General features: G+C 44.8%; 9 protein-coding genes, 2 long non-coding RNA genes and 1 other non-coding gene across 33 annotated transcripts; 5 read left to right on the top strand and 7 right to left on the bottom strand.

Moving 5' to 3' along the window:
• Nucleotides 1-4,762: 4,762 nt before the first annotated feature.
• On the bottom strand, nucleotides 4,763-54,635 carry DCAF10 (DDB1 and CUL4 associated factor 10). Of its 2 annotated transcripts, XM_023629693.2 has the most exons (8): nucleotides 54,047-54,635; nucleotides 44,101-44,214; nucleotides 32,111-32,308; nucleotides 16,554-16,756; nucleotides 14,109-14,222; nucleotides 10,691-10,836; nucleotides 9,769-9,864; nucleotides 4,763-9,413 (listed from the first exon to the last, which is right to left on the bottom strand). In XM_023629693.2, the coding sequence occupies exons 1-8, from the start codon at nucleotides 54,568-54,570 to the stop codon at nucleotides 9,366-9,368; spliced, it is 1,443 nt and encodes a 480-aa protein (XP_023485461.1). In that variant the 5' UTR covers nucleotides 54,571-54,635; the 3' UTR covers nucleotides 4,763-9,365. The 2 variants fall into 2 exon arrangements, with proteins under 2 accessions (XP_023485461.1, XP_023485459.1); XM_023629691.2 differs by having other exon boundaries at nucleotides 4,763-9,864.
• Nucleotides 54,636-75,030: 20,395 nt separating this feature from the next.
• EXOSC3 (exosome component 3) lies at nucleotides 75,031-80,326 on the top strand. Its single transcript, XM_001915125.6, has 4 exons — nucleotides 75,031-75,705; nucleotides 76,460-76,609; nucleotides 78,660-78,811; nucleotides 79,898-80,326. The coding sequence occupies exons 1-4, from the start codon at nucleotides 75,382-75,384 to the stop codon at nucleotides 80,097-80,099; spliced, it is 828 nt and encodes a 275-aa protein (XP_001915160.3). The 5' UTR covers nucleotides 75,031-75,381; the 3' UTR covers nucleotides 80,100-80,326.
• A 1,539-nt stretch (nucleotides 80,327-81,865) lies between these two features.
• Nucleotides 81,866-97,259, bottom strand: TRMT10B (tRNA methyltransferase 10B). 5 transcript variants are annotated; one of them, XM_005605633.3, is made up of 9 exons: nucleotides 97,164-97,259; nucleotides 91,274-91,521; nucleotides 90,738-90,846; nucleotides 89,993-90,117; nucleotides 88,243-88,395; nucleotides 87,007-87,085; nucleotides 86,294-86,361; nucleotides 82,907-83,030; nucleotides 81,866-82,346 (listed from the first exon to the last, which is right to left on the bottom strand). In XM_005605633.3, exons 2-9 carry the CDS (start codon nucleotides 91,493-91,495, stop codon nucleotides 82,240-82,242), a joined length of 987 nt encoding a protein of 328 aa, XP_005605690.1. In that variant the 5' UTR covers nucleotides 91,496-91,521; nucleotides 97,164-97,259; the 3' UTR covers nucleotides 81,866-82,239. The 5 variants fall into 5 exon arrangements, with proteins under 5 accessions (XP_005605690.1, XP_001504323.2, XP_070106848.1 ...); XM_001504273.6 differs by having other exon boundaries at nucleotides 91,310-91,521; XM_070250747.1 differs by having other exon boundaries at nucleotides 91,310-91,521; nucleotides 96,825-97,165.
• A 3,588-nt stretch (nucleotides 97,260-100,847) lies between these two features.
• On the bottom strand, nucleotides 100,848-245,844 carry FRMPD1 (FERM and PDZ domain containing 1). Of its 10 annotated transcripts, none has more exons than XM_070250739.1 (16): nucleotides 245,505-245,844; nucleotides 155,658-155,762; nucleotides 140,626-140,783; nucleotides 139,728-139,830; nucleotides 137,200-137,245; nucleotides 130,660-130,767; nucleotides 127,334-127,429; nucleotides 122,929-123,054; nucleotides 121,711-121,830; nucleotides 120,723-120,859; nucleotides 119,575-119,701; nucleotides 119,343-119,438; nucleotides 117,443-117,625; nucleotides 116,467-116,614; nucleotides 113,641-114,447; nucleotides 100,848-103,356 (listed from the first exon to the last, which is right to left on the bottom strand). In XM_070250739.1, exons 2-16 carry the CDS (start codon nucleotides 155,756-155,758, stop codon nucleotides 100,988-100,990), a joined length of 4,725 nt encoding a protein of 1,574 aa, XP_070106840.1. In that variant the 5' UTR covers nucleotides 155,759-155,762; nucleotides 245,505-245,844; the 3' UTR covers nucleotides 100,848-100,987. The 10 variants fall into 10 exon arrangements, with proteins under 10 accessions (XP_070106840.1, XP_070106845.1, XP_023485458.1 ...); XM_070250744.1 differs by having other exon boundaries at nucleotides 139,728-139,861; nucleotides 245,505-245,748; XM_023629690.2 differs by lacking the exon at nucleotides 245,505-245,844 and adding an exon at nucleotides 197,108-197,325.
• A 6,356-nt stretch (nucleotides 245,845-252,200) lies between these two features.
• Nucleotides 252,201-255,119, bottom strand: LOC138920711 (uncharacterized). The gene is made up of 2 exons (XR_011432391.1): nucleotides 254,767-255,119; nucleotides 252,201-254,627 (listed from the first exon to the last, which is right to left on the bottom strand). It is a non-coding gene; the product is annotated as an uncharacterized lncRNA (long non-coding RNA).
• On the top strand, nucleotides 253,862-257,874 carry TOMM5 (translocase of outer mitochondrial membrane 5). Its single transcript, XM_023629689.2, has 2 exons — nucleotides 253,862-254,292; nucleotides 257,519-257,874. Exons 1-2 carry the CDS (start codon nucleotides 254,172-254,174, stop codon nucleotides 257,551-257,553), a joined length of 156 nt encoding a protein of 51 aa, XP_023485457.1. The 5' UTR covers nucleotides 253,862-254,171; the 3' UTR covers nucleotides 257,554-257,874.
• A 150-nt stretch (nucleotides 257,875-258,024) lies between these two features.
• LOC111770682 (uncharacterized) lies at nucleotides 258,025-272,815 on the bottom strand. The gene is made up of 4 exons (XR_011432390.1): nucleotides 272,553-272,815; nucleotides 265,725-265,852; nucleotides 262,927-262,991; nucleotides 258,025-261,959 (listed from the first exon to the last, which is right to left on the bottom strand). It is a non-coding gene; the product is annotated as an uncharacterized lncRNA (long non-coding RNA).
• Nucleotides 272,816-272,862: 47 nt separating this feature from the next.
• Nucleotides 272,863-323,172, top strand: FBXO10 (F-box protein 10). Of its 6 annotated transcripts, none has more exons than XM_070250731.1 (12): nucleotides 272,879-272,985; nucleotides 275,575-275,693; nucleotides 298,138-298,728; nucleotides 299,878-300,711; nucleotides 303,932-304,081; nucleotides 306,158-306,294; nucleotides 311,703-311,773; nucleotides 313,422-313,574; nucleotides 314,595-314,864; nucleotides 316,664-316,977; nucleotides 318,384-318,565; nucleotides 320,671-323,172. In XM_070250731.1, exons 2-12 carry the CDS (start codon nucleotides 275,619-275,621, stop codon nucleotides 320,843-320,845), a joined length of 2,952 nt encoding a protein of 983 aa, XP_070106832.1. In that variant the 5' UTR covers nucleotides 272,879-272,985; nucleotides 275,575-275,618; the 3' UTR covers nucleotides 320,846-323,172. The 6 variants fall into 6 exon arrangements, with proteins under 6 accessions (XP_070106833.1, XP_070106837.1, XP_070106832.1 ...); XM_070250735.1 differs by having other exon boundaries at nucleotides 318,477-318,565; nucleotides 320,671-322,605; XM_070250732.1 differs by lacking the exon at nucleotides 275,575-275,693 and having other exon boundaries at nucleotides 272,863-272,985.
• A 5,899-nt stretch (nucleotides 323,173-329,071) lies between these two features.
• Nucleotides 329,072-345,954, bottom strand: POLR1E (RNA polymerase I subunit E). The gene is made up of 12 exons (XM_001504281.7): nucleotides 345,744-345,954; nucleotides 345,047-345,150; nucleotides 343,784-343,860; nucleotides 342,398-342,483; nucleotides 340,563-340,621; nucleotides 339,607-339,751; nucleotides 337,840-337,947; nucleotides 337,104-337,200; nucleotides 333,325-333,458; nucleotides 332,291-332,372; nucleotides 331,425-331,556; nucleotides 329,072-329,413 (listed from the first exon to the last, which is right to left on the bottom strand). Exons 1-12 carry the CDS (start codon nucleotides 345,817-345,819, stop codon nucleotides 329,254-329,256), a joined length of 1,260 nt encoding a protein of 419 aa, XP_001504331.1. The 5' UTR covers nucleotides 345,820-345,954; the 3' UTR covers nucleotides 329,072-329,253.
• A 13,317-nt stretch (nucleotides 345,955-359,271) lies between these two features.
• On the top strand, nucleotides 359,272-397,726 carry ZBTB5 (zinc finger and BTB domain containing 5). Of its 3 annotated transcripts, none has more exons than XM_070250729.1 (2): nucleotides 359,272-360,179; nucleotides 393,269-397,726. In XM_070250729.1, the coding sequence occupies exon 2, from the start codon at nucleotides 393,273-393,275 to the stop codon at nucleotides 395,304-395,306; it is 2,034 nt and encodes a 677-aa protein (XP_070106830.1). In that variant the 5' UTR covers nucleotides 359,272-360,179; nucleotides 393,269-393,272; the 3' UTR covers nucleotides 395,307-397,726. The 3 variants fall into 3 exon arrangements, with proteins under 3 accessions (XP_070106830.1, XP_070106829.1, XP_070106831.1); XM_070250728.1 differs by having other exon boundaries at nucleotides 359,967-360,705; XM_070250730.1 differs by having other exon boundaries at nucleotides 360,176-360,555.
• MIR9032 (microRNA mir-9032) lies at nucleotides 395,356-395,450 on the top strand. Its single transcript, NR_128046.1, has one exon. It is a non-coding gene; the product is annotated as a microRNA mir-9032 (primary transcript).
• An 839-nt stretch (nucleotides 397,727-398,565) lies between the features above and the next one.
• On the bottom strand, nucleotides 398,566-409,003 carry GRHPR (glyoxylate and hydroxypyruvate reductase). The gene is made up of 9 exons (XM_001504288.7): nucleotides 408,720-409,003; nucleotides 406,912-407,042; nucleotides 406,435-406,507; nucleotides 405,788-405,904; nucleotides 404,449-404,537; nucleotides 403,194-403,298; nucleotides 402,373-402,508; nucleotides 400,841-400,971; nucleotides 398,566-398,884 (listed from the first exon to the last, which is right to left on the bottom strand). Exons 1-9 carry the CDS (start codon nucleotides 408,800-408,802, stop codon nucleotides 398,763-398,765), a joined length of 987 nt encoding a protein of 328 aa, XP_001504338.2. The 5' UTR covers nucleotides 408,803-409,003; the 3' UTR covers nucleotides 398,566-398,762.
• Nucleotides 409,004-422,933: the final 13,930 nt, after the last annotated feature.

Genomic DNA, 422,933 nt, shown 5'->3' with positions numbered 1-422,933 from the left:
TCATTTTGAGTGATAAGATTCCAGGTTCGTGGAAAATACAGAGCATCAGGCCCCTGAGAGCAGATCTGAAGTAAAACTGGAACGTTCTCTTGCCTCGCTGCCGGCTCGCAGGCCAGGCAGGTGTCCTCCTGCAGCATGTGGTGGCGTCCCCGCCTGGCGCTCCCTCTGCGTCTGTGCGGCATCCTTCAAGGTGCTGTGAGCTCCCTGAGGGCAGGGGCTGTCTTTCTGACCTTTGTGTCCACAGACTAGAGGTTCTCATAATAAATACCTATTCAATGAATGAATCAATCTGATCCCAGATGGTGTCTTTATCACTATTATTCTCCCTGTTTCAGAGACACTTAGAATTTCTTAGGAATTTGTCTTTATCAGTCACCATGGGGGATACAGAACGTACGCTTCCATTTACGTGAGGTTCCAGAAGACACGGATCTATGGTGGGAAAAACACAGTGGCTGCATCTGGGAGGGAGAGGAAGAGACTGGGAAGGGGCATGAGGGAACTTTCTGGGGTGATGACAGTAACCTGTATCTTGATAGGGGTGTGGGTTACACAATTGTATACATTTGTCTAACCTTAGCAAACACACTGTTAATATTTGTGCACTTCATTGTATGGAAATTTTACAACAAAAAAATACTGAATTCCACTAGTGATATGTATTGCTGAGGCATTTTAGAAGGATGGGTACAGATATCTCAATTCATTCAAAATACGTCAAAAATTAAGACGGATTGGGGGCTGGCCTGATGGCGTGGTGGTGAAGTCCAGTGCACTCTGCTTCAGTGGCCTGGGTTTGCAGGTTCAGATCCTGGGCACAGACCTGCACCACTCGTCAAGGCGTGTTGTGGTGGTGACCCACGTACAAGATAGAGGAAAACTAGCACAGATGTTAGCTCAGGGCTCATCTTCCTCAAGCAAAAAAGAGGAAGATTGGCAGCAGATGTTAGCTCAGAGGAAATCTTCCTCACCAAAAAAAGGGAAGATGGATTGATGGACAGAGTATCAGATAAATGATAAGCATAGCAAAATGTTAATGGTAGAATCTTGGTCAACAGATGTTCACTGTGAAATTATTTCAACTTTGCTGTATATTTGAACATTTTCATAATAAAATATTGAGAAAAATCATTAGGGGAGTTATCACAATATTTGCTGTCAGCAATATATAGGGAAACTCAGTGTCGTTCTTTTATCCTGCCTATGATCGTTATCCTTCTCCTGCCACGAAGTCGGAGGATACTGCCGAAATACTCGTTAGAGGGGACCCCCAGCCGATGGCCTGGTAGTTCACTCATCTTCCCACTAAACATCATGATATGGCAGCCACCTCCTCCCTTGCTCAGGCCCAGAATACCCCCCACAGACTGTGACAGGGCTGGTGGGTAAAATAGGGGCTAATCAACTTATTTTTTCTTAAGACTGCCCCAGAGGTGAGGGGGCTACCCATCCCACGAAGGGACCAGGGTAGGGAGCATTGATTTTCCTACCAATACACTGCAATTTTCAATAAATGCCAGGAAATCCTTCTTTTAATTAAATACATTTATTAAGTACACACACACAAACTATGTAGGTAATAACTGCTTAAGAATAAATAGAATGTATTCAGAACAGATCTGATACTTTGTATTTAACTTTTAAAAAGTAATCCTTTCACAATGAAATTTGGATCCTTCATTTCACCCAGACAAAAACTCATCTTTTATAGTGAAGGGCTTTTGCAAGTTAACATCCACGCAGAAGTCGAATGTACCCATAATTTAAATGGCTCTCGATGGAAACAGCTATTTCCCAGAAAAAGGTTAAAAAGATGTTCTGAGTTGTGTCTGCCCTGGTTAAAGTTTCAGTTGCTCCCTTTCTGGATTGATTGTGAGCGACAGGTGCAGTGTTGACGCTCACTCCCCAGAGTGTGCACTGCTGGAGCAGCCGCCTCTTCTTGAGTTGGAAGCCACACGGCACCAGGTCTGCTCCTGAGAAGGTAAGATGACCTGACTTCATTAACTGCTCAGTAACTTAAATGTCCTGTTAAATTAGGGAAGTCAGCTCTTGCTGGAGGAGTGCCAACTGGACAAGGTAGTGAGAATGGCAGTGCTGAGGACGCACTGTCGTCCATCTAGACCAGTCTCCGAAGTGAAGATGTTCTCTGAACTGGCTTCCTTTATCTACGGAGAGATTCATGGGATCTGTCATCCAAAAAATCTAAACCCTAACTGCATTTTCTGCATCTCTTGTTCTCAAACTGTGGTCCCCAGACCTACAGCATCAGCTGGAAACGTTAGAAATGCAAAATGGGGTCTCCCACCCCAGACCTAGAAATCAGAAACTCTGGAGGTGGACCCAGCAATCTGTTCACAACCCCTCCAGGTGATTCTAATGGCAGAATTTGAGCAGCACTTTTCACGTCCCTTGCCGGAAGGGAAGGGCCTGGAGGAAAACAGTGGACGGAAATTTGTGTTGTTTTAGCCACTAAGTTTGTGGTAATTTGTTACATCACTAATAGGAAACTAATATAAATCGTTAATTCATTAGTAGTATTGCAAGCCAAATAATTGTTTCCTTTAAAATAAAAAACTTTTTAAATAGCCCAAAATATATCGGTCATAGAAGTAACTGAAATGGTGATAATTAGTATTATGTTTAACTAAATGATTAATTTCACAAAATAATCAGAATTGAAAGGGATTCCCTCTATTTTTCTCTTCAGTGACTTACCCCAAAAAAAGAGTGTCCCAAATATGACTGTTATTTTCCTGGTGAATTAACATAGTGCAGTAAAATGAATGACCAATCACACTGTTAAATAATACAACAGGAAAATGTCATTCTAAGGAACCCTGAAAAACGGCGTGTCCCGAGTTTATCTATTCAAGAACCAATCACTGTGTACAGCTCAACAACAAAAGTAAAAATTTATCAACTATGCTTCCTATTGATATGAGTGCAATTTTCACTGAATAAAGAACTAATTTATACAACTCTACAAAACATGATTCACATCCAACAAACTTGTAAACGGCCAGAACGTTAGTGGATGGATGTGGACTGGATCTTAGTAAATGTGTTTTCAGTGTAAAATGCCAATTCTGTGCTTTAGAATAGTGGCCTTGACACAATGAAGCGTGCACATCCCGGTGGGAGCACAAGGGGACCCCTGGGAGTGCCGGAGGTCATGTAGGACTGTGATTGTTTTCAAATCTTATCCTTTTAAAATTTCCTTTTCTCTGTACCTGTTTTATAATGTACATAATAAATTAGTATAGTATATATATATAATTTAAAATAATCAAAACTTGGGGTGTATTCTCTAACTTTTTCTGATAGGGGTTACATGATCAGAAAAGTTTAGACTATCACTGACACGAACCACCGAGCCCCTGCCTCTGCCCCAGCCTTAGGCTGGATTCTGGTCTAGAAATGAACACCGAAGCAATTTGAACACAAATTTTCGAACTGCTCCTAAATGCAAGTTTGCCATCAACCTTTTAAACAGGTTAACCACACACAAAAAGTGTGTCACATGTTTCAAAGTAGCAGTTATTTTTCTAAAAGCACATTATGAGGTAGACTTATACCAAAATAGTGCACGTGTTAATAAAATGTGTATTAAAACCTTAAAATTGTATGTAGGTATGTACGTAGATAAAATAAATTCACCTACAGCTCTACATTCACCCATCTGAAAAACTCAAAACAATTCAGCTGAAAAGGTAAAAGCCCATTTCATTTTTAGAAAGCTTTTCTAATTCTGAAATGAAGAACATCTATTTGTTAAAAAGTTGTGGGAGGGAGGTAGTTTTAGTTTCAGATTTTAGAAGTTCTTTTGCTAAATCTTTCACTTTATAGCTAGTTTTCAGTGAATGTGAACATCTTTACTACAAGGTAGATAGAAGATATTATAGTGCTGATTTCCGCCATGTCAAAAGAGTGCTATTCAAGCAGGACCAGTTACATAATTTGTGAGCCAAGTGCAAAATACAATTGTGAGCCTCTTGTTCCAAAAATGAAGACTTTCAAGACTGCTCCAGCAGAGCATTAAACCCAGCCTGCGGCCCTTCTCGGTGCAGGCCGCTCTCTCACTGCACAGGTCGCGCCCCATGGAGCCAGCCCTGCCTGAGGCTATTTCAGCCGCAGCTCCGGAAGACCAACACCGCAGTCGTCTTTGTCCCTGGAGCCCCTAGCACTGAACCAGGCAGACGGCAGGGAGTCAGGTGTCTGCTGAAGGAAAACCTGAGTCTTGCAGTTTTCCAAATCAATGAGAAATGCTTAGTTTTTCTGACATTATGGTCAGGAAAAAATCTTACTCTGATGAATACAGTCTGTTCATTGTAATAATAAATGATGGATTCCGCTAGTACTGAATAATTTGCACAGCACATTCTAGCTTCCTGGGAACGTGGAGCCACATGGTGATGTTCATTTGATTCATTTAACAAATATTCACTGAATGACGACTCTGTCCCCTCCTGCACTGGCCCTGGGAGTAAGACGTCCCCTGCCCTCACGGAGCTGCGAGTCTACCCTGAGAACTTAGCACCTGGAACCTAGTGAGAAAACGTTCTAGTGTCTAGTATATTATCTGGAACACTCCATATTTCCTGAAAATGTGAATCTAAAATTACCAGAGAGCACAATTTGGAAATGGTCGATGCAGTGAAATTTAAAAGAAAATTCATAGATTCAACCTTTAATGTAAAAAACATGAAAGCTAAATGAGGAAGAAGGAAAGCTGAAAATTCTATTTTAAATACTTTGGACCAGATTTAAATTTTAAAAATTATTTTATTATCTCTGGGTGACATTTTCATTTATAGTGACATTTATATACACATACATACAGGAGGTGTGTGTATGTAAGAGGGTTCCTTGGAGCTTTTGGTAAAACACATTTCTATCACTGGTTCATTTACAGCTAAAGTGAGCAGCATACAGGTCAATTTGAGACTTTGCTTTTGAGAATTTTCATTTGCAACAACGTGTGATAATTTAAGGATATATTTAATGGTTATTGACAAAGTTTAATGGTATCAAAAATACTAAGTCCATCTGGAGTTTATTGTCACTGGTTTTTTTCCCCCTGCACTCTTCTTTTTTCTTGAAAGCATGAAAGAGCCCGTGCAAATACAGAGCCTGTGCTGTTGCTTTGCACACTTTGGTAGATTGCTGTTTATTACTTAACCCAGCAGCATCATTAGTTTGTCGTATTTTACTTAGTGGCAACGGAGAAAATCACTAGCCTAGGCTTTAACTGGGAACTTCTATTATCCAGACGGTTATTGTGAACCTGTCAGAAAGGTGGTAGGCAACCAGGAGAGCTGGCTCAAAGCCTGTGCGTGGGAGCTCGTCCAGCTCTGTGCACACTGAGCAGCTCGGCTGTCTCGTGCCCCAGCTCCTAACAGAGGAACACAGCACAGCAGAAGGAAGCGGAGCCTGTTAGAGGCAGGCATATTGACAGGGTGGTAGGAGACAGAACAAACTACTTAGCAGATATAAAAATTTTTAAATTAAACGAAATGCCAGTAATCTGAGGCAAATGATTCTACCTACCTCAGGGCTGAGGGAATCACTTTATAATAAGTGAGACTAACTCATATTTGTTATAGCCCTTTACATTTTATGAAGTATTTTACAGACATCAGAGCTCAATGGGCATTTGTAACAATACATGAATACTTTCTGTAATAACACATGAATCCTTTTCATCATGAAAAAGTGAATTATACTGAGCATGCTGTTTAAGAAGGCAGGGAGGTATACTAACACATCTGAAAGACGCGCATCAAAAATAATCACAAGTTTCAAATTTTGGCACTTAAGAGATATGCACTAGCTACCCCAAAATTCATTTCTCTGCTTTCCTTCATGAGCAACGCAGGGTGTCACTGAGTGAATTTTCATGGTTCTCAGTGACTGCTGGTCAGTAACTGGGGATGATTGTCATCAGTCGGTTATCAGCCTATCAGACTATTTCTCCCGCTAAACACAAACTGAACAGAGACCTACGGATGCCAGTGCCATACATGCTGACTAACAGCAGAAACACTAGGCTGCTAAAAGACTCTCAGATTGTTTTTCCTATATTGCACTTTCTGGAAAACAAAACTTTAACAATGATATAATGTGATCCTGGTTCTAGACAGAGGAGCGGGGAACATGTAATTTACCTTTTTCTTGCTTGTTTTCCTAAAATTTTTGGTATAACCTCAGGGATGTAACAAGGAGAAATAACAAAATATACATGTTCTTTGGGCTTCGAGAAGACAGACCACACATGTTTTCAAAAGATTAAAATAGAGATCTCTTCTGCTTTAGCCACTTCATTTTCACAGTTGAAAATAAGGAACTGCTGTGTATTTCATATTCCTGAACTCATTCAACAGCATTGCCATAAATATACTGTTCTGCAGAAAGCTTTTTAAAACAGAGGTATAATTTATACATTTACCAACAATTATACCACATTACCAATTATGATATATTTACCAATTATCAGGAAAAAAATGACTAAATAAAATTTAGGGTAAAAAACACCAGTTTAGAATTTATATTCTAAGTGAAATGGGACTATGAAATGGTAAGATGTAATTTCCTCCAATAGTATAGCATTCCTGATGCCCTTTGATTCTTTGATTAATGTCCCTGATGACTTTTTATCATGACCATACCTCAAAGAAGACAAAGGTTGTTTTGTTGAGTTTGCTGGCTGTTAATTTTTAATTCTTATCTGCGTGGCTCTATTTTTATACAAGGCTGTTTATTCTCCATTTTTCTTTATTTTATAGCTGCTTATCCTGCTTGGGGTTTTTTTGTTAGGAATGGACTGTATGTATGCCCTGCAGTTTATGGTATTAATTCTAACGGAAATTGTCCATCTTGTAAATGTTCTTTTACATGATGCAGAAGATAAGCCAATTCTGTAATAAAGAACTTCCAGAGGATTCTAAACAAGTAAATTAACATGCCAGTTTACCATCCTTTACAAACTAAAGAACAAAGTGGTAGAGTAGTGAGCACAGACTTTGGACTACAACAGACGTGGGTTTGAATCCCCATGCTGCCACCCATGCCAGCTCTGTGTCTTAAGGCAAATCACTTAAACTTTCTAACCCCCCATTTCCTCCAAAGTAAACTGGTACTCATGCCCCCTACCTTGCAAGGTTTTTATGAGGGTTAGTAGCAAGGTGTGTACTTTATCTGGCACATGACAGGCACATGATAGTGGTTAAAGAACAATGGACTGAAATTCAGCGCTGGGCAACACGTGGGCCCACAGCTGACATGGAACTCTCTCTCCAAAGGGGATGCAATTCATGGAACCTTCTTTTGATTATCAATATAATCATTGTACTTAGTAGCTTATTTTTAATGTCAACATTGGGTGGTTTTGCCTCCAAAATTTTATTTTCTTTTAAATAAGTGTTTTTTAAAAAAGTTTATGGCAAACCTGTGATTTCACCATGCTTTGTGGTAATATTTTTGATGACAGAAAAATTTCCAATTTTTTTAATATCGATGGTAAAATGACATAATTTAAAAAATTTCTCCTAGAGCCAACACTGTTCCAAGTGAGATGTAACCTCTATACATGTGTGTCAACGGCTGGGTGGTAGGTCCTACAAAGAAATGTCATTTTTATTCACATATTTGGGTTGCTTAAACATTTCTGTAAGATGTAAAATACTCTTCTTCTTATGGCTGCAATTCTCAGCATCTACTCCCAGGCCTTCCTTTTTCAATCCATTGGCTAGTTTAAGGGTATTCACAATAAAACAATTTAAGGACAAAGTCATTGTTTTAACAGCCAGCATACTACAGTAGAAATTGCCCTGAGCAAGGAATTAGGAGACTTGAATTCAAGTCCTAATTTTGCCACTAATTTTTGCAGGATGACCTTAGGCAAGTCACTTAATTTCTCTCATTCATCAAATAATGAGATTGATTCCATTTTAAGTTATTTTCTACCTCTTAAATTGCTTTCATTTACTTATTATTATTTTTTTAATAATCAAAACACCTTCTGGGAGTTATGTTAAGCACCTGATGGGTACAGAAGTATTTACTGATATTTAAGGTAGTGTTTCTCAAACTGTGATCCAGGGACCACCTGAATAAAGATTTCTTGGGGTTCCTGTTAAAATTATAGCTTCTTGTCCTTTCCTTGGCTCAGTGAGAACCTCCTAAGGTGAGGGCCAGGTTTCTGTATTTTTCACCCTAATGTTTGAGAAACTGGCCTAAGAGAATGTGATCTAAGAGGGAAAAACTAGCTAGTGCTTTAAATTAATCTAGCCTCTGGCAAATCCTTTCTAAACACAATACACCATGCAGTGCAGAGGAGACCAGAAAAAAGCTGCTTCAGCAGAGCAGCCAGCCCGTGCTGGACCTTTGCCCGATGTTTTTTACTTGCTGTGTTCCATAACAAAACACGGAGAAAGGTCTCCATATCAGCTCGTAGCCTTGACATGCAAGTCACTGACATCATCGTTATGACAACAGCTTGAAGAGGCCTGCAGCTCTCCTCTCACTAGCGGTGAGAGAGTGAGCTTGTGCCACTTGGCTAAGAAAGAAAGATGAGTAAAACGACCTCTTTATTCTTGATTCCCCTCCACCCTAATACTCTAACTCGTCATCATGTCTGATTCAAATAATCTGGCAGAGAAAACAGAAAATCTGAGCCACACTGTTCTCATCACTCTGTAGCCAGATAGTGTACACATCTACTAAATAAATCCTCTTCTATACAATGGAAATGACCAAAGCCCATTCCTTCTCTTTTCCTTTCTAATGCCGTTGACAGGAACAAAACACCAAGTAAGGACACATGCTAGAGATTTTTAAATTCATACAAGTAAATTACAAAGAGAAGTGAATACTTTTTCTAGAATTTCACAACAAGATCCCTCTCATGGTGAAAAAATATGTATAATTTTAACAGGAAACTTAAAAGACATTTTGTTGCAAGACTATCTAACAGTTATGATAATAATGCCATTATCTGTGCTCATTATAGAGAAACATAACAGCAACTTTAAAAGGCCAAGTATACCGATAAGTGAAGATGAAATTTCTTTTTCAACATCCAGTATGCCAACATCAGATTTCTGGGTTTTATTCAATACTAGTGTCACGGGTTTCTCCTACCCCAATCAAACTGCCAAATGTCCACAAAATTCACACCAACATCAGAAAAATTTTTTAAAAAAAGAAACTTGACAAGAGCGACCATGCAAAATACCCAGAAGAACTGGAGTTGAGTGGCGCAGATCAGCAGGAGGAGAGGAATGCTGCAAAAGATGCTGCTGCATAGAGTCTAACTTGGCGCTGCCCCTATGACGCTGGAGGATCAAGGACTCAGGTCACAGATGTCTTCATGGACCCATAAGAACCAGGATCTTCATCCAAACTTTTAAGATCTTCTAAAAAGAAAATACTTCACGTAAATTGAAGTAATTTGTAAGTTAAACACCAGAAGAGTTCCTTATTTGATGTAAATTGTGCCTAAAACTTTGGCTGATACAAAGAAACCCGCCCACTAAGGCACCCTGAGGCAATCTGGCAATGTGTTGGAGAGAACTTGGTGGTCAGTACCACATCGTTGTGCGAGTACAAAGAGCGGACCACCCGCAGGGGACTGGCTTCTTTGGGCAGACAGTCAATAAGTTCACTGCACTGTTTGTCAAATCCCAACAAGCGAATCCCGTAGCCATGTGGGGAAGAAATCATTCGCCCATCAGGGCTGAAGCAAAGTTCTTTGATATAACCCCTGCCTACATTGGCTTCTTCAATGTAATGAGTCAGTCGTAGAGAACAGCGAGGGGAGACAGGTCGCACAGGAGCTCCTTCTTGGAATTCATAGACACAAGTCCACTAAGGGGAGAGAAGAGACACAAACCAAAGTTAGAGAGCCCCAAATAGTGCTACACATATTTTTTAAAATATTGAGATTTTTAAAAAAGCTCAACAGAATGCCAAAGCCACAGAATTGTTGCAAGAAATCACGCAGATGAATGCGACCTCCCTCCCAACTAACAAAATTCGTCGGACCCATCCCTTCTTATCTTCATAAGCTAAGGTTGTTCTGTGCTGTGACACTTTGAGCTTTTTACTCCCTGAGGCTGCTGTGATTTCTGTAGTAATAATTCCCTTTTCTGAGAGTAGCAACAATCTTGATATTTAAAAAATTCCAGGGCTCAGACACCCAAGCCCTAGAATACCTCTCCTCCTACACACTTCAAAGGCTCTTCTCTCTTTCTTTCAGTTGTGGCTTCTAGAGATAATGAGATCCTTGGAGGACTCCTGCTTTCCAGAGCGATGAGAATCACAAGGTCATAGAAGGCCTTTTCCCCTAGTCATCAGTTTAGTCCTTTCCCAAAATTTGCCCTAGTTTTTAAAAAGAGAAAATTATAATACTCAATTGCCTTAGCAAAACCTCACATTTAGCCAGCTTAGCTGAAACATCTCAGTCCTATGTTTACCAGATAAGGGTGTTTTTTACAATGAGATGAAGGAGGCAAGAATTAAGAAGATGGGCACAATCTGAGCTGCTGATTGCCTTACAGTACTGCCCAGCTTGCCATAGCCAGGCCGGAGAGGAGGAAGAAGGGTTTTCAAGGGATGAAGATCCCCTGAGCACACAGGGCGAGGGCAATTTGTTCCACCGGCGCTGCTGAAGGTAGAGTGCTGCTGCCCATACCTCCTGATCGTCAGTGTTGCTTGAGCACCGAAGAAGAGTGGCCCAGCCTTTGGGGTGCAGCTGTAAGGATGTGATGCAGTTTCCACGGTCTCTCTCACCAGGAACTTCGGGGGTTAAGACTTCAAGACTATTTCGTGGTGCAACTCCTGAGATACAAAAAAACTGGACATGGGATTTGTATTACCAAAGGACTAAGGCAGCTCACCAAAGCGCTCATTTCTGGCAGCCATCCCCCATGCTTTCATTCCTTCGTCTGCCCCTTATGCTACCACATGTAGACTAACATGGTGTCCCTAAGTGTTTGGGATGTGAGTGTGTCTTTGGGGTGGGGTATGGGGGAGGGTATGGCTAGAACTAAAGAATCCAACTTCCTGCAGCAGGAATCACTGAAGACCTAAGGCTAAGGCATTCAAGCTGATTAGGGGTCCTTTTCATTTGGATCTACAGCTCAGAAAGCTCTTTAAGTAAGAATCAAAGTTATGTGACATGAAAAGGATCTGGAAAAGTAAAGATAATGATTCTCATCCCAGAGGACCTGGTGCTCTCTAGTCCAGAGAAGGAAATACTTGGAAGCCCTGAAGCTTGCCTGTATATAAATAAAAGGCTATTATGTGTAAAAGGAGCAGAACTTATGGCCCCTAAGGACAGCACTATAAACAAAAATAGACCTATAATTTTGGAAGTAAGGGAGGAGACCTCACATAGAGACATGTCAAAATAAGTGGTGGGAGAAACTGCCAAAGATACATATTCCTGGTACTCAGCTATGGCCCATCATTTCCTCCTACCTAGCCCCCAATGAAAGTGACTGCTTTAGTAAGCCACTGTCACTCACAGGAGTATGTCATACCCCTCAGGTATGTGAAGAACCGCTTTCATAGAAGTTACAAGGAAGCAGCTTAGAAATTTAATATCAAGAGAAATATTTCAACACTTTTCTGCCTGTGGAAGGAGCTGCTGTGAAGATAATGAACTGTCTGTCAGACCCTCTGTGAATGATTTCTCAAGTACTCGTGTTATCTTCTTTTAAAAGATTCCCTTTACATTACTACAGCATTGATGGAAACCTGTGAAGCTAAATTATATTATTACAACCACACTATACCTAAATAATGATTTCACATGTGATTGAACTTTAATGACAATTTTAGAGAAAAACAAACCCCTATTTCAAGAATTAATTTTGAAAGTGTATAACAAAAGCAGAAAACAAACCCATTCTAAATAGGTAAGTAGTGGTTTTTGAGCTGTGCTCCTTGGAAGTTCCTTAAGAGCTGGCAAAACGGGGGAACCACATGAGGTCCAGGGTAGAGATGGAGTGGGGAAGAGTGGAGGGTCAAGGGCCTTCCTAATTTCACTTGAAACAGAGTTACTCCACTTTTTGTGTGTGTGTGCTGAGGAAGATTTGCCCTGAGCCAACATCTATGGCCAATCTTCCTCTTTCTGTATGTGAGCTGCCACGACAGCATGGCCACTGACAGACAAGTGGTGTAGGACCGCGCCTGGGAATGGAACCTGGGCCGCTGAAGCGGAGCGCCAAATTTAACCACTAGGCCACCAGGGTGGGTGCTACTCCACTTTTCTTGTGCTACATCCCTAAGAATCCACAGCAGATTTCATGTCAAAAACAGAGTTCTAATCCTGAAAAGAGTTTGAAAGCCTCCGCTCTATATAGTTATTATATCTGCCAAAGTACGGTGCTAACATATTCTGACACCTGAAGACCCAGGATTCCCAACATTCAGAGCAATCTTACCTGTAAGTCCCGCCTCGTTCTCTCTTTCCACTCCCTAATTCTCTACCTCTCTCTGCCCAGGTTCCCCATACATCGTCTCTTCTCCCCTTCCCAACTCTCTAGAGCATGAAACTGGTTTTGGGTTTACCACTGCAGCAGGCAAGCATGTTAACTATTCTTCTTAAATTAAGTTTCTTTTTCTCATGGATGGTTTAGTTAATCAATAAAGATCTTTCTTAATGATTGTTAAGAGCCTTGGCTCGTTTCCCATGGCCAAAGTAGAAGGAGAAGAACAGGTAGAATCTGTAAAAGAAGTTTCTGCTACAAATCAAAGGAGAACTGTCACACATCTCGACATGCGTCTCTCAATTTAAGAGGAGGAGTTTTTGTTGGTTTTTTTTTTTTATTAAGGTTATAAAAGTTAACATCCTTGTGAAATTACAGTTGTACATTATTATTAGTCATGTTGTAGTTACACCACTTCACCCCTAGTGCCAGTGCCCTCCCCCCACCCCCCTTTCCCCTGGCAACCACCGATCAGTTCTAAGAGGAGGAGTTTTTAACCTTAAGTGAAACATCACAGTCTTCAACATCCAGAGGAGAGCGAATAGGCTATAGGTTAGGTTAGGTTAGGAAGGGCTCTCAAACCATCCTACTCACATAAGTAGTCATGCAAAATAATCAAGTATGCATTTACTGAGCACCGATCAGGTGAGGTCACCCAGGGAAAACATATTAGAAGTTTGATGTATAGACCCTCCCCTAAATATGTAGGTAGGAGACATGCTTATCTCCAAAAGCTGACCCAAAATACAAAAAAAACTATGTGGCCATCAGTCCACAAAGAGGATGACAAACAAAAAGTGCAGTTTAAGAGCTTAGATGTGGATTAGTACGGAGAGGGATGGTAGGTGAAATGTGCACAGGCAGAAAGCATTGAATTTGAGGGTGGAAGGAATGGGCTAAGCAGCTAGTTCTGCCAGACTGGCTGGGGGAAAACTGGCAAAAGCAGAGTGAGGCTAGATTGTAGCTCACTTTATCCCACAACCTGTCTGAGGCTGTCAGGTATTGCTCAGATAAGGAAATGGCAGAGCAAAAAGCCTCCTGGGCTGGAACCAGGCGATTTTCACAAGCCCCTGATAAACTCATCCCCTTGTGTGTATACAGCACTGTCACATGCATAATCTCATTTAATTTCCACAGCAGCTTTGATTGGAATCTACATTTCCCAACTACAGTCATACGTCGCTTAACGATGGGGATACGTTCTGAGAAATACGTCATTAGGCAATTTTGTCATTATGCGAACATCATAGAGTGCACTCACACAAACCTAGGTGGTATAGCCTACTATGCACCTAGGCCACAGGGTAGTAATCTAATGGGACCACCGTCCTACACGCAGTCCATAGTTGACTGAAACAACATATACAGCACATGACTGCCTCTCCAAACTAGACTAAACTAAGCCCAGGAAATAAAACCGAAGCTCAAATTCCAACAAAGATTTAAATCCAAGATATTCAACCCTACAGACTCTGGTTAGCACTTTGAAAATGATGACTGAGCAGCAAGGAATAGCCTCATCTTTACTGGCTTTTATTTTTATGGATTAAAACCAAACTAAAGAAAGCTATTTGGTAGAATCTATTGTAAGATTATAAAATCCAAATTTTAACCTACCTTCTCTTTGGGAGGCTCGTGACATATGTTTCTCAGAAGATGAATTAGAATCACCATGATGACAAGGTGAACCAGAAACTCTAGGACCAGATGAACTTGATGAAGTGCTCAGATCTTGAAAATACAAAAAGTTCTGACAATAAATGTAGCAAAACTCTGGTAGTGTCTCAACTTTTTAATCATCTACTTGAACCATAATGTTAAAATCCATGTAAAACATGGCAAGTACATGTCTACTTAAAACTGGCCTATAGGGGCCGGCCTGGTGGCGCAGCGGTTAAGTGCACACATTCTGCTTTGGTGGCCCGGGTTTCACCGGTTTGGATCCCGGGTGTGGACACGGCACCACTTGGCAAGCCATGCTGTGGTAGGCGTCCCACAAATAAAGTAGAGGAAGATGGGCACAGATGTTAGCTCAGGGCCAGTCTTCCTCAGCACAAAAAAGAGGAGGATTGGCAGCAGATGTTAGCTCAGGGCTAATCTTCCTCAAAAAAAAAAAAAAAAAAAAACTGGCCTATAACTAAGACTGAGGTAGGCAGGACAGCTCTTTGAAGTGTTTTATCTAAGGCCTAGTCCCTTTCTAAAACCTTTTATACCTTTATACTTTTTAAGCAATGAATTGCTTAAGTGAAATAAAAATGAAAAACTAAACAAACAAAGGAGCATCTTTGTTTCTCCATTTCTGTAATGAAATCAAACAAGAAAATTTAGTAAGAATGAAAACTGAGCTGTTCAGCCCGTTGTTAAATGTTAGAATAGGGTCCAAACAACATGCCCATTATTGAGAACATGAACAGATCCTTCTTAAAGCACAGCAAAAACTTCTACTAGTATTCTTGAAATTATGTGAATACTATCTTTGAAATGCAATACATACTTTACATTAAATCTGTGGCAAAATAAAACAAAGTGAATATCAGATAGTTGAGTTTGATGTATTACCCCAAATACTAAACTCTGTATCATCACACTTTTCTAGTGGCCCCACACTTCTGTGGAGACTTATTAATCTGATTCTCTTTGATGTCACTAAGCATCAGAATTACCCCTAGAAGACAGAAAATCATCTTGGTTTTTGAGTCAAAAAATTCTGACTAGACCTTCTCTTCTAAATCACTACTTCTCACTAAGCTTAAGTTGATTATTAATGTTAAACCTAAAAAAAACCTCTGAATCTAAAAGGATTGTACTTGCATATTTATGAAATCCCTTCACTGCAAGTAAGTTGACAAAACCTAAATTTCTACTTTAGCAGTGAAATTGGGCAACCATGTATAGTGAGGCCTGACTGTTCCCAAAGGAGTCTTCAGAAGTAGCCCTGTGCACACACAGGAGAAAGCGTCCAACCATGTGAAGCTGGCTTTTAACAGCAATTTATGAACATTATGTGTTCCAAATGCTTAAGTCTTTTTTTCTGGATTCTGCTTCATAAACACAGTATTATAAATAATGGGTATGTTCCCAGGTCAGCCCTCTTTTTCTGAAAGGTGGATGAAATATCACAAAATGTAGATGAATTATAGTGCATAAGTTTTTCTGAGCCCCAATTTCACTTAAGTCTAAGGGAATCAGCAGCAGGAGAAGGAACAGGGCTTTAGCAAGAGGATATTTCAGGGTCATGAGACAAGATGGCACCAGCTACCTGTGTCTGGACACCTGGAAGTCAGGATACAAGATAGACTTAAAATTAAAACTCTCTATTGACCATAACTTAAAAGCTCCGCTAGGTTCCAGAAGGACTTAAAACGATTGATATTACCTTGTGCCATCACTAATGTTTTTTTTTCTTTGAGGAAGATTAGCCCTGAGCTAACATCTGCTGCCAACCCTCCTCTTTTTTTTTTTTTTTTTTTTTATTGAGTTATTGATAGGTTACAATCCCAACCCTCCTCTTTTTGCTGAGGAAGACTGGCCCTGAGCTAACATCCATGCCCATCTTCCTCCACTTTATATGTGGGACGCATACCACAGCATGGCTTGCCAAGTGGTGCCATGTCCGCACCCAGGATCCAAACCAGCGAAACCGGGGCCTCCGAAGCGGAATGTACGCACTTAACCGCTGCGCCACCGGGCCGGCCCAGCCCCCTTTATTTAAAAATTTAATTTAATTTTTTGGGGGGCCATCACTAATTTTTGAGATAGTGGTGATTTAGAAATACTGTTGAAAGATTTTTATGGCTAGCAGAGAGCTAAAAGAAAATATTTTTAGAGCTGGCACTTATTCTTTCTAGATCATTTGTGATACAGAGGCACAAATTAATGCTATGTCAGAGATACATATAGGTCTTTACACTTCCTTCGGAAAAAAGCTCTCACTGAGCCTTCCAAAGAATGTCTTTTGATTTTCTTTCCATCTTCCTGCTATCATTATCAGAATGGAAACACGTAACATCCCTATGTCTGAGACTCTTTGGAAAACTCTTTAACCAAAAAAGACAAGCTTACCTGAACTTGATGTGGTTCTTCTTGCTCTCAGAATGGGATAGCTGCCTACTTCTAAAGACTTGGTTAAGTCAAGATCATGCAGAATCAAGAGATATCCAGAGGACGTTGAGATCAACATTTTGGAACAATCTGGTGTTAATCTCATCCGCATGAGAAAACGTGTGTGAAAGAACTTCTTATGCGGACACCCATCTTCTGTACACCTGCAGAAGAATCAAACCGACACAACCTAGAGTTATCATAAAGATAAGGAGTCAGTGACAGTCGGATTTTTGCCCTTCAAACTAGAATTTACAGTCAATGTATACTTAGCTTACACATGATTAACAATCTTTTTTTGCTCACCATTCCTTCTTTCATCTCCAACTTTCCCTTTTAGATTATTGTCTTTCTGAAGTATATTTTTAAAAGGAGGACTTTGTTGAGGTAAACTCTCTTACTTTTTATAGTTCTGAAAATCTTTGCTTCACTCTTCTTTTTTTTTTAAAGATTTCTCCTTTTTCTCCCCAAAGCGCCCCAATACATAGTTGTGCATTTTTAGTTGTGGGTCCTTCTAGTTGTGGCATGTGGGACGCCACCTCAGCATGGCTTGACGAGCGGTGCCATGTCCAGGCCCAGGATCCGAACTGACAAAACCCTGGGCCGCCGCAGCGGAGCGCACGATCTTAACCACTCAGCCACGGGGTGGCCCCTACTTCACTCTTCTGATTAAAGGTTTAGCTGAGCATATAACTTTAGGTTGCTAGTTACTTCCTTCTGAATACTAAGGATAATATTCCACTGAGCTCTGGCTTCCACTGTTGCTATTTCTAAGTCTTCTATTAGTCTAATTGTTACCTGGATAATTTATCTTTTTTTACCCCTTCTGTCTGGTCTTCTCTTTGTCTTTGCAGTACTGCAGTTTCACTTTGATATGCGTAAATTTGGATTTCTTTCTATTTATCTTTATTGGGATTCATTTTACTTTCTAAATTTTAAGATTCATGTTATTCACATTTTCCAGAAAATTTTCTGTCATTAGTCCAATAATGCTTCTCAACTATTTTCTCTATTCTTTTGGAGCTCCAAATAGATGTCTGAAACATTCACATTTGACTATCCTTGTCTGATAATTGCTCTTTCATGTTTTCTAGCTCCTCATTTCCATATGTTGCACTCTGGGTAATTTTTCAATTTCTATCTTCCAATCTGTTTTTTTAAGCCGTGTCTAATCTGCTACTTGACCTTCTCCTATTTTTTTTTCAATTTCCGTAATTGCATTTTTTTACTTCTTTAAGTTCTATGTGGCTCTTTTTCAAATCTGTCTGGTCTTTTGAATAGATTTTTATTCCTTGCTTATGTTTTTTTATTCCTCTTTTTATTTCCTTTCTTTGTTAATTATTTTTAAAATTGTGAACTGTATCATACCTACAGAAAAGTACATAAATAAAAAATGTAGAATTGAAAGAAAACCGAACACCTGTGACTCCTCACCCGTGTTAAGAAGTAGAGCAATGCCACTACGTTAAAAGTCCCCTCCATTTCTCTCCTCTGAAGGATCGCTGCATCCTTCAGTCAGCATTCAATGCTTCAAGCACACAATGTCTTTTCTCATCTCTCTGAGGATACTGATAGACTTTTTAAAATTTTAAGTTTTCCTCTCCCTATACAGTGTCTACTTCTTCCAAAATATCTCCCCAGTTGCGTAGGTCTTTATATTAGAAGCTCTTCTCACAGGTCTGATTATCTTTGGCTGTCTGCTGGTAATTAAGAGTAGGGAACGAAAAAGCCGCCTGGGACTCTGAGAAGAGGGGTAGGCCTGAGCTTCACGATACAGGGTGAAGGGACTCCTAATGTCAGCATCTTTGGCTCCTCAACTGGAAGAAGGCTGAGGATCTCTGAGTGCAATATTCAGCGTGCATACAGTCATGCAATCTCCCTGATTTTGGTAAGGTACTCAGGCTTTCAACTGTATCTGGCATCCTCAATAGAGAGATTCCCTATTTTACCTTCTTTAGAGAATAAATTTTGAAACTTATGCTGAAATGGGAGGAAGTCAATCACTCACAGTATGGATTAAGGGAGGAAATACAAGTTCTTAAATATCTTTCGCTTGAATCCTTTCTTTAGCTACCCCTTTGACCTCAGAGTACCCAGAGTCGCAGTTCCTATGTCTTTCGAGGATATTGTACAAATTGTCTTAAGTTCTTAACTTTTCCCCACTGCCAGCTTAGATTCAGCTTTCTTGCACTTACTAAATCCAATGGTTTAAGTAAGTTGCTAAGTCAGTTACTACTCATCTACCTGCTTTCTAGATTCTAAATTTTATTGTTATTGCTTCCTCTCCTATTTCCCCATCTTTATGAGTTTATATTCTTTATTTTTAAAATTTCCTTATTGTAGTTTTAAAGGAGTCTTCTCATCCATAGACGTTATTTAGGTCTTACAATGACTTAACTCATTTTACAATTTTCTCCATAAAGTTTATACAAATCTTCTGTTGGAATTTATTCCTGTGTACCAATTAAATTTTAAACTACACTACTAAAAACTATATACTTCAAAAAATTTAAGTTGTTTATTGTGATGAATAGGAACAAGACTGATTTTTACATTTTGATCTTATATCTAACAATCTTGGTTTAACTCTTCTTAATTCTGATAATTTATCAGCAGAATTTCTAGGGTTCTCTTTATAGACCAGGGGTCAAAAAACTGTGGCCTATGGGCCAAATCTGGATCACTGCCTGTTTTTGTGTAGAAAGTTTGCTGGAACACAGCCACACTCATTCTTGTATTGTCCATGACTGCTTAGAGACCACATAGCACACGAGACCTAAAATATTTATTACACGGTCCTTTATAGAAACAATTTGCCAACTCCTGATCTAGACAATCATACCATCTATGAATGATATAGTTTAATTTTTTCCTTTCCAATCCTTATATATTTATTTCTTTTACTGCACCAACTAGGACGCTGCCACCCCCCCACCCCAAAACAATGGTGAACAGAAGTAGTAACAGCAGGCATGTTTTCCTTCCTGATTTTATAGAGAAAACTTCTAAAGTTTTACCCTTTTTAAATGTGCTGTAGGTTTTAGGGTATACTTTTGACGAGTTTCTTTATATTTCTAGTTAATTAACGGTTTGGTTTTTCAACAGCTTTATTGAGGTATAGTTTACATATCATAAAATTCACTCATTTTAAGTGTACAATTAAGTGATTTTTAGTAAATTTAGAGTTGTGGAATCATCAACACAATCCAATTTTAGAACATTTTCATCCCCCTAAAAAAATCCCTCGTGCCCATTAGCAGTCACTCTCTGTTTCTACTCCCAGCCACAGACAACCATTAATTTACTTTTGTCTCTATAGATCGGCCTATTGTGGACATTTCATATAAACAGAATCATATAGTAACTGGTCTTTTGATTTGGCTTTTTAAAATTAGCATAATTTTTGGAGGTTCATCTGTGTTGTAGTACATATTAGTACAATGTTCCTCTTTGTTACCAAATTGTATTCCATCGTATAGGTATGTCACATTTTGTTCCATTATTGACCAGTTGACAGATATTTGGATGGGTTCCCTTGTTGAGCTATTATGAATACTACTACTATAAGCATTCATGTACAAGTCTCAGTGTGGACATATGTGTTCATTCCTCTTGGGCAGTTATCTTGGAGTAGAATTAGTGGGTCATATGGTAACTCTATGTTTAACATTTTAAGAAACTGCCAAACTGTTTTCTAAAGTGGCTGTACCACTTTACATTCCTACAAGCAATCTATGAGGTTCTGGTTCCTCCACATTCTTACCAATACTCATTATTGGCTTTTTATTAAAGCCATCTTAGTGGGGGTGAAGTGGTATCTCATTTTGGTTTTGACTTGTATTTCCCTTATGACTAATGATGTTCTTTTCATGTGCTTGCTTATTAGTCATCTGTATATCTTCCTTGGTGAAATGTCTATAGAAATATTTTGCCCATTTATAAAATTAGTTATTTGTGTACATATAAGTGAGTTGCAAGAGTTCTTTATATATTCTGGATACAAATCCTTTATCAAATGTGATTTACAAATATTCTCTCCAACTCTGTAGTTTTTCTTTTCACTTTTTTTTTTAAGATTTTATTTTTTTCCTTTTTTCTCCCCAAAGCCGCCCAGTACGTAACTGTATATTCCTCATTATGGGTCCTTCTAGTTGTAGCATGTGGGACGCTGCCTCAGCGTGGTTTGATGAGCAGTGCCATGTCTGCGCCCAGGATATGAACCAAAGAAACACTGGGCCGCCTGCAGCGGAGCGCACAAACTTAACCACTCAGCCACGGGGCCAGCCCCTCTTTTCACTTTCTTAATAGTGTCATTTGATGTGCAAAGTTTTTTAATTTTAATGAAGTCCATTTTATCAACTGTGTTTTGATGTCACGTGAAGATTTACTCCCATGTTTTCTTCTAAGAGTTATATAGTTTTAGTTCTTACATTCAGGTTGAAATCCATTTTGAGTTCATTTTTGCGATGTGGGATAAGGGTCTAAATTCATCTTTTTGCATGTGGATATCCAGTTGTTCAAGTATCATTTGTTGAAAAGACTATCCTTTCCTCAACCATTGAATTATCTTTGCTCCTTTGTTGAAAATTAGCTGATCATAATGCAAGAGTTTACTTCTGGACTCTCAATTCTGTTCCCTTGATTTATATGCCTATCCTATGCCAGTACCACACTGTCTTTTTTTTTTCTTTTTTGAGGAAGATCAGCCCTGAGCTAACATCTGCTGCCAACCCTCCTCTTTTTGCTGAGGAAGACTGGCCCTGAGCTAACATCCATGACCATCTTCCTCTACTTTATATGTGGGACGCCTACCACAGCATGGCTTGCCATGCGGTGCCATGTCCACACCCGGGATCCGAACCGGTGAACCCCGGGCCACCGAAGCGGAACGTGCGCACTTAACTGCTGTGCCACTGGGCTGGCCCAACACACTGTCTTGATTACTATGGCTTTGCAGTATGTTCGGAAATCAGGAACTATGAGTCTTCCAACTTTGTTCTTCTTTTTCAAGATTGTTTTGGCTACTCTGGGTCACTTGCATTTCCATATAAATTTTAGCATAAGCTTGACAATTTGTCCAAAAAAGGCAGCTGGAATTTTGATAGGGATTGCATTGAATCCATAGATTCATTTGGAGAGAATTGCCATCTTAATGATTTTGTGTCTTCCAATCTTTGAACATGGAATGTCTCTCCATTCACTTACATCTTCTTACATTTCTTTCAGCAATGTTGTATAGTTTTCAGTGTACAAATCTTGACTACTTTTGTTAAATCTATTCCTAAGTACTTTATTCTTTTTGATGCTATTATGAATGAAATTGGTTTCTTCACTCATTTTTGGACTGTTAATTGATTTTTGTATACTAATCTTGTATATCTGGTGACCTTGCTGAACTTGTTTACTAGTTCTAGTATTTCTTTTGTTAATTCCTTAAGATTTTCTATATACAAGATTATATTTTCTGCATTTGAAGACACTTTTACTTGTTCCTTTCCAATCTGGATGCCTGTTATTTCTTTTTCTTGTCTGATTGCACTTCTGGTGCAGCTGTACCTCCAGTACAATGTTGAATAAAAGTGATTGGAGCAGATACCTTTGCCTTGTTCCCAATATTAGGGGGAATGTATTCAGTATTTCAACATTATAATTTTAGCCATAGGCTTTTCATAGATGTCCTTTAGCAAGTTGAGGAGGTTCCCTATTATTCCTAGTTTTATCACAAACGGGTGCTGGATTTTGTCAAGTACTTTTCTGCCTTTATTAAGATGATCTTATATATGGGTTTTGACCTTTATTAATATGATATATTACAATAATTGATTTTTAGATATTAAACTCACCCTGCATTCCTGGAATAAATTCCACTTGGTTGTGACATATATGCATTGCTAGGTTTCATTTGCTAATATTTTGTTCAGGATTTCTCTATTTTTTTTTTTTAAGGGATATTGGTCTGTAGTTTTCTGTTTTTTTTTTAAGTTTTTTTTTTTTTGAAGATTTTATTTTTCCTTTTTCTCCCCAAAGCCCCCCGGTTCATAGTTGTACATTTTTAGTTGTGAGTCCTTCTAGTTGTGGCATGTGGGAAGCCGCCTCAGCAGGGCTTGATGAGCAGTGCTATGTCTGCACCCAGGATCCGAACTGGCAAAACCCTGGGCCGCCAAAGCAGAGCACATGAACTTAACCACTCAGCCATGGGGCCAGGCCTGATCTCTAGTTTTCTATTCTTATGATGTTTGTCTGGTTTGGTATCAGAGTAACACTAGCCTCATAAAATAAGTTGGAAGTGTTCTCTTCTCCTCTATTTTCTGGATGAGTTTGTGAAAGATTGGTATTATTTATTCTGTAAAAGTTCACCAGTGAAGCCTTTTGGGCCTGGGCTTTTCATTGTGGGAAGATTTTAAAATTACAAATTCAACTTGTTTACTTGCTATAGATTGTAAGTCTATAGATTTTCTATTTGTTCTTGAGTCAGTTTAAGCAATTTGTGATTCTCTAGGTATTTGTTTATCTAAGTTTTCTAATTTGTTGCCATAAAGTTTTGCATTGTATTCCTTTTAATCTCTATCATGTTGGTAATGATGTCCCCTCTTTTGTTTTTAATTATGACTGAATGTTGAATTTTATTCCTTGATTAAAACAATCATATGGATTTATCTATTTAATCTGTTAATTGATAAATTAGGTTCACAGAATTTCTATTGATAAATTATCTTTTCATTCCTTGAATAAACTCAACTTGGTCATGATATTTTGATTAATATCTTACAGGATTCAATCCCCTTTTAGTTAGAATATTTGCATCTACATTCATATTATAGATTGACCTTTCATTTTTTTTCTTCTAATATTATTTTTGTTGAGTTTAGGTATCAAGGTTATACTAGCTCCATACATAAAGTAAGGAGAATTCCTTTTTTTTCTGTTATCTGAACAGTTTATAAAACGGTAATGTTTTATTTCTTATAATATTTGGTAGAAGTCACCTGTAAAACTGATAGGCCTGCCATTTTATTAGTAGATAGTTTTTAATTGATTTTTTCCATTTCTTTAATGGCTATGGCAGAGGTGATGTTCAGAATATTTAAATAAGCAGCAGTGCATGAAAACTGGCCAGTCAGAATTGATGCGGGTGGCAGTGCTGGAACTGGGTCCTGGAATTACTCTACTGTGTGGGGGGACTTTAGACCATGGGGCGATCTTGAAGGAGGTATCCCTAGAGGAAGGGCTGGGTAGGCAGAGGGCCCCAGGACGTGACACCTGGGGATGATTCTGAACAGTGCTATTCATCAATTAATGTGAAAGAAGTTCAACCTTTTAACAATTTCAGCTAAACCAATGCATATTGGTTAAATATCAGTCCTGACAATAGGTCTATTTCAGGTTGTCTATTTCTTCCTTGGTCAGTTTGGCTAAGTTTTTTTTGAGTAAACTGTTTCATCAAAGTTTTCAAGTATAATGGCATAAAACTGATCTTATTGGATGCTGGGAGCAAAATGGCGGGGTGAGCTGACCCGGGATTCTCTCCCCTCCAAAATACAACAAAAGATTGGAAGAACTGACTTTCAGAGAATAAACATAATGCCAGCTCGTTAGAGACCTACAATACCAAGAAGGTGGAGATCATAACTTTGCTTACACCCTCGGAGGCACTGGAGCGGTAGAGAGAACATCACTCCCTCCCCTAGAGTCTGCGATCGCTACGGCGCGGGTCGGGAAGGAGCGGGTGAGGGGCCGCGTGACCGGGGGATCACCCAGGACTCCTGCCGCGGATTCAGTGGAGACCCACTGACGGGGGTGGGGGAAGCTTCCGTCTGCGGGGACCCTATAAATCAAGGGCCTTGGGAGACCAGAGAACAGAACTGATCTGAACCCAGACCAGCGCGTGTGAGTAACAGCCCCTCCCCCCTGGCAAAGCCAGTGGGCGCAGCCATCTTGCCCCAAAGGCGGAGAGCTAACACGCTGCTCTCGACCCCCATCTAGTGGCGACAGGCTGTAACTGCAACTGAATTCTACCACCATGAGAAAAAACTGCTCCTCTACCATCCAGCAATTTATAAAAGCCCAAGACCAGAAGGAAAACAATAAAAACACAGAATTAAGTCCTGAGGACTTGGAATTAGGTAAACTAAGTGATAATGAGTTCAGAGCAGCTATAATCAAAAAACTCACTGAGGCAGAGAGAAAGATAAACAAGCTGAGTTCTGGAGTTACTTCACAAAAGAGATTGAAATCATAAAGAAGAATCAAACAGAATTACTTGAGATGAAAAACACAATGGACCAGATAAAACAGAATACGGATTCCCTGAATGCCCGTGTAGACAACATAGAGGAGAAAATTAGCATAATCAAGGATAGACAGGCTGAATGGCGCCAGACAGAGGAAGAAAGAGAACTAAGAATTAAACAAAATGAGGAAAACCTCTTAGAGGTAATGGATTCAATGAGGAGTAAGAACATAAGGATCATAGGAATTCCCGAGAATATGGAAAAGGAAAATGGAGCAGAAAGTGTGCTTAACGAAATTATTGAAGAGAACTTCCCAAATCTAGGGATCGACGGAGAAATGTGTGTAGAGGAGGGTTTTAGATCTCCTAGATTTGTCAACGTAAAAAGAGCTACCCCACGGCACATAGTAGTAAAGTTGGCAAAAAGGAAAGATTAGGAAAGAATACTCAGGGAAGTTAGAAAAAAAAAGAGAATAACCTATAAAGGAGCCCCTATCAGACTGTCAGCGGATTTCTCTACAGAAACCCTACAAGCTAGGAGAGAATGGAGTGACATATTCAAAGGTTTAAAGGATAAAAATCTTCAGCCAAAAATACTCTATCCAGCAAGAATTTCCTTCAGATATGAGGGAGAAATTAAATCTTTTCCAGACAAACAAAAGTTAAGGGAATTTGTAACTAAAGGCCCTCCATTACAAGAAATCCTCAAGAAGGCGCTCATACTTGAAAAAAGAAAAAAGGGAGAAAGGGGACACAATCCACAGACTAGGGAGACCGATGGATAGAACCAGAACAGGATAGCAAATATTCAATTATAGCATTAGGGTAAAGGTAAGGAAACTACCAAAACAAGGACGATCTTAGCACTCTAACTACCAATTAATAAGATGAGTTGGAATAAAAAATGAAAATAATTATTTAGGAGGGGAAGAGCAAAGGGTCTAAATCAGTATTGGTCAAGTAAGTAAGAGACCACCAGAGAATAGACTATATTATACACGAGATTCTAAATACAAACTTCAAGGTAGACACTAAAATAAAGTACAGAACAGAGTCACAAATCATAAATAAGCAAAAATCTAAGAAACCCAGCATAAGAAATTGCAGTATTAAATGGGTAGTCTAAAGCAAACAGGAAAAGAAATGCAGGAAAACAAGATAACGAGCGACAGATTAACAGCACTAAGTCCACATGCATCAATAATCACTCTCAATGTGAACAGATTGAACTCTCCAATAAAAAGACACAGAGTGGCAAAGTGGATTAAAGAACACGATCCAACAATTTGTTGCCTCCAGGAAACACACCTCAGCCCCAAGGACAAACACAGACTCAGGGTGAAGGGGTGGAGGACAATACTTCAAGCAAATAGCAAGGAAAAAAAGGCAGGTGTTGCAATTCTCATATCAGACCAAGTGGATTTCAAAATAAGACAGGTAAAGAGAGACACAGAGGGACAATATATAATGATCAAAGGGACACTTCATCAAGAAGAAATAATGCTTATAAATATCTATGCACCCAACACAGGAGCACCAAGATTCATAAAGCAACTATTAACAGACCTAAAGGAAGATGTTAAAAACAACACAATAATAGTAGGGGACCTCAACACCCCACTCACATCAATGGACAGATCATCCAGACAGAAAATCAACAAGGAAATAGTGGAGCTGAATGAAAAACTAAAACAATTGGACTTAATAGACACATATAGATCACTTCACCCTGAAAGAGCTGAATACACATTCTTCTCAAGTGCACATGGAACATTCTCTAGGATAGACCATATGTTGGGAAACAAGACAAGCCTCTACAAATTTAAAAAAATTGAAATAACAAGCATCTTCTCAGATCACAGTGCTATAAGGCTAGAAATTAATTACAGGAAAAAGCAGAGAAAGGCACAAAGATGTGGAGACTAAACAACCCACTACTGAACAAGCAATGGATCATTGAAGAAATTAAAGAAGAAATTAAAAAATACCTGGAAACAAATGAAAATGATAGCATGCCATACCAACTCATATGGGACACAGCAAAAGCTGTATTAAGAGGAAAATTCATCGCAATACAGGCACATCTTAACAAACAAGAAAAATCCCAAATAAGCAACCTTAAAGCACACCTAACTGAACTAGAGAAAAAAGAACAAATGAAACCCAAAGTCAGCAGAAGGAGAGAAATAATAAAAATCAGAGCAGAAATAAATACTATTGAAACGAAAAAGGCAGTAGAAAGGATCAATGAGACAAAGAGCTGGTTTTTTGAGAAGATAAATAAAATTGACAAACCACTAGCCAGACTTACAAAGAAAAAAAGGGAGAAAGCTCAAATAAACAAAATCAGAAATGAGCGAGGAGAAATAACAACAAACTCTGCAGAAATACAACAGATTATAAGAGAATACTACAAAAAACTACATGCCAACAGAATGGATAACCTAGAGGAAATGGATAAATTCTTGGACTCCTACAATCTCCCAAAGCTCACTCAAGAAGAGGCAGACAATTTGAACAGACCAATCACAAGGAAAGAGATTGAAACAGCAATCAAAAACATCCCAAAGAATAAAACCCCAGGACCAGGTGGATTTCCTGGGGAATTCTACCAAACTTTCAGAGAGGATTTAATACCTATCCTTTTCAAGCTATTCCAAAAAATTAGGGAAGATGGAACACTTCCTAACACATTCTATGAGGCTAATATCACGCTGATACCAAAACCTGACAAGGACACCACGAAAAAAGAGAACTACAGGCCAATATCACTGATGAACATACATGCAAAAATTCTAAACAAAATTTTGGCAACCAGAATTCAGCAATTCATCAAAAGAATCATACATCAGGATCAGGTGGGATTCATACCAGGGACACAGGCATGGTTCAACATCCGCAAATCAATCAACGTGATACACCACATCAACAAACTGAGGAATAAAAACCACATGATCATCTCAATAGATGCAGAGAAGGCATTTGACAAGATCCAACAGCCATTTATGATAAAAACTCTTAACAAAATGGGCATAGAAGGAAACTACCTCAACATAATAAAGGCCATATACGAGAAACCCATAGCCAACAGCATACTCAATGGGCAAAAACTGAACCCCATCCCCCTGAAAACAGGAATGAGACAAGGATGCCCTCTATCACCACTCTTATTTAACATAGTACTGGAGGTCCTGGCCAGAGCAATCAGGCAAGAAAAAGGAATAAAAGGAATCCAAATAGGGAGGGAAGAAGTGAAACTCTCGCTGTTTGCAGACGACATGATCTTATATATATAAAACCCCAAAGAATCCATTGGAAAACTGTTAGAAGTAATCAACAACTACAGCAAAGTTGCAGGGTATAAAATTAATTTGCATAAATCAGTAGCAGTTCTATACTCCAGTAATGAACCAAAAGAAAAAGAACTCAAGAATACAATACCATTCACAATCGCAACAAAAAGAATAAAATACCTTGGGGTAAATTTAACTAAGGAAGTGAAGGACCTATATAATGAAAATTACAAGGCCTTTCTGAGAGAATTGGATGATGACATAAGGAGATGGAAAGACATTCCATGTACATGGATTGGAAGAATAAACATAGTTAAAATATCCATTCTACCTAAAGCAATCTACAGATTCAACGCCATCCCAATCAGAATCCCAATGACATTCTTTACAGAATTAGAGCAAAGAATCCTAAAATTCATATGGGGCAACAAAAGACCCCGAATTTCTAAAGCAATCCTGAGAAAAAAGAACAAAACGGGAGGCATCACAATCCCTGACTTCAAAACATACTACAAAGCTACAGTAATCAAAACAGCATGGTACTGGTACAAAAACAGGTGCACAGATCAATGGAACAGAATTGAAAGCCCAGAAATAAAACCACACATCTATGGACAGCTTATCTTTGACAAAGGAGCTGAGGGCATACAATGGAAAAAAGAAAGTCTTTTCAACAAATGGTGCTGGGAAAACTGGAAAGCCACATGTAAAAGAATGAAAATTGACCATTCTTTTTCACCATTCACCAAAATAAACTCAAAATGGATCAAAGACCTAAAGGTGAGACCTGAAACCATAAGGCTTCTGGAAGAAAACGTAGGCAGTACACTCTTTGACATCAGTATTAAAAGGATCTTTTCGGACACCATGTCTTCTCAGAGAAGGAAAACAATAGAAAGAATAAACAAATGGGACTTCATCAGATTAAAGAGCTTCTTCAAGGCAAATGAAAACAGGATTGAAACAAAAAAACAACCCACTAACTGGGCAAAAATATTTGCAAGTCATATATCTGACAAAGGCTTAATATCCATAATATATAAAGAACTCTCGCAACTCAACAACAAAACATCAAACAACCCAATCAAAAAATGGGCTGGAGACATGAACAGACATTTCTCCAAAGAAGATATACTGATGGCCAATAGGCACATGAAAAGATGCTCATCATCGCTGATCATCAGGGAAATGCAAATCAAAACTACACTAAGATATCACCTTACACCCGTTAGAATGACAAAAATATCTAAAACTAATAGCAACAAATGTTGGAGAGGTTTCGGAGAAAAAGGAACCCTCATACACTGCTGGTGGGAATGCAAACTGGTGCAGCCACTATGGAAAACAGTATGGAGATTCCTCAAAAAATTAAAAATAGAACTACCATACGATCCAGCCATCCCACTACTGGGTATTTACCCAAAGAGCTTGAAGTCAGCAATCCCAAAAGTCCTATGTACCCCAATGTTTACTGCAGCACTGTTTACAATAGCCAAGATGTGGAAGCAACCTAAGTGTCCAGCAACAGACGAATGGATAAAGAAGATGTGGTACATATATACAATGGAATACTACTCAGCTGCAAAAGAGAACAAAATCATTCCATTTGCAATAACATGGATGGACCTTGAGAGAATTATGTTAAGTGAAATAAGCCAGCGAGAGAAGGATAATCTGTGTATGACTCCACTCATATGAGGAATTTAAAATTATGGACTAAGAACAGTTTAGTGGATACCAGGGGAAAGGTGGGGTGGGGGCTGGGCACAAAGGGTGAAGTGGTGCACCTACAACATGACTGACAAACATTAATGTACAACTGAAATTTCACAAGATTGTAACCTATCAATAACTCAATTAAAAAAATAAAAAAAACCTGATCTTATTATTTTACTCTATGTTATATTTTTTTGTTGTTTCCTTTTTCGTTGCTAAGATTATTTATTTGTGTCTTCTCTCTTTTTTCTCTTGATGAATCTTATCATGGAACTGTATATTCAATTAGCTTTTTCAAAGAACAGGCTTTAAAAAAGTCATTCTTATATTTTCACTTTCAAGTTCATTAATTTATGCTTTTATCTTTACCATTTCCATACATCTACTTTCACCGGGTTTACCCTTTTTTAAAAATCATTTTCCAGTTTTTTGAATAAGATGCTTAGTTCATTAATTTTCCATCTATCTTCTGATTTCACTATGATTTCTTCTCGAATTATTTAGGAAGTGAGTTTATAAGTCTCCAAACATGGGAACTTTTAGTTACCTGTGTAAACTGTACTGAGTTCAGAGAAAATAGTTCGTGTGGTAAGAATTCTTTGATACTGGTTGAGACTGATGTCATGGTCTAGTACATGCTCAGTTTTTGTGCATGTTCTAAGTTTGCTTCAGAGGACGTATTCATTGTTGGTTGGGAGCAGAATTCTAAATATGACTAATATATCAAGTTTATTAAGACTATTAGAATCTTCTATAGCCTTACTAATTTCTTGGTTTATTTTATCTATTAGTAAATGAGAGAATAGTCTTAATATTTTCCACTTAAATGAGGATTCTCACTTTTTTCTTGTAATTCGGTTCATTTTTGCTTTTTATGGTTTGAGGGTATGTTATTAGATGCATACAAGCTAAGAATTCTTTTATGTTCTAGTGATACAAACTTTTAAGATACTATCTTTTTTATCACTAATAATTGTTTATGTCTTAAACTCTATTTTGCCTACTATTAATGTAGATATAACTGCTTTTCTTTGATTTGAATTTGCCTGTTATTTTTTCCCATCACTTTACTTTCAAACTTCCTGCATTTATACATTTTAGATATGTCCCTTACAAAGAGCATATAGTTTGGTTTTGCTTTTTAATCCAATGTAACACTTTTAACTGGCTACTTTAGACAATATACATTTATTGTGATTATTGATATTTGGATTATCTGCCTACCATATTTTTGTGCTTCTGAATTCACCTGTTTGGGTTTTTTTAATGATTTTTCCCCCTTCTTCTCTGCCTCTGTTGGATTGATCCTGTTTTATTAGCTTTTATCCTTCTATTAATTTGGAAACTATCATTTATATTCCAATTCAAATTTTATTTCTAAATTTTAAAAAATAAATTTATTTCCAAATTGTAACAGGTAGGCTTGTCTTAGTGTGAAGATAATCAGTAGCTCTATCCTCTGCTCAACAATATGTGTAGCTAGAAATCTTTAAGAATATCTCCCTCTCTTTTTACATATGATCTCTGAAAAGACTATTTCAGAAATGATTCTGGTGTCTTAGTGGATTGTCATTTCACCATAGCTAGCAATAAGATAGAAATATTTTCATTATTCCTCAAACTTCAGCTCTTTAAAATAATCAACTTCTCTGTAAGAAGACACTTTATAAAGTGTTTCACAACAGAGGCATTACTGACATTTTAGGTGGGACAACTGGTCCACTGTGCCAACTGTGCTGTGCACTGTAGGATGTCTAGAAACCCTGATCCCTGCTGACTATGCCAGAGGAAGTCTCCTCTCTTCTCCCATAGCAACAACTAAAACTGCGCCACACATCATTTCCAAACATTTCCCTAAGGATCAGTACCACTCCAACTAAGAAACTACTCTTTTAATGCATGAAAACAAAGTGCAAAGATTATAAAATAAATAGATTAGAACTGAAGGTCCAAAGAGTGAAAAAGAGCTCTACAAAGGGAATAACAAAAATATTTTTCCTTAAATTCCTTAAATTCAGGAAACTCATCTTATAAACCAGTTTTCATCATTAACTATACTATTTGGTCTCCTTTCCACATAATTTTCTCCAAATTTTTTAGTCACAATATATGACTAAGTGCAAGTAACAAAAGATGAAATCACTTTTTGCTTGCTTTTCCCAAAGCCAGTTTCTTTCTCCTAAAGAGACACGAAGGCTAAGACACAACACTGAATTTGTTTGCCATCTTTAAAAAAATTTTTTTGTTCATAATCCTAACGTGGTTTCCTATTCACAAACCTGTTGGTGTCCCAAATAATGACATTTCCATCAAATCCTGACGTTACTAAGAGTCTTGTATTAGTATCATATTCGATGTTCTTCACCCAGCTAGTGTGACCATGTAAAGTGCATACTTTGGTGTTCAATTTTCTCAGATCCCATAGTGCTATTGTAGTGTCATCAGAGCAGGTAGCAAACAGCCGGTTATCAAGAAATCTACAAAGCAGAAAAAAAAAACCTGGTTTATTTAATATCTCATTAAAGAAAACTTGAGAAGCAGTCTCTATATTACCTAGTCAAGAAAACAAATGAACAAAAAAGGACTACAAATTCACTGTATAAACCCAGTGATTCTGATATACAATAAATAGTAAGTATAATTCACATAATCTCAGGAAAGGATACTATGGTTAAACGAGGGCCACACTGCAATGTTATCCATTTGCTTTACATTATGGATTTTTATTTGGAACTGGAAATAGGGTAGGTGTTTTGGACAACAGTGCTACAGAGAAAGAACTTTAGAATCTGTATAGGAAACACAAATGGTAAGAAACAATTTAATAGGAGACAGAGGAGATGTTGAAGACTGAATGCTGAGGGAGATGTGTTAAGTGTAAAGGGCTCACAACTATGAGAAACATTTACTCTGCTACAAGTAACTTCTCTTTCTATTTAGAAGACATTTACATACAAAAATTGCTATTAAAATGCCATCCATTTTTATCTGTTAGTTCAAAGGCATTCCCCAAACAATCTCCCTCAGCAATATTTTATTAGGACCAGTCAAGATTACAAGATAGACAATCAAAATCCGTTCTCTATAATTCAGACTTTTAATTATTTTACACTCATTTCTCAATCCTCAGTAAGAATATGTTTTATACAAATACTTAAAAAATAACAAACCTACCAATTACACTTGAATTTCTGCCTAATTCAACATTAGGATGCTTTCTCTAACATATGCTGTTATGTATGACTTCCTAACCTCTTGTAGAAAAAATTAATTCTGGAGCTTCTTCCAAGATAGAATTATATATAATTATTTTCTGTCAGAAATAAACCTCAGTATCCACAAACATCATAATGACCTTCCTGAAACTTAACACGATTTTAAAATTCCAGGCCTTTGTACAGGCTGTTTCTGCCACCTAAAACCACCTTCCCACTCCCCCTTGACCTGGCTAACACTTGCTTTCTCTTTAATGTTCAGCTTTCATCCGCTCCAGGAAGCCTTCCCTCTCTATCCAGCGTGGGGTAGATTTACCAATCTTCTAATCTCCCAAAGCACTCTACACTTCTATCATAACACTTAATATCACAGTGTAAGGAATAATTTTACAAGGCTATTAACTCCTTGAAGGCAAGGAGAACCTGCCTGCGTAGAGCATGGTTAGATCTGCAGTACCCAACACACATAGAGTCCCAGGAACATAATAAGCACTCACAAATATTTATCAAATGGCTGAATGAGATAGGAGTTCACTGCCTAGTGGAGAAGATACTATAAATACATAATTATACAAAATAATTGTGTGGAATAAGCAAAGAAAAGAGGGTAGTTGGGAAAGACTTCATGGTGGTGTCATTTGAACTGACTTTAAAAGATGAGCAAGAACTTGAGTGCCCAAGGAGTAGGCAGAGGCACAGAGGCAGGTAAGAGGATGGTGTACTCTTAGAGGCAAGAGTCGTTAGGAGTGCTGCATGTGGGAAAGTAGAGACAAGCAGAGACTATATCATGGATTTATTCTATAATGATTCCCAATAACTATCTTTTAATTATAAATACATGCCCATTGAAAATATTTTTTAAAAGGAAAAAAATCTGCCACCAAAAATAACCAGTTATTGATATTTAGCCTAATTCCTATATTTCAAACCTAATTCTATCTAATAACTATTTTGCCATGTCATTAAAGATTTATTGACAAAAATCATTTGTAATGGCTGAACAGCATTCACTGTATGAACTCTAATCTTTTTTTTAAACAAATATGCAATTGTTGGATGTTTACATTTCTTCCAATTTGTTACTATTAAAAAACACTATGATGGACATCCTAACAGTCAAATATTGATCACATCCATAGTTATTTTTAAAGCACATTCCCAGAAAAATGTATTGCTAATTAAAAAGAGATTTTTTTAAATGTAAGACTTTTGATACATATAGCCAAATTGTCCTCAAAAGAACATACCAATATATAGTTCTACCAGCAGTTAGGAGAGTATCTATTTCTCTAAATCCTTGCCACACAGATATTTTTTAATTCTGCTAAGTGCTAGGAAAAAATATCTTATTTTAAGATGAAACTTTTATTTATAGTAAAGTTGAACTTTTTTCATATTAATTAGAAGATTTCTTTTGTGAATTGCTATTTGTGTTCCTTGCTGATTTTCCTACCACAGTATTACTTTTATTATTGAGTTATAAAATCTCTTTATAGTGAGGATAATATACCTCCATTTTTCAAATACAATGTTGAATACATTTTCCACATATATTTCTATCTTTCAATGTGGTTTATATGTTTTCTTACTGTATCAAAATTTTAATTATTATATTGCCGAATCCATTTCTTCCCTTATAGTTTTATATTTACTGATGAGGCTTTTTAAAGTAAAAATATTTCAATGACTTCACACCTGACAGGAATTATATAAATGAAAAAAATACACAATGAAAAAAGCTACTGGAAAGTGAGTCAAACTTTTAAAATAAATTGATCATGATCATAATGGTATCTTCACACATTTGAAAATTTTAGGAAAAAATATAATTAAGATATTTTATTTAGTCTACAGAAAATACTTAATGCACATATGGATTCAAAACCTCAGTGGGATTATATTACTGAAGGTCACAGAGGTCCCTCCTCCCTGAAGAGTTTTAAGCAAGAGAGTGACATGATTAGATAAGAGTTTCAGAAAGATCTCTGAGGTGGCTAGGTTCTAAAACTCTTGGATTTTCATAAAAAATAAAATAAAGTAGAGAATCAGTTTTTAAGTTTTTGTCAATAAGGCCACTGAAAAAATTAGCATTGTTGCATGAAAGGATATTTTAATACCAATAATGTAGAAAGAATATAATCTTGGAACAAAAGCTAATACTTTTTAATTGAATAAGTTTACCTCAAGGAAAAATATAATACTTTAACTTTAGTTTTCTCATTTTTGCCTCAAAATATTACCTGTTAAAATTTTTGGTATTGGAGAATCATTGGTAAAAATAGTACATAAATTATAGAAAATTAAGAATGTAGACTAGGAGACCAGTTAAAGAATCTAAAACAATTCTTATCGCAAAGTAAGAGATTTAGAGAATGCAAAGTGTTAGAAAAGTCCTTGGAGATCTGGCTCAATCTTCTCAAATTAAAACTCAGTCTAGCCTAATAAGTTAATAATTGTAAAGTATTTTTAACTCTATAGTCTCTAATAAACAAGAAACATTCCTTCACACACTGAAATCTATGAGTTTCTGAATTATAGAATTTCTCCACAAGTCCCCATCAAACCCAACATACGACTATAACAGCTCTGGATAAACTGAGGTCTTCATTATGAGAGGATAATTGGTAAAGGATAACAGCAATTGAAACATGATTTTCTTAAAACGGGTACCCACATTTCATTGTACAAGGGAAAGAAAGTGTTGTTGACTATCTTAAAAAAACAAGCTAAAAAATCATGAAAATAACCCTTGGAGCTGGCCAGGTGGCGCAGCGGTTAAGTGCACACGTTTTGCTTCGGCAGCCCGGGGTTCGCCAGTTCGGCTCCCAGGTGCAGACATGGCACCACTTGGCAAGCCATGCTGTGGTAGGCGTCCCACATATAAAGTGGAGGAAGATGGGCACGGATGTTAGCTCAGGGCCTATCTTCCTCAGCAAAAAGAGGAGGATTGGCAGCAAGATATTAGCTCAGGGCTAATCTTCCGCGCAAAAAAAACAACCAACCTTTTTACATTTATTTAATTATATACAAATTCCTAGAACAAGTAAATTAAATGTTTGGGTTTTTTTCATAATCTTTCCAGTGAAATCATGACAGCAGAATATAACATCCTTACTTCATATTTGAGGTTTTGTACTATAATAAAAAAGAGGGTGATTTCCATATAACATGCAAAGGCTTTATCAACTTTCCCAGGGGCCTTTCCGTAGTCCTATGAGACATTCACATACTTCTTAGAAGTGTCTATCATGCCATCATTTCTGTCATTTTCTTGTCTCTAATTGATAACTAGTCTAACTCTATCAGATCCTCATTTGCTGATGATTTGATATATAAATGATCAGTTCTCCAACATTATTCTCAGGGTTTTGTGAAATTCTACATTCTTTGCAAGATAAGAAATTTCATGTTCCCAGTGGTAAGCATTGCACTTACATTATTGTTTAAAATATAACAATGAGGAAAAGACCAACAAAGACAATCAGAGGGAAAAGTAGATTCTGGGATATTTAAATGGGTATTATTTTTTAATTGCCATATCACTAAGTAAATAGTCTTATGATAACCTCAGTTCTCCCTGTAACCTCATAATTGGTGGGACCTTGATTATTTAATGTATTCTTAAATCGGCTTACAGAGTCATAGTGAGTGAGAAGTAAGCCGGTATAATTGGTTTAAGAATTTAAATTACATACCTTTCCCCTTACTTTCCCTAAATATGAAGCAACAGAAAATACTCTCCACGACTATCAATATTTTTATTTTACAAGATAAGCAAACCTCAAAACTAAGAAATAAACTAGAAGACATTACTAATTAACTGCAAAATGACTATCTAGAACCAAATCAGGAAATGCATGCCCACATCTCTGAACAGTGAGTGAGTTGGTCTAATGGAACTGAATATGAATTCCAGCCCTATCACTTACTATATCTAAGATCTTGGGCAAGTCTCTTTATCTGAGTTGCAGTTTCTTCATTCCTTAAAATGGGTACAATATCTGTCTCATATTAGGATACTGTGAGGATTAAACAACATAATGTGTGAACAGTGCTTCACAGAAGGTTTGGCACATGGTAAGTACTCAAAAAATGGAAGTTAGTATTATTAATAAGTAATGTACACTTAAGCTCATGCCAGAGGACCCCTCAGATCCTCACTCAAAACTCTCAAGTTATATGTACTTCTAAAAAAGCTTCAGGGGCCAGCACGGTGGCACAGCAGTTAAGTTCCCACGCTCCGCTTCAGCAGCCCGGGGTTCGCCGGTTCGGATCCCGGGTGCAGACATGGCACTGCTTGGCAAGCCATGCTGTGGTAGGCGTCCCACGTATAAAGTAGAGGAAGATGGGCACGGATGTTAGCTCAGGGCCTATCTTCCTCAGCAAAGAGAGGAGGATTGGCAGCAGATGTTAGCTTAGGGCTAATCTTCCTCAATAAAGAAAGAAAGAAAATTACTTATGAACATAATCTTTAAAAAAATTAAAAAACAATTAAAAAAGCTTCAAAATCTGTTTTTTCTAACCAACAGATAAGAAGCAAATTCAAATTTGTAGGTGTGGGCTACTAGGGCAGGCACACCGATAGCAGCAAATGAGAGCTGGCATTGGTAACACAAATTCTAACAGCAGATTAGTCATTGGTCATTTTCAGTAGGGGCAAACTCTTGACACAAGTCTTTTCTTTCTTTTTTTTCTTTTTTTTTTTTTAAGATTTTATTTTTTCCTTTTTCTCCCCAAAGCCCCCCCGGTACATAGTTGTATGTTCTTCGTTGTGGGTTCTTCTAGTTGTGGCATGTGGGACGCTGCCTCAGCGTGGTCTGATGAGCAGTGCCATGTCCGCGCCCAGGATTCGAACCAATGAAACACTGGGCCGCCTGCAGCGGAGCGCGCGAACTTAACGACTCCGCCACGGGGCCAGCCCCACAAGTCTTTTCTTTTTGAGATAAGAAATCTTTAAATTGTAAAATATTAGAAACAGAGAAAATTGTGAAGAATATAACAAACACCTGTGATACCCACCACCCAGCTTTATCAAATTTTAACATTTTGTTCTTTCAGATTTTTTTGGTACATTACAAACACAAAATACCCTCTATATCCCTCCCCAAACCCATTCCCCTCCCTCCCTCTCCAGAGGGAACCACTATCCAAAATTTGTTGTTTGTCACTCCTCATGCAAATTTTTAATACCATGAATTCCTAAGTATGTATCCATAAACAATTTACAGTATTGTTCTGCATTCAATTTATTCTGTAAATATTTAATGAGCACCCACTTCATGCCAGGCACAGTTCCAGGTGCTAGGGATAGAACAGAGAACAGACGAATACATGCCCTCATCAAGCTCATGTTTGTATATTTTCAAACTTTATATAAATGGTATCACACTGTACAACTCATTCTACAATTTGCTTTTCTGGCTTAACCTTGAGTTTCTGAGATGTGTCTCAGATGCTGATGCTTCCAGTTCATTTATTTTAACTGATGTATAGTATTCCATTGTCTGAGTATACCAGAATTTGTCTACCTTCCTTTTGATGGAGATTTGTTTCCAACTTCTATTACTGGTCATGCTATAATGAACCTTCTTTACACAACTCCTTGTTCACACATGCTTTAATTTCTTAAAAAAAAAATTGATCTTCAATTTTACCAGATATTGCTAAATTGCTCCTCAAAATAATTTTACCAATCTGTACTCCATCAATAATATCTAAGTGTTTCTATTTCCCAACATCTTTATCAATATTTGGTATTTCTTCATTGTTATTTTTATTTGCATTTCCATGATAACTGGTAAACTTGAAAATCTTTCCATATTTATTGCTCATTTTAGTTTCCCTTATGTGATTCTCTTCCTTTTTTGGTTCCAAGGTAATTGTCTTATATATTATGACACTAATCCTGTTTTGGTTACGTGAATTGAAAATATCTTCTCCCACCAGCGTGTAGCTTATCTTCTCACACTGTTATATCTTCAGTTACAGTGAAGTTTTAAATTTTAACGCAGTTGAATTTATCAGTCCTTAATGGTTTATGCTTTTTGTATCCTAAAAAAATCCCTTTCATACTTAGAACATAAATATATTCTTTATTTCTTCTAAAGCTTTAAAGGTGTGCTTTCATAATTAGGTCTTTAACTGGCAGTTATTTTTAGTTATGGTATGAGATAGAAATATGATTTTATTTTATTTTTTCATATCTATAACTAATTCTCTCCTTTCCATTCCCCTCTCCCACTGATTTGTAATGCCTCTCCTGTCATATATCAAATTTTCATATACACATGGGTGTTTCTGGAAGCTCTATTCCTTTCCATTGCTGACTTAATCTATCTCTGTTCTAAGAGTGCATCTGGAGGGTGAATACTCTTACCATCTTAGTCTTCTTCAGAACTGTCTCAGATATTCCTGGCATTTTGCTGTTCAATATGAATTTTAAAATCAAGTTGTTGTTGTGTTTTTTTTTAACCCTCTTGGTATTCTGATTAAAACTGCACTAAATTTATACATTAATTTGGGAAGAGCTGATTTCTTTTCAATACCGAGTTTTCTCCTCCAGAGAAGATTTGCATTTGTTTATGCAGGTACCTGGCAGCACTACCAACCTGGATCCAATTTAAAATTGCTGGCTGGAGGGGTTTGGACCATATGGTGGTGTGAATTTGGGCCCCACACATGCTTGAAGGCTGGCTAGTAGTTAGAAATTCACAGGGAGATTTTCTGACACTCCTCTATCCAATGCCACAGTCTAGATGAACAGGTGGTTTATTTCTAGATCGCCTTTATGCTGAAAGCGTAGCCTTTGAAGTCCCAGCCTTATGCAGAGTTTTCTCCTAGACTCTTCACCTTGAACTGTCTGTGGAATTTACTCTCCTATCCTCTGTGCTCCTCATACCTGTCAAAGCTTAAGGTTGCCAGCATTTGGCAGATGCCTCCATGGTAAAAGTCAGCTGAATACCTATTTACTTCTTTGCATTCCTGCTTCTACTTCATTTCTGGCCCTAGGATTCCTTTCTTTCTTATCAGCTCAACTATACACTAAAAATATATATATTTAAAATTTTATCTAGCATTTTGATTTTCAGTAGAAAAGTTGTTCAGGATATTTTAAAATCTTCTATAGCCTAATTTTTATCTGCTTGATTTACTAGTTTTCGATGGAACTATATTAAAATCTCTTACTATGATTTTAGACTTGTAATTTCTTATCGTTCTGTTTTTGCTTTGTATATTTCAAGTCGCATACAAGTTCATGATGATTACTATCTTCTTGCTGGATTTTCCCTTTTATTAACATGTACCATTGCACTTTATCCTTATTAAAGCCTTTGGTCTTCCGTCTGTCCAATAATGATAACCTACATCAGTTTTCTTTTCCCATTTCTGGGCAGTTTTATTTTTTGTATCTCTATAAAGAGTATATAGATGATTTTGTTTTTTATTTAAATTGCTGTATCTGTGTCTTTTAATAAAGATGATCAATCCATTTGTGAACTACTCATATATTTGGAACTATTTCTATTTCTTGTTTTCTATTTATCATCTCCTTCCTTTGCTTTTTTATTTTTTACTTTTTTAAGCTTTCTTATCTTTTACTGAACTAATCAAGTTTTCAATATTCTCGCCCCCCACCTTCTGCTAGTTTGGAAGGCATAACATATATTTCTATTATTTTAGTTACTTTTAGTTTTTTTTTTTCATTGTATATATTTAATTATACATTTTTCTGAAGGAGTCTGAAATTACTTAATATTTCTATCCTCCTTCTGAACATGATGTGGACCTTAACACGTGATACTGAACAACACTCCCCCATACATCCTACCTATTTGTTGTCACTATCTAGAGCTACACTGTCCAGTTTGGTAGCCATTAACCACATGTGGCTTTTGAGTCCTTCATATGTGGCCAGTCAGAATTGAGATGTGCTCTAAGTGTAAAATATACACTGGATTTTGAAGATATAGCAAGAAAAAATGAAAGTAAAATATCTCAATAATTTTTATACTGATTATATATTGAAATGATATTTCAGACATACTTGGTTAAATAAAATATATTATTAAAAATTAATTTCATGTGTTTATTTTTTAATGTGACGACTAGAAAATTCAAAATTCATATGTGGCTAGAATTATAATTCTATTGGATAGTGCTAATCTAGAGTTTTAGTTTTAACTTTTGTTTTAAATGTGCCCCCCCAAAAAACCCTAAATTATTCTTTCTGTTATTAATAATTAATAATATTTATCATTTCACCTAATTAAAATTCCTCATTCGGGAATAAGAGGGTACCTGGACCTGATATGGTACTAAATATATTTTGCCTTAGTAAGTAAGATATTACTCCATTTTCTGCTAGCATCAACTGTTGCTGGTGAGAAACCTTCTGTTAGTTTAATTATGGTAGCTCTGAGGGAATCTGCCTTCCAACTTTGGTGGCTTTTAAGATTTTCTCTTTATCTCTGATAGTCTAGAGTTTCACCCCAACCTATCTAAATGTGGATTTATCTTTATTTAACCTACTTGACATTCTAGAGTTTACTTTTGATTCAAGGATTCGGGTTCTTCTTCAATGCTAAAAATTCTCAGGCTTTATATCTTCAAACATTAGTTCTCCACTAACCTCCGCATCTTCTTTTTCTCTAATTCTTTTTTTTTTTTAAGATTTTATCTTTTCTTTTTCTCCCCAAAGCCCCCCTGTATATAGTTGTGTTTTTTTAGTTGTGGGTCCTTCTAGTTGTGGCTTGTGGGATGCCACCTCAGCATGGTCTGACGAGCAGTGCCATGTCCACACCCAGGATTCAAACCAGCGAAACACTGGGCCGCTGAAGCAGAGCACTCGAATTTAACCACTTGGCCATGGGGCCGGCCCCTGTAATTCTTATTATATATACATTGGAGTCTCTCAATTAATCCTGTATGTCTTTTAATTACCAATCCATATTTTTATCTTTGTTCTGTGTTCTGGGTGAAGTTTTTAGTACTATTTTCCAAACCATTAATTCATCAATGGTGTAAAGGGTAAAATTTATCCCATCTATTGAGTTTTTTATATACCAACTACATTTTTAATTTCCAAGAGTTCTACTGATTCTTTTCCACATTAACCTGTTTTGTTTCATAATTTTGAGCTCTCTTTAAACAGAAAGTATCCCTTAACTTATTTCTTTGAACATCCTAAAAATGCTTTAAAGTTTCTTCCAATCAATGGAATACTATGCAGCCGTTAAAAGGAATAAGATCATCCCATGGGCACTAAACTGGAATGATCTCTAAGTATGTTTTTAAGTGAAAAAGCCAAGGTATATAATAGTATGTGTAGAAGGCTACCATTTATATAAAAGTGTATGTATGTGTATATGCTTGTACATGCATAAACTATCTCAGAAAGGACAGCAAGAAATTGGTAATAGTGGTTGCCTCTGGGGAGGGGAACTGGGTGGTTAGGGGACAGAGGTGGGAGACAGACTTACTTTTCACTCTTTACCCTTTTGTACCTTTGAATTTTGTACCACGTGCATGTATTACCTAGTCAAAAAAAAATAAATAAAATAATTTATTTTTTAAAATAAAGTCTTTGTTGGACTACTCCATAAAATTAATTTCATCCAGAGAAAATGCCTGTTCTAGTTGCTGGTTCTGTTATGCTATTAATATTAGATGTCTTCACAAGTTTTGGAATTTTGGTTATAGGCTCATTTTGAGTAGGAAAGGCTTTTTCTCTCTCTCTCTTCCTATTTAATGGCTTTATAGTAGCCCCCAATTGGATTTCTGGACCCCTAATCCACAACTAGGCCTTATAATGACATTAAGGGCTCCAGTTTCATGATGATACTGGAGCAATCATGTATACACATTCAATTACTGAGTCAGCAATGGCTTCATTCAATTCCCAGTCATGAGGCTGTGTCTTTATCAGCTAAAACCTATAGCCCCAGGTAATGAATAGTTTTTTCCTTTTTTCAGCCTTTCAGAAACGGGACAGACATGCCAACCAAACCACTGGCTTCATGTGATAATTCTGCCTCTGGTTCCTGCCTCACATGAAGTACTTGAGTATTTTTGATTCCTGACAGGAGCTAACTACTACATGTCAATGCCAGACTGAAAACCCAGTGGGCTTGTGCTTTCTGTCAACCGTGCTAACAGCTTTGTGTCTTTGTTCCATTTCTGGCCCACAAAAATGTTTATGTTGTTTCAGAGCCTGGCTATGTCTTTTGTGCTATTTAATCTACTGTTGTGTTTGGAGATAGGCGTTACATCAAAAGTCAGTATGCCACCTTGACTAGAAGTAACTTCTACATTTTTTTCTTTCTGAACATTAAAAGTAATCATTATAAAAGTAATATAATCTCATTACATAAAATTTAGAAAAGAGAAAATTACTCAGAATCCATGCATTCTAACTCATCCACTGCTAGCATTTTAAAATATTTCCTTCTAATCTTGTTCTTCCACATCGTCATATTTGTGCAATTTTTATCATGATTTTAAGCAATATTATCCCAAGCATTTGTCCATGTTGATATGTAGTCTCTGTGACCATCATTTTAATGACTGCATATTAATCCACCAAGCTGTTCAAGTGTTACTTACTTCCCACATTATTGAGAATTTAAGGAGCTTCCAACTGTGCTATAAAGAAGTTCTCTGTGCATATGTGTTTTTTCCACTCAATAGTTTGGATCTGGGGGCGGAGGGGGGTGGCGAGAGGCTAAGCAATGAGACTGCCATAATTCTACACAGGTTATTAGCCCAAAGGCTAATCATAACACATAGCTGAGGTTCATAATGATAACCCTGATACATGAAAAGAAAAGGTAAAATCACATGGAAATGAAAAACGCATTTCAGAGAGATTCCAATCCAAAATGATTAACAGTAAGTTTTGTAATTAAAGGGTAAGTTTCACAACAGCTAAGATTCACAATTCACAAATGTGTATCATCTGGCACTGCTGGACAAGGCATTACAAATTTTCACTAACTTCCAAAACAGAATATTTTGGGTCACACTAATAAAGTTCACTTTTTCACTGTAATACTAACCTGATATTATTTACACAGTCTTCATGAGCTTCAGAAAGAGTTTTTATGTGCTTTGAAGATATAGGGTCAAAAAGCAGAACTTCAGTCTGTTCACAAGCAACTGTCAGCACTGACCTGAAAGCAAATGACATATTTCTCTTTAGTTTTCTAGCATTCTCTGGTTATTGGTTTATAATTACACAAGCTGTAAATGAATAACTTCCTTTTGCCCATGTTGGTAGCAAATATTTAAAAGATTGACACTATCTGCTGTTGGCAACAGTAGGAAATGGTCCTCTCATACATTATGGTGGAGTGTAAACTAATGCAGCTTATGTTTGGAGAGTACCAGTATCGATCAAAATGTTAAATGTGCATACCTTTTGACTCAGCAATTTTTTTCTGGGAATTTAATCTAGAGAAATAATCATTTATAAATACAGAGAAGCATATATAAAGATATGCTTCATTATAAGGAGAAGTTGAAAGTAACCTAAATGTACGAGATAGAAGGAATTAAGATTTATTATTTTAACTCATGGTATGGAATACTTTGCAATATTGTGCAACATTTATAAAGAAAGGGATAGCTTTATATGGATATGAAAGAACTCCGAAACATACTTTTAAATGAGAAAAGCTGGTTGTAGAAAAACATGCACAGATGAGGCAACTCAGGGAAAAAAATTATATATAACAAAATTATGTATTTCTCTATCATTATCCATTAAAACGCACTGAAAAAGGTGTGGCATATATCGTATCAAACCAGTTAAATATAGTCAAACAATCTTTTCCTTTATGGTTTTTTAGTAATATCTCTTGCTTCAGCCCTTCCCTATTACAAAGTTACATTTTTATAAACCTTTTACAAGCCCCATTTTGATTTCTGAAAATTTATTATCTTTTACTTACTTTGATTAAGTCTTACGAATTTTCTTATGGACCCTGCTCTTTCAGATTCAGATCTAGCAAATGAAATCCTGAGTCTTTGAAACTGCAGGTCTTCCCAATTTATAGTTCCAATAACAAATGGAATTTTGTACCCTTAAGATGAAAGGGTTTAAGCAGAATTTTAAATAGCCAAACTTTTCTATTCAGAACAATAAAGTGGGAGGGGGGGGAATCTACTAAATCAAAATCTTTTCCATATTTAGTAATCACGAAACAGTCCTTTAAAGGCTGCCTGCATAAACCCTTTTTTGAGATATCTGGACTTCAAAATATAACATATGAAGGGTTTTTATGCTAGTTGATCATGAGTAAAAATATTCAAATGAATATCTGTAATTCTAGAAGATGTATAAACAGACTTTTTTTTGTTAGTCAAATGAGTTATGGAATGAACTTTTCTCTTTTCTGTGCATAAAAGTAAATGAATCAGTGATTCTGGGGCAGCCTTGATCTTAAACACTGTAAATAAGAGATCTACAAAACTGATAGTCATTGTTTTGTGTTAATCCAATTACAATCTATTTTTGTACATGGCATGATTTGTACTTTTGAAAAATGGATATCATTCATTTGTCCTAATATCAAAGCCTACCCTTTTCTCATTAGTTTGAAAGCCATCTTTATGATATCTAAGTTTTGTTTTGGGACTATATTCTATTCTGTGCAACACCACTATGCTATTTTAATTTCTAAAAGGTTTCTAGTATATTTGATGTGTGGCAAAGCAAGATGTCCTCATTGTTTTATAAACATTTTGGGGGTGGCTAATATCATGCTTTCTTCTCCAAAGGAATTTTAGATATGATATGTCGGGTCCTACTAAAAAATCTTGTTGGGGGGCCAGCCCCGTGGCCAAGTGGTTAAGTTTGCCTGCTCTGCTTCAGCGACCCAGGTTGGGATCCTGGGTGCGGACATGGCACCGCTCATCAGGCCATGCTGAGGCGGCATCCCACATGCCACAACTAGAAGGACCCACAACTAAAAATACACCACTATGTACCGGGGGGCTTTGGGGAGAAAAAGGAAAAATAGAATCTGAAAAAAGAAAAAGCTTGTTGGTATTTTTATTGGGATGCACTGACGTTACAAATTAATTGGTAGAATTTATACAATATTGAATCATCCCATTAGTAATATGCATACTTTCCCACATTTTCAAGATTTTCTTTTTTATTTCTTTTGCTGATGAAGATTAGCCCTGAGCTAATATCTGTGCCAATCTTCCTCTATTTTATATGAGGGTCACCACCACAGCATGGCTGATGAGTGGTGTAGGTCCATGCCCAGGATCCGAACCCATGAACCCAGGCCACCAAAGTGGAGCACATCAAACTTAACCATTAGGCCACAGGGCTGGCATCCCCTCAAGATTTTCTTAGCAAGAGTACTTTAGCAATTCTTGGAACTTCAAACGTCCTTATATATTTAGAATCAACTTATCAAGTTATGTATACACACACACACACAAATCCAGCTGTGAATTTTAATTGACATTGTAATTTATCTATAGAAAAGTTTGCATAGAAGTGACATCCTTACAATATGGAGTCTTCCAATCCATGAACGTGGTATATCTTTGTTTACCATGGAGATTTTCTCCATATGAGTCATGCCTATCTTTTGTTAGATTTATTCCTGAGTAACTTGATATTTTTTGATGCTTTTTAAAATTTTGCTTTGTTTGTTGCTGCTGTACAGAAATGCAACTGATTTTTAAAATATTTATCCATCAATCTTGCTATTTTAATGCTTTATCTGTAGGTTATTTTAGGCTTTCTTTGTGAATATGTCATCTACAAACAACTGCTTTGTTCTTTTTTTGACACTTTTTCTCCTTGCTGCACTGGCTGGGACATTCAGTACACTGTTGAACAGAAATGTTAATATAGCAGAATTCCTGTCTTGTTCCTGATCTTCAAGAATACATTCACCATTTCATCATTAAGTGCAATGCTGCTATAGGGTTTGTTTCGTTGGTTGGTTGGTTTGGTTTGGTAGATTCCTATTATTGGATTAAAGAAGTTCTCTTCTACTTCAAATTTGCTAGGTTGTTTTCATTAATATATGTTAAATGGCATAAAACATTTTCCAACATTTATTGAAATTATCCTGTTTTTCCTTTAATATGTTAATGTAGTAATTTACATTAATTTACTTTCTAATGTAAAATCAACCTTTCATTGCTACCATATTGCTAGATTCAGTTGGCTACAATGGTGGGCTCACACCTCTGACTTCCCTCCTTTTGCAATTCTCGGCCCTGCAATTTCCTCATTGCCTTACTTCTCCAATCTCTTCAAACATAAGCTTTTTATATCTTACATTAAATATTTTATATTTTCTCTAGCTTTCCTAATTATTCTCATTTGGTGGGTTGGTCCAAACCACCTACTCTGCTACTTCTAGAAAGCTATAATCTCTACCCATTGCATCTGAAGTTACATCCCCCTTCTCATTCTGAATATTGTTTATTTGGGTATTCTCTTCATCAATACAATAAGTGTTTTTCATTTTTATTTGTCTTTTCGAAGATAAATTTTTCCATTGAGTATTCCTATTGAATTTTTTAAATATCACAAACTCTACTCTTACTGTATTTCCTTCCTTCTGCTTTCTTCAAATTTACTTTGCTATTATTGCAGATAACTTCATTATTCTTTTTCTCTTTCTTGAGATGGGTATGTAGCTCATTAATTTTCTTTGTCATCCTTTCCAGTTTATTAAAGACTATAAGTTTCCTACTAAGGACTGTTTTACTTATATGCCACAATTTTGAGACATGTGGTACTTTCGTTATCATTTAGTTCTAAATATTTCTAATTTCTAGTATCATTTCTTCTTCAGCCCATGAGTTATTTACAAATGTTTCTTAACTTGGAAACACATGAGGTTTTCCTAGTTATATTTTTATTCATTTCTTTCCCTTTTTTGTTGGGGGGAGGAAGACCGGCCCTGAGCTAACATCCACTGCCCATCTTCCTGTACTTTATATGTGGGACGCCTGCCACAGCATGGCTTGATAAGCGGTGCATAGGTTCATGCCCGGGATCTGAACCGGCAAACCCTGGGCCGCAAAGCAGAGCACGAACTTAACCACTATGCCACTGGGCCTTCCCATTTATATTCTTTTTTTTTTTTTTTTTTTTTAAAGACTGGCACCTGAGCTAACAACTGTTGCCAATCTTTTTTTTTTTTTTTCTGCTTTTTTCTCCCCAAATCCCCCCAGCACATAGTTGTATATTTTTAGTTGTAGGTCCTTCTAGTTGTGGCACATGGGACGCCGCCTCAACGTGGCCTGACGAGTGGTGCCATGTCCGCGCCCAGGATCCAAACCAGGGAAACCCTGGGCCAGGAGAAGTGGAGCCCGAGAACTTAACCAGTCAGCCACGGGGGCGGCCCCTATATTCATTTCTAATGATGACATTGTACTGGGAAATTGTACAAAAATCTTTTGAAATATGTGGCCTTGTTAAGTGAAGATTTTGTAAATCTTCCTTGTGTGTTTGAAAAAAGCAAGCATGAGGCACCTGGTACATACAGTCAAGTGTGATATTCATAAATGTTAAACTTTTAATAGTGATATAAACTAACATGAATAAAATTTTAAAAACTTTCTAAATAAACTGATATGTAGATTATAAAAATGCTTGCCAAGTGATATTAGCTGTAACTCAAATTGTTCATCAAATTATTCTAGGAATTTCCAATCATTTACTAACTTTTGGAAATTGTAGCCATAATCTTTTGTTTGACCCAGATGTTCTTGGCTGAACCATGAATTGACACAGGAAATTGTATAAAGCCCCTCCAAGAATTTCCACATTAAATAGGTAGTCATTAAGTAACTTGTAGTCTTGATAGTAAAAAAAATCACTGAACATCAACAGAATTGTTCATGGGGCTGAATCCTTTGTAGCTTTTGCTGAAGTAACGCTAAGTATATTAAAAATTTTTTAGCCCTTATGATGCTTGCTGTTAATTTTGCATATTCAATATGTATTGTTATATTAATAACTGTCACAAAATAATTTATTGATATATCATATTTAATTATATCAAACTTAATCCCTCAGCCTAGATGAGAAGTAATGTAATGTGGCTGTTAAGAGCATAAGCCAGGGTACAAATTCTTTGTGTTTAATGACCTTTCTGCTTCTCAGTTTCCTCAACTAACTGTGTCTGGTACAGAAAAGATTTCTGTTGGTGGTCATTTTCATTAATAAAATGAGTGTTAATGCCCATGGTGGGCAGATGTTCAGTGGGTTTTGGCAAAGTTATCCCACTAAGAGTGAAATTCAATAGGAATGATAAAATTAGGAATCTGCATCCCAGGAGTCATTCATCCATAAACCATCCCCATAGGCCTCATTCATCTGCAGTGGATTCTACCCTGCCATGGGAGTGCATGTTAAGCCCAGAATTAATATGTGTGAATGGCGCCTGTAGTAGTGTTATTACTCTCTGTTTTATTACTATCACTCTCTGTGCTATTACTCGACTGTTTTCTTAATTTCTCTGATCTCCCCGGAGGGTGCAGTTCCCACAAATGACCACGTGAAAATGATTGGGAGAGTGCCTGAGAAAGGCAGGCAGCCCCACATGAAGGGAAGCCAAATGATCACTGGGCGTTTGCCCATGGATTTGTGTGTGTGTAGGAGGGTACCTGGCATGGGTGAGAAGCAATTAGAATGGATGCTATAGCTCTCCAGTGAGGTTTGTTAGCAGACTGCTCTGCCAGTTCTTAACTCCTTAGTTGCTATAGAATGGGTTATTCTGAGAGATCCCATGGAAGGTGCTGAAGCATTAGAAGGGCACTCAGTGGGTTTGGGGCAGTAATTAACTATTGAACCATTATGCACATATATCAATATTTTAACAGCTGGTACAGCTAAACCAACGTGCACTAGCTGAATATCTGGCCTGAATGCAACATTCTATACATGCCCTTTAGAGCAAGATTTTAAGTGTTGTTGTTTATCTTTTGTGTATCCTTCTCATGTTTGTATCTGACTGATTAACTGAAGTACACTATGATGTGTATTAAAATCTTCCCCATGATGATAAATTTGTCTGTTTTCTCCTTAAAGTTATCAATTTTTGATGTATATATTTTAAATCAAAAAGACTCATTCAAGTTTAGAACTGTTTTACCTTCCAGGCGAACTGAGCTTTTATCATTATGAAGTGACTTTCTATCTCTACTAATTTTTTTGCTTTAACATACTTTGTATGATACTAATATAGCTCACAAGCTTTTTTTAAGAATGTGTTTGATATAGCTTTCTCTATCCTTTTGAACATTTAGTACTTCTATATTCATTATAATTAGTAATATTTGGATTTATTTTCAGGCATTCTTTTTGCTGTTTATTTATTATACCTTTTCTATTTTGTTTTCACTCTCTTGCTTATCTTCTTTTGGAATTTTTTTACCATTCCATATTTTTTCCTCTATCAGCCTGGAAATAATATAGTCTTTCTTGTCTTTTGTTAGTTACCTTGCAAATTTTAATAGGCATACTAAACTTATTAAAGCCTAACGTTAATATATCACAATTCTCCCTCAAAAAAACACAAGGAATTTAGACATCCCTTCACGATTTATATGCTATTGTTGTCTTCTTAGTTCCATCTTTGTAAATCCCAAAAGACAACATCAGATTTAATTTTACACATGTATTTTCCACTTTCTTTGTTATTCATCCCTTCTGGTATCTCAGACCTTCCATTTAGAAACTTTCTTTTCTCTGATATTAGAATTCCATTATTGAAGGTCTGGTGGCAAACTCACTTAGCTTTCCTTGTGTGAATATGTATTTATTTCATCTTTGTTCTTGACAAGAATGAAGAACCCATCTTTGTTGGGTATAGACATCTCAAGTGGCAGTTTTTTTCCAGCATACTGAAAATAATCACTGTCCTCTGATTTACACTATTACATATTGATAACTAAATGGCCATCACTCTCATAGTTACACCTTTGAAGGTCTTTTTTCTCTAGTTTTTAAGATTTTATATTCAGGGGCTGGCCCCATGGCGGAGTGGTTAAGTTCACATGTTCCGCTTTGGCGGCCCAGGGTTTCACCAGTTCTGATCCTGGGCACAGACATGGTACTGCTCACTGGGCCATGTTGAGGTGATGTCCCACATACCACAGCTAGGGGGACCCACAAGTAAAATATACAACTATGTACTTGGGGGATTTGGGGGGGAAAAGCAGAAAAAAAAAAAGAAGATTGACAACAGTTGTTAGCTCAGGTGCCAATTTAAAAAAAAAAAGATTTTATATTTATTGTCCTGCAGTTTCCCTATGTTAGGGTGTGTGGGCTTCTTAAATCATGGCTTGGTGGCTTTCTTCAGTTCTGGAAAGTTGTCAGCTATTATCTCTTCAAATTATTTTTTTGCCCCATTATCTATCTCATTTTCTTCAGGAAATAACCAAATATATGGTATGCTTTTTCTATGTTCCATGTCACTATACCTCCTTCATATTTTCAATCTCTGTGCCTCTCTCGTCTGCATTCTGGATAATTTCTTCATTTCTATTTTCCAATACACCAATTCTCTCTACAGTAGTACCTAATGTGTTCTCATAAAGGAAAGCTTGAGAAAGTCTCACATATTATTACTTAATCTACTAACATTATCAAATTTCCTTTTTCAAAATGTCATCTTAGGAGGTGAAACACATATTTTGACAATGTTGCTATCGCTTAAAACAGTTTTGGAATTCTTTAGAAATTACCTTCTAGCCCATGTATCCTTTCATCTCTTTTTTAGTGCCAAATCCTCCCTAATCTGGCCTCTATTAAATTCATAATTTTAATTCTTACCTTCTGTGTCACCTCTTCTTCCCTGTACTGAGAAGTCTTTGTAAGCAACAGTGGTTATTGGTACCCAGTAAGCTGATTTAGCTCATATATGAAGGATATGAGAAATTATCTCATTTAACACAGATATGTCATTTTTCTATAAAGTTACTTTAAGTCCTATAAAAATTTGGGGCATATTAGTAGATCTAGTAAGAATACTAAAAATGAACACAGAACTTTTTTCACATATCTTAACAGATGAAAAAGAACGGCAATGTGCAATGTTGGCAAGGATATGGGGAGTCAGTAACTTTCACTACGTCTGATAGGAAGGAGAATTGGTACAATCTTCACAGAGTAATTTAATAATAGGTATCCAAAATCTTCATAATCTTTGACTCATTCTAGGGATTTATCATAAGGACATAAACCTAAAATATTTGTTTATAGAGGTTTTATTTAAACTAATGAAAAATTTTAAATAATGTTTCAGAAATATATTTATTAACACAGGTAATCCACAATATACTGCATTTAAAAAGCAGGCTACAAAACAGTATGATTCCATGTTTATATTAAAATAAACATACACAAAGAAAAAATTTCCTTGGATATCCACTCAATATCTGGGACCATAAGTGACGTTTAGCTTCTTTTTGCTCATTTATTGCCTAGGTTTTCTACAATGAGTATGTATTAATTGCATAATTAAACGTTATTAAGTTATTTTAAGTACCAGAGTACTTAACCACCTTCTACAAAAATGTTCCTATGGGAAAATGTAGTCCAGATTCAAGCAAGGACTATCAGTAATATGTTCCTCATTCTAACAGCACTGGCACTGGGGGTTCCTTCTTCATAACTCCTTCTTCCCCTCTCGCCCTCTACCTAAAATCCCACCGGCCAAGAGTGGAAACAGCTACTAGAGCTGCAGGCCTGACCGGATAGGCAGATGTTGGGAGGAGAGGAGCTGGGATATGGAGAACAGAAGAACCCACTGTTTATAAGGAACAGACTTGGTGTTTTGGGAGAAGCTTTAGGAATGGGGCTTGGTTGGAGGAAGGAGTGGGGAGAGGAGGCTTCATGAATAAACCTCAGTAAAACGGTTTCTCCTCTCAACAGTTTTCCTTGTATTCGGGTGCACAATCACTGCTACAAGTCCTACCCAAGTCCTACAAGAAGCTGCAGAGGCGGCAGCAGCGTGTGCGCTCCGGCGGCGGCACGTGCTCTGTGAAATAGAGCAGGGTGGGCCCGCTCCCAGCGATTCCACAGTTGCTTTGCTCCTTCCTTAGCGTATCTCAGTCTTTCTTTAGCAAAGCTTTTTGCTTTGTGACCCTGTAGCCTTTCAGCTTCTCTGACACGACCTGCTGCCCCTCCAACCACAGGCCCTGTGACACAGTTCCTCCGGCCGAAGAACTTCCATCCCCTCCCCAACTCCATCTTGACCAACTCTTCTGCGGCCTCTTCTCTTGGTGAAGTGTCACTTCCTCAGGGAAACCTCCGCCACTCTCGTCCACAACTGGCTCCTTCAAGCCTTTATGGCAGTTTGTAAGCAGACGTTATGAATTATTCAGCGTGGTTATTAACACCTAGCTGACCTAAGAGGCGCCAAGCTCGAGGCAAGCGGCGCCATTCGCTGGCTTTGCTCACCACTGCGACCTCGGCATGTGGCGCGGGCAGGTGCGCGACAGACCCCTGCCGACCGAGGGGGCGAGTGCGCGGCCACCGCAGCAGCGACGGGCTCGGGGCCTCGGCGGAAGGGCTGCGCGGACTACGCTGCCTCCGGAGGGAACCGAGCGGAATGTTCTCCTTTGACGCGTACTCACAGAACAAAGCTTTAAAAATATGTATTATTTTGAAAATTCCCCATACCCCAAAGTAAACTGAGACCAAACACGGGCCACTTCCCCAGCCAGACGAAGGCCGCCGCCCTCCCGAGAAACACGTCGCCCACCTGGGAGCCGCACCCCCTCCCCGTCGTGAGCGCGTCCCGGCGGCGCCTCGGTGGCTCCAGGGCAGAGGGACGCACGGCGTGCCCCGGGCCGCGACACCAGCTCAGACGAGGAAACGAGGCCTCGGGCGCCGCGCGGGCTGCGGGCGGCTGTCCTCGCGGAGCCTCGCGTCGCGGCGGCGACACGGCCCGGGCCTGCCTGCCCCGCGCGGGGCCCCGACCCCCGGGGCGCGCCGCGGGCAGCGCTTACCCGTCGGGCGAGTACTCGAGGTTGAAGACGGCGCCGTGGGTGCGCGTGCTGAGGTACACCGAGTCGGCGGGCTGGATGGAGCCGTAGAGGTGCGTCATGGTACGGAAGTTGTCCCGCGCCGGGTCCACGAACAGCCCGCGGCCCAGGCTGCGCTCCCTCAGCCAGCCGAAGAGCCGCGCGCCCGGGCCGCCGCTGAGGCCCTGGCGGCCCCGGCTCCCGGCCCTGCAGTCGGGCGCGGGCCGCCGGCGCGGCGGGGAGGGCGACGCCGCTTTTCCCCGGGCGACGGCCGGAGACTGCAGCGCTCCGGGCGGCCGCAGCTCCCTCGCGCGCGCGCCCGGGGCCGGCGAGCGGGCGCCGGGGCGGCCAGGGCTCCGGGAGGGCGACGGGGGACAGGCCGCGTCAACCCCGGGTTGGGGCGGCGCGGGCGGGGAAGGGAGCGGCCCGGCGGCGGCCGCCTGCCCCCAGGGAGGCGCCTGCTCCTCCGCCCCTTCCCCTCCGGGGCTGCCGGACCCGAAGGGAAACATGACTAACACCCCCGCCCCCACTCCGGGCCGCTGCCCCGCCGGCCGACACCTCGGCCCTCCCGCTCCAGCCGCCACTTCCGGCGTGCGGCGCCCTAACCCCGCCGGCTGGGAAACGCGCACCGCCCCTCAGCCACCATCCGCCGGGGACTGCGAATGCGGAGACACCGCCCGCCCGCGGGTGCCGCAGCCCGGTGGGATGGAGGTCCGGAGCTCCTGGCTGTCTGAAGATGCCCAGGGCCCGGGCTGTATGGAGCAGTGTTAGCATCAGGGGCCGCCTGCGACAGTCTGTAGTTGTCAGTGACCGTGACTGTGAGCCTGGGGATGAGTGGCCCAGACTAGTCAGTCTAAGAGGCAGGGTATGATTATGTTATCCCCACTTACACTGAGATTTGCGAGGGGTAGAAATTACCATGTTATGTGCAGGTCACACATATCAGGTGGCATGGTCTACTGCCTACTCAGCCTGGGAGCTAAGGACTCAGGTTAACTTCTGTACTAAAAAGCCCTGGTCTGTACGGGGCCTGGAAAATCGGGCCTATTGGTATCTGCCTAACTCGCAGCTGCTGCCCAGTAGGTCAAGACTTTATCAAGGCCAAAGCCTTCCTCTCTGCAGGAAGGAGCATATATCCTGCCAGGAGTCACTGACGGAAGCTGGAGACCTGAATCAAATCAACCTTACAAGCAATAGAGTCCAGGGTCAATCCTGCTTACACCTGCCAGGCAGGGCATGGAGGGCATGCCCTTCACCACTGCTGCTGAAGGTAAACACATAGAACTACTTTGCAGAGCAGGGATTGGGGTGTTTCTTGCGGAGGGAAGGACAGTCATCAATAAATGAAAGCTTGAGGTACAAGGAGAGGGAGATATAAGAACTGACAACTTTCCTGGGCCTTGATCAAGAGCTGTGTTATAGAAAGTTCACACTTGATGACTGTGAGGATAAATCTAGAGGATCTCTGTAGGAAGATCTACCCTGTGAGGACAGAAGGATAGGGTCTTCAGGACAGAGGTCTGAAGGATCTCCGGAGGAAGGGAATGGGATTCAGAGAGCTGAACATTCAGCACGTCCTCCCACCAGGAAAGTTAGTAGTTTATTCAGCTCTCCTGTCCATGAGCTGATTGAAAAAAGGGCAAGAAGCAAGGGGGCGTGGGGGGAGGGCACAAAGGGGGAAGTGGTGTACCTACAACATGACTAACAAAAATGTACAACTGAAATCTCACAAGGTTGTAATCTATCATAACATTAATAAAAAAAAATAAGCCTTATTAAAAGAAAAAAAAAAAAGGGCAAGAAGCAAGGGTCCTGAGTTCACAGAAGATCAAGGCAGCCATTCCTCTGGAGATATTCCCCATGATGCCACCGTAGAGCAGAAGGGGTAGAGGTCTGTTTTATGATTAACAAATAATGTCCTTTAATGACCCACAACTTCTGGCTACAACAGATACTTAGTAGAGGCCCTCTGCTTGGTCCCAAGTTATGGCCAACGGCTCAAACTTTACCGTCTACACAACCTTACCATGATACATTCACCAATGGTATTAACTTTTTAAATAAGTAAAGTAAAACTCAATTTTAAAAGGTTACATATTCCAAGGTATTTAAGATACAATTTCAACAAAAAAACACAAGCTCTACAATGAGAGTCTGTGCTGGCTCAAAATAATCAGATTTCACAGTTCAGGCAATTCAAAATTAACACCTTATAGCCCTCAAACTGATTAAGAACTGTTCACTGACAATTTGGAGAATCTGAAGAAGCCAAATGGGAACAAAAACATTTTGTAGGTTTGCCTGTACCTCTCTTAGATAATGAGAATGATTCTTGAAAAGTTAAGATAGCCACAAACTTAAAACAGTAGTGGCTGTAACACACAGAGCAAGTCATTCAGCAATACCAGGGGGTTTTTTTCCTTATACTTCTCCTTAAAATATGAGTGCTCACTTGTTCCAAATAATTTTTACTAGAACCTAAAATAGGAATAAATTACATAAGGACTAAAATTCTATTGAGATGACCATGATTTTACAACCCATCAGTAAAAAAAAAAATCACTGGAGATTAATTAACTGAGAAGGCACTAAAGATAGAACAACTTTAACTGTGCCTGCTCCTATTTACCACTGCCTTCTAGAGCCTTTAAATACAACCGTGTTAACAGGAATTGATTTCAAATCACAGTCTATACAGACCAATTTCTAAGTAACACTAGTTTAGAAAGCTAAAAAATTTTCAGTTGCTGAAATTCACAGATGTCAGTTCATCACAAATGCCTAAAGCATCCTCTGAACTGCTTTGCCCCTGACGCTCCTTTTAGATCACAACAGAAGTCTGACACTGGCAAAGGTTTCCCCTGGGTCCAGGTATCCCATGTCCCTGGAGACCCCCAGCACTTAGGATCTAGCTCATCAAGGAGGCAGGGAACAAATTTATTTACTTTCTTCTTAATCACTGACTAGATGTTTTTAAAAAATTACTTCCCGGGGCTGGCCCTGTGGCCGAGTGGTTAAGTTCGCGCACTCTGCTTCAGCGGCCCAGGGTTTCACCGGTTCAGATCCTGGGCGTGGACATGGCACCACTCATCAAGCCAAGCTGAGGTGGCGTCCCACATGCCACAACTAGAAGGACCCACAACTAAAATGTACAGCTATGTACTGGGGGGCTTTGGGGAGAAAAAGAAAAAAAAATCTGAAAAAAAAATTACTTCCCAACTGATGTCTTATAATGCAGCGTGCGTGAAATGTAAACACTGGCTTTTCCGTTCAGGCTTTCATACTTAGGGAGCAGCAAGTTCACTCCTCATGTCTTTGACATCATTGGTTCTGCCCATTCAATAGAATTCTTTGTTGGGAACAAGACTCACAAAATGAGCAAGGCAGTTGGACATGGCATAAAAAGCCGAAACGGCAGCTGTGTCCCAGGCGTCTTCTTGGTTGAAGCCATGCACCTTGGGTTTTTTGAAATGGCTGTCTGTTATGTCATCAGCGCAGGAAATAGCAAGTGCAAACACCAGCACTGCCTTGTCTCGAGCAGGGAGGTCAGAATTCCTCCAGCTCACACAGACCTGCAAGAAAACACACAGTCAGAAGCAGAATCTCTGTTCATCACCATACAGCCAGCCAATAAAGCACAGGGCCTAACGAGATGGGCATTAATGAGAAAAGCTAAGGTTAGAAGAAAGGGGCAAAGTCAGGCCAAAATAAACTTTCCAGATGGATAAGTATCTTGGTCAAGTCCAGTGGAATGCAAATCTGGAGCTCTGGCTTGGCACCACCTCTGCCCAGAGGTCTTCTCTGCTTACTTCAGCTCCAAGCACCTCTTTCTCCTCTAAACACCTATGGCATCAAAAATCTCAGAACCAAGACTCAGAGACTCTCAGTACATAAGGACCCAAAATCCCAACCTTTTCATGTGAGAAAAGTGGAGCTCAGATAATTATCCCTTTGTCCCCAATTAATCCCAAACAAGACACAATATTTGCAAAATTAATATCTGACACTTAGCAATTACTATGTGCTAAGAATGTACTCAATGTGTCATATTCATTATCTGACTTAATTCTTATAAATATCCTAGGAAGTAGTATTTTTATTATCACTCCCATTTTATTAGCAAAGAAACAGAAGCTCGGAGAGGTGAAATGACTTCCCCAAGGTCACACAACTAGAGACTGGCCAAGCTGGGATCTGAATCCAACTGTACTGGATTCCAAAGACTATGCTAATAATCATTACCCTGCTGAAGCAAAATCCTGGAAACCACTAAACACCTAAAAACAGAAGAATGGTTCATGAAGCCGTGGTACGTCAGCATACCCTGTGGTCACTAGGGAGGCAGGGCCTGAGAGACTGATCCTGGGTAGCAAAGGCCTTGCCGCTAAGCAAGAGGCTCTCAGCAGGGCAAAGGGGATGATGTCCGTGTCCTGGAGCTTTCTTCCAGCTGGCAACAGAGGCCTTCAGGGAACAGTTTGCAAGATCTCCACTCAGGTGGGGTCAGGAGGGAAGGTTGGGAGGTGGGAAGACTAATGACCCTCAATTTCAGGAATAAATCCAGAGAACAGATGATTCTGTTCCCCAGCCCAGAGGATCAGGAATTTCACGGTAGGGACCAGTGGGACTTTGTAAGCTTGGTGACAAACCCCTGTGCGCTGTGTCTTTACTCTTAGTCTATTTCTCTGGGAAGAATTAGCATGACCTCTGATGCCCAAAGGGCCTGACATTGGATGAAGCAAGGAAAGGGTAAGCTGTTGGCTGGGGGATTGAGACCCATTTTACAACCAGTCTTGGTGGGAAAGTGTAAATGGAGGCAGTTCCAGAATGGGAGGTGATAGGTCAGGCTTGGGGCCAGCAGCAGGAAATAAAAGAAAAACTAAGAAACTGGTTTGGGCCCATTAGGAATAATTAGTGGATAGACTAAATTCACACTAGAAAATGCAAACAGTATAACGTAGCAGAAAGAGTGCAAGCTTTGAAAATGGGCTCCACCACATTCTAGTTGTGTGCCCCATGTTAAGTTACAGCTCTGAACCACAAGGGTAAAATGGCTGTAATAAGGCTCAACTGACAGGGGGAGTTGTGTGCATTCAAGAGAGTGCATGCCAAGTATGCAGTACCAGGTCTGGCACAAAGCTGGGGCTCAGCTAACATCCCAAATGTCATGCACACACAGAAGCAGGTGGGTGCAGCGATTGGGACTAGACGGGAGTTCTAGCAATGGGAAGAGCTGGAGGTGTGTGTGTTTCCTGCACCATACCGTGGCATGGGCTTTCCCCTTTCCTCAGATATGAAGAGGCCCTGGAATGGGTGTGTGTGGGGGCACTAACTTGGGCAGTGAGCACTGGCTTCCTCGGATAGACCCTGTACTGGGCACTGTGGACAACCACGCTATATGGGTACCTGTCGGCCAGGCTGGTCACCACAATGATGAGTTCCTTGTCAGCTCTGCTGAGCTGGCCTGGGGAGGAAGAGGAGACCTGTCCACAGCCCTGGACAGCAGCTCAGAAAAACCTATACAGGCTCAGCCATATTTTAGCCACAGAGTTGCCCACCCCCTACTCCTCTACCCATTCTCTTATGCATTCACTCCCAGTCCCTCACAACCAATGACTCTATTTTATTTTCATCACGATACTTAACATTTTCTGAAGTTAGCTTGTTCTTTTATTTTGTTTAGTTGTCCACTGTTTTCTCCTCTCTAGAATATGTTTGAAAGTTTAGGCATTTTCTGACTTGTTCACCATTATGTGCCCAGAGGAGTGCCTGACGTATAGAGATTGCTTAGAAAATATGTATTGAATGAATTACTAAATTCAAGAAACATTTCCTGAGGCCCATCAGGTACTAGACTAACACTTTTAAACAAGGAGGGAAAAGAAGAGAAGAGACTTCCTAACCTCAGGGGACCTGCTGCTTAGGGTAGGGAGAGGCAGAGAAGGCAGGAATGCACTTGGTTTTCAGTTTTCAGAATTACCTTTTCACAGAGGGGCTGGTGGTACTCCTTTAAAGTTCTTTCGTATGTCCAGTCTCATTATTCCTTCTCCACAGCTCTGTAAGGTAGGTAGGGCAGCTTCCATTATTCCCAGCTTACAGATTAGGAAACCACAGCCCGGAGAGCTTGAAAGACCTGCCCAAGGCCATACCAAAAGTAAGAGGCAGCCTTGGGATTGTGACACTGGGTTTTCAGCATGTTTTCTAATGGGATGTTCTGGCAGACAACTGTTGGCTGCTGCCCAGCAGCCATTTCTTCCCTCCGCCCTCGACAAAAGACCCTGGATGGTCTTCAAACATCAGATTGCCATGGGTTTCAGGGAAGGTTAAGTCCTCCCCCAACTCTAACAGGTGAATCCTGATTGGTCTAAACCAATCCCGGTAATTCTATTCCACTTGTCAGTGCCTGGCCTAGGCATGGGCAGGTGACACCATTCTGCCCAATAAGAAAGCAGGGGAAATCAGCTGGGAGCCTTCTTCTCTCTCCAAAAGGAATATGAGGAAGGGGTGTGCCCTCCTAGCCCCTTCCAGGAGTTGTGCAAGGATGTATGTTTGCTCCTGCTATAGGCATCTAATGACTGCTATAGGCATCTAATGAGTCATCACACTGAGGAGGACAGAGATCAAAAATGCAAAGAACTTGATCCTTGATATCACTGAGCCAATAGATTAACAATCCAGGAGTCACCCTGTCTGTTCTGTGAGACACTGAACTGTCCTTACTATTCCACCAGCTGAACTGGATCTTCTGTCACCTGTAGCTGAGAGCACCCTAACCGATAAGAGGTGCTGAAGGTTCATCACTGGTCTAGAGGACACAGCATGAAGAACATTTATATCAGCCAGGGCAGGGGTTGGGGATGAGGTGGGGAGGTGGGGTGGTACGGACAGGTGAAAGTGGTACTGAGGGAGAGGCTGAGGGCTCCAAACCTTTCCCACCAGCGCAGTTGGGGTTTTACCTTTTCTACCTAATAAATTTCCATACCAGATTTTGTTTGGGAAAAAATCCACAAAATTCTACCACCAAGTTTGAAAAACAAAAATTTGGAGCAAATGTCTAGGCTCAAAGAAGGGTCTTATAATTTGGCAACACAGAGCACTGACTTTAAACAGTACCCTCAGGAAATAATTCAGGGATGTTCAAAAAGATATGTACAAACATCTGTTACAAGTCCTAAATGTCCTATATTTGGAGATGGCTGAAATAAATTAAAATGCTTCTATTATACAGTGCTATATCATGCAGCCATTAAATATAACGATGTTTTGACCTAGAAAAATGTTCATGATAATATGATCTCATTTTTTAAAAAGTTACATGTATATTTAAACAAAGAAAATAGGGAAGAAGAAAACGCATCAAAATACTAATAGTGGCTGACTTTGGCGGAATCAGATAATTCTTTTTATTTATTTATTATTTTTCTGTGTATTTAATTTTTCTGATTTTTCACCATGTGATTACAGGAAGGAGCAAGGTACCCCGCACTTGTTTAAGCAGCTGGCATGTATCTCAGTGGGTGTATTTCCACACCATACGGTAGTGCTGAAGGGGACTACAGAACATGCCTCAGTCACAAGTGGGCAGCCAGCTAAATGACAAAGAGTCCCAGAACCTAAGAGGCTGTGCCTAAGGGAAGAAGGGAAATGTATGTCCTTCTGAGTGGGATACACGTGGACCCCAAAGGAAGGGTTTGTCCACAGCGGAAACGTGGGCAGACTGGGGCAACCAGTTCCACCCCGGCCAACAAAGGTCTGCACTGGCTGTGACTGCCTGCACAAGGTCTCACCTTGTGTCTTAACTTTTTTTCTGTGTCCTCCATGAGCTCCACAATGTCAAAAGGCAGGTCTTTCTTGTAGAGAATCAGGTAATAGCGGATGGGTTTGGACTTCTCTTCCTGTTGAGTCTCATAAAGGTGCAGGGTCACCACAGACAACTTTTTCCAAAACCTATTTGTCACAAGGCAAAGAAAAGACTGAAAGGAAACAAGGACAACTTTGGATGGGCTTGGATAGCTGGTCTGTATATCTCGGCTAGAAGGAAAGATGGCAAACAGGTTCTGCCTTCTGGGCCCACTCTCACTGAGTCCAAGTCCTCTGCCTCAAGCAATCGTCAAAAGGATTCTTGCGTCAACAGGATACAATGCTGTAATCAATTAGTAATATCTGACCAGGAAGGGGATATGAGGGCGTGGTGGCCCAAGTAACATATTTGCAATACTTGGCTAAAAATATTTGGCCCAGCTCAGATACCACCCAATAGTAGTATAACTTCCTGGAGTTCTTCATGGCCGTGAAGTCTTTCTGCACTCTTCTAAGTCTACCAAGTGACTGCCAGGACTTTATCATCCACTGCCAACCACAGGGATAGTAATGTCCCATGATGAGGGCCTAATATGTGCCAGGTCTTTTACACACTCTCAACGCCCCCAGCAATCCTGCATTTTACAGATATGAAAACCAGGGTTCAGATAGCTTAGGTCACACAGAGATAAACGTTTCAAATGAGATAAATGATTCAAATCCAGATCTGTCTGATTCCAAAGTGTGTGTTCTTCCCACTTGGCAGTCCTGTTTCTTTTAAAAGTCTAACTAAAAATGTAAAAAACTAACAGCATTCTAAATGAAGAGTGGGAAACAAGGAAACAAATATGAATCTGAACAGGCAGCCCCTCATGCCTTTTACCATACAAGGTTCTAAGAGGGGGACAAGAAAATCAAGACTATGCTTTTCTAGAAAGCTCAGTCTGGTCAGGTAATCTGCTTGTGAAAGATAGTGTAATGCAGGGCTGTCTGAAGCCAGACTGCCTGGGTTCAAATCCTGCTTCCGCTCTCACCCACTGTGTGACTGGAGGCCGGTTACTCCTCTGTCCCCCAGTTTAATCATCTGCAAAGTATGGATAATAATGATACCAAACTCATAGAGCTGTTATGAGAATTTAATGAGTTGATATATTTAAAGCTCTTAAAACAGAGCCTTGCACTTGGTAAATACTATATATTAAATACATAAAATGTTATCGGTTTAAACTAAGGGTGTGATCAAAGTATAATGGGGTACACTGTGGATCTATCAATTGTCATTTGCTTACATATTCAATATGAGAGCCAAAGAAAAGATTTGGGCAGCTCCCCTCACACCTGCTGGGAACCCTGTGTGCTCTAGCCGTCTACCCGCCTGACATTCACATCTGGCACTCACCTCCATGCATCAAGAGGAAGGTCTAGACTGTGAGACTTTGTAGCTTTGTCACCTCAGTTTTCCCTGCCCACTGGCTAGGGTGAGCAAGAATCTGAGTAACCGGGCCACAGCAACCTGCCACGGGTCCATGAGGCTGCCAGGCCAAAAGCTCTGCCCACTCAGATTTCAAATTGGGAAATCATAGCTGACAATGAGAGTGGGGGCTGAAAAGTCACAAGGCCATGATGGTCATGAGCACACCAAAGGAGCGAGCGAGAAATTCTGAGTAAGCAGGAGCTGCGAGGGAGAGAAAAGACTCGCGGTAGAGGGTAAGGGAGAAAGTTGGTGCTAGGAGGAGATGCAGATGGACAAAAAGGGAAAGGACTAAGAGTAGCTGAGCCTTCTTCACAGCAGAGTCCCCAGGTCCTGCTGCAGAGGGCCCAGAGTGACCTTTCAGTGTCGGTTTCCAAGCGGCCTGATTGCTTTGTGTCACAATACTTGAGATAGAGTTCCTGTGTTGACAAGAAGAATCAGAATGACAACTGAGAAAGCAAATGTGCCTTTTCAATCAGGGAGCCTTCTGTGACCCAAAGAAAACAGTATAGTCAGGAATGAAGCGCTCCTATCGTATAAGCTTATTCAAAAAAATAAAAAGCAAACACTCATATAATGCTTAGCACCTGTCTAATATTACTCTGGCTGCTTTATCTATATTAACTCAAAATTCAAGTTATGTTGGTACTGTTATTATCCCCATTTTAGAGATGAGACAATGCAGGCACAGAAAATGTGAATCATTGAGCCTGCAGTGGTAGAGCCAGGGTTCGAATCCAGGCAGTCTAGTTCCCGTCCATTCTCATGACCAGTGTGCTGTACTGTATATACGAGCTCATTGCCAAAGATGGCAACTACTTTCTTAAAATGCTTAAATCTAAGCCAATGTACAAATCTCAAGTCTAGTTCTCCTTTTCCCCTAAACACTTTTTAACGTTTTCATTCTAAACCTTTGAACAACCAGAACACTATTAAAAAGAACAACTTCTATTTCAGTGAAGTACTCCACCAGGCTTGTTGGCAGGAACTTTGCAGGTATTGTCTCCGAATGTTAAATTAAAGATCACCACAGTATCTCCCCTCACTGGGGCTGCCAGGATTCAGCTGCCATGAAGGAATGCAAGCTTAGCATTGCCACAGCTTTCTCAAGAGAAGCTGAATGTGGAAGTTCAAAATGAGACCTGCTGTCAGCCTAATGATGCAGCAAAAAATAGGACAAAGGACTGTGTACGTGGCACAGCAAGGAGGTGCCTCATGTGATTGTGTGTAGACTTTGAGAAAAGACATAGCCGCTCCCCCACCTTCCAGTTACTCAGGGCACTAAGCCCAAAATACCAGACTCCTCCACCCGGCCGTCATCCCGGAACTTCAGACACATCTCTGAGGTGTGGGGAGGCTGGCGCAGCTTTGCTTCTGGGCACTCCTTGCCCTGCTTGTCTGCTGATTTGCTGGTAAACCACACTAAAGGCAACCTAAAGCTGATCTTGTTCTTGCCAATCTTTGAACCCATACTGGGGGTTATGGATTAGCTCACCCAAAACTGAAATTTTCAGGTGAAATCTCCTGATTATTAAATGTTGACTCAATTGTTTCTCTCCTGGGTGTAGATGTTGCAGGATTGGTGTCTGTTGGGACTGTATTTTGGCTACACGGAGGTTCATTATACTAATCTGTCAAGTTTTATATGTTTGGAATCCTCCATAATAAAAAAATTAAAAACCATTCTTAAAAAATTATCTTTAAAAAAACCAATGGGACAAATATACACAAAAAGTCTGCAAGCTGTTAGCTTATAATCACTAGCTTAAAAAGCCAACTGATGAAAAAGTGTTTTCAGGTATGAGCATGAGCACAGTACTGGACATTGTTAGGTGAGTGAATAACTAACAGTTCTTACTATTGGTGAACTGTAATCTAAAATTCTGTTTTGTGAAAAATCAGACATGTCATGATTCTAAAGTATAGAGACTGGGTTCCACTACCACTCTTTGTAGTACAGCACAATCCCAAAAGAAAAAATTGGTAAACTGGACGTCATCAAAATTAAAAACAGGCGTCAGAGGATATCATTACAAAAATGAAAAGACAAGCCACAAGCTGGGAGAAAATATTTGCAAATCATGTATCTGATAAAGGATTTATATCCAGAATATATTTTTAAATGTCTTATAACTCAATAGGAAGACAAGCAACACTATTTAAAAATGGGCAAAAGATGTGAATAGACATTTCACCAGAGAAGACATACAAATGGCCATTAAGCACATACAAAGATGTTCAAGATCGTAAGTCATTAGGGAAAAGCAAAGCCAAGCCACAATGAGATAATACTCACACTTGCTAAAATGGCTTTAATCAAAAAGACAAAAACAAGTGTTGGTAAGAATGTGGAGAACTGGAACCTCTATACATTGGTGGTGGAAATGTAAAATGGTGCAGCAACTTTAGAAAATTTTGCAGTTTCCTAAGAAGTTAAATACAAATTTATCATATAGCCCAGATATTCCACTTCTAGGTACCCAATCCAAGAGAAATGAACACGTATGTCCACAGAGAGACTTGTACACAAATATTAATAGCATTATTCATAATGGCCAAAAAGTGAAAACAACCCAAATGGCCATCAACTTGTAAATGGATAAACAAAATGTGATATGCCCATACAGTAGAATACCATTCAGAAATACGAGGAATGAAGGACTAACACGTGCTACAAACATAGATGAACCTCAAAAACATCATGCTGAGGGAAAGAAGCAAGATGCCAATAACTACATATTGTAAGATTCTATCTATACGAAACGTCCAGAGAAGCCATGCTATTGAGACAGAAAGTAGCTTAGTGGTTGTGTGGGGCTGGGGTAGGAATGGGAATTGAGTGTAAATGGGAATGAGGGATCTTTTTAGGGTGACTGAAATGTTCTAAAACTGGATTTTAGTGATGGTTGCACAACTCATAAATTTACTAGAAATCATTGAATTCTATATTTAAAGTGGGCGAAATTTATAGTATATAAATTACGCCTCAATAAAGCAGTTTTTTAAAATGCTGTATGTATGGGGGGAGCGTTAAAATATCCTATTTGGTTTTATTTTATTTTTATTTATTTTTTTTTTTGAGGAAGATCAGCCCTGAGCTAGCATCTGCCAATCCTCCTCTTTTTGCTGAGGAAGACTGGCCCTGAGCTAACATCGGTGCCCATCTTCCTCTACTTTATTTATATGTGGGACTCCTGCCACAGCATGGCTTGATGAGCTGTGCCATGTCCCCACCCAGGATCTAAACCAGCGAACCCCGGGCCAATGAAGCGGAATGAGCGCACTTAGCCACTTTGGCTTCAGGCTGGCCTCCCTATTTGATTTAGAGTGAGATTTGAGAAAGGTTTCACAAGAGTGGAAGAAGAGCTAACCTCTCTGCCCTACCATACTTTTTTGTTTTGTTTTGTTTTTTTAAGATTTTATTTTTTCTTTTTCTCCCAAAGCCCCCCGGTACACAGTTGTATTATTTTAGCTGTGGGTCCTTCTAGTTGTGGCATGTGGGACGCCACCTCAGCGTGGCCTGATGAGTGGCACCATGTCTGAGCCCAGGATCTGAACCAGCGAAACCCTGGGCCCGGAGCGCGGAACTTACACTCGGCCTCGGGGCAGCCCCTACCATACTTGTTTTAAGACGGACAACTACATCATGCCCCGAGTCTGACCCAGGTGTACAGGAGAGGACTTTAATTTGAGTTTCTCAGCTTGACCAACAACAAATGCAGTTGCCAGCAGACTTCTGTTAATAAAAAGATGAATGGCCTGTGCAACGGTGGACTGGTCATACACTTAAACGACAGCAAAGGAGTTTTTAAAAAGGCGTAAATCCACAGGACAACAACAGAAGAGCAGACAATAGCAGATAAAAGTTTTCAACAAATGTTTGAAAGACAGAATGTGGAAGAAGTGGTAACTAGTAGAATGGAGATAGTTCCACCTGAAAAGCTGCAGGTGGACTTCTGAAGACGGTGGGGTTGGGGGGTGCCTATCTGTTCCCCAGGACCCCAAGGAGGCTCAGCCCTTGGAAGGACAAGCTAGGTGGAGCAGCTAAGTCCAGACAAAATGGCTGCACCAGTTGATCCCCTAGCCAATGACCAGGCTGCGATCCCCACCTCCACTCCCAGAACGATGGCTGGTGCTCTGAAGGAACGAACTGTGGATGAGGGCGGCTGCCTCTTGGGACAGGGACTAGAGGAACTTCTTCCATCCTCTCAAACGGACACCCTGTACCCGTTAAGCAGTGACTCCCATTCCCCTCTCCTCCAGCCGCTGGCAACCGCGGCTGTTTTACAAAAGCCTTGTAGACTTTTAAAATTATTTACCTACATTAATTAGGTGAAAATTAGAAGTGAGTATTTTCAAGAGTGGGAGTGATGTCCCTGTTTTTCCTCAGACATACTGTTTTTAGCCTAGCGCAAAGGTAAACTAAGTAGTCCCTGTAGGGATAGGTGACATAAAATATTTATAAAGCTGGAGAAATATCCAGCAAGTTTAAGTTAGTGGGGCTCTTCCTGGTACAGAAGCTCCTTCACAGACTTGATACAGTGCCTTTGGTCTACTACTTCTACGGTCCAGGCACGTGTGTGTGTGTGCACGTGTGCGTGCGTGTGTGTATGTATAAATTTTGTAGTTGCAGTCTGATGGTTCGTGCTATGATAAATTATGACAGTGAGCTCTGAAAACTCAGATGAGGGATAGTTAGCTCCAGCCCAGTTTTGAAGGAGAGGTTAAGAAGGGAGCAGGAGATTGGTTTGTTACATTAAAAAGAGTTCTAGGGGCCACCCCTGGCATAGTGGTTAAGTTTGCATGCTTCGCTTGGGCAGCCCAGGGTTCATAGCTTCCGATCCTGGGCTCAGATCTATGCACCACTCAAGCCATGCTGAGATGGCGTCCTACATGCGAAATAGTGGAAGATTGGCATAGATGTTAGCTCAGAGCCAATCTTCCTCACCAAAAAAAGAAGAAGGAGAAGGAGAAGGAGAAGGAGAAGGAGAAGGAGAAGAAGAAGAAGAAGAATTTTAAGCAGAGGGCATACATGGCATGAAGAATGGCACAGATCAAGGCACGGAGGCAGGAAATTTACAAGTGATGATTGCTCAGAAGAAGTGAAAGTCAGAGAGGAGCAAGATGAGGGTGGCAAGGTGAGCAGAGGCCAGGATCACAGAGACTCTTGGTTTTTTCCTGGAGGTGATAAGATGCCCCTGGCCGGTTCTGAGGCAGGAGAAAGGCATGGTCAAAGCTGTGTTTATTTTTTATTTGTTTTGCAGTAACTTTTTCCATTATTTGCTACATCAGGCTGAACTGCCATGGAGAAGATATCTGTTTTGCCTATCTCAACACACATGAAACACATGAAAATTTTCAAACAAACAAAATTAGAAACAATTGAATTAAAACCAACCCTGTGCCCATCATCCGGATTCGACAACTATTAGAATTTTGCCACACTTGATTCATCTATCCCTCTCCTTTTTCTGTAGAAATATTTCTTTTATTATCATAAAATAAACATAACAAATTTACCATTTTAACCATTTTTAGGTGTACAGTTCGGTGGCATTAAGTTCATTCACATTGTTTTGCAACCATCACCACCATCCATCTCCAGAACATTTTTTATCTTCCCAGACTGAAGCTCTGTGCCCATTAACCAGTACCTTCCACTCTCCCCTCTCCCAACCTCTGGCAACCACTAATTGACTGTCTCTATAGATTGGTCTATTCTGGATATTTCATATAAACAGATTCATAAAATATGTGACCTTTTGTATCTGGTTTCTTTCACTTAGCATACTGTTTTCTAGGTTCATCCATGTTGTAGCATGTGTCAATACTTTTTGTTCCTTTTTAGGCTTGAATAATATTCCAGTGTGTGGATATGCATTTTGTGTACCCATTCATCAGTTGATGGACATTTAGGCTGTTGGCACTTTTGGGGCTATTATGAATAATTCTGCTATGAACATTCAAGTGCAGTTTTTGTGTAGACATAGGCTTTCAAATCTCTTGGGTATATCCTAGGAGGGTAGTTGCCATGTTATATGGTAATTCTATGTTCAACTTTTTGAGAAACTGTCAAACTGTTTTCCACAGTGGCTGCACATTTTCCACTCCCACCAGCAATACACGAAGGTTCCCGTTTCTCCGCATCCTCGCCAACACTTGTCATCTTTTTGACTATAGCCATCCTACTGGGGGTGATGTAGTACATCTCACTGTGGTTTTACTTTGCATTTCTTGGGCTAATGACGTTGAACATCTTTTCACGCGCTCATTGGCCATTCATATATTTTCCTTGAAGAAATGTCTACTTGAATCCTTTGCCCATTTTTAAATTGGGTCATTTGTCTTTCTATTATTGAGTTGTAAATGTTCTTTGTAGACTTTAGACACATGTCCCTTATCAGATACATGATTTTCAAATATTTTCTCCCATTCAGTGGGTTGTCTGTTCACTTTCTTGATGGTGCCTTAGAAGCACAAAAGTTTCTAATTTTGATGAAGTCCGATTTTCCTATTTTTTCTTTGTGCGTTTGTGCTTTTGGTGGTGTCATAGCTAAGAAACCACTGCCAAATCCAAGGTCACAAAGACTTATCTGTACGTTTTCTTCAAAGAGTTTTATAATTTTAGTTCTGACACTTAGGTCTTTGATCCACTTTTGAGTTCACGTTTATATGTAATTTGAGAGAGGGGTCTAATTTCATTCTTTTGCATGTGGATATTCAGTTGTCCCGACACCATTTGTTGAAAGTTTTTCTTTCCCCGTTGAGTTGTCTTGGTACCCTTGTCAAAAATCAGTTGACCATATATGTGAGGGTTTACCTCTACAGAAATAGTCTCACTTGTCTTCCATTGATCTACATCTATCCTATGCCAGTACTACACTGTCTTGATTACTGTAAGTAGTAAGTAAGATTTGGAATCAGAAGTGTAAGTCCTCCAACTTTGTTCTTTTTCAGGATGTTTTTGACTCTTCTGGGTCCTTTGAATTTCCATATGAATTTTAGGATACATTCGTCAATTTTTACAATGAAGACAGGAGGGATTTTGACTGAATCTGTATATCAATTTGGGGAGTAGTATTATCTTAGCAGTATTAAATCTTCTGATCCATGAACATGAGGTATCTTTCCAATTATTTAGATCTTTAATTTTTTTCAACGATGTTTTGTAGTTTCCAGAGTTTGTTTGGCATCTCTTTTCTTAAAGTTATTCCCAAATGTTTTATTCTCTTTGATGCTATTGCAAATGGAACTGTTGTCTTAATTTCATTTTTTGGTTGTTCATTTCACGTGTATAGAAATGCAATTGATTTCTGCATATTGTTCCTGAATCTGGCATCCTTGCTGAACTCGCTTGTTAGTTCTAACAGGGTTTTTTATGGATTCCTTAGGGTTTTCTATGTACCAGACCATTTCACCTGCATATAGAGGTAGTTTTACTTCTTCCTTTCCAATCTGGGTACCTTTCATTTCTTTTTCTTGCTGAACTGCCTGGGATGGAACCTCTAGAACAATGTTGAATAAAGTGGAGAGGGCAGACTGCCTTGTCTTGTTCCTCATCTTAGGGAAAAAGCTTTCAGTCTTTCACCATTAAGTATGACATTAGCCATGGGTTTTTCATAGATGCCCTTTATTAGGTTGAGGAGATTCCTTTCTAATCCTAGTTTATTGAGTGTTTTTATCATGACAGGGTGTTGCACTTTTCAAATACATTTTCTGCATCTATTCAGATAATAATGTGGTTTTTGTCCTTTATTCTGTTGATATGGTTTATTATTTTAAGTGATTTCAGATGTTAAAAGACCTTGCATTCCTGGGATAAACCCCATTTGGTCATGGTGTATAATCCTTTTTATATGTTGTGATTCAGTTTGCCAGGATTTTGTTGAGGATTTTTGTGTCTATATGCATAAGGGATATTGATCTGTACTTTCCTCTTCCTGTGATATCTTTGGTTTTGATATCAACGTATACGGACCTCACAGAATGAGTTGGGATGTGTTCCCTCCCATTTTTTTGGAAGAGTCTGTGAAGATAGGTATTAATTCTTTAAATGTTTGGTAGAATTCATTATTGAAGCCATCTGTGCCTGGGTAGACTCTACCTTATTGCTGTTACTGATGGGTTTGTTGATTTTACAACCTCATGAGACCTTGGGCCAGTTACCAATGTATTGCTGCTCAGCTCTCAACTCACCCCTCATCGCCTGTTCTGAGAAAATGGATCTGGACCTTTAAGATATCTTTCCTCTGCTGTCTTTCACGAAGACAGTCTTTGCCAGCAGAAGGCCCTGCAGAGGCACTACAGGAGGAAGAGGTTGGGCTTCCTGGTTCCAGTGTGCTCTCTGCTATACTCCTGCAGCACGGCAGCTTCTCCTGCTTTGCTTGGTGCCCAGAAGCACCCAGCAGCCAGCAGTTTTCCCTAGCACCCTGTCAGGCAGTTTTGTAACAGAGGCTTCCAGGAGATACCTCCCCAGGAATGGCTTTCCCCAGCACCCTGGAAGAGCCAGCAAGTTCCACAGGCACAGATTTCTAATGACTTCTTGCCATTTAATGAGCCATGGCCCTGTCCTCTCCAACAAGGTCTCAATCAGTCCTGGCCAGCAGGTGCTCTTCCTTGGGTGTGCTGTCTCAGCACCAGGGCTGTGCCTTATATCTTCTATGTTTAGACTCTTTAAAGCTCTAATTCTTCCTAGCCATGATTATTTGTGATTTAAAACATCTATAGCAGGTAGACCCTCACTCGTGCAGTGATAGTGGTGAGCATTTGCATTTAAATTCTCTACTTGAATAAAGACATTAACACTTCCATGGACTCTTTTACTATTAATTTCTGTATATAAATCAGCATGTAGTTCATCTGTAATTTTTAGAAACCAGTGAACTAAAAAATTTTAAAGGTTCACTCAAATATTACCTCCTTTGGGACACCAATCCTAAGTCCGACCTTCCTCCCATATGCAGGGCACGATTTCATCCTCTGTCCTCCCGGGGTGGACACCCTCACCAGGCTGTTACACTCACCGCAGCTCCTGGGATTTTCACGTGGAGATGATACCGAACCTGAAGTGAGTTTGCTCACCCATTGTGCAGCAAGCCGATCTCTGACACAAGGTGTGGTGGAAGAAAGTAGGAATTTTATTATTGCACAGTGCTGAGCAAGGGGAGAGGGCAGCTAACGCTGAAATCCCAAACTCCCCGAAAAACTAAAAGGAAGGGTTTTTATTTGGGGTTTTAGGTAGGGGAGGAGGAGCATATGGCCTTGCTGGTCGGAGCTTTCCCACCAGCCTGTCTTTGGCTTTGAGACACTTGCAGAGAGGAGGGAGCCCATGACCTTGCTGGTCAGCAGCTTTCCCACCAGCCTGTATCTCCTTGCAGGGAGGAGATAACGAATCCAGGTGCTTGTCCTTGGCGGTGTCTGCCTCCATGGAGGATAGTGGATTCTGGAGTCAGGAAGCCAGGGAGTAAGCAGGGAAAGAGTGTTTTGTTTTCAACCCCATATATGCTGGGTTTAACGTAGGGATACGGATATCAGGGTCAGTATCAGAGACGGTAGAACAGGGACCATGAGTCAGCGGATTCCCCAGCTGAATTCCTGGCTCCAAGCAAAGACTCAACTAGTGTCCTTGATTGAAAGAAAAAAAACCAGCCCGACTTCACTAGTCAACAAAGAAAAGCAACCGTGAGATGCCACTTTTCCAACTTCTCAAGTAGTCAAGATTTCTAAAGGGAAGTTTTGGGAGAGTCCAGAAGGCCAGGGTCGGGTCCCACCTTTCCGAGGGGTAATTTGGTCCTTTCCCCGAGGGAAATACTGAGAAGTGGGAGGTGTGCGCCAGAGCGGTGGAGGGCAGCGCCGCCCCTGCACGGCCCCCAGCCCCGGCCGCTGTCCCCGCGCCCTCCGCCCGCCCGCGCTCGGACGCGCGCTGCGGACCCGCGGCCCACCCGGACCCGCGGCCGGGCCCCCAGGCGGCTCGGAGCCGGGCTGCCCCCGCCGCTGCCCGCCTGCCCGCCGGCCCCCGCCCGGGCCGCCCCTCGAGGGTGTCGGGAAGGCGTCGCCCCGAGGTGTGACAGCGCCCTCCGCCTGAGCGGCCGGTCCCGCGGTGACTGCCCGGCTCGGGCCTCCGCTCCCTCTGGCGACCAGGGAGTGAGCCCCACGACGCCCACGTGCCGCCCCCACGGGGAGGTGGACTCCTTGGGTGGCCTCTGCCAGGTGTGGACTGAGTTTTTCCCAGAGACTCGTCCACCGGCGTGGGGTGCGTGAGGGACGATCCAGGGATCGCTTCTCTACCTCCCTCTGTCTGGTCCAGACCCCAGGTCATTGAGCACCCTGGGCATGCCTTGGGCCGGCCCATCGCTGAGTATCTGCTGGTTCGAGACCCTCTAGAGCTGGGCTGGAGTGGGGAGGAGAGAAAAAGAATCTACACAGTTTTGAGCCTGAGGATGAAGGAGTTAAAATTTCCCTGGATTAGGGTGAAACTGTGCCTTGTACCCACAAGGTTAACGTGGGAAACAAAATAACCAGTTTCTGAGCTTGCCTTGCAGAACAGCAGCAGGACCCCTGATAAGAGAGGAGCTTGCTGACAGCCCTCCACCCAACTAAGCATCTTACAGGAGCATTGAGAAGCTAAAATGACTGATTGTAAACGTTAGATGTCAAAGACTAAAAATCCACTGTGTTCGAAACACAGAACAGTCACGCCTGTGCCAGGACTCTTAGAACTTCAGCCCCCACGGCCACATGCTCCCCCTCCCTTACCTAAAGCCCCAAATAAACACTCTTGCTTGTAGCTTTTTGGGGAGTTCAGGATTACAGTATTAGCTGCCCCTTCTTGCTCAGTGCTTTGCAATAAAATTCCTACTTTCTTCCATGACACCGGTGTCAGAGATTGGCATGCTGTGTGACGGGTGAGCAAACTCACTGCAGTTCCATATCAGTTTCTCGTGCTAGCGTAACCGACCAAGAACAGTTCCTGCAACAATCTGACTGCAAAACAATGAAAGCTACACTTCACTTGGCCTCTTCATATTCAGTTGGCTCACCAGCATCTTGCCAAATTTGGAAGGCATGTTAGAGACGGTCTGTCTTATCCTAGAAATCTAAAAATTACCGTTGGAAGCAGATGCTTCAAAGAGATGGGCAGAGCCAAGCCCTCCCAGTCCCCAGCTCTCACCCCTGCTGGGGACTCTGACCAAATGCCAACAGGAGGCGCCAGTTGACAGAGGAAACAGTGATTTCAAGTAAGGGCCCTAAAAGGCAATGACTGATGTGCTGTGCATCTGGAATTCAGCAGTTTCTCACACGGGCAACTAAAGTGTGCTCCCGGGGAAGCAGCAGCAAGGATTTAACGGCACTTACCCATTTCCTGGGCCATGTAGGGGTAGCTCAATTATGTGGAAATGTGCCTGATGTGTCTATGTGCAGGAAAAAACTGTCTAGGGAGAAATACACACCAAAATGTAAACATTCATTCCTCCATCAGGCATTCCCTGTTTGGTGCCAGAGCCTGGGCCAAAAAGAATGAGAACTCGTCGACAGCCTAACAAGGGAGACAAACCCAGCAAGACTACTACGTTCTGTTTCTTTTCTTTTATTCGTCTCTGTTTTCCACAATGTGAATAAATATCTTCTCTAGTAACAACCAAAAGGTTTTATTTTGAAAAAGGAAAATACTTTTCCTTCTGAAGGCGGAGTCAGAAGGGAGGGCCAACTCCCCAAGCCCCTCTATTCAATTCCCAGGGTTCCCACGGAACCATAAGTGGGAGCGTCTGGTATTCCACAGTGCGACCCGAGACACCGGAAGTGCAGGCTCTGCGATCGACTCAAGCTGCGCGTTTCCCGTACAGACCCGCGGACAGACTGCAGGACAGGCGGCCGGCTAGAGACACAATCATAGGCCCCTTGGGGGCACCCGCCGGCCCACCGCGATCAGGCTTCACAGACGTAGTTGGTTCAAGTTCAACGGACCGCTACTGCCGGAAACGGAAGGCCTTGGGCAGGCTGGCGATTGGACGCGGAGCCGGAAGCGGAAACCGGAAACTGGTGGCGTCGGGGTATGGCTGAGGCGGCGGCCGTGGTGGCCGAGTCCCTGGCGGGTGGCCGGGCGCGGGCGGCGCGCACGGTTCTGGATCAGGTGGTGCTCCCGGGTGAGGAGCTGCTGCTGCCGGAGCAGGAGGACGCCGACGGCCCGGGAGGTGCGGGGGAGCGACCGCTGCGCCTGAATGCCGGGGCGCGCGCCCGCGTGCGCGTTGTGTGCGGCCCGGGCTTGCGGCGCTGTGGCGACCGCCTGCTGGTCACCAAATGCGGCCGCCTCCGTCACAAGGAGCCTGGCGGTGGCAGCGGCGGTGGCGTTTACTGGGTGGACTCGCAGCAAAAACGGGTGAGTTGGGCTCCGGAGGGTGGTGTCCCCGCGCTGGGAAGCCTTGTTGGAAGAGGCAGCGCGGGCCCTGGCGCCCTCCTCGCCGAAGGCTAGCCTAGAGCCGCCGTCGTCGCGTGCCCACCGCCGCGTCTCCCGCGGGGCACCGTGAGCGACCGGAGAAACCGTGAGCAACGGGGGCGTGGCCCGAGAAGGGCGACCAGGAGAGAAAGGAGGCGAAATCTTGGCGTATAACGGGATAAGGACTGTGAGACGTGGTCGTTGTCTTCAAAATCCCACAGGTTGGGGCTCCTGGCTTATCTTTTGCGGTCCCAAAGGGCAGAACCAGGCTCACTGAGTGGATGTCACAGGGAGTTAAGTTTCTCTTACAAAAAGTAAGAATTTTCATGTAGGAAAAATTATGTAACGATGGAATGGCCTTCCTTGGTTGTGAGGACCCCCTGTGCCACTGGGCTTGATGTGCAGGCAGAAGCTGGGGCCTTCCTGACAAGGGTCCTGAAGAGGTGTGGGGTAAGAGTGTCAGAGGCTGTAAAGCTGAGAGTGTATGATGTGATTGTTTTTCTTTTATTGAAAATGGTATATGATCAAGTTTGTTGTAAGATTTGTATTAATTTGTAAACTTGGATTTCAAAATATTTTCTAAATATCTCTAATGACAAACATAGTAAAGTATCCAGTGAGGACTTGCTGAAGACATCTCCCAGGATCTCTTGGAAATGATCGTCATTTAAGGTTGTTATTCTGTTTTCTTTTGTAGTATGTCCCAGTGAAAGGAGACCATGTGATCGGCATAGTGACAGCTAAATCTGGAGATATATTCAAAGTTGATGTTGGAGGGAGCGAGCCGGCTTCTTTGTCTTACTTGGCATTTGAAGGTGCAACTAAAAGAAACAGACCAAATGTACAGGTAATGATGGGAGCCTTTGGTTTCAAAAGTAAGAAAAGCATCTAAATACCCAGAAACACTCAGATTTCCAGAAGTCTACCTGAATTGTCTCCTCAGCATGACCTCTTTCCCCGGTTCTATAGGATGATCTCTGAGCATCTGTGCGGTCACTCCAGGCTCCAGGAGTTCCTTCCGATGCTCCAGCTCTGGGACCAGAGCCACATACTTAGTTTACATTTGCTGTATTGGGGGATGTTTCATCCCTGTGGAGTTGAAAGGTTGTGTCTGTTCTCTGCATTGTTGTCTGTCATGTCTGTATCCACCGGACAAAGAAGTCAGCTATAGGCTTAGGGAGGGGGGAGGAGTGAGTGGTGCGAATTGCCACGTCAGCCGACCATCCATCCTGATTGTAGGTCCCGAGACTGGCATCTCAGAACTTCGGTCACATCACTGTTTCCTAACACTTCCTTCTTGGAGGTGACAGAGAGCAGTCTTGTGACCTCAGCTTCTCAGATGGGGCTTTTCAGGTAGCAGAGCCACACACACACTTCCTTTCCACCCGAGCCAGAAACTTGGTGGTTTCTTTGTCCCTTCTCACTCACCTCTCATGTGTCATCTTACTGATCTTTTTTGACTGTCTTTCTGATTTTCTGCATGTCCATCCCTGTGTCTCCATTTTGCAAGTTCAGGCCTTAGCTACCTCTTGACTGGACTTTGTCACTGACCTCCTCATTGACATCCCTGCCTGTATACTTTTGCCCCACCAGCCAGGCTTTCGAGGGCTGACAGCCACACATACTCCTCTTTCTCCAAAAAAAAGGTTCTTCAAAGCCTACCTATTTCCTTGGCATTGAACTCCAGAAGTCCTCCCTCATCCATAGTTATATCCTCCTTGCAGCCATGCTCGAACCACAGCAAACTATTTAACAGCAGGACTGAACTGGAACACATGCTCGTCTTTTTTTTTTTTTTTTTTTTTTTTTTAAAGATTTTATTTTTTCCTTTCTCTCCCCAAAGCCCCCCGGTACATAGTTGTGTATTCTTCGTTGTGGGTTCTTCTAGTTGTGGCATGTGGGACGCTGCCTCAGCGTGGTCTGATGAGCAGTGCCATGTCCGCGCCCAGGATTCGAACTAACGGAACACTGGGCCGCCTGCAGCGGAGCGTGCGAACTTAACCACTCGGCCACGGGGCCAGCCCCACATGCTCGTCTTTTGAGAACCAGGCCAAACACCACCACCTCTGTAAAACCAGCCCTAATCTTCAGTCGCTTTTCTGATAACTGTGCTCCAGCACTTACTGGATTCAGCCTTGAATGAAGTTTGTTGTTTATATGTACATGCCCACTGCCCTCTGAGATCAAATGCTTTCTGAAAGGCAGAGAATATTTTGTTCCTCTCTAGTTCCTATAGTCACCCAACAAATGGTCGATACTTAACAAATTCACTCTCCATTTCCTTAGTTTCATCAGTTTGAAGCTCAACTCTATGAGGTTTTTAAGTAAATCTTGCAGGGAGAAGCATCAGTGAATTACCGTTGTTCCATTTTGCTTTGAGTAATTTGCGTGCCGGGGGTTTCTTTTATCCATCAAACTTCTGTAATTCCCCAGGCAGTGCTGTCTGATAGAACTTTCTGTGGTGATGCTGTTTGACATCTGCACTGTGTGGTGTGGTAGCCACTAGCCACACATGGCTTTTGAGAACCTGAAATGTGGCTAATGCAACTGAGGAACTAAGTATCTAATTTTAATTAATTTAAATGTAAGATTAAATAACTACATATGGGTAATGGCTCCCGTATTGGACAGCGTAACCCTAGAGGGTGTTCTCTGGCTTTGAGATGTCTCCTAGTCTGGGGATTTCCTGGTGGGTGAAGGGGAAGAGTACGTGTGTTCATATTGCCTTTTTTTAAGACTCAACTCCAGAGTGGCTGCAGGAAGCCTGCAGTGTCGTCAGTGTCTTGGCCACAGAACTGTGGGTGGCTGGTGTTGCTGCCTATGGGAAAGAGCCAACAGCAGCGCCTATAGCATGGTTTGCTGGGAGGAAATGAACTGCTCTTTACTTATCATTGCAGGTTGGAGATCTCATCTATGGCCAGTTCGTGGTTGCTAACAAAGATATGGAACCAGAGATGGTTTGTATTGACAGCTGTGGACGAGCCAACGGAATGGGTGTGATTGGACAGGATGGTCTGCTTTTTAAAGTCACTTTAGGCTTGATTAGAAAGTAAGTCTTGATGCCTTCTGGCCTGCCTGTCTTCTTTTATAATTTTGCCTTCTTGGAAAGCTGACTAATCTTTGGGATTTGGATTCTTTGTAATGACATCTGAATCTCCTCAGTTAAAAATCAGTATCTGTTTTAGCACAGCTGTAAACTCAGGCATTTCGTCCCTTCCTCTCTTAATGAATACATCAAATTCAGATGTGTTTGACGGTGTAGTTTGTGTGATCATATGAAGTCTGGGCTTCTCTCCCGGAAGGTCTGCTGTTCCTTATACCTGATATACTCAGCCCAATTGTGAAAACTGGCCTTTCCTCCTAAGTCACTTGAATACAGGTACAATTGTACAAAATCACCAAATCTCTCCAATAATGGGGGCTAAATGCAGGTAGGCTGATGTGATCCTCAGACTTACGCAGACATTCACAGAAGGCTCCTACTATTCTGTCCTGGCAGATTTACTAGTTCCCACAGGCTGATTCTCTGTTAGGCGTTTAGACCTTTACCTCCCCAGAGCTGTGCCCTGTTACAGGGCTTTACTCCTGGAGTCACTGAGGTTCAGAGCTATCTTGCATGCCTCTCTTTGCTGCTGCTTCTGCAGCTTCAGAATTAGTTCAAGACATTAGAGAAGCATGTTACTAACCAAGCAGCACCCTTAGGGTTTGAGAGTCAGTGCTTCTCTCCAAGTACTGAATTCGGTACTAAGGAATAACTTACATGGTCAGGAAAGTAAGTTTAAAGTGTTCTTTTAGCACCACAGATAATAAGCTATGATTCTAAAGTCTAGAAATAAGGTGCTCTGACAATGTAGCAGAAGGACTTAATACATTTTTTGGTAAAGTTGGCGACACAGGGAGTTTGATTTCTTTGTAGAGGATAGCCCACCATTGTGACCTCTGGTATACTGGTAAGTGTAAAGCTTCTTGGGAGAAAGGGGGCCACAAATGTCACGTGCCATGTTCTTGGAATGATGTTGGTGGGGCTTTGAAGAACTATAGAGAACTGCCCAGAAAAGGAGTCGTCTTCTAAAGGAAAGTCAGGTCACACACTACCATTTTATGACATTTCACTCTCTCTCTCCTTCCTCACCAGGTTGCTAGCTCCAGACTGTGAAATCCTGCAGGAACTGGGAAAACTCTACCCACTGGAGATAGTATTTGGAATGAATGGAAGAATATGGGTTAAGGCAAAAACCATTCAGCAGACCTTAATTTTGGCAAACATTTTAGAAGCTTGTGAACACATGACAGCAGATCAAAGAAAACAGATCTTCTCCAGATTGGCAGAAAGTTGATCCATGGACTTCCTTATGGGTCAGTTGAGCCAAGAGACTATGTGGGTTTCCTGGGGAAACTTTTTCAGGTGAACTTTTCCCCATTAAATCTTCAGAAGACAAGAAATGAATGTACATATTGTCTTATTAGAGTCTTAAAATATTTTTATAAAAAAGTTACTGGTTGCCACACATGTTCTTGTGGGTGAGACAAATCATTATAAAATAAATGATGTATTTTTTTGTTCTTTACAGTAAAGTTTACTAAAGCTAGCATTATGGATTGGTGTTAACTCCCTTTGTTTTGCTAGAGCATAGCTTCTATAATAAACTGCAAGGGAGCATTAAAGTAACATTTTCTGATAATGGTAAAACATGTTCACCAAAGAAAATGTAGAATGTATAAAAAGCATAAAGCAGCAAACAAAAACCACCTGGAATCCCATTATTTAGTGGTGCATATGTAACAGCTAACAATTATAGTGTGTTTACCATGTATCAATTATTGTTCCAAGTGTTTTGCATGGATTAACTTATTTGTTAGTAACTCTGTAGAAGACATTTATCCTGCCAGTTGAAGAAACTGAGGCGCAGACTTTAACTTGGCCTACAGTCGCAACCACTATGTGTGACTCTGTTTTCAAATTGGAATTATAGGATTATACTTTATATACTACTTTGTAACTTCAAACATTTAATATATTTCTTTCACGACTGCTATTTAAAAACTCAGTAGTTATATTTCATTTTCATGTTATAGGATATTCAGGATATATCGAGGGTTTTTTTTGTTCTACAGATAACCCTATGATGAGGATCTCTGAATGCAAATCTCACCAAATCTTATTTTGCTGAGATCATTCCCTAGAAGCCAAACAAAAAACCACCTGCCTAGGCTTTGAAAAAATGGTAGAGGTTTGTGATAGAGTTGGAGAGGAAAGACTTCCATGCTCTTTGGAATTTTAGGCAAAGCCCTTAGAAGTGAATGTGAAACCTGGCAGATGATCCAGGTCAGAGGTTCTGTGGTCAGAGACCTCCCTGAAAATATGATGAGAGTTACAGACCCCTGTAGGCTTATCCAGAGGAGGTCCCTTTTGGATGATAGTGATCATAGAACTTATTCAATATATTGACCAAGGAGCATTATGTATTCCTAAAGATGTTTCCTGAAGACTGGCCTTTTTTAAGTAACACAAAGACTCTGATATAACTTGTCAAGTGATCACAGCTTCCGAGGGATTAAATTGTGAGGAGGGGACAGAGCAGACAAGTAACCTTTTGGTTCTTTTGAGGTAGACGTTTTCTGAATTTGCTAGCGGCTTAGCTATCAAATTTACCAACCCAAACTGGCCAGAGTGTCTGAAGCAACTGCATCTATGTAGCGCAGGAGAAGAGGGATCTGTGAGATGTGTAAGAGGTTGTCTACCATGCCTGTGTCAGATGCAGTGTATTTTCTGGCTATTTTCAAGTTAGACTTGTCAATACTGTGGCTTTGCTTTTCAATTTAACCTGTTAATTACAAATATATATGAAGAATCTAGTTTGTGTACAAGGCTCAGAAGGACAGAAAGATAGTCCCACAAACTGTCCTCTTAGGAGGTTACGGTTAGGAAGAGAGAACCTCTTCACGTCCATACTCGGAACAGGAGAGATGACAGGACCCAGAGGCGGGAACGAAGTGCTATGGGGGCTACTGCAGGGCTAGGTTAGGACAGGCTGATCCTGCAAAGCTTATGTACAGCATATTACTGAGCTGGGGAAAATCAGAATGATCAGAGGAGGCTGGAGAAAGTCATACAACTTTATGATCCCAGTTTAGTGAAAATTACACTTGATATAACAATAATTATCTCTAAAGAGTAGGTTTGCACAAATAGACCTACATAGCTTTACATCCAAAGCCATGTAGTTTTAGGGCTAATTACTTGTTATGTAAACTTTTTACTTAGTTAACATGTATCTGGGTACTTCCTGTGAGCCGGGCACTATGGAGATACAAAAGAGCATAAAATGTGGTCCCTGTTATTAGTAACTTATATCCTAGTGAAGATCCAAGATGTCGAGTAAAGGCAAGTGTGCGCCATTGCCATCTGCTGCTTTGCTCTTTGGTCAAGGCCCCCCAGCAACTTCGCCTCTTGCAGCTGCAGTCTGAGGCTGCCCGTCATTCCACTGCGTTCTGAAGAACATAGCCTTTTCTAGAAGAAACGCCTTTCTTCAATGCTTCAGGCCAACTTTGAGTCTCAGAGTAAGTGGATAGGATATCAAATACTGTTACAAGGGTAAAAAGAAAACACAGTGACCACACAGAGGAAAAAGGTGTTCTGGAGTATTTCATTCAACAAACCGCCTCCGCACCACACATGCTGCTAGATCCTAGGGAGATGGAGGCAAAGACGGGCCCTGCTTGCCCACAAGGACCTCAGCCTACACTGAAAGATACAGGCCTGTGAATGGCCAGTGCTGCAGCAGAAAGGAACACAGCACAGTGGGAACAGAGGGGCCCAGACGTGGCCTGGGACAGGGAGGGGACCAGCCAAGATGCCTGTGAGCTGAATCCTGAACGACAAACAGGAATTTGCTGGTTAATGATGGGTTGAAGGTAGGGCACTCTAGGCCAAGGGAACAATTTCAACCATCTTTAACATAGTTGGGAACCAGAAAGAAAATGAAAAATGCCTCTGAGAGGTCAGAATACATGTCACAAAGTATATGCAATAAAGTCCAAGCACATCAGGCACAGGGGAGACTGCTTCAAGGGCCATTTATGCTTAAGATGCAAAGCAGCAGCACCAGCATTAACACGTTAGTGTGTGCCCTGTGAACAGTACCTTGATTGATGGCCAATATCTCTGAATGATAGTTTTTCCCATTCTGGCATCTGACCATGTATTCCTGGATTGGCAAGCGGGCTGTCTTGACAGAGTGTTCTCGGGCCTTTTGAAATGTCACCTTCTGTAAATCACAGATAAATATCTTTCTTATAAAAACAATACACAAAGATACCCTCATTGTAAGATGCATAGCCGACTGTGACAATCCCCATTTACTACCATTCTAATCTCCCTCTGTAACCATAATTAATGAGTATTAAAAACAAGTAGCCCACAGTAGAATGGAAGAGACTGCAGATAAGTAAGGAACTGCAGATAATGAGGAATATTTACTTGTCTCAAGTAAGAAATGCCTTGTGCAGCAACACCTCACTTATTTGGGAGTCATTTATCCACTAGTTTCCACTCACTGCTACTTAAAACCAGGAAGGAAATAAGTAAAAAGAGGCAAGTCTGGAGCCACGATCTGCATCCAAAAGTCCAAGCAGTCTAATCAGAGGAGAACACTCCTGGTCCTAACTCAGTAAGACGCAATTCTGGATATCTGGAGTTTTCAGCTCATAGCCAACCGGTAGCGGCAAATTAGATATGGGAGATGGGATTCAAGCCAGGTACACCAGCAGCTGCAAGACAGCATTAAGGTGTGAGAGCACACAGCCCAATGCAAAGGAAGGGCTCTCAACTGCAAAAGAGAGGACTCAAAAGTCCAACAATCTGAGACCACTTAGGGTCAGAGTACAGTAACTAGTGTTCCTTTAAAGATGTTCCTGAGTCATGAACTCGTTTAAATTATATTCATTACCTTGTAAGAAGCTCTGGAAAGATCATCTGCCGATGTGCAATTTCAGGATTAAAGTTTCTAGATTACTGAGATAATTAACATACTCGGGTTTGGAAGGGGCCTCAATAGTTAACTGTTCACTCCACCATCCATCCAGTGTCTGTCCTCTATGACCTCTCTCCCAAGTGGCCTCTGGCTTTAAATGAACAAGCCTTGTGGCTGGGAGTTCGTGCATGCTGAGGAAACCTGTTCCAGTATTGCTGTACAGTAACGGTTACTAGGCAATTCTGATATTGAGCCAAATTCTGTTTCCCTTGAAACTTCCCCTCATTTGTCCTCGTTCCATTCCCCTAGAGCCACACCAAGCAATTAAATGGCCCTTCCACAAGACAGCCATTCAGATACCTGAAGGCACTCATCATGTCCCTGTGAATCTGCTCGTTTCCAGACTGACAGTCTCAGTTCTGTCAACTCTCCTTGACTATGACTTAGTTTTGAGTCCCTTCATCATTCAGGTCAAACTCTTCTGCACTTGTTCTAGCTTGTCAACGTCCTTTCATTTACAGTCCTTTAACGGACTGTCCACCACGGTGTGGTCTAACCGACAGGAACAGCATGAAGCAGGCTTAGTACCTTCTTGGTTCTGACACTGGACTACCTGCCTCTCAGACTCACATGAAACACAGTTCCCAGAGAGAACTTCCAAAAATGTTTTAAGTGATATGATTCAGATGTGATAAGGGTACAGCCACTCAGAAGACTCCTTTGCACAGATGAGCTATGATTGTGTTTTTAAGAAGTCTATTCCTTCACAATCACTTTGAACTAGACTACAGAACTCAAAGTTAGGAGGAGATTTGGATGCTGTCCTGAAGGAGCTTACAGTCTAGTTTCTGTTCTCTAAACATTTAAAGATAAAATGACTCCCCCTGAAGAAACGCTGTTCTTAGCATAGTTCTGTGACGAAGCCAAACTCTCCAGTAGCAATCAAAAAGTCTTACACATCTGACAAATCTTTGTGCCAGTTATTTTTCAGTTTAAATGTTGGTGGAGAGATAAAGAGGATGATGTGTTAAAATTGCACATCTATAGATCACACACTGCTCACTGACCATCTAGACTTTTCTGCCTCAAAAAAGGGCTGTCACTCTCCTGTGGGAGACTGCATTTGGCTGTTATATCTTTTTAATCTCTTTTAATCTAAAACAGCCCCCCTGACTATTTTATTTTGTATTATATTGACTTTCTTGAAATCCCAGTCCAGCTGTCTTGCAGAATGTCTCACATTCCTGGATCTGTTTCCTCATAATGAAATTCAGTTTAAACGTTTTCTAGTAAGAATACTTCACAGGTCTGATTCCATCACATCAGGAGGCACATAATGTCACTGCTGCTAATTCAAAGTTTGATCATTTTTGCTAAAATAATGACCTCCAGATCACTTCAGTATAATGGTACATTTTTGCCTTTGTAATCCGTGGAGCGATACTTTGAGACCATGTGAATAGTCAGTTTCCCCACAGCCTTCTACTCAATCAATTCCCTGAATCAATGATTACACTGGGAGTGACAAAATGGTGATTCTTCAATTCTATTATGCATTTCTCATTTATTAGTGGGCATTCTTAAAAGCCCTCCCCCCTCCACTGCCCATTTTTTAAATTATCACTATGGAGTAATGGAACACTGACCTTTTTAGAATAAATACAATTCAGTTAAGTTAAATATGTGTTAAATACATGAAATGCAATTCATTTAAGTTAAATATGTGTTAAATATATGAAATGCAATCAGCTAAGTATCTTTGTTAAATATATGAAAAAGTATATAAAATACTCATTTATATGAAAAACACACACACACATATATATATAATATACCCACAAACACATACTTGTGTGATGACATAATATATCAAGAGGGATAAACAAGAAACAGTAGTTGCCTCAGGTGGAGGACACTGGGGGACAAGGATGGGAGGGAGATTTATTTCTCACTGTACTTCTTTTTATACATTTTAACTATTATATCATTATTATCTATGCAATATGTTAATTAGTAAATATAAACAAATAAAATGTCAACAAATATATGTATAAGAGAAACATTTCAAAACTCCAAGTACTCCAGTAAAATTCCAATTCAGCAAAAGCAATCTGGATAGTCCTACTGAGGTTAAGATTCTGGGTAAGACACGTCAGCAGGGAAGATGGCCTAAGAAGGAGCAAACACTCTCTCAAAAGGAACAAACAGCTGGAAAGAATGCTGAGTCAATGCTTCCTCGGTCAAAATCGAAACCAGAGTTATCCCTGCGGAACTAAAGAGAGGAGAAGGAAGGAGTCACCAATGGCTATTTCTGTAATTACCAAACACTCCCCATGCCAGTTCCTGACGGGATTCGGCCAGGTCGGGACTGCTGACAGGGCTCAGGAGGAGAGAGAGAACGCCACAGGCAGGAGAACCAAACTGGGCAGAACAGTCTCCTACTTCCTCTTGCCCCTGAGTTTGCACATCTTTTGGGTAAGATTATGACAGGGCAGCTATCTCTAAAAGTAAGCACCACTTTTCAAAATCCAGTTGTTGGGCGTAAAATGTACGCTTACCTTCTGAACGCTTTCGTCTACAAGTCCACCAAGGATGTAAACTTTGTTTAGATCAACATCTTCAAGAGCTAATGAAAAAATGATAATTTTTGAGATCAAAATTGTTTTATAATTTCTAAATCTAAAGAAAATAAAAGGAAAAATTATTAATGATAAAAGTAGAAATTTAATGAAATAGAAAACAAAAAGATTTACTAATTCTCTGAAAAAAACAATTAAATAGACAAACCTTTGGCATATCTAATCAAGAAAAAAAGGTGGCAGACTCAAATCAACAGAATTCAGAAGGGAGACAAAATTAAAATTACACAGGAATGTGAAATAATTAGAAGAGGATACTGAAATCAAATTAATACCAATAAATTTGAAAGTTATGTGAAATAGATGATTTTCTGGGGAAAAAAATATATATCTCTAACATTGATCCAAGAAGGGTCAACATAGGAAGTTGACCAGGGAAACTGGGGAGGATTGCAAGGTAGCTACAAGGTCCAGCTGAGAACAAGGCCCCTAACTCTGTGCAGCTGTGTGCACACGACAGGACATGTGCAAAACACCCAGTGAGGCATCTGTCCATAAGATGCATGCAATTAATGGTCATTCCTTTATTTTTGGATATGCTTTGGTGACTTTAACAAATTATGACATAGGAAATAATGAAACAAAGGGCTGCGCACAATGTGCTACATGAATGCAGGTGGTAAAGTACATACCGTGTTCTGAGTCAGGAGTCAGGTACACAAGGGTTTCCAGAGGAAATAAAGTAAAGCAGTCTTCTTCTGTTATGTCTAGCTGAAAAATGCAAATAATCCAACATAGTGTCAACTCGGTTAAGAAACAGCTCACACTGCATGAACTAGTTACTGGGCATCCAGTTTCTATCTAGCATGGCTCTGGCTGCATCAACGGGATACAAGTCTGACAACCCATTCTCAGAAAATACTCAACTGGGGAGGGGAAATAAAAAAGGCACAGACATTCAACCCTACAAAATGAGACAGAAAGTGATATGCAGCCCTAACAGACGTACAGGGAGCACGCCCCTGGACTACGGATGAGGGAGTGACACCACCAGGGACGACCTTGTAATGAAGGGAAGGCTGGAACTGGACTTCTGAAAAGATGTCAGATTGATGTGTATAAAAGGAAGCAGCCTTCAAAGTGGAGGGACTCACCTAAGAAAGGCACAAAGACAGGAAAGCAAGGGGACCACATGGTCCTGAGAGCAGGTCTACTTGGCTCATGTACAGGAGTCACAAAACACGCACAGAGAGTACAGCGGGAAATGGCGGCACCTCAGGAGGCACTGTTCACACAGAAACAGCAACCCCGGCTGACGGTGCAGCCCTGCACACGGCACTGGGCACACTCACTGCCTCCGGGGAGCTCCCCAGGACAGGCCACACCGTCCAGTCTCAGCTACATAATGCAAACACACAAGGGCATTTTAGGGGCATTCCTTAGGAACTGATCTGAAATCTTGCCTGTATATCAATCACTACATTTATGAGATCCTAGGGAAAGAGTTGAAAAATTACTTAGTACTCCCTAAAACTCATTTTAAATCCACATTACTTCCACAAGGATTCTCTATCTTGTCCCAAAACTCACGTTTCCTAATTGTGTACTACTGAGAACAAGAAAGGAGTCATGGCATTTCCCCAAAATATTCCTGGAGTCTGCAGTCTAGCATACAACACACAGGGTACAAAATAAAATCCTAGATAGTGGTAATATTCGTTTGCCAATGCAGAAGGATGAAAATTTAAAAATATAAGAACTGATGAGAGATTCTAAATTTTTTTAGATTGCAATAGTAAAAACATATGATTCATATATATGTATATATTTTACATCAAAATATTTTAAAAATCCTAAAAAGTAATTTACTATTACCCCACAACCTACTTTTCAGTTGACAATTCAAATAACATCAAAATGAGGCTTACCAAGTAACTAGAAAATCCATCATTCATCCTCAAACACTCTTCATACAGGGGACCGTCTGTTGCAAACCCAGTGAGGCAGATCCAGAACGGCCTGGTGGCCTTTTTATTGGAACCGTACAACCTTCGGATCTGTCCAGCCAGTCTACTTAATTCCTTCAAAGAGTTAAGGACAACTTAGGGTGGAAACAACTTAGGTTATCAGCAAATGGTTACTCAGTAAGTCCCCTGAATGCTCCTCTGGGAATCTCTTGAACTAGAATGGCCTCTTTTACTCCAGGCAAGTACAGGCACAGAGCATGCATTACACCCCATGGCATCACACCTTATAGATCAAAGTTAAGGTGATGCCACTAGCCTGGAATAGTGAGTTAATGGAAAACTGAGAACTCTCCCTCCTTCTGGACCTGCTCTCATATATCCAATGTGATATATGAAATCGTTCTTTTAGGTTTTATCTAAAATCTTACCATATGATATTTACTATTTATTAAAAAGAGGTTATATTACTATACAGACATTTTCATACTCCATCAGACAAACTTGGCATCTTCTCCCTAACTCCAGGAGACATAATAGGATCGGAAGTGTTAACTTTCCATCGTGATTCAGACATCACCCTTATAGAAAGATAGTTTCACAGCCTGGCCTGATTTGGTTCAGTAGAAAAAGAAAGGCCTTGAGTTTGATTTAATCTGAATCTTAATTAACATAAACAATAGAAATTTCTTGGTTGGTCTTTCCAGAGGGCTATAATTAGAGGTTTGACGCAAGCACCCGCGATCTTCAGTTCTCCTAATTTCTCTGAAAAATGGGCCAACAGCAGCGCATATGACAGGGATGTTAGAAAACAGAAAGATTTGTTTTGTGGTGTAAGGCCTAAAATTAAGGTCCAGTCTGTGTGCTGCCCTGACATCTGGTGAACCGGGAGGGCCCTGAGTGGCCTAACTGCAAGTTCCTCTCCCAGTCCTGCTCCCGCAGATAAGGTCCCCCAGCCAAACAATCCTTTTTATCCAAGGGACCAGGCAGAGCTCCTGCTTATCCCCGAGCAGTGGGAGGGTTTCAATTCCCTGCCAGCCCAGAGAATTATTCCAAAAAACCAATCGCATCTTCCTGCAGGAACCAGGCGGCACCCCACCCTCTTGATACTATAAGGCCTGCCTCCCACAGCCCCTGTGTGTTGATTTTGTTCCTAAGCACAACCACATGTGGCCCTGCATGGTGTGCAGGGTCATCCCCCACCCTCCCCGGGCTGAGTATACGTCTGACTAATAAACTAGTATCATTCTTATCTGTTCAGTGTCGAGTGTCAGGTGTTCAGCCATCCTCAGAACTCTAGGGTGGAAATCCCTCCTTCACCGATAGGATGGATGAGAGACGATTAAAACATACATCGCCCCACAACATGCAATCATGCGAATATTCCTCTCCCCAACAGAATGCCAAAGATTTCGTCTGTGGAGAACTGAACGTGCAAGGCTCCATCTAGACTGGAGAAACATGATCACACTGGCCAAGGTGTTAGGCTCAAAAGATAGGTAAAAATTTGCAAAGTAAACCAGAGGATGTCCATTCTCTTCCTGATTCTTTACAACAGACACCCTGGAATTTAGTAGACCTGTGTAGAAAACTAAACTTTTGCTGGTTTACTAGAGAACCACAGAAGCAGGAGCTGGTCATGCTCTTCGTGAAAGCTGCCCCTTCCGGACCTCCCTCACGTGAGCAGGAATTTGGAGCTTAGTGGATGTTCTACCTTCTTAGACATGTGGTGGCTCATACTCAAATCAATACAGAGTCTTGGTCCTGAGTGTTTGGCTTCCAAAAGTCTCTCCTTGGTTAAGGATCTCAGGAAACGTTTGCTGTGTTGAGGGCAGATGCCTAGAACAGAAATATCAGAAAGGAATAAAAGTGTGAAAATAGAAGAAGAATATTCAGGAAGAAACAAATCTCCCCAGCCAGGTGAGTACTTTTTGCATATGAAGAGAAACTTGAAACTCGTGCGGGGCCTTCATTCATTAGGTGGTTTAGGTACAGCAGAGTGGTAAGGAATGTGAGCACACTGCTGGGTCCAAATCAGTTCAGGTAATTCATTTATTACCTGAACGATCTTGGGCACGTTATTTAATTTCTCTGAGCCTCAGTCTCTTCACCTACGGAATAGGGATAACAAAAGCACCCACTCCTTAGGGTAATCCATGTACAATTCTTACCACTGAACCTAGCATGGAGCACTGAACAAATGTTAGCTACTGTTAGTGTCATTCCTTCTTCTTCTGAGCTTAGAAACACAGCTGGGCACCAGACAGCTTGTGTTTGAAAAGCAGCCTCAAATCTTGCTTTCTGCAATACTTTGATTCCCAACAAAACAGGACAACAGGTCCTACCTCCCAGATGTTTGTTTTTACTTAAAAACAGCATTCCCACTCTGCAAGGAACATGGAGACATCACTTTGCTAAGAAATAAACATGATTACACAAGCAATCTGATTTATTGTTACCTAAATTTTCTACACGGTTGGCTTTTCTTCTTTCCTTTTCTTGCTTTCTCTTGCTCTTCTTTGCTGCAACTATCTTTTCCCAGTGTCTCTGTTTTCTTTGGACATTTTTCTTATATTATCCAGAAAACAAAATTGTTTGAGAACCTCATAAGCACCAAAAAGGAAAATGAATATTAGAAACAGTTACTTTATTATTTTTTAAATTTAGATATAAAGTTAGGAGAGAAAAAGGGTATTAGTCTCAAAAATAAAAATAGACTCGACTGTGTTTAGAGAAAGCGGAGCCTCAGAAAAGAGATGTGCCACGCCTACAGTCACAATAAGTTTATTACAGACAGGGCCTAAAGCAGGGTTTAGACCTCCTTAAGCGTATCAAAAATTCGTGAACTTTAGTTACTCTTCCTATGACTCAAATGGAACTGAAACTTTAAACCAGTTAGCAAGAAATTCGCCCCTTGGAATACACCAAACTCATTCCCAGTCTTTTTGTGACCAGTATCTACCCTTAGAACAGGGTCTCTGGGATATCCCATCACCTCAAAGCCCGTGACCAGGCAACTCGCTGCACTCACTGAGCACAACACTGCACCGCCTGTGGGCAGGGTCTCTCCTTCCTGACGCTCGCATTCCACGTCAATCTGTAGAAGCTGGAAGCTTTCAGACATGCCATATTCGCCCGTGTCCTCTCGGAGGACTTCTTGCTCCTGCAGCACGTGTGACTCCGTTTTCTGAGGACTCCCTTCCAATTTCCAGTCCATGTGCTTAGTCCTCTGTCCTTTTCACTCTGATTAGAAAAAGGCACAATTATGTGAGACATCACATTATTTTACTTAAAGAGGTATTATTCAGATGACAAAGTGTTATTGTGTTACTGAAGTAGAAGTGTGTAAAATACTAACACAGATTTGTTGAACTGAGAAAAGCATGTGTCTTGCAGAGAAATCAGCACAGAAACGCTTCAGTAGTAAGGAAGCCAAATCCACTTCTTAGAAGACAAGCACAACTCCAGACACCTTCAAGCAATCAGTGATTATTCACTGCTGCAGTGACACAGGCCCCAGGTCATTTATAGTGTTCTTTGAAACGCATGTATGAGTTGAGGGTGGCACAGAGATGGTAAAAGTCACATCTCCCATTATGTTTCAGTTTATTTTCCAAACCATTCCTTTAGCAAATATTTATTGAATAACTACAATATGCAAAGTCCTGTACTGGAAACGTCCTGGGAGGATAAAGAGCTAGCCAAAAAATACGGTAAAAGAGTGTTCCGAAACCAATGAAAAAGTTTTCTCAGTGAGTCCAGTGTGCTACCATCTTAAGAAAAGTATATTTTTGAAAAAGTAAATCTATGTAATATGATCCATGCATATGGTATAAAGACCTATTTATAATAAAAAGTAATGATCCTTACTCCACCTCTAGTGGCAACCCTTGTTAACCAGGTGTTTTTTAATTCTGGTAATTAACTTTTTAACCTGAAATCAGATGCTTACACCATTACTTCTTGATTCATCAGCTTTGAATTTTATCAACTCCCTATGAAACACTGTAATTCAAATCACTTAAATTAACCCCTCCTATTTTTTATTCTTCTGTTACCTTGACCTTTAAATTTTATGTATTTATTTATTTTTTGGTGAGGAAGATTGGCCCTGAGCTAATTATCTGTTGTCAATCTCCCTCTTTTTGTTTGAGGAAGAGTGTCCTGAGCTAACATCCATGCCAATCTTCTTCTATTCCTCTATTTTGTACGTGGGATGGTGCCACAGCATGGCTTGATGAGCCCTGGATCCAAACCTGCAAACCCCAGGCCACTGAAGTGAAGTGCACAAACTTAACTACTATGCCATCAGGCCAGCCCCTAATTTTTATTTTGAGGTATAATTTACATATAGTAAAATGCAAAGATTTTAAGGATATAGCTCAATAATGACTGTGTGAGTGTGTGTATGTGTGTGGTAAAATATGCCAGCGAGCTCCATGAGTTTTGACAAATGCACAGGGCCTGTGTTACCCACACCCCTATCGAGAAAGTTCCATTCCTTTTGCACTTTACAAGTCAAGCTGCATCCTGCTCCGGCTGCCTGCCAAAGGCAACCATCGCTCTTTTCTCCATAACCACAGATTAGCTGTGCCTGTTATAAAACGTCACATAAGTGAATTTAAACTGTATACTCTTTTGAACTTGACATTTTCCCCCCAACCTGCTTTTGAGATTCATACACGTTGCTTCATGTATCAATAGTTTGTTTCTTTTTATTCCTGAGCAGTATTCCATTGTACGAATATACCACAATTTGTTTATTCTCGTGTTGATGGACATTTGAGCTTTTTCCAGTTTGGGGCTATTATGCATAAAGCTGCGATGAACATTCTCATACAGGTGTTTTTTGTGGACGCAAGTTTTCATATCTGTTGGCTAAGTACCTAATGGTAGCATTTCTGGGTCATAGGATAGGCGTCTATTTAACTCATAAGAAACTACCATCAGTTTCCCAAAGTAACTGTACTTTTTACCGTGCTGTCAGCAACGTATCAAAGTTCAGATGCTCCAAAGCATCGCCCACAGCTGCTGTGGTCAGAGTTCTCAATGCAGCCATTCTTGCAGAGCGGAACCTCACTGTGTTTTAGCTTGCATTTCTTTGATTATTAATGATACTGAGCACTTTTTCATGTAATTTATTGATTATTCATAACATATCTTTATGAGACATCTGTTCAAGTCTTTTGCTCATTTTTAAGTTATCTTTTTATTAATGAGCAGTGGAAGTTTATATATTCTGGATACAAGTCCTTTTTCAGATATGCATATTGAAAGTATTTTCTCCCAGTCTGTGATGTACCTGTACATTTTAACATTGTCTTTTGTTGAGAAATTTTAAATCCGGATCAAGTCTAATTTATCCATTTTTTTCTTTTATAGTTAACGCTTTCTGTGTCCTCTAAGAAATCTTTGGTCACCTTAAAGTCACAAAGATATTCCTTGTTCCCACCTAGGAGCTTTATAATTTTAGCCTTTACATGTAGGTCTACAATCCGTCTCAAATTTATTTCTCTCAAGTCTAACAGTCTTGTCCTGCCTATTGCCCAGTGCCTGAAAACAACTGCTTCATCTGTTTTGTCCAGTGTTACAGTTTTTGTTGTAGGAAGGTAAGTCCAATACCCATTCCTGTCATGATAATTGCCAAAAGTCATTTTTACTATTTTTAAGAATATTTTTAAACTTCTCCTTCTTGTTCGGTAACCTTAGACAGTACTCTTCGACTCCTCCATAGCTTAGGCTGTGAACATAAACACCTTTGCCCTCCCTTTCTCCCTCTCCTCCTCTCATTTTCCAACTTTGGTAAGCTGAGGCTTTCATTTCACACGGTCAAGGCAGGCTTTACATTATGTTGTGTCATCAAAATTAAGCCTTCTGTGCTTTGTCTATCCCCTTGGTGGTTTCTAAAACTTGTAAACGAATAAACTACATTTAAGTTACTATAACTCTATAAATATCATCCACTGCAGAGACAGGCTGTGTCCAAGAATTACATTTTGATCTCCAGTGTTTTGCCTCCTGCTCCTGGTCCTAAAAAACATTTCTAGTGTTGAGTTCATATTGCTTTTTTCTTGTACTCAATCAAATACTCAAAATCAGGCCAAATTTTAGTTCTGTTTTTAGTTTAGACATATTTACCAGGCTGTTGTAGTGGAAAACAGCAGTCTTAGGATTTAGCCATGCTTCCCCACCTGTGAGTGGCGGGACAACAGCCAAAGCACTTAACTCTTCGTGACCGAGTCCCTCTGTGAGATGGGAGAACACCGCCTCTCAGGACTGTCGCAAGAACTAGACGCGTGTCATCTACCTGATGCAGAGCAAGTACTCATGAAATACCGGCTGTTGTTACTACTGCTCAAACCCCTCCAGTGTCGTTCTTTCAGTTTTTCTAAAAAGTTAAGTCTTCTGAGCAGTTTTGGGTAGCCATCACACATCATGTGAACATATGACGACCGGATACACTCCTGAGGATGGCCAAGTAAATTACACTCTAGATTTTCAATATTATAGATTGGAAATTTGTGTTCATTTTCCTGCCTAGGCTAAGATTTACTTTTGCTTAGAAATCCTTTCTTAAATAGTCAGTACAAATTTTAACATATTTATTTATACCATTGACTGTGTCACTATGAGTTTATGGCATACACAAAACTTAACGGTATATATATTTCTAGAGAAATGAGGAAAATACTAAGTTATTTTTAAACACTTCAGAAGCGCTGCACTGTTCACATATGAACAGTGATGTTGACTATATCTTTTTTAACAAAGACATCCAGACCTGTGTTATGATAGTCCCTTTAGATGACTGAGCAAATTTTCTTACGCCAATCATCAGAGTCACCTGCATTTTTTGCATTCAGGGGTTCAAACAAGAACAAACGGAAACTTTAAGATAAACTGGTCCAACACCTACAACCTTATTTTACTAGGGTGAGAAAACAAACACCAATTTGTTAAATGAATACTAGTTGGTTAACAGCCATGTGATCTCTTGCTCCTCCGAACTCCACAGCATTTTGTATTCTTATCTGTTTGTCCATTCATTCAGTCAATGAATATTCAGTGAGCTCCTCTTCTGTGCCAGCCCCTCTGGGGAATGACCGGGAGGCAATGAATGCAGACTCTCACTGGAGAAGTCTGGCTAAGGAGGAGGAAAGAGAGCTAGGGGTGGAGTAGCTGGAGGGGCTGCAGAATTTTCTATCTCTGTTTATAAAAATGCAAGATCTCTGATCAACTTTTCTCTCCCACCAAACTTTCCTTTGCAGGAGGCACTGTGTACCTACCTTTACCTAAACACTGCACAGCTCACAGTACAGAACCTTGCAAACAGCAGTTTTTGAATAAATGTCTGTTGGAAGGAACTGAATTTTACCTCCACTGCCCTCATTCCCTCCCTTCCTACTCCCCTTCCTCTATCTGAGACCTCTCCAAATTCCGATAGGCCCTGAGAACGTTTTTCAGACCAAGAACTCAGGATGCAGTGATCTCGAAAATCAAATGAAGGCGACTGCAACCAAAACCAGAACGGTCTGTAATATAGCCGATTGGGCACTGAGGAGAACAGGACCACATCTTTTTCATCTCTGTATCTCCAGTGGCCAGCACAAACCCTGGCGTGGGATAGAAGCTCAGTACTGAAGAGAAGCTTGCTGCCTAGTGATCCCCGGAAAGGAAAGGTGAAGCTGCGCATCACAGAAGCACAGATCTATTCAATCTGTGTGAGACATGGGCTAGGCCCACATTTAGCATTTTTTCATTAACAAATGTTTTCTGAGCCTCCATTGCAGGTCCAGTGCTGGGCACTAGGGTTATTCAATCAATCATTTAACAAACAGTTACTAAGTATCTGACATAATAGCACATGCTGAGGATCTGGGGATGATGTTCATTCTGCCTTCACGGGGCTCCAATTATCTGACTCAACCTGGCATGACAGCTGGTCTGCCCCTTTCCCCACTTGACTATAAACCCTTCCAGGGAAGAGAGGATGAAGAATTCACGTGCACACGCCGAGTACTCAGTACTGAGCCTTGCAGAGTAAGAGCACCCTAAATGTTTGATAACCGTGTCACTTTTCTGCTCAGAACCATGCAGTGTTCTCCATTTCACTTACAGAAAATAGCCAAAATCCTCACAAAGGACTATACTGATCATTACAGCCTACCTCTCCCAACTCCCGTCTTCTGCACTCTCTGGTGTGCTTACTGTTCGTCAAACACACCAAGGGTACTCCCACCTCGAGGCCTTTGTACTTGCTCTTCTCTCTACCTCCAACACTTTCCCCTAGATAATTAATTGCATGACTACCTTCCTCACTTCGTTCAGATTGTCACTATTCAACATGGCACATCTTACTTATTTTTGGTCGAAACTTCCCCAGTCCTATAATGTACGCAAGCGTTCTGTTTGCTTTGTCTACCACTATATCCTCTACGCCTAGAAGAGGGCTCGGTACATAAGAGACGCTCAATAAATAAATAAATACCCACTGAATTACTAAATCCTCCACCCCACCCCATCTCTGAGTGGAAGAGGCCTCAGACCTCTTCCAACCCAAGTCCGCCTGATGTTAGTGATGGACCAGCGTCCGCCCGCACGCTCTCTCAGTTTCTCCCTCCAAGCGTTAGTCCACCGAGGCTGGCTCCGCCCCTCCGGCCCGGTCAACACCAGCACGCGTAGACCCCGGCCGCGGGAGCACCCCGCCTGGCCCACAGGCTGCGTGCGAGGGGAAGCAGGAAGGGAAGGCACCACGAAGGTGCGGGACACCAAGCCACCCGACTCTTGGACGCTGACTCCCCGGCGTCTTCCCTGCCCGCGAACGAGGCGGCAGCCCCAAGCCGGGCCCCAGGCCCTACCCCGCCAGCAAAGGGCTCGGGACCTACCTAGACCCGTCAGCTCGCGCAGCGGCGGCGGCGCACATCGAGCCCCGCCTTCAGCCTCATTTCCGGTTCCTGCCCCTCTCCCAATGGTATTCTGGGAATTGTAGTTTTCAGCCTGGCCGCTCGGTGTGCAGATGCCAGAGAGGGGCTTCAGCTTCCACGCATCACCCTAGCGCTAAGGAGCCGCGCCCCACCGGAAGTGTTGCCGTGCCTCTGTGAGCCTCAGTCTCCCCGTCTTTTAGATGGGGTTTACAATCCCTGCCGCTTGCCGACATCACAGGGCTGCTACAGGTGACCAGGCGCTCTGATGACTGTCAAGGGCCCAGCATTACAAAACTGGGCTGACACCAGACTTGAACCACGCTCATCCCGCAGCTTAGGGACCTTGCGCTCCCCTGGGCTTCCCCACAACCACACGAGCTGACACAGCCCTTCCCTGAGCACACATTTGCCCTCGACACCACCTGGCTGTCCAGGTTCCTGACAGAGATATCCCGCCTTGGACAGGTAAAGAGTCTAGCCTCTGGCTTCTCTCTCTCTTCGCCTCACATATACGCGGGGAAACTGAGGCTCAGAGACCTGAGGCGACTTGCCCAAGCCCTGGCCTGATAAAAATGATCACTTCTCTTCCCTTTGTTCCTTCTGTCCTAGGGGTCTCACCCTTTCAGAGAGACCCTACCATGAATGAGCCTGAAATATCTCCCACCCGGGAAACCACAGGCCTGTTGCGTCCCTCCTTGGCCCCACACCATTCCCGGCTCCAGACTTTTCTTTCCACAGCTCCTCAGCACCTCCCACCCCATCCCCAAGCCAGCTTCAATCCATCCTTCATCTGCTCCTGGAGCGGCTTTTAAATGCTAAAACGAAACATTCTATTCCTCCCAGAAGGCTTTTTCTAAAATGTTGCTCTAACGTCTCTTCTCTGCTCAGAAGCTGGCCCTGGCTTCCCACTCAGCAGGGCTTACAAAATGGCTCCAATGGTCTTCAGCGGCTCCACCCCACCTACCAGTCCCTGCACCCCGCGCTCAGCCATACCGAATACCTTTCCCGCCTCCCTGCCTCTGCTCTTGTGTCTCTTCACCTTTGAATGAGCTCATGGCCACTTCCCCACAGAAAAGGCCTCCTAGCTGGTCTCACTGTCTCCCCAACCCCCATCCATTTGCCAGATGATTATGTCTCCCCTACTCCAAACCCCACAGTGGCTTCCTATTGCACTTGGATGTAAAAATCTAACCTTCCCAAGCCCTCGCCCAACACACAGCAGTTACTCAAATAAATACTTCTTGACATACTAGTTCTAATTAATGCTGCCCCCTACAGGAAGACTTCCCTGATCACTACTCTGTCCCCCACCCAAAAATGACTTCACTCCTTTGAGTTCTCATATCACTTTATCTGTTCTTTTTGGTGGCCCTGAGCACACTATGCCTTGTGTTGTGGGTCTCCATCTCTACATGTCATCTTATTTCTTGGACCAGGAACTCTCAGACAGGATTCTCATTCAATTATTTACATCCATAATCCTGTATCAGGTCTCACCTGGCGTTGGTGTACCATAAATGTTTGTTGAAAGAAGTGAATCAGCCAATATGCTGGTGGGTAGGAAAAGGAAGGAGGATTGGAAATGTCCAGTAGTTTCTTAGTCATTGAACAACTGACCCTTGCATTGCCAGGTAGGCAGTCTCATTCTGCTATCTCACGTAGGGGCTGTGTATCTCAAAGAAAGTGCTACGCAGGGCAACTGCCACTGCACTTTAGCGTCTCAATAAGCAATGAGGGGTTTCCCAGAACTTCTGGGACTTAGAGCTCCTCACGGGAACCACAGAGCAAAACACCAGCTCCACACACTAGCAACCCAAGAACATGAATGGATTTGAGGGGAGAGGAAGCAAAGAAGGAAACAAACATTTGAGTGCTCGTGCTGGAGGCTTCGGCCTTCTTCCTGCCTTCTGTGATTTCTCTCGCAATAATGCTGAATGTATGTTATACAACCATCTCCACTTTGGGGTGTTTTATGTTGATAAGAAAATATCTTCAAGGTATCGAAATGAGGCATCTGGCACACTTAGGCCCTCATAAATGGAGCCTGATATTTCCTTTGTCAGATGGGGAAACTGAGGCCTGGAGAAGTGCCTATAATATCACTGCAAGGATTCAAGCCCTAATTGGGTTGAAGTCATGAGCTACTTCCCTAAACTTGTGACCATATATATTGTGTTCACGTAAATCAGTTATGTAGCTCTTCATAGCCTTCTGCTGGCAGAAGTACTCAGGCCCCGTTTAACACCATACAATTTTTATTTCAGTGTCCTATTGTTCCTGTTTTTCTTTGCCACGAAATCGCTTCCAATCTGTGTTCAAGAGCCTGATTTAAATTTTATTCAAAATATTCTGTGAAAAGAAACAGGACTCTAAGAAAATAAATCTTTTCTCGGCACAAGTACTGGGTAACTGGTTACTAGTTAACAAGTAACTGGTAACAGGGGATGGGAAGAATATCTTTTCTCTCCTCCCAAAGGATTGCTTTCCTTCTGACTGGAGAGAGCTCGGGTTTGTGACTGCATACCTTCGTCTCCACTCCTGCTTGTGCTGGCAGAAGCAGAGGAATGAGAGAGCCCTGGAGGAACCGAACGGCGGGCAGCCTGAGCTCACAGCTGATCAGGAGCCCCAGAGAAGGGACCCCTCGAGTGAACTCTAGGAGCCCAAGGTGAGTGTCTAGACCACCTGTGGCCTGGACAGAGAAGCCAGGGGAGAAAGGTATCCCAGGGCTATGCTGAAGTCAGCTTTCCTGTCTGCAAACAAATGCAGGCGAGGGTTTCTGACCAGGAGAGGCAGCCATAAAGGCTGGGGTTATTATCAACAGTAACTGAGTATTTGCTAGAGTTCTACCCTACACTTCAGGCACTGTTAGTTCCCCCAATTTACAGAAGAGAAAACCAAAGCACTGAGAAGTTAAGTTGCTTGTCCAGGGTCCCACCAAGATTAACTGGGATTAACTGGCTCAACTAGGATTAGTGAGAAAGGTACTGAATACATTTCTTTTGCTCTAACATGACTCTTAAAAAGGCAAATCTAATTCAGGGCCTTAATGTTTGCCTTTTTAGATATTTAAAAGAGAAATAGGGTGCAAGATTCAGAAGCGCTGTCAGGTTCAGATACAGCACCGAGCACACCTGGATGAATGGGGCCATGCAACTGATGAAGTTACTGCCACCTAGTGGCAACCTGTGCTTGTCGCAGCGAGGCCGACAAAGCTACCAGGCCTCCTGGTGCAGGGCTGCAAACCAAAACCCTCCCAGGTGGAATCTATCAAATATCACATGCATTCACTCCTATTACGAAGGTGATCGCCAAATCAGTGTGATACAAGAAGTTAAGATTGTGTTTCTCGTGACCCTCGCCACCCCTTCCTCCCTCATCCCTGTCTTCTTGGGACGGTTTGTGACTTCTTGCTTCCACATCCCCAGGGCATGCTCCGTTCAGGATACACACTTTCCTGATGGTGATCCACTTATCTGTACCCCCAGAGGGTCTGCAAGCATCCTGACAGGGGCTGGGACTTGTCTCATTCATCCTTATAGCCTAAGCGTCTAGTACATGGCCTGGTATAAAGGAGGTATCCAGTGAATGTTTGTTGAATGAATCTAACTGAATGTTCTGACCCAAACTTATCATCACTCTGTATGATTCAGGCCAAGATTAAGCAGCAGTTTATTTGAATATTCTAAATAGTAAACATTTGAGAGGGGTGGGTGGAGGAATGGAAGGGACTTCTCAGGGAAGTGTCCAGGGCAGGGCAGGGCAGGGGGCCGGGGCAGCCGGCCTGCTCACAGGGCAGTGGATGCCCGGAATTTCTGGGTCAAACAGAACACGGCGGCCGTGAGGGCAGTGCACTGACGGGCCAAGAGTTTCACACTGAGGTCTTGATAGCCTCTCTCGCAGGTCAGCTTAGCGGCCTCCACAAACTGGTGGTAGGTGTCCACCACGTCCCTCAGGTTCCCTGCCGCTTCCCTGTGCCGGGCGGAGCAGCGGCTGCAGTCTGTGAACTGGAAGCACAGGCCAGCCAGCTGGACCAGGTGCTGGAAGGTGTCACGCACAGCACCCTGCATCTCTTCAGCGGACTGGTCCATTCTGATCACATGCTGACAGCTCGACAGGAGTTTCTGGGAGCCCATGCAGAGCCGGCTCCGGCTTTCAGAAAAGTGCCAGGTGCACTTCTCTGGCGGGTGTTTGTTCGCATTCCCCCAAGCAGCATCTAGAATGTCCTGTAATTCCAGCAAGCTCTCTGTGAGCTGGATGAAGCCCTCGGGGGTGCTGGTTGGGGCAGCTTTCAGCTGCCTCAGAGCCTTGGAGCAGTACTCTGGCCAGGTGTGGTTGTTCCTCGACAGGGGCTCAGCACTGCAGCTGTGGGCCCGGGTACGCCTCCAGGGCTGCGCCAGCCGGCTGCCTGCAGAGGGTGGCGAGGTGAGCGGGGCTGTGAGGTGTGCTTCCAAGTCCCTGTCATCTTCCTGTGTCTCCGGCTGCAGGCCCCGGAAGCACGTGGCATAGGAGAACTGGCAGCTGCACTGCTCCATCCCAAACCTGGGGGCTGCTGTCTCATTCACACCCGCAAAACCCAGAGATGTGGCCGTCCTGAGATTGGCAGAAATTTTTGGATGGCTTTCTGGGGCCAAGCACAGGAAAGCGTTCTCAGCAGGAAAGCAGATGCTAGGGCTTTTGTCTTTGCTTTCTGACAGCGAACCATGGTTTGAACTTTCTAAGTGGGGCTCCTCTTGGGGACACGGTGGTGGCTTTGGCAGCAAAGGCCCTGGATTAAAAGACACCTGCTGAGAAGTGTCCCTATGGGCTGCATCTTCCCCTGTCACATGGTTAAGTGGCTCTGCCTTGACCCCTTCCAGAGGACAGGCTAATGGAATGATCTGGTTCCTAAGCAAGAAATCAGGGTCCAAATCCAGCTCTGCTAGTAGTAGTCGTTGTTCTTGGGTCTGGCAGGCTTGGCCTAGGGGTTCTCTGCTTTGTGCTTGGCGGTCCATGGGGGAATGTGCTGGAGTCTGCTCAGTGCCTGTTACAGGAGTCTCCATGGAGAAGGAGGCTATTGCTCCACTAGCTGGATCGCTGACACCAACAGTCTGTGGAATAGCATTGAATGCATCACCCTCAGCATCACCTGAATCCTTCCCAGATTCATCATGAAATAAGTTGGTGCCATTTTCGTTTCTAACTTCTCCATCATCTTCCAAAGATAGTTGTCCTCGTTGCTCCTCCTTTGTAGGGAAAGAAGCCATCATCTCTCCTGAATTTGTTCCACATTCACCACTTCTAGGCCTGTCTTGAGGAGACAACAAAGGCTCTGTGGATTTGGGGGCAGGTTCTTGCATATGATTTGTAAACAAAGATCCCAATCCCATTTCCAGCTGGACTCCTCCCAGCTCTAGTGTGTCTCCTGGAGAGACACTATGTGGCCCTGGGCTGACGGTCAGGCAGACTCTGTCTGGGTTCAGGTCAGCACTACAGAGGGAAGAGGTGCTGTCCCCAAGCTCTATGGCAAGTTCCTCGCGTGCACTACCCTCTGAGTCTTGAAATGGAGGTAAGGTTTGGGAAGGCCCTGCCTGAGCAGTATCTGGGCCAGATAAACCTGGGTTGGAACAGCGAGGGGTGCTTGCTGGGGAACCGGCAACAGCAGCAGAATTCTCTCTATGGTTGGGGTCAATCCGGAGGCGAACAGCAGAAATAGAAGACACTCGAGAGTCGATAACCGACTTGGTTTCCATGGTCTCGGGCTCCATCTCCATGACCCGGGAGGCTGGGTTTTTGTTCTTGGTCTCGCCCAGGGAAGCCAGCAGCCCCAGGGCCTTGGTCTCTAGGAGGCCGGGCTCAGCCTGCACATCCTGCAGTGAGGACACAGTCAGGGAGGGTGCACCAAGGGCCAGGTAGGGCTCCCTGTCATAGTAGCACACGTGGTCCACGCTCTCCAGGGAGGCTGATGGCACCAGGGGAAATGAGACCTGACAGGTGTAGTCAGTCTGCAGGAATGACCTCCTTTTTCTCAGGGTCTTGGCATACTTCTTCACCCCTCCCCTTCTGCTTGGCTGTCTTCCATCCAGCCCAGGATTCAGGCTGTCCTCAAGGCTGCAGGTCCTAGCCGTATTCTGCAGGCTTGTGGCACTGGGGTCTGCAGCAGAAACAGCTCTGGGCCCTGAGAGTCAAGAAGGGAAAAAGGCCATGAAAAGCAGAAAAACCAAGAGACTTACAGAGCTTGGGCTCAGGACCCTGGGTTGACTGGGTTCAGATCCTGGCTGGGCTGTGTAACCTCGGGCAGTTAAACCTCGATCCCCCCAAGTTCCTCATCGGGAAGATGGGGATAATAACTGCTGTAGACAGTTCTTGATTCTTGGTTGCCCCAGATCCATTTCATTGTCTTTTGGTCATAGTCCCCCCACTTCCTCTCGGGGAAGAATGACATCTCCCTGGGGGGTTACAGTCGACTGGAACTGTCAATGAAGGCGCCCAGTCCACGTCAGCCAAGTGGTCAGATTTGTGATCTAGAAAGTTAGCCACAAATTTCCTAGAATTTCAAACTCAAACACACTGATTTAAAGAAAAAAAAAAAAAAAGGCAGAGCCCTTTCTTGTAGCCACAGTATCCTGACAAGGCGATCTTTTGCCACCCAGCCTCCGAGTGTGGTTGTCGCTTGGGTCTGAACCAGCGCCTCAGCTCTGCTGGCAGCTCCATAAGCTGCCTCACACCCTTCTAACACTCTTCCTTTGTGCTTTCATTAACCCGAGTCAGTCAGCAGCTGGAATGAACTGTGCATGTCAAGCTCCTAGCACAGGGCCTGTGTCTAACAGATGTTCACTAAAGACAGCTGTTGCTGCTGCCGTTACTACCGTCACTACGTGTGTGAGGGTTCTGAAGGAGCTTCCTTTTGACAAAAAGTGGCCACGACCCTCAGTTGCGGGCGTGAGGGGTTTGTGCACACCAGGATGGATCTTTCTGAGGAGAGAAGCACTTGTGTGGAGGAGTCCTGGGAATCAGCCAGAAGGAATCAGGATCACAGCCCAGCACTTGAGAATCAGAGGGCTCTTAGACTCACACCAGTTGTTTCCAACCTGGCTGCACCTTATTAAAAACCATATCCAATCCCAGCCTGCTCTGCAGACCTCTTAGATCAGAATGTCTGAGGCTGGGACCTAGGAATCTCTAGTATTGAAATCAGGTCCCTTGGGTGATTTGATGCCCAGCCACATGTTGGAGCTCCTGCCCTAGCCACCTACAGCCACTGACCACAGTGCCTAGAAAGAGAGAGGTTCGCACAGTGGGGCGGGGGCCGGGAGTCCCGGTTCTGGGCCATCCTCTCAGTGCCACACTGGCTCCCTATAAAAAAGGGAGTATCCAGTGACAAATAAAAATGGCAAGCCATAGGATATATTGGAGTATATGAGGAAGACATTTGGTATAAACCTAATTTGGCCTGACTTTGTTTTTTCCAAAAGGGCCTGACTGTGGCTATTGAGCACACATTGTATATCTGCTTAGACATTTCCTATGGCCAGAACAAATGGCCTTAAGATAAAGGTGCAGTTTCCCCCACGTTGACATTTCCTTAGGGATAAGCATCCTTCCTTAGGCTAGGAACTGATTGCTGCACTCACCTTTGACCACCCAGCTCACCCAGCTCGAGGCAACACACCTGCTACCCCGCGGCATTCACTGAGACAGCAGACCTATCTGCCATTTCCATCAATCGCTGTGCTGACAGAGCAGTCTCGTGACTATTGTAAAAGGGACATTTCAATCATATGTGAAACATACTCTTTGTGGGTATATAACCACCCTTATACCCCCACTTCTTTGGAGTGCTCTGTTGCTTTGTGGAAAGACTCTCCCGGGTTATAATCCTAAGATTTAAGCTCAGAATAAACTCACCCAAATTTTCATTTATAGATTGGTTATGGATTATTTTCGTCGACAGGTTTGAGGGGTACTGGTACATTTCCTAGGTGGAGAAAAACCTAGAGGGAAGTGCCTAGGCCAGAGCAGCCTAGAGGGAAGTTCCTAGGTCAGAGGAGCCTAGAGGAACTTGGGAGTGAATGGGGAAGGCTGACCTTTTTAATTTGGCTTTAAATTGGAAAGAATTGTGTTTATAAAGTCTGAACAAACTGCTTGATAGAGAAATGAGAGACTGAACATGTTCAGCTCCAAAGAAAAGGGACACTTGCTCCTCCAGGCCTTTACCAAAAGGCATCCTTAGGTGACTAAGGACCTCAGCGGGAGTGTCAGAGGATCAATCCTTACGATGTGCAGCGGTTCCATAGGGAACTCCACTCTCATTCACGGTAATTAATTACAGGCTCGTCTGGGGACGCGCACATAAGGGCTGGTCACCTGCGTTCCAAGCCCCTACGGTGGTTTTAGATCACCGGAGGAGAAACCAAGGCACGTAAGAGAGTGTTTACGACCTTTCTATAGGGAGTAACACTCACAAGCAGCACACTTCCTGACCCACGACACTGTCCTTAGAAGTTGTTCAGACTTTATAACAAAACAAAATTAAAAGAGAAGCGGGAAATCGAGCTTCTGAAACAGCCCGATCAGTTCCCGAATATGCATACTCTCCTCTGGACTCCAGATGGCTTCACGCTGTGATTGCAATTGCTTAACAAAGGGGGATCCCAAGCCAGACTGCTAAGGCCAAAAGAAAGAAAGAAAGAGAGAAAGAAAAAAAAAAACTGGGAAAACAAGTTTTTTCACCGTGGTCTGCTACGAGACAGAAATCTAAGGAAAATCTTTGTTCTATATGTCTGTCTGTCTGTCTGTGTCTATATATGTTACAAACATGTGATACTTTACCTCCAGATGGTACAATTTCTAAAGAGCTCTATTCCATTGACTTAAAGTAAGCGCTTACAAAAAGTTTTTCTAAATAGAACTAACTCAAATGTCTTTCAAGTTAACATGATATAGATTAATCTTTGGTTAATGAAAGTTTAAGTTTGTTGGTTTGATTGAAAAGCCATGTCCTCGAGAGTTGTTGGTATTTGCATATGATGCAGGCATGCAGCCTGGGTTTACTAGTCAGATAAGTTCACGTTGTCTGTTAGAAATTCGTCAGCAAAATAATAGCTTTAAATGATCAGTTTTGTCTAATGTCTCATGAAGTTTTTGTGGGTAATCTGAACATAATTGTTGGAAACAAATGATTTAAACAGATAAAAGTGGGTACAATAACTGTTTTATGGTCTGTATACTTGGAAAAAAAACAGCTTCAAAATTCTTTTTGGTAACAATCTTGAGTTTTGCCAAGTTAAGTTAAATGATAAAAATCTGAGTATCTGGGTCATTTTTGGATTGAACACTGAAACATTATTGCTAAACGTATCTAAGTTTATCTACTTTTGCCTTCTTATTGCAGAGAGGCTAAAAGCCTTTGGGTCTTTTACTGTAAAGTGTGGCGTGTTTCTAGAAATTATGAAAAGTGTTTAGAATGCTGATATAAAAGACAATTCATAATTGCTTACTATTTTAGTGTTTACTATAGTCTGTTCAAGGTTAAAGAGTTCTAATATATGTGAATAAAGCTGCTAGAAATTAATAAGAAAAATAGCTCTGCATTCAATGAAAGTAAAGTGTAAGTTTCCAGTAAAGAAGGTATAAAGAATGGAAATATTTTGTTTGGTTGCATAAGAAAGATAAATTTGTCTTAATGTACTAGAAAGGAAAAAAAAGAAAGCATGGAACAAATCCTGAAGGTAAAAAGAAAGTTGTAGAAGGTTTGTGTAAGAGAAATTCTGAAAAGAGTTTTATGCCTGGTCAAGTTGGCTAAGATTGAAATGAATCTAATTAAGTAAATGGGTTTTAATATGAAAAAGTAAACTGGTACAAAAATTAGAATTTGGCTTTCTCTCTAAAAAGGATAATTTTCTTAAACTCTTAGTCTGCTCTTGATAAAAAAAGTTATAAAAGGTTTTTCCTTCTGAGTAAGTTTACACAAGATCTATGTTTTGTTAAGGTAATCTCCTAGGTGCAAAAAGACAGAGGTCTCTCTATTAAGGTTTTTTTTTTTTTTGCTGTTGTCACTTTGGTTAAATATTATGAGCCTTCTTTCAGTGACCCTTGTTTTACAATAAGATCAGCAACCTCTTGATCTTGTTTAAGTAAGTGTTTAAAAACCTTTTGATACTTTTGACAAGCTTCTCCCTCAAACAAATAGTCAAGTCTTAAATAAAGGTTTTCTTTTGAGCTGGATGGAGAAGGAGGATTTCTCTGAGGATTTTCAGAGGGCCCCTGGGACTTCACAGAGAAATTTGCTCTCTCTTCCTATAAGGTGGGAAATTCTAAACTAATGAGGCTTATTTGGTCTGTTAAATTACATTGGAAGCATTATCAGATAAGTGATGATAATCTTTCTTAGGTGGTATTATGTGGGTAAATGTTATTAATATAAATGTTCTGAAATTATATAACATTACTAAAATTCTGATCTGTCCTATCAGCCATAATTCTAATTATTACTTTAAGCTGTTGTATATCACAGAAATAACCAAGTTTCTCTGTCAATTGTCATTTTTAAGTCTTGTGTTGGTTACAGTCAGTTTGTTTTACTCTGATGCTTTTTGCTTTTGCAAATGTCTCATCTTCAGAGGAATTCATGGAAAGGACTCTGACACTTACTCTGGATTACAGTTTTCTGATAAACTTTCAGATCATAGAACTGAACTGGGTAAGAAATTACAGAAATCTAATGGAGAAACTGATGACCTCTTAAAACTGCTAACAGAAGATTAAGATCAAGAACCGATTATACAGGACTGAACTAACTGAGGATGAGTATAATTTTTGTGACTGTTATTTGAAGTATTGTTGATTTTTTGATGTTTTGCTTTGTTTCCTCAGATTTAAGAAAATCTTTTTCTCTTTTCTCTTACCCTAACTATGACTTTTGGCAATTTGGTGAAATTATACCTTTGTGAGCAAAACTGAAACATTTATCTATTTCTCCCTACCTGATCCCTCCAGAGTTTGGAAACCTAGTGAGTGAGTGAGTATGGTTATTTCGTGGCAATATAGTTATTTGCATCAGTTCAATAAGAATCTGTTCTCCTTATAACAGGACACATTTGTTATCTTACCAAAGCTTTGACTGGAATGTCATATTTGAGAGAAACATACAGACTCAGATATGACAATACTGCCTTTGAGGAATAAGGTTGACTTTCTGGAAATAAAGCCACTTGGAAATATGGGCCTGGTACCTTGCTTTACAGAAAGAGATCCCAGCAATCTTACCTGGTAAGTAAGGAAACTTGCTTATCTGGCAGGTGCAATGAACCTCGAAATATTTTGGGGAATCTCAAGAAAGGAGAGAAATTCACCCAAATCTAAGGTATTGCGGGCAAGGCCTGATGGCACGAATCGTCGGCGTGGCCTTCCTGGCCTCAAGAGGTCTTTAAGGTTCAATCTGAGATTCCTCATAAAAAAAAATTCCAGCAAAGCAGATTTAAGAGCCTATATGATCAAGTGCTATTCTTGCTGCACTTATGTAAATAATTGGGCCAAGTTTCTTGAAACTAAACTTATTTTGCAAGCCAATTAGTCTTAATTTGGCTATCTTTGGTAAAAATGAGGGTGATTTTAGAGAGAAGAATTATGTTTCAGTGAAAAACTATAATGCTCATTTGTGGCTATTAGATCCTAGTTCTGTTAATTGTTTTTGAGGCTTTTTCTACCTGTGAACTGGACTGCATCCTGAATTCTACTGAAATATCTGGTTACAAATCTCCAAATTAATGTTTTCAATTTCTTTACTTCATTTTCATTTGGAATCATTGAGAATTGAACCTGCTCTTTTTCCTGAAATCTTGCAAACTAAAGCTGGACAACTTGATAGAAACTTGAGAGATTCCTGTCTGTTGCTGTGTAAGCTGTAAGCCACTCAGAAAGATACCTGAATGCCCGATGACATCATCAGAGACATTTCAAGCTGCAAAAAGATGCTTTGACTTTGACATCTAGAAGTCTTCTTGACTGCCTGCCCCCTGGACTCAGGAACTAGTTTATAATTTGCTCCAGCCATTAACCCTGCTACCTTGCTTCCAACATCACAAGGGGAGAAGATCACGACTGCATTCTATTGTTTAATTTGGTTTACAAATGAGTCTTACTTAAATGATAAGTGAGGATGTTATCAAGCTGGATATACTGTCCAGCCCCAAGAATGCCTGCTACTTTCTGTTAACTCTGCTAACCCAGTAAAAAGATTTCCTTCTACAGGCCTAAGAAATTGCCACAGAAGAAAATATGTATATACATAAAGGTTGCAACAAAAGGGAAAAACAATACTTTTGGAAACTTTCTCCCAGTGGCTCATATGGCCTCTACTTGTTGTGTTATATGTCCAAAGTATAATCCAGAGAAGCCACTTCATGAGTCACAAAGCCACTTTCCCTTCCTAAGGGATCCTTTGAGGTATGACAATTGGACTTTGTCCAAATGCCACCATCTCAAGGATAAATATGTCTTGTAATGATCTGCATGTTCTCACATTGTTTTGAGGCTTTTCCTTGCAGCAGAGCAATGGCTTTAGGTAAATTATTATCGAAAAGAATAAATTCCTGTTTGAGGAATTCCTCCCGAGTTACACAGTGACTGGAAACCCATTTGTAATGTTTGGCAAATACTGCAGCATTTCTACTGTGCTTACCATCCTCAATCCTCAGGATTGGTAAAAGGAACTATGGCACAACCAAAACTTAATTGGCAAAGCTTTCAGAAGCATTTACTCTCTCACGGCCAAAAGCTCTTGTGCTAGTGCTCCTTAATCTTAGATCTATACTTTTTATAAACATCGGCTGTCTCTTTTTTAAATAATACAACAGCCTATGCAGTTAAATGAAGAAATATATGAACCAGCTTTGCTTAAGGGATGTATTACATTGTTTTCATGGTCTTATTGTGGTGCTTAAAAGAAATGAAAGATTGGTAGCTGATTCTTTCACAGAGAATTCCCAAAACTTAAGGATCATGGACTGTAACCTGAAGAATTTATTTATTGAAAGAGACATCAAATAAGACTCTTTGCAGCCCTGTTGGAAAGGACCGTACGAGGAGAAGAAGACAGCATCTTTCGTAGACAGCTGTCCCAAGACTCTGGACCAGGCCTGTATTCCCAATTTCTATCTCCTCATTTAAACATTTGTTATGCTTAAACTGTGTACCTATTTTATAATTTGTTTGGAATACTATCATACTTTAAAAAAAAAAGTGATTAATTTAAAACAGACTGGACTTGAAGGCCAGGCATTTATCAAGGGAATCCTAATGAGCTCAGTGGTTATGTGGAACAAATCTCTGGCCTTGGCTACTGCCTGGATGGCTAAAACACTGTACCCCAAGTTTCCTTTAAAAGCAGGGAAGGAGTCAGGCTGCGTTAAAACCTGTTGCCAATCTCCCTCTCTTTAAGGCCAGATGGGCTTGTTCAGTGTTTCACTGGTATGGCTACATTTGCAGCTATATTTGCTTCTTCTTTGGGGCTAAAAGATGTCATTACTACATATGGAATCTCCGACTAAATTTACTCAAGAAGCCCTTAATGATAGTCAAGCAGGAATAGCCTTATTAAATACTGAAATGTCTTTAATGAGAGGGGCTGTCCTTCAAAGCAGAATGGCTTTAGATATTCTTACTGCATCCCAAGGTGGTACATATACAGTCATTCAGACTGGATGCTGTGCTTTTATACCTGATGAGTCTTCCAATGTGTCATCTCTGCTAAAGCACATGAAGAAGCAGGTGGATGCCTTATGCCATCCTGCACCCAGTTTGAATTGTTTGGTTGGCTCCCTTTTCAGTATCAGTTCCCTTTTTCAATCTGGATTGGAATTCCTATTTCCACTACTTCTTGGAATCCTTGTACTGGTCATAATATTCAAACTAATTGTTGTTTTCTTTACTCAGTGTTGTAAGAGTAGCATACAAACTAGAGTAATGGTTGCTCAACGGCTTGAGATGGTTGATCTGTCTTATAACCCTGGACAAATTTCCCTTTCTGATAGGGACTATGACTAAGAATTCATTTCAGACTAATCCTTTCAAATATGTTGAATTATTATTGTTACTGTACTTGTTCTATGATCCTATGCAATGTAAATGTGAAGTATCATAGAAAAGCACATATACAATCTTTGTGCAACAATCTAAAATTAATTGGAAATTACATGACATATGAAATGCTTCCTCTGTTAATACATATACCTCTATGCTTGTCCACTATTTCCCCCCAACGTGGACAACTAGGCAAATAAATGAGCTAAAAGCCTAGCACCGAGGGACATGATGGACCCAGGGCAGGCAGCAACCACCCTGGCACTGAGGGACAATATTTGGATCATCAATGCTTTCTATCAAAAGATTAGAGATCAAAAGGGGGAAATGACAAATAAAAATGGCAAGCAGTAGGATATGTTGGAATGTATGAGGAAGACATTTGGTATAAACCTAATTCGGCCTGACTTTGTTTTTTCCAAAAGGGCCTGACTGTGGCTATTGAGCACACATTGTATATCTGCTTAGACATTTCCTATGGCCAGAACAAATGGCCTTAAGATAAAGGTGCAGCTTCCCCCACATTGGCATTTCCTTAGGGATAAGCATCTTTCCTTAGGCTAGGAACTGATTGCTGTGCTCACCTTTGACCACCCAGCTCACCTGTGACCACCCAGCTCGAGACAACAGACTGCCACCCTGCTGTGTTCACTGAGACAGAAGACCTACCTGCTGTTTCCATCAATCGCTGTGCCGACAGAGCAGTCTCACGACTAGTGTAAAAGGGACATTTCAATCATATGTGAAACATCCTGTCTGGGGGTATATAACCACTGTGTGCACCTCACTTTTTCGGTGCCCTTTCTTCCTTTGGGAAGAAAGGCCCCGGGCCATGGTCCTCAGATTTCAGCTCAGAATAAACTCTCCCAAATTTTCATTTATAGATTGGTTATGGATTATTTTCGTCAACACCAGTATGGACCTACATCCTTGACTGGACTCCTGTGAAGGAGGCCTTGACTGATGGTCTCTTGCACCCCCATCTTGCCCCTAGCACAGTGGCTGACCCAGCAGGGCAAGGCTGGGGGCATGGATGGCAGTTGGCTGGGTTCTTCAGGGAACAGTGCACAATCCAGCCATGGGTTTCCCCTTTCCTTAGGGGCACAGTCAATTAATGCTTTCAGCGTAGACGGTGGAACATTCATTCATTCATTCAGCAACAACTGCCAGGCATTATGTGCTGGGGACACAGAGATGAGTGAGAAATGCACAGTTCCTACACTCAAAGGAGTTCTCAGTCACTGAGGAAGAGAAACATCAACACAAAATCACGCAAATGAATATGTAATTACGAGCAGCGCTAAGTGCCAAACAGGAGGCACCCAGGGTGGTGTAAGATGTGTGACAGGGATGGGGAGACCTGCCTCGTCTTGGCCACCTGGTTAATGTCTCTGGAGGAAGTGAATTTCCAGGTGGCACCTGAGACACGGATGGGCATCAGCAGCCACAGGTCAGGTGAGGAGTGTTTCAGTCAGAAAGCAGCATGTGCAAAGGCCACGGGGCGAAGGCTCGGCACTTGTAAAGAGTCGCAAGGAGGTCTGTGGCGGGAATGCAGAGAGGGCTCAGGAGGAAGGAGAGAAACAGGCAGAGGCCATGTCACAGAGGACCTAAAAGGGCCTCGCAGGGCTGCTAAGGAGCTGGCCTTTCTCCCATGAGCAACGGGAACCCCCTGGAGGGCAGGGAGCAACAGGAAGGGGCTGAAACAGAAATCAAATGGCTGCGCCTTCGCCAGCTCCTGGGAGGCCCCCGTCAACATCTGCGTGCTATTTTCCCTTTTTTTCCTGCAGCATGCTGTGTGAGTGTGAACGTGAGTCTGTGTGTGTAAATGTCCTGCAAGGATCCCAGGTCGGCTTGGGAAGTCACTCTATGTGGAGGAAGGGATGAGGAACCCAAAAGAAACATGGCCAACAGACCCCCTGCCTTCTTCTGTCAGAGTCCCTTAAGGGGCCGCCAATGGCCTGTCAGCTAGGTTCTTCTTGCTTCAAGGCCTCATTTAATGTGACTTCAGGGTCAATAGTGACACAGCCGCTTTCCTCTGCTGGGCACTCCTGTCAAGCTCTTTTCCTTCTCTGTAAATTCTGTCCATCTCATGAGGCCTAGCTTATAGGCAACCTCTTCTGAGAAGCCTTCCCTGATTCCCACTGTTGAATTAGTGCCTCCCATCTATCTCTGCTTGCTCACAGTTCTCTGAACCTCCCTTGTAGTCCTGACTTGAAGTCACGATGCTCATAATTTGGTCCACTGAGCCCAGGGCAGCCTCCTCAAAAGAGGACAAGGACCCTGCTTTACTCATGTGGTTTTCCCTCAAGCTTGGTCCCCGTCCCTGGTGGCTACTCAGGAGCACCCCACTGAGTCTGCAGACCTGCTGGGGAGGGCTCACCTGAGAGGGCGTCTGGGGGTGTGAGCTTGTCGGCAGCATCATAGTATTCCTCATCCGAGCTGCCATCCTCAAAGGCCAGCGGCAGATGTGGGGCCAGAGCTTCCAGCGTGGAGCTGGGCTGGGGCTCCGTCCAGCCCTGCTGCCCCCAGGCTGGCGGGCCCCCACCCTGCCGGGAAGCTGTGTTCTCCGAGCTGTCGCTCAGGTGGCTGGCCGGGGAGACGCTGGAGCACAGGCTGTAGTAGGCGGTCTGGCTGCCCTCATAGAGCCTGGGGTCCAGTGGGACCGCACTCAGTTCTGGTCCCCAGCTGAACGTCTCGGGAGCGGGGCTCTCAGGAAACTCTGTCTTCTGGCCCTGAGCGTTGGCTCTCTGGGCCAGGTCCAGGAGACACAGGAAGCCACTCGTTTCAATCCTGTTTCTCTCCTCTTGGCTGTCGGAATCCAGACTCTCTAGGAAGCCTGGCGAGCTAAAGGGGAAGAAGCCTGACCTGCTGGAGGAGCAGGCGTCCAAGTCGTCCTCTTCCAGGGCGTCCACGGACTCGCTCGAGCCGCTGGTCCTGCAGCCTCGGCTCTCAGTGTTGGCCGAGTCGGACGCCTCAGACTCGGCACTGTCTGTCGTGCTGCTGGCCCCGCAGGTGCTCGGGCCTCTCCTGGCCACCTCAGGCGCGGGGCTGTCCCCAGGAGGCTGCTGCTCTTGTACGAGTGGTCTGCAGGGGCCCGGCTTCGGTAGGCGTCCGTCAGAGCGAGGCTCCGGCATGCAGTCCACTTCCGAGGACTCCTCGGAGTCGCTGCACGCCCTGGATTCGTAGCCTGCAACAAGGGGGACACCGAGAGTTACAAAACAGCATTTGGGGACTGGCAGATGCCCATGTGTCCTCTCACCCCCACACTGCCTGCCCTCCCATTTTCCAGAGGAGAAACCCGAGGTCCAGAAGGGTGACTGTCCCAGATCATGCTATACTGACTGACACGGGATCCCTGAGACTCAAATTCCACGTTCCCCAACGTTCTACAACAGCAGGCCTCCTTTCTCACATCTATCTGAACCACCTAATAGAGACAGGACTCCCCCCTTCTCTCCTTTCAAGGAGAGTGATCTGTCCACGGGAACGTGGTGGGGATTTAACTGGGTTTCACTTTGCTGTGGGCAGCATCACCCAGGTTTGTGCAGCCCCTGCTCGAATCTCAGCTCTGTCCTGTCTGGGCATCAAAGTCAGAGGGGAATCGTATTGAAAAGATGAAACAGATCCTTGGCCCCAGCCCTGATGTACTGAGTCCAACATCTAGGGAGTGTGCCCTGAGAAGGTGTATTCTGAGTAACTCTGTGGGAGATTCTGAGGCTGCTAGGCTGGTACCATTCTGAAGCCAGGCCCTGGGGACCCACTGGTGTGACAGGGCTTTTAAAACAGTGAAAACTCATCTAGCTGCTGGTACTCGGGAAGGATTCATGGGGTTGGGGGCATTGAGCCAGGTCTCCAATCTCTCCTCCAACATCAGCTTTCAGCGTGATCTTTCGACAAACTTCTCTCTGATCACATCACATTCTTCTCAAACCTTCTGATGGCCTCCCCTGCCTAGAGGGAAGAGCTTAAGCAATCTCGCGAGAGCTAAGGCCTCTCGCAGGGTGGCCCCGACCCCTTTCCCCGCAGCCTTGTCACCCGTCTCACAGGGCGGCCCTGACCCCTCCTCCGCAGCCTTGTCACCTGCTGCAGCCTTCCCATGCTCCAGCCACTACAGAGAGCCTCTCACAGATCATGACCTTGCCCTTTGTGTCATGCCTCCATGTTGTCTCCTTGCTTCAAATGATCTCTCCTCCCTTCTTTGCCTGATTAACCCCAGCATGTTCTTCAAGATCTAATTCAAATACTCTCCTCCCCCACGGAGCACCTTATCTTACCACTGTCACTGGCCCCTGAAGAAGCAGTGCCTCCTGCCACCACACCTCCACAACTGCTCCTTCTCCCGACCAGACTCTGAGGTATCATCCCTCATTCAAAAATGGTATTAAAAAGAAAAGTAACAAATGCCCAAATGCATCACTTCCTAATTACTTTATCTTACTACCATCAAACTCTTGAGATTATTTCTGCCTATTTTATCTATATGGAGGAAACGCTATATAATGGTGTGCTCCTGAGCATCTCTCCCCATTTCCACCTTCAGTGTCATCACGCTGGTAGTTTGAAATTAGCCACGGTGGGAGTGTTCATACCATGGAAATACGCAATGTTTCAAATCAGGGTTTTGTTTCTGTTTTTCCCTGCAGAGACAGTTAAACATTTGTCAGCACACCACTGGGAAAATGCTGATCAAAGTGCTGAGGCAGAAGCCTGGAAGACACTGGAAAGTACTCATCTCATCTGGCCTCCACTACTTCATTCCTTATATGGTATGGTTTCGAGTCCCTTCTATCTCCAGGTACCCACTTCTTCTAAACATGTAAGGTTGAAAATTTCTGTTACATAATTCACGAGAATGCCAGAGACTGTGTAGGCATGGAACGAGAAGCTAGGTCACCTGTACCCTGTGAACAAATAAGTGACATCTCTTTTTGCTGGCAAAGAAAGACAAAACACAGTGGATCTTAGAGATGGTTTTAGGAAATACTGCAGGGACTCAGAGACCTTTAACAGTATTCTTGGCTTTAGAGGACTCTCAGGTACGAAGGAAACTTCTCTATTTAGGATTTTGAAAAGATCAACTCTTTGCCAGGAAGTAAACGGAGAAACAGCTTTCATCTACTTGAGCTGAAGTCTCGGCTCAGCTCAGCACCTCCCTTTAGGCTGTGAAATGGGCCCATCCTCACTGGAGCAAGCCTCAGCGCCTCACCTTCTTCAGCAGACACCCGGTGCCCCTGATGTTTGTTCCCTGGCCAGAGGAAAATGGAGGTAACTGGGTCGACAAACAGCCTGTAGTAGCCGGCAATCAGGCAGGCGAGGTCTTTTGCACTGTTGGATTCCAGCAGCAAAGTCAGAACCTTTAAAGGGAAAGACAGCTCTTACGTTCATAAAGGGCTAAGGGACAGGCTGAAGACTGACGAAGCCATGTGGGGCCAATGAGAGAGTCCAAGTAAATCCAGCCATGATCCACAGGCCTCCTGGTGTCCTGTATCCTAACCAACAAGACTTGAAATGAGTGTACATGCACACGTGTGCACACACACAACCATACATGCACTCAGGCATGCTCACACATGCACAGTGGATTCCTCCTAACGAATCTCCACAGTGTCTCCTGCCTTTCCACCTCCTACCCCAGCCCCCACACCCACCACCCCACCACCTGCTCATTCATGCAATGGGGCCCCTTCAAGACCTGACCTAGAAAAGGAAAAAGCAAGAGCAAGTGGAGAGAGAGAGAGGGGGTGATAAGAAGAACAAAGCACTATCCTTGAGCATATTGGGATGACATCAAAGGCAGGCAGGATAAATGTAGCACCTTCCAGAAAGGCTCAGGAAGTCCCCTGCATCATTTACTCATTTTAATTACTGCCACTCAAAATTTTTGGGCAGCCACTCTTGTCCCATGCATGTGATAAAATTCTCTGGTGCTCCCACCTAAGTTTCTGAACCAATCAGGAAAGTACATGGTCCGGCTCAGTTTATATAAAAAAACCTTTGAGGACCTCCCCAGGAAAATGCACCCTGTGCATCACTTTCCCTTTGATGGGACAGGACAGACAATTCATCCTCTTTAGCAAATGGACATTAGACTTTGTTAATATTCAAACTCATATAAACTACCCTAGAATAATTAAGCCCCAAATTCCAGAAGCGGGATTCAGAATGCCTTCCTCGTGTGTTACCTTGACGTCCTGAAGATACACTTTGACCATGCTCACTTTCTCAGACTCTTCCGTCAGCTCTACGCGGCTGATGTTTGCAAACTCTGCCAATGTCGACATGATGTTGAGTTTGCTGTTGATAATTTGGCTAATCCCATACTTGGCTCCAACCAGAAGGGCAATGTAGGATTCTCTATCCTGTAACTGCAGACAGCAGGAAGGAGAGTTAGTTTCCATTCACGAGCTAGTGAAAAGACATTGTACATGTGAGACATGATACCTCTCTCTGCAAACTCCTTGATTCCTACTTCAGGTCCTCGCCACCACTCCCTGGACTACCAAGTTAGGCAAGAGCCTATGGCTAAATTAAATATAAATTCATCTCCCCCAAGACCCTTCACAATAGGGAGCCAAACCCCAGGGCTCTTAGCTGTACCATAAACACAACCTGCACTTTTACACCTCAGTGCCTATAATCACGCCGTGCCCTCCTCTTGGAGTTCTTTCCCCACCATCATTACCTATTGAAATCCTGACCCTTTTTTAAAAGGTTCCATCAAAATCTACTGCAAATATCTGTGGAAAACAACTGCTTGATCTTTCTCCTCAAACAAAAACAGTTCTTTTCTCCTGGGTTGTTCCCACACCCCACTGTGTATTTCTCTGGTAGCAGGAGCTACAGTTTCTTATTGTCGTTACTGTCTTCACATCTCAGAGTCCATGTTAAGCTCCCTGACGACGCAGTTGGTTTTTATCCACATTTGTGACCCCGAGGGCCCAGCAAGAATCCTGTGTCAGTTCCATGTGCTTGGCTGCTTCTGCCATTGCGAGTCCTTTCCTCAGACAGGAGAGGTAAGAGGGACTGCAAACAGGAACCTGACAGCTGGGAGAGGGCAGGAAAGTTTTTCTTGCACCTTCAAGCCTCCCTTTCTGTGATCCAGTCTCTTTGCCACCTTTTGGTCATCTGCTTGTACAAAGATTCAATCTATTTTTCCCTTCCCCTAGCTATGTGATGCTCTTCCTTTCTCTCAAAACATCGATTTTCTTTTTCCATCCACGTTGTTAGGTCAGCAGTCTGATTAAATTGACCCATCACTGTAAATGGCTTGAGAGGCACACCAAATCCACTGAAAGGAGCTTTGTTAATATAAAAAAAAAATCTCTAAATGGTAAATTGTCTGGCTTTGTCCTGGAGAGTTCTTGGGCTGACTGAGTGGTGGGGGAGGGTTCCCTTAAAGCACACCCCCAGTCGCTGACTGCTGAAAAGCACAAAGCTCTGGGCCTGGGCTCCGGGAAGAAAGCCTGAGGAGGAATGGGTGACAGAGCAGAGGCCTCATTTGCTTCCCTTTTCCCTTCTCAGGCCCACCCCTCAGTTCTTCTCTTCTCCTGACCCCAGCCTGGCACTCAGTCTAACATTATTACCTTTCCTTCGTGATTTCCAACTTTTCCTCTTCACCTTCATCTACCCAAAGCTCCAGAGTAAACTGCTTATAGTACCCTTCCCTCAGAGAGCCTTTCCTCTGTACTGAAATTGGGCCAAACCCAGCCTTCTTGCCTTTCCTAATCCCTTCTCCTTCCCACACTCAACCTGAAGCTGGCACTGCTATCCGCTGTCTTTAAACTCCACAGCATCAGCTCTGTGCCTCTCTCATGGCTTTGCTTTGTCTGGTTGGGTACCCTGTTCCATCATTCGAGGGTGGAAATCACGTCTTTATTCAGCTCTGCCTCCCTCAGCATCTGTCATAGGGCTGGCACCAAGCAAGGGCATGAAAAACACTCCCTGATGGCATTAATATTTAGTTTCCCAAATTTTAGTACTTGACAGAGTCCTCAGGAATTTTAGGCTAAAAGATGCCATGTTCCTCAGAGGACCTCTAGCATCCCTTTTAAGAGCAGGATTCCCCTGTTCTCTGATACATACCATTAAAGTAGCATTAAAGATTTTCCCACCATACGTCTTGAGTTCCCCAAGGATCTGTAGATAATTTAAGCGTAGCTGGGCAGCAGAAATAAGTTGCTTAAATGGGGGGAAAAAACAGACTGTTAAATCAGAGTTATTCACTTGCCTAAAATCCAGGCAATGTTGAAAATGCTTTCCCTGAGGTTTCACAACAGACAGCTGTATGGGGTGGCAGGGGCCACTGATATATTACCTTCTGTCGGGGTTCCAGCAGATTCTGGTTCCTCTTCATGTGGAAGCTAATGGCTTTCTTGATGTCTTTGCCTTTCATGTTTCGGAGTAAAGTTGGAGATATAAAGTTCTCTATTCCCCAGTCTTTCCTGCCAGGAGACATTGGAGACAAGGAGGCCCATCTCTACCGTGTACTGGGCTCTAATGAAGAGCGTAATCACATTTCATTTAGCACTTAGTGTTCTCGCAGCACTGCAGTTATGAGCCTCTTTCTCAATGGAAGATAGATTTATATATGGCTGGTTTTTGTGGAGTGTGTGTAAATAATATATATTTATACAAACACACTCTCCACAAAAACCAGCCACAGCCATTCATGAATTAAACCCCACTGATCATTCTGGGAGCTCGTTACTCAGCAGACGTACAACGCACACTCGGGGGGCAACGTGGAGCACCTGTGAACCCGAGGCCAGGCTTCAGAATGGTGCCAGCCTGACAGCTTCAAAATCCCCCAACAAACCAGTTAAATACAGAACCTCAGGTCCCACTCCCTAGAGATCTGAGCCAGTATATCAGGGGTGAGGCCGAAGATTTTATGTTTTAAACATGATTCCCCATCTGATTATGATGACCAGACAGGACAGAGCTGAGATCTGGTGAGGAGGTTAGCGAACCTGGGTGACCCTGCCCAGACCAACGTGAAATTTTAAGCTAAGAATCAGGAGGTGCTGGAATTCCAGGACTTGAAATGGCCTCAACAGGAATATAATGCATCACCAATGGGTTCACACCAGTTTATTAATTACATTAATTGGTTCATAGCAGTAAATTAATTTCCAAGGCATTCCTGCCCTCAGAAGGGCTTTACACCAAAGTTGTCAACCGATTTCCCAAGACATCCCCCCAGGAACAGGGAATCTACTTTGGGATCCTGTGTCATTTCACCTGGAGTTGGCTTCTGCCTCAGAGGGTGCAGCCAGGTTCTGACACCCGGGGGAGCCAGGCTGGGTTGGAGAGGGAAACGGAAGCAAAGACGACAGACAGATGGGGAGGTGGGTGAATATCAGCGGTCTGTGGAATCCGGCCATCCTGGCCAGGGGCCAGCCAAGTTATAAATGCCACACAGCTGCTGTTGAGGAGACACAGAGGCCCCCCCCCCCCACTCACTCTATGTACTTCAAAGAGATCTTCTGTGGCTGGGCGCAGGCGTAGATGCGCTCCTGGATGTGCAGAGCCGCAAGTCGGAGAGCAGAGCTACATTTCATTTCCACAGCAAAGCGCTCCTGGAGCACGTCGCTGCAGCTCTGGAAGAGATTAGATCAGCGGAATTGGGAAACAAGAACAGACAGACTGTGTTCCCAGTTCTCTCAGCTGAGAGGCAGCAGGACCAGGAGCTCACTTTGAGACCTGGCTCTGCCGATTCTCAACTGTGTGACCTTGGTTAAGTGACTAAGACCCTCTGAACACTGGTGTCTTCCCATCACTCAATGAGGATAGTTAAGTCTACCTTGCACAGCTTCTGTGAGGTTTAAATTTGATAACGCACATGAAAGCAGCTATAAAGGACACAGTATTACACAAACATAAAGTAGTGTTGTTGCTATCATTTGCTGCCACCATTTCTGTAAGACTTTGGGCAAGTCAATCCACCTACTATGAGTTATCTCGTCCATAAAATCATGATGCCTCCCAAATGATTCTTTATCATCAGAATAAAAATGACACACTAAATATCACCTAAGGAAGCAGAGCTGGGGGCCAAGGAACCCTTTTTGGCTCTGCCACTAAATGGGTGACCTAGGCAAATCATGTGACCTTTTCAAGACTCAGTTTCATCATTTCTAAAACAAGCCTTTGAAGCACTAAAGCTTTTAGCAACCGAGACCACAACTCTCAAGATCCTCAGTGGCATTATTAGAAAATGCGCCACCCACATGGGGGACGAAGCCTAAGTTTCAGTAATACGTCACAAATCTCTAACATAGCAACTCAGTGATGGAAAAAGGAATTCTGAGGGATAATCAGGCCCATTCTCCTCCAGAAAAAGATAATCCCTACTAGGGAGTTGCTTAATTGCCTTGAGCTCATGTTCAAAACCCAATTTGCCATCTTTGGGAACAACCCCTGCTATTTGAGGAAGCGCAGACCCAGTCACCTGCAGATAGAGGTACTCAAAGGCCACGGGGTCTTCTTTCAGGAGGTCCAGGGGGTCCTTGGGAACAAAACACATCCTGAAGAGGCAGCGGTAGTCATGCGTCTCCTCCCTTTCCACCACCTGCGATGGGTAAGGGAGACGGAGTTGGTCTTCTACCTGCCTTTGTTCTCCCCGACATCCCACAAAGCAGCTTAAGAAAAAAAGAGACAATGAGAGAGTCCTCAGAGATTTCAGTTTCAGTGCTTCCCAAGACAGCCGTAGACCTTTGTACCTAATCTGGCTTTCTTTCCCATGGGTATAAAATATAAACAGCTCAAAAGAGCAAAGTTTCACAGTGACCCCAACAGCCAGTTCCTCTTTCCAGAGAAAATTTCTTATGTGCCCTTTCAGAGACAGGCCATGTATACACACGTTTCCATGGACATATAGACTTTTCCTTCCACCAATGACAGTATAGTACCCCCAGCATTCTGCACCTCACTTTTTTCCACTTAAACTGTCTCAGGGATTTAACTTGATCGTCTCTTCCAATGCTAACTGAATGGAAGTGATAAAGTTTGCAGGCAGCAGAATGAGAAGGTGAGTGACCTGGGTGAGAATTCACCTGCAATAAGGAATGCTCAGTGTGGCTTCCATGAGGTCATGCCTTGCTCATGCTGTTCCCTTGCTGGAAAAGCCCCTTCTCCTTTTCCAGTTGTTGACATCCTGCTTATCTTCATAATGGTACACACACTACAAGGATTTGCTCAAGTGACCTGTGTTTGGTTTTAAAAAGCCGATACAACAGACCACTGAATGGCTGAAAGTTCGAATGGTCCAGACGGACTGAGTGCGGTGCCCGTCCTGCCATCAGGGACCAGTGCAGGGGGTACGTCTCCCACAGAGGGCTTAGGTCCTTCCCTGCCACCTCAAAGGCAGCAGGTTCAGGGGAACATCACCAGAGCTGGAACCAAAGATGGAGCTCCCTCAGCTGTGTTACCTTGAGTCAGTCACCTTACCGCTCTGAGCCTCTGTCCCCACTTCTGCAAAATGGGGCCCTGCTGACTTCATACAAAACTCAGGCTGTTCTTGCCCCATGATCCCCAGGCTGAGTGAGCTCTGGGCCTTCCACGCACGAGAAAGTGCATCCCGCCTCCAGGTGAGCCCTGTCTGAGGCTCTGGCTGAGGCGTGCGGCCAGCCCAGCCTGCGTCTCCTCCCCAGGGGCAGGGGCAGTGCACCTGCTGGATGAGCTCCTCCTCGTGCAGCAGGTGCAGCCGGGAGATGTTGTACTGCTCCTCCAGGGCCAGCGCGAAGTACTCCGTGCTTCGGATCGACAGCTTCTCCTTCACTGTGACGATGATGTCCTGCCAGGCACAGAGAGGCATGAGGTCACCGGAGCAGCAGCCTGTCCTCAGGCTCAGGCACAGAGCACGGAGGGCTCCCCTGACCTGCTCTCTGCTCCTCGGTGCAGCTGGGGAGAGAAAAGCCTGTGCTGACCGGGTCCACTGCCAAACTCACGGGGCCGAATCCTGCCAGGCCACATGTGGGACTTCTCAGAGCCCCTCACGGCCCTGCGCCCACTGCCCCCCTCTCCTCAGGCTCCAGCACCACCCATACAGCCATCCTTTCTTGATTTACTTAGAAGGCTGAAGCCAGCCAGCGGGGCCTCTGCCTCTCTTCAGGGTTTCTCGATCCGTCCTCTCTCTGGGGTCTGCATCTTCAACCACTCATCAGACAGAATCCCACTACCACCCGCTGGGACTTCCTGGTGGGAAATCGACCTGACGTTTCTGAACCTCAGTTTCTTCCTGTGAAATGGAGGCTAGTGATGCCTACTTAGAGTGGCTGATAGGATGGAGTGATAATTAATGCTGCGCCATTAGAGTTGCCATGCCACATTCCCCTCGTTTGCTACTGCGGCCCTTTGTCATCATAAGGCCTAGCTGTCTCGGGGCATTCACACATGCTGTTCCCTCTGCCTGGCATACTTTTCCCATTACTCTTCACAAGGCTATTTCTTTCTCTTCAGAGAGGCTTTCTCTGGTCTAAATGTATCTAAATATGATTGCCCCTGTCATTCTCTGTCCCAGGGCCCTGTTTGTTTCCCTCATCACTATTTAATGTTAGTTTTTTCAATAACAGCTATGTTCTTTAGTAAGAGACCATATAGTAAAGTTAGGGGAATGGGTTCTAGACCCAAACTACCACTTATTGGCTGTGCGTCCCCGGGTAGACTGCTTATTCTCTTTATGCCTCTGTGCTTTCATCTGTAAACTGGGAATAACATCAGCACCCATCTCACAAGGTTGCTGTGTGCCTTAAAGCAATTTCCCCCACAAGGCATTGAGCGCAGTGCCTGGCGGACGGCAAGTGGTCAATGCATGCCAGCTGCTGATGTTTGTTTTCTTGCTTATCGTCTTTCCCCCGCTAGACAGTAACCCCCCCGAGAGCATGAACCTTGTCCATCTTGTGCTCCATGATATCCCCAAATCTTGACACTCAGTGATGCCCCATCAACTCTCACCTGAGGAATCCTCATCGTAGACTCATAGATGTCCTGCTAGAACCTCCGATTCAGTAAGCACCAAACCATTCGGTGCTCCCTATTCCTCACGATGCCCAATTCTGAATATCACCCTCCATAACCAACCAGTGACTAAGTCCCGAGAGTCTCTCTGCTTCTGGAACTCAACATTCACTCACTGCCTACTATGCTCTGGCCATGGCGCAGAGCCTGTCTCTTAACTGTCCTCTCTCTAGCCTCCCATGTCCACTTTGGTTTGAGCTCATGCATTCCTCCTGGCTTTGTAGAGTGGTGTCCTGAGGATCCCCTGCTACCCACCTGACCTCCACCTTGCCTCTACAGCAGGGTGGGGCACACCATAGCCGCTGGGCCAAATCCAGCCCCCTGCTGGTTTTGTAATTAAAGCTACATGGGAACACAGCCTCGCCCATTCACTTCAATGGCAGAGTTGAGTAACAGACACGGCCTGCGAAACCTAACATAATTACCATCTGGCTCCTTACAGAAAAAGTTTGCTGACCCCTGATCTAGAGGAACTTATCTAAGCCTTGGACTGGTTCTGTTCTCCCTTGCTCAAGAACATTCAGTTGTTCCCCATGGCCCACCAGCCAAAATCCAAACTCCTCAGCTTGACATTCAAGGCTCTCAAGTATCAGGTGCCAATCAACTTCACCCACTTTATATTCTGCTGCTGCTTCCAATACTCTGCTCACAAGCCCATACAGTTGTCAAACTTTCCCATCGCTGGGTCTTTGTTGGTGCCGTTCCCCATGCCTGGGATGCTGTCTTCACACACTTCTCTTGGCCCATTCCCATCCATCTCTCCACATCTGCCTCATAGGCCACCACTCCCCAGGGCCTTTCCTTGCTGCCTGGCTGGAAGCTCTCTCTCCCCCGAGCTGACACCACACGATTTTCACGTCCTGCATTCACGATTCTGAGCACACTGTGCCTTCACCGTTTCACAGGGAGTTCTCCCAGGGTCTCGCCTCCTCACCCAGCCCCACACCAAGACTCCAGGCTCCCTTTGGGTGTGATCCTGGGTCATTTATTTCTGTATCACCAACAGCTTTGCCGGCACACACACAGTGTCAGTAAACGTTCGCTGGGTTGAATGACATACTATTTTCCTTGATTTAGAGAAAGAGGGTTTTCTAATATGAGAACTTTGCTGCTCTTGGCAGGGGAGCGGGGAGGAGCTGTCACTGATGAACTCAGTGATTTTTTTCCCTTTTTTGCCCATAGGATTTGTTTTTATGCCTTATTCTCTGTCATAAAGAGCTGAAAGATTTGCTTTTAAAAATTTGACTGCTACAGATAAGTAAGATGAACCAGTGTTACACCAGTGAAGTCCTTGCTCATTTCCCCAGCTCCAGCTATCCATCTTGGTTTAATTCCCTGTGGTGTGTGCTTTTATCGTAAATCACCTCAAAGTGTCTTTGGCCACCAAAGGGGGACTCGCTTTAAATAAATCCTCCCTTCCATTCCAGTGCACTTGGATCAAGGATGACAGAAGTAGAAACTTCGTCTAATTCACCTGCAAAACCTCCCTTTTACGCAGCATGGCAGACGCCAGCGCAGGGCTCAGAACAGACCAAGTTTTGAAGCCAGTTATGAGCTAGCAGACCTTGACAGGTTTTGGATCTCTCGGGCCTGTGTTCTCAACTGCAAAGTAGGGTAACACTCATCATGTCACAGGATTACCAGGGGCATTAAATGAGATAGTACCCAAGGTACTGCTCGGAGAGTGCCAGACGTGTGTGAACACGGAACATGTCCGTACCTCTCTGCCCCTCCTCCTGTGGGCTTAGGCTTCCAGGGTCAAAGAGGCCCTCTCCAGCTTCCCCTGAGTCACGCTGAGGTAAGGAGGGGATAGATTATGTGGAGCAGCTCCGGGACCTGCCAAAGGAAGGTGCTGGAGAGGAACACTGGCTACGTGCATGTATGTGTGCGTGCATTGTGTGTGCGTGGATGTGAGTACACAAGTGCATGTGCATAGGTGTGTGTGTGCTTGTGTGTGTGTGTCTTGGCCACTGTCCATTTCCTAGAGCTCACCAGCCACCAGAACCTGCTCTCCCCTGGTACCAGGAGAGCTGGGCCCAGGGTGTAGTCTTCCACAGTGTTCACTGTTTGAACGACTCCTGCATTTGCTCCTTCCCCAGAGCCTCCCTCCGACACTATTCACTCCTGCATTCAGAAACTGCAGCGCCATCCCTTACTGTCGCCGGATAAAATCCAAACCTTGTTGCCTGTCATTTGAGGGTCTCCCCAGCCAGCCTGTGCCGTCTCCTGCTCCTCCCACAAGAAAGTGGCCGGGGCTCCAGTCCACTGACAGTTTACTATTTCCTGGACAGTGCCCACCTCCTGGCTCTGCATGAGGTCTTGTGACTCCCTCAGCTGATGTGCACCTCCAACCCCCCACAGAGCTGTCCCCACCCAGCCTGGTCGAATTCTTAGTTGCCCTTCAAAACTCAGCTCAGGTCCAGCTTCTTCCCAAAGCCTCTCTGAGGTCCCAACAGGACAGACAGATGTTGCTCTTCCCCTTACAGGCAGAGCACTTCCTTGTCCCTCTCTTCACAGCCTTACTGCATTCTGCCCTGGACTGTTGGGAGCTCCTTGAATGGCCATCCCCTGAACTAGACTGCAAGCTCCGGGAAGACAGGGAGCACCCTTTACCTAGCTCTATGCATCCCCACCCCTGGAGCATCTCGTATGGAGGAACTAGTTAAACAGAAGTTGAACTGACTTTAACCCAGAACAGAAGATGCAGGGGCCTGGGCCTGCCCTGACACCATGCCTGGGATTTTCGCTGTTCTAATCTTTGGAGTCACATACATAGGGAAGCCCGGTGGTTAAGGGTGATGGCTTACGAGTTGTACTAAGACCTTGGGTACTACATCCCTCTGAGCCCTGGTTTCCTTCCCTGCAAGATGGTGATAAAGATACCACTTTGCTTGGTGGTTGTGCAACTAAATGCGATAACACAGTGCTTGGCGTATTGCAGGTGCTCAGACCATGGTGGCTGTGAGACCACCAAAGCAGCTGTAGGGCAAGATACCTGGGGTCCTGGGCGCCAGCAAATTCTCACTGGGAAAGAGATTCAAGTTTACTCTCAATACCTTCACCGTTGTGTTTGCCTCGAACTTGAAAGCTTTGGTCTGTCCATTCTCCAAGTACAGCTTGAGCACGTTGGGCATACACAGAAGAGAATTACCCTGGAAAACACAAGAGTGGTGTTGAAACTGGCCCTCCCTGTCCCTGGGTGTGACAAATCCTCAGTGTCCCTGGCCCTGCTTGGTGTGGGAGCAGGATCCTCCCTAACCTCCTTGGCACTGGGAGATTTCTCTGATGGACGAGGCATGCCACACAGAGACAGGCACGCTTTGTTCAAGGGACAGCCACTAGACAGTGGAGAAGAGCAAGCCCTGCTATGAGCATACTGAGCACTCACGACCATCAGCTGACACTTCACTGCTGGTTGCCACCCTTATGGGATGCAATTTGGCAAGTCAGGTGACAAGCATGCACATTGTCCCAAATGGGCCTGAGATCCTCAGACCGTGCCTTGTGGCATTGGGGTGGAATGCAGGGGAGAAGCTTCCGAAGGCCCCTCTGTCCATTTTACTGTTACATTCCTATAGGGAAGCACCACCAAAGGCAGAGGGCTGCTCTCCACTCCACTCATCCAACCACCGCCCCACACGTGCACCATCTCCTAGGGGACACTGCCACTGTTGGAGGACTTTTGGGGAAGGAGGCACAGGACTGGTCTGTGTTTGGTGACTCCATGCCAGCCCAAATTCCTGGGGAGGAGTAGGTCAGGAGAACGATTCCCTTTGGGTTTGGGAATCCCCCCAGGGCCAGCTCTCATAAAAAGTGACCTCTGAGTATTTAGCTGCAAATAAAGAGGGCCCTTGAGCGGGTGTCCTCCAGACCCAGTGAGAGGCTCTCGAGTTCCCCAGATTTGAGCTAGAACTGCTCCCAGCACTAATCTCTGAGAAGAGTTTGGGTACAAGCCCACCTAGGGAAAGAAGCTTATTTTTTCCCCAAAAACTTGACAGCCTTTTTCAAATGAGAATCTTGCATCTTCTAAATATCAGAGCAATTGTATCTTTCAAGCAAGATTCACACTCATCACTCTCTATAACTTTTTTTTTTAAAACTGCTGTATCTTTATAGAGGAAAGAGGAGTATGTTCATATCCCAGTGCCATTTCACCTTCAAGCAGGGGTGAGGGATTTCAAACTGCTCACTTTGCTGTCACCTCACTTCTCTGGTTTCAGGTGTTTAGAAATCTTAATCTTTGGATTTCCCAAGTGTGAAATTTTTTCCTTAGTCCTTTATTATTTGTGATTAACAAAAAATACATCCATAACAACATCACATAACTACCACCATTTGCTTTTCTCCAAGGCTCTTCCAATTTTTATCTACACCTGTGAATAGTTTTTAGAGAGCTGCAATGATAGAACATACACTATTCTATACTCAGTTTTTACCCAACACATATCTCATATATACTTTTTCATGTGGGTTTAATGTTTATAATATTAATGGACTTATAATATTCCATTGAGTTGAAATATAGGAATTGATTTAACCATTCATAGACATTTAGCATTTTTCCAATTTTTGTTGCTATTTTAAGTATTAGTTCTACGGATATCTTTAAATATGTGGATTTTTGCATGTAAGTTATTTCATAGACTAAATTAATAGGAATGTGATCCTTGGGCCACTTTTTACGGCATTCATTAAGTTTTGTTCTTTTCCACCCCCCAAAATTAAACCAATTGACAAAGCCACCAATTAGTACATGAGTGCAGCTGCTGTCTCAGCAGCAGGGCTTACATTTTTTCTTTAGTCGTGCTTATTTACTAAGTACAAAGTGTCCCTTCTTAATGTTTTCTTTTGCATTTCTTTAACCGTTAGCAAAGTTAGGCATGTTTCAAATGTTGGTTTACCATTTCAGATTCTTCTAGGGTCTTATTATGTTTCAAGAGGGAAAGGTTAACAACCAATTTTATCATTTTTTAAACACCTGAAAGGATGAAGGTCGGTCATGAGGCACTCTCCCTGGTTTTGCTGTCTCTGCCTCACGTGGCTGGTCCGCAGACCTGCTGTCCTGACCTGCAGTTTCCCCAGAGAACCCTGTTCCTCTAACTCCCCACCTCCACCAACATTCTCAACTAGTTTTTGTAGTTCATCTTACTGGTCTTCTCAGCATAGACACTAGAAAATGGAAGCGAGGGTGGGTCATGGCCATTTTAACACAGGGTCCAGTGATCTGGCTCACATCACAGAGCCCTCATTCTCTACTTGTGCTATTAGCTGAGTCTAGCCTCTACTTCTCATTCCTGTGTACTACTCTTAAAAACACATGTTGAGTCTAAATTTGACTTGCTAAAGAAGTTCAATCCATTTTTACAAACATGAGCACAGAGAGACTCCAATCTCGCCGGCTACAGCTCTCAGTGCGCTGGGCCCCCACCGGCCTCGGCCTGAACAGACCCATCTTTCACTCTCGGGTCTAACTGAAGCTGTGGTCTGTTAAGTGGCAGGACAAACAGAAAATAAGGGCTCTGCAGAGGTAAACCAGATCCCCTGGACCCTTTGTTAAATGGGCATGACTCCCCATTCACTGGTCTCTAAGACAGTAGGAAGACCAGATAAGGACAAGCTCTCAGTTGAAAGTTTCAAAATCTAAAATCTAAAATTGATGGCTGAACTCAGAATGGCATAGTTACAGATGACTGCGGGAGAGGGGAGAATGAGTAAATTATGAACAAATGAGCCTTTTATCCAACAGTCCACATTAAAACATCGAATTCTAGCCAACATTTTCCCTTTATAAATTTATCTTCTGAACCCCCAAACCTGGGTATGCTCCTATCAAAAAAGACTAGACAGTATGTCATAGTGGAAAACAAAAGAACTGAAGTCACACAGACCTGTGCTCAGGCATTATCCTAACCTCTCTGAGCCTCCGCTTCATCTTTTGTTAAAATACCTCTCTTGCAGGGTGTTGTGATGACTAAGGATTATTTACCCAAAAAGCTTAGGTTCACGTAATAGAGCTTCAATGGCTCTTAAAAAAAAAAAAGCAATCCCTGTCACTACCATCACTACTAACATACATCCCTTCAGAGGGAATAGTAAGTTTGAAGCTTCACAACCGCAATCTGTTGAAGTCTCATGGGCAGGAGAAGGGAGCCCCAGAAGAACAGAGAGCTGCACCCTGTGCTTCTCTCCCCAGCCCCAGTGGTTCTCCCTGCCTTTGGTTTGCAGGCGCCTTATTGAGGGTACACAGAGCCTTTAGCAAATCTACTGCACCCCCTCTGCATCCTCTCTATGCGGTGGATTCCAGAGTCTCAGGGAGTCATGTGCCAGCAGGCAGCTCTTGAGCTTCGTGAAGAGTAATTTCAATCCCTGACTAGTGACACACCTGGCTGTGTCCACTGACGAGCACTTCCTCAGCAAAGTGCACCTTCACAGGGTTGGTCTTGAGCCTGGCTCTCTTCTCCTCAGTCAGGAAGGATGACTTGGGGACTCCCTGAAAAACAATAACATGACACATTTTATAACAAGACTTTGATAAGAGCCATGTACATCTTCTCCTTTCCTAAAAATAAGAGCAAACATCTGACAGCTGTTGAGGATTCAATTAAAACTCACAGAGAAGGACAACATCTCATTAAAGATCTCTTTCCACAAAATCTAGGGGTCCCAACCCAGACAATGTTCTTATGTGTCTGAGAAGAGTCAAAGATTCAATATGGTGGCAAAATGGTTGTGATTTGATGAACACGAAGAGAACCGGCCTGCGAACAAAGAGACCCGAATTCTAACCCAAGTTCTGCTACTCAACTGTTGTGAGAACTACCTCAAACATGAATTCTTATGGAAGAAAACCAGTTTTGTGTGTGTGTCTGTTTGTAAAACAACACAAAATAACTGTGTGACTTTGGCCAAGTCATTGCCCCTCTTTGGCCTTAAGTCTTCCCATGTGCACAACATGGGAGTTGGACCGGAATGCTTCCAGCGCTCCCTGAAGCTCTGACCCCCGTGATTTATTCGTGGCCCTTCTTTGCTCTTCTCATCTTTTGGGTAGTACCCTTTTTCCCCAGAGGCAAAAAGAGTCATCACAGATTGTTATGAGTAATTAGTAAAGGCCTTGGCCTACACTGTATCAGGCTAAATTATGACACAATAACAGCAACTTGCATGATCTAGACCAACAGGATGTGATCTTCCTGGATGAAATCCTGATATGCTTTTTCCCAGCCCAGCATCCTATGTTTCTTGGTTTGGACAGTCTTTAGGCAAGCCTCTAGAATGTTTACATGTATAAGAGTCCCAAGAGGGAGCTTCTGGGCCATGTTCTGCGTAGCTGAGGGAAGAGATATGTCACAGTAGTCAGGGAAGCTGCTGGAAACAATGCTCAGAGACTCAGATATCAACAAACCAATGCCATAGAGTACATGAAGTGAACAAGTGACCCTGTCATTTTAATGCAAGAAGATAAATGTGATCTTATAGGTAACCAGAACCTTTGTGTGACAGGATTCATGACTGATTCAATATCTCACATATACAGTTTGCTTTTAAAAAAACAAAATATTTAGTAGAAGGAGAGAGGAAAACAGCAATGTTCCCAGAGAAGTGATAACCTGTGTGGTAATCCCTCAACTGAGAAATTAATCTCAATTTGCTTTCTTCTTCAAGCAAAATTGTTTTCCAACCAGAAGAGATAGAAAGAATAAGTGAAGGAGAAAGTTACAAGCCAGAATTAGTGATGAGACTATCAGACTGCTTTGAATAAGTTCAAGATTCTTTAGCAGTGAACTAGGAGGCTGATGGGCCTATTATATGTAAAAGTTGGCATTAACCACAGAACAGAGAATGGAAGAAATATTAGGAGACTGAAGATGGTTAAGTATCAAGTTTCCCAGAAAATGAATATGGAAGATTTCAGGAAAACACATATTGGTAAGCTTGTCATTAATTCTTGGCAAAATCCAAGACAAGAAATGGTCAGAGAACTTTTAGACATTGATCACTGATAACCAATATGGAGTTACCAAGAACAAGTCAGAGCAAACCAAGTTCATTTTTCTTTTGAAGATAGGATTCCAGATTGGTAGGCCAGGGTCCTGCGGACATAGTAGTATTCCTTCATTCTTGCAAAGTATTTGATAACGTCTCCTATAATCCCCCCGTGGAGAAGGCCAGAGGCAGAGCCATTAGGTGGATTCAAAACTAGTCAAGCCATACTCAAAATTGTACCTGATTTCTAACTAAGCAACTCAGGCTCCCTTCAGCTCAGTCCCCATCAGTGATGTTTAGCAAAGCCTTGGATGAAGTCAGAGAAAGTAGACTTACCAAACCTGTGAATGACATGGAGCTATAACATGTCATCAGACCTCAGGCAGCAGAAATGTTGGAGGAAAGAGAAAGGAATGGGGAATCTAAAACAGGGGTACAGAAAACTTGAGGACCAGGGGCAGCCATGGGTCAGAGGCCAGGAAATCACTAAGAACAAACATGAGGGTGTAGAGCGGCAGGGCCGCAGAACTGAAGTGAGGGGTCAAAGCAACAGGTACAACCACTAGCACCCTAAAGACTCAAAGAACGAGAAATCAGGGGCAGAACAGAGGAGAGACACAGAGAGAACAGGAATGTGCGGAAGTAACCACTATCGTCTCTCACCCTAGGGAGAGCGATTCTGGAAGAGTTAGGCCCAGAGCTAAATCAGGCTAAAGAACATCAACGGGCTGGGTAATGGAGGTAGTGGGGGGACTTGGGAAGAGGTGGTTCCCTGAAAGGAAAGAAGAATGACTACAGCTGATGACTATGCAGATATGCCTTTCGGCCCACAATTCCCTGACTGTAAAATCTCAGCAAGCCAGAACGCTGGGCCAAAGCAACGTGATTTGACAGGAATTAATGTGAAGCATGGCACTGAGGATAAAAAAAAAAATCAACTGCAGAAGCATGGCATGGGGGGGTGGGGGGCTAGCATGGCAACTATTCATTTGAAAACCAGCTCACTTTTTAGTCAACCTCAAGTTTCACCCAAGCCAAAAGCGTGGTTGGGCCTGCTAAAATGTCAACCAGTCTTGGGCTTCACTAGCGTTCTCGGTGCATGTTGCAAGTGCACCCTCCACACCCTGTGGGACTCACACCGGTTGACCATAGGTGGAACTGTATTCCTGTCTGGGTGCCACCATGTGGGAGGGTCACCGTGAAACTGGAATCTGTCCAGAAAGCTATCAGAGAAGTGAGAATTCAGAGAAACACATCTTAGGATAAAGAGTTGATGGAACAGCGTTTAGCCTGGAGAGAAGGCCACACTTCCAAATCTTTGAAGAGCTATTTCATACAAGAGAGACTTGTTCTGCACTACAACTAGGCAGTGGGGTTACAGAGAAGAAGGGCCTCTCTCACATCTGGAACCCTTGAAACCAGCTGCTTTGAGAAAGAATACGCTCTCTGTCATGGGAACGCCCAATGCACAGGCCCCACCGTGGCCCCTACACTTTTACACCTGAATGTCAGCTCTGCTACCTGTGTACTTTGGCATCTAAAACATATTGTAAACCACTCAGTTGGGCTATCTAATATGAAAAAGAAACAATGTAGAGGATAAGAGCTACCCATTATTCTAGGACGTCTAAGCTCTCCCTGGGTTCTAAATTAATTTGTCAGAGAGTGGCAGACCTGAGCTGATAAAAATGATCTCTGTGCATGTTTTTACTGAATTAAGACTTAATGCTTAAAAGCCCACTGAAAGGGACAAGTTGGAAAACATTTCTATATCTTTGCAATCGCCCATCCCCCCTGCCCTAGATTAGCCAATGCCATTTTTTGAAGAAAGCAGGGTTAAGGAGGTAAAATTGCATAAAGCTAATGAGCGTGGGTACCAGAGTCTAACTACCTGGAAAACAACCCAGCTCCGCCTATTTTTGCATGTGAGACCACGGGCGAGTGAGGCCACAGGGTCCTCACCTGTAAAAGGGGGATAATGAAGGTATCTACCTTGCAGGATTTTCTTTCAGTGAAAATTAAATAAGACATTAAATATACGTATTAATATTATAAGAAATATATCATAAATAATTAATATAAATACAGACTGACACAATTAAATCAAAACATACTTTTTTACCATAAAATTCTACGTCCTAGAGAAGCAGCAATTAATATTTCAACTTTGGATTTTATAATTCCTAGTCCATTTCAAGTCACTTAAGAACTCTAAGAATCCACTGACAAAGATGAGCATCCTTGCTGAAGCCAGACACATAGGATCATTTGTCTTATGATCACATGACTTCTGGTGAGAGGCCCAAGTCAGCCAGATGATATTCAGAGCATCTCTCCAAGGCACTGGGGCCATCAGCTGGGCTAACGCTGGTTTTCTCTGCAGGATCCAGAGCACGGCATTCACATTCTCCTCTTCCTGGGAACCTCGTGGGAATCTCAGGAGTGGTACTGGAACATGTTCATTTTCCTCTCCCTACACTGTTCCATTTTTGAAGGATGCAGCTATATGCTGTTTCCCTCTCTCCTTACTTAACAAGTGCTGTCTTTTGCTTTCATTTCTTGGAAATAGAGTAGGAATAAAACCACCTAGTTAAGATAAAGAAGTTCTCCACTGAGACGATAATCAGCTAAATAAAAAGAATCTCTTAACACCTGCATGTGTATTGATAGTGATTAGCTGTCAGTATACTATTTTTTATTTATTAGTTTTACATTAGTTCATAGACAAAGTCCACTTAGAATAGACGAATCTCCATTTATTTGTGCATAAAACACTTGGTCTGTCATATTTATGGCAAACTTCTTAATCCTATTTTGGTGGTTTTTTTCCTATTCTATTTCCACGAAATAAAAACAAAAGATAACACTTGTCAAATTAGGAGAGATAACAACTTCTTTGCTTCTTAATGTTATAGAGTTTTTGGACCACAGAGATTTTATTTTTCCACATAATCAAACAGCTAGTCATTCCGCTGTGCTCCCTCCCACTCCTTCTAGGCCTAGGAGCTCTTTCTGCAACCTATGCCCAGAGACACCCCATCCATATTATCTACATTTTTATGGGTTTTTTATATATAATTTTTTAACATCAAATAGTGTGAGATGAAACTTCATTCTTTCCAAATACTTAAAGAAATGTCCCAGTACAATTTCTTGAATAATCATCTTTTCTCCCTCTGAATTGAGATGCCTTATTTATCACATACTAAATTCTTATACTAATATCTATTCTTAGACTTTTCATTTGATTACATTGATATGGCCAACATTTCATCAATATCCTACTGTTTTAATTATTGCAGCTTTACTAGTATTAAAATTTGGCACATCAAGGCCGTCCTTGTTATTTTTTTTAAAAAAGATTTTCTTGATAAGTCTAATCTTGAAATACTTTATCAAAATCCAAATAAAAGTCCCATAGGGAGTTTAAATTTGCATTAAGCATATACATTAATACAAGAATAACTAATGGATTAACAGTTTCCTGACCAAAGAACATGGTATGTATTTCCTTTTACATTAAGAAAAATTTTTTACATCCTTCAGTAATATTCCAGCTTCCTTCACATGGAGCATACACTTTTCTTTTCCATAAGGTTTTCCTATTTTCTTTTTTTTCCCCTTATACTACTAGCTTTTGGATATATTTATCAACTTTACAATTTTTTCTGTTTTCCAAAGCATCATTTAGATTTTAATTTTTATTATTTTCTTTATTCTGCTTTATGTTTGTTTTAGTAGTCTTTTCTTCCAATTTTTTGCACTGAATATTTCTCTGACCTATTCCCTTATTAAATAATAAAATCACTTAAGGCTACGAATTTTACTCTTGAGTAGAGCTTCAGCTTCACATAATAAGATTTAAGAAGTAGTTCTAATTTTTAAAATTATTTTATATTATTTATTTTAATATTTATGTTAATAAATATTTATGTTAATATTATTATATTATTTTTATATAAATATTTATATTATATTATTAAATCATATTTATATTATATATTATTTTAATATTTACTTTAGTATTAGTTTCTAATGGTAGTTTGCTTTTCGAGTTGACTCTTTCTTTACTTAGGAGATTGCATTTTTATTTCCAAATGGCTGGATAGTTGTAATTAAGCTTTTGATACTTATCAATTTCTATTTTTATAATATTCTGGAAAAGAGACCTATACAGTTGCGTATTTGGGGTATTTATTGAGTTTTCTTGGTAGCCTGGCATGTGGTCAATTAGATTAGATTGTGAAGTTCATTATTAAAATTCTCTATGCCTCTATTATTGTCTTTTTGTGGCCAAGGCTAAGAGGTACATATTCAAGTCTCTCAAAATGAGAATTTCGTGTCCACTTTTCCTCCTTTGTAGCCCTCTCTTATAACTTGATTGCATACTTTTCCCCGTATCACCTATGCAGGGCTCCTTGGCCTGTGGTTTAGGAGTGCCATTTCCTCCCTGTGCATCATCTATGCCACATTGTGCCTTGTGGTGAACCTCAGAGTAGATAAAACACTTTCACATCCAACACCTCGTTGGGTCCTCATAACAACCCATTAGATAGACAAGACCATCATTGTCATCATCACTGTCTTACGAAAGTCAAAGCTGAAACTAAATGACTTGCCCAAAGTCATACCATTCAAACCTGTCTTGACACTGTCACTTTGGCGCCCTTTTTATCGTCCCACTCTGCATAATCATAGGTCTGTCTCCTTGGCTGGACCATGAGTTCCTGAAGCCTGGACCCATATCTGTTTCCTCTACAACACTAGCACATAGGCAGCCTTCAGGCAACGTTGACTGACTGGCCACCCACTGCCTGGCAGCTGTCTCCTCTGCCCTTTGCCTTTCCTGGTTGTTCTCTGAGGCATATCCCACTGAGGGTACAGGGTCTTGGAGCCAAGAAAGGTGAAACTAACACATAGGACATAGAAAGAGATTTACCGACGTGCAGCGAACAACTGTGATTGAAAGAGAATCTCCAGCTTCCCTGAAAGAAAAGAATAAAGACAAAAACATTTTGTCATTCTGGTTGATACACGTGTGTCAGGGTCAAAAAGACTGGCAGGATTACAAAGCAGCCTCTTTCCCCTCAGCTTCTTTGGCTCAGCAAAACTGAGAAGGACGTTGAAGAGAGCAGTGATCTGCAAGGGAACTTCAGCTGTCCCCGAGTGCTGCTTCTACCTTGAGCAATCTTCAGATAACTGCCTCTACCGTCTAGTCTATACCAACAGCCACTAAATTAAGTCACTTAGCCTTAATTTAATCTATATGACGGAGAACTCATCTAGTTGCTATGGCCACTAGCTAGGTTTATGTCCAAAAAAATTTTTTATAGAGAAAACATGGCCGTAACACAACTTAGGTGGCTATTTCAGAAAAGTTAGACTAAACATTTCACTAAACAGAATGAACGAATGTGGATGACATTTATCAGATAAAAGCCAACCAGTTCACGGTGTTTGGGCACAGAAAGTCAGTGTAACGAGCCCACTCATATAATCAAGATACTAGACATTTTTGTCTTGGATTATCTGTTAGACTCCAAAAGTGATCAAATCATCCAGATACTGCCAAGCCTCCACTTTGTATTGGCAGACAGTCAATACAACGAAAAATCAATTCATGTTTTCCATTTTCTTTGCCATAGGGAAAGAGTTTGCAAAATAATTTCATTTGACTTCTTGCAATATGAACATTTAGGCCAATTGCTGCTGTTACGTGACTTCCTCAAATGGATAAACTCAGCCAAGGTTTCTAAGTGTCTGGGGATTGCCTCCGTTCCATTTTATATAAGAACAGGCATTTTCCAAGATAATTTACAGCAAACCAAGGTCCAAGTACTCTCAAAAGGACATTTTGGCCTCACAGATATTTGGAGGAATTAAAGAGGTTTTGTTGTTGTGCCATTTTTATTTTGCTTGTTTTTTTCCATTTATAAGTAAAAAATGACACTGGGAACTAAGGTATAAAATAAGCACTTCTGGGATTCCCACATGTGGCCTATGGCAGAGAGCAAAGGTGCATGGCACACATCAAGCCACACGCCTGCTCAGAAGGATTAGATGGCTCACCCTTCCAGGAGGGGAAGACCACCTGAGCTTGCTGTGTCAGCCTTCTAGCCTCTCCATCATCTGGGCTTCACTTCCCAGAACTTTTCTCCAGGCATCTGGTACCTTAGGCAAAATGAACTGCAGTGTCCCCTGTGCCCCACCCAGCGCTCCTGCTTGTCACTTTGCCTGGATCACTCTCACCTCCATCTTTGAGGCCCAAATGCTACCCAGCATTAAAGGTACAGCTGAAATACTTTTGCACCCTTCTGTTTTGTCAAACTACAACATCCTCCCAAATTGGAGGACTCTCCAGGGTTTACAGATCCTTTTCTCTGCTTCTCCTGATATAGCATCTGCCGTCAATCTCAGTAGGGTGTGCGTGAGTTGCATCTGCACTGACAGCCTGTAAGTGTCTGGGGAGTGGAGTCTAACTGCCCCACAGGCTTCTCCGGCCAGAGTACATACTCAGTGCACAGATTGGGGTTCAATGTTACCTAAACATCCAAATTCTGGTCTACTGCTTTAAATTGTAAATATTTTAGTTTATTAGTCAGAGTTTGATCTAGCCTAGAAGAAACACTGGTAGCATTGAAAATCTAAATTCATTTGCTGGAAGAGATCATCTTTGAGAAATCATCCAATCACTGGGAAAGCAAACTTCACGATTTCCATAACTATACTTCATTGTTTAAATGAAATCACCAAATTCTTTCCTGGCTGCCCTACCCACTCAACTTATTCTCTGGCAACCCTGGAGCTATATTGGCCTTGACTGAAGACATTCTATTTTCCACACTTTCATGGATTCTCTGTAAATCTTAAACTGTGTGTGCGTGTCTCTCTGCAGCGAGACCGTGTGCTTCCCGAGGGCGGAGACTGCATCCTGCCTCTGCTCTGTCTCTTCCTCTGATCCTGTTATTGTCACTTATTACTCAGTGTGCGCTGCCATGATGTGCCCTCAGAAATGAAAACCACCCCAAAACCAGATCAGCCGTTCCCAAAAAGGCACAAACTAACGTACAAACTTGAAGTATCTTCAAGCTGACTTTCATCAATTTCTCATTTCTGTATTTATATTCAAGTCACTAAAACAGTACTGAGTGAAAATTTTAAAAGACAAGGCCTACATGTGCTTATAAAATGTCCTGTTAGTCCTTTTCACGCCTACCACTGACAGTTCTCCATCTTAAAACCAGGGCCACCAACTGTCAGTGCTGACCATATCCACTCATTCAACTGAGTGCCCACTGTGTCCTGGTCTCAAGGAGAACACAGTCCAGGCAGAAAGTGAGGCGTTTACACAAATCACAATGACACTAGGCAGAAGGTGGGAGGACCAGATCAATGAAACTACATAGATGCCAACCAGGCTGTACCTGCAAGAGCATTTAAGAAAAGATATAGAAGACAATTTAGTACCTCAGAATATCGGCTGCTCGTTCATAGGAAAGGTCTTCGGCAAACTTGTCGTTTATCTGGAGGATCTGATCACCGGGGAAAAGTTTGCCATGAGCGGAGCCCCCTGTCGGACAGAAAAGCAGTAACTGGTGCTCCTGCCAGGAGAGCCCAGGCGGGTGTGTCACAGCAGCACACTCGAATGGCAGCCTGACCCAGTCCCCAGGGCACTGGCTCACACACCCCCATCTCTGGCCAGCCTCGGGCTCACGTGGATCTCAGTTTTCCTGCTTAGAAATCATGGCTAATGTACCTCCATCCATCACCTTCAAGGATGTTAGGAGACTGTCCTGGGAAAGAAGACTAACAGAAACCCCTCAGTCAACGGAGCTGGCCAGAGAATCCACTACGTTCATCTCTAAGGACTCAGGTGTGTGTGTAAATCAAAATTAACACATTAACTAGTCCTAGATCTAACATAAATACGCAGCTGAAGTATGAAAACAAACACTCGACATTCCCAGCCTGCTCCTCTTCACCCTGATAAGCCCATATTTCACAAAGACTCAAGCGAAAACAAATCAATAGAGTCTATTACTGTCTGACCGGAAACTCTTCCCCAGCTCGGAGCATGCGGGGCTCAAAGAGGAAGGCCGGCTGATCCAAACACTGTCACTGCCCCTGAGATGGGCCAGGGGCCCCAGAGGGGGCAAAGCCCTGGCTGAGGCCATGGATGTGCACTTGAGGCTCCCTCCCTCCCAGCACCAAAGGAAGGTGCAGAGCCCAAAACAGAATTGGCACACCCTTTCTAACTTCCTGGCGTAGTATTTTCTGCATGTCATAGGACACAGACATGGGAAGAGAACAAGACCCTTTCCCCCAAAAAAGTCAAACTCTTTTCTCATTTCCTATTAGCCCCTACCTGCTGTGACGGCCACCACTGTGAGGGGAAGGCTCTCGGAAATGTGAAATCCATAGTCCTGGAGGACAGCATCTTTTTCTATTTTTACTGTGTGTTTCACAGTGGTGAGGGTCTGGGCTGGGATCCCGGGGGGCCCATCAGCAGCAGCAACTTTAGCCCTGGAAGAGAAGGACTGTGTGAAAGGGAGAGAGAGGGGATGTGGCCACAAACCCGGTCAGCCCCAGGGATCCTGGAGGAGGAAGATGCAGAGCTGAGCAGACCCCAACTTTCCTCTTGACAGAAAGAAAACACAAAGGCCAGTAGATAATACACCAAATAGAACACAGCACCATGTTCTAAATGAGAAGTCACCAAATGCTGTTGGCACTCAGAGAAGGAGTAGAACACCTCTGGGAGGTGGGGAGAGGGAATCAGGGAAGCATTGGCTACCTGTAAGAGGAGGTGTTTGAGAGGTCCAGGGTACACCTACACAGCCCAGATCCTGGCACACAGAAGGTATGTGATAACTGCTGCTGAGTGGATGGATGCATGGACGGGTGGGTGTACGTATATCTGGGTGGATGTCTAGATGCGTAGATGGATGGATGGATGGATGGACAGGCAATCAGGCAGGAGGTACTGCTTCAGGAGAGGCACAGAAGAGGAAATATATGGACCATGAACAGGAACAAGGAGTTATTCAGTTTGGATGTCTGATGACGACTAATTTTATAGGTGGATTGTTTCTTTGGTGATTTTTTTTCTCTTTCTTGCTTTATGATGAATTTTGTTTCCCTTTTAACTCTGTAACCATGAGGATGCCAATATGAAATCCCAGATAGCCAGGTCTCCCTCTATATTAATCTTTAAAAACATATGTTCTCTATATGTCTAAAAACTGGTAAACTGAAAGTTGTATTTTTTTATCTCAAAACCACAAAGTGAGTCACAAGCTACTTTTCATCTGTCTGTGGCAATCGACGACTTTCCAAGAGTCAGTGGTTCTTTCTGAGGAAGGTCAAATAGTGATGGGGTGAGGTGTTTATTGTCATTATAAACAACAGAAATGTGGATGAGTAACAGCTCCCTCGGGGCTCTGCAGTAAGATCCATCATTTATTCTCATCCATTTACCAAACACTGTCAGGAACTCTGACCAATGCAACAGGACCTCACTTATCTGAAAATCACCTCTCTGTCCTTTACAATGATCTCACATTTCAACAAGGACCAGGAAATAGGAAAAACTGCTTCATGGAGCCAAAAATGCACGTGATAAGTCCAAGTACAAAGCCTCATGCACCTTATCCATCAAGGAGCCCCTCAGAGCCTGGCTTACAGCCGCTTTAGGCTGTCTGAATAGATGATGATCGACCCACACAGCTTAGGAGCAAAGAGAGGATTTCTTCTAGGCAATCACATGGGTAATACTGACAAGTGTTAGCAGATAGGTCTAATGAGAGGGAAGAAACAGACAACTGTGAAAATTTATACTGAATAAAACCCCTAGCTATTCCTGATTTAAAAAAACTTTAAAGCTATGAAAGAGCCTAAGTATAATAAACAATATACTACACCGAAGGCCAAAAATCAACATTTGTGTTCCTTTAAAAAAGGAACAGAAAGGATACTCTGGACACTATTCCTACTTAATGTAGCAGGAGAAACGCTTGTAACAGTCATCAGAGAAGGAAAATAATAAGAGGAGTAATACATAGGGAATGGAAATGTACTCTCTTGTCTTTTTAACAGATGATGATATACACCTAGAAAACAATGCACAAAGAGAATTGCTAGCACTAAAAAAATGTTTAGTGGAGTTGCAGGATAAAAAACACAAAACCAGCTACAAAAAGCACTCAATAATTCATTAAAAACAGATTAGTTGAATGTGTATGTAGTGCCAGGCATTCTCAATGAGCTGATGCAATAAAGGAAGGCAAGTAATTGGGCAAAAGTTATGCTGCATTCCTGGTTGGGAAGACTAAATATTAAAAAATAAGTTTTAAATAAAAATACAAATTTGTAATATTGATTAAAAATTCTTCCAGATTAAAAAAAACTCTGACAAATTGATGATGGTAACAGTAGCAGCAGCAACAACAATCAGCAAAAATATTGATTGAGCACTATGTGCCAGAGAGTGATCTGAATTTTTTAATTTTTTAATTTTTTTAATTGCAGTAACATTGGATTATACCATTATATAGCTTTCAGATATACATCATAATATATTTCGAATTCTGTGTAGATTACATCATCTTCACCACCCAAAAAGTAATTATAGTCCAGCCCCTCTCACGTGAGCCTAATCACCCCTTTTGCCCTCTCCCCCCATCCCCTATGGTAACCACCAATCCAATCTCTGTTGCCATGTGTTTGTTTGTTGTTGTTTTTATCTTCTACTTATGAGTGGGATCATATGGTATTTGACTTTCTCCTTCTGACTAATTTCACTCAGCATAATACCCTCAAGGTCCATCCATGTTGTCACAAATGGCTGGATTTCATCATTTCTTATGGCTGAGTAGTATTCCATTGTGTATATATACCATGTCTTCTTGAGCCATTCGTCCCTTGATGGGCACCTAGATTGCTTCCAAGACTTGGCTATTGTGAATAATGCTGCGATGAACATACAGGTGCATATATCTTTATGCCTTTGCGTTTTCAAGTTCTTTGGATAAATACCCAGCAGTGGAATAGCCGGATCATATGGTAGACCTATTCTTAATCTTCTGAGGATACCCTATACTAAGTCCGTCTGCTCTAATGTGTCATTTAAGGCCAGCATTTCCTTATTGATCTTCTGTTTGGATGATCTATCCATCGGTGTTAGTGGAGTGTTAAAGTGCCCTACTACTATTGTGTTTCTGTCTATTTCTCCTTTTATGTCTGTTAATAGTTGCTTTATATATTTAGGTGCTCCTATGTTGGATGTATAGATATTTACAGGTGTTATATTTTCTTGTTGGATTGTTCCCTTTATCATTATGTAGTGCCCGTCTTTGTCTCTTGTCACAGTTTTTGTTTTAAAGTCTATTTTGTCTGATATAAGTATTGCTACCCTTGCTTTCTTTTCTTTACCATTTACATGGAATATCTTTTTCCATCCTTTCACTTTCAGTTTGTGAGTGTCTTTAGGTCTGAAGTGTGTCTCTTGTATGCAGCATATACACGGGTCTTGTTTTCTTATCCAATTGGCCACCCTATGGCATTTGATTGCAGCATTTAGTCCATTGACGTTTAAAGTAGCTATTGATAAATATGTATTTATTGCCATTTTGTTACTTTTTTTTTCCTGGGTGTTTTAGTAGCTCTTCTCTGTTCCTTTCTTTTTCTCTTGTTCTTTTCCCTTGTGGTTTGATGGCTTTCTTTAGTAATATGTTTTCTTTTGTCTTACTTTTTTGCTTACTTATGATAGGTTTCTGATTTGTGATTACCATGAGGATGCTATTTAATATTCTATGTATATAACAATCTATATCAAGTTGATTGACTCTTTAGCTTGACCTCTTTCTAAAAGCTCTACTTTTTCACTCCCCTCCTCCCACATTTTATGTTTTTGAAATCATATATAGTCTCTTGTTTAGTGTGTGTCTATCCATTACCCTCTTATCATTGAAATAGGTGATTTTAGTACATTTGTCTTTTAACCTTCATATTATCTTCACAGGTGGTTAATCTGCTACCTTTATTATATTTTCACCTTTACAAGTGATTTTATTGCCTGGGTTTCGGGTTTTGTTTTTTTTTTTGATAATTTTTTTAATCTCTATTTGTGATCATCACTTTCCCACTTAAATAAGTCCCTTCAGCATTTCTTGTAGAACTGGTTTCTTGGTGATAAACTCCTTTAATTTTTGCTTGTCTGGGAAGCTCTTTCTCTCTCCTTCCATTCTGAACGACAACCTTGAGGGATAGAGAATTCTTGGCTGTAGGTTTTTTTCTTTTAGCATTTTAAATATGTCATGCCATTCTCTTCTCACCTGTAGGGTCTTGGCTGAGAAGTCCACCAATAGCCTTATGGGCTTTCCTTTGTATGTTACTTGCGGCCTTTCTCTTGCTGCTTTTAGGATTCTCTCTTTACCTTTAATTTTGGATATTTTAATTATAATATGTCTTGGTGTGGGCCTCTTTGGGCTTATCTTGTTTGGAGCTCTCTGTGCTTCCCGTACTTGGATGTCTGTTTCCTTCCTCAGGTTAGGAAAATTTTCATGTATTATTTCTCCAAATAAATTTTCTGCCCCTTTGTCTCTCTCTTCTCCTTCTGGGACACTTATAATCCGAATGTTAGTGTGCTTGATATTGTCCCAGAGTTCCCTTAGACTGTTCTCATTCTAATTCTTTTTTTCTTTTTTCTGTTCAGCTTGGGTGATTTCCTCTAATTTTTTGTCTAGCTCACTGATCCATTCTTCTGCATCCTCTGCTCTGCTATGGAGTCCCTCTAGTGAATTTTTCATTTCCAGTATTGTATTCTTCATTTCTGATTGGTTTTTTATATTTTTCAGTTCTTTGCTGATGAGCTCACTGTGTTCATCCAGTATTCTCCCAATATCTGTGAGCATCCTTATGATATTTTGTTTGAACTCTTTGTCAAGTAGGTCACTTATTTCTGTTTCATTTAGTCCTTTTTCTGGGTTTTTGTCCTGTTCCCTTGCTTGGAAGGTATTCCTTTGTCTCCTCATTACGCCTCTTTCTCTGTGCTTATTTCTATGTATTAGGTGAGTCAGCTATGTCTCCTAATTTTGGAGATGTATGAGATGCCTTAGGAGGCCCAGCAGTGTGCTTCCCTCTCGTCAACAGTCCAAATGATCTAGGAGTGACCCCTTTGTGGGCTACTTGTGTCTTTCTGCTGTAGCAGGGTTGCTCTTATTGCAGGTACTCAGGGAGTATAATCTTTCCTTCCTTGGTCAGCTGTTTGTAAATCCAGTTTGGGGAGCCTCAGCACCATCAGCTACAAAGTCTATCAGCACACTCCTGTTGCAGTTTTCCCATTAATTGGGTTGGTACCCAGTGTAGCTGGTTGCCAGGCTCAGGGGCTTACAGTTGCGATAGGCCTCAGGCCTATAAGGCTGTTGTCAGTTCTCTTAGGAGTGCAGCTGAGTGGGGCTGGCACTAGGCATGGGAGCACTCAATTGTTTCAGGCTTTGGAAGGTGGGGCTGATCCTTTTTATGGCTATTTGTGAAGCACAGGCCTTCTGCGCTGATAAGCCTCACCCCCCACAGGACCACACACACCGTCAACACAGTCCTGGTCCATGCACACTTCTCAACCCGCTGGAGCATATCCTAACGCTGCACTGCAGAGGCCCCCATCTCTCCACCAATGTCCCCCACAGTTCACCTGGTCCTCACACAGGCCCTGCCCCAAAGAGGCAGACACACCCACCCGCCTGTAGAGGATCAATGCACCCAATCAATGCAGGCCGAAAAGTAGCCTGAGGGCTTACTGTTGGGTGGGGCCGGTCCCTACGGTGGGCTGCCTGCCCTGGCTGAACTGGATTAAATCTGTGCTCTAGGGGGTGTGGCAGACCGCTGGGCTAACAAGCCAAGGGAAGAACCTCAATGGCGCCCACCGGGGTCCGTGTCAGCAGGCCTGGACCAGGTCAGAACAATGGCTCCCACCAATGACTCAGTCTCCGGAGAGGTCCCTCCTCTCACCAAGATGCCCCCAGAGCCCACCAGGTGAGTCTCTTTTCACCAAAGGACTGTCAGCCTTCTCTCTGGTGATTTTAGGTTGCTGCAATGAGTGAGTTTGTGCGTGGGCCCTTTAAGACCCAGGTCTTTTCGGCTTTCGGTGGATAGCTTTTCTGGGGGTGTCCTCGCTGCAGTCAATAGCCAGGGAAGCCAGAGAGGAAGACCCCTGTCTCAGTTGGCCTAAGTCTGAAGGATGCTTACCACAATATCGCCCCCGCTCCAGACCTCACTCCTCTAGGGAGGGCTGCGTACCTTAGGGTGGCTCCCGCCTGGCCAGCTGAGAAGCTCCACTGCTCCCAAAGGTGGCTTTTTGCCTCTCCTGCCGGAGTTACTGCCTCTTCCGCCTTAGGACTGTCCCTTGTTGTGGGGGTTCTTTTTATCCAGTTTTCAGTCTTCTATCCAGGGTAATTTTTCCAAAATAGTTGTAACCTGGTTGTGTTCGTGGGAGGAGGTGAGTTCAGAGTCTGCTTACACCGCCGTCTTGACGAGATCTCCTTGACTTATTTTTATTGCTCACTCACTTCACCCTCACAACAAACTTGTGAGGTGGGTATGATTATAATCCCTATTTTATAGATAAGGAGACTGAATCTTGCTTTGAGAGACTTGAATGTGACTAAGCTGAGGAGAGGGTTTCAAACTCGGTCTACTTTCTTTAAAGTAAGTTTTCTAATAGCCACATGAAAAAAGGAAAAAAAAACGGGAAATTAATTCTTATAATATATTTTTATTTAACCCAATATATCCAAAATACTATCATTTCAACATGTAATCAATATTAAAAAGTTATTGATGAGATATTTCACACTTTTTTTCATATTAGGTCTTCAAAATCCATATATATTTCACACTTACAGAGCATATCAATTAAGACACTATGTTTTCACCACAAATACTCAAATTTCATAAAATTTAGTTAAAAAGTAAATTTTCATGTCAAAGTTGTCCCAGACATACTTAAAACTTTAAAACTGTAATTAATAGACGCTAGAATAAATACCTAAAAATGTACCTTTATGTCAATTTGTCAAATTTTATACAGTTATATAAAATATTTGAGATGTGGCTATATTTTATACATGACGTTTAATATAATGTAGAGTGGGCCTCCAGAATATGAGAAAACTTGAGGCCTAGAAGTCTTAAAAGAGCCATGTTTGAGCCTGGATGATTTGACATGGGAGCCTGAGCTCTTAAACACTAAAGACGGCTGCAAGAACAAGGATCAAGGGGCCAAGCAAGCACACACACGCATGTGCACACACACGCACGTGCATACACACGTGCTCTCTTTCTCTTCTATGGACCATAATCTTCATCTGCTCCTGTCAGAGAGGCAACAGTCAGAACTGCTTGGAGTCGTCTTCACCAATGAACTGAATAAAAATTCTAGAAAATCTTTTCAGATATTAGTTGGCTAGCCAGAAATAATTCAACACGGTGACAAAATCACCACGCTGTGGTACTGAACACCATACAAAGTATTAAATTTCAAAAAGGTCAAAAGAGAGAATTACAAAACTAGAAAGAAATATGTCTCCTTTACGCCAGCTCTGCAGAGCAGCCACCTTTCTAAGGAGCGGAGGGGTAGAGAATGGCATCCGAGATGAGACGGATGGCTTGAATGGGCAATTTCAATGACATACATAAATATTAATAAATAAATAAAACTTGCATATCAGGATAGGAAAACTTAAGGAGAAATTTAAGTGATAAAAGCTTATAACTACTTCTTCATATACATAAAAATTAACTCAAAATGGATCATAGGCCTAAATGTAAGAGCTAAAACTATACAACTCTTAGGAAAAAATACAGGAGTACATCTTTGTGACCTTGGTGTCATTTTAGATATGACACCAAAAGCCCAAGTGACAAATGAAAACATAGATCAATTGAACTTCATCAAAATTACAACTTTTGTGCTCCAAAGGCACCGTTGCAAAAGTGAAAAGACAATCTGCAGAAGGGGAGAAAATATTTGTAAATCATAAACCTGAATATACAAAGAATTCTTATAACACAGACAAAAAAAACAAATAACCCAATTAAAAAGGGGGCAAAGGATCTGCATAGGCATTTATCCAGAAAAGATATACAAACAGCCAATAAGCACATGAAAAGATGCTTAGCCCTTTAGGAAATGCAAATCAAAACCACAATGCGATGCCACTTCATATCCACTAGGATGACTATAATCAAAAAGACAAGTCAAGCGTTGGCAAAGATGTGGAGAAAATGGAACCCTCATACCATCTGTCAGTTCCTCAAAAGACTAAACATTAAATACCACGTGACCCAGAAATTCCGCTCCTGGGTACATCCCCAAGAGAAATGAAAACAGAAGTCCACACAAAACTTGCACACTAATGTTCACAGTGATATAATTCACAATAAGCCCAAAGCAGAAAGAAGCCAAATGTACAACTGATGAAATGACAAAGAAAATATTCCGTAGCAGATTGTTATTCAGCAATAAAAAGGAATGAAATACTGATGCATGCCATAACACGGATGCACCTTGAACAAGCTACGCTAAGTGCAAGAAGCCAGCCATGAAAGACAGATATTGCATGATTCCATCTATGTGAAACATCCAGAATAGGCAAATCTAGAGAGACGGAAAGTAGATGAGTGGTTCCTGGGGCTGGAGGCAGGAGTGTTTTGGGGGGAACTGGGGAGTGACTGCTAATACGCACGGAGTTTTTTTGGGGTGATGAAAATCTTCCAAAATTGCTTGTGGTGATGGTTGTACATCTCTGTGAGTACACTAAAAAGCAATGGATGATACACTGTAAGTAGATGAATTGTATTGTGTATAAACTATATCTCAATAAAGCTGTTGAAAATAAGTAAATCAATTTAAAAAAATAAGATCCTGGGAGAAAAATGCTTACAATACAAACACATGAAGAATGGGCATAAGTGGGGTTCCTCAACAACTGTAGATAAACGGGGCTGTGGGGCCTCATCCCTGGGCAGCATCGGTCGCTTTGGCCCAAAGTCTCGATTTGACATTTTCCCTGAAGCCCACATTTCAGCTTTTGTTTGGAGAGGGCTTGCTTAAGAACATGACCAAACTGTGGCCTCTCCTCACAGAGAAGGTTCAATATTTGACGGGGAGCTGAAGGAAATGAGCTCTGTAGCAAGATTTCCTCCTCTGAAGCATCTTATAAATATCAAACTGAGCGCTGACAATCCAAAAGCCTGTGTCTGCTGCCTTCGTGTGGGCTCATTCCTCAATCTGAGGCGATCCCTATGATTTTACATTGGACCAGCATAAGACCTATGGCTACCCCAACGGAATTCCTGTCAGATAACTGGATCCGGCCTGAGGGAGAAGTAGAAAAACATGGTCAATTTATCACAAAAACAGTCTCATGTAGACTAATCCTTTATTTTATGGGTCATAATTTCATATGAGCTGATCAATAATGACAAAAAAGGAAAAACACCAGATGGAAATAGATTATGCCACAAATATTCTCCGGCTTTTTATCTGCTCTCTGATACAAGTTCCAACCTATTTCACCTCAATCTTGTAACAACAAAGAATTCACCTGAGTTCCAGCAGGATGTGGAGAAACCACTTTGAATCTTGGTTTAAACACTGTGTTATGTTCAGCTTGAGTGATTTTAAAACGCTAAAGTTTGGTATAAGCTGGATTTTTAATCTAAAGTTTATTCAAGAAAGAATACAGGTAGTGGTCCGTACTAGGAAGAAATTTAGCATGTAGTCATATCCCAGGGCTCTGCGGAGGCTGTGACAGTTTCCAGGGAGCACTGACTGCACATGCTGTGAGTACAGTGCTAAAGGGCAAAGGCCTAGAGCTGCGAGGAGAACTTACCCCATTACTGCAGATGCAGTGCCGGAACTTCCAGCCAGCCCGTCCTCCTCGAATCTTTTCACCTATGCCCATGGGTCAAAAAGCAGCAAAAAACTGGGACCTGAAATAGTCTTTCTACATCATTAGGAATATTCGAAAGGTCAAATAACTCCATCCCTATAATTAGTAAATAGGCTATTTATGATTATAATGAACAAGTAGATTTGAAAAGCATGTAAAACCAACAACAAGGCTTCTGAGACTAAGGTGCCATGATGCCTGTGTGTGTGCATGTGCACATTTGTGCACAGGTATGCCTGTGTGTGTGTGCACGTGTGTGCAGACAGGTACAAGTGTGTTCATCAGTTTTAAGATTCAAGGTAAGTTGAAAGAAGTCTTTTAAGCCCTGAGGACAAAACCAAGCACGAAGAAGAAGGCATCAAGTTGCATTAAGCTCTGTATGTTTCTCTAAGTCTTGCCCTATAAAGCAAACACTCCCAGATGAACCATGAGAGAGTTCAGTAAATCTTATGACGATTTGTTTTAATAGAACAACAAAATTGTTCTAAATTTCACATGGAAGAATAGGCAGGTAAGAGTAAAAACTGAAAATGAAGAGCAATAAAAGTCTAGCTTAACAGATACTAAATGTAAATAGTTTTAAGACAGGTGTGTGACAACAGGCAGCTGGCTCAAGGGAACAGAACAGCGTGCCTAGAAAGAGATCCAATCTCCCACCATAGAAGGAATTTCATCTACGATAAACGAGGGGCCAAATCAGTGAAGAAAGGATTACTCACAGCTAACGGTGATGCAAACAACTACTTACTACCTGGGAAAAAACCAAGTTAGCCCTTCACTCATAGCCTATGCTAAAATAAACTCCAAATTAAAGAATTAAATACAAAATAATTTGAACTACATAATTTGAACAATTAAATTGAAAATTAATTAATTAATTTAATTATTGGGTGAGGATTTTCTAAGCTTAGAAGCAATCAAAGAAATTCACCAAGAGAATACCATTTATGTAGTTAACATAAAAACCGAAACTTTTGTAGGAGAGAAAAAAATTGGTATAATTAAGTGAAAAAGTATACTATAATCTAAGTCTCATTTTATCACTTCTGCAGTTATACAAAGCTGTTAAAAAGATAATTTAGATCAAAGCAAAATGATTAAAAATTATTTTATGACGTAATGTCACCATGTTGCAGCTTTTATTAAGTAGTTTGTATTGTATTACATATGCAGACATTCAACACATGTCACAGAGATGATTTGTCTCTCACTGACTGTAAATGTTATTCTTGTATTGGAATGTGGGGGCAAGTAGTGAGAGCAGTCATTTCAGCACATCTGGGTAATCCCGCAGCCCTGCAGCTATAGGGGCCACTGAGCTTGCGTCTCCCCAGGTGCACACTCACTCAGACTGAGTGCTGCTGCCTGAATCAAAGCAACTTTGAAAACACCCATTTTAAGATGCATTATAAAGCTCTAACATTACCTGAGGTTCATAAAAGTTATCAATTTGGGGGCTGGCCCGGTGGCGCAGCGGTTAAGTGCGCACATTCTGCTTCAGTGGCCCAGGGTTTGCCGGTTCCGATCCCAGGTGTGGACATGGCACTGCTTGGCAAGCCATGCTGTGGCAGGCATCCCACATATAAAGTAGAGGAAGATGGGCACGGATGTTAGTTCAGGGCCACTCTTCCTCAGCAAAAAGAGGAGGATTGGCAGCAGATGTTAGCTCAGGGCTAATCTTCCTCAAAAAAAAAAAAACCCCAAACAACCCCATATCATGTATAACACAAAGAGTGACCCCCAATGTAAACTATAACTTTAGCTAAGAATAATGTATCAGTATTGGCTCATCAGTGGTAACAAACAGACCACATTAAACACCAAAATGTTAATTGTAGGGGAAACTGTGTATGTGGCCAAGGGCAGGAAGGGGGTATATAGAAACGCTATGTACTTGCTGCTCAATATTTCTGCAAACCTAAAACTTCACTAAAAATAAAGTCTATTGGGGCTGGCCCCGTGGCCGAGTGATTAAGTTCGCACACTCTGCTTCGGTGGCCCAGGGTTTCACCAGTTCAGATCCTGGGTGTGGACATGGCACCACTCATCAGGCCATGCTGAGGCAGGTGTCCCACATATTAAAAAAAAAAAAAAAAAAGTGGAGGAAGATGGGCACGGATGTTAGCTCAGGGCCAGACTTCCTCAGCAAAAGGAGGAGGATTGGCAGCAGATGTTAGCTCAGGGCTAATCGTCCTCAAAAAAAAAAAAGGTGTTATCAATTTGTTTAGTAACATTTGGAAATGGTAATAGTTATTTTTGACTCATTTGTTCCTAGACAATTCAATAGTCAGAGAGAAAGTTTAAACGTTATGGAAAAATGGCAGTTACAAGTGAAGCAAGTACAAATGGCTGAAATGATTGGAAGCTTTTAAAAGTCTGAAAAAAATAGCAGGATTGCTAAAATATGCATGTAAAACTATACGACTACTCGTGAATGCTTCCTCTTTCTAGACTACAGAAAACATTTCAATGCACTTCTTTCATTTCTTGCCCTGGCTATCAGGGAATTCAGAGCCAATGTTGGTACTCAAATGCTAAAGCCTATGTCTAATTGGTTTGCAATCTATTTATAACATTTCTAGTCTTTATTTAAAATTTTCTACATGTTTTAAAACTGTAAGCCATCAAAAATTCCTTTTAGAAGAAGGAAGGATGTAAAATTTAAATATATTTTAATAAATAATATAGTCCCTTACTATGAAAGCCCTTAATAAAAATTTATTGAACATCTATTACATACTATGCACTCTTCCAGAGCTGAAGATACTTTGTAAAACAAGACCATCCTGATCCTGGGTCTCGTGTGCCACAGGAGGGCTGGGGGAGAAGGTCACACAATAAACAGGTGAGGAGGTAGACAAGGAATAAGTAAAGAATGGATACATTGTTATAAAATGTGGTGAGGGGGTAAGTACTCTGAAGGAAACAAACAGGGGGACCCAAGGTGCCGAGGAAGCAGGAGGAAGAACGGGAGGCTGGAGAGTCAGACCAGGGCCAGCTCATAAAGGGCCTTGCAGGAGAAACGGCTGGAGCAGAGAGTGAGCGACCACGGCAGTGCCCCCAGGGACACAGAGGGGGAGAGGACTGAGGTATGTTTGAAAGCGGACTGACAGGAGCAGCTGATGGGGTGAATACAGAATGTGAGGAAGAGAGAAAAATTTAGGATGACTCCCAGGTTTCTTGATCAAGCAACTGCATGGTAGGTGGTACTATTGACTCTACTCCAAGGAAATTACAGTTATTTACCCCAAACTTAGCTTTCCAGTTCTTGATGATTTTCAAGTAATCTGAGGACACTAATAACCCAGCCTAGATCAAGGTTGCAGGATTAGAGATGGTGGGGGGTGAGGGGTGGGCACAGGGGGTGAAGGGGAGCACTTATGTGGTGACAGTCAAGAAACAATGTACAACTGAAATCTCACATTGATGTAAACTATTATGAACTCAATAAAAAAATAATTGAAAAAAAAAAAGGAATGAAATACTTAGAGATGCCATAACATGGACAAACCTTGTGCACATTGTGCTAAGTGAAAGAAGTCAGTCACAAAAGACCACATATTGTGTGATCCCATTCATGTGAAATATCCAGAACAGGCAAACCTATAGAGTTGGAAAGTAGAGGAGTGGGTGCCTAGGCTGGGAGGACAGAGTTTTCTGGAGGGGTATTGAAAATGTCCTAAAATTAGATTGTGGTGATTGTTGCACAATTCTGTATATACGCTAAATATATACTATAAATCACCGAATTGTATACTTTGAGTAAATTCTACGGTATGTGAAATGAATCTCAAAAAAGATGTACAAAAAAAACTTCCTAGATGTCAGTGTCACCTATTATTTACATTCTCTGAGAGAAGCAGGATATTAGAGAGTTCCAAGGTCAAATATTTAGACAACATCAAGTTAAAGTTACACAGGTCTCTTTTCTGCAGGAATTCTCAGAGCCCTTAATGTGCTACAGTGCACTACGAATCACCAAGCGGGGTGGGTGGGTGGGCAGGAGCAGGCTGCACCACTCCCCCAACGTGCCTGGCCGCGGCATCTTTACGGAGCAGCACCGCATCGCAGAAGACTAGGTGTTGCAGAACCCGCTGTAGGAAACAACGTGCTGAGCCGTTTTCCCACTGATTCACCAAGCACCACTCCACCACTTGCAATGTCCTGGAACTCAGTCACCTCTGGGGTATCAACTGAGGCTGATATTTTCCCTGCCCTCATGGAGCTTACAGTCCAGAAGGCAGAAAAGGGAAGTGCTCAAATGAGTGAACACACAGGGAGGAGCACATGCTGATGGGACGAATCAAATACTACGGGCCCCGTGGGAGAGATTAATTCCGACTGCAGGAACACTTCCTGGAAGACCCAGCATTTCAGCCCGACTTTGAACTGTGGGTGGGTCCTGGACACATGGAGATAGGAGGAAGGGACCTGGTACAGCAGGCCAAGGCTAAGGGGCGGAAGGGTAAGAGGGAGTGCTTGTATCAGGGAACGATGAGTACTGCATTTTAGCTAGAGTATCACGCGAACGAAGCAGAGCAGTAAGACAAATAGCTGTAAAGGACTGTAAGTCGATCACGGAGAGCCTTGAATGTCAAACCAAAAATGTTTAAACTTGTCCTATAAGAAATGGGGACCCATCAAACTTCTCTGAGCAGGGGGTGGGGATGGTCCTAAACAAGTCAGTCTCTGAGCCTCAGGTGTTTCATCTGTAAAATGGGGCTAATTCTTCCAGCCTTATCTCATGGCAGCAGACGAGGATCAGAGCGCTCGGCTGCAGGGCAGTGTAGGCCTGAGCAGGGTTTATCACGCAGGAGCAGAACAGCTGTTTCCAGTCCCTTCGGAAGAATGTGTCTCAGAAACACCCGACACGTGATATTTCATCTCTGTGGCAGGGCCAGATGGGAAATCTGAGATGGAAAACAAACGCTTCAAAACAGAACATATTTTAGTTCTCTCGTAGCAGTCAAATCAGATCTGTATTTGATTTCATTTTATTTTGTTTAGAATGAAACAGGGACTGCAAGGAAGGAACAGCTGCTAGAAACAAAGCTGGGGAGAGAGTAGAAACAGCAGACTGCCTGACCCTCACATGGAGTACTAAGACAAGGGGTGTGTGTGTGAGGGTGCATATGTTCCACAGTGTATGTGCACGTGTGTGTGAGTAAGTATGAGTGCTTGTCTCTGAAAATGTGTGCATGAGTTTGGTGTGAGTATGTCTGTGGGTGCACGCTGAGGGACGCAGAGGGAAGAGTTGGAAGGGGGACAGAGAGAAAGGCACTTCACCAAAACTGCTGACCTGTTTGCGCTTCTCCCACCGTACAGCATAAGAAGAAAGCAAGCCAGAGACGGTGATCCCAAAGTGTTGCCAAGACTGGGAAAACTTCCACCCCCAGGGACAGCCGAGCTTTACAGACAGAAATCTCCGCCAGCCCAGGAGCCTTACCGGGCCGAGCTGTCCCGGGAGCGCCGAAGCCATCTTGCCACCATTTGCTCTATTCTGTGTGCTTTCCGTGTCTGAAATAAACTGGTCTCCAGCTCTTCCATTTACCTGAAAGGAAGAAGAGTTTTCTTAAGATGCTAACCAAAATATTTTGAAGAGGACTCTGACAAATCACTATGATGCTTCCTACATTTGCCCATTTTAAGACATGCTGATCAAATAACTAGGGCTCCTTCTATCTGAAGTTTACATAAACAGGCACCCAGCGTCCACAGAGCAAACAACTTCAGCAGCCCTCTGCCCCAAGGAGTCCACAGTCTTGTGGTCAACAGACTGGCTTTACATCTTAAACAGTTAAACGTAATGACTAGGGAATAAAATAGATAAGTTTTCTCAAACTGTGACTGTGACCCATGGTAAGAAACACACCTTACTACCTGCCCCCCGCCCCCCGCCCTCAGCTTTGTGTGCAACCGGAGAGCGCAGCTCGGCCCGGGGCCGGCAGCAGGAGATGCAGCACCCAGAGCACTCCAGTCGCCTTGTGCCTGTGCGTCTGAGTCCTGCTCCTTTTGCTCAATATTTTATGTTTAATCTTTGAATAGGTAATTCATTTTTATAATTCAAACCCTAGACTGTAAAAAAGATATATGATTACTGTATTGTGTGCTTAAAAATTTGTTAAAAGGGTAGATCTCACGTTAAGTGTTCTTACCAAAATTTTTTTAAAAAAGATACACAGTGAAAGGTCTCCCCTCTATCCTTACCCGCCCCCATCCATCCAGTTCCCACGCCCATACATAATCACTGCTCTCCTTCTCTGTCTGTCTTTCCAGAATTTCTTTATGCCTATACAAGCAAATACAAATATAGATTTTATATGTCCTCTTCTTAAGACAAATGACAGTACACCACACACATTGTTCGGCACCAGGCTTTCTTCTGCTTAGAATATGATATGCTATCCTTGATGTCTTTCCACATCAAGACGTAGAATGCTGCTTCATTCTTTTTGACAACTACTGAGTATTACATTGTATGAATCCACTGTAACTTAAAAAATAGTCCCTCTTGATAGACATTTCAGATATGGCCGATCTTCTGCTATTAGAAACACTGCACTGAATTCTGTTGTAGCTATCACTGCAGCGTGTATGCAATTATGTATCTAGATAAGTTCCCAAATACCAAACTGCTGGGTCAAAAGTTACATACATTTGTGCCTGATGGACATTGTCAGGTTACCAAGACAAATGATATATGTGCTTGAGATTCAAGTTTCATAAAACAATATATATTTATATTTTTTCTAGTTTATTTCACTTTTTAAAACACTGTCTCAATTCGCCAAATTAATTTTGCACCCCGATAAATAACCACACAAAATAAGATAGAACATTGGGAAACAACCATGGATACAAAGAAAAAAAGTATGTTGCTTAACACTACGCAAACACATCTGAAGACCTTGATGACAGGGATAGTTTTCAAGGAAAATATAAATGATATAAGATGACCCTAGAAGAGGTAGAAAATTTAAAAAGATAATTACTATAAAAAAGAAAATTGTTAAAGAGCTATCCCCAAAACAGAGTCGCAGGCACAGACAGGTTCAAAGGTGAATTCTTACAAATCTATACGATGTGCCTCACCCTGACGATTTTTGTTTTATTTTAAATGTACACTTTTTATTTTGGAACAATTTTAGATGTATAAAAAGGTTGCAAAGATAATATAGACAGTTCCCATATTCCCTTCATCCAGCTTTCCCTGACGTTAACATCTTACATAATCATCGTACCTTTGTCAAAACTAAGAAATTAACATTGGTCTAATAATATTAACAAAACCATAGACTTTATTCAGATTTCACCAGTTTTTCCATTAGTGTCTTTTTCTGTTCCAGGATCCAATCCAGCATACCGTGTTACTTTTAGCCAGCTTAGTTTATTTTTCCCCAGATGATATTTTAGCTGTTTCTAGAGCATAAAGAAGGAAAGCTTCCAAATTCTTTTTAAGCAGCCAGTTTAACTTTGATATGAATTCTGATAAAACTAGTACAGTAAGGTAAAAACACAATCTCTCATGAATATCAAAGTAAATATCAACAAATAGAATCTATCAGCAATCAATAGAGTAATAGTGGGATCTATACCAGGAGTGCGCTAACTAAGGCAGGCAAAAATGAAAGCAGGACGCCCCACTCACCACTTTGAAAGCCTAGAGACTTACGCTATTCAGTCAGATGGCAGCCAAATACAAATTAGTGAACAAACAACAAAGTCTGCAACCAAAAGAAAATTCCTTTTAGATCAAAAGATGTGTCAGTTTAGCTTTTTTTCTACAATGGGATATCAGATCTGAACACTGTCTTCAGTTCTAAGCATCTCATTTTTTAAAAATTATAAAAGGAATAGTAGATTTCTGGTTAAACACAGTGAATTGAAACAATGTCTTAACTTCTTCCTAAACTTTATAAATTATGGTAAATGAGTAAGACAAGGACAAGCCCATAGAATAAAGAGAACAGGAGAGAAGACAGAAGATGAGAGATGAGGGAAGACAGAAATTGTTTGGAGGAGAAGTAACCAAGCAGAGCAAAAGAAACAGAAACCTGTGTGATTTCAGAGCGAGATTCTGATGAAAAATGAGCTGATCTGCCCTAAAATGGCTCTAAGACGCCCTAAGATGAATTAGAGGCAGCAAGGATAAGCGCAGGCAGGGGAGAAGGACAGGACTGCAGACGGAAACAGGTCTCAGGAAGCAGAGGTTGCATTCACAGGCCCCATCCCACTCCACTTGCCCACCTAGAAACCACCCCTTCCCCACCTTACTGGACACAGCGGCTTATTCTTTGCAGAAATCGAGCAAGAGAGGCTTCAGACTTAGGGAGACCAGGCACAACGGAGGATGCAGGAATGAAAATAGAAGGATTAAGTAAAATTATTCCTGAATGACAAGACCTCTAGTTTCCTCCTTCAGCCAGTTTCCAGAATACTGGCAGCTGGGACTTCACATCCCAAGTAAGAGACCAGAGAATCCTTTCCTGGAGAACTGAACAGCACCGGAGAAAAGATGTTCAGGTCTGATACTTCTGGCAACTTGCTGCCAGATTATCCTGCACTGAAATCTGTTAGCCAGTGAGCCCCCCATCAAATAAACTTCCAATCATTTGTTTTTAGTGCTTCACTCTCATGCATGAAAGGACACTTGAGGAAAGCCTGCACTATGAAAAACCGATCAAAACAAACAGAAAAACTCGGAAGAAACAGAAACAATGCAGGAAACAGAAGAAAAAAATGTTAATCTACAGGCATACCTCATTTTATTGCGCTTTGCTTTATCATGCTTCACAGATATTGCATTTTTTTTCTTTACAAGACCCTCCACCAGCAAAAAGATTACGACTTGCTGAAGGCTCAGATGATGGTTAGCATTTTTTTTAGCAATAAAGTATTTTTTCATTAAGATATGTATGTTATTTTTTTAGACATAAGGCTATTAAACCCTTAATGGACTACTGCATAGTATAAACATAACTTTTATACGCACGGGGAAACCAGAAAATTTGTGTGATTCTCTTTATTGCAATATTCACTTGATTGCATGGTCTGGAACTGAACCCACAATATCTCTGAGGTATGCCTGTATAATTTACTTCCTCAAAAAGATAATATATTACATCCATGAAACAAGAAGATGATTTTCTTTGGAAAAGAACAATCAGAGAACAAGAATGAACACTTGGAAATTAAATATAAGATAGCTGGAATAAAAAAATTCAGCTAAAAAGTTGAGAAATGTAGTTAATGAAATATTGTAGAAAGAGTAACCAAAAGCCAAAGACAGTGAAAACAGAAAAGACTAGAAATGTACAGTATTGATCCAGGAGGTCCAATATTCATCCAGTATGAGTTCTGGAAGGAGAGTAAAGGAAATGGAGGTAAGGAAATTGCTAAATAATTCAACAAAATTTCCCCAAAAAACCTAAGTTTCTGGATCAAGCACATCTACTAATTGCCAAACATAATGAATGAAAAGAGATACATATTGAGAAATAACTGTAAAAATTCAGAAACTAGAAACAGAGAATATCTTTGAAACTTCCAGAGCAAAAATAGATCAAACAATTGAAAATAAAAATAGTACTCAATTTCTTAGTAACAACAATGGAAGCTTGAAGACACTGAAGCCATGCCTTCAATTTCTAAAGGAAAACAATTTTCAATATAGAAGTCTATACGCAGCCAAACTACCAATCAAGTAGTAAAGACATTTTCAAATGTTCAGGTCTCAAAAAAATTTACCTCTCATAATACCCTTCCTCAGGATAATACTAAAGGATATGCTCCAGCAAAACAAGGAAGTAAACAAATAAAGAAGAAATGGGATCCAGGAAATTGGGGTTGAAATACAGACAAGAGGCATAGGGAACACCCAGGATGACTGTGAAGGGATGTACTCTGGTAACACCTGTATATAAACCCTAGAGAGCAACCTGTACAGACTGGTACATGAAGACTGAGGTCTTAGGAAAAAGAAATAAGAATGGATAGATTACCTGATGTGTTCGTGCAGAAAGTTTCACTGAGAGGCTGTTGGAGGGTATGGAAAAGAATTAGCAATAAGTACATGGAAAACTAAGCCAATCAAAAACAGAATTATGAAATTCAAGAAAAACAAAAAGGGATACAAGAAAGGAAACAAAATTGTAGCTCACTACTTGGCTCATCAATGAACAATATTCACATTGTCATAATAATTAAACACTGAAAAATTATTTCTCAAAAACAGTGATATAATAATGTTGGTAGGATATGGTGAGGGGAAGCTAGTGCAGTGGTCTAAGAGGTAAATTCTTATCCACTGCAATAATGGGAGAATGTCTACAATTAATAAATTAGGAAGTGGCAGTGCAAGTATATTTCTCAGAAATATGGATGAAAAAACAGAGGAAACAGCTGGAAGAGTCGAAAGAAGTTGCCTCAAAGAAAAGAAATTAGAGGCTGGGGAGGAATGGGACAGGGACTGCTGATTTCTATCATATGCTCCTTGTACGATTTTATTTTAACTATTTAATTATTTTAACTTAATTTAAAAAATTGAACATATAATTATAGGAAAACACACAGAAAAATATAATTAAATTGCCTATACTCCCACCTCTCAGAGTTACCAACTGTTAATTTCTCATTCTTTCCTATGTTTTTACATGCTATATATTTTTATTGAAATGAGATATTATTCTTCTCCCACTTATTTCATGAACATCATTCCATATTAATATAATTTAAGCATTTATATAATCTTTTCTGTGTGTGAGGAAGATGGGCCTGAGCTAACCCTGCGACAATCCTCCTCTATTGTGTGTGAGATGCCACCACAGGGTGGCTTGATGAGTGGTGCTGGGTCGGCACGGGCTGGTGAACCCCGGCTGCTGAAGCAGGGGACACAAACTTGACCACTACGCCACCAGGCCAGCCCCTACATAATCATTTTAAATTGCTACATTGTATTTTCTTTGGCCATATCATAATCTATTCAATAAATCTATCATTGGACATTTGTGCTATTTCCAATTTTTCGCTATTATAAAAGCTTTACAATGAACATCCTTATTCATGTTAAATGGCTATTTCCCAGGTATTTTCTTGGGATAAACTGCTAAAAGTGAAATTACTAGATTTAAGCATATGTTAATTTTAAAGAATTTGGATGTGTCTTGTCAAATTGCTTCCAAGAAAGTACCAATTTGCACTCCTGCCAGGAGAGACCTTTGTAAACATTGAATATTATTATTTTTAAAAAATTTGCTAATAGGAGGGAAAATAGTCCCTAATTATTGACTTAAATGTTTATATTTTGAAAAATACAGGAGACAAAAGTAAATATCCATATTCTCATAAACATTGAATATTATCACTTAAAAATTTTGGCTAAAGGAATGGAAAGTACCATCTAGTTATTGGTTTTTAAACACGCATATTTTGAAAAATACAGAAAACAAAAGTAAATGTCACACATGATTCCATCACATTAAAATTATTTAAAGTAAGTATCCTACTGCAAGCGTCCAACACAGCCCTTCAGAGGTGACCACTGGGGACAATTTGGTGGGTATTCACACTAACTTTGCCCTAAATCTATAAAACTATATTAAAACGTATAGTCCATAAAGCTATAATCACGCTGTACTCAGTAGTCTGTACCCTATATTTCCTAACCTGTGACTATATCATGGACATCTTTCCAGATCAGAGCTCATTATGGTTTCGATTGGAAGTTATTTGATTACTAGTATCTCTGAACATTTTTCATGCGCTATGGCCATTTATATTTCTTTACTGTTTCTGGTTTTCCCTTATGTTTCTACTGGAATGTTTGCCTTCTTGTTATTGTAAAAGCTCTTTTATAACAAGGATTATTTAACGTCCTCTTGCCAAGGACACAAAACCACATCATATTTCTGTGAGACTCACTATGGAGAGTCAAGAGCTTAGATTCTAGTGTTCTGACAACACAGAGGCGAATCACAAAGGATAGAAGAGGAAACGTCCAGCAATGCCCTCAGGATATTGTTTTCAAATATCAATTGCCTCCTTCAGGCCCATACCAGGAGTGAGTCAGCTGGCAATTTCGAGACACAGCTATTAACTTGGTTGGTCTTACGTCTGAGCATCAGAGTTTCAGCGCCTTCCTATAGGGCTCTAGGATGGTAATGAGACTTAAAACCAGGCCATATGAAGACTCGTTGCAAAATCAGAGAATGTTTATTCTACAAAGATTTATAGGTGGCCCACACGACCATGGTTTACAAACAGCCAAAAGGCCACCAGGTGGAAGAGACATATTTCCCGTGATTCTGGGATACATAGCCAGGATTAATGGGGGAATGCCACAGGGAGAGACATTCCAGCTCAGGCCAAGGCTAGACCTCTCTAGTGTTCCTCATGATCCGAGGATGGAATAAGTTTTCTCAAGAATTAGCAAGACCCTGGTCACTGAAGGCAGTCGTGCAGAGGCTGAATAAGTAACTCTGCATGGATGTAGAAGGGACACTACACGGGGCACAGGGACCAGATGACTTCTGCAATTCCTCCCATCCATGCAACTTGAAGTCTTTGCTAGATCTAAGAACCAAGCAAGATGGTATTTGTTATAAAGTGTGTTGAAAGTCAAAGACCCACATCCCCTGGAGTAGCTGGAAATCCTGAAGTAACTGCAGCACGGGAAGATGTACAATCTCTGCCCTCGACACTGTTCCAGTCTCCAGAGGACTGCGGAGATGTCAGGGATCTCAGGCACAGCCCAGGGCACTGAGGACTGCCAAGCCTTTCCACTCCTTTCGAAGGTCATCAAACTGCAGCGGTTACCTATAGGGGATTGTTACAGAACTGCTGCCAAGTACAATTCAGCCAATTGATTTATATAAACATATCTGTCTTTAATTAAAAGAATTAATTTGCATTATATATCTGGACTGTGGGTAGGCATGTGCCTTCATCAGGGATCCCCAAAGACCAAACAAATGACTACAGCAACCAAGCCATTAAAAGTGCCCCCTGACTCAGCAAGGTCTGAGCAGGGAAGTTTAAAGTCAAGAAAACGATCTGCTAATGGTTTTAATATTAGCCTCGGGATTGCTGGACTAATGGAAGAAAATAAGAGCCCAGATAACCCCCAACATTTGAATTTTCTCTACAATCCCACTGCCAAGAAGTCAGCTGGCCTCGTAACGGTTCTGTCATTCACTGTTGGACCTGTCTTATTGCTAGAAAGTTTCTTTACGTCAAGCTGAATTCCGCCCCTCTGCAGCTCAGCCCTCCGAAGCAACGCTGCCCTCCGACCACTCCTCCCCCACCCCAGCCCGCCACCCAGAACGAACCGGCTCCCGCCTCCACACAGCAGCCTTTCTGCACTTGACATGGCAATCTTGTCGTGAAGCCTCCTCTGCCCCAGACTAAGCATGTTCCATTCCTTCAACAGCTCTTCATATGACAGGATTACTTTAAAACACCTTCCTCCCGGCACATGCCAATTTGGCAAAATCCTTTAAATGGCTTGAATCCCCAAACTGAACACACTTCTGGTTGTCCGGAAGAAAATACTATGAAAAAGACAAACTCTCTCAAAATATTTTGCAAATGAAGAAGACAACTAAATACATCAGGATGATAGCTATCTTAAAAAGCAGGTAGGCAACTAAGGATATAAACCCTCAGAGGGGGTAAAAGAGGTGATGATAAGGCTTCAGGAAATTGGGACCTGCTCTTGAGAAATGAGAACACCCACAGAGGGAGCGGGAAATGGAAGGGAAACTGAAGAGCCAAAAATCACTTTCACTAAACTGAAATTTTAAAATGAAACTGGATAGCAATTCAAGTGAAACTGTCAGACCAAGAATCAGATTGAGGATATTCAGCTTACAAATATTAGGGGCTAGCAGAGAAAAGAGAAAAGGAATGCACAAAATTGTAATGAGAGAGTTAAGGGTAAATTTCTACAGCGGAAAAATATCTGTTTCAAATATAAAGAGCACAAAAAGCGACTCTCAGATAAATGCCTCAGGAAGGCTCCTTACACATCAAGTTCTTAAACTTCAAACATTAAAGAATCATCCTTAAAACCTGTTTTAAAAGACGGAAAGAATATGACCATTTGAAAAAGAAAAGATTAGGTTCCTATGTTTTGCAGCATATTATTTAGGGATAGACTCACACTCATCATTTTTCTCTCTGGAGAATATACAAGCTTTACAAGTGATATTTGAGACTCTGTTCTTGAAAGATATCCCCAGGAACCGTTCTGTGATTTTTTTAAACTACTACTGCAGGTCTTCTGTCAGCTTAGTGTTGGGTTTTTTTCCCCCTATTTCTTCTCTGCTCCTATTACACTGTCAGCAACTTGAGCACAGAGACCATACCTTACCTCGATTTACTTTCTCTCAGGACCTATCACATAGGCTCCAAAAATGTTTGTTGAATGAGTGGATGAATGAAAAAAATTAAAAGCAGAAATAAACTGGAAAATTAGAATAAAATTTCACTTAACAAAGACAAAGTTAATGTGGTCTTTAAAGATTGACAAAACCAATAAACCACTGGTACAAGTTATTATCAACAAAATGAGAAATGAGCAAGACAGACAAACACTAGGGAAATATCCCAGAGAGCGCTATACATGTTATACGCAAATCGTCTACACAAGCTAAGTAATATGGGTGACTTTGGAGGCTATTTCAGGAGTACATCTTTCTAGAGTCTTCCCGGTAAGTCCTTCAGTTTTCCTGAGGGGCAGACTCCTGGGCAACAAGGTCAGCTTCACAGAACAGCATATCCCAAGATTTCCATATCAATCCTTCGGGATGTAAGTGCACTCTTACCTATCGAGGGATTTTCTTAGACTAGTTTCTTGGGCATAGTGGGAGACACACTTTTCATGTACAGTCTTAAAAGGAGAGGACTCTAAGACCCATACTGGAAGACGAAAATAGGATTCTCACCAATGAAACACCCTGGTAGCCTCGGGGAACCCAGAGGCCGAGCGGTTGATGACATTCTTTCCTGGATGTGCTCAAGACTCCATTTGCCAAAAAAAAAAAAATCCAATTTACTAAATACACATTCACTGAAAAAACACTCAGTGCAGGTGACCAAGGAGGAGAGATGAATAAGATACAGTCCCCACCTCAGGAAAGGGTCAGCCCCCTTTCTGCTCTCTGCCTGGTGGTGAGAAGTGCCCGGCAAGGTGGTCAGAGTACACGGCTCATTTATTCTATGGTTTCCACAAATTACCTCTATCCTCAGCTATCCTGAGGCTGACCAACTTCAGGAAACTGAGGCAGTACAACACCTTTACCCCAAAAGCAAAGAACCAGAACTAAAAAAACAAAAATTTTGAGGAAATCTATACCTGCAGAAGAAATTTAGAAAGTGAATTTTTTAAAAAAAATTTATGGAAAAAAAAAACCCCACATAGAACTTGATGTGTTGTGTTTATCAAAGAATTAGATCAAGCTCTCTTCCAAAAATTAATAGACAATATTCTTCAACAGAGAAAATGATAGCATGCTACCAAGTTATTCTAATAATGCAAAGATAGTCTGACAAGACTTACCCTAAAAAGGGACATATAGGTCAATCTCATGCACGAAATACTCAGAAATAAGATCCTAGCCAGAAAATGTTAATAATTCTTGAAGCTGGGAGATGGGTATGTAAAGTTAATTTTATTGTTCTCTATACTTTGCGTACATTTAAAATTCTTAATAAATTTGTTTTTTAATTAAAAAAACTATTTCCAGCAAAATCCAGCAAAAACACCAAGAATAATCCTAAGAAAGAAAAGTTCAATTTAAGGAAAACTATTAATATATTTTAATTAATAGAAAAAAATAATAAAGTAGATGATCATATCATAAGATGCTGGAAAATCATTTGTTACATGGAATCTAATCTCTTTGATTTAAAAAAACTGGAAATACTAGGAAATTTAATATTATTTTAGAAAGAAAAATAGATGTCTTCCACTTAAAGAGAAAATAAAATTAGAGTGTCCATCACAGCATTAGAGTTGCTGGCCAGTGCAATGCAACATGAAAGAGAAATGAGCAATAAATACAGCAAAGGCACTTAAACCACCAGTGCCTACAGGTGGCACAACTGCATGTGGGACTTAATTTCGAAATAAGAGAGACGAATAACCCGAGCAAAATTGTTCAGTTGTGAAGACTTAGGAGACTTTACGAACAATCACAAGTATTGGAATGGACTATACGAGTAAAAGGAGTCTGGACTCGTTCTGAATGGTCCTAAAGTAAGAACTCACCTAAGCTCAAGAAGACAAATTTTGACTCAATGTAAAGAACTTGTTCCTTTTAAATTTTCTTAAGTAAATGTTAAAACGGACACAAAAGTAGACAGAATAGTATCGCGAATCTCCACGCACTCATGGAGTTAGCTTTACCATTTATCCATTTGCCCATCTTGTAAAGACTTTTCCTAATCAGAGCTATCAAAACGGCACTGGGCTGCCCCAGTGGAGAGAGGGTTCTCATTGCTGAAGTGTAGGAGAAATACAAAAGATATCAGCAGGTCAGGGATCCCGTGGGGGACAGTCAAAACCACACTAGATCAATATGTGCCTTCCAAGTCTGAGAGTCAATGATTTAGGAGGTGAGAGGAATCCACGGTGTGACCTAGTCTGGGCGAGATTGTAAACAACTTGAAAGCAGGGTTTTTTCCTCTTGGTCATCTCTGTATCTCCAGCTCCAAACCTAAGGAGATATCCAAAAGCCCGATAAGTGTTTGTTAAATGACAAACGGTGAATGGAACACAAAATGGGATGGTGCAACTTCTACACGAGTAACAAACAGAAAAAAATAATAAAATATAAACCTTCTTACAACACCTATCTCCAATATACACAGGGTCGAAGGATATAAACCAACTGTTGATGCAAGAAAAAAAACACAAGAAACCAAAATACATGGCAAATACCCAGCCTCTGAACAATTTTGAATAATGACAGAAATAAATCTTCTCTTAAACTACCATAAATAAAAGTTTTAAAACTTCTTGCCCTTCCTGCCTTGGCTCCTACGACATCTGTCTCCTCCTTCCTCCAGCCTCTCAGACTACACCTACTCTGCCTTCATCACAACCTCCTCTTCCCTCCATCACCTAATTCTAGGTTTTGGTTCTCATCTCCCTTCTCATCTAAACAAAGGGTCCCTATGATTTCTAAGCCAGTGGTTTCCAAACTTCGCTGCACATTAGAATCACCTGGGGAGATTTTAACACTCTCAGATGGTACCCGAGACCCCTAGACCAATTAAATCACAATGTTCAAGGGTGCAAGCCAGACAAGGATAGTTCTTAAAGGCCCTCCCCCTCCCCCAGTGATTCCAAAGGACAGCAAAGTTTGAGACTTACTGCTCTAAACAATCTCTATGGGGGTATCATTTACTCCCACAGCTTCAGCTGCTTTGAGAACCATCTGCCTCTTTAGGGTCTCTACTATGCTATAAGCACTCGAACCAGTTATATCTAAAACAGAGTTCACCATCTTTCTTTGCTCCTCCTCCGAGGTAGAACATCTTGTTGAAGGAGACTACCATTTAATTCTCTAACTGCCCAAGTCAAAAATTTGGGAATCCTTTTTGACTCTTTCTCCCTGTTTCATGCCCCACATTGAGCCAGTCACCAAGTTCTATTAACTTTGCCCCCAATTATCTTATTTCTCGCTTCCTCTCCTTTCTTAGTGCTACTGCCATAGTTCAAACTCGGATTCTGTCTGAAATACCTCCTAGCCAGTCTCTCTGCTTCTAGGTATACCCTCCATCAATCTAGCCTCTATACGGCTGCCAAAGTGATATAACACGAAATCCTAATTACATCACTTCTATTTTCAAAATCCTTCCGTGGTTCTCCATCTTTAGGATAAAGTCTGAGCTCAAGAATTAGAATAATATTAATAACAATTAATTAACAATACTACTATTTAGTATGTGCCAGGGAGTAGACTAAGCAATTTACATTTGTTATGTTATTCAATGCTTATCACAAGCCTCATTTACAAAAAGGAAACTGAGGCAGGGAGAAGTTAAGTAATCCGGCCAAGAGCACACAGCAGGGAAGCAGCAGAAGTGGAACTCCAGATTAGCTTGCTTGTCTCTGGGGCTGGACTCAACCATCCGCCCCAGTGCCTCCCTCCCACCTTGGGGTGGCAGTCAAAGCCTTTTGTGTGATCTGGCCCTGGCTGCTTCTGTCTCACCCCCCTCACACTGTGCACGCCAGCCGAACTTAATCACACATTGCTCCCCAAACAGGCCCTAGTTTCCCGCACCCTCCAGCCTCTGCAAATGCTGTTCCCTCTTCCTGGTTCACACCCTCCTGCCTGTCACCCACCAAATTCCGACGCCCACATCAACGAGCAGGCGCGGGAGTACACTGGACCAGCACAGAACACTGCCCCCTCCGGCTTATTTTCTCGTCTGTAAAAACAACTGCAACGATTCCTGCCCAACTACCACCCAGGGTTGGTTTAACGTTTGCACTCCATTATGTTGTGACAATTCTTTGAAAACTATAAAGTTCTACACAAATGTGCCCAAGAGAAACCTCTTTTTCTGAGGTAGTGTGAGTTCAGTTGTACGACCAAATTTGTCTGAGGCAAAAGTTTGAAGTATAAGAAGTTTATCCACCATAAAAAGGAACAAAGTCCCAAAACACGCTACCACATGGATGAACCTTGCAAACATTATGCCAAGTGAAAGAAGCCAGGCACAGAAGGCCACTTATCTGTGATTCCTTTTATTGAAATGTCCAGAATAGGTAAATGCATATGGACAGAAAATTGATTAATGGTTGTCAGAGGCTGCGGGGAAAAAGGAGAAATAAGAATTGACTAATAGGTAAGGGGTGTCTTTCTGGGTGATGAAAATGTTCTGAAAGTAGACAGTGGTGATGATCGCACAACCTTGTGAATATACTAAAAACTACTGAATTGTACACTTTAAAAGAGTGAATTATATCTCAAGGTTTAGAAGAGAAGTTTATCTGTGGTACTCGGCTCCTCCCTTCTGTGCCTCCCGTTGGTGGTAAGTGACACCCCGACTCCTACAAGGAGCCTGTTTTTCTCATATCCTTCCCCCGATCCTTTCTTGGTAAAACCCAGAACACTGGTTCTCTAAAAGAATTAGAATCACACAGAGGGCTGGTTAAAACACAAATTGCGGGGGCCCCAGAGTCTCTGATTCTGTAGGTGTAGAGTGGCGCCCCAGAATTTGCATTTCTAACTTCCCTCTAGAGAAAACCCAGGACATGATGAAGGAGCGCTGACCTGGAAGGCAGGAGGCCGGGGTTCTCTTCCTGCCTTTGTCTCTGATTAAGTCTGGAATTGCACCAGTCTCCAAACCTCTGCTTCTCTCTTTTTAGCTCCACATTGAATTTCTCTAACTCCAATCCTAAAACTGCATTATCTCATCACTTCCCTCCTTAGGTCCTCCAGGGCTCCCCATCCCTGAAGTCCAAACTCTTCCCAGATGTCCAACTCAATCTCCCACCACTGCTCTCCTGCACATCTTGGAAAAGGAGGGAGCTAGTGTGAATAGAGCCTATAACATGTCGCTTATTCCTCAGGACAACCCGGCACAGCGGGATCCATCACTCCATTTCGAGGACAAGGAAGCTGCGGCTCGTTGAGCTAAAGAACTTCCTCTAAGTGGTGGAGGGAGCTGAAGTCTCCGTCCTCTCCTCTCACATAATCAGCTGTCCCAGTGCTTCTCTGGCCCTCAAGACAGCCCCAGGCGGCCCCTCCTTGTGCATTTGTTCACAATCTCCCACTTTCTGAGACTTACTCAAAGCCTCTCTAACCTTCAAAACCCAGTTCAAGCTCCACCACCTCCAGGACGGGTTCCTGCCGGCTGCTCCACCACGTCCCACCCAGTTCCCCAGGCGCAGAGCCACTGTGTTGTATCTCACTCCTCCATCCATCCCGTGACCTCCTCGTCTACGCTCTTGCCTTGTGTTTCCCAACTTCATATGGATTTGGGTCTTGTTTTATGCCCCCTTGATTGTAAACTTCTTGAGAGTAGGAGAAAGGTGTGCTATTTCTTTACAATCCCTGCAGGATCTAGCAGAATGCACTGAGCTCAAATGAGTTAATCACAGCAGGTTATGAATGTCTGAAATGCTATGGTAAGACCAGAACACTCGAACAATAAGCAGCTTTAATTCTTGAGTGTTCTAAGCCAAAAGAAAAAGTTTTCTACAAATATTTTAGGGAAACATATTTGCATTTCTAATGTCCATCATTGGTGTTGCTTGGTTTACTGCTGTGGTCACAGCTCAGTGAAGGCTAAGGGGCTGGCGTCTCACATCTGCATACATTTTCTAACAAGAATTTAGATGAAGATGATGCTTTATCAGAAAAGTGACAGTTCTGAGAAAGGAAGGAGGACTTGCCTATTATTCCACAAGCTTATTCCTCCAAGTGTGGTTGCAACCAGACCCCACGAGGGAGTTTCAGTGTCTCTGCCCCATGCAGGGGTCGCAGTCGAGGTTTTCACTGCAACACGGGCTCTGGCTCTCTGACTTCACAGTCATTTCGCTCACAGTCATGAAGAGTCAGAAGCTAAGTGGAGTTGCTTCTTGCCATTCCTTATTTTGGAGTAGCACCACGCATCACCCCCATTCCTCCTCCGTCTTCCCTTCCCTCTGTTAGCCTCTGCCTCCAACAGGAATCCCATTTTATGCAAAGGACTTGGAATGCCTGAAAGGAGGTTCATCATGGACCAAAAGAAAAATCAGTGTCTCACAGCTGGTTCTCCTGGTTTTCTAAATCCCTCGCTCACACCGGGTCCCTGGCCGCCAGCACCTTCTGCCATCTCACCTTGCACAAGGTAAAAAGGAGATGCAGGAGGGGGAGCATGGGAAATTCTCTGGATCATCACCCCAGAGCGGCAGTCCCCAAATGACCGTTGACCCCAAACCACCCTCATGACTTCCGCTCTGTCAGCCAACTGCCTGACTACCTGACCTGTGGCATACACAGTCTGCATGAAAAGGGTTCTATGGGACAGTGTCAACTACTTTAGCTTCGTCCTAAACAATAGTATTCATTAAATCACAGGTCTGATCATGCTGGATGTGATTTTTTTTCCCTGGTTCACATTAAAATAAATATGCAATTATTTAAGCAAAAATGTTCATTCACACATCACCTAAAACCATCTTGGGTGCGACATGGTACAAAGACAAACCTTTGGGAAGGACGGGTTCAGGGTACTGTCACGCCACTCAGATTTCACATCCGCCTAACAGGATTAGATGGTTCTTAGGAAGGGCACAGCCTCTTATCTAGCTCAGCACAGATGGCCTCCGCACGGCCCGCTGGGAGCTACTGGGTGGCAGCAGGAATAGTCAGCACGAACGGGGACCGAGGCTGTGCCGTTCTCTTGCTAGTGATCTGAGGGCATGGGGGCCCGGCCACTGCAAGAGGAAGACTGGACGCAGGTCCCACAAGTCATCCGCTTTCTCAGATGGACAGTGAGGCCTGGGAAGCACGTGGGACAGGGCCAATGTGCACAGCAGCACCGTCTGCAAGGCCTCGTCACGGCTGTGCTCGAAGGGGCCCCGTCAGAGCCTCCAAGGTGAACAGCAAGATGACATGACTGAGTTTGCTGTGTCTTCTGAGGCTCCCTGTCTCCACCCTGGTCAAGAAGAGAGCACTGAGTAGGGAGAGGAAAGACCTACAGTCAGGTTCTTGCTCTGCTGCCAGCAGGACACATGACCCATCACACCCCTTGCTTCTCTGAGTCTCAGTTTTCCCACCTGCAAAGTTAAGGGGTTAGGCATGGATGAGCCTTGAAAACCCTGTGCTAAGTGAAAGGAGCCAGCCGCCAGAGACCACATATTGTATGATTCCATTCACATGAAAGTCCAGAAGAGGCAAACCACAGTGACAGAAAGTAATTGGCGCTTGCTTTGGCTGGGGGACCGGGGAAGAGGTCATAACCAACTGACAAAGCTGACCACCCTCACGAAGCACACGTGCTAGTGGAGGTCTCACTAGGCAAGAAGCTGCACACGTGATAAAGGACGTTGGAGAGTGCTGAGTGCCGGGGAGAGAGGACAGAGAATGCGATTCTCAGCGCCAGGAGCCGGAAGTCATGGGTCAGGCTGAAGTTCACGCTCTCTGAGATCTCGTCATGGGTTCTCCCACTCACATCTCCAGGGGCCGCGGAGTTCCTCTCCTTCTTTCCAGTTCTCTAAGTCAGTGCTTAGCTGTGACATACCCGAACAAACGTCCCCGTGGTCCCGCTTCCCTTTCCTCCTCTCTGAGTCCACTCTAACATCTACACATTCACTCAAGAAATGCTTATTATCAGCAACAATGTGCAGGTACAGGGGCTGAGGGGAACGGTGAGACAAGCAAGCTCAGTTCTCACCCGCCAGGAGTCTGTATTCACCAAGGGAATCAGAGATATAATCACCTAATTGTAATTCAGAGCAGAATGGAAGAAGCGATCTGCTAGAGACAGGAGCAACGGCCGCAAAGGTTTTGCACCACCCTCTACAGTTTATAAAGCACTCTCATGGGCATGGATGACCTCACCTGGTGGTCACCTTCTTACACATTGTTTTTCTGAATAAGAAGATTATCCCTGAGCTAACTTCCACTGCAAATCCTCCTCTTTTTGCTGAGGAAGACTGGCCCTGAGCTAACATCCCTGTCCATCTTCCTCCACTTTATATGTGGGATGCCTGCCACAGCATGGCGTGCCAAGCCGTGCCATGTCCGCACCGGGGATCGGAACCGGAAAATCCCAGGCTGCTGAAGCAGAACGTGCGAACTCAACCCCTGTGCCACCGGGCCAGCCCTGGTGGTCACCTCCTGATCCTCCTCCTTCTGTGCTGCGACAGTGCTGCTGGGCTCCAGGTTCTTCCCCAGTGACCCTTCATGTCAAGGGCACAGGCCTTGATGGGACCTGGGTTCTACTCCCAACTCTCACTAACCATGTACTAACCATGTATCCTTGGACAAGTACCTTAGCCTCACCGAACCTGTGTGTCATCTGTGACGTGGCTGACTTCACCGACCTCACAGTAAATCAGATAATCTACACAAGGTCCTACCAGAATGCAGGACACAAAGAAAGTCCTCGCTCATGGCAGTGATAACAGTCGAGTTAATTTCAGGTTATCCTCTTGCCTGTACTGTTACTTAACTGTTTCATCTGTGTCTTTTTTGTCTTCCTAACATAATTCCTAGACTGCATTTTTCTCTAATTGCCCTCACTCCTAACTATCGGGCAATGAATTACTGAATAAGTAAATCAATCAAATGGAAATTGGAATAAGAGAAAGAGAAAAGGCACAGATAACTTTCAGGTTTCTGGTTTGGCTGGCTGGAGATGGTGGTCCCTTTCATTAAAGGGGGAAACACTGGGAGAAGGGCAGGTTTGAGAGGAGAGATGAGAATAAATGATTATCCTGAGAGAAGCTGCATATCAAAATCACTGAGATCCTTTAAATAACATGAATGCCCGGCTTCACTCGCCCCAAGATGTTGATTTAACTGGTTTGGAGTGGGGCCTGGGTAGGCTTTGTTAGAAAAGCCCCTGCAACTGTAGCGTGCCGTGAGGGTTGAGCACCATGAGGGTAGAAGGAGCAGAGCTGAGGAAGGAATGCCTGAGCCCTGGTGGCACCCTCATTCCAAGGGCTGAAGACCCAAGGGAGTTCTGAAGGAAACTGAGAAGCGGTCAGAGAGGCCTGAGAGCAACGGGAGGAGTGAGAAGAAAGGTTCAAAAAGGACCATAGAAACAGTTTGGCAGTCTTCAATACTCAGTTCATTCCAATTCTAAGAAACTTAGAATTGCCATTGACCCAGCAGTTCTACTCCCAGGTAAACGCCCAAAAGACGTGGAAGCAATTGTTCAAACAAAAACTTGTACACAAATGTTCATAGCAACACTATGCACAACAGCCAAAAGATGGCAACTACTCAAAGGTTCGTCAATGGACGAATGGATAAACAAATTGTGGTATTTCCATACAGCGAAATATTACTCACCCATAAAAAGGAACGAAATACTGACACATGCCACAACATGGGTAAGCCTCAAAAACATCATGCTAAGTAAACGATGCCAGATAAAAAAGGCCACATGTTATATGATTCCATTTATATGAAATAGCCAAAATAGGTAAGTCTACAGAGCAGAAAACAGATCAGTGGTTGCTGGGGCTCAGGGGAGGAGAGGCTAGAGTGCTGAATGGACTCAGGGTTTCCTCTTGGGATGACAAAAAAGTTCAGGAACTAGATAGTGGTAATGGTTGCATGACATTGTGAAGGTACTTAATGCCACTGAATTGTACACTTTAAAATGGTTTTTAAAAGGTAACTTTTATGGGGGCTGGCCCCGTGGCCGAGTGGTTAGGTTCGTGCGCTCCGCTGCAGGCGGCCCAGTGTTTCATTGGTTCGAATCCTGGGCGCGGACATGGCACTGCTCATCAGACCACGCTGAGGCAGCGTCCCACATGCCACAACTAGAAGGATCCACAACGAAGAATATACAACTATGTACTGGGGGGCTTTGGGGAGAAAAAGGAAAAAATAAAAAAAATCTTTAAAAAAAAAAAAAGGTAACTTTTATGTTACATGTATTTTAACACACACGCACACACACAAAGACTATGTGACCAACTATGCCACATGCCGCCAAGATAGCCAGGAGATCCAGCCTGAAAAGGGGCTGCAGACGCAGCGACTGGGGACCTTCGTGATAACGCCGGTGCCACAGGCTGCTGCGCAGAATATCCAGGGGCTGGACCAGAGGCCCGTCAGGGCCCTTCCAGCTCAGAGATCATAAGATCCTTGTCTTTGGAACCCCCTTGATATTCACTGTGAAGTTCTTTCCCTCTCCACAGACTTGTTGGTTATTACAAATGCTCTAAACCTGTTAAGAAAACCTCTCTTGACAACCATCCGGACGGAATTCAACAAAACTGTGGATGGTAAACTCAAAGGCTAGATTTGTTTTTTAACCATCAAATGACTCATCAAATGTCATTCACACCAACTAATTTTCAGTAGCCTCTGGGCACACTTGATACCACAGGCACCAAAAACAAAACCCACAGCAAGAACAGTGCTTGGGAAATTCAGACACTCCCAGAGCTGCTCAAATGAAGCAGCTGGCCACCCTGGTGGTCTGAGATCTGACTCCATGTGTCTGTGTCTGGGGAAGGCAAGACTCTAAGTCTATCATGCTAAAAACAGTAAATGCCACAATTGCAGCGCAGGAAACAGCACACGAATGGCTTCCAGGGCTGGGCCCAAGACATGCTTCACAGAGCTCTTGCCCCATGACCTATGACATCAAGCCCTGTCCCCGCCGGCGAGATCTTGAGGTCTTCTCTGAAAGTCCTCATCCTTCCCAAAGACATGGCTCTGGCCATGGGCTTGCGGGCCCCCAGGTTGTGCCTTTTCCAAGTCTAGCCCCTGGGTCTTCAGACTCTGCAGCCACCTTAAGCCAAGTGATTTGGTCCAGAATCAATGCGTTTCATTGAGCTCATATCAAGCACCCTCTTTCCTCCGGGCCCGGTGCTGGGTGTGGTAGAGGAGAGTGAGGTTAATCAGACAGAGCCCCTGCTCTTGGAGAGTTCATTGTGTTAGAGAGAAGACATGTAGAGAGAGCAGAGCGTGGGGCCCACAACAAAGGATGTCTAAAATGCTCCAGGGAATCTATGAAATGGCTCCTGCCAACCAGCGGGCCAGCACGTGCCCTGTCATCTCTGCATGGGGCTTGGGAATGGCTGATGGCTGTCAGACAGCCAAGAACACCAGGTGCCGCCTGCCAATCAGGACTTGTGCAAGGGTTCAAGCCGAGGGGCTACTCTGGCTGTCTTAATTAAGCCCTAATTCAGCATTCTGCCCAGAAACCTCCTCTCCCTCCCGTAGAACTGCCCAGTTTACAGCGAACGATTCAGGGAATTGGGTCAGCTGTTCAGAGACGGCAGCCTACAACTGAAGGGGCGGTGCCTACAACTGTGAACCATGCCAACTCGATTAAGAGATCACTCAAAACCACAGGGCCCAGAAACCCAGAAATCCAACCCTAATTAAGCACTGTGCTTTCTGTCTCTGACCTCAGTAGAGAAAAGTGTCCAGTTTGGGTCACTTTTAAAAGGACACAGAGACTATATGGCTGGGAGTTTTGCCAAAAGACAGAAGGGAAAGGCTATGCAACACATTGCTCATGAGACACTCTCTCTAAGGATGGAAAACACAGCTGACACAGAGATTGGGTAAACGACAGCACATCCTCTTTCTTGAATCCTTAAAAACTGCTCACCAGGAACCATATAACATCCCAGGAAAAGCAGGTGATTTAATGTAAGGTGTAAACCATAGGTGATAAAGCCATATCTGTGCTCGGGGTACAGCTGTAAAAGTGATGCTGGGCAGAGACAGATGGAGACACAGAACAACAAGCTTGATCTGATGGATCCTGGGTTTAGGCAGTAAATGCTTTTCATTTTTATCTTAATTCCCATTGCTATTGTTTCTGTACCATGATCCCTCTTTTAAGGACCAGAGAGACAATCTCTGAGAAGAGAATCAAAGCTTGGAGGGATGGAAGTGGCAATGTAGCAAGAAATGCAACCAGCCTGAGCATGAGCAGGTGCGCACCACACCTAGTCCCAGCACTGCCCCGTGTGATCTTTGGAAAGTCCCTTCTCCTTCCAGTACTTCCACCTCCACCTCTACATGGAGGATTCTAAGGCCCCTGCCCCCTCGGATTCCAGATTCTGGGGGGCACAGAGGACAGAGGTCTAATCTATAATCTCACATGACGGACACTAACCAGCCCACACTGGGGCACATCTGTGGCGTGGATATTATGAGCACCACTAACCGCCCCGCTCCCCAACTCCCCAAGCCCAGATCCCAGGCATCCATCTGAGAGTCTTTGTACCCTCCCTCCAAACCCAAACACCCTCCTGTTAATGTGACCTCCTACACATCTCTCAGGTTTCCACTTCTTTCCCTCTCCGTTGCCATCTCATGTGTTCGGGCTGGCAGATCTCTGATGAGGATCCTGCAGCACCTGGTCTCCCAGCTTCAGCCTCGCTCTCTTTCCAAACCATTTCCCACCACAGAGCAATCTTTCTCTAAGACGTAAATCTGACCTTGTCACTCCCCTGCATAAAACTCGATGATGTCACTTCATAACTTTTAGGATAATTTATTAGGGTCTATGGTGTGAACTCTGGAGCCAGACCTCCTGGGCTCATTTCACAGCTCTGTCACTTAGGAGATCTGTAACTTTAGGCAGGTTACTTAACCCCTTGGTGCCTCAGTTTCCCCACTGGTAAAATGTGGATAGCAACAGTACCTGCCTCACAAGTTGCAAGGATCAATGGGTTAATGCATATAAACTGCTTTCAACAGTGCCTGGCATATGGTAAGGACCCCATAAATGGCGGCTGCTGTTTTTATAGATTTATAATTTTTATAGACCTTCAAGGCCCTGCCTGTTTAGGCCCCACTCAGCACTCCAGCCTCTCTGCTTTCCTCTATCTCACTGCTCTCCAACTCCCAAGGAGTGCCATCCCTCCTGGACCTCATCCATTTTTGCTCCTGCCACTGAGCCTCTGCACAGGCCATTTCATTGCCAGGTACATGCTTCCCACTCCTGCAGGGCTCGTCCAATTGATTTTTTTTTTGGTGAGGAAGATTGGGCCTGGGCTAACATGTGCTGACAGTCTTCCTCTTTATGCTTGAGGAAGATTGTCCTTGAGGTAATGTCTGTGCCAATCTTCCTCTATTTTGTATGTGAGATGCCACCACAGCATGGCTTGATGAGTGGTGTGTAGGTCCTCGCCCAGGATCTGAAACTGTGAACCCCAAGATGCCAAAGCAGAACATGAACTTAACCACTACGCTACTGAGCCAGCCCCTGATTTTTTTTTAACAGCTTTATGGAGATATAGAATTCACATACCTTAAAATTCACCCACTTAAAGTGTACACATGAATGGTTTTGGTATGTTCATGGAGTTGTGCAACCATCACCACAATCCATTTTAAAGCATTTTCATCACCCCCAAAAGGAAAGCCATACCCACTGGCAATCTCCCCCCAACTCCTGCCCAGCATGAGGCAAGCACTAGTCTATCCCGGTTGATTTTCAGGTCTCAGTTTATACCCTACTTGTCGTTAAGTTTTCTCTGACCCCCAACTCTGGGTCGGTGCTTCCCCAGTCCCCATAGTTTCCCTCTCTCGGAACTCCACCTGCTTGTGTAGACCCCCTGCTGGAACTCCACGTGAGCAGAGCCGTGGTCGTCTGAGTCAGCATGTTCTTCAGTGATTAATGGATGTTCAGTAAATATTGGTTGAACGACTGAAACCAATAGCACTAACCAGGCAAAGCCCAGGCCCTGTAAAGACAGCCTAATGAAAAATCAACAGTAACAGTCTTCTCCATGCTACAAATACTAGAAGTTACAACACATTTAAAATTTACAACATTCAAATTTCCTACCACTATTCTCGCTAGAGCCACTACTGGAATAAGGCAGATCCCTGGAAAACGAATTCGATTCAGGTGCTTTAACAACATAAGTCCATGAGTCAGAGGGACAACAGCTTCGCAGGCTCGGGAGAAAGAAGCGAGAATGGTTTCAGGTGTTTGGTACTTGTAGATTTTTCTGTCACCTGGCATTACCAGGTCCTTATTGAGTAAAACAAATACAAATACTTGTTGTTTAAAAGAAAATGTCAGAAACGAAAAAACGAAGGAAGGAAGGAAGGAGTTAGTTCTGGAAGTTTCCTATAAAGCCATTCTGTTAAGCAATTTCTATTTTCTTGCAGATTCCTCATTACAGAATCAGAGCTGTGTTCCCTGGAAGCTTATTTCAAAATCCAATGACCATCAGAAGAAAAGCAATCGCCTCCTAATTAGACAGGAAGATGATTCTTCTATCCATCACCGCAGCGCTGCAAAGCAGTGACAGATGAAAACAAAGGCCTCCCCTCATACACTTCCACCTACTTCACACACCGACGGCTGGGTAATCTTCCTAAAAGCACAGCTCTGGGCATACATTGCCCTCCTTCAAAACCTTCAGTGGCTCCCCATTGCCCCCAGGATAAAGAATAAATTCCTAAGTGGTGTTTGAAGATCCTTCTCCTTTTGGCAACGACCTACTTGTGCAGCCTCATTTCCTTCTAATCACCTTCAAATAACCCCTGATCCAACGAAACGCACTGAGGGGCCCTGCCACGCCTTGATCTTTTTTCCACTTCTGCCTAGAATGTTCTTTACCCACCTCCAAACTCCTCATGTCAAAATCCTACTCCTGTTTAAGACTCATTCGAACTTGACCTTCTCCATGAAGCCTTGCTGACTGCCTCCTCCATAAGGCGTGCTCTCGTCCGCCTCTGGCTCCCACCACCTTTCTACCGGAGACCACTCTGGTGTATTTCTCACTGGCTGGCTTGTATTACAGTTCTTTCTGAACAAATTCTCTATCTCCCGATAAACTATAAACTCAAATACATTTCCCTGTCACACTTAACATATGCCAGGCAAATAGAAGGTACTAAAGTGTTGGTTGAATGAATGACTAAAATAATGAATAATAGAAATAGTACAATATGGTCAAAAGCAGTAAAATTTATCACCGTGCTTAGAGGGGTGGCAAGTCTTGAAACTTAGGAAATCTACCTCAGAGGTTGGGACAGTGTTTCTACTGAAATCCCCTATTTATTTTCATTGTTTGCCCACAGATATTTAACTCCTGCTAGACATGCTTGTGCGTGTATGTGTATGCGTCTGTGTACTTGTATCCATGTGTGTACATGTAGGCATGTGCGTGTGTATGCGAGCGTGTGTGTGTGTTCATGGTGATGGGAGGAAGCAGAGTGGAGAAGGAGGAGGATTATTTAAAAACTGGCTTCAGCAACAGAGAAGCTCCTTCAGTGAAGAAAACTCAAAATGCACTCGAGAGCCCAGGGGTGTCCCTGATCTGGCCGTCCTGTCTCGCTGGTTCTCGGGCTCCAGGGCACGGGCTCACCAGGGAGCCTGTTAAGCGCAGCTGGGCCCGCCTCCGACTTCCTTCCTCTGCAGGTCTCGGTGCGGCTGAGTCTGCATTTCCAACCAGCTCCAGGTAATGCTGATGGGGACCACACCGTGAGGATCACCGCGTAGACAGGCAAACAATCGAGGGATTCAAGCTAGGAGGATCAGCTGTGGTTTAGGCACAGGCACTTCCAAAGCTAGAAGATTCATTCTCAATCAGTTTAAGGCACACGGGAAAACTAAATCCGATGTAGTTGAGAAGCTGAATTCTATAGGGTAGACCAGAGAGTCTTAACAAGGGGGTTAAGAGACCTGGGATCAAGTCCTGATTCTGTCCCTTAACTAGCTAACTGCTGTGCAACCAAAGACCACTCATTACCCTCTCAGGACATAATTGCACCGTCTGAAACACAGAGATATTCAACCTGAAAACCTCCAGTGTTAGCTCTTACAGACTATAGCTCACAATTTTGAAAACCTGTTGGCAGTTTAGTTCCAAACTAAATGATTATCCCATCTGTATAAAAAATGATTAAATATACTACAACTTGAAAACACAAAACAAACATGGGAAAAAATTACCAGTTAAATTTAAGAAGAACCCATAACAAACAAATTGCAATGATGAAGCCTGAAAGAAGCTTTAACCAGATTTCACAAATAAGTGCTCAATAACAAATGTACCATGGAAATAGATAAAGCACACTAAAGAGATTAAATAGATAAGCACGTTAAAAAAAAACAAACCAGGAACAGCTCCCTTTCCAGGAATGGTCTAGAGGAAACAAGAAGTGTTACAGAATGAGAAAACATCAACTCACCAGTCGAGCAGAGCTGAAGGGAGCCCTCCAAGGAAAGAAACCTGCCTCTCTTCGCCACGCGGGCACCTCCCCTGCCTCCCAGGACACTGCTCCTGGGCCTCCCAACACACAGCTATTTTCAAAGATAAAAGGCCACATTCCCAAGATTGCAGCCGCAAGAATGTGAATACCAAGTGACCTTCTGGTAGCTCGTCAATGAGCCCAAGTAAAACTGATCGCAGGGCCATGTGGGCAAAGTTGGATGGTCTCTCTGCAGCCGGGGCCCCACTTATCTGCAGACACGGGGCAGCTGCAGCTATGGCCTCAACGTGAGTCTGGCCTCTCTCCTCTCAGCACGACAGGCCCGGAAGTCCTCCAGACGCCATGCTCACCCTCAAGACTGCAGCGCTTGAAGGACCTGGGAGAGGAAGCCTTAGAGGTCCTTGATGGGCTAACTGGCTTCCTCTGTGCCAAGGGCTGCACAGAAGATGACGCCTGAGGTCTCACGAGGTGTCCATTTTACGGTTGTAGAGTGTATTCTGTGCCCGATCGCCTGCTGGTTCTGCCCAGCTGTCTTCAGTTCAAGTTAATAGCAGTGGCATTAAGTCGATAAGCCTCACAGCATCCCAGGGAGGCAGGTCACCCTAAGCACATTATCCCCCCTTAACAGACGGGGAAATGACGCCACAGGAAGATTAAATAACCTGCCCGGCCTCAGCAGCCCACCACAGGTGGAGCACAAGACAGTGCCAGCCTCGTGCCAGCTCACGAATGCGGAAGCCTCGGATCAAACCTTTGAAGTTCTAAGGTCTCACGCAGTAGGGATGATTTACACAACAGAGGTCGAAAAAGAAACAAGCACAGAGGTACCCTTCTTAAAACTGTTCCAATTGTCTCTCTCTTTTCTTGCGTCTCCCCAGAATGCCATGAGAAAAGAACAATTTTTATTTATTTATTTTTTGGTGAGGAAGATTCACTCTGAGTTAACATCTGTTACCAATCTTCCTCTTTTTTTGCTTGAGGAAGAGTAGCCCTGAGCTAACATCCATGCCAATCTTCCTCTATTTTGTATGTGGGTCGCCACCACAGCATGGCTTGACAAGCGGTGCAGGTCTGCACCCGGGATCCAAACCCATGAACCCGGGCCGCCAAAGCAGAGCATGCCAGACCCCACTATGCCACAGAGCTGGCCCCGAGAAGAATGATTTTTAATACACAGTATTAGATGAAAGATGGTGTGGGTGTGGATGTAATGAAAGGACAGGACAGGGATATAGGCAGCAAGGGGCCCCAGTGACTAGGATCAAAGGAGGTGTCAGGCCAAGCCAGGTTCTATCAGTGACCTGTGTCCTCTGCACCCGCAGGGCTCTGCACAAGTTGGTGAACTCTGGCCTGAAATTATGTCCATTTCATTCCTTTATGTGCACGCAGGAGGGCGCTACCAGGGCAGGCCTTGTGGATGAGGCGACCAGGCTATGAAGGAGACCGGAGTGAGACTGCAGGCATGCGGAGCAGGGCAGTGGGGACAGTGGCTGCGAAGGCCATAGAAAGTGCCCAGAAGCAAGATGGCACAAAGCTGCCCTGAAAGGCCAGTTCAGGAAGAGGGACGTGGGGACAAGGGTCTGTGAAGCAAGGTTGAGGGATTTAGAGTAGGTATGGCAGGTCCCAGCTATATCACCAAAGGTCTTAAGTGTGGAACTAAGGAGTTAAATTTCACTCCTAGCCACAGTGCTCAGCACCGTGCCTCGTTCACAGAAGGCACTCAATAAATGTTGGTGGAGCAAAATGTAGGAAAGCAGTTTAGTTTGTGGGAAATGCAGGACAACTGTGAAAGACGACACCAAAAGAATTCCCTTGATTTTCTTAATCAATTGATACCTAGTCAGGACAACTCCTAAGTTTAACTATCTAAAATACACGCTATCTTCTGCCCCAAATGGAGACCATAGCACTCGCCATCAGCTTCGTACTCGAGAACACTGTGAAAATGAATGATGAGGTAACGTCTGAGAGATGTTCACGCTCTTCGGAGATGTGTGGCAATAGGCGTCACTATAATTAATATTTAAAGAGATTCTACCCAGCTCTGATCTCTTTTTCTGCAGACTAATGTTACGTCCACAGGATAAGGTGAAGCCAGATTCGCCTCTAAATAAACCTTTCCAACGGATAGCGCCCAATGCAGCTGCGTTCTCCTGAGTCCCTTACAGGTGTCTGATGGAGCCCATGACCACAACAAGGCAGCGATGGTTTCCAACTTGATTATCCAGGTTTATCCGAGGATGTGGGGGCAAAACACATCAGGTAAAGAGCAAAATAGATTTCAAAACGTGGTCTTCCTTGGGACCCCATTTTTGAAGCATGAGAGAGAGTCCAGTGAAGACTTCAAGGGGAGTCATTTTAGCAAAAACCACATCCTAAGGCGGTTAACATTTTTAGGTCTAATGCAGTGCCCAAGAAAGGAAGAAATAAGAATAGCTCTTTGGGCTCAATTACAAATGCAGTGGAAAAAATAATTTCAAAAGTTCAAGGGGAAAAACAATCAATCTATTCCCTTCCCCAAAGCTCTCACTTCTATAAATACACTCACACACACAGACCTAAGGCCACTCTTCCTCGTGAAAAAACTACCTGTCGGGAATTTGCAGGATAAACGATGTGCTGTCTTGCTTTCAACCCACTGAAGCTCAAACGATGCTCCCCAATCACTTATCTCTTCTTCTTAAATAACTCATTTTCCTCCCCGGATTATAAAAGTAATACATGTGCCTGGCAGAAAATTTTGAAATTTTTCTTCTTTAGAAAAAAGAAAGTTAAAATTATCCACTATAATCTTCGAGTCACTAATTACTCTTCTAGCCTTTTTGTGTGAAAGTACACATTTTTAACATAACTGGAAACTTACTGTATACACTGGTTTATAGCCTGACTCTCCTCTTAGAACAATACGCTGTAAACATTTCCGTCTCTTTATTATTCTACAACATTATTGATGTTCTATAGATAGGCATGCCTTTTTTTTTTTTAAAGATTGGCATGTGAGCTAACAAGTGTTGCCAATCCTTTTTTTTTTTCTGCTTTATCTCCCCCAAATGTCCCCTGGGACACAGCTGTATATCCTAGCTGCAGGTCCTTCTAGTTGTGGCATGTGGGACAACGCCTCAGCACAGCCTGATGAGCGGTGCCATGTCTGCACCCAGGATCCGAACCAGTGAAACCCTGGGCCACCGCAGTGGAGCGTGAGAACTTAACCACTCGGCCACAGGGCCGGCCCCTTGGAGTGCCATTTTTGAAGCTAATCCCCTGTTGCTGGACATTTGGTTTATTTTAGCAATGTCTGTATTACAAATAACGTTGAGATAAACATCTTTGCATAATACATCTCTGGTTATTAGGATAAATTCCTAGGACTGGCACTGCTGGGTAAAAGACTGCACAAGTCTTTGAGGCTTCAGAAGTAGCCAAATTGCCCTCCAGGAAGCTTCGCCCAGGCCACCCCCTCGGGCGGCGGGAGAGCTCCTTCCCCTGACACTCGCTGGCCCTGGCTGAGTGACCATCAACGGGCACTGCTGCTTGTGTTTCCAGTCCTTTGACCGCTCTGGAGGCAGCTTCTCCCCCACACGTTCGGTGTCTACAGCATTTTTCACAGTACCTTTTACTGTGTGCTTCTATTCCTCAGAAAGCTAACTCCTATTCCCTCTCCAAAAGGCATCCCCGCTCTCCACGGGCAGCCCCGGGGGTCCCTGCCCAGCACCGGACACTCACAGTCTCCCCTTCGTGCCCTCCACTCCTTCCTCAACAAATGTTGCACAGTTCCAGCAGTAAGTCAGACTCGGAATCCAATAATCAGCCATTTATTCACTCATCCATTTATTCACCTGGTCTCTCTCGGGGGTCTGTAATGCTCCAGCAACACTCTAAGAGAGAAGTACAAACGAAACACTACAAAGAGCCAGGAGAGGGAGCGTCAATGAGGCCCAAACAGCAGAAGTACACTGGAATGGAAAGATAACTGGGAGTTTTACTGGTAGGTCAGGGGAAAGAGCAGGCAAAGTAGAGAGAGTGACATGAGCAAAGTCCTGAGGCACACTAAAGTGTGTGTGTTGAAGGAATATTTTCATCATTAAGGCACGAGAATGAGAGGCTGAGGAGACTGAAAAGTGAGCTCATGCTGGATTCACCCATGAGCAGCTCTCTTCTCGGTCTCTCGACTCTGCTTGCAATCCCTGGCCTGTTTCCAGCGCAGACTCCTCCAAAAGTCCTCCCGAGAACCATCCTTGCCCTCCATCTCCTCACACTTCCCTGCCTGAGGCAGCAACGTGGGCACTCACACCAATCCACTCAGCCATGCCCAGTGAATAAATGGCTCTGTTTGCTGATTCCTGGGTGAAAGTCTTATGAGTCCAGCTAGAAAAGGAACTTCTGGAGGGGGATATATTCTCTCGCACCCCTAGCCTCTCAACACTGGGCTTAACTTGTAACAGGCAATCGATACAAACTTTTAGAATCTAACCAAATTAAACTGGGCTGAATAATACAAGAGGACGGAGCAGCGCGCACAGCTTGTCGGCATCTAACGGTCATCCAGACAGCTGGGAAAATGGAAACTGTCTTTGAAAATCAGCTTCTGAACACGACCATGGCAAAAGAGAAATTCTCTTTAGGCATGTACTTCTGCGTCTACCTAGACATCTCTCCGTTAGGCACACAAACAGTGCTTGTTAAACTCTGCAATGATGAGGATTTTAGGCTGGTTACTTTTAAAACTACAGATGAGAAGCAGGCTCCGAGGACTGGAATTTGCTTGCCCTTTTGAGAGACATTTGCACTTGTGAAGGAAGAGGGGGATGGGCTTGTAGGGACCTGAAATTGGCCACCCCAAGATATGACTCTTTGGCATCGGGATTGTTTTGGGCTGATTGCTTTCGATAAACTGGGACAGGGAAGGAGGCTCTGGGGAATGGAACTTGCCCTTGTTGGGACACATTTACGTTTGTAAGGTAAATATCTATCTGTAAAAGGTGCCTCCCTCTCTGTACCAGGAAGAAGAAGAGAGATGACCTTGTCCCTAGAAACTCTTAATGGGGAAGGCAAGAACTTAAGTTGGTTGCTGTCTGGCAATCTCATGTAACTGATTTAGGGTGGTGGCTTCTGACCTTTACTTAATCCGATTTGATTCTTGTCTAAAAGTCATGAGATCACCCAACGACCAGACCTCACCTGCACTGATACCATTTTAACTTTTTTTCATGTTCTTTCCCTTTGTCTTCGTAAAGAGATGACTCACATACCTATGCTTTAAATTTAGCCCTAACCCTCAACTCAGGGCAGCAGCAGGAGCTCTGACTGCCCGTGGGTCCTGTCCCCACGCACCAGCTCTGCTTGCCCATGGGTCCTGTCCCCATGCCAGCGGGGGCAGCAGAAGCAGCGGCAGCAGAAGCTCTGACTGCCCATGGGTCCTGTCCCCATGCTATTCTATTCTCTAAATAAAAGAGCACTACTGCCAGATCTTGAGAGTCCAAGAAATCTTTCTTTCGACTCCTTGGCTCACCGACCCCGCATCATGCAACACATCCCAAGAGCTTCTGTGCATAAAGGTCTCTATATTCTGGGTATTTGGATGTTTTTTCTTTGCAGGAAGGCAGGAGGAGAAGAGAGAAAATAAGGCCCCTAATCCACGGCACCTCTGCTGCGATTTTCCACATTGATTATTCCCATTCAAAGCGAAAATCCTAAAGCCACCTGGGAGGAACCAGTCTCCATCATTCACGCTTCCATGCAGGCAAGGAACACTTCTAGAAAATTCTTCCCTGAGGGCAAAGAGCTCATTTGTTCCTCAAGTGGCTAGTCCCTCCCTGTTCTGGTTCAGATGCCCCCAGCTCTGGATTCATCCCCTGCCATAGCACTCATCCCACTGCTTTGCTCGTTTGTCCCCACACTGGGCTGTGACTTCTGTAAGGCTGATGACTGTCCTCCATCCCTGTGTGCCCTTGGGCCTAGAACATCACCCTCCACATAGAGGATGATCAATCTGTGTCGAGTTGTAAAGGACCTTAGAAATAACCCAGTCCACAGATAGCAAACTGAGGCCCAGACGGGGGAAGCAACCTCTCCAATACTCACAGAGAGCTGGTGGTAACGAGGACGTGGAAGAGAGACAAAGTCAAAGATGGTAGCCACGCCCAAGGAATTAGGAGGCGGGCAGCCTGACTGAACTTGGAAAGGATGACAACCAGGGGGAAGCTGTTTGGTTTTAGACAGCCTCTAATACGTGCAATGAGTCCTGTGTCTCTTCTGCATGATAGGCTTCAGATAATATAAAAAGGAAATCAGGTGTCAAATTATAATGTTGTACACTTAAAACACATAATGTTGTATATCAATTTTACCTCAATTAAAAAAAACTGAAAAGAGGAAATTAACATTTATTGAATATTTACCATGCACAGGTGGAAAACAGCGATCATATCCTCCCTATGTTGTCTTTTCTGTAAGCTTAACAGTCACGGATGATCAATTAAATAAGTAAGTAAATAATGTGCCTCAGGTCACGCAGCTGACTGAGTCAAAAGCCCAGACACTTTCTACTGCACCCCACTGCCTCTCTGACCCTCATCAGGGCATAAGCCTCATAAGGCTACAGGGCAGCCAGGAAGAGCCAGCTGGACCGAGTGAGCAAGTTCATAGGTGGGCTTGGCCACGTCCTAGGACAACAGGCAGCAGCTCTAGAGGCTGGACGTTCCATCTGCAGCCTCCCCACCGTCCAAAAGTGCAGAGAGCAGGCAGCACCCCTCACCAGCACGTAGCTGACAGGCCAGACCCCCTGCAGGAAGAGGTATAAGATGAGACACAGAGGCCCCCATTTGCCCTTGACTTACCCAGGACACCACTGGTGACCGTGAAGAGCAATGAGGACAGCTGGCAGCCAGGTGCAAGTAAGGCAGTCATCATAACCAGAACCCTTCATTTCATCAGTCAACACTGTGCGGAGCCTCTGTCCAGGACCGGCCCCCTCTCAGCCCTGGACCAGCCCTCTTCTCAGCCCTGGACCAGCCCTCTTCTCAGCCCTGGACCAGCCCTCTTCTCAGCCCTGGACCAGCCCTCTCTCAGCCCTGGACCAGCCTTCTTCTCGGCCCTGGACCAGCCCCTTCTCAGCCCTGGATCAAGTGAGCAGAAGGCTGAGCCCCTGCCCGGGAGAAGCTCAGTCAAGTGGACAGGTTAGGGGGAAACACCCCATGACCACCCAATCTGGGCAGTTATCTTGGAGGGATGAGGGGGCAGGACAGGGGCTCCCCCAGCCTGGAAAAGACTTCCCAGACGGAGCAGGACATTTTGATGAGCAGATATTTCCAAGCAGCTACATCAAACAAGCCTTGTCAAAACAGGAAATCATGTTCTTTAAACCCAAAAAGCAAAACGAGAAGCTGAGATCTCCAAACCGCTCCCCCTTCCCTGCCCTGAGGACTCCAAGCAGTGCAGTTGGAAGTCTGCCTCACGAGACGATCCTGAGGGGCCCTTCCCAACATGAGCTTCTTCCAGGTCAGGTCCAGCCGGATGAGCAGGAAGGGGGCAATCTGGGGTCCTGGTGGGGACACAACTGAGGGCATCTTTGGGTGGACAGCTCTATCCACCTTTCCCCCCCTCTCTCTTACTCACCCATTAGGGCTCAGTTCAAATGCCAGTCCCTCCTGGAAGCCTTCCTGGATCTCAACCAAGGCATGGCCAGCCCTCCGCTGGGCTCCCATGGGTCTCTAACTCACAGCACCCTGCCCTGCAATGACCTGCTGCCAGCGGCAGGCGGGGCAGGGACCGGCTGATTCATCTGTCTCCTCCCTCCTCCGCAGCCCCGCCTGCCCCCATCCCTGCGCAGGCCTTTCTTAGCAAAGTGTATTGAACCGAGTGGAGCAGCAGCCCAGGAGGATGCTCCGGGCAGGTGTGAGCCAGTCATCTTGGGGCAGCAGTGACAGCCATGAGCAGGGTCTGGAACTGCTCGGTGCCAGACCTTGGGCCACTGCCCTACCTCCGCTTCGCCTCAGCTCCACCTCAGACTTCACCAGACCCAACACTCTGACTTGCCCTAGGCCTTTTGGCACTCTGGAATGTCAACTGCAAGCAAAGGAGTGCACACACTTTTTGCAGAAAAGCATATTTTATTGCGTTGCATTTGAAGAGCCCATTAGCCAGCAGCTGACTGAAGACCCCACTTAAAGGGACGTGGAACTTCTGAGCCAGGCTAGCTGAAGGGCAAGAAGATCACACTATAACATACTTTCAGGGCGGCAAAGCAGCATTTCCTGACTTTTTACAGAAAGAGACATATACTTGGGTACTAAGAATATAAATAACTTCCATCAAGGTCAATGAGCCAATCTGGGACTAAATTAGAGGGAAAATGCAAGGACATGAAGTCTTCCTCTCTGTGTCCCTTCTCTATGCAGAGCATGTTCACTGTGGCATCTCCCCTAAGTCTAAGAATTGGTAGTATTTTAATAGGCACAGCCTCTCCTTCCCATTGATAAGAACTCCACTGACCTGCCAGAGCATGCTGGGGAAACCAGTGGAGTGGACCAGAAAGCACTGGCCCCTCCTGGGCAGCTTAATCCCTGAGCCCCAGCCGCACTGATGGAACAGGGGTGATTAGGCAGCCCCGGCCCTTGGAGCCGCAGGCGCAGTGCTGAAGGAGGAAGAGACCCAAAACACGTGGAACGAAGACCTGAGGCTGGTGACCCTGGAGAGCTGGGCTCAAATACAATCGAGAGAAAAGACAGTCAAATACGTAGAGAAAGTAGAGAACCAAGGGCTGAACGGCAGCCCCCTAAAAAATATGTCCATGCCCTAATCCCAGGAATCTATAAATATTACCTTATTTGGAAAACAGGTCTGTGCAGATGTAACTAAGTTAAGGATCTTCAGACAAGGAACTCACCCTGGATGATCCAGGAGGGCCCGGAATCCAATGACAAGCATCCTTCTAAGAGTGAGGCAGAGGGAGATTCAGCACAGAAGAGGAGGAGGCAGTGTGGCCAAGGATGCAGAGATGGGAGGATGTGGCCACAAGAAAGGCCAGCAGCTACCAGAAGTTGGGAGAGGCAAAGACAGGTTCTCCCTTTGAGCCTCCAGAGAGAGTGAGGCCCTGGCAGCATCCTGACCTCAGCCTTCTGGTCTCCAGAACTGTACGAGAATAAATTTGTGTTGTTTTAAGCCAAGGTTGTGATGATTTGTTAAAGCAGCCACAGGAAACTAATACAGCACCTTAGAAGAAATTGGCTTGATGGGTCCGAGTCCCAGAGAGGGAGCCAACTCACCAGAGCCACTCCGTGTCAGCACTGGTCGAGGTCACTCTCCTCCTCAGCCCACCAGGCCTCCCTGACACCAACACGCATGCCGTTCCCAGGGGCCCGGTGTAGAGCCCAGAAGAGGAAGATGACAGTATACTCTAGGGGGCCCACAGGGAACCCACCTGGGCCTCAGGCTGTGCTAATACAAGGACAGACTCTGAAGTGAGGCTGCCATGGTCTTTCTCCCCTCCGGGCTGGGCAAACCCCCACCTGCACAGCTGTGTCCAGTTCTTAGCTCTGTCCTTTTCAGGGGTCTGGATCAACTGGGGCATTCTGCCCGAAAAGGTGAAGACTCAGGGACCTGATTCTTGACTTTGAATGTCCAAATGGCTTAAAAGGCTGTCATGGAGAAAAAGAAATTGATTTTTGTGTGCAGCTTCAAGGGGCAGAACCAAGGCCAACAAGGCAGCCATGGCCTGGAGGAAAACTTTGGTTTGGCCTAATAAAGCACTTTCTAGTAATCAGAGCCAAATGACAATGGAACAGGCGTGCCTCCCGGATTGGCAGGTCCGGGCTGGGTGTGCTAGGGGGATTCCTGCACCAGACAAAGGCTGCACTTGATCATCTCCAGAGTTGGCAACCCTGTTTGAAGGTCTACGACTGTGGAGCTGGCTAAAATATCCTGCATGAATCCAGGGTTTTGGCTATAGACAGGGAGTGCTCTCACTGAGGAACTTATTACACAGCTTTTGTGAAGAACTACGTACTGCAACTAACGACCCAGGAAGTAGCTCAGAAAACAAACAACCAATTCTTTCTGCTCCTGCATGCAGAATGTCCCCCATCCCAGAGAGGAAGACTTGAAGAGCATTATCTCCACATGGACATCACCTCTCACCAGCCCAGGAGCCAACAGCACATGCCCAAGTGTCAGGGGAGCCCTGGGCTTGATGTGTCCTCTGGACACTACCAGAGAGAGCAGAGACTCCAGCAACCAACTGAGTTATTTTCACAAGAACAAATAAATGCACTCTCACCTTTATTTGAATAATTCCTTTTCCTTTTGCATCCTTCTGAATTCTTCCTTTGGAACGAAGAAAACAATAAAGCAGTAACTCAGAAGCTTAACTACGTTGATGCTCACATGTTAGCCTTGGAGAGTTTGGGGCCGTGCGGGCTGGTGTTGTTATGGCTGGTTTCACAAGCTCTAGCCTACACCCTACACTCTGGATACTCAGAGAACAGGAAGCATAGCGTTTCTCATCTGCCTGCACATCTGTCTTCTCTTAAGTCAAAATCTCAGAGAACTAAGCACTGTTGCATCCGGATGAATTCCTCTGAAGCGCTTTCCGTTCAGGATTTTGAAAATTTGCCATGTTACCCTTTTACTGAAACGGATGAGCATCTCAGATCATCCAAGAGAGGTCAAAAGAACACACAGTACTTTCATACTTTTAGATTTACCACCATATCTTTTCTAGCCTGTAATTAGCGTTTTTTCTCTTTTTTTCCCAAAAGAACCAGTGTTAAGCACACATCATTTAGCAGCCAGCTTGTGAAACGATTGGAAGCCTGAACTATTTCTAACCACTGGCAAAAAGGTCTCCAAATATCAGTTGGATCCCTGAAAATACCGTGTTACTTTAGTGAAAATAATAGTTACCGCCCTCACGTCAACTGACCAAGCACCAAATTGGGCTTCCCATTGTCCTTCAGGCAGACAGCTAATTTTCTTTTAAACTCTCATATTTGTAGAGCTGCATAATGTAATCTGTAGTTACCAAAACAAATTTAAGACAGTGTTACCCTGCTTCCATGAATGCATATTAAGTTTGGTGCATATCTTAGACTACATTAGAAGAACAGCCACAACAGCTGTGCAGAAATCAAAATTTTATATAGCGAATGGTGTTAAGTTCATAGGCATGTTTAGCATTCGAAAGCTTTCCATACCAGATCTTTTGGTATGGTGAAGAATCTTTCTATAACACAAACAATTATTGTCAAATGTATCTAGCTTGAAGTTTATCTAATTTTACATAGTATATATATTAAAATAGGCTATATTGAAAGCTAAATTCAAAGTTCAGACTCATTTTTGAGGTTACATCAATTTATCGTCAAATGAAGGACTGACATTTCGAGGCCTCAGAATGCCACGAGCACGTTCAGCTGAGGACCACAATCCATGAGCACCAGCATCTGTTTCTGGCTTAACTCAAACCATTTCAGATGTCAGGAGAATCACAGGCTTTTGTCAATCCAATACAGGAAACACGTATCAGGCCTGGACTAGGGCTAGGCTCCATGAGAAGGGCGGTGGGGCAGAGGGAAGAATGACATCGGGGCTGGCCCCGTGGCCAAGTGGTTAAGTTTGCGCGCTCCGCTGCAGGTGGCCCAGTGTTTCGCTGGTTCGAATCCTGGGCGCGGACATGGCACTGCTCATCAAACCACGCTGAGGCGGCGTCTCACGTGCCACAACTAGAAGGACCCACAACAAAGAATGTACAACTATGTACCGGGGGGCACTGGGGAGAAAAAGGAAAAAATAAAATATTTAAAAAAAAAAAAAAAAAAAGAATGACATCATGCCTGCCCTCCCAGGGACTTCTCACGGCTGTGGCCACCTAAGTGAGGGCACACAAAATCCTTCAAGGTTGATGGTGACGGCTTCTCCATGAGAGGTACGCAGTGAAGTGGGAGATCAGGGAAAGATGAAAACCCTGGGACAACCAGAGCCAGAAGACAGCTCTTAGGGCAAACAGGATTTGGGCTGGTTCTTCAGGCATGGGCCAGACCACCAGGGCGGAGGCCCATGCTAGTCAGAGGGCCCAGATGCAGGAGCAAAGGCCGAGAGACCTGGGGGTTGGGAGGGATTAAGTGTGGAAGACAGGGTGAGCGAGGAGGGGGACTGAGAGACGGAACGGAGACACCCTGCCAGGCTGAGGCCTCCAGACTTCATTCTCCATACACAAGGGACCCACTGAAGGTCTCTGGGCCACACTTCAGAGAAAACAGAAGCCTGACATTCAGAGAGAGAATGGAAAGATGGGGACACGTGTGAGAGAGATTTTGGAAGTAAAAATGACAGGACTTGGTGGGTGACTAGATTTCAGTCAGGAGGGAGCAAGGGAGAAGGAAAGGTCCCAGGTCATGGATGATTGCTCCCCTGCTGTGGAGCTTCCTGCCCGGGGCGGGAGGGGGATGCTGGCCATGGGTGTCCCACAGCGAGTGGGCAAGGCTCGCTTAGGTGGCACCGTGAGCTCAGCCCCACTTGTACTTCCGCTTGGACATCAGCAAGCACCTCCAGGGGCACTAATCTTCAGGGCTTGCAGTGAGAGAAAGGGGAGAGGGAGAGAGCAGAGGGGAGGCACGGGGTGGGGCACAGAGAAGAAACGGGGACAGGAGAGGAGCACAGGTCCTAGAGCAGACCAAGCCCTCTCAGGCTTCCAGGCCTTTGCATTTGCTGTTCCCCATGCCTAGAACAGTCCCCTTCCTCAATGCCCTTAATTTACCTTTGTTTGGTGCTTGCTACCTACCTGGCATCATTCTAAATACTTTACATATATCAGCTCGTTAATCCTTACAACAAGCCTATTAGGTTGGCTACTATCCCCAGTTCACAGATGGAGAAACTGAGGTCCAGATGATTAAATAACCTGACTGTGGAATATACTGAGCTGGCGGAGGGGCTGCTATTCAAATCCAGGCAGCGTGGCCGAGTCTGCCTTCTGACACACCGAGCTACGCTGCCCCCGCTCTCGTCGTTACCGCTCCTTCTCTGCTTTAGCTCTCCAGGACTCAGACGGGTCTTCCCCAGCCTCCCCCAAATGGAGCACCCCATTACCTTCTCCCACATTACCCTGCTCATTTCCTCCCAGCCCTTAGCACCACCTGTAATTATCTTATTTATGTATTTATGTGTTTCTTGTTTCCCCAGCTTGAATATAAACTCCAGTAAGGCAGGCAGCTTTCCTTTCGTTCCGATCCCCGGGGCACCTGGGATAATTCCCCAGCACAGAGTAGGTGGAATAACTGTTAAACGAACCAGTGAAGGACAGTATCATGGACGCTACGTGGTGCTCCACACGGTCATAAGGTGCTGCAACGTCATTCTTCACCCTCCTGTCCCATTCTCCTTCCTTGGCTACTGCAAATCCCCAGCAACCTACACTAAGGTGGACAGGAGCCGGTGCCCAGTTCCCAGCGTATACGGACAATGCTGAAATATTTGTAACTATGTCTGGCTGTCGAATCCCCCACCTGGGTCCTTGAGCATGCAGTGATAAGCTTGTGGGCGGTGGGGACTGCGTCTTCCCACTAAGTCCTCTGTGGCCTCCCACCACCTGACAGTGTTTAGGGGCGTTGGCTGCTGTTGCTGTCAGCTGACGAGCATCCTCGAAATAACAAAAAGCCTCCGTCCCTTGAATTAGGGGGCACCTTGAATACAAATCACACTGTCACAGGAACTCGCTCCTGGTGGTGAGGTTCTAAGTCAACACACACACTAAAACAAAAAGCACCATTTACATGCTCCAACGGTGTCCAGCAACGTCTATGGAGCTTGCCCGTGAGCACACCAATAAAAGGAACTGCTAACACACACCTGTTGCACACACACGCTCTGTGAGGCACTTTTACACATGACCTCATTTAACCCTGTGAGTTTAGAATTACTATTACTCCCCTTTTACAAATGGGAAAAGTGGGGCTCAGAGGCCCAATAGCCCCCAAACCAGTGTGGATTCAGCCGCGGGTCAGAGCCTCTGAACCTCTTCCCACTGTCGTCTACTCTGAAGTGTTCTGCCCTCTCTGTGGCAGACTCGCTGGTCTCCATTTGGGCCCTGACTTTCCTGCCTCTGTATCTTTGCTCACACCAGTGCCTTGACTGAAAAACGGCCTTCCACTTCTCACCACCTGTGAAATCTCTCCTGCCCTCCCGCTTTCACGGTGCAGGCCTCCCCGTCTCCCCAGCTGGAATTCTCCTCCTCAGCCTTCCCAGAGGCCCTGGGACGACTCCCAGCGTGCTTGTGGTATGACCCTCTCTGCTCTTCTCTAGACCCCCAGCTCCAGGCGGGCAGGGCCTTTTCCTGTCGCTGTCCTCCTGCATGAGTGGTGACAAAGTGCCTGCAGAACCAGTGAAGAATGAAGAGGGAAAGACTGGTGGATTCAAATGCACCCGAGAGGTAGAGGGCTCTGGACAAATTAGCTTCAACGACACAGTAAGGTCGGGAAAGGCCAACTCACGCACCGCAGCTCTGCCCCTGTCCTGCGCCAGTCACAAAGCACACTCTCACTAGTCCCCCGATTTCATAAAGCTTGAAACTTAAAACCAGGAAGTCCAGGAAGGAAATAAAATAATAAGATCACTTCCATAAGAATCCTTTCATTGTAACAGATTTCACCCACACGCTGGGGAGACGCTAATTGCAGCCCAAGGGGGATGAGAGATTGGGCAAAGGAACGGAGTCCACCTTCTAGGCTGTCAGTTAACTACCTTGTCCTATTCTGCTGTGGCTGCACCAGAATTCACCGTCCTGGAAAACACCCATGTGCCCAGCTGTAGGCCTCTCCAGCCACACCTATACTGACCGCCCACCAAAGGACGCCTGATCTGGAGTGATTTTAAATCGTCTTAATTAGAATACATCCCAATCATCACTTAAGACTAGAAACAAGCAGATGCCGGCCTCTATGTCAGGACCCCTAGAACAGTGCATTATTTTTTCCCAAACAACTATTTTGAGGTTTTTACAAAAATAACCAAATCAAACAGAAACGCTTCCTGATCTATAAGCCACTTTGAAAACAAATCATTATGCTGTTGAATATTTTATGATGGTCCAGAGCACTGACGGAGGGAAGGCTAGCGTTCACCAATCTTTGCCATATCTATTTCGGGACTCCCAAAGCCAACTGCAAATAGCTCCTTTATCTCCTAGATGCACATTTGCAAGTGCTGGGTGGATTCTCGGTGAAATATTGCCTCTACCCAAAGTGACCCTAAATACAGGAACCCGGAGATGCCGCTTCCCGGAGTTTACAGCCGAAAGACCTCAACCGCCATCTAGTGCACACGCCCCTACCCTAGGCCGCCCAAGGTCACACAGTCCGCGCGGATGGCAGAGGAGCCACCAGGAGCCGGGGCCCCGACTCCCAGCCCTGCGAGCATCCTCTGTGCCCAGAGGCCGACTCAACACCCCTCCTAAAGCTCAGCCAAAGCTGCGGCAGGTTAGCGACGTGACCCCCGAGATTGACTTCTGTGCGTCCCCCAAGGAGCCCTGGAGCTGAGATACTCAGAGGCGCCCCTCGACTCACGAAATGGCCACACTGGCATGGTGCTTCAGGTGATCGTCCCTGGAGAACCCGTCCTGGCCCAGGTGTGGCCGAGCCCCGGCAGGGCAAGCTGGTGGGAGGCCACTCAGAAAGTTGGCGCTGGCCGGGGCAGCACCTGAACCCAGGTCTCCCGCCTCGCGGTTTTTGCCGCTTTCTGCACTACACCATGCAGATCTCGAAAACTTAAGCAGCACATTGATACTGTGTCAAGATTTAACCATTGCAGGCCCTGAGCGAGCCCGCGGACGAGCCCCGCGCCGGGAGTGGGGACACGAGGGCTGGAGGCGGGCGCGGGTCCCCTGCGGCCGGTGGTGCCGGCGAAGCGCACGGCGAAGGGCGGCGCGGAGGAAGCCGAGGGCAGGCAGTCTGCAGCTCCCGGAGGCGCAGGCCCGGGGCGCAGGGACCGGCAGTCCCCCCAAAACTTTGCGGCGCCCGGACCTCGCGCTTACCTGCAGAGGAGGCGCCGCCCGCGCGGACGCGGCCCGGGCTCAAGCTCTCGGCCAGGGCGGCCCCGCCCAGCGGCGGGCACGGACGCGGGCGAGGCTAGGGCAGCGGCGCGGCTCGGGCTCGGCTGGGCTCCGCCTCCCGCGCCGCGCTGCAGCCGAGGGGCGCGCAGGGCCGGCCGCGCCCGCGCCGTCTGGCCGCGGCAGGTGCTGAGGCTGCAGCTGCGGGGCCGCCAGCTGCCGGCGCCGCGACCCCCGCCGGGGGAGGAGCCCCGCGCGCCGCCTCCGCGGGCCCCGAGGTCCCGGCGCCGCAGTGGGCGGTCCGCTCCCACCCGGCCCTGCCTCCGCAGGCCGTCCCCAGCTCCCCGCCTGGGCGCGCAGCACCAGCCGAGTACCCACGGGGAGACTGAGGCCGGAGAGGAAGGGGCTCCCCACGGTCGCCCAGAGCGCGGCGGCGGGGCCACAACTGGAACCCAGAAGAGTGCCAAGAAACGACCCCCTTCTCACGCCTGCCCTCCCCCGCTCTCTTACTCCAAGGCCCTTCGCAGAGCTGCGGCTACGCGGAGCCCTGGGGGACGCAGGCGCTCGGCGGAGGGGAGATGGAAGATGTGGGCCCACATCTGGCACTACGGATCACCTCCCCAGTCTCTGCACACTCCTTGGGGGCTGGGACGCTGGGCTCTCTCCGCTTTCCTCCGGCCTCTCCGACCCCTCCTTCTTGGTCTCCCTGAGGGTTCCTCAAACCCCAGAGCCCTAAAATGCTGGGGTGCCCTGGGATTCTGCGCTCAGGCTTCTTCTGACAGCCTGGGCCGTCTCACCCGCTCCTCTGGCTCCGGTCCTACCACCTCTCTGTCCATCATGGCAAATGCATGCTCTGTCAAAGAACTCTTTTCCCCCTGAAATACCTCCTCGACACCTGCTAGGTCGGTGTCCTGTGTTAGACACTGGGGATGTAGCTTTGAATCGAGCACAGCCCCCGCCTTCATGGAGTGTACTGTCTGTGGACTGTTAATACAGTGCATACAGACTGTCACAGACTGTCAATACAGCGCAGTGTCTGTAACAACAGTGTGATCCCAGGGTGCCAGGGAGGGCACGGGGCATGGCGGGTGCCCGGATTGGCTGAATGAGGGAAGAAGGCCTCCTAGACAGGGTGCCCTTTAATAGAAACGTGACAAGCAATGGGGCTGGCCAAGGAAAGGGAGGAGTGTGGAGAGAGCCCTCCAGGCCCAAAGTGCAGAAGCAAAGACCCCGAGATGAGAGATGTCGCGAGGGAGGGGCAGGAGCCTCGAGCTGAAGCACAGGCAGCAGGGGCCAGTTCCTGGCCGGGGAACTGCCTCTGTTCTCAGGGCAATGGGGGGTCGTGGGAGGAGTTTTAAGCAGGGAAGAGACACCATCAGATTGGCACGTTAGACCATTCTGGTGATGGAACGGTGCACAAATATGTGTTAACACGTGTCCTTCATAAAAAAATTAAATAAATAAAAAAGGCCGGCGGGCTGGCCCAGTGGCACAGTGGTTAAGTTCGCACGTTCCACTTCCGAGGCCTGGGGTTCACCTGTTCGGATCCCGAGTGCGGACCTAGGCTGAGCTTGTCAAGCCATGCTGTGGCAAGCGTCCCACATATAAAGTGGAGGAAGATGGGCACGGATGTTAGCTCAGGGCCAGTCTTCCTAAAAACAAACAAACAAACACAGCAGCATTGCAGCTCTTCGGAGCCCTCCCGGCCTAGATGAAGAAGGCACCCTGCACCCACCTCCTCTGTCCTCCAGTCCCTAACCCAGGCCTCTGTCCGGACGGGCTCGCCTGAGGGGCTGCGTCTCTGGAAGGCCTCCTCGGAACCTACTCCCAAACTCCCTTTTCTCTCAATGCCCCAGCCCCTCTGCACCAGATCCCTGAGCTGAGTGAGCCCTTCACTCTTTGGGGTCTGCGGTGTACAGAGGTCTGCCCCAGGATAAGCACCCTTAGGAGAAGCGGACAGAGACAGGAAGTTCTGGAGCCGTGGTGGGACTAAAGTAAGCTTCTGAGAAATTGTGTTGTACCTCTCCACGTTATTCCTTACAACTGCATGCAAATCTGCAATTCTCTCTAAATAAAGTTTAATTTTAAATATTGTGTGTTGTAGATAAAGATTAATAACCAAATCACTCTCCCAAATGCAGATTAAAGGCCAAAGAGGGCACTTGTGAGAAAAGAAGACAAAAACTCACCCCTTTGTCCAGGGAGTACAAATTTGCCTGTGGAATTTTGTCCTGTCTCTCTCCGAGCGCAATTTCCGAGCTGCCCATGCCAGAAGTGTCTTGTCTTCAGGTATGTTATGTAGTCACGTGTAAACAGTTTCACCTTTGGCTCCTGGGGCCCCACTCTGCCCGGGGTTCCCATTCCGACCCCTCTTCCCCCTCAGCCTTCCTTCTCTGCCTGCTGTTAACATGCCAAGATTCCTCTTGTCCCCTCTTGGTCTCTTCTTCCTCTTCACCCTGACTGAGCAATTCTATTGGCTGTGTGGCTTCAGCCCAGACCCTCTTCTGCGCCCCAAACCCAGGGACATAAACTGCCCACTGGATGTCTCCTGAATGCCTCTCAGGTGCCTCAGTCTCAACAGAGCCAAAACCAAACTCGCGTCTTTCCCCTAAATTACCCCTTTTTGCATTGCTTCCATATCTCAACTGGCAGTGGCACCACCTTCCCGGACACCAAGGCAACATTTCGACTCTCCTCTCTTCCTGGCTCTCATACCCTACTGGTCACTAAGTCCAGTCAACTCTGTCTTTCTCTTCATCCCGCTGCCCTTGCCTTAGTTGGAGCTCAACATTTCTTGAGGAGGCTGTAATAAATGCCTCCAGTCTTGCCTATTTGTAATTCATCTGCCACATGCTGCCAGTGATCTTTTTAAACCACGAATCTAAAAGGCACTCTCCTGCTGAAGATACATCTATTGTTCCTCCTTGACCTTGACAAGAAGTAAGTCCTAACACCTTAGCGTGGCACAGAGCCCTCAGCCATCTGACCCGCTACTGCTGTGGCTCCGTCTCCACCTCCCCCATACCTGCACACTGCATACCTTATGTTTCTAGGTCACATAATTTTTACAATAGTAAAAATAGTGCTAATTCATTAACTTATTACTATGTGCCAGGCACTGTGTTAAGCGCTTTACACACAATATCTCATGAAATGAAGGGCACAGAGCATAGTGCCAAAACATACAGTCTCAAGGCAAACCGCCTGGGTTCAGTTCCCAACACAGCCACTTGTTCACCTGTGTAATCCTGGGAAAGTTCCATAATCTCTCGGGTCTACATTTCCTGCTCTGCAGAGAGAGCATAATAAGAATGCTGCAACCTAGGGATGTTCTAAAAAGGCTTCCTAGAGCTGAAACAGCATTCATCGCCTGCTGGCCAGCACTGTTAGTCATGCTTAGGGTCAATATATGCAGGGATGAGGAGCATGCTCATTTTACAGAGGAGGAAACTGAGGCTCCGGGAAGGGAAGCCATTTACTTAGGATTCCACAGCTTTAGAGCAGCTGCACTGGGATTCACATGGGATTCTAAATCGCATGGTGCTAAATACTTTGATAAGCCGTTGCCTTCCCCCCCCGCCCCCCCCCCAGCCTTTCTCATTTCCCCTCCTTTACCACAGCCTGCCAGGCGGATTCTTCTTCCTCCTTGAAATCCTGCCCAAGAACAGCCCCTCTTCCAGGAGGTCCGCCCAGCCCTCCTTTGTGCCTGCGCTGTACTCGGTCTGTTCTTTAAATAAAGCACCAAGCACACGGCTCTACGGTGATTTATTTACATGTCTGTCTTCTTGAGACCTCCCTGAGAGAGACAATATCTTATTTATTTTTGTCTTCCTGGAACCCTATAGATATTTGTTGAATGAATGAATAAATCGATGAATGAAATATACATAAGATTCTCAAAAGAGTTTTACCCTAACAGCTGTCATTTCAATATAGATGACTTTTAATCTCTGCTTTTGTCACTCTGAAGTCATTTTGGGTGAGAGAATAGCATGAGAGGACCCAATGTTAACACAGAGCAGGATGCAGCAAGACTGAAATTTCTCGTATTGCTATTTGGCCCTGCCTTGTCCCTCCCAGACGCCTCTCCTTTTTTTGGTGGCACTATGTAATAACCCATAATGAGAAGCAGTGTTGCATCCTAATGAGACTTCCTGCTAAAACATCTGAGGTTTGAATTTATTTCCCATAAGTACCATTTCAGCTAAAAGTTTGCTTTCTCTTTGGCTGAGTGTGCTATTTGTCATCCGCTAAGTGCCCATAGCTTCCCCTATCTGTATTAATCTCCTTTGCATTCAAATACTTCTGAGAGCTGACTTAATAGTTAGCTTTTCTATACAATTTCCTTCTTAGAATGCCTAACTCTTCCTGACTTCGTATCTATTGTTCCCAAAATAGAATAGGTTACTGCTTCAAATTTCAGCTTTACTGTCTGCCGTGATGTAGGACAAGTCTCTACTCTTCTTCAGAATGATCAAATTCCATCTGGCTTGAAGAAAACAAAACACCTGACCCTGTCTCTTTGTATGGAGTAGTGTTTTTAAATTAGATGTTAGAAACATTTATTTTGTATACCAGCACATAAGTAAATTGGCCATTTTAATGCCTTCATATCAAATTAATGAGAAGCAATGCAGGTGAAGAAAAGGACATTGGTCTGGGAAACAGAAAAAAAGGGCGAGGCGATTTCTAGTACTGTTCAGCCATTTGCCCAAGTCCCCTCTCACTCCTCAGGCCGCAGAAGAAAGGAGGAATGAGACAGAATGACGTTTGAGGTCTCTTTCAGATCGAAAAGGACATGATTCCTGAATGGGCCCCCAGTGGTCATTCATTCAACATTGTCGAGTGTCTCCCATGGACTCATGTCTTTTGAAGTGTAGTGATTTAAATATAAATCCAGACTGGATGGGAACAGAATGGTTGGGTTAAGAGAGGGTTATTACCACACTCAGTTTGGTACCACATAAACTGATGACATATTTTTAATATTCAAGATCTCCCTATTACTGAACTATGATGAAGACAGTTTCATTGAGACTTTGGTGAACCAAGACTCCTGGACCTTTGGAGTATTGCAGAAAGACCATTAGGAATAGCCCTATCTGAGATCCATGCCAGCAGTTGGGGTAAGCTGCTTATAGAAAAGCAGTGCTCTAGAGTTCTAGAACCTAGTTCTGTGCCTTCCTTGCTGTGTGGCTATGAGAAACTCACAGCACCTCTCTGGGCCATAGTTTACTCTTCTGTAAAAGGAAAGAATGATACCTGTGACAAGCAAGGTCTCTTGAGCTCTAAACTGGATGATCCTTTGAGATTAAGGAAGGTAAAGTGTTATCCAGTCAGAAAGAAAAGTTCTGCTGTTGTCCACAAAAGAAACTGGGGGCTTATCGTGAGGATTCTATCATGTCTTGAGGACAAGTAAATTGTTTCTCTGCAGAGAGAAACTGACATAAAAGCAACATGTTCTTACTCCCAAGATTCTAGAACACAGCAGCAGACATTCACTGCTCACTTCTTGAAAATGAATTGTCCAGGTCACTGGAAAATACTAATGGGGCTTTAGGCGAGAAAGCCGGTTGTCAGCAAGCTCGTGAAGAGAGCTCAGCATCCCAGCGCTCTCCAAACCTTGCTTCATCACCGATCACAGTCATTCTCCCAAAGATGAACTATTTTTACTTTTGGGGGAGGAGTGGGGAGTGGAGATTGATTCTTTAGTTCTCATATAAGCCTTGTCTGCTCAAATTTCTTTTCCCGTTTCCCCATCGTATTCTCTGCTCCTTGGTAAAACTGGTATTCTTATCTGTTGCTAATGCAAAGGACTTAATGACTTGGTTGGAAACAGAGGAAAAGGATGAGACATTTGCATAGAGTTGGAAATGATTATCACAATTTAAAAAACAATCTTTGAGCTCTTTATGTCTCCTGTCAGATGGGTTTTTATCTCATTCCTTAGATAAATCTTTCAGTGTTCTGAGGGACAGCTTTGAAAATATAGCAGTGGCGTTAGTATCTTTTACTCTTTTCATCTCTTTTAAAAATTTCTTTTCCTCTGCTGGTTCAGCTTTTGGGAGATCAGCTCCTAAGAGAAAGGCATGCCCTTGAGGTTGTGGCCAGTGTCTAGAGTGCCTCTACCCTGGTCTTGCCACTGTGTCTGCTCCAGTTCCCACAGGCTCAATCCCACTCCCACTCTGCTGTGAAACCGCAGCTTTGCACCGCTGCTCTGCTCCCCACGGCCCCGGGGCAGATGCTACCATTTCTCCATCACCACTTTCTTCATCTCCTTTACTTTTCCACAGCACTTTACAGTTTGTAAACACCAGACAGAGCAGTCATCTCCTTTTATTTTCTCAACAGCAACTTGAGTTATGCAGGATAAACATGATCCCCATTTACACACGAAGAAACTGAGACAAGCTCAGAGAAGTCAAATGATTGTATGAGGTTACAGAGCTGGTAAATGGGATTCAAACTCAAGTTTATCTAGGTAACAGAGCTCTATCCTTGGGGGAAAAAGATGACTGCAACAGAATCATAATGAGGAGAAATTTCCTAAACCATGTTAGGATGACTATCTGGGGGATTCTCTAAAGAGAAGGGATCCTGTGGCTGACTGCCTCTCTCACCCAGCTTCCTGCTGAAGTGACTCCAACTGTGTGACATACAGCGAATGGAGAGGGGAGGACGCTGGGGCCGATGGCAGAGCCTAAAGGAGATCTTACACCTGCCCGGGAGACTGAGCCAGTGAGGGATGGTGTCTCTGCCACACTGTTTAAAATTGCAGGGAGGACCAAGGCCAGGAGCCTAGAAAGGACCTGCTTCTCTAGGGAGACTACAGTGAAGCCTTTTGATTCTGGGGCTACCTGGGGGTCCAGCTAGCCCCAACTGAGTGCCTCCCCTTAGCAGGTAAGGAGGAACTGCCCCTGCCTGCTCCCTGTGAGGGAAGACTCCTGATTCTGCTGTTTGCCTCCTTAGAAGGGAATGTCTCAGTTGGGAGAAACGACCCCTTGCAGGGCCACCAGTAGCCCATACAGCAGCTTTATGTGGATTAGAAAAAGGCATTCCCCTCAGATGCCTTTGTGCAAATGAGAAAATAATGCTCCCTTCCTTCAGGTGGACATAGCGCCACACACACAGTTCAGCAAATGGACTTTAGCTCCTGCTTATCCTCTCAACCAGCTACCCTTGTACAGTAGACAACCTACACAATGACACACAGCAGCCCAACCATTCCTCCTTCAAACTAGGAGTGTCTGAAGATCCTAGAGGCCTCTCCTACTTTGCCTCAGCCTGGTGGACCCAGCGGACCAGGCTTGTTCACCACTAGGCCATTGGAGAAGAGGCATCTTTCTTTCCTTTCACGATGGCTGAACTGTTGCTACCCAAGAGGCCACAATAGCCTGACTTGCCCGGGTGCTGATAAGAGGAGCCAAAGACAGTCAGAGATCATTTCAGGCGACTCAGCAGCTTGAACACCAAGCTAAATAACTAGAAGAGAGGACTCATACTGAGATAGGCTTAAAAAAAGAAAAAGTAAGTTTATTAAATAAGAATTTTAAGCATATTCAAGTAGAGATTGGAAATTATAAGAATGAGGAGAAATGGTTTGGGGAAGTTAAAAAGACAATTTCTAAATTTAAACATTTCAATTGTGGAAGTGAAAAATAGAGTGAACCCCACTGAAAATTGATTTAATGGTCTGAAAGATGAAAAAGGAGAACAATCCCACAGTACCAAGACAAAAATACAAAGAAATGGAAATTATGAGTGAAAATATTTAAAAATAGATGAACTATCTAGGAGATATGCAAATAATGAGTACCAAATGGAGCAAAAATAAGAAGGAAGCAAAGCAATAACCAAAGAAGTAATAGAAGAAAACTTTATGGACTTTAAGGAGATTGAATTTTCAGATAGAAAGAATTTATTGAATGCTACACAGTAGTCGTTTAAAAATACCTTGGATTCCACTTCTGGACAGATGGAGGCAATACATTTCTCCCTATTCCTACTGCGAAATACAGCTAAAACCCCTAGGCATAATGTATCAAGCAAACATAAGGAAACTCTTATGAATGATAGAGAGAGAAGGTAGACCAGCTAGGGACCTCAGGACTCAAGAAACTACACGGCAATGAAGTCCCTAGGTTTTCTTTTTGCCTCCTGTATGGAGCCCCTGGTCGGTAGAGGCTGAGTCGGGGACTTAGACTCCACCCCTGCCCTAAGGTGACAAGACCCACCTCCCACTCCACAACAGGGCAGTGCCAGCAGAGGCGGAGTGGGGAACTTGGACTTCCATCCCCACCCAGAGGGAATGGGGGAGTGCTCCCTTTACCCACCAGGGCAGTGTCAGCTGAGGCATGCTGAAATAGAAGATTCAAATAGCATCCAGAATCTCATGATATAATACCTAAAACGTCCAGGATACAATAAAAAACATCACTCATCATACCAAGAACCAGAAAAGTTTCACTTTGAATGAGAAAAAGACAATCAACAGATGCCAAAAATGGAGAAGCTACAGATGTTAGAATTATCTGACAATGATTTAAAGCAGACATCATAAAAATGCTTCACCAGCAATTATGAATTCTCTTGAAACAAATGAAAACATAGGTACTATCAGCAAAGAAATGGAAGTTATAAAAAATAACCAAATGAACATTATAAACCTGGAAAATAGAATGAAAGAAGTGAAAAAGTCACCAGACAGGCTGAATAGTAGGTTGGAGATGAGAGAAGAAAAAAATCAGTGAACCTTAAGGGCAGATTAATAGAATTTATCCAATCTGAACAACAGAGAGAAAATAGACTGAAAAAAAAATAACAAAGTTAAGCTAACATTCATATCAGTAGAATCCAAGAAGGAGAGAAGAGAGAGACTAGAAGTGAAAAAATAGTTGAAGAAATAATTGCTGAAAATCCCCCAAATTTGGCAAAAGACATAAGCCTAGATTGAAGAAGCTGTGCAAACTCCAGAGGGGATAAACTCAAAGAAATTCACACCAAGTCATCATAATTATACTCTGAAAACTAAAGAAAAAATAAAACAAAAAAAAAATCTTGAAAGGAGAGAGAAATGACACATGATTTAGAGGGGAACCCCAATTCAAATGACAGCAGAATTCTCATTCGAAATCGTAGAGGCCAGAAGGAAGTGGCATAACATTTTCAAGCACTGAAAGAAAATCACTGTCAACTCAGAACTCTATATCTAGAAAAATATCCTTCAGGAATGAAGGTGAAAAACTAAGAGAATTTGTGACCAATAGACCTACCTAAAAAGATGACTAGAGGAAATTCTTCAAACAGGAAATGATAAAAGAAGGAAACTTGGAATATCAGCAATGAATAAAAAATAAAAGAAAGGGTGAAAATATTGGTTAATGTAATAGATTATAATTTTCCTCTTGAGTTTTTAAATTTATGTTTGGTGGTGAAAGCAGAAGTTATAATATTGTCAAATGTCCTCAGTGTATATAGAGGTAATATTTAAGACAATTATACTAAAAAGGAGAGGGGGTAAAGGGACCTAAATGCACATTTTACTCGAAGTGGTCAAATATCAGCACCAGTAGTTGTGACAAGTTCTGCATGTGTAGTTCAATCCTTGACCAAGAAGTAAAAAGCCACGCAAAGAGATACATTCAAAAACACTATAGATAAATCTTATTGGAATTCTAAAAAACGCTCAAGTAATCCAAAGGGAGGCAGGGAAAAGGAAAGAGAGGAATGAAAAATGGGGAACAAACAGAAAACAATAAAATGTCAGACTGACGTCCTAACATTTCAATAATTACATTAAATGTAAGTAATCTAAACACACCAATTAAAAGACAGAGATTGGCAGAATGGATTTTTACAAACAAGTTCTGGTGAAATTTCTGAACTCCAAGAATAAAGTGTAAATGTCATGAGCTTCCAGACAATGTGAATAGCTTATTATGAAGGAAAGAGAGCTCTCCAGAATTATTTTGTGGACCACAAAAACTGTCCTTGCTAAAATTTATTGAGACCTAATATTTGTTAGCCACTGTTCTAAGCAGCTTATATCTCATTTTAATAATTCTATGAAGTGTATGTTATTAGTACCCCCATTTTATTAGATGAGCAAACTAAGGCTAACTTTCCCAAGGTCACTTAATTAGTAAGTGCCAGAGCTCAGATTACACCTAGGGAGTCTAACAAAAGAAACTAAAGAATGAGCACAAGTTAGCTGCCTGAACAGGGGAGGAAGATAGAGCTCTTGAGCAGAGAGAACAGTCTATGGCAAGGTTCTGAGGATGGGAAGGAAAACCTATTGTATGTGAGGTGTTTTAAATATGCTATTAATTATCACAAACTCAAACAAGCGGTATTAGGATGTCCACTTTGCAGATGAAGAGACTCAGCGAGACTAAATAACTTGTTCAAAATAATCCAGCTAGTAGGCGATACAGCCAGAATTTAAATCTGTGTCAGCCACCATCCACTGTTCGGTCAACAAGCTGGAAAGGCTCTTGGAACATATTTCCCATAGTGATCGTCGTTGTCACCCCAATAGTTTCCCTGTAGTGACCCAGCAACGAAAACCTGAAATAGAAGAGGGTCAGTCCTCCCTTTCTGGGTGATTTTGGTCAAGCCTGCTCTGGGTCTGAGTGTCTTCACGTGTAAAACAGAGAATCGAGCTGCATCAGTGTTTTCCTAACTGTGGCAGAAGGGAGAAGAGTGGAATCCTTTGTTCAATTCCAACCCTATTAAACAGAAGCCCAGTGTGGCAGACAGGTGAAGGCAGAGCAAACCTGACTGCAGGGCACCGGGGGGCCCAGGGACAGTGCTAGCCTGGCCCTCTTCCATTAGAAGGCTCCTTTAGAACCCTCAGTTCTGAAACTAGTGCATGGAGAGGCTCCAGGCACAGAGAGAGTCTTGGAGGCATTCTCTCTCATCTTTAGCGCAGGATAGGGAGAGAGATCAATGACCTAGATTTTCTTAAAAACAAGGTTTTATTCATGTTTTGTTACTATGTACCATGTGCTGCGACATTGTGTTTCAGTGTCCTTTTTGAATCAGATGGATATTCTGGGGAGGATCTGTGCTGTGCAGTCAGATGTGGCTTGAATCCCAGCTCCAGCCCTTGGTAGCTTCGTAACCTTGGACAGCTAACATAAGCTTTCAGTTTTCTCATCAAAACAAAGAGATAATACTGACCTTGAAGGGTGTTGTGAGGATTACATTAAATAATAAGGACAAAGTACCTAGCATATGATCAGGGGTGTTGTAGACATTCAATAAAAGGCGCTGTCATCACGCACTTCGGAACTCTCAGATCCTGACAACGTAAGTCTGCCTTTTCTTTCACAGTTTGTGGAGCTTGGGTCCTTCTGCTGCTGCTGCTGCTGCTGATTTGTTTTTTTCCTTTTTTCCTTTTTTGTGAAGATTGATATAAAAAGAGATGATACTTTTTGCAACGGAATGCTGAAGGTACAGTAAATTTAAGGTGGTGAATTACGAAAAACTATGTACTTATTAATGACAGTGAAGATATATTTTCCTAGTCTGGACCCTGATTAATGACTGTTACGCATGCTGATTAGCTTGAAACCAAACAGCAAGAGCATTCACAAAATAATCCATTATTTAAACGTACATTTTCTTTTTAAAACTAAAAGGTGCTTTTATGACCCTGGTATTAACAGACAAGGATAAGCTGAATTTACAGACTTTCCGTCTTAAAACAAGTGATGTCTTGTGCATCATCATGTGGTTGGGGCCACAGCCTGACCTTCCAGAGCCTAGGAGATCAAGAGGCTCAAGTCATGGCAGATTTCCTGTAATGGACCATGAATTCCTGCCGCTTCCCATGAAGCTCGCTGGGAGAACATTTCAGAGCATATGGTACTTCATCAACTGATACTAATGTGCCCATTAGTGTGGCTCCAGAGGGAACTTCAGAGAACGGTCACTTGAGGAAAGCAATAGCTACTTATAGCCCGTGCTTCCCCCACAACTCTGTCTTCTGTTCAGCCGCCCCCTCTTCTTTCAGCCCTCCTAGGAAAAGACGTACAATAGAGGTGTGCCATTAATGCTATCTGTACTACCCACACTTGAACCACAATCCCTTAAGGCACACCGCCTTGAGGTCCTTCAAAGTCCTTATGCAGACAATGCTCACTTGCTCCTCACAATACTCCTCTGAGCTAGGTTTTATTAGCCCATTTCACAGATGAGGAAAACAGAAGCTCACAACAGTTAGACTATTTGCTTGGAGGTCAGAGGTAAGTGGAAGAGCTGTGCTAGTCCAGTGCAGTGGCCCAGCACCATGCTGGGTGTGTAGAGGCATTCACTTAGCCTGACTGAGTTCTCTGAATTGCTCTGCTTTGCTCACCTGGCTCAACATGTAGCCCCATTTAAGTATATGGAAATTTATTCAGTCATGCAGGTAACATTGACTGGGACCCCATGGCCGAGGCGCTGTGCTACGAGGGGAAGAGTGTCTGGGATGTGCAAGGGCTTTGGAGTTGTTCACACAAGGATGTGTGGATATCCCGGCCCTAGTAAATGCTCCGTGAGTGCTGCTGATTAGTGAGAGGTGCTGTGGAGGACACAGAGATGAATCAGACATGGTTCTGACCCTCAAAAGGCTCCAAGTCTAACTTATATGCCCATATGAAAAAAAATTAAAGGGCTGAATCACTGTCTTAATTCTTAAATCTTACTCTTTATTCCTAAGCAAAATCCAAATGAATCAAATATCTAAGTGGTGAAACCATAAAAGTACTTGAAGGAAATATGAGATAATTTAATCTTGGAGCAGGAGAGGTCACAGACATAAAATAGACAGTAAATAGATATTATTAGATAAAAATAAAAAATCCTGCATGGGGTAAAAACACTATAAACATAGTAAAAAGATAAATTTAAAAATTAGAAAAAATATTTATGCCCCATGATAAACAAGGGGATAATATCCTTATTATATACAAGGTGGCTAAAAATCAATGATCAAAATACCAGCAACCCAGTAGAAAAACAGGCAAAATATAGGAATAGATAATGTATGGTAAAGCACTTATGAATGGCTCTAACATCTACAGAAATGTTCAACCTCACTCATAAGAGAAATTCAAATAAAGGCAACACTGAGATATCATGTGTTACCTATCATAAGAGCAAAGATCAAAAAGCTTCATGATACCCTGTGTTGTTGCAGATGAGGGGAAACAAACTCTCATCTTTGTTGGTATGAGACTGGTACAATCTCTGTGAACAGCAATTTGGCAATATCTATTAAAAATTTTAAATGAGTACCAATAGCAAAACAGTTTAAAAACCTAAATGTCCATCATTAAAGGACAGATTAAATGATGGCACATCCATTTAACGGAACGCCATGTAACCACCGTGGCCGAGTGGTTAAGTTCGCGCGCCCCACGGCAGCGGCCCAGGGTTCGGATCCTGGGCGCAGACATGGCACCACACGTCAGGCCACATTGAGGCCGCGTCCCACGTCCCACAACTAGAAGGACCTGCAACTAAGATATACAACTATGTACAGGGGGGGTTTGGGGAGATAGAGCAGAAAAAAAAAAAAAAGATTGGCAACAGTTGTTAGCTCAGGTGCCAATCTTTAAAAAAAATAAAATAAAAAAGAAAAAGTTCTTTGGGTACCACTGATTGAGAACAATTTTCATGATCTATTGTTAAGTTTTTTTTTTTTAAAACACGGCACAGAATCATGAATATAATAATGTGCTACTGTTTGTATTTTTTAAAAAGGGAAGGAAATAGTTCTTTAAGAATACACATGAAATTGCTAAGACTGCTTGACTTGTGGAATAGACCTAAAAGGCTGAAGGATAGGAAAAAGTTAGATTTTTCACATGTACCCTTTGTATCTTCTGGATTTTGAACTGGAGAACGGTATTAAATATTTTTAAATTTTAATATTGAAAAAAATCTCTGAATCCAGCAATTCCTATTCTAGGAATTAATTCTACAGATGTATTTATACATGTTCTATATATACAAAGACATTCACTGCAGTGTTTTATATCATGGCAAAAGATTGGAGACATCCTAAATGCCCATTAATGGAGGGATCTTAATAAATTATGGTACAGTCATACAAAGAGTTGTATATACGTTCATGAAAAAGAATAAGGTAGCACTATATAGACTGATAGAGAATAATCTTAAACAGTTTTGAACGAAAAAAGAGTATATATAGAGTAGTCTATCGTGTGCTCGTACTATGCTTGTATATAAACTATACAAGACCACAGACTATTTCTGGAAGAATATACAAGAAACTGCTAATATTGGTTGCCTCGGTGGGGGGGTGGGTTGTGGGGGGACTGTCATGTGGCTGAGGGACAGACATGGGAAGACAGCTTCCTTTTCACTGTATATCATGTTGTGGCTTTTGAGTGTTTTACCATGTGGAAATGTTACCTAGCCAACAAAAAATTTTAAATACACTATGTTCAAAAATAGGGGATTGCTGGGCCCGGCCCTGTGGCCTAGTGGTTAAGTTCGGCACGCTCTGCTTCAGCGGCCCAAGTTCAGTTCCTGGGGGTGGACCTACACCCCTCATTGAAGGCCGTGCTGTGGCTGTGGCTCACACACAAAGCAGCGAAAGATTGACACAGACGTTAGCTCAGGACGAATGTTCTTCAGCAAAAAAAAAAACGGGTCGGGAGACTGTGTGTATTGAGTTGAAATTTGCCTCCCCGTGGGTTCTCCTGTTGATTAAGGTTCTATCTTTAGAGTCATTTGTAAGTTAAGTTTAACCTCTCTCCTCCTAGATGCTCTTGAGTTATTTGAAGACTCTGAGTCTTCAATCCTCCAGCCAAGCTCCCTCGGAGTCCAGACTGTTTGTTCTGGGAGGGGCCCTTCCTCATCCTGGTCTCCAGCTTTGGACCCTCTCAGGTCCCTGGGATTTCTTGGAACGAGCATTCCCCAAAGCTGAGCACTGCTCTTCATACACTGTAGTGGGCTGCTGCCATCGGCCCTTGCTGCTCCAACCGTCCTCTTTTGGGGTTTCTGCTTTGCATGGGGAGAGGTCAGCCGGTGGGAAATGGCGGGAACACATCGGCTCCTGAGGCGCCCCTGCCTCCAGACTGCTGAGGCACTTTTTCTTTGTTCTGGGAGGGGCAGTGGTCATCCTGCCCCTTGTTGCCTCTGACCTGCCGCAGAATCTGGATTCATAGCAGCTGGAGGAGGGGGTAGTTTGGAATACAGGGTGATTTGCTTTAAAGCATGAATTCATGAAAATTTAAGAATGTGAGAAATGCCAAAGTGGTTAGATGGTGAGGGGCTGTGTTCATCCAAGCATCCCAAGCAGTGCTGGTGAGGAGCAAGGTGAATCCACAGCTTGCTAAAGATGTGCTCATGGATCCTGGGCTTTTCTTTTGCATGTGGCTCTGCACATTATGAGGACATCTTTGAGCTGCTCTGGGAGGGCGAGGTGGTCCTCCAGGGCCTCCCCAAGCACTTCTACTCTGGATACCATCATGAACTTACCTTAGCCCTTCTTGAGTCTTTCTGTCCTTTTTAAACATAATGCTTATTTTTTCTGCTTATAAAAATAATACACATCCATGGTATAAAATTTAGGGCATACAGAAAAGTTTAGAAAAGAACACCCATAATTTTACCACAAACCACCACTTTTTCCTATTTTTATTTGTTTCTTACAAAATTGACTGTCTGACATACAATTTTATATTCTATTCTTTTGACTGAACGTTATAGCCTAACATTTTTCCATGTTAACTGTTTTCACAAACATGATTGGTAATGTTCAAAATTATATTTCATGAAGATGTACTGTAATTTACTTGATCATTCACTCATTTTTAGACATTTTGTTTCCAATTTTTCCCTAAATAATGCTATGATGAACCTTTTTGTACATAAATCGACATCTGCCTCCTTGATTATGTTTTAGCATAAATTTCTAAAAGTAGAATTCCTGAATCAAAGAGTTCTTGACACATACTGTTAAACTGCATTCCAGGAGGAAAGTATCAATTTACTGTGCATATATTGGTACTCATTTCACCTCATCTTTGCCAACCAGGGTAGTATCATTAAAAAAGAAAAAACTGACTAAATTTGTAGGTAACAAAATGGGTATCTGACTATTTTAAAAAATCTGTTTGCAGGGCTGGCCCCGTGGCCAAGCGGTTAAGTTCTCGCACTCTGCTTCAGCGGCCCAGGGTTTTGCTGGTTCCCATCCTGGGCGCGGACATGGCACCGCTCATCAGGCCAGGCTGAGGCAGCATCCCACATGCCACAACTGGAAGGACCCACAACTAAAAGTACACAGCTATGTACCAGGGGGCTTTGGGACAAATAGGGAAAAATAAAATCTTAAAAAAAAAAGTGTTTGCATTTATTTGATTACAAGTGAAGCTGAAATTATTTGTGTTTATCAATATTTATTGATATTTAATTGATAATTATCAGTTTAAGTTTGTGGTCTTGGGTCCTATCTGAATGTTGCTCAGATTCAGGACAGTTGTGTAAAGTGCCTGCCCAATATTATTGCTGTCAAAATTTAGTTAATCAGCAACATTTGATTATTAATATCGTGTTTTTATATAAGCACCTTTCCCCGGCGCTCGCTTCTCCCATAGAACAGCAGGCGAAACGAACAAAAGGGGTCTAAACAATTGCTTGTATATTTAAAAATACAGACTTCAATTGCCCTCCATTATCTTCCATGAGGCTAATTGAGCCTAAAAGGATCCTGATATGGAATATCAGCATTACAGAAAATGAATCCTCATGTGGAGTAGTAAGTGCTCTGTGTCGTAATCAGAATAATTGTATTACAAGGTTCTGAAAAGGCGAGGAAGGATTCTCTGTCTCATTATGTGCATGGATGAGACCAGGCTGGGAGGCAAGGGCTGTGTGCTCGGCCCTGGGCGGGGCGTTGGAACGCCTGGATCCTATTCCTGGCTCCATCTCTGACTCTAGATTCACTTGTCCTGGAACTTGAAACAGGTCTTGGATATGTTGAGGACATCTCCCTCACCTTGCAGATGAGAAAACTGAGGTTCTGGGGGCAGAAGGCGCTTAGCCAAGGTTATGAGTTTCTTTCCCATAGAAACAACTGTTTTAAAAAGGCAGGAGAACCGGCTAGTGGTCTGTATAACCAGTTAGAACAGACGGTGGACTAGAACAACGATGGTATAAGTACGTGTCTATTTGCACATTTATGGAGGGGTCCACCCAGGTGATCCATGAGGTTTCTTCCAAGCTCAGATACTCTGTGAGTTTTTTTCTTTTTATTTGATGCTAGCAACATTCTTTTTTTTTAAGATTTTATTTTTCCTTTTTCTCCCAAAGCCCCCTGGTACATAATTGTGTATTTTTAGTTGTGGGTCCTTCTAGTTGTGGCATGTGGGACACTGCCTCAGCATGGCTTGATGAGCAGTGCCATGTCCGCGCCCAGGATCAGAACCGGTGAAACCCTGGGCCGCTGCAGCGGAACGCACGAATTTAACCACTTGGCCACGGGGTTGGCCGCCTCTGAGAGTTATTGAGGGGACAGTTATCTTTGTATCCTGGGCGTGAACTGAGTCCCACCCCGGATTAGAGATTTCACAGACTATAGTCTCTGGAGGAACTAGTCTGTGCATGGCTGGATATAGCTACTCACTATTCCCAGAAAAACAAACGAAAGTTTCTGCTTGTCTTATGGTGTGCCACCCTCAAAGCGTATGGTAAGTACTCTTAGTTTGCTCACAAACTGCGCTGTAACTTTAAATTTGGGACCCAAATTAGCAAAGGGAGCCTGTCTAGCAACCCCAAAAAAGTATGGAGAGGCTCCATCCGTGAGCCTTCAGCTTCTTCGAGAGGTGCTGCACCAGTAGTGCCCTCAGTTTATGAGGATGTGCTCCTGGGAAAAAGGAGTGTAGTGCATGAGGACATGCTCCTGGGATGTGTGGAAAGTGGCAGCTTCACATCAAACACACACAGGCTGTTTCACTCTGCGGTGAACAACTACAGATGTCCTCTGTTACAGACAGGCGTGATTTCAGGCAGAGGGGAACAATGAGACACATGAGGGAAGGCGACAGCTCTTTTCAACACTCTGGAGGCTGCTGTGGTACGAGACAAATTAGGTTTGCTCTGTGGGCCTCACAGGGCAGAGCCACAACCACTGTGGGGAGGTGGCTGGGGGGCAGAGCTGGATTCAACGGAAGGAAGAACTTGAGGAGTTAAGTCAGGCAGGCATCATGTTCCCAGGGCTGTTCCTTGATGGGGCATATAAAGAAGGTTATGTCCAGCCTCCTAGCCTTGAGCTCAGACACTAAGAGGGAGGCTGTGAGGGTGGGGCTATGCTAGGGTTCCTCTTCCCCTGGACTGGCGAGGGTGGTGGTGCCTGAGTTTGTAACCAGTGAGAGCAAAACTGGGCCCATCAGATGTAGTGCTGGTACACACGATGCAGTATTATCTGCAGGGGGAACAATTTGATGTATATCCACCTCTACTCAAGCCTGGGTCCCCAAGAACCCTTGATGCCTCCATTCCCTTGCCTTACACTTCCAATCACCAGTTTTATCAACTCTACCCCCAAAATATTCCCTCTGTTCCATCACATTGCCACCGCCCTACTACAGGTCCTCATCACTGCTTGCCTGAAGCTCTACAACTCCCTCACTGGTTCCCCACTCCCCTGGGCCATCCCCCATGCTGCTGCTAGAATGCTTCCCAAAACATGGCTCTAATTTATCACTCCCCTGCCCAAGCCGTTCAGCAACTCACCGATTTATTCATTTATTCACATTCATCATTCGGTAAACATAGACTGATCCCCAACTACATGTGCTCAGCACCAGGATTACAGTGGTAAACAAAGCAGATATCGCCCCGATCTCATGATGCCTATAGTCCATTGTCCACTGAATTCTGTCTGGCATTCATGACCCTCCACAATATGGCCCATGTACCATTCCAATCTTCTCACCTATCACCTTCTCCTTGTGGCCCAGGCTCTGGGCAGACCAAATCATTCAGGTGTCTTGAACGTGGCCCACACATTCCAGTCTCCCTGGCCCCTCTACTTAGAATCTGCCTCTCTCCCTTGTCTCCCATCTCTAAATCTTATCCATCTTTCAGGCCAGGGCTAATACCACATTTTCCATGAAGTCTTCCTTGATTCTCTCCATGCCTCTCCCCACCAGGGTGGATATAATCTCCTCGTCCCCTGACTCCTGCAGTTCTTTATCGTACCCATCGTCTGGTACTTTAGGTCTCTACCTGTGGAGTCCACATCCGTACTTCCTCCTAGGCCAGGGTTCTGGAAGGCAGAGTCCACAGCAGATGATCTGGGCGTGAGGATCCAGGCACCTGTGCTTTTCAGAATCCCTGTTTGGTTTCTCCTGCCTTCCTCTCCTCTCGTCTGTGGACAGGGCTCCAAATGGCATTCAAGGAAGCTCCTTATGGAGGCAAGCTTCTCTAGAAACAAGTGGAAAGAGGGTCTCTTCTAAACCTGAGAGAGTGAGTGAGTGGCATCCTATAAAGGAAGGCAGAATATGATTCTATCCTAAGAGCTTACAATCCAATCTCCTCCACCTATAATGCTCTTCCCCCATTACTCTCTTGTAATTCAAGGCCACTTGAATGCCACCTCTTCCATGAAGGCTTCCTGAGTCCCTTCAATCACAATCAAGTCTGCACTGAATTACAGTCTAGATCTCTGTGTCCTAGCACGGGTGACAAACTTGCTGAAGGCAGGGCCCTCTCTGTATTCAGCACTCAGCAAAAGAACTTTCATGAAGCACCAATCAGTCAATATTTTTAAATGATTGAAGTAGTGTAAAACTTAAAATCTTCCTAATTTTCTAATAATTTTCATTAGCAATATAGGCAAGAATGAAGGGCAGATTATTTTAAAAGACTTTTAAAAGAATGAATTTGGTTGTTCAGTCTCTGGCCTAGCAGGGGTTAAATACTAGAAAGATTTATCAATTATCACATTCTATTATACATACTTGAGGACAGAGTTACAACCATATTAATATATGAACAACAACAACAAAAACATAACAGCTAACCTTTACCATAGGCCAGGCATTTTACTGAGACCACACACACAGAATCTCATTTAATTTTTATAGCAACTCTATCAGGTGGGTCATATAAATATCCCTCATCTTATGGAAAAGGAAACTGAGGCTCAGAGAGCTTGAGTGACTTGCTCATGGCTTCAGAGATCATAAGCCACAGAGCATATAAGTATCAGGGATCTTGTACTCCTTCGCAGCATTATGGTCCCAGGCCTCCATCCAGACCTGGTAAATCAGAATCTGCAGGGGATAGCCTGGAAATGTATGTTTTAACAAGAGCAATAGGTGATTCTTTGCTTCATGGAAGTTTGGGCCACATTGGGTCAGGAGAAAAACCTAGAAATGACAGGGAATCAGGAGAGCTGCGTCTCTCCCTCTACCTGACGGTGGGGGAGTGGGGGGGCCGTTAACTAGCTTCAACCTGATGTGGAGAACAGTTAAAAAATTATTACTGTTTCTAAACACATTTAAAAATTGTCCTCAGTCTGGAAGGGGCCTGACAAATAACCTAGTCCAATTCCTTCTGGGACAATGTGTATGTTCCAAAACTGGGCATAATAATATTTCAAGTCCCACGTGCTCTTCCAGAACCTTACCCCTCTCTGTCAGAGGTGGAGTCCATGTTCCCTCCCCGTGAACCTGGGTGGACCTTTAGGACTGCTTTTCTATAGGTACAGGCATTCCACTCTGTTGTGATGCTATGTGACTTCTGAAGCCAGGTCATAAAAAGCAATATAGCTTCTACTTGGCTTTCTTTCTTAGGACATTTGTCATTGGAACTCAGTCACCATGCCATGAGGAAGCCCAGGCCATATGAAAAGGAACTAAGGTCCCTAGTCCTCAAACCTGCCTGACCTCCCAGCCAGAGGCCAGCATCAGCTTGCCCGCCATCTTGAAAGTGGAACCTCTACCCCTCAATTGAGCCGTGCAGCGGATGCCCCGTGGAGCAGATGACCCTTTCCTGCTGAGGCCAGTCCAGACGGCAGAGGGGGAAACAAAGTATCTGATATTATTGTTTGAAGCCGTTATGTCCTGGGGTGGTTTGTTACACACCAACAGAAATCCAGAACACCTTAGTAACACAGAGGAGCAAGTGTGCTTCAGAGGGATGACGTGAGCCTTCTCTGCTGACAGTTTCTGGCCATTCCACAGCAGTTATCCACACTCAGAAAGATAAGTGTCCTTTAAACTCTCTGAGATACAAGATGACCAATCAGGCAAATATCCCAAATCCCCTTTACAATGATATCAATAATTTCTTCAACGTTTCTTTATTCTTTTGAATATCTTCATTTTGCTTTGCCATTTAATATCTAACTCTAGAAAGCTTTGCGATTTCAAGCATAGTGTGTTGCTTGGACACTGTGGTCCCGGTCAGCCGAAGAACAAGATGCAGATCATGTTACCATTAGCCAGAAAGGCCTGGCTCAGGGACAGCCCCGGAGAAAGAGGTGGTGAAATATCTCATCACATGTTAGCTTCATTAAGAGTTGTGATTGTTCTTCTTTACACGAGTAGCAGACCTCTGAGAAACGTGAATGGTGAAAGCCTATTTGTTCTTAAGAGAGTAAAGTTAAGCCAAACCTAATGGATTTTATCTACAACATTTAGATACTGTGCCCTCCAGTTTAGCTGATCTGAGATGAACCTGGGAATTGAAGTCCAGGTTTTGCTCTTCCTCTAGATAAATTGAAGAATTTTAGGAACGTTAGTTAAAATCAGGGGGCCTGTTTCCACATTTGTAGAACAAGGGGATCTGACCTGCATGTGAAGTATTTCTCTCCCCAGAACATGACTATTCCCTATGTGTTTTGCCTGCCTTGCAAGGTAGCCGTGTAGAGATAACATACGGGGAAACGCTATGTACAACTCGAGGGTGATCATCATCAACGTCATTACCGATTACAAGACCCAGAGCCGGGTCAGCCACACTGGAGGGAGCCCTGCAGCAACACCAACAGTGCGACACCCCTGCAGCATCCCTAGAGCTGGGAGAGCAGACGGTGTGAGAGAGGGTCAGAGGGCGCCGTCTCTCTGGTCTTCTTGACAGCACACTGCTCTAAGGACAATGCTCACCTTAATCAGCTTTCTCTCATGTGGAGTCTAGTGCAGCGCTGCCTGAGATAGAGTTTTCCCTGAGCCATTTACGACCTTAGTGACATCCCAGTTAACTGGAGCCAGATTGATTTTTAAGAAGTAAATAATAAGGTCATACACAAACAAATTTTTTAAGTATCATCTTCTAGAGTATGTCCAAAGGAGAGAGAGGGTACAGGACATCATTCTTTTCTAAAGCCAGACTGACAGCTTTGTTTAATTGTTCACTTTTCTATTAGATTTCAACACTGAATTTTCTTCACCACATAAAAATGTGTTTTAGAAAGGGTCAGAAAGGTAACAGAGTTTTCGTTAAGGAAAAAAGTCTGCTTATTTGTCTTTAAATTATTAAGAGGGCAGAGAGACAAAAGTATTTTTGACTATACTTAGAATTTTTAAACTGCCTTAGATGTTCTCCAGTCCAGCTGCCTGCTTTTTCAGATGAGGTCTAAAGAGGGAAAGTAAGGCAGCAACTGCTCATTGCCTACCCAGGACCCATTCTGCATTTCCTCCCGTGGAGCAGAGCCCTGGTGATTGTGTCCAGCTGAAACTACTTTTCCTAGCCTGCACTTCAGATAAAGGTGCCCATTAGGATTTATGAAGTCATGGGAAGAGATTATCAGGAAAGCTCTTTAATGGAGAGCTCCCTTTTGCCCTTCCGTCCTTCCTGTTGCCTGGGATGTGGATATGATAGCTGGAGCTAGTAGCCATTGGGACCATGAGGTGACCTTAAGGATGGAAATCCCTGCTAAAGACTGTGGAACAAAAAGATAAATGGAGTCTGGAGCTATAAGAAGTCACGGATATATATTGTAATCTCTAGGGTAGTTACTAAAATAACAGTAAGAGAATGAATAATTAAGAAGTTCAAAGAGGGAAGATGGAATAATAAAAAATAGGTGATTAATCCAAAGTAAGACACAGAAGAACAGGGAAAAAATATAAAACAGGTGGGACAAATGGAAAACGAATAAGATGGTGGCTATAAACTAAATCACCAGCCCAAATGGCTGCTGGCGCCCCAGCTATCAAATCTACACACTGGCCAAAGATGGGACAACCTGAGCCTCAATAAGGATAATAAAAGCACTGGGTTGAAACTCATCCAATATGTTTAAATCCAGGAATTTATAATGATATAAAACAATTTGATTTGGTCACTTCTGGAGGATGCTAGGGAAACGTTTCATTATTTTGAAAACCCATAAATAAAGGGGAAGAGTGAAGTCTTTATCCTGCCTTTTCTATACGAATTGTACCCATCTGTGTGCTGGTGAATGTTTAACTGGCTCTTAGGAGGAAAAAAGCCCCGATTGGCATCATTTGTCAATTTCCATGGCGAAATACTCCTACTATGGCCAATTCCAAGCTACCAATGTGACATCACTGAGCATGGGGTTGGGAAGAGATGTGCACAATTGGCTCTCGGGAGCCAGTGAAACGTGGCTCCAGCCTACCACTGACTATATCTCTGAGTAACCAAATAGTTGGTGAAGGGAGACATCTCTTTATCAAAAGTATTCCAACTTATAAGTGAAAAAGAAATGACAGAACATCACCATTTTGCAGCTTCCAGTGTGTTAGTGGATCTCGGCATTAAGCACCCACAGCTATTAACATCACGCTAGGAGACACAAGTGAACATCACATGCCTCCTGATGAAAGAATGCCACATCACTTAGGGTCTTGCCAATGGGATCGAACCCAAGTCTGTGGAGCCTCTGAATCCAGCTGCCAGTTTCGCAGGAAATACAAAGAACAGGGGACTCTGTTGACCTGCAATAAGCAAGTCCAGGCTGTTGGAAACTCGACAGGTCAAATGGTCCGAATCCTTCAACAGATAAACTGTGAGAAAGAGAAAGGACTGGAAAGGAGGATGGTCATTTAAAAGAGATTTAAATGACCTAATCAACTTTTTAAATGGGCAAGTTTAAAATATAGTGTCTAGGGATGCAGAGTTGGGTGATAAAACTATACAGAAATGCAAGGAAATGGTCATTCTAGAGTCAGGAGAGCGATTCCTCAGAGAGGAAGGGAGTTGAGGCTGCACGTGGAGGGTTCCCGGACTGGCCTGCAGAGTTCCAGTTCCTGATCTAAGTTACGAGAACTCATTATATATAACCCCGAGAAGAACTCATTAAACTACATATTTATTTGTAGTTTTCTGTGTCTGGACATGATTTTATGATAAAAGAGGTTAACACAAAAGCCAGATGAAAATATTACATACTGATTATTTCATTTAACAAAATTCAAAACTAACAAAACTGATCAGTGTGTGTTAGAGGTCAGGAGAGCAGCTACCCTTGGTACCCAGCTAGTGTCCAGAAGGAGGCACAGAGGACTTCCGGGTAATGTTCTGTTTTTTATCTGGTTGCTGGTCACCTGGGTGAGTTCATTTTGTGAAAATACATGAGAGGAAGTTAATCCATTATGTATTAATGCCACTGTTATTTTGGATTTTCTGCTATATGCAGCTGAATCTCATCCAAAGTCCCATGATGAGTTAATTGCAGGATGTCGTCCCTCTACCACTGTCACTGTGATGCCGCCTACCCTGTGGGTCCTAAATGACTCAGCACAGCGCCAGTCGCTGGGGTTGGGGTCAGTCTACTCTCTGGGAAGCAGAGGGTCCTGAGCACTAAGCCTCCCACTACCTCTGAGAGTCACTCAGTCATTCCACGAGTACTTACTGAGCCCGACTTCTAGAGTTACAGAGATGAGCCCTATAGTTGCCATCCTCATGGACTCAGGGTTAGTGAAAAGAAATGTGAAATTATTATTTGAAACTGTATTTCTCAAACACCCTGATATTAAGGTGCATATTAGAAATTCCTTAGAGCTTAGCGGTAGGAAAATAATTTGTCTCTTTTGACAAACTGACATGCTTCCCTTTATCAGTTAATGAAAGCTATCTAGCTCACCACATGTTTCTTTTTGCCCAGGCTTTCAAGAAAATCAGAGTTCCATTTAGCGCTAGGCAACAGCAACTTTTCCTGGCTGATAGCAACAAATCCACAGCGTCATGGGCTCCACTGCCAACTTCCAGATCTCTGTTCTCTTCTCAACTCTCTCTCCTAGATTTCTGACCACTTGAACTTACGAGTACGACAGACAAAACTTCACAGTCTGATCCCAATGAAACCCTCCAGCCTCATCTCTCACCACTCACACAAGCTCCCTCTTTGCTGGCCACAGAGGTTTTCTTGTCATTTCCTAAATGTACCTTGCACTTTAGGCTCTAAGTACTTTCCTCTAGATATTTTTTTAAGTAGCTTTATTTAGGTATCATTTACATACCAAAAACTTCACCCATCATAAGTGTCCCCTGAGTGCTTTGAGCACATGGCTCTTGCCCTCCTTCTGCACTCAGTGATCTCCTGTTCCTCTTCGAGACGCATGCAATGTCACCTCCCTGTGAAGTCATACCCAACAAACCCAGACTAAATTTTCCCCTTCTGTAGAAGTTTATATTCGCCTCTATTATGGCGTTTATTTAGCATATTACATTACTATTGTTTGTTGATATTTCTGTTGTGTCCACTAGAATGTGAGCTCCTTGAGGGCGGGCTGTGCCTCTAAGGCCTTTTCCACCAGCTACACTGTGTTCCAGAAGATTAACCATTGCTCTAAAGTAGTCAAGCTGCCCAGAGGCAGCCGCTCATCCAGCACTCAGCAACCTAGGGCCACCTTACCCGTGGGAGCTCTACAAAGAACCAAGAAATTCCCTTCACTTGAGTTTGTCAGAATGCCTAAGCCATGGTGCACACTGCCCACGAACTCAGTCCAGACACAGGGGTTATAAGGGAGTTTTAGACTCAGAAAAGGATGTGGTGAGAGCGTGACAGAGAATGGCTTATAAGGAGCATCAGCAGTGCCAACAATCTATCATATTGGATCCAAAGCACCGTCGATTGTAAGACACATCCCAGTCTCAGAGGTGAGAAGAGGTGCGTCTCAGAGTCTGTGGAGTGTGGAAGTTCCTTACTGTACACCTCGAGGGAAGGCAAGGAGACGGGCAGGGCAGGATGGAGAACTTTAAATACCTTCCACTTTGAAAAAGTTATATGGTACCCACCATATCCCCATCTCTGCCATGAAAATTTTGAAATTAAAAAAAACCCCAAACACTAAGCTATAAACTAAATATAAAGAGGTCTAACAAAGGTCCTGATTTTTCCTATAAGGACAACTTTAATTTTTTGGGAAAACATCATATCAACTTTTTTCCAAACAAAAATAACATTGGTGAGAGGCTCTGCCTTGCTAGTGCCCTGGGCATGTGCTTAGTGTGCCCAGGGTGGGTCGTCCGGCCCTGGAGAAAGGGAAGGAGGGGGGTCCACACAGAGGAGCCCCACAACACTCCACGGCCAAGCAGCTGTGAATTGGCGGCCTAGATCCCTGACATCTGCCTCAACTGCCTACATCTGCCCTGCGTGTGCTTTAATTACCTCATTTACAGAAACAGAATGACCAGCCCAGTGGGTCTCAAACTGGAGTGTGAATCAAAATCACCAGGAGGGGTGGGCCCGGTGGTGTAGCGGTTAAGTTCACACGCTCCGCTTCAGCAGCCTGGGTTTGCTGGTTTGGATCCCAGGTGCTGACATATGCACCGCTTGTCAAGCCATGCTGCGGCAGGCATCCCACATACAAAATAGAGGAAGATGGGCATGGATGCTAACTCAGGGCCACTCTTTCTCAGCAAAAACAGGAGGATTGGCAGCAGATGTTAGCTCAGGGCTAATCTTCCTCCAAAAAAAAAAAAAAAAATCACCTGGAGGGCTTGTTAAAAGACAGATGGCTGGACCCCATCCCAAAGTTTCTGAGGAGGTAGGAGTTTGCATTTCTAGCAAGTTCCCCGATGATGCCCATGTTGCTGGTTGAGAGACCACGCTTTTAGAACCACTTATCTAGCCTAAACTACTCATTTTACGGAGAAGAAACTGGAGCACCAAGAAGGGAAGGGGCTTGCCGAAGATCACACAGTAGGATCCTGGTACAGCCAGATCCGGACCTAAGTATCTTCTCCTCCTTACGTGACACCATGTGCCTCCATTCGGTAGCTACATTAGTTGCCAGCCCACAGAGGAGCCGTAACGGGTCTGATGAGCCCTTTGTACTTACAAAATTTAAGTTTTATATTTAAATTTTAAATATAGTTGCTAATAATCAAATGAGACTCCTTGGGTCGTTAGGTTTATTAGTGAAACCCAACCAATCTAAGCTGTTGTTTCTATTTGCTTTTAAAACTTGATTTCTCCTTTCTCCCCCTTTTTCTCTGTCCTTTTCCTCTCTGTCTACATTCTTCAGAGCAATTTGCAGTAAGATTTCCCCAAAGACTAATATGTTTACAAGTTCTCTTTTGTCTTGAGTCCAAGCGTCTCCTTCACCTTTTCCAGTAAAACTGCATCCCGCTGCCCCATCCATCATCACAGAGGCAGACGGAAGGCATGGAGGGCTGAAGCATCGGGCACGCAGCCTTGCAACACAAAGCACTACAAAAACCTTTTCACGGAAACCCAAATTCACAGCAATTAGGCAAAAAGACACGCATAATCAAAGGCATGTTAGTCTGAAAATTATTTTCTTTGTTTAACAAAGACTTTCTTAAGTGTCTACTACATGCAAAGGCGCATGCCTCATTAGTAATTGGGGCCTGTCAGTCTACGGTTTTCCTTTTTGCTGAGCCTTACCCTGCTTTTAACTGTGCCATTCTGTGTCATGGTCCTATTCCTGAGCATCTAATACACATTCTACTCAGTGTTTAGGTATTCAATACATGTTGAATTGAGCTGAGTTTAAGCCTGGTTGGACCCTACTGACTGCTCTTAGGAAATTCTCATTCTTCCCATTATTTTGTAATAATAGGCTACATATTATCCCAACCAAAATCTGGCAACTTTATCACAGTGCCTGAGTACACATTCTTCTCTACCCAGCATCCCAAAACTGAAGAGGTTAGGAGTAACCCACTTTGAAGGGAGGCACGACGACATAAAATTGAGCTGTTTAAAATGGAAACCCAACAATGACCGGAGGGGAAAGGAGAGGACCCGAAGTCTTAGAACTCTTGTGGATGGTGAGGCGGGAAGACACCAGAGACGGAATACTAACAAATACATTTTTTTCAGATAGTTATTATATCAGAATTGAAGAAGGTAGAAAACAAAAAGGAAAAACTTAAGAAAAGGGGGAGCAAAGAGGCCTCTGGAGGATTTAACGTAGCCCTTGAACTAGGAAGGAGAAAGACCAGGGAAATTCTGTAACTGGGGAAATTGAGGCAAAGAGACTGGGCTGGGGTTCAGAGGACCTTGAAGACTCCAGTTTCAAACTGGAGTCGAAAGAGCAGAGAGTGAAAGGACTCAGCTTCTTGGGACTATGGGGGCTGAAATAAACAACTCCGGGCAAATGTAAGAAAATGAGATTAGCAAAGGTGGCCCGGAAGATGGAGGAACTGGCAATAATATAGTCAATTCCCCCTGAGTCTCTGTTACATGAAAGGGAATGAAGACAAACTCTCTACGTATGATTTTACTCTCAAGATCTTCACACTCTTCAGCAAAGCAATACCTGTTACTCTAAACCAGTGCTTCTCAGGTTTCAAAGGGCACATGAATCCCCTAGGGGCCTTGCTGAAACACAGATTTCAGGGCTCCATCTCCCGAGATTCTGACTCAATAGGTCTGCAGTGAGGCCCAGAATTTGCATTTTTAACAAGCTCCCTGGTGATGCTGGTGCTGATGCTGCTGACCTGCAGACCACACTTTGAGGAGCGTTGCTCACACGGCCAACCTAGTGGGGAGGAATGCTCTGAGCATGGAGGAGCAAAGCTGTGGACACCAGGAGGTGTCCTCGTTGGAGGAGACTGCCCCCTCACTCCCTGAGATAGTGGCAGGTGAAAACAACACCATGGACCCCACCCCAGTTATCTCATCTCCATTCTCCATACTCTATGCCTGCAGTTCCTTTAGCCACTTACACATTTTCTCCAGATCCTTCAACTCTGGAAGCAATGATATCAAAGGCCCTGGGACAGGTCCATGGCCAGCAGACCCCTTAAGCATTTAGGAACCACCCAGGGTTCAGGAGACATAAGCCCTTGGCTGGCTTCATTTACATGTCTTGATGTCTGGGGAACATCCCTGAGAGTGCAGGAGTCTCCCCATGCTTGGTGCTCAAGCAATACATAAGACTTCCTCAAATGACTGCCCAGCAAGGAGCTCTCTGCGTGCATTTCATCTAAGACCCTTCAACAAGATCAGAGATCTGAATGCAAAATTGTAAGTAGTAGAGATGGAACTAGCCTAATATCTCACTTAGGGCCTATCCCAGGGGACCAGACTAAGAAAAGCAATTACAGTACAAGAACTGAGTTTTTCATACATGGGGTTTAGAGATTTCATACAGCTTTGAAGGGCTTTCCATCTTGCAAACTGTTACCTCCTCCATGTCACAGAGTGTGCAGCAGTTCTGAGCTGTGAAAGGAGACCAGTAAATGCAGGCAAGGAATCCTGTGTCCAGACCTGGGATACTTGGTCAAAACTACTAACAACATCTCACTCTTCTTTTTTCTTCTTCTCCCCTAAGTACCCCAGCACATAGTTGTATATTTTAGTTGTGAGTGCCTCCAGCTGTGCTGTGTGGAACGCCACCTCAGCATGGCCCGATGAGCAGTGGCCATGTCCGTGCCCAGGATCTGAACTAGCAAAATCCAGGTCCGCCAAAGCCCAGAGCATGAACTTAACCACTTGGCTATGGGGCCGGCCCCACAATATTTCATTCTAAGAGCATATGAAGGAAATTTCCCTCAATAGAGGGACGTTTACTATTTTCCAATTATTTTAGTTCTGAGTGGTCTTCATTTTTTCCTGTTGGGTTATCACGGGATTGGAATGTGTTGAAGAAGGTAAAAAGTCCCATGGTAACAAAGCTGGTTGAAAGAGATCGTGCGTGACTCACGGAGAAAGGGTGTATGTGTTCAGAATTCAAGTTAATTCAATACCACAAACGTCAACGGAGGAGCCCTCTGGGCCAGACACTGTGCTGGGGGGTGGAGAGCACCAAACTCAGAAGGAATGACCCCAATGACAGTAACAATCTCTCATGTCTTTCCAGTGATTTATGCCAAATGTTAATTTAAAAAACAGTTTTACAACTGTTATCTCTCTTCACTTTCAGAATCACTTTACAGAGTAGGCGCAGCAGGAATTAATACCATCCTTCAACAGGTAAACTGCGATTCAGTGGTTAAATGAGGTGTCCATGCCTGGCCCTCACCTTTCATTATTAGATTTTATTACTAGCTTTTATTATCAAGTGTTGACAACTAACATATGGAATCAGGTTCCATGGGGAACTCCTGTGTTTGAAATCCCTAGGATTTAAGAAGCTGCAAGGCACTACACATGACTGAATGTAAGGCACAATTTAGCACCGTATGTCGGTTATTCTCTGCCATTTCTGCCCGTGTCTCCCCCTGCTCTGTGCCCCGAGAGGCCCGCTCCGCAGCTGCATAACCCAGCCACCTTTTCAGTAGCATCTGGCCAATGAAAGGAACCCTCAGACCAAAGGGCAGCAAGGGAGAGAGGGCTGGGTCTTTCTCTGCCGCTCCCTTGACTGTCCTTCCTAGACTGGGACCGCCCTGGGTCCAGCTCTCACTGGACACTGGTGACACCTCCCCAGCCCCCTAAGGTTGCTAACAGCTCCCCACTCTTGCTAACCTCTGAGTGTCTCATCACCCCTTGTTGGTTCCCTTAACCCCACCCACACCTCTGCAAAGACTGCCTTCATTAAAATCTCTTGAACCACCCCAGTTCCTGTTTCCCTGCTGGGATCCTGAACCATGCACCCCTCTCTCTCACATAGCCCTAACCTGTAAAAATAAATCTAATGCCTGGAGGAACACAGTGAGCCTAAGACATCCACAGTGACACACTCATCGATTTTTCCCTCTTAATAATTAATGTTTGTTTCTCCAGTGCCTATTTGCCGCAACCCTACCTCGGGCCATTGTTTATCTCTAGCCTGGACTTTTGTGACCGTCTCCTAAGTGGACTTGGTCCGTGGAACCTCCCACCTCCAATCAATTCTCTCCATGGCTGGCTACTGAGTTAAATTTCCTGGTGCACAATTTTGATCGTATCATTCCTGCTATGGTACCCAAGTGACAACAGCATCAAGTCCAAACTCCTTAGCCCAGCATGCAGGGCTCTCACCTGTGGGCCCAGCCTTGTCTATGTGTGCATTTGTGCTCTCTGGTCCCCAAGCCCTCACCAAAAGGTATGGTCTTCGTTTTGTTTACACCATTCCCTTAGCCTAGAAAGGCCCGAACTTTGAAACTGTTCGTTTCAAATTCCAGCCTAAACGTTGCCTCCTGCTTGAAGATTTTCCGTTTCCTTACAGAGATAAATAACCACTTTCTCTTCTAAACTCTCCTGGGTCTTTTTGCATCTCTTTCTTATGGCACTTAGCATGCTGAACCTCTCAGTATAGTAATCTGCATCCATCCCCATTCTAAGCATCTTTCCTAAGCGGAGAATGTCTGGTTCACGGTGGTACCCTGAACGATGAGCACAGGATATTGCACACAGCTGGTCTCAGCAAGTATGTGTTGGATGAATGAATGCATGAATGGATTCAACTGACAATGGATTCAACAGCACCTAACACAGTGTGGTTAGACTTTAAAGTAATTTGAATGCTCAGCTGAACAAGCTGATGTATGGTAATATCATATACGAGATGCTGCATATAAACACATCCGCATATTTGCCTATTTTGTATGATTGTCTCTTAATATGAATATATATTATTTTATGTCATTTTTAAAAAGATCTCTCTTTGAGGAAAGTGGTACCACATACATAAGAATCTTTTTTTAAAAAAACAAACTAAATGTGCTAAAGCTGAACAGGGTCCTAGAAGACGTTTCTGAAGGGCAACTGGATGCGTGCAGCTTTGAAATATTCTACTTCTTTCTCATTTCCTATCAGTCAGCCCCATCCTCTTCTTTCATCCAATTTTGTTTAATGAGGCTACTGCAGTGTATTTATTTTGGGGTGATTGAATTTAGAAAGACATTCATCTAACACGCAATTGCTGCTACAAGCTGGATGGCTGAATCATAACAGAGATGACGGCATTAATCCAAGGACAGCTGTTTCTTATCACATCTAACACACAAGAAAGCTTGGGCCGGGCAGGAGTTTTTGCCTCAGCTGAAGATGGGACCAATAGGATCTGAAGCAGAGATGCTTCTGGACAGGTGCAAGTAGGGAAGGAGAAAGACGAACTGCCCATGAGGGACTAAACCTTTGATTTTTAGAACCATATCTGTCTGATGTGTAAGAGTTGCTTCTGGCCCTTTGGGATGCTCAGGAAGTTCCAGTTATAAGGAGGTAAGTCTGTTGTCAGTAGTTGCAACTATTAAAGGACCATGACAACAATCCTGGCTCACATTTGCGTGTACGTCACAGTTTATCACATGCTTTCACTTTCACTGTCTCAGGCAAGGTAAGCCGCCCAGGTGCCGAGAGTTCAGGGGCACGCCAAGGATGCTCCCCAGGGAGCTGGGAGTCGCCTCCCGAAGAAACCTCCATGGATGCTTGCCTGCCGCAGGTGCCCAAAGTCCACCGTTGAGGAATGACTTCTTTGAACTCAGGTACTTTTACTGCTAAAGCAAAAACGTCTCTGGAAATAAGCATTTGGCCAACTCTGTAACTCATCTACACCTGAGTATGAATGTACTCTCAGCGCCTTCTCAGCAGAAGAGTGGGCTGAGGCGTGAGCAGGTCATAAACGCAGTGAGAAAGGAAAAGAAGGTTGGGTCCTGACAAACAGACATTGCTGACACCTTCACTTGCTCCAGCTTTCAAGGTAACAGGAAACAGGCAGAATGGTGTTAATTTCAACATAGGATGTTCAGATAGCTGAGAGCTACAGAATAATCTGCCACCTACAACTACAAATCTTCCAAAGGCAATAAAATGTTACAAGAATTCAATTTTTAAAAAGCCTAAGTTTGAATCACAGTGCATCGTAACATAAACAACATTCATGCATTCATTTACCCGTCTGTTCATTCTGTAGCCAGCAAACTGAACAACCAAAACTCATGGAATATAATTAAAACACTACTTTTAATCTCCTACTACCCTTTAAACTCATCACGGGTGGAATGGGGAAAGGGCTTCCTCTGCCACGAGCTGGAAACTCAAGCAGGCCCCTGGGCTCTGGTGGTCGTTCTCAAGTAGCCAAAAGTCCTACCTTCACGTTAAGTCACAATTATAAACACAGTTTCAATTCACTAAATTAAAATACCCAGCCATGTAGTAGTAGAAACTTCTAACCCCACTCAGAGGGCTTTCAGCAGTGGGAAGCCGGTGTAAACCTTCTCTTTCCTTCCTTACTCTCCCATCTTGTTAAATGGGTTTCCGCCACCTTCTGGAGCAAGAGCGAGAGGAGGAGAGGGAGGGGCGCAAATGTCTCGTACGATTGGGACCCTGGTAAGGTGGGGTCAGATTGTGCAGTTGTCCAAAACTGACTTTCTCTTGCATAGTATCATTGTGAGTTCCTCAGAGACCAGCCCTTTCCCCGCCTCTGGGGGTCTCTCACCCCCTAACCTGAGCAAAAACATTCTATTCAGGCAGGAGCTTCCACCCAAGGCCCTAGGAACCACCGCAGCCCTCATCCAGCTTCTCCTCAGCTTGGGCTGATTCACTCTCCACTGCTCGGATCTAAGGTGCTGCCCACACCGGCTCTCCCCTGCATGGGGCCCACATCTGCTCCTGGGAGCATTCTTTGCCTCAACAAATTCTGGAAGTGTTGGCCAATCTGGAAGCAGCAGCAACATCCTTTGCTCTGCTGCCAAAGCATTAGCCAGCCTTGCTCTTTTCCTGTAAATTTCCAGGGCGGGAGTCAGACCCAGTCCCCAGGGTCCCCAACTGCAGGAGACACAGCTCAGGCTCTGAGTGGTCCTGTTGCAGTGAGGAGAGGTGAGGTGACATGAGGCGAGGAGGTGAGGTGAGTTGAGGTGGGCACTCACATCCCTCACCCTCGGGGGCCAGGAGTGGCACTTAGCACACTCCGTGCTCCCTCCAAAGAAATCCTCTTCAGAAGCCTCCAACCGTGGCATCTTTTCACCCTTGATGTGGGTGAGAGTGCAAGAGGCATGTAACCACTTTTCTGCTAAATCCTTTTAGTAGGTTCTTCCAGATGGTCCATACCACAGCTTTGGGTATCTGATAGTCATTGTGTCTTGCTTCTCTGTGGGAACTTCCAGTCTAACACCCTACTACACTTCATTCATGTATTCTCAAACAGTTCTTGAAGGTCAACCCTAGAGTAGACTTTCCCAGTTCCCCACATCCTTTTTCCCCCTCACCTCTTCTCTTCTTCACCTTCCTGCGTCAAATGTTATGAAGAAGAATCAATCATTCTCTCTCCTCCTCCTTCCCCACAAATTTCCAGCTATCGTTGAAAACATTTTCTTTTTCTGTACCGAAATAGATAAGAAGCAAACTGAGAAAAAGAAAAATAAAAAACTACAATAAATAATGAAAATATTGGATGCCAGATTATCTCACAAGCAGAGTAATTTTTTTAACCCAAAGCGTAGAATGTTTTCTATTTGGATTTGGTTCTTCAAAGTTCAAGTTGCAAAGTTCTTGCAAAGCTATTGCAAATACACACTCTCTAAAATGTTCTAGTAAAGAAGGAGCTTTACTATGCTTTTCTTGTATACAGGGCCTCACATAGTAGGAAACAAGCTGATGATAAACAGGGGCCAGTAAGGAATTTAATTATTATTAAAGAAATAACAAAACTGTGCCGTACTTTCTGTCACTTATAAATACAGGCATATGAGTGGGATAAAATAGAAACTGAAGTTGAAAGGAATACCAAGTGCTCTGAAACTGCCCCACCAGACAACTGGAACCTCTAACAGGATTTCTGATATATCATGTAACAGCTGTCTACTTCACTAAATCCTTGAATTCTTGCCCCAAATACTTCTTTAAAATAATCATGATGATCGATAGCTAACATTCTCTTAGGGTTTTCTCTCTGCCGGGCGCCGGACTAAGTCATTTCTGGTACTTATCATTTCATTCTCACAACAGTCCTGTGAAGAAGACAGTATTTATCCTGTTTTACAGATGAGGAAAATGAACCTCAGTGATTAGCACTTGTGTTAAGTCGTGTGCCTTGTAAGTGGCGAAGCTGCTGGTGACGCCAGAGCCCCTGCCTTCCACTACACTGCGCCACTCTGAGCTGGGGGTGGAGAAAAGTCAGCGTTCCACTCCTAATTTTGCCTATTTGTGTAGAAGCAAGGGAAAAGGAATTTCAGCCTCATCTGGGAGCCTTTGATTTTATTTTCAAAGAGCTACCTTAACTTCAAGTGGCCATTTGACTGGCCTTTGTGTTAGTGACACCTCCGGCAATCATGGTGACCCTCTGTTACACCGTAGGGACGCAGGGACCGAGTGCTGCTGCCACAGCCTCTGAGTTAGCTCCTATTGAGGAGCGTTATCACAGCACCAATTCCAGGATGTGGGAGGAAGAAGGGGACAAGGGATCTGGGAATACAAGGCTTTAAAACATTTACTCAGAGTCAATTTGCACCTACAAAAATGAGTGTGTAGTGAGTGAGCACCTTGTTGTGTCAAGCTAACCCACCAAGATGGTATGGCAGGGTCCACATATGACGGCTCCTCTTGGATTCAGTTTCTCTGTAACCTTCACCTCCCTCATCTCTACATGAATAAACCCTCCCTTCCCCTCTCCCACCTTCTTTTTCCTCCTCCCACAAATATTTGTTGAGTACCTACTGTGTGCCAAGCCCTGGGTTAGGTACAAGAACATAACAGGGATTACGGCGTGGTCCCTGCCCTCAAGGATCTTCTAGTCTGGTAGATAAACCAGACGTGTAAGCGTACAACTACAATACTGGGTTGTGAATACAGCAATGAGGGGAAGGTCCAGGAGGGACGCGTGTCACAGAGGAGGAGAAATCCGTGAAGCTTCACATGAAAAAATAAAACCTTTCCCAGTCTTTCCTGTTTGGAGTATATTCATCCCCAGTCCAACCTGAATTCCATTCCACTGGGGAGCTCTGTCATAGTGCCCTGTGGCATTTGGCTTGTATTAGTCACTTTCGGCTGGGTTTATCTCCTCCATTCCGTTCAGCATAGTTCGCTCCCCATGAGCACTGTGCCAGCCACGCTTTGGGAGAGGAGAATGACAAAGTCAATCCCAGGACCCGTTCCTTGGGGAAACTTGCAGGAGGAGAACTCTGACACGAGAGGGTGAGCCAGGCGCCATGGAGGATGACGTGGGGATCGATGACATCCCATTAGAGGAGGCCACCATCATGGAATGCTTTAAGGAAGAATTGGCACTGGGGATGAGCTCTGAAAGGCGAGCAAGATCCCTCTAGTCAGAGATGGGATGGGAAGGCGTGCTTTGCCTTGTAACACATTCAGAGAAAGCAGCAAGGTGGGGAGAAAAGGAAGACAGCGTGTTTGTGGGACCGAAGTAGGCTAATAGGGTGGCATGTAGGGGACAGGGTGGAGGATAGGCGTGTAATTAGAGAAAAACCTGGAAGGGTTAATTTGGACCAATCTGTGGGGTCTTCAAATATTGGTAGTATATTTGCACTTAATACATAGGCAGTGGGATGCCATTCTGTGCAGAGTTACGTGACCGAAGTTGTTTTGTATGGATTGTGGCTGAGGAAAGATAAGAGATAGGGAGCCCAGTCAGCAGGTGACTGTAGCAGGCAGGTGGGAACCGCAGGTGCTGGTGAGAAGGGCGCGGAGGTGGAGAACCGGCACCCTCGAGTCAGGGACTGAGTGCCAGCCATTTGTACCCCCACAACGTCCGGCACTGTTCCCTGCCCTCAGTTTCATAAATATTTCTGAAATTGAACTGTATTAAAGATTCAGTTGAAAGGTGTTTTGTCTTTTTTGTTTTAATCCTGTCACCTGAGTCATCTAATGCCAAGTCATAGAAGATTCCTGCCCCAGGCTGTCGCTGGAGCTGTGGCACTTCATTCTCCGTCCTTAACAAGCTCGTGTGCCCTTTTAATTGGTCGCAGTTGTCTGTGTGGACAGACGTGGTTTCCTCTGGAGTCACTTGGAGCTGCCCCACCCTTTCCTGCCAGCTCTGGCAGCCAGAATATCCTCCCTGAGAAGGCTCGGGGAGCCTACTCAGCTCCAAGCCTGCAAAGATTGGGCTCTCTGAGGAGTGCTGAAGAGCAGACGGCTGCTGAGACCCACGACAGGGCAACTCTCCAGTGAGCCGGAGTACCTTCAGGCAGGCATTTCTAGGAAGGAGGAGGAGGATACAGGAGACGCAAACTGGAGGGACCACCCACAGCATGACTCTAGGATTCTAGAGAGGGCTGATATTTACATCAGTGGGGAACTGTTAAAATGGTTAAGATGACCCATTAAAATAGTTAAGATGACCTATCTAGAAAGTAACCCACCAAATGAGATGGCTTCAAATGATGGAATTAACATGGCTGTAGTGTCTCCTGAATCCAATGAAGGGGTCAGACCGGACTGAGGTCAAGATCTCAATTTAATCAAAAGATAATAATGGCTAATTTTATTGAACATTTACTATGTGCCAGACACTTTTCTAAGCACTATAATTATATGAACATATTTAATCCTCACAACAACCCTATAAAGTGAGGACTATTATTATCCTCATTGTACAAGTGAGGAAACAGGCACAGAGGGGGTAAGACTTGCCCCAGGTCACACAGCAGGTAGGTGGTGGAGCCTGAATTTGAACCCAGGCAGTCTGGTTCTAGCATGTACTGAATGCAACACTCTCCTGCCTTTCTCTTGTCTCTTATGCTCATCACTCTGATCAGCAGGACTGGAGACAAGAGAGGCCTGAATTATAACCTCTCATTCTGAGACATGAATGTATGGAGGCTCAGCATGGCACAGTGGGAAAAGCTTGAGTTTCACATGCAAACTGCCTTAAAACTCCATTTCCATTGTATATAAGTGAGTGACCTTGGGCAAGTTACTTAACCTCTAAGGTTAGACAGATTCTTGGGTGTCGGATGGAGGCAATACAGTCTTCAAGCTTGTTATGAGCAAAACAATGTACCCAGCCCAAGCTGGCACAGTGTGGGAGCTCAGTAACAGTCATCACCATAAAGGAAGGAGGTCTGTGCAAAGTCTGGGCAAGGAAGCAAAGAGTAAGAATGCATCCTCATACATCCAGCAGTGCTCAGAGGAAAGAGTGTCTTGGTTCTAGAAAGGCTGAGAGGGGCCATTCAGTGCTGCCTTCCCTGCAGCTTGGTGGCCATACCCCTCAGGGACACTGGCCCCTCTTCTCCAGCTCTGGGCTCACAATGGGCCTTCCAGGCTGTGACCTGGTCTTTGCTCCTCCTGCTCCAGCAGCTCTGCCCGCAGGGGTCTGTCTAATCCTGCTGTTCGTCCTCCTGGGGGGCAGGGAGGAGCGGGCACGGGCACCGCTCCTCAAGCCTTCCTTCTGATACTGGAATTCTCAGCCAGGCTTTCACGCTAAGCCTCGACACCTGACTTCTGCGCCTGAATTCAAGCAGATAAAGTAAACAATAGTGTTATTTGATTTTTCTTTTCAGTGTAGGTGGAATTTAAAAGAAAACTCTCTTCTCTTTCATGGTGAAGCAGCGATGTCCTAGAGAGCGGCCAGCGGTCTGAGCTCTCTCTGCCTCTTACTAACTGTGTGACCACGAGCAGCTGGAATCCCCGCCCCCTTTACCTCAAGTGTTCCCAGAATGATGGGGTGAAATAACAGACGTGAACATGTGCTCTGATTGCGAAGAAGCAGGTGCATGGAATGGCAGGGTTATTATCACTGGGGTTTATCTAATTTGTGAAATTCTGGCAATGTTAAATAAGATTGTTCTAAGCCATCTGGGGCTTGAGGTGCCCTGGAATCTCGAGGCTGGAAAGTGTTGTCAGTACTAGGGGCAACAGTGAGTGATCCTGAAGGAAATGGAAATGAGATTGTCCTTTGAGAGTTAAACTAGGACATCAACACATAATTGATTACAGTAGAAATTTGCTAAGTCACCTTAAAGAAACAGAATGATTCTCAGACTAGGAGAACTTGAAATCTGACTGAAAGTATTAATACAGCTAGAGAGGGCAAGCCTCAGTCAGAAGGGAGGTTGACTAGCCATGAAAATGCAAGCAAAGGAGGCCAGACAAGCAAACCTTGGCATTGCCCATCTAATACCATCCAGGGCAGAGGGGCGCTGGTTAAGAAAGTGACCTAGGCAATTCCGGTGACAAGTACCTACCTATTATAGAGGTCAAGTTCAGATTCTCTAAATACCTTTTTAATGATTCCCCCTTGTCCTAACTCCAAGCTTATCAAGCAGTCTGCTTTTGATTTGGCTTCCCATGTAGATCCACCTGCAGGAAATGTATACACTAGCTGTTGGACTTGGGCATCCTTTGGCAATTATATTTCTTACCGTGAGTTAATAAGCTGACACCTAACTACAACATGACTTCTTCTGCGCCCTGCTTAGAGGGCTAGAATGCTCTAGTCGTAGGACTTGAGCATTTGATACTTTCATCAATTCCAGTTTTCCTTGTAAATTACTAGACTAGCACCCTGGTTATATATAGGAGCCTTGTGAACTTGGATCCATCCTTGAGGGCTGACAAATCAGGTTTTTTGAGCCTGACAGGCAAAGGGCCAAAACTGGACCCTGTGAGACACTAAGGTAATGCCCCATTGGGAAGGCCTTTAGTGAGATAGCCAGCTGACCTTCTCCTGGAGTCATCTGATCCTTGTCACTGTCCACGCTATTTCTCTTGGAACACTACAGAAGGAACTGACCCCCCATGCAATGCAGGGGAACAGATGAATAAGTCCAAACTCTTTATCCTGTCTGTCTCGTTGGGATCCTGGCCTGCCTTCCCCATGTTATGTCTCATTACTCTCCTACACACTCTGAACTCCAAACTTAATATCTTTTCTCATGCTGTCCATTTTAGGCTAGAATAACCTTTTTCCCTCCACTTCTCAGTGCCATCAGCCAAATCCCATCTTTGCTTCAATACTCAGGTCAGGTGTCTTCTTCTTCTTTTTTTTTGTGAGGATGATTGGCCCTGAGCTAATATCTGTGCCAGTCTTCCCCTATTTTTTATGGGATGCCTTCACAGCATGGCTTGACAAGCAGTGCTAGGTCTGTGCCCAGGGTCTGAAACTGCGAACCCGGGTCCACTGAAGTGGAGCATGCAAACTTAACCATTTGGCCACTAGGCTGGCCCCTCCGGTGTCCTCTTTTCAATAACTACTTCCATAATTGCTATTCCGTATCTGAAGTCCCATAGCTCCTTTCCTGTTCATTTGCATTTTCTATCTTATGTTAGAATTCTGCCCTAAGAGTGGGGTCTCCAAGAATTCCAGAAATAAAAGTCACCTCTCTGCTCAGAGCATCCTTCCTTTTTTTTATTTTTAGATTGGCACCTGAGCTAACATCTGTTGCCAATCTTTTTTCTTCTTCTTCTTCTTCCCAAAGCCCCCCAGTACATAGTTGTATATTCTAGTTGTAGGTCCTTCTGGCTGTGCTATGTGGGACGCCACCTCAGCAGGGTTTGATGAGTGGTGCCATGTCCACACCCAGGATCCGAACTGGCAAAACCCTGGGCTGCTGAAGTGGAGTGTGTGAACTTAACCACTCGGCCACGGGGCCGGCCCCAGCATTCTTCCTTACAGGAAAAATTTCCCGGAAAATCAGATTCATTCAGTCTTTCATTTATTTACTCAGTCATTTAACAAATATTATTGAGTGCCTCTGTGTGCCAGGAAATGGGACACAGTGGGGAATAAGACCTACAGGGCTTCTAATCTCATGCAACTTCTAATTTAGTGGGGAAGACAGATGCTAGGAAACAATGAATAGACTACAGCTGTGACGAGTGCCATGAAGAAGCATGTGGCACTGTGAGAGCACCGTATGAGAGGAGGCTTTTCTGAGAAGGTCACATTTAAATTAAAACCCGAGGTAAGTAGGAGTTAGCCTGGAGAAGAGGGGAGGAGCTTGAAAGAGTATGAGTTGAATGACCTCAATGAATAGTGTCACTGAGCTATGACAGCCTGATGTCTTCAATCGCTGGTTGACTGTCCTGTCTTCAGATAATGCTAGGAAAGAATTCACAAAATTTTTCCTCTGACTCCCTGTCTTTAACTCTAGGCAGACCACCCCCTTTACACTAATAGTCATCACAGTTGTCAAAGTATGGGATGACTTGTTATGTTTAAGCCTTCTTGGTTATAATTACATAGCCATTAGCCAAATGATTTTATTTTTTCATGTTAACTTTTCCTAATTTCATTCTCGAAGGGTGACATTAACTTCATGCTTTCGGGGTTCTTATTATCAATCTCATCTACCACATGTAAGAAATTGTTTTGTTCACTGCTGTCTCCTCAGTGCTATGATGCCTGTCACATAGCAGATGCTCAATATATATTCATTGAGTGGATGGGTGGGTGGGTGGATGGGTGGATTTTATCTTTCCTCTTACACCAGAAGCTCTCTAAGAGCACAGTACTTGCCTAGTTCACATTTGGGTTCCTCCAGCACTTAGGACAGTGCCCTACCCAGCGTGGGTAATCAATCAATCAATTATTTGAAAATAAAAAGTCTTCTTGCTTTGCTTGACCTTTTTCCTGACCGGGAAGAATCCTCTGCTTTTTCAGGCGTTGGTTCCATAGTTAAACTGCTCTGGCTTTTGAAGTTCTTCCTACTCTTGGGTTAACATCTGCCATCTCACTTGTCCTAGTTCTGACCCCTGGGCCAATGAAGAACAAACCGTATCCTCTGCCCCATGGCAGCCCTTCTGATGTTGGGGACAGTGACCAGGTTCCCTGTAGTCACTTACCCACAAGACATCTCTCCAGTGTGAACTCAGGTACTTTAAAATACTTTGAAGTACTCCTAACATGCTTCAAAGGAGGACACATTCCTCATAGGTTTGTGAGGCGTTCTGAACTCCCACAGAGAGCCACTGTGCAACTGGTTCTCTCTCCAGGTCAGGAACCCAGACCAGAATCGACGGTAATAATGATAATTAATGTTTACTTTACAATTAATTATGGCTTACTGGTTAATCCACATAGCACCTCTGGGATATAGGTCAGGGTTTCTAGGCCTATCAATGGTCAAAGAAATGAGGCAGAGGACAAGGACCTAGGCATATTTTGCACATATGCTGGGGCTGAGTGGAGGAGAGAATTGCAGTGCTGGCAACTCTTTCACTCAAGAACCCACATCCGGGCTGATCCACCTGCAATCACCACTGGTCTCTCTCCACGGCCTTGAGAATCACTTTGGGTCCAATCTCATTAAAACCAGATCTGTGAAATGCTGCAAATTCTAGGATGAGGGGTAAAGAGAGATGAGCACACAGAAGACAGACACTGAGGGCTTCCTGTGTGTCAAGCTCTGCACTGGGCCCTGCGTCCTGGTGTTACATCAAAATGTTTATGTCATTTTGTATGTCAAATATGTCAAAAATGTTTCCAAATACAATACCTTACAGCAACCCAGAGCTATGCATACAGGTTTGGTATTATTTGAAATAAGAGAACTGTTGGCTGGAGGCTCAAATATCTTTTTGTTACACATAGATTTTACTGTAGTGGGATTTACTCTGAATCCGCTGAGAACTGATACAAGTGGATCACAAAGAGTCTGCTGAAATAAGTGCATCTATTTAATTTCATCAGTTTCATTGTACTGTAATGCATAAGACATTTTCAGTGATTCCTTTCGTCAAATAAAGAATCCTTTCCAAATCACTTTATAATTTGAGTAAGTCCCCTCTTTAAACTGGATTTTCAAGTGTGAGGCTTCCTCCAAGCAGTGATTCTTAAGCTTTTGGGAGATTTTTGAGTCCTTCGAGAATCTGGTGACAGCCACTTGGGCTCTCCCTGGAAGACTACACAGATTCACGTATGCACAGAAGATTGCAGAAAATTCAGGATCTGTGAACTGAAGGTAAAGATCAGAAAAGAAATTGGCCCCTGATGAGGGTTTGTAGCCATCGTAAGGGCTTTGATTTCCACTCTGAGTCAGATGGGAAGCCACTAGAAGATTTAGAACTTGCCTTTTAACAGGAGCTTCCTGGCTACTGTGGTGAGAATAGACTTGAAGGGGGAAGAGCGGAAGGAGGCGACTGCAGTCATCCAGGGGAGAGGGGCTGGTGGTTGGAACCAAGGTAGAGCAGTGGAGGAGTGAGAGGTGGTCAGACTCTGCCATAGTTAGAAGGTGCATCAACAGGATTTGCTGACCAGATCGGATGTTGTGTGTCAGCAAAATAAATGAGTCAAAGATGACTCCAAGGTTTTTGGCCGGAACAATTTGAAGGCTGGACTTGCCATGCCATGGAACGAGGAAGACTGAGTAGGTGCAAGTTTGTTGGAGGCAGGGCACTGAGAGGGAGAAGATTAGGAGCCAGGTTTCAGACATTTTAAACTTGGATGCCTATTAAACATCCAAACAGAGATGCTGAGTAGACAGTTGATGTCTGGTCAGGAATTCTGAGAGGCTGTAATAATAGTCATCTGTAAAATTGGAATATGATATAATTATACATACACAATAATACTTGTTATTGGGAGGATTAAACAAGTCAATGCACGCAAAGTTCTCAGGGCAGGGCCTGGCGCAAAATATGCCCTTGATACATTTTAGCTAATACTTTTATTAAAACTTAAATACTCTCAGTCAGTATTTCTATCATTACTATAAAGTTATGAGTGTGGTTGCTTTTAAGATTGATAAGTTGTTTCTGGTGTCAGTTCCTAGGCATGATTTGAAAAAGAAAACAAAATCTTGAGCAATGGCAGTGACTTCAGAATGGGTTTCTAGCCCCCAGAGTTTAAAATTTGGAAGGCTTTTGTATGCATTCGACAGTCATCATAGGTAGGTTATGTCACATTTCTTAAACAATCAGTATGTTACTTCTACAACCCAGAATTTATTTCAAGTTTTGGAGCAGGTCTGACGTGGAGAGAGAGGCAGTTTATGTGGAGACATTGAATACCAGCAAGGATCCTGCTGGGGAAGACCGTCCCTGCCCATTCACGTGGTCCCGTGACACAGAGGTTTAAATGGAAGGCAGATGGGACCTGACTGACTGCCTTGTTCGACTTCAATAGCTACAGCCATTATCGCCGGCCACAAGTTCATCTGGCTCCTTTTAAAACTGATTCACAAAATTCACAATGCATGTCTTCCTGAAATAGCAAGCTTCTTAGAGGAACCTTCCTTGAAGAAGCACACCCTTGCTATCTCTTAATTTATTCAGTGATCTCTAGCTGTTTTATGTTGGGAAAGTGGAAACAAGAGCTGGTGTGGTGTTATCACACACTTCTAGATCTTTGAAGCAATGAGCTTCTAACATCAAAACCTAAACAGCACTTGACGTTTCCCATTCTTTTTACATCTCTTTGAATTTTGACTATAAATCCTTGACCCTGTAATTCCCTTCAGCATCTATGACAGGTCTAATGCTCGATAATTGTCTATTAATAATCCTCCTAATCTCTATCTGTATCCAAAGGAAAGAGGTGATGAAGCGGTTCAAACAGTTCAAAAATGCTTTTGTGACAAATAGATGACTAAGGTGGCGTACAATCTCAGGTCTTGTTTGATGGATTTAGCAAAAGCAGCACAACACAGACTTGGGAGGGTGCACCCGTGAAGGGAGAGAGAGCGGAAAGGACACAAAAGACAGGCTCCTTCCCCGAATCCTTGCTTCCTTCCATCTGTAAAGGAGGTCACATAAGCTGAGCGGACTGCGGCTAACGAGCAAGGCATTGCTTAATTAGACTTCACAAAACACCAGTTTCATTCCTTCTCCTTGATTCTTTTGCAAGTTTCTAATAATCACTACATTCACTGTGACTATGCTTCAAGCAGACTCCAGAGGTGGCTCCACGTGAGAAAACAGCTCTTCTCCCTCCTGTCCCCCAGGAGCCAGGCGAGGACACCTCAAGGACTAAGACCTCAGGGCCCCTCAGTCCAGCCGGACATGCGAGGGGCTGAGGGCCCCCCACATCTATTCCAGCCTCTCTCTGGCTGTGTGCCCCAGAACTCTAGGTGGAGGAAAGCTAACAGATGTGAGAACTGATAACTCCAGTGGAGCCAGTCCAGTTGATCTGTGGCAAGAACTTAATGAATTTGTACTTTGTCTCTTTTTCTATTTTAAGGGAGATCTTTTTTGTTTTCTAACAACTTTAAAAGTAAATTTTAGCTTTATGTTTTTCCAGTCAAGCTTAGGGAGAAAAGGAAAGAGTTTTGTTTACATGCAGGCATGGGGGTGACAGAGAAAAAGGCTACCTAGTGAGAAATGTTTATACCCTAACATCTCTTCGGCCTTAAAATTCAGAACTCAGGCCCTCCAGAAAAATATAGGCGTCTTTTGTCCATGGGCAGCATGACCATAAAATTTATCATCCAAACCAGAATACTTTTTAGAGTGAAACAAGGCAATATGAATAATGCCACCAGTATAACAAGCATAAACTGGGACTGTCCAGGCAAACCAGACATCACCTTCATTGCCAAAGGAGTCCCTAACCCATCAAAATCTTCATCACTCAAGAGACCCAAAGAAGGTTGTGTGGCTGCCACAGAGAATAACGCCCTCTTCTCCCCACTGGGATAAATAGGTCCCCGTGTTTTGTTGTTGTTTCTTTTAAGATTGGCACCTGAACTAACATCTGTTGCCAATCTTCTTCTTTCTTTCTTTCTTTTTCTTCTTCGCCCCAAACCCCCCAGTACATAGTTGCATATTCTAGTTGTAGATCCTTCTAGCTCTGCCATGTGGGACGCCACCTCAGCATGGCTTGATGAGCTGTGCTAGGTCAGCGCCCAGGATCCGAACCAGTGAAACCCTGGGCCGCCAAAGCGGAGTGTACGAACTTAACCACTCGGCCACGGGGCCGGCCCCAATGCTAGTGTTTTATGAATGTAAGAACAGGTATCTCTTTCCTTCTCCTTTCTCTTATCCAATAATCTCTCTAGCCATTTTAATTGCTGAGTCCTTTTGCAAGTTCTGTCTATCCAGCCCTGCTGCCACCTTAGCCCCTATATCCTTCACCCAGAACGTTCATCCAGGGGTCTGAAGGTTATACAACTCATCTCCTGAATCCAGTGGGCAGTGAACTGAATATTTAAAACTCACTGAGAGAGACAGTAGGATTTAGAATTAATCTTATCTGCCCCCCCAAAGCAGGACAGGGGTCCTATGGCAATTTCCTAGGTCCTATCAGATAGGCAGCCCTTTCCAATACCAGCATGGGACTCCTCCAGGGCAGGGAACATGCACAATCCAGCTCTCTATGCACAGTGGCCCCGCCCAGCACAGGGGCTGGCGGAGGTGGGTTCTCAGCAGGCGCTTTGGAAGGAGCAGGCTGCTTCCTCTCATCCCTCAGCTCCGGTCCCTGAGCACCCAGGGTGTGCAGTGAGGGGAAATCCTGCCCATGATCCCATGTGAGCTGGCTGGACCGGGCTTCTGCTGCCAGGCCACAGGGAATGGCTACCATTCTGCTTCTCTCAAGTCCTGTGCTGAGCAAAACGAAGCCTCCCACAGACTCCGGGTACCAGGACTGGGCTCAGGCTGAGTCTGTGTGGTTCTGTTCAGCTTAGGAACACTCAGCAAAGCCCATTATCTTCTCAGCCCCAGGCTGGATGCTGGAGCTACAGAAGGAGAGTTGTCTACAACCTGGAAAGGTTATGTACGCATCGGGGCGCGGGTAGCTAACAGCAACGACCCTGCAGCTGAGTGGCCTGGGTTGCATGCTAGCTCTGCAACTGACCACCTGACTCTCCTTGGATGAATATTCGACCTCTCTCTCTACCTGAGCTTTCTGTTTAGAAAATGGAAATAAGAGAGCCAGTCTCAGAGGTTTGGAGTGAGAATATTAACATCATTCTGATTACGATAATTATGATTGAGAACCATGCTTGTCAGACAGTAAATACTCAATAAATTTAACTATTACTTATTTTTGTGTTTTGGTTCCTCCTCCTGGGGGCCTAAAGCTTGGCCCATTTCCCTTAATTCTCCCTGCCTCTGGCTGGTTCCCTCATCTCTCAGGAGGGGTTTTTCTCTGCTCCTGGCCCACCTCTATGCTGAGGGCCAAAAGTGACACTTGTCACACTGTTGTTTGGCCAGTGCTTTGTCCACTAGGATTCAAATCCAAAACCTTCAAGAGGTTAGGTGATTATCTACCTTTTCTGAACCCAAGTGAATCATTTCATGAGCATTTTTCTGAGAAGGTGAGGAAGCTCTTGGTCAACACAGACGAAGGACCAGGTTTGAGAGGAGTTGCCCTGAGCCACAAGCCTGTGCTCCTGAGCACACCATGTGCCACGTTCTTCCAGTCCCTTCAGGGGCAAAGACAGGAGCTTCCACATGGCTCTCAGAATTCTGACACCAGTGAACAGTGAGCACAAAGAAGATTCCCAAGATTTTAAAATGAGAATGTTATTTTCTTCTCTATTCACTCTAAGTTCTCTACCAAGTACTGGATCTAATTAACTAGCAACAGTTGGTTGTGATTTATTTATTCAATTAGGTATATATGTACTCTTCCCTGTGCTTCCCGAGGAGGTTTTAATATAATTATCAAAGCCATTACCACCCATTTAAGATAGGTAAACTTCAAAATAAACTGGATTTTTTGACTTGGCTAAGGCAATTCTAAATTTCCATGACTTGACTTGATCGTTAACAGCCTCAAACTCCAAATAATCTCAATTCACCCACTTACCATTTCCATTGAGAAACATTGCATTGCTGTCATGCCTGCTCCAGCCAAGTTCCAGGCGGTACTCTTTGCATCATTGCCAACACTTAAATTTTGGATAATTTCAGTGCAAAGAAATAATCAAAAATTTTGGCCAATAAACATAAAAACTCTCCCCAAATGTGGTCATTCTATTATTAGTGAAAATTTCCACTGCTCTGCCACCCACCTATTCCCACTCCAATCCTTGGAAAACGTTTCCTTCAGACAGACCTGAGTAAGATCCTTAAGATTCAATGGTGAGCTATTGTGCCCCAGAGATCTCTACTTCCAGGGTGACTTAAGCAAGTCTCTATCCTAGCTTGGTTTCCTTTTACTGAAGACTGCTGCTGGCCTGGAACCAATGGTTCAGTTACCAGATGCTCCTAATACACACTTACCTGCTTCCTTCTGCTGGCGTCCACAGTCTTCACGCTCATCACAGAATCCCAGAGCATCAATCCTGGAAGGGACTTTAGAGACTAGCCAATCCAAGGCCTCATTTTACAAATATGGATACTGGAGCCCATAATGCGGAAGACACTTGTCCAAGGTCACACAGCTCATTAATGAAGGAGCTGGGGCTGGAACTGCTGAACTGGAGATTCATCTCCCTGTGGTGTCATTCTTCTTCCAACCGGTTCTGTGCTCTCTGCCCGAGTTGGCTTTCATGCACTCAACACACATTCCACACCCTCCTGGGATGTGCCAGCAGCCTGCATGGCTCACCCTGAGTGAACTAACCTGGTTCAGCTGGCCTGGGCTCTTTACCTGCAGAGGGATGAGTGTCATGTGACTCTCTTGGAAACACACACACTGTGTCGGGACCCGTGCAATGTTCACGTGTGTCCATCATTGCAAGTCTGCCAAGTCCATCATGCTGAGAAGCAAGCAGAGCCTACAAGTCATTTATAATGTCTGAGACTTTTAAGTTCTTTTTCTCAGGCCTATAATTTCAGACTACCCTACAACCAAAGCTTTGCTACTATCCCCATAAATCAACTTATTCAACAATGAACATTTACTTAGGAGATACTTACTGAAGAGTTCCCATTTGCTAGGCACTGTGCTAGCATCACGGATACAAAAACGAGTAAGACTTGATTCCTATCCTTTTTCAAGGGAGGAGAAAGGCACATAAACAATGTTAAGATATGGGGCAAAGTCCTTTGACACTGACAGGAGTAGGCACAGGTCTTGTAGACACAGAGAAACAGCAGCTAAGCCAGCACAGGAGGGTTAGTGGGGACTTTTTTTAAAAATAATCTTTTATTTTAGAATAGTTTAAGATTTAGAGCAAAGTTATAAAGTTAGTACAGAACATTCCCATATATCCCTCACCCCAGTTTCCCAGAGTATTAACATCCTGTATCACTGGGGTACATTTCTCACAACCAAGGAGCCAATGTTGGTACATTACTTTTAACTAAACTAGCAGAGACTTTATGAAGGAGGTAACATCTAAGACGATTTCTGAATGACATTAGGAGTTAGCTAGATGAAGAGGTAGGAAAAAGAATTTTAATCAGAAAGAAAAGCATGTGTAAAGACCCAGAACTGAGAGTTTGGTGAGGGAACAGCCAGCGGCAGCATGTGGGAGATTTGGAGGGAAACAAGAAGGAGCGAGGAAGAATAAAGAAGAGGCACTAGATGTTGGAAGAGGAGCAGAAAGGCATGAGGTTGGTCAGGAAAATGGAGGCCAGATCAATAAAAGGCCTTCTAAACAGGCCCAACGTGTTTGTACTTTTTCCTGAGCTCAATGAAAAATAATTAAAGTATTTTATACAGGAGACTGACATTATAAAAATTATATTTGGAAAGATTATTTAGACTGCAGGGTGGAAAATGCACTAGCAGGGATAAGACAGAAGAAAGAAGACCAGTTGGTAGACGGTGGAAGGGATAGAAAGAATATAATAGCTTAATATAATATGGAATAAAAATGGATTTAGAGATATTAAGGAGACAGAATCGATAGAACTTGGTGGGTAAGTAGATGTAGAGTTGAAGAGAGAGGGAGAATCACGGTCCACACCCAGATTTTTGGCTTTGGCAAGTGGACTGGATGGTGGTGTCAATCATTAGGCAACAGAGCTCAGGAGTTAAGTCTGATTAGGAGGGGAAGATGAGTGGTTCCACTTTGAACAGCAGAGTGTGAAGTACCCATGGGACATCCAAGGAGACAGTGAAGTCAAGAGGTTGGTTGGATATATAGGTCTGTGGTTCTAGAAAGAAACATGAGCTGCAGACACATGTGGTGAATCATTAGTCTAAGGATGGCAATTGAAGCTAGACTAGATTGCCCATGAGTATAGAAGAGAAGATGGTCCAGGAAAGAACCTTAAAGAATGCTGCCATTTAGGAGGTGACCCTAGGAAGAGGTGTGGAAGGAGGGTGGGGAGCATCCAAAAGGAAAACCAGAAGAATGTGGCATCTTCCAAGAGTAGAGAGCTTTCCTGAAAGCGCTGTGTGACCAACAGCGTCAAATGCTGCAGAGGGGTTGAGATCCACAAGGGTCCCTTGGATTTGGCAGTAAGGACTTAAAGGAGGCAGTTTCAGATAATAGATGGGGCCAGAAGCCTGATCTGTCCTTGGGCTGCAGAATAAATAGGAGGAGAGGACTGTGGGGGTGGGTCATTCTTTTGAAAAGACTCACCATGAATCAGAGGCTAGAGATAACTTAAACGAGACTGACAATTGGTACTAGATACTGTTGTAGTAAAAAGTTACCTGATCCATTTAGAATATGACCAAGCCATAATTTTTCTGGTGAAAAATTATTCCTTACTATTAGTAGTAGCTATCATTTATAGAATGCCCACTACAAGCCAGGCACTTTAAGTCATTATTTTATTTAGCCCTTAAAACAACACTTTGAAGTAGATGATAGATCGCTCTCTGATAGATGAAGAAATAAAAGCCCAGAAAGGTAAACATCTGGCACAAGGTCTCAGAACAACTTCACAGAGGAGCTAGAATTTAAACCTGACCTTCACTCCAAACCCGTGCTTTTTCTACTGCACCCACACTGCCTTTCCTGACTCCTTCCCACACCTGGCCTTCATTTCACAGCGCCACAGCCAGGAACTGAAACGGGTGGTCCGGGAATTCCACCCATGGCTGTGAGAGGCCTGAGGGAAGAGACAGACAGCCAAAGCACACACTTTTTGTTCAGGGATGATCTCTAAGTAAAGAATAAAGAGTCTCCGTCTTTGAATCCCAGAAGTCCTTGTCAGGGACCCAATACGTCCCCTTCGGTTGGGCTGTGGGGGGATATAGGGCCAGATAGCTCGGACTAAATCAGTCCATCATGGCTAACAAGAGAAGCTAAGGTTTGGCTAAGGGAAAACCGGAAAATTGTAAGAGAATTTTGCAAAATTATTTTTAGCCTGGAGCATCTGCCTTTACGCACCCATGAGGAAGAATGATCAGACTTGCTTTTGACACTCTGGAGGACATTACTGGGACCAGTGAGAATATGGTCTAGAGAAACAGATTTTGGCTGTAATAAGAACTGCCTATCCAAAGAGGGATGGAACTGCCCAGGAAAACGGTGAGCATCTTCCCACCACTGCAGATGCTCGAGCAGAAGCAGGGATGTTGGAGGTGGGAGCCAGGCATCAGAGATGGCTTGGATGGCCTTTCAGCCCATTCCAGACCCGAGATTTTGAGCCCCTCTGGAGAAAATGGTTAGGATAAGGTTTCACATATTAAGGCCTGACCTTTATTCTCCCCAAATGAATTCTAAATATTATGTAATAGGAAGATGGCATGTTCCTTCATTCACAAACAATATATAGCAATTCAACTTTGATGTGCAAGAACAAAATGTATATCTACCTTTAGGAACTGTTTTTTCTAAGATGAGAAAATATGCTTGTGGGTATCTACTCACTGACTTTGATCAGGCAGGCCTGTCGCTCTGAAAATGCCAGGGGCAAGAGTGGAGAATGGATACTGTAGCCTTCTCTTTGTGTCCTGCAGAGGTTGGGAAAAGGAGCTCACTTCCCGCTTTCTCCAAGGGCTCCCCACACGGGGTGAGAGCAAGTCTAACGGCACAGGAGCTAGATCTGTAATCACCGAATGAATAAAGGATTCTCTCTTTGCTTCTTTCTTTTTCCTTCACTTGATAAATATTAACTGAGCACCTATTATACGACAGGCACTGCATTTTTATTGAAAAGCAAAAAACTCTATCTGGCTGTATCAGCACAGTTCCATAACATGCACACGTGTTTTTGTGTAATGGGGCTGGGGTGGGAGTGGCAGCAAAATCAAGTCTCTAAGCTCTGCAGGGAGACGGCTGGTAATTACTATGTGCTCTGAATACCGTCCATGCAAACTAAGCCCTTCAGTGCGTTTTACTTTTCCTGCTGCAAAATAATAAGAATTTACAGCCCAAGGAAGCAAGCCTCTTCTAAAACAAACAAAATTTCCCATCCCTTGTTGTAGCTGCCACAAGTCTAGAGAGCTGATACCTACACTCTTGGCCAGAGAATGCTTTTTTCCTCAGAAAAAAGAGGGTCACTGGGAAAAACTGAGAACTCTGAATCTAAGGTAAGCATTATAATGACTGGGAAACTTTTTCAGGGTGCACAAAGATAGTGTCACAAGGGTATTCTTTGGGGTGTTACTGATAGAGAAAATATGGAAGCAACCTAAATGCTCAAAGGTAGAGCTTCATTAAATAAATGATGGTACATCCATATAAAGAATACCACACAGTGATCATTAATGATGTTTAGAAGAATATTTCAAGATACAAGAAGACAGTCAATACAACTTAAATGGAAAATGCAAGTTAAACTAGTATACACTATATGATTCATTTTTGTAAAAAAATACATATGTAAATGGATATGTGTGTATATATACATTTATACGTACAAACACATCCACACACATATGAATAAAGGGAGACAAGAGAGAAAGAGGTATATACGTATATGACAGAAGAAGAAATCTGAAAGGATCATCACCAATGTCAATCGTGTTTGTGGGATTATGGGGGATTGTTATTTTCTTTTTCTCTTTAATTCTGTATTTTCTAAATTTTATAATAATAAATGCATACTTTTGTGAAAAAAGAAGTTATTAAAATTATATTATGGCTTTAAGATAATTACATTGCTAAAAATAAATCAGAGAAGGAAATTTGAAAGTTCATTCTTTAACTTTGCTTATGATACATTAAAATTATTTAAATGATTTTTATTTAGCCAAGCAAAAAAAAAAAGTTGCACTAAAATAATGAGAGATAAGTAATTCTATAAAAATATTATGTAGAATTTCGGGTAAATTTCTTTCGTGGACAATTTCTTTTCAATCCAATATACAAAGCTATCAATTTTTTAATTCTAAAGGTTAGCAGATATGAAGTGCATCCATTCATTCATTCACTCAAGAGGTACTTACTGAGTTTTTACCATGTATAAATGCCTGTCCACAACTGTTTGGGAGATTAAAGTACATATTCCTTGTAATTGAGGTGCTTTTGGTCTACTTGGAAAGAGAACAAACATTCATAAATCCTCTAGACAACAAAGTTCTAAAAATTAGAATAGAGAAGAGGGCATTCTAGAAGATGCCTCTCGCGGGGCAGTAATTTCTAGAAGTGTTAGCCCATGAGCTGGGTGAGGACTCCGGTTAGCATCCATCACACAGCAACCCTTACTGAGGGCCCAAGTGTCCTTTCCTTGTCCTGACTTTTGTTTCATTCATCTTGGTCCTGAGTGGACTTCTAAGCCAAGTTTATTTTGGGAACTCCAGACCATGTTCATCTCCTGAAGGAATGAGGAAGGAGAGGTGTGGAGCTGGATAATAACACAGTCCAGATTAACTACTGATGGGTGATGGGTGTGGAAACACAGAGAAAAGGGCTGCTCTCAGCCTGTAGGCAAATAGCAGCCACCCCTTATCCTGTCCCTCGCAAACTGGGGTTGAACAGCACACCATTCTTCCAATCCTTACTTCTGAGGAGAGGATTATCAATGAGAACATTCACAAAGTCAAAAGCAGCAAGGTATGATGAACTGGGAGCCCAGCACTTTTTGGGACCTACCCAAGTTCCAGCTAGCTCTGCCTCTAACTAGCTTCTTTCTGGGCCTCAGTTTCTTCATCTGTCAAATGAAGGGATTAAACTGTTCAATATGCAAAGGTACATATTTCCTGTAAATTAGAAACCACAAGGTTCCTGTGATCATATGTTGGAATTATTCCCCAATCATGAGTCATCTGTCAATCTCTGACCTTGCAAAGACAAATTGCTTCCCAGTGAGGGAAATTAAAGCACTACCTTCTCTTACGGGTAGGCTGTAGACACTGCATGCTTGTGTGCAGCACTGTCTGGGAAGTCGAGGCAAAGGAAACGGCTCCTAAATCCTTCCTAGGATAGAAACAGACAGCAAGACAGGCTACGGCATCTGCTACCATTTCCTCTGGGATTAGACGAAATCATACAAATATCAATATTAAATTACGTGTGCATACTTTTTATTTTTGCCTTTCATGACTAATCACAGGGGATTCTCTGTTTTTAGCCTTTAGTGCAAGGTTATGAAGGAAGAACAGGAGAGATGAATGTAGAATTTCAGCATTTTCAAGCTGCAAGTGATTTTGAAGATTAGACCCAACCCCCTCATCATTCCAAAGAGGAAAAAAATAGGGATCCAAGGTGTGCAACAGTTCCCTCCAGTGTTAACTTTCTGAAGTAGGTTCTCTCAATTTGCCTCACCTACACCAACCATAACTGGACAATACCATCACCTACAAGCCAAAAGCAAACAAACAAGCAAGCAAATAAAAACCGCTAAAAAAAAGAGACAAAGAAAGTAGCCTACCCTCTTGTAGTGTTTCCCACATGACCACTAGAGGAGCCACGCAAGGGGGAGACAGTTCACCAGCATGAACGTTGACGGGGACAGCCCACCCTCCCAGACGGCCTCCAGGACCAACGCCTCACCCCAGACCCAGCCACACCTTATTTCCACCCACTGCTTTCCTGTCTCTCTACAGGTAGGCAGGTACCGGACCTTTCTCAGAGAATTGCTATGAGAATAACGTTGCCCTTAACAAACCAGCCATTTACAGCCACGTCATCCGTCAAGTAAACAGGTTTTTATATAACATCGGATGAATACAATTCAAATGTTAAAAATCTGTTCACCAAGAAACACGATTTTATGCTAATTTCTTCTCTCTTTGGCTCATGATGAATCCAGGTAAGTTACTCAAAAGTATCTCAGTAAAGAAAAAAAAATCGGTAGTTCCATATGAGAACTATTTATTTAAACTCAGTCTAAGTTACTGGAATCACATAAGAACTCATTCCTTGCCAATCCGTTTTGCCTCATTATTCAAATGGATGAGATATGCCTTATTGTTACATTCTTCCTACCATGGAAGAAACACACACACTGGCTGTTTTGGTGTCTGATCATATTTGATAATATTTTAACATCCATACACTTCAGACCAGAGCATCCTAGATGATACGATTAGAATTCGAATGCATAGACTGCTGGAACTGAAAGGGACTCTCAAGAGCATTTAATCATATCTCCTCCCCTTACAACTAAAGAAAAGGAGCTGCAGTGAAACCAACTTGTCCCTTGTCACATGGCTAGAGAGTGGGAGTGCCAGATCTAGAGGCCATGTCTCCAGTCTTCCTATCCAGGTTCTTTCCACGGCCCCGGCTTTCCAGCATCAGCGCAGGCTTTCTAAACATTCTGGAAGGACTGGATGGAGGCTATTCAAAGCCTGAATGGGCAGTGAGTTCCCTCTCTTGCCCCAGTGCGTTGCATTCTGTCAATCAGGAAGGAGGGCATCAATGCTTACAGTTGTCAGTTGCTCCCATATTAAATTACTGTCTTAATTTATCCAAAGTCCATTGTTGCTATGCAGTGAGCAGTCAAGAAGGAGCATTTTCGTTTTGAATTATGTGAGCAATTCAGTCATCTGGTTCATGTCTAAGAATGATTTATGGCTAAGTGGCATGCATAATTTGGGGCAGCAGCCTTCTGACATTGTTTCAATGAGTCCGTGACAGGAAATCTGGCTGCATTAAGCTCCTGCCTTCTCACTCCAAGGAAGCCCATGCACGCAGCCATTAAGTGTTAAAGACTAACAGGGAGCAGTAGCGTGCAGAGGAGAGTTCCCCTTGACATTGTAATTATCCGCAGGAGAACCTGCCCATCGCTCGCTTCCTGACTTTAAGCAGCACGCCTGGTTCTAAGCCTCCCTCTCATCTGTAAAACGTTGAACGGATCTAAACTCGATTAAAACATACTGTATAACTGAGCCAATATCATAATTTGTAAGAATGAGTTAACTCCAGAACTGAGAACACAGTAATAATATGGAAAATGTTGAAAACTCTGTGTCTGGGATCCCACAGATCTAAGTAGGGATAAAACCCTGCCCGGCATTTACTAGCTGTGTAATCTCGAGCAAGTCTCGTCACCTTCGAAACTTCGGAGATCTTTCGTCTATTTGTGTTAAGTTAACATGAAAAAGTTCAAACACGCTCAAAATAGAAAGAGTAGAATAATTAACTAAAATGATGTGCTAATCACCGGTTTAAGCAATTTTTAATATTTTGCTAATATCGTTTCATCTCTCTTCCTCGACACTTTTTTTTCCGGAGGTATTTTAAAGAACATTCGGGCAAGTTGTTTTACAGATCTCTGGGCTTTAGCTTTTCACCTAAGAAATGATGATCACATCTAATCCAGGGGGTAGAACTGTACCGAGTACTCAACCAACGCGAGCGCTCCCTGCCCACGACGGCGCCGCAGCGCGCCGCTCCGCCCGCGGCGGACGACCACTCCCCAGCGCGCCGCCCGGCTCCAGGCCGCGCTCAGCCCGCCACGCAGGACCGCCTTCGCCCCCTGCGGCCGCGCTCCCTCAGCCCCGCTCGGGCAGAACGAGGTTTGTCCCTCGCAGCCCCCCGTCGACGCGCGCGAAGACGAGGGGCGGGGACAGGAAATGGGGTTGGGCCGAGTTCCGGGCGCGAGGCGGCCCTGGCGAGAGCGGAGAGCGGCCGCTGCGAGCTGGGAGCGGGCTTCGAGATGTTCCGGATCGAGGGCCTCGCGCCGAAGCTGGACCCCGAGGAGATGAAACGGAAGATGCGCGAGGACGTGATCTCCTCCATACGGAACTTCCTCATCTACGTGGCGCTGCTGCGAGTCAGTGAGTGTCCGTCCAGGTGTGGCCGCGCGCCCCGCGTGACGCAGGCTCGGGGTCCCGGGCTGGGCCGAGCGGCCGCGGGGAGCAGGGCGGTGCGCGGCTTGGCGCTGCGGTCGGGTGGGGTGCCCACGGGCGCGGCTGATCACCCCGCCCTTGCCGTGAGGGCTAGAACGGAGACACCTTGAAGGGCATCCCCCAGAGCCGCTCCCGCGTTTCCCAGGCAGATTTACGGTGGAGAAATGGTGGCTCAAGGTCACTCGGCGACTCGGTGAATGATCTTGACCCGAAACCCAGAGCTCTCACTCAACTCAACAGTCTCCTTCCTTTAGTGCTGACCTCTGAAATCCAAAAGATTTTGCTTTTATTTGTACAGAGGGTGAAATACATAATTGCGTTTTGGGGGAGAGTCTGTAGGATTAGTGATAAGACCTGAGGTTGTATTTGATTTTCCCTTCGGTGGAAACTTACTTGCCTTACCTGGTCTTGACAGCAGGCCTTTGAGAGGCCGGCCGAAGAGTCTGCGTGTCCCTCTGCAGGTGAGAAGTCGACTTACAGAGGCGCTGGGCCGAGGCTTCAGAGTTACAGGACCCTGGGTGTGAGAGCTGGATGCAGCTTTCGAGATCCGCTCTCCAGTTTCGCTGATGAGAATCTCAGAAGTGATTTGTCCCCTCCCCTCTTTCCCAGTTCGATATTCTTTTCATTGCTCTTTGCTGTACATCGTTGGCACGTCTGGATGGAGGGGCAGGGATGATTCCAATAAATGTAGGCCCTACCGAGGCCGGCTTCTAGAAGGCTCACGTGGGGCCCGGGCCGTGTCTCCCTCACTCGGTGGCGCTGCACTGTCTGTGCTATTCCTCTGCTTCCCCAGGAGAGGGAGCTCTGGTGAACAGAGACGCCCAACCAGCCTGCCGCTTGAGCAGCTCTTTACAGCTCCCAGATTTACTTATTTCCTCCTCTTACCGTTTTTTCTTGACTTAGATCCCAGTAAAATATTTGCTTCTTCTCATTGACCCTTCTATTAGATATAGATTGCTTTTTAAGAAAACACAGAATACTGTTCCTTATTATCACTTTTTAAATTGAGGTATAATTGGCATATTAGTATACAATTCACCCATTGAAAGTGCACACTGCAGTGGGTCTTAGTGTAGTCAGAGTTGCACAGCCATCACCACAATCTATTTTTAGAACATTTTCTTTCCCTTTAAAAGAAACACTATACCCATTGGCCGTTATTCCACATTTTCCTCCTTCTCCAGCCCTTGGCAGTGTCTAATCCTTTTGCCTTTATGGATTTGCCTCTTAGGGATATTTAATACGCATGGAATTGTATAACATGTGACCTTTTGTGTCTGGCTTATTTCACTTAGCGTATGTTCAAGGTTCATCCATATTGTAGCATGTGTCATTATTTCCTTCCTTTTTATCGCTGAATAATATTCCATTGTGTGGATATACCACATTTTGTTTATCCATTCATTTGATGGATGGTCCTTTTTTTCTGATAAGATTTAGTAGGAAGGACTGGACGTGACTTGGTCAGCTTCCGACAGATCTCAATATCTTCAGTTTACTATTAACAAAATATTAATTTAGTATGGGTATTGAGAAAGGAGATCATTCTTGCAGCTTTTTTGGTCACAGCCCTTTTTGTTTCCTGATTTTTTATTGTAAAAATACATGTCACATAAAATTTACCATCTTAACTGTTTTTAAGTCTACGGTATAGTGGCATTAAATACATTCATAATATGCAGCCATCACCACCATGCATCTCCAGAACTCTCTTCATCTTGTAAAACTGACACTCCATTCCCCTCTCCTCCCAGCCCCTGGCAACCACCATTCTACTTTCTGTCTCTATGATTTTGATCACTCTAAATATCTCCTATAAGCGGAATCAGTATTTGTCTTTTTGTAACTGGCTTATTTCACTTCAGATAATGTCCTAAGATTCATCCACATTGTAGCATATGTCAGAAGTTCCTTTTTAAGGCTGAATGATACTCTGTTGTATACCTCAGTTTTGCTTATCCATCATTCATCTTTGGGCACTTGGGTTGCTTCTATGTTTGAGCTACTGTGGTTAATGCTGCTATGAACGTGGATGTACAAATTTTTTTTTTTTTATTTTGAGGAAGATTAGCCCTGAGCTGACATTTGCCGCCAGTCCTCTTCTTTTTGCTGAGGAAGACTGGCCCTGAGCTAACATCCATGCCCATCTTCCTCTACTTTATATGTGGGACGCCTACCACACTGTGGCTTGCCAAGCTGTGCCATGTCCGCACCCAGGATCTGAACTGGCGAACCCCTGGCCACTGAAGCAGAACGTGCGCACTTAACCGCTGCGCCACCCAGCCGGCCCCCAAATATCTCTATTTTTAATTTTTTGAGGAACCACCATACTGTGTTTCATAGCAGTTTTACCATTTTACATTCCCACCAACAGTATGCAAAGGTTCCAATTTCTCCCCATCCTTGCCAACAGTTTTTTTGATACTAGCCATCCTAATGGATGTGAGGTGGTATCTCATTGCACTTGTAATTTGCATTGTTCTAATGATTAATGATGTTGAGCATCTTTTTCTATGCTTAGTTTGGCCACAGCACTTTTACATACAATAATAATATCACTTCTTTAGACCCCTATGACAACACTTCCTACTTTTCTAGAAATTTCCATCTACACCATCCTAATGGACCCTTACAACTACTCAAGTTGAACTGTATCGTACAATACATAGCTAGTCAGTGGGAGATCAAAATGTGTGTCCAGCTCTTCTGGTTCCCTAGTTCAGTGTTGTTTTCCCCCAACCTCTGCCTTCTTTCAAATGTGTTTTTAAAGGTGAAAAATGCCAATTTGTTTTTTCTAGAGTTTTGTTCCTTTGACAGTTAAATCACCAAAGTAAAGGACTGTCATTTGAAAGAGCATTGGGTTTACTCTTTATGGCCTTGGGAGGTAGAACTACCCGAAGACAAGATTTTATATAGTGTAAGAATGAACTTTATAATAATCATAGCCACCTGATGCTGGAATGGGCCACCTTGAAAGCGTGAGTCCCTTTTGCTGAGTTGTGCCGGCAGATGCTTGGCCACCGCGTGGCGTTGTTTTAAAAAATGTGTTGAACTAAACCTGTAAGGTTTACCCCCTAATCTTATAATTCCGTATTGTAACTTGTGGGCTCCTCGATCTGAAAACAAATTCTGGGTTGGTTTATTTTTCTTTCAGCTCCTTTTATCTTAAAGAAATTGGACAGCATATGAAGATTGGACATCACAGGTGAATGCATGAGATGAAGAATCTGGTTACAGTTTCTACTCCTGTCTGCAAAAGAACAGCCCAGAAAGATGTAAGAGACTCTGATTGAATGGACATACAAGTTCTACTTGTTTGATTCAACAGCTTTGGCTCTAGTAACTGACCTTCGTAGCTGAAATATAAAACTGGGAAGTTGAAAACATTTTGTGGCCATAGTATGCCCTTATGCCTGTGATATTCAGCTTCCATAAATGTTGGTGTAATTGTAAATAATGTCAAACTCCATTTTCTAGCAAGTCTTAATTATAAGGGAATTATGTCTGCAATGGCACTGTCTTGTCAGTCATTTCTGTTTGCCTTTTTACTTCTGTCTGCAGTGTATTTGTTGAACAGTATATATTGTTCAGATTAGTCAGGTTTTATGGAATCCAGCACACAACCACAGTGACATTTAAGGACAAGACCAATAGTCTATATTTTTAATAAACATATCAATTAAGAAAAATTGGGTTTTTATTTTTCTTAACCCATCTTTTGCTGCAAACCAGTAATCACTAGTGAGACTACTATGATAGTCTGATTGTTACAAACTGCATTAAATTGAATTCCTCTTGTTTTGGTCTGGAGAATTTGCTAATCCTGATAAAGCGACATTGTTTTATTTTTAAGCAGTCTTTGTGAAAGGCAACGTTACTCTTGGTGCTGAGGATATGTAATGCGGTCAAAGGGGAAATGCTGTGTTTTTAAGTGAGATGGTTCTCCCAGTTTGTTGGGGAATGGGGATGGTCCTTAACCTTCCCAGAGGCAACTACCTTCACCTCCTATTAGCTAATTATATTGATATTCACCTTCATGTCTCTTAAATAACATGATTGCATTGTTACTTTATGATTTTTCTGTTTAGACATTGCCTACTGAATTCTCCATGCATGTAAGGATTTAGATCGCTTTCCTTGCCTCCATCACTCACACCTCTCTTCTCACAGTGTACTTATTAGCATGATTTTGATTAGATCAATTTCATTAGGGCTCCAATTGCTGTTTGTGTTTTCTTTTCCTGTACACCCTTTATTTTTCCTAGGCTTAGTTTTCTATGAACTTACCGCTAAATTAACTAAACTTTTTATCTAAATTGCTTACAATGTTCGGTTTCATCAGATAGACAATTTCACCTTGCTGAGTAATTCTTTCTGGAGCTTTCTGACCTCCCCCAGTCTGGGCTTATAATCTTCTGTGCCTGGTGTATGACCGTATTCTGGGATCTCCCTTCACCATAATCCTGGGGATTCCTTTTCTTCTTCTCCCATGTTGGATCTCTTGTTTTCCGTATCTGGTGTCCAGTATGCATTTGTTCACTGAACCTCTATATTGAGTACAATACCCCTGCCAGTAACTGCCTAGCACCCTACAATCCAGAGAATCCTCTATTTTGTCCTTTTCAGGAAATAAACTAATTTGGGAGGGAGGCTGCTTAGCTATGTAGAGATGAAGGGAGTATCTGACTACTTAAACCTTCAACCGATTCTTATTTTATGCCTCCCCCTTCACCTCCTGCTTCCAGAGGTCTGTGAAGCCACCAGTTCCTGAGGCTTTAGGGATTCTAGGCTGTAAATTTGGTGGTGGTTTCGCTTTTCCTACTGTTGACTCAGGATTCAGTTTTCTTGGGTCTACCATGTTATTTACTACTTGTCCACCTGTTTTTCAACTTCTAACTTCTTGTTGTTGTCTCCCCATTTTCTATCCTTTTACGTTTATACCTTAAAACAAACAGAACTCTTTGCTGTCATTTATCGGCAGTTCAGGAGGGAATGGAAGTAGATGCATGTGCTCAGTCCACCATGTTTACCCAGACAGCATGGATGTTCAACCTGTGATGCTGTGTTTCATGTTGGTAATGTACATCCATTCCTGTCTTAAGGAGGTGCAGTATATAGCACCATGGTCATGAACACGGGCTCTAAAAACAGGCAGACCTGATTTTGAGTCCTGGATCCAATAATTATGAGATGGATGACTTTTAGCACCTCAACCTCTAAATCTCATTTTCTTCACCTGTAAAATGAACATAATAGAAACATCTTCAAAGTGTTCAAAGCATCCTTACTTCAAAGAGTGAAGTAAGAAAATGCAAGTAAAGCAGTTAGCACGGTGCCTAACATTTGGTAAAGGCGGTTAGTCTTTGGTATAAGGTGTTCAGAAGTGATTCATGCTGGCATTCACTGCATTAATTGGTTTCGTTCATATTTCCAGATAGCATGCTTATCCTCTAATTGTATACAGACTTCACAATTACCAAACACTGGAATTCATTATTTAAAAACAGCCTTGATGAATCAGTATTAATGCCATTTCACAGAAGGCGAGTTTGAGACGCTGGAAGTTTCAGTGGCTAATAAGTAGCAGCTGGCCAAGGCTTAGGGACTTTTAATGTTTATTGTACCCTATCCTTAAGTACTTTTCTTGGGGGGGAAGATGTGTGATGATTACCCTGGATTCCAGTGTATTCCAGTGAATGTTGAGACTAGAATAAGAGAAAGAGTGATGGTGCAGTTTTTATGGCTGACTTTTTAAAGCTCAGGCCAGAAACTCCACTGGGTGGGAGTCTAATACTTGTAATAAAAGTTCTGAAATAGTACATTTAAAAACAGTTGGTGAGATAGATAGATAGATAGATAGATATGGTTGAATATGTAATGTAAATAGTAAAGAACCATAGCAAATTTGCGTTTTGTAAATTCTTGAAATGGATCTTAGAAAGAGATAGGGATAATTGAGAGAAAATGTTGCTTCTCCACAAACAGGTTGCTTAGAGGGATACGAACTAAGGAGTTTTGCTTAGTGCTCTTCTTGATACCAGCGCTCTTCGTTTTTGAACTGCTGTATAATTGCTCTGTGTAGTTCTTCTGTGAGGTCAGTTAGCATTTCAATTACAGTGTGTTCCACAGATGTCAGGTGGGCACACTTGGGCCTAGCTTTGGAATGAAGAATAAGTGCAGGAGTCTGAACTTCTTTTTCTCTTCCCCCTCTTTCCCTTGAGCTAAGCATATCTTTCACCTATAAAATTCAGGCACCAGAGGCTGTTATAGACAGCGTACAAAGGAAATCAGCTAGACATTTTTACTCTCTTTTGCTACAGTTTGACCACTTGATAAGTTCTGCATGTAGCTGAGGTCATCAAAGAAGCCACTAAAGCAAGAGTTGGCAGACTTCCTGTTGCAGGTCAGATGGTAGATACTTTAGGCTTTGGGGGGCTCTGTGGTCTCTGTCAGCTCCACGTTGCAGTGTGAAAGCAGCCATAGGCAGTATGTAAATGAATGGGCGTGGCTGCGTTCCAATAAAACTATGTATAGAGGGAGGCGTCAGGCTGGATTTGACCTGCAGGTCACCTGCACCTAAAGTGAAGGGCAGAATTTGGCAAAATGGGAAATAGCCACCAAATCACAGAACTGTTTCATTACTTTAAAGGTGAGAGGGGTTTGTTCTATTGCAAGCCAAATATCTCAAGGACCTAACCTTGCTGAAGGTTCAGATTGAGCTTCCCTGAAGAAATGACATTTAAAGAGACCTGAAGGATTCACTGGGGTTATCAAGGGAAAAAAGGTAGAGAAGGGAAGGTCGGGCAGGGATCATATTGAGCAGGGTAGGGAGTTGAGAGTTGCCTACTTAAACAGCCCTAGGTGCAGTATGGGCACTAGATTTGAAGGGGGAGATGAAGGAGTGAATGAACAGACCAGTGTTGACTCAGATAACTGTGGTATAAGGCAAAGGAAGGATTCAAGGAAGACTTGAGGTGCGGAGGTTATCTGGGTGGACCCAGTGTAATCACAGAGATCCTTGTAAGAGGGAGAAAGAAGGTTCAGAGTCAGAGAAGACATTACACAGAAGCAGAGGCCACAAACAGGGAAGGTGGGCAGCCTCTATGTTCCAAAAGCTAGAAGAGGTGAGGCCCAGATTGTCCCCTAGACTCTCCAGAAGGAACACAGGTCTGTTGACACCTTGATTCTAGCCCCTTAAGACCCATTTTGAACTTCTGACCTCCATGACTGTAAGATAATAAATTTGTGTTGTTTTAAGCCACTAAGCTTGTAGTAATGTGTTACAGCAGCAAAAGGAAACAAATATATTTATAGCACTCCTTCCGCCTCTTTGTTTTACTGTGGCCCCATCCTCTTCACATCTAAAGTAAATCCCTTACCTGTTCTGCCGTCTTGTTCAAATTTTATTCACTGATTACATAATCGTTCTTGAAATACTTTCTGGGGGCCGGCCCCGTGGCTGAGTGGTTAAGTTCATGCGCTCTGCTGTGGCGGCCCAGGGTTTCACCGGTTCAAATCCTGGGCACGGACATGGTGCCACTCATCAGGCCATGCTGAGGTGGCATCCCACATGCCACAACTACAAGGACCTGCAACTAAGATATACAACTATGTACCAGGGAGATTTGGGAAGATAAAGCAGGGCAAAAGAAAAATACTTTCTGATCCTAGATTATCTTCTCTGTATACTTTCTCTCAGCCATGATCATAGTTTAATTACCCTCTATCTAAAGGAAACTCCCAATGTTACTTCAAGTTGAAATGTTGGCCATATCTGGATATCCACATGCCTGCTCAACATATCCATCTCAGATCTTTTCAGCTTAGCAGGTCTAGAACTGGGCCCATCATCTTCCCCCTGGAACCTGTTCCTTAATTCAGTAGATGGCACCATCAGCACAGCTGCTTAAGCCAGAAGTCAGGGCGTTTTCCTTGAATCTTTAATGTAATCACATCTCCAAAGTCCCTTTTTCCAAATGAGGTATGTATTCACAGGTTCGGAGATGAGGACCTGGACATTCTGGGGTGGGGTTGGCGTATTATTTTGCCTACCACATGTGATAAAGGTTTAGATTTGGTGGGGAAAGTTGAAAAGAGTTCCCTTCTGCCCAAATCTGTTTTCTCTGGAGGTCATTTGCTGACCTCAGCCTTCCTTAGTCACTCAACCCCACAGTCATAACCTAGATTTGATTTCAAGCATGCTTTTCTCCAGTACTAATAATCTGGCCCCCCCAGCCCTGTAATCTATTCACCCCCCACCTAGTGCTCGCTTCCTTCACATCTCAGCTTAGATTCCACTAGCCATCGCTGTGGTGATTCTTGTGTATACCTTCCACTCTCTTCCCTCCCTCTAGCTTCATTGTGCTTCCCTGGCAAATCCTAACCCTGGTTAATCCGTCTCTGCCTGCTCTGTGCCTGCCCTGTGCAGCTGAAGGTGGCTGGAAGAAAACAGACATGCTGACAGGCTCCACTTGGAAAATGACGGCAGTCAACCTCCATTGGTCCTGCAGGACCACTACATTTCCTTAGGTCAATCTTCTCTACTAAACGCACAGCTCATACCTTCTCAGACCTCTAGTATCTCCTCTCGTCTTCAAGCTCAGCTGATGACATTGCTTCTGTTTTCCCTAAAAAAAGAAAGCTTCCATAAACTTACCCATGATACCTACCCACCCCCCAGCATTTGTAGCCTCCCTCCTGTTAGGAATGTCTGTGTTCCTGTTTAAGGCCAATCATATCCTACATGCACTCAGTCCCACCCCCTATTAACTACCCAAGGATCTTGCTCCAGCAAGTCTCTGTCTGTCATCAGATTTTCTTTCTTTACTGGATTATTCCCAGTAGCATACAAAAGGGCTGTGGTTTCTTCTGTCTTAAAAAGAATTTTTTTAAAAAGCTCTGTTGCCTGTCTGTTCCCTGGAGAGGATTCTGGGAGTTTTGTGCAGGAGTTTTTGGGGGGAGTGTTTTTGGGAAAAACACTAGAGAGCAAGTGAAACAATTCTGGGCATGGGGAGAAGTTGAACTGTGATGCATTTGCAACTAGCATGACCAGCAATCCAGGACTGTGCCAGTCTTAGCACTGAAACTCCTGTGTCCCAGAAACCCTCTCAGTCCTGTGGGAATCGGCGTGGTTGGTCACCTTAGTTGCAACAGCAGTTTTTTTTTTTTTTTTTTTTTAAGATTGGCACCTGAGCTAACAACGTGCCAATCTTCTTTTTTTTTTTTTGCTTTTTCTCCCCAAATCTCCCCAGTACATAGTTGTATACTTTTAGTTGTGGTTCCTTCTAGTTGTGAGCAACAGCAGCTTTAATCAATCCCACAGGTATCTGTGACTCTCAGACAGCCCTTCAGAGAAATCCTGAGTCAAGGCAAGAGGGCAGGGCCTTTGGACTCCTGCATCGACTCGTCACTGGCTGTGGGCTGCTGGGTGGGTGGGTAACTTTGTTGGAGGCAGCTTCCTTCAGCTGAGGGCAATTCCTGAGAGGAATGCAGCTGTGAGCTGCCAGCAGCCAACGCCCCTAGCTGCTGGGGAATGAGCGCCAATTACCTTGATCCTAAAGTTGGGATCTGAGGGGTTCACCACAACATCCACCACGGTCCTCTTGAATCCTCACCCCTGTCCATCTAACATCTCATTTCTCTGCTCTCTTTTACAATTAAATGCCTCGATAAGGTTGTCTGTATTTTCATTTCCTTTTTTCCGTTCTCTCCAGAACCCACTCCACTTAGACTTGCATCCCCATCGATCTTCTGAAACTGCTCTTGTCAAGGTTAACACTGACCCATCTTACCCTATCAGCAGCATTTAACCCACGACCTCGCTACTGTAACCACCCTGTGGGCCTTCCATAAGACTAATCTACTAATTTCCACCCTTCTTCAGATTCTTTTGCTGGTTCCTCTTCATCTCTAACCTCTGACACTTGCAGTGCCCCAGGCTTCAGTCCTCAGACCTTTTCTCTTGATTTACGGTGTAGATTCTACAGTGACTCCTTTGGTGATCTCTTCTGGTCTCTTGGCTTTAAATTCCATTTATGGGCTGAGAATGCCCAGATTTACATCTCTAGCCTACACCTCCCTTCTTGATTCCAGACTTGTCCAAAAACAAACTCCCAATCTTCCCACTTTCATGAAAACTCCTCTCTCAGTCTCAGGAGGTGATAAGTCCGTCTTTCTAGTTTTGTAGACTAAAAGCCTGAGTGTCATCCTTGACTTTCACATTCCAGTCCTTCAAGAAACCCTGTTGGCCCTGCTTCTGAATTATAATCAAAATCTGACCTCTTCTCACCAACTTCATTACCACCCCCCTGATCCAATCCACCATCATCTCTCTTCTGAATTATTGCAACAGCCTCCTAACTAGAGTCCCTGCTTCCACCCTTCCCCCTCTACAGTCAGTTCTCAACACAGCAATCAGAAGGGTCCTCTTAAAATTTAAGCCAGAACATGTCACTCCTGCTCAGAATCCTTCAATGGTTTTTTGTTTCATTCAGAGTAAAAGCCAGAGTCCTTCTGGTTGCCCACAAGGTTCTGTACAGTCTGGTCCTCATTACTTCTCTAACCTCATCTTTTATGACTCCCCTCCCTCACTGCACTCTAACCACACTGGCCTCCTTGCTTCCTCAAACAAACTAGACATGGCTACTGCCTCAGGGCCTTTGCACTGGCTGTTTCCTCTGCCTGGAATACTCTTAGATTTTCAGGTGCCTCACTCCCTCTCCTTCAGGTCTCTGCTTAAATGGCATTTTTTCAATGAGGCCTTTCCTTTCTCTTTTATAGGTTATAGGATGTTTCAGTTTGTGAAAATCCAACAATTTGTACACTTAGAGTATGTGCAGTCTTCTATAGTTAATACGGTCATGTGCCACATAACGACGTTTCAGTCAACAACAGATCGCATATACGACGGTGGTCCCATAGGATTAGTAGCATATAGCCTAGGTGTGTAGTAGGCTCTACCACCTAGGTTTGTCTAAGTACACTCTGATGTTCACACAACAACGAAATCGCCTAACGACGCGTTTCTCAGAACACGTCACCGTTGTTAAGCGATGTGACTACATTTGAATATGTATGTTTTTTTAAATTAGAACCTCCCCAGCACTCCATACCCATTTATTTGTCTTCCTGGCACTTATTTAATATATTTTTCTTTATATATTTTGATAATTGTCTGTCTCTCTTCATTATGTTTGATGAGGGCAGGGATTTTGTTACGTTCAGTACCTAGAAGAATGCCTGGCACCTAGTGGGCACTCAGTATTCATTGAATAATAGAGTGGAGAAGTTTTTAACTGGTTGTGGGAAGTGTGAGAGTGAGCTAACTAGGAAAAGGGAAGACTGTCAGATCATACTGGTACCCCAGTTAAGACAGGCGGTCGTGAAGTGGCGGTGCCTGCAGGCGCTGCTTCTCCAGTGCTGCTCTGCCGCCCAGCGGCGGGCTCGAGGAAGGTGCAGAATTGGATTCTTCCAGGGGTGCGCTTGCCACCTGGATAAGGTGAAATGACAGGGTCAGGGGGTGAGTGAAATACGGCACAAGGCATCTAAACTGGAGAATGCAAAGGCCGAGGGCGCTGATGGGCAGGAAGAAAACAGAGGGGTCAGTCCTGCTGGGGGCGACTGCAGGAGAGGGAGCAGCAGAGCAGTAGCCCTGCAGACCTGATGATAGGCCCCAGATACCTTTCTTCACTTTCAACGGACAGGAAAGTTCCTGTCCTGGAAAACAGAATCCATTCTTTTTGTTTTGTTTTCAGAAGAGAGAAATACCACCAGCTTGTGCCCTTTTGGGCTGTCACCCCAAGAGATGGTATATTAGAGTTGTTGTTTCAGAGCTAAGCACGTATGGGGTAGTCTGACAAGGCCCACATCTGACCTACCATCACAACTTTACTCTCCCCCCGTTTATATGTTCATTTAGGAGGAAAGAAAATCACTGAGTACAGACATGTTCATGATCCTAAGATACTGTGGTTTTTATGGAATGGTGGAAGCATGACAGAGACTGCTGCTGGGTGTGATACAGCAACTGGAGCTTGTATGATGCTTTTCTTCCCAAATTCAGATTGCATTGCCTCTGATTATTTGAGCTGATGGGAGAGAAGCAATATAGGGATAATTTAAAATAATAAATATATTGCAGAAAAGTTTTTAGAAATGTGGTAGATAAGAAAACAAGGAAATGTAGGAAAATGATCAAATGAATTGCTCATCTTAACATTATTAGTAAAATTCAGGTTTTATATGTTTTGTTTACTTTTGAGTAAAATTTAATAAGCTTACTGTTGAATCTTTTTATCAACTAAAATTTTATAAATTTTCATAATAACCATTGTTTTCATTGGTCTCAAGCATATGAAACAAAAGGCAAAGAATCCTTACTGAACATAAAGGTGTAAGTCAAACCTATTAAATGTAAAAAACTTATTCCTTATTCTTAATAAACTACTGTTATTAGCATACTGAAACTATGCTGTTAAAGAAGTTGAAGAGAAAGGCTTTTTTTAATATCTTTCTTTTTCCTCTTTAACCCTCACTTTCGTTGGCAAGCACTCTGCTGTTGAGAGGTTGTTCATCACCATAAAAAAGGAATTCATATTTCTTACTCTCTTGTTCCCTAGTAAAAGGTGCTTATTTCTTCCTGGTTTGACAGAAAGCATATACTGTCTTTTTTCAGCCTGTTTTCTTTCTTACACATATTGAAGTTAGATCACTGTCAATCATTTCATCTTTCCTGAGTTTAGAGAACAGCAGAGGGAGAACTGGAGGAAACCTGGAAACTCTGCGCTCAATAATACCGACTCAAAGTATCACTTATTTCCTTCTTCCCAATTCTGTTTGTAAATAAGGTGGTAAAATAGTATATTTTTAATATACTATTTTATATATTATATTTATACTATATAAATGTGTCTTCATGTTTATGAGTAACTGATTTTCTGTTCATGTATAATTTTAAGACTAAATGGACGCTAGGTGTCACATACCTGGGAATCAAAAGAATGCTTGCTAGGATACCTCCTAGTGGTGGGCTCCGTGCCAGAGGAGAGAATCAAGTATAATAGGGACTAGAACACCGGTAATATGTTGCATAAGACAGTGCCAGGCATCGGGGCAGAGGTGCTTTCCAAAACAAGCTGCACAGCAGGTCACACGGGAAGCTTTTAAACAGAAGACCTCCTGAATCAGGACTCCTGTGGGTGGCGCCCAGGAGTCTATCTTAAAAAAGCATCCAGGTGATTTTAATTGGCCCAGGTTCTGCTTTGGGTAACCAGTAAATGAATTTATCTTAAGGCCTCTTCTGATTCCGAAATTCTGGACTGGTCGAGGAATGAGAGTCAAATAAAACTAAAAATGAAAGCAATTTTAGGTTGCATTAGTAAAATTATAACATTAAGGTCTCCAGATCTGACAGATAACTTGAAGAGTAGCCAACCCGCCAGGCTGGAGTTTGGTAGAGTACTAAAGGGGTCTGCGAACCACGCTGCTGGAGAACGATGGGGAGAATTTCAGGTGTGTAGCTTCAAGAGGACCTTTAGCAGGAGTCTGAGAGCTGCTTTTAAAATCTAAAAGGATTGTCGTGTCAGAGAAAGAGTAATTGTCCCAGAAGACAGAATAGGATAAAGGTTTGGAAGCTAAGATGGAAGATTCCTTCTTGAACTCACTGACAACTGCTGTGACCACACTGGGCTGGTCATGGAAGGGGCCCTTCTTCACTGGAAATGTGCAAGAATCTAACAGGGATTGCCACTGTGGGAAAAAGATTTCTGTCATTGTCTTTCCCTGTTACTGAAAACTACTTGAATACAAGTACTATCTCCCACATTTTTCTGTCTCATCTACTATCTTCACAAAGAAGGGGCTGAATAAATGACTGCTGAACTGAAGGTGGGAAATACTAGCTTCCTGACACTACCTGTTGTCCAGGCCTCAGAAGAAATTTCCAGTCTATTTGGTGGCAGTGCTCACATTCACAAATATTTATTCGGTGACTCGAGAGGACCAGGCACTGTGGTAGGTGAGGGATACGGAAGAGAATTCAGTCATGGTACCTATCCTTAAGAGCTTACCGCCTAGCAGGGAAGTCGGACATTACCTAGTTTCATCACTCATTACTTCATACTATCATGTAAACTGCTTGCGAACACAGAATAGGGGGCCCTGACCTGTTGGGTTGGGGAGGCAGCCAGGACGGCTCCCGTGGGAAGTGATACATCAAGTAAGATTTGGACGAATAGGAATTGGCCAGATAAAAGAGTGAGGAGCCTTTGAAAAGGGTTAAAATACGTGTTTAAGGAAGAAAGAAGGCCAGTGTGTCTGAAGTGTGGTGAGCACGGGGGAGCAGAAAACCTTTAGCAGTTTCCCTTCAGAAAGTCCTCTTACTGTATTTTCATACGTTAGTCCCAAGAGATTCTACTCTGGCATCTCTTGGCCAGTGTATATACTGCAATTCCAGGAACAACCTTCAGTAACCTATTTTTCTGAAGGCTACGAGAATAAACTGGAAATAAAGCCCCAGGTCTTTTCCCTACTCTGTATTATGGGCCCCTCACAGGAGATGGTGACCAGTCATTACTTACATGCTCCTGGAGTACGCACTCAGTCTGACAGAGAGGTGTACGTGGTGCCATTTGCCTGCTTTTGTACAAGTTCACAAAAACTTACAGAAATCACTTATATTAAAGTTGAATAGACTTGCTACTGAGATGTAAAAACATTACAAAATCACTTATTCACTTTGTCTTTTAAACAACAATAGCCAATGAAATATTTTCAGAGTTAGGAAACATTCTTAAACTGTTTCCTTCATAAATAAAGCACAGCTGGCTTTAGTCCAATAAGCATTCTACCAAGGCGAAAGATCTGCTTTAAGCATGTCTGCTAATTTTCATCTTTTTCTCAAATTAGTAATACTATTTCATTTTCCGCTTATGTCTATAAAGGACAGAAATGCAAAAAAATTTTAATATTACATAAACAGCTGTACAGACGATACTGCATTTGAAACTGAATGTTCCACTGGCAGCTGCCTCACCGTGCAGTTGCTTGAAATATTAATCAGCCGACATTGAAAGTATAAATTCGGTGAACAAAGGATGATCTAGAGACATCAACATGTGTTGTAAAAAATGTGAGTTGGAGAGTAGAGGTCCATCTGTTAGGCAGAAGCACTAGAATTAGTAGTCCAAAGTTCTGGGTTACAGCTTCAGCTCTGCTATTGTGTGACTATATGAGTCATGTTTTACTTGCAAACACCAGAATCCAGTCTTGGTAGATTTAAGGAGAAAAGTGATTTATTTAGAGGATTATAGGTAGGTTAGCATCACCAGGAGGCTTGGAGAAATTGGGCTTGGAGACTAGGCAACTCGAATATCACCCTTTGTCGTCTAGTCACTCCACACAACCCAGTGCAGTGAGGACACCATCTCTCCTGAGGATTAGAGGCCACCACTTGGTTACCAAGGCCACAGGGGCAGAAGTTGACTATCATGGCAGCCAGGGTTACTCGAAGAACTTGCTGTGTTTGTCATGGTCACCAAAGAGAATAATTCCAGGACTCCACTTTGCCGTGTCTCTGGCTCCCAATTCAAAATCCAGAGACTACTTAATTTGTAGTGTCAGGGTCACATGGAGAAGCAGAGAAAATATCCGGATTTCAGCTTTTATAGTGAGAGGCAGGCTCTGATTACCAACAAGCTCATAAGATGAGGAATTCCCAAATGTAGGAAGGGAGTTCAGATCCCAGGCAGCCAAAAAGGATGACGGATGTCTATTATGTTGACCCTGGACAGACTGCTCAGAGCCTCACTTTTCTATAAAGCCAGGTAAGTAAAGTTGACATGGCTGAGGAGATTTTGTTTGTTTATTCATTTCACAGTAAATACCAGCTATGTGCCAGGATGCAAAGATGAGCAAGTCTGCTCTCCAATAGAGGAGAAGAATCAATCAACAACAGACAGCAAGTAGTAGGATAGAGGCATGCACAGGAGAGATGGGGGCGGGAAGAAGAGAGGGCTCAACTGTGCCTTACAAATGATGTTCTTATATTTAAGTACGTATATATAAAATCAAATTTTCATGCGCCACTAATGGGAAAGACAGCATGCCCTTGTAGAAAACTGTTGTGGCACTCCTTTGAAAGGCTTGGCTGTTTTAGAGAAACGCCAAAACAAACAATAATGTTGGCTGGCACAAATCCAGAAACTCGGCTTCTGATTGCTTATTGACAGACATGCCAGTTTCATACAATGGAACACTTTTCAAAGGATCAAACATGTCATAGTTTTGCCAGTCATTAATAATAAATCATTGAGTTCGTTATAGTGTGACACCCCCCCCTGCCCTGTTCTGATATGACCTGACCTAAGTCAGAGTGGTGTTTCTACTATGTCTGGCTACTGTGTACAGCTTTATACCTTTGCTTAAAATAAATTGTTGGTTTTAGCCTTTGGGGGATTTTTTTCCCATTTATAAAAGAGAGCAGCTGCATGGTAACTTGGGCCTCACCCAGAATCTAATAGTAAATTCATCATATGTTAACATGGAATCATTTTTATAGAATACATTCTGTAGAACCAGGGCCTGACAGAGGTCAGCTATTACAAACGTCAATCTGCTGCACTAATTTCTCTTTCACAGCATCCTCAAGTTAGATTTCTGTAGCTGACATTCTCTTCTAAAATCCACAGGTCTATATCCAACTGCCTTTTTGATCATTTGGATGACACAGGCCTCTTAAAGTCCAAAACTGAGTTCCTGATCTCCCCCCAACTCCAAATATGTTCCCCTTGCAAGAGTTACCATTTCAATAAAGAGCACCTCCTTAGGCCTACTCAGTAGGTTAAGCTAGAAGACTGGGAATCCCCCTAACTTCCCACATGAAGCCAAGTTTCTCTGCCTCAAAAGTGTATCTCAAATCCATCTCTCACCATCTTCATTACTGCAGTCCAAGTCTTAACCAATCTCCCTGCTTCCACCTCTTACTTTGGTCTACTCTGCACATAGTAGCTGGCATACTTTTTTTAAAAAAGATACCAAGTCTGGGGCTGGCCCCATGGCCGAGTGGTTAAGTTCTCGCGCTCCGCTGCAGGCGGCCCAGTGTTTCGTTGGTTCGAATCCTGGGCGCGGACATGGCACTGCTCGTCAGACCACACTGAGGCAGCGTCCCACATGCCACAACTAGAAGAACCCACAACGAAGAATACACAACTATGTACCGGGGGGCTTTGGGGAGAAAAAGGAAAAAATAAAATCTTTAAAAAAAAAAAAAAAAAAAAAAAAAAAAAAAGATACCAAGTCTGGGGCTGGCCCCGTGGCCGAGTGGTTAAGTTTGCGCGCTCCGCTGCAGGCGGCCCAGTGTTTCGTTAGTTCGAATCCTGGGCGCAGACATGGCACTGCTCATCAGACCACGCTGAGGCAGCGTCCCACATGCCACAACTAGAAGAACCCACAACGAAGAATACACAACTATGTACCGGGGGGCTTTGGGGAGAAAAAGGAAAAAATAAAATCTTTAAAAAAAAAAAAAAAAAAAACCAAGTCACCCACCTCCTCCACCCCTTCAATGGCGTCCTTTTACATGAAATTTGAAAACCCTTAAATTAAGGTTTTAAGGCCATTTAAAATGGCCTACTAAGTGTTGCATGGTCTGGCCCAACCTACCTCTCAAACTTCCATTACACTGTTCTCTCCTTAACATAAGAAGCTTCAGACAAGCTGGACGTCTTCCATTTACCCAAAGAGCAATCTCTGCCGGGCCCCACCCCACCCAAGGAGCTCACTCGGGCTTTCCCTGCCTTTTTTTCCATCTGGCTAACTCCTTACCTTCCTCTGAGAAGTTTTCCCTGACTACCCTCCCTTGCCCTCTACTTTTAAATCAGAGTTCCTTCAGTGCACTGGATATAATTTTAAGTAGATATTTATTTAAATAATATCTGACTAATGCGCACCTTCTCTACTCAAGAATTAACTTCAGGAGGACAGGAACCATTTCAGCTTTGTTGACTTCTGTGCCCCTAATAACAGCGACAGCAACAACCACAACTAACACATTTACTATGAGGCAGGCATTGTGCTAAACGCTATACATAGAATAATATGTACTCCCAGTATATTGTCTGGCCCATAGCCGGCGGTCAGTGTGTTGAATGAAGGAACGCAGCCCCGTATGTGCACATCTACAAGTTGCTCACCACCTCCTGGAACCGCGCGTTGCCCTGTTAACTGGTGATCGGAAGTCTTCATATGGACCCCAGCATGCCTGCCTGCAATGTCCGCCCACTGATTCGATTTCGGCGCTTCTGGGGCCACGCAGTACAAGGTCTCATCGTCCTTCCCCAAGCTCGACTTCACAACGTCGCCCTCCCAGCCCTCCCCGCGGACCCCCCGGCGCGCCCGTCCCACCCCGGGAGTCTGGGAGCCGGCTCGCCCCCTCGCCCTGCTCCCGGCATGCCCCGCCTCGCGCGTCACGTGCCGCCGCCCGCCCCGCCCCGCCTCGCGCGTCACGTGCCCCCGCCCCGCCGGCAGCCGGCAGCCGGCCGCCCCTGGCCGCGCGCCGCCTCCTCGCCGCTCCGCTGCGGCTCTGGTGCCTGCGGCCCCGGCTGCTGTGGGCGAGCGCCCGGCCAGGTAAGAGGCGGCCGGCGCGCGGCGGCCGCGGCCGCAGCTCCTCCGCCCGCGCCCCGGAGGCCCGGGGCCGGGAGCGGGGCGGCCGGGGAGGGGGCGCGGGCGCCTGCGGGCTGCTCCCGGGGGCCTGGGACGCCTCTCGAGGAGACCGGCCGCGGCGGCGCCCTCGGCCCTGGCGGCCCCGGGAGGCTCAGCCGCGCCGAGGAGAGCTGTGCCTTGCTTTCCCCTCCTGTCAAACGACCGGGCCGGGGAGGTGGATCTCCGCGCCTGTGAGGTTTTGCGAGTGTGTAAGTGAAGTCACAGAGGAGGAAGCGGACTCTCGGGATGGGGCGAGCCCTCACCTGGGAGCGCAGGAGCGAGCGTCTGGGCCGGACACCTATTAAGTGTCTTCTGTATTTTGTGCAAATCGTAAGCCTCTCGCAGACTCGGTTTCTCCATCTTGAAAGTCAAGGTGATAACTCCTGCCCTGCCTCCCTCATAGGACTGCAGCGAAGAGCCCACAGGAAAGCCAGGTGAAGAGCCAGAACGCTCGAGTCAGGCAGACCTGGGTTCAAGTCCTGGGTCTGCCGTTTACCGGCTGTGTGACCTTGAGCCAGATAGGACCCTCATCTGTTAAAGAAGATGATAGTACTTAGCTCGTGAGGTTGCTGTGAGGATTGAGTGTGAAAAGGCTTAGCACAGTGTCCAGCACAGAAATGCTCGATAGTGCTGTTAATATAATTATTAAATTAGTAAGCTAGAGAGTGCCTCACATGAGGGGTGTTGAGAATAATCACACTTCAATTTCTATATATTTAGTCCTAAAAAGAGTTCTGTTTGGTTTCCTAAGAAAGCGGCCAAGTGGGACCCTTTCTCCTTTTCTCTTCCTGGGCCCCCTTTGCCTTCTCATTTACAATTGGCATGTGAACCTGTTGTTCCTAGCAAATGAGTCAGGCAGGATGGGAACATCAATGTACTCGAGCAGATGGCTATCAGATTCCCTCTGAGGGGAAAGAAAAGTGCCAGGCATGTGCTGCCACCAAATAAAGCACAGTGCAGTGATGGACTGTCAGAGCTGGAAGATGCCTGGGAGAGCGTCTAATCCAGCTGTCTCCTTTTGCAAATGGAGACGGTGGACCCAGAATAAGGATGGGACTTTGATTTCCTCAGGACCCGACAGAATGCTGGCACTAGGTGGTGGAAAGAACACACACTGTTTACCAGACACTGTGCTTTCCCTGAGTTCTAACCTAATTCTTCATTTATTCAGCAAGTGTTTATGGAGTACCTACTCTGTGCTTGTACACCTACTAGGAGCTGGAGAAGAAATATATATATTTTGTGTGTGTGTGTGTGTGTGTGTGTGTATCCCTCTGCTGGTTCTCAGTACATTTTATAGTAACAGTATGTTCCAGCTCCCAGTGAGCTTGCCTCATAGCAGCTGGTCCCAAAGGACAGAAGCACCCAGAGAGGCCTGAATTGTTTCATGATCAGTCACAGCAGCCCCAGAGCTCTTGTTGAAGCCTGATGAGACTTTAGAAACTGGAGAAAATGCTGCTTTGTCAGGGCTCTTAGGAAAGGATTTCCTTCTGGTCTGGAGCTCTTGGATTTCTTCTCTTTCTGGTTTCAGGCTTCTTATTGTTTCTAGATTTCTGAAAAGAGCCACTGTCACCGTGCTTCCGTTGGTTTCCATGGTTATCAGATGACTTGTATTTTTATGGTAGCACAAGTAGCTGTTGAGGAATACATGGTCACTGTGGGTTTCTGTTTTCTGGTAGTGGTCCTCTTTTTTCAGTTGCCGTGCAGTCGTACTGTCCCTTCCTCCTCGCCTCCCTCCTGCCTGCCTTCTTTAGTTTAACAAACATGCATCCATGGGAGGGTCAAGAGGAGTGGGAATAAGTGGAAACAGATAAAAACATGTGTAGACTGTAGCTTAGGGACCTCTGAATCCTTGAGGGGATAATCCAAGGGCATTACACGTGCAAGGGACCCATCAGTGGTGCTCTGATGAAGGTGTAGATTGGGAGCCATTAAGAGGTCTCAAAAGTGGGAGAGGGTACCCTGGGCAACCAAGAAGACTTCACATACCAAGATGCTTTTCAAGGAAGGTGTGAAAGAAATTCCTTGTCCCGGTCTCAGTCACATGGTAATAATAGATGGTCCAGGAAGCATTGTGTTCTTTCAGTGTGCCTTAATGAGTGCACCTTCTCTGGAGTCATGGTCGTGGGCTTTGTGTGAAATGCCTAATTTCTCTCATTGACCCTCTTTCTGTGAGCTCAGTGACGTATTAGTTTCCTCTTCAAACACATGATATTGTGTACTAAAGGTGGATAAACAGAGACATTTGATTAAGAGTTTGTCTGTTTCACTTTAGGTGTTTAACTTGTGTGTCTCATTTCACCAGTTAGGTTCTAATGCAGTCATATTTCTTTATTTTTCCAAGTAATCTTCCAAGTCCTTTAATGTCCTTATTAGTAAGAATTCCGATGTCTCCCACTTCCAAGCCCCCTGTGGGATTAAACAATCCAAAGAGGTCACTTAGTCTTCCATTCTCCAGAGGAGACAGAGCTGCAGAGTCTGAGCAGTCCACCCTCATTGTTCTTTCTGACACAGCTATATGGTATCACTATTGAAGAGTTGTCCTGCACGGTCCAAGGATGTGTAGTCACTGCTGCTCAACACCCTCATTGGACCAGGTTCCTGCCAGCTTGATCCTATGCATGGATTCCAAGGTCAGAGCTCTTTTAGTTTATGCTCACATGCTTAGCTATTCTCCCCCAAGCACAGCCTCTGGGCCACGTGTTAAGCCTGTCACCAGGCTGGGTTTCCCCAGTCTCCTGGTGAGTTCTCTTCAGGGGCATATGGGGCCCTTTCCTGCTAGCAGCCTTGGGCAGGGTCACCCCAGACCATCCAAGAGACTTCCCCGTTTTCAAACCTTTCATCTGGATTTGGAGGCTCAATCCTTTCTCCGCTTCCTAACTCTGACCCACAGGTTTTTGGCAAATTGGTTCTACTTCCTGTCCAGGAGTCTGCCTACAGAGGATTCTCACAAATGACAACCTTCACCCAGATAGCTCCCCTAGGCCTTTGGGTGCCCACTCACCTTACTTTTCATATGTAGGAGGGGCCCTCTGGTGACTCTTGGTGAAGCATAGATCTGTTCCCAGGAAACAGTGTCTCTCCCTGTAGTCCTAAGAGAGTAGGCATTATTGAAATTTTCCTTGGCATGTTGTTAGGGATTTGGGGGGCAAGGTTTTAATTTAAAAATGAAGGATCTTCAGTTCTCTCAACTTTTCTAAGAATCAAACAATAATCACTATGTTTATTTCATTGTCTTTGTTTTAAACTTTTAAAAATATGATATATAACAAGAATGAATGCAGGAAAAAAACACAGATGTATCGTTAACAATTCCAAGGGAAATACACATGTACCTACGGCCTATGTCGAGAAATGGAACATTGCCAGTGCTCAGCAGCACCCGCCTCCAAATTAGAGCCTCCTCCCCAAAAGAAATCACTATCTGGACTTTCATGAGAATCATTTCTTTGCTTTCCTTTGTAGTTTTGTAACCTATATTTGCATCATTAAACAATATAGTTAACTTTTGCTAGTTTTTTAACTTTATACATAGAGAATCATACTGTGTGCATTTTGTTTCATTCTTTTGCCCAACTTGTTTGTGAGCTGCACGCATGTGATGAATGACCTTAGTTATTTTCATTGCTAAGTGTTTCATGATATGCGTATGCCACAGTATGTTTATTCAGCCTGTAGTTGACAGATGCTTGTGTTGCTTTAGTTTCTGAGTCGCAAGAACAGTTGCAGCCAAGAACATCCTTAGATGTTTTCTATTGTGTATGTGAACAAGTGTCTTTAGGTTATATATGTTGAAGTGGAATTGCTTTGCTAGAAAATGCCAAACTGTTTTCTAAGTGATGTACCAATTTACTTTCCTACCAGCAGTATATGAGAGTTCCGGTTGCTTCACAGCCTTGCAAATGCTTGATATTGTCAGTTTTCAATTTTTAAACTACTCTCATGGGTGTATAATGATAACTCTTGTGGTTTTCATTTTCTTTTCTTGGTTGCCACTGATGTTGAACACTTTTTTATTGGTTAATTGGGTGGCCTCTTTTGTAAACTGCCTATTAAAGTGTTTGCTTATTTTTCATTTTTCTTATTGATTTGTCAGAGTTCTTTATATATTTTGGTTAGTGGTCTCTTGTCAGTTATACGTTTTAAAAATATCTTCTCATACTCTGTGACTCTTTTTTCACCCTCTTAAATAGTGGTAACTTAGATCCTATTCTCTAGAAGCATGGCCTGAAATGGGGATTCTTGTTCAAGTAATATATGGGGATAGGTGCTCAGGAAAAGGAGAATGAAAGAAGCAGGATAGGGGGAGGAGGGCAAGAGAGGTATAACAGGTGAGGTAGCAGTTCTCTGGAGAAAGGGACATTGTGAGTTATCAGCTGACCTTCTATCTGGGGGAGGGGTGTGCTAACCAATAAAGAGGATCTGGGTGGGGCACCAATAGTATTCCCTGCCGTCCATTTGGATGCATTCCCTTATGTTAAGTTCAGTCTTTTAAGATGCGTCTTCTCCAGGATTCTGGGCGGTCACAATTTCTGGGAAAACTTACAAGAGGAAGATCAGTGGGGCTAACTACAGTCCCTGTTGCTCCAGTTAGTCCGGAGGTCTAACTGATACCCACCCTCCTCCTCCATCCTTCATTTTAACTCCCTCCTTTGTCCCTTGAGTGTGTGAGAACTCAGAGATGAAGCCGTCTGGGTCTGGAAGTTTGTTGTCTTTTGTTATGTTGGGATTTTTTTCAGATTTTTTTTTTTTCCTTTTTCTCCCAAAGCCCCCCGGAACATATTTGTGTATTTTTAGTTGTGGGTCCTTCTAGTTGTGGCATGTGGGACGCCGCCTCAGCATGGCCTGATGAGCAGTGCCATGTCCTCACCCAGGATCCAAACTGGCGAAACCCTGGGCCACCAAAGCAGAGAGCGTGAACTCAACCACTCGGCCACGGGGCCGGCCCCATGTTATGTTATTTTTGAACACAGCTTCAATGTTTTTAATGGTTCTAGGACAATTTTAAAAATTTCTTCTTAAGTTACTTTCAGTAAGTAATATTTTTCTAGAAATTTGTCCCTTTGAAGGTTTCAAATTTATTTATATAAAGTTTATAATATTTCCTTGTTCTTTTAATATCTGCAACATCTGTAGCGATATCCCCCTTTCCATTCTGATTTCGTTTTTATGCTTTCCCTTTTTTTCCTTCAGTTTCAGTAGAGGTTCTTTTCAAAGAACTGACTTCTGTCTTCATTGATGTTCTCCATAGTAAGTTTGTTTTCTATTTCATTAAGTTCTGCTCTTTTATTTTTTTCATTCTACTTTCCTTGGATATATTTTGGTTTTTTCCTCTAACTTCTTGAAATGGATGCTTGGTTCATTAATTTTTATCCTTTTAATTTGTATTCTTTCCATTTAAGGCTACACGTTTTCCTCCAATTATTGCTCAGCAGGAGCTCAGTTTGAGTATGTCGTGTTTCAGTCATCTGTTGCTAAATATTTTCTAATTTCCATTGTGATTTCCCCTTTGACTCATAGGTATCTTAGAAATGTGTTTCTTAATTTCCAAACATGAGTGTTTTCTAGTTATCTTTTATTAACTGATTGGTCAGTGAGCTTGTTCTGTATAATTTTAATCCTTTGAAATTTCTGTTAGGACTCTGTTTATGGTCAGTTTTTATAAATGTTACATGTATGCTTGAAAGTAATGTGTCTTCTATAGTTACTAGATTCAACGTTGTATGTAATGCCTTTAGATCAAGTTTATTAATTCAAATCTTCTTTATCCTCACTGATTTTTTTTTTGCCCATTCTACCTATTATAGAGAGAAATATGTTAAAATATCCGACTATATTTATGAATTTGTCTACTTCACCTTTTAATTTTTTACTTTATATTTTTGAACCCTATTACTAAGTGCATACAGATATAAAGTTGTTCTATCTTCCTGGCGAATTTACCTTTTAGCCTTATGAAGTTGCTCTTTTTATCTTTAGTAAAAGAATTTTTTTTGCCTTAACTCTATTTTATCTGATTTGAGTATAGCTACACCATCCTTTTTTGGTTAATCTATGCAGGGTGTATCTTTTCCCATCATTTTAGTTTCATCCTTTCTGTATCTATGTGTTTTAAATATGTCTCTTCTAGACAGCATATAATTGGGTTTTGTTTTTTGTAGGCTGTTTTTGTCTCTTAACTAGAACAGTTAGTCCATATTCGTTTAGTATAACCGCTGATGTATTTAGGTTTAAGTCTGCCTTCATATTTTATGCTTTCCATGTACTTGTCTTGCTCATACTCCATTTCATTTTAGCTCTTTCTTCCCTTCTTTGGGGTTATTTTTTTTCTTTTCTTTTCTCCTTTTTTTTTTTTTCTCCCCAAAGCCCCCCGATACATAGTTGTATATTCTTCGTTGTGGGTCCTTCTAGTTGTGGTATGTGGGATGCTGCCTCAGCGTGGTTTGATGAGCAGTGCCATGTCCGCACCCAGGATTCGAACCAACGAAACCCTGGGCCGCCTGCAGCGGAGCACGCGAACTTAACCACTCGGCCACGGGGCCAGCCCCTCTTTGGGGTTATTTTTAATCATTCGCTTTTTTTCCTTCTACTAGTTTGGACATTATGTAGTTGCTCTTATTTAATGGTTACCTTTGAAATTTTAATTTAACCAAAGTTGATAAATTATGGAGGTGATAAATATCCCCGCTTTTCTTTTGGTCAGGATGAGCACCTTAGACCACTTGAACTCTATCCCCTTCTGCTTAGTGGTAGACGAGTTCTAATACCTTGTGTCAGCTTTGATTAGAGTCATTTAAGGACCCACAGAGGGAAGAAATGTGATGAAGGAGGAACAAAATGAGAGAGCAAAGAATTTACTTGAGAAACTTTATATTTCTTGGGACTCTTTTGGTTGCAAGTGATCAGCTTAGACTGTCCTAACTTTAAAAAGAAAATCCGTTGGCTTACAAAACTGCAGAGCTGAATCCAAGGGCTCAAAAAATATTTTTCGGGCCCCCTCTCTCTCCATCTCTCAACCTTGCTTATCTTAATTTGGCTTCGTTCTTCAGATGATCTCTCCTGAGTTGTCGCCATCCCTGGCAAGGGGGATGGGATATTCTGATTGTCTACTTTGGGTCAAGTTTCCATCCTGTGTGGTGGAGGGCTGAGGCACTGGGAATGACGGACCACCAGGACTACATGGAATGGGAGTGGAATTCCTCTACGGAACCAAAAGAGGGAAGTTGTGCCGGGCAGACACAAGTTATTGCTACTGTGGTCCCCTACACTGAGTAATAGGTGGAAGAATGATGCAAAGAAAGAAGAGGGTTAGAGATGTTGTGTTTGGAATTAACTCACTTAGTCCGTAGAAGAAAAGAGGAGGAGGACGTCACCTGTTCAGGAGCCCACTAACAGAAAAGGAGGAGTCTGGTCAAACAGTTCCTTTGCCCACCAACCACTGGGCACTTCGGCATTGTTGGCTGAGGATGTCTTGGTGGGCCACAGCAGCAGAGGTGAGGGAGAGCTGGTGTGGGGCCCTCTCGTATGTGGAAATGTATTCAAAATGTTAGCTGTGGTGCTTGCTATTCTCACAGCTCTTTCTGAGAGAAACTTCTGCATCCACAACCCTTGTTCATGTAGAGGCAGCCCCGGCCAGCCATGTTTTCTTCCATAAAATCTTGCTGTATCGCTAGCCCTATTCAAAACTTACTGGACCAGAGATGGACATCAGACCCAAGAACAGCCAGTTCATAGGATCACCAGGGACCTGTGATGTGACCTAGTGGAAGAAAAGATGCATGTTCTCTCTTAGAAATTTGAACTGGGGACTGCAGAAGGATACTTAGTTAGAGAAATTGAAGCTGCAGTGTATACAGACAGAAGCCATGAGGTAGAATCAGGCCTTTGAGGAGTCCTGGCTAGCTGATAAATTATGAGGAAGCAGAAGCAACAAGGCAGAGAAAAGTTTGCGTGGACTTCTGGCAAGAGGAGAATGGAGCACACTCCTGGAGGGGTGAGTCATGTGATAAGTGAAGACCCACAGTCTCCAGCTGCTGTGGGTCCAGATCTTTCATTCTAGACTCTGGGAGACCCAGCCCTGCTATGGTCCTGTTCTTGGATTTCCGTAAAATCCCATATCCTTAATAGTCCACATATACCCTTATGCAAAGCCCTCCCTTATTTGCACTTGCAATCAAAACACTCACTAGAATGGATATTCAGAACTTGGGGCAGTGCCTGCATGGGTGAATTTCTGTTGCTGCCACGCTGTTCCAGTCATACAGTACTGAAAAGGAAAACTCGCTCTCTTTGCCATCGCATGGTTGGCAGCTACAAACCTTGTTGGCTCAGTTACATTAAAGAATCCTCTGCACTCACTCCTTGGCCTGGTGTGTGTCTGCATCGTAGCCAGGAAGGGGGCAGCGAGCCCCGCTCCCTCTATGGGCTCCTTGTTTCTCTACCTCACTACAAAAAACCCTAACTTGGCTTATTGACCATACTATTTTTTTCCTAAGTTGTTGGAGGGTTGGTTCAAATGCAATACAGAGAAAAAAAAAAGGCGGGAATTTAGGGAAAGGGAAGCGTCATAGGAGAGAGGGAATTTATCACCATTTATTGTGTGTTTACCGTGTGTCAGGCACAATGTTAAGTGATTTCCATCCATTCTGTCATTTCATGTGCAAAACAACTCCCTGAGGTATTGTTATCCCCACTTTTATAGATGAGGAAGCTGAGACAGAGGATGGTCTGACTCCACTGAATGTGTAATTTCTGGTGTAGAGTAACAATCACTTGGTGTGGAATTGCCTCAAGCTGAGAGTGATTAAAGAGAAATGGCTGGGAAGCAGTTTGTGGCCGACTGGGAGGCAGGAGGTGGTGGGAAAGAGACACTGGTCACATCGTTCCCTCCACAGACATGCCGTCTGGGAGGAGGCCAGAGGGAGGTGGCCAAGATGTCTGGGTTGGCTGGGGTCCGCTGGGGGTGTTTATTGCTTGTTGCTGCTGTACTGCCCCCTGCTGGCCAGAGGTCTGCTGTCCCCTGGGGTGGATGGGCCTGTTTTCACCAGTTCTGGCTAGAGGTCCTAATCTTTGGGCCAGGCTTCCTAAGAGAGTTCTGCTTTGTCACATCCAACTCCGACACTGTGATACACTAATGCATGATAACTGCAGAATTAAATTCATTCTTGTTTCATGGTCTGTGAGTTTATGTGTCCGTAATGGTGAGGTTAGAAAGTCCTCTACCATCATTTCAAGTTAGGAACCCCAGAATCTCAGAAAGGGAACTAGGAGGCAGGCTGTTGTAGTGGAAAGAGCAGGGACTCTGGACGCCATCCAGGTGAGGAGCCGCAGCTGTGCTGCTTGCTAACTAAATAAAAAGCGGAGGAACAGTTTATTCCTGGAATTGGAGATAGGAAGACCACTGCCTCTTGGGTTGTTCTAAGCGCTCATTGAGATGACATATAAAAGCACCTGGTTTTCAGTAAGCCCTCAGTACACCTTTACCACCCCCCCTGCTCCAAGACCACCCAGTGACTGAGAACCAGGACCAAAACAGGTTTTGAGCTTCCCAACCCAGTGCGCTCTCCTAGGTGAACCACAGTGAACCGGCGCTGCATTGAGGGCGGGAGAGCTGGCCCTGGGGCTGCAGCCACACTCAGAAAGCACCATACATGCATCCGAACACATTCTGGTCGGTGTCATCAAATTTCAAAGCTGACAATAAGAAACAGCTGGTTATTTCTCAGGCTGAAGACAGCTGAGATTTGAAGAAATGCTGAAAAGCCCAGCTGAGATTTTTGTCATCTTCAAAGTTTTGTTTTGTCTCATTTGCAATAGGCTGTGTATGTGTGTAGGTGTAGGTATGTGTACAGGGCCCTTACATGGTTCACAATATTTTGCTCTTTGTGTACTTTCAAACTAAAATCTACAAAACTAGGGAAATTTACTTTGATTTGAAGAAAGATCTAAAATTACTAACCCATTGCAGTTGCTCAGTTAATACACTTTGTACTTATTTACACTGGTGTTTAGTATGCCTCATAATGTGGGAGGAAATTTTCTTTTCCTTTGTTGATACTAAATAGAGTTCTGAGCTGTCCTCGATCTTTTGTTTCCCCCTTTTTTATTAAAAACAACGTTCCTGCCACTTTGATACTGATATGGCCTCCCTTAGGTGGGAAGCAAGTACATTTTCTTCGTTATACAGCGTCATTAAAGCAGAGTTAAGTCCTGTGGCCTCAAAATTACCCAATGAGGGAGAGGGAGAGCTCAATTAGAAGCCCATCAGGTCTGTTTTGCCTGAGTCACCTCAGTATGGGCTAGGGCCTTTTGTGCTGGGACTCAAGGCTGCTCCCCACTGCCCCCCAAATTAATGAAAACTCTATGAACTGATCCATCTGGCCTTTCTCCCTGACCCCTTCAGACTCGGGGAGCTGCGGCCAGACCGAACTCCGTACTGTATCTTCAGCTGGCTGGAGGTCGCCCCCCAGGGGCCTTGCTGACACTCCTCTGCCTGCAGTCTCCATCCTCCGGATGCCCCAATCTATTCATGTCTCAGAGTCCAGCTCAGATGCCACCTCTTCTGTGAAGCTTAGCTTAATGGTTAAAAACCTAGTCTTTGGGGGTCAGGCCTGGCTTCAAAAGGGCCCTCTGCTGCTCTCTAGCAAATGATTTGGGGTAAGTCATTCATCACATAAGTTCTCTCTGGCTTAGTTTCTTCATCTGTAAAATGAAGACAGTAATGCTTTAAATCAGCACTTCTTGGGGGCTGGCCCTGTCGCTGAGTGGTTAAGTTCATGCACTCTGCTTGGGCGCCCCGGGGTTTCACCAGTTTGGATCCTGGATGAGGACATGGCACCGCTCATCAGGCCATGCTGAGGTGGTGTCCCACATGGCACAACCAGAGACACTCACAACTAGAATATACAACTATGTACCGGGGGGCTTTGGGGAGAAGCAGCAGCAAAAAAAAAAAAAGAAGAAGAAGAAGAAGATTGGCAAGGGATGTTAGCTCAGGTGCCAATCTTTGAAAAAAAATCAATGCTTCTTAAGTGTATGGTGCACATGAGTTCCCTGGTGATCTTGTTAAAATGCCGGTTCTGATCCAGTAAGTATGGGCTGGGGCCACGAATTGGCATTTCTAACCAGCTCCTAGGTCCTGGGAACAACACTGTGAGTTGTAAGGCTTTAGAGAGGTGTTGAGAGAATACAATGAAATAATGCATGAAAAGTGGTTAATATTGTGCCCTTCAAATAGTTGTGCTTAGTCAATGGTAGCTGCTGCTGGTTTTGTTGCATTTTATTATTGTTGGCTGATTCCCCAAGCTGGAGGTCACACTTTTATTCTTTAAACAGGGGCTTTCCTCTTTTATGGCACTGAGCACTTTTTCCCTTGTTCTGTTGTTTTGGTTCTTTTTGGGGGGGTGGGGGGTGGGGGTAGAGATATCTTTGTCTCCTGCCAGACTTGAGGGTGAGGTCTTTATCTTATTCCTGATTCCCCCGCGTGGTCTTCTTACACACAGCAAGTGTTGACGACACACTTGGGTTTTATTCACTTCTTTTTTATTCCACAGGGATTCTAGAGCTAATGGTTTGGATAGTCTCAGCTCTTCTACTATTCCAGATCATGGTGATGGTGGTCCATTCAGTAAATGTTTCCTGGGCACCTAATACCGACCAGGCACATAGTTCTAGACACAGTACAAAGCAATGATACAGTTTCTGCCCTTAAGGAGCTTACATTTTACTGGGGGGAGACAGACAATAAAGAAAAGCATGTTATATAAAAGCTGATAAGCTCCTGAGAGTGGAGAATGCATCTCACTGATCAAGAGAATGTCCCCAGAGTCTATGTTCAAGCGCTCTCCACCGGACCACCCTGCCCCTGCGTATGCTCTCGCACTTTCCACAGGGCTGGTCCGTATGGTGTAACTTGGTACTTCCTCATGGCCCTTCACCCACAAACCCACTCACACAGAGTGTTAGCGAGCTATAAGAGGTCCGGAGAGCTTTTATTCCTGACCCCAACTTGCCTACCCGTCATGGTGCTCAGCAAACTCCATGGCCCAGAGAACCCCCCCTCTCAGAAGCAGTGGGGGTCTCGACAGCAACACAAAACAGAGCACAGCTTTACTTCCAGTGCCTGACACTGACTAGAGTTCTGCCTACTTTTCTAAAGGGGTGCACTCCCAGTTTCTCCTCTACTGAGCCCTTCTCCATTTCCTGCCCTTTAGATTCTAGGCTGGCGAGGACTCGCTCATCACACTTCTCTCTCTTCACTCTCTCTCTAGTGATCTCATCCCATCCCATGGCTTAAATGTCACTCAGGGCTGTTCAAATGTCATTTCCTTAGAGACCTACCTTAACAGCCCCGTCTAAAATAGCACACGTGCGTGTGCACACACGCACATGCACACCCTATGGTCTGCGTTGTTTCTCTTCATAGCATTTATGTTATTATTTTTTAAATGTATTGTCTGACTTTGAAGGTAGGGCCTTTGTCTTGTCAGTACTTGGAACAGTGCCTACCACAACAGTAGACAATCAACAAATATTTGTGACCTTTTTCTTTGGAAATTCTCAAAATCCTCATGAAGTGTAGCAAGACAGTGGTCATTAGCCTGTTTACAGATGGGGATGTAGGCTCAGAGAGATTAAAGGATTTGCCTCATGGGGCCAGCCGGGTGGCGCAGTGGTTAAGTGTGCACATTCTCCTTCTTGGCGGCCCGGGGTTCGCTGGTTCGGATCCCGGGTGCGGACATGGCACTGCTTGGTAAAGCCATGCTGTGGCAGGCGTCCCACATATAAAGTAGAGGAAGTTGGGCACGGATGTTAGCTCAGGGCCAGTCTTCCTCAGAAAAGAGGAGGATTGGCAGCAGTTAGCTCAGGGCTAATCTTCCTCAAAAAAAAAAGAAAGGATTTGCCTCAGGTCACAGGGCTGGGAAGCAGCAGAGCCTACAGGTGGAAAGCCAAGTCTTGTGGGACTCTCCGCCTCTCCCACTGAGGCTGGGGACGCCAGGTGGCTCAGAGGCATGTGCCTACCTCCAGTGGGCTGTTAGGAGGGTGCCACACAGAGACCCTGCGTTCCCACACTCTTGGGAACACATAAAACAGGGACAGCTGAGGCCTACCCCAGGCCCTGCTCCCTCCCGTCCCAAACAACTTCCCACAGTTGTTTCTCCAGTCCTTTACAGGCCTCACACTCCAGGTGCACAGGCCCCAGGGGACATTCGGTGCTTTTAATTCCATACCTCTGAGGCCCCAATGGCAAAAAGGAATGGCAAAACTTGAATCCGTTTTTTTTTTAAGCGTTACCTGGTTATAGAAATCCCTGTGGCTGCATAGATCCCCATGGAGTCATGTGAAGATATAGTAAATAAAGCCAAATGGAACAACAGGGAATGACTCGAATAGAAGGAAGTCCTCATCTGAGGGGAGGAATTGTCAACCTCCTTCCAGATGTAGCCTTATTCTAGATTCAGCCCCGGGTGTTGCCTAGAGTCGGGACATGGGCAAGTCTGGAGGAAGGCAGGTCCTGAAGGATGGAAAATCCCCTGCTAGGGAATCCTCCTTCCCCTGAGAGGCCAGCTGCAAGGCCCTTTGCTTCCCACTGCGGGGTAGGCATCTTGGAACTCCAAGAAAAGTGAAGCCCCAGTAGTTCCTGTGTCAGGCGCCTTTGCCTAAAATCCCCAGAGACCCTCACATCATCCTGAGGGAAAGAAACTGTCATTTAACATTTGCAAAGTTGTGAGTTTCTGCCCTCCCTGTTCTACCCAATATACCTCTCCTGGATGGATCTCCTTAAAACATAGCTATGATCAGGCCACTCCCCTCCTGAGGAACCTACAGTGGACAGAGTACAAACTTCTGAGTTTGCCCCTGAAGCCCTGTACCAAACATGCAACCTGCCCTATGAGAGAGCAGAACTCCAGTGCCTCCAGGGGGCCGGAACTGAGACAACTGGGGAGGTACCTAAGAGCTAGATTTCAGCTCAGTACTGGGGAGATACTGAAGTCACTGCAGACTAGTCATGGAATGGGCAATCTCAAGGGGTCCAGGAGCTTCAGAATGGTGCCCTTTAGAGTTTCACATGCTTCATCAGTCAGGAATCGCTATGTTATGCTGTAGTAACAAAAAGCCTGCCAGATTCTTCATGCCTTACCCCAGAACAAAGGCTTATGTTTCACGCATGGCGTGTGTCCATTCTGGGTCAGCAGGGGACTCTGCTCATCCTCTTCACTCGAGGACCCAGGCTTCCAGAGTAGCCATCATCTCAAATGTTGCCAGTGCTGTGCCAGGGCAAAAAGAGAGCTTTGGGTGATCTTGCATAGGTAGTTAAGTTCTCCAGCCGAGAACCAGCACACAGCTCTTCTACTCAAAATTGACTAGTACTAATCATGTGGCCTCTCAACCACAGGAGGGACCTGGGAAACTGGAATAGTTGGTGAAGAGCACTCCCTCCCAACACAGTGTGCTTTGGATCTTTTCATCGTCACGGCAGTCCTTCGGGGTGGTTCTGGGAAGGCCCACCGAGGCTGGTTTAAAGCTTTTCTTTCCTCTTGAGCGCTGTAAGCTGCACTGGTGCTTAATTCTTCCTATCCCAGGTTGTTATTAGCTGTGTCCATTTCCTGTCACTTTTTTCTCACCCTGCTATCCCCCACACTGCATAAGGACTATGTTTGCAAAACAAACGAACTGAGGAATAAAAAGGATTTTTATTCTTTAACTTTTTATTAACAGAGGAACTTTAAGAATTTCTATGTAGAAATTTCTATATAGATGTAGCAATCTCATGTGGCAAGAAGGGTCCTTGAAGTTGTGTTTGTATAGTAAATTTACATAAGTTTGCAAACACTAATTATTTATCTAAAAATTGGGGTTGAGGCATGATGGCAATTCACCTCTATTTATTCATATACTTAGAAACCCTGTTACTAAGCATGTACTTTGTGCTAAGTGTTAGACAGTGTGTTTGGTTCTTGCTGTATTCCCTGTAACTCAGTTGTGGTCGCCCAGTGTATTCCTTATTGATGGGCGGCTATGGTAACTGTGGGAAATTCCTCTGGGACAGAGAAATTGGCAGTGCTGGGTGCTATGGGATGTCACATGGGCAGACAACTGTTGTCTGGGTTGAATGCTGTTACACAGTGAACAAGGTTCAAGTCAGCGGTGGGGTAAGATGCAGTTCCCAGGGTTGGTGGTTGTAATTTGGGTAGTTGTGCTTTGGGTCTCCTGAGAATTGGAATAGTGACCATTAGCAACATGTCCCAGGGGTAACCCTACTGGTTAGACCTGCAAATGGCCACATGGAAGCCTGTCACCTGGAAGGCTGTATAGATTAGGTTCCTTTAGGGTTAGCTGATTCACTCTTGAACGCCTGTCAGAGTTGTCCCTTGTAGAAGGACAGAACATCGTGGATGAGGCATGTCGGAAAGTAAACAGTATATGGTGCTCCCTGGAAGAACAGCGTACAATTATAATCAGAGAAGCCAATAAATCAGAAAGTGGGAGGTGAGGACAAGGAGAACAAGGAGCCTAAGAGGTCAGTCAAAGCACTTAATAAGTATCCAAAGATACTCCTTCCAGATGCAGCAATTGGTCCTGGTTCAGATGAGAGGCCTGCTGGGAAGAAATGTGCAGGTGGTTGATAGTTTGTATACTTCCATATAGGAACTTGTTAAAATGGGGATGACTGCGTTCTTCTGGTGGTTTTAAATCGAAGGAGCAAAATAATAAGGAAAAAAGAAGTGAAGTGAGGACAGCTAGAAAAGCACTGTAAGTGAGCTCCTCTTAATAGGGAGATAAAAAATTCAGAAAGATAAATGTAAGCTGTGTGGGACTCAGGATGAACAGAGGGGCAGCTGTTATGTGGGAGGAGGAAGCTGCATCTGAGCTAGTTAGCAGAAAGGGACCGTGTGAAGGTCAGGGCTAGCCAGAAGAAAGGTAATACATGAAGCCATTGCATTCAGAGAACCGTGTCCAGGTCACCAAGACCTTCTGGAGAGACAGCGAAGGAACATTTTTTATTACCTCATAAATGAGGAGAGCCAAGAACATAGTTGGCGGAGAGGGCCTGAGACTGAACTGCGTCTAACCCACTCCGAGTGGCCCTGGCATCAGAGCTCCTTTCTCCTGCAAATGACACTGTAATGATAAAAGGAGCATGCAAATTAGGAGAAGAGTAATTAGAGGCAGAGCCGTGAAAGGTCTGGGGAGAAGTTTGGGAGAGATGTGGAGTGCAAAGATACGAAGTTGTAAGGATAGAATGAGTCATGGGAGAATGAAATATTAAAGGTTCACTAACCAGAGGTCCTGCTCACCTGTTTCTTCCCCCACTGACTCTGGTCAAGTCCATTGTAGGTAACAATAAATCATGTAATTATCTCTTCTGGTTTGCTTATTGGCATCATTTCCTGAAAGAACCCATAGCCTGGGAAAGAGCAGAATCCTAGTCTCATAGAATTTGGGACAAGTGGACCTGGTACTGGAGTAATCTAGATACCCTGTTGCTTGGAATGATTTTCTTATCTTTTCTGTTGTTCTGAATACTTGGAGTAGAGAAGGGGGTCAACACCAGGTATTGATCCTTCAGACGTCAAATATCCAGTCCCTATGCCAAAGAAACCCACAATCCAGTGGAGGAGACAGAAGTCCACTGAAACAGCTTAGAAACAATGACCAAACTTAGTAGAAATAAACATCTCTAATACCCAGATTGTCGTCTTGAAATAGTACTTCCGTTAAAAGAAACCAGGACAAAAATAAGCTCAGCTGATTTTTGACAAAAGTGCAAAAGCAATTCAATGGAGGAAGGATAGCCTTCTCAACAAACAGCACTGAAATAAGTGGATATTCACGTAAAAAAATTTAACGTCAACCACTACGTCATACCATAACAAAAATTAATTCGTGATGGGTCCCAGAACAAAATGTATAAGTTAAAACCACAAAGCTTTTTGAAGAAAATGTAGGAGAATATCTTCATGACATGGGGGGTTAGCAAAGGGTTCTCACTGAATTGAAAGAAAGCAATAATCATTTAAAATAAAAAGGTAAGTTAAACTTCACCAAAGTTAAAAATTCCTCATCAAAAGATACCATTAAGAAAATGAAAATTCAAGCTACACACTGGGAGAAGTTATTCACAGAATATATGTCTGGCAAAGTGTATATAAAGAAGTCATATAATCCAATAATAAAAAGACAACCCAATTTTAAAAAATAGACAAAAGATTTGAACAGACCCATCAAAAAGGAGATATATAAATAGCCAATAAGCACATGAAAAAGTGTTCAACATCATCAGTCACGAAGGAAATGCAAATTAAAACAAAAATGAGATACCATTACCTACCCCCCAGGATGATAAAATGAAGACCAACAACAATAAATATTAGTGAAGTTGTGGAGCAGTGGTGTTTCTTAGACATTCTTGGTGAGAGTGCAAAATGGTGCAACTTCTTTGGGAAAAGGACCCAGCAATTCCACTTGTAGGTATTTACTGAAGAGAAGTTAAAACGTATGTTCATAAAGCATTTGTATGAGAATATTCACAGCAACATTATTCATAATATCCCCAAACTGGAAACAATTGTTTTCCATCAGTAGGAGAATTGATTTTTTTAAAAACTGATATATTAATACATTATACAATGACATATTACCCAGCAGTGAAAAGGGATGAACTACTGATACACGCAACAAAATGAATGAATCTCAAAAATGTTATGCTGAGCGAAAGAAGCCTCGCACAAAAGCATACATGCTCCATTTATACGAAATTCTAGAAAAGACAAAACTATCTATGGTGGAAAAATCACAACAGTGGTTTCCTCTTAGGGTTAGGGTAGGAATTGACTGAGAAAAGTCATGAGGGGACTTTCTGGGGTGACAGTAATACTCTATTTATTGATAGGGGTTTGGCTTACACGTGTGAATGCATTTGTCCGACTTCTCTAAATGCACACTGCGGTACATCTGTATCATGGAATACTACTCAGCAATATCAGGGAACGAACTAGTGATACACACAATGTGGAGGAATCTCCAGGGAATTAAGCTGAGTGAAAAAAGGCCAGTCCCAAAGGTTAGGCACTGTATGATTCCACCTATATGACGTTTTTTAAGTGACACAATTTTAGGAATGGAGGACAGTGATTAGGGACGGGGAAGAGGAGTCAGCAGGTGGTAGGTGTGATTATGAAAGGGTACCCTGAGGGGTCCTTGTGGTGTTGGAACTGTTCAGTGTCTTGACTGGTAGTAGATACATGAACCTACACAGGTGATAGAATTATCCAGAATGTAATATAGGCACAGACACACACAAAACAGTACAAGTGAAACGGGGGAGATCTGAACAAGGTCGTGGATCATATCAGCATCACAGACTGGCTGTGATATTACACTAGATAAAATAGACAGCTAGATGTTTTATACTAAATTTAAAAACTAGATAACATACTGTTCTGCAGAATGTTAGCACTGGGGGCAGCTGGGCAAAGTCTATACGAGATCTGTGTGTATTTCTTACAACTGCATACAGACCTATAATCATGTACGATTATCTCAATAAAAATTTCAATCAAAAAAGTTCTTAGAGAAATGTCTGATACCCTGTCTGGGCAGGAAATGTGAAAAATGAGCCAGGAACATCTTGACATACCACATAGCAAGGAAGCTATCAAAGATTACCGAGGTTGTGTCAAAAGAATTGAGGCCAAAGATGGCTCAGTTTGATCTTCAGTAAGAACAGCAATTTCAAAGACTTGAAACCTGTAAGATATGTTTATAATAATAATAATAGTTCATAATAATAGTTTAAAAACACACAAAAAAAACCCAAATTGGTCACCTTCAAAGAATAAGAGGGAACCAATTCATTATCTTGAAACCTGGGAAATGAAAGAGTCAAGCTGGCCTTTCTTAAGTGTACTGGGTAACCAAATGGTAGATGAAGAGAAGATGTCCTAATAAAATTATTTCAGCAAACAAATCAAAACCAAATGATCAGAGTATCACCATTTTGTTACCTTCAGTGAAGAAACAGCATTGGACATCAGTGGACACCAACATCAAAAAAGAGACAGCCAGGGGCTGGCCGGGTGGCGCAGCGGTTAAGTTCGCACATTCTGCTTCCGCAGCCTGGAGTTCACCAGTTCAGATCCCAGCTGCAGACATGGCATCGCTTGGCAAGCCATGCTGTGGCAGGCGTCCCACATACAAAGTAGAGGAAGATGGGCATGTATGTTAGCTCAGGACCAGTCTTCCTCAGCAAAAAGAGGAGGATCGGCAGCAGATGTTAGCTCATGGCTAATCTTCCTAAAGAAAAAAAAAGAGAGACAGCCAGACATGTGGATGTCTCCTGACAAAAAGACACAGTGTCACTTGTAGCCTGGTTAAACGCATGGAACCTGAGTCTGATCAAACCTTGAGATCCAGGTGCCAGTATGCAGGCAATACAGATGACGGGGTCACAAGTTGAACTCTCCCATGAGAATGCGCAGAGTCAGCAAAATTCAGACTATGAGAAACTGTGGTCAAATGGTTCATCTTCTTCAACAGATCAGTTGTAAAGAAAAGGGAGGGATGGAAGGGGAACCTGTAGATGAAATGAGAATCAAACACATGTCAAGCTAAAAACCTAAGGACAGAACTAAAACTATAGTATCTAAGGATGCCTACTTAGGTGATAAAGCCACAAAGAAAGCTAAGGAAGTGATTACCACTTTCACATTGGGGAGGAGGATTGGGATGGGGCACATGGAGAGGCTTCTAGAGTGGCTGGCAAAATTCTGTCTTTTGATCTAGGTGGCGGTCAAGAGGATGCTTGCCTTATCAAATGACTCGCTAATCTCTCCATTTGCTTTGTGTACTCTGTTTTGTTTTACCTTTAGAAAGGCTGTGATAGAGCTGTTCTCTGGGTGCTATGGGAGGCCAGAGGAGGCACTTAATATTTAAGACAGGATAAGGAAAGGCCCTCTCAAAGGAGTGTTATTGGGAAAATGAGGGTCAGTGGGGTGAATGTCAGAAATAAGGCTAGAGAAGCCGACAAGCTCATGACCTGTCTTCTGTACTGGGCTTTGTCCTAGAAGCCATGGGGAGCCACTGAGGAATTTTAAGCTAAGTGGCATGACCAGATTTATATTTTAGAAAGATTCCCCTGGCAGCTGTATGTCAGATGGATTGCATGGAGGCAGGACTGGTTCCAGGGAGACCAGTTAAGAATCTATTGAAGTAATCCAACTAAAGCTGGTGAGGCCAGAAATAACACAGTGACAGAGCGGAAAGGACTAATTTGAGAGTACCTAAGGAGGCAGAAACAGGACTTGAAAGACTATCTGGGAGAGGGAGGGAGGGAGAAAAGACATCAAGGAGGTTTCCTGAGTTACTGACTGGAGCGGCTAGTGGAGGATGGTGGTGCCGTTAACCAGGACATGGAATACAGGCTGTAGAGCAGGGGTGGAGAGAGATGATAATATATACCGTTTTTAAATTGAGATACAGTTTACGTACAGTAAGATGCATAGAATGGAAGCATACAATCCAGTGAGGTTTCTCAGATGTATGCACCCATGGAACTAACATACCAGTGAAGAAAGAAAACATTTCTATTCACTCCCGAAGTTTCCTCGTGACCCCTTCAAGTCAATCCTCACCCTGCTGGCAAGCACTGTTCTGATTTTTATCATCATAGATTATTTTGTCTGCTTTTGAACTAAATGGAATCATACCATAGATAGTCTTTTGTGACTGGCTTCTTGTACTTAGCATATTATTTTTATGATTCATCCATGCTATTGCATCTGTCAGACGTTCATCCCTTTTTATTGCTGAGTAGTATTCCATTGTATTAATATACCACAATTTGTTTATCCACTCTTCTGTTGGCAGGCATTTGGATTGGTTCCAGTTTTGTTTGTTTTACTATTGTGAATAAAACCACTGTAAATATTCTCATATGTCTTTTGTAGATGTACATTTTCATTTATCTTGGGTGAATCAGGAGTAGAATTCCTGGGTTAGGATGGGTGTAGGTTTCATTGCAGAGGAAGAGACCAGACAGTTCTCTGAAGTGATTCTAGTGTCTTATACTCCTCCCAGCAATGGACAAGAGTTCTGGTTGCTTCACGTCTTTGCTGCTTTGGTGCTTTTTGTTTTTAATTTTAGCCATTTTGGTGTGTGTGAAGCACACACATCTATCACATGATGGTTTTAATACAAATTGAGTACTAATGAATACTAATGATGCTGAGCATCTCTTCATGAACTTATTGGTGTTCATTTTTCTTTTGTGAAGTTTCTGTTCAAATCTTTGCCTATTTTTTGTTGGATTCTTTATTATTGAGTTGTTAATATTATTGAGTCTTAATATATTCTAGATACAAGCCTTTTGTCCTATATATGCATTGCAAATATTTTCTCCCATTCTATCACTTGTCTAGTCATTTTCTTAATGACGTCCTTTGATGAACAGAAAATTTTAATTTTGAGACCAATTTATTAGTTTTTTTATTTTATGATTAGTGCCTTTTTGTGTTCTCAGAAATCTTTGCCTACCCTCAGGTTGCAAATATGTTTTCCTGTGTTTTCTTCTAGAAGCTATATAGATTCAGTTTTTATGTTTATGTCTATAATCAATCTTGAGTTAAATTTTGTGTATGGTTTGAAGTATGAGTCAAAAATTCATTTCTGGGGGGGCCGGACGCACAGCTGAGTGGTTAAGTTTGCATGTTCTGCTTCAGCGTCCCACAGTTTCACTGGGTTCGTATCCTGGGCACAGACCTAGCACCGCTCATTGAACCACTTTGTAGCAGCACCCCACATGGAAGAACTAGAATGACCTACAACTAGGATATACAACTATGTATTGGGGCTTTGGGGAGGAAAAAACAAGAGGAAGAGGGTGGGGGGTGGGCACAAAGGGTGAAGTGGTGCACCTACAACATGACTGACAAACATTAATGTACAAGTGAAATTTCACAAGATTGTAACCTATCAATAACTCAATAAAAAAAATTAAAAAATAAATAAATAAAATACTATAACACTTATCATCCCCCCCCCCAAAAAAAAACAAAAACAAGAGGAAGATTGGCAACAGATGTTAGCTTAGGGCCAATCTTCCTCACCAAAAAAGAAAAAAGAAAAAAATTCTCTTTTTTTTCATATGGATATCAAGTTTCTCCAGCACCTTTTGATGAAAAGGCTTTTCTTTACCCTTGAATTGCATTGACATTTTGTCAAAAATCAATTGATGGTTATACGTATGCGTCTATTTCTGGACTCTGTTTCTCTTGTGCTAGTACCACACTGTCTTGTGGCTGGTGTTGAGGGAGTCTAGATCATGTTTTGTTTTTCAGAGTGTTAAGTTTTATTCCAGCAGGCAGTTAAGTTACTGGTGGAGCCCTTTGATCCCGTCAGGCTCACTTTTATTCTTCCTATTTTAATTTATTCCTATGGCCCATCCTCTCTGAGTCTCAGCATGAACACTCCCCGTTCTGGGTTGGAATTCCATTGTCTCCCAGCTCCGCGGGATCTCTAGTCCCACCATTTACCCAGCGGCGGGGAGCTCTCCCAGGTCTGAGGAAGTCTTGCCTGGGCATGCCCAGTCCAGCTTCCAGCCAAGAAGCTGCCCACCCGCGCTGCCCGGCTGCCGCGCGCTCGTTCGGTCCCCTCCCACGGAGATCCCGCCGCTCAGCAGCACAGAGCTCGGATCTGCCGGCTCAGGGCGGCTACCGCTCTGCGTGGGCTCCGTTGCGGTACATCGCGCGACAGGGTGCGCCTGGTGGAAGCCGGGCAGTCATGCGCTCGCCTCCTGTGGTTCCCTTCTCTCAAGGGTCACAATCCTGCGCAGCTTGCTGGTCGGTGCCTGAAAGCAAGTATTCAGTTGCCCCCTGTATTTTGTCCAGCTTTATAGTTGTCAGTGGCAGGAGGGAGAAGCCAGTTCCAGTTATCCTGTCATGGCCTGAAATGGAAGCTGAGCTTCAGTTTTGTTCCTGATGCTGTTTTTAGTATCTGTGAAACATCAAGTAGAAATGCCCAACAGGCTATTGGATATTCGTGTGGGGAGCTTGAAAGAGACGATTGGGGCTGCAGATTCAGGTTTTGTAGTCAGGAATTTACAACGGTAGTTGAAGCCAATGGAATGAAGGTGATGATCACTTAGCTACAGAGTGGTTTGAGAAGGGGTGGGAGAACATTCTTCTCCTGAAAAGCCTGGAAAGGTGTAGCGGAAGGAGGAGGTGCGGACCGGGAGACGCGGTGTCACAGAACCCCTGTTGAATGAAGTGGTGTTCCTCTGGGGAGCCGCAGCTGTCAGAACCCAGCCTCCTCTCTGTGATGCTCCCAGTCCAGAGCCCAGCTCTCCCCCGTGCTGCGGAGGGCTTGTCAGGGCCCACGGGGTGAGCGTTCTAGAAAACCTACAGATCCAGGCTCCAGTGCTCATCTGTAGAGTTAAAGCCACACCCGTCTTGAGAAGCCCAGAATTTCTTCCAGACATGATTATGTTTGTGCTTCTTACCTTCTTGGCGCTTAGATAGCTGACAAGTTTGATCATCATTTTCATACAATCGAGAGGAAAACCAGGGCTCTGGAGAGGTTAACTCTTGATTAAAGGCAGTTGTGAAGTCTGCCCTGTTTCCAGATTTAGTTTCTAGTTGTCTAGAGTCTTTGTAGGGTCTCAGACTTGGACATTGCTCTAGGTCATGTAACTACCCCCTTGTTTTTTAGGTGGGGACACGCACACTCATAAATGAGAGGGCTTTAACTAGGTATAAATAACGGAAATTCAGTGAAGTCAGCATAAGCAAAAAGAACTGATAAGCACACAGAGATAGCTGATGGAATTCAAAAGGCAAGGACAAGCTGAACTTGGAGAATAGATGAGAGCCATGACCTGGAGTGCTGGGGAGAAACTGGGAGCCCTCTTGTTTCCATTCTTTTCTCTGCTTTCTTCTGTGTCTCTGATTCATTCTTCCCTCAGTGTAAATTAGCTTTTTCTGCCACCCACCCCCGGAGAAAATGGTCACCAGCAACTATTCTTGAGTTTATAGCTTAGGAGAGAAGCCCTCCATTCCCCTCCGGGCAGGACAGAAGCCAGCCTGATTCTACAATCACAGCTTACATCCCCCAGAGAAGGTCTCAGTGGCCCAGTTGGAGCCATCTAGAGTCCAGCCCTTTGCAGCCAGGGGCTGGAGTCACATTGTCCTGCGCACATGGCTGCAGGGAGCCCTACCTCTACAACTACGGGGTGTAAACTGTCCGTGTGGGGAAGGATTTTCGCAGCGAGTAGCAAGGAGGCAGATGGCCAGACAGCCAGCCAGTAGATTTTTAGGACACTGGAGTTACATTAATAACCAGTGGCAGAGCCAGGACCAAAACCCACAGCCCCGGGTCCAGCAGCAGTCCTTCCTGAGGCTGCTTCACGTGGCAAAACAGTGGTAATTATTTGACTTAGTAACAAGGAGAAACAGACGGATACTCACTGCCTCAGGGCTCACTCCTGTTGGTATAAAGAAATAGAGGCCCCTCCCTAGGAGGCTAGGGGATCCAGAGAGCTAGGACCATAACAGCCAAAGGTGAGTTCCCTCTGTATTAGTCCAGACTCTTAGTTACAAGTTACAGAAACTCAGGTCAAACCTGCTTAAGCAAAAAGGGACTTCATAAGAAGGCCATTGAGGCCCCTCACAGAATTGAAGGAAGACTGAAGATTCAGGGCATCTTCCGGCATCTGGAGTCAGTACCAAGAGGAAATAGACACATGTGATCACTTTATTTTTTTCTCTTTTTCAGTTTTCATCTTTCCTTGTTTCTGCTTGGCTCTGGTACCACAAGGTTTTCTCCACAAGGTGGGGAACGTGGCTGCCAGCAATTCTGGGGTCATATCCTATAGCATCTGACAAAAGAGAAAAGAGAGTCTTCCCTGCTGATTCCAGGTGGAAAATCCCAGAGGAGGACTCTGATTGAGGGGATGGAGCCACATGATTGGCTGGGCCTTGTTCACTTGCTCACCGTGCGGTCAGGAGAAATTAGGGGATATTGTAAGAAGGGGACGGTAAGCAGGGTTGGTAAAAACCTCTTTGTTTTGTGTCTGTCCCCCAGGTGACCATGGAGGCTGGCGGCCTCCCCTTGGAGCTGTGGCGTGTGATCTTAGCCTACCTGCACCTTCCAGACCTGGGCCGCTGCAGCCTGGTGTGCAAGGCCTGGTATGAACTGATCCTCAGTCTTGACAGCACCCGCTGGCGGCAGCTGTGTCTGGGCTGCACTGAGTGCCGCCACCCCAACTGGCCCAACCAGCCTGATGTGGAGCCGGAGTCTTGGAGGGAGGCCTTCAAGCAGCATTACCTAGCCTCCAAGACATGGACCAAGAATGCCCTGGACTTGGACTCCTCCGTCTGCTTTTCCCTATTTCGCCGGAGGAGGGAACGCCGTACCCTGAGTGTCGGGCCAGGCCATGAGTTTGACAGCCTGGGCAGCGCCTTAGCCATGGCCAGCCTGTATGATCGAATTGTGCTGTTCCCAGGTGTGTACGAAGAGCAAGGCGAAATCGTCCTGAAGGTGCCCGTGGAGATCGTAGGCCACGGGAAGTTGGGTGAGGTGGCCCTACTAGCCAGCATTGATCAGCACTGCTCAACCACACGTCTGTGCAACCTCGTCTTCATGCCAGCCTGGTTCTCACCCTTCATGTTTAAGGTGAGTGTCCACATCAGGTGGATGGCCTCTCCGGTCCTGACCCCGAGCCTTGGCCTCTTCTCAGTGGGATTGGTAACCCCTTTGTTGTTGAAATTGAGAGTTTAGTCATTATTCCTATCACGCTGTCCTCTAAGTTCCACGCCAGTTGAGAAATAGGCACAGGGATCAATAGAGAGCAGCATTCTGCTTTATTCCTCACAAAGCTCTACTAAAATATGAGCCTTGGACTCAAGACCAAAATTGCTTTGTAATTCTTCCCTTCCTAACTGGACCAACTGGAGCCACAGGTGGAGCAGCTAGGTGGGAAAGCCAGCTTCCAGGAGATGCCACATGTGACAGGAAGCAGGGAACACTCCATGGCCATGGCACCATGCCCAGAGAAAGGGCCAAAGAGAGGGGAGGCTGTGCAGGAGCAGTGACCTTCAGCACTTAGCCCTGCCCTGTGGAAGGTCAAGAAAGTCAGGCTTTTACCAAGGGTGACTGAAGAGAAGCTCAGGAAATATCAGTCCAACACATTCTTTCTAGGAACACAGAGCAGAAGTTGTTCAAAGCAGAGAAGTATTGAGGTGTTGGTAGCTCCTGGCAGAACAGTCTACAGCTTTTGCATTGCCTAGAAACTGATTGCAACACCTCGATGAGGTACCTAGTCAAGAAAAATGATATTGCCACTGTTACTACCAATAACAACTAAATTGTCTCTCAGGTGTGCAATGACCATTACAGCACCAATCATTTACAATGTGCTTACTGTGTGCCGGGCATCTACTTTACAGCCATTATTAAGGTAAATGGTGTCATCTGCTTTTAGAGATGAGCAGACTGAGGCTCAGCAAGAGTCAGTGTCGTACCCGGGTCTCAGATTTAGTCAGGGACAGAGCTAGGGACTTTTCTGCCATTGTCTACTCCCGCTCTTGTCCCCTTCCCTTTGGGATTGGAAGGAGGGAGGGCCAGGCAACTCCAAATTATCTTCCTTCTGGTGCAGAGCAGCTCCCGAGTTCCTCTTGGGCCAGCTGACACATGCCTTGGTAGGGAAGGGAACGTGATCCGCAGGAGAGATGGCTTCTCTGTGTCCCCTCCTTAAAGAGCAGTTGGAGCACCGACTGCAAATTCTACCCCTGTCACATCCGCTCTCTCTCTGTCATTCCCCAGACAACATCAGGTCATGTCCAGTTTGACAACTGCAACTTTGAGAACGGGCACATCCAGGTCCATGGCCCGGGCACCTGCCAAGTGAAGTTTTGCACCTTCAAAAACACCCATGTCTTCCTGCACAACGTGCCCCTGTGTGTCCTGGAAAACTGTGAATTTGTGGGCAGTGAAAACAACTCTGTGACTGTTGAGGGCCACCCATCCGCAGACAAGAACTGGGCCTACAAGTATCTACTGGGGCTTATCAAGTCCTCTCCCAGTGTGCTCCCCACGGAGGACCCTGACTCTTTAATGTCCCTGGACCTGGAGAGCAGGGACCAGGCCTGGAGCCCAAGGACCTGTGACATTGTCATTGAGGGCAGCCAGAGCCCTACCAGCCCAGCCTCTAGCTCCCCCAAGCCCGGCTCTAAGGCTGGCTCACAGGAGGCAGAGGTGGGCAGCGATGGGGAAAGGGTGGCCCAGACTCCAGACAGCAGCGATGGAGGCCTGAGTCCCAGCGGTGAGGATGAGGACGAGGACCAGCTCACATACAGACTGTCCTACCAAGTACGGGGCCCGCGGCCTGTGCTGGGGGGCTCCTTTCTGGGCCCACCACTGCCAGGAGCGTCCATTCAGCTGCCCAGCTGCCTGGTGCTGAACTCGCTGCAGCAGGAGCTGCAGAAGGACAAGGAGGCCATGGCACTGGCCAGCTCCATTCAGGGCTGCCTCATCCGCAAGTGCCTCTTCCGGGACGGCAAGGGGGGTGTCTTCGTTTGCTCCTATGGCCGCGCCAAGATGGAAGGGAACATCTTCCGCAACCTGACTTACGCAGTGCGGTGTATACATAACAGCAAGGTCTGTCACAGGGCCTCCTCTGCAGACCCGTGAGGCCTTGTGGGGCCACAGGAGCAGGTTCTTGATTGGCGGGAGGGCTCCTGTGGCTGCGAGCAAAAAGGCTTTGATGGGACTGTTTTGCATTTTTTTTAACCATCATCTTTTGTCTTTTAAAGCTTTAGTGCGTGGCTGTGTATCCTAGTTGTTAGTTTAATTCTCTTTGTGAGCCGCTGCCACAGCATGACGACCGTCAGACAGGTGCCGTGTTCCACAACCAGGAAATGAACGTGGGCCACGCCACCGAGAGCGCAAATCTTAACCATTAGGGCTGGCTCAGCACTCCCCTTTTTTTGTTTAAACTTATAATGCACACTTGCCTCATGTCCGTCATCTGGTTTGAACAGGGCGGAAACTGTTCTCATTTTACAGAAGAAGAAACAGGGCCAGAGAGGGAAGGTGACCTACTAAGGGTCACTCAGCAAGTTAAAGGCAGACCTGGGGCTGGAGCCTACGTCTTCCACCTCCTTTCACTAGAGAAAATTCAGGGAGGCATGGTCGCTGCCGTCCATCCAAACTTGAGAAGGCTTCCCAGACGTGGAGATGTCTCAGCTGAGTAGGATGAGCAGAGGCGGGCAAGGAGGGTGGCTGCCTTCCCTCAGTGAGGGGCAGTAGATAATTATGGTCGGAGGTGGAGAGGAGGGCACCCCCAGTCTGGAGGGCGGAAAGGAGAGCCTGAGGAGGGAGCAGTCGGGGGTGTGGCCGAGATTTCTGGCCTGGGTGGCTGAGGCAATGGCAGGAACATGGGAGAAGGTGAGGGTGTGGAAAGATGCTGAGTGCAACTGAGTTTGGCGTGTCCGTGACATCTGGCAGAGGTACCCCCTGCTGCCCTGGGTCTGGAGCTCTGGTGAGAGCTGTGCCCTGACACACAGACCTGGGGCAAGTGCTGGCTGGAGTCATCCACCAGGAGGCACAGAGACTTGCACTGCCTCGGTTGTAGCCTCCTGAAATGCTGCCTGCGGGGACTTGTGGCAGGAACTGTGTGGCCAACCATTCCTAGTGAGGCTTTAGCAAGGAACCTAAGAATCCGATGTTCAGGGTTTTTGACTAAAAAAACTCCATAGTGTCTTGAGAGTACCCAGCATTGGGAACAATTATATCTAAGTGGCAGTAATATGAGCAGGGAGCTGTGGGCGGGAGTATGCGGCTCACTGGGATGGTCCTGTGCCCAGGAGCAAGGCCTTGATCCCGTCGCCAGAGCACAGTGCCCCATCTGGCTCCAGAGCGTCCCCAGGAGGGTGAGGGCTGGCAGAAGGAGCCCAGTGGCTTGGGGCTCCATGAAGAAAAGTACCACTGATTGCGCTGTTTTTTCTTGCTTCTTTGTGTATCTTGTAACTTTGAGCTCAAAGTCAGGCATCTGGTGCAGGACGTGGAGACTACAGTAAATCATACTTGGGTGTGGACGTCGTATGCCGCTCCTCCGTGAGGCTGTAGGGGCTGGGGTTTGGATAGGTCTGCTAGCGCTGGTTCAGATTTGTTGGTGTGATACGCTCACTGTATACAGGCTTCACATCCCGCTGGCGTGAGTGGTCCGCCGGCGGGCTCTCCTCTGCGGCAGGCCTCCCGTTTGCCACTGCTCCTGACACAGGTCTCTCCATGCTCCTCCCTCCCCGCAGCAGGCTGCTGTGCCTGTGGCGCTGGCTGGCCTGGAGGTGATCTGGGAGGGGTCTCCCGGCCCTGTTCTGAGGTAGCTGCTGGGTCGTGGGTCTACACCTTGGAGCAGGCCCTTTTCAGTGGTTCTGCCTCACCCCCAGCACAAGGGGGCTGTAATGATCTGGGCCCAAGGCGTTTTCCTCCCACCTTCCCCAGGGGTAAAGGGGCTTTTTTTTCTGTCCCCTTCTTGAAGAGTGACAGGGTTTGCTGCCCTTCCCCCAGCTGCTTAAGGCTTGTTCTGTGGGAAAGTTGGGGACAGAAATCCAGGAGGGGTTTAGTGCTTTTCCCACAGCAGCTGCTGCACTCTGCCCACAAGCGCCCACCACGGGGGAGGCTGTCCCCGCCTCCTGGCCTGTCCGCGAGCGCCTAGTGAGGTCCGTGGAGAAGTGAACAGATGCAACTACTCCCAAAGTTTCTGTGCTTGCTCACTAGTTCACACTTGGGCTTTAACGATTCGTCGGAACTGTTAACTGTGTTCTCCTTACCAGCTGATTTGGTGCCTGCATCTGTTCGGGGAGCAGGTGCTCGCGGCTTCTCCCCTAGGAAGGCCTGTTTTCCTTAGATTCAGGCTGAGGTTATCCTGAAACTTCAGCTCTCTGAGGGCTTCAAGAAACGTGATGTTTTGTGTATTATCTTCCTCTTGTAAGTGTGGGAACAGTGCTCTTTCCAACTTTCTCTGTCCTAAGCAGAAACTCAAAGCTTCTCCTTGAAATTGTACTTCCAATCTGCTTTACTTCTCTCAGTATTTTATCCTAATGTAATATGTTTTTATTGTTAATACACAATTGTTTAAAACAATATAAATATATTCTAGATTTTTAGTATAATTATTAAATATAAAAAGAAAACGTAAGCGGCAATACGTCCCCTCACTAAGCTGTGTGCTGAGTTACGGTGCCTGGTTTAAAGGCGGCTTCCTTGTACCGGTACTTCTCATGGTCCCTTAGTTTGGAGTTCCAGTGGTTTTTCCACCCCAGGACAGCACACCAAGAAGGATTCAGAATGGACAAGAACAGGCCTTTGTCTTATAAAGTGACAGGAAGGTGAGGGAGGAGAGCCTGGCCTCAGGTGCTTGCTCAGGCTGGGGAAATTTTGCGAAGGTGCAGGTGCGCGTGGAAGTGGTGGATCTGGAATTTGATTCCATTCAAAGTCGCTGTGCCCTTGTACAACCTGGGCAAATCTTCCCGTAACCCCAGTGCAGGTGGAGTTTGAAGACCACCAAACCCCATCTTTTGTAAGGGTCCACTCAGTTATTCTGCTCGAAAGTTGTGACTATGGAGCACACGGCCAGGCTTCGATCCAGGTTTTATGATGGAACTGGTGTGAGGCTGGTGGAGAGCCTGCAGGGCGAAGCCATTGCCCTGTCCTTGTGTGCTCCGGTGGGAGAGTGGCTGTGCTGGCACTGAGGGCCTCCTCTCACCCGCGGGTAGGAGAGCACCGACCAGATGCTAAGAGACTCAGGTGTTCCCTGAGTGGTTTTTCTAAAAACACTTGTGAGAGGAAAACAAATGGCTTTCTCTCTTCTGCTTAGATCGTGATGCTCAGGAACGACGTTCACCGCTGCAGGGCGGCAGGCATCTTCCTTCGCCTGGAGGGCGGAGGCCTGATCGCCGGCAACAACATCTACCACAACGCAGAGGCTGGCGTGGACATCCGGAAGAAGTCCAACCCACTCATCCTGGTACTTCTCTCTGTCCTTGTGCCCTGTCCAGGGTGGCTCTTGATTCTCAGAAACCTTTTTGGAGGATATTTAAATAAATACTGCTGTCTTGAATTTCTCTTGCTTCCTGCTTGCAAGTGGTTCCTACCCCTTCCTCCGTGTGTCCTCATGACTCAGGTCTCTTCCTCCTCCATGTATTGGGAGTGACTTTGGATGGGTCCCTTCCCTGCAGGCTCCTGATCAGTAAGACAGGGCCCTCCCTCAGCCCTTCCGTAGCTTTGAGTTTGATATGAATAAACACGATGTCTGCCCTAGAAGACAGTTAGGTCAAATATAAATCAAACACCATGTCAGTTTGTTCTTTACTCTAAAAAGGACGTCTGGGATATTTAGTTCTGAAGATTGTTTGGGAGGCCGTAGTGAGTTTGATTTTACACCAGCGTCGCCAGCGTGAAAGCCACGTAAAATCCTAGGAGAGGAGACCAGTGACATGAGAGACCAGCCCCTTTTCCCACTCTGGCCTTCCCTGAGAAGCAGACTTCCCAGAAATTGGGAAACGTGATGGACTTTTTATGGGCCTGCAAAAATAATAGCCACCCTTATGCATCGTGCCTATTATGTGCCAGACCCTGTTGTAAGCACTTTGTGTATATTTATTTAATTATGGCATCATCTTTATACAACCCCGTGGAGTAGAACTCTTATCCTCATTTTATAGGTGAAGACATTAAGGCACAGAGGGTCAAGGATCTTGCCCCAAATCACACAGCTGGTGACAGAGCCAGGACTGGAATGCAGGCAGCCTGACTCAGGGTTAACGTTCCTCACCGTCACATGCAGACTGCCCTGGCAAATGCAGGGAAAGCACAGTTCCCAGCTCTGTTTCAGAGACACCTAGCCAGTATCCTCATCCAGCCCCGCCTCTCACTATGTTCCTGCCGTGCAGCTGGTGTTTGCGCGGCCTCGGCTTAGGACATTACTGCCGCTTTTGCCAGAGAGGTGAGAGGAGTTTGCCTTCCCAGGGACGGGGGACAGGCCAGTTTAGCAGGTGGAGGTGAAGAGGCGTCACATATCAGTCCTGGCTTTGTGAACGGTGTGGGGATAGAAATGCTGTCACATAAGCCACTCTCTCCAAGCTTTGCAACCCTGTGAGGGACTTGGTTACTTGCTGGTTGCCCTGGTGAGTCTGCCAAATCCTTCAGGAGAAAATCCGGAAAGTAAGTAAGAATAAGAGAGCATGCGGCGTGGAATACTTTAAAGCAAACTAGAACTTTATTTTGGTGAAATCGCTTTGGAAGAGCAACAGCTAACTTCTTGGTTTAAGTATGGGATTGTATTCGGGCTATAAATTAACATTTAGAGTTAAACAACTTTATTATAATTTATTATAATCTAAAAATGTTGTCACTGCAAAAGCAACTAACTGACTGGGAAACAGAAAAACTAGGTTTCAGATCTGGCTCTGCCACAAACATACTGTATGACCCTGGGCCTGTTTCCCTGTTTGTGCAAAGAGGTCTTAGAATGAGTATCCCTAAGGGTCCCTGGAGCTTGGACACCTTCTGCGACCTCGTGCCCCTGGGACTTAGAACTAAGCCACCCAGAGCCACACCTTCCACAGGCCTCCCCTGAATGAGAATTGAGGACTAGGAGCCAATGGCCCCCACCCTTCCCCAGAGGTGGCCCCCTTGGGATTCCACGTGGCCCACGTTCTCGTGTACTGGGGTGCTACCCGTCCCTGAGAGGTGGGCTCCCTGGACCCTTGGCGGTGCGACCTGGCCGGATGATTGTGTGTTTGGGGGCTTCTTTGGAGGCTGAGAAACCTTCAGTAGCATGCCTTGCAGGTAAGGAGCAAGAGCCCTCAGCAGCACGTGCCGACTCCCTTCTTCCGGTCCCCCCACAGGCTCCCTGTATGCACAGTGCAGGAAGGGCAGGGCAGCAGCAGGGTCCACGCACTGTGTTGTGTGCTGAGATCTTCCAGTGAGGATGTGCTCTCCACTCTCTTGGTCCTGGCCCTCCGCGGGGCAGCAGGTGAGCACTCTGCTTCTTGCTGACATGTCTGATCTGTCTTCCGTGGTGTCTCATGTTCACCTGCAGTGTAATCAGATCCACCACGGCCTTCGCTCTGGCATTGTCGTCCTTGGCAATGGGAAAGGCATCATCCGGAACAATCAAATCTTTTCAAATAAGGAGGCTGGCATTTATATCCTGTACCACGGAAATCCAGTCGTGAGGTATGTGCCGCTGTGCCCAGACTATCTTGCTCACCCATGGTCCCTGCTTTCCTCTCTGATCTCTCTGTCTCCCTAATCTTTCTTTCCTCCATTTGAAAACAGTTTTGTTTACTGAAACTACTGTACAGATGCAAGCGAGGAAGAGACTTTGCCCATAATCCCAGCACAGTAGCACAACTGCTTTTGTTTCTGTGTTCCCTTCCAGTTAACTGTGAGGCCATGCCATTCAGTAAACATTACTGAGCTCTTCTGCTAACAATATCAAAGGTGAATGGGGCAGACTGCTCCCTCGGAGCTCACTCCGGTCTGGAGGACAGAAATAACTCTCAGGTAGACGTGGTGTAGAGATTTGACTCACATGATAACTCTAGTCAGTTGACAGTGGCTACCTAGGATGCTGTGTTAGGATCCGGAGGCCACATCTGGGCTCCGCATGGAAGATGCTGTGAGTAATCAGTGTTGAAGCCGGAGCTGGGAGGGGCAGTGGCCCTGCTGGGACCGTGGATCTGCCCTCCCAGCTATCGTGTGGGGCAGACTGTGTAAATGCTGTCCAGGTGGTACCAAGAGAGGGAGGGAATCATTCTGACTTGGGGTTAGTGGGAGGCCCCCTTTAGGAGGTGGCATTGCAGTTGGACTTTGAAATATGGGTGGAACTTGGACTTTCTTGGAGACGGGGAGTGACATTCGGAGTGCCGGAAATGACCCGAGCAGAGCCAGCAAAGCAGGGAAGATTCAGGGGTTAGCAAACGGCCCACTGTGGCCCGAGAAAAAGTCTGACACAAGGTCTGACATTGGTATAAAATGTTTTCAGTTGGGACTGTCCCAGAAAATGTTGCGTGCTGTGGTCACTGCAGCCTGACCTTTTATTCCCGTGTGGCAGCCATCTCCGCGGGCAGCATGGTGGGAAGGGGTGAGGAAAGAACGCCTTGGGCCGAATGAGGAAGGCCTTATGCAGACCACGCTGAGGAAGGGGAGTTTATTCTGTCTAGAGAATGGGGAAGTGTTAAAGATTTTTGAACGGAAGACTCGCACAGCTATGTCTGTGCTTTAGAAAATGACTGACAATAAGTGTGCAGCAAGTGCATTCTGAGGCTTTTGCCCTGCGTTATTCCGTAGGGACTTTTCCATGTTGTCCCACACCCTTAAATTTATCACTTGGGAAAGTTTCAGAATGTTCCATTGTTTTGATATTCCATAATTTTTGAAGCAGTGTTATCACTGTTAGACATCTATTTTTTTGCTGTTATAGTCAGTGCACTGAAAACAATTAGTGGTCATAGAGCTCTTGTTCCATCTTTTGCATTATTGCCTTAAGCTAAGAGGTTGTGTTTGGGTGTATGCTTTTATTCATTGACACACAATTAAGTGTTTCCTCTACGTAAGGGGACAGTGATATGAAAGTGTGCGAGAACAGGCTCTGCTCCCTGGAGTTTCCAGTCTCATGCTGGGGATGGACACACACAATAACCATGAGGGAAGACTCAAAACAGTCACCTTAACAGGTCTTCACGAAGTGCCACAGGAGCCCCCCACGATTCCAGCTGAGCGATTCGGGGCTGGGCACAGGGGAGCTGACATCTGAGTTGTGCTTGTAGGGTAAACAGGATGTTATGGCCAGGGAGAAGGCTTTCTGGGCCCAGAAGTGCCGGGGTCCCGCCCTGGCGGAGTCCAGGTTCCTGAGGGATGGACGGCGTCGGCGCGATGAGGGAGGGGGAAAATAAAGGGGACGTGAGACTTGGGTTGGTGTTAGCAAGTCCCACTTTACTGTGCACAAGTGTCGTTTATATATTTTTCAGGATTAGTACAGAAATAGTTTTACAAGTATTCTCAGAGAGATAAGGAAGTAAGAAACGAGCACAAGAATATTTATTAGCATTCCATTCTATAGAGCATAAGGTTAATGATCGTCTTCTCTGCAATTAACTAGTGTTTGTTGTCTCTAAGCTAAAGGAGATAGGTACCTAGGCGTCTGTTGTAATTCATGGTAAAGTTAAATCAAAGAGAGAAGGTCCAGGCCTCCGGACAGGACAGCAGCCCGTCTGGTTACATCCTGGTGGAGCCATCCCTGCCTCCCTCAATCATTTACGCCATTAGTGTAGATGGTTAATGGGAACAAAAGGCGACTCCAGGGTGTCTTATCCCCAGGGCTATCTGCATTCTCAGCGGGCAGTTAAACATCTTTACTTTTTGGCGCCCTTTACGGGGTGGAAGCATTCCTTTGTCTTTTAGATTGTAGAGCTAACAGTCCCTTAAGCACACTGCCGGAGAAAGTATCATATTGTTAGTAAAGTAAAGGGCTGAAAAGCTAAACTAAACTATATATCTTCAAGAATAAAAAAGAGAAATAAGTATACACATAACCTTGATAGAAAGCATGCATATAATTCAGAAAATATCGGGGGTGTTGGCCAGCCATCCTTCACCGAGGGGCATTCTTGCACCCCTCGGCCCTTCTACTCACCAATTATTTATTATTTATTGCTTTTAGGAGAAAACCTCTATAACATTTTAACAGAAAGAAGAAGGTCAAGAATAATATGTAGATACTTCTTGATCATCCAATTAACCAGCAAACTTAGAAGGACGATGCATATATATTTAGACAAAGAACTGGAGGGAGAAGGAAACATTAACCAGATGGAGGCCATAAACCTAATTCGACATCTTATCTGGGCAGGATTCCTTTCTGATTGTCTCACATGGGACTGTGTGCTCCTCCATTAATTAACTGAAAAATATCTTGAAAGTTACCTGCAGGTGGTCACATTCTCTTACTATATCTAATTTTCCCGGGAGGTAGTGCCTCCCAAGCAGCCACCCAAAGGAGTGAAAACTGGAGGTTAAGATAGGAAGAGGAATGAAGGGCAATTAGAAGCAGCACAGGTTTCAGAACTATGTGAGGGGCTGGCCGGTTATTCTTCACCAAGGGGCGGCCCTGCACCCCTCGGCGTTAATCGGCTGGACCCTGTCAAACAGCCGATCAAATGATGTAGCCACGGCTCCCAGCACAGAAGCAGTGAAATTCAGAGTGTGTCCTGGGAAGATGGTGAAAAACGTGGTATTTTTGGGCACAAGATGCCCGGGGAGGGTTGAGTAGATCACCCTACAAAGGCAGGTTGATGCTGGAGCACAGAGGACCTCGAATGCCAAGTGTGGTGGGTAGAATAATGGCCCTCCAAATACATCCGTGTCCTAATCCTTGGAACCTATGAATATGTTACCTTGCACGGCAAAGAGGCTTTGCAGATGTGATTAAGTTAAGGCCCTTGAGATAGGCAGATGATCCTGGATTATGTAGGTGGGCCCAGTGTCATCGCAAGGGTCCTTGAAGAGGAAAGCAAGAGGGTCAGAGTCAGAGAAAAGGAAATGTGACAACAGAAGCAGAGGTCAGCGTGATGAGGCCACAGGCCAAGAAATATGGGCATCCTCTAGAAGCTGAAAAAGACAAAACTCGATTCCCCCTATAGCCTCCAGAAGGCACGCGGGTCTGCTGACGGCCTAATTTAGTGCCATAGGCCCGTTCTGTCCTTCTGATGTCCTGGACTAAAAGAACGGAAATCTGTGCTGTGTTAACGCACCAAGTTGGTGGTCATCTGTTCTAGCAGCCGTCCCCCAAGCCAGCACGTTTGGAGTTTACCTGGTGGGTGCTGGGGAGCTGTCGAAGGTGTGGAGCAAGGAGGATTACAATCAGATCAAACATAGTCCCTTTGAGAGAACAGGTTGTGCTTTTTTCCTTTCCGTTTCTTTGTGATGGAAGGTGGGGGTCCAGGGGAGAGTACAGAATGAATTTTGAGATCCCTGAAGTGGCCTGAATAAGTCAAACCACAGCATATCTTTGTTGCCAGTGAGATTTCTGTAACCTGTTATGGTTTTCTTTGCGCCATGGCTGCAAGGAAGCCCAGGGCTCAAACTAGCTCATCTGCACTCAATACCCCACCCTTGGTTCTTGGAACAATGATCTGTCCCCATTTCCTAAATGTTTTCTGGTGCTTCTTTGATCTCTCTCCTGCCCGCCCTATGTACACACACATACATGTTTCTCCAAGGGGCCATGGTTCCTTTCTGGAGGTTAGTGGGATTTGTATTAAAAATATGCCAGCTGTGCATTTGCTGCTATGGCACAGCTCTCAGAAATCTGGATGAGGCACGCCCTAGGCCAGGGACTGCATCTGACTGTGAATTCTAGAAACCCACAGGAGCCATCAGCTGGTTGAATTGTCATCAGACCAAAGCAGACTCTTCAAGTCTGTCTGAGGAAAAAAATAGGGATGTTTTTAACAGATAATTTCACTTGTTGAATTCCAAAACGCATAGTGTAGATGTGCTTGACATCTGGCTTTCCCAGCATCAATATAATTTGCTGTTTTTTCCCCAAGGAAGTAGACCATTTTGACCCCACCAGGAGATGGGAAAACTTAATCAGCCAACTCCTACCCAGTGATGTTCTGTGGGGTGCCAGGCCTTGTGTTGGCCGCTGAAGGGCCAGATGAGTATTTGGACCTACATTCCTCAGCCACAGGGTGGGAAGTGGGAGGGCGACCTCCTGAGAGACAGGCAAGGAGATCACAGCATTCCTGTTAGTAAACATCAACAGCAAATGTGTGTCCTCCAGGGGTAACCCGAATCTGCTAACGTCTGGGTATGACTGACTTTGTTTTTACAGGCAGGAATCCAAGGTGCAGAAAATGGAAAGAAATGCAGGGCCCTTAACATGCTCAGGTGTCTGGTTTTGAGGAACTCACTTGCAAGGCCTTCATATGGTGGTCAGGGTTGTGTGTGTGTTTTTCTGAGCAGGAGCATGTTTTCCTATATCTTCCATTTGTGCTGACCCAACCCATGAGGTTTCACATACACGTCATCTGATGGTCTTAAAACCTCCTTTTTCAAAATCTGGTTTTCTTATTTTAAGGCGTGTTGTTATTTTATGATGTCATTCAGTGGATAAGTGGTTGAGTTAACAGAAAATAAGGTAAAGAGTAGCTGTTGGATACAAACAGATCTCAGGCTTGTCACAGAGTGTGATTCAGGCTCTCCCACAGACCACTCCCAGACAAGCTTAACACAGCCTCCGAGGAATTCTTGATGCCACCAAAACTTTACCTGTGACCTGTGCAGCACAGCGACATCCGTCTAAAATGGTGTTTCCTTTGGACGCCGGTCAGGAGAGGCCGCAGAGACTTGGAGATCATTGTGCTTCTGTGGCATGGTTTAGGATTAGTTTTTGGCCACTGATGGCTGAAGATCGCTCGAGGCCTGGCTTCTAGTACTGCAGGAGGCGCTGCATGCCCTATGGGCCTGAGTCATGTGGGGAGGCCACAAAAGCAGGCAGCCACCTTGGGTGGGCATTGTCTTCGACGCATGACATTGGTCTAGTCTCACCTCTGTGTCTTCTTCTCCTTCCGTTCTAGTGGGAACCACATTTTCAAGGGCCGAGCAGCCGGCATCGCAGTGAACGAGAATGGCAAAGGCCTCATCACAGGTAGGGGTGGGAACCGCCTGGAGCCCTCGGCAGCTGAGCGAGCACCCTGAGTGAAGCCAACATCCCTGCTTCACCCCCGCCCGTCGTTCAGCTCGACAGACTGGCCGTCCTCTCTGAATAGTGGCTAGCGCTCGAGGACTCGGCTCTGTGCACTAGCCGTGCTCATTACCAGGAGGGCCTGGCAGGGAGGGAGCGCCTGCCCTTTGCCAGGCTCAGTGCTCACAGGATCTCACCGGATGGCTCACGTAACAGTGTGGGAAACGTTTATGCCACACGAACTGTCTGAGCCCTTCTCTTGGCTTTTGTACGGGCTTGTGCCTGCTCTGGAAGTCCATCCTCATCTTCCTTCTGCCTGGCTAACTCCTGCTCATCCTTTGGGCCTCAGCCTAAGTGTCACTTCCTCAGGGAAGCCTGTCCTGCCCTCCCATTATACACATGTACATGCACTGTACCCAGTAGGACGTTTTACCTAATTTCTTAGTGATCTGTTTAACGTCAGTCTCCATGGCTGTAAGGCAGTAAATTCTATAAGGCAAGGGCTCCATTCTGTCAGGCACATCGACGTCACCTCAGCACAGAGTGCACCATACCTGGGACATAAAAGAGATTCAGTAAATATTGGTCCAGTGAGTCCCCTGACTGAAGCCAGCCTGCCTTCAGTCGTCAGACATTTACTGGGCACATACTGTTTTGGGAACTGGGGATTCAGCAGTGAGCAAAAGAGATACCATCCCTGCTGTCAGGAAGGGACATTCTAGGAGGGGAAAACAAAGAAAGAAAAGCATACATATGCAGGAAAAATCACATCTGAGGGTGGTAAGTGCTCTGCAGATAATTAAAGTGAGGTGATGGGGGACTATGTGGGTATTTAAGATTGTGTGGTCAGGGCAGGCCTTTCTGAGAAGGTGACACGTAAGACAGAACCTGAAAGATGGGGAGGAGCTGGGGAAAAGAACCGGAGTCCCACACGGGGGCCTGCGGGAACAGACTTGGCGTGCCCGAGAAGCAGCGAGGTCACCTGTGTGACTGGGGTGTGAGTGAGGGGCAAGGGGTAGGAGAAGCTCACAGGGCAGAAAGGGCCATCACACAGGGTCTCCTGAGCCACTGCCCTTCAGTCCCAGGAGGCTGGGCGTCCACCCTGCTACGTGCTGGGGGCAGCAGTGTCCTGGGCTCACCCCTGCTGACTCGTGGCTCTTCCGCCCACCCCCAGAGAAGAGAGATGGCTGTGGGCCACCCAGAGCTGAGGCTGAGGAGGGCAGGCTGGTGCCTCCCCAGGCTTGTGGGGGAGGGATGGACTCTGCTTCAGCCCTCCCGGAAACAGCCCTACAGCACAGATGTCCCTGCCCGGCCTTGGTGCAGGGACTCTAAAGCCAGTTTATTCTTAGTCATCAGTCTTCAGGGCCGTGGGTACAGTGGTTACTGGGGATATGGCAGAGCACATGACAGAAAGACAGGCACAAACCGTGCCCTTGGGGGAAGCAGACAGCAGACGAGTCCTGGGAAAGCCAAACACCAGACGCAATTCTGGGTGCTGACTGCTGACAGGGTAAGGCCTGGGCGTCCTGGTCTGGCCTGTCCGGGCCCTCGTTGCCAGCACTGTTGGTGGAGGCCCTTGGGCCTTGACTCTCTTTTCTGCCTCTCTCCTTAGAAAATGTGATCCGTGAGAACCAGTGGGGAGGTGTGGACATCCGCCGTGGTGGGGTCCCCGTCCTCAGGAGCAACCTCATCTGCTTCGGCTACTCAGATGGTGTGGTCGTGGGGGATGAGGGCAAAGGACTGATAGAAGGAAACACCATCTACGGTGAGGAGCACACGCCCTGGGGAGGGGCTGGGGTCCACCCCAGCCTGGGTGCGGGAAGCCTGGGTTCCAGCTCCAGCTCGTGGGTCCTGAGAAAGTCGCCGTGGTTCCCTGGCTTCAAAGCTTCCCCTGAGGACAGCATGGGTCTCAGGCCACAGCCACACAGCCCTCCCCGAGGCAGGAGCTCTCGTAAAGCACCTCGTAACCCAGACTGACTCCGTGGAGTCAGCAAAGCAGAGAGCTTTGTCCTCATGTAAAACAGCGAAAGGCAGGAGTTGGATCTGGAGTGAGGACGGGGCCTTGGAAGCTCTGACACGCTGGCCTCTGACTCCTCCATCCTTTCTTCTGATCCAGAGAACTGCAGATAGCAGGGGAGAAATAGGGTAATCGTGGAAAGAACATTGTTCTCACTCACTCTGTGACTTGGGCAAAGCCTTAATCTTTCTGGACTGCATCTCTAATGATAGTAATAATAGCTACCCTGTATCTGGGCTCGACTCTCTGCTAGGCCCTTATATGCAATATCACATTTAGTCCTCATGGCTATCTTCTGAGGGAGGCCCAGTCATTAACCCCGTTTAAAGATGAGGAAACTGAGGCACAGAGAAGTTTAATAACCTGCCCAAGGTCCCACAGCTAGGAAAGGGGTAGGGCTGGGATTCAAACTGAGGCTGCCAGCGTCTCTGTGCAGGGAGGGGTTGGGCTGGATGAGCTCCGAGGGCCGCTCTAGCACCATCACTATGGGCTGTGTGCTTCCAATCTGGAGTGTGGCCTGGACCATTCTCAGAGCACTCTCACCCCCAGTGCAGGGATCCTCGCTGTGAGCTTGACCTGGCTGTTGTTATCCCTCTTGAGTGAAGGAGAAGCCTGCGGCCAGAGCCTTAAAGCGATTGTCCGAGGCCATTAGCCTCCAGACTCTCTCCCGGGCCAGGGTCTTTGTTGCTTCCCCTCCTGGGGAGACACCGGGTGCTGCCTCAGCTGTTGCTCGGTGTCAGTGACCACCAGCACCTTTCCCTGTCCCAGCTAATAAGGGCTGTGGTGTGTGGATGATGTCGTCCAGCCTGCCCCATGTCAGCAGCAACCACGTCAGCTACAATGGCCTGTACGGAGTGGCAGTGTTTAGCCAGAAGGACGGCTCTGGGGAGTTCCCTGGAGGCCATGGGGCCCAGGAGAACTTCAGCGAGGATGGGGACGCCATCCTCTGGGAGACAGAGCTGGAGAAGGACGACGACCCGCTGCGCCGGCCCGTCACCACAGCTCTGGTCGAGTCAAACAGCATTAATCACAATGGAGGTGAGGCCCCCCCAACCCCGCGCCTACTCCGGAGCCTTCATAAGGCCCTTCACCCACTGGCCCTTCCAGCTCACTGGCCGTTAACCCGATTCCCCAGCCCCCTGGGCTTTGTGTTCCTTGAACTTGAATCCATTCTTTCCTTCCGCCACCCCGACTTTGCTCGTGCCGTTGGTCTTGCCTGAAATTCCCCTTCTCCCATCCACACATCCCAAACGACGTGAACCTCAAAGCCCCGCGCCCAGTCCTCCCTTGAACGTGGCCCCCCAGCCCCAGTGGCGCTTGTTAGGGGGCCTGGGACTGCCTTTGTTTCTGTGGCTGTTTGTTTCATCAGCTCTGATGGGCTGCCGGCTTGAGGCAAGGAACAGACTCCCACTCCTGCGGGTGCCGCACGCCCCAGCAGCGCCAAATCCCGCATCCGGCGTCCGCATCTCTAATCTGCTCAGAGACGCATTTCTCACATTTTAACCTTAGCATAAGATGCATTTAATATGCATCCTGCAGTTGATGGCATATCATGGTTTAATTAGCAGTGATTTTTCTTAGAGATACAGAAAATGAGTGTGTTTTAAATCCATGTCATCTTAGACTTGATAAAAAATGATAGTAAGCATTCGATGTTTACTGAATTGAAAAAGAAACTTACTGTGGAGGTCGTCTAACTCCAGGGCTCCCAGACCGGGCTGACTATCAGAATCGCTGTGGGGCTGATGGAGGAGGGTGTGTTAGAAAGAGGCCCCTGGCCCTGGTAAGCCCCTTCGTCCGGGAGCGGCAGAGGGCGGGGAGACGGGTAGCCAGCAGCCCCAGCCCACTTGCCTAGGAAATCAGCTCTGTCCCCTGTCAGTTCAGGGTTTCCTCCATGTGGCAATGCATCTGGTAGGACAGGCAGAGCCACATAAATTCACACACACTTGATTGATATTTGCTGTTCTCAACCAAGCCAGGAGGAGCAACAGACAGGTGCCACCAGGAGGCTGGGCCCGGCAGACTCGCCACCCCAGCTGCTCCCCATGACCTCATCCTTGTCCTCCCCACACCTCTTCCCAGTGCCACCCCTGCTCTTGCTCCTGTGGTGGGTGGAGGTCACCATTGAGGCGTCCTCCTCCGCACCCCGAGTCCACCTGCCGTGCTCTCTCTTCCTGACCAAGTCATGCGGCTCTGAGCCAGCTGACTTTGTGCTTTTTTTCTACAAACGTATAGTGTCTCTAAACATATACAACCTCACACACCATTTTCTTTTCAAAATTTGTAACACATTTTAGATATGTATTACTTAGCTTAATAAATTTCTCTACCCCAAAATTATAGAATTTCCCTTAAGAAAATTTCCCAAAACAGTGGAGAGGCAGATTCCAGCTCAGTATGGGAAGGAAAACAGAACAACTTTCCAGCAGGTAGATGTGTCTGTCTAGAGGTGGAATGGGCGGCCTTGGGTGGGTAGTGAGCATTCCGTCACAGGAGGCGCAAATGGCAGGATGATGATGTGGGAGGCATTCAAGCTCAGGATGAGCCCTAGGCCAGATGGCCAGCTGAGCCTAAGGAATCTTCTCGCATCACGCTTCCCTGGCTGTTGATGAGGACTTAGTTCAGAAGGAACAGAGTTTTCTTGATGTTCCTGGGTTCCTTCTGCTCTGTTTGCCGTCTGGCCTGTTGGGGCGCTTCCCGCGGGCTGGTTCGGAGTGTACTACCCACTCCTCCCTCTCCGGGGTGCAGTTCCGGGAAGGCTCCTCCTGACTGGTGTGGCCGGGGCTGGCCCTGGCACTGCCCTCTGCTCTCTCTGCTCCCCAACCCCTTTGCCACAGCCTCGGGACTCTACGTCCAGAGCAGCGAGGCGCTGCATATCGTCACCAACGTGATCCATGCTAATGGGGACAGAGGCATCACTGTGGCTCAGAGCGGCCAGCTCACCCGTGTGGCCAACAACAGCATCTCCTGCAACCGCCAGAGTGGGGTCAAGGTCGAGGCCCAGTGCAAGGTAGAGCTCCGGGGCAACGGCATCTATGACAACAGAGGCCATGGCATCATCACCAAGGGTGACAGCACCGTCGTCATTGAAAACGACATCATCGGCAACCGGGGCAGTGGGCTGCAGCTGCTGCCCAGGTCCGACACTAAGGTGTGTGCATGCGTGTGTGACGTGTGGTGTCAACACAGGGCACGGCCCTGGGAGGGCCCTCGTGCCCTCTGCTGAGGAGCAGAACCTTAAGCACTCAGCACTGCAAGGGGCCTCCTTCCGCCTGCCAGAACTCAGCCTGGGAGACGCAGGCGGGCCTTCTCACGGGAGGGGACATATGAACTGGGCCCTGAAGCATGAACAAGAGTTACCAGCAGGAAGCCAGGGTGAGGGTGCCACCTGCGGTTTCTTCGTGGTCTCTGGGTCAAGGGCAGGGCTATTTCAGCTCTCTTCCCCTGACAGAATAATCGCACACAGGACCTGGTATGCAGTAGGTGCCTAATGAGGAGAGAAATCTTGCCTTGGGCCCTTTGCACACACTATTCCCTGTGTACCTGGGATATCCTTCTCCCCGTTTTCCTACCTCAGTCCTGCGGCCTGGCTGTCACTTGCTTCAGAAGGCCCCCCGACCCTCCAGGCTGTTTGAGGTGCTCCTTTACTGAACTTTAAGGTGCTTGTGCCCACCCCCCCCAACCCCATACTTCCCAGAGCACTTCCCTCAGTGCTTTGTTTCTGTTCCTCTGCCTGCCTGTCTCCCCTGCAGGACAGCCAGCTCTAAGCTCCCTCTTTTTTTTTTTTTTTTTTTTGAGGAGGATCAGCCCTGAGCTAACATCTGCCTCTAGTCCTCCTCTTTTTGCTGAGGAAGACTGGCCCTGAGCTCACATCTGTGCCCATCTTCCTCCACTTTATATGTGGGATGCCTGCCACAGCATGGCTTGCCCAGTGATGCATAGGTCCACACCCGGGATCCGAAACAGCGAACCCCAGGCCACCAAAGTGGAGGAGGCAAACTTAACCCCTGTGCCACCAGGCCGGCTCCCTGAGCTCCCTCTTTCTGTGAAGCATTGTGCTGGGGGCTGGGGCTGCAGTGCTGAGCAGACAGACCCAGTTCCTGCCCTTGTGAAAGTACCATCCCAAAGCCTCTTTTTGGCTCTGTGGCTTCATGAGTAGGGACTTAGGCAAGGAGTGAAGAATTCCTTGTCTTTGCAGCTGAGCACTGTGGGAGCAAAGGAGCAGAGGGGGCACGCCTACCCTGGTTCGGTTGCCAGCGGCCCTGGTCTCTGGCTCCACCTTCCCTCTCTGCCAGGCCTTGCACGTTGTTCCTTCTTGGAACAACTCTTCCCTGCTCTGCACTGGATCAACTCCTACAGCTTACTCATCACCTCCTCCAGGAAGCCCTCCCTGGTTCCCCCAGGCTGGTCTCAATATCCCTTCCCTGAACTCCCATGATTCAGTGCTGACCTACCGGGCAGGCTCTTCCCCCTCAGTTTTATTGGTCATTCACTTGCCTGGCTCCCCCCTAGTCTGGGAGTCCCTGAGGTGTGACAAGCTCTGGCTGCCTCTCTCAGGTAATAAAGAACAGGATCCATTCCTTCCGGGCCTATGGCATCGCAGTGCGGGGCCGCGCCAAGGCCCTGGTGCAAGAGAACATCATCTTCCAGGGCAAGACCAACAAGACCATCTTCCAGCAGATCTCCAACAACCGAGACTGCGTCATGCAGAACAACAAGTTCTTGGTCTTCAAGAAAAAGTGAGTGCCTGGGGTTGCCCGACTCAGTCCTGGAATCGCAGTGAGGGCCCCGGGGAAGCCAGGCCAGGCCCGGGGGTGCAGTTGCCCCTGCCCACAGTCCTGTCACCTTCACCTCTGGTGGCGTGGGGGGACGGTGCTGGGCTTGGGCTTTGGTTGGGGCCTGTCTGGGGACCTGCGCCTGACTCCCTGGGGGAGCAGCTTCGAGAGTCAGAAATGAGCTTTCAGATCTCAGCTCTGCCACTTACTGGCTGTGTGGCCTCCGGCCAGTTGCTCAGCATGGGCAGGCGAGTGAGCTAGCCGAGGGGTCCCAGGCATTACAAAGGGAGCCACCGCCTCTGGTCACTGGGTTTAGGCCCTCTGCCTTGTGCCTCGCAGTTGCCTCAGGCGCGCCTGCCCCGGCCCTCTTTCTTTCCCCGTTCCCCATTTCGATGGCGTCACCCTCCGCTCAGTGCTCTGGCGGCAAGCCCTTTGCCATTCGCCCCCCTGCACCAAAATTCAGTCACTCGCAGGTCCTCTTGTTCTGCTGCTGATGTGTCTGCCCCTCCCCGTCCCCCCCCCCCAACCCCCGCCACCTCGTCCAGGCCTCAGCACCCTCCCTCTTGCCTGTGGCCCTTGTTACCGTACACCTACTCCAGTAGTTCATGGACGGACTCTGTTCCGACTGGTCGGTACTTTGCTCTACCGGTTGTAAAAATAGTAATTCTTATCACTCCTGCACGGTAGTTACTCCCCCCTCTCGTGTTGCAGCGGCCTCCTGCCTGGACTCCCTGCCCTTAGACCCCCACCCCCACCCCGCCCCGCAGGCTGTCCTGTGCTGCCTGCCAGATTCATCTTTCTAAGTCACTTCTTGTCATGTCCCGTCCATGGTCAAAAACCCTTGATGGATCCCCTTTTTCTATCTATAGTAGTGATCTCTACTCTTTATTGTACACACTCTTAGTAGAAATATTTTTTGAGGAAACCCCCTCATATGTATGTTTATATATTCCTAATTTATAAAGTATAAAATAAAAAATAAGTAGAAATTCTAATATTTTCTTCCCACATTCCAGCAAATCATATAGTGGACTCCCTGGGGTCCACTTCCCCTTCCCCCTTGGAGACCCCAGGGTACAGGATACGGCACAGACCTGCCAGCCTGGCATTGTCCCTATGCCCTGTCAGCTCCTGGTTTTCCTTTCCAGCCCTCCGTTTTCATCACTCCTTTTCAAGAGCTCTCTCTGCTGCCAAACTCAAACGCTTGCAGCTCTTTGAACATCCGTCCAGGCTTCCCCCTCTCCCCACTGTAGCCAGTCTCTGACTCTCTGCACACCTTTACAGTCCTACTCGTTGTGACATTATTATCAGAGAAGTACATAGAAGACATTGTTGCTGGCTTAAGTAATTTAGGATTTGCTGTAAGACGTGGTTCCTTGTAACTCAGACAACAGAAAGCCCTAATCGAAGCTTCATTCTCATTTGATTTTCCCCAACCCTCATAATCTCCATAAGAGCTCGAGGGTCTGGAACCCACCACCTTCTGTCCCGTATAGATTTGCATTTTCCAGAGTGTCATATAAATGGAATCATACAGTATTTAGTCTTTTGAGTCTGGCTTCTTCACTCAGCATAATGCCCCTGAGATTCACCCATGGTGTCACGTGTCATTCATCCTCCTTGTCGCTGAGTGGTATTCCACTGTATGGATGTGCCACGGCCTTTATCCATCATCACCTGAAGGGTATGTGGGTAGTTTCTAGTTTTTAGTGATTATGAACTAAGCTTTCATAAACATTCATGGTCATACAGCTAGAAAAAAAAAGGAGAAAAATTAGAAAAAAAGAAAGCCACTCATTGGATCTAGATCCTTACTTAAAGACGAGATCACGGAGGCCTGTGGAGGGCACTTGGCCAATGTCACATGCAGAACTGAAGGCAGAGCTGGAGCTAGAACTAATTTCACACACGCCCCTCCTCCTTCTGCCGTCACTGGCCTGGGAGACGCCACCTCCACCCAGATCCAACACCTGGACCTGGTGAGCCTGAGCCACAGTGAGCTGTGCGGGGCTTTCAGCAGCTGCTCTGGGCTCTCAAAGAGTTTGGTGACTATCCTTTTGCACCTGTAGGTCTGATACGTGGCGCCTGGTGAACCCACCAGCACGGCCTCACCTTGACAACTCTCTCCGAGGCCCCTCTGCAGCCCACGGTGGGCAGAAGGTGACGGCCATGGCGACCAGGATCACAGCCCGTGTGGAAGGTGGTTACCACAGCAACCGCAGCATCTTCTGCACCATCCTGTAAGGATGGAGAGCCACACAGCGGGTAACTGAGGGGCTGTCCGAAGACTCCGCGAGCAGCAACCATATACCTTGCTCTCAGGCTCGGGCCTGGCAGGTGCTCAGCCGGGCTAAGAGCTGAGGCCTTCAGGATGGAGGAAGTAGCGCCTGTGCCGGCTCCAGGCCCCTCTCCATCTTCGTACCCACCACCCCCTGAAAAAACAGGCTCCCAGGCCTCCGGGGCACTGAGAACAAAGTATCTCCAAAACCCTTCGGCTCCAAACCCTCTGCAGGAAGGAACTCGGTGTGAGTTTTCAAGAAGAAGAAGGCACAGAAGTTGGTGGGTCCCCAGTAAGTGAAGCTCTTGCAGAGATTTGGAAGAGCTGGGGGAAACCGACACTGCGCCGTGCGTCGGGGTGTCCGTGTGAGTTACGGGGAACGGCGTTTCTCACAGCCTGCACCCAGCCTCTTCTCAGGGAAGAGCAGATTTACTCCTAAGGGAGAGAAGCGATTCTAGTGAGGTGGAAAGAGGCAGCTGCCCAGAACTTCCCCCTGTCCTGGACCTCTCTCCATCCCTCCAGGGACACCACCACACCCGCCCAGCTGCCTGCGGAGGCCGGAGGAGTTGGGTTTCCTTAAGGACACAGTTCTCAGACTTGGACATGGACCTGTGAGGGAGGAAGGGGCTTGGGACAGGGAGCCCCTCTTGAAAGGCTGCCCCAGGGGTGACAAGGGACATGCTGAAAACAGGAGGGGCGTTTGGAGAAGGCTTCCTTCGAGTGGCTCTGGTGCCAGGCTGGGCGGCGAAGGAGGCACGTGACTCTACCCTCAGTAAGCTCCCAGGCTCAGGAGGACGTTGGGTGGGTGCCTGCTGCACCAGGAGCATGTGGACCCCACCAGCACGCCCGCCCCGGCTGCCCCTGGAGATGGAGGTGCTGGGCCCCCGTCTGTGTCCACATTCTTCATGGAGAACCACCTGCCTTTACGGTCCCTCCCGTGGTTTCCCACTCCGTGCCTTGGCCCGTGCTCCTGCCTCTTCCTGACATGCCGTCTCCCACCCGCCCACGTCCAGGTCCTACCCATTCTCCAGGGTCGAGCTCAGACACTGCCATCTCCGCAGAGCACCCCCCTCCCACCACATGACCGTGCCCTTCCCCTGAGCCGCCTCCGCCCTTTCTCTGCCCTCTCAGGGTCCTTTCTGCCTTGATCTGGAGCTATCCAGGTCCGTCCTTGTCCCACTCACCTGCCTGTGAGCCACCTGAGGGGAGGGCCATGTCTCACTGTGTCCCAGCACCCATCCAGGCGCTGGGTGGGGTTAGTAGCGTGAGTGAGGAGGAAGGCTGGCTCCCCAAGGGCTTTACTGAACCCTACTGTGAATGTGTCAAGGTTCCAGAGCCAGGCGGCTCTGACCGACTGCGGGAGGAAGGGGTCCCCCTTCCCGCTTGGCCTTTCATGCAGGGCCTTCACTGGCCCGTTGGGGCCATCGTCAGGCACTAGGCCCCTGGCTCCCAGGCTGGCTTTGCCAGGCCCCGGTGCTGCTCTCCTGGGTGGGGTGGGGGAGGCTAGAGGGAGCCAGGAGCACTGGCTTCACCCTGAGGACTTTGGGCCCCAAGAGCGCTGGCCCCTCTCATCCCCAGCACCGTCCTTTGCACTTCTCTGGTGGCCCCAATGTGAGTCGCTGTACAAAATGCTGCCTTTATTATTTTGTAAGAAATGACTTTTCTGTGAACCAAGTGCTTATAAAAATCTTGGCAACCAAAATAAACTTCTCTATTTTAAGAGGCACTTCTGGGGGGACTTTCCTTGGTCTGGGTATCTGCCAGCGTTCCCGGGCGGCTGGAGGCAGGCCTGGCGCTGCTCTGCCTTCCCAGGGCACCGTTTCCACTGAAGGAGACAGGAGAACCCTGGGCCACCCTGTCCACTCAGCTTGTTCCCATGATGATTCGGGTTCCAAGCTGTGTGTCCTGTGTGCCAGTCTGGGCTTGGACTGCCATCCTGCCTGCCCTGCGGGCTTTGTGAAGTCATCAGTAAAGTCCCTGGTGTGACCCACCTGACCGTCTGCAAAGGGTTTCCAGATCCATGGACACAGGCTTCCCAGCTTCAGTCACTCGGCGTCTTAGAGTTTCTACCAGATCCACGTCACCTGAGGAGAATGTTAGTACTTAACATCTTTCTTTAAATCCTCTTTTTTAAAAAATTAATAGACTTTATTTCTTAGAAGAGTTAGATGTACAGAAAAGGGAGCAGATCCACAGTACAGAGTTCCCAAATGCCCCCCAGTATCCCTATTACTAACATCTTACATTAATATGTATTTTCATCAAAATTAATAAACCAATATCGAGACATTATTATTAACTAAAGTCCAGTGTTTATTCAGATTTCCTTAGCTGTTATCTATTGTCCTTTTCCCATTCCAGGATTCTATCCAGAACACTTCAGAGTTTGAACTAAAAAGAAATGTTTACATCACTACTATAAATGAAAAGCTAGTGTTTTCTAATATACACTATCTTAAAATAAACTATTAAATTGAAACTATTCCCAACACCACAAGCAGAAACGCCTTTGTTGAAACCCGACGTCCGGGGCATTCGTCGCTGCAGTCTAGCCTAACCAGCATTGCCGCGGGCACTTTGATACGTCCTCGTGCCGCTAAAATCATCTGATGCTCCTTCACTGGTATGTTAAACACCAACTTGGTGAGGTCGTTGCCCCATTTTTCACAGGAATTGAGGCTGAGTGGTGATGTGTGTTCAGGCCCCGTAGGTGCAAGTTCACTATCCAATGCTAAGAGCCTGTGGGCAGGAGGGGTGGGCAGCAGGGCTGTCACCTCGGGCTTCGAGAGCAGACACAGAACAGCTGGGATACACACAATGTCCATCTTCAGCCAAGTCCTTTGGAGGCAGAGTGGGTTGGAATGGACCCCATCCTCGCTCTCTGGCTGGGGAAGAGTCAGGAAGTGAAGCTGCTTTGCAGCGGCTGCATTGGCTGAGTGGCCAGGGCTTGCTCTCCCACCCGGCAGGGCAGACCTGCCGAAGAGAAGCTTTTCCATCTGATTATTTTTCCCTTAATTGAGCCAAAATCTATCTCCCTGGCTAAATCCTGCACATACTGCAGGGTCCTACTTCATCATCACTTCCGTGGAGCACCTTCCCTGAGCTCTTCAAATCTCAGTTACGTGCCCCTCCTCCCTGCTTTCATGCCTGCCCCCCGTGTTACCCCCCCGGTGGCACTGAATCCTCTGTGTTCAAAGTCTACTGATTTGTCTGATTCCCCCCCGCTCCCCATGCCCTGGGAAGTCACGCCCGTGGATCCTCTATGTCCAGCACAGAGCGAAGCTCACCAAGTGAGGGATGCATGGATGAACGAAGAACAAGCCTGCCCCCACTTCTGGGATCTCCACCTTCTGGAGCTCCCAGAGGACATCTCTTCCCTGTCTGTGACGACTCTCCAGAGATTTGCAGACAGCATCCTTATCTCCCCGGGCTCCGCCCTTCTCCTGGCCTCCTCTCAAACATGCCAGTTTGCAGACTCTCCTCACCATCCTGGTCATTTCTCTAGACCCACTCCAGTGGTCTGGGCAGGTCTAGGAAAGCCCAAAGATGGCAGAATTTAGGCATCCTGTCCTGCATCTCAGTGGGTATGTCCCAGCTCTTAGGCGTAGCAATCCTATCTGAAGATAGGATTCTCTAAGGGTACTGTTTCCTTGGGGTCACTTGCTTTCAGTCTGCAGTAGCTAAGGGCCCGCTCCCCAGCGTGACTTGCCACAGGTGAAGGCTTAACCCTGGTACACAGCACAAGGTCTTGGCTGCCCCCACCCAAGCAGCTTACACTGTGGCCTCCCTGGCCTTCCCTGCTGGCCAGTCACTGACACCGCTGCTGGGAGTGTACGAGCACAACGCAACTTCATCATCCAGGCCTCCGAGTCCTGCTGAGGCCACGGCCCCAGTGTCCAAAGGAGGTCCTGAACACAGGGAATGGTGGGTGTGGTGTGGCCAGACGAGACCAGAGCCAGAGCTGGGTCTCAGAACAGCACGAGCCTACGCTGTCCTCAGCAGCAGCCCTGGGCCCGCCTTCTGCCTGCTCCTTCCTTCCAGGAGCACAGAGAAAGCCTCTTCTCTAAATGGTTCCCCATGGTGGGCTCACGTGGGGCCTGCTGGGCTTGTTCCAACCCTGAGCAGCCTCCTGACATGAAGCCACTCGTTAGTTCTCCCTCCTGCCCAGAACTTTGCAGGGTGCTCTGGAGTCCACCCACTGTGACTAGCATCCTTTAAATGACGTCAGGCTGGCATGGCCCTCCTGGTACAACCTGAGCAACTCACACCTGTCACCCCTGCTCGGAAACCAGTTCTGTCTGGCCCGAGTGCAGCTGAAGAGCCCATCTGTCTGACAGTCAGGCTGGTATTTCACTTCTTGATTTGGGCCCATCATTCACGTCATTGACCTGGGCCCCTTGGCCGACTCCTGGGCTGGAGCAGGGAATGTACAAGATGGCTGAAATATCTTGTATCAGAAATTAAGGAAGCAACCTTAAAATAATGGGGATTCAGGAGTTAGCCTGAAAGAACTCAGATTGGCCAAATTTGGTACAATCTGAGCATTCAAAATAAATAACAGTAACAATGTTCTTGGAATAAGAATCTGAGTCCATACTGATAACTAAATGAACAAAAAAATTTTAATGGGAGCAAAAAGAAAGCTTCCCGTTATAATAGGATGCCAAAAGAAATGAAGGGAGTTAGAAAATCACCATTCTGCAACCAGCTTGGTAACAGATTCAGCAAGAATCATCAATTGAGACTAAAACTCATGGGTGAAAGTTCGATGAGGAACAGGATATTGAGTCTGAAAGCATCCCTCCACAAATGACTTATTAATCACAAAAAGAAAAATAGTAACTTCACAGTGGAGAGAACGTAAACTCAAGCAAGTAATAAAAGTTAACATCAGCAAGAGGACAAACAGTATCACGTGCCTCTGCTGTGACGCACTGGGGACATGGCATCATGTCTGTGACATTCCTGCCAAAAGTGCATATCCTGCCTCTAGATATAAGGATGTATCAGACAAACCCAAATTGAGGGATACCCTAAAAATAACTGCCCTTACTCTACAAGAAGGCAGGGTCAAGAAAGCCAAAGATTGAGGAACCGTTTTAAATTAAATAAGACCATGTGGTCAGCAAAGAGGTGTGATCGGCAAAATCCGACTATGAAGTGTGGGCTAGACGTGGCGTTGTGTTCTACTCCTGCTGTGGGCACGCGCCACGCGAAGGGAGAGTCCTCACTCTCAGGACATACACGCTCAAGGACTTACAGACAAAAGGGTAGGATGCTCTTCTCAGATGGTTCAAAAAGAAATATAGAAATTTACAAAGCAAGTAATAAATAGGACAACACGTTAACAGCTAGTGAATCTGGATAAAAGATATACAGTCCTTTGTACTATTCTTGCAAATTTTTCTAAATATGACATTGTATCAAAATAAAGTTTTTAAAAGCAGACACTTTAAAGGATTTTATCGAATTAACTCTTTCCCGGCTGGGTCCTTGGCAAGCGTGTTAAACACACCTCCTTTGACCTCATCACTTCCAACAGCGTCCAAGATGGAAGGGCCAGAGACCTTCCTCCAGGGAGCAGACTTCATCCTGTTATCAACACCAGCAAATTAAGATTACTCCACAAACTGCAAATCTTATTAAGGATATGAGCATCTAACCGGTAGTCTCTCTTTCTTCAAAGAGGACATCAGGGGACATTATGGCAAATAACTTGGTGGGATCAAGGTATTCTCCATGAATGTATTAGTAAATAAATGGTTTTTTAGAGCTAGAAAAAGCCCAGTACAATTCCATTATCCTACAAGTGTTTCCTGCCTTTAGCTCTGACGAGGAAAGAAGGCGCAGGCCACGTACTGACTCACTCAGCAGACACTGCTCAGAGGCCAGGCACGGGGAGAGGTGCTCTCACGAGACTTGTTCAAGTTGAACAAGGGCGTCTTTTGAGCCTTTTGACCCACAAACCCCGTGATATACAGAAATCTCGTCAGTCACCTACATTTGGTGAGGGACACCTGCTGTCACCAAGAACAGGAGTCTATTTGCTGAACCTTGCCCTATCAATTCACCCTTGTTTGTGGGAGTGACTGAAGACAAGCTGCTTCCCCTCTAAGACAGGTTTTCTTTTTTTTGAGGAAGATTAGCCCTGAGCTAACTGCTGCCAATCCTCCTCTTTTTGCTGAGGAAGACTGGCCCTAAGCTAACATCCGTGCCCATCTTCCTCCACTTTATATGTGGGACGCCTGCCACAGCTTGGTGTGCCAAGTGGTGCCATGTCCGCACCCAGGATCGGAACTGGCGAACCCCTGGCCACCGAAGCAGAATGTGCGAACTTAACCACTGTGCCACGGGGCCAGCCCCTAAGACAGAGGTTGTTCGGAGGCCTGGCCACAGGCTGTGATCTAATCACTCCTGGAAATTAAGCCTCAAGTGTCAATCCCATGAGAATCTAAAAAGTTTTCTGGAAACACATTCTAACCTATAAGCACATCAGGAATTCTTTTCCCAGAGACGGAGCAAGGTATTATGTTTTCTGATGCAGTCACATGATTTTCACAACAGCCTTAAGAGAAACAGAGGCCTTGAGATTTCCTGCCCATGCCTCTGCTGTGGGGGACAAAGTCTGCTCCAAATGCCCACTACCCAGGATCAGAGACAAATGGAGACAAACCAGAGAAGACCACAGAAAACATGCACCTTAGGCATGGCCTTGCCACAGAAGTGGCTCTGATAACAGCATCCCAGAGTTCGAAGGAATATAAGGACCACCTGTCCCAAATGAGTCATGCAAGACTCCCTTCTACCATGTCTTCCCTAACGGAGGTCCAGCTGCTGTGCAAACTTCTCCCTTTCTCATTTTCAGAGAGCTGCATTCTATCTTCCTCCCATCACCGCTCCTGGCTCCCCAGCACTGAGCACGAGACCCCAGCTGTTCCCACTGCCTCAGAAGAGCCTTGAAGATCTGAGTCTTTTTTTTTTTTTTGAGGAAGATTAGCCCTGAGCTAACTACTGCAAGTCCTCCTCTTTTTGCTGAGGAAGACTGGCCCTGAGCTAACATCGTGCCCATCTTCCTCTACTTTATATGTGGGACACCTGCCACAGCATGGCGTGCCAAGCGGTGCCACGTCCACACCCGGGATCCAAACCGGCAAACCCCGGGCCGCTGAAGCAGAACCTGCGCACTTAACCGCTGCAGCACCGGGCTGGCCCCCCGAGTCTGAGCATTAACCACACACCTGAGTCTCTCCAAGTCCCATTCCCACTCCTCATAGCAGCCCTCTGGACACTGACTTCTCCTTCTCCCTCAGGGCAGAGAAGGTGGGCTGGCAGTCAGCATCCATTCCCATCTCCTGGGAAGGCTGCTGAACTAGGGGCTGGACAGCTGAAACCTACTTGCAAGACTCCGTGCTGCTAGGATTCTGGATGCAAATCCAGTTCCTATGTCTGTACTACAGAAGGAGGAAGCAAGATGGAGGCCAGCTTCTTGACCTTTTGGCTGTTTGCGCTGACAAGCAAGGAGGTGGAAATGTGGATACTGAAAGCGTGGGGGGCTGAGTTCAGCACTCCAGCGTCAAATCACCAGCTTCATGAATTCAAGAAGCAGTCGTGGGGCACAAGTGGCTTCTTGCTGCCTGGCTGGTATCCCAGCAGTGTGTTTCTGAACTCAGCAGTTCCAGTGACGCCCTGCTGATCCCCACCCCTGCAGCCCTTTAACAATTTTATAGCATTCTACCCATGCATTAAGCTCCTTTCTTCCTAAGATACGTACAACAATTTGTTCGCCGTACTGAACTCTGACCGATTCATCCCCCTCAAAAGCGTGGCTTTCAGAGCTGGTCCCTGTCCTCACTGTGGCCCGAGCCAGGCAGAGCAGCTGGGTTAATCACTTCTGCTGATTTGACTGCACACTGTTAAGGCAGCCTCGAACTAATTCGCCTGTTTTCCAACCCCATCACAGTTGTGACCTGAAGCCTCCTCTTCTAGCCCTGCTGGGCTGTATCCTCACCGTGTGCTCCACTGGTCCTCCCAGACCTGAACACGACGCTTCACGTTTCTCTTTATTAACCTCTATCTGTCAGGATTGGCCCAGGGTTCAGCCTGTGAGATCTTTTGATCCCAACTTCCGCAGCCACCACCCCCCATCCCCACACAAGAACTATCCGACATTTATGATCACGGGAACACCAAAGGAGGGAGATGAAGCCCAATATGGCCATCACTTTATGTTTCCGCTTAAGACAAGCACAACTGACATGCTGGCTGCTGGCTTCATACTTGTGCCAAAGCAAGGCTATTTTCCTCCCTCTTTAAAAATAAAAATGGAAATGAATAGCAACAGTGGCATCCAAAATGCTGTCTGGAAAGCATGCCTCTAGGTGATTCTCCTCCGTTTTGATTGGCGGTCCAGAGCCTGGGCTGGCGGCAGCGGGATGGACAGGGTGCCCAGTTTGTGATCCTCTTCCCCGCCGGCGGCCCCAGACACCCTTCTTTTGGAGACCTTCAGCCTCATGGCTTTCGCTATCTCGATCATCCTAAGGAACAAACACAAAACAAGAGGAAATTCGGCTTAACAACAAAAAAACAAACAACCTGATCAAAAAATGGGCAGAGGACATGAACAGACATTTCTCAAAAGAAGATATAAATATGGCCAATAGACACATGAAAAGATGTTCATCATCGCTAATCATCAGGGAAATGCAAATCAAAACTACACTAAGATATCACCTTACACCCGTTAGATTGGCAAAAACATCCAAAACCAAGAGCGACAAATGTTGGAGAGGTGGTGGAGAAAAAGGAACCCTCATACACTGTTGGTGGGAATGCAAACTGGTACAGCCACTATGGAAAACAGTATGGAGATTTCTCAAAAAGTTAAAAATAGAAATACCCTATGACCCAGCCATCCCATTACTGGGTATCTATCCTAAGAACCTGATATCAGAAATCTCAAGAGTCCGTTGCACCCCTATGTTCATCGCAGCATTATTTACGATAGCCAAGACGTGGAACCAACCTACATGCCCAGAAACTGATGATTGGATAAAGAAGATATGGTATATATACACAATGGAATACTACTCAGCCATAAAAAAAGACAAAATTGGCCCATTCGCAGCAACGTGGATGGACCTCGAGGGTATTATGTTAAGCGAAATAAGCCAGTCAGAGAAAGACAAACTCTATATGACTCTACTCATAGGTGGAAGTTAACATATTGACAAGGAGATCAGATCGGTGGTTACCAGGGAAAAGGGGGGGTGGGGGAAGGGCACAAAGGGGGAAGTGGTGTACCCACAACATGACTAACAATAATGTACAACTGGAATCTCACAAGGCTGTAATCTATCATAACATTAATAAAAAACAAACAAACAAACAAACAAAAAAAAAAAACAAGAGGAAATTCTCCTCATGTGGCTGCTCAGGGAGGGGGCAGCAGCACAAACGCACTCCAGGCCACAAAGATAGAGCCCCCCAAGCGGCCACCAGGAGCGAAGCCCCCAGCAGAGAGGCCGACAAGATGCCTTCCTTGAGCCATCAGACAGACTCCCATTTTAACATGCTGCCATTAGCAGAGACCCATACAGGTGATGGAAAACTATGTTATATAGATCCTATTAATAATTTGTTTACTTCCTATTAGCAAGGATTGAGTGCTGGCTAGAATTCTGACAGAATTTTATAGGCTCCACATTTCTGTTTCTCTCTGATCTTCAAGCCCACCGCCCGCGAGGATGCTGTCCATGGACAGCCCTCAGAACAATCCTTCCCTGGGTGCTAGAAGAGTCCAGACAAGGGTGTTTCCACAGGCTCTGCTAGAACACCACCAGGGTCCCTGGATGTCAGGTGCCCCTAAATCACCCACAAAGGCCAACAGACCCCACCACTGAGAGGCCTGGGATGCTTTGCTCCCTACTCAGTCGCAATCCCTTCTAGCGAGGCTAGAAAGCACCTGAGCAGGCACCTCTGCCCACTCTCCCAGCCCCATCAGAGGCCCAGATGCGACACCCTGCCAAACAGCGGCCCCACTTGGCCTTGAACACCTCCCCTGGCAGCCCCTTCCGTCTGATCCTGAGAAAGCTCTTTCCGCTAAGCTGAAATTGGGTTCTCGAATAACTTCCACCCTGGGTTCCAGCCTGCAGGACCATACAGAATCGCTCTCCCCAGAGACAGCAATTGGGAGACTGGAGGCTGCTCAGTTATACAGGGACAAATGCCATGGGACAGCTCAGGTTTGAAGCCCAGGTACTCCCCTTCTTGTGTGACCCTGGGAAAGTCACTGACTTCTCTGAACCAAGATTCTTCAATTGTTCTTTAGGGAAATCACTAGCTATTACGACCGTTTTAATACTGTGCCCTGTACAGAGATGGCACTCAGTAAAGTCTGGTTGCTCACTCCATCATTCATCATTGAAAACTGTCCTCGAGTCCCAGGTCTTTCCCACATGCCCTTGTTGGTGCCTCGTGCTCTCTGAAAGGTGGTACTAGAAATACACAAGACGTCCTACAGGGAGCTTTGTATTCCACTGTGCTCACCTTCTCTCACTGAGCTTCAAGTCCCTCTGTAACATCGTCAGGTCAATCTGGAAGTCGTTTATGTGTAAGGCAAGTAGGATCACATACGCAGTGATCTTCGCCTTCATAGAATCCGAAATTAAGTTCCGTAAACTGCAAGTGAGTGGCAGTAAAGGAGAGACAAAATTAAAGTCTAAGATGATCACTCTGAAAGCAAAGTAAAAACACCCCAGCCTGTTCCCATGTGCACTTGATGTCTCTCGCCTCGGGGAGAGGAAAAGGAATTTGAGCAGCACTCCTTGTCTCCCCATGGTGCCCGAGTCTTCACACAGCGGGGCAGGGAGCCAATCCCAGTGCTCCCTCCACGGGGGACAGAGAAGGCCGCACCGCCACCTTCCAGGCACAGAGCCTCCCACTGGCGAGGACTCTCCGAGTCTGTTCCTGCCTGCTCGGCAAGGCTGCTGGGAAACAGTCATCCCAAACTCAGCTGCTGCTGATTCTTCCAAGCACACACAGACCAGGAACTGCTCCGAGCTAACGGAGGGCGGACACCCAGGTGTGCTGCGCAGGGTTCTCTCCCCACAGTCATCGCACTGCCCCACCCTTTTCTGCAACATCACCTTGCTCTGTGGGACACTAGGAAGGATTCCTCGAAAGAAGGGTGGGAAGTGAAATCAGTCTTTGTCGCAGGACTTTCCAGAGCCCTTAATGTGAACTTTCCCAAGGGGGGACACAGGATGTACTATATAGTGTTTCCTAAACTTACTTGACCCCAGGATCCCTCCAAATGGCACTGGACATGGAATTCAATCCAAGCACCCACTGCCCACTCTCCCCCGCCTGCTTTCTCCATCACAGGCAGAAGCCCCGAGCTCGAGCCCGCTGACCTGCCGTTGTTGTAGGTCAAGCAGGTGAAGTGCTTCAGCAGCTTGGTGTTGATGACGTGTGGCACTCCAGGGCCCAGGGCACCTACAAGACAAAGATGAGTCTGATCATTTTCTTTCAAAACCCTCAGGCCACACCTCATCCATGAGCTGGGAGAAGAGGCGAATAGTTGGGCCACCATAACAAACGGAACCATGTGGTAGGAGAAGCAGGGGCCCATGAAACAGAACAGCTACTTTCAAGTAAAAATGTGCTCAGGTGTGCTTCAGCCTGCAGCCCATACAGCACGAGAGACGTTTGTGATCGGGTGGCCACAAGAAAGAAAAAAAAGACTCCAATGAGGCCTAAAGACGCAGGATTTATAAGACATTCGAAAGCAAAACAGATGATAGAGAAAGCCTAGGGAGATGGACAGGAAGGGAGACTGGAAAGGAAATAAGAAGTAAGCAAATACTGGAAAACATGAGAACAGACTCTCGGGTGCCCAATCACAGCAACAAGACCGCACACATCTGATGCCTAAAACCACAGGTATCTCCCTCTGGGTTTCCATCTCTGGGTGGATGTGAGTGTGTGGCAGCCACCCACGGCCCGAGCTACAGGCGACGGTGGTTACCAGCAGAAGCTGATTCTCTCCTCTCCCAGTCAGAAACAAGCTGACCCAACACAAACCTGCCCCAGCCTTCATGAGAAGGCCACCTGTTCTCCCTGTGTGCCTGATGTTTGTCTAACTGTCCCTTAAAATTTTCATTTGATTAGATTAGACCCTCTACTTCTCCTACTGCAGAACAGAAGTGGTGAATGTTCGCTCTGAGCAAGCACACAACTCAACCTGTCCCCACTTTCAGATGAGGAGGAGAGCTCGGCGAGTCCTCTCAGCAGGTCAGCAATACAGTAGGAATCTCACTGTTAAATAGTTAAAAATAAAGACCTGGACAGGAATACCCATTTTCCTCTCTCACTAGAGCTAGTCTAAGAATTACAGACAAATACCAGACAGGAAATAACTAGAACAAAATGTCTATCATGGACTTACTTTTCCGCTTAATCACCTTCTGTGCTCGAAATTTGATGAGGGTGTCCAGAAACCATATGCATCGGGCCTGGCGGTCTCGGCTCTCCTCATTTGATGGCAAGGACTTCAAAGCTTCTATGACAAAGGAGCAGTGACTAAAACAAGAGGGGGGGGACCAGAGGAAAGTGTAAGACTGGCTCTGTCAGGGGCCATTCACCCCTCAACAACGAAAACAGCAGGCACCCTTCACACCCGATACACACGCAATAGCTGAGAAAGGGCCGTCCCACCAGCCCCCTTATTACAGGAGGAACAAGGTTTAGTACAGGGGCGCTGAAGGGCTAGAGAGCAAATATTTTAAATTTCGTGGACGATATGGTCTCTGCCTTTATAGTGCAAAAGCAGCCATCGATAATACATAAATGAATGACCGTGGCTGTGTTCCAATAAAACTTTATTCACAGGCAGCAGGCCAGACTTAGCACACAGGCTACGCCCAATCCTGATGTAGAGGTCTGCAGCATAGACTCTCAGTCAGCCAGGCTGAGTCTGAATCCCCTCTCTGCCATTCAGTGGCTCAGGCAAGTTTCTGTACATCACTGTGCCTTGGTTTCTTCACCTATAAACTGAGGCCAATGATAGTATCCGCCTATGGACTGTTTGTGGATTAAATGAGGCAATGCAAGTAAAGTGCTTAGAACAGTGCTTGGCATACATAAGAGCTCAATCAGTGTTAGCTATTATTTTTATGTGCTGATCTACCACTAGCAGGATCCTAGACTTGTAGAGATAAAAGGCTCTTCAGGATCATGTTGTAGAGGCCACATTTTACAGACAGGAAAACTGAGGCTCAGAAGAGAGAAGATCTCTCAGTACATCAGGCAAAACTCAGGGACTCATTTCTCAGACTCCCAGCCCAGAGCTCATTCCTGCACCTACCCCTGAGCCACAACCACATTGAGACAACTAAGAACCAGGAATGAGCTCTTTTTTGGAAAGAAAAATTTTTTTAAAGTATTTTCCAAGGCTCTAGATCTCTCTGACCAGTAAAACTTCCAAACAAAAATGGGGGAAACCAACCTAGGATTGACAACTTTTTATTTTCTCAAATGAAATTATTAAAAGAAAAAACCTCAAAAGCAAAAAAACCCACCATCATCATAAAAGAAAAGCTGTTTTAAGAGAAGAGCTACTAAAACACCCAGAAAAAAAGTAACAAAATGGCAATAAGTACATATCTATCAATAGCTACTTTAAATGTCAATGGACTAAATGCTCCAATCAAAAGACAAGGGTGGCTGATGGGATGAAAAAAACAAAGCCCATATACATGCTGCATACAAGAGACACACTTCAGACCTAAAGACACTCACAGACTGAAAGTGAAGGGATGGAAAAAGAAACTCCATGCAAATGGCAATGAAAAGAAAGCTGGGGTAGCAATACTTCTATCAGAAAAAATTGACTTCAAAACAAAAACTGTAGCAAAAGACAAAGAAGGGCACTACATAATGATAAAGGGAACAATGCAACAAGAGGATATAACACTTGTAAATATCTATGCACCCAACACAGGAGCACCTAAAGATATAAAGCAATTATTAACAGACACAAAAGGAGAAATAGGCAGTGTCACAATAATAGTAGAAGACTTTAACACCCCACCTACACCAATGGGTAGAGCATTCAAACAGAAGATCAATACGGAAACGCTGGCCTTAAATGACACATTAGACCAGATGGACTTAGTAGAATATGTATAGAACATTCCACCCAAAACCCACAGAATACACATTCTTTTTGAATGCACATGGAACATTCTCCAGGATAGATCACATATTAGGCCAAAAAACAAATCTCAATAAATTTAAGAAGACTGAAATAATACCATGCATCTTTTCTGACCACAACGGTATCAAACAAGAAATCAACTACAAGAAGCAAACTGGAAAAAACAAAAATATGTGGAGATTAAACAAAATGCTAATGAACAATGATTGCATCAACAAAGAAATCAAAGGAGAAATCAAAAAATACCTGGAGACAAATGAAAATGAAAATATGACATGCCAAAGTTTATGGGATACAGCAAAAGCGGTTCTAGTGGGAAGTTTATAGCAATACAGGTCTACCTCAAACTAGAAAAAATCTCAAATAAACAATCTAACAGTGCACTTAAGCAACTGGAAAAAGAACAAAGCCCAAAATCAGCAGAAGGAAGGAAATAATAAAAATTAGAGCATAAATAAATGAAACAGAGACTAAAAACAAAGTAGGAAAAAAATCAATGAAACTAACAGTGGTTATTTGAAAAGATAAACAAAATTGACAAACCTTTAGCTAGATTCACCAAGAAAAAAGGGGAGAAGTCTTAAATAAATAAAATCAGAAATGAAAGAGGAGAAATTACAACAGACACCTCAGAAATACAAAAGACTATAAGAGAATACTATGAAAGGCTATATGCCAACAAATTAATCTAGAAGAAATGAACAAATTCTTAGAATCATACAATCTTCCAAAACTGAATCAAGAAAAAACAGAGAATTTGAATTGACCAATTACCAATAAGGAGATTGAAACAGTAATCAAAAACCTTCCAGGGGCTGGCCCAGTGGCACAGCGGTTAAGTGCGCATGTTCTGCTTCGGCGGCCCAGGATTCGCCGGTTCGGATCCCGGGTGCAGACACTGCACCACTTGGCAAGCCATGCTGTGATAGGCATACCACATATAAAGTAGAGAAAGATGGGCATGGATGTTAGCTCAGGGCCAGTCTTCCTCAGCAAAAAGAGGAAGATTGGCAGCAGTTAGCTCAGGGCTAATCTTCCTCAAAAAAAAAAAAAAAAGATGAAATCTTGCCATTTGCAACAACATGGATGTACCTTCAGGGTATTATACTAAGTTAAATAAAACAGAGGGAGAAAGTCAAATACCATATGATCTCACTCATAAGTAGAAGATAAAAATGACAATAAACACATAGCAGCAGAGACTGGATTTGTGGTTACCAGAGGGTAATGGGGGAGGGGGGAGGGCGAATGCGGTGATTAGGAACATGTGTGGTGATGAATGGTAATTAGTCGTTCGGTGGTGAACATGATGTAATCTACACAGAAATATAATGATGCACACCTGAAACTTATATAATGTTATAAACCACTGCTACCTCCATAAAAAATAATAAAAGAAAAAAATAAAGGAGATCTCATATGAAAAAATAAAAAATAAAGAAATGTGATGTAAATTTGAAATTTATATATTGTTATAAACCAATGTTACCTCAATTAAATAAATACATAAAAATAAAGAAAAGCTGTTTTAATTGCCAAAAAGTGGGGAGGGGAGGAAATAATCTCTGAATTATTTAAAATATACTATATTTAAAATACGTAAGTTTAACTTTAGAAAAGCTCAGCACATCGTCACAGATAAACCACCGCTGCAGCTCGACCTCTCCCAGGCCAGCACATGGCCCTGTCGGTGACAATCAGCATCGGCACGACACTGGGGGACACAGGCCAGCTTCAGCTCCCAGTCCCCGACTGCAAGGCCTCACCACCCTCGACCCAGCCACCAGTCCAGCACTCAGAGGCCAACTCTCTGCCCTAAATGCCACCCGCAGCCTTGGGACAATAGGCCTGGAGGCACAAACATTCAAGAAAACACTAGTTCCTTCATGTTCAAATGCTCAACAGGCATATGGTCTCACTGGTGACACCCAAAGGTCCACTTCACAGCTGACGCCTGCTGTGTCCCAACCCGGCGCCCCCAGACACTCCCCCCGCTCCAGGGGAGGCACCTGTTCTCTTCAATCATCTTCAGTATGTCCTCTGACGTGACGTTCCTGAAAGCTTCAGAGGGGCTCTGAAGAGCTTCATACTCGGCAGGAGAAAGAACTGCTTACCGGTCAGGCACACAACCAACCAAAACTGAAACGTGCAGCCAGCTAAATCAGCTTCTAGCAACTTCATTTGAGAGATGGGAAAACGGAGGCTCAGAGAAGGGCAGATCACACAGTACGCCGGGCAGAGCTCAGGGACTCTGTTCTCCAGATTCCCAGCCCAGACCTCGCTCTCTGCCTGGCCTTTTCTGCCTTCTCTGTTCACAAAGCCACCGCACGCATTCCATCTGACTAGACCCACCAGCATGGAAATTCTATGCTCCAGCCCTTCCACTTACAAAAGCAGTCTGCCCAATTTTGGGCATTGGCTGACTTCAAAGTCCTGTTTTGACTATTCATGGAGAGTAACCCCTTACCCCCACACAGGGCTGAGCTGTGGGCACCTGGCATTTTGCTGAGGAATGGGTTTGAATGCCAGGGGTTGAGACGCCCGTGCTGGAGCAGGTCCCTCAGCCAGTGAGGAAGCATGGCTGACTTCCCAGCAACAGCGCTGGGGCAACTATAAAGGTCTGGGTGTAGTTTCTGTAAGCATCACAGGACCACTAACCCCTTCCGAGAGAGCTCTGATGTGCCACTCCTGTGCACCTATCCCAACTTGTGAAATAAGGCAGGGTTTCTACCACAAGAAGGATACGGTCTTCAAATTTATACACGTCTTCAGGCTTGGCGGCATCAGCGTGGCAGTGAGGAAGGTAGAGGGAGTCATCTTGCGAGTCATCATGGATGGCATCACTGACCAGAGCTTTTCAAGACGGGAAGAGTCAGTGCTGGTGTCACCCTGTTTGGCTTCAGGCTCCCCAAATACTCTTTGCAACCTGTGCACTCAAGATCATAATCGGTCCAGAAGCCCCTAAACTGGATGCTTCCACCGAGGAGGCCTGGCCTCCCTATCAGGCTGACAGTTCCTGGGCCCCAACGTCTACTCCTGACACAAACCTAACCACTCACCAGAGAAGGCAGACACAGCATGGTCCCCCTCAAGTAACTTGCAGTACAGATGGGAAAGATGGGTGTGCTAACAAATATTTAGAATACAGAATGAGAGAAGCGAAAAGTGAGGGATATCCAAAATTAGCCTGTAATGGCTTAACTTCCAGAAAACTTCTCCAATATTCTGAGTGAAAAAAAAAATCAAATTATAAAACTTCACCACCACACGGGAATAAGCATGGAAGAATTAAGTACGTATATAGATAAGGACAGAGAAGAAAATTCTAACAGGCGGTCTAGGAGAATGATGGGAAAACGAGCAAAGTATTTTCCTTTTTAAATATCCTTTAATAGCTAAGAGTAAACTGAACAAAACAATTCAAAAATTTACTTAGACATTAAAGTATGTCTTTGAATAAATGGAGAGACATATTTCTCTGTTCCTGAATGAGAAAACATAATATTGTAAAGATGTTGACTCTCTCCATATTAATCTCAACTGGATTTTGAGAGAACTTGACAAAATAATTCTTAAGATCCCCCTAGAAGAAAAAGCACGCTACAATAACCAATACATTTGTGAAAAACAAGGATGGAGGAGGAGGAAGGTGCCCTATCAGACAAGAAACTGAATGAGGAGCGTCCCAGCATCAAAAGAGCCTGGTGCTGCGACAGGAACTGCCAGCCAGACGACGGGACGAGCACAGCTAAGAAGGTGGAAACTCATAGAGGGCTCTGTGAACCATCTTGTACAAAAGGAAAGGATGGAGTTGGGGACAACTGGGCGATCATTTGGAAAATACAAAATTAGGTCTGTAATATATGCCAAAAAAACACTTCACCAACATTTAAATGTAAAAAGTAAAATTGTGAAAGTATTAAAAGAAAACATAGGAAAATACTTATACAATCATTGGGTATGGAAAAATTTTCTAAAATTTAAAATTCCATTTTAATAGAAAAACTGCTCTTATGCAAACTTTCTCTTATGTTCTTATAATGCATTTGAACAATAAATACATTTTTAAATAATACAATTAAATACTCAAACTACTGAGGAATTTAGAACAGAAAAAAATCCACTGACCCCAAAATGAAACTGTCTCTAGAGGCTCAGTTCATCACCAGCACATCAGCCTTTCCCACCAGAGCCTCCCCGCGACTCGCAGAGCCCTGCGGCCTCCTCCCTCCGCTGAGCCCTGCAGGCCGCCCCCTGGCAGCCCAGGCACCGGCGCACACGCCTTCCCAGGCCGGGCTCCTCTATTTCACCGCGAGCTCGCGGAGGGTAGAGCCACGGCAGACCTTTCCTCCTGCTTCCGGGAGCTGTTCCCAGGAGGCCCTCAGCAAGAGGCAGAAAGGAGCCCAGCTCTAACTCCCAGCACCTCCATCTGAGGGGCAGGTAAGAGACCTCAAGAGAAGAGGAAGCCGTCTCTAGGAGCAGACTCCTACAGCCCAGGTTCCAGCTACTTACCAGTCACACCCTTTGTATCAATAATATTCTCTGCTGCTTTAGCTACTGCACGGTTCAAAGATTCATTGCCCACTCTGTTCATTCTCCTGGAGTTCAGAGCCCGCTTCTGTTTGGTGGTACCAAAGGCTTCAATGCAAGAATCCATCTGTGCAAGAGACAAGTTTGGTTACTGGGGACTGGCTGGGCACTGCTACTCCTAGCTGTCTGACTATGGGGAGACACTCAGCTCTCTGAGCCATCATTCCCTCACCTGTAAATTGGGCTGAATCATACCTATCTATCTCATAGGCTTGTTGCAAGAATCAAAGGATATTAACAGATCTGAAGTACTTGCTTCGTAAACCGTAGGGGGCTAATTATAAATCAACAGTGACTCCATCTGTAAAACGAACAGACTCGCCTAGAGTTAGTGGGTACATTTGCGGCACACAGCTTACCATTTTCCAATCCTGCGCCCATGACAGACATTCCTAATAGATCACTCGCTCTTTCCCTGAGCCTCAAGGTGGCCTCTCACCCCTTCTCAATGCAGTGTTCCAGGGAGCACTGAAGACAACTGATCTGCCATCCTGGGGTGAAATGAGCTTTGTAGGAACTTTCTATATTGAAAATCCTAAAGTTTACTTTGTTCCAATGTGAAAGTTTCCAGGCTAAAACCAATATTTTCTGAAACTTGGATTAAATTCTAAAAACAAGTGTTATGTACACCTATGTCAGCCCAGAGAACCCGTTCCAAACACTGGCACAGAGCCATGTGCAGCTGCCCCTGACAGGAGACCTGCTGTCTGGGAGGCCGAGGAGGCCTCTGTGGGTAGACATTGTCCAGGGAACCACAGACTGAATGAGCGGAGAAGCCAGGGGGACCCCTGTGTTTAACCAGCTCATTTTCCTGATGGGGAAACCTAAGGTCGAGAAGGAACCTGCTTGAGGTCCCATGTCTCAGTTGTCACACTTACCTTTTCTCTAAAAGTTTTGGTCTGACTCTCTAGTGTCAATTCACTCTCGACTGATTCATCTATCAAAAGAGAAAACAAACAAACACTGAGAGGAAAAAAGCAAACTGTAAAGCCCACAGAGAGTAATAGTGTTTCATATTTGTTTAACAGTTAATCTAAGAAAACAGATTTCTCTACTACAGGACTTCCCATGAGCGTATCCTGGGAACATGTAGCACGCGGCTTTCATATACGGGTAGAGAATTTGGAGGCTAAATTAGAGTCAAATGAAGAGGTCATCTGGCCCAACTGCTTCACTTCACAAATCAGGAAAAACGAGGCCTCCAGATGAAATGGCTTGCCCCGGGTCAGTTCACCAGGCGGCAGCAGAGATGGGATTAGAAGCCAAGTCCTCCGGTTTTCCAGTAAGTAGTTTGCCCTCCTTGTAAAAGGCACAAACGTGAGGTATGCGTGACTCGCAGGAAGCCCCGCAGGAAGCCCTCTAGGCTCCCATAAAGCGTTCACATCAGGGGCAGGATAATCTAGCAGACAGAGCACAAGCTCTGGAGGGCCTTACTGAGTTTAACTCCCAGCTCTGATATATGCATCAGCTGTATGTCCCCGCCAAGGTCATTTCACTTCCAAGAATACCGATCCCTACCCCCGAGGGCTGTGGCGTGAAGCAAACGATGTAGTGCATGGAAACTGCTTAGAACAGTGCCTAACACACAGCAAGGACCCAAGAAATTGTGTGTGTGTATGCATGCTGGCTAGAATAAATCAATATTTACAAATTTTCGACATATAAAAACAAAAATTCATTTAATCAAGAAACTAATGAACAATTTTCTTTGCCTCCTTGGAAGTTAGAAGAGCATTTGGAGGACAATTTAAATGTAGTTATATTTGTTCAGAAAGCAGGGAATTCTCAATCTAGAGGCTATGGACCCCTAGGAAATGCACAGATGGCCTTCGGGACTCAAGAGCCCTCTAAAATTATATACAAAATCTCACGTATGTTTACATTTGTATGTATGTTTCTAGGAAGTAAATCCAGGTCCTTATCAGATTCTCAAAAGGGCTGAGACCACTGCTTCGAAGGAATCAAGTCAGAACTAATGCCTCTGAAGGCATCAGGCATGATCCTGACGATTCTTCCTTACTAAACACCTTCCCCCACCATGCTTCTCAGTATTTAAGATTTGGGGAGCAGAAGTCTCTCGACTTGTCTCTTATCTATCTTCTTATCTCTTACCTCTTATCTATCGTTTTGGAAGACCCCACCCTAGCCCTGAGCATTCTAAGATGACAAAGTGGAGAAGCAACGTTACTTCTCCCACTGGATTAGGGGAAAAATGGATCTCCTCCCAAATTACAAAGAATAGAGACTTTTCATCAACAGGAAAGTTCCTTCCAACCTATAAGCATCTCCACCACCTCCCAGAGATCCTAAAACCTCTACCTCGACTAGAAGAGTTAAGAATTAAGGAAGCTGGAAAAGAAAATCAGACAGGCCCTCCAATATTATACTCTGATCACTGCTCAACTTGCTTTAACCAAGATTAGTTTCTAATTTCAAGTCTGTAAACACTGCGGGGACAAGATCTGTGTCTGTTTTCCTACAGCCACAGCCTCTGCTTTGTGCCTGGAGCATAGCAGGTCATCAATAAACATTTGCTGAGTAAAAACACTCTTAAAATGCTTTCAAACGGAAAAAAAAAGAAGACAAAAACCTGGGAGAAAGTGCCGTTTTAAAAATAATTACAAAATGTGTTTTACAAATCAAAATCTCAAACCAATTCACCCAGCAAACCTAACACGCAGTGTTTCTGTGAGCCTTCACGACTGGGACCCACCTGAAAACAACGGCTGCATGTTGAACAACTCAGCATCATAGACTTCTATCTGGCCAGAGGTCTTGTTCAAAATTCCCACAAAGTGCCTGAAGAAAGAAGAAAGGATACTAGTGATAATGGATTACTCAAAAGGTATTGTTTATACAACTTCCTTTTTCCTGCTTAGAAGTTCCCAACCTTCTTTCTGCCCCAATACACCTGAGTAACAATAATCCCCACAGCAGCGATTCTCTGCACGGAGGAGGAGGAGAGGGAAGGGGCACAGGAGGGTCAGGAGATGGTTCTGGAAAAAAAGCTACCAAGTGAGTGGTCTGGTAGCGGATCACATCTGGGCTCACTGCTCTAGTGCGAAACCCTCCCGGGATGTTAGAATCCAGAATACACAGAATTTATGGAGGCAAAGATAAGTAAAAACTTGCTAATTATGGGGAGAAGACCAGTCTGAACTAGAGAATCTTTGTTAAGGGATGGAGCGGTGTTAATAGTTTTAAGCATGAACACACGAATCTGACTTCTATGAGGGTGGTCAGTGGGGGCTCTGAAAGGGCCTTGTTTGTGGTTCACTGTTGGATCATCACAGGGACACTGTCTGCATTATGCCAGCCCCTGACAGTCACCGACTGTTTAGGCTGGACAATCTGCATCGTACCAAGGGGAAGACCAGGGGTCAGTGAAGAGCAGAGTTGCTCAAAGTCACTCAATCAGCACCAGAGATGGCTAGAAACCCCGCAGCCTCTGACACTACCAACTCCCTTTCCTGTAGTTAGTTCCAAGGCAAAATTCTACTGCTCACACATTCCAAATCAGTAGAGACAGCTGGCTTTTGGGGACAAGACAGTTTAAAGAATATTGCAAATTAATGAGGTGGTCAAAATTAATGAAAGTGGTCAAAAGGTACAAACTTCCAGTTGTAAAATAAATAAGTCCTGGGGATGTAACATGCAGCATGGTGACTACAGCTAACAATACCGTATTGTATATTCGAAAGTTGCTAAGAGAGTAAATCTTAAAAGTTCTCATAAGAACAAAAAAATTGTAACTATGTGTGGTGCTGGATGTTAACTAAACTTACTGTGGCGACCATTTCACGACATATACATATACTGAATCATTACGTTGTACTAATATATCAATTATATCTCTTTTAATTTAAAAAAGAAAATATTATAAGTGAATGGGGTTTTTAGGAAATTCAACAAATGTAAGTAATTTTTCCTTTTCAGGAATGTCTCCATGCTGGTGTGAGGGCCCCTGGGTCTGGGAACACAGGGACTTGGCAAACCTTTCTGGATTTCCCCCACTGCCCTTTAACAAAGGCCAGAACAGCAATGCCAGGGCCACCACCTCTACCCTCCCCTTCCCGTTGTCTCTATTCCCCGTCCCTACCTGCACAGAGTGTTGCATTTGAGGGCTCCAGTCCCAAAATTGTTTCCCACATACGAAAGTCTGTCTGTTTCAGCTGCCTAAAATGTAGACGGGAGAAAGCTCCATTATTCTCCCTGTTCCACATTTGCAAAAGCTTCAGGGTTCAAATCACAGTGGGTTAGGACGAAAGGGCCTCTGGGAGACAGTCCAGCACCACTATCTCTAAGCGAATCTGGGGTGTCCCTGGGGGAAAGGCAAGAGGGCTTTTGAAAGGGAAGCCCCAGAGAGTGCTGGCTTCTAGCTAGTCTGACAAATTCTCAGGAGAGCTGCACCAGAGGACTTGGGAGCAAGGCCCTGGGCTGCCAGCACTTACAGGCATGCAACAAACTGATTCTGCAGGCAACCTCCTGGGCCCAAAGCCCAAGCCCTTCTTGAAGCCCTCTGCCCACCTCTCCCATGACTGCTCCTTAAATGCTCTCAGGACCTTGGAAAGGGCTGCTTCACGCAATTACAGCCAAGCTTTCCTGCTTCCCTTTGTTTGTCCTTGATATCCTCCTCACTTGGAATACTAAACGCCAGCTGTCAAACCCGCCTTTATCCTTCAGGGCTCAGCTCCAAAGCTCCCTCTTCCAGGAAGGCATTCTGGCCAGCAGACTTCTCTGACTGAGCCCACTCTGCCCTGGACTATCCCTCCCTCGGGCCCCGAGCTTCATCTACTCATATCAGTGTCCTTCGCATCCAGTTCTCACCTCTCTAGAGCAGTGGTTTTTCAACCCAGAGAAATCCCCCTTCTGGGGACACCTGGGAATGTCTGACATCCTGGTTGTCACGAGGAGGAGGTGCTACTGGTATCTAGTGGGTAGAGGCGAGGAAAGCTGCTAAACATCCTGTGATGCCCAGGACAGCTCCCACAAGAAAGAAGTCTCTGGGTCAAAAAGTCAATAGGGCCAAGGTTGAGAAACCCTGCTCTGGAGTACGAGCTCCTCAGAGCAGGGCCAGGCCTGACTGAGCTGTTTCCCTAGCAGCTTACAGCACAAGGCACAAGGGGTGCTCAATAAATGCTCGTTGAATGAACAAATGAATGAAAGCTATCACTTCACCAAAAGTACGAAGCTGAATGCAGCCTGTCCCGACACCCCAACCTGCTGGGGCTCAGAGGATTCTTCACAGGCTCATTTGCTATCCCCTCCTCTTTTCTCCTCTCACTCCCTCCCACATCCACAGACACCCAAGGGGCCTCCTGAGGCCTGCAGAGTGGAAGCATCTAGCCACTATAGCACTTACCAGGATCCGCTGACTCCTCTTCCTGGGGTTTGTGGAGTCGTTGCTCTTGTACATGGTAAAGCGCATGTTGCCTGGATTCTGCAGCTTCCCATTGGAGAACTGGACTGTAAGATTGCAGCCCAAGAATCAGAGGAGAGCAGAAGGACCCAGAGTGTACGGTGGGGAGGAATCGGACTGTGGTTGGGAGGGAGTGATTGGAGGGATAATAATGGCAAGGAAGCCCAGGTCCTGACCTAACTGGCGGGGGGCGGTAAAGGAAGTCCTGGTCCAGGTGGGACGAGGGAACGGGTAGGTGAGGGGAGTCCCGGGGAGGGGCTGCGACAGGAGGAAATAAATAGGGGAGTGGGGCTGACTGAGGCCTCGTGCAGATCTAGAGAGACAGCCGGAATCCCTGCCAGTGGAGAGAAGGAAATGGAGAAGGTGTGAGACCTGGCGGGTGAGGGGATTATGGGGTCCTGGGTACACCCCTGGGGAGGGGGTGACTGGGATGTCCCCATCCAGCTGGGAGGAGGTGACAGAAAGATGGTGCGATGACAGAGGAGCTCTGGCCGAGGCCAAAGTCGTGGTGGACACTCGGGGGTTGGGGGGGATCTTGGCCTAGCTGGGCAAGGGGCCCGACGGGGGCCGGAGGACTGAGGAGGGACCGAGACGGAGAGGAAGGAGTTACGGGGCACTGCTCCAGCTCCGCAGTCTTTACCCAGTACAGCCCTCTGGCTCTCGTCCGGCTCCCCACAGTACAGCCACCTCGCACTCGGCAACACCTCCGCCGCCATGCCGCCAGTCTGCCGCCAAACCCAGGAATTCAGACAGCGGCAGCCTCCAGACCAGTTATCCACACGCGGAGACAGCACGGCGAGCCGGAAGGGGCGTGCCTCCGCAAGGCCCCGCCCCACGCGCTGCCGCTGAGCTCCGAGGAGCGTCGCCCCGCCCACCCCTGGCCCCGCCCCTCCGCGCGGAGAGGCGTAATCTGCGTCCACGGTGCCCCGCCCCGCGGCCGGTCTCCGAGGTGCAGCACCTGATTGGCCCAGCACTCCGCCTGCGCATTACGGGTTGTGTGGTGCTACGCGCCCGAGGGCCTAGACGTCGTAGAGCTCAGGCCTGAGCGTCGGTGAGGTGTCTTCCTGCGCAGCGTCTTTCTGCGCAGCACGGTGTAGAGTATGGTCAGTGTCTCCTACGGGGCCAAATATAGCTTACCAAGAGCTGATTCAAAGTTGGAACTCTCTGACAGGAACTGCTTGAGCGGCCAGCCCTCTCTAGGGCCTCTTGTCACTCACGTGGACATCCGGTCCTTAAGTCCAAGCCCCGTCCACAGCCCTGCATGATCACTCCACGGGCCCAGGCGTGCGTACGCCTGGGACCCAATCAGCCGTGCGAGGATGGACCAGAGGGAGAGGTTCAGCAGGCTCCAGAGCTTTTGGGCAGGGAGTTCTGGGGTGGACTGGAAAGGGGGAGACAGATCTGATAGGCGCGTCCCTCTGTCCCTGCGGATTCAGCCCTCCCTCCGCATGGGAGTGATCAGAGCAGGAGGGCCAAAGCAGGGCGTTTAAGCAGGGAGCCAGGCCGTGGCCCCTTTTGCCCAGACAAAGAGGGGTGCTGTTGAAGGACAAGAACTCGGGTTGACTCATCTCTGTTGTCCCAATGGCCTTCTTTCAAGACTCATCCATTCCCCGTAGACACACACACCCAGGATGCTCCGAATGACCCTAACAACCGAGCTCCCCTTTGCCTGAGCACTTGTCATGCTTTTAGTTACCCAATCTCAAACTCACAGAAACATTGCACGTACGGTGCCAAGACCTTTTTTTGCTCGGAACTATTTAGAGTAAGTTGTGAACCTGTTGTCCCATCACTCCGGAAAACCATAGTAGTATTTCCTACAGACAGGGACATTTGCTAAATAACTACAAGACAGACGTCAGAATTAGGAAATCAACCTTGATACATTATACTGTATAATCATCATACCCTATTTATGCCCACCAACTGTCCTAATAATGTTTTTATAGCAAAACGATCCTGTCCAGAATCACACATTGCATTTAGCTGTCATAGCTCTTTAGTCTCCTTCAACCCGGGACAGTTTCTCGCTCTTACTTTGACTTTCATACCTGATAATTTTAAAGATTACAAGTCAGTTATTTTGTAGAATGTCCCTCAATCTGGGTTTCTCTAATGTTTCCAAGTGATTAGTTTCTGATTACGCATATTTGGCAGGAATATCACGGGTATGATGCTGTTCTCATTGCATCCTACTAGGTGGCACACAGTTTCAGTTTGTCCCACTACTGATGATACTGACTTAGATCACTTAATTAAAGTGGTATCAACAGCCTTCTCCACTGTAAAGTTATTCTTTTCCCTTTGCAATTAATAACCATTTTGTGGGCAGGTACTTAGAGACTGCGTGAATATCCTGTTTGTCACACTTTCAATTTACTCGTGTATTTATATCAGTATAGACTCATGGATTCCTATTTTAATCTGCTACTATCATCGTTTGTTTTTGTGTTCAAATTTTCCCAGATTGGGCCAGCGGGAACCCCATCAAGCTGGCTTCTGTGTCTTTTTAACATGTCCACATAATTTTTTTGAACATGTCCTTACTTTCTGGCACAAGATGTTTCAGTTCATCTTGTACTTTCCCTGCTACAACCCTGAAATCAGCCATTCCCTCGAGGAGTTCTGGTTTCTTTTGGTAGGGAATGGCGCATAGAAATCAAGATCTGTGTACTAGATATGCACTGGTTTGGGGATGTCACTGCTCCCAGACCCTCTCAGTGAACTGAATTAGGGAATATATGTATGTATACACACTTTTACAGCTAAAAGTTATTTGCTTCTAAAATTTAGAATGTCTAAATCTATATATATTGGAAATTGAGTTCACACTGACCTCTAATTCCAGTCCGGCACCACAAAGTTCATTCTGGTTGTCTTCCCTCCCATGTTTGTAACTTCCTTCTCTGACAGAGAGAAACTTGGTTCCCATTAGCTTTAATATATTTACTGATTTGATCAGTCTCCCTGTAAGTAACCCATTTCCCATCACCACCACCACCACGTCCTGACACAGAGGCCCTTCTTATCCCATACAGCGTCCAACTCCCTGAACCAAGCAAGCCCCAGCGCCTACATGAATGCTTAGTCCATGGTCTAACGTATTTGACAGGGTTCTCCAGAGAAGCAGAACCTGTAGGAGATAAATATATATGTGTGTATATATATATATAGAGAGAGAGATAAATAGAGGGAGAGAGAGAGATTTCTTATTATGAGGAATTGGCTCACGCAATTATGGAGGCTGAGAAGTGCCACAATCTGCCCTCTGTAGCTGGCAAGAAAGCTGATGGTGTGGTCCAGAAGGCCTGAAAACCAGGGGAGCTGGTGGTGTAACTCGGAGCCCAAGGGGCGGAGAAGATGAGATGAGGTGTCCCTAGTCACAGATTAAGCAAGAAAAAAATGGGCAAATTCCACCTTCCTCCACTGTTTGTTCTATTAAGGCCCTCAACAGATTGGGTGATGCCCACCCACATTGAGGTGGACAATCTACTTTACTGAGTCCACTGATTAAAATGCTAATCTCATGTGGAGACACCCTGACAGACACACCTAGAAAGAATGTTTAATCGGGGTGCCTCAAAACCAGTCAAGTTGACACCCAAAATTAACTATTGCAGATGCCCTCTTTACTCTGCTCAGGCTCTGACAACCCTCACCAGGTTGCCCCCCTGCCCAGATGCCCTTGTCGCCTTGCTTGGGCTCAGACACTCTGTACCAGGCCGTCCTCTCCCCATGGTTCTCATCCTGCTCAGGCCCCGGCACCCCTGCTCTGGGCCACTGCCGTCTCCCCTTCCCCTCTGAAAGGAAGGCTACCTTGCTTGCTTGACCCCACCCAATGGCTTTTGGATTGAATTGTTCAAGAAAGGACAAAGAAGAAGAAAAAAAAGAGCTTAATTATTTGCCTGTCTACCCATTGGAGAAAGGCCTATTTGGGGTTAGCAATACATTTATTGTATTGTTGATACAATGTTTATGTCGTTAAGGTGTTTGTTGTTATGCTGTTTTGTTCACTGTGGTACCTTCAGCTCCTGGAGCAGTGCCTGGTGCATAGCAGGCCCTCAGGAAATGTTGAATGAATGAGTGACGGGACAAGGAATGAGTCTGAATCGTCACTGATCCTGGGAGCCTAGCATGGAGACTGGAACTCACAGATACTTAGTAAATGTTGGTTAAAATTAACTGGCATTGGGTTTACACATAGTAGATTCTCTATAAATGGCGATTGGTTGAATGAAAACCTGAACAGTTAAATCAAAGTTAAGGGTTACAAAGAAGACAGAAGTGGCTACAAAAAGTCAACTGTAGTTCTTGTGAGAAGTGCCCTGGCCCCTCCTGATAAAGCGACATCTTGTATGGTCTTGCTACTCAAAGTGTGGTCCTCCACGGGCCAGCCCAATGGCCTAGTGGTTAAGTGCATGTGCTCCACTTCAGTGGCCCCAGAGTTCGCAGATTCAGATCCTGGGTGTGGACCTACACACCGCTCATCAAGCCATGCTTGGTGGCATCTCACATACGAAATATAAGAAGATCGGAAACAGATGTTAGCTCAGGGCCAATCTTCCTCACCAAAAAAAAAAAAGTGTGGTCCTCTGGCCAACAGCATCAATATCACCTGGGAACTTGTTAGTGATGCAGAATCTGCAGTCCTATCAAATTTTCTGAATCAGAATCTACACTTTAACAAGATCCCTAGGTGATTCTGTGCACTTCAGTGCTTTAAACCTCTTCTAAATTAGAATCAGGGGTGATCACAGGCAGAATTTACCATAAAATATTGTTCATACATTTATTTGGAAATTCAGAGACTTCTGGAGTTTTCTCTTAGCATCCTTTTTCAGAGAACAACCTGATTTTTTGAGTAAGGAGTTGGGAGGTTGAGTCCTCCTTTCCTGGGGTAATATCTCCCTCTGCTGGCATCTCAGGATATGGCTAACGAGACCTGAAAAAAGAAGTCAGACCCCAGCATGCTCACAGTAACTCACCCTGTGCTCTCAAAACTTTCTTCTGCCCCTCTGCCTTTCCTTTTTCTTCCTTTCTCTCTTTTTCTGTTTGTCTGACTCTCCTGTTCTCCCGTCTTCCTCTTTCTCTTCCTGCATATGCCTGATGCAGACTCAGTTTGCATACCTATAGACATAGATGACTCATTCCTCGTAAGGCAGACTTCGCCTTGGACAGATTTTTCCTTACACACAGTGAATTTGCCTTCTGTAGCTTCTCTTTGTAGTTCCAGGTCTGCTCTGCAGGGACACACCTGGAGAATACTACCAACTCCTCTGCCCTGAGCCCCTCAGAAGCCTGAATACTCCGATCATGCTCTCTGTTTGCTCCTCAGCAACTCCTTCCAGCCCCTCAGCTATTTTGCACATCCAAGTTTCCGGGTCTCTCCTCATCCTGCTCACCACTGCTGGACACCCACCAATATATTTGGGTCCTGCTCACACTGTGGGCCGCACGGAAGAATACTCCAGCTCTGGGCTGGCTAACAGAACAAAGAGGACCCATCACCCCTCTTGTGCTACTTGCCACGCGTCTCCGAATGAAACCAGTCTGTGCTTTCATTCTAAGCATCTGTACTGCTCAGTTTACTTATTTAGGGTTAACAGTAAACAAAAATTCTTGACCGCTTCTGCTAAGTCACATCATGCCTGCAATTTTTTTAAAAACAAAGATTCTGGGGGCCGGCCCCGTGGCTGAGTGGTTAAGTTCGCGCGCTCTGCTTTGGTGGCCCAGGGTTTCACCAGTTCGGATCCTGGGTGCGGACGTGGCACTGCTCATCAAGCCATGCTGAGGCAGCGTCCCACCTGCCACCACTAGAAGGACCCACAACTAAAAGTACACAACTATGTACTGGGGGGCTTTGGGGAGAAAAAGGAAAAATAAAATCTTTAAAAAAAAATTTTAAAAACCCAAAGATTCAGAGCTTAAATGAAGTTTGTTAAATTTAACGATGTTAGATTCAGCCTGTTCAGATATCTTAATTTTTACTAGATTTATTAGATTTTTAAAAAATTATCAAGCCAATTACAAATTTGATGTCCAATATTGGGAAAAATATAAAGAATGCAATTATAGCAGCCCATGATCCCTTCCCCGCCTAAAGGCAAACATTGTTAACATTCTGTTTTATTTCTTCCTACGTTTTTCTCTGTGCATATGTGTATTTATATAATTGATATAATGTATTCAATTTTGTATCCTCCTTTTTGAAAAATTTAACATTATCTTGTAAGTGTTTTCTCAAATCTCACATGACAGTCCGTTGCATGTTGCCACAGAGTTTACACATCCAATCCTCTAGGTGAACATTTAGGCTATTCCCAATTTTTTCACTATGTGCAATATTTCAGTGAACTTTTTAAGCATAAAACTGTCTGCTTTTTTGGATGGATTCCTTTGGATGGAGACCTAGGACTTGAATTAATGAGTCAAAGAGCATGAATGTTTAAAAAAACATTCTTTTTTTTTTTTCTGAGGAAGATCAGTCCTGAGCTAATGCTGCCAAGACCGGCTAGGCAGCGAGCCGAAGAAGCAGACGGAATTAAGACAGAACACAATCTATATATTCAATGGGACAGGGGACCATCAGCCTCAAGGACTGAGGTGAGGTCCCTCTGATCGCCACGTATTTATTTGCGGGCAAAGAATCACAAGCATGTACAATAGCAGGAACTCGTGCCTGCAGGGACACGCAAGCCAAAGCCCAAAGGTTCTGTTCTTCGTCCCTCCGATGCACTCCAGCCCTATCCAAGGTTATTCCCTTGGGGAGTATCTTAAGAACAATCAGCAAGATATGCAGGTGGTGTTCTGTTCCTGCAAGGGCCCGGCATTCCCAAGCCCTGTGACTTCATGCTCAATAACATACTCCCTTCCGGCCTTGGGTTCCAAATCACAAACAATGTGGTATAATAATTATGAGAGTCAGCAGATCACTTATTTCCCAGCCACCCATTTGGAATGTATTTTTCCTAGGCTTAAAGCCTAGCAAGAATGCTCCTATGATCTCCTGCAGCAAGCTAACCTCTGTGCCAGTCCTCCTACACTTTATATGTGGGTCACTGGCACAGCATGGCTGACAAGTGGTGCAGCTCTGCACCTGGGATCCAAAGCCATGAACCCCAGCCGCCAAAGCGCAGCATGCCAAACTTAACCACTACACCACGGAGCCAGCCCCTAAAGAGGATTCTTAACACACACTTGTCAAATTTCTCTCCAAAAAAATTTCGGATCTCTTAAAAATCCTTGTTCTGTCTTCTAACACTATCCAGGATGCTTTGGAAGATGTAAGAATGAAAACACATGACTCTTGCCCTCAGGAATTAACTTCCTGGGAGGGACACAAAAATGGAAAAAAGCACACTCAAGGGTGGATACTGTTAAGACTTTAGAACTTCTCTTTTCAGTTCTGTCCATTTTCTTGTCTGTATTTGTTTTGAAGCTTTGTTAGTAGGGTCATACTCATTCAGGCTTACTATCTCTTCTTCATGAATTAACCCTTTTATTATTAGAATTGTCCTTCTTTATCTCTCATAATATACCTCGTCCTGGATTTCATGTTAGCTGACAATATAGGCACTCAATTTTCTTATGATTGGTGTTTGCATGATAAATCTTTTTCTATCTTTTTTACTCTTAACCTATTTGTGTCTTTATATTTAAAACAGGCTTCTTATGGACAGCATGTGCCATATTTTCTTCTTCTTTTATAGTTTAGTTTTAAAAATATTTTAATATTTGATTCATTTGATAATAAATTCATTGTAAAAAGTCAAGTAGATATCCAACACATTTTTTCCCAAAAGACTTCCCAGTTTAATTTCTTTTAAAAATTAATCTGTTTCTTCCACTGATTTGAAATGCCAACTTTTTCATACATTAAATTTTCTTACATATTTAGGTCTATCCTGGATCCTGTGTTTTGATCCATTGATTTGTCTGTGTATTCATATGCCAGTACCAAATTTGTTTTTTTATTGTGGTAAAATACACGTAACATAAAATGTACCATCTTAACCATTTTTAAGTGTACAGTTCAGTGGCATTAAATACATTTATAATATTGTGCAACCATCACCACCATCCATCTCCTGAACTCTTTTCATCTCATAAAACTGAAACTGTACCTGTTAAACAATAACTCCATTCCTACCTCACCCAGGCCTCTGGCAACCACCATTCTGCTTTCTGTCTCTATGATTTTGACCACTCTAAGTACCTCACATAAGTGGAATCATACAGTATTTGTCTTCTTGTGACTGGCTTGTTTCACTTAGCATAATGTTTTCAAGATCCATTCATGTTGTGGCATGTGTCAGCATTTTCTCCTTTTTACCACATTTTGCTTATCCATTCAGCCATCAATAGACACTTGGGTGGCTCCGAAGTTTTAGCTATTATGAATAATGCTGCTATGCACATGGGTGTACAAATACCTCCTTGAGACCGTGCTTTAAATTCTTTGGGATATAGACCTGGAAGTGGAATTGCTGGATCATATGGTAGTTCTATTTTAAAATTTTTGAGGAACGGCCATACTGTTTTCCATAGTGGCTGCACCATTTTACCTTCCTACCAATAGTGTACAAGGGTTCTAATTTCTCCACTTCCTTGCCAACATATGTTTTTATTTTTTGGATAGTAGTCATCTTAATGGGTGTGAGGTGGTATCTCATTACAGTTTTGATTTGCATTTCCCTAATGATCAGAGGTGTTCAGTATCTTTTCATGTGCTTATTGGCCATTTGTATATCTTCTTTGGAGAAATGTCTATTCAAGTCTTTCGCCCATTTTTTAAAAATCTTATTTCCGTTTTATTTATTTATTGATTTATTTATTTTGAGGAAGACTGGCCCTGAGCTAACATCCATGCCCATCTCCCTCTATTTTATACGTGGGATGCCTACGACAGCATAGCTGATAAGCGGTGCTTAGGTCCGCACTTGGGATGCAAACCAGTAAACCCCGGGCAGCTGAAGCAGAATGTGCAAACTTAACTGCTGCGCCACTGGACTGGCCCCTCTTTTGCCCATTTTTAAGCTATGTCTTTTGGTTTTTGCTTTTTGAGTTTTAGTTCACTATGTATTCTAAACACTAATCCCTTACCAGATACGTGATTTGCAAATATTTTCCCCATGCTTTGGGTTGCCTTTTTACTCTGTTGATACTGTCTTTTGATGTACAACATTTTAAAATTTTGATGAAGTCCAATTTGTCTATTTTTTCTTTTGTTGTCTGTGCCTTTTGTGTCATAGCCAAGAAATCATTGCCAAATCCAATGTCATGAAACTTTTGTCTGACATTTTCTTCTAAGAGTTTTGTGGTTTTAGGTCTTACATTTAGGTCTTTGATCCATTTTGAGTTAATTTTTATTTATTTATTTGAGGAAGATTAGCCCTGAGCTAACTGTTGCCAATCCTATTTTTGCTGAGGAAGACTGGCCCTGAGCTAACATCCGTGCCCATCTTCCTCTACTTTATGTATGGGACGCCTACCATAGCATGGCTTGCCACACAGTGCCCTGTCTGCACCCGGGATCCGAACTGGCCAACCCTGGGCCGCCAAAGCAGAACGTGCGCACTTAACTGCTGCACCACTGGGCTGGCCCTGAGTTAATTTTTATATATGGGGTTAAGTAAGGGCCCAGTTTCATTATTTTGCATGTGGATATCCAGTTTTCCCAGCACCATGTGTTGAAAAGACTGTTTTTTCCCCATCCAATGGCCTTCGAACCCTTATCAAAAATCATTTGACCATAAATGCGAGGGTTTATTTCTGGACTCCCTATTCCTTTCCTTTGGTCTATATGTTTGTCTTTATGCCTGTAACACACTGATTTGATTACTGTGGCTTTATAGTAAGTTTTGAAATTAGGAAATGTGAGTTCTCTAGCTTTGTTCATCTTTTTCAAGATAGTCTTGTCTATTCTGGGTTCCTTGAGATCCCATATGAATTTTAGTATTGATTTTTCTATTTCGGCAAAAATCATCATTGGAATTTTTGATAGTGATTGTGTTGAATCTGTAGATCGTTTTGGGTAGTATTGACATCTTAACAATATTAAGTCTTTCAATCCATGAACATGGAATGTGTTTCCATTTATTCATCTTTAATTTCTTTCAGTAAACTTCTGTAGTTTTCATTGTACATTGAAATTCTAGTTTCATTTTCTTTCACTTCCTTGGTTAATTTCTAAGTACTTTATTCTTTCAGATGCAATTGTAAATGGAATTGTTTTCATAATTTCCTTTTGATATTGTTCATTGTTAGTATATAGAAATGCAACTGATTTTTGTGTGTTGACTTTGTGTACTGGTACTTTGCTGAATTCATTTATTAGCTCTAATAGTTTTTTGGTGGAATCTTTAGGATTTTCTACATATAAGATCATATCATGTGTGAAGAGACATAATATTACTCATCCTTTCCAATTTGGATGGTTTTTATTTCTTTTTCTTGCCTAATTGCTCTAGCTAGAAATTCTAGTATTATGTTGAATAGAAGTTGTGAAAGTGGGCATCCTTGTCTTATTCCTGATGTTTAGGAAAAGGCTGTAAGTCTTTCACCATTGAGTATGTTTGCTGTGGGATTTCATATATGGTTTTTATTATGTTGAAGTAGTTTCCTTCTATGCTTAGTTTGTTGAAAGGGTGTTGAATTTCATCAAATGCTTTGTCTCATCATTTGAGATGATTGTGGATTTTTTTCCTTCATTCTTTTCTTGTGGTGTGTTATATTGATCAATTTGCATATATTGAACTATTCTCCAGGAATAAATCCTACTTGGTCATGGTATATAATCCTTTTAAGATGCTGCTGATTCGGTTTGCTAGTATTTTGTTGAGAATTTTTGCATCAGTGTTCACAAGGGATATGGGTGTGTAGTCTTCTTTTCTTGTAGTATCTTTGGCTTCTGCAGCACAGTAATGCTGTGAATAGTTCTAATTCTTAGAGTGAATTAAGAAGTGTACCCTCCTCTTTGTTTTGTTTTGTTTTTTTTTTTTTTTGAGGAAGATTAGCCCTCAGCTAACTACTGCCAGTCCTCCTCTTTTTTGCTGAGGAAGCCTGGCCCTGAGCTAACATCTGTGCCCATCTTCCTCTACTTTATATGTGGGATGCCTACCACAGCATGGTGTGCCAAGCAGTGCCATGTCCGCACCCGGGATCTGAACCAGTGAACCCCAGGCCACCGAGAAGCGGAACGTGTGAACTTAACCACTGCGCCACCAGGCCGGCCCCTCCTCTTTGATTTTTTGGAACAGTTTGAGAAGGATTGGTACTAGTTCTTTAAATGTTGGGTAGGATTCACTAGTGAGGCCATCAGGTCCCAGGCTTTTATTTGTCAGAAGATTTTTGATTACTGGTTCAATCTCCTAACTAGTTATAGGTGTATGCAGATTTTCTATTTCTTTGTGATTTAGTCTTGGTAGGTTTTGTGTTTCAAGGAATTTGTCCATTTCATCTAGATTATCCAGTTTGTTGGCATACAATTGTTCCTAGTACTCTCTTATAATCCTTTTTATTTCTGCAGAATTGGTAGTAATGTCCTCATTTTCATTTCTGGTTTTAGTAATATTAGTCTTCTCTCCTTTTTTCTTAGTCATCTAGCTGAAGGTTTGTCAATTTTCTTGAACTTTTCAACGAACCAACTTTTACTTTCACTAATTTTCTGTATTGTTTTTCTATTCTCTATTTCATTTATCTCTGCTCTAATCTTTATTTCTTTCATTTTGCAGCATTCAGTTTAGCTTATTCTTTTTTTTTTTCTAGTTCTTAAGTTGTAAAGTTAGTTTGTTGATTTGAGATCTTTCTTGTTTTTTAATGTAAGTGTTTGTAGCTATAAATTTCCCCCTTAGCACTGCTTTTGCTGTGTCCTATAAGTTTTGGTCTGTTGTGTTTTCATTTTCACTCATCTCTAAGTATTTTCTAATTTCTTTTGTAATTTCTAATGTTATCCATTGGTTATTTAAGCGTGTGGTGTTTAATTTTGACAAATTTGTGAATTAAACTTCTGTTATTAATTTCTAACTTCATCCTATTGTGGTCAGAGAAGGTACTTTGCATGATATGTATCTTTTAAAACCTACTGAGACTGTGGCCTAACACACGGTCTACCCTGGAAGATGTCCCAGGTGCCCTTGGGAAGAGCGTGTCCGCCATCTTTGCTGGGTAGTGTCTGCACACGTCTATTGGATCTAGTCGGTCAATTGTGTAAGTCCCCTTCTACTTACTTATCTTCTGTCTGGTTGTTCTATCTGTTATTGAGAATGGGGTACTGAAGTCTCTAACTGTTACTGTGGAACTGTCTATTTCTCCCCTCAATTCTGTCCGTTTTTGCTTCAAACTCCCCCTGGAAGTCACTTCAGCTGGAGGGGGAAGGGCTCGCAACAATGACGGGGAGGTGAAACAACAGTGGCTGCCTGCGTCTTCATGTGCGCCTCTGTGATCAAAAGGAGCAATCAGCAATCCTTGATTTGGAGACAGGGTCCTTTTTGCCTATCTTGGCTCCCATAAGCTAGTGCAAGATGCTCCAGGAACCTGTGCACAGCTGCCTGCCAAGTGGCCAAGCATTGCAGGATAGGTAGCTTCTACTGTGCTAAATTGACCAAAATTAACTGCAATTTACCATCCCCCGCTAGAGGCTGCAAGCCTTCAATAGACTCCCGAGTTCCAAAACAGTTACGTCAGACAGATTCTGCCAGTGCAATTGTTGTGTGGGTGCACAGACAGATTCTTGGTGCCTCCTACTCTGCCATCTTCCCAGAATCCTCTCTCCCATTTTTTTTTATAATAAAGCATTATGAAATAGATTTTTAATTGTTAGGGCTATGGCTGCCTTGTTAACTTTTTCCAGAGTTTTGCTGGCTATTCTTGCAATATTATCTTTCCTTAAGAATCTTAGAATCAATGTTTCATAGTTTCAAAAAGTATCTTACTGGTACTTTTAACGGGAAATTTATAGCTTGATTTAGGAAGAATTTTGTCAATGACTTGAAGACTCAAACATCTTAAAATTACTGTTTTTCATAAATACTACTGAACCAATAAATCTTGCTATAAAAATTAATACAGAAGTATACAAAGACTAAGAAATAAGGAGGCCCTCTTAAAACATTTCCTTACCCCCGCCCCCAACTCCCCTTCACTGAAATAACTTTTGTTAAGGTTGATAGTATCCTTTCATGCTTAGCCCTACATTTGCAAACTTTTATGTGTACCTCTACACAGGCTTTTATTGTTTTGGTCTTGTATGTATACAGGACCATTAGTGATGAAGGAGCCATAATATGTGTATATCAGTGTTTTGTAATCCTCTGTAGATGCACAGATTCTTTTCTGCTTCCACGAACGAAGCTGTGATCAACAGCCTCTTATATATTTTTTCACATTTGTGTATTTCAGTAGAATACATACATTTCTAGAAAGGAACTGCCAGCTAGAAGGGAGTGAATGCGTATTTTAAATTTTGCTAGATACTACCAAGTTATCTTCAAAGATAGCGTCAATGGTACTCGCATCAACAATATAGGATGGACCCTCTTCACACTCTCCTAAATACTGAACATACAAATCTTTTTAATGTTTACCAGACTGTAAATTTGAGATACTATGTAGCTCACAGTATGTTTGTAAGGGTCATATATGTGAAAGGACCTCTCACATTGCCTGGCTTACTGTCAGCATTCCATATTTTATTTATTTTACCGCCTCAATCTGGCAGGAACACATGTTCAAGGGCTATGAAATGTCAGCGAATCTTGAACAGAATCTACTATCAGACCTTTCTGAGACCTTTAAGAAATAAACCCAAGGGCAACATTCCCAGCCTCCAGCGTCCGAAGGGCTCGATCAACTGGACTGATATTTGGGTGTTAGTTTCTGAAAAAGTGAAGTGCCCCATTTTCAAAATAGCTCCCATTCGCTGGGCCTGCCGGTCCCGGAGCCCCGCCGGGCCCCTCGCGGCTCTTCCTCTCCCCTCTGCACCGGGCGGACGGCTCTTCCCCGGCTCGGGGCCCGGAGCCTGCCCTTTTCGGCGGCGGCCCACAGCGATTCCAGCGTTGTTTTGGAGGCTTGGTCCCGGAGCCTGCAGGCCTGTTGGACCCGCGGCGCCGAACGCGGAGCCCCGGGCCGGTGGGGAGCCGGCACACTCCGCAGGCGCCGGCGCCGGGACCGAAGAGGGGCGGAGCGAACACAGCCGTCAGACGGCCGGCACTGCTGGTTCAGCTTTTTCAGCCTGGATTTTGGCTTAATTCAACCCAAGAACGTCTTGGAATTTCATTTTCTTTTTTCCAAAGTCTACGAGGTGGGAACTGAACTTCGACCCGGGTGCGTGCGCGGGCTCCCGAAGAGAACTCGCTTGGGCCAGGGCGCCGGGGGTCCCCGCAGCCGAGCGCGGAGAAAACCTCCGGGCCCAGTGCCCGGGGGACGCGCCACTCTGGGGCCCGCCGACCGCTCGCGCAGCCTGCAGGCCGGCGTGACTCCGACTGGCGCAGCGAGGCGGAAAACCGGCTGTCCTCAGCCGCGACGGTCGCCGACGGACAGCGGCACACAGGACTCCTCTGCAGTCCAACCTGCAGCGCCACATCCCGCCTTAAAAGGCGTTTGACAACAGTCTACATTGTTGCACGGCAAACGGTGATTGGCCACAGCGCTCATGGATTCGGTCGGTAGTAAACACAGCGAGGCTCCTGGGACCGTGGATTGGTCACCGCGCCGGCGGCCGAGTAAATGCCTCCGCACCCCGCGCGCCGGCTGGCTGCATTTCTGCTCGGCCCCGCCCCCGCCCCTGCTGATTGGTCGCACCTCGGCCGGAGGGGCGGAGGGGTGGAGGAGCCGGCGAGGTCGCATCGCGTCACTTCCGTTCGCTGTCTGCCGCCGCCGCGGTGTTCTCAGAGTGCGGCGGCGGGCGGCCTGAAGGAGCTGGGGGCCGAGAGGCGGGGTGGGCGGGGCTGGGCGGAAGCGGGAGGAAATCCCATCACGGAGACGCCGGCCTGGACGTTCCCGCCTCCGACACTGTCGGGTCGGGTCGGAGAAGGGTCACCACCTCCTCCAGCGACAAGGGGGGCGGAGCCCGGCGCAGGTGAGGCGACCCTGTCAGCGGGAGCGGCGGTGGCGCGCGCGCTCACGTGCGGACGGTTGCGCTCCGGGACGCGTCGGGGCGCGCGCGGCGTCCCCCAGCCGGTCTTTCTGAGGGGTATTGTTACCCTGCGTGGCGGAGGGGCCGGGCGCGTTCTTCTGCGCAGGCGTCCCCCGTGTCCCGACGCCAGGCTGTCTCCTGCCGGCTGGGGCGGGGGCTCTGGCCCCGCGGATCGCGGGCGGACGGCGCTGTTTCCCGGGATGGGGCAGGAAAGGCCTCCCGGCCCAGCGCCTGGCGGGGTGAAGACAGGCCCTGTCCCGCTACGGGATGGGGTCGGGTGGCTCCCATGCGCCCGGTCTCGGTCTCCTTGAGCGACGAGGTTTGTGTCGCCAGAGCAAGGCCGAGGCGGCCGGGGTCGCAGGCGGCGGTGCCCCGGAGGGGCGGAGCAGTGCTGTGGAATGCCCGGCTTGTCTTCCGGGGACGAGTGGTGGTGGCGTTGGTTGCAGGCCGAGGGGCGTGGGGGGCGGAGGTGAGACGCGGCGCCCTTTGGGGGCCGGGCGGGTTGGTACCGAAGCCGGGAGCGCCGCGAGTGCGGGCCGGAGGGCGGGGGGCTTGCTGCGCCGTCGGGTCCGCGTTCCGGAGTAGTCGGGGTACGTGGAAGCTGGTTTCCCCATAGGGGACCAGTTGTGAATATCCTATTGGGAGGAAAATTGTGTGTTAAATGCACAGTGAAGTCTTGATTACCAAGTAGTATGCTCCGGTTCTGAGTAATTAGAATAGAAGAGCTGAAGCAGTTTCTCAAAATGTGTCCACATGCTGTTCAGTTGTAGTGAGCAGAAGGCGCTGCATCGCGGGGGGCCCTCTCCTGAGAGGCGAAGAGAAGGCCGTGCCTCGGTGCTGGGTGACGCGGGGGCGGTGCCTTGGCTCTTTAAAGAGGGTGGGCGGGGTTCCCTTCGCTGCTGGACCGCTTGCTTTTCGTTGCCAAGGCCTCGCGATTTCGTGGGGAGGGCGGTGGGCAGTAGGCAGGAGAGCAGAGGCGGGGGAAGTTTGGAGAACAGCCCCTGAACCGAGGGAAGGCCTCCCGCTGTTGCTTTAAGCCCCTCTGGAGATCCCGGCGACCCTGGGAAGACCGGCCCGGCCACCGCCGCTGGCTTGGTGACTGACCTGTTCGGGGCCCTTGGGTTTTGCTGAATAAATGAGCCAGGACTTTTTAAAGAGTCCTGAACTCAACTTGTTTTCGCTTGCTTTCTTTCTCCTAAAAATTGTATCAATACATTGTATAGTTAGCTGGGTATACTCGCAAGCTGTTTTCTGGTTAATTGAGGTGTCTCGAGCAGAATTCTGAAAGTGATAAAATTGGGAAGAAAAGCATCTTATAGTGGGGTGTTTTCCTGAATTTAGAGGTCCATGCTCTCAAAAGAGACTTTGGCACAAGATTATCACCAGTTGACGTAATTTTTTTTTAAATGACTTGAAAACAAAATGAATGTGTTTTAGTGTTTAAAGTATTTAGCATGAATTATATTGAATTGGAGTTTTCGGTGTGGATAAGACTTAAAAATATCCTCCGTACGGTGAGATATGATATAGCTTGCTGTAGAGCTGGCACAGAATCTTGAATCTGCCTCAGTTTTCCTTGGAAAGAGAAAAGAAAAACCCAAGGTCTTGATTCCATATTAGGTTTCAACTTTTTTTAAAATGTAAGTTTGTTGTAAACAAACACTTTTCTCCTCTGTCAGTTTTAAGGATGTAAATCATACGCTCTTTTGCTGTACCTGACACTTCTCAAATATGGATGCCGTCTAGTGGAGCCAGTTTTTGTTAGTGTAGCAGGTGGAGTGGAATGTAACACTACACTGTAGCTGTTGTCTAAGTGTGAAGTGAACTGCTCATATGCTCAAAGACCAGCTGTTTCTGAGGGAACTATTGCTCTTTACGGTTGTTTTCATCACTGAATAGTGGCTTTAATCTCAAGATTCAATTTTGGGGAGTGACTTTCATTTGATTAATTATACATATAATTGCTAAAAGCTTTGATTTATATTTCCGACAGCTCAAACATTAGGAATATGTGTTGGAGTGTGACTTTATTGTAATATACTAGGTGTAAATAGATTGCTGTCGTAGTATCCAAGATTATTTTATCTGTAGGTAATTTTCCTTCTGTTCTCCTATATATTTGGGTGATAGTGTTTAAGGTTCCAGTACTTCTTTGATTCTAAACCACATTTTGTTCATATTTTAATCTTGAAACGATGCCATAAGCAAGCATTATGCCATAGCTTAATTGGCAGCTTTTTTCCTTTCCTAATGTTACATAAAATAATGTTGTATTTTATAGTCGTTGGCATCTTAGATTTAATGAAATTTGATACAGTTGAAAGACGTTTGTATTCATTGTAATTGTAACCAATTTTCCAAATGTGCCTTTGTACTCTGAAGGAGTTTGTTGTTGAAAGGAATCTTATTGGAAGTGAAATTTTTTTCTTTTATAAATGGAAATTAACAAATACAGTGTTTTATTATAAACTTTAAAGTATGATTGGGTGGTGGGTCAGCTCTTTGGAAATTTTACTTGGTAGTCTGTTACTTTGTGTACATGATAAGTTTACAAATGCTTTATGTCCAACGTCTTAAGTTTAAAATGATTAGGGTGAATTGCTCCCCCTTTTCTTCTGTATGTGATATTGTTGACTTGGTGTGATTGATTTTTCAGTACCTCTTAATTAGTCAACTATAAAAGTCCGCTCGGTTGTCTTCCTCTAAAAATGCAAGACGTTCAATGTTTTAGTACTTCTGTTTTCGTCTCTCCTGCAGAGAGGATTTGAGGAAGGGCAGGGAGAAGAAAACCCATTGTTTTGAGGTTCAGTTGTGAGAGAAACCCACAGATAATACAAAAATCTAAACACGCTTGGTAACATACATTGTATTCTTTATTTTGAGTAGAACATCAAAAGCAACTCAACAGGTAAAGTATTAGTCACTTGCTGAACACTTGATTTGATGAATGATTCAGAACTAAAGAAATAGACTGCTTTGAAGGTAAACTAAGTATAAGAAATCAAATCCATTTTTCATCTTCTCTGCTGGAAAGGCACCATCAGTAATAGCATTCCAATGCTTCGGCATAGCTTTCTTCTTCATAAAAGTTTAGTTTTTTTAATTAAGAAATATGTTTCTTGATCTGTTGGGTAAAAGGCAATGGAAGCTGTTTTTAAAAATTACTGAAAAGGCTGTGAGAGGGGGGCAACTGGGATGGGTGGCAGGCAGCATTTTCTAAATAATAGAGGGCAAATATATTTAGACTTCTTAAACAGATGTTAAAATAGATATAGTCTCAGATTTATAAGCAGCTAAAAGAAGCCATTGATAGTTGGTTTCTGTGGATTTTTGGATGTCTTTGTGAAGTTTGTATGATCTTTAGAGTGGTAACTGGCTACACATGTTCTTTTATGTAGATAATCGGCCAGCTGGCTCTTCATTTTCTTATTTAATGTTTTTTTAAAATTTTAATTTAATTTTTTTTCCTTTTTCTCCCCAAAGCCCCCCGGTACATAGTTGTATATTCTTCGTTGTGGGTCCTTCTAGTTGTGGCATGTGGGACGCTGCCTCAGCATGGTTTGATGAGCAGTGTCATATCTGCGCCCAGGATTCGAACCAACGAAACACTGGGCCGCCTGCAGCGGAGCGCGCAAACTTAACCACTTGGCCACGGGGCCAGCCCCAATTTAATTTAATTTTTAAAATTCATTTTAACTTTTAGAAAATGTAGTACCCGAGAAAGGGAAATTTCTAGGTCAGTTACAGTGTAAATGTAAAATTCTAAACAGGATAAAGCAGTGAAATTTGTCGTAAATTATTTTGAAGTTTAAATGTCTTCAGACTCTGTCATTAAGTGACTGTCTTGGGCATGCCCATCTTTCAGACAGCACTCTGCTGGTGGGCCGCCACCCTGACAGACCACTTCCCTAACAGGGTTGGGTGGGCCAAGATTTTCCCCCTTCAACAAGTGACCCTGCTGCCAGGAATGTATTCTGTCACCCTTCCCTTCTCCCCAGAGCTCTGATCCCTGATTCTTGTTGGGCACCAGCCTCATGTAAGGCAGGGTTGGGGAGGAGCCATGGCAGGGGGCAGTGGGAGGAGAAGGCATCTCCTGACCTTCCAAACCGGGCTCTCTCGGCAGTGATGAAGGCTTGGCAGTGTGGTCTGTGGTGGCGGCATGTGGCATTGGCAGCAAGGGTGGGTTTGAGTAAGAGAGGAGAAGAAAAACCCCTTCCTGCCACCTCTTCCAGAACCTTTGCTCCAATTGTCACTCCCTTAGCTGTTATTTTACACACCTGCCTTTTCACTCTCACCTCCAGTCCTTGACCCTGAACCTGCTTTTCAGCTTCATGCCCTAAACTCCTCCCAGTCTCCTTCCAGTCTTCCTAGTCTTTGCTCACACTCTTTACTACATAGTCTCTCTGCTCTAAGTATCCTGTCATCAGCCTCCTGGCCCGTGGCTTACTGGGGGCTGTCCCGTTACTGCAAAGTGAGGATTCATAGTTGGGCCTAGGTTCATATCTCCTCACCTTCGCTTCCAGTACTAGTTGGGTGATGTTGGTCCTAGACATGGGGAGGACAGTCAGTGCTTGACAGTCATCCGTAAGAGAGAAAGTATGTAAAGAACCTGCAGATCCTGGCTCTTAATAGGCATCCAGCCCTTTCATGCCACTCAGCCAACCCTCTACCACCCAACTATAGTAGTAAGTGTGGTGCGGTTACTTACACTGCACTGGTGCTTTGACAATTTGCTACCCTAGTAACAAGTTAAAGGCATACTTTGTGAGTGATCCTGGAAGATCACTTTTTTTTGCTGAAAAAATTATTGCTGAGAAAATGCTAATCAATTTATTTTTCAAACTTGAGTAGCACAATATATGTATAAATTGAAGGCTGTCTTTACACTAAAGTCTCATTTATCTTATATTTTGGAAGACTGAGATGCTCCAAAAATGCATTTTCCATATATGTGAAACTTATCTACTTCAGTGGTTTTCAAACTTTTTGATCTCAGGATTCCTTTGCACATTTATTGCACGTTTAAAAATTATTGATGACTCCAAAGAGCTTTTTTGTGAGTTATAGCTTTCAGTATTTAACATGTTAGAAACTAAAATTGAGAAAAAAACTTTATTCATTCGTCAGAAATAATAAATCCATTTTTTGTTAACATAAATATGTTCCAAAATAAATAGTGAAAAGAATAACGTTTAAGAAAAATAATAAACTACTTTTTAGAACACTTTGTGAAGATAGTACAGAGAGTTCCCATATACCCACACCCAGTTTCCCCATGATTAACATCTTACATTAGTATGACACATTAGTTATAACTAGTGAAACATTATTGATACATTTGTATTAACTAAGGTCCATTCTTGATTCAGGTTTCCTTAGTTTTTACCTCTTGTTCTTTTTCTTTTCGAAGACCTCATTGAAGATAGCACATTATGTTAGTCATCTTATCTCTTTAGGATCCTCTTGACTGTGAGTTTCTCCTACTTTCCTTGTTTCCGGTGACTTTGATGGTTTTGAGGAGTACTGGTCAGATATTTTGCAGAAGTCCCTCAATTGGGATTTGTGTGATGTTTTTCTCATGGTTGGACTGGGTTATGGGTTTTGGAGGGGGAAGACCACAGAGGTAAAGTGCCATTCTCATCACATCAACATGTGATGCATACTGTCAACATGATTCATCACCGTTGCTGTTGCCCTTGGCCACCTGGCTGAGATAGAGTTTGTCAGATTTCTTCAGTGTAAAGTTACTCTTTTCCCCACCCTTTCCATATTGCACTCTGGAAGGAAGTCATTCTTCACAGCCCACACTTTAGGAGTGGGGAGTTATGCTCCATTTCCTTGAGGACAGAATATCTACCTAAATTTTTTGGAATTCTTGTGCACAGGAGATTTGTCTCCTTTTCCATTTATTTAATCATTTATATCAGTATGAACCTATGAATATTTATTTTATACTTTGGGTTATAATCCAATACTATTTTTTTATCTTCTTAACCAAATTCTTCTATCTTTGGCCTTTGAGAGCACTTTCTTCTGTTGGGTCCTATGTCACTTTCACATACTCCCATTGTCTCATTTGTTTGTTTGAAGTACTTCCTTATTTCTGGCACTGCAAGATTCTGCAGGCCTATCTTGTATGTTTCCTGCCCCAGTCCTAGAATCAGCCATTTCTCCAAGGAGCGCTGGTCCTTTTTATTAGAGAATAGTATTTGAAACCAAGATCTGAACATCGGGAATGTTCAGAGTGACATTATTTTATGTTTTTTTGCAAATCTCTTTAATGTCTAACTTAATACAAGGCAGGTGGATTCCCATACTTGCTTCTGTATTCAATTTATTGTGATGTACTCTTTTTTTAAAAAAATATTTTTATTGAGTTAATGATAGTTTACAATCTTGTGAAATTTCAGGTGTACATTCTTGTTTGTCAGTCGTGTTGTAGGTGCACCCCTTCATCCTTTGTGCCCACGCCCCACCCCACCTTTCCCCGGGTAGCCACTAATCTGTTCTCTTTGTCTGCATTTTTAAATTCCTCATATGTGTGGAGTCATACAGAGATTGTCCTTCTCTATCTGGCTTATTTCACTTAACATAATTCTCTCAAGGTCCATCCATGTTGTTGCAAATGGGATGATTTTGTTCTTTTTTACGGTTGAGTAGTATTCCATTGTATATATACACCACATCTTCTTTATCCAATCACCTGTTGGTGGGCACTTAGGTTGCTTCCACGTGTTGGCTATTGTAAATAATGCTGCAGTGAACATTGGGGTACATGGGACTTTTGGAATTGCTGACTTCAAGCTCTTTGGATAGATACCCAGTAGTGGGATAGCTGGATTGTGTGGTAGTTCTATTTTTAATTTTTGAGGAATCTCCATACTGTTTTCCATAGTGGCTGCACCAGTTTGCATTCCCACCAACAGTGGATGAGGCTTCCTTTTTTCCACAACCTCTCCAACATTTGTTACTATTTGTTTTGGATATTTTTGCCAATCTAACGGGTGTAAGGTGATATCTTAGTGTAGTTTTGATTTGCATTTCCCTGATGATCAGCGATGATGAGCATCTTTTCATGTGCCCATTGGCCATCCGTATATCTTCTTTGGAGAAATGTCTGTTCATGTCTCCTGCCCATTTTTTGATCGAGTTGTTTGATTTTTTGTTGTTGAGTTGTGTGAGTTCTTTATATGTTATGAATATTAACCCTTTGTCAGATGTATGACTTGCAAATATTTTTTCCCAGTTAGTGGGTTGTTTTTTTGTTTCAATCCTGTTTTCCTTTGCCTTGAAGAAGCTCTTTAGTCTGATGAAGTCCCATTTGTTTATTCTTTCTATTGTTTCCCTTCTCTCAGAAGACATGGTGTCCGAAAAGATCCTTTTAATACTGATGTCAAAGAGTGTACTGCCTACATTTTCTCCTAGAAGCCTTATGGTTTCAGGTCTCAGCTTTAGGTCTTTGATCCATTTTGAGTTTATTTTAGTGAATGGTGAAAAAGAATGGTCAATTTTCATCTTTTACATGTGGCTTTCCAGTTTTCCCAGCACCATTTGTTGAAAAGACTTTCTTTTCTCCATTGTAGGCCCTCAGCTCCTTTGTCGAAGATTAGCTGTCCATAGATGTGTGGTTTTATTTCTGGGCTTTCAATTCTGTTCCATTGATCTGTGCACCTGTTTTTGTACCAGTACCATGCTGTTCTGATTACTGTAGCTTTGTAGTATGTTTTGAAGTCAGGGATTGTGATGCCTCCAGCTTTGTTCTTTTTTCTCAGGATTGCTTTAGCAATTCGGGGTCTTTTGTTGCCCCATATGAATTTTAGGATTCTTGTTCTAATTCTATAAAGAATGTCATTGGGAATCTGATTGGGATGGCGTTGAATCTGTAGATTGCTTTAGGTAGAATGGACATTTTAACTATGTTTATATGTTTATATAAACATATATATATATACTGTATATATATATATACTATACATATATATATACACTATATATATAAACTATGTTTATATGTTATAGTTATAGCTGCTGATTTATGTAAATTGATTTTATACCCTGCAACTTTGCTGTAGTTGTTGATTACTTCTAAATGTTTTCCAATGGATTCTTTGGGGTTTTTTATGTATAAGACCATGTCGTCTGCAAACAGGGAGGGTTTCACTTCTTTCCACCCTATTTGGATTCCTTTTATTCCTTTTTCTTGCCTAATTGCTCTGGCCAAAACCTCCAGTACTATGTTAAATAAGAGTGTTGATAGAGGGTATCGTCTCTTTCCTGTTTTCAGGGAGACGGCGCTCAGTTTTTGCCTGTTGAGTATGATGTTGGCTGTGGGTTTGTCATATATGGCCTTTATTATGTTGAGGTAGTTCCCTTCTATCCCTGTTTTGTTCAGAGTTTTTATCATAAATGGCTGTTGGATCTTGTCAAATGCTTTCTCTGCATCTGTTGAGATGATCATGTGGTTTTTATTCCTCAGTTTGTTGATGTGGTATATAACATTGATTGACTTGCGGATGTTGAACCATCCCTGTGTCCGTGGTATGAATCCCACTTGATCATGATGTATGATCCTTTTGATGAATTGCTGAATTCAGGTTGCCAAAATTTTGTTGAGAATTTTTGCATCTGTGTTCATCAGCGATATAGGCCTGTATTTCTCCTTTTTCATGCTGTCCTTGTCAGGCTTTGGTATCAGCGTGATGTTGGCCTCGTAGAATGTGTTAGGAAGTGTTCCATCCTCCCTAATTTTTTGGAATAGCTTGAAAAGGATAGGTATTAAATCCTCTCTGAAAGTGTGGTAGAATTCCCCAGGAAAGCCATCTGCTCCTGGGGGTTTATTCTTGGGATGCTTTTGATTGCTGTTTCAATCTCTTTCCTTGTGATTGGTCTGTTCACATTGTCTGCTGCTTCTTGACTAAGCTTTGGGAGATTGTAGGAGTCCAAGAATTTATCCATTTCCTCTAGGTTATCCATTTTGTTGGCATATAGTTTTTCGTAGTATTCTCTTATAATCCGTTGTATTTCTGCGGAGTCTCTTGTTATTTCTCCTCTTTCATTTCTGATTTTGTTTATTTGAGCTTTCTCTCTTTTTCTCTTTGTAAGTCTGGCTAGGGGTTTGTCAATTTTATTTATCTTCTCAAAGAACCAGCTCTTTGTTTCATTGATCCTTCCTACTGCCTTTTTTGTTTCAATAGCATTTATTTCTGCTCTGATTTTTATTATTTCTCTCTTCTACTGACTTTGGGCTTTGTTTGTTCTTCTTTCTCTAATTCAGTTAGGTGTAGTTTAAGATTGCTTATTTGGGATTTTTCTTGTTTGTTAAGATGGTATGGCATGTTATCATTTTCATTTGTCTCCAGGTGTTTTTTGATTTCTTCTTTAATTTCTTCAATGATCCATTGCTTGTTCAATAGCATATTGTTTAGTCTCCACATCTTTGTGCCTTTCTCAGCTTTTTTCTTGTAATTAATTTCTAGCTTTATAGCACTATGATCAGAGAAGATGCTTGTTATTATTTGTTTTTTTAAATTTGTAGAGGCTTGCCTTGTTCCGCAACGTATGGTTTATCCTTGAGAATGTTCCATGTGCGCTTGAGAAGAATGTGTATTCTGCTGTTTTTGGATGAAGTGTTCTATATATGTCTATTAAGTCCAACTGTTTTAGCTTTTTGTTTAGCTCCACTGTTTCCTTGTTGATTTTCTATCTGGATGATCTGTCCATTGATGTGAGTGGGGTGTTGAGGTCCCCTACTATTATTGTGTTATTTTTGACATCTTCTTTTAGGTTTGTTAATAGTTGCTTTATGTATTGTGATGTACTCTTGATTAAAGTATACCAAGAAAAGTCCAGCATCATACAAATATGTAGTTGGAAAAGAGAGGAGTATTTTAGTAGTTTTTTCAGGTAATTTTGGATATGCTATTTTTTTTTCCTATGGAAGATTAACCGTGAGCTAAGATCTGTTGCCAGTCCTCCTCTTTCTTTCCTTGAGGAAGATTAGCCCTTAGCTCACACCTGTGCCAATCTTCCTCCACTTTTTGTATGTGGGTCACCACCACAGCATGACTGATGGGTGGTGTCAGTTCACACCTGGGATCCAAACCTGTGAACCTGGGCCATTGAAGAGGAGCGTGTGAACTTAACCACTATGCCACTGGGCTGGCCCTGGATGTGCTTTTTTGATACTATAACAAGACTCGGCAAATGGTATTTTCTTAAGTGGTTAGTTGCAATGTGGAATCTGAAACCATATCAATGAACTTTTCATATTCAGTTACATTAAAATACATTAGTTTATATCTTGCACTTCAAATGAATTTTTTTACCCATATCTTATTTTGTAACGTCATGGTTATAACAGTGGTCATTTGGAAAATATTGATTCACTGAGCTGTGCAGATCTTCCAAGTGTTGGCACATTTATTATACAATATTAAAAAAAATCACATTTCATTAATATCACCAGTGATCTCATGAAAAGGGTTTGCAAGTTGGGAAACTGTCAAGTTCACAGTGACAGATACACATTTTCAAAAATTCTAATTTTCTCCTGAAAGCTTGAATTTTATCATAGGCAACAAATACCCTAAGTTGTTTTCCTTGAAATGCAATCTCATTTCATTCATTTCATTCATTTTCAAGAAAATGTCTGGCACATACTCAAATCTGAATAACCGTAGTTTGTCATTTGTTCTCCAAGTTATAATGGTGTTCCATGAAAACAATTAGTTCAGCTTACAACTCAGAAATTGCACGAATATCTGGGGGGACGTCACCAAGATGGCAGCGTGAGTAGTTTTCTTTGTCTCTCCCCCTTGGAATCTACAACTAATTGGACATTCATCGCTTAACAAAGGATATCCATATAGCATCTCAGGATGCCTGAGACATCCGTGCTGCTATATATCGGAAGGCGGACAGACTTCCCCCCGGGAGGAGGTGGAGATAGGTGAAAACTCTCCAACCCTGACCCCTGAACAGCCTAGTACCTGCAAGCGGCTTTCTTCCAGCGGACGCCCCCAGAACATCGCCACACACCAAGGGCAGGAGGGTGCGCACACCAGAGGAGCAACAGTGGAAACAGGTGACCATAGCCCTACCTAAGCCCCCCGCGATTACACCTAAGCCCAGGGGGAAACTCCAGGGTCCCACACCGGAGGCGGCAGGGAAAACCTCTACTCGCCATTAGCAGAGAGGCCCCGCCCAGCATCCACAGCGCCAAGAGGCTCCCGAAGAGACTCCCAAACGGGGCAGCAGCCCGCCAGCCACCGCCGCCGATCTCACAGACTGCGGCTGTCGCCTGGTCGGGGCACAGGGCTACCAGAGATCTCCTGGGAGAGGACTGGGGCTGGGTGGAGTTCCAGCGGCCAGCTCCATGGCCCAGGGGGGATCTCCAGGGTTCCGTTCTGGCAGCAGGGAAAGCCTCTACTTGCCATTAGTGGAGAGGCTCTGCCCAGCATTCAGAATGCTGGGAGGGTCCCAAAGAGGAGAATCCCAGGCAGGGCAGCAGCTGGCCAGCCGCCACTGAACTCACGGTCTCCGGCTGTCCCCCAGACAGGGCAAGGGGCTCCCCAAGATCCTGGGGGAGAGGACTGGGGCTGGGTGGAGTTCCAGCGCCCTGGCTCCGTGGCCCAGGGGGAAACTCTACAGTCTCACAGCAGCCTCAGTGAAAGCCTCTGCACAGCACTATTAGAGAGCCCCTTCCCAGCAACCACAAGGCTGGAAGACCCTGGGACAAAAGTAGCATAGCTAGCTGAGCTAACCACAGACTGCAGAAGATGCCCATAGCTCTGCTGTGACCTATAGTGGACAAGTGAGATTTTGTGGGCGCCGACAGTGACAGAGCTGCAAATATAGGAGATCCTGTCCCTGGCCGCTGGGAAAGCCCATAACACCACTGCAGACCCTAAGGAGGGAGCACAGCTAGGTGGTCTACAACAGTAGGCACCAGCAGCCTGAAGCCCCCTTGTGACTGCCCCCACAGCTGAAGAGGGACCCCACAGGACCACTGTGACTACGAGGAGGGGCCCAGGCCCAGTTAGCAACAGCTGATAGGGTTCCTGGTCGGTGCAGTATAAACAGCTGTTCCCCCACCACACCAGTAGAAACAAGTACAAGCAGTAACTAAACTCTATCTCTATGCGGAGGCACAAATCTACACCATCAAGCAACATGAAAAAATATATTAAATCTCCAGAACAGAAGGAAAATGACAAATACCCAGAAAACAATCCCAAAGACAATGAAATATATAACCTAAATGATGATGACTTCAAAACAGCCATCATTAAAAAGCTCAATGAGTTAAAAAAGAATTCAGATAGACAACTCAACGAGTTCAGGAGCTATGTCACAAAAGAGTTTGATACTATAAATAAGAACCAAACAGAAATACTGGAAATGAAGAACACAATAGAGGAGATTAAGAAAAATCTAGACGCACTGAACAGTAGGGCCGATAATATGGAGGACAGAATTAGCAATTTGGAAGGTAGGAATATAGAAATGCTGCAGGCAGAGGAGGACAGAGAACTAAGACTAAAAAGAAATGAAGAAACTCTCTGAGAATTATCTGACTCAATTAGGAGATGCAACGTAAGGATTATAGGTATACCAGAGGGAGAAGAGAAGAAGGGGGCAGAAAGCCTGTTCAAAGGAATAATGGCTGAGAACTTCCCAAACCTGGGGAGAGAGATGGAACTTCATGTGATAGAAGCCAATAGATCTCCAAACTTTATCAATGCAAGAAGCCCAACCCCAAGGCATATAGTAGTGAAGCTAGCAAAAGTCAACGACAAGGAGAAAATACTAAGGGCGGTCAGGCAGAAGAAAATAACCTACAAAGGAACCCCCATAAGGCTATCAGCAGATTTCTCAGCAGAAATTTTACAGGCTAGAAGAGAGTGGAATGATATATTCAAAACTCTGAAGGATAAAAACCTGCAGCCAGGAATACTCTACCCAGTGAAAATATCCTTCAAATACGATGGAGAAATAAAAACTTTCCCAGATAAACAAAAATTAAGGGAGTTCATTGCCACAAAACCTCCTCTTCAGGAAATGCTCAGGAAAACACTCATACCTGAAAAATCAAAAAAAGGAAAGGGGCTACAAAACCAAGAGCAAAGGAGATAAGTAGAAGGACAATAACAGAAAGTAGCAGCTCTCCATCAGAACAGGTTAGCAAGAGTTAAATAAAACATTAAAGATAAAAGGAAGGGAAACACCAAGAATAAATATAACCTTGTCATTTTAACCGCAAACTCACAACACAAGAAAGAAGGGGAAAAATCTGACAATAACAACCTAGAGGGGAAGAGAAAAGCGATAGAAGGTTTTAATTTAAGGAAATAAGAGGCTATCAGAAAATGGAGTATCTCATCTATGAAATCTTTTATACTAACCATCTGGTAACCACTAAACAAATAACAAGAACAAAGACACAAATTACAAATAAGAAGGCACCCAATACAGAAATTTACATAGCTGAATTAGTAATCCAAAAATCATGGGACGAGAAACAAAGGAAATGCAAGAGAATCGGAAAACAAGAGATAAAATGGCAGCCGGAGGCCCCCACATTTCAATAATCACTCTAAATGTAAATGGATTGAACTCTCCAATCAAAAGACACAGAGTGGCAGGATGGATCAAAGAACAAGACCCAACAATATGCTGCCTCCAGGAAACATACCTCAGCCCCAAAGACAAACACAGACTCAGAGTGAAGGGATGGAAGACAATACTCCAAGCTAATAATGAGCAAAAGAAAGCAGGTGTCACTATACTAATATCAGACAAAGTTGACTTCAAAGCAAAACAGATAAAGAAAGACAGAGGGACAGTATATAATGATAAAAGGGACTCTCCACCAAGAAGACATAACACTTATAAATATATACGCACCCAACACAGGAGCACCAAAATTTGTAAAGCAACTCCTAACAGAACTAAAAGAAGACATCAACAACAATACAATAATAGGAGGGGACCTCAAGACCCCATTAACATCAATGGATAGAACATCCAGACAGAAAATCAACAACGAAATAATAGAATTAAATGAAAAATTAGACTAGATGGACTTAATAGATATACATAGAACACTTCATCCAAAAACAGCAAGTTACACATTCTTCTCAAGTGCGCATGGAACATTCTCAAGAATAGACCATATTTTGGGAAACAAAGCAAACATCAATAAATACAAGAGAGTTGAAATAATATCAAGCATCTTTTCTGATCATAATGCTATGAAACTAGAAATCAACTACAAGAATAAAGCAGAGAAAGGTGCAAAAATGGAAACTAAACAACACACTACAGAACAAACAATGGATTATTGAAGAAATTAAAGAAGAAATCAAATATTATCTGGAGACAAATGAAAATGAGAACACGTCATACCAAATCATTTGGGATGCAGCAAAAGCAGTCCTAAGAGGGAAATTCATCGCAGTACAGGCTCACCTCACTAAACAAGAAAAAGCTCACATAAGCAACCTCAAACGACACCTAACAGAACTAGAAAAAGAAGAACAAACAAAGCCCAGAGTCAGTAGAAGGAGAGAAATAATAAAAATAAGAGCAGAAATAAACGATATTGAAACAAAAAAGACAGTAGAAAGGGTCAATGAAACAAAGAGTTGGTTTTTCGAAAAAATTAACAAAATCGACAAACCCTTAGCCAGACTCACCAAGAAAAGAAGAGAGAAATCTCAAATAAATAAAATTAGGAATGAGAGAGGAGAAATCACAACAGATACCCAAGATATACAAGGGATCATAGGAGAATACTATGAAAAACTATATGCCAACAAATTGAACAACCTAGAAGAAATGGACAAATTCTTGGACTCTTAACAACCTCCCCAAACTGAATCAGGAAGAAATGGAGAATCTGAATAGGCCAATCACAAGTAAAGAAATAGAAATGGTAATCAAAAACCTCCCCAAAAATAAGAGTCCAGGACCAGACGGCTTCTCTGGAGAATTCTACCAAACATTCAAAGAAGATTTAATACCTATCCTTCTCAAACTATTCCAGAAAATTGAGGAAGATGGAGTACTCCCTAACACATTCTATGAAGCCAACATCACTCTGATCCCCAAACCTGACAAGGACAACACAAAGAAGGAGAACTACAGGCCGATATCACTGATGAACGTAGATGCAAAAATCCTCAACAAAATTCTGGCAAACCGACTACAGCAATACATCAGAAAGATTATACACCATGATCAAGTGGGATTTATACCAGGGACACAGGGATGGTTCAACATCCGCAAGTCAATCAACGTGATACACTACATTAACAAAATGAGAAACAAAACCACATGATCATCTCAATAGATGCAGAGAAAGCATTAGACAAGATCCAACACCCATTTATGATAAAAACACTCAATAAAATGGGTATAGAAGGAAAGTACCTCAACATAATAAAGGCCATATATGACAGACCCACAGCCAACATCATACTCAATGGACAAAAACTGAAAGCCATCCCTCTGAGGACAGGAACAAGACAAGGGTGCCCACTTTGACCACTCCTATTCAACATAGTACTGGAGGTGCTGGCCAGAGCAATTCGGCAGGAAAAAGAAATAAAAGGAATCCAAATAGGCAATGAAGAAGTAAAACTCTCGCTGTTTGCAGATGACATGATCTTATATATAGAAAACCCCAAAGAATCCATAGAAAAACTATTAGAAATAATCAACAACTACAGCAAAGTAGCAGGGTATAAAATCAACATACATAAATCAGTAGCATTTCTATACACTAACAATAAACTAACAGAAAAAGAACTCAAGAACTCAATCCCATTCACAATCACAACGAAAAGAATAAAATACCTTGGGATAAACTTAACCAAGGAAGTGAAGGAGCTATACAATGAAAACTACAAGACTTTCTTGAAAGAAATTGACGACGACATAAAGAGATGGAAAGACATTCCATGAACATGGATTGGAAGAATAAACATAGTTAAAATGTCCATACTACCTAAAGCAATCTGGAGATTCAACACTATCCCAATCAGAATCCCAAGAACATTCTTTACAGAAATTGAACAAAGAATCCTAAAATTCATATGGGGCAACAAAAGACCACGAATTGCTAAAGCAATCCTGAGTAAGAAAAACAAAGCTGAAGGAATCACAATTCCCGATTTCAAAACATACTACAAAGCTACAGTGATCAAAACAGCATGGTACTGGTACAAAAACAGGTCCACAGATCAATGGAACAGAATTGAAAGCCCAGAGATAAAACCACACATCTGTGGACAGCTAATCTTCGACACAGGAGCAGAGGGCCTACAATGGAGAAAAGAAAGTCTCTTTAACAAATGGTGCTGGGAAAACTGGACAGCCACATGCAAAAGATTGAAAATTGACCATTCTTTTTCACTACACACCAAAATAAACTCAAAATGGATCAAAGACCTAAAGATTAGGCCTGAAACAATAAGTCTTCTAGAAGAGAATATAGGCCGTACACTCTTTGACATCAGTTTCAAAAGAATCTTTTCGGACACTATAACTCCTCAGTTGAGGGAAACAATAGAAAGAATAAACAAATGGGACTTTATCACACTAAAGAGCTTCTTCAAGGCAAGGGAAAACAGGATTGAAACAAAACATAGCTCACTAATTGGGAAAAAATATTTACAAGCCACTTATCCGACAAAGGGTTAATCTCCATAATATACAAAGAACTCACACGGCTTAATTACAAAAAAACAAACAACCCGATCAAAAAATGGGCAGAGGATATGAACAGACATTTCTCCACAGAAGTTATAAGGATGGCCAATAGACACATGAAAAGATGTTCATCATCGCTAATCATCAGGGAAATGCAAATCAAAACTACACTAAGATATCACCTTACACCCGTTAGATTGTCAAAAACATCCAAAACCAAGAGCGACAAATGTTGTAGAGGTTGTGGAGAAAAAGGAAGCCTCATCCGCTGTTGGTGGGAATGCAAACTGGTGCAGCCACTATGGAAAACAGTATGGAGATTTCTCAAAAAGTTAGAAATAGAAATACCTTAGGACCCAGCCATTCCACTACTGGGTATCTATCCTAAGAACCTGAAATCAGCAATTCCAAGAATCCCATGCACCCCTCTGTTCATCGCAGCATTATTTACAATAGCCAAGATGTGGAACCAACCTAGGTGCCCAGCAACTGATGATTGGATAAAGAAGATATGGTATATATACACAATGGAATACTACTCAGCCATAAAAAAGGACAAAATCGTCCCATTCGCATCAACATGGATGGACCTTGAGGGTATTATGTTAAGTGAAATAAGCCAGACAGAGAAAGACGAACTCTATATGACTCCACTCATAGGTGGAAGTTAACTTATAGACAAGGAGAACTGATCGGTGGTTACCAGGGAAAAGGGGGTGGGTGGGTGGGGGGAGGGCACAAAGGGTGAAGTGGTGTACCCACAACATGACTAACAATAATGTACAATGAAATCTCACAAGGTTGTAAACTATCATAATCTTAATAAAAAATATATATATATAAAAAAAATTGCACAAATATCCTTCCTTGAGACAACATTGTATTTTAGCATGCAGCACAGTCACTTCAAGTGTACTTCCAATTTCATCTTGCATAATATTAAAAAAAATACATGTATTTAAGAATCGAAACTAAATAACAATAATAAAAGCAAGAGATTAGATTCCCTGTAGAGTCAGGATTCTTGAGTAGTGGCAGTGTCCAGCACAGACAGAGACAGCATTTTGGCCAGATCCTTACTGCCCAGTTCAAGCTCAGATGTCCAGCCTTCCTGTCAATTCTGTGAGCAAACTAATAACCTTTCAGCAACTTACTTTTATACTTAGGTTAGCTAGAATCCATTTCTGTCGCTGCAGCTGAGAACCCTGACTGATACTGTGCTTAAACTTTAAAAGGTAGAGTTAAAAATATTTTTGGTTGGAGGGGGAAGATTAGCCCTCAGCTAACTGCTGCCAATCCTCCTCTTTTTGCTGAGGAAGACTGGCCCTGAGCTAACATCCCTGTCCATCTTCCTCTACTTTATATGTGGGACGACTACCATAGCATGGTGTGCCAAGCGATGCCTTATCCACACCTGGGATCCAAACTGGCAAACCCTGGGCCACTGAAGCGGAACGTGTGCACTTAACCGCTGCGCCACCGGGCCAGCCCCAGAGTTAAAATATTTTTTACAAAAGTTATCTGAAAAGTGATGATAGTCTTTAGTGCAAAATTATGTGCCTCGTGGTTAACTTTTCCAGTGACTTGGATTAATCATTAACATCAGTTATGAGCGTTCACTCTCCAATACCTACCTTTCTAGCCTTACCTGCTCTTCAGCCAGTATGGACACATTGCTTCCCCCACCTCAGACCTCTCCCCACCTTTACCTCTGTCTAGAATGTACTTTACATCTCACTTTATCCAAATCCAAACCAATGCCTAGCTCTGTTGTCAGTGCCACCACGAAGCTGGAAATAACCTTTGCTTCCTCTGAGCCATCAAGTACATTTCATCTCTTATGTGGCACTTAATGCTTTCTACTTTGTCATATGGTTATTTGTGTATGTCTTGTTTCCACTAAGCACCTGTGACAGGACTGTGGCCATACAAATCTCTGTTCCACAGCACTTAACCTCGAATGAAGTGTAAGCACTTCAAAACGTTGGATGAATGAATTTGTGTGTGAAATATACAGGCACCTTCATGGCCTGTTGAGACCTCAAGGGCTGTGTAGCCCCTCCAGTACATGGCTCCAAGCTCTTGGTCCTGTTTTCTCCCCTGGTGGGGCGGCTGTCTGTCTGCAGCTGTCAGCGTGCAGTCGCCTGTTGCCCTCATTCTAAAACTGCTGTTGCTCATTTTCAGTTAGGAAACTAGAAGAACTTCAGTTTTGTTTGTTTACAACAGAAGACTGTGAAGGCTTGAGGGAGTTTCCTCTGAGGAAATCGCTCATACACAGGCTTTGATCTTTATTTTGGATATTCTGAGACTTTCTTGCTGGTTTTTGGCTGATTTGAGAGACCGTTGGACTGTGAGAAAAATTACTGTTGGGTAATATGGTGTTGTATTTCATCTATATAACAGTAAAAAGTTCATTAATTTATTGAGCTATGTATCAGGCACTTTGGAAGAGAGAACAAAAATATAGTCCCTGGCCTCAATAAGCTATTTTAGTAGAAAGAGTGTTGTGAGTTTGCACTAGCAATGTAAGTAGGGCACAGTACGTTTTCTTATTCAAACTGAGTTGTGAAGTTCTAGGTCAGCTAATCCCCAAGAATTCTGACCTGAAAAACAAGGTGGCCGAGCGGGGAGAGTTGGAGGGGAGGGTGAGATGCCGAGGGCTTCTGGCATGAGCTTGACTTTCCCAGCCATGCTGCCCTTTAGTCATTGATGGATTCCCTTTTTAATAGACTTAATCTGTCCAGTTTCTGAGCCAGCCCTTATGGAGCAGAACCAGAGAGATTATGAAATTAGTCATGCTGACAGATCTGGGATCTGGGATTAACCTTGGGCACCTGTGTGCCTACCTAATCCTAGCCTTTTCCTACTCCCATTTCTGACAAATCAGAACCATAGACGAATATTCCACGATTCCAGGATATGGAGCCCTGTCAAAAATCCTAGCCTGCTTGACTGGGACCTTGCCTAGTTTTGTTTTCTTACATTTATTTTCATCCATATCGTCTCTACAAGTGGAGGAAAAGTTCTGTTATTTTTCTGCTAGGGTTTTATCTAGATTAGGGATATTGAATGTTAATAGTTCCTTAGAATGTTAAAACACTTCCTGCAGGTGGAAACTTTGCAGTCCTGCCTGGCAGACAGTCGGCGACTCACTTGCCATGGTAGTGGATGATGTTTGAGTATGGGTGTACTTTTCTTTATGAACTGTGTATGTTATTGAAAAGCATGTGGGTAGGTCAATATATAAATCAGATAGTTTAAAATGTGCTATTAACTGGCTTGTTCTCCTAGAACACAAATGAACTTTTTTTATTAGTCCAGGTAAAGCATTATTAGGAAAGTAAATCTATTGAGAAAGCAGTCAACTCTTGGTTATTCATGTTAATGTAATGAGCAATGGTATAAGTATGTCTCTTAATTATGTTTAGTTTGGAAATTGCTAAAAATCTGTTCCTGCAGATAGTAAATATTGTAGTGTACACTTGCTTTGGTTCGGACACAGTTACAAATTGGTACATTACCTGCCATATCTCCTCCAGCTGTATAGACTCGTGTAGTCACCTGAAGCTTTTTTCCTTGGTTTGAAGGCCTCAGATATGCAGCTTTTGGTAAAACACTTATCTTCTCTGCATGAGCTCTTTTATAGCTGTTAGACTGGACCTCTGAGTTTGCTAGAGTTCCTTGAGAGTTTTGAGTAACCATGATCTTGACTCATGATTCCCTTCCATCAGAGCAGAGAGTAACAAATTTTGTATCTCCCAAACTAACTGAATTTTTTAATACATTTTTTTTATTGAGGTTATGATAGTTCACAACATTGTGAAATTTCAGTAGTACATTGTTATTTGTCAGTCACCATGTAAATGTGCCCCTTCACCCCTTGGTGCCCACTCCTCAACCCCCTCCCACCTGGTAACCAGTAAACAGTTCTCTTTGTCCGTATGTTTATCTTCCACATATGAATGAAATCCATCTCTGACTTCCATGTTTATCTTCCACATATGAGTGAAATCATATGGTGTTTGTCTTTCTCTGTCTGGCTTATTTCACTTAACGTAATACCCTCAAGGTCCATCCCTGTTGTTGCAAACGGGATGATTTTTGTCTTTTTTTATGGCTGAGTAGTATTCCATTGTGTGTGTGTGTGTGTGTGTGTGTGTGTGTGTGTGTATACACATACCACATCTTTATCCAATCATCAAGCTATGGGCACTTGGGTTGCTTCCACATCTTGGCCATTGTGAATAATGCAGTAATGAACATGGGGGTACATAAGTTTCTTTGAATTGTTGATTTCAAGTTCTTTGGATAAATACCCAGTAGTGGGATAGCTGGGTCATATGGTATTTCTATTTTTAATGTTTTGAGAAATCTCCGTACTGTTTTCCATAGTGGCTGCACCAGCTTGCATTCCCACCGGCAGTGTATGAGGGTTCCCTTTTCTCCATAACCTCTCCAACATTTATTATTTTTGGTCTTCGTGATTATAGTCATTCTAATGGATATAAGGTGATATCTTAGTGTAGTTTTGATTTGCATTTCCCTGATGATTAGTGATGTTGAACATCTTTTCCTGTGCCTGCTGGCCATCTGTATATCTTCTTTGCAGAAATGTCTGTTCATATCCTCTGCCCATTTTTTGATCGGGTTGTTTTTTGTTGTTCAGTTGTGTGAATTGATATATTATGGAGATTAACCCTTGTCGGATATATGATTTGCAAATATTTTCTCCCAGTTGGTGGGTTGTCTTTTTGTTTGGATCCTGGTTTCCCTTGCCTTGCAGAAGCTCTTTAGTCTGATGAAGTTCCACTTGTTTATTTTTTCTTTTGTTTCCCTTTGTCTGAGTAGATATGGTATTCGAAAAGATCCTTTTAAGACCAATGTCAAAGAATGTACTGGCTGTATTTTCTTCTAGAAGTTTTATGGTTTCAGGTCTTACCTTTAAGTCTTTGATCCATTTTGAGTTTATTTTTGTGTGTGGTGTAATAGAATGGTCTACTTTCATTCTTTTGCATGTGGCTGTTCAATTTTCCCAACACCATTACTGAAGAGACTTTCCTTTCTCCATTGTATGTTCTTAGTATCTTTGTCGAAGATTAGCTGTCCGTAGATGTGTGGTTTTATTTCTGGGCTCTCAATTCTGTTCCATTGATCTGTGTGCCTGCCAAACTAACTGAATTTTTAAATTACCCCTTTCTAGGTCCAAAAAGATTTCAAGTTATCCGTGTTATTTAGATTTTTCTGAGATTATGATTTGAACCTCACCATGTGGCAGAGGTCCAACATAAACCAGGTTAAGGTAAAAGGGGAATTCATTGACTCATGAAATAGGAAGTCTTCGGGTGATAGTAACTACGGTTGTGGCTGGATCCCAGGATCTTGACGTCATCAGGTCTTGGCTTTGGTACTACTGCTTTCTTCTCTGTTGGCTTCACTCTCAAGCAGAAATGGCAACTGTCAGTGCTAGACTTACATCTCCCTCATAGCTTGCAATCTGGGTGAAGAGAATATCTCTCTCTTTTTTTCTTTTCCTGAGGAGATTAGCCCTGAGCTAATATCTCTGTGTCAGTCTTTCTCCACTTTATATGTGGATCATCAGCAAAGCGTGGCTGACAAATAGTGTAGGTCTGCACCCAGGATCCGAACCACTATGCCATGGACCTGAACCTGAGAATATCTCTTTCTTGATAGTACCAGCAAAAGTCCCCAGGGCAGACTCTGATTGGCATGGCTTGGGTCACATACCCATCTCTGAAATAACCTCTGTAATCAAGAGGAATGGGTACCAAATTGGCCAGGCCTCCTGGATCATGTCTCCACTCCTGGAACTCAGAGGTTTGGGACCGTCTGATCTGTACCACATGGACTAAGAATGGGTGAAGAGTGATTTCCCTCAAAGACACAGTAGATAGACAAAAAAATTTGAATGTTGATTTGTGGGGAGACGTCGATAAGTTTCACATTGTTACAGATACTTGTTATTTGAAAATCACTTGAAAACTAAATAGCTTAAAACAACAAAAATCATCTTATCTCTAACAGTTCTAGGGGTTGAGTGGGCTCAGCTAGATGATTCTGTCTTGGGGTCTTGTCATGTGGCTGTAGTGAGACCATGACTGGGGCCGAAGTCATCTTGAAGGTATGCTCACGTCTGGAGGCGGGTGCTGACTGTTAGCTAGACTTCAGCTGAGCCTCCTCACAGCGTGGTGGCTGGATTCCAAGAGCAAGCCAAAAGACCCAAGTGAAAGCTGTGTTGACTTTCATGACCTAGCTCACAAGTTACATTTGCCATAGTCATAGACTTGCCTGACTTCAAGGGGAGTGAACATAAATGCCATGAGAGGAATGTCCAGTGTCACATTGTAGGAAAGAATGCAGGATGGGAGCTCTTAATGTGGCCAGCTATCCTGGAAAATACAATCTGCTATAGACATTACCTTATTTCAAGTGACTACTTTTTATAAAGAACATGAAATATAAATTAGGTTATGCCAGTTTTTGGGTTGACATTATATTGACCAGATTAATGTATTATATAGTATGACTGAAGAGCTCTCCGGCATTCTTTCTTCCTCCCTAATAGCACTCTGATTTCCTATCTGTGAAATATTTTGACCCCGTTTATGTGTAAATTGTTAGGTAGATAAATCGGCAGCCAGCCTTCCACTACAGAAGTGAAAACAGAAAGGCCCTTCCTCTTTGCTTCCCCAGCATAATAAAGGATGGTCCGGGGGAGGTTGCTAAGCTCAGCATGTAGGAGCTCTCCCTGGAACTTTGAATCTTGAGAATGTGATGTCTATACTGAAGGAACTGTTGGAGGCGGTTTACTGCAGGGGCGCTAGCCCAAGGATACCCTACTTCTGTACCAGTGTGACTGAGGATTTTGCTTCCTAGCTCTTCAGATCTCCTTTGATTGCTATCTGGTTCTTCTCCTCCCAAGTCTTTGAGCTCTCAGAGACTCAGATATCTTTCACTCCAGTAAGCCAGAGTTGGGTTCTGTTTGTGGTATGTACAAAGCCTTAGCTGACAGACCATCGTAACTACAGCTAGCTGTATTTTAATACCCAAATTAATTAGATTTCTTTAGTTATGCCAGAAAGCTCAATTGAGAAAGTATGTTATGGTGAATTATTTTGTTAATGACTTTTGTTAAAACAGTGTTTGCTAATAACTTTTACCACAATGGGGCCTCTAAAGGCTAAGTGGCATCTTAGAATCAAGAAAGGAATTGAGATTTCTCATTGACTTAATAATAGTTTTGGGGCAACAGTGGGGGATTGGGAATAAAACATATGTTAAGTATGTTTTATGTTAACATATGTTAAGTATTCTACAAAAATATCCTTTACTCTGACAGTAACATCTATTTATCCATATAGTTACACATCACTTTATTCTTTACTATCAGCAAGTGTGTGTAGCAGATACTCTCTGGGCTCTGACCAGATCCCCTTGATCCGTTTTACTTGTTCTGTGCATCTGTCATGCAGCTTCTGTGTCCTTTTGCTTATAGTGGCTTGCGGCTGTGACTCTTCTGAGGACTGTCTTTGAGTGACTGGCATTACTTTGTGCATGGGCCCAGAGAGCTGCAAGTGCCTAGCAGTTCGCATCCCCCTGGAGAGGCTCTTAGCTGTTGACTGACTAACTAACGCAGGGCTGTGAAAGACCAGTTCCCTTGCCTTGAGGTGGCTCAGACTCATTTATACTCCAGAGGTCCCCTGCTAGACCAGGCTAAGGCTGAGATTTTGCCCCAGTTGCACCTTGCCTGGCTGCTGCTGCTTCTTTCTCCTGCTCCCCACTCCCACTTTGTCCTGGGAGCACCTCCTTGATAAATTACTTGCACTTGAATTCTTCTCTCATGGTCTGCTTCTGGGAAATCCTACCTAAGACAGTATGAATCTAAGCTGCTTCATATTCATGGTCTTCGGAATCACTTTTGGGCATCATAGTAATGCCCTATTTCCAACTTATTCTTAGAATAGTGACTTGTGGCACTTTGAGATGGCCAAAACATATATTAAAAATGATGCTAGTGTGAGACTCAGAGTGAAGGGATGGAGAACAATACTCCAAGCTAATAATGAACAAAAGAAAGCAGGTGTCGCTATACTAATATGAGACAAGGTAGACTTCAAAGCAAAACAGATGAAGAAAGACAAAGAGGGACAGTATATAATGATAAAAGGGACTCTCCACCAAGAAGACATAACACTTATAAATATATACGCACCCAACACAGGAGCACCAAAATTTGTAAAGCAACTCCTAACAGAACTAAAAGAAGACATCAACAACAATACAATAATAGTAGTGGACCTCAACACACCATTAACACCAATGGATAGAACATCCAGACAGAAAATCAACAACGAAATAATAGAATTAAATGAAAAATTAGACCAGATGGACTTAATAGATATATATAGAACACTTCATCCAAAAACAGCAGGTTACACATTCTTCTCAAGTGCACATGGAATATTCTCAAGGATTGACCATATTTTGGGAAACAAAGCAAGCATCGATAAATACAAGAGAGTTGAAATAATATCAAGCATCTTTTCTGATCATAATGCTATTAAACTAGAAATCAACTACAAGAAAAAAGCAGAGAAAGGTGCAAAAATGTGGAGACTAAACAACACACTTCTGAACAAACAATGGATTATTAAAGAAATTAAAGAAGAAATCAAATATTTGGAGACAAGTGAAAATGAGAACACCTCATACAAAATCATTTGGGATGCAGCAAAAGCAGTCCTAAGAGGGAAATTCATCGCAGTACAGGCTCACCTCACTAAACAAGAAAAAGCTCACATAAGCAACCTCAAACGACACCTAACAGAACTAGAAAAAGAAGAACAAACAAAGCCCAGAGTCAGTAGAAGGAGAGAAATAATAAAAATAAGAGCAGAAATAAATGATATTGAAACAAAAAAGACAGTAGAAAGGATCAATGAAACAAAGAGTTGGTTCTTCGAAAAAATTAACAAAATCAACAAACCTTTAGCCAGACTCACCAAGAAGAGAGAAATCTCAAATAAATAAAATTAGGAATGAGAGAGGAGAAATCACGACAGATACCAAAGAAATACAAGGGATCATAAGAGAATACTATGAAAAACTATATGCCAACAAATTGAACAACCTAGAAGAAATGGACAACTTCCTAGACTCCTACAACCTCCCCAAACTGAATCAGGAAGAAATGGAGAATCTGAATAGGCCAATCACAAGTAAGGAAATAGAAATGGTAATCAAAAACCTCCCCAAAAATAAGAGTCCAGGACCAGATGGCTTCTCTGGAGAATTCTACCAAACATTCAAAGAAGATTTAATACCTATCCTTCTCAAACTATTCCAGAAAATTGAGGAAGATGGAGTACTCCCTAACACATTCTATGAAGCCAACATCACTCTGATCCCCAAACCTGACAAGGACAACACAAAGAAGGAGAACTACAGGCCGATATCACTGATGAACGTAGATGCAAAAATCCTCAACAAAATTCTGGCAAACCGAATACAGCAATACATCAAAAAGATTATACACCATGATCAAGTGGGATTTATACCAGGGACACAGGGATGGTTCAACATCCGCAAGTCAGTCAACGTGATACACTACATTAACAAAATGAGAAACAAAACCACATGATCATCTCAATAGATGCAGAGAAAGCATTAGACAAGATCCAACACCCATTTATGATAAAAACACTCAATAAAATGGGTATAGAAGGAAAGTACCTCAACATAATAAAGGCCATATATGATAGACCCACAGCCAACATCATACTCAGTGGACAAAAACTGAAAGCCATCCCTCTGAGGACAGGAACAAGACAAGGGTGCCCACTTTGACCACTCCTATTCAACATAGTACTGGAGGTGCTGGCCAGAGCAATTCGGCAGGAAAAAGAAATAAAAGGAATCCAAATAGGCAATGAAGAAGTAAAACTCTCGCTGTTTGCAGATGACATGATCTTATATATAGAAAACCCCAAAGAATCCATAGAAAAACTATTAGAAATAATCAACAACTACAGCAAAGTAGCAGGGTATAAAATCAACATACATAAATCAGTAGCATTTCTATACACTAACAATAAACTAACAGAAAAAGAACTCAAGAACTCAATCCCATTCACAATCACAACGAAAAGAATAAAATACCTTGGGATAAACTTAACCAAGGAAGTGAAGGAGCTATACAATGAAAACTACAAGACTTTCTTGAAAGAAATTGACGACGACATAAAGAGATGGAAAGACATTCCATGAACATGGATTGGAAGAATAAACATAGTTAAAATGTCCATACTACCTAAAGCAATCTGGAGATTCAACACTATCCCAATCAGAATCCCAAGAACATTCTTTACAGAAATTGAACAAAGAATCCTAAAATTCATATGGGGCAACAAAAGACCACGAATTGCTAAAGCAATCCTGAGTAAGAAAAACAAAGCCGGAGGAATCACAATCCCTGATTTCAAAACATACTACAAAGCTACAGTGATCAAAACAGCATGGTACTGGTACAAAAACAGGTCCATAGATCAATGGAACAGAATTGAAAGCCCAGAGATAAAACCACACATCTATGGACAGCTAATCTTCGACAAAGGAGCAGAGGGCCTACAATGGAGAAAAGAAAGTCTCTTTAACAAATGGTGCTGGGAAAACTGGACAGCCACATGCAAAAGATTGAAAATTGACCATTCTTTTTCACCACACACCAAAATAAACTCAAAATGGATCAAAGACCTAAAGATTAGGCCTGAAACAATAAGTCTTCTAGAAGAGAATTTAGGCCGTACACTCTTTGACATCAGTTTCAAAAGAATCTTTTCCGACACTATAACTCCTCAGTTGAGGGAAACAACAGAAAGAATAAACAAATGGGACTTTATCAGACTAAAGAGCTTCTTCAAGGCAAGGGAAAACAGGATTGAAACAAAAAAATAGCTCACTAATTGGGAAAAAATATTTACAAGCCACTTATCTGACAAAGGGTTAATCTCCATAATGTACAAAGAACTCACACGGCTTAATTACAAAAAAACAAACAACCCGATCAAAAAATGGGCAGAGGATATGAACAGACATTTCTCCACAGAAGATATAAGGATGGCCAATAGACACATGAAAAGATGTTCATCATCGCTAATCATCAGGGAAATGCAAATCAAAACTACACTAAGATATCACCTTACACCCGTTAGATTGTCAAAAACATCCAAAACCAAGAGCAACAAATGTTGGAGAGGTTGTGGAGAAAAAGGAACCCTCATACACTGTTGGTGGGAATGCAAACTGGTACAGCCACTATGGAAAACAGTATGGAGATTTCTCAAAAAGTTAAAAATAGAAATACCCTATGACCCAGCCATCCCATTACTGGGTATCTATCCTAAGAACCTGAAATCAGAAATCCCAAGAGTCCCTTGCACCCCTCTGTTCATCGCAGCATTATTTACAATAGCCAAGACGTGGAACCAACCTACATGCCCAGAAACTGATGATTGGATAAAGAAGATATGGTATATATACACAATGGAATACTACTCAGCCATAAAAAAAGACAAAATTGGCCCATTCGCAGCAACGTGGATGGACCTCGAAGGTATTATGTTAAGCAAAATTAGCCAGTCAGAGAAAGACGAACTTTATATGACTCCACTCATAGGTGGAAGTTAACATATTGACAAGGAGATCAGATGGGTGGTTACCAGGGAAAAGGGGGGGTGGGGGGAGGGCACAAAGGGGGAAGTGGTGTACCCACAACATGACTAACAATAATGTACAACTGGAATCTCACAAGGCTGTAATCTATCATAACATTAATAAAAAAAAATGATGCTAGTGTGTCAGCTGCATTTCTCATTTGGTTTAACTGATAGCTCCATTTTTACCTTAATTGAGTTATGCATGCATTACTGGATATTAAATAGCTTCTCTTAAAAGTTAGTCAGTGTACTCATAGCAGTAGGTTGCTCTTCCCTATGCATAACTCATCCTTACTGATCCAATCAGAAAGATTGGTCAGTATTTGCTTGCACTGCCTGGCATGTGATATAATAACTGTTTACTTCAATATTGCATCATGGGAAGCTTTCTATCCTAAAGTGATTTAAATAATGTAGGAGTTATCTTTTCCATAGCATTTGGTAGATATTTTCTATAAAACTATCTGGTACTGATGCCTTTTCAAGGGGGCAGTAATTCTTTGGCAGTTTTTTCTAATTGTGTCTGTGTGTGTGTTTATGGTCTGTTCAAGCCCTCTTTCTTTTTAGATTTTTAAAAAGAAATTTTACCAAAGGTTTATGTAGTTTGCTAAGTACACATTAAAGAATGAAATAGTTCTACAAGACTCAAGACCAACACCAAGCCCTAGACTCCCTGCTCCCCATTTTCTCTTTCCCAAGACCACCACTTTCAACTCTTAGCTAATTCTTATGTTATTTACATACATATGTTAAATGACATGCTTGGACCTACTTAATTTTTCAGTTTAGGCATTATCTATTGACTTCCCCTTGGTTAGAAATAAGAATTTTGTTTTTTATGACTTTGTTCATTTCTCCTTATAATTCTACTAGTTTTGCTCTCTGTATTTCAATTCAGACTCCCCATTCCTCCATCCTCCCAGTATGGTTAGAATTTTCATTAGATCAGCAGTTCTCAAAGTATAGTCCAAGGATCCACAGGGGCCCCTGAGACTTTTTCAAGGGGTCTGTGAGGTCAGAACTATTTTTATAATAATACAAAGACTGAGTTGCCTTTTTCACTCTCAGTTCTTTCACGAGTGTACAGTGGAGTTTTCCAGAGGCCATGTGATGCATGATGTTGCAAAAGCCTGAATGCAGAAGCAAATATGAGAATCTAGCTAGCTTCTTTAATGCAAAAATGTAAAACAATACCACTCTTCTCATTCTTTTTTGGGGAAAGTTTAGTTTTTTTCATAAAAGTTGCTTGTGTTAACATGTAATTGTTTATTATTATTTTTAAATAAATTAACAAATAAATATTTTTAAATTTTCTCAGTTTTAAATTCTCCAGAGCTTTTTTTTTTTTCTGGGAAAGATTCATCCTGCGCTAACATCTGTTACCAATCTTCCCCTCTTTTCTTTTTTTTTTTTCCCTCCCCAAAGCACAAGTACATAGTTGTATATTCTAGTTCTAGGTCCTTCTAGTTCTTCTATGTGAGCCACTGCCACAGCCTGGCTACTGACAGATGAGTGGTGTGGTTCCACACTTAGGAACCGAATCTGGCCGCCAAAGCAGAGCGTGTCGAACTTTAACCACTAGGTCATCAGGGCTGGCACTCTAGAGCTTTTTTTTTTATTTACCCTAGCTTCTTACCAGCCAGCCCTGGTGGTCTGGTGGTTAAGATTTGGTGCTGTCACTGCCGAGGCCAGGTTTATTCCCCAGTCACGGAAGCACACTATGTCTGTCGGTTGTCATACTGTGGCAGCTGTGTGTTGCTGTGATGCTGAAAGTTATGCCACTGCTATTTCACATACCAGCGGGATCACCCATGGTGGACAGGTTTCAGTGAAGCTCCCAAACTAAGACAGGCTAGAAGGAGGACCTGGCCACACACTTCCGGTTACAAAGAATCATGAATAAAACTGGCATTAGACTTTTCAAAAGCAATATTGAAAGCTAAAAGGTGATAGAGTTCCTTCAAAATTCTCCAAGAAAATTATTTCCAACTTAGACCATACCCAGCCAAACTATCCATCAATTATGAGGGTAGACCAAGACATTTTCAGACACGCAAGAACTCAAAAGTTTACTTCCTACATATCCTTTCACAGGAAACTACTAAAGGTGCTTAAGGAAGCTATGAATAAACCAAGAAAAGGAAGACAAAGAATGTAGGCAATTGGAGACTCACCACAGAAAACGCGCAAAGAGAATGTTAAAGATGACAGTGAAGCCCCGATGACAGCTAGGCAGCAGGGCCGGAGAGCAACCAGTTCGGACTGGAGCAGGAAAACAGAGGACTCCAAGAAGGTGTTCCCCAAGAAACAAAAAGAGAAGAATGGGTAGATCGCATCATACGATTGAGAGCGCTAAGAATTTAACAGTTCCATGAAAGTGTGAGGATAGGTCACTAAAAAGAAAAGAAACTTTAAAAGCGGCAGTTATTAACTCCAGGAAAAATAAGTGGTGTTTAGTTGCAGCACACTATGTAGTTTGCTTGTGGACAACATTTACGTAGTCTTAATAATGTGAACACTGAACCAAATCTGAGCTACTGGAAGAGTGAGGGAAGGCCAGTTCGCACGGGAGGGGAGGCAGAGGAGATGTGGTATGAGAAAGCTAAATTCTCACCTTCCCCAGTAGTCAAGAAATACTGTCGGAAACACTATCTCCAGAACTAGTAATAAAGCGTGTTACTTAGAAATACAGAAGTCAATAGTGCAAGAACACCTGAAACAACTCAAAGCGGCTGCCTCTGAGGAGTGGGAATTTGGAGGGGAAGGGGACTACTGGCTTTTAGCTCTAAGCCTTATAGAACTATGTGGCTTTTAAAATATAAACATATACATATACTAACTTTTATAAAATGAAATTTAAAAAAACATGGTAGATCCTTGACATTCTAATGGTATATCCCCTCAGATCTTTGCAAATCTCCACGTTCACAAATACCATATGGCACATTGCAAGGACGGTGGCAAGCAGAAGGCAACATGGGTGTCAAGCAGCGCACCAGGCTCAACCACCTGCTCTGGGGCCCTGGCAGTAGAGATTAGGCCAAAGTTAGGACTCAGCAAAACAAGTGACCACAGCCCACCTTCAGGCTCCCTGAGAAATAGCAAAAAAATGGCAAACTCTAAATCCATAAAAACCAGGACTTAAGGTGCCAACTGAGAGCATTAAGTCACAGGCCTCTGCTGTACTTACAGAGCAACAACTGGGATGGTAAAACGCCTCAAAGCAGTGGCCACATGTTGGCCACATTCTTTTACCTCCTATGTTTTTTCTACCTTTGATGAGCTTCCAACAACAAAATATATCACTAAAACACCTACTTTCCCATTGCCCCTCTCTTGCTTTATGAAGATTCCCTGCTAGGAGCAAAGGGTCAACAATGGTAGGCAGCAGCACATACACCCCGATGCCCACCCAACTCACTCAGGGCCCACAGAGCTCAAGGCTTTGGGGAGATTAAACAACATGCAATTACTGCTCACAACTTTATGGCCCCCTCCTTAGAAAGTAAGCTCAGATGCTAATCAGTGCCAAGCTCCAAGGAGGTCATTATCTTACCGCAGATCCTCAGTCTAGCAGCCAATCCTGCAGCCTTTGGATGAGTGGGGCGCTTATATGCGAGTCAGGTGCTTTTATCCACTGCCAGTTAGGATTTAGCTTTCTAGGTATGCTAAGTCAGTTAGCACTCATTCATTCACCTGCTCACCAGCTCCCAAAATGCTATTGATATTTGTTTCCCATTCTTTTTTTCCTTGTGGGTTTATACCTTTAAAACAACAACAAAACCAAAACACTTTAGTATCTTTTTAAAGGGGTTTCAGGAATGAGTAGGGGGTAAACACGTGTGCAATCTGTGACCATCTGTAACTGGAAATCTTCCCCGCTGATATTGATTTGCCCTTTTCACTTATTTAAGGTTGCTAGAAGACTCATGTGGAATTCCTTGGAGTTTATTCATTGTCCTCAGGGAATGCAGAACTCTAACCAACTTCTGTAGGGTGGATATTTCATCACCCACACCCACACTGGTTTTTTCTAACATGGGCCCTAAGTGTTTAAAGTGGGTCATATGAAGAGCAAAGGGGAGCCTATAACCAACCAGTAGCTGATCCCACATGTGTGCGTGCTTCTAGGGCTGTTAGCTGAATTAGCATTTGCCCCTTATTTGACAGGTTTTTAGTCTCTTTGCTCATCATCAGAAACATCACAAGCCTTATTTATTTTTTTTGGTGAGGAAGACTGGCCCTGAGCTAACATCTGTTGCCAATCTTCTTCTTTTTGCTTGAGGAAGATTGTCACTGAGCTAACATCTGTGCCACTCTTCTTCTATTTTGTACGTGGGATGCTGCCACAGGATGGCTTGATGAGTGGAGTGTAGGTCCATGCCCAGGATCCAAACTTGCAAACCCCAGGCTGCCGAAGTGGAATGTGCCAACTTAATCACTATGCCACTGGGCCAGGCTCACATCACAAGCTTTAAAAGGTCCAAGCTTGGCCATCTATGTCTCTTTTCATCACATCCTCTGTACTCTGACTTTGACTTAAGCTTTTCTGAGTCTCAGCACTTTCTTTCCTTGTTTTTCCCATAGGATCATGGATTTTCCTGGACATTTTGAACAGATCTTCCAACAACTGAACTACCAGAGACTTCACGGCCAGCTCTGTGATTGTGTCATTGTAGTGGGGAATAGACATTTTAAAGCCCATCGCTCCGTACTGGCAGCATGCAGCACGCATTTCCGAGCCCTCTTTTCAGTGGCAGAGGGAGATCAGACCATGAACATGATCCAGCTGGATAGCGAGGTAGTGACAGCAGAGGCCTTTGCTGCCCTGATTGACATGATGTACACCTCCACCCTCATGCTGGGGGAAAGCAATGTTATGGATGTCTTATTGGCAGCCTCTCACCTGCATTTGAACTCTGTTGTTAAGGCATGTAAACATTACTTAACGACAAGGACGCTGCCCATGTCTCCCCCCAGTGAGCGCGTTCAGGAGCAGAGTGCCCGTATGCAGCGCTCCTTTATGCTGCAGCAGCTGGGACTCAGCATCGTGAGCTCAGCCCTCAATTCCAGCCAAAGTGGCGAGGAGCAGCCAGCTCCCATGAGCTCATCAATGCGCGGGAACCTGGACCAGCGGACGGCCTTCCCGATGAGACGCCTTCATAAGCGCAAGCAGTCTGCAGAGGAGCGGGCCAGACAACGCCTCCGACCTACCATGGATGAGTCTGCCATCGCCGATGTTACACCAGAGAATGGGCCATCAGGCGTTCATTCTCGGGAGGAGTTCTTTTCACCAGATTCTCTGAAAATTGTGGATAACCCTAAGGCTGATGGAATGACCGACAACCAGGAAGACAGTGCCATCATGTTTGACCAGTCTTTTGGTGCTCAAGAAGATGCCCAGGTGCCTAGTCAGTCTGATAACGCTGCTGGCAACATGGCACAGTTGTCCATGGCCTCTCGCGCAACTCAGGTTGAGACTAGCTTTGAGCAGGAGGCTGCAACTGAGAAAAGTGGTTTTCAGTGTGAAAATCCTGAGGGTGGCCTTGGTGAGAAGGAGCACATGAGAGTGGTGGTCAAATCGGAGCCCCTGAGCTCTCCAGAGCCCCAGGATGAAGTAAGTGATGTGACCTCACAAGCAGAAGGGAGCGAGTCTGTGGAAGTGGAAGGAGTTGTGGTCAGCGCCGAGAAGATAGACCTCAGCCCTGAAAGCAGCGATCGGAGTTTTTCAGATCCCCAGTCTAGCACTGACAGGGGAGGTGACATCCATATTTTGGAAGTCACAAATAACCTGGAACATAAATCCACCTTTAGCATTTCAAATTTTCTTAACAAGAGCAGAGGAAGTAACTTTAGTGCAAATCAGAACAATGATGATAATATCCCAAACACCACTAGTGACTGCCGGCTGGAGGGGGAGGCCCCTTATTTGTTGAGTCCAGAGGCTGGGCCTGCAGTTGGGCCCTCCTCAGCCCCTGGCGCTCATGTGGAGAACCCATTCAGTGAGCCTGCAGAGTCCCACTTTGTTAGGCCTATGCAGGAAGTGATGGGCCTGCCGTGTGTGCAGACTTCAGGCTACCAAGGAGGAGAACAGTTTGGGATGGATTTTTCCAGGTCTGGTTTGGGCCTCCACTCCTCGTTCTCCAGGGTAATGATGGGCTCCCCGAGAGGAGGAGCCAGTAACTTTCCATACTACCGCCGCATAGCTCCCAAAATGCCGGTTGTAACTTCTGTCAGGAGCTCACAGATCCCAGAAAACCCAGCCAGCTCCCAGTTAATGATGAATGGGGCCACGTCTTCATTTGAAAACGGCCATCCTTCCCAGCCCGGCCCCCCCCAGTTGACTAGGGCATCAGCTGACGTCCTGTCGAAGTGCAAGAAGGCCTTGTCTGAGCACAATGTCTTGGTTGTGGAGGGAGCTCGCAAGTACGCCTGCAAAATCTGCTGCAAGACTTTCCTGACCTTGACGGATTGCAAGAAACACATCCGTGTTCACACGGGTGAAAAACCCTACGCCTGCCTCAAGTGTGGCAAGAGGTTCAGTCAGTCCAGCCATCTGTATAAACACTCGAAGACGACCTGCCTGCGCTGGCAGAGCAGCAACCTTCCCAGCACTTTGCTCTGACCTCGACCTCTTGAGATAAGGCCGACGCCAGGGCTGGGACCAAAACTGAAATCTCTCTCGGTTGGTATTAATGCCGTTGAGGTTGAGGCTGCCCAGTGGCTCTCTGCAGATTCCGTTGATACTAAGTGGAGAGCTAGTGTGCGTAGTGCTCGTGCTGCTGCGTTTCTGAGTGACGTGCACGCTTTCAGAGAGGAGTGCCATCCCTGATGTCAGGTTCTTCCCTAGGGTTGCATATGCAGTCAGAAAGTAGTTTGCAATTGATGTTGTTAAAAGTGGCACATTTAAAAATTAAAAATTGAAGTGCAAAAAAATTTTTTAGCAGTTTTTGTAAAACTTTGTGAAGCATTTAATTAAATTTCCTATATCCTCTGATGGAAATATTATATACATGTACAGTGATGCAAAACGCACTTATGTGTAACCAGTGGCAACTTTGTGCCTAAGAGGAAGGCTCTTGAGGACACGCCTGTCTGCCACAAATGCTTTAAAGTCTATCATGAGCTAGTCTTAGGCCTCAGAAAGTACTGTATTTTTTTATTTTTGTCTGATTTGCAGTCACAGACACTGCACTTTGATGGTGCTGACAATGGGTCCAGAGTGAGCATTCTCTGGGCTGTTAGGTGTATATACTTTTGAAAACATCACTGTTGAATAGATGTTTTAACGGTTTTTCTGGTTTTAAAAACAAAGTTGTAAATGGAGTATGTTCTTGTAGGGAGTGACAAGTAAGATATTGTTTCTGTATGTGCTATTTTAGCAGTATTTTAACCCACTTGGATTACAAATGTTACAGTTCCATGTTTGGAAGTCAGAAAAGAGCTAGTGTTTGTCTTTGTTCTGATGACGTGGAGTCCTGTTTTGTGGGATCTTTCATGGTGCACGTTCCCTTTGCTCCATCCAGACTTCGGGGGCCAGTCCAGCCTGACCCGTCTCACCCAGTGATAGGCCCGTTCTGTGCTTCCTCTCTTCACTCTTGTGCCCCATATGCTGTCTTTTCCAGGCCTAGATGACTGTTTTCAGTTATAAACTAACCAAAAATGATGTCAGCCCGCCCTCCACTATATATACTAGAGTTTAAAAGTAGAGACCCTGCACTTTTGTTGTTGTTGCCCCAACCCAATACTGAACGTTTGAAATTGTTTGAAAGCCAAACATGGCAGTGTTCGCGGGTAAACATTTTCCAGACTCTCTAAGAGGGCTGGATAGCCCAGAACACAGAAGTCACCAAGTAGCATCTGAGACTGTTCCAGGAGACACATGGGTCACAGCCCAGGGCTCTCTAGGCCCCACTGCCTCACTTCCGCAGCCCCACCTGCCTTGTCGTCTTCTGACCCTGTGCCATCAGGGCTGTTGGTGGCACTTGTGTTAGGCTGAGCCCTGGCTCATATGCTTCCAGGGAACAGCACAGGTTCATGTGTCTCTGTGGAGCTCATGTAGTCAGTCTAATTCATACATGAACACGAGTTCATTTTTTATACAGCTTTTTTAGAGACACCAAACCATTGTGCATAATTGAGAGAAATCCTTCAGTTCTTGTTTAGAAAGCTAGGAATGTGTAGCCTAAAATAAAAGTTAGCGTGTGTTTTCTCGTAATCTACTGTGTGCAGTTACACATCTGTCTGTGGATAAACTCATAATGTTCATAGTTGGGTTTAGCATCTCCTGTGAACTGCTTCCCAGGGAGGAGAGCCAAAAGGGAAACCTCTGTGATTCCTCTCCTTCCCAGCAGACGTGGGAGACTGTCGGAGGGGATGGGGTCACCTGGGAAGCTGAGCTGCGTGCAGCTCGTCAGCAGTCATGTTCTGACTTGGACGCGAGGAGGCTCAACAACCAACCCTCTCCGTGATGTGGTGACAGTGTCTTGTGAGGAGATTAACCACGGACAACAAGAGAGGCCCTGCCTGGGCCCAGGGCGAGGAACCAGTGACACCAAGAAGAGCAGTGGCGGCCCTGCTTCCCTTCCGTCTTGAGGAGGGTGCCAGGAGGCTGCCCCTCACCTCAGTCAGGCGTAAGTGGACTTTGCTTTGGGGCCTGTCTCTGACACAGCGGCTGGAGCCCTGCCTCTCCACTGCTGGATGGAATCTGGAATCTCATCTACCTCTGTAGGCAATCAGTTTCTGCGTGTGGGAAGCAAGCTCGCGGGCCAGAGTCCTCATACATGCTGTAGCACTTAAAAAATAATCCAGAGGTTCCCTGGAAAACCAGTCCCAGGGTTCCTATGATCTCTAGTTTCTACCTGAATTATAACTGGTATTGGGTACCTGCATATTGATTGGTTAGCCTTAATTATAGCCTGGCAGCATCATTTCTGGTGATCAAATCATAAAGTTCTATCAGGGCACCCATGTCGGTGGTGCTATGCTGGTCAAAATTTGAGATTTTGAAATAAAAAATTTGTCACATACATACTTCTATCTAAATATGTGTTCTTTTCCTTTACTTAGGTTATTAAGGTTGGAACAATAAAAGGAAGCAGTGTTGCCTTCTCTGCTAACGCTGCTTTAGGCAGTAGTTTTTTACCAAGCCTCCCAGAAAATACTCTAATGCTGTCAATTAGTAACAGTCGCTGGTCGTTCCCCTCGGTGTAGTCCCTTCTGCCTTGCCCGCACTGTCTGCCTGTGAGCCGTGGCCTGTGCAAAATTTCGTGCTTGGTCCACCCAGTTTTACTCTTAGAGGGCCTGCTTAATCGTGCGCTTCCTGCCACTCCCTTACCTGCCTCCCAGGTTGGAAACTCCACTCCTCAGCTTGGCTGGGCTGGTGAGGAAGAGCTGGAACCTGATGCCTATGGCAGGAGCAGGGCCTTGGCACTGGAGGCTTGGCCTTGGGGAGGAGTGAGGTCGTGATTAGAAAAAGGGCATCCACCTGCGGGTGGGGTTGGAGGAGCAGAGGGACAAGGGAGCAAAGCCTGAAGGTGCTAATCCTAATTTTAAAATAAAAATTAAGAAACCCACCTGCCTCCAGTTATTCTTGACCCTACCTAGTTCTTTGCTGTGTATATTTAATTTGCCCTGATGGTCTGGGTAACAGATTCAAGTGCCACGGTCACAAGTGGGCTATGGTTGTCCCCACCTCAGTTATGGACACGTGAAGGAATTTGAGCAGAGGGTGAAGGGCAAGGTGTTCTGGACCGGTTCTAATAATTAAAATGCCAGAGTGAGGACTAGGCTGGGAAGCAGAACCCACACTAGGTGCCCTGATTTAGAAAAGCTAAGCAGGTGCTTGTGTCATTAGCTTCGCCCAGTTACAGACCAAGACGATCTCTCAGAGAATTATTTAATAGGATTACATACTTCTGGCTCAGAAATTTCCAACCACAAAGGGGGGCAAGCACGTCTCTCAGCACTGGTCTTCCCCTTGCAGAATCAGTACAGATTGGACTTTGGCTCCATCCTGAGGGTCTAGTCCAAGCCTGGGCACATCCAGCAGTTCCCAGGGCGCTGTTTGTCTCCTGTCTGGCTACAGCTTGAGTTCACTGGGCATCGGCTCCCCTCTCAGGCCAGCAAGCAAGTTGTTAGCTGCCAACAAGGACATGGTGTTTCGCGTTCTGTGGGTGGCACTGCCAATGTGGGGCAGGATCACTGGAAAGAGGAAGAGAGGGAGGTAAGGGGGGTGGGTCAGGAGCCTTAAACCAGGCCCTTTTTCATGGCTCAGGTTTGCCGGTAAGAAGAACAAAGAGAATCAGCCTCAGTATTCCTTGATTTGCCTTCCCTCCCACTGTCACTAAGCACTGCACTTCAGGGCTCGGGGCAGAGTAACAGAGTAAAGGGACTCCAGGCTACTGGAACTCAGACGCAAGGGTGACAAGGGGTATGTATCCTAAACACAAGAATGCCAGGCTAGAAGGGGTCTTGGAGCCTGTGTAGGCCCAGCCCTTCAGTTACTGGAGGGTGAGACCAGGCGCCAGCGTAACTGTTCGTCCACACCCTGCACCCTGAGAGCACCGCCTCAGTGCTGCTGATCTACAAGAATGACAAGATGGAGCGCTGCACGGCACCACTGCCTCTGGCCCCACTGCAGGGCGAGTGAGGTCACTTGTCCCCAAAGAGCACCTTTCGAAAGAGTACCCAGGGCACTGAGCTGAACTCCCAGGGCTTGGGGGGATGGAGCAGTTTTCCGGGTCATCACAGCCAAAGTTCCTTTCGGCCTGGAGTCATGGGTAGGGACAGGAGCATTTCCCAGGGCTACAATAGGAGCATTCACTGCGGGGAAGGCGGCTAATGACCCTCTCTTTGGGTCTCCATTCCAGAATGTAAATAAAGGACATGGACTGGCCAGACAACCTAAGGCCCTTAGCACTCAGTTATGTATTAGCCCGGAGGCAGAAACCACACCAGTACCTGAATCGAGAACTGGATACAAAGAACTATTAATTAGGTAACTGAGGAGTCTAAAAAGAGAACACTAAGCCTGCGGTTCTGAGTGTGGTCCCCGGCCCAGCAGCACACTCAGGCCCTACCCCAGACCTCCGGAAGCAGAAGCCCTTGGGGGCCAGCACGCTGCATGGGATCAGTTCCTCCAGGTGGCTGATGAGCATGAAAGCTTGAGAACCCTGCACTAAAGCATCCACCTCCCCAGGGCTGGGGGGCAGAGGGAAAAGGAGGGAGTGTTAAGACGGAAGGAAGGGCCCCTCTGGAGCTGCGCTCAGCCCTCTGTGGCTGGGGCACTGACTGGCTGTGGCCCGTGTCTGAGGAGGCACGATGGTTAACCACATGCTGGAAAGTTGCAAGCTGGCTTCACCAGCCGCTACAGAAGGAACTGCTGCTGCATGCCGCTCACAGGCAGACAGGTGGGAGGGAGCTGGGGCCTGCTGCCCCCAGCATCACCCTGACAGGGCCCAGCAGAAATGGGGTGTGCAGAGTCCCACCCCCTGCGCCACAAAGCAGAATACACAAGGGTGGGTTTGGAACCAAGACAACAGCTTAATAACTGGCACAAGTTACAGATATTGGTATTGTAATTACACTAATTTCTCACACTTGAACTGCTAACAGTAATTTATAGTAACGGGTCTTACCCATGACTAGCTATGGATATAAGACATGAAGTCAATCCACTTTTTCTTTTTTTGGTGAGGAAGATTGACCCTGAGCTAACATCTGTTGCCAATCTTCCTCTCTTTGCTTGAGGAAGATTGTCGCTGAGCTAACATTGGTACCAATCTTCCTCTGTTTTGTATGTGGGATGCTGCCACAGCATGGCTTGATGAGTGGTGTGTAGGTCTGTGCCCAGGATCCAAACCTGCAAACCCTGGGCCGCTGAAGCAGAGCACGCAAACTTAACCACTGCGCCACTGGGCCAGCCCCTAATCCACTGTTTTTAAATAATATAATACATTCACTCCTTTAGGGACATGCTCGGGAGGCTCTCCCCTACATTGTTATGTACCAGTGTCACTAGTAGCACAAACATTTACGCTCCCTGAGTGTGTCCCTTTGTGTTTGGTACTGCTCGTGGTAGCCTCATACCCAGCCCCTCCAGACCACCTTTAACCACCGTGGTCCTCTGTGACTGCACTGGAAAAGCGCAGTTCTTACCACAGTTCTTCAGGGTCAGGAGAGGGTGGTCTGTAGGCAGTGGTTCTGGGGTCGTCACATCCAGTCCAGCAGCTGCAATCTGACCGCTGGCCAAGGCCTGGTACAAGTCATCCTGGTTTACCACGTCTCCCCTGGGAACGATGGTGGTGATGTGGGTGCCCCGAAGTTCCCTCTGCCCAGGCCGCTTTTAGGGCATAACAACCCCAGAATGAATTTTCCCACCCACTTAGCTCTTGGCACTGACTTTTAAGGCAATAAGTCTTATTGTATACTTATTTATAGTAAGTCAGTAGAGTAATACACGTCTTCTAATCAGAGAACCCCAGCTCTGCCACTTTCTAGCTGTGTGACCTTGGGCAAGTGTCTCAAATACTGTGTGTCAGGCTCCTCTGTAAGACAGGGGGAACACCAGCCAGCTCCCGGGAGGGCTGGGAGGATTAAAGCTCACTGTCAGGCACTATTGCATGGACAGGGCCCAGGAGTGGGCATCAGTGTGGGACCCCATCCAGGTGTTTCTGATGTGGTGGGTCCCCAGACCCTCCCCGAGACCCACTGCAGCATGCCATCAGGCAGCTGCCTAGCCGAGGGCAGAGACACAGGATGCACCCAACTACGTCGACCTGAGTGAGCAGCCTTCCTGCCTGTGACTGAGCCACCGCAGTGAAGAGCCGACCTGCTAGACTCGCTGTTGCGCACTAAGTACTACTCGTGCCATAATCAATACTGCAGCGTCCTGCACAGGCCTGGGTGCGTGGAGGTGTGCAGGCAACGGGAGCTGTGGCGCTGGGGCCATCAGCGGGAGCCCTGGCTCCTGCATCTTTCCCTCCTCTTCCAGGTCACCTCCTTTATAGCTAAACCGCAGTAATTCAGGCACCTTTGGGGTGGAGAGCACTGGGGGTGACCTCATCCAATCCCTTCTCTCATCTTTGTTGACTTCCAATCTGATTTAAGCAGGTACAAAGGGCACCAGCTAGGAAGGGGCCGCAGTGGCAGAGAGGGAAACTGTGCTCCCATAACATGCCCAGTGGCCTGAAAGCAGCCTGGGGACGTTTTGATGAACCAAGACAACTGGGTTTTGGGTCTGCCTTCCCAGGAGCACAAAGGTTCAAGCTGTTCCTGACTTACACAGACAGACCCAGGCGCAGTGCAATGGCAGGTTAGCCTCCGAAGGGCTGTTAAGATGGTGAAGTCCAACCCTTTGTGGTACAGAGGAACACAGCCTGCCCAGCTTCCCGGTAACTCGCTGCTCTCATGCCTTCACTCCCTGAACCAACTCTGCTATGCGTCCGGCCCTGAGCAAGGCTGGGTACTGCTGGGAACAAGACAGGCCCGGCCCTGCTCTGCGGCTCTTCCTCGCTCCCAGCCTGGGGAGCTCTCTGGGGCCTTGACTCTATTTCTGAGCTGGCTGTTTGGCTGGTATGGAGAGTAGCGAGCTCAGCCATGGAGAAGAAAAACCTTAGATCACAGCAGCAGGGACAGCCCTTCTTGAGGCTTGCCTGGTGACCCAGGGGTGTCAGGCGGCCCCAGGTTACCTGCTGATGTTGACAAACACAGCCGTTGTCTTCATCTGCTGGAAGAACTCCTTGTTGCAGAGCCCCTTGGTTGCAGGCGTTAAGGAGCAGGCCACGATGACGAAATCAGACTCAGCGGCCAGCTGGGGGATGGACACTGGGGGAGGGCAGGGCTCCATGAGATGCTGAGTCCCAGGTTAGGGACAGCAAGAGTGCAGGAGACCAGACCTGTCTTTCCCTCTCCCATAATGGAAACTCCCAAAATGCTTCCTGAAGGCCTGTCTCTACCTGGACAACTCTTATAATTATACGAAGTTGACAGCAACTCGTGGGATCCTGGCATCTTACATCATTCGTCCAACCCACTGGTCTAACAGATGGGGAAATTGAGGCCAGAGACGGGCAGGATCTTGTTCAAGGTCACACAGTGGGATCTGGGCCATTCTGGCTTTCACTAACTTCACGGCCCAATGTGCCAACAGGGTGAGGAAGGGCCGAAACCCAGCCTGCCCTCTGCTCACCACACTGTGCACCTGCCTGAGGGCTGGATCCACCTGGACGCGAGGCTGCGGGGCATGGCTCCCAGTTTATGAAGGAAGCTGTGAGTGAAAGTTCCCAGCAATTCCTTACATCTGCCCCCGTCCCCACTGCTCCGCCAGGTGCTCCCTGAGTGGCCTCTGTGTCCAGAAGCAGGTGGGTTAGATAATACCCACGGGACACCATGGGCCCCGGACACACCTGGAGCTCTGCATTCTGCCTGCAAATGCTGCTATCACACAAAACAGGGAGAGCCCTTGAACTGAGCCACAGGGGCCTCCCCTGGAGGTCCAGGGCTTACTCACCAAACTCCGCCTGGAGCGCTGCTGCCTCCTGAGGCCTGGGCTGGCGCCCGGCGTACAGAAACCTCTGGACGCCGAACGGTTTCAGACGCTGAGCAACAGCCTGGCCTGGAGACAAGGAGTCAGAGTCATGGCTTGTTCCGAAGCCCTCAGAGGGCGGGGTGGCACCCTGCAGCTCCAGGGATAGTGAGCCCCGTGGGGGGTGCGGGGTGAGTGGGTTCTTTCATCCGCAAGGTCCCAGCTTTAACTGGTCCTGCCCCAGTGTAGCCAGCCCCCAGCCAGCCTACACTGACCTCAGGGGTCCATGTGACAGCCCTTCAGACATCTGGAAGCAGCACCACAGCTCCTCTGTGGCTGTGACTAGCTAACGCTGTCCTCACGTGGCCCCAGCCATCTTGAGGCTCATTTGCTAAACTTTCCTGAGAACTGGACCCAGCATCCCAGGAGAGATCTGACCAAACAGTCCCCTCCCTCCTTCTGGACCCTCTGCTTTTGTTAATGCAGCCCCAAACCTCGTTTGACGTTTTGGTGGCATTGCCAGCTTGCCCCAGATCTGTAAGACCTTTTCACAGCTGCTGCTTCTGGCACAGGCTCGGGCAGTTGGGTTTTCAGACTCAGAACATGGCCCAGAGCTGGTGGGCTCCTCCAGGCAACTCTCTGGTGTGAGAGGCAGGGCTGCTAGCTGGCCAGATCATCCACTCTCCATCCTCACTCTCACTTCTGCACCAGGCAGGAGGCCAGAGAGCCATGAGGGCTGCCTGGCTGAGCAAAAGCCTTTATGCCAGACTTCTCCAAATGGGGGCCACAGGAGAAAAAAGCTCCGCCTCGTCTGCAGAATTGCAGGTAAGTTCTGCCCACTGGACCCTCTGGTTCCTGACTTGAGGCTTTACAAGTCAAATGCCTTCCAGAACCCAGGCCTAGGGGAGCACGGGCTCTCCCACAGTAAACCCCCTAAGGCCCCACCCAGCCAGTATCGCTTTCATCTGTTCTGCAGGGAGCTGCAGTCACGAGGAACCCTGGCTCTTATAACTCGCTTCTGTCATCTCGTGAAGTCTTAAGGAATTCCTGGGGTTTTCTGCCTGTGTTTTCTGAAGCTGCGTCTTTTTTGAGGGACATGCCCGTTGCACACCAAGTGCACTGATAACACGCAGTTACAGTGGCCCTTTCCAAACCATGATTGTCAGCATCCAGACGCGGGGTGCCGGAGACTCAAACCAAGCCACGAGAGGCGGGCGGGCACACAGAAGGGGGGCCTTACCTATGCGCCCCAGCCCGACGATGCCGACGGTGCTCTGCGAGAGGCCATAGCCACACATCCACATGGGCTTCCACGAGGTCCAGCCACCGCTGAGGAGAGGGAGAGTGGCAGGTGAGAGGCCCGAGCCCTGGGCAATGACGAGGGCCCACCACACAGACCCAGCACCTCTGGGCAGGGGCTGTGGTCCGAAGGGTAGACCCCGTCCTCCAGGCCTGTGAGTCCACTGTGTGGCCTGAGTTACAGCCACAGCCACCTGGTGCCACGGACAAGCAGCAGGAACGACTCGTCCTGCAAAGCCATCAAGGACACAGAATCTGATGGCTAGAAGGGGCCTTAGCGGTTCTCATCCCAATGTGCAGATGGGGAAACTCAGACCTGAAAGGGTGACCTGTCTGAGGTCACACAGCCAGGGCAGAGCTGGGAGCAGCAGGTAGCAAACTCGGGATATGAGATTCCAAAACCAGTGTTCTCAGCACTCCAAGGAAATAACAAAACGTAAAGGCACAGGCCCACCCCCCGCTGCTCAGGGTAGACGGGCACGGAGCCTGGCTTGAGCCGCCTCCAATGAGGCTGCTGACTCGGTGTTCAGGAGGGTGAGCGCACATTCAGCCCTGCGTCTAACCAGCCCCACGCTGCCATCCAGCCTCCGCCCTGCCACGTCCCCCGAAGCCCAGGCTGCGGGCCCACATCCTCAGAGGGGTTGCATTTAAAGCCGCCTCACCTTTGCTCAGGCCGGTCCTGCACCTGGAAAGCCCTCCCCAACTCTGGATATACAGACCCAGATCCCTGATCTGAACCCTCAGGCCAGACTGTTCAAACGTTTGGACTTTAGAAAGATGTGCACGTGCTGTACTCTGTGAAACGCCTCTGCAGCAGCAGGGCAGCACCTGTATCCCATGCATGGGCGCGTCTGCAGCAAGACATGCCCACACCCAGCCTGCCTTGGGGGGGACAAACCACAAACAGCATCCTCTTCGTCCCACCAGGAGGGTCAGGAAACAACCTTCAGTTTCCAGAGCTCTGTGGATTTTTGCCTTGCGTGAGTGATGGCAGACCTGGCCCTCTAAGTGCTCAAGAGGACGCCCCCCGCCTCAGCCTCCCTCCGTTCCTCACCAACCAGGCCAGATTTACCTGTCCCTCCTTTACTTCTCTCGCAAGTTCCCTTCACGCCCTGTGCACTTCAGCTCCGCCGTGTACTACAGTATTTTGGCTGAGTCTGTCCCCCCTCGCTAGATGGGGCACATCTGGGGACAGGGATACCATCTGGGCCAGGGGGACACTGGGTGCCCAGGAACCAGCTGCTGAGCAGAGCCGACTTTCCCACCAGGCCTTCACTCACTTCTTCACTTCCTCGATGGCCTCCGGCAACCTGCGACAGGTGGTGAGCAGCAGGGAGACGGCGAGTTCCGCCGTGGCATCTGTGAGGACATCTGGGGTGTAGCCCACACGGATCCCACTGTGAATCAAACGTGTGATAGTGACACTGGCCTCCAGCACCTTCACCAATTTCTACTGCTATGACATTTCCATGGGGCTGCTCGGCTCCCTCGTTGCACTGCCTGCCGGGGAGCTCAGAGCTGTAAATGAGCGCTCAGGAAATGGTCAGCCCTCACTCCCATTTCAATTATTTCCCACTTTGAGAAGGATATGAAGATGAAAGATCAGAGTCCAAACTCCGGGGCAACTATTTAATCTTTCTGAATTTCCTTATCTAAAGAGGGAAATAATACTTGCCTTTTCTACTTCAAGGGGTTGCTGCAGAGGTCAAAAAAGATAACGGATGTGAAAGGCTGAACCTGGACAGATGTCACCCACTGTTTCTGACCAGTGTACATGTAGGCAGATTTTATCATGAGCCACCTTGCATTTTCACTGAATAGTCGGGAGATAAGAAGTGAAAACAAATAAATACTTGGCTCCTCTTCCTCCCTCTCCACGGGTCACCCCTCACTCCAGGCCTCCTTCCAGAGCCCAAGCTGCATTTACCGCTTCTTGATTTCATCCAAAGCCAAGTGGTCGACACCCACGGACAGTGTGCTGATGACTTTAAGATTGGCTCCTGTTGTGCAGAAAGAGCATCGTTTGTATCTTTCCTCGTGGGATCCAGAGCCTTCCCACGTGCCACACACGGGCTCAGAGGGGCAGGCCTGCTCAAGGTCACAAAAGCAAGGCTACGGCAGGGCGAGGGCCCAGGCCTCAGGTGCTCTCCCCACACCTGCCTGCCTCCATGCCACGGTCTTTGCCCTCCTGGGGCCTCCCTCCAGGGATTCAGAGCCAGGAGAGAGAGGCAATGCGCATGCCAGGCAGAGCCGCACACAACTGCTTCCTCTGGCCTGGTACTGCAGGCCTCAGGACTCCGAGCGTCACTGCAGACGCACCTGGGGAGCTGGCAGCAGCAGCCTGACATGCCCCACAGAGCCAGGACATCCTCGGAGTCCTCCCGGCCCCGCCTAGTGCACCCACCTGCAGCCTCCAGGAGCCTCTTGTCCACGCGGTCAGAGAGGAGGCAAAGCAGGCCGTGGGCCCCGGTCACGCCTCGCTCCAGCTCCTGGCTGGGGATGGGCTCATCCGAATCCCACTCCTCCACCTCACAGCTGAAGGCAAAGGAAAGACCACTCAGCCGCAGGGGAGAGGCGCAGACAACCGCAGGCCCCCCGAGTCCTCCAGGCCACGTCTGCAGGCCCCCTCAGAGCGCGAAACAGGGCCTTCTGCTTGCTCTGGGCCTAGGCTGCCTGGGGCTGGCTGAGGCAAGTAGGGTCAGTCATGGGCAACCGGAGAACTGCCCTGAGCGGGGCTGAAGGGTGAAGGGCTGTCACAGAGCAGAGGGCTGACAAGAGCCTAAACTGAAAGAAGAAAGTCACGGGGACAGCCTCAGCTCATGCAAGGAAGAGCTTTCCCACTCTCACAGGAGGCCTCGTGGGCAGGGAGCCCCCTCTCGGGGTGGCCAGCTGTGAGGAAGGCCAGCGGCAGGGGCAGGGGTCCATATCAGATGCCGCTTGGATCCACATCCAGTTGCACGTCCTATCCTATGAGCCCATGAAATGGAAAACTCTTTACTTGGACTTGGCCAGGACGGACAAGATCAAAGCCAGTCCACACAGAGCAGTTCCAGGGCGCACTGGGCAGCCCCCCAGCCCTGCCACTGCCACCGAATTCAGCGCAGTCAACATGGATGGAGCATCTTCACGTGCAAGACACAGTGCGGCTGCTGGCACCTCGGGGAGCACCCCACTGCAGCACCGCCAGCCCAGCACAGGCCACCTTTTGTCCTCCTTTCCACCAGCACGGCACCCGGTGCCGCAGCAGTGTGAGCTGCTGCCGTTATTGCCCTTGTTTCTGCTGCCCCTCCTCCCGCTCAACGCTTGGTGCACGAGAGATCCTCAGCAAAGGCTGTGGCGCACTGAACTAAATAAACGCATCTCCTTTTCCCCTGGCACTGGTTTCTGAAGCTAGGCTCCATCTGCTCCCTGCCTGGCACTGGCGGTGTATGGTGTATAGCGCAGGGTTCAGACTGCAGTCAGACGAGCTGAGTTCAAATCCCAGCTCTGCCACACGCAGAGCTGTGTGACTGTGGGCAAGGTGCTTAACCTCTCCATTTTTCTTATAGTACCAACTTCACAGGATTAAACTAATTGCAAGGATTAAAAGAGTTCATGTATATGAAACACCTGGCAGGGCTGGCATGCAGGGTTCAATTTAATAAGGGTCATGAAACTCCCCTGCCCACTGGCCAAAGGGACCAGGCCAATGGCTGCCAAGGTCCCTGACCCTGCCAAAGGTGACCTCGGAGACTAAAGGATTAACAGCCTGAACCCTGCGTTGGGGCGGTCCCTCTCCCCAGGCCGATGACCAGGAAGGGCTCCAGCCCTTTCCCCCACCCCCATGCAAGTGCCAGGGAAGTTGCAGGTCCCGGCGTCACTGCAACCGGCCTGGAGAAAGCTGGCCCCAGAGAACTTTCTCTAAGCGTCCCCAAAACTCCAACACTGTCCCGGCCGGGCGCAGGGTAGAAAGTCCGGCCAAGGCCCAAGCGCGGGATCCCGGCTTTCTGGCCCTGGGACCGCCCCAGCCTCCCCAGTGAAAATAGCTGGGGCCTCCGCAGACAGCCCCGGGCGCCCCCAAAGGCGCGCCTGGAGACGCTGAGTCACGCTGGGTGCAGGGGTGCCCGGGATCGGGGGCCGGGGACCCGCAGGCCCCTCCGCGCCGCCACCCCAGCCCGCGCCCGGACGGAGGGGACTCGGCGCGCGCAGCTACGCGGGAAGCCGGGCTCTTACTCTGCGGCGCGGGCGAGCGCGGCCCGGCCCTCGGGGGGGATCCTGCGGGTGACAAACACCTTCATGAGTCGCGGTGGCCTCATGCAACCTGCAGCCGCAGGACCCTGACCCGACCGGCTGGCCGGAAGCGGGACGCGACGCGGGGCGCGGCCTCGGAAGGGGCGGGGCCGGGCTGGCGGGGGCGGGGCACGGGTGGGCAGCGGGTGGGCCTCGAGTGGGGCGGGTGGGATTGTAGCTGTGCGGCGACTGTGCGTGTCTGGGGCCGGTGGCAGTGACGATGTCTTTGTGTGGGGTGTGACTGTGAGGCTCCGAGTGTGAGTGCCTTGTGCAGCTGTGGGTGTGTGATCAACTGTTACTCGAGCTGAGGCCGGTTCCAGCCTCATGCTTTGGCCCTTGGTCCCCAGGGCCTCTGAGCACCCACTGGCCCAGAGCCTCCGAGACTGGCAGGTGTGTGTGGGGTTGGGGTTAGTAAAAGGGCATCAGGGGAGAGTCCTGTGTGAGCGTGTGTGGATGTCTGTCAGGGAGCTGACAGCTGTCAGAATGTGTCTGTGGTGTGGGAGGGGCATGCAGTCAGGGCCCATACCCCTTGCCAGGGTGTTGATGCGCTGGTCATCCTCGCTAGGTCTGTTCCATCATGGCCACACTGTTCCAGGCAGGGGCCCTTGGTCACACACACTGGGCTCTGAGCCTGGCCTATTGTGCATACTCAGGAGGCTGGACCAGGACAGTCTGAATCTTAATATTTGGTGCAATTTCCCACATGAAGCCCACAGTTTGGAGGGGCTTAATTGGTTGTGAGCCCCCCAGCTTGCTGGGCACTGCTGACTGACTGGAGGTGGGTCATGCAGAGGGCCAGGCCAAGGTGCTGGGGCCATGTGGGTCATGGCAGAGCCCGGGTCTGCAGGCAGAGGGACCTGGGTCTGAGTCTCGGCTCTGCCGCTTACCAGCTGTGTGGTCGTGTTGATGTGGATCAAGGCTGCCCCAGGTAGAGAAGCCCAAGGTGACCTGGCCTACATGCCGATCTATATGACCCAAGGATTTTATGGTGTGGATTAAGGCTGCCCCAGGGAGAGAAGCCCAGGGCATCCTCGCCTACATGCCGATCTATATGACCAGATTCGTATCTAAAGTTATATGACCACACAATAACTGGACCCCATCTGCACTGAAACCATTTAATGACTTTTTACATCGTCTTTTCTTTTTCCAGTAAAAATAAGTCACATACCCGTGCCTTATAAATTTAGCCCTAACCCTCAACACATTGCAGCAGCAGCTCTGACTGCCCATGGGTCCTGCCCCCATGCTATTCCACACTATTCTCTAAATAAAAGAGCACTACTGCCAGACCTTGAGAGTCCAAGAAATCTTTCTTTCGACTCCTCCGCTCGCCGTCCCCGCATCAGTGTCAGCTCACATCCTCTTCCTAAGCCTGTTCCTAAAGTGGGGTTCTGAGCCTTACCTTGGGGGTATTGTGATTGCTAAACATTCGCCCGAGCCCTGGGCCATGCCAGCTGTTCCTCAGCACCCAGGCCGTGGAGGAGAGGGCTGAGGGCCACAGGCTCTGGACCCAGGCTGCCTGCGTTTACATGTCAGCTCCGCCACCCACTAACAACAAGTCATTACGCTCCTGGGCGCCTCGGTTTCCTCATCCGTAAAAGGGGAGAACCTGCCCCCTGGCTTGTTGAGAGGATGAATTCTGGATAGTGCTTATGACAGCGTGTAACACACAGAGTGGGTGCTCGACCAATAGCAACACAGCCCAGGAAACCCACGCTCCGGTCTCCCGGGGCCAGCAGTTGGTCAGAGAGGCAGATGCTGAAGCCAGACTCAGGACAAGTAGGGGGCTCCACTGGCTTCATCCCTGCCTGAGGCTGTTCCAGTACTTGCTCCCAGGCCTGGGAGCCCCCAGAGAGCGAAAGTCCTGCCTGGTGGTCTCCTCTCGGCTGATTTTATCTGAATCCATTCTGCCCCTGCGGGGCCCAGAAAGGAGACAGGGACAGAGAGGTGACATCTCCAGTTTGGCATCACACAGCAAGTTGCCAGAGCGGCCCGAGCTGCCCCCAGGCCACCTGGATCCCTGGCCAGTGCTGCACCCCCCAAGTAACACGTTAATAAATGTCTTACCCACCAACTGGTATCTGCACTGCCAGGCCACGTCAGGGACACTTTCTGAAATACCTCAAACACTGACACAATGAGCTGTCTTTCTGCCCCCAGGCCAGGCCCTGTGGGGGACAGCACAGCCCTGTGGCTCCATCCTCTGTTAATCAGTGGTGTGGTGACACCAGAGCCCAGCTCCTCCCTCACACCAGGACAGACGAAGACACTTGGCAAGTCTGTCCACCAGGGGCAGGAGGGGACATGACATGTCAGTGGGTCCCCTCCCTGAAGGCAGAACACCCAGCTGGCACTCAGTCAGTGCTGCTGGGTAGGCATGAGCCGGCACATGGAGCTAGCTGAGGGCCTAGGAGGAGGGACCCCGTGAACTGGTGGGGAGAGGAAGGATCCGAACTGGAGAGGGGTCGGAGGCCTGACCCGGGCTTCACTGGGCAAACCCAGCATGGAACAAGGAGCTAAGATTCACAGAGCTCTTCACAAGTTCCAGGCACTGTCCTCAGCGCTGTGCGTGGGAACTCACTAATTTCAACGTCTCAACGCCCTGGAAGGCACGGACTGTTGCTCTCCCCACTGCACAGACGAGGAAGCTGAGGGCACGGACGCTGAAGCCATTGCTTAAAGGTCACACAGCTACTAAGAGGCAGAACCGGGCACCCTGCCTCCAGACCCGAGCTCTCAAGCCCCACGCAAGCCTTGTGGGAGTGGGGAGGCTGTCTTAGTCCCTTTGGGCTGTGAAAACAAAATACCGCAGACGAGGTGGCCAGCCAGTCTATGGTACATTTGTCTTAGTGACGTGTAGGAACTGTTTGTGCAATAAGGAAATTAGCCCTTTGTCTGTAATATGCATTGCAAATATGATCTTTCCCCCACTTTATTGTCTTATGATTTTGTTAATTATTTTTAATGCAGAATTTTTAAATTCTTGTGGCCTCCAGGTTTGTCACACACGGTGTATCCTAGTGCATCTATTGCCTTGTAATGAATTATCCCAAAACCCAGTGGCTCACAGCAACAGCAGTCACTTTGTTACGGTCAGTGGTGGGTGTGGAGGTTGGCCGGGGCCGGCGCCGTGTTCTCGCGCAGGCTGTCTCCAGCCGTGTGGCCGTGTGGTAGCTGGGCTGGAGCCGGCGGAAGGCTTCCTGGCTCGCAGGTGTGCGCGCTGATGCTGGCTGGCAGCTGGGCCCCTGGCTGGCTGCTGGCCCGCCCGTCTCCATGGGACCTCGGCATGTGGCCTGGGCCACTCCAAGGGGCAGAAAGGGGAAGTTCTCAGTCTCCTACAGCCTGAGCCTGGCCGTGGCGCTGCCTCACTGCTGCTGTGTTCTGTTGGTCACACGGTCACCAGAGCCCAGATCCCAGATCCCAAGACCTCTTGATGGGAAAAGTATGAAAGAATTTGGGGGCTGTGTTTTAAAGTTGCCACGCATAAAAAGGCCTTTCTCACATTGGGTTTAGTTTTTAAAAATATATATCTCATGCTTTCTAGACCTGGTACTTTTATGGTTTAAATTTTTACTGAAATTTTAATCCATATTTTTTTCAGAGAACTAGCAAGCTGTTCAACACCTTTATGAAATCATCCATCTTTCCCCACTGATCTGGAATTCTCTCACTCTCATAGACCAGATCTGGTGTCCTGGGGTCTTTTTTTAACTGCCTGTCCTGTCGTGTCCTGTGGAGCGCTCCCTCTGGTCGTATGGTAAAGGCGTGTTGTTTAAGCCGCTGAGTCTGTGGGCATGCATCACGCAGCAATGGTGCGCCAGCACAGGCGAGGACACATCTGAGGGCCCTTCAGAAGGAGAAAGGTGGGAGCTGTGGTTTGTGTCATTTCCCAGGCTTTGTGAGAGCAAGCTGGCCCAGAGGGTCTGCCTCCGCCGCAAACAGCCAGATGGCAGCAGGCAAAGCACTTCTTCTGTCTGGTCCTTGGTTTCTAAACCACAGTCTGGGGACAATCGCTGCCTGTCATGGTGGATGGTCGGCACTGAGCCCGGGGCCGGGCCTCAGGGAAACGCTGACAGACAGTATTGATGTTCATCCTTACCCCTTTGCCAGGGGGAGAAAACAGGCCCAAGCCACGTCCACATCCATGACGGGCACTGCCCGCCTCCCTGTGCCCACTGGCTTCACTGCCCACAGCTGTGGCATTTGCTGCCTGCAGCCCCTGCCCTGCCTTGGGCCCTGGACCCCTCCTGCCCTTGGTCCGGGGTGCCGTGTGCTCAGGGCTCTTGGCCTACGTCAGCCTGGCTGAGGGCTCTGCTCGGCCCTTGCACATCTGTTCTGGTCGTCTGGCTTCTGCCAGATCTCTCAGACTTGTCCCCACCTCCTACTTCTGGAACCTGGAAACTTGAGGGCCTGAGCCAACCCAGTAGCCCCCTGAGCCCTGACCAGCTCTCCTGGGTGCCTGCCTCACTCACCTCACACTGTCCCCCAGCTCCAGCTAGAGGCCAGCCTTGGTCCTCCGGGCTGGGGTTGCTCTGCAGCGCTCCAGGGCTCACCTTGTAACCTACCCCCTGCCCACACCCGCTCAGACATAGAGGGACTCGCCTGGGCAGCGGGCCCAGAGACACCTGAAGATTGGACGAGGGGGACAGCGGCAGACTGGGGGCAGGGAGGGCGTGGCTGCAAGAGGGACGTCCAGAGAAGCACCCACCAGGACAGGCACAGTGCAGGGCCCAAAATGCTTGTCAAATCTCGGATTCAGGATTACGTGCCACCCAGCTGTTCAATCAACAAACGGTGAGTAACAATATTATTCCAATACGCTGTTAGAGCGAACATTCTTGGCGGCAGCTGTGTGTCTGTCTGCCCTTTCCGGGTGTTATCTTGTGTCATCTTCACACCGAACCTCTGCGGTGGCTGCTGTTGTTGTCCCCATTGTGCAGATGGGGAAACTGAGTCTCAGAAAGGTTAAGAAACTCACCTGAGGTCTCACAGCGAGTAAGCAGCTGAGCTGATATTTAAATCCAAGTGTGAATGACTGTGGTTGTGCTGTCCCCCTGCTCCCCACCCAACAGGGAGAGAAGACGGAGGAACAGCGTTCCTGATCTTGAGAACGGTTCCAGGTTCAAGGTGCTGTGAAGAGTCAGAGGAACTACCTGCTAGAGGCCAAAGAAGGCTTCTCAGAGGAGCCAGCGTGGAGACAAGCCCTGGGTCAGGGGACGATCTGGAGAGGGAGTGGGGAGGCAGAGGGCGGGCACTGTGGTCAGCAGCTGGCTGTAGCAGGAGCAAAGGTCCTGAGGTGGAAAGCATAGGCCCAGATGGGGAGCTGCCGGCTATCTGCCTGGCTGAGAAGCTGGCACACACAGGGAGCATGGCGGGCCCAGAGGTCTGGGCCAGCCTGGGGCTGCCTAAGGAGTTTGCTTCCAGCACCATGAGGACGGCGGGAACCATGGATGCGGCTGCACAGGGGAGAGCGGTTCTGAGCTGCATACCACCCCCCTCCCCCCGCAGAACCCAGGCCTTGACCACTGTGACCTGTGCTGCCCTCTGCTGGTGCCCGCACCCTGCCAGCACCGAGACCTCCAAACTCCTAAGGAAGATGCAGCAGGGAAGTACTTGGTGACCTGAGGTAGGTGCTCACCTGCTGGCCCAGCCCAGACCCTCAGAGCACCCTGCAGGGTGCAGGAAAGGTTCCTCCCTGCACTGACCCCCTGAAGCCCTCCCCTCCCTTCAGGAGCCCAGGGATCCCCCTTCTCAGGAAAAGGCCAAATATCGGTCATGTACACTCTAGTAAGAAGAACCCAGTTCTACTAGGTACTCACATCTCATTCTGGGCTCCAAACTAGCTTTATTTGAAATAAAAATTTCATTAAAATGTCTTGATTACACCATAAATCTTAGGCACGGACCTTTTTCAAACAGGCTATCATTCCAAACACAGAGAAGGCAAAGCCAATTCAACTGCCCAAACCACAGGCCATGAACGCAGGACGTGTGGGGCCTATGGAAATATAAGCAGGGCTCCTATGAGGCCTTGACACAACTGCCCCCTCAGAGCCCTGATTCCTCCCTCATTCGAGGAGGATGCACTGGAGCAGGGAGTAGCAGACTTTCTCTTCAAAGGGCCAGATAGTAAATATTTGAAGCTGTGCAGGCCATGTGGTCTGTGTGAAAGCAGCCACAGATGATACACAAGCGAATGGGCGCGGCTGTGTTCCAACATAGAGTTATTGATGGACATCGGAATGGGAATTTACATATAATTTTCATGTGTCATAAAATATTATTCTTTAGGTTTCTTTTCCTGGGCAAGATCACTATTAGCATGTGAGTCACACAAAAATAGGGGGCCAGATTTGGGCCCTGGGTGTGGGTCACCCCTAGAGCTCTGGACCAGAGCAGAGCATCTTACTGAACATGCTCATGAATTCTCTGGGGATCTTGTAAAGATGCAGATTCTGATTCAGTAGACTAGGGGGAGAATGCGCATTTCCTATAAGCTCCCCGGTGACGCCGAGGCTGCTGGTCCGTGAAGCAGCAGCAAGGGGCTGGGGAATCTCCCACCTCGGCCAGTCCCTGAGATCCTGACTGATTACCCATCCTGCTGTTCACTGAAGAAATGCTCGCTCAGAGTTCTGGGCGCAAGTGAGCCCGGGCATTTTCCGTATAGCCTCCCCCTCTGTCCCAGGTTTTCCAGCTTTGTTTATTTCCTTATTTGTTTCTGTTGTGCGCCCCCCACTAGAACAGAAGCTCCGTGAGAGCAAGGAGCCCTTGCTTTGTTTACAAGTGTTGTCCTGCAGTCTTGCACATGGCACACCACAGCGCTCAGTAAATCCTTGTTGCAGAAATGAACGAGTGATGCAGGCAGGCCCACCTCCTTGTTGCGGATCCCTGCGGACTTTGTCATTCTATTTCCACCTAGTGGGCACTCTTGTGTACTGCGGGGCGGGGGAGAAAAATGCTCTCCATCTGTTTTGAGCCTGATCCAGGCAGAAGGTAGAGGAGGACACCGTGGGCAGAGAGCTGCCCCTTCTGGTGCCCCTGTTATCTGTGTTCCTGTCCCCTGGCACAGAGCTTCTTGGAGGAGCGTCTTCCTGGAGGAGGCGGCATTTGAGCTGAATAATGGTGAAAGCAGTGAGATTCGGAATGGTGGGAATGAGAGAGGGAGAAAAGGCATTCCTGGGGCAGCATGAACCGCTTGAGCAAAGGCCCAGAGGCTGGAAATCATGGGCCACGGGCCTGTGCTAAAAGGGAGGAGAAGTAGAAGCCGCCGTGATGGGCAGTGGACGATGAGGCCCCGATGACAGGGAGGAGGGGGAGAGGCCCCAAGGAAAGGGAACTTCCACTTGGTGGGTGTTTGTCCATGCCAGGCGCTTCACATGCACAGGAGTGTGTTTAATCCATGCAAAGGCCAGTGCCAATTTTAGGACCCCCATTTTACAGATGAAGAAACTCAGGCACAGATGGGTGAAGTGACTTGCCTGAGGTCACACAGTTGTTAAGGGGGAGAACTGGATTTGAATCCATATAATCTGACTGATTCTCTTCTCCCTGATGGGAGTTCCTGCCCCTGCTTTGTGCTTGGAGGGGGGCATGTTGGCAGGGCATATGCAGAAAGCTAGGGGCTGGGGTTCAGGACTCCGGAGCCCTGAGCTCTTGGCTCCTCCTCACTGTCTCTGGGCCTGACAGTACGAGACCAGGGGGCTTCCCTCTTCTCACCCTCATGGTCCTAGAGCCCTGGCCTGGGGGACAGGATGCCTGGGTTCTAGCCTGGCCTCCCTTCACCTTTCTGGGCCTCAAAGTGCAATGGCAGAGACCTCTTACTTAGCCATTACACAGATATAGAAACTCAGGCCCAGAGAGGGAAACGAACTTCCCTGATGACGCACAGAAAGCCAGACTCAATGTGGCTGTCATCCGGGCCCCTGCCTGGGCCCCCATCTGACAGCTGGAGGCTGATGTTACCCAGAGTGCTGAGCTCTGCCCACAGAGGGTAGCAGAGGGCCCAGGTGGGTCCCGTGGCCAGCCCAGGCCCCTGGGAAATGTGTTTGAGTTTCAGTTCCCAGTGAGGTGTGTCCCTGGGGATGGGGGGAGTGTGCGGAGCCACAGGTTGGGGGGCCGGGGCCTCCCCGAAGAAGGAGAGAGGCTTAACAGGACCGGCCCCACAGGCTCTCTGGAGGCTGGACTCTCCAGGCAGAGGGAGGGACGGGAGGCCACCCAGATCTCCCGGACTCAGCAGCAGACCTGGATTGCCCCTGGACTTTCAGCCCACGACAGCCCTGCATCTGGCATAGGAAGCCACCTGCCCGGTCCTCAGCCCCTTGGCCTGCTCTTCTGGGGAGCAGAGGGCTCCAGCCTGGCAGCCTCGGGGGCATGGGGGAGCCACCTTCACCCAGACTGAGCCCAGCTCTGTGCTGGGCTTCAAACTCTGCGCTCTGCATCACCACACGGTCCTGCGAGCTGGCACTGAAGGGTTCCTGGAGACTGAGCTCAGAGAGGCAGAGGACCGCCCAAGTCACCAGGTTTGTGCTGGGCCTCACACCCAGGTCAGAGTGACACCAAAGCATTTGACCACCACACCCATGACTGCCCCTGATCCAAGCCCCAGCCAGCCCCACTGGCTCCCTGGGCCACATCCCCACGTGGGATTCATCCCTGGCCTCAGGGCATCTCCTGGAGCATCTGCTTCTGCCCAGGGCCCCTCCCTAAGGCCTGGAAGCTGGCTGCAAGCCTCTGGTTTTGTGCTGACCTGGCCCCCACCATACACACCCCGTTTTCCCTGTGACCCTCACCTTTCTCCTTACCAGCCCGTCTTCCCAGTGAACCAGGAGCAACAGCAGGGCAAAACAGGGTAGTGTCCAGGCCCAGCTAGAGTGGACACTTGGGGAACATGTTCTCTGTGAGTCAGTGAGCCCCGAGCGCTGAGCGTTAGGAGGGGACCTGCGCAGGCTGCTTGCTGTCTGGACATAGGCTCCCTCCAAGGGTCAAGTTGGCCTAACAAATCTTCCCCCCCAGCTACGTGGCCCCCTCGGCCGCTCTTCTGCCTGCGGGCACAGGCGACGGTGGCCCGGGCAGCCGCTGGCCCGGCTGGCTGCAGACAAGAACGTTCTGCTGAGGACAGGCCCGGAGAAGGTTGCAGTAGCCAGACTGCCAGCCCCCTGTGGAGGGAGCGCGTTCCTTCCGCCGGGATTTTGAGCAGAGCCGTCCCCTCGTCCTCCTCGGACACGGCTGGGGGTTGGTGCGGAGCTGCAGCGGCCGGCACGTTGGACGGAGAGCGGCCCCCGTGCAGCCGCAGAGCAGCCCGGCTCCCCTTCTCTGCAGGAGCTGGGCTCCGCCGAGCGGCGGGGTGCGGGGCGGGCGGCGGCCCGCACCGATGGCCCGGAGACCCGGGCGCCTGGGGGGCACGGGCCGCGGGCAGACTGGACGGCAGGGTGGCGGGGGAGCCCATGGCAGGAGGGCTGTGTGGGCCTGGCAGACGCGGCCGACCCCGTAAGGCAGCCTCCGGGGAGGACGCCTCCTCGAGCGGGAGCAAACGCAGTGAAGCTGTGTCCTCTGTGGGTTCCGCAGAAGCAGGCCCCTAGCGAGGACTCGTGTGCAAGCGATTTACCCGGGAAGTGCTCCCAGAATGAGCCAGGAAAGGAGGGAGGCAGGAGAGGGGAGGGGAGGAGGACAGACGGGCCGATTCTGGCCAAGTCCTGCAGAGGGGGCTTCAGTCTGATCCCACGGGGGCCTCTGGAGTGTAGTTACAGCTCGGCGCTGCCTAAACCCAGGCAAGGGAGTGGGGCTTCCTAGGCCCGCACCCCATCCACCGGCACCTTCCAGGGAGATCTGGGCCTCATACAGCTTCCTGGCGGAGGCTGCCTGGGCCCGCCTTGTGAGGACAGCAGGACATGCAGGTTCTGCTGAGGAAAAGGGTTTGAGCAGGACCCGAGGGAAGAGCTCAGGCACATTCTGGAAGGCCCAGGCTGCCATTCCTGCCTGGATGAGGACCGAGGCCCAGCCCTGACTGAGCACAGGCCAAGGGGGAGCTCAGAGCTCCGGGATGGGTTGGCTCCCTGCAGGCCATGGGTTAAGTTCACCCAACTATTTCAGCAAAAGTCCCACAAACCACCTCCGGAAATCCCTTTCTCATCTGCAGCTTTGGGGCCAAAACCCTGAAGTGTGATGAGCAGGGACAAACAGCTCAGGTGACAGGTACCACTGGCTTATTCATCTAAAACTGTTCAGAAATGAGTCAGTGGCCCCAAGAGGCTGCACCAACAGGAGCTCAGGGCCCTGGGTGAGGTGGGCATGGGTGAGCCACAATTCACTCTCCTCCCCTCCCTTGTGGTCCCACCTGGACCTCCTGGCCTCCAGCCTCACCTCCTGCCATCCAGTCTCCTGGAGTTGCCAGAGGGTCTCTTCAAAAAAGCAAACCTGGTCCTGTTCTTCCCTGCCTGCCACCTTCCATGGCTCCCCGTTGCCCTCAGGAGAAAGACCAAAGCCTCGGTTTTCTCCTAGGTCCTCTCTTGTGTTGAAGATGCTTAGCCCGCAGGCACTGAGAGCACAAACCTCAGGCAGAAATCAGGTGTCCAGCAGCTACCCAGAGCCCCAGGCATTGAGAGGAGCGGCCCAGCCATCTGGGAAGAAGGAAAAGCTGCCCCGGGACCTGCCCGGCCTGCCTCTCCGGCTTTACCTCTGTAATTAATTTATGGAAAGTGTCTAAACTGGGAGTCAGCGCAGCCTGCAAATCTTGGTCAGTCCCTGCCTCCACTGGAGGGAGCAGTGCCCTCGAGGGGAGTTTTCCTACCATGATTACATTTGGTTTTATTTCAGGAGAAAAACCAAAATGAAGCATTTAAGGTCTTATTTCCATGGTCACCTGCGGAATGAGGAGGCTCCAGGTGCTGTTTGGTGAGGACCCGGGGAACCGTGAGGTCCTGCAGCCCCAGGAGGGCTTGGGGGGCCGAGTTGAGCTCATCGACACATCCTCTGGGCTCCACCTTGACGACACTCAGCATCTGACCCTTGTTCTCTCTCCACGGCTGCCACGCTGGTCCAGGCTCCCTGTCCTCTGCAATGGCCTCCTGGCTGTCTCCTCCCCCAGCCTTGCCCTGCTCCCATCGCTTCTCCCAGGCAGACAGAGCCACACTCCTCGCTCCTTGGGATGCTCTCCCAGGGCTCCCTTCTCCGTGGGGGTAATGTGGAGTCCCCTCATGGCCCATCACTCCCACACGATGCCCTCTGACCTCACTCCTTCCCTTCTCCTGCTTCCCTGGGGGATCCCTGCTGCCTTATTCTTTGCCCAGCACTCTGGGCTCCTCCTGCACGGGCTGTTCCCTCTGCCTGGAACACGCTTCCCTTCATGTCCTACAGATCTCACCCAAAAGTCAGGCCTTCACAGACTTCCCTGATTCACACCCCCCTCATTCATTCTCTACTCCCCTCTCCTGGTTTCATTTCTCCCCTTAGCACTCACCACCGGCCTGATAATCCTTATTTTTGGTTTATTGTCTGGTTTTCCTCTATTCTCCAGAATGTTAGCTCCGAGAGAAGGGATTTGTTCTGTTCACTGACACTGGGAGAACCCCTGGCGCACAGCAGGCGCTCAGTACACACTTACGAAATGAATGAATGAATGCATCTGTCAGTGCCAGAGAGGGTGGGCAGAGCTCCCCAAGACATTCTGGGGCGTCCCCTCTAGGTTTGTTACCTACACTACCTCCTGTGGGAAGTCTGCTGTCCGGGTTCTAAATGGAAGTTCAGCTGCCGGCAGCAGCTCTGACCACTCAATAGTACTGATTTTCTTTTAGTGCAAGCACCACCTCTTCCAGGGAGCCCTCCCAGGACCCTTCCCAACCCTTCTTCCTGCCCCCTTCCAGCCTGACACTTTCTCCCCTGTGGTCTGTTTGGGATTCTGCGTCAGGCCACACTCCCCGGCAGGCCCCTGAGTCATAGCCAGAGGACACCTGGAGAGCCCGTTTCAGCTCACGCTTGCAAGGCCTCTCGTGTGGTCTCAGTCACACCCTTCTCCTTATTTAAGCTGCACAGCCACCCTCCAAGGTAGTCATTATTATCCCCATTGTACAGATGCGGAAACTGCGGTCAGGGGCCGCAGAAGTGACTTACCAAGGCCCCACAGCTGGTGTCACAAGGTGGATGGAGCCAGGCTTCTTGGCCCCAAGGCCAGCCCTGCTGCATTCAGTCAGTGCTCACACAATGTCTGGGGAATGAAGGAAAGGACCAGGCTGAGTTTCAGGCTCCTGAGCATGCGATGAAAGCGTTGTGATCCCAGAACGTGCTGCTCCACTGCCCCGGGGATCGGCGTGGCCCGTGTGCTCAGCTGAGCCCCGAGATGGTGACGCTCCTGGTGTGGGAAGAACCCGCAAGACAGTGCCTGTCGCTGGTCCTCAGCTGCTCCCTGGGCAGAGAGAAGGCCCGGAAGGGTTGAATGACGAGCCAGAGTTGGGGACAGAGCCAGGACCGGGGCCCCTGCCTCTCGACATCAGTGCTGTCTTTGTTCTCTGATTCTACCTGCTATACCCACAGTGATATGTCCCAGGGACCTGTGCCTCAGTTTCCTCCTCTGTAAAGTGGGGAAACTGTACCTATCTAACAGGAGCAAAGGTTAGAGGATGATACAAGAACAGTGGCTGGCACAGCGCGGCAGAAGGTCTTCTTAGCAGGTGGAACATACTATTACTAGCTGGTTCCAGGAGGCACATATGTTACACGCCTCCCCTTCCTCGCCTTACAAATGGAGCTCACAGGCCTGCAGCTGCAAGCCGGGTAGTTAGAAGCAGACCTATTTGTCTAGGGGAAAAAACAACAAAATAATAGTGCCCAATGGTGAAGATGGTGTGGCGAAACCACCACAAAATGGTAGTATTTTGTGAGCATTTTAAATCTGCAAGGTAAATATTTTATCAGATGTTAAATATTAATGAAGTCTCATTTTGTCTGACTTCTCCCAGCTTTTAACAAATAGGGGCTGCCTGGTGGCGCAGCAGTTAAGTGTGCACGTTGCGCTTCTCCGTGGCCTGGGGTTCGCCGGTTCGGATCCCGGGGGCGGACATGGCACCGCTTGGCACGCCATGCTGTGGTAGGCATCCCACGTATAAAGTAGAGGAGGATGGGCACGGATGTTAGCTCAGGGCCAGTCTTCCTCAGCAAAAAGAGGAGGATTGGCAGTAGTTAGCTCAGGGCTAATCTTGCTCAAAAAAGAAAAAAAAATTTCAAAGTTGTCCACTTAAGTGAGCTGTCAACTGGATTTACAATATTGCCAAGTAGGGCATGTTTTTTTTCATGAATTAAAAAAAAATTTTTTTTTTTTGAGGAAGATTAGCCTTGAGCTAACTACTGCCAGTACTCTTCTTTTTTGCTGAGGAAGCCTGGCCCTGAGCTAACATCCGTGCCCGTCTTCCTCTACTTTATATGTGGGATGCCTACCACAGCATGGTGTGCCAAGTGGTGCCATGTCCGCACCCGGGATCTGAACTGGCAAACCATGGGCCACTGAGAAGAGGAACGTGCGGACTTAACCACTGCGCCACAGGGCTGGCCCTTAAAATTTTTACTGAGTTAATGATAGGTCACAATCTTGTGACATTTCAGTTGTACATTATTGTTTGTCAGTCGTGTTGTAGGTACACCCCTTCACCCTTTGTGCCCACCCCCCACCCCACCTTTCCCCTGGTAGCCACTAATCTGTTCTCTTTGTCTGCATTTTTAAATTCCTCATATGTGTGGAGTCATACAGAGATTGTCCTTCTCTATCTGGCTTATTTCACTTAACATAATTCCCTCAAGGTCCATCCATGTTGTTGCAAATGGGACAGTTTTGTTCTTTTTTATGGATGAGTAGTATTCCATTGTATATATGTACCACATCTTTATCCAATCATCAGTTGATGGGCACTTAGGTTGCTTCTAAGTGTTGGCTATTGTAAATAATGCTACAATGAACATTGGGGTGCATGGGACTTTTGGAATTGCTGACTTCAAGCTCTTTGGGTAGATACCCAGTAGTGGGATAGCTGGGTCATATGGTATTTTCTATTTTTAATTTTTTGAGGCATCTCCATACTGTTTTCCATAGTGGCTGCACCAGTTTGCATTCCCACCAGCAGTGGATGAGGGTTCCTTTTTCTCCACAACCTCTCCAACATTTGCTACTAT

This window comes from Equus caballus, chromosome 25 (assembly GCF_041296265.1).
Source record: "Equus caballus isolate H_3958 breed thoroughbred chromosome 25, TB-T2T, whole genome shotgun sequence".
Classification (NCBI taxonomy): domain Eukaryota; kingdom Metazoa; phylum Chordata; class Mammalia; order Perissodactyla; family Equidae; genus Equus; species Equus caballus.
Note: the sequence above shows the minus strand (reverse complement) of the source record. Positions and strands in the feature narration are given on the sequence as shown.

What these genes read in the sequence shown, in the direction of transcription:
- POLR1E (XM_001504281.7), bottom strand. Translation starts at nt 345,819, where the DNA reads ATGGCGGCGGAGGTGTTGCCGAGTGCGAGGTGGCTGTACTGTGGGGAG. An exon ending in GAGCCAGAGGGCTGTACTGG is followed by an intron (nt 345,151 to 345,743) that starts GTAAAGACTGCG and finishes GCAATCTTACAG; the next exon opens with TCCAGTTCTCCAATGGGAAG. An exon ending in CGTGTATAAATTTGAAGACC is followed by an intron (nt 337,201 to 337,839) that starts GTATCCTTCTTG and finishes ACCGGTAAGCAG; the next exon opens with TTCTTTCTCCTGCCGAGTAT.
- TOMM5 (XM_023629689.2), top strand. Translation starts at nt 254,172, where the DNA reads ATGTTCCGGATCGAGGGCCTCGCGCCGAAGCTGGACCCCGAGGAGATG. An exon ending in CGTGGCGCTGCTGCGAGTCA is followed by an intron (nt 254,293 to 257,518) that starts GTGAGTGTCCGT and finishes TTTTTCTTTCAG; the next exon opens with CTCCTTTTATCTTAAAGAAA.
- EXOSC3 (XM_001915125.6), top strand. Translation starts at nt 75,382, where the DNA reads ATGGCTGAGGCGGCGGCCGTGGTGGCCGAGTCCCTGGCGGGTGGCCGG. An exon ending in GAAACAGACCAAATGTACAG is followed by an intron (nt 76,610 to 78,659) that starts GTAATGATGGGA and finishes TTATCATTGCAG; the next exon opens with GTTGGAGATCTCATCTATGG. An exon ending in ACTTTAGGCTTGATTAGAAA is followed by an intron (nt 78,812 to 79,897) that starts GTAAGTCTTGAT and finishes CTTCCTCACCAG; the next exon opens with GTTGCTAGCTCCAGACTGTG.
- FBXO10 (XM_070250731.1), top strand. Translation starts at nt 275,619, where the DNA reads ATGTGTAGTCACTGCTGCTCAACACCCTCATTGGACCAGGTTCCTGCC. An exon ending in TCTCACCCTTCATGTTTAAG is followed by an intron (nt 298,729 to 299,877) that starts GTGAGTGTCCAC and finishes GTCATTCCCCAG; the next exon opens with ACAACATCAGGTCATGTCCA. An exon ending in AGAAGGAAACACCATCTACG is followed by an intron (nt 313,575 to 314,594) that starts GTGAGGAGCACA and finishes TCCCTGTCCCAG; the next exon opens with CTAATAAGGGCTGTGGTGTG.
- FRMPD1 (XM_070250739.1), bottom strand. Translation starts at nt 155,758, where the DNA reads ATGGAAGAGCTGGAGACCAGTTTATTTCAGACACGGAAAGCACACAGA. An exon ending in CAGTTGTTCGCTGCACGTCG is followed by an intron (nt 130,768 to 137,199) that starts GTAAATCTCTTT and finishes ATTGTTTTTCAG; the next exon opens with GGAGTCCCCAAGTCATCCTT. An exon ending in TCTTTAATGCTACTTTAATG is followed by an intron (nt 117,626 to 119,342) that starts GTATGTATCAGA and finishes TGCTGTCTGCAG; the next exon opens with TTACAGGATAGAGAATCCTA.
- DCAF10 (XM_023629691.2), bottom strand. Translation starts at nt 54,570, where the DNA reads ATGTTTCCCTTCGGGTCCGGCAGCCCCGGAGGGGAAGGGGCGGAGGAG. An exon ending in ACGAGCCTCCCAAAGAGAAG is followed by an intron (nt 10,837 to 14,108) that starts GTAGGTTAAAAT and finishes TTTGTATCTCAG; the next exon opens with GAGTTGCACCACGAAATAGT. An exon ending in GCAACACTGACGATCAGGAG is followed by an intron (nt 9,865 to 10,690) that starts GTATGGGCAGCA and finishes CTCTCCCCTTAG; the next exon opens with TGGACTTGTGTCTATGAATT.
- ZBTB5 (XM_070250728.1), top strand. Translation starts at nt 360,635, where the DNA reads ATGCCCGGCTTGTCTTCCGGGGACGAGTGGTGGTGGCGTTGGTTGCAG. An exon ending in GAGGGGCGTGGGGGGCGGAG is followed by an intron (nt 360,706 to 393,268) that starts GTGAGACGCGGC and finishes TTTTTCCCATAG; the next exon opens with GATCATGGATTTTCCTGGAC.
- TRMT10B (XM_005605633.3), bottom strand. Translation starts at nt 91,495, where the DNA reads ATGGACTGGAAATTGGAAGGGAGTCCTCAGAAAACGGAGTCACACGTG. An exon ending in GACTCCTGACTCAGAACACG is followed by an intron (nt 86,362 to 87,006) that starts GTATGTACTTTA and finishes TTTTTTCATTAG; the next exon opens with CTCTTGAAGATGTTGATCTA. An exon ending in GATATTGGCCATCAATCAAG is followed by an intron (nt 82,347 to 82,906) that starts GTACTGTTCACA and finishes CCCTTGTAACAG; the next exon opens with TATTTGATATCCTATCCACT.
- GRHPR (XM_001504288.7), bottom strand. Translation starts at nt 408,802, where the DNA reads ATGAGGCCACCGCGACTCATGAAGGTGTTTGTCACCCGCAGGATCCCC. An exon ending in TTGGATGAAATCAAGAAGCG is followed by an intron (nt 405,905 to 406,434) that starts GTAAATGCAGCT and finishes TTTGATTCACAG; the next exon opens with TGGGATCCGTGTGGGCTACA. An exon ending in GCCATCGAGGAAGTGAAGAA is followed by an intron (nt 404,538 to 405,787) that starts GTGAGTGAAGGC and finishes CCCTCTCCTCAG; the next exon opens with CGGTGGCTGGACCTCGTGGA.